This window comes from Rhinoraja longicauda, chromosome 17, assembly GCF_053455715.1.
Source record: "Rhinoraja longicauda isolate Sanriku21f chromosome 17, sRhiLon1.1, whole genome shotgun sequence".
Taxonomy (NCBI): Eukaryota; Metazoa; Chordata; class Chondrichthyes; order Rajiformes; family Arhynchobatidae; genus Rhinoraja; species Rhinoraja longicauda.
The window spans coordinates 21,897,882-22,474,597 of NC_135969.1; the positions used below are offsets into that span (position 1 = coordinate 21,897,882).

Genomic DNA, 576,716 nt, shown 5'->3' on the forward strand with positions numbered 1-576,716 from the left:
GTGAGCTTCAGTTCTCAACAGCAACATGTAAGGTTGGAAGTCGCAAAATGGAGGTTTGAGATGTAAGGAAAAGAGGGGAGTTGTGTGATTTGTCCCAACAGACTAGGCCCATGTAATTACATTTCAGGCAGGTCTGTAAATATAACAAGCCGTGGAAGCTAGCAGGCTGTTTAAATTTACAAATGGGTACAATTCCAATGCTAGGGTACTATATGTGCCATAGATTGTGCAGCCAATTTGGCAGCCCTTAAAGAGATCAATCACTGACATTAAAATGAAAATTATTTTGGCTTGAGTGGGGAATTTACTTCCAATAATTCACTGGTCGGAGTGACAAAGGAGTAATATTCAGGCATCACTGAATATTAACCTCAACATTTGATTTAGTTACTTTTCTCCTGTTTGGTGAACTGTCTCAGACTGTTCAGCCAACTGGAGTGTATTCATCTCAATTTGTCATTGAACGTTCTACAAGCCGCTGGCAGTAAAAGCACCGTTACGTATTGGCAATGTTTTAGACCACATTTAAATAAAAATAAATATATTGATGTCCAAACATTACTCGTTTTGACTCTATTAATATTTATTAGATGACTGAATAAGCTGACTTTGTGTAACTATTGGAATTAAAAGGTGAAGGACCAGCGTTCAAACCAGGTTCGGCTTCAGTGACTGGTCTATTTTGCAGGGAATAATGGAGCTGTGGAATACGTGGTAAATGCTGATTCGTTAAATGCCTTCAAGCGCAAGCTGAACCCGTTTCTGGCAAAGGTCGATGTCACCTTATTCAAGTCTTAGTTACTTGATTAACATCAATCAGGGTCAAAGTGATCTCCTGAATGGGTGGCCTGGATTTTGTTTTTGCCTTTCTTGCTTTTCCCAGAAGTTTCCATGAGACCAATGAATAGGAATGTCATGCACAAGGCGCTACGGTCTGGTGGACAAAAAATGGGTGGATCAGATGTTATTTATTATGACTTTGTGTGTTATAAATCAGCAAAGCATCATATTCCATACTATTACTTTACTCTTTCAATTAATGGCTGGAGTTATTATAATGGCTTGCTTGTAAATTGCCTACAATATAATTCAGCCTTGAAAGTTTATTAGTTTCCCAATAAATCCTAAATAATTCAAATGTTGGTCATGAGTTTCCATTGATGTGGGGTCATGATGTTGGTCATGAGTTTCCATTAATGTGGTAAACTCCTAATTTATAAGAAATAATTTATTCCTCATAAATTAAATTCCTTAATTTATAAGGAATATTATCAAGGGCTAAATTGTTAACCCGTTCGATACAATTCCTCAACAAAAACAAACTGCTCATATGGCAGAATTACATTACACTAGTCCTAACGGCATTAGATGTACAGATGGACCATGAGTTCGAAGAGCGTAACTCCCTGAATGTGGCAACACAAGTAAATAAGAGTGGTAAAGAAGGCATATAGTATGCTTGCCTTCATTGCTAGAGGCATTGAATATAAGAGTCAGGAAGTCATGATGCAGCTCTAGAGAACTTTGGTTAGGCCTTTTGGAATATTGCATGCAGTTCTGGTCGCCCCATTACAGGAAGGAAAGGGTGCAGAGGCAATTTACTAGAATGATGTCTGGGTTATGGGGTATTAGCTACAGGGAAAGGTTGGGCAGACCTGGATTGCTTTCCCAGGAAAGCCTTAGTTGGTTGAAGTGAGATCTGCTAGTATATAAAATTATGAGACATTGGTAGGATCGGCGATTAGAATCTTTTTCCCAGGACGGAAATATCAAATACTAGAGGGTCAAAGTTTAAAGGAGATCTGTGGGCCAGTTGTTTTTGTTTTACACGAGGGTGGTGAATGCATGTAATATATTGGAGGGAGTTGTGGTTGCAGCAGATGCGATAGTGACATTTAATAGACTTTAGGTAGGCAAACGGAACTGCAGGGAATGGAGAGATATGGACTGAGTACAAGCAGATAAGAGTTGGTCTTGGCATCGGGTTCAGCATCAATGTTGTGGGCCAAAGGGCCTGTTCCTGTGCTGTTCTATGTGATTAAAAACAGAAAATGCTTGAAATGTTCAGCAGGTCAGGCAGGTTCAGTGGAGATGGAAACAGACTTTTGTTTGAAATAGTTTCTGCATCAGAATTAGAATTGGGAACCCAAGTTCTGATAAGAATTAAGCTGAAATATTATCTCTAATGATTTAAGATTATCAACACTCAGTATTTTGCTGATTAAGATACAGCGAACAAAATTTCTCACCAATAACACTTGAGAAGTCAAGTAGTGAAATCAAAAATGTTTTATTATCATTATGATCATTAAGCATGTTTGGATAATCCCAATATAGCAGAGAGCTGCAAATTGTAAACGGAGAAGCAACCTAGAAAGATGGTGAGGCTAGAAAGCTGAATGTGACTGGTCTTGAACTCCACTGGCAAAATAGTCCAAATTCTTGAGAGGTTGTGCTCCGGATCATAGGAAGTCACATTTCTCATTAAAGCCGAAATGTGGTTTCAGTATTGATCCTTTAAATAGCACATTTTCAGTAGGTAAAAAAAGTTTTATTTATTCAGCAATTTTTTTAATCTCTTGGCATCATTGCTCACTCCATTGTTTTTGATATCTGCTCTCCAACCTGTATAAGATTTCCATTCAAAGCAAAGTTTCAGAGCATGCAGCGGGCAACAATCTTTTTCTAAAATCTGAATGCGGAAGACGATGAGAAAAGCTCCCCTTTCAGCTAAGGGATGAACCTGGCTGACCAAGTTTGTTTGAACAGCGGTGTATCATTTGTGTTCTTCTTCTGGTTCTGTCCCCTACATTGTCTTTCAAAGGGGCTTTAATCAGTTTAAAATACACATTTTAATGCTTCTTGATAGTAAGTGATCCGCAGTGCAGGTACTGATTTTTTACTGGTAGTCAGCACATGTGTGAGAGAGAGCTATGGAGGACAGAAATAAGCCCTTTGGCCTAACTCGTCCATGCCGATCAATTTGCCTACCTGTTAGTCTGATTTATCTGTGCTTGGCCCACAACCCTTTCAAGATTATCTTATGTATCCAAATAGCTTTTAAATATTGTAATTTTAACCGCCTCTATCACTTCCGACACCTCGTTCCATTTACTCACCACTCTCTTGCATGACAATGTTGCCCAGCGAGTCCTCTTTTAACTTTTTACCCTCTCATCTTAATGTCCTTGCAGTTTTAGACTACTCTCACCAGGGAAAAAGACTACAACCATTCATCTTATTTATGTCCTTCATGGTTTTATATCTCTGCAAGGTCACTCCTCAGCCTCTGCTCCAGCGGAAAAAACCCAGCTCGTCCAATCTATCCTTATAACTCAAGCCCTGCAATTCTGGTAACATTCTTGTGAATCCTTTCTGACCTCTTTCCAACAATGACATCCTTCCGATAGCCTGGTGTCCAGAACTGCACACAATAATCTAAGTGTGGTCTTACCAACAATTTGTAGTTGAACACGATGTCCTTCATTCTAAGGGAAGTGTGCCAAATGCCTTCATCACATTGTCTACTTGCGTTAGCATTTCCAGGGAACAATGTACTTATACCCCATGGTCTGTGTTTAGTTTTAGTTTTATATAGAGATATAGAACAGAAACAAGCTCTTCGGCCCATTGAGTTCCTGCCGACCAGCGATCCCCGCACATACACTATCCTACACACTAGGGACAATTTACAATTATACCAGGCCAATTAGCCTTCAAACCTGTACGTTTTGGAGTGTGAGAGGAAACGGGAGATCCCCGAGAAAACCCACACTGGTCACGGGGAGAATGTACAATCTCTGTACAGAGAGCACCCGTAGTCAGGATTGAACCTGGGTCTCTGGCGCTGTAAGGCAGCAACTCTACCGGTGCGCCACTGTGCCACCCTAAGTTTGTGTTCGACAACTCTCTAGGTCGGCTTACCATGAATTAATGCTTTATAACATGTAACATGTCAGTGAGATTCTTTGTTATGCATACACAAGGTATGCAGTCGCCACACATAGGGGACCGACAAAGTATTCTATTTAGTCCCCAATGGTCCCCTTTGTTCTCGCCTTTCTTCATTGATGGGTTTGTGATGGAGAGAGTCAACAACCACAAGTTCCTGGGTATACATATCGCTGAATATCTGTTCTGGACCCAGCACATTTATGCAATTATAAAGAAAGCACATCAATGTCTCTACTTCCTTAGAAGATTGAGATCGGTATGCCGATGAATACTAGTTTGAACTTCTACAGGTGTACAGTAGAGAACATATTGACTGATTGCATCACGGCCTAGTTCATTAACTCGAATGACCAGACACAACGAGTGCCACAGTAATACAGCTGGCAGAGCCACTACCTCACAGTGCCAGTCGGGTTCAATCTTGACATTGGATGCATGTGTGTTTGCACGTTCTCCTTGTGACTGCTTGGGTTTCCTCCAGGTGCTTCGTTTCCTCCCACATCCCAAAGATGCACAGGTTTTTAGGTTAATCGCACTTTATTTGAAATATCTACTGAGGTACAGTGTAATTCATTTTTGGATACAGTTCAATGCAAGTACATAAACACTTAGATACTTCTTAGATAAGCATCTCAGATATAAACATAGCACAAAAAGTAAGGAAATTTGTGTTTGGTAGATTATTTCTTTGTTGTAACAATGCTTCTTGGCAATAAATCTTATACCGTTGGAAAGCCTGTTTATTTCCCTTTTAAATGGTGCCACATTTGTAAGGAACATGCATTTGTGGGATGAGCAGCAGAGCTGAGTATGTGGGTTGCGCCCATGAAAAATCTGCCAAATCTTCTCTGCCAATGCCAAACAGCTTATTTTGCCATTGACTCTTGTTCGGTGGATTGGATGATTGAAGTCTGAAAAAACAAGACATATTGGCAATTTAACAATTTATTCATTTAATAAACAGGAGCCTCAGTAGCGTGTGGAAGAACCATACACAGCCACAACAGCCTGGCACCTCCTCCTCATGCTGGTCACCAGCCTGGTCACACACTGTTGTGGGATGGCATCCCATTCTTCAACCAGCATTTGTCGCAAGTCAGCCAACGTGGTTGTGTTGGTCACTCTGGCACGAACAGCACGCCCAAGCTGATCCCACAAGTATTCAATGGGGTTGAGGTCAGGACTGCTGGCAGGCCATTCCATTCTCTCCACTCCCAAATTCTGGAGGTAGTCTCTGAGAAACCCTGCTCTGGGGGGCGAGCATTGTCATCTTGGAGGATAGAGTTCGATCCCAGACTGTGGAGATATGGGATTGCCACTGGTTGCAGAATCTCATCTCGATATCTCTCTGCATTGAGATTGCCTCCAATGATGACAAGCCTTGTTTTTCCAGTGAGGGAGATGCCACCCCACAACATCACACTGCCTCCACCAAAAGATGTTACTCTATCGGTGCAGCAATCAGCATAGCGTTCTCCGCATCTTCTCCACTTTGACCCTATGATCCAAATGCCGTAGGCAGAATCTGGACATCGCTGAACATAACGTTCCTCCACATGTTCAGGTTCCAGTGCACATGTACAGCAGTGTACAAAGGCAGTATACAGTTGCTAGATTTGGCACCATTTTCAAGTTCGTTTGTAAGTGCAGAGTTCTTGACCTGATCATGAAGGCTCGGTGTCCTGGTGGCATTGCAATGCTAAGCATAGCTGTGGTGTCCTCCGCCGCTGCTCCACTCTAGTAGGCAGCGTCTGGTCCACGCGCTTGGCTTCTTGGAGCGGCACCCAGTCCAGCCGAGCCCCAAGTTGTTGCAGGGCCTCCAGGGACCCACTCCACCGTCAAGGCAGTACCTCCCGCAACCAGTGCGTGACTCCCTCCACTCTGGGTAGTCGAGCCGAGCAAATTCCCAGTCTGTGGTGTGTCTTCAGTCCGCGGCAGGTGAGCTGGGTCTTCCAGGTAGGTTCCCGGTCCGCGCTGCGGGTCCCCCGTCCATGGCAGGCGAACCGGGCTAGTCCTCGGCGAGCGAGTCCTCGACCAGCAGCAGGCGAGCCGGAGGTCCTCAGTCCTGTTAATAAGCGAGTTAGGTATCTCGATAAATGCAAGGAATCATGGGATTTGTCAAAGGTAATTCGGGATTTTTAAAAAAGCGAACGCAGCACTGTTTAACTGTGTAGAAATTGTTAACTATTCTACCATAAATTAATCTAGAATTATGTCAACTCAATAGCTTCCTTTCTTGGTCTGCTGTTCACACACAACTTACAGTCCCAGTTCTAGTTCATTTCATTAATCTGCAATTATGAGATATTCAAAAAGTTAAAGAATTTATTATTTTCATTTAATCCTTAATGTGTTTGCTACTGGAATAAGAAAATATTACTGTGTTTGAAACATTTTCTTATCTTTATTCATAATTCATATGTAAAAACATATTTAATCTGAGGCAGGCAGCGACTGTATCAGTGTGATGCGGGCTGATGCTTTACCTACAGGCGGCGTGAATGTACCGTTAAGACAAAGATTTATCTCCGAGGAAAACTGAGTACAGGGTTGGCCCTGTGAAGGAGCCGCCAATCCGATATGAGACATTTGACTGCAAAATGCCTGCCTTTAGTATTGGATAGATTGAGTGGAGGGTCTGTGCTGTTCCAAGTTTGCGGTGCGTTTCCCCCAGCCATCTCGCTCAGTGGACGTTGAACCGCACAGTTCACCAGCCCTTGTTAGCAGAAGCGTTTTGTGCAGGTATTACCCAGGTGTTACCCGAAGCCCAAAGGTTTGCGGAGATTCTGCGTTAGGATCGGGCACACAATGAGCTAGTGAGAGGGCTGTCAGATCAGATCAGCCCCGGCGAGAATGTTTATCCCGAATGACGCATGACCTTGGCATGCGCAGTTGTAATACACTCGGCTTATATGCCTAGTGTGGAGGGAGTAGATGAGAAAGAGGGATAACAAAACTCATAAATTCAAGTGATAGGAGCAGAATTAGCCATTCGGCCCATCAAGTCTACCCCACCATTCAACCATGGCTGATCTATCTCTCCTTCCTAACCCCAAACTCCTGCTTTCTCCCCGTAACCTCTGACACCCGTACTAATCAAGAATCTATCTATCTCTGCCTTAAATATATCCATTGACTTGGCCTCCACAGCCTCCTGTGGCAAAGAATTCCAGAGTCACCACCCTCAGACTAAAGAATTTCCTTTGACTGCAGGAAACATGTTCCCAATGTTGGGGGAGTCCAGAACCAGGGGCCACAGATTAAGAATTTAGAACGGAGGTGAGGAAAACCTTTTCACTCAGAGAGTTGTAAATCTGTGGAATTCTCTGCCTCAGAAGGCAGTGAAGGCCAATTCTCTGGATGCTTTCAAGAGTTAGAGCTCTTAATGATAGCAGAGTCAGGGGGTATGGGGAGAGGGCAGGAACGGGGTACTGATTGTGGATGATCAGGCATGATCACATTGAATGGTGGTGCTGGCTCAAAGGGCCAAATGGCCTACTCCTGCACCTATTGTCACCTCCTTCCTAAAAGAACATCCTTTAATTCTAAGGCTAAGATCTCTAGTCCTAGACTTTCCCCACTAGTGGAAACATCCCCTCCATATCCACTCTAAAAGATGTGCTTTTCAAGGGCAGTTATGATGCAAATCAACTCCACATTAGGAAGGACCTGAACCAACTATATTTTGCCAACCGCCACAATAGATCAGAGGATTTAATCTCACTGGCTCTCAACTCTGCACTATACCACTTGGACAATAAGAACACATGTCAAGCACATGAACTTACTTAGACAAATGAGAAGATTATTCAATAGACAATAGGTGCAGGAGTAGGCCATTCGGCCCTTCAAGCCAGCACCACCATTCAATGTGATCATGGCTGATCATTCTCAATCAGTACCCCGTTCCTGCCTTCTCGCCATACCCCCTGACTCCGCTATCCTTAAGAGCTCTATCTAGCTCTCTCTTGAATGCATTCAGAGAATTGGCCTCCACTGCCTTCTGAGGCAGAATTCCACAGATTTACAACTCTCTGAGTGAAAAAGGTTTTCCTCATCTCCGTTCTAAATGGCCTAATATTAGAATATATTGTCAGGTTGTATCAAGTCTGAAAACCCGAGACCGTCATCAGTCAATAATAGCTTCTTCCTAACAGCAATTAAGTGTTTGAACACAGCACAACACTAACCTCCACTATGAAGTATAGGATGTCTTTGGTTGCAAGGAAATCAGGGTTTTTTTGCACTGGTATTAGGGTTATTACTTTATTGAATTTTTGTTTATTATATATGATTTATGTGTATTCTGTTTATGCTGCAAGAATTTCATTGTTCCGTTTTTTGGGACATAAGACAATTAAACTCGACTTGAGGCACACAAAACGTATTATGATGGGAGGCCAGTACCTGTGACACCAGTGTCCACCACTCTTTGTAATCTCCTTCATTGCACAAACTAATTAAAAGGACTGGACTGATCATTTGTATGTTTCTAATTGTAGCCTTTCGAAGAGATCCCCCTCCCCTCCCCTCCCCCCACTCACCATCAACAACACCATAGTCACATCTGTGGAGTCATTTAAGTTCCTTGGAACCATCATCTCCAGGGACCTTAAATGGGGGGGGGCCACCATCGACTCCACAGTCAAAAAGGCCCAACAGAGGATGTACTTCCTGCGGCAACTGAAGAAACACAATCTGCCACAGGCAATGATGGTCCAATTCTATACTGCTATCATTGAGTCCGTCCTCACCTTCTCCATCATGGTCTAGTTTGGCTCAGCCACCAAGCACAACATCCAGAGGCTGCAACGGATTGTTCGCACAGCTGAGAAGGCTGTTGGCTGCAACCTTCCCCCCATTGACGAATTGAACACTGCAAGGGCCAGGAAGCGAGCGGGCAAGATCATCTCTGACCCCTCTCACCCTGGCCACAAACTCTTTGAAGCACTTCCCTCTGGAAGGCGACTCCGGACTGTCAAAGCAGCCACAGCCAGACATAAAAACAGCTTTATTCCACGAGTGATAGTTCTACTCAATAACCAAAGTCTGTAGTCTCTTTTTTGCTCTGGTTTATTTTCACCCATATGTTTAGACCGTAATGTTGTATCCTTATTGTTTTGATGTGGTTATGCTTTATTCTTAATTGTTAACTGTATGTTTGTGTTGTCATTTGTGAGCGGAGCACCAAGGCACATTCCTTGTATATGCATACTTGGCCAATAAACCTATTCATTCAATTTATATTACTCTTTTATCATATTATTGTTAAGATTTTAGTGCTGTTATAAAATTTTCAATAAAAGAATAAACATTGCTCATTCATTCATTAGAAGTAAGTTTTGTTTTAATGCATAATATTCTTAACATTGTTATTAAAGTCACATTTGCTAGAATTAATTTCAATAATCTGGTTTCAATTCATTATTCCTTGTATATGCACGTACTTGGCCAATAAACTTATTAATTCATTCATTCAATTCAGAATGCAATCAAGATACAAGACGTCTACTTGATTTTTTTTTCACCACCTTAATTTAGAATACATCTCTGACCACAAATCAGTAAAGATACCTCATGCAATTTGATGTTGGTAGCTTGTTTCGTGGGAACCAATCTGAGATTTACGGAAAAAAAATGCTGGAAGAAGTCAATGGGTTTGGCAGCATTTGTGGATGGAAATGAACAGATGGCATTTTAGGTCAGAACCTTTTTTTCAAACTGATTACGTCTTCAGTGCAAGATTTATAAATTCATGTAACATTGATTTTCCCTGCATCATTCGAGCCATGATAAAATAACAAAATTGCTCTTCAAACATTGGCCTGGTTCAAATAGACAGTGAATAAACTATATGTGCGCATCTAGTGTACATTATATTTTTATATAAACATTTTGGGTCAGGACATGAAAAATCAATTATCCATGTTCTCCATAGATGCTGCCTGACCTATTCCAATACTTTGTGTCTTTTTCAGTAATTCAACATTTGCAGTTCTTTTGTGTCTAAAATACCAGACTTTGCAGCCATATCACAATATGTTATACTTACATAATAGAACATCTATCTATGATGCATATCCACTATTTTGAAGATCTATTTTTCCATAACACCTCTTCGTCTTGAATTCAAGATATTTCCCTTTACACAAATAAAATAAAAGCAATTATTTATAAAAGTAACTCTTTCCAAATTAAGCTACTCAAACTTCAAGAATTTCCTGCCATTCATATCTCCTCCAAATCCCCATCACATTTAAAGATACCCGGGTACATGAAAAGCTGTGATATGCAGGATCATGGTTTAAGTGTTGGCAAAAGGGATTAGGTTAGATTGCACTTTCAACCAGCATTTACACAAGGGTTTGAATAACCTCCTGCATCACAAATGTTCTTTCAATCTATAATTTTTTTACAAATGTTTAAAAAATGTTTTTCTTTATTCATAAGCAAACCCCAAGATATCAAAAAATGGATTTGCTCCTTTGCTCCTTCTGAGTAAATAGCTTATTCCATGATGAACCACACATCAGTACTTGTGCCTGAATCAGCAAATAGACCACATGCAATTTGATGTTGATAATTTGTTTCATGGGAACCAACTTGAAAGATTTCAGTAAAAAAAAAACAGGATGCTGAAAGAAGTCAATGGGTTAAGCAGCATCTGTGGGGGAAAATGGACAGATGACATTTTGGGTCCGGACTTTTGTCCCAGAATGATTATTTCTTCAGTGCAAGATCTACACATTTATGTAACAAAGGATTATCCCAACAACATTCTAGTCATGATGAGATGACAAAAGTTCTCCAAACATTAGGTTGCTTCAAATACGCAGTGAACAAACTGTGTGCACCTAGAGCAGACCTCCCAACATTTGATTTTACAAATTCATAATTTTGATGTCCAAAATTGTAATAATTTTGATGTCCAAAATTTTAATAATTTTGATGTCCAAAATTCATAATTTTATATCAAAATTCATAATATGGCGTGTAATGCAACTTTTCAGCAAATAAAGTATGCACGCCAAATGCATGTACGTGTTGCGCTACATTCATGTGTGAAAAACGACTATTATTTCCAACAGTCTGTAGTTTTTGGACAACATGTACAATGTCAGGCCTATCATGAGTATATTCTGCTATTTATTGAAAGGTTATTGAACAGAAAAACCATTTACAACACAAAGAAAAAAAGTTTTGTTTTGTTTTCTCTATTTTGCTTTTTCCTTACACAAAATGTATGACTAAGTTATGAAGAAAGAGTTTCATTTAAAAATGCACATACCTAATTTCATTGAAGACATACTCCAGTGGTCTTCAACAGCAAATCACAACAGTCCATGTCCCCCCACCCCCGACTCCCCTCCATCTTTTCACCCCCCCGACTCCCCTCCACCCTTTCACCCCCACTCCCGACTCCCCCCCACTCCCGACTCCCGCCCCCCCCCGACTCCCGGCCGACCCCCCCACTCCCGCCTACCTCTCCCCTTCCCCCCTCCCCCCCACTCCCACCCTCCCCACCCCACCTTTTCCCCCCAGCTCCACTCCCCCTCCCACTCCCTTCCTCCACCCCCCCGACCCCCACCTCTCATGCACACCATCCCCTCTCAACATCAACGGGTCTCGCACTACGCAGCGAGGCGAGCCCGGCGGCAAGGCGAGTCGGGGCCAGCGGCAAGGTGAGGCAAGCCCAGCGGCGAGTCGGGTCCAGTGGCACGAGGAGGCCAGCGGCGAGGCGAGACCGGGCCAGCGGCGAGGTGAGGCCAGCGGCGTGAGGCGGGCGGCAGAGCAGGAGGCGAGGTATGTGCTTTGTGGATAAATGTGAGGTGAAATCGGAATGGCGGAAATGAAATAAGAAAGCAGAAACTTTCCGCCAAATTCCGAAGGGTTGGGAGGTCTGCTAGTGTACCGTATATTTTTAGATATTACTAGCCGGGCATGAACCCGTTGGGCCCAAATCTCTCCTGCAGGCCTGGCAACCCTCTCCTAACTGATAACTCACCCAATCCATCCCCTCAACCCACCTTAAAACTCCCCTGGGGCCAGGCGAGGGGGGAGAGGAAAGTGGAGAGGGAGCCACTCACCCCGGCACTCCTCCCACGTGGCACCCGGTACAGCGACCAATCGGCGTCGAGTGGGAGGTCGGAGCCAATCAATTGACCCCACGTGGGGGGGGGGGGAGCAGCGGAGCCAATCAGGACGCGCCGAATCCCATGTGTGTGTGTGTGTGTGTGTGTGTGGGGGGGGTAGTAGAGCCAATCACATTTATTAAAGTTTAAAAAGTGATTTTTTTAAAGTTTAAAAAGTTAATAACTTTTAAAATATAACAACCAGTTTAACCGCAGGCCAATGATGAGTAAGGTGGGACAAAAATTGTTGCGCTATGGTGTACCGTTTTGGCTGTACATTGGGTACGCGCAAACACACAAGATTAGAATTTTAGTAATATACTAGACCAAGTGGACCCGTTGGGCCCAAACCTCACCAGAATTGGTGCAGCACTCTGTCCTCCCCCCCTCCCATCTACCCCCCCTCCCCTCTACTCCCCCCTTCCTCCCTCCTCTCTCCCCCTCCCCTTCCCCTCCTTTTAAACTTTAAAATGTGAATAAATTTAAAAATATAAGACCGATTTCAATAAAACTACTTGCATTATCACTAAAGTGACAATGGTGAGTAAGGTGGGCCTAAAATTGTCGCACACAAAAATTCAGCCACAAACAAGATAGCAAACAAGAGTTTTAGTATATAGATATACTAGACCAAGTGGACCCGTTGGGCCCATTCCAGGTAGAGGATGGACAGGGAAGGGGAGAGGGTGTCACTGACCTGGGCCCCGTGGCGCCAGCGATGCAGCCAGAGCGAGCCGAGGACCCAAAGCCTCTCCTGTATTGGTGTAGGATCCTCACCCCCTCCACTCAATCCCCCTTCCCCCCCTACTCACCCACTCCATCCCCCTATCCCACCCCCACTCCCACTGCCTCCTCCCCCACACCCCCCTTTCCCCCCACCCTCTCCTACCCCACCCCCTCTACCCAGCCCCCCACTCCCTCCCTCCCCCACCCACTCTCCCTGCCCCCCACCCCTTTTCCCCCCACCCCCACTCCTCCTCCCATCCCCTTTTCCACCCCACCCACTCTCCTCCCCCACCCCCCCACTCTACCACCCCGTTCCCCCCACCCCCACTCTCCCTTCCTCCCTACCCCCACTCTACCCTGCCCCCCACCCTCCCCATCCCCACACTTTTCTTCCCCCACCCCCTTCTCCCCCACCCCAACTCTCTCCTCCCCCACCCCCACTCTTTCCTCCCCCACCCTCACCCTCTCCTCCCCCCACCTTCACCCTCTCCTCCCCCCACCTTCACCCTCTCGTCCCCCCACCCTCACCCTCTCCTCCCCCCAACCCCCACTACCCTCCATGGACCCATTGGCGGCGAAAGCCACTTACCAGAGTCCGTGCGTGCAGCGCTGACTGCCAGCAAGACCCGACGGGAACTGGGACTACACTTCCTGGCGGGCAGCACGGCAGTGGGAGGCGCGCACAAGATGGCGGAGCGGGAATAGTTGGAGAAGAAGGTGAGCAGCCCCTTTTTTGAGGAGTCGTGACGGGGCCGTCGGTTGAAGAGGCAGTCGTCGAGGAGAAGAAGCTGGTGGCTGTATTCCGGTGATGGTGGGCAGGAACGGGGACACCGACGCCATCGGTTGAAGCTGGAAATGTCTTCTTCGGGTTTGTTAACTTTTTTTGCGGCTTTTTTTAGTCTAATCTGTGAAGCAAGCGGGGTTTTATTATCATCTTTTTAAATAATGGAAATTGTTCTCCCCACTCACACACCCAATCCCCTCAACAACGGCGGAGGCGTGGACCCATTGGTGAACTGCCGGCTCGAGCGCTATTCTCAGTCGTGCAGGTCCCATTGTGATGTCACATGCTAAAGACCCCCACCCACCCATTCAATCCCCCCATCTCCCCCCACCCCCCTCCTCCCCACCCACTCCATCCCCTCCTCCCCCCTCACCCACTCCATCCCCCTTCTCCTCCCCCACCAACACTCTCGTCATCCCCTTCCTCCCACCCTCCCCCACATTATTCACTTCCCCCCCTCACCCACTCCATACCTCCATCACCCACTCCATACCTCCATCCCCCACTTCATACCCCCCTCCCTCACCCACTCCTCACCCCCTCCCCCCCCCAACTCACTCACTCCACCTCCCCACTCACCCGCACACACCCACTCCATCCCCCCTCCCCCTCCCCACTCACTCTCCCGCACACCCCCACTCCATCCCCCCTCCATCGGGCCCATCAATCCTACCGATGTGTGCACTCGTTTGCGGGCAGGGAGTGGCGGAGAGGCAGCACTGATCGACGGCCATCTTGTTAGACCTGCTGCCGCCTCTGGTGTTGCGCAGCACTATGGGGGGAAGGTCAGACGCGAGGCATGCTGGGACCTCCCGGAGGGGGGTGGAGTGGCTGAAGACCTTTGAGAAGTCGGTTAGAAAGGTAATTTTTAAACTTTAAAATCTATCTAACTTAAAAAATATAAGACCAATTTAACTTGCTATAAACAGTCGCCAGGACAGTGGTGATTAAGGTGGTGCTAAAATTGTGGGGCTATCGTTTACCGTTTTGGCTGTAGGACAACATGTCCACAACCAAATCTCAAAATCTCAGTACATATATACATACACGCACACACACACACACACATATATATATATATACATATATATACACACACGATCTGAGTTTTAGTAATATAATAACTAGACCAAGTGGACCCGTTGGGCCCGTCCTCGTAGGGTTTCCATTGTAACCTGGGGAAATTGCTTTTTTCTTTAAAATAAATTGCCCCACACCCCCCCTTTCCACACGACCTCCCCTTTTCCCAGTACCCCTCTTTCCCCCACCACCAAGCCCCCTCCGCACGACCCCTGTTGTCCCCCTCCCCAGTCCCCATTCTCAGACCCCACCGTCGCCCCCACCGTTACTCTCCCCCACCCCCCTTTCTCTACCAGCCCCCCCCCCTGTGGTCCCGGCGAAAAGCACTTACGGATCGTGCAGGGAGGAGGAGGGAGCTGCGGAGCGCAGCCGTTACTGTTGCGTGGCCGAGCCCGGACTACTGGAGACGGATAGGGCGGTGGCGCGCTGGGTCCGTGCGATAGCGGGGAGAGGGTCTCCCGGGTGTGGGAGAGAGAAGCAAGGGGAGAGAGGAGAGGTGAGCCGGTGATCGCGGGCGGGCGGCTCCGCTAACGGCGTCCATGTCGTTGGTGCGAGTGAGGAGAGGCCGCGCGTGCGTGCTGACGTCATACGCACAGCAGCGTCACGCTGAAAACATTCAATAAATCAGTAGGAGGGGGGGCAGCGCGAGCTCATCTCACAGGGGCATTGTGACGTCACACGCTGAAGACCTTGAAAAAAACGGTTAGAAATAAAATGTTTTAACTTTAAAACCTCTGTAACTTAAAAAACATACGACCGAATTAAATGAAAATATCATTTTCCACCAGCGTTCAGCGTGGTGATTAAGGCGGTGCACAAATTGTGGCGCTACGGTTCACCGTTTTGCCGAAATCACGGATATATATAAACAAACAAACATAGAAATATATAAATTCATACACAAGATCTGAGTTTTAGACCAAGTAGATTCCATTGTGACCTGGGGAAATCGCATTTTTTCTTTAAAATGAATTGTCTGTCAAAAAAATAAACGAATCTCAATGGGGGGAGAGGAGAGGACGGGGGGAGAGGAGGGGGGGGGTGGAGAGGAGGGGGGGTGGAGAGGACGGGGAGTGGGTGAGGGGGGAATGGGGTGGGGGAGGGGAATGGGGAGAGGGAGCCACTGACACCGTCCTGCCAGCGGCCATCTTCTTTCTCCTTCACTGTGGTGCCGTGCTCCTCCAGGGGAGGGGGAGCGCAATTAAAGGCAGTACAGGGAAGGGGAGAGGGTGTGACCGAGGAGCCTTGGCCCCAAAGCCTCTCCTGTATTGGTGTAGCACCCTCAATCCCCCTTATCTCCCCCCTCCCTATCCCCCACTCTCCCATCTTCCCTGACCCCCTCTCTCTCATCCCCTCACCACCACTACCCCCTCCTCCCCCCACCCCTGCTGTCCCCTTCCCCCACCCCTCCTCCTCCTCCCCACCCCCACTCTTCCCTCCTCCCTACCCCAACCTGCCCTCCTTCCCATTCCCACTCTCCCTCCCACCCGCATTCTCCTCCACCCCCCTTTCTACCACTCTCTCCTCCCCTCACATTCTCTCTTCCCCCAGCCCCACTCACTCTCCCCCACCCCCCCTTTCCCCCACTCACTCCTCCCCCCACCCCCCATTCTCTCCTCCCCAGCCCCTCTCCACACCCCTCCTTTCACTCCCCCACCCCTCCTCACCCACCCCCGCCTCCCCCACTCTCTCCTCCCCCTACCCTCCCCTCACCCACTCGCCCCACCCGCATTCTCAGTCCCCCTCCCCCACACCCCTCTCCCCTGCCCCCACTGTCCCCCTAACCCCACTCTCTTCCCACCACCACCACCTCTCCTCCCCACCCTCCCCCTCCTTTCACTCTCACTGTCCCCTTCCCCCCCTTTCCCTCCCTCCCCCACTCTCCCCTGACCCTCACTGTCCCCCTTCCCTCCTACCCCCACTTTCTCTTCCCCCCACCACCACCCCCCTCCCCAGTCCCACTCTCCCTCCCACCCCACTCTCTGGTCCTCCCAACCCTCCCCCCACCCCACTCTCTGGTCCTCCCAACCCCCCCCCCCTCTTCCCTGCCCCCCCCCACTGTCCCCCTTCCCCCTCACCACCACTCTCTCATCCCACCACCACCCCCCTCCCATGCTGTCCCCTGCCCCCCACCTCCTCACCCGCTCTGCCCTCCTCCCCAGTCCCTCTCCCTCCCACCCCCACTCGCACTCTCTCCCACACCCTTTTACCCCACGCTCTCCTCCCCCACCCCTCATTCTCTCCTCCCCCAGCCCCACTCTCACTCTCCCCCACCCCCGCTACTCTCCTCCCCTCCTACCCCCACCCTCCCCTCCACACTCGCCCCACCCCATTCTCACTGTCCCCCTCTTCCCTACCCCCACTGTCCCCTTCCCCCCCACCCCCACTCTCTTCCCCCCACCACCACCATCCCCCTCTTCCCCTCACACTCCATCTCTCCTCCTCCCCTTTCACTCTCACTGTCCCCTCCCCCCCACTCTTCCCTGACCCCCACTGTCCCCCTTCCCCCCCACCCCCCTCCCCAGTCCCACTCTCCCTCCCACCCCCACTCTCTGCTCCTCCCACCCTCCTCCATTCTCTCCTCCCCCCACCTTCCCCCTCCATTGTCTCCTCCCCCAGCCCCACTCACTCCCCCATCCACCTCCCCCACCCCCCGCTCCTCTCCTCCCCCCACCCTCACCTCCCTCCTACCCCCACCCTCCCCTCTCGCCCCACCCCCATTCTCACTGTCCCCTCTTCCCCACCCCCACTGTCCCCCTTTCCCCCCACCCCTTTCTCACTGTCCCCCTCCCCACCACCCCCACTGTCCCCCTTTCCCCCACCCCCACTTTCTTCCCCCTACCACCAAGGGAAGTGGGAGTGATATAAATATAAACATTTTGGATCAGGACCCCCCAAAAATTACTACTTACTATTTTGAAGATCTATTTTTCCATAACACCTCTTCACCTTCAATTCGAGATATTTCCCTTTACATAAATAAAATGAAGAGCAATTATTTTTTTTAAATAACTGCTTTCTATTATTCAGAATTCTTTCATAGGATACATGGGCAGGAATTTATTTCAGGAAATCAACTGTATTTCTGACCTTTTTTGATATCTAAGATTTCAGAATAAAATTTCACTTCCCGAATCTCCATTTTATTATGATTTTCCAGCTCAGGTCCATATCACATTTTGATTGCTTTTTGATTTATCTTACACGAGCAGAATTTTTATTAACCCAATTTACATTCAATAGTCACGTAGGGCTATTATGAATTTTATGCAAACGTCTTTGCTTGCCGTAGCAATTTAGGATATCTTTAATTCAATCAAATCTAACATCACACACACACACACTGGGAAAGCAGCAAGTACCTAAAACTCAACATTCAAATACTTATTGTATCAAATTTATCATTGCATTTAAGAGAGAATAGCATATTCAAATTAAAAATAAAGTGTGTATGAAATTGGGATCAGGATTAAATAAAAAGGTGTTATGCATTTCTATGGCAGCAGCAATTTCCAACTGACCAATTTTAAGATTTCTCGAAAAGATTCTGGGGCACCATATTTTTTGATGTGAACAAACAAGTGGACAAATCTAGATATACAGCTAATAGGAGGATAAGCCCAGGACAATCTGTAACAGAATTTAAAACTCATTTTCAAGAAACGAAGTTTATGATTTTAACGAAGTGTTTACAAAGTAATATTTGTCATTAAGATCTTTTAACATGAATTGACCTCCAACAAGAAGTGTGCCTGATGAATTTATTTGACATACTGGAATTTCAATAAATATTAAATTTTGAGCACTGCTCAAAATTTAATATTTATTGAGGAGTTGGCTATGTGAAAGCTGGGCTGGAGTCAACTTATTGAAAAGTAGGGATAACAATGCTTTGACTATATTTATTGCAAAAACCTCAGTTGCATTGACCCACATTTCCTGACCACCATGTAGCCCGATTGAAGGCCTAAATGGGTATTTATTCACAAAATGCTAGAGTAACTCAGCAGGTCAGGCAGCATCTCAGGAGAGAAGGAATGGGTGACGTTTCGGGTCGAGACCCTTCTTCAGACTGATGTCAGGGGGGCGGGACAAAGGAAGGATATAGGTGGAGACAGGAAGATAGAGGGAAAACTGGGAAGGGGAGGGGAAGAGAGGGACAGAGGAACTATCTAAAGTTGGAGAAGTCAATGTTCATACCGCTGGGCTGCAGGCTACCCAAGCGAAATATGAGGTGCTGTTCCTCCAATTTCCGGTGGGCCTCACTATGGCACTGGAGGAGGCCCAAGACAGAAAGGTCAGACTGGGAGTGGGAGTTGAAGTGCTCAGCCACTGGGAGATCAGGTTGGTTAGGGCGGACTGAGCGAAGGTGTTGAGCGAAACGATCGCCGAGCCTACGTTTGGTTTCGCCGATGTAAAGAGGTTGACATCGAGAGCAGCGGATGCAATAGATGAGGTTGGAGGAGGTGCAGGTAAACCTCTGTCTCACCTGGAAAGACTGTTTGGGTCCTTGGATGGAGTTGAGGGGGGAGGTAAAGGGACAGGTGTTGCATCTCGTGCGGTTGCAGGGGAAAGAGCCCGGGGATGGGGTAGTTTGGGTAGGAAGGGACGAGTGGACCAGGGAGTTATGGAGGGAGCAGTCTCTGTGGAACGCAGAAAGGGGAGGGGATGGGAAGATGTGGCCAGTGGTGGGGTCCCATTGTAGGTGACGGAAATATTGGCGGATGATTTGTTGGATACGCTGGCTGGTGGGGTGGAAGGTGAGAACGAGGGGGATTCTGTCCTTGTTACGAATGGGGGGAGGGGGAGCAAGAATGGAGCTGCGGGATGTAGAAGAAACCCTAGTGAGAGCTTCATCTATAATGGAAGAGGGGAAGCCCCATTTACTGAAGAATGAGGACATCTCTGATGCCCTAGTGTGAAACACCTCATCCCGGGCGCAGATGCGGCGTAGACGGAGGAATTGGGAGTAGGGGATAAACTTTTTGCAGGAGGCAGGGTGGGAAGAAGTGTAGTCCAGATAGCTGTGCGAGTCAGTGGGTTTATAGTAGATGTCAGTCCCTAGTCTGTCTCCTGTGATGGAGATGATGAGGTCCAGAAACGGGAGGGAGATGTCGGAGATGGTGCAAGTATATTTAAGGGCAGGATGGAAATTGGAAGTGAAGTGTATGAAGTCAGTGAGTTCTGCATGGGTACAAGAGGTAGCACCAATGCAGTCGTCGATGTAGCGGAGGCAGAGTTCGGGGATGGGACCAGTGTATGTCCGGAACAGAGATTGTTCGACGTACCCGACAAAGAGGCAGGCATAGGTAGGGCCCATGCGAGTGCCCATAGCTACGACTCTGGTTTGGAGGAAGTGGGAGGAGTCAAAGGAGAAGTTGTTAAGGGTAAGAACCAGCTCTGCTAGGCGGAGGAGGGTGTTAGTAGATGGGGATTGGCTGGTTCTACGGTCGAGGAAGAAACGGAGGGCTTCGAGACCATCCTTGTGGGGGATGGAAGTGTAGAGTGACTGGACATCCATGGTAAAGATGAAGGAGTGGGGGCCTGGAAACCGGAAGTTATCGAAGAGATGGAGAGCATGTGAGGTGTATTGGACATAGGTGGGGAGAGATTTGACCAGGGGGGATAGGTGGAAATAAGTTTGGTGGGACATGAGCAGGCAGACAATGGGTTGTCTGGCCTCGGTCCGGTGGAGGTCAGCCCGCCAGACTACCACAGCACCTCCCTTGTCAGCGGGTTTGAGGAATAAGGCAGGGTTGTTGCAGAGTGAATGGAGGGCTGCACATTCAGGAGGGGAGAGGTTAGAGTTAGTCAGGGGAGTGGAGAATTTGAGGCAGTTAATGTCACACCGGCAGTTGGAGATGAAAAGTTCTAGTGAGGGTAGTTGGCCAACCGGGGGGCCCAAGAGGAGGGGGTCCACTGGAGACGGGAGAAGGGGTCATCACTGGGGGGTGAGGACTCCTTCCCATGGAAAAAGGCTTGGAGGCGACGGAACAAGAGCTCCACGTCATGGCGGACCCGGAACTCGTTGATGTGGGGGCGGAGGGGAACAAAGGTGAGGCCTCTGGTGAGGACAGACCGTTCGGTGTCTGAAACGGGGAGGTCGGGGGGATGGTGAACAGCCGGCAATTGTGGGGGTTGGGGTCGGATGAAGGAGGGGGGCAGGCGGAGGTGATGTATGGTGAGGGGGTGGTGGGTTAACAGAGCAGAGGGGGGCATGAGGATCGATGTGGGGAGTAGTTAGGGTCGCCTGGCTAGAGGGGGAAGGGGGAGACCCAGTGAAAAACCAGCTGTGGTTACCTGTAGTAGGGGGTGGGCAGTAGGACCCAGCGGTGCTGTGGGACTCTGCCTGGTGGGGGCTGTGGGCCCAGCGAGATATCTGTGAGCCGGGTGGAGCTGCGATCTGTTGCTGGGCCAGGCAGCCGGGTACAGCGACGGCTGCGACCTGCTGCTGGGCGGTGGAGCGGGGTGGGTCGACACAGTCGCTGGAGGAGGCCCGTGGGGAACTGGAGCCCGGGTAAGTGTCGGTCGGCCCGGTCACCGGATGGCCGGGGAGGACGTCGGCGGCAGCGAAGAGGTCTGGAAGGTCGGCGGCAGCAGTGGCGAAGAGGTCTGGAGGTCGGCGGCAGCGGTGGCGAAGAGGTCTGGAAGGTCAGCGGCAGCAGCGGCGAAGAGGTCTGGAAGGTCGGTGGCAGCGGTGGCGAAGAGGTCTGGAAGGTCAGCGGCAGCGGAAGCCTCAGGTAGGTCTTGGACGTCGGCAGCAGTGGCCCCGGGGAGGCGGTGGAGGTCGGCGGCAACGGCTCCGGGAAGATCGGCGGTGGAGGTCGGCGGCGGTAGCGAAGAGGTCTGTGAAGTCGACGGCAGCGTCCCCAGGGAGGCGGTGGAGGTCGGCGGTGGCAGCCTCAGGTAGGCCTTGGAAGTCGGCGGTTGCAGCCCCGGGGAGGGGGTGGAGGTCGGCGGCGGCAGCGGTTGTAGCCTCAAGCAGGCCTCGGAAGCCGGCGGTGGTGGACGTGGGCAGTGGCAGCTTCGGTGGTCTGGGCCTGGGATCGGCCGGGGAAGCCGTACTGCTCCTCGTGGCAGCAATGGCATCTCGGCCTTGTGGTGTGCGGGCCGGCAGCGCGGACCAGCGGTGGAGCTCCGGGCCGCCGAGTCGCTGCCGAGGAGTGCCGGTGGAGGTAGCGGTCTGGAGGCGGGCGAGTTTGCGGGCCAGGTAGGCGAGGAATCGAGTGTTGAGGGCGCAGATCCGGCGAAGAATAAAGCATAGTTGGGGCCCGTTGCAGGTGTGGGTTAGTGAGGCCCGGAGCTGTGGATTCAGAGCGAGGGCCTGCTGGTGCCGGCGCATCGCAGCCAGAGTATAACGCAGGGCATGGAAGGAAAATTGTTCTGAAAAGCGGCATGTAGACTGTTGGAGCCTGTAGTCCGGGTTGGGTCCGAATTGGGTGGTCTGGAAACGGAGTTGGAAACCCCGAGGAAGATGGAGGCGCAGGCAAGTTCCAAGAAAGCAGATGTGGCTGTGGTCGCGAGTCTGTGTCAAAATGTGGTCGTGGAGCAGGAGAAATCACAGAGGGGGAGCAGCGAGAGAGCATGTTGCTAAACTCTCGTCGAAGAGAGGAGGAGAACTTCTTCAAAGTGGACATACGCAGTGGAGCAACAAGTAGTGTAAGAAATGGGTATCATGAGTTATAGCATTCACTAGAAAAATCTTATTGGAAGTCAGAGTTGCCCAAAAGGGCAAATAAAAGGGCATTTCCACCCATCACATCCATGCCGACCTTTATGCCATTAAAAAAATAGAGCATTATGAGAGTAATCTTGAGTCTTGTTTGCGGGTAAGTTACCTAAAATTGGAGAATTCAATATTCATAGTATTAGGTTCTAAGCTGCCCAAGTGAATGAGATGCTTACTGTTCCTTTAAAATCAAGGTGCTGCACAACTAAGGGTCATTGTAGGTCTGTCACACCTCATATTTCTCCTTTCTATTGTTAACTTTGGTTACGCACCTTAAGTTATTATTTCCTTTCTTCCATCAAGCAACTTCAGTAAAGGTCCTTTCTCCTCCAGCACTGCTCAATGGTCCTATACTTTGAATGTTGCAGTCACATTTATCCAAAAACAAATACAGGACATTCCTTAAACTTTGAAGATCAATTTTTCCATAACACTTCCTCCTCTTCAATTCTTGCAAGATGGGCTGTTGAAAATTGTTTTGAGGCTTTAATATTTTTTTAAATTGTTATAGGAATTATGCTCATCTATCACCTTAACTTTCCCTGAAGTGTGACAATTGTCCAAATGTGGAGCAAGAGCAGCATAAAATTTATGACACTGTTATTTGGCCCACTTTATCACTGTTACTGTTCCATTGCATCTAGCAGACAGTTTGATGCTCTCGATTTTACACACCTCTATAATGTCACCCCTCAGCTTCACACACTCAAGGAAAAAAATATGTCCAAGCCTATCCAATCTCTCCTCGTAACTCAAGCCCTCCAGTGCTGGCATTGTACCTGTGAAACTTTACTGCACCCTGACCAGCTTAATGACACCCTTTTGTTGGCTGGGCAACCAGAACTGCATACAATATTCCAGGTGTGGTCTCACCAATGTCTTGTATAGTTATAACATTATGTCCCAACTCTTGTAGGGGCACGACCCGAAACATCTCACCAGAGATGCTGCCTGTCCCGCTGAGTTACTCCAGCATTTTGAGTCTACCTTCTTGTACTCAAAACCCTGACCAAGGAAGGCAGGCGTGTACTTGTACCCGTTTCTCTCTGGCTTTCAACACTCTCCACGGCCCTGCCATTCATTGTGTAAATCCTGCCCTGGTTTAACTTATCAAAATATCACATTTTCTTCCTAAATCCCAAAGACATGTGGGTTGGTAGGTTAATTTTCCCCTGTAAATTGCATCAAGTGTATAGGGCGATCGAATATGGAAGGGGCTGATGGGAAAGTGGGGAGAATTCAAAATGTAGGATTAGTGTACGTGGGTGGTTAATGGTCAGCAGATACTCCGTGGGCAGACGGGACCATTTCCAAGCTGTATCTCTAAGTGCCAGGTAATGGCCATCTCCAACATCTAACCACAACCTTAACATTAACTTTGCCAAATTCCCAGTAACATCCAAACAGCAAATTATCATACCTCAACTGGAACAGCTACATAAAACACTCTGCTAAAAGAGTACATCAAAAGCTAGATGTCCTGTGGCACTGATCCATTTTAGACAAGATGAAAAAGAGTAAGGTATACACAATGAATGGTCGGGTCTAAGGGAGAATTGAGGAACAGAGCGATGAGCCAGAGGATCCACTTGAAGTGAGGCAAGGTAAATTAAGCTTAATTAAAATGGCATAAGGGATATTTAGGGCATTGATTATAACAGCATGGAGGCAATTGCCCAACTTTATAAAACGCTTGTTAAGCCACAACTTGAGAATTAGGTACTATTCTGGTCGCAACATGCACTGGAGCAGATGCAGCAATGTACCAGGATAGAGCATTTTAGATATGGCAGAATCTAGATAAGCTAGGTTTGTTTTCCTTTACGTGGAGGAGGCAGTGAGGGCACCCCGACTGTGGTATACATAATTATGAAAGTGTAGTTAAGGTGAATACAATAAACCCTTGTTATTACAGACTTCTTTATAATGGACTCCCACTACCTGCGGGCCACAGCGAATAACTCCGCCGATCCTTGCCTCTCCCCGGCCGCCTACTCGCTTGCTTTTCAGGCCCAGACCAGGAGTCTAAAGAAGGGTCTCGACCTGAAATATTACCTAACCGTGTTCTCCAGCACTTTGTAACCAGCAACAATTCCTTCTTTCTACTACTTATACAATGATACTCTATTATTCAGTAATCCTTTCCTTGGTAATTGCAGTCCCGACTATGTCTTGCTGCTGGAACCCGATAAGCCAGGACGAGAGAGTGAGGCCGACGATCTGCGCAACTCTCCCTCACTTAAATCCAAGTCAAGCACAAATCATGACTTCAACCCCATACCGTGCAACCTCAAGTCCTGTGGCGATGGGATAGTGGTGAAGCAGCAGGTGTGGATACACTGGAAGCTGTAGTCACAAACCTGCACACAGGCAGCCCAGGGCATAGGGTCACTCTCTACTGGACCGAAGCAGCAGTAGAGTTCGGCAGCCCCCCGGGTGACTGAGCAGACCTCTTTAGGATTCGCTCTACTCACCTCCATGGAGGAAGGAGCTAGATAAGGGGCCTCAAACATAGCCTGCTTCACTTCACCTTGGCCAGCATACCGCAGCTGGCGGGGATACCAATCAGCGGTCGAAATAATAAGAAAAAACAAATTGAAGGTGCTCAACCTCGGCACGTGGAACGTGCGAATCCTGCTGGATAACATCAAGGCAGATAGACGCACTGCAGAGGCCCAGAGGAAACGCACCGCGCACAAGGCCCGGGCTACCTCCACTTCCACTGCAGCACCCATCCACTTGTGTCCTACGTGTAGGCGTGCCTTCCGGGCTCGGACTGGCCTCACCAGTCACTTCTGGACCCATTCACCAATCCTCCAACTGAAATTGAAGTCACGGTCATCTTCGAACCAGAAGGACGAACAACAACAACAACAGCAGTCAACTAGCAATAATGGACACTACCACCCTGACCCCCCCCCCCCCAAGGTCCATTATAACAAGGGCTTACTGTAGTAAGGAAACCCCACAAAGGTGCATAAAACCAAAGAGCAAAGTTAAGGGTTATGAGGTGTATGGAAAAAATAAGGATGATTTTTCAACCAGAGGGTGGCTGGAATTTGGAATCCACTGCTTGTGTGGCTAGTAGAGGCACAGTGGGCATAAAAAAAATGTTCCTATACCAGTTCCCTATATAACTCAAACCATGATGGTTGTCTCCTGTCCCATTGATGGAAAGGTCAGTGATTCCCACATTTGCCTCGTCAGTCACCTCAAACCATGCAAGATCAGAATGAAGTCAGTCTTGATCCCAAGGGGCCATCCTTCACACTCACAACCACTTTCTCCTCAAACTACCGACCCAAACTCTACCTCCCCATTACTCTTCCCCACTGCCTAACCTTCCCCCACTCTCCTATTCCTATTCTCCCCCTCCTTGCATTTCTCCAGCACTTTGTTTTTCTCAACATTCCAAGCTCTGTAGTTCCTTGTGTCTCCCTCAAATCTTTCTCGTTTCCCAAGCATTGAGCTCGATGGTATTTTCCCCTCACCATCGCAGCCTCCGTTCCTCTCTTTTGTTGCATTCCTTATTTCCTTGCTCTGTCTCTTTACCACTCTCCCTCATCCCTTCCACCCGCTCCAAACGCTCACCATCAACCTTTCCGCTCTCCCCCGGCAGCGCGGGCCCTGCCTTACCCTACCCTACCACCCAACCCGCCGGTTCTGCCTTTCCCACCTTCTCCCGACTACGGTTCGACACCCGCCCTTCCAGCTGCCGCTCGATTCCCGCCCTTCCAGTCGCCGTACGACGCCTGCCCTTCCATCACCGCCGCTCGATTCCCGCCCTTCCACCACCCGTTGGTTGCTCGATTGTTTCCCGCCCACAGCTGCTCGACCATCGCTCTTCCAACCGTCGTTGCGAAACTCCCGCCCTCAGGCCGCCCCGCTCCAATCCCGCCCTCTCACCGCCAACCCGATGTCGCTCAATTCCCAGTCACCCCAGCCGCCCTTCCACCCACCCACACGTTGCCGCCCTTCCACCCACCCCTTGCCTCCGCTCCAGTGCCGCCCTTCCACCCGTTGCTCCGCTCCGTTGCCGCCCTCCTGCAGCCGCTCCACCACCTTCTGCCCACCCGCCGCCGCGCGCGAGGTCCCGACTTGCTGACGCCAGGGCAGCAGCACGCGAGGTGACTCCCATCACGCCGACCAATGGGAACAAAGCGAGTGCTCGCCCACGCGACTGGTGCGAGGCATCGCAGGAGGCAATGCCCGCGGCGCACACATGCAGCAAGAAGCACTGATAGCAGAGGCAATGCTCGCGGCGCACACATGCAGCAAGAAGCACTGATAGCAGAGGCAATGCCCGCGGCGCACACATGCAGCAAGAAGCACTGATAGCAGAGGCAATGCCCGCGGCGCAAACATGCAGCAAGAAGCACTGATAGCAGAGGCAATGCCCGCGGCGCACACATGCAACAAGAAGCAGATAGCAGAGGCAATGCCCGCGGCGCAAACATGCAGCAAGAAGCACTGATAGCAGAGGCAATGCCCGCGGCGCACACATGTAGCAAGAAGCACACAAACTCTCCCACAGCTTGAGTGGGAGGAGGCTGTTGGGGCAATTAGGTAGCTTACGAGCTGTTGCGTTCCTTTTACTGTTCTTCCATGTGCTCCTGATGCATGGACTCAAGCTTCTCAATGCCATTCTGAAGGCTTACTATTTACTTTATGGGGCGTGGGACAGAGATTCCCAAGCTGAGAGCAGAGGCAATGCCCGCGGCGCACACATGCAGCAGCAAGCACAGCCAGCAGAGGCAATGCCCGCGGCGCACACATGCAGCAGCAAGCACTGACAGCAGAGGCAATTCCCGCGGCACACACATGCAGCAGCAAGCACTGACAGCAGAGGCAATGCCCGCGGCGCACACATGCAGCAGCAAGAACTGACAGCAGAGGCAATGCCCGTGGCGCACACATGCAGCAGCAAGCACTGACAGCAGAGGCAATGCCCGCGGCGCACATATGCAGCAAGAAGCACAGCCAGCACTGACGGCAGAGGCAATGCCCGCGGCGCACACATGCAAGAAGCACAGCCAACACCGACGGCGGAGAAAATATCGGGCAGTTGGCGAGGTCGGGACTTTGTTCTTCTTCCCTATGATACGACAGAACAAGAAGAGGACAAGAACCCATGACCTAAAATGTCCACCTCCCTCCATAATAGCACAAGTATGTTGTGGAGGTTAAGGAAGAGAGCACGAACATCAAGATGAGATTACTAAAACAAGTTAGGTCATAAGGATTTGAAGACTGGGAGGTTTCCTTGAGGCATGAGTAGACAGAAATTAGGATATATGGGTAAAATCAAAAGGCTGATATTGGAAGGATGGATAATATTGCAAGCCCAACTTCTCCACGCCAACCAAGTTGCAACCAAATAGGCTAGTCGCATTTAGCTCATACCCCTTTAAATCCTTCCCATCCACATATCTGTCCAAATATCTTTTAAATTTGCACAAAATAATTGTTGGATCTCAACGTGTTCTCCTTAAGCAATTCCTTAGGATCAAGGATTACATGCTTTCAGTCTGGTTTGGTGAATTCTGAGGTGGTTGACAAAGCCAATGTGGCACACAAACTCTCCCACAGCTTGAGTGGGAGGAGGCTGTTGGGGGCAATTAGGTAGCTTACGAGCTGTTGCGTTCCTTTTACTGTTCTCCATGTGCTCCTGATGCATGGACTCAAGCCTCTCAATGCCATTCTGAAGGCTTACTATATACTTTATGGGGCATGGGACAGAGATTCCCAAGAGTTAGTGGGGATATTGCAATTCTTCAAAAATAGTTCGAAAACACCTTTAAATCCTTTCGGCCGTCACTTTGGTTACATCTTCCAGCCAGATGCAAGATACAACCTGCCAAATGTAACAAACTGAGTGTAATCACTGTTTCAATCTGGGGATGATAGCTTCGAGTGAAGATCCTGATGTTGATCTGCTTATCCTTCCGGTGAATTTTGTAAAGACAGCAATGATTATATCTTTCCAGCATCTTGAAATTTCTACTGTATGTGTTCCAGGTATAGAGGACAGGGTCATTGCTGCCCAGTACACGAGTTTTGTGTTAGGATTGAGATCATGAACTTCCAATACTCTTTTCCTCAATTGATCTGTAATTGGTGGTGAATTTTCTCATAAATGGTGTGTAATATCTAATTTGGCTATGTGATGACCAGAACTGGACACAATAGCCCTGCTGGAGTCTAACCAATGTTTTATAAGGATGGAGCATATCCACCCTCCAATTGTATTCAATGTCCTGACTAATGAAGGCCAAAATCCCATTTCTTAACCACATTATCTACCTCCACTGACACCTTCAAAGATCTTTGCACATGAATAATTAGGAAGTGTCCTGAGGATCCCAACAGTGATGCTACATGTTCTATCCTAATTAGTATTCCCAACAATGCTTCACCTCACATTTATCTGGATTAAACCCCATTGGCCATTGCAACAAAAAAATGAAAATACCCTATAGCCTCCACACTATCCTATCCACCAGACTCCCTGTTATCTGCAAATTTATTAATTATGCCAGGAAGGAATAAATATCACCAACAATTTGTCCTGGACCAGCCACATCGAATCAATGGTCAAGAAAGCAAACCAACGCCTCTACTTCCTCAGAAGGTTTAGGAATTCTGGCATGTCCCCAACAACCTCCACAGATGCACTGTAGAAAGCATGCAGAAATTAATTGAAAAAATGAATGAAGATCTTAATCTCTGGAGGATTAGGGACACTACAGGAAGCCATTGATTGGACCAAACCAAGTGACAGGCACCATTCCAGATCTTGCATTGCCCTGAAATCGCTGGTCCCTGCCCAAGCTTTTTTCTACCAGCAGACATCTACATTTATTTTAGTGGGATTGCTGTGGTTGTGCCAGGTTATGGAACATGCTACTGCTGAAGCCCCACTTAGGCTGGATTTCAAGACCTTTGCTGAAAAACAGATCCACTCATGCTTTTCACTGCAATCCTGAATGTTTCTTTTCTATTTTGAACAATCATTTTTCCCCCCCAAAGTGGTTTGAGCATATCCTTGAACCTCTTCTCCCAACAGCCAAAATAAACAATGTTTTGGCATTCTTAAGTCAATGCAAATCGTGCTGCCCAATAAGAGATGACAAGATACAACTAGGACCGTAACGCTGGGGATGTTAGTTCACACATCCTTCCAATGGATTTGAAGGATATAGTGGTGTTAACGTTTTGGTGCCATGAGCTATCTGCTCTAGATAGTCCATGTCTCATGCATAGAGGGCAGGGATCACTGCTGGCAGTAGACTGCAAGGTATGTGCTGGGTTTGAGGTAATAATCTTCAACGTCCTTTTCCTTAACACTAAGATAAGGAGGAATCACATGTATCATAGATCTCATTGTGAATCTTTATCATATGGCATTGTGCAGTGGGGGAAGGGTTGTAGAGCACTTTTGTTTTGAAGCTATTAAGTGAAAGGTCCATCTTCTTAGATGATTCAGTGAAATGTATTGATGAACACATGGTTCTTAGGCTCCAAGCATGTACAAACACAAGCTTCATCCCTTTTCCATTTTGCTGGTCTTTACTATCAGACATTGTCACCCAAATATGCAGCTCCTTGCAATCAATGCCATTTTTTAAATTGGCTCTTTACTTTAATTAATTATTATTTTATAATAAAATATTATTAAAATAATATTGTTTGATATTTTAGTTGTATTTTTTCAAAATCAGTTTATTTTCTATTATTAGTCATCAGAGATAGTCAAAGCATAGCACGTTGGACTGAAGGAGAGGGAAGTAGTGTCAGCAAATGATGTGAAACTGGAGTAAAATTTAGGTTATACACGACAAGAGGGAGCATCTCCCCTTCATTAAAGGGCATCAATGAACTAGTTAATATTGAATGACAAATCAACATCCAAGATTTTAGTGATAAAAGTGTTTACTATTATTATTTCACCAATAAGCAGCTTTTCTCCTTCAGATTAAGCAATAGCTGAATCAAAACTTGAAAACTGGTGGGATTTGAATTTGCATTCTCTGGATTATTAATCCAATAACAATCGACAACATTTCCTACACTATCACTTGCAAGCGCAACACGCAAAAGAAAAATAGAAAAAAGCATAGTTTATCAATTTGGCTGAAAAGCATTTTGAGGGGTATGAAAAGTGAACACGAGACTGCAAAGTTTATTGGACTGATCAGCAATGATAAAGGTGGATAAATAAAAAGAAACCTACAATTTGTCGTTAAGTGAAATCCAGTCGGAATGAGCAGTTCTTCCCCCATAAATGCTGATTAAAAAAATACATTAAGTCAATGACAATTCGCCCACAGAATATGAAAATAAAACATTAAATGACTTAGATGAGACTAATACTCATTCTTTAAGAATCTTACATTAAAGTATCTTACACATTTAAATGTGTTAACATTGTTTTAACAATGATACAAGTTGAACACTGATTTTCCAGCAACTGATAGTCTGCCCACCCCCAATAATCCGGACAAAATTCCCTGAGCAGCCACAGATGGCATTGCGAGTGGCGAGCGCTCTTTCCAGTCATGTCCCTCCATCGTGAAAGAATCAACTATGCTCTCAATCATCTCTCCTGTTTCGCAAAGATAATCTTAAACCCTCATTTAATGACCCCCCTTATAACAGATGTCGGATATAATGGATGGACTGACCGACCCATTCCCAGCTTGCACCATCTCTCCGACCATTTAGAGCCCTGGCTTCCGACCCCACTCCCGACTCGCAAGGTGCACCACCGAGCCCTTCTTCACCCACCAAAAAGACACAAAGTGCTGGAATAATTCAGCGGGTCAGGATCTCTGGAGAACACGGATAGATGACTTCAGGACTCCTCCTCAGACTGAATAAGTTGGCTGAGTTACACCAGCACTTTGTGTCATTTCACTTCAAAACTAGGCACCGATGCTGCCGCTGGAATGCACCAGCGAGCCTTTCTTCACCGGTTCATGCGGCTTTTGTTGCGGCTCATGTTGTAGCTCCCGGGAACAGCATTTTCTTCATTTGGCCCCACCGACAGAATGCACTCGACAGAGTCACCATGGGTCAACCTCACCCTCACCTGCTGTCGTTTCCAAGGTGGAGTATGTTGGTGATTCCAGGGGAGAAGGAGGTAGTGGTGGTGACCCAAAGAAAGGGCTGTCCCCAGAGGTTATACCGTGAGCCACAACAGCCATCTCACCAAAACATACAGGCTCGTTGGTGCACTTTGCCAGTCAGGAGTGGAGTTGAATGTTGGGGCTCTAAAAGGCCAGGGAGACGGTGGGAGCTGGGGATGGGTCAGCAGGTCATTCCATTCACATTCGGTTCACATTTTATATTTAATTTCAGCTTCTGGTATTCCATGGTGTTTTGGAGACAGGGGAGAGGTGTCATTAGCAGACCAGGGGTGTATTGTCATTTCATTATCATATGACCTCTGTCGATCCAGAAAAATGGATAATCCAGAAAGTCTCTGGAACCAATGGTGCTGGAAAATTGGTGTTCAACCTGTAGCTATTTCCTACTAGCTCCATTTTCCAAAATGATCAAATGTAAACAAAATTAGAATGGACTTGGTACAGAGTGAGCTGCAAAACTATGAGAGTGCACTGCACTGTGCACAAAGTATTGCACTAAAAATGAAGTGGCTTTGTCAATCCCATATGCCAATAGGACTCTGCAAAAATAATTCATTTTTATACTGATCTGATCACATTTTAGAAAGATTTACTATTTTTGCTCTATCAGAAGCTAAATAGAAATTTGTCCAATTGTTTGTTTCTCAGCTCTCTCCTGGTTAATGCTTCAGTTTGGGACTAAACTCCTGACCCATTTCAATAAGAGACTATTTTTATATATACATGTGACAAAAATAAGGAACTTTTATATTATTAAAAACCCATGACAGAGGCTTATATGGTTTTCATGAACTTTCACTACCCTTTTGCAATTGCAGAGGATTTAGAATATCATACACCCGTCAGCCTAACTCCCAGAATGCTTATAACTATTGCTTTCATAGTTTTATGCAAAAAAATTCAGAACCAGCACAATAATTAGCTAGCCCTTTTAATAGGCAATCTTCCAAACCTATTCCATAGTGAGGCGCTGAGTGTGAGGCACACCTCTGCTCCCCAGAGAAAATCTGCAACCAATTTGAAGCAATATTTTACTGAGAACCATTAACATTAAAAGAGCCAGAATGGCGGCAGAAAAGGAAACTCAATATGCAAATAAACTGATAGTAAGGGGAAATCAAACTATCCAACATGATCTAATTATGTTATCTTTACTATTACGATCAAATAAACTTGGAATGTTACCAATCTTGCAGATACATGATACCAGGAAGAGAGTGAAAATATAATTGCAAAAGGTGAATCCAATTCAATGAATACGACAAGCTCCAATCCAATAACAGTTCCCCAGAGATAAAAAAAAACTAGTGCCATAGGAATTCCATTTCCCATCGATATCAAGATGTCATAAATGAGGGGATGCACATTTTGGCACATTATCCAACGGTCAACCTGGGACCAAAGCTGTGGTTTTGCTCTGTTCCTTTTAATCTCAATGACAGCAAGCTCCTTTTCCCCATCCTTTCCCTCTCTGCTCCCACTCCGTCTGCCAAACATCTTCACTACATTGCATTTATATAATTTAAATATCTGTTCTTTCTAATCAAAAAAGGACATTTCAAAATAAAACTGTAAATTAATTAATTTTTAGAACTAACAGCAAAGATTGTATCTAATTCATTACCAGTTCAAATGCCATTTCCAATTGTTATAGCCAACTGCGAGAGTTAAAAACCATCCAATCCTGCTGAAGCTTTGGCGATGAACACCACAGCTGCACAGGAAATTATAGTCTTTTTACTGACAAATTTATTTTCCATACAGATCATAAGTGCTGGAGATAAAAGTACTGATGCAAATCTGTGCAGCGTTAAACCCTCTTTCGCTTCCATCCAACTGGTTAAGTCATTTGTTAAAGATCTTCTAAGATCCCGATGAATGACCTGGGAATGCATTGTGTTCAGCTGCCCCAGAATCACCTCCATCACACCTGCTGGTCTCTGGAAGCAAAGGCATATCAGATAAATCATCTTTGTCATCTTCATCCATACTGGGCCAAGCTACTTGGTCTTCAACACGTTTCAGCCGTTCATTCAAAGCTTTCAATGCCAATTGTCTGAAATAAAATAAAATAATCAAGGTTATGCAAACTGCAAATTTTATACAGTCAACACATAAGGAATTGAAAGATTCCAAATCCAACAAACTGGAACTGTTAACACGAAATTCAGATGCATCCACCAGTTCTAACTCTTGGAACAAACTTGCAACTTAAAATATTTTTTCAGTTACAAACTGACAAATCTTAGTTCTAAACAAATCCAAGGAAGATCCATGCAAAGGATCTTCATAATACACATAAAAGGGCCAGGAATTGGGCTTTTGGCATTGGTACCTATGCCACTGTTCATAAAACATAGAACAGCACAGCACAGGAACATGCCCGTAGGTCTACAATGCTTGTGTCAAACAGGATGCCTAGTTAAACAGATCTCATCTCAGATCTCATCTGCCTGACATGATCCCTATCCCTCTATTCCCTGCACATCCTATCAAAAAGCCTGTTAAACATCACCATTGTATCTGCCTCCACCATCACCTCTGGCAATGCGTTCCAGACACTACTAAATGTAAATAAAACCTTGCCCTGCACATCCCCATTAAACTTTCCCCCTGTCACCTTATAACTATGCCCTCTAGTGTTTCATATTTCCACCCTGGAAAAAGGTTCTGACTGTCTACCCTACTACCCTATCTACCCTTCATGTTTAAATTCTTCAATCAAGTCTTCCCTCATCTGCCAACATTCCAAAGAAAACAATCTGTCTATCCAATCTCTCCCTGTCGCTGAAATCCTCTAATCTTGGCAGCATTATGGTAAATCCCCTCTGCACCCTTTCCAGAGCTTCCACATCTTTCCTGTAATGGGGCAACCAGAACTGTACACATTACTCCAAAGTCATAGAGAGCTGCATCGTGACTTTGACTCTCATGTTCAATGCCCCTAGCAATGAAGGCAAGCATACCATATGCCTTCTTTACCACCCTATCTACTTGTGCTGCCACTTTTGGCGAGCTACGAACTTGGACTCCAAGATCCCTCTGTATATCAATGCCTTTAAGGGTTTTACCATTAACTGTATACACTCTCCTTACATTCAGTCCCCCAAAGTACAAAATCTCACACTTGTTTGGGTTAAATTCCATCTGCCATTTCTCTGCCCAGTTCTGCAGCTGTTCTATGTCCCATTGTATCTCCTGGCAGCCTTCTTCACTGTCAGCAACTCCTCCAGTTTTGGTGTTGTCAGCAAACTTACTCACCAACCCATTTACATTTATGGCTAGGCCGTTTATTTCACAAACAGAGGTCCCAGCACATATCCCTGCAGATCTCCACTGGTCACTGACCTCCAGCCAGAATATCCACCTTCCATCACAACCCTCATCTTCTGAATAAACTAGTTCTGAATTCCTATGGCCAAGTCGTCATTAATCCCGTACATCCTAATCTTCTGGATAAGCCTACCATGAGGGACCTTGTAAAAAGCCTTACTAAAATCCATGCACACAACATCCACCATCCTGTGGCGGCTCCCAAGGGTCGGGCCATACCACTACCGACCCCTCGGCACGGGAATGGACCAGTCCTCGGGGGGGCGGTCCGGGACTAGGTATATAAGGACAAGGTTTTGGGCGCGAAGCCATCCCAGCAGACTCGACCCGTCTGATAACTGAGTAATAAATCAAACGCCCCGAAATACCCGGCTCCTTGCCTTTATTTCGGGCCTCTCTCGACGCGCCACATTGGTGACCTCGACGGTCCATTCATAGTAGGATGGACACACGATCGAAAGCCGACCGTCCGTCCAGCTCGCAGGCCGACCAGGCCGCAGCTGTCGACGCGGTAGGCACCAGGCTCCCGACTTTCTGGACCACCCGGGCTCACGTTTGGTTTTACCAAGTGGAGGCCTAGTTCCAGCTGCGGGGCATCACAACGGATGACACCCGTTTTTTCCACCTGGTGGGAGCCCTTGACCAGGACACGGCCGAAGAGGTCACGGAGTTCCTCCAGGACCCCCCAGTACACGATAAGTATAAAGCCCTTAAGGAGCTGCTGCTCCAAACCTACGGGCTAACGAGAATGGAGCGGGCCGAAAGGCTCTTCCACATGCCAGGCCTCAGTGACCGGCGCCCATCTAGCCTCCTGAAGGAGATGGTCGCGTTGCTCGACGGGCACAGACCGTGCCTAATGTTCGAGTACACTTACCTGCACCTGCTGCCGGCCGACATCCGCCTGCAGCTCACAGACGCCTCCTTCGATGACACCCGGGCCCTCGGCAGGCGCGCGGACGGGCTGTGGGTGGCGTGCCGTGATGACGTCAGAGCGCTAAACGTCACTCGAGCAGCGCCCGATTTTCTCCGGTCGGGCGGGGGAGCTGTGGAAGGAGTGACAGCTACGCCCCGGAGGCCTGCAAGATCGCTCCCGGTGGCCATTGCGGGTCCTGCACCTGCACATGCACCTGCAGTCCCACACCAGCAGGCTCCAGCCAGCACCAGCAGGAGGCACTGGTGTTATTACCACCAGCGCTGGGGTGCTGCAGCCCGACAATGCCGCCAGCCGTGCACGTTCCCGGGAAACGCCGGGGCCGGCTGCCAATAGTCCCCGCGACGGCCGGCCAGATTCACCACCTCTTCGCCTGGGATCGGCGCTCCGGGGGCCGCTTCCTCGTGGATACTGGGTCGGAGCTGAGCGTCCTGCCCCCTTCGCTGCTGGACATTCGTTCTGGGAAGCGAGGCCCCATCCATACCGCTGCAAAAGGGAGCCACATTCGGACTTATGGCGTCCGCACAGTCCACATCGTTTTTGGCGCCAGTCATTTCACGTGGCAGTTTACCATCGCCGACGTCTCCCAGCCGTTGCTCGGGGCTGACTTTGAGGGCTCATTCTCTCCTGGTGGACGTCAGGCTGCAGCGCTTGGTCCACGCCGCCACGATGTGGCCCATTGCGTTGCGGCTGAATGAGCCCATTGTACGCCCGCTGTCGTCCGTGGACTGCCATTTCGCTCGGGTTCTGGCGGAATTCCCGGATGTTATGGCCCCGCAATTCCGGTCGTCGACCCCCAAGCACGGGGTGGTCCATTATATAATAACTACCGGCCCACCCCTCCACGCACGAGCACGCCGACTGCCGCCTGAGAAGCTACGCCTGGCACGGCAGGAGTTCCGCATGATGGAGTCCTTGGGGATCGTCCGCCCTTCCAACAGCCCATGGGCATCCCCACTCCACATGGTCCCCAAGGCAAACGGGGGCTGGAGTCCTTGCGGGGATTATCGGCGGCTGAACGTCGCTACCGCCGAGGACCGATACCCCGTGCCCCACATCCGGGGCCACGATATTCTCGAAGGTGGATCTGGTGCGAGGCTACAACCAGATCCCGGTCCACCCGGAGGATGTGCCCAAGACGGCAATCATCACGCCTTTCGGACTGTACGAGTTCATACGGATGCCGTTCGGCCTCAAGAACGCCGCGCAGGCATTCCAACGGTTAATGGACGGCGTGTGTCGCGGGCTGGATTTCCTGTTCGTCTACCTCGACGACATCTTGGTAGCCCCTCACGGCAGGAGCACTGTGCCCACCTCCGGCAGCTCTTTCAGCGGCTCAGCGAGCACGGGTTGGCTATCAACCTCGCCAAGTGCCGCTTTGGCGTGGCCACAATTGACTTTCTCGGCCACCGTGTGTCCTCGCAAGGCGTGGTTCCCCTGCTGGACAAAATCGACGCCATCCGCCGGTGCGCGGTCTGCAGGAGTTCGTCGGCATGGTGGCGTTTTATCACCGGTTCCTGCCATCCGCGGCCCACATCATGCGGCCGTTATACGAGCTGCTGGCGGGGAAGCGTAAAAACGTCATGTGGACCGACGAGGCGGTAACAGCTTTCGATGGCGCGAAGGAGGACCTGGCTCGGGCTGTGCTGCTGGTTCACCCATGGGAGGATGCCTCGACAGCCCTTACGGTGGATGCCTCAGAGTCGGCGATTGGTGCCGTACTGGAGCAATTGACGGACGGGGGTTGGCGCCCCCTGGCCTTCTTCAGCCGGCACCTCAACAACGCCCAGAGGAAGTACAGCGCATTTGACCGCGAGCTCCTAGCCGTACCTGGCCGTGCGCCACTTCCGCTATTTCCTGGAGGGCCGCCCGTTCACCGCATACACGGACCACAAGCCGCTCACGTTCGCCCTGGCAAAGGTCTCCGACCCGTGGTCCGCCCGACAGCAGCGCCAGTTGGCGTACATCTCGGAGTTCACCACTTCCATCCACTTCATCGAGGGGAAGGAAAACCGGGTGGCCGACGCGTTGTCTCGCCCCGCCATCAATGCCGTTTTAGAAGTGGCGCCCGGCATTGATTATTCTGCCCTGGCGGAGGCCCAGCTAACGGACGGGGAGATGCCCGCCTACCGGACTGCCATCTCTGGCCTCCGCCTTGAGGATGTCCCCCTCGGCCCCCGATACTGTGCGATGTGTCGGCAGGTCATCCGCGCCCCATCGTCCCGGCCACGTGGCGCCGGAGGGTGTTCGGCGTGGTCCACAGGCTGGCTCACCCATCCATCCGGGCAACGACCGCACTGGTAGCTGCGCGGTTCATGTGGCACGGTCTGCACAAGCAGGTTGGCCACTGGGCCCGCACCTGCATTCCGTGCCAGACGGCGAAGATTCAACGCCACGTCCGGGCGCCACTCCAGGAGATCGGTCTACCCTGCAGGCGTTTCGACCACCTGCACGTGGACATTGTGGGACCTCTCCCGCCGTCCCGGGGCATCACACACCTCCTCACGGTGGTGGACCGCTTCACACGGTGGCTGGAGGCCATACCGCTAGCCGACACAGCCACAGCTACATGCGCTCGTGCGTTGGCTGCGCACTGGATCGCTCGCTTTGGGGTGCCGGTGGTCATCTCATCGGACCGGGGGCCACAGTTCACTTCTGAGCTGTGGTCGGCCATGGCCCACCTGTTGGGCGTGCGGCTGCACCACACCACGACCTATCACCCGCAGTCAAACGGCCTGGTGGAGAGGTTCCACCGGCAGCTGAAGACAGCGCTGAAGGCGCGACTCTCCGGCCCCGACTGGATGGACGAGCTACCATGGGTCTTGCTGGGCATCCGGACTGCGCCCAAGGAGGACCTGGCTTCATCATCAGCGGAGCTCGTATACGGGTCCCCGCTCACGGTGCCCGGGGAGTTCGTGCCCTCGTTGCCGGGGCGAGAGGAACCGCCCTCATCCACCCTACAGCGCCTTTGAGAGCGAGTTGGCAAGCTCGCACCGGTGCCGACGTCCCGCCATGGGACATTCCGCCCTTACGTGCCATCGGCCCTCCGGGACTGTGCCTTTGTGTTCCTGCGCCGTGACGCCCACCGGACGCCACTCCAGAGGCAGTATGAGGGCCCGTACCGGGTGCTGGAGCACGGACAGACAACCTTTGTCTTGGACATGGGGCGCCAGCCGGAGGCCGTGTCAATTGACCGCCTGAAGCCGGCCCACTTAGACATTGACCAGCCTCGGCCACGAGGTCGCCCCCCTTTGCGGGTCCCACCACCTGTCCCTCCAACTGTGCCTCCGCCGGCCCCTCTGTCGACCGATTTCCGTACGCGGTCTGGTCGGGTTGTGCGACCACCAGTGCGGTTCGTGCCTCCGGTTCTGGGGGGGGTCCTGTGGCGGCTCCCAAGGGTCGGGCCATACCACTACCGACCCCTCGGCACGGGAATGGACCAGTCCAGGGGGGCGGTCCGGGACTAGGTATATAAGGACAAGGTTTTGGGCGCGAAGCCATCCCAGCAGACTCGACCCGTCTGATAATTGAGTAATAAATCAAACGCCCCAAAATACCCGGCTCCTTGCCTTTATTTCAGGCCTCTCTCGACGCGCCACAATCCTATCTTTTAAGTTTAGTTTAGAGATACAGAGGAGAAACAGGCCCTTCGGCCCACCATGTTCACACCAACTAGCGATCCCTGCACACTAACACTATCCTACTCACTGGGGACAATTTACATTTATACCATGCCAATTAACCTATAAACCTGTATGTCTTTGAAGTCCTTCATCGATCTCCTTTGTCACCTCTTCTAAAAACTCAATCGTTATTGAGATATGACCTGTCATGTCCAAAGCTGTGCTGGCTATCATATCTCGAAGAATTCTCTCCAATTGATTCCCTGCCACTGAAGTGCGGCTCACGAATAGTTCTCTGAATTCTCTCTATTTCAATGAGATCATGGCTGATATTTTTTACTCCAGTGTCTCCTTCCTGCACTGACAATGTCTAGAAACATATTTATCTCTGCCAAGTTGTACAAAATGTTGGTGAAGCTGTATTTGGAGTATTGTGTTCAGGTCACCCTTCTACAGGCAGGAAGTTAAGCTGAAAAGATTGCAGAGAAGATTTATAGGTAGGAAAGAACTGCAGATGCTGGCTTAAATCGAAGGTAGACACAAAATGCTGGAGTAACTTAGCGGGACAGGCAGCATCTCTGGAGAGAAGGAATGGGTGACGTTTCGGGTCGAGAGCTTTCAGACTGATGTCAGGGAAGTGGGCGGGACACAGATAGAACGTAGTCGGAAACAATAGGACTGGTGGGAGAACTGGGCAGGGGGAGGGAATGGAGAGAGGGAAAGCAAGGGCTATTTGAAGTTAGAGAAGTCAATATTCATACTACTGGAGAATAAGCTACCCAAGCGAAATATGAGGTGCTGTTCCTCCAATTTGCACTGGGCCTCACTCTGACAATGGTGGAGGCCCAGGACAGGAAGGTCAGATTGGGAATGGGAGGGGGAGTTAAAGTGCTGAGCAACTGGGAGATCAGGTAGGTTAAGGCGGACTGAATGGAGGTGTTCAGCGAAACGATTGCCGAACCTGCGCCTGGTCTTGCCTGCGCTGAGTTTTTAAATTGTTCCAAGAGGTGTGGCACGAGGTAATTTTAGTTTACATGAGGAGAGGAAATGCATGAAATGAGTGCAGACTGTTACATATTTTTAAATCTGTAATTAATAAAGTAGAACACCTCATATTTTGCTTGGGAAGCTTACAACCCAGCAGTATGAATATTGATTTCTCTAATTTCAAGTAACTCTTGCATTCCCTCCCTCTCCCACCCCAGATGTCCTATTAGTTCCACTGTTTAGATCCATGTATCCCTTCATTATCACCTCTTCTCCAGCCAACAATGAGTCATTAGGGGGTCTGTTGTCACTGGTAATCGGGGTTTGCTGGTCCTGCTTTGTTCTGCCCTTTCCTTACCTCCACTTTCAGTGTGAAGAAGGGTCCTGACCCAAAACGTAACCAATCTTTTTCTCCAGAGATGCTGCCTGACCCGCTGAGGTACTTCAGCACTGTGTCTGTCTTCGGTTTAAACTAGGATCTGCAGTTCATTTCCTCCGAAATGTAAAAATCAAATACCAAGAGGCATAACTTTATAGGAATTCTATGTTTTTAACAGCATTGCACACTCCATCATTTTTCTAATGACTGAGGGGAGACTGGTTGGACGGTAATTAGCTGGGTTTGATGTGCCCTGCCTTTTGGGAACACGACATACTTGATTAATTTTACACATAAATTGGGTAGATTGTGATTGCTAGTGTAGTGCTAGTGCAGCTTGGATTGTACTCATTCATATCATATATATCATATATATACAGCGCGGAAACAGGCCTTTTCGGCCCACCAAGTCCGCGCCGCCCAGCGATCCTCGCACATTAACACTATCCTACACACACTAGGGACAATTTTCTTTAAAAAAATTTAAATTAAATTTTTTATTTTTTTTTAACATTTACCCAGTCAAATTAACCTACATACCCGTACGTCTTTGGAGTGCAGGTCTTCAGAAATACTGTTGTCTGATTCCATTCCCTATTGCATTTGCTAGTCACTCATTTCTTGATGTCACATTTCTGGCTGACGATGGTAAAGAATTCTTGAACCTTGACTTTCAAGCTCACATGCTGGGCCGAGGATGGGGATTTCCTTGGGACCGCTTCCAGCCATTAGCAGTTAATTGTCCACCACATTCATGATTAGATGTAGTAGGATGCAGAGCTTCGATCGAATAGACTGGTTGAGTGCGTTATACAGCATGGAAGCAAGCCCATCATCCCAAATTGCTTATGAGGACCAGGATGCCCCATCTAAACTAATCCCATTTGTACGTTTGCCCAATATCAATCCAAAACATTCCGATCCATGCACCTGTCCAAGTGTCTTTTAAATGTTGTAATTGCATTGGCCTCAACTACTTCCTCTGACAATTCGTTCCATGTACCCACTACCCACTGAAAAAAATTACCCCTCAATTCCAATTACATCTTTCTCCTCTCAACTTAAACCTATGTCCTCCAGTTCTTGATTCCCCTACCTAGGGAATAAAACAATGCATTCACCTTATCTATTCCCCTCATGATAATATACACTTCTAAAATATCACCCCTCAATCTCTTGCGCTCCAAGAAATAGTCCTAACTTACTCTGAACACACTTGACAAATTCCACCCCATCTAAGCCATTTGGATTATGGCAGTCCCAGTCTATTTTTGGAAAATTAAAATCCACTACTATGATAACCCTATTAGTCTTGCATCTATCTGCAATCTCCCAGAACATTTGTTGGTGTCCCATTATACCATAGACCCCCAAGTAGCCAAACTCTGGACTAGATCACTGAGCTCCGACTCTTGTATGCTTTTTTTGCCACTTAGCAGATGTCAGAGTTGCAGGTTTAGTGTAGTTTAGAGATACGGCGCGGAAACAGGCCCTTTCGGCCCACCAGGTCCACGCCGACCAGCGATCCCCGCACACTAACACTATCCTACACCCATTAGGGACAATTTTTTTTACATTTACCAAGCCAATTAACCTACAAGCCTGCACATCTTTGGAGTGTGGGAGGAAACCGAAGATCTCGGAGAAAACCCACGCGGGTCACGGGGAGAACGTACAAACTCCGTACAGACAGCACCCGTGGTCAGGATCGATCCCGGGTCTAAGACGCTGCATTCGCTGTAAGGCAGCAACTCTACCGCTGCACCACCGTGCCGCCCTGGTGCACCAGGCTGACACCTCACCATTCTTAGATATGCCCGTTGCTGCTCTAGCATGCCCTTTATATTCACCTTTGAACTTGGGATCATCCCCTTCCTTGATAGTAAGAGTGTATATTTATTCTGCAAATGAAGGTCCACAGTGCCTCATGGATGCCCAGTGTTGAATTACCAGATTAGTTCTGAGTGTACTCCAGTTTGCACATTTGTAATGCCACTCAACACCGTGGAGGGTGTCTTGGAGGATGGAACTATGTCCAAAAAAAAGTTGATCACTGCTTCCAACTCTATCATGAATAGATGCTCCAGGTAGGTTGACAAGAATATGGTCACAGAGGTCAATTCTCACTACTAGTTCATCTAGCTATTGGCAGCTAGGTCCTTTAAGCTTCAGCCAGCTCAGTCAGTGGTGGTGCTAGCAAGCAATTCTTGGTGATGAACACAAGTCCCTTGACTAAAGCAAATCACGTTCCCTACTATTTTGCATTTTTTCCAACCCATATTTATCATGGAGATGCTTAATCCGGGCAAGTGAGATGTTGCATTTGGGAAGTCAAATGCACGGGGGAAAGTATATAGTTGGTGGCAGGACTTTTGACTGCTTTGATGAAGAAAAGGGCCTTGGGATTCAAGTCCATTGCTTCCTGAAAGTGGCAACAAAAAGTAGATAAGAGCGGTCAAGGTATCATATTGATCAGGCCATTGAGTATAGGAGTCAGGAAGTTGCAGCTTTGTTGGGCTTTAGTTATGCAATGTTTGGTTGATCTGATCGTCCCCTTTTGGAGAGGGTGCAGAAGAGGTTTACCAAAATTACACCTGGATTCGAGAGTGGGAGCTATAAGGACAGGATGGACAAAGTTGGATTGTATTGGTCTGGAACACCAGATGTTAAAAAGAGACCTGATAGAAGAGGCGAAGATAGAGTAGATAGTTAGAACTCAGAAATGCGAAAGACTCGAGGGCATAGCTTTAAAGTGAAAGGGGTAAAGGAGATGTGCAGAGCAAGCTTTTTTCTTCACACATAGGTTGGTGGGTGCCTGAAATGTGCTGCCTGGGGAGATGGGGGAGGCAGACACGAAAATAGGCAAAAGGGCAGGTAGTGTAGAGAAAGCAGGGACTCTGCAGAAGGTCTTGAACAGGCTGGGAGAGTGGGCAGAGAAGTGGCAGATGGCATATAGTGTAGCAAAGTATGGAGTCATGCATTTTGGTAGTTGGACTAAAGGCGTAGACTATTTTCTAAAGGGGAGAGAATCCAGAAATCGTAGGTGGAAAGGGACTTGGGAGCGCTGGTGCAGGATTCCCAAAAGGGAAGTCGAATCAGTACTAAAGAAAGCAAACTCAATGCCAGCATTTATTTCAAGAGGGCTTGTATACAAAAACAGGGATGTAATGCTGAGGCTCCATAAGGCGCTGATAAGGCTGCATTGGGAATATTGTGAGCAATTTTTGGGCACCATATCTGAGGAAGGATGTGCTGGCTCTGGAACGGGTCCAGAGGAGGTTTACAAGAATGATCCAAGGAACGAGTAGGTTAACCTATGATGAGCGTTTGATGGCACTGGGCCTGTACTCGCTGGAGTTTAGAAGAATGAGGGGAAACCTCATTGAAACATACAGAATAGTAAAAGGCTTGAATAGAGTGGATGTGGAGAGGATGTTTCCACTAGTGGAGAGTTTAGGACAAGAGGTAATAGCCTCAGAATTAAAGGACATTCTTTTCGGAAGGAGATGAGGAGAAATTTCTTTAGTCAGAGGGTGGCGAATCTGTGGAATTCTTTGCCACAGAAGGCTGTGGAGGCCAGAGCAGAGATAGATTATTGATTAGCACAGGTGTCAGAGGTTCTGGGGAGATGGCAGGAGAATGGGGTTAGGAGGGAGAGATAGATCAGCTATGATTGAATGGCGGAATAGACTTGATGGGCTGAATGGCCTAATTCTACTCCTATCCCTTATGGGACACAATAATGACACTGTATTTCAACACTGTGGTTTTAGTTTGATTACCAAAAGAAGTGTATATATGCTAGGTAGCTTATGCAACAAAAATAGGCTTGGCTAATGGTAGACACAAAATGCTGGAGGGTCACTCAGCGGTCGACCAGAAACTTCACCCATTCCTTCTCTCCGGAGATGCTGCCAGACCCGCTGAGTTACTCCAGCATTTTGTGTCTACCTTCGATTTAAACCAGCATCTGCAGTTTTTTTCCTACACACTTTTCCTAGGCATGGCTAATGTTCTGGAAGATGGCTTGGTCATGTGAGGAGATATTAAGTGGAATTGTCCAAAATTTTCACTTGAAAAATGAGGTGATCAGAGGCCAATAAAATTATTAAGCTAATTTTTGTTTAGTTTTAGTTTAGAGATACGGCTGGGAAGCAGGCCATTTGTACCCACCGAGTCCTTGCTGACCATTGATCACCTATTCTCACTAGTTTATTGTTATCCTACTTTAGCACTCCCTGCCAATTTGGGGCAATTTAATTTACCGAGGCCAATCCCGCACATCTTTTGGGATGAGGGAGGAAACACTCGGTCACAGGAGAACGTGTAAACTCCATACACCCGAGGTCACCACATGCCAGACAACACCCAAAGTAGGGATCAATCCCAGGACTCCGGCGCTGTGAGGCAGCAGCTCTACCAACTGATTAACTGTGCCACCCTGTGCTATATTTTTCAATGTTCTAAAATTGACATTGAAAAAGTAAACCTGCGAGCAAGAACAAAACAGGTGGACCACATAAAGAGTGACAAAGTATATGTTGCAAAGTTATTTCCCTTGGGTGGAGAATCCAGATTTTGAGCTCACAATGTGAGACCAAGTTTTTCAGGACTCGGATGAAAATAATCTTTGAGGTTTTGCGAGTTTTCGGAATTTACTGCTCAGAGGGCCATCTATTCCTAGTTTCGGATTTTGGATTTAAAAGGGCATCAAAGAATTTGGGAATAAAGTGAAGTTGCTCTGTTGATCTTTTGAATCCCCAGATATGAAAGTGGTCAAACTCTGAATTGATTTAAACTTTAATCCATCACCAAAGCTATCAACTAGTGCTCCATTTTATACTGCCTATCAAAGTATCCAGTTGTTTACTAACAAGGAAAACCCACAGTGTGACTGTAGTTTGGTTAATCTCAAAACAAATCTTTGGGTCTCAAAGCTATGTTTAAAAGTTCAAGCATAAATCTCTATTCTGTCCGTACAACACCCTGGCTCCCATCATTTAAACCACATGGTGCTTTCTTAGTCCGCTAACGTTTCATCGGGTTTTAGTGCTTGTACTAGTCCTTCCTTTCCTTTGTCATCAGGGTCAATTGATGGTAAGGTCTATGGCAACTATATTCTGCCTTGGGCAACCTTGCCATCTTCTATTCATCTATCCTTACTCATTTTCATTCTGCACACGTACTAATTAAAATATGACACTTCATTGTTCTGCAATTTCAAGGGGTTATAAGATCAGTCCTTTAAGAGAGACAGACTCACAAGGTTCAAGCCATTGTGCAGAAAGTTGAGCAAAATCTAGATTGACACCTCAATGCACTACTAGGATAGCACTGTTATGAGCACAGTAGTTCTTAATTTCTTGTGCAAACAAAGCTATGTCTTGCATAGGACACTAAGAACCGACTACACTCATGTACATACAAAATGTCAAATCTAAGACATTCAAACACACCTTGGTCATAATCACACTTTAACCAACAAAGAAAGTTCTAGATTCTTTGTAATTACTTGTCGAAATGGTCAAATAATTTCATAATTTATTTCCTCATGTAGGTTTATGATGGTGCAGAACATGGAAATTAAGAGTGTATCTGTCCATTTGGATCAATTATTTTGTGTTGATATTTATTCTCAATTAGCATAGAATCCTAATCCTGTATGCCCAATCCACTTACCCTCTCCCTTGGCTACTTAACTAATCTACTCTCAATGATAGACAGGCTCTTTGCTTCTGTTAAAAGACTGAAAGTTGGAGAAATATTGAGCTTCCAGTCTTTTACATTTTTCTTGTATCCAGGCTTTTCAGTCTGCATTCCTTAACTACTGGATGTGCCAACTCGAATCAATTCAAAACAACATTCCAGCAAATTACCTCCACAATCACGTATTTTCCATTGTAAGACCCCAAATTTTATTTCCTCAAATCCTGGTGAATCTTTGAACAATGTCTATGCTTTCAATATAGTGTTATGGTGCAGAATCCAAAATTTTGTGAAGTACTTCAATTATAGTTTATCAAGGTCTGTACAGATTATAGACACAAAATGCTGGAGTAACTCAGCGGGTTAGGCAGCATCTCCGGAGAGAAGGAATGGGTGACGTTTCGGGTCGAGACCCTACTTCAGACTGGTTAGAAACGAGAGATATAGACAGTGATGTGGATAAATAACATTGAATGAAAGATATGCGAAAATGTAATGATGATAAAGGAAACAGGCCTTGTAAGCTATTTGTAGGGTGAAAATGAGAAGCTAGTGCGACCTGGGTGGGGGAGGGATAGAGAGAGGGAATGCCAGGGCTATCTGAAGTAAGAGAAATCAATATTCGTACCACTGGGCTTACATCCTTAGAGATTACATCAACTTTAATTCCATATTACTTAATACAAATCAAATATATTGTTTGCTGCAAAAACACATCTCGACAAACTGTAACATTTAAAGTTGAACAATCCCCAAAGTCTCCTACAATTTAAAAATCACATGCACTTTAGAACTTTGTTAAAATGCAACACCTCATTTACTGATCTTAAATTCCATTTGGCACTCTTTTGTTAATATCTCCTTGTTTCCATTACTAGCCTTCAAAATTACACCATCTCTCTTATTTTAGTGTATTTGCAGTTAAAAACTATGTCTGAAGGGTCTTGACCCTAAACCTCACCCATTCCTTCTCTCCAGAGATGCTGCCTGTCCCACTGAGTTACTCCAGCATGTATCTACCTCCGATTTAAACCAGCATCTGCAGTTCTTTTCGACACATAAAAACTATGTCTCATCCTTTGTTCTAATTTTTTAATATTTAAGACAATCATTGTGATTATCCTCCCACAATGCCCGGATCAATGATCAGGAGATATTGAATTGAATCCGAACATAACAGTTGGGGGATTTAAATTCAGTTAGTTAAATCATCTGGATTAAAAGGTCAGTACCCAATTAGCAATGAGTGCAAAACCATCTGATTGTCACATGTCCAGTATTGATTGTGACTGCACAGTCATGCTTAAAACTGTCAAACAAGCCACGAATTACTGTTACAATAATAACTCAATATTTCTCCAGCTTTTAGTGTTTTAACAGGAGCAAAAGGCATCTCAACAATTGAGAATAGGTTAGTTAAGTAACCGAGAGAAAGGAATAAATGTATTGGGATACAGTACTGTCTTATCTATTGCACTGGGCATTTATAAATGGAAATTAAATTCCGGCCTCGACACTGACACAGTTAGAATAAAAATCCTAAATTCTACTGAGAATCAGTGGGGTCTCCCACAGCTGGTCTGTTTCTTTATCTGGATTTTGTTTTCCCCATTTGGGCTTCCTAGTCCCATGATTATCCTGCTTTTTCACCCAATTTGTTATGACTGCTTCTGTCTTGTGTTTTTTCAATCTTTAGCTTACACTTAATTATATTGTGATTGGTCTCCAAAATTTAAAATCGTCCATCTATTATTTCTAATCACACACATTACTACACAGGCAAAGCTGTCTTTTGTTAAACTATCAACATTCTGGGTAAGAAACAAACAAAAATGCCCAAAATGTAAAAGAACCACACCCAATTATTGTCCAGAGTAGTTAGAGTAGTAATTCAATAATTAAGGAATCAAAATAAATCTAAAAAGTCTTTGTCTGGCTAATGCTAATATTGAGGTCTTTAGGATACTCCCATTTCCTCAGTCAATTGTTGATGAACAGTTTAAAATCTAGGCTCATTAAAAAGGCTTCCCTAAAATCCATGTATACCACATCCATGGGATTTCCCCACCCAAAACCCACCATAATCAAGTTTGTCAAACAAACTTCCTTTTGTGAAATCAAAAGAAACAGATGCTAAAAGTCCAAAATCAAGATGGAAAATAATGGAAAAACTCAGGTCAGGCAACAATCAATGCGTCGGTAATGGATTCTGACAAAGGGCTGCATACCCAGAATGCTGACCTTTTCTTTCCACAGATGCTGCTTGTCCTACGTTTTCCCCCACCATTTCAGTTTTTTTTAAATAAAATTAATATTTGGTGTTCTTACTTAATATCTCGTAATTTTTTTTAAAAGATCTCAAAATTTCCCCTACTATATATTAACTAATTGATGTCAACTATTTTCCTTACATTTCTCCGTTTTAGATGTTGATCGCTTGCTAGGAAAAAATCTAGCAAATTTTCCTCACCTCTCCTTTGGCACACTGCTGAGGGAGCATTACTCTACCACCCTCCAATCTGAAATACATCTCTTTCAGAGACAAAAATAACATTAGTAAAATACCCATTATTGGGCTCACAAAATTGACTCTACCTCATCCATCCCTGATAGGTTAGCTATGAACATTGTAAATAAAATAGTTTTCTCTTGTCACTTTTGGTTCTTTTCTTTGGCCAATTGTAATTCTGATAAAACTTTGTTACTGCTCCACCAATACGAACCATTCGCTTTCCATACTCTTTAAGATTCTCAATACCTCCACCAAATCACTTTTCAAACTCCCTTGTTCCAAGAATAGCCCAGTTTCTTGTCTTTCCATAACCTAAAGCCTGTCATTCCTGGAATCTTATTCAAACTCTTCTGTGCCTTTTCCAGTGCCTAAATTCGTCCAAACGTGCATCACCCAGAACTGTGCACAATACATCATGATATTTTGTAGAGACACAAGAAACTGCTGATGTTGGAAACTTGAGCAAACCAAAGTGCAAGAGGAATTCAGAGTCCAGCAGCATCTGTGGAGGGGATAGATGCAAAAAGTCACCCATCCATTCCCTCTACAGATGTTGCTTATCCAGTTGAGTTACTCCAGCACTTTATAACTCCTTTGTACTCTTGTACTATAATGGGCCATTCTTAGTCACGTGTGTGACCAAAAATGTGAAAAATTGTGGTATACATCTCTTCCAATTCTGAAAGCATTATAGGTATATTGTTTTGTACTGTATATATGACTTATATATGTCAAAGTTTATCAAGTGAAATTTTTATATCTTATGCTGATAATGTTTGTTTAGGGTCAGAAGTCAAATTTGGAAATTGTGCCCTGTAACCACAAAATCATCTATATACATACACATGAAAAAAAGTCTGTCCTTGTACCAAAACGTGGGATACACAACGCCAGTCAAAGAAAATATTTCAATATAATACCTTTTCTATCAATGCTGCTAAAAGCCTTTTGTGGGTTGAAATTTTCCTAACTCACTTGAAGTTTGCAAATTAAGATGACAGGCCCTAGTGAAGATTAACACAGGAAGAACAATATGTCAGAAAAGATTGAAAAATTAATTAGACGGTTTCTGTGGTGGGAGCTGGGATTAATGATTGAAATTTTTGTCAGAGCTGTGAAAATCTGAAACTGACATGCATACGTTAAATTTCAAATGTTGATGAAATATCATCAATTGAAACATTATTTCTGTTTCTCTCTCCAATATGGCACCTAACTAACTGAGCATTTCTGGTTTTTTTAAACTTATTTCAGACTTCCAACATCTGCAGTTTTTGTTTTACTTTTTGATAGACAGTGGTTTGTCTCTTCTTCTACTCCCTCACCACCTACACAGCATATCCCACGTACAATATGGAAGTCGAGCCCTGTTCAGGTATAATCATTGGTTCAGGTTATGCACAGCTAATATTTTGTTTATTTCTGGAATCCCAATTTAAAGAATTTCTATAATCCAAGATACACGAGGAATTGGTTACGATATTGCACTAGTACCTTCGCCGTTCGGCGTCCTGTGGGTCAGTACCAGGAAGGCTTATTGTAATGGATGACGGTGCCCCAACATCATATCGTTTGACTGTCTTCTTACATATTCTGATCTTCACCAGTACGCTGTAAATCATATTGGCCACCATCGCGACAAGCGGCTGGAAGATTTCGGGAAAGAAGGTGGCGAATGCGAAGTGGTCAGACATGTCCCCTCGACCGCGACTATGTTTCTGATAGAAGCGCAGGTAAACCCAGCTGGACAGTACACCATACCCGTAGGATGCCAACAAAGAGCTACTCAGCAATGTCGTCAAACGCAAAATAGCAACGAGGAGCAAACCCATCATTGGAACATCTTTCATCCGCACCTGTGGCACAGTGAGTACAACCGTGTCTCCCATGGTCTGCTTCAAAGCCACCAGGACTCCGCCAATAAAGCCCGACATACCATGAATGCGTACGGTAAATAAGTAATCCAGATTGAAAGTCGCCACGTAGGTCAGGAGATAAGAAAATCCTCCAAGTATTCCAACCGACACATTGATGACCGCGAAGAAGACCAGGAGTTCCAGAGCTCCCCAGAGAGGTTCGAGGAGCCTCCCAGCCACCACCACAGCCCCCAACCCGACACACACGTCCCAGATGTGGCTCTCCACCACGGCGTGCGTCAGCAGCGTCCACAGCCAGAAGTTGGGTGGGAAGAGGTAGCCGGGGGTTACTCCCAGTCCATGTACAGTATTCGTCAGGAAGGAGAGGCAGTACAACGCCAGAACCGTGCCACACAGGGCCTTCACCACCACGCTGGTGCTGGCCGCCGCCGCCAAGAAGTGTTGCCGTGCCACCGGCAAGTACTGTTTCATGGCTGTTGTTCGGGCGGAGGGAGGGCCCAACGGCTTACGGACTGGAGAGTAGCAGCGGATGACACAGGGGATCCGGGCCGCACATGAGCCACACTGTCTGTCCGGCCTGGCGCCTACTCCTGATGCAGCCCGGGGTTACAGTTCCGCCGCTTCAGCCTTCGCTTCACTCCGCTCTCAGTCACTAACAGGGCCTCTTGGCCTAGAGCTGTGCCAGGGCGGTAGGGGCAGGGACTAATTCGCGTTTACAGGGCACATGCTATTGATTTGGGTTTCCTAATACAGTTGGCGTCGCCTCCTCGACACCGAACTTTTCTATCGGGGCTCCGCCGGAATGGCCGAGTGCCCGCATAACAGGCTACGGTCGAGCCACAGCCTCAGTCCCCGCCCCGCACTGACATCATCAGGTCGGCGCTATATCTCACTCCGCCCCGCACTGACATCATCAGGCCGGCACTATCCCTCACTCCGCCCCACACTGACATCATCGGTTCGGCTCCATCCCTCACTCCGCCCCGCACTGACATCATCAGGCCGGCACGATCCCTCACTCCGCCCCACACTGACATCATCAGTTCGGCGCCATCCCTCACTCCGCCCCGCACTGACATCATCAGATCCTCGACTGTCAATACCAGGTGCATTATGGCTCCGCAATGCGAGGATATCGCGCAAATTTTACAGTAGGCATACAGATCTATATAGAATAGTTTAATTCTATTAGAATTGCCACCCAGTTCCTGCTAGAAAGGCAGGCTAGGTTGAAACAATAGCAGATGTGAAAACCCGGTACATTTCTTGGGGTATAGTCAATGGGAGGAAGGGGGTTGATGTGGGAGGAGCCTCCAGATCCAATATGTGGGTGAAGGCTTGAAAGTGACCTGATTTTTTACTCAATTATAACACAAAGGTTGAAAACTAACTCCACTTGGCCCCAACATTTCGAAATGCGTGCAAAGACCGGTGTTAATTGTACACATTCCCTTAACAGCAATAAAAACAGCCGCAAACCTATTATAGTGGCATGTGAAGGACTTGTGAAAGAGGCAAAACGAGGACCAAACATGGCCGATGCGATGCGCCGGAAAAGTTGTTTGACTTGCAAGAGAGAAAACTGGAAGCACTCTGCAAATAAGGCAGTGGAACTGAAGGGAAGTCTTCCATCGGAGACGTGCACTTTTTCCTAGCACATTCCGTTTTTGTTTCAGATATCCAACCTTTTCAGTTTTTAATTTCAGGTTGACATCAGGAGAGTTCCCTAATTTGGATCAAGGGACAATGTCAAGGTTTTAGCATGTTTACTCTGGGCGATTTTAAGTCGCAATCAACTAACAATCCCCTGGTCACCCTGGAAGATCCAAATAAGTGCCCTTGTGCAACACACAATCTTATGGAGATGACACCTCGTAATGCTGGGAATATTTGCTCATAGTTTAGGTGCTTTTATATTGTATCAATTAAGTTATGAACTTCTTTAGGTACGTGAAGAGGAAAAAAATAGTTGACAAATGTGGGTCCCTTGAAGACAGAAGCAGGTGGAATTTATTATGGGGACCAAGGAAATGGCAGACGAGTTAAACAGGTACTTTGGATCTGTCTTCACTAAGGAAGACACCAACAATCTCCCAGATGTACTAGTGGACAGAGGTCCTAGGGTGACGGAGGAACTGAAGGAAATTGACATTAGGCAGGAAATGCTGTTGGGTAGACTGATGGGACTGAAGGCTGATGAATCCCCAGGGCCTGATGGTCTGCATCCCAGGGTACTTAAGTGGCTCTAGAAATCGTGGACACATTGTTGATCATTTTCCAATGTGCTATAGATTCAGGATCAGTTCCCGTTGATTGGAGGGTAGCTAATGTTATCCCATTTTTAAGAAAGGAGGGTGAGAGAAAACGGGAAATTATAGACCAGTTAGCCTGACATCAGTGGTGGGGAAGATGCTGGAGTCAATTATAAAAGAAGAAATTGCGGAACATTTGGATAGTGGTAACAGGATCGTTCCGAGTCAGCATGGATTTACGAAGGGGAAATCATGCTTGACTAATCTTCTGAAATTATTTGACGATATAACTAGGAAAATGGACAAGGGAGAGCCAGTGGATGTAGTGTACCTGGACTTTCAGAAAGCCTTTAATAAAGTCCCACATAGGAGATTAGTGGGCAAGATTAGAGCACATGGTATTGGGGGTAGGGTGCTGACATGGATAGAAAATTGGTTGGCAGACAGGAAACAAAGAGTAGAGATTAAAGGGTCCCTTTCAGAATGGCAGGCAGTGACTAGTGGGGTACCGCAAGGCTCGGTGCTGGGACCGCAGCTATTTACAATATACATTAATGACTTAGATGAAGGGATTAAAAGTAACATTAGCAAATTTGTGGATGCCACAAAGCTGGGTGGCAGTGTGAACTGTGAGGAGGATGATATGAGGATGCAGGGTGACTTGGGCAGATTGTGTGAGTGGGCAGATGCAGTTTAGTGTGGATAAATGTGAGGTTATCCACTTTGGTGGAAAGAACAGGAAGGCAGATTATCTGAATGGCGTCAGGTTAGGAAATGGGGAAGTACAAAGAGATCTGGGTGTCCTTGTTCATCAGTCACTTAAAGTTAGCATGCAGGTACAGCAGGCAGTGAAGAAAGCTATTGGGATGTTGGCCTTTATGACAAGAGGAGTTGCGTATAGGAGCAAAGAGGTCCTTCTGCAGTTGTACAGGGCCCTAGTGAGACCGCACCTGGAGTACTGTGTGCAGTTTTGGTCTCCAAATTTGAGGAAGGATATTCTTGCTATTGACGTGCAGTGTAGGTTCACTAGGTTAATTCCTGGAATGGCGGGGCTGTCGTATGTTGAAAGACTGGAGTGACTAGGCTTGTATAAGCTGCAATTTAGAAGGATGAGAGGGGATCTTATTGAAACAAAAAACATTATTAAGGGATTGGACACATTACTTCACAGTACTCCAAAAGTGGCTTCATCAACAGCTTGTACACCTGTATCATATTCTATGGGCCAACCCATGCCCTTTAATTCTCGATTTCCCTACCCTGGGCAAAAGTATGTGCATTCACCCTATCTATTCACCTCATAATTTAAAACACTTCTATAAGATTATGCCTCAATCTTCTGCACTCTAAGGAATAAAGTCCTAGCCGGTCCAAACACTCTATATAAATCAGGACCTCGAGTCCTGGCAACATCCTCGGAATCTTCCTTGCACCCCATCCAGTTTAATGGCATGTTTCCTATTGCAGAGAGGAGCTCTCATTGCATGGGAAAAATCAAGGTTGGAGCTGCAGATAGCAGAGATTTATTGCAAACAGACAGCTTTTGCAGGTGGACAGTAGTGTGGAGTGCCTATCTCTTTAAGGGACTTATTTTGCGAGGATTGTGACAGATTATCCGGAGGAATTTTGGGTAAGTTTGGTGGAGGTGGTGATGACTGGAAGATTGTGAGGGTGAAACTACAAGTCAGAAGGGAGCTGAAGGAATTGCCTTTTTGTTGTTGCTTTTGGTGAACTACCTCCCCACTCCATCATTGTTCTGCCTTGCTTATTCGGATGTTGGAAGGTTGGCATCTCAGACATTCATGGGGCCCAGGCTGGACTTGCAGCATAGGCCTCTCCTGAGTTGCAGATTCATAAGATTGATTTCAGTGAGACGAGGATGGGAGAAGGTTGGAAGCAGGCTGTTGTCATAAGAGGACAGATTAAGTATACAAGCTCTCAACTTGGAGACATGAGGAATGTTCCCAATTAAATGTACTAAATTCCTACAGACTTGATACTGATGGATGAAGAAACAGAGGCCACAATCTGAAAATGACGGGTTGATCATTCAGGATGAGATGAGATGTCTCCAGCCATAGTGTGGATGATTATTGAATTGTATACCTCTTGAGTCATAGAGTCATAGTGTGGAAACAGGCCCTTCGGCCCAACTTGCCCTCACCGGCCAACAATGTTCCAGCTACACTAGTCCCACTTGCCTGGGCTTGATCCAGATCCCTCCAAACCTGTCCTCCCACACAAGAATCTGCAGATGCAAGTACTGATGCTAAAATTACACTGTTGCTCTTGTCATTGAGACCTAGTCATATCTGACTCCAGAGAGTTGCAATGTGAGACTCTGGTACGGTAGTCACGCTTAGTTTCACCATCATAGTGTAGTGCTCAGTGTATTAGACATTCAGATAGTTTTTTCACTCATACCTTATGAAGTTCGTTTAAATACCATGGACCGATTGGTCCCAACTGTATAAACATTTATCTTGTTACCCGTGGGAACGGGTGCTCCACAACTGCATTTTGAGATGCTACTGCTTATTCAGAGAGCCGATGAGGACAGTATAATCCAAGCAAATAAAAGTTATTCACATGAAAATGAGCAAGAGTAACACAAACTGAATTTTTTTTTGGATATGAAGTTTATTTGTGAGTGAACCACCATATATAAGTAACATACCTAAAGAGTAATGTCCTCTGCTGATGGTAGAGATTTAAAAATCCCAAAGTGTATTTTTTATATAGGAAGGTTAGATATCTAACAGGTGTTGGAAATTCACTCACTATAGCCACCTAGAGTGTCTATAGTGTAACAATATCACAGCACTTAAACGTCCAATAAATGCTACACTTACTGACTTTTGTTCGACGATTTCTTGGACATTATTCTTTCAAATTGTTGACCTTCCTTAAGGAACAGATGCACAAATAATGAGCCCTGTCTGTAGGCAATACTTACGCAGCTTACAAATAACGTAACATACATCCTTTCTCTCAAGGAACATCTTGCAAGGGACTTGACAACACGCTCAACCAACCTGAACTAACATATATTTTGCACACTCTCAATCACCAAGGTCACTTACAATTATCTATAAGTAGCACATGGTAGAAAGGGGAGGTTAGAACAAGGCTCCTCATCTATTAGTGAAAATCACTCCTCTGCTCTTAGTTTCTGTGCAAAAAAAAAAACCTTTTTACACCAAACCCATTTATTTGTAGTTCTCTTAAAGTTGCCTGTTACCTGCACCTGCACATTGTTCCACAGTTACAGCCTGAATGCAAGCAACAGCTGGAAGGTGGATAACAGCTGGATAACTGGAACCTCTGACAGGGCACCTGCCTAGCAACAGTCCCTGTGCTTGGATGAAAGAACATTTAAGTTTAAAAGATTGTTTAACATGAATTTAAAAGAACTTATGAGGTACATATTTAAGTATTGAGAACAGTGATCTCCCTGAATAAAAAGTGGAAGCTGTGGTATAAAAACGATTCTGGCAACTGGAAGATGACGATGGAAAACATGCTCCTGAATGCTGATTTCATAACATTACAACTATAACCAAATCTGTTGGAGAACTGTCCTGTGATTTCAGCTTTCCTTCAAAGCCATCTCATTTGGCAAAACTAAGTAGTGCATAAATAAATGCAACCTGTCAAAAGCAGATAAAAGCAGAATATACCAATGGATGTAACAATATCCAGTAACACTGAAACTGCCAAGATCTCCTATTAAAAGTAAAGAGAAGGTCGGGAAAGCAGCGAGGCCAACACAAGGTGACAAAAGGGCTCCTCTTGCATTTCCCATCTTCTTAACTCATGTAAAGGGTCTTCCGCAAAGTAGATCCATGAAATCCTGCTTTCCCCACAAGTTATCTTGCCAGGAAAATATTGGTTGTCCAAACGACCACAATAGACCAGCTCCACACACACACACAGTTTGCAGCTCCACCACACGACAACACGGAGATGTGAGACTGGAATGAAGAATTAGGCTTCCAGGGGAGGGAAGTCCTCAGCCATGAGAACCACACAGCTGATATCTAGTTACAGAATGGTCCCAAATCAAAGGCCGCTGGCCAAAGGAAAAAGGTTGAGGTTGGTAGTCCAAGAAAGGAGAAACAGTTGCAAAGCCAGCAAGGTGCAGAACGAGGGGATCAACATAGCTCCACCGCCACAGTCCGAGGTATTTTCCTGCAATGATGGTAAACACACTTAGCGACTCCAACAGATAACATTGTTACAAAACATAACATGCTCAACTGGCCTTCATTATGTTTATGCTCTGCAATCCCCGTTCCTCATCCCATTTTGTAAATTAGAAATACTCATATGAAGAGAGGATATAAGTTAAAAAAATGTAGGTAGGCAATGAGAAAACATAAAATGAAATTATCAAAGAATATTAAAAATAAATGGTTCAGTATATAGTTCTGTTAAAAAAATGGAAGTACCATCAGGATAGGGATGCACACAATAAACTGATGCTGATGATCAGAAATGAGCTCCTGTGACTGAGACCATTGGAGTAGAAAACCCAAATGAACTAACAAGTTTGAGGTAATCGCAAAATTAATTATAAGTACAATTACAGCTTTCAAAAAAGAAAATTGGACAGATATATGGAAAGGAAAGATCCAGAGGGATATGGACCAAATTCAGGTAAATGGGACCAAACGAAAATGCACAGCTGGTCAACATGGACAAAAGTTATGTTTCAATGCTGTGTTTCAATGCTGCTTTGACTCTAAGTTTAGAGATACAGCGTGGAAACAGGCCCTTCAGCCCATTGAGTCAGTGTCGACTAGCGATCCCCTCACACCTGTACTATCCAACACACATTTGGGACAATTTACAATTTTACCGAAGCCAATTAGCCTGCTTACAAACATTGGAGCGTGGGAGGAAACCGGAGATCCCGTAGAAAATCCATGCAGGTCACGGGGAGAACTTACAACCTCCGTACAGACAGCACCTGCATTTAGGATCGAAACCGGGTCTCGGACAGCAACTCTACCGCTGCGCCATCATGCCACTGAAGGGTGGAGAGTGTACATACCACCCATTTGGGGGTGATATAGTAGGGCAGTAGTAGAGCTGCTGCCTTATAGCGCCAGAGACCTGTGTTCGATCCAGACTACGGGTGCTGTGTGTACGGAGTTTGTACATTCTCCCCGTGACTGCATGCGTTTTCTCCAGGTGCTCCGGTTTCCTCCCACATTCCGTAGATGTGCAGGTTTGTAGGTTAAATTGGCTTCTGTAAATTGTCCATAGTGTGTAGGATAGAGCTAGTGTACATGTGATCATTGGTCGGCTCGGACTTGATGGGTGAAGGGTCTGCTTCCACACTGTATCTAAGCTAAACTATAGGGTGTCATTTGGGGACAACAGACAGGTAGGGAATGCTAGACTGAAGTCAAACAGAGTAGAGAGAGATTGAAATTCTCAGGTTGATTCATAAGTGGAGACACTTGTAATAAAGGAGGAAGGTCATCTTGAGGAGAACGGTGCAGCAAGGCTTGGAGGGCTATAGAAAAAATTAACAAAATCAATAGAAAAAGCAATTTTATATGTTTGAAGGAAGAAAAGTAGGAAGGATATTAGAAATACACAAAAATTAGATTTTATGATAGGAATCATATTGGTTTCACAGTACTTTGAACTGGATTACATGGAGGAACATGTAGGATGATAGAGTGAATGTATCATTCAATAAGGTTTGGAAGGCTATTGCAAATAGATGGATAATGTGAAGAGGAATGTGAATGGTCTGGGCACTGGTATGTGATAGAAGCAGGTTGTATGAAGGGGATGGGGGTAGGGGTTGCTGTTTGTTTGCAGTGTTGGTTGTGATGATCCCATTGGACAATGATGATATAACCAGGTCTGTTAAGGGGTCAATTAAACTGGATAGTAGGTTGGGGGGAGGGATTCAAGACAGGGCTTATGGTAAAACCGCATGGATAGAATTAAGGGTTGGACGTTTTATTCATTCGTCTTAAATAGCTTCACAGGTCTGGCCTCATGTGATTCCATTCTTACTTGCCCACTTCTCTTTCCTGCACAGTTAGCAGTTCCCCAGTAATTTATCATTGGCTTCTCTTATTTCTTACCTCATTTTAGAATGGAGAAGGCTAAATAGTGCATTGACGAATGTGTTTAAACTCTTGGAAGTGCTCAGTTGGAGCAAATTGGAAGAAACAATTTGATCGAAGGATTAAAAATCAATAGGAACAGATTTAATCAGTTTGATAAAAAAAAAGATGGGGATGATACGGGGAAAAATATTTTTCATTTGAGCTGTCAAAGATTCATAATGCACTGCCTGATAAAGTGGTGATGCAGATTCAAGAACAGCTTTCAAACAGAAATTGGATAAGAGGTTGCTGGAATTATGGTAAACTACTAATGTATAGAAACATAGAAAATAGGTGCAGGAGTAGGCTGCATTATCTCCTCATACACATTATCTCCTCAGGGCTGCATTGTTCCACAAATCCAAACAACAGAACTTACCTGAGAATTCTCTTACCTGGGAATTTAAAGCAGTAATTGTTATATTAAAGATCAAATAAGGCATAAAAACTGGAAACGTGGTGATTGATAAATTAATTGGAGATTAATTGCACAAATAAACTCAGTGGATTATATAATGAGAGAATTGGGAACAGGGAATGATTGACCAATTATTACTGATGGGAATGATGACAGAATCCTTATTAAAAGATATAATAAAAATATCTCAAAATTTAAATCAAAGAGCAGTTGTTGTAAATTCCACATGCAGATTCCTCCATGATCAACCTGACAATTCTTTAAAGAAATTACAGAATGGGTAGACAGAATGATGCAATATATATATTTTTAAATATTTTGTAGTCAATTTGCTATATGGTCATGGTATTATATTGCAGATTATTGGATATGATCTTTGATATACCATGATTGAACATGCAGCATTAATATATTGGCAGTATAGTATATTGGCTACAAATAGAAAACAGAGACTACTCAGGCTGACAAAAGGCAAGAAGAGATGTTCCATAGGATAAATGCTAGAGCACTTGTTCCCCATTTACATTAACAATTGGCAATGCATAGAAGGATACAGTTCTAAAGCGAGCAAATGGGATTAGTGTAGATGGGCAAAAAGGTGAGCATGAACATGGAGGCTAAAGGGACTGTTTCTAAGCTGCATCACTGTGTCCATGACTCTACTTGGAAACACAATTTCAAGACAGAGAACTAGAAATATTCAGCAAATCTAACAGAATGGTTGTAATTGGCAAATGGACCAACATAAATTAGTATTACAAAGAGCAAAGAAACTTCAAACTTCTTGGGAAAAGTGCCTACAACGAGTAAAGAAACAGACAGATTTCGGGTGTACACATGTACAAATCACTAAAATGGTGACACAGATTAATGAAGATATTAATGCAATTAAATAATCAAAGTGCTTCCATTTCAGATGGATGGAGTTGAAAAGCCCAGATATATTAAATTTATGGCGCATCTTGGTCGTAAGACCATATTGAGTAATATGAACAGCTCTGGCCTCCATGTTATAAATAAAGGAGTACAGAGGCAACGGAAAAGCTGATGGGAACGGGTACCAGAAAAGACCAAAAGTGTGAGGTTATATCTATCAGCAAACAGAATCAGATGCGGACTTTTTTTTCTAGAGTTGAGTCATGGATGAAGAAGAATGCTGACTTGATGGCTGTCATTATGATTATGAGAGAGTTTGACAGTGTAGGTACAAGCAGTCGAGAAGATCCTGCTCCATGTTGTTTCCCAAAATACCTGCTTCACACAATAGGAATATAACAACATGACATCCTTTCTCTCACCATTTAACCCACCTCTCCACAATGGCCTCTCAGTTTATTCCAAATAACATTTGTTGACAAGAAACTGTAAACAGTAAACAGTGAGAAATTTCTTCCTAATTTCCTATTTTCTTTTAATGTCCTAAATTGTAAAACTGACGCATTGTGCTCACGTTCTGTAGAGGTTTTTTTGACTCCTGTAAGAAAACCATTGTGAAGAAGTTGTATCTGATTCCCACTTATTTATTTCATAAAAAGACTCAGTTCTCTCTTACTTTCTGGATCAGTCTCTCCCTATTTCTATGTCCCACTCACATGTTCACCTACTCTGGGATTGATTATATAATTACAATTCCTTTTACTTCACCAATCCATTCACCCACTCCTCCAAAAACATATGCATATCTCCTAAAAACAAAACTGACACACAAGAGTAATTATCATTCTTTGGGAAAGTTGTTGGAATTGCTACAGATTATAATTTCAGAGCTGGAGATTCATTGCAACACATACTGCTACATTGTAATCAAAACAGTTGTCTGGGCCTTTCCGATACCGAGGGTTCAACACCTTTTCACATTGATCTGGTCCATCAGCTGAGAACAAAATTGTTAAGGAAATACCAAAATATATTCATGGCACAAGGCATGTAGGCATATAGGCATATCAGTAAATGCACATCAGTTTTGGAGTGGACTTTCCAAATCCACTTGAGGACAATGGTGCGGTTTCTCCTGTTTCTGGTGACCAGGTCACCAAACCCCCTGATACTGGAACCATTCACATCATATTGCTGGATTTCTGCATGTCAGTATACTGGATTCCTTCTGATTAAAATCACTTACACAGGGTCACTGGAATCTTTTAATGCAGATCTCTGGAACCCATTGCTTCAGAACCTCTCAGACCAGGTCACTGTAGCCCTTCATAATAGTTACTACATCCCTTTACACTAGAGTCTCAGAGCCCCTAAAAGAAGATCAATGAAGCTCCATATACCAGGTCAATGGATCCTCCCACTGAATTAATTACCTAGTACAGCAGAGAAGCAGGCCATTGAGTCTATACTAGCTCTCAGCAGAGCAATCCCATTCGCCTTCCATTTCCTATGTAAATCCCCAACTTATTGTCTCATGTTCATCAAGTCCACTAAACGGATTTGGCAGAAGTGTGTGAAGCATTGTAGCAGTGCAGAGGTGGGGAGACCGACTCAAATGTACAGGATAAATCAAGTAAGACCAGTGGGTAGAGCAGACAGAGGCATGATACGCAGCTCAGAAGAACTGATAGGCTTAGCAGCATTAATTTTAATGCACGTAGCCTCATGGGCAAGTGCGTGAGATTATGTTATTATTGTAGTCACAGAAACATGGTTGAGGGAAGGGCGGGACTGGGAGCTTGATGTTTTACAGTACACAAGGATACTACAGGAGAATCAAGAACCAGAGGTTTAAGGTGAGAGGGGCATGATTAATAGGAATCTGCGGGGCAACATTTTCACTCAGATGGTGTTGGATATATGGAACAAGCTGCCAGAGTGGGTAGTTGAGACAGATACAATAACAGCGTTTAAAAAACACTTGGACAAGTACATGGACAGGAAAGATTTAGAGGGATTTTGGCAAAACATGGGCAAATGGGACTAGCATAAATTGAATATCTTGGCATAGACAAGTTGGGCCAAAGGGTCTATTTCTGTGCTATATGGGCTCTATGTGGTCTGATTTAGTGGATTTTGGTTATGAGAGATTGGATAGGCTGGGTTTGTTTTCCCTGGAGCAAACGAGCTGATGGGTGATATGATTCTGATTTTTTAAATTACAAGAGGCATAAATGGGGTAGATAAGCAGAATCTACTTCCCATGGTAGGGGTATCATAAACAATAAGCATAGGCTTAAGGTGAGACGATGGAGCTTTAAATGGGAGCCGAGGGAAATGTTTTTTACCCAGAAAGCGGTTACTATCTCAAATGTGCTTCCAGAAGAGGTGGTGGAGGCAGACACAATCACAATATTTATGACACTTGAATAGGCAAGGCATAGAAAGATATGGTCCTAATGTGGGTTAATGGACTTAGTGTAGATGGGCAATGTGATTAGCTTGGTCTTTGTGGACCATAGGACCCATTTCAGTGCTACACAACTCCGGATTCTCTTTTGATCTTTTTTGGTAATTACCTCTACTGTGGGGTCATTTACAGTAGCCAATTAATCCACCAGTATATATTTGGGTTATGGGAGGAATCAAAACACCTGGAGATAAAGTACACTATCTCTGGGAGAACAGCAAGCTCCACACAGATAGGTCAGGATCAAACCTGGGTTACTGAAACTTTGAAACGACAGCGTTAACAACTGTACCCTGATGTCAGATCCCTGGATCATCTCACAGCAGGAACTCCTAACATCAGCTTCCTTGTTCTGGCTACAACTCAAAGCAGTCTGTAGAATTATGACAGGATACATCTTACTTCAGCTTGGGTCAGTTTGGTTTTGTCGCACTGACTGCAGGTCAGCTTCTCTGCCACGACAAACAGCAAGTTAGTATTGGCCAATCTCTGTGCATGGTAAAACCTGAGATGGGACACAAAGGTTGATTGACATTCTCTACATGTATTTAACAGGTCAGAACAAAGCACATTTATTAAGATCTTTCCGCATTCAAACGTGAACAATTTTAAATATTGAAAAGATAAAAGCTTCAAAGGTCTGTGAGATGCTTTCAAATAATCAAGGTAAAAATGTATTTACTTTAAAGCTGCATATTTCCACTGATTTACTTTCCTTCAATATTCAGCACAGGTTCCCTCCAAGGTACACTAGGTACAGGGCCCTTTGTAATAGGATGGGCCTTTAAGTACATTGTACTGTAAATTCAATGATGGATTAATTAAACTCTCCAGCAGAATCTTCTGTCTACCGCAGCTCAATGTAACACCATCAAGGCTCTGCATGAACTATCCAAAGCCGCAGTTCTTACCTACATGAATGTATTTTCCTTTTCTTTTGGACAATCTTCTCCTCATCATTTCAAGTATTGAAAGGAAATTTGACCAGAGGGCATTACAGCTAGACATACCCCAATGGTCCTTAAGGGGGCACGATTCCCAAAAGGATTTTCCCCCCCTTTCCCTGAGCACAGAAGGGAAGAGGCCATGGGATTTTTGTTTTGATCTAAGGTGGAGATCAGAAAATACAGAGCAATAGGAGCTGGGATCCTCCATTCAATAGAGCTCAATGACACTGATGTTTGAATCATTTAGCTAGTGCGCTTTATGTTTATGTTTCTATCTTTCACATTGGATTTATTTCTGTGGCAGTTGTCATTAACTATTGAGTCAGTTGCAAACCTGGAACAGTTGCTGCAATCAATTAAGTTGCTGTAGGATCTACTGTTGTTGCCAAAGTAGTACTGTGTCTGCTTGGTGACACAGCTCGTCTCTCTCAGTTCAGCACCGTCTGCTAATGTATCATCTGGTAATATAGGAATAAGAAGAATTAATCATAAATGCAACCAGTTCAAATAACTTTGCTGGAAGCATCAGCAGCAATAAATAACATTTAGTAATGAAGGAGAATTAATTTTGTTGTTACGTTTCAGGGACATAGCTTTGTCAGAAATAATCTTATTGTGTCTGTCTGTGTTAAATGGCACAGAGGATTCCCTAGCTCTGGGCTTTCACTGATTTGCCACCACAATTAGTTTAGAGGCAGCAATGGAAATAGCCAGCATGGCTGAGGATTCCAGTATCTCCCATCTGAGAGGAAATGCTTCCTCCTCTCAACAAGCCCACACTCATGCAGCCCCACTACCAGGCCTCAGCCCTCAGGCAATATTCCCGGTAACCTTGGCACTTCTTTTTGTTACACGTCACCTCTTCACATGGAGAAGGGGGGTGCATTTGGGGCTTCTAGTCTACCTCCTCATGATGCTCTGCCAGAGGAAATTGAGGTAAGATGGAGGGGAAAGCCCCTCCTGTCTCATCTGAGTAGGAGCCCTTGCTTATTCACTTTACCTGCCCTCATCCTCTCAGGAAGTTGGTTCGACATGCCACAAGTATCAGCAAAATAAATGTTCTCTGTGTACAAATCTCAAGAATATAGGTCCCAAGTTTGAGACCCCTGAAGAATTTTGTGTCATGTGTAGCAAAAGATGAAAGTAAAATGTGACAATCACATGGTGTGACCAAATCACTGATCTAGAGAGGAATTTTGGTGGAGAGAAGCTATCACAGAAATATGCCCAAGTTCCAGTTTTCCAATATGCAGGGCAATAGTGTCACCACCATCCTGACAAACACAATGCCTGCTGTGCAGAACCCATTCTCTGGTTCCATTCCATAAAGTCTCTGAATGCACCCATTGCAAATTATTTGGTGTTTTGCACACTCCTGTTGCTGTGAAAGCCTGTTAAACTGTACATCTCAGTTTCTGCAGAGAAGTGATGCAAGGTCTAATTGCTTTGTTTTAATTATTTTTTTTCCGCATCAGCTGCCCTGAATAGAACGATGGATTCATACCTGCTTGGAAGCTGAGCTGGAAGGTGAATGTGTACAACAACTGTTGCAATAAAGACCTGGGGAAATAAGGTAAAGGACAATCATTAGTGATGATCTGATCCATGAATCAGATTATACCCACTGAACTGTGGGTTCAGTGGGTATAATAGAAATTGAAAACTCAACTCCACTATTTCCTATCACCAGAGAGTTTTAACTGTGGATTACATTGCGTGTTACTTCAAGATCCTCGTTTAACTTTTTAAAGACTCCTCTCACTGACATCACGTTACAAAAGTCACATAGAAGTTATTATCTAATGAATGTGAATTGAAACATTTTCTGCTTGACCTGCTGAGCATTTGTAGACTTCCCTGCTTTTATTTAATGCACCAAATACTGCGAATAAGGTCCTATCAATGGGCCATGTCTATATACAGGGACACTGATTCCAATCATTGCAATCACTAGATCCTTCGCTGAAAAAGTGCCTGCAGATTGTCCAAAAGTGAAGCAATGTTTCTATTCCAAAACATCTACAGATCTACTGATGAAATTGAACAACAGATTCTCACTATGAAGAAAGAAATAAGCAACTCGGTGAAAGATGCAAATCACTCAATTATAAATCTTGTAAGATAAACAGGAATTCTCTTTCAAAGTAGAACCATGGACAGCATTTGACTCACCATCAGGATCACATGCAGATACAAAATACAGATTCACCCAGACCACACACAACCTCTTTGTAAGAAAGCACTAAAGTGTACCACCTGTAGGAATTCTTCCAATTCCTTTGTGGGAGGTCAGTATGAAAGATAAGAGAATGATCTTACCAGGCTGCAGCAGAGCTCCACCAAGCCAAGTTCAGCAATTCAGAAACAGTAGGCTTAAGGGAAACATAAAGCATTGATTGATCAGAGGTTTTCACTACTAGAGAGATACAGCTTCACACTTTCTATTACCTTTAGATAGGTAAATTATAACAACAGATATTTTTCTGGAACTCTATTAATCTCACATTGAAATATGGCTCAGCTTGACACTGATTATTTTTTTCCATTTTTATTGTTTGTTGTTTTAGTTGCTACTTGCTCCTTGTCCTACCTGAATCTGAATAATCATCCAAAACATTGTTCCAGACTATTCCCCAGATATTCTCCCAATGTACTAATCTTAGTCTGATACCGCTTCCTCTGTGTTGAGTTTCTTGCACAAGAACCCTATTTAGCCCCCATCTCCATCTCCCCGTTCATTGCGACTCCCTGCCAGTTGATTTGTTGGGGAGGAAGGTTCCCCATAATTGGAACTGTCCTTTTAATATTTTCATTTATTAGTCATTTATCTCTTCCTTTCCACTACATGCGGTGCATTCCTTTGAATGTGACTGGTTCTTCCTTATTCTTTATTGCAATTCATACGACTGCTGTATCTATTTATTAGTTATCCCCATTCTTACTCAAACCACAATATCATTTCCAATTAACTTGCCTGTCCCATCATTTTGGATTTTATTATAGTTTGTAATATTCAACTGCCAGCCTTGTACATTCTGACACCAGAATGACATCTATTTGTTTTCATTTCTGCTCCCAATTTACCTACAGTTCACTGATGCACTGTTTTTTAATGATCTGAAATTCAATCGGTTCTTTTTTTAAAATTAGCATATTCTTGGAGTGTTTACCTCTCTTTGTATTATGAACTTTGCTCACTTTGTTTTCCCCATGAAATTTTTTGGAACCATAATCCTACAGAGACAACATTACCTCAATAATGAATATAATCTGCTTTTACACTGACTGCACATGACATTCTACACAATTGTTAAAACACAGAGGAATTCTGTTTTAATGGCCACAGTGGCTGATATTACTCTGCTGTGGGCCCCAGACATCCGACCATGGATGTATTTCCTCAGGTTACCTTCGTATGATCTCTTACCTCCTGCTGCTCAGTCTAAAAGGTTTTCTTCTCCTCCCTCCCCACAATATTTTTATAAAATATATTTTCAATAAAATTAGAAAGATGCATCTTGTCTCTCTTGCTTTCTAACAACAAGTGTAAACTTACAATGAAGATGGATCTGGGTGCCGCTCCTGTGTCAGTGTTATGTGAGGGACCACACACAGACTGATAGTCATAGGATTCCTTCCTTGTGTAGAACGAAGCATTGAAGAGTGCATTCATCAAACTGGGATCCACTTCACTGAAGAACATGCCAATCTGGAGATATAACCAAATATGAAGTGCAGTTTTGAAGCCATTTGGCACTGGAGATTCAATCTGGGAAGTTTTAAAGGTGCTGGTGTCTTACAGCTCTGGGGACAAGGTTTGAACCTGACAGGTAATATGTAATGTTTAAATGTTCTAACCCTGACCACTTGAGTTTCCCCACATGCTCCATTTCCTCTCATGTCCTGAAAATATGTGGGTTGGTAGGTTAACTGGCCTTTGTGAATTGCCTTGTGTGTTAGGAGGTTTTAATGGGAATGTGAAAGAGAACATCACAGACTTGATGGGCTGAATTGTCACATTTAATCCATGAGAAATATCATTAGCCTGTGGTTTGGTTTAAATTTTTTCACGTAATTTCAGCCCTTTGTGGTATCACTTCTCTGTATTCCAGTACATTCCTGCAGTTCAACTCTCCGAGATCTTGGCCACCCTCCAGCTCTGGCCACTTGCATATTTCTGATTTTCTTCACTGTTGGCAACTCTGCCTTCAGCTGCCTGAACTTTCAACTCCACAATTTCACCCCAATCATTCTGCTATCTGCCTTCCTGTCATCATTCGGCAGGCCCGGCATGCCCACCGCAGACTCTGAAATCAGCCCCAAGCCACTGGAGTTGATGGCACCTACAGCGCTGAGAACGAGGAGGAACCTGAGCCACCAAGAGAGAGGAAGGCCGCTGCAAGCAACTAGCGCAGGGGGACCGTCGAGAGTGAGGTGGAACTTTGAGAGCGCAAGGGGACCACCAAGAGTGTAGAGGGACCTTCAAGAGTGAGGGGACCGTCGAGTCCGAGGGGACTGTCGAGAGCGAGGGGACTATCGAGAGCGAGGTGGACCATCGAGAGCATAAGGGGGCCGTTGAGAGCGTAGGGGCACTGTCAAGATCGAGGTGGATTATCGAGAGCAGAGTGGACAGTTGAGATCGAGGTGGACCGTTGAGATTGAGGTGGACCGTTGAGATTGAGGTGGACTATCGAGATTGAGGTGGACTGTCGAGATTGAGGTGGACTGTCGAGAGCGAGGTGGACCGTCGAGATTGAGGTGGACTGTCGAGATCGAGGTGGACTGTCGAGTGCGAGGTGGACTGTCGAGATTGAGGTGGACCGTCGAGATTGAGGTGGACCGTCGAGATTGAGGTGGACTGTCGAGATTGAGGTGGACTGTCGAGAGCGAGGTGGACTGTTGAGAGTGTAAGGGGATTCGCGCCACTGAGAGCAACTGCCAACACAAATGATTGGGGGGCCTGGCGGGGGCTGCCCGCTTCCATGTTTGGCGGCTGACAGAAGATAGGACTGTTCAGTGAACTTTTATAACATTGCCGGTGCCAGAAATGTGACGACTCTTGTGTACTGCCCTTCTGAGGTCTGCTGGATGATTTTACCGGGTTGTATGCAAAACAAAGCATTTCACAGCTCCTAGGTACATGTGACAAAAAGTATCATTGAATATATCTGATTCTACCACCACCTCTCCCAGATATTTATTTCACAAAATGCTGGAGTAACTCAGCAGGTCAGGCAGCATCTCAGGAGATAAGGAATGGGTGACGTTTCGGGTCGAGACCCTTCTTCAGACTGATGTCAGGGGGGCGGGACAAAGGAAGGATATAGGTGGAGACAGGAAGATAGAGGGAGAATTGGGAAAGGGGAGTGGGGGGCAGAGGAACTATCTAAAGTTGGAGGTCAATGTTCATACCGCTGGGCTGCAGGCTGCCTAAGCGAAATATGAGGTGCTGTTCCTCCAATTTCCGGTGGGCCTCACTATGGCACTGGAGGAGGCCCATGACAGAAAGGTCAGACTGGGAGTGGGAGGGGGAGTTGAAGTGCTCAGCCACCGGGAGATCAGGTTGATTAAGGCGGACTGAGCGAAGGTGTTGAACGAAACGATTGCCGAGCCTGCGTTTGGTGTCGCCGTTGTAAAGAAGTTGATATCTAGAGCAGCGGATACAATAGATGAGGTTGGAGGAGGTGCAGGTGAACCTCTGTCTCACCTGGAAAGACTGTTTGGGTCCTTGGATGGAGTTGCGGGGGGAGGTAAAGGGACAGGTGTTGCATCTCCTGCGGTTGCAGGGGAAAGTGCCCGGGGATGGGGTGGTTTGTGTAGGAAGGGACGAGTGGACCAGGGAGTTACGGAGGGAGCGGTCTCTGCGGAACGCAGAAACGGGAGGGAATATTCCGCAGAGACCGTTCCCTCTCGACCCGAAACGTCACCCATTCCTTCTCTCCTGAGATGCTGCCTGACCTGCTGAGTTACTCCAGCATTTTGTGAAATAAATACCTTCGATTTGTACTAGCATCTGCAGTTATTTTCTTACACCACCTCTCCCAGATATCAACTACTCTCTGTGTAAAACACCTTTCCCTCAAATCCCCTTTAAAATTCATTCGTCTCACCTTAAACCTATGTCCTATTGTTTTTGATACCTCTTTGGTGGGAAATTGATCTATCTATGCTTCTTATAATTTTATATAGCTTTATCAGGTCACCACTCAGGCTCCTTCACCTTAGGTAGTGCATTCTAGATTGCAATCGCTCTTTGAAAACATTGCTAGCAGATCCATTCTGAATCTCCTACCTCTCACCCGATACCGATGCCTTCTTGTTTTAGGCAATCCCCACCAAGGAAAAAAAGATTCTATCTATCTATCCCATTAAAATTCTCCCACTACGAGAACGCGATTGCTCTTACACCGTTCAGCAATTTGATAATATTTTGAATCCTTTAATTCCCATTAACTATTGGAGACCTACAGTATAATCCCAGCAACGCAATTGCCCCTCCAAGTGATTCGTGTTGTATTAAACTCCACTAACTCAACCTATTATATCCTGTTGCAGAATCACAATGTCCACATCACAACATGCCCTTCCACCTATTTCCATACCATTGACAACGTCCCTCATTACCTTAGTAACCGGACAAGCTCTCTCCACAGCAATCCTGGCCTCACCCTATCAGAGATATTCCATTTATCCTATCCATTCCTCACCCTCATTCCTCAAATGAACGAGACTAAGATGCCAGTGTGTGCAATCTATCAGCAATTTATTCTTTGGAATATAGATAGCTTTCAACTAAAACCATCAGTGCAAATCCATCTTTCCAGAGCCATGCTTTATCTATGCCAGAGGTTGTCAGAGGTTATGGGGCAAAGGCAGGAGAATGAGGTTGGGAGGGAGAGATAGATCAACTATGATTGAATGGCATAGACTTGATGGGCTGAATGGCCTATATCTACTCCTATTCCTGATGATCTTTTCACCTCATTAAATTCCGTCATCTGTAGAAATAATCCAGCGTGACACCTTTACACCTACTCAGACGTTATCTGTAACTGACATGTCCTGTGCAGATCTGTGCAGGCTTATTTCTTCAAAGCCTGTTTGTATTTTAACGTTTATATCCCCTCTCTTAGGCAGTACCTCCCACTCTATTTTAATGATTATGTGGGGCCGACAGACTTCGCTACAAGTGGGGCGTGTAGATCTTGCGTGGCAACGCAGAGCAATTGCTTTGTTTCTGCTGTTTGTGCTCCTGTCTCGGACACTCAAAGTATTTGGTGTCCTCCTGGATACTTCCTGCCATTTTGGTGGCCTTTTCCCAGAAAATTCTCCAATCTGAAAACAATTCCCCAAACAACAGAACTTTGGAAGATTACGTTTGAATGCATGAAACATTATCATTTACTTCCTTTGAAATCTTTGAATGGAAACACCATCTATACATTTCCTCCACAGATGCTGCCTGAGTCACTGAGTTCCTCCAGCACTTAATGTTCCATGCTTAATATTCCAGCATTTTCTTGTGCCCAGCATTCTAGCAGTTTCTTGTGTCTTCATGGCCATGGAGATTTGCCATCCTTCAATTCCAATACTTTATTTTGATGAGCCCTATCTCTTGACTGAACGCAAGTTTCGTCTGGTAATCCAGCCAATTATTGTATGGGTAGTTCTGCTTTAGTGCGATTATTGTCTTAGGAAACCTTGTGTCAGAGAAAATTGTATTATAATGATATATGTGTCAATGGGGGAAAGAGAATTAGAGGCTAGAGAGTTTCAGACGTGCAATAACAAAATGTTATTTTTTCTCACAAGATATTCAAAAATTAACATATTTTCAATAGCAATAAGTTTACTTTTGTTATTACAAGCATAAAATATTAAATGCTGTTATTACATTGAGGAAAAAACAAAAAGGTGGAGGAACTCAGCAGATCAAGGCGCAAATGTGGAGGGAAATAACAGATGATGACTGGGGTCAAAACCCTTCTTCAGACTCACTGTCCATTCACTCCAAATATGCTGCCTGACCCGCTGAATTCTTCCCGTATTTGTTCTTTGTTCAAGATTCCAGCATCTGCAGTTCCTTGTGTTTATGCTATATGCTACATTGTTTAATAGGGTATCATTGTCAACAGTAAGACACAAAATGCTGGGGTTACAGGCAGCATCTCTGGAGAGAAGGAATGGGTGATGTTTCGGGTCGAGACCCTTCTTCAGACTAGTTAGGGATAAGGAAAACGAGATATATAGACGGTGACATGGAGAGATAAAGAACACATTCCATGATATTCGATGTTTATAAAGGACCCTAAACGTCACCCATTCTTTCTCTTCAGAGATGCTGCCTGTCCCGCAGAGTTACTCCAGCATTTTGTGTCAACCTTCGATTTAAACCAGCATCTGCAGTTCTTTCCTATATATCATTGTCAATAGAAGAAGCGTCAATAGAAGCGCTTGCTTGTCAATTTCAATAGCCACCCGTGGTTAAAGTAGCAGTTGGGATAACATAGGGATATCCAATGTTATCTATGTTATCTGTGGGATAACATAGAACTAGTGTATGGGTGATCAATGGTCGGCGTGGGCTGAAAGGCTTGTTTCCATGCTGTATCTCTAAACTAAACTAAGCAAGTGACAATGGTATCTGATTACTGTGGGGAATGGAAACATGGAAACAGTTTTTCTCCCCTCTACCGTTTAAACGGCAGACAGCTATTTTCTGCTTGTCAAATACCAAAGTAACTTTTAAATGGTTCTCTAGTTCCCCATTGAAATTGCATTATAACAAATTGCCCTGCATAATAGTGTTTAATAATGCAAATAGGTGTAATTCATCATTCGTATTATATCCAATTCCTGTTATGGAAACATATGTAAAAGCAGAACCACCTATAATGTAAATACAAATGTTCTACGACTTATGTAAGGGTTACATCCATTGCATGAGTCAGAGGCTACGCAAGTTGGAAACATAGGTGCTACTGTGCTTGCATGAATTTACTATTCGGAGAAGAGGCCACGGGGAGCTTTGACACAGAGACCACATGGGAGTTCCGGCGCGGAGGCCACATGGGAGTTCCGGCACGGAGGCCACGTGGGAGTTCCAGTGTGGAGGCCACGTGGGAGTTCCAGCGCGGAGGCCACGTGGGAGTTCCAGCGCGGAGGCCACGTGGGAGTTCCAGCGCGGAGGCCACGTGGGAGTTCCAGCCCGGAGGCCACGTGGGAGTTCCAGCACGGAGGCCACGTGGGAGTTCCAGCACGGAGGCCACGTGGGAGTTCCAGCGCGGAGGCCACGTGGGAGTTCCAGCGCGGAGGCCACGTGGGAGTTCCAGTGTGGAGCCCACGTGGGAGTTCCAGCACGGAGGCCACGTGGGAGTTCCAGCGCAGAGGCCACGTGGGAGTTCCAGCGCAGAGGCCACATGGACCTTTCAACATGGGAGCTTCGGCGCGGAGGAGCATCTACGAGAACAGATGGCTGGCTTGCAGAAATTGCCATGTTTGATGGCAGCCGCACACTGCTACCGAGACACGCAGCTCGGAAATAAAGCAGTGGGCTTAAATAATTGCTTCCTTGGGTGCGAGTTTACCTAACTCACCCATTACATAAATCGGAAAGTGCCTGTTCTGACATGAAATAATGTTTTAATAAGATTAATGTTCCTTTATTTTCATTTACAATGTACAAGGTATCCATTTGGCAGGTTATTGTGCCTCCATTTCTGAATAATCCCTGCCAATATTTTAGTGCTCATTTTTATAATCTGGGCAAATTTCATGGTTTTTCCCATTCATATTTGGTTATTCCATAAATTGGATAAAAGCAAATTTATTGGGACTGGTTCTCAATGCACATTGACTTAATGTTGAATTAACAGCTGAAGCAGACGTTTAGACAGGTCATTATCTAATTACCGATGGAACTGAGACAGCAGACTGACCACACCTGAAATATTCCAGGTATGTAACATGTAGAAACAGCAGGTGAAAAAGGGAAGGATGTGGGTGTAATTGTTTTAATGAGTTAATGACATTAGTTCAGTAGTTAGAATGAATCTTGGTCTGACAGGTTGTTGCATTGAATTAGAATCAGCTTGGGTGCAGCTGTGCAGCAGTGGGGGAAGGGGGAGTAGGGGGGGGGGGAGAAGAAAATGGGGGGATTATTTAATTATGATGTAGTGCTTGGTAAAATGAGAACATTAGAGATGCCTGTAAAAGGCATAATGCGGTAATAAAGGGAACAGTAATTTATGTATAATGTATGCAAATCAAATTTGTACTAACAATGGAGAGGATGAATATCTGGAATGTATACCAGATGGATTTCCCGGTCAGTATGCTGAGGGTAGGCACAAAATGCTGGAATAACTCGGCGGGTCAGGCAGCATCTCGGGAGAGAAGGAATGGGTGACGTTTTGGGTCGAGACCTTCAGACTGATCAGTAATTGATACTACATGTACCACCAGCTGTTCACCCTCTCCCTTCAGTATGCTCTGCAGCCGCTCCGACACCCTTGATCCTAGCACCAGGAAGTCAATATACCACCCTGGAGTCTCTTTTACAACTAGAGGAACAGCTATCTCTCCCCCCCCCCACCCCCTGACGTTAGAATCCCCTACCACTTCCGCCCTCCTGGTTTTGTTTGTCTTCCCTTATAGAAACATAGAAAATAGTTGCAGGAGTAGGCCATTCGGCCCTTCGAGCCAACTCCGCCATTCAATATGATCAAGGCTGATCATCCAAAATCAGTACCTTATACCTGCTATCTCCCCATATTCCTTGATTCCGTTAGCCCTAAGAGCTTTATCTAACTCTCTCTTGAATACACCCAGTGAATTGGCCTCCACTGCCTTCTGTGGCAGAGAATTCCACGGATTCACAACTCTCTGGGTGATAAGGTTTTTCCACCTAAATGGCCTACCCCTTATTCTTAAACTGTGACCCCTGGTTCTGGACTCCCCCAACATCGGGAATTTTTTTTGTGCATCTAGCGTGTCCAATCCCTTAAGAATTTTATGTGTTTCTATAAGATCCCCTCTCTTCCCTTCTAAATTCCAGTGAATATAAGCCCAATTGATCCATTATTTTATGTACAGCAGTCCCCACTGTGGTGCTACGGATTGGGCTCTTGCTGCTGTTCTCCCTGGGAGGCCATCCACCACCACCACCCCCCACCCCCCAAAAAAAATTCCAACGTGGTATACCTGTCTGAGAGGGGAGCAACAACAGGGGACTCCTACACTGCTTAACTGCCCTTCCTGGTGGTCACCCATCTCCTCTCTTTCTGTACCTGTGGAATAGGGCATGCTGGTGCAGCGGTAGAGTCACTGCCTTCCAATGCTTACAGCGCCAGAGACTTGCCTTCGAACCTGACTGTGGGTGCTGTCAGTACAAAGTTTGTACCTTCTTCCCGTGAAAGCATGATTTTTCTCCGAGATCTTCGGTTTCCTCCCACACTCCAAAGAAGTACAGGTTTGTAGGTTAATTGGCTTGGTATAAATGTAAATTGTCCTTAGTGTGTGTAGGATTGTGTTAATGTGCGGGAATCGCTGGTTGGTGTGGACTCGGTGAGCTGAAGGGACTGTTTCCGTGCTGTATCTCTAAACTAAACTGAACTAAACTAACCAGCTCACAAAATATACCATCTACCACATTTTCTGCATCCTGAATACTCCATGTGGAATCCATCCATCTCCAGCTGTAACTGCTCATGGCTAGATACTGCAACTGGACACAATTCCTGCCGGTGTAGTCACCAGGGCACTGAAAATGCCTCTGGTCTCCCACACCCTACAGGAGGATCTTATCCCTGTCTTAGTCTTCATAAAAATAAGTAACCATCCATTTAAGATAGAGATGAGGGTTTTTTTTCTCTCTCTCAGGCAGCTGTGAGTCTTTATATTATCTCTCTTAAAAACAGATAGAAACAGAGTCTGATTATTTTTAAGGCAGAGGAACATAGATTCCTATCAAGCAGTGTAAGGATAGATAATTAGGTGAGTATAGGGGTGATTATAATCAGAATGACTATAATCTTCTTGAAAGATGGAGGTGACTAGAGGGACCGAATGGTCTCCTCCCAAGTCATAAATTGTTACATTTGTATATGAGTAGTTCAGTTTCTCTGGTGAGTGGTGACCCTTGGCATGTTGATCATGGGGGACTCAACAATAGTAATGCCAGAAAAAGTGAAGGCTGGATGGTTGGACTTTCTCTTGTTGGAGGTGGCCATGGCTTTGAACTTGAGTCGCATGAATATTACTTGCCACTTATCAGATTATCTTCAAACCAGGACTGCTTCATTTGCTTCATCCAGTGTCCTCAGCTGTTTCTTCCTATCACGTGTTGTGAATGGAATTGGCTGTAGACTGGCTCCATGACGGAGGAGGGAGGAATTCAGGAAGAGGCTGAGATGGATCATATTTTCAACATATTTGTGAATGCTTCAGCCTTGTCTTTGTCACTCACAAGCTGGACCTAGGCACCATATTAAACTCTTTCCGTGCCTCACCCCCAAAGCTGGCTGACTGTCACGTTACCCACTGAACTATTTGACCGATTTACAGTGGACAACCCCTGTCTCATTGTATGAAAATTAACCTTACCAAAGCTGCAATCTGTAATAATAACAGAAAATGCTGGCAACACTCAGCAGATCAGGCAGCATCTGTGGAAAGAGAAACAGAGTTAATCCTTCTGGTCGAAGACCTTACATAAGAACTGGGGAAATGGAGAAATCAAATTGCAGAGAAGGATAGAAGGAACAAAGGGAATCTCTGATAGACAGAGACCAAGTGAGGCACTATGCCCCTTCTCTGCAATGTAAAATATGTTTGATTTCTAACTTCACTCAGTTCAGATGAGAGGTCATCAACCTGAAATGTTAACTCTGCTACTTTCTCCACAGATGCTGTCCAATCTGTGGAGTACCTGCAGCATTTTCTATTTTTATTTCAGAATTTGTAGAAATTACATTTCTTTCTTTCAAACATGACGTTAGAACTATCATATTATGATCACTAAAAGGTAAATGAATACGCAACAAAGCTGGATCATTGCTAGATTAATAGGTTTCCCACCTTGTTGTTTCTAGGATGCCTTTACATATAACCATGCTGAACATATTCCAGAGATACAACTGCTCAGAAATTGTTCAGAGCCTCGGAAGGCAAAGTGTGCTGGCAGTTAAACTCCTGTCCCACTTAAGCATTTTTTTAGGCGATTACAGGCGACTAGGCTGTCGCCACATGGTCGTCGGGGTATCGCCTGGATGGCCGTGAGTAGTCTCCTCAGTCACAGCGTCTTTCTGGTCGCTGCTGGATTTTCAGAATGTTGACATTTTCTTGGCAACAGTGAGTTTGACGCCAATGATCGTAGCTTGACGTCTGCTGACGTAGCTGCAGTCGTAGGTTGTCGCCAGGTGACGTAGATTGTCATCAGGGCTGACTTCGGTGAATTCCATTGAGGTATGAAGATAATGTATTTCAGAGTAGTGTCTCATGGCATCACTTTCAAATATTTTAATTTCATATATTTTGATCAATAAAACAAACACAAACACAAGCATTGTACTGCATTAAAAATTAAACTCTTTTGGGAGGATGTGGGTAGCCCTGAAAAGGGGCTTTTCTTGTGGTCTGTTGTGGGCTCTCTTCCTGGAGTGGTGGACTTCTGTTTATGGTGTGGGCTGTTTGCTGCTGGTCTTCAGGTCATGTCGTTCTGCCATGGTACACTGCCTAATTCGGAGTTGTAGTACGTTCAGAAATGGTCTCTCTGGTCCTTGGCTCTCTTGTTAGAGGTCTTTCCTGGCAATATCTCCAGTCCCACCATCGGTGCAGCCTGTCCTCCAGTTCTCCATGAGCCTGGTGTGATGTTGCCTGTCTGGTTGTCCACTTGGTCACCCTCCACCATGGCTGCTGCAGCTGCACTTCTGGTATGGATCAGGTTGTGGAGGACACATGCTGCGTAGACAATGGTCTCCACATTCTTGGGCTCCTGCTCCATCGTAATCAGCAAGCATCTGAATCTGCTGGCGAGGATGCCGAAGGCTTTTTCCACGATCTTCCTAGCCCTGGACAGCCTGTAGTTGAAGACCCTCTGATCTCTTGACATCTGCCTGTGAGGGTATGGCTTCATCATCCATGACCTGATGACCATGACCTGAGTGGGAAGGCGTCATCACCAACCAGGGTGTATGGGATGTCAGGGTTGTCTTCTCCTGGCAGAGGTTCTGGATCAGGAAAGCCTGCTCTTCCTTCTTCCAGTGCTTCCCTAAGGGAGGTCTCCCTCCAGATCCCACCATCTGCGACACTGCCAGGTGTGCCACATCCACAAATAGGAAGTTGTAGCTTGCATCCACCACAGCCATGAATACGATGGAATGGAACTTCTTGTAGTTGAAGTACATCGAGCCTCCATTGGGTGGACACCTGATGGCCACATGCTTGCCGTCCACTGCTCCACATGTGTTCTGGAAGTTCCACCTGGTATCATAGCCCTGCGCCACTCTCTTCCACTCATCTGGTGTACTCGGGCAGTCCATGACTTCATCTTCATAAGCATTGGTGATGGCCTCACAGGTCTCTCGGACAACCTTGCTGTTGTGGGCCACAAGAAAGCTGTAGGAGAGGCTCTTGTAGGAGTCTCCTGATGCCAGGTAGTGGAGGGTGATGGCTAGGTGCAGGCCTGGTTCCAGTGGCTTCCTCATGAAGGTCTCCTTTTTCCTCCAGTAGAGGGCCCGCCCGTGTCTTCAGCTCGTGAAACAGCTCAGGGCGGAGCCTAGTGAAGTTTATGAAGGCAGCCTCATCTTCTTGCTGGAGCTCAGTCATCAGGGTGTTATACTGGCCCAACCTGGGTCTCTTCCGGGACAAGGGCTTCAACCACACAGACCTCTTCTTGGGCTTCTTCTTCCCCATTCTTCTTGTCCTTCTGTCTTGCTGATCTTTAAGCATGAGAGCTACTGCAAGTAGCAGGGCTTCCTCTACTTGTGAGAGCAATGCCCTCTGATGTTGCTCCATGGTAGTCATGATGCAAAATGATTGGGAACCCTACCCGACACCCCCTTTTATAGGGAAACTGGGTGATTCCATTGTTTTGGAGGCGAAAATGACGTGAATTGTCTTCAGTTGTCGCTGACAGGGTCGTAGCTTGTCGCGGGTGGACGTAGGTTGACTTTGGTTGTCGTAGGTTGTCACCCGTGCGGTCGTAGGTTGTCGTAGGTGTCGCCGTAGGTTGTCATAGGTGCGGTCATAACTTGACGTCGGACGCGACGATTGGGTCGCCAGTCGTCGGTAGCTTGCCGTAGCTTGACGTCGACTTGGTAGTAGGTTGTTGTAGCTTGTCGTAGACATTGACGTAGGGGGGTCCAGTCGCAGGTTTATCGGCGACCTGTTATGACTATGGCAGTCGCCTAAAAAATCGCCTGTGGGACAGGCCCTTTAGTTCTCTTCCTGCAGCACATGACCTGAGGCATTTTGTGGAATAAATCAGGTCTTACACAAGCAAATGAGCACAAACAAAGGCTTCTGTGTTAGAACCAATGGAGGAATAGGGCCCAGTTGTCATAGATTCATAATTGCACAGCTCCAAAACAGGCCCTTCTGCTCAACTCATTCATGCCAACCAGATGCCTAACTACAATAATTCCATTTGCTTGCATTTGGCCCATTAAACCTTTTCTACCCATGTACTGATCTGAATGTTTTTTAAACATTGTCATTGTACCCACTTCTACCGCCTTCTCTGGAGTTCGATCCATATATTCATCACCCTTCCCAAAGACTTCCCCTCAGACTTCCCCTTATATCTATCCTCTCACTTTGAACCAATTTCCTCCAGTTTCAGATCTCCCTTCCCAGGGAAAAATACCGTGACTATCTACACCCCTCATAATTTTATAAACCTCTTTGAGTCACACCTCAGCTTCCTTCAATACAGGCTATCCAATCTTACCTTTTCAGTCAAACCCTCCAAATCAGCCAACATCCTTGTGAATATGTTCTGCATCCTCATTAGCTTAATCACATCCTTCCTATAGAATAGCGACCAGAACAATATTCAAAGTGCAGTTTAACTTATTGTCTTGTACATCTGTAACATGATGTCCCAACTCTTATACTGAATCTGGCCAATGAAGGCAAGCATGCCATTTGCCTCGATACCTTGTCTATTTGAGTCACCACTTCCAGAGAGGTTTGTATTTTACCCCTAGGTCATTCAATTCTACATCACTTTCCAGGCCTTGCCATTCACTGTGTAAGTCCTGCCCTGGTTTAATTGCCCAAAATGCATCATTGCACACTGGTCTGAGTTAAATTCCATGTGCCATTCATTTGCCCACTCTCCCAGTTGATCAACATCCTTTTGGAATATTCGATAACCTTCTTCACTGTCCAGCGCACCATCCAATTGAGCAAACACCAAGATAATTGTGCATCCAGTAAGCTTGTTCACCCTGGATCTCAACTTCCGGACCAGCTTACCATGGAAAATCTGGTCAAAAACCTTGTGAAAGTTCACAGAGACAAGGAGACCCTGCCCTCATCAATCCTTTTGGTCACCTCTACAAAAAATGTTTGAGGCACAATTTTCCATGCACGACGCCATGCTAATTAGCACTAACTCGTCCTTGCCTTTCCAAATGCAGTCAATCAGCACTCTCAGAATTCCCTCCAGATACATTGATGTTCGGCTCACTGGCCTGCAGTAGACTGGCTTGTCTGTCAGCCCTTCTTTGATGAAGGCACCTCATTAACCATCCTCTCCCCTTCCATTACCTTAACCATGGATTATAAAGATACAAAATCTCTGCTCCAGCCATTTCTTTGCTGGCTTCCTACAATATCTGAAGATAAACCTGGTCAGGTAGCATGGATTTATCCAGCTTTATGTAAGTAAGGAATTGAATTCTCCAATTTTAGGTAACTAACCTACAAAATTCCCCCTCCCCCTATCTTCCCTGTACCCCACCTGGATGCACACCTATTTTCTCCCTTTCCCCAATCCCACTCCCCCCCCCCCATCTGCTTCCACCTATATTCTTTCCTCTGGCTTCACCTTTTGCACTACTGACCGTAGTCTTTTCATCTCTGGCCTTTGTCTAATGATCTGCCAACCAAACCCTCCACCTATCACTTGCCAGACTTTGTCCCGCTCCTAACTCTTTTACAGCTTTTTCTCCTCCACTACAATCAGTCTTAGGAAGGGCCAACGTGAAACGTCACTTATCCATGTTCTTCTGATATGCTGCTTGGCCGGGTAGCGGCAGCAATGGCTGCCTCGCCAACAGTTCGTCTGTTCCTTCCTTCTCTGTTGTTTTATAGTATGTGTTAAATGTATGTTTTAGTGTTCTTTAGCTGGTTTTACGAAGGAGGGGGGGTTGGGGGAAACATTTTTACAATCTCTTACCTCGACGGGGATGAGATTTTTTCCCCCGTCTGCACTGCGGCCTAACATTGTGGAGTTGGCGGCCTTTGCTGGAGACCAACTTTGGGATCTCCAACCATGGAGCCTACGGGACTTAACATCATGGAGCTCGCGATCCCTTTGCCAGGGATCGACCTCTGTGCTCCGACTGCGGGAGCCTGCGGACTTTACCAACGTGGAGCTCACGGTCTCTGGTTAGAGACCGACTTTGAGAGCTCCAAACCGCGGGAGCTTTGACCACCCCGATGCGGGGGCTTCAATCGCCCCGACGCGGGGGCTTCAACCGCCCTAATGCGGGGATTTCAACCGCCGGCTGTGGGAGCTTCGATCGTCCCGACGGATGGTTCGACTGCCCTGACCGCGGGAGAAAAATGAGGGAAGAAGATTAGACTTTATTGCCTTCCATCACAGTGAGGAATGTGGGGAATCTGCTGTGGAGGATGTTTATGTTAAGTGTAGTTGTGTGCCTTGTTGTTTTTTTTTTTTAGTATGGCTGTATGGTAATATGAATATCACTGTACCTTAATTGGTACACGTGACAATAAAAGACCTTTGAAACCTTTGACCCACTGAGTTACTCTTAGCACGTTGTGTCTTTTTTTTATAAACCAGCATTTGCAGTTCCTTGTGTCTACTCTTAATGAAGGTAGGTTTGGATATGGTACAGGGAAGTTGAGGGAGTCCCCAGAATCCAGAAAATCCTCAGTCATTGGGGTTAGGAGGTGGTTTCCTTATTGTGGGGATCTGGTCATGCCACTGGGAGCATCGTGCTTTTGGGAATCACATCAGGGTGTCAGGGACCAAGGGTGCATTTGTCTGAGGGGTGTTCAAGGATGCATCAGGCTGGGGTTTGGTGCTGGGAGTTGAAAGGGCATTCAAGGCAAAGAGGAGTGTCTAAAACCTATGGATGTGTGTGTATGTTGGGGGGAGAGGAAATGGAGAGAAAAATCTTCAATGGGATTGACTGAAGGAAGATCCATATGCCATGGTTACATGAAGGATACCTTCCATCGAGTTGGTCAGGCAGAGACCCTTTGTTAAGGCAGTGGAGGTCTCAGTCTCTTATTCCTGTGTGGGTGACTGGTACCATGTGTGCCATCCATGCACACAAAGTCCCAGTCATTGTTTAACATTATTCTTCATGTCAGACATCTGCGTACAAGTGTGCCGTACATAGTGAGCATCTGTCATATCTACCTCATTGGAGACCCTCGGACTATCTTTGATCGGACTTTACTAGGCTTTATCTTGCACTAAATGTTATTAACGTTATTCCCTTTATCAGCATCTGTCATAAATGTTATGACATCTGTGACCTAAATATGTGATTCTGTTTGGAAATCAGTTTCTTCATTAAATTATTTCATGTAGAGCAGCGAAACATAATGCTAGATGCACCATGGAAAGCATTTAATCGGGATGCATCACAGATTGGTTTGGGAGCAGCTCCATCCAAATCCGCGAGAAAATGCAGAGAACTGTGGATGCAGCCCAGACCATCACACAAACCAACCTCCCTTCCATTAACTTCATTTACACTTCACGCTGCCTTGGCAAGGCCACCAGCATAATCAAGGACGAGTCGCACCCCGGCCACTCCCTCTTCTCCCCTCTCCCATTGGGCGAAAGGGAGAGACGTGTGAAACACACACCTCCAGAATTCAGGGACAGTTTCTTCCCAGCTGTTATCAGGCAACCGAACCATCCTACCAACAACTAGAAAGCAGTCCTGAGCTATTATCTACCTCATTGGAGACCCTCGGACTATCTTTGATTGGACTTTAATGGATTTTATCTTGCATTAAACATTATTCACGTTATTTTCTTTATCATGTATCTGTACACTGTGGATAGCTCCAATGTAATCATGTATTGTCTTTCCGCTGACTAGTTAGCGCGTAACAAAAGCTTTCCACTGTACCTCGTTACACATGACAATAAACTAAACTCATTTCATTTCAACTCATTTTTAAATTCTGTTTCTGGCATGAGTTTATATCAATCTATCCTTCATTGAAGAACTCTCCATTTAACGTGTACTTAATAAGATTTATTCGTTTTGCATGCTGTAACATGACCAGAGGTCATAGAGCCATAGAGCCATACAGCGTGGAAACTGGTCCTTCGGCCCAACTTTCCCACACCGGCCAACATGTCCCAGCTACACGAGTCCCACCTGCCCGTGTTTGGCCCATATCCCTCCAAACCTGTCCTATCCATGTATGGCTGTCCTATCCAGGTCTGAGCAGAATTCCTAGAAGAGTCTTAAACCCTTTTCTCTTCCATATTATTCACACACTCATCTAGAATGTTTTTAACTGCAGTGAAACTGGGGAATCAATTCTAATAAGATAACAGCTTGGAACAGTTCATGTTGGATTATTTCAGGGACTCAGTAAAATTTTGGAGCGGAAATTTGTATACAAGCACACATCCCATATTACATGTTCTAAACCACACCACATGCTGGTGAACCTGATTTGTTACACCATGTAGACCATAGTGGATGAATTGGTTATGAAGGTCAAGTGTATCCCTTTAAGAATTAAAAAGCTATTACTAAGAAATAAACATTGGATGGTGCCAGAGATGAATGATTTTATGCTTTTGATCTCAGTGTCAGTTTTCCATTAAAAAAAAAAATTAGGTTATATGTCAGGTTATAGATATTTCCTGCATCCATGTCAATATTACAGTACTCAATCTGTGATGTTCAGAGGAAAAAATAGTCAAGCAGTGTGGGCTTTAACATCTTACTGATTTACAACACATGGATATATTTCAGGTTGTACCTGCATCATGTAATTGTTGACTGTACTTGCAATGTATGCGACCAGTATACTCCAGTAGCATTCAAGGCTGCATTTTAACAAGGGACACTAATTTTCAGTGCTGATTAAGATGTAATGTTAACTGCAGTGGTTTATTACCTGGCTCCAGTGGTCTGGCTGGTTGGACATGATCAGGAAACCTCCATCATCAATCAGCGCACACAACAGATCCTGAAAATCAATAATGGAATGTGGTGAAATAAATTGTCAGCCAGTTAGCTATTTGGCTAACAATAGGTCCAGATACAAAATGCTGGAGTAACTCAGCGGGACAGGCAGCATCTCTGGGTGACTTTTCGGGTCGAGACCCTTCTTCAGACCAGCATCTGCAGTTTCTTCCAACACAATATGTCTGGATATACAGTTATATATTTAGCACTTCTCAGGAGATGCTGCTGAATCAGGTATCGCCTAACATTTAAAAAACATCTGGATGAGCACATGAATCACCAAGTAGGTTCAGATAAGTGCTGGTAAATTAGATGAGTAAGGATGAATAATTGCTGGTTGGCGTGGTCAAGAGTCAAGAGTCAAGCGTGTTTTATTTTCAAGCTATATGTCCCAGACAGAACAATGAAATCTTTACTTGCAACAGCACAACAGAATATGTTAACATAGTATTCAGTAAAACAATATAATAAATGAGAAAAAAAAGTTCAGTGTGTGTGTATACACACACACACACATAAAAACAATCAATAATTGTGCAAAATGACAAAACCAATTCTCCCAAGGCTATGTAGTTCAAAGCATATTTGGAGGTTGTAACAGAGCTTACTGTTCAATAGCCTGACGGCTGTAGGGAAGAAGCTGTTCCTGAGCCTGGACGTTACAGTTTTCAGGATCCTAAATCATCTTCCTGATACCAGGAGTGAAATGAATGTGTGGCCTGGGTGGTGTGGGTCTCTGATAATACAGGCTGCCTTTTTGAGGCAGCGACTCCTGTAAATCCCTTCAATGGTGGGGATGTCAGAACCTGTGATGGACTGGGCAGTGTTCACCACTTTTTGCAGTCCTTTTTGCTCCTGAGCATCCAAGTTGCTGAACCAGGATTGTGCATCAAAAGGCCTGTTTCTGTGCTGCATGACTCCATGATTAGGTGTTATTATTGTCATGTACACCAAGTACGTGACAAATTCAGTTTTGCAGACTATACAATCAAATCAGATGATACAATACATACAATCATGCCAAACTCAAGTACAATAGGTAGAGCAAAGGGGAAGATACAGAGTGCGGAATATAGTTCTCTGCATTGTAGCACACTAGTTCCATCGACAAAGTACAATGCCCGCAGTGAAGTCGAGGTTAATTGGGCAGTAACCTTCGTTTATCGGGGAACCATTCAGAAGCCTGATAATGAGGGGAAGAAGCTGTTCCTGAGTCAGGTGGTGCATGCTTTCCAGCTTTTGTATCTTCAGGCTGACGGGAGCAGGGAGAGAAAGGAATGACCAAGGTGGGATGCCTTTGATTATGTTGGCTGCTTTTCCCAGGTAGTGTGAAGAGTAGTTGGAGTCAATGGTGGAGAATCTGGTCTGTGTGATAGACTGGGCTACATTCACAACTTTCTGCAGTTTATTGCCACTTGGGCGGAGCTATTTCCAAACCACACTGTGATATATTATTACATGAAATTTGATTGTCAAATTAAGAGATAATCATATCATCATATCATATCATATCATATCATATATATACAGCCGGAAACAGGCCTTTTCGGCCCACCAAGTCCGTGCCGCCCAGCGATCCCCGCACATTAACACTATCCTACACCCACTAGGGACAATTTTTACATTTACCCAGCCAATTAACCTACATACCTGAACGTCTTTGGAGTGTGGGAGGAAACCGAAGATCTCGGAGAAAACCCACGTAGGTCACGGGGAGAACGTACAAACTCCTTACAGTGCAGCACCCGTAGTCAGGATCGAACCTGAGTCTCCGGCGCTGCATTCGCTGTAAAGCAGCAACTCTACCGCTGCGCTACCGTACCGTGCGCTATAATGCACATCAGTTTCTCAATATTAATTCTGGGCAACATTAATTCCTCAATCAACATTGGTAAATAATAGGTCTTCTGGTGTGGATAACTCACTGCCTCAATTCCCACAATCCACCAATGACTACATTTCCAATGTTATTCAGTGGTTTGCCAATGGTGCATCGTGAATGCAGCTTCTTCAGGTGAACTTGGTGATGATGGGGGCTGCATAGTCCAAAACTCATGTCTCTGATAAATATAATTCTCAGACAATTGTCATAAAATTAGCCGGAGTCAGTGGCAAGGGAATGTAGGAATTGAATATCTTGTTATTTTAACTAGTGGATGTTTCTGCTTACCAAGTATCAGATGTTAGACAAGCTGCGTGACATATCAGACGGTGGAGGATCACAAGGCGGCATGGTAGAGATAGGTTTTGCCAACTATAGGTGCAATTTGATATTGTGTTTCCACAAGATGTCACCAAGGATGACAAATCCAAAGATGAGAGTGCAGGAAAGCCATTGTTTGAGATGCTCTGGTTAACACAGATCAGATAGAATTGAACTCTTGGCAGTAGGTGGGAGCTGATAGAGGAGAATGATATTGTGTAGATTTTGACACAGAGAAATCTGAGGCTGGCTCAGGGAAAACCTTGCACACATTACCCATTATAAATTGATGGATTAGGAGCAATATTTCCCCTTAGTCAGTCGCAGTCAGGAGCATTTTTCCCCTTCCTGACACGTGACAATTGGAGCCATGGGCCAGCTTGGCTGACACTGGCCTGTGAGGAACAGGGAGGTGGGGATTATACCGGATCTGTTCACCTCCTTCATGCATTGCCAGCTAAACCTGCATAAACTCAGTTCAGACAAAACTCTGCTGACTGCATTCTACTTCACATTAGTCAGATTATATTTGATTGAGAAACAGAACCTCTCTTATACGCACCTCACTGTTTATGTCACAGTCCATCTCACAGTCAGAAGATGGCATGCACTGCGCAAAGTAAAGAGAAGAGAAAGTCAGTGTGTGGTTCTGGTGCTGCTTACAATCAAATCCGCTGACATTGCCTCACAGTGCTGATTAAAAACCACCAGATTCACCACTTCAGAACAACAAATCCCAACAAAAATTTAATTAGAGTGTTATAATGCAAACCCAAAGTGAAATATCAACAAAATGTGACAGTGGGCAGATGGAAACTAACAGGTCATGTAGGCTGAAATGACAGGGATGAGAGTCAACTTAAGGTTAGTCAAGGCTATGACTGTCACTTGCACATCCTTACCAATATCATGACATAGTTATAAGGGCTGTTATTGATCCATGTACATTATCAAATTGCATGGGTGTTGGTCAGCATAAATATTAGCACTTATTACATGCACACCCACATTCCCCCCACACAAAAATGCATGCAAATATCTTATTCAATGAGAGAGGGGGGTGTTGGTAAAAGAATATTCACTGATGATCATGCTGTTCTATAACAGGGACTGCAGTGTCTCTAGGTGAAATATGGGTGAGGTGTAACTGGCACTAATGGCCACCATACACTGGGATGCATGCTTTACCTTCCGTGGCGTCACCTGGTCTCGGTTAGTCTGGTTACTGGCTAGAATTTTAAATTTTGACACCCATGCTTCATAGTCCAGCTTCACTCCAACCACTGAAAAAAAAACAGAATGAGAAGGATAATATTGAATTAAGGATGTGATTTTGAAAAATTAGAACTTCCGGAGTAAGTAAGTAGATGGGTATAAAGATACCCATCAAGTACAAACATCTTACTTCCAGCTCTGTAACATTGTTTGACTGTGAGAGTTTCACATAATTTTCATCTGTCCCTATGGACTGGATTATTCTTACACACTCCTGGCCACTGTTCCAAATTTTGTCCTCAAGAAACTTGAGTTTGGTGAGGTCATCGCCCCTTCTGCAGCGTTCTAATTCAGAGGAGGATATCGAAGCTAATGCCTTCAGAGTAGGGAACAATGATTATCTGCAGCATTTCAACATTATGAAGGATGAGGTGTTGGAGGTCCTGAAATACACAAGGGTGGATAAATCCCCTGATCCTGGCCAGGTGTATCCCAGTATGTTATGGGAAGCAAAGGGAGGAGATTGCTATGGCACTGGGTGAGATCTTTGTAACTCTGTTGGACACAGGTGAGATACTGAAAGACTGTTGTTAATGTTGTGCCTTTATTTTTGATGGACAGCAGGGATAAGCCAGGGAATTGTAGGCTGGTGAGCCTTACATCAGTGGTAAGAAAGTTATTGGAAAGGATTGTGAAAGAGGATTTATTTGCATTTGAAAAGGTAAACTCTAATTGTGGATGGTCAGCATGGCTTTGTGCATGAGAAATAACATTTGATCGCCAAACCATAGGAAGGATGTGATTAAGCTCGAGCGGGTGCAGTAAAGATCCACAAGGATGTTGCCTGGATCAGAGGGCTTGAATTATGAGGAATGATTGGAAAGGCTGTGTCTGTTTTCCCTGGACCAAAGGAGGCTGAGAGGTGCCAAGAAATTATGGAGCGGTGCCAAGAGATAGAGCTTGCTCTCATACAAAAATTATAAAGATAGCCAGAATCTTTTTCCCAAAGTAGGAGGACTAAACCTGGATGAGACAGGTTTAAGGTGAGAGAGTGGAGGTTTAAAGGAAATCTGAGCTATGATTTTTTTCAAAACACACAGATTGGTTTGCATCTGGAATGAGCAACTGGACAGGGATAGTGGGGACATGGAGTTGGGATTAGTATTGGTTGCATGATGATTGACATGGAGTACTGAAGACCTGTTTCTATGCTGAATTACTGTATGACTGTACGAACCACCCAGTCATCTCTGATATGACACAATGGTGTCTTGTCTAGGAAAACCTTCAGATGGAAATCACAATCCTTGTTTTAAAATCCTGACATAGTCCTGTTTTCCCTGCAACTACAGACTCTGCCAACTCTTGGATGTAACTGGTTCCTCTGTTGCTGACTTCACCATCCTAGGTCCTATCTTCTCAATTCCTTTCCATTTTTATCATATCATATCATATCATATATATACAGCCGGAAACAGGCCTTTTCGGCCCACCAAGTCCGTGCCGCCCAGCGATCCCCGTACATTAACACTATCCTACACCCACTAGGGACAATTTTTACATTTACCCAGCCAATTAACCTACATAACTGTTACTTGAGGTTACTTACCTTAATTCCTCCTCATATGATGTCAAATTCAGAATAATAGACCGGTGAAATATCCGGGGATGTTTTACTGTGGAAAGGATTTCTGCGATGAGTTGATGAATGAGCTGATTTGACGTACCTGCAGGTTTCAGGGATTTCCCATAGATCCGAAGGTCTACAGCAGCACTCACGAGAACCCCAATGCTACTGTTCAGCATGTCCATTCCCAACACACTGTTAGCTGAGGAGCAATTGGAAGACAAAGTTACAAAGTGTTCACATTGTCATTTAACTCAGTGAAACAGCAGGTGAAATGGAAGCAGTCACAGGGATATAGCAGGTATAAAAACAAATATATGGGAAAATGAGTGAAATTTCAAAACACAAAGTGCTGGAGGGACTCAGCAGATCAGGCAGCATCAGAGAAGGAAATGGACAGACTTCATTTTGGGTTGGATCCCTTCTTCAGTTTGGGAGATGAGTATGAAGGAAGGGAAAGGAGCCAGGTGACCTGCACCCCATTTCTCCCTCCATTTTCCAACATCTCCCCTTCCCCAGTCAGTCTGCTCTTTTCCGCTACTTTATCCATTCATGCCCCTTTCCCGAATCTCCCATTTCCCTTTTATCCACCCTCTTTCCCCTCCCTCCTGTCGTCTATCCATATCCCTCCTCCAGCTTTAATTTTCACTTCTCTTCAACTTTCCTTGTCTGACATCCTTTCATCCCCTTTGTACCTCTAGCCGTTGTCACTTACTCCATATATCTGCCAATCAAACCCCCCTCACCTGTACCCACCTATCTTTTGCCAAGCTTGTCCCACCCCATCCTTTCTTCTCCACCTTTCTCCACCCTACTCCAATCAGTCTGACGGTGTCTCATCCCGAAACGTTGCCTATCCATTCTCTCCCCAACCCTCAGAGTTCCTCCAGCATTTTGTGTTTAGGTTAAAACCTATGAAGTTGTGATCACTGTTCCCAAAATGCTCTTCCACTGAAACACCAGTGACTTGGCCAGACCTGATCCCCAATACAAGGGCCAGTATGGTCCCTCCTCAATCTAGACTATCCACATACTGTTTCAGTAAATTCTTTTAGATACAACTAACAAATGTTGCCTCATCTAAGCTTTTTGCACTGATTAAGTTGCATTCTGGGACCAGGTGGTGCCGAATGCTGGCTGCCTCGCCAATAGCTTTGTATTATGTGGGGGGTGGGGGAGAAACTTTTTTAATCTCTTTCCTCGATGGAGATACAAATTTTTCTTTATTGTATCTCCCATCCGCACTGCAGCCTAACATTGTGGAGCTGGCGGCCTCTTGCTGGGGATCGACTTCGGGAGCTTCAACCGCAGGAGCCTGCGGATTTAACATCTCGGAGGTGGAGGTCCCTTTGCCAGGGATCGACCTCGGAAACTACAACCGTGGGAGTCTGCAGACTTAACATCGTGGAGCTCGCGTTCTTGGACTCGTGCACTCACATTTTTAATTCATGTGAATATTTCTCACAAATTTGCTGCTGGACCTTTTATTTATGTATATTACTTAAACTAACTGATATATAATTGGAATAATGCTGCATTCATGACATTTGTTAATGTAAGATCTGTGGGTTGGCCTTGGAGGAGCTTTGGAGAGACAGATAACATTGTTTGTAGGTTAAAAATGAATGATTTGCAAACTCCTCACTAAAAATAAAATACAAACATGAGAATGGTATCTTGTGGGATCCACTGTTAATCCCCATCTGAGTCTCTCTGGACCCTTCATTAGTCTCCGCCTCTAATTTCTGGATTCTCGATGAATCCCAGTGGGTTCCTCTTATTAATCTCATATTAAATATTGTGGGATTCTTCTTTAAGCACCCTACTTGAGTCATTGTGGGACCATTATTACATCAAAACCATTGGACCCTCTATGAACTGCACCTTGACATTCGGTAGGACTCACTATAATCCTACACTGAGACATCTAGGGGCCCGGCATTAGCTCATAACAAGACCACGTGGGACCATTTAAAATAATAATTCAAATCAATTCTCTGTGAGACACTGTATTAATGCCCTCCAGAAACTCTGTGGAACTCTTTAATGATCCCCCCAATTATTCCTCTGCAAGTCCCTGTAATAATCCCCATTAAACTCCATGCGAGATGTTCATTTCATCTCAGATCACAACTCTATGGGTCTCTCAGATTCAATTCAGATCATGACAATGTGAGATCCACAATCGCTTTCAGTTTGAATCTCTGTTTGACCCTCTATTGATCTCACCCCAAGGTGCCATGGAAACCTTTATTAATCCTACCGAAGTTTCCTACCAATGGGAGTCTTTATTACACTCAGATTGTGAGTCTGTGGGACCCTCTATGAATCTCACACAGAGATCACATTGAATCACCACATTAAGGCCCTTTCAAATCATTTGTGAATATTTCCCACTATCACTGTTGAACCTTCCATTAATGTAAAATACTTAAACTGACTGAAATGAATTTGAAAGAATACTATGTCAATGTGATCAATGCGTGTAATACAAGTGCCTGGGCTTTTGAGGAGCTTCGGAGATGCCGATAGCATTGTTTTTGAATTCATACAAATTATTCAAAAACTCCTCATTAAAAATAAATGCAAACACGAGCCTGGTATCTACATGGGACACGTACGTTCCCTGTACGGTGTACTGAAGATGAAGCCAGTGTTGTCTAAACTTCTCCTGTAGTAGTTTGAACTGAAGGGCTCTGGGTCTTCAATCCAGTCTTCAGCGGCCCTGTAAACACACGTAGCTCAGTGCTAAACAAATTGAAGAGTCTCGACCCAAAACATCACCCATTCCTTCTCTCCAGTGATGCTGCCTAACCCGCTGAGTTACTCCAGCCTTTTGTATCTACCTTCGATTTAAACCAGCATCTGCAGTTTTCTTTCCCAAGATATATCTACTGTTCAAGATATTTCTACTAAAGAAAATTTATGATGGGAGTGAAGCGTTTTGTTCAAAGTGCCCATGCAGTTCACAATATGCCCAAGAACACCCCAAATCCCCCGTTCATCATGGTCCTGACTACACAATCACAGAAAGCTCATACGCTGCAGAAATTCAGCACAAAGGAGCAAATTTGGAAAGTTAATTCAACAATTGAGAAAAGTTTCAGAAAATGAGTGAAATCTTATCATATTGACATGACCCAGACTCTTTCAGTGAGGGAACAAGTGGTCAAAGCTTAATTGAGGCCAAATCTCTCTCTGTGCTGGATGCTATTGAAACGTTCAGAAACAAATCCCAGCACGTAACACATTTCAAGATTGATTCAACACATTAAATCAATCAACTGGATAAAAACATGAAGTGATCCAACCACTTATGCGGCACAGAAATTAACCTTCTGTTTCCTCAGCTCTTTATTTAAGAGTTATAATTGTAGCTACAAAGAGAGAGGGGGGGTGCAGCACAACTTGGGGGGCATTAATCAGCAAAAATGAAGAGGGCAGTGCAATTCCAAGAGACAGTGTAAACTCGCGGGTTATTATAAATCCATGGGGGATTGTAATTCCAAGATGGATGGGGGATTCCAGGGAGAGTGTGCCTCTGACAGGCAGTTTAATTCCCAGGGCAATGCAAAGCCAGGAACCTCTTCACTCTGAGGAATGTGCAATTTGAGGAGAACTGCCTTGAGACAGAACCTGACAGGTTGATTCTAATCAGTTGGTAAACCGCGTGAAACATTGGCAGATAGAATTTAATGACAATATTTAGGTTGAGCCGTCTGGGACAGGTTGAGCAGGCTAGGGCTCTATTCCCTGGAGCGCAGGAGGATGAGGGGTGATCTTAGAAGCATATAAAATCATGAAAGGAATAGATCGGGTAGAGGCACAGAGTCTCTTGCCAGAGTAAGGAAATTGATTACCCAGAGGGCATAGGATTAAGGTGAAGGGGGAAATATTTAGAAACATATAAAATTATAAAAGGACTGGACAAGCTAGATGTAGGAAAAATGTTCCCAATGTTGGACGAGTCCAGAACCAGGGGCCACAGTCTTAGAATAAAGGGGAGGCCAATTAAAACTGAGGTGAGAAAAATCTTTTTCACCCAGACAGTTGTGAATTTGTGGAATTCTCTGCCACAGAGGGCAGTGGAAGCCAAATCACTGGATGGATTTAAGAGAGAGTTAGATAGAGCTCTAGGGGCTAGTGGAATCAAGGGATATGGGGAGAAGGCAGGCACGGGGTATTGATTGGGGACGATCAGCCATGATCGGTGCTGGCTTGAAGGGCCGAATGGCCTCCTCCTGCACCTATTTTCTATGTTTCTACGTTTCTATGAATCTGAGGGGTCACTTTTTCACACAAAGAGTGGTGGGTGCATGGAATGAACTGATGGACGAGGTAGTTGAGGCAGGGACTATCACAACTTTTAAAAAGCAATTAGACAGGCGCAAGGATAGAACAGGTTTAGAGGGAGATGGGCCAAACACAGGCGCGTAGGACTAGCGCAGATGGGATATGTTGGTCAGTGGGGGCATGTTGGGCCACAGTTGTAGTAAATGTACTGCCCTTTGTTTCTTCATTGCCGTTTATTGTTCATTGTCCACCGAGCTTGGTCTGCCAAGGCCTTCTGGATCTCCCAGTTGCTGACCATTTTAAGCCCTGATCCCAGTGAGGGAAATGTGAGGGTCAGTGTGCTGTAAATGAGGGTCAGTGTGTTGTTAGGGAGGATGTAACTCCATCTACAAGTTTGCAGATGACACCAGTGCGGTGGGCGGATCTCGAACAATGACGAGACAGAGTACTGGAAGGAGGTAAAGAACATAGTTACCAGGTGTCAGGACAACAACCTCTCCCTCAAAGTCATCAAGGTGAAGGAGCTAGTTATTGACTTCAGGAAGTGTGGTGGAGTACATGCCACAATCAGCTTTCATGTTACTGAAATGGAAGTGGTTGAGAGCTTCATGTACATTGGCATTAATATATCTCACTAACTGCTCTGGAGCAACCACACTGAAGCGACAGCTTCCCCAGGAAACAGAGGACTCCAATGACTCTTACAAACTTCTACATAACAAGCATACTGTTGGGTTGCAATACAACTTGGTTTGGGAACCAAGACTGCAAGAAATTGTAGAGAGTTGTGGATGCAGCCCAGTCCATCACACAGGCCAGACTTCTAGACTTCATCTGATAAATAATACCAACAATCTGTCCTGGACCACCCACATTGACTTCATGCTGTCAAAAGAAAGCAGCCATCATAATCAAAGACATCCCATCCCAGTCATTCTTTCTTCCTGTCACACAAAATACCGAAGCTTGAAAGCGTGCACACCAGACTCAGGAACTGCTTTTCCCCCTCTGCTATCAGGCTTATGAATAGTCCTTCCATAAGCAAGTGTACCTGGGCTTTGTTCCTGGAACAGGTGCACTACAATATATATTCTGCACTCTGTATCTTTCCCTTTGCTCTATCTATTGTGCTTGAGTTTGGCGTGATTGTATTTGTGTATAGTAATAATAAACCTAAACGCAAACCTAAACCAATGTGTTTTTAACATAGAGAGTTAGTGCGCAGTAACTCTGAGGATCAGTGTGCTGTAACTGATGGTCAGCATGCTCAAATTGAGGGTCAGTGTGCTGTAATCCTAAGAGTCAGAGTGCCTTAACAGAGGGTCAGGGTGCTGTAACTAAGGGTCAGGGTGCTGTAACAAAGGGTCGGTGTGCCACAACTGAGAATTAATGTGCTGTAACTGTGGATCAGTGTGCTGTAACCCAGAGGGGTAGTGTAATGTAATTCTGAGGATCAGTGTGCTGTAACTGAGAGTCAGAGTACTGCAATTCAGTGGAACAGAATGTTGGAATTCACAAATATGGTGCTGTAATTCTGAGTGCCAGTCTGCTGTACCTCTGAGGATTTGTGTTAGATAATTGAGGATAAAGAGTGTGCTATGATTCTGGGGGTCATTATGCTGCAATTGGGGGTCAGTTTGCTTTAACTGATGGACTGTGTGGTACAACTGAGGGTCAGTGTGGTGTAACTGAGGGTCAGTGTGGTGTAACTGAGGGTCAGTGTAGTGTAACTGAGGGTCAGTGTGCTGTAACAAGCATCAGTGGGCTGTAATGGTGGGGGTCATTGTGCTGTAATGCTGAGGGTCAGTGTGCTGTAATGCTGAGGGTCAGTGTGCTGTAATGCTGAGGGTCAGTGTGCTGTAATGGCGAGGGTCATTGTGCTCTAGGCTAGGGTCAAAGTAGTGTAAATGAGTGTCATTGTGTGATGTAACTCTGAGGATCAGTGTTCTGTAATTGAGGATAGGTTGCATGCTGCAATTCTGAGAGTCATTTTGTTGGAGCTGGGTATCATTGTTCTGGAACTGAGCGTTGGTGTGTTGTAAACTAAGGGTTAGTGTGCTGGAACTGAAGATCAGTGGACAGTGACTGAAGATCAGTGTGCAGTAACTCTGGGGTCATTGTGCAGTAACTGAGGATCAATGTGCTGTAAAAGGTCATCCATAATACTGGTGTCCAAGAAGAGCAGGCTGACATTTCTCAATATCTACTGACTGATGGCACTAATATCCATATAAGGATATCGGTGGGAGATTGGTTGTGATGCATATCACCTGCTCCCTTTGGCAGGATCTGGACCTACTACAATTTGCTAACTCCACAACAGATCAAAAGGGGATGCCATCTCGCCTGCTCACCACACTGCACCAGACCACTGGGACAAAAAGAACAGGTACGTCATGCTGTTGTTCATCGACGACAGCTCAGGGTTCAACACCATCATCACCTCTACACTAATCATCTAGCTCAGAGAACTGGTTTGCAAATGGTTCCTCAATTTCTTTATCGGCAGTCCACATCAGTACAAATTGGCAACAACACTTCCCTCGATAATCATGGGTACTGGAGCTGTGTGCTCAGTACCCCCTCTACTCTCTCATGACAGAGTAGCTAGACACTGCTCTGATTCCATGTTGGACACAATACAGGTAATGATGAATCAGTGTACAGAAGGGAGATTAATAATCTGATTGAATGGTACCAGGACAATAATCTTGCTCTCAACATTAGCAAGACCAAGGAGATGATAGTTAATTTCAAAAGGGGAATGCCTTCACAGGACGGTCAACAGTCCCGAGAGAGTCAACAGCTTCGGGTTCGAGGGCATGCATATCTCTAAAGATCTGCCTTGGGTCCAGCACACTGATGCAATTAAGGTTTCTCATAAGATTGAGTAGATTCGGTATATCGGCAAATACTTTATCCATCTTCTGCAGATGTTCAGTAGAGTGCATATTGACTGGTTGCATCATGGCCTGGTTCGGTCACTTGAACATCCAGGAACAAAGTAAACATTGTAAACAAAGTAAGGTGGTCAACATTGTCCGGTTTATCATGGATACCAACCTCCCCACTATCAAAGGGATGTCCAGGAGGCTCTTCCTCTAAAGGGCAGGTAATACCAACAAAGACCCACACCAACCTGACCACAACCTCATCTCACTAATACCATCAGGAAGAAGGCAGCAAACATTTGTTTAATTGTTGGCAATTGGCTTCTATCTTGCAATCTGAACATTAATATTGAGGCTGAAATATGAATCCCATTGTGCCTCCTAGGAGACAAAGCTTAGCATTGCAAATAACCTCTTCATCATAAACTCAGTCTGGTCTGTGCCCAACACCTGATTTACCAATGTAATCAACCATCAAGTGGTATGTAGAATGGCAGAAGAAGACTCTCATTTTACATGCATATCAATTAAAAGAAGAGAAAAAGAATACTCACTTGGCTGGAAATACTCTGGTAATTCCTCCATCTGTGGCTACGAAAACTGCAAGCAGACCCAGCCTGAAATTGTGGGTTTGTGGAGGAGTCATGGGCAGATGCATAAAAGTCAGAGATTGGAAGTGACGCAGAGACAATGAGATAGATTGAGACAGACAAGGTCAGGGAAAAGGACATGGCAACAGATGGAGTGTTCAAACATAGAGACCCAGAATGATGAATGATTTATTGAAATAAACCATATACAGAAACCAAGTAGTACAGAGATAAATATAATATAGAGAGTGAGAAATGCAGAGACAGAGAAACACAGTGAGACAGAGAAATCCAGAAAGAAGGTGAAAGTGGGATATAATAAGCAGAGAGGAGGGAAGGGACAAAATTAGTTAATTGTTCAAGGAAATTTCATCCACCAATGGATTTTCAGTTCTGATCGGCTTTGACTGCTCCTGTGGAATTTTCCTGCATGGTTCATTTAAATTTATTGCTCCAAAGGACTTTAGAACAATGCTTCCCTTTGTTGCAATCAAAACACAGTGAATATAGCAAGCACAGTGTGAAAGTCAATCCGAGTCAAAGCCGAGGTGAATACAGGTCACTTATTAAAACACAGGAGGAGGCACGTGGTCCATTGGATCCATGTAACTCCCAACAGAGCAATTCCATCCACCCCATTTCACCCTCTCCCTTTTCCCTTCAACTTCATCCCTCTCACTTACCGAACAATTCCTCCTTGATTCTCCTTCCACCCAAGCACACTTGGGACAATTTTCTGCAGCCAATTAATTGCCGGCATGTGTTTGGGATGTGGCATGAACAGATTATGCAAATTTCTAAGAGAATACCTGAGGTCAGCATTGAATCCTGGTCCCTGGCACTGTAAAGTGGCAGCATTAATTGCATAATTGCCTAATCTCATTCTGCTAGCTGAGAGGGAGGTAGTAACTCTCAGAAATACAGTAAGATTGGTCAGGGCCAGACCCTCACCTGTTCAACTTGTACTTGCTCAGGGCATGACAGGGAGAATCTATGCATTCCATGGCAGTCTGAGTATAACAGGCAATGGTGTTAATTATGCAGGAATTGCACACAGAGAACACATCTCCTTAGAATATTTTATCATACAAGGTGCTTTATAAATGCAATATACAATTTAACCTCTGATTCACTTCTGATCAGGAATTCGAAACATAGAAACAAGGTGCAGGAGGAGGCCATTTGGCCCTTCGAGCCAACACCACCATTCATTGTGATCATGGCTGATCATCCACAATCAGTAACCTGTGCCTGCTTTTCCCCATATCCTTTGATTCTACTAGCCCCTAGAGCTCTATCTAACTCTCTTTTAAATACATCCAGTGAATTGGCCTCCACTGCTTTCCGTGGCAGAGAATTCCACAAATTCACAACTCTCTGGGTGAAATTTTTTCTTCTCACCTCAGTTTTTAATGGCCTCCCCTTTATTCTTAGACTGTGGCCCCTGGTTCTGGAACCCCCCAACATTGGGAACATTTTTCCTGCATCAAGCTTGTCCAGTCCTTTTTATAATGTTATACCTCTCTATAAGATTGTGGTAGGAGCCCACTTTTGCTTAAATTCCTCCTAAGTTGCCAAACCCCCAGGGAGTTGGAACAATGCATGTTTAGTCCATTGCAGTATTTCCCTTGCAGCCTTCCCTCCCTATCCTACAACACCACCATCTGATATGGTAATGAACCTGCTCCCTTCTCCTGACCTGCCTCAATAATTTGTGCAGCATCAGGAACTTACGTGTGCAAGTCGTGATTCTTCCAAACCTTCTCCACTAACTTGGCAGTGATTCCCGAATCCAAGATCAGATTGTAGATCAAATCTGATTCACCTGGAGAAACATACAGATGAGGTATGAATGTTATTCACAGGTTTCTGAACTTGTTCCTGTTGCAATCTCACGTTGACCCATCTCTGGAATGACCCGATGAGCAATTTTGACCATATTCCTACAATAAAGATACATACATCTCTGAATAGTTTATAAACACCAGGTGCGGCTGACTTCACTGAAGGCACTCTCAAGATTGAACAGAAGCAGGAGGTGCAGTCAGGCCATTGAGATTTACAGCTTCTTCTGAAACATTCCTGCTCTTTTCCAAAAGCCTGCCTCCAGATGGAAAAAGAGGTCACTCGTAAACAGATCCTTCAAATACCAAGAGTGAGATACTCATTTAGCATGCTTGGCTATAAAAACAAGTAATAATTGTTCACAACGTAGCAGGGTGCTGATTTTGGTTAACCAGAGATATTATTGAGTCACTGCATTTGAGTCAGGTTAATTAGAGAGAGCACAGGGTTTAATTTAAGCAACAAATGGTGAGATAACTCCACCAGTGCAAGGCAGAGTCAGAGGAATGCAGTATATAGAAGAGGGAGTGGTCCCTACTGTTTCCTTGCTAGTCAAATTGGAGCTTGTTAGATCACTCCCATTTTTCAGCTCTCAGTCTGTAGCTTTGGTCACGGGTCTTCCAGTCCTCCTTCAGGCATTGGTTAAACCTGGTGAGTGCTCTGAATCTACCACCCTTCCAGGTAGTGACTTTGAGACCCTGACAATACTTCAGATTTAACATTGCTTTCTTCATCTCCACTCATCTAACATTAATTTTCTAATTTGTGACCTTTGCTAAGAAAGTAGCTTATTTCAGTTCATCCTGCTTATCATTTTAGTAATTCTTATAGTAATTCTTCTTTCAACTTTGTTCCACAAAAGCAACCAAAGCAGTCCGTCTTCCAGCCCTGGCAATATCCTCTTACAAGTCGTATGCACCCTTCTTGGTGTTATCATGCCCATGCTGTTATGTGAAAGTATATGGGGTTACAGCCATTCTGGGTTAGGTTAACCAGTGACATTACAAAGGCAATATAATGTCATGGTTTTAGAATAAACCCTTCTTTTCCTTTGTAATCAACAGGACCAAGCTTGAGATGGTAGACCAAAGGACCTGTTTTTGTGGTGCACACTGTATGACTGCTTGCAATGTACACGTCTTTGGCAAACTCATACTTACTTTATATTTGGCATCATTGTAATTTACCCAAGAATGAAGGTAGCTCTACGATGAAATCCACATCACTTCATCTATTCTGTGAGTGAGCAGGTAGTTGCAGGTCCACATCCATTTACACTCCCTACATAGCTTATCAATGTTTATCTGCCAAATGTTTTCACCTCAGTGAACTCACAACACTATTGTAAGAATGGCACTTAAGGCATGCTATGGCGAGGGATTTAAAAAAAAATCACTTCAGGTATAGCGAGCTTCTGAATTTCACATGAATCTGGTTACAGCAAGGAGAAAGAGGAGTTGCCGATATCAGAACCCACTCTCTTCCATACATTGAGTCAGTGCCTTGAACAAATTAATATTTAAAATGTAGACGTATGTCCACAAGAGATAATGTAACAGTGTTGTGGTCATTGCTTCTTTTAATGTCGGTAAATGCAGCACAGACCCGTGCTTTGCATAAAGATTAAACAATGTAATAATAAAATCAGAAAGCCCAAAGCATGGCAGTCAAATAGAGATGTTCTACCCTGAAACCCACTGCTCTACTCACAATTCTTGGAGTCAGGAGTGTTCTTATCCATCAGTGTGATAAAATTGAGCACAAACTCGGTGTTGTTGTCTGACTTGACCAGATCCTTGCAGTATTCCCTAGGATGAAATCCAAGTGTAAACACATTCCATGAGGGTAAAGTGGACACTGGTGTGGAAGAGACAGTGACAAGCCCTCACCCTCAAACCCCCAGGGTGTCACTCTGGTACAGGGATCAGACAGTACATGTAGGAGGAACATGCTGCAGGAAGTTCCCTATTCTTTAACACACAGACAGCCGGGCAATTACTGCCACATGTGATCATCATGCAGGGGTATGTGCCTTGAGGAAATGACCAGAGCAGCCAGGAAGCTTGTGCGTATGCCAGTGATTTGATAATGGCGAGAGACTAAGCCAAAGCAAGGGGATGTCCATTCCATCGGCAGACGTAGTGGGAGCAAACACAGGTCACAGCATGGATGGGAGGCAGGGGGTTTGGTGAAGAGGTGGCAGTGGTATTAACTGTCTCATGGCATGTTAAGATTTGGGCAGCAAAGTGACACATGGTACAATGAGCTTACAGCATGAAGTGAATGGGCAAGCGCACACACATACACACAGCTACCTGGGAGCAATGAATACATGTCCCACGGTCTCAAAGGAGCTGGGTAACAAGGATTCAAAATCTGCAATAAAAAGGAACATTATCTGGGAACTACTGGCGAGGGGGAGGAGCACCGTTTCAGACACCTTATCATCAGCACAGGAGAGGAGAAGAAACTATGCAATTTGTAATAAATGAGGTAGAGAGATTGATCTGCAGGATTGAAGCAAACCTCAGGAGAATAGTTGTAGCCAATATGTTGCCCAGAAAACAGGTATTTTTTACGGAACACAGAAAATATTTGCCAATAAAAATGAGGTAATTCAGGCTTTTTAGGAATGCAAATACTTTTAATTGATTACCATTACATTTTTTTCACTATCTTTCATTGCACCAATTGTGGTCAGCTACTGACTATCATTCAATAGGCATCAACATGGCCAAACTGTCCACGTTACATGGAGACATTCAAACTCTTTTTCGAGAGGGTGGAGCATAGGATTCAGTTACAGGCTAATGGGGAGGAAGTGAATGGGGTAGGTTCCAAACAGCACTGATATCTCTTCAGCATCATTGAAGGTAGGGGGGACAGAATGGGGAAGAGGGGTTAGTTAGTGAGAGAGGAAGAAAGAAAGAAAAAGAGAGAAAGCAGGACATTAAAATTCCATACAATAGGAAGCAGGTAACTAAAGGGAAAATATTCAGAGCAATGCAAAGGAAATTTCTAAGCCATTGTGGACATAACAAGACAGTGCACCAAGAGGGTTGGAAAGGGAATTTGAGAAGGGGTCAGACGGGCAGGTAAATGGGCAAGCAGGTTGGGTGCAGTGGGGGATAGGCACCGAACAGAGAGGGTGAGGGGAGGGGACCAAGATTAAGATACTTGCCCTTGTTGTTGTTTTGGACTGTATGAATCCACCATAGAGAGAGAAAGCAGAAAAAAAGGGGTTGGGTAGGAAGGGGGTCACAAACAATATTTTATTCAATTACTATTTGAATAAAAATATTGTGTATAAATATACTGAGAATCTTGCAACTGACAAAATAAAAATCTCCAAAGAGCAAACAAACAGTTGCAAACATCTAGACCGACAGCTCTAGGTGCTCTGCACACAAGGCCTGCATGCTGTGGCCAAGGGCGAATGATTCCAAAGCTTCAGCAAACACAGCTAGCAAGTCCATACAATTCGGAGAAATAAAAAAAGAAAGAAAAGAAAACAAAATAACAGAATGAAACAAAAAAAGCAAGAAAGAAACTGAAACCCAAGCAGAGCATCGTGAAAAGCATGCTTATTTTCACAGACTCTGCATGGTTTGCTGCTTTAGAATCATTGTATATTCTAGCAGAAAGCAAGAGAAGGAGAGCTCGACTTTTGCTTCATAACCAGCTGGTTGGTATATTAATTTTACTTTGACTTTGTTTTTGCTGCTTGCAAAATACGGAGATTCACCAACTTCAGAAAGCCCCTGTGTAATTGGCTAAACTGGGATTGTGAGCGGGAAGCTTGCTTTCTATCAGTGCATTAGTTTTCTGCAGGCCAGTGACAGCAGTCTGCAGGTTCAAGATCAGGCCAAAGGGCAGACAGACTGGACAACAGATACTTACACTGAGCTTGAAGGATTTGGTCATCCAGCTTGGCATGGATATAATATTTACTATACGGTGGCAGGACCAGGGCCAGGCTGGAAAGAGAACAAAGAGACAATGTCACATCTGAGCAGCCACACCTAGTTCCATTGATTAGGGACAATTCTGTTATTTCCACAGCAATTCAGAATATTCCATAACTAACTCCTGACAGCTTTTGGTAAGATTGCGATAATGTTAGTGATCCACAACAAATGGACCAGTAATTCAAAGACCAGTTCAAAGCTCACCACAGCTCCAGGGGAATCTTAATTAACTGTGGAATAAAAGGCTAGTTTCAGTCAAGGTGACCATGACACCACTGAAATATCACAAATGTCATCTGGGTCATGAACGAACTTTCATTTGATGTCTTTAAATCTGCTCTCGGTGAGGGCAATGTAATTTCAGACAGAGAAATTTGCTTGACTCTTTGAAAGGTCTTGCTAGGCCAGCTCAGAAATCACTTAAGAATCAATGTTTCAAACCCTCTGTACACTGAAGTCCCTCTTCATGCTCTGCGGCAATTTAAGTGAGCAATTTAAGCATCCACCATTGATTTACCTACTTTAGGAACACCTATTTGAAACAATGGGGTGGATTAGGCCTCCTTAACTTCTCCCAATTATTGCTCTGACTATATATTTGAGCTCAACTCCAGATCATCTCTTTGGAAGTTCCCTCCTTGGCACTATTGCCCTGTGCAACACATTTCTTGCCTGATCTCCTCAATGATGGGAGATCATTCAGATAGGGCTGTTTCGATGTGCAAAATGCCAAGGGAGCCTGAATCATTGCAAGTCTGAATCATTGCAATGGTGGACAATAAAAGAGCTTGTGTACGACACAATGTCACCTCAGCAGATGGAAGTGCAAGGCCCAATTATACACAAGGCCCAAATATACGCAAGGCCCAATTATACACAAAAGGATAATAATAGTGGGGAATAAAGGGTCTGACATGTTCTAAGAGATTGTCCCTGCAGAGGGCAGGGTCCTGCATAGTTTAGTTTAGAGATACAGCACAGAAACAGGCCCTTTGGTCCACCGGGTTCGTGCCGACCAGCAATCCTCACACATTAACACTATTCTACACACACACACTACGGACAATTTTATAATTTTCCCAAGCCAATTAATCTACAAACCTGTACGTCTTTGGAGTGTGGGAGGCAACTGAAGCTCCTGGGGAAAACCCACACAGGTCAGAATTGAACTTATGCCTCTAAAACTCTACCACTGTGCTGCCCAAAGGTTAGCAATATAACGGGGTGCTATCAATGTTGAGCAGTGAAGAAACTGAATATTATATGAAGTGACCTCAATGACAGACCAATAGTAGACAGAACAAGTTCACACCTGCCCCTGATCGCAGTGGTAGGGAGCATACGGATGGTCATAAGAGGAGTGACCACATTAAAGGGCAATGAATCATCTGGAAGTTACAAGGTTTGAACTTTAAGGACCGTATTGAGTTTGGATAATACATTGAGTGATCTCAATTATGATTTTTGGCACAATAATCGTGGCCCTGCATTTTCTCATTATAACAAATTTGAGTCAATGCCAATGTGGATAAATCTTAATGAACCTCCAATCTTGTAGTAACTTGTAGCTCTGATACTGCTGGCCAGATTGCAATTCCAGGATTATAGATTGAGGCGCATAGATTACCTGTAATCAGCACTTTGAATCGGGGTCCATGTGTATGTCCTATCTACTTCATCAATATATCTCTGAAGAAAAGAAACACAGTGAAACAATCATTCATATTCATATGACAGACACCTGTACTCAAATGCTAGGTTTAGCCGGCAATTCACTTGAGTTAACTTGAGCTGTTTGTTTTTTTAACAGGAAGCAGTCTGAGGACTAGGACTATAGACCTCGTTAGAGGACTATTCCCAACTCTGCAGTTTCAATCTGCAGTTCTTTTGATGAGTGATTACAACATCAGGGAAAAATGACACAAGATACTGGAGTAATTCAGCTGGTCTGGCAGCATCTCTGGAGAATATGGATAGGCACTGTTTTGGGTTGGGACTCTTCTTCAGAATCTTGTTTGAAGTAGGGTCCCAACCCAAAACATTGCCTATCCATGTTCTCCAAAGATGCTTCCTAACTCGCTGAGGTGCTCCAGCACTTTGAATCTGTTTTGTAAACCAGCATCTGCAGTTCTTTGTATCTACAAGAAGTTCCCAGGACTCCAGTTTCCTGCGTGGGGAATACTGACGAAGCCAGTTCTGCATATCCTTTTCAATGTAAAATGTATCTGCGATTGGAAGTAATATGTTAGGTCAGCTCGGTTTTTCCCCCATCCCACAAATAAAAACTATTTTTTTTATGAAAGCAGCTTGCAAAATTAAATATTGATGGTTCCAAGGTTCATCCTCTACTTTGAAATGTTAAGTGTTTGAATTGCGTTGGCGGAACTGCGAGGGACTATTTGGAGATTATAAATTTATGTGGATGTTGCAGTCATTATTTCAAAACAAGAACCAGTTTTCAGAATATCTGTTCTAGTGTACTTTGCAAACAGTAATCAGTTCAAAATTAAAAGGACAGCTTTGTAAACAGACAGGTTGGTTACTCACATGACATGACTCATGCAAGACAATTGATATGTGTTAAAAGGTCACAAAGTGCTGATGTGACTCAGCATATCAGGCAGCATCTTTGGAGAACATGGATAGGTGATATTTCAGGTTGAGACCTTTCTTCAAGGCCATGTTCTCCAGCGATGTGTCCTTTTGTGTAATAACCAACATCTGCAGTTCTTTGTTTCTACAATGGAGATGTGTTAATTGGTCTACATTAAACCAGAAATCTTCACCATAAATTATTTCACCCATTCTGATAGAGATGAAGGAAGCTTCCAGACCAGACTTATTTGTCACTTGGCACACCAAGCATGACCATAGGCATATTTGCCTGTCTATCTAGTTATGTAGTTAAGAGTGTCAGCCCTCAAAACACTAATTCTGGTCCATGGACATCTGGTTTCTCTGTCCTCAGAAGTTTTTAGACCATCCATAAGAATTACTTCGTCCAAACAAAAGTGTTTGAATATTCAAAGATGTCTTGGCGGCTACAATATGCTTCTGTTGTAAATACATAATTCTGCAGTTACTTGCCTACATTCAAAATGTTAAAACTTAGTAGATAATTATAGCCACCGAAACTGTAGCTAATCGTTTATTTATTGTTGTCTTTGTGTGTCATTGCAACTGTAGTCAATCACTTATTTGCCTTAGCGTTTAAAACATACATAAACTTGAAGTACAGTGCTTTGAGTTTGGAGATTCTACCGAGAATCTCCAAGAGAATGCCTGTTTCTCTTGATGATCAAAGACTTTTGTATCAACCAGCTTCAGCCTCTGAGTGACTCAGCTCAGAAGATCACAACAGGAACTGTCTTTGTGAACCAATGAATGGAAGTACTTGGGTTCGCCAAAACAATTGGCTTAGTTATCAATCTCAAATCGCAATAGATTATTTACTTCTCTGTATTGTCACAAATTCAATAGTTGTCTACACAGAGGATGAACACAACAGCAATGGGTATATGGTTTGTTCCTAATGTCTTGGCTCCCAAGACAGGGTGAAGTTTCTTGCTCTAATTTTCTCATGTACCACCAGAATGTGCAGAGAGAATCTGAAGAATACTATCTCCACCAGCATCATGCTGATGTCAGTCCTGACTATGCATTCAAATCCATGAACGCACAACTTTCTGACTCAAAAGGTCAGAATCCCACGACACCAAGCCAACACCGAGAAGATGCTGTGTTTGATCCTTAGTTTGTGAACCAACAGTAGCTGAAAAGATTAGCTCAACATTATGCTTCAATGTCTATACCTTTGCATTGATTTCGGTATTGATTCCTATACCAGTAATAGGTTATTGGATTAGACCAGGCTATTTCGAGAACATTGAGATAGTTGGGAGTTTGATTGGAAGGGCAGTTTGCTTCCTCCTTTAAGCTAATTATTAAGGAAACACAAACCCATAACTAAATGTGCAAAAGTACATACCTCATCCAGGGATTTGGTTAGCGTGCGGATGGTAATATTCCCACTCTTCCTATCAATCATGATTCTCCGTATCTGTAGAAATATAAATGAACATGGAACAGAAAAGGCAAAAAATAATTACTTGAAACAATGGTCCCTCCTGTCAGCAAGGCCTGCCAGTCAGCGGGTATGCTGTACCAGATAAGTGTTAAGAAGCACACTTGCACAAGACTGATCACTACCGATTCAGGTTGAACCTGGCAGTATGAAGATTTATTTACCTGTGGTTTATACATTGGTTGCATTTCCCAATGTCAGCCTGCCTAACATCAAGAATAATCTGAATAATACTAAAAACAATCCTGTACAGTGGTTAGAGTTGAACGGTTTGGAATGAGATGACAGTTGGATGCCAATCATTTGCGTCTTCAATATCACAAATACTGATACTGGAAATGTTGGTACAAAAAATGTTGGAAACCAAGAGCAGGTTCAACAGCAAAATAAACATCTTAATGTTTCAGGTTGAAGACTATAGGAACTGAGAAAGAAAACAAGGTAGCTTTTAGTCGTAGCATGGGGAGGGATTGTTTGGACAAAGGGAATATTTCTGAAACAGTGAAGCCAGGGTTGCCATGGAGATGGGTCGTTAATGAAGTAAGGTTATTGATAGGTTAATAAATGCTACCAGAGAGAGAAAACAGCATCTGTTCTGTGAGATGAGGGCAGAGAGAGAAAATACCAACAAAATAACGTGTAGGCTGCAAAATGGAGCGCTGCAGGGAATATCCAGCAGGTTGGAACATGTTGTGGAAAGAGAGAGATAAACAGTCATTTTGTTTCGCTGGAAATTGTGCAGAGAAGATATACGAGAGTTTGGCCAGGATTCGAAGGCCTGGGCTACAGGGAGAAATGGGGCATTTGGGTCGGCATGGAAGGGCCTGTTTCCCTGCTGTATGACTATGACTAATTTTACAGATTTACTGCAGAAATGGCCAGTTCTGGCACAAGTAGAGAAATTGTGTTGTTTGAAGTTGTTGAATTTGATATTGAGCACGGAGGTCTGCAATGTACCTGGATAGAGGACGTGTGGGCAGAGTTACAACGGTGCAGGAATCCGTAAATGAGTAGCTCAGAGTGGGAAGAGAATGGAAAATTAAAATGACAAGCAACAGAAAGCTCAGGGCCAGCCCAGCAGCCTGAATACTTACTTCAATCTGCTGCACTGCATTCACGATTTGCAATATGACTCTACATTGGAGAACCCAAACACAGTTAGATCACTGCTTTATGGGACACATGTTTATAACAAGGGCCAATGTTTGCTTGAGGAACAACATCTAGAAACATAGAAAATAGGTGCAGGAGGAGGCCATTTGGCCCTTCGTGCCAGCACCACCATTCATTGTGATCATGGCTGATCGTCCACAATCAATAACCCGTGCCTGCTTTCTCCCCATATCCCTTGATTCCACTAGCCCCTAGAGGTCTATCTAACCCTCTCTTAAATCCATCCAGTGATTTGGCTTCCACTGCCCTCTGTGGTAGAGAATTCAACAATTTCACAACTCTCTGGGTGAAAAAGTTCCTTCTCACCTCAGTTTTAAATGGCCTCCCCTTTATTCTAAGACTGTGGCCCCTGGTTCTGGACTCGCCCAACATTGCGAACATTTTTCCTGCATCTAGCTTGTCCAGTCCTTTTATAATTTTATATGTTTCTATAAGATCCCCTCCTTCTAAACTCCAGTGAATATAAGCCTCTTTCATCCTTCTAAACTCCAGTGAATCCAAGCCCCTTGTCTCATCTTGTGTTTCGGCATGTTGGAGCATTCCAGACTCAATCTTGCAATAAATAGCCGCTGGTGACTTGTTTTCATTGCCCGTATCAGAATTGGTCTTTTCCCCTCCAGGTTATGGAATCATAGAGTGCCAACCATCAAGCAATCATTTACACTAATCCTACGGTAATCCCACCTTATTCTCCCTACATTCCCATGATTTTCCACCTACATTCTAGCAGAAATTTACAGTGATCAATGAACCTGACAACCAAATTATGAGTGTGACACATTAGCTCAGTTTTTCTCTCTCCAGTGGTACAGGCTGGTGGGTTGGGTTATCCCTAAAGCCCTGCATTTCACATTCCTTTGCAATGCACGCAGAGGAGAACGTGCAAAATCTGCGCAGACAGCACCCGAGGTCAGGATTGAACACGAGTTTCTGGTGCTGTGAGGCAGCAGCTCTACCTGCTATGCCACTGTGCCACCCTAGAAATGAATAAAATAGATTCATTTCATGGGAAGTTAGATAAAGACACAGTAAGTCAAGAATAAAATAAGCTGCTAAAAGGTTTGAATGCACAATTCTTGTTCAAGGCAGATAAGACTGTGGATTTTTCCCATGGTCGTGTGGCTGAGTGAGATAAGGCATAATTTAGTTTAGCTTAGTTTAGAGATACAGCACGGAAACAGACCCATCGGCCCATCGGGTCCGTGCCGACCAGCGATCTCCGCATATTAACACTATCCTGTACACACTAAGGACAATTTTTACATTTACCAAGCCAATTAACCTACATACCTGTACGTCCTTGGAGTGTGGGTGGAAACTGAAGATCTCGGAGAAAACCCACCCAGGTCACAGGGAGAACGTATAAACGCCGTACAGAGAAAGTACAGGCTTAAAGTGAGAATAGTAGCCTTAGAAGGGATGTGAAAGGGATTGTCACACTGAGAGTGTTTGGAATCTGAGAGGGTTGTGAAGACAGTTAAACTTACATCATTTAAGAAACATCTACACAGGCAGGGAAGACTGATCTGATACAATTGAGGATAAAAGATTCTTAATGTCAGAGCTTGAATGGTGTGCTGCTGACCCGCTCCAAGGGATGATACTATTTGGAGAATGAATAAGCTTCTAGACATCCTTATATCTTGTTACTTTCCATTGCTTGTTTTCATCCTCCACTTCTTACCCATTCCTTGTTTTCATCCTCCAGTTCAGCATCCAGGAAATCCAGTGTTACCGGCTCCTGGAAGTTTATAATCTAGAGAAAAAGTAATTAGAAAAAGGGACAGGCACGATCAGAATAATTTCCAAAAGAAAATGTTCCCACCGTACAGCTTTGAATGTCCAGGCGTTCAATGTAAGGGTTATTTATTTATGACCCAATGTGCAGGCCATATCTCTTGGATTTAAACACGTTTTTTTTCCAATTTTATAGGTTTTGTGTTATCGCAATCTCAGGATCCACTAAGTGGCACCATTGACAAAGACAGCAAAATCAATTTTATACTGCTACCCCTGCCTATAGCTGACTATTGTAAAATATCCTTCCATCTGTGGAACGACATTCTGATGATGGGGTCTCATCCAATAGTTTACCTTTGCAATTAACCTTCTAACGCCCGCTGTGAAATGTGTTTGTGAAGGGCGTTGAAGAAATTTAAAACTAAAGTGATCAAACAAGGAATATGTGGAGTTTCTTTTAATTATTAATTGCACAGTTCCTGAATGTTACAAAACTATTATTACATTGTAACTTGAGCTGAATAACAATTATAAACAGAGCCTAGGTAAGAGAACCTGCTGAGATGGCTTACCTTTGGCTGCAGGTTGGGATGCAAGAGTACATACCCATTTGGATCAATGGCAAAAAAGTACCCATTTCCACCTAACTGTGAAGTGAAAATATCAGAAGCATTAATAGTAAGCACGAGCAGAAAGTCCAAATCAAAATGATCCTTCTTTGTTTGTAACTTTCAAAAGGATGTAGCAAAAACAGGAATATTAAAATATGTCAATTACCCTACTACAGACTGGGAACAACATAGAGTGGAGAAGGAGCAGTATTTCTGATCTCTGTATAAGAGAAAACTGGAAAAACAACTTTGGATTTCTTTCTAGAACATTAGGAGTTGTGGTAGGAGTTGTCTAGCAAATGGTAACAATAATATTTTAGGAAATAATGGAAAATGTCGACGGTAAAACTCAAAGGGGATTTATGATTTAAGAAGGGACTAGGACAGATATATTAGAAAAGAGGAAAACAACAACGGAGCAATTGGGTGGCTTCTGGGAAGAGGGTTATGTTTAGGGTTAGGTTACTGGTGGACCTGACCAACATTTCACCATCTATGGACCTGACCAACATTTCACCATCTATGGACCTGACCAACATTTCTCTTCAAGGAAGAAGGTTATCTTCAAACTGCATGCATTCTGGATAATGCAAAAAAAGACTGAATGTTAGCAAAGACGGTTAGTAATTCGCTGCAGTGTGAATGTGCAAGCACATTTCGCTCATTCTAACCTTGGTCATAGGGTCATGAATGATAAGCATTATGGAGAGATGCAGGGAGCTGCTGGAACGTTTGTAAGTTGCATTTCTCACTTTACTATGCACCTGTACATGCATTATCCATAATTAACATTCATTTACGTACAATACCTGCTTTCCCTCTTTAAATCTGTTCACATATTCAAATTGTTTGCAGATTTAACCAACTTGCAGGTTTTCTGAAAATCTTTGTCATTCTCGGGGAACTTGCTTGACCTGAGGCTGGTGGGGTGTGCTTATTCATTAAAATTGTGTATTGTTTTTTCACAGATTCCACTGATTCAACTTCTGGAATATACTCTCAGTCAAAGGACTCTTCAACATTTATTTGCAAATCCCTTGCAAAGGGATGTGAACCAAACATGGATAAATGATGTGTGAATTTAAGTAGCACTCATCAAAAGGACAACTTACTCTTAATGTAATGATTTTGTTGCCTGATAATAGCTGGGAAGAAACTGTGGAGAAATGTAAAACTTTGCCAAAAGACTAAGGGAAGGGTTTCCACTGAGAGACAACTTCGAATGCTGCACCTGTTAAAAATAGGTAAACCATCTTTTACAGTCTATCAGACCTCATCATCAACTGCAACAAAAGCAACCAATATAATCAAGGACCCTTTTCACCCGTTTATTTTCCTTGTCTCTCCTCTCCCACCGGGCATAAGATACAAAACTTGAAAGCACAGATTCAGAAACAGCTTATTCCCCACCATTGAAGAATGGTCCTTCCATAAGCTAGGGTGCCATCACGACCTTCCAATCTTTTCATTACCATGCAGTTGTCAGGACATTGTCTATGCTGCAGGTCTTGAAAATATATTACTGGAAGTCCAATGCACCCTGTCTACAGTGTAGGTGAAAGGCTAGGTTTGTACATACGTTGTAGCGAGGTGTGAGCTTCTTAACGTCATCCAGAGCCACATCAATCCCCATCACTCCGAGCATCAGCTGGTTCTGGAAAGGAAATAGTCTTTTTAGAATGGCTGAGCCCTGGAGTAGAGACTTTTATTCACTCCAAGGTGTTAGATCAGAAGAATTTATCTAAAGCAAGCAAGTCAGAAACTGCATGGGCACCATTTCCCTCTGGTGCAAGTGGTCTGCACTTTCTAACCTAGGAACGCCAAATGGAATGTGCAGCAATTTAAATAACCATTTAAAATGGGCATTCATAGCCTCATTATATAAAATGATCCAAGTAGAAGGAGGCTTTGCCTTAGCTTCTTGCCCCAGCCTCATTGTGCTCACCCCCTGGAGCCTCACTAAACAAGTGGGAAGAGCAAAGTTTGCATGTTAACAAAAAACAATCAGGTGACACTCAAGAAGCTGTTAAAACCAAGCGGTGTGTTGGTGTTGAGAGCAGAACACGGCGAGGCTCCTCAGTTACAGGTTTAATAACTTTAATCTTTTCACTGTTTGCCTGCAATGTTACAGGGAACAGCAATGACACTGTACCATTCCAGTGCATTTCCCAGCCTGGCCATAATCTTCATGGACAATGATCAGATAGCCTCTATTCACTTTTGCTTGGAATGTGAATTTTATGGGCATGATTGAAATTTATTTCGCACCTATAAAAGTCCTCAAGAAGGTGGTGGCATTCTTGAAGCACTATAGCTGATATCTTGGGGATTTACCCATACAGCTGTTGAGCAGAGTGTTCATATGCTCAGTGAAGATTTTGCATAAAACTTCAAAATCTGGATGGCACGAGAACTGTAAGACGAACTTGCATTTGGCAGTATTTTCACTTTGCCTTGTGGTGAAGTGGTGAAGGTTATGAGCTTTGGAGGTGCTGCTGATGAGGTCTTTCTTTGTGAGTTGCTGCAGTGTTTTCTAAAGGTGGTAGTCACTGCAGCTAGAGTACCCTGGTAGATGAGAACTATTTCAATAGGGCTGGGGTGCTAATCAAATGGGTAGCCCTGTCTACAGCTGCACCTGGGAGATGGAAGAGGGATTTGACGAGTAGATAAATGCTGGCTTTACCAGAGACCCACACACCCCATTAACGCGTGAACAATACATGCCATTGGGGGTTTTATCTTTTATAATGTTGACTTGCAATGTAAGCAGGAACCATAAGGGAAATAAAGCTATGTTGTTGTACTGGACAAGAATCATTAAGAACAGTTGCTCTGAACATCAGGGAAGGGCCTGTCCAAATGGTGAAGAGGTGGCCCTCAGGAACTGTAATGGAGATTCCGCAGAGAGCTTCCATGGTGTTCAGCTATGAAACCTGCAACTGGATATTGAAAATGGCATGACTGGATTATAGCAAAGTGTAAAATGCTCTATGATGCAAAAAAATTTGCTTAGAAGAGCTGCTTCTTTGCTATGTACGTGACTCTTTCAACCTGGAATAACATGTACACACACCCTGACGTACCTGCTGACCATTTTCCACTGTTATGTTGAAAACTGGCATCGTCCCCGTAATCACCAACTCAAGGCTCTAGGAACAGCAAATCAAACCAGCCACATTAGATTTCATGACATGGAACATTTATCACAGCACGACAAACTTTCCTAACCTCCTTGACTGGCTGCTAAAGTTTGAATACATCTCAAAGGTTAGGACTTGAAAGGTGAAATACTTTTATCTCCATTCAGCATTTGCAAAAGGCACTGATCTTGAACCTTGTTGCAACCATGTCAATGCACTCTTGGTTGCACCCAACTCTTCCCTCCTGCCAGAGGCCAGTGTTGGGCGCCAGGTCTTCTGGAACTATAGTGCTGGCAGTCAGCAGCGAGCCAGGAGGAAAGTGTTCCCAAGTCATCATTCTTTATGAATAGAGACAGAACTGATGAAACATTCAAACTTGTGGGGTTTCACCATGAAGTCCAATGTCCAGACGCTCCTCTTCATCAGGAATCACAACTGGCATATCCTCTCTCAGTCCATTAGAGCAAATTGGTTGAATCAGCTGACTCTTCACAAACCAGGCAGAAGCTAAGATCTCTTGAGTTGTCTGGTTGAGCTTTACAGAGTGCCCAGACCACCAGGGAGTGAAGTGCCCTCTTGTACAACTTGGCATCATGAGCTTGTCTTGCTCAATCTAAGCAAAAAATAACTTCAACCACAGACATTACCAGAATGCACATCTTTATGTGAACGCATATTCACCACGGGTAGCGCAATGGCTGCCTCGCCAAAAGTCTATCTGTTACTTCCTTTTTTGTTGTTTTTTTTAGTATGTGTTAAATGTATGTTTTAGTGTTCTTTAGCTTGTTTTTTTGTGGGGGGTGGGAAACTTTTTTAAATCTCTTACCTCGACGGAGATGCAATTTTTTTCCGGATCGTATCTCCGTCCGCACTGCAGCCTAACAAGTGGAGCTGGCAGCCCCTTGTTGGAGACTGACTTCGGGAGCTCCAACCTAGAGAGCCTGCGGACTTTAACATCGGGGAGCTCGCGGTCCCTGGTCAGAGACCGACTTCGGGAGCTCCAAGCCGCAGGAGCTTCGACCGCTCCGCGCGAGACCTTCAATCTCCCCGACGCGGGGGTTTCGACCACCGGCTGAGGGAGCTTCGATCGCCCCCGCTACGGATGGTTCGACTGCCCCGACCGCGGGAGAATAAAGAGGGAAGAAGTTTAGACTTTATTGCCTTCCATCACAGTGAGGAATGTGGGGAATCCGCTGTGGTGGATATTTACGTTAACTTTTATGTACTTGTGGGTGTTGTTACTTTTTTTAGAATGGCTGTATGGTAATTCGAATATTACTGTACCTTAATTGGTACATGTGACAATAAAAGACCTTTGAAATCTTAAATTGAATCCCTCTGTAAGCAAAGGCACTCCAATGTCCATTTTATTTCAGGGAAATTATTTGACAAATAATGCAAGCAAATCATCTTTTATTTCAATAATTGAGCATTTTTTTTAAACGTTTTAAATGAAGATGCAAATCAAACTCCAGCTCTTCAAGTATCCATTACTTGACACGTTTTATCCTGTCCCCACTTATTTTTTCTAGCTTTTTCACCCTAATCCAATCAATCTGAAAAATGGTCTTGACCTGAAACCTTGCCTGCCCATTCCCTCCACATATGCTTTTCCTCTGGTTCTTTATTTTTTGCTTCAGCTCCTCAACCTATCACATTATTTAGCCTCAAAATAAAATTCTTCCCGTGAGACAGATCATTTATTTAGCTGTTCCAGTTCCCATGACAGATAAAATCTGGCTTGTTTTATCCTGTGTGGTCCTCCAGTTACTTACGACAGCACAGGAGGCTATTGCACCCTTTGAAGTAAGCTCGTTCATAGCAGAGCATCCTACCATAACCTGTTCCTCTCTTATTTGCATGTAGCTCTGCAGCTTGCTCTCTCATGTGCCCAAAAATTCCCCTTTGAATTTTTGTTGCCACTTACTGCACCAGGGGTAATGTACAACAGCCAATTAACTGACCTGCACATCTATCTGATGTGGGAAGAAACCAGAACACCCGGAGGAAACCATGGGGTCAAAGGAAGAACGTGTAAATTCCACACAGATCGAACCTGGGTCATTGGAGCTGTGAGGTAGCAGTGCCATCTGCTGCCTACTACAGGTACCCATGTCACATTTGACTATGTGTTAGTGTCAACTGCAAGTAATTCCACTATAACATGATAGTTGTGTTCCTCAGAAGCCTCATGTTATAGAAAATCATGTTATAAAGATAAATGTGTCAATGACGAAAAGGGATGAATGAGTTTCAAGTTTGCAATGACAACGTTTTTTCCCCTGCAATATTTTCAAAAATAAAGGTATTTTAACATACTATAGCAATTTACAATGACTAATTAACCTATCAACACGCGCATCTTTAGGGACAAAATCCACTGGGAGAATGTGCAAATCTACACAGACAGAACCGGTGGTCAAGATTGAACCTAGGTTGCAGTAGCTGAGGCAGCAACTCTACCAACTGCACCTCTGATCCCATCACAGTATGTTGGCAATCCACGATCACTCATTTTACAGCCCTGATCAGTCCGATTTCTCCCCTATGAACCATTCCAAAGGAATGTCCATCTGCCAGTCAAGAGACTTACCAAGACATCCTGGTAGACATTAGTCCATTTGATCTTCTTGGCTTTCTTTCCTGCCATCACCATGGGGCGGCCCAGAACATCTAAATACTCCTGTAGCAGTGAGAAAATAAAAATAGATACATTCAACTGACATTTTCATTTACCAAATATACCAAAGCATTTAAATTTTTTTGAACTAGATTTCTTCAGATACGAATGAATCATTCACATCTGAAGAAATATTGTTCACAGGGTATTTAAGAAAACTAATAAAACAAAAGGTCCAGGAAATTCTCAGCAAGTCAAGCAGAACTGTGGAGAATAATGACCTTTCATCAGAAAAGTTAAAGAAACAACTTCTTTTGAAGTTGCAGAAGAAATGGTTCAGAGATACTAAAAGGGCTTGTATGAGATAATGTGGAGGTAAGGAGCTATTAAATGACAATGGTGTTGGTGCTGTCAGCTGGGGAAGGTGAAGGCTGATGTACAATAGAAGCTGCTTCTATTGAATGTCTCAACAATCTCATCTATTAAACAAACTAATCTACCTGTCCAGCTAACTTTAAGCATCAGTGGACATACAAATGATGGTTCCTCTATTCCTCCACACTCATCCATCAGTATCTTCGCATTTACTGCATTGCACTGCATTTGTTGTACTGCGCCATATGCAATCTCTCACACTTCACTTCAGCATTTTGTGTCCATCTTTGCTAAATCCCTTAACACATTCTCTTTGTTGTGCTTATCTTAAGGGCAACAACGTGGTGTTGTTGCTTCACAACTCGATTGATCCAGTTTCCATCATGACCTGAGTTTTCGCATTCTCTCAGTGACCTTTTCCCTTGGGTAGTTTCCTTCCACGCCACTAAGGCATGCAAGCTCAGGGGTTCATTGGCAACTGTAAATCACCCCTTGTGGAGATGGCGATTTGATGTGAAATTAATGGGCATGCATGAGAAAATGAATTATAAGTGGTGGAAGGGGATTGATGGGCTTAATCTGTGAGGAATCTGCGAGATAGTGGGGGGATTGGCACACACTATGTCACAAGGTATGAGAAATGACCGCATCAACAAAACGCTGGATAATGGAACATGAGAGAGCAATGTCCAATGTCTGAAGGGCACCAACCAGCAAGGTGAGCAGAAGGATAAGAAGACACCAGCTTTGGCAGAAGGAATCTATTCATCTGCCTACTGCCCCACAACAGTCTGCTCTCTATCCATACTTCTCCCCAGAATAGAAGATACTTACTTGAGTGTTGATCCGAATTGCTCCAATGGAAGGGATTTCAAAGTAATATCCTGGAAAGAGAAAGAAATGGATGTGACAGAAGCTGTGAAAGGAAAAATAAAAGAAGCCTAAAAAACCCTGTTGTACCTTAGTTGTCTAATGTGAAAGAGCCTTTGTTGTCTAATGTGAAAGAGCCTTAATGTGAAAAACTCTGTTGTACCTTAGTTGTCTAATGTGAAAGAGCCTTAGTTGTCTAATGTGAAAGAGCCTTAGTTGTCTAATGTGAAAGAGCCTTTGCAGGAAATCCAGTTCAGTGAGGCTGTCTTTGTCCTGACCTTCTGATGAGCGATGTATGCTTCTATGTTGCTTGGCTTCATTTGAAGCATCTGTATGTCACCGTTATGATACTGACCTGATTCCTGGATCAGGAATGCACTGGATGACATGTTTCCTCTTGCCACACTTGTGTGAGAAACATGGCTCAACCACAAGCTGCTCAAATAAACCGTCTTGTAGGCATTCTACAAATTCCTTCTCTTGGGATCCAATACCAACCTGATTTTCCCAGTCCACTTGCATATTGAAATCCCTCACGATCACTGTAACATTACCTTTCTTTTATGCCTTGATGGTGTACATCCTGGCTGATATTCAAAGGCCTATATATAAATCCCACAAGAATCTTTTTACCATTGCAGTTTTTTAAACTCTACTCACAAAGATTCTACATCTTCTGATCCAATGTCGTTTCTTGCTAAGGATTGGATTTTATTCCTTGCCAACCGAGCCCCCCCACCCCTTTGCCCACCTGTTTGTCTTTTCAATAAGATGTGTATCCTTGGATATTCTGCTCCCAGCTCTGATCCTCTTTCAGCCACAACTCTGTGATGCCAACAACACCGTACCTGTCAATTTCTAACTGCTCTAAAAGCTTACCTCCTTGTTTCGTATATTGCATGCATTTAGATATAACATCTTCAGTTCTGTATTCACCACCCCTCTTCTGAAATTGGTCCTCATGTTGCCTGATGTTATACTCTTACCCCATTTCTAAACTTTCTGTCCTATTTCATATTCTGGAAACTTTAATAACCTTGCCTGTGTTCTTCTTCCCTTTAACTTTATCCATATTATTCCAATCTGTTGAACCTCCTTGCCTGCCATCACTTCCTACAAGGCAAAACCAATTAGGAGACAGCTCAAGCGACAATGAAGCATCCCTCCCAGACCACCTCAATGCTTTCTACACACACTTTGAAAGGGAGAACACTGATGTGCCTTCCAGGGCCCCCATAATTTGTGACAATTGTATATTTTCTGACTGCTGGGACTGTGTTCTTTGAAAACACCCATTCACTGATAGTCATTCGGAAGCTCAAGGGAATGTTTGCCAGATGTGGCATCTCTGGGGTGTGATCACAGATAATAGCTGACAAAACACAGTAGACAAGATGTGCATTCTCCTTAGGGAGAATGATGGATACTGTGACAATCATGCACTCATGCTACCATGCAGCTGTGCTATAATGCAATCATGCTGCACTACCATGCAGCCCTGCGACCATACAACCACAAACCTTTATTTGCGCAGGCCATCCACTGCAGAGGTGTGACATCATAGTTGTGCTGTCCAACTGAGAAGGTAAAGACCCGTACCTGTAAACAAAGAGGGAGAGCATGTCTTGAAAACGGCTGCTGTGGAGCGAACAAGAAGGGCTTCATATTATATGCTGATATTATATAGTATGGAATGATCTACTGTGATGGGGAGAACATGACATTGAGATGCTGTACCACAGTTTTGAATGGCATATAGGCCGTGACATTTCTGGACACGAGATTTCTGGACAATGGAAGTGAATGGAAAAGAGGTTGGATTATTGGATTATTGAAGTACAAACAGGCCAAGCCTGGGTTACAAATACCTGACATATACGCCCCTACATTTAATGAGCTCCCATCATATTATTAAATTTAAAAGCCTGATGTACGTACCTACAAACAGCAGAACCAGGCTTCCCTCTGATGTCATTAATTACAATACTGCAGAGGTGTGGTTACCATATTGAGTGCTTTTTGTCCATTTTCCTACTTTTGAATAAAAGCGACTAATGGACATCTATAAAAATGGAACTTGTCTGTTATCCATGGATAGTCTGCAAATATTTGGAGCTGTCTGTAGATATCCAGTCCACTGAGCCTCTTCTGCCATTCATCAAGGTCACAGCTGATATTCTGCCTCAATGTTATTCTCCTGCACAGTATTCACACTTACAAAAGCACCTTACATCCATTATGCATACGGCAAAAAAGGGCCAACAGACCATTGCTTTTCTAATTGCCTGCTGAATATGATTGTGGCTGATAAGTTATCTACATCTATGCACATTAAGGTCTCTGAGCATCAACATTCCCTGTTAATATTTTTTTAAATTCTCCATTAATTTTAAGCACTGAAGTAGATGCTCTCAGATTTTCCACATTATATTCAATCTACATTGCTCTTGCCCACTAGTTCAACATGTCCCCTTGAAATCTCTTTTACAGTCTCCTACCGATTGACAATCTTACTAAAGACATTCTAGAATAGACCAAGCAGACCCGTTGAGTCCAAATCTCTCCTGTGGGCCTCTCCTGGGGCAACCCTCTCCAACTGACGAAGCCTGTTGCCAGGCAGGCAGTATCTCCCGGGGACGTAGGCGGGCAAGGGGAGACAGGGAGGGGGAGAGGGAGCTGCTCACCTTGGCCCCGTGCTGCCAGCATTGCAGCCAGAGCGAGCCGTGGACCCAAAGCCTCTCCTTAATCAGTGCAGCACCCTCCCTTCCCCCACATCCCTCTTCCCTCCCCTACCCCCACCCCCATTCCCCCCCTCCCCTACTAGGAAACAACTGCAGATGCTGGTTTACAACGAAGATACATTTTAAATGCTGGAGTAACTCAGCAGGACAGGCACCGTCTCTGGAGAGAAAGAATGGGTGACATTTCTACCTCCCTTCCTCCCCTCATGTCCCTTCTCCATCCCCTTCCCAACCAAATCCCCCAAACCAATTTAGTGACCTTTGCTGGTTTGTCTTTCACAATGCTGTATACATTGTTTCTTTAGGTAAGGTTTACTAAATCTGTAGCTGATATTCCCAGAGTCCTGTTATAGAATCATACAGCAGAGAAACAGGCCCTTTGGTCCAAATGTCCTTGCTAACCAACATGCCCATCCAAGCTAGTCTAATTTACCCACATTTCATCCATATCCCTTTAACCCTTTCCTATCCATGTACGTCAATAAGACCTGTTATTATGCTTGCCTGTCTGTATTGTATTCAAACTCTGTTGCAATGAAAGCCAACATATTGTTTGCTAATTGCTTGTTGTACCTAGGTCAAAAGCAGGCCAACCAATAAACCAGAATGTTTATAATCAAAGAGCATCAGTTCATCAGGGAAAATTGGGGTGAACCAGATAAATTTAAGTTTAATTAGACTACCAATAGATTCTACCAATTCATTTAGAGACCTCAAGTTCATTTATTAAATTGAGTTGAGAGCCGAGCTGAAAGAAAAACTGGATTAATTAAACATCAGTCTGGAATTTTCTTGAACTCACTTACTCACACACCTCCCTGACATTTAAGCAGGTTTGTATTTTACCAACATTTCTGATACTTGCTACCTTTGCTACTGAGGTCATTGGTTCAGGCCGTACGTACTCCAGAGATCGAAGCTTTAGTCATGGCATAAACTTGAAGCTCTGTTCGCTTTGTCAATGTGTAGCAGATTCCACAGCACCTTCAGGCTGTGGGCTGAAGGAAGCAAATCCTGAGCCAGCCAGCAGAGGGAAATCATGGCTCACTGTGCCGACAGCCTTGTGGTCCCTGCTTTGTTTAAACACACAGCCCACAGCATATCTGGGAAGAAAAGCTGATGGAAAGTAGGATGTAGGATGTTTGCAATCAAAGAGCACCGAATGAAGATTTAAATTAAAGATTTTGTTTCAAAATGTTGCAACTCCTCTGCCACACAGTTTTTGAGAAGTGTTTTGCTTTTGGAATTGACAGTAACGTGCTTAGTCCTAACGCAAGATTTACCAGGGTGTGAAAGCTAAACCTATGTTTGTGCTGAACTGAATGAGCTTGTTCCAGTTACCGAGACACTTCACTAGGAATACTATCAAAGGTAAATTGAAACCAAGTTAGGTGAGGAGATATTAAGGCAGCAAGGCAGATCTTAAAGAGCATCTTACAAGAGAAGGAAGGGTGTGGCATAGAGATAGAGAGGTTTCGGATCTGAATTGCAAAACCTGTCAGCTGGAGGCATGGAAAGAGTGATTAACATCTGCAATATTCAAGAACCAAGAAGTGGAAGAACCAGAGTATTTTAAAGGAGATTCCACAAGGCAAGACGCATGAGGAGATTTGAAAAAAAAAATTACAGATTGAAGATGAGCCAAACTGACATCAATATGATGGTGAGGGCAAGGAGAGGGAGTTGAAAGGAGAGGGCGTTCTGATGATCTGGCGTGGGTTGGGTGCAGCGGTCAGAGGTTGGATGAGCTAATTTTAGGCAAGGTAGGGCAGTGAGGAATGGGTTCAACTAGTTAGATAAGATGGGCATGATTAGGGCTTTAACATTAGATGAAAGGAGCTAGGGAGTAGAGTTGTAGAGGCGGCAGCGGTAAAGTGGTTGGGGTTGGTAGCCCAAACTCACCTTGGGCTCAAGTAGGAGGACAAGTTGACTACAAAGAGTCCAGTTCTACCTTCACTCCAATCTCTGAGAACGGAGATGAGGAAGAACTTTTTCAGTCAGAGAGTGGTGAAGGTGTGGAATTCTCTGCCTCAGAAGGCAGTGGAGGCCAGTTCGTTGGATGCTTTCAAGAGAGAGCTGGATAGAGCTCTTAAGGATAGCGGAGTGAGGGGGTATGGGGAGAAGGCAGGAACGGGGTACTGATTGAGAGTGATCAGCCATGATCGCATTGAATGGCGGTGCTGGCTCGAAGGGCTGAATGGCCTACTCCTGCACGTATTGTCTATTGTCTATTGTCTATTGATATAGGAGACAAAATCAGGCATTTGAAATAGGGTAGGTATTAGCAAAATAGTGTGGAACAGCTGAATGTCACCAATGCATAAGGAAACAGATGAATGGGCTGAATCTTGGTCAGAAATTTGAACAAGAAGCTTGAAGAACACCAAAGGTAACAGTGCGTGAAGGGTTAGAGAAGCCGCTGTAGTAATTCTTTAGCTTTCCTGAAATCAAGCAGCGCAGTCCCTTCCAGCTGAAGGATGGGGGAGTGAGAGACCGTTTATCTATTTATATGTTCTTTGCATTTCTCTTTAAACTTTCTCTCTGGGTCTATCATACTCTGTCCAACCTCTCTTCTGCTCAGTCTGGTCAAATTATTACCTACAAAGGGTTACTGCCAGCCCACATCCATGCTAACCATCAAGTACCCATCTACACTATTCCTACTTACTACTACTTAGTCTGTAGTCAACCCTGCTTGGACAATTACTTGGACAATTCAAGTGCTCATCTAAGCTCTTAAATGTTGGGAGAGTAGCTGCCTCTACCACCCACTCTGCAAGTGTGTTACAGATTGCAACCACCTACTACATAAATGAATTCTTCCTTAGACCCCTTTAAACCTTTTACTCCTCACCATAAACCAGATTTAACCCCTTTAAATCTGGTGACACTTCAGCATACAGTGCTGCCAGATCAAACCTGAACAAAGGTATTAAAAGGGCCAAAGACACCCACAGGCAACGGGTGGAAGACCACTTCAACACCACCGACACCAGAAGCATGTGGCAGGGTGTCAGGGACATCACTGGCTACAAGAGCAGCCCTGCCTGCCCCCACAGCGATATGGCACTGACCAACGAGCTTAACACCTTCTTTGCCCGCTTTGAAACTGGCAAAACCACCTTGAGTGAAAGAACCCCAGCCGAGGCGGTGGGACAGGTCTTGCAACTGAACACACAGGAGGTACAACGCGCTCTGCAAAGGGTCAACCCACGCAAGGCTGCAGGACCAGATGGAGTTCAAGGAAGGGTACTGAAGGACTGTGCTGAACAGCTGGCTGAGGTATTCACCAGGATCTTTAACCTGTCATTATCTCTAGCTACGGTCCCCAAGTGCCTGAAGTCGGCTATCATAGTTCCGGTGCCGAAAAAAGCAAAGATCTCCAACCTGAACGACTACCGCCCGGTTGCCCTAACGCCGATAGTCATGAAGTGCTTTGAGAGGCTGGTCCTCTCACACATCAAATCCAGCATCCCTGACTCACTGGACCCACATCAATTTGCATACAGGGCAAATAGATCCACAGAGGACGCCATCTCTCTGGCTCTTCACACTGTCCTGACTCACCTAGAGAGACAGGGCACGTACGTGAGGATGCTATTCATAGACTATAGCTCCGCCTTCAACACGGTCATCCCCACCAAGCTCATCACCAAACTCCACCAGCTAGGCCTCAGCTCGTCATTATGTGACTGGATCCTGGACTTCCTGCTGGAACGACCGCAGGCAGTGAGAATGGGCCCGCACCTGTCCTCCACTATCACTCTGAGTACCGGCACACCACAGGGCTGTGTTCTGAGCCCCATGCTCTACTCCCTCTTCACTCACGACTGTGTTCCTGCATTCGACACCAACACCATTGTCAAGTTTGCAGACGACACAACGGTGATCGGGCTTATCACCAACGGGGATGAAACAAACTATAGAGCGGAGGTGCAGAACCTGGCGGACTGGTGCTCGGATAACAACCTGTCCCTAAATACCACCAAGACCAAGGAGCTGATCATCAACTTCCGTAGGTCACATAACGGGGAATATGCCCCGATCTCTATCAACGGGGACAGTGTGGAGAGAGTGTCCAGCTTCAAGTTTCTGGGCACTCACATTTCGGAGGACCTAACATGGTCCAATAACACTGCTGCGCTGGTCAAGAAGGCACAACAAAGACTGTTCTACTTAAGAACACTGAAAAAGTCTGGTCTACCCCAACAGCTGCTGACGACCTTCTACCGCTGCACCATAGAGAGCATCCTAACGCATGGCATCCCTGTGTGGTACCTCAGCTGCACGGAGGCAGAAAGGAAAGCTCTACAGCGGGTAGTCCATAGAGCTCAGAGGGCCATCGGAACACAGCTACCAAACTTGGAGGGCATCTACAACACACGATGCCTCAGAAAAGCCACCAGCATCCACAAAGACTCTTCACACCCCTGCAACAGTCTGTTCGAACTCCTTCCATCGGGCAGACGATACAAGGCCTTCTATGCCCGCACCTCCAGACTCAGGAACAGCTTCATCCCCAGGGCCATAGCTGCTATGAACCGGTCCTGCTGAGCCGGATGGCCACAATGCATAGATCAACTTGCACTTTACCCTGTCTAAAAACTGTTACAATTGTTTCGTTTCGTTGGGTTGCTGTTAATTACTTAAATTATTGCATCGTATGGGAGGCGCATTCCCAATCTCGTTGTACCCCTGGGTACAATGACAATAAAGATATATATTGTATTGCTCTTTACTCATTTTTATGATATACCCCTATTTATGCATCACATTGCACTTGTCAGGATTGAATTCCAACACCCTTTGCTCTACCCAATTTGCCAGCCAGTTTGACCCATAAAGTCTACACTAACAGGGCACTCCCATCAATCCCGTTCTTTCACTTTTTTCCCGGCAGCCCATTCTCTTTCACATCCTTTATCTACTCCACCCAACTGCACTCAGGCTAACTTACAACCAGCCATTAAGCTAACACCGAACGTCATTGGGATGTGGAAGGATGACCACGTGGGTATAGGAAGAATGTGTAAGCTCCGCATATATAGCATTTGAGGTCAGGATCAAGCCTGGGTTGCTGGAGCTGTGAGCGAGGGCGGGGGATCGAAGCTGGAGAATGTAGAACCTATTCCTCCTGTGCTATGATCATCTTCGATCTGAAAAATATTCATTCAAATGAGTGAAAGGATTACTTCTCCTTTGCTTACCATTGCTTTGTTTCACACCAGACCACTAGAAGAGGCTATCGGTTCACTGGCTCTTATTGTGCAGTGATAATGATTAACAGGCAACCTGTCACAGTGTGTACAATACCTGCTGCTATGATTAAACTGCCTAATTAGGCATCAGGTCATAATGGCGAGCACATGTTACATGCAAATCTCACTCTGAAAATTGAAGCCAAATATTATAATTGAACTGGAAATGAACTCTTGTTCTCCAGGGAATGACACAGATGTATGGTCATTGAGTGGGGAATGTTTGTGAGTTTGAGCAGGCAGCCCAGCCACATACATACTGCCGCACTGTATCATTTGAATATTATTAGCACAGACTCAATGTCAATTTACAAATAATTTTCTGGCCAATCTCAAAGGCATATGCATAATGCTTTGCCCAAATGTACCAGGGTTGCAGGTCTAAATGTAGGAACTGAAGCATAGATCAGTGATGCAAAACACAGAAATCATAAGTGCCAGGATCTAACTATGAGAAATAATAGATGCTCCTAGAAAGATTAGATAGAGAAACCAATATTGGTTTAATGAAGGAAACCTTGCAGTCATTCTGTGCACATTGTGAAGATGACCAGGTAATCTTCTTTACTGATGTTGGTGCGAAGATTATATGTTACTCAGAGCACTGGGAGGGCTCTGTTTTACTTAAAATACTGTCGCCGGTTAACCTCCGAGGGTAGAATGAAGGTTAATGACTCCTTCATCACTGACAGAGTAGCATATTCTGAGGGACCAGGGAGTATGCAGCCAACAGAGACTTTAGTTGTTAGAATCTGGGATAGACAACAGAACGCTGGAGGAACACTGTGAAGGAACAAAGTGTAAATTGATGTTTTGGGCCGAGATCCTGCATCAGCGTAGATCAGTCCTCAGTCTTCTGGAAGATAACCATAACTTCTTGACTTTGAGGCACGACCGCCCCGACGTGCAACGGCAGCGTGTTCGCCCGCCCCGGGGCTTGGGTCGGCCTGATGTGGACCTTTCACCGTCCGGCGCGGCCTGCAACCACAACAGCCTGACAGCGGGAGAAGACGGCAGGGGAAGGGAAAAGACATTCTGGCCTTCCATCACAGTGAGGAGGGGACTGGAGGAGACTCACTGTGATGGATGTTTCTTTTTTTTTGTGTGTTGGTTGGGGTTTTGTTTAATTTGCTTATTTTATTGCTTTTATTGTTGGACTGTGGGTGACTAAATTTCGTCAAAAAAAATTGTTTTTTGGATGACAAATAAAGATATCTTGAATAGCGCAGCGGTAGAGTTGCTGCTTTACAGCGAATGCAGCGCCAGAGACACAGGTTCGATCCTGACTACGGGTGCTGCACTGTAAGGAGTTTGTACGTTCTCCCCGTGACCTGCGTGGGTTTTCTCCGAGATCTTCGGTTTCCTCCCACACTCCAAAGACGTACAGGTATGTAGGTTAATTGGCTGGGTAAATGTAAAAATTGTCCCTAGTGGGTGTAGGATAGTGTTAATGTACGGGGATCACTGGGCGGCACGGACTTGGAGGGCCGAAAAGGCCCGTTTCCGGCTGTAGATATATGATATGATATGATAAGAGGCCTTCACTGAACCACAGGTCTTGGGAAACTGTGAGCAGCATTGGCTAACCATTCTGATTCCTCAATCTGTGCTTTACCTCCAGGTTTTGTAGTCTTTGAACTTCTAGAAGTTCCTATTCATCCACATCCTTCCACCATCTTTCCACTCAGGAATAAAACCATGCGTTTTAATGGATCAAAAGAAGACAGCGTCGGTGCTCATCTCTGAACCACAGGTACACAATACCTGCTCTGCAGACTACATGCTGACCCAATTTGCTTTGCAACCATACCAACTAGATAGCCAGAGAGTGGAGTGGCCAAAGAAACAAAACAATGTAAATTATGGTTGAATATAGTGTTGGAAGAGATCGAAAATGTGTGTTTCTTTGCTAATGAGAGTCTAATTTAACTTTGCCAAGCCTCAATTGTTTTAAAATAAATGATGCAATATAGTTTTGATCTCGATCTGGTGCACTAGTCAGTCTCCAGGACTGATAACGCTCAAAAATTAACTCAAGCAAATTATGATGTCAAATACATAAAATGGTGCATTTTAAATAAGGAAGCATTTCAGGTTGTTTGTCTGCATTCTGAACAGGGACTAGATTGTTAATAAATTTTAGCAACTGTGCCTTCAAAAATACAGCTAAAAATAACATTGTCTGTTTCCGTGTGGATAAATTGAATCATGTTTCACTTGAGCGGTTCTAGAACGTGAGCTGATTGTCAATCTGTCCTTTACCTGAAGAAGTTGTGCCACCACTGTACTAAACAGAGCAAATACATCAAGCAGCTAATGACATGGAGTAACCAACACAGTGGAATAAATTATACTGAGGGAAATTGAAATGAAGGGACAATTGGAGAGCAGCACGTGCAGATAAACCAATTACAGGAGGTAAGTAATCCAAAGGAACCAATTACAGGATTAATGACACTCAAAACTGATTACTGTGTCTGACGGCAGAAGAACAACACATGGGGAGTGAAACAAAATGCTGTGGGATGATCTTCCAATGACTTTGTACAGGTCAGCACAGGCAAGGAAGGCTTGAAATGCCACCCTGGTTTACAAAGGGAAGCTCTTGAGAATTTTTCAAGGTAAAGTAAGAGAACATGTAATTGGATTCATCCATGATGACATATTGAAGTCACATTTTTCAAAGACATTAAAATGACTGGGACCTTAAGAAAACTAATGTACAGAGAGACCTTGCAGTGTAAGCCTGGAGCTCGCTGAAAATGGAAACATGGATGGATAGTGGAGAAGACATTTGCAATGCTTGCCTTTGTAGGCCGAGACATTGAGTATAACAGTTGGAAGGACATGTTGCAGCTGTACAAAACATTGGGTAGACTACATTTGCAATGTTGTGTACAATTCTGGTCTCCACAGTACAGGAAAGATGTGGTACCAATCAAGTGATTCACCAGGATGTTCCATGGAATAGAGAGCAGTTGTGACAAGAAGAGATTGGATAGGATGGGTTTATTCTCAATAGAGTATTGAGATGGGTGACCTTGTAGAGGTTTATACAATTATGAAGGTTATAGGTTAGATTATCAAAATATTTTTCCCCCAGAGCTGGGGAGTCTAGAACTAGAGGAATCAGCATTAAGGTACAATTACAATGTATGAAAGGCAGTCAACAGTAGTCAAGTAGGCAGTAGGCAAGGTGTTTAAGATATTAATGGACAATGGGATAAAAAAAAACTGGAACTTCATTGGGATAGGACTGAGCAAATAATTCAGGGTATGTGGAGCAAATGGATATTAAAGGGTGTGAGGGGACTTGTCAAAACAATAAGATTTTAGAGTTCACGATTAAGGATGAGGTTTCTGAGTATGAGGGAAGTGCCTGTGAGAAATGTGCGAGTCTTTGGATGCGAGTCGTCGGCGAGGAGGCTGAGGGAGGAGGCCACACCAAACGTTGGAGAGGGTGAGACAAAGAAGGAAATGTCAGGCAAGCTGATTCAGTGTGATGTCTGCACGATGTGGGAGGTCAGGGACACTGCTGGTGCCTCTGGCTGCTACAAATGCGAGAAGTGTATCCAGGTTCAGCTCCTGAAGGACTGTGTTAGGGAACTGGAGAGGCAACTGGATGACCTCAGGTTCATCCGAGAAACTGAGTCGTTCCTGGACAAATCCTACAGTGAGATTGTTACACCGAAGGTACTGGAAGAGAGAAGGTGGGTGATGGTGAGAAATGGAAGGAAACTTGGAGTGCAAGGGACCCCAGGTGTTGTGCCTCTTGAGAACAGGTTCACTCACTTGGAAGCTGTCGGGACAGAAGACATTGCCACACTGAGCGGCAGACAGGTTTGCAAAGCAAAACGTGCTGTTGAGCCAAATCCAAAGAGGCCAACGTCAGGCAGAGCCGTGGTAGTAGGGGACTCCATTGTGAGAGGTACAGACAGGGGCTTTTGCGGCAACAGGCGGGATTCCAGGATGGTGTGCTGCCTCCCAGGTGCCAGGATCCAGGATTTCACGGACAGAGTGCAGAAAAACCCCAAGGGCAAAAGTGAACAGCCGGAAGTGGTAGTGCATGTCGGCACAAACGATGTCGGAAAGAAGGGGATAGATATTCTGCAGCATGACTTTAAAGTGCTTGGAAAAATGCTGAAAAGCAGGACCTCCAGGGTGGTTATCTCCGGTTTGCTTCCAGTTCCTCGTGCTGGTGAGGGCAGGAACAGGGAGATAGGGGATCTGAATGTGTGGCTGAGGAGCTGGTGCAGGGGGCAGGGATTTAGATTCTTAGACCACTGGGATCTGTTTTGGGGTAAGGGGGAATTGTACAAAAGGGATAGATTGCACCTTAACAGGTGGGGGACCAGCATTCTGGCAGGCACTTTAGCCACTGCTACACGAGTGGTTTTAAACTAAATGGGAGAGGGGTGTCAAATGGGATAGTCAGGGATGGAGTTAAAGGGAAAGAGAGTAAAGGGATAGTTAATGACTCCAGAATTAATGGGAAAGAAAGCTCACAAACGGATAGGAGAGAGTGGCCAAGTGTAATAGGGATTGATGTGAAAGGTGAGATGAGTAAGGAATTAAAAGTGTTGTATATGAATGCGCAAAGTTTAAGAAGTAAAGTAGATAAGTTTGAGGCTCAGTTAGAGATTGGTAGATATGACATTGTGGGGATTACAGAGACGTGGCTGCAGGAGGATCGGGCCTGGGAACTTAATATTCAGGGTGATACATCCTATAGAAAGGACAGGCAGGTGGGCAGAGGAGTGGGGTAGCTATGTTGGTGAGGGACGAAATTCAGTCCCTTGCGAGGGGACCCCCAAATAGTAGCCCTGATGTAGGGTGTAAGTTGCAGCAGGAGTTAAAACTGGCATGTAACCAAGGTATTGCCACTATGGTGATGGGGGATTTCAATATGCAGGTAGACTGGGAAAATTATGTTGGTTCTGGACCCCAAGAAAGAGAGTTTGTAGAGTGCCTCTGGGATGGATTCTTAGAGCAGCTTGTACTGGAGCCTACCAGAGAAAAGGTAATTCTGGATTTAGTGTTGTCCAATGAACCAAATTTGATAAGAGAACTCAAAGTAAAGGAGCCGCTTGGAGGTAGTGACCATAATATGATTAGTTTTAATCTGCAATTTGAGAGGGAGAAGGTTAAATCGGAAGTGTCAGTGTTGCAGTTGAACAAAGGGGACTATGAAGGCATGAGAGAGGAGCTGGCCAAGGTAGACTGGCAAGGGAGACCTAGCAGGAAAGACGGTGGAACAGCAATGGCAGGACTTTCTGGGCATAATCCGGAATATGCAGGATCATTTCATTCCAAAGCGGAAGAAAGATTCTAAGGGGAGTAGGAGGCAACCGTGGCTGACAAGGGAAGTTAGGAATGGAATAAAACTAAAAGAAAAGATGTATAACATAGCAAAGAGTAGCAGGAAGCCAGAGGATTGGGAAACTTTCAAAGGCCAACAGAAGGGCTGAAAAGATGAAGTACGAGGGGAAGCTTGCCAAGAATGTAAAGAAGGACAGCTTGCAGTAACAAAGAAGCGAAAGCATCTTTACATATGTTAAGAGAAAAAGATTAGCAAAGACAAATGTGGGTCCCTTGAAGGCAGACACGGGTGAAATTATTATGGGTAATAAGTAAATGGCAGCAGAGTTGAACAGGCACTTCGGATCTGTCTTCACTAAGGAAGACAATCTCCCAGATGTACTACTGGACAGAGGATCTAGGGGGATAGAGGAACTGAAAGAAATTTGCATTAGGCGAGAAATAGTATTGGGTAGACTGATGGGACTGAAGGTTGATAAATCCCCAGGGCCAGATGGTCTGCATCCCAGGGTACTCAGGGAGGTGGCTCTAGAAATAGTGGATGCATTAGTGATCATTTTCCAATGTTCAATAGATTCAGGATCAGTTCCTGTGGATTAGAGGATAGCTAATGTTATCCCACTTTTCAAGAAAGGAGCGAGAGAGAAAACAGGGACTTACAGACCAGTTAGCCTGACATCGGTGGTGGGGAAGATGCTGGAGTCAATTATTAAAGAGGTAATAACTGTGCATTTGGATAGCAGTAAAAGGATAAGTCCAAGTCAGCATGGATTTATGAAAGGGAAATCATGCTTGACTAATCTTCTGGAATTTTTTGAGGGTGTGACAAGTAAAACGGATGAAGGGGAGCCAGTGGATGTAGTGTATCTAAACTTTCAGAAAGCCTTTGATAAGGTCCCACACGGGAGATTGATGAGCAAAATTAGAGCACATGGTATTGGGGGTAGGGTGTTGACATGGAAAGAGAATTGGTTGGCAGACAGGAAGCAAAGAGTAGGAGTAAACGGGTCCTTTTCAGAATGGCAGGCAGTGGTGAGTGGAGTGCCGCAAGGATCAGTGTTGGGGCCGCAACTATTTACCATATATATTAATGATTTGGATGAAGGAATTAGAAGTAACATTAGCAAATTTGCAGATGACACAAAGCTGGGTGGCAGTGTGAACTGCGAAGAGGATGTTAGGAGATTGCAGGGTGACCTGGACAGGTTGAGTGAGTGGGCAGATGCATGGCAGATGCAGTATAATGTAGATAAATGTGAGGTTATCCACTTTGGCGGCAAAAACAAGGAGGCAAATTATTATCTCAATGGTGTAAGGTTAGGTAAGGGGGAAGTGCAGCGAGACCTAGGTGTCCTTTTACACCATTCACTGAAAGTTGGCATGCAGATACAGCAGGCAGTGAAGAAAGTTAATGGCATGTTGGCCTTCATTACGGGAGGATTTAAGTATAGGTTCTTCTGCAGTTGTAAAGGGCCCTGGTGAGACCACATCTGGAGTATTGTTTACAGTTTTGATCTCCTAATTTGAGGAAGGACATCCTTGTAATTGAGGCAGTGCAGCGTAGGTTCACGAGATTGATCCCTGGGATGGCCGGACTGTCACATGAGGAAAGGTTGAAAAGACGAGGCTTGTATTCACTGAAGTTTAGATGGATGAGAGGGGATCTTATAGAGACGTATAAAATTATAAAGGACTGGACAAGGTAGATGCAGGAAATTTTTTCCCAATGTTGGGGGAGTCCAGAACCAGGAGCCACAGTCTTAGAATAAAGGGGAGGCCATTTAAAACTGAGGTGAGAAGGAACTTTTTCACCCAGAGAGTTGTGAATTTGTGGAGTTCCCTGTCACAGGGGGCAGTGGAGGTCAAATCATAGGATGAATTTAAGAGAGAGTTAGATAGAGCTCTGGGGGCTAGTGGAATCAAGGGATATGGGGAGAAGTTGGGCACAGGTTACTGATTGTGGATGATCAGCCATGATCACAATGAATGGCGGTGCTGGCTCGAAGGACCGAATGGCCTCCTCCTGCACCTATTTTCTATGTTTCTATGTTTACTTAGAAGAACATTATAAAATAGACCAAAGTCAACAGAATTGTTGGAATTCTTTGAGGAAGTAAACAGAGGGATAGACAAAGGAGAGTTGGTGGAAGTTGTTTTCTTGGATTTTCAGAAGACCTGTGATATAGTGCTGCATGTGAGGCTCCTAAACAAGATGACAGCCCATGGTATTACAGGTAAGATACTAGCAAAGATAAAAGATTGGTTGAATGGCAGAAGGCAAGGAGTGGGAATAAAGGAGACTTTTAGAATTTTGCTTGACAGTGACTAGCAGGGGGTCGGTATTGGTGTTCCGCAGGGGGTCGGTATTGGGTCCGCTACATTTCACATTGTACATTAGTGATTTGAATTATGGAATTGATGGTCTTGTGGCCAAGTTGGCGAACGTTACGAAGAAAGGTGGAGGGGCAGGGTCCGTGCCGACCAGTGATTCCCACACACTAACACTATCCTACACACACAAGGGACATTTTAGAATTTTACCGAAGCCAATTAACCTACAAATCTGTGCGTCTTCGGAGTGTGGGAGGAAACCAGAGCACCTGAAAAAAACCCAAGCAGGTCATGAGGTGAACGTATAAATTCTGTACAGACAGCACCCGTGGTCAGGATCGAACCCAGGTCTCTGGCGCAGTAAGGTAGCAACTCAATGTGCTGCCCTTGCAAAGAGACTTTGGAGTGCTGGGGCATGATTACCAAAATGTTAATTAGCAGGTTAAATCAGTAGTAAGGAAGGCAGTATTAGCATTCATTTTGAGAGGTCTAGAATATAAAAGCTGGCATGTAATGCTAAAGCTTTATAAGGCACTGGTTACATGACATTTAGACTATTGTGGACTGTCTTGAGGCCCATATCTGAGGAAGGATGTGTTGGCGCTGGAGAGGGTCCAGAGGAGGTTAATGAGCATGATCTCAGGATGTTTGGGTTAACATATGCTGAGTGTTTGATGGCTCTGGGCCTGTACTCACTGGAGTTTAGCAGGACGAGGGGGACCTCATTGAAACATATCGCACAATGAAAGGCCTGGATAGAATGAATGTGGAAAGGATGTCTCCATAAGTGGGAATGTCTAGGACCAGAGGCATCAGAATAAAAGGATGTACATTTAGAATGAAGATGAGGAGGAACTTCTTTAGCCAGAGGGTGGTGAATTTGTGGAATTCTTTGCCACACATGGCTGTGGGAGCCAAGTCTTTGGGTATTTAAAAAATGGAAATTGATAGGTACTTGATTAGTTAGGGAGAAGGCGGGAGAATGAGGTTCAGAGGAAAAGATAGATCAGCCATGATGAAATTGCGGAGTAGACTCGAAGGGCTGAATGGCCTAATTTTGCTCTTGTGACTAATGAATATGAATATGAGTGCCGAGCAGAGAAAGAACGGCAATAAATGATTTATTTTTGATATCTGCAGTCCAACTCGGTGTACACTGCACCCACCCCACATCCAACAACCCTGCCATTTCCAGGCTCCTTCCAAAGTTTGCCACGAAGTTACAACTTAACAAAAAAAAAAAATTAAGGGAGGATGATCAGATGCAGAACGGATGAACTCATTACAGAGTTCAAACTGATCCATGCTACTTCAGACATAGAACATAGCAGAGATTTATGCCACTGGGGTTAGGGTCCTGGTCGCCACCTCACTGACCCTGCTGCCCAGATCTCCGACACTTGGGTCAGAGAGGGTTGTACACAGTTGCCCAATGCTGGGTCAGTTTGACAAAATGGTTTAATGAAGCAGTTAATGATACTCATCTACTCACCGTCTTATTGGGCCAATTATGTTTCTCAAAGACATCCTGAGCTCGATCCTCTCCCCCATCTGTGAACATCATTATCATCTTGTTGCAGTTTGCTCGGATAGAGGTGGTCTGGGAAGGATGCAAGAGAAAGCAAGTGACCATTTTGTCTGACAGTCATTGGTTGAACATACCAATTTCTAACTGTGCTATAAGCTTTTCCATTTTGTTCCGTATACTGCCTGCATTCAAATATAACACCTTTAGTTCAGTATTCACCATCTCTCTTCTCAAATTAGTCTCCATTTTGCCTGACTCTTATCGCTTCTTAAACATTCTGTCCTATTATTTCTTCTGGTGATTTCAGTAACCTCTCCTGTGCTCTCCTCTCCTTTAAATTTATCCTCCATACATTTTAAATTTGTTAAACCCCCCCCCCCCCACCGTTTGCTGACCTGCTGCTCTGGTTCCCACAGAAGTGAGATGGAACAGTCTCACACGAATGCAGCTCCACCAACTCTCAGGAAATTCACCACCATCTGGGATAATGCAAAACCCTCCTCCACTGCCAACACAGAGTCTGCAGTGTGTACCGTCTACAAAGTGGACTGAGGTACGAACACAAGCTTGCCTCACAGCCCCTTGCAGACCACACACCTTCCCCACAAGAAGGGCAAGGGCAGCAGGTACATGGAATGCATTGAGATAAAGGACAGTGAGAGTGCTAAAGAGTATGCAGCATCTAGGAGCTTGAAATACATAGATCCTTGCGAGGTTAACAAAGGTTATGAGATCGACTCTTCCTAAGATAATATGGAACAAATGCAGAGCATTTCAAGGAACCTTTTGTAAAGCACTGGCTAGGCTACGTCTGGTATTGGTTGCAATTCTGGTCACCATACTTTAGGAAGGATGTTAAACCCCCAGAGGATACTTTTCAGAATGATGCACAAAGCAGGTTGACGAGACAGTGAGGTAAATGTACCTTAACATTTAATTAAAATATACATGTTCACATGGACGCAGGGACAAAGGAACACGGATTAAAATCTGGGCAAGAGATAATGGAGAATGCAAGGAAGAACTAATGATCTGGAATTAACTATCTGAGAGGGAATGGAAGCAGAAACTATCAATGAGTTCAAGAGTAATGTAGATGCCCATGCTCGGTGGTCGGAGCAGGGAAATGGGGCTAAGTACATTGCTCTGTGGACAACAGACATGGACTCAACAGACCGAGTTTCCTTCTACAGGGCCATCATGACCCTGCAACACTTCAAAAGGAGAGCAGTTTTCCTCCTGCAGTCAACTCAATCATTGACAAAAGTGACAGTCGATCCTTTCCAAGTCAGCAGGTTTCATTGTACTTACGTTGAGAAGCTGGTCAAAAGCATAATGAAATCCAGACTTGTAATCTGTCACTCCCTGAGCATTCATCTTGTTAACAGCATCCTTTAGAACGTTCTTGTTCCGCACATTGGCTTGAACCAGCTGCTTGAAGCAGGCCACTGGATTGGCTTCATCATTGAACTGGGAATGAGATGAGCAATGTAAAATAGCCAGTTAGCTAAATGCACAAACCAAGATTTCACGACCAAAGGCAAATGCCAACCAGAGACACAGACAGTGATCAACTGTAGGATAATCCATACCCCCATGGTCATTCATCAAGCAATCATTCATGAACTCAATGTCCAATTAAAAATGATTCAATACCCAATTTGGACATTAAATCCGATATGGTGGAAAGTGGTGAAGTTGAAGATTGTCAAAGGAGGAAATATAACGAGGAGTTTTTGAAATGGTGAATGAGTAGGAAGAATGACAAAGATATGCCCTCTCTGTATTGATGTCAGGATGGTTACTCTCCTTGACGTTCAACAGCGTTACTATTCCCCATCTCCCATCTCCTACCTCAGAAGGCAGTGGAGGCCAATTCTCTGAATGCATCCAAGAGAGAGCTAGATAGAGCTCTTAAGGATAGCGGAGTCAGGGGGTATGGGGAGAAGGCAGGAACGGGGTACTGATGGAGAATGATTAGCCATGATCACATTGAATGGCGGTACTGGCTCGAAGGGCTGAATGGCCTCCTCCTGCACCTATTGTCTATTGTCTATCAGCAACCAAGTCATATTTCTCAGATTCTTTGCATGAGATAGAAGGTGACCACTTAGCCCGGCAAGTCACATTCTCTTTCACATGCACATCACATTCTCCCACCAGCCACCGACATTCAAGATCAGAAGAAAATAGGAGCAAGCGTGAACCACCAGGCCGGAGGTTGTTGTGTATGTCGCCAGAAATGACATAGGTAGGATAGGGGATGAGATCCTGCAGAGTGAACACAGGGAATTAGGCAGGACTTTGAGGGTAGAAATCTCTGGATTGCTCCCAGTGCCACATGTGAGTGAGTGCATGAACAGGAAAATAGGACAGGTATCTGGCTGAAGAGTTGATGCGGGGGCAGGAGTCAGATTTTTGGACCGGTGAGCTCTCTTCAAGGGCGAAGTGGCCTGTACAAGAGGGATGGGTTGCATCTGAACTGGAGGGGGGCCAATATTCTGGTGGGCAGGTTTGCTTGTGCTACTTGGGAGAGTTTAAACTATATTGGCAGGGGGATAGGATCTAATGCAGGGGTGAGGCAGGAGAGAGGCTGGATGTCGGTACGGAGTCGATGAAAGCAAGTTGAGGAGAGGCAGGAGCACGGCAGGGAACGAGGAAGGACTGATGGATTAAATTGCATTTATTTCATTGTGGGAGAACTGAAGACGCGTAAGGCACTGGGGTAACCTGGCTAAGAGAGGGACTGGACTGGCAGCTTGGTGATCCAGGGTACGGATGTTACAGGCGAGATACAGGTGGGGGTTAAAGAGGAGGGGGAGTTGTTTTATTGATCCTGGCAGTAATCTGAGATGATGTTACTGATATTCATCTGGTGAAGTTATATGGGTGGAGCTGAGAAATAAAAAGGTGATGATCACCTTGTTGGAAGTATACTATACGCCCCCAAATAGTCAGGGAGAATTAGAAGAATAAATATGCCAGGAGATTGCAGGCAGCTGCAAGACTAATAGGATTGTCATAGTAGGGGATTTTGACTTTCCCAATATAGACTGGGACTGTCATAATGCCACGGGTTTAGATGGGGTGGAATTTGTTAAATGCGTTCAGGAAAGTTTCCTTAGGCAATATTTTGAAAGCCCTTGACCTAATCTTAGGAAATTGAGAAGAGCAAGTAACTGAAATGTCACAGGGTGAGCCTTTTGGGACCAGTGACCACAGTTCTATTATCTTAAAAAGTTATGGATCAGGATACAGTGGGCACACAGGTTAAAGTTCTGAATTGGGGCAAGGCCAACTTAGATGTTATTGGATGGGAACTTGCTAAGGTTGATTGGAGTAGGTTGTTTGTGGGCAAAGGGACATCCAAAATGTGGGATGTTATGTGAGATGGTGAGAGTTATCATGAGATGGTGAGAGCGATATGGTGAGAGTTTGAGGCATGAATCTTCCAATTAGATTGAAGGGCATAAGGAACCCTGGTTAAGGAGGAAAATTGAAGCTCAGATTAGGAAAAAGGAAGCAGGAGCGGGTATTGGTAGCTGGGATCAAGTGTATCCATGGAAGAGTTTAGGAGACTGAGGCAGGAAGGAAACTTAAGAAGGAAGTCAGGAGGGCAAAAAGAGATAGGCAATAACTCTGGCAGATAAGATTAAAGAGATTTCAAACAGATATTATGTATATTAAGGGGAGGAGTATAACTAGAGAGAGAATACAGCCCCTCAGAAACCAAAGCAATCATCTATGTATGGATCATCCGCACAGACGATGGGCAAGGTCCTTATTGAGTATTTCTCCTCTGTCTTTACTGTGGAGAAAGACATGAAGATTAGGGAACAGGAGACAGATAATGGACATGTCTTGAGGCCAGTCTGTATAACTGTCAATGACATGTTAACCATCCAAAGGCATATGAAAGTAGAAAAATTCCCAGGCCTGATCAGATATATCCGAGTTCAGATTGCGTGGGATCCAGGCAAAGTTAGATGACAGGATACCACATTGGCTTCATGAAAGGAAGCACCAGGTGGGGTGGTGAAAGGTTTGGGACTGGAGGCCAATGAGTAGTGGTGTCCCTCAGGTATTTTTGCTGGGTCCATGCTGCTTGTGGCTCATATCAACAATTTGGATGGGAATGTATAAGGTATGATTGGCAATTTTGCAGATGGTAGGTTATATTGTAGACAGTGAAGATAGGTATCAAATTTACAGCAGGATCTTGATCACATGGGCAGTAGGCTGAGGAGTGTAATGCAGATGTGCGAAGTGTGCATTTCGGCAAGTCAAACCAGGGCAGAATCTTCACAGTGAATGGTAGGAGCTGGGAAGTGTTGTAGAGCAGTGATAATAGACAATAGGTGCAGGAGTAGGCCATTCAGCCCTTCGAGCCAGCACCGCCATTCAATGCGATCATGGCTGATCACTCTCAATCAGTACCCCGTTCCTGCCTTCTCCCCATACCCCTTCACTCCGCTATCCTTAAGAGCTCTATCCAGCTCTCTCTTGAAAGCATCCAACGAACTGGCCTCCACTGCCTTCTGAGGCAGAGAATTCCACACCTTCACCACTCTCTGACTGAAAAAGTTCTTCCTCATAGCCGTTCTAAATGGCCTACCCCTTATTCTTAAACTGTGGCCCCTTGTTCTGGACTCCCCCAACATTGGGAACATGTTTCCTGCCTCTAATGTGTCCAATCCCCTAATTATCTTATATGTTTCAATAAGATCCCCCCTCATCCTTCTAAATTCCAGTGTATACAAGCCTAATTGCTCCAGTCTTTCAACATACGACAGTCCCGCCATTCCGGGAATTAACCTAGTGATCTAGGAGATCAGGTACATATTCCTTGAAAGCAACATCAGAAGTAGATCAGGTGGCAAAGAAGGCATTTGGTACATTGTTTTTCATCAATAGGGTACTGCATATAGAGGTTCAAAGTTATTGTCACGTGTACCAATTAAGGTATAGTGAAACTCAAAGTTATATAAGTTTTACAAGATATTGGTGAGGCCACATTTGTGGCTTTGAGTCTGAGGAAAGGCCTCGACCCAAAACATTATCTATCCATGTTCTCCAGAGATGCTGCCTGACCTACTGAGTTACTCCAGCACTTTATGTCCTTTTTGGTACGAACCAGCATGTGCAATTACTACCACCAAGCTAATTTTATATCCAATAAGCCAGCTCACCCTGGATCTTATGTATTCTTTTATGGCATGGCAAGAGGGTAAGGCTGCAGTTCAGCAGTAGAGGGGATTAATGGATTAATTGATATTACCAACTGGTAATACTTGCAGTACCACCTCTAACATGGAATCTAGCCACACCAACTCCATAAACAACCAGTTTGTCTTCCATCAACCCTGATTAGTTAATCAATTACCCGACCTGCAGTAACTCTCTTAAAGATCACATCATTATTGTAACGATCTGCCTCATCCAGGACGATTCACTTCAGCTGAATTGGGTAACAGAATATTCCACACCAGTACTACAAGGGAGATACCATGGGCTTTCTTCAAAAATGAGGTGAGGCTCCAATGGGACCATCAAGTAACAGGAATCACTTCTGTTAACTGTCTGAAAGGCTGTGATTTTGAATTCAAACTGCATTGGTCGACACATTTTCCTCTCAGACAGAGAATAATGGGATCAGGTTCCATCTTCCCAACTGGCTGATAAGCTTCTGTATGACATTAACTGTGTAGAGAGTACAAATATCTGTGCTTCTGATTAGCATAGTTATCTACCTTTTGCCACGGTGTAATAAACAATAGAAAAAATCTAATGTTACCATTAGCATTTAGACACTGAAGCTTCTTATCTCACGCTGACTGCAGCCTGACCTTGCTCTATTTCTCCAAGTCTAAATCCAGCCCAAAGCAAAGGAGGAAATTCTGCAGATTACCAATGCTCATATTTATTCTGCCTTCGGCAAAGGTCTATTCCTCATACAATACACAGGCTTGGGCTCATCAGACACATATGCAGCCATTTATTAATTCAATCCCCCTCCACTCTTTCGACATGAACTTTTTTTAGCATTTTCAACACTCCCAAATTTCATCTTTCCACAATTTCCACCCACGTCCATGCCTAGACTCTAAAAATTCCTCCATGAACCTATGTCTCTAGCTTTACCTTTAACCAAACAGTGGCGTAAAAATAAGGAACTGCAGATGCTGGTTTACAAAAGACACAAAGGATAGAGTTCCACTGGACCTCACCTTACACCCCACTAGCTTCTGCATCCAACGTATTCTTCAACATTTACTCCACATTCAACATGATTCCACCATCAGTCACATAGTCCATGGGACTGGACACATAGTCCAGTCCCATTCCTTTCCGCAGAGGGCCAGGGTCCCTCCCCACTAAACATTCCCACTCCTCTGGCACTTTCACCTGTGGCCCCAGGAGATGTAATCCCTGTCCCTCTCTCATCTCCATCCAAGGACCCCAAAAGCCCTTCCAGCTGAGACATAGTATTACCTGCAAATTTTCCAACCTCAACTAATGCGTGTGACCTTCTCTACATCGACAAAACCAAGTGCTGACCATTTCGCTGAACACTTGTGCTCTGTTTGCTAAGGCATGCTGGAGCACTCAGTTACTAGCCATTTTTAACTCCCATACCCAAACCAACCTATTTGTCCTCGGTCTCTTCCACTGCCAGAGTAAGCCCATGTGCAATTTGGGTAGCTTACCACATGAACATTGAATTCTCCAATTTTAAGTAATATCCCCTAACAACCCCCCCCCATCCCCTCCCCCCATTTCTTATTCTCCCCAACCATACATCATTCTCCCACTGTTCCCATCACCCTGTTCTCTCCCCCCCTACTCATCTCATACCCCTCCCTATTTTGGGTCCACCATTTCCCTGTTATCCCCCCCCCCTATTTCTCCACTCTCATTCCCTATCACCTTTTACCTATATCCCTTCCATTGGGTTTACATTATAATCCTCATTTTCTTTCTTTATCTGACATCCTTTTGTCTACATTTCACCTCTAGCATTTGTTACTGTCTCCATCCATCTGCCAATCACCTCTCCCATACTCACCTATCACTTGGTAGTTTTTGCACAAACTCTACCTCTCTTTTCCAGCTTTCTCCCCTCTACTCTATCAATCTAAAAATGTTGGAATATTGAGCTATAAACAAAGTGGTGCAGGAACTGAGCGGGTCAGGCAGTATCTGTGGCTGGAAATGTCATCTACCCATTTCCTTCCGATGCTGCCTAACACTGAGTTCCTCCAGCACTTTGTCCATTGCTCAAGATTTCAGTGTCTGACATCTCTAGTTACTCAATATATCTTTCAATTACATCTATTCACATGCACCTTTAAAATTTGCCTTAATTACTCTTTATAGAAATAGACATAAAGTGGTGGAATAACTCAATGAGTCAGGCAGCATCTCCAGAGAACATGAATAGGTGACATTTTGGGTTGGGACCCTTCTTCTGACTGATTGTTGTGGAGAAAAAGTTGGAAGAGAGGTGGGGGTGGGACAAAGTTTGGCAAGTGATAGTTGTTACATCTCCTATCGTTGCAGGGTAAATTAGTTTTAAGGTAACTAGCAGGGATGATCATTTTGTTGGGAGTGTACTCTAGGTATTTTTGCATTTTCGCACTCTAAATGCCAGGCAAGGTAGAGGTGTGAAATTCATCCCAGCAGTGAGCTTCACACATTGAGCCAAAGGTTTGACAGTGTCAACAGTCCTCAGGTCATGGAGCTAATGGAGCTCCCACTATCAAGGGGTCCAGGAGATCTCCAGTTGGGTCACAAGGAAACTTCAACAGATTTCACTAGATAGTTCATAGTCATAATTCATTCTCTTTATCCCTGAGAAGTTACCCTGCTGCAGCCGGAACTGTAAACATTTCATTTAACGCTCACCTCCCCCTCATGAAAGCATTATTCAATGCTCAGACAAGGTCTCATGGGATCCCACTGGAGGTACTCAGTGGTTCAAGCAGCATGTGGGGAGGGAATGGGATCCTTTAATTTGTGATTTGCTTACTTTCTCAACAACTCAGCGAATCTTGGAAATGTTACAAGACAGAAGGCACACTATCTGTAGTTCATGAAAGAGTTATCTGTCTAAACCCAGCTCTTGGCTTACAACGTTCTGGAACAGAAAATGTTCATTTAAGTGTGTTAACTCCACCACACATTCAGAGAGAGATTCAGATCCTGGAATTAAATGTTTCCAGCCCAGGCAACATGCCTATAAATCCTCCACTGGTGATTTTCTAACCTCCCTGTAGTGTGCTGACCACATCTGTGGGCTTCAACTGATCGTACTTCAGCTGTTCCATGCAGATACAGCCCCACCTCTCTGCAATCCTTCTCTGTGTTAAAGCCAATAAAGGAAAAAAACTGGTCTTCACATTTCAAACAATGAGTCCACTGAAATTGGAGAAATCACACACATACATTTTCTATGACAGACCACAGATCACAAGGATGCACAGGAATCCTGGCTGCCACCACCCTTTCTGATATCAGTTGACTCAGGGTCTGTGACCATGACCCTTAGATCCACATTGCACAGTGAAGGTACAAACTGGGCCTTTGGGGTAGATCTTAGCTGTGCATTCAATCAGGGAATAGGCTGAAATGGCAAGGCTGATTCCATTTAATTGGTAAATAGCAATTATTGAGAGGGCCAGGAGCTATTAACCTTCCCAACTGAGGGATGTAAATCAAAGGAATACAAATGCTCAGAAGCCTTTGAATGTATTTTACAAATTATATTTCATGGTAATAATTTATGCAGCAATGCAACCTTCAAACAGATCCTGTTCTGGGTTCAAAACATGGATTAAAAATAAAATATCAGTTGGAAACTGAAAGTAGAAGCAGAATATTTATATCATCAGGAGCTAATCGCTTTTTGTTAGTCGCCTGGTGGAAGGTAGCAACCTGTTTTCTTTAGAAAATGTACGTGGTTGTTTATTTTACGGATTAGTACTGTGACCGAGTGGAACTGGCATGTGTTTTAGCAGCGCACAGGCGCAGGTGGAGGGAAGGCTTGTCCACCAGCATTCACACCTCCCTGTCACAAGCCAGTGGACTCGGATGCCAATCCAGAGATTTAACTCATAAGCCAAGCTGATAATCAAACAACCTTCTGTAAATTAACTCGCTGGGTATTGGCATCCCTGACAAGATCAGCATTTTTCTCTCATTCCTAATTATGCTTGGGCAGGTGCCTATTTGAATTGCTGTTGCACTTCAATTGAGAGGCAGTTCCATGATCTTGACATTGTGACAATGAGTGGCCAGCGATATATTTCCAAACCAGGAAGGAGTGCAACTTGGAGGGAAACCTGCAGGTGGTGGTGTTGCCCTGCATCTGCTATCCTTGTCCTTGATGGTTGCAGGTTTGGGAGATGCTGTCAGAATAGCCTGGTTGGTGCGCACTTTGTTATTCTGACAGGTGTAGTGTGCGCTGGTTGTGAGGAAATAAGTGTTTATGGTACTGGATGAGATGCCGCTCAAAGGGGCTGTTCTGTCCTAAATGGTGTTAAGCTTCTTTGAAGTGGTTTGTGGCTTGTAGTGGTGAGCTTTTGCAATTCTTCAGAAAACAAACAGATTATGTGCGCATGTAGCAAGGAGTGTCTATAAATTATTTGGCAATTACAGGTAAGAGATGAGTGGATCACATCTTGGCACACTGTCCCTCCTAACATAGAGCTAGATAGAGCTCTTAAGGATGGCGGAGTCAGGGGGTATGGGGAGAAGGCAGGAACGGGGTACTGATTGAGAATGATCAGCTATGATCACATTGAATGGCGGTGCTGGCTCGAAGGACCGAATGGCCTCTTCCTGCACCTATTGTCTATTGTCTATCTACAAGACACGTTAGGATCACGATGGAATGCCCACCGTTTGTCTGGAGCTCCAACAGTTATTGAAGCTCAAAATAATCTAGGACAATTCACCTTCTACATTGACATTGTTCTTGAGGTAATTTAAAAACTTCCTGCCCATTGAAGTCTTCCCTGATTCTGCCCGACTTCCATTTTATCAGGACTATTCATTGCCACCGCTGCAAAATGCTACCTTGATGCCAAAGGCAGTCACTCTCACCTCACCTCTAGAATTCAACTCTTTGGTCTATGTTTGGACACAAGTTGTGATGTTTCTGGAGTCAAATTGCCCTGACAAGACCTAAACTGGGCATTGGCCACTCGAGGGAAAGTGCTAATAATGTCCATGACAGCTTCCAGTACTTTGCGAATAACTGATTGGGCATTAACTAGCTGGATTGGATAATTGCTGCTTTTTGTAGCAGGTGTAGGAAAGAATCTGAGGGAGGCGACTGTCAGTGAGGATGCATATCTACAGAGGATTAAATTCCTAATTAACAATGTAGACAGGATCACATCCCTGAGGTACTTTCCAATCTGGCAGTTCTCTCCCTCACATTCTATGGGGCACAATCCCTCTCTGATAGGTGGGACTCTCAGCTACTCTTCCACACCAAAACCTTAATCATTGGGTTATGTTTCCAGACTAGTGATCTATAGACTTGGTTCAATCATCTGGAACAAATTCCAACAAAGTTTTTAGGGAGTTCATCAAACCATAGAAACCTTCCACCATGTTGAAACCATTACTGTGCTAATTGGGATAGATTCAAGTTACTCCAAACCTTTTGCCACTGTTGACCAGTAGTCCTCACTAACAGGAAGGGATGATCTCATAAACAGGTCTACTTAGTTCTGGGGGAGACCAACGTGTGAGGACAGGGAGAGCTGAAGGTTTTCACAACTATATCCAGCCAGAGGTGCCAAATAGATGATCTAGCTTGGCCTCTTCCTGTGATCTGCATGATCATAAATGTCACCTGATGCTGTTAGGTAGCTGAAGTGCAGAAGATGTGCTGCGTTAGTATCCATAGCAAAGCCAAGGTATCTCATCTATTTAACAAAATGTAAGATTGCCCATACATGTCCTGTCTACAAAAAGCAGGACAAATAAGATCCACGCGACCAGTCCAAAATCTGTTGATCCACATCCTATCTGTGGATTCACTCTATCGGATCCACACTTCCCAGTCATCAAACTGGTGTGAAGGTTAACAGTGCTGAGAAACAGAAACTGTGTTTTGTTAGGAACAGTTGGCTCCAGATTTCATTGAAGTTTTGGTTCAGAGATGAACTTTGTTATTTGTGACATCTCATAACCTCTTTTCCAAACTGTGCAAACTCATTCTAGATACCACAGCAGGAATATTAATCTCAGCACTCACCCTGTTAATCCCCTCGGAATTTTATGTTTCAATAAATTCAGATTTTATTATTCAATACAATGAGTCCAGGACCAAACCTATGAAGTATCCTTAATTTATCAATCCCTTCATGTGAAGTCAAGTTGAATGTAATGTTATATGTGCAATATGGTGAGGTACAGGTACTATGGAAATCTTGCTTGCAGCAGCATCACACCCACATAGGCTCAGCCGCACACACAAATATATAAATTATACATAAATTACACATAAATGTCTGCAAGACAGTAAAAAGACTGCAAAGAAAAATGACAATAAGTGCAAAACACAATTAGCAAAGAAACAAGTCCATGTTAGTGCAAGAGGTAGTCTATAGTGATCTGTTGTTGAGGTTGGATTAGGGTTGTGCTGGTTGGTTCAGGACTGTGATATATGTAGGAAAGCAACTGTTCCTGAAACTGGGGGCGTGGGTCTTCAGATTTCTGTATCTCCTGGCTGACAGTGGCAGTAAGAAGAGGGCATGGTCTAGATGGTGGAGATACTTGATGAAAGGTCCCCTTTCAGACTTTTAGCCAGATCATCCCTCATGCCTCTGTAGTTACCTCGACTCAAGAGTAATACTGATACATCTGATTTCAGTTTCTCTCTCTCAAACTGCAGGTTGAATTCTATCATATTATGATCACTGCCTCCTAGTTGTGAGGCATCCCATTAGGATGCTTTCTGTGGTGCATCGATAGCAATTGGTTAAGAGTCATTGGAAGCATGCTGAATTTCCTTAGTCTGCTGAGGAAGTAGAAGTGTTGGTGTGCTTTCTTAGCCACAGCATCACTGTGAATTGACCAGGACAAGTTATTGGTGATATTTACACCCAGGAACTTTAAGCTCTCAACCATTTCCACTTCAGCATCATTGATGCTGATTGGAGCTCCCTGTTTCTTGGTCAATGATTAGCTCCTTCATCAGGTTGACATTGAGGAAAAAGCTTTTGGCTGTTGTCCTAACACTATGTTACCATGCTCTCTATCCTCATTCTGCACTGCATCACATCATGCATACATAATACCAATCTCTCAGTTATCAGACCTGATTGAGAACCATGCCCTCCAGTTTACATTGCTTTTGTAATATTGAAGATTGTGCTGAGGAACAATGGGCGACACAGTGGTGCAGATGTAGAGCTGCTGCCTTACAATGCCAGAGACCTGGTTCAATCCTGACTGCGGTTGCCGTCTGTACGGAGTTTGTATGTTCTCCCTGTGACCGCATGGGTTTTCTCTGTGTGCTTGGGTTTCCTCCCACACTTCAAAGATGTACAGGTTTGTAAGTTAATTGGCTTCTGTAAAATTGTAAATTGTTCCTAGTGTGTAGGAGAGTGCAAGTGGTCTGGGTGATTGCTGGTCGGTGTGGACCACGCGGGTCAAAGGGCCTGTTTCCACGCTGTATCTCCAAAGCATATGCATCAACTCAATTAAAACATACGCATAAAGAATTAGACTTTGGCCTCTCTCCCATTCTGTTCTCTATTCCAATAATTGCCTGGGAAATCTGCACTACTGAGGACTCTAATCTGGAACCACTGCTGAGGGGATGTATGGACATCCTCATCTGCTGCCACATGTGCATGGGGTGAATATCGGCAGGCATTCTGGCAATACTGTATAAAATTCCATGGAGAGCCCCATGGACACTGCATGCAATTTAATCATTTGATAGAGATGGATTTCTTCTTGAAATTGGGCTTCAATCACTCCTCGGGGTCCTCATGTTGATTGTTCAAAGTTTTTAAATTGTGTTTATTTTGCTTTCAGGGTAATTAGAATCTGACTATTGTCACTTATATCAGCTGCCAACACAAAATCTGGCTGTCTGTGCACCAAATAAACACAGCCTATTTGGCTAGGCTCTGTAATGTTGTATCCAATACTCACTGAAGCAACATTAACGTAGTCATCATCGGATAGCGTGTCCAGCATCTCAGTGACAGATGTCTTCATCAGCTTCAGCGTAAGACCGCTCACACTGCCGCTCCTGAAACAAAGCACACAATGATTCTTCAGAGTCCAGGACGGCACTCATTTGGGATTGTCATGAAGTGTCAGCCCTCTTCCTCCCACAACCACCCCCACCTCCAAAAATACTGGCATATAAATCCAAGAAAATCTAAAGATATTGTATGACCTTATGGAGAGCAAAAGGATAGCAAAGGATGCTGGTGACCAGCAACATGATGTGTGTGTGTGTGTGTGGAGGAAGAGTTTGTAGGCAAGATACTTAAATATTTGGCAACTTTCTTCACAAAGCAGAGGTGTCAGTGCTGTAATTAAGGAAAATAAATGTAACATTTTAGATGGGATACACTTAGCAAAGTAGGATGTATTTAAAGCGATTAGTACCCAAAGGCCATATAAATTGTCAGACCCAAATGAAATATATTCCAGGTTGTTAAAAGAAGCAAAAAAATTATGCTGGCTATGACACAGCTCCAACACTATGTTTGAATTCACAGACGATATTGTTGGATGAGTAATTACCCTCCTGAGTTAGACTACAGGAGGGTAATTAATAATCTGATTGAAAGTTTTACAAATTCAAGATTGAAAATTTTAAATTACAGTTCAAGAATCAAGCCAAGGGTGTTTAATTGTCACATTTACCGGCAATGGAACAATGAAATTCTTACTTGCTGCAGATTTATATGCCAATGAACACAATGACACACAAATAAGTGTAGTATAATCAATAATGCAATAAATTAGTAATTAATAATATCAGGTAACCAGACCATAATTGTTCAAAACCATAGTCTAGTGCAGCCAAAATAAAGTCCATAGTAAATCATCGTTGAGGTTAGGTTTGTATTGTACAATGACCTCCCCGCCATTGAAGGGATCGATAGGAGACGTTGCTTTAAAAAGGCAGACAATATCATCAAAGACCCACAATACCCTGGCCACGCTCTCATCTCACTACTGCTATCGGGAAGAAGGTACAGGAGCCTGAAAACCATGACCTCCAGGTTCAGGAAAAGTTTATTCCCAGTAAGTAACCATCAGGTTCTTGAACAACAATCTTGCTCTCAACATTAGCAAGACCAAGGATCTGATTGTTGACTTCAGGAAGAGAAAACTCCAGATTCATGAACCTGTCTTCATTGATGGGACGGAGAAGGAGAGAGTCAACAGTTTTAAGGTCTTGGAAGTGCATATCTCTGATCTGTCCTGAGCCCAGCACATTGATGTAATATCAAAGAAAGATCATCTACGCCACTTCTTCCTTAGAAGGTTGTGAAGATCTGCTATGTTGCTGAATACTCTATTAAACTTATACAGGTGTAGAGAGCACTCATTGTACTATGGCCTGGTTCAGTAACTCAACCACCCAGGACTGAATGATGCAAAAAGTGCAAGACACTGCCTGGACCATCATGGTAATGACCTCCCTGCCATTGAAGGGATCAATAGGAGATGCTGCCTTAAAAAGGCAGACAATATCTTCAAAGACTTACACTATCCTGGCCATGCTCTCATCTCGCTACTGCCATCAGGAAGAAGGTACAGGAGCCTGAAAACCATGACCTCCAGGTTCAGGAAAAGCTTCTTCCCAGCAACCATCAGGTTCTTGAACACTATACAATACAAACCTAACTCAACTATGATTTACTATGGACTTTATTTTGGTTGCACTACAGACTATGGTTTTGAACTATTATGATCTGGTTATCTGATATTATTAATTACTAATTTAGTTCTTTTTGCATTATTGATTATACTACACTTATTTATGTGTTATTGTGTTCATTGGCATGTAAATCTGCAGCAAGTAAGAACTTAATTGTTCCATTGCCATGTGACAATTAAACACTCTTGGCTTGATCTTTGAACTGAAGTTTAAAATTGTGAAAGGCCTAGATAGAATAAATAGACCTGTTTTCTTGTGAAGAAGGATCAAAATCCAAGGACCATAGATATAAAGTAATTAAAGGAGAGCTGAGGACAATGGTTTTATACAGATGGATCTGGGGATCTGGAACTCACTGCCTGTGGAAGCAGAAAGCATGATGATATTTGAACAGTACTTGGACAAGGCAGGGCTTGAAGAGCCATAATCTGCAGAGTACAGAGAGAGCCAACGCTGGATCATGGGATGAGATTGGGAAGCTTTTTTTGTACTATGCAGACATGGATGGTGCCTGTGTTGTAATTAATTCTATCTCACAGCTAGAGTTAGGAGCTGGAGTAAATGCATACACCACGGGACGTGGGGATGAACGAGAAGAGGGGTTCATTACCACAACAATAGGATCATATCCAGCTACCACGAGGATCAGAGACACCGAGGACGAAGCCCACATTAGACTGATATGATACGTGGCACTGGCGACTTGATACATACCACATCTGGATCATACTATGTCACCAAAGGAGAGCAGCCCCTGTTGGGGCCAGGAATCATCTCAGGAAGACGACTGAGGCACCTTGCTTGATGGAAGCAAACATGAAGATAGCGGAGGGCACCTCAAGTCAGCAACAGAGCCTGAGGGAACCGGAACCTGAAAGGACCAGTTGTGGATGGGCAGTCGAAAGTCCCAAGTATCTTTCCATTTTAGGCACACAGAGGTTGGACAATTAATAGGATTTTGCTTTTACATGTTTGTATTTTGTTATGAAGAAAGAACTTAACACATGGTTCATGTGATATTGATGCTTCTACTTTATACATTGTACCAAGTGATCAACTCCTCTGTATCTATATATTGTGACACGGTGAGCCTGTCTAGTCACAGCACACAGTGAAAAAAGAATGCGTATCTTTCTGTAGCTTCCCCATTCAATAATGCGTTGTTTAATTTATCGTTCTAGTTCTCATGGATAGTGATATTGCAAGGTGTCTGTTTCATGCGTAATCTCTGGAAGCTAATTTCTGCTACCAGCAGGGCATGAAATTCAAATCAGGTCTGTGGCATGCACAGATGCCCCACCCGCTGAATTTGCGTAGAGACCTTTTTAGCAGCTGAAATGCTTTATCACTGAACATCCAACCTAGTGGGAATTAATTTCTGCGTGGTCCAGGTACAATGGGTCACTGCATGAGTTAGCGTGCCTGGAATTCTACTGCAAAGTGAGGTCAATACGTATGCAACACAGTATCTGTAGTGCTATTGAACTGCAATGGTGCCATTTCAGGGACATGCAAGGCACTGCTGGTGTCTTGTACATGAAGAGCAATATATACAATACTTACACATCTACTATAATCATCATATCCTTCGGGGAGGAGGCACCTTGGATATACCTGCAATGAAATGGAGCCAGGGAGAACACAGGTTAGTCTCTAGTGCTTACATTTTAACAACTGAACAAATCATGCATGGTAATTTTTACTAAACGGTTCTGACAGAGAAATAAATTACTCTTCAAAGTAGATTCAACTGTTCCACTGAAGAACTAAAGAATAATTTCTCCTGCTAAATCACAAACTATGGATACTGCATCATCACCAGAATCACATTACGGATCCTGGCTTAACACAACAAGTAATAAAGCGAAATAAAACAGTGTAACAGTCCTATAAGGATCACACTTCTACAAACTGCACATGGATGCTCATCATTAGCACTGAAGGAGGGGAAAACAAAGACAGCCTCTACGCAGCCTCCCCCACGACTAGCTTACAGGCTCATAAGCCCTTAAAGCGAAACTAATGTCTTTGCCACGTCTGCAGACCGCAAAACGCCATGCCTCCCCACGCCATGCGGCACCGTTAAATGCCGCCAACCGTCGAGGTTTAGCGCTACTGCAGCTCAACGTTGAAGGCCTTACCACTGCCAAGCTCAATGTCATCGAACAGCTCAACGTCATCCAACAGCATTGAAGGATAATTATGCTCAGACATTTGGGACAAATGCTGTGAAAAATAGGCAAAGACCTGTGGCCGTACTCCATTGAGAGCCAAGAACAGAGGTGAATTTATCAGGGAAAGAGAGGTGAACAGCACCCACAAGAACAAACACGTTGAATATCTCCTCTACCATGACACCATCTTTGACTCCATCCCTACAGCAACCTATCCAGTCCAGCATTGTCACTATTTTTAGCTAACAAGTGGTTGAAGTGACCATGTGCCAAACTAAAGATCAACGGCTTGGGGAGCAGACAGTGTCCCTGCTGATTCTAAAATTTGGTGGGGAGGTGCGTCATCCACAACCTCATCTCTCAGGTCCGGGGAGAGGAGGAGACACAAGGAATCACAAAGATTGGAACGACATTCAAGGAAGGAGATAAGTCCGTCTGTGGTCATTACAGATTGTTTGTTGCTGGAAAAATTAAAAGTAGTATTAAATCCAAGGACAAGCTTACAACGTTACCTCATATAGCAGTATGCCTGAGGATTGAATGATTTTAGAACTCAGTAAAAGGAGGATCAAGAAATTAATAAAGGAAGGCAAATTAGTCCATGAGAGTAACACGGCAAGGAAAATGGACTGTATGCGAAAAGCGAAAGCAAACATGGGCAGAGATGGAAGGAGTTATTGATAGTGTTAGGGCTATAAAAAAAATCAGATAAAAAACTACCAAGGCCACAACAAGGTACATTGGAAGATCCCATTGATAAGTTACAATGGGCAATGAGGAAAGATTAGACACTCTGTGTTTATTCTCACAGATAAAAAACTGCTGGAAATGCAGGTTCTAGCTAGAATCAAAGACTGAAAAAAATAAGTATTGGTAAATGCAAACTAAGTTGGTCCCAATGACCCTCTAATCTACATTCTAGAGTTGAAAGAGGTGGCTCTGGAGAAAGAAAATACTCTGGTTATCATCTTCCAAAGTACTATAACTACTGGATTTGTTCCTGGACATCGGAGGGCATCAAATGTGACTCCATTCTTTCAGAAAGAAAGGAGGTATAAAACAGTAAACTCCCAACCAGTTAGACTGTCTCCAAAACTTAGAAACAAAGGAAATAATAACAGGACTCCTTGAAAATAATAATAAGATTGAGCTGAATCTGCATGAATTTATGAAAGGAAAATGACGTTTGCCTAATCTGCTGGAGTCATGTGAGGATATGATTATTGCAATTGATAAGGGGGAGCAGTAGCTGTGGTGTATTTGGATTTTCAGAAGACACAGTGGTTTAGTGATAGAGCTTCTGCCTTAAAACGCCAGAGACCCGGGTTTAATCCTGACTACGGGTGCTGTCTGTATGGAGTTTGAATGTTCTCCCTGTGGCCTTGTGGGTTTTCTCCGGGTGCTCCGGTTTCCTCCTGCACTCGAAAGACCCAAAGGCAAATCATGTCTGACGAATCTTATAGAATTTTTCGAGGATGTAACTAGTAGAGTGGATAAGGGAGAACCAGTCGATGTGTTATATCTGGACTTTCAGAAGGCCTTCGACAAGGTCCCACATAGGAGATTGGTGTACAAACTTAAAGCACATGGTATTGGGGATTCAGTGTTGAGGTGGATAGAGAATTGGTTGGCGGACAGGAAGCAAAGAGTAGGAATAAACGGGTCCTTTTCGGAATGGCAGGCAGTGACTAGTGGGGTATCGCAAGGCTCAGTGCTGGGACCCCAGTTATTTACAATATATATTAATGATTTGGACGAGGGAATTGAATGCAATATCTCTAAGTTTGCGGATGACACGAAGCTGGGTGGCAGTGTTAGCTGTGAGGAGGATGCTAGGAGGCTGCAGAGTGACTTGGATAGATTAGGAGAGGGGGCAAATGCATGGCAGATACAATATAATGTGTATAAATGTGAGGTTATCCACTTTGGCGGCAAGTACAGGAAAGCAGAGTATTACCTGAATGGTGGCCAATTAGGAAAAGGGGAGATGCAACGTGACCTGGGTGTCATGGTGCACCAGTCATTGAAAGCAAGCGTGCAGGTGCAGCAGGCAGTGAAGAAAGCGAATGGTATGTTAGCATTCATAGCAAGAGGATTTGAGTATAGGAGCAGGGAGGTTCTGCTGCAGTTGTACAGGGCCTTGGTGAGACCGCACCTGGAGTATTGTGTACAGTTTTGGTCTCCTAATCTGAGGAAAGACATTCTAGCCTTAGAGGGAGTACAGAGAAGGTTCACCAGATTGATCCCTGGGATGGCAGGACTTTCATATGAAGAAAGACTGGATAGACTAGGCTTATACTCGCTGGAATTTAGAAGACTGAGGGGGGATCTTATTGAAACATATAAAATTCTTAAGGGGTTGGAGAGGCTAGATGCGGGAAGATTGTTCCCGATGTTGGGGAAGTCCAGAACCAGGGGTCACAGCTAAGGATAAGGGGGAAGTCTTTTAGGACCGAGATGAGAAAACATTTCTTCACACAGAGAGTGGTGAGTCTGTGGAATTCTCTGCCACAGAAGGTAGTTGAGGCCAGTTAATTGGCTATATTTAAGAGGGAGTTAGATGTGGCCATTGTGGCTAAAGGGATCAGGGGGTATGGAGAGAAGGCAGGTACAGGTTACTGAGCTGGATGATCAGCCATGATCATATTGAATGGCGGTGCAGGCTCGAAGGGCCGAATGGCCTACTCCTGCACCTATTGTCTATGGTCTGTTGTAGGTTAATTGGCTTTGATAAAATTGTAAATTGTCCCTAGTGTGTGGGATAATGTTAGTGTACGGTGATCGCTGGTCAGCGCAGACTCGGTGGGCCAAAGGGCCTGTTTCCGCATTGCATCTTTAAAGGCTAAAGTCTAAATAAGGTCTGCACAGCAGCTTGGTCAACAAGGTTAGAACTCAGGGAGATGAGGTTAATGTATGGGCATAGATTGTGAATTGGTTATCAGAAAGAAGCACAGATTGGGAATAAACAAATAGTTCTCAGATCGGCAAACTTTAGCTAGTGAAGGACCACATTGGTGACCAGCTAGTCAAACAGTTTAGCTATGGGGACAAAATGTCACATTCCCAAGTTTCTGGTGATAGAAAACCAGGTGGGATTGTGAGTAGCGAGGAAGATGTAAAGAGGCTTCAAGGAATATGGACAAGCAGAGTGAATGGGTGAGAGCATGGCAATTGGAATGTAATGAGGGAAAATATGAAATTATCCACTTTGGTGTGCAAAACGGAAAAGCAAAGTGTTTTTTAAATGATGACAGGGCGAGTGAGATGTGCCTGTATACTCATCACTGGAGGCCAACATGCAGGTGAAGCAAATGATTAGGAGGACAAATTGGCTTTCGTTAAGAACAGACTGGAGTACAGCAATCATAGAGAATAAACAGGCCCTTTGGCCTATCTATTCCTTGCCAACCATCAAGCACCAATTTACACTAATCCAAAACTAATCCGTTAAAAAAATTATCTCTCATATTCCTATCAATTCCCTGGGGATTACCACTCACTTATCCACTGGGGGCAATTTATAACAGCCAATAACCTACCAACTTGCATTTCAGTAGCATGCGAGGAACCTGGAACACCTGGAGGAAACAAGAGTATGCAAACTGTGGACAGCACAGACAGCACCAGAGGTCAGGATTGAACATGGCTTACTTGAGCCGTGAGGCAGCAGCTCCACAAGCAGTGTCAGTGCCCCCCCCCCCATCCTTCTTAATGAACAATAATGAATTTGTTACACAGAACAGTACAACAGATTCTGGCTGGTTGCCGCAATATTCATTAAACAGTCACGTCAGTGCACTGAAAATTGAACGTTTTTTGAGGCAGCAATCAAGACAATGACACAACCACACAATGAAATATCCCTACTGATGAGTTTTTAGGAAAATAAGTCAGACAAACATACAGCAGCAATTAATGCCAAAGAGTGAGACTATATTTGAACAAATGAAATGCAACGTGGTCCTGATCAGACTACACCTTGAGATCAACATTTGGTTTTGATCACCGAGGAACATGGAAGTCCATGTTCCCTGATCTCTGAATTCTCCCTTCCCTCATGTTCTGATGACTTGACTCGGTGACTAGAGGGTGATCTCAAAATTGGCAATCAGCTATGCTCTAACAAGTAGAGATTTGGCATCTTTATTGAAGTAAGGACTGCAGACTTCCTAACCTGAGGACATTGGGAACCAGATGGGTTTAATCAAGACAATCCAGCAGTTTTAGGAATTATCATTATGAAGGCCAGTTGGGGCTTTCCAAATTATTAACTGATATTATTATTATCACAAATTCCAAAGCTGAGTTTGAAATCGGGTCTCTGCATTTTTCACCTAGGATTCTGCATTACAATAGACAATAGACAATAGGTGCAGGAGTAGGCCATTTAGCCCTTCGAGCCAGCACCGCCATTCAATGCGATCATGGCTGATCACTCTCAATCAGTACCCCGTTCCTGCCTTCTCCCCATACCCCCTCACTCCGCTATCCTTAAGAGCTCTATCCAGCTCTCTCTTGTACGGAAAGAAAAAATCCAGCTTTGGACATCTGAAATAAAAACAGAAAATGCTGGAATCACTCAGCGTGTCTGACAGTAACACCTTTCCACAGACCTGCTGAATCCTCAGCATATTGTTTCTGATAACTGCTGAACCTCCATGTTCCATGACAGGTGACAAGCAAGCAGTCAAGTAGAGGTTTGGCTGATAGTTTGTAATAAGAAGCAATGACATCTTAAAATGTATGTCAAAAATACAATTTATTTTAAGACTTGGTCATAGGAGTTCTAGAATCGTAGAACACAGAAACAGGTCTTATGAACGTCAATTACCCATTCACACAAACCAATCATTAATCCTGTTTTATTCTCCCCACAATCCCATCAGCTCCCCTAGATTCTGCCACTCACCTACATTGTTGGGGTAATTTATCTAGGGCTGGGGTATGTGGCCAATTAACTAATTAATCCCCACATCTATGTTTTTGCGGGAGGAAACCAGAGCATCTGGAGGAAACCCATGTAGTCACAGGGACGGTGCAGGCTCCACACAGACAGTGCCCGAAGCTGCTGAAGCAGTGAGGCAGTGTCTTTACCAGCTCTGCTCCCCTCTCGAGTTACCTTTAACTTCTAGTGCAGCATGTGAACGCATAATCTAGATGAGTAAATTCTCCGGAGTACTGGCAAGATGTTGCAATTTTGCAAGATGTACTCTTCAGCCAACATATTTTCATATTTCTTCATGACACACAGGAAGACCTTTCAGCTCTTTAAATCTATGTGGGTGATCCCATTTCCCCACAAAATCTCTTCCGCTCCCTACCCCTCTCCCAGGACCTGATGTCGGGATTGGGGCTGGGCCACTGGCGTTGTGACTCGTGTCACTGCACCACAGTGCCATTATTGATATAACTCGGCAAAACCAATTCACTATCATTCTCCTGAAGTCATGGACACGAGATATGTTTTGACGCTCAGTCCCTGTTCGCCCCCTTACTCACCAGGGTCTCCGTCGCACATCATACAGATCAATCTTATTAGGGGGGCCCCATGGAGTTGCTGTAAAGGAAATAGAAGAGTTACAAAAGTAAAGATTTTGGTCACACGGATGAATGAGCAAGCAAATTCAAACTGTGAACTGACACTGGGTTAATTCCTTGCCATGTTCCATTATGATTCTTCTGATGAATTTTCAGGGAAGGATTCTTACTGCTGGGAACCGTTCAGTCAAATTTCGATGTCAGCAGAATTATGTCAGGTCAGGCATTGCCTGGGTCAGATGCAAGCAGAAATTCTGTCTTCAGTCTGGAACCTCCCTCCATGAGAATGGAGGGCAGAGGCCAGCTCTCGTCATTCAAGGGATTTATGCTTCATTTTCGTGAATCTAAAATCTTCTGAATAAACGAGAACATGACCCAGAGGGCCAAGATAATATATGCTGAGAGACGCGCTGCTGTTAATTCAGTTTATTTGAAGTGTACATGGCAAGCATTGACTTAGTTTTATTGCCTCGTATTCCTGACACACCTGGATAATATCTGGTGACACCTGTGGCGCTTCCAAAGACCTGCCAGAGCAGTGAGGGGTCCTCTTCTCGATTGCGCTTGAACACATCCTCAAGAGCCGCTGTCCAGTTTAGTTCATTGAGGATGACCGTTGCTGAAATCATAAAAGACATTGGCGGTACTGAAACAGCTGATATTATCCCTCCACTATCCTCAAGGAGTCCTACCCTCTCCCTAGTTATCTTTTTTGCTTTTAATGTATGTATAGAAGTGCTTTACACTCCACGGTATTGTAATAATGAATGGCAGCAAATCTATATAAACTGGTAAAAAAAGAAAAACTATTAAAAGTGGGGTGAGAAAGGAAACTACTCCTGAATATACATAGAAACATAGAAAATAGGTGCAGGAGGAGGCCATTTGGCCCTTCGAGCCAGCACCGCCATTCATTGTGATCATGGCTGATCATCCACGATCAGTTACTTGGGCCTGCCTTCTCCCCATATCCCTTGATTTCACTAGCCCCTAGAGCTCTATCTAACTCTCTTAAATTCATCCAGAGAAATTGGCCACCACTGCAGAGAATTCCACAAATTCACAACTCTCTGGGTGAAAAAGTTTCTCCTCACCTCAGTTTTAAATGGCCTCCCCTTTATTCTTAGACTGTGGTCCCTAGTTCTGGGCTCCCCCAACATTGGGAACCTGTCCAAGTCACCCTGTAACCTCCTAGCATCCTCTTCGCAGTTCACACTGCCACCTAGCTTCGTGTCATCTGCAAACTTGCTAGTGTTACTTCTAATTCCATCATCCAAATCATTAATATATATTGTAAATAGTTGCGGCCCCAGCACCGAGCCTTACGGCACTCCACTCGCCACTACCTGCCATTCTGAAAAAGACCCGTTTATTCTTACTCTTTGCTTCCTGCCTGCCAACCAATTCTCTATCCATGTCAATACCCTACCACCAATCCCATGTGCTCTAATTTTGCTCACCAACCTCCTGTGTGGGACCTTATCAAAGGCTTTCTAAACATCTAGATATACTACATCCACTGGCTCTCCTTCATCCATTTTACTTGTCACATCCTCAAAAAATTCCAGAAGATTGGTCAAGGATTTCCCCTTCATATAGAACAGTATAGCACAGGAACAGGCCCTTCGGCCCGCTATGCCTGTGCTGAATATGGTGCCAAGTTAAGCTTATCTCCTCTGCCGACACTTGCTACATATCCCTCCTTCCTGCACTTCCTTTTGCCTATCTAAAAGCCTCTTAAATGCCCCTATCATATCTGCTTCCACCACCACTCCTGGCAGCGTATTCCTGGCAGCGTACTCCTAGCACCTAAAACTCTCTGTGTGAAAAATGTGGTCCACACACCTCCTTTAAACCTTTTCACTCTGACCTTAAAGCTATGCCCTCTAGTCTTTGACATTTCCACCATGAGAAAAAGGTTCTGGTTGTTTATCCTATCTCATAATTCTACATACTTCTATCAGGTCACTCCTCAACCGTTGAAACTCCAGAGATGACTATCCTAGTTTGTCCAGCCACTCCTCTTGCTAACATCCTTTCAACCAGGTACCATTCTGGTACCCTCCTTGCATCCTCTCCAAAGCCTCCACGACCTTCCTGTAAAGGGGCGACCAGAACTGTACGTAATAGTCCAAATGCAGTTTAACCAAAGTGTTATAAAACTACAATATAACTTCCTGTACTTAATCCTATACTCAATGCCCTGACCAATAAAGAGAAACATACCATACACCTTCATTACCACTTGTGTTGCCACTTTCAGGGAGCTATGGACTTGAATCCCAAGATCCCTCTAAACATCAATGTTGTTAATTCTTGCTATTAGTATTTAGCTATAAGTAGGAATGAATGTAAGTATGTATATTGGATGTTTGCATTTATTTTTATGATGGGAGCTTGTTTGAATGTAGGGGTATCCATAACCTGGATGTTTGTAACTGGTGATGTAGTCACATAACTGTAGACAAATACAGCACAGACAGCATTTTCAATAGCAAACAACTTTCCTCATTGTACCAAACAATCACAATTATCAAGTTCAAGTGTAGCGTATCCTTATCAAATGAATCTCAACTGACAGCGTGCAGAGAATTCCAAATATTGTCCAAGATTAGAGAGTATAGCCTACGGACTAATATTTTGTTTCAGAAAAAGACGTGTGTACTTAAATTGGTTCACACTGGACCAGGTGGACCTCCAGATTTCTTGCTCCTGAACAGGGATATAAACCCAGCTGCCATTTGATAAGAATACTTAAGAATCGTAATTTTCAAATGCTTGCGCATTTCTAACAAACACTTCCTTTTGGAGTAAATGCTACAGGGATGAAAAAGCCTCCAACTGAATTTTGTGAGTAGCCAACTTCACACAGCTGTGACACAGGGCTCCAGCCTTGAGGAGAAGCTGTGCTTCTCCTCTGTATCAGGGGTTATGAGGAGAAGGCGGGAGAATGCGGTTGAGAGGGAAAGATAGATCAGCCGTGATTTAATGGCGGAGTAAACTTGATGGGCTGAATGGCCTAATTCTACTCCTATAACTTATGAACTTACTTCCTCACACCATCATGGCGAGAAGGAGGGAGCAGCCCTGACCCACTGACTGCAACCCTGCTGTATTAGTGGAGGAGTGGCCCACATTAGGATGGGTCTATGCCAGTCGGCTGTTGAGAGCTGTAGACAGTTTTTGTGGTAGGAGGTGCTACTGATCTCCCGGAGCAGTTCGGAAGAGGAACCCTTGTTACTGGAGTCAGGGTGAAGATCAGCAAGACAAGGACAAACGGCACGGTACCAATCCAAGGGAAGCAGCATGGAAATGATCAAGCACATTCAGCAACAGGTTAATCAGGCTCTACCTTTCCTTGATCATTGTTGCTGGCTTTGATCTGTCCTTTAGCATATCTTTCATTCATTTGTTCTCTGTACCTTTTCATATCTCTCGGTTCCCTCTCACTCTGAAGATGGGTCTCGACCCGAAATGTCACCTATTTCTTTTCTCTGGAGATGCTGCTCGACCTGCTGAGTTACTCCAGTTTATCGTGTCTATCTTAGGCTAATCAGGGCACTCAGCGCAGGGTTACTCAGGAAACTCAGCATGGAACTGATCAGGGCTTGTCTAAATGAGGTGAATCAGAGATAGTGAGTGTGGGGCTATTCAGGAACAAGAGATGGGGTTAATCAGAAGGGCAGCACAAAGCTAATCAGAAACACTCAACAACGATGAAAGGGGGAGTTAGAGTGGGACCACTGTTAACACAGGGTTAATCAGGGAGAGTCAGCATGCGGCTAATTGGAGAAAGTCAGCAAGAGGATTAATCAGCGCCAATAAACAAGGGACTAATCAAGAGCAGTTGAAAGTGGGCTAATCAGGGACAATAAATACAGGACTAATCAAGAAATTAAGAACAGCACAAATGAAGAACCTGCACCATGTTAGCCAATGGCATTCAGCAAGGAGTTAATTACAGAGTCCAGGACTAATCGACACAGTGTTTACAGTTCACTCAGCAATGGGTTGAACTGCAACAATAAATAAGCATTACTCAGGGTCAGTCAGCACAGGACTAATTGAGGATAATTGGAACATGATAAATTGGGCATCGTCAATGAGGGGTGAAGAAGGCTTTATACACATAGGCTTAATTTGAGATAAAAAGAGCAGGACCTATCTGCATAGGGACCAATCCAGGACACCCAGCAGAGACTGGTGGGATAAAAATTAACAACCAAGGGAATGTTATCCTTGTGTAGGAAGGAACTGCAGATGCTGGTTTACACCGAAGATAGACACAAAATGCTGCAGGAACTCAGCGGGTCAGGCAGCATCTCTGGAGAAAAGGAATACCTCTTTTTAAAAGCTACAACATACCTCTCGTTTCCCTCTCCCCTGACTCTCAGTGTGAAGGTTCTCGACCCAAAACATCACCTGTCCATTTTCTCCAGAGATGCTGCCTGACCTGCTGAGTTACTCCAGCATTTTGTGTCTATCTTTGGAAATCTAGCCTTGTTCTGTCTGGGAGGAGGAGCAGTAAGGACAGAACTACGGGAAGCAGAGGAGGTGAGGGTTCCATCCACAGCAGCAAGGTGGAACCACGTTTACTAAAGAAAGAGGATGTCTTAAAATGGAAAACCTCATCTGCGGAACTCAGCATGGAACTGAGCAGAGTAAGGGTATCCACCTATCACTTGCCATGCTTTGTCCATCCCACCTTTCTTCCCTCCCCCCCACTCCATCTGAAGAAAGGTCCCAAGTCAAAGCATCGTCTGCCCATTTCTTTCTGCAGGGATCTATCCTGCTTCTATTCTTCTGCTTTATTGCGTGTTCTAATCCAAATTCATTGTCAGTTAACAGTTCCACAATTGCTACCAGCTGTGATTTTATTGTTGTAGTTTCACTGGATGGAGTTTCTCTTCACCTGCACTCTGCTCTAACATGGTGCTGAGAGGTGTGGTGATTAATTATGGATGGTGTTCGGGTGTGTACATCAGTGATGATTCATACACTAGTTTTGTGTATGTTTGTCTGTAGTTTTACGCTCAGCTTTTTTTAATGTGCTGGTTGAATAAGGTGGGATTCAGGAATAACTAGACATGCATCTTAGGTTTTAATTAAGATGACAAAGTAAATAAAAAGCTAATGTCGTTTGGGTTGAGTGTTTAGTAATGAGTGAAGTAAATGCGATCATATTAAATGTGTGAATTCTCATGTTTTTGCTGATAGCAACCTTTAGCAGTTTGCTGCTGCTGTCACTCAATGCTGCCAGAATATTTTGCACTCTTGATCAGCTGCAAGAGGTAAACTCCTGCTTCAGCACCGATACACATCAGCACTCAACACCTGTCACAAGCTGTCAGATATCTGCATCCTCCAGCTCATTAAACCCCCACTACGAACTTTGGGTAATTAGAATCTTGCACAGAAAATATCTATCATATGCTTTTTTTGTCTCTACTCTTGATTTGCTGCAAGTTATTACCACTTTTAACAACCGTATTCTCACAGGCTATCGTAGTACTCAAAATGTCAATCAATTTTTATTCAGCTATATTTCAGGCCATCAACATGAGATGTTTCACTTCAAAATACAATCAAGAGGAAGTTTTTATAGGTAGATAATAGTGATAAAGTGGAACTCGCTGTAAGATGAGAAAATATCTTCCAAGCATTTAAAGTGTGTTCTTTAATTTATTTATTCACAGGAATTGGGCTCTGTTGCCAATGATGGCATTAACTGCTCATCTCTAATGGTTTAAAACTGCCACAGAGGATGGTCTAGAATCCCAGGTGGCCCAGACTAGGGAAAGGTGGCAGATATACTTCCTTGAAAGGAATTTGGACTTTTATGAAATTCCACTAGACTCATGGTTACTGGACCTATTCTTTATCTAAATTCCAGTATTTATTTAATTACTTTATTTATTTAACACTCCTCCCCAACCAGCTGGAGTGGTGGGGTTTGAACAATGTTCCAGAACTATGGCTACTAGTTCAGTAATAACCATTATGCATCCATGAGGACCAATCTGGTGGGTTAGTTGAAATATGGTGACAAGAGGTTTAGTGAGCACAGAACACATGTGTATACATGTCTGACACTTTGTAAAGGACTATCAGGCTCTCTCCTATGCCTTGTACAGTGGTCAATGTACCAAACCCTCGTTGAGAAATAGCTTTTCTTGGACACTGGGCTGTATATCGGAAACTAAATACACATGGGCTCCACATCAAGGTTCGGCACTAGAGTAATTCAAACAGCATAAAAAGAGGCCATTTGGCCCACCACATAAATTCTGACCTATGGGCACCAATGGAATGGAATACTTTATTGTCACATGTGACAAGACACAGTGAAATTCTTTGCACCCATCTGTATTAATCCCATCTTCCAGCACTTGGCCCGTACCCTTCTACGCCTGGGCAATTCAAGAGCTCAATTACACACTTCTTAAATAATGTCAACAACCATGTTTCCACCACTCTCTCAGGTAATGCATTCCAGGTGCGCACCACTCTCTGGATGAAAAAGGTCCCCCTCAGATCCCCTCTAAATCTGTTCCTTTATCTGAAATCTATGTCTTTCAATTTATCTACCTCTGATAACCCTCTGGAGAAGGGTTTCTTACAGTCTACCCTATCTATACCCCTCATAATTCTACATACCTCAATCATGTCTCCTCTTAACCTCCTCTGGTCAGGGGAAATCTGACTATGCCCCTCCAGTCTCTCCTTATAATTGAACTGCTCCATCCCAGGCAACATCCTGTTGGATCTTCTCTGCACGCTCTTCAGCACTATCACATCGTTTTGAACAATCTTTTCATGTGAAGTTATTGTGAAGGGAGCGAAGCAAAAGAGGGTACACTATAGGCCAGTTAGCCTGACTTCAGTGGTTGGTAAGATTTTCGAGTCCATTATTAAGCTTGAAGTTTCTAACTACTTAGAAGCACATGACAAAATAGGCCGAAGTCAGCATGGTTTTGTAAACGGGAGATCTTGACTGACAAATCTGTTGGAATTCTTTGAGGAAGTAAATAGCAGGATAGATAAAGAAGAGTCAGTGGATGTTGTTTACCTACAGTGCATTCAGAAAGTATTCAGACCCCTTCACTTTTTCCACATTTTGCTACTTTACAGCCTTATTTTAAAATGGATTAAATACTTTTTTTTAAAAATCATCAATCTACACATAATAAAAAAATGAAAACGGGTGTTTAGAAATTTTTGCAAAATAATTAAAAAGAAATAACTGAAATATCACATTTACATAAGTATTCAGACCCTTTGCTCAATACTTCATTGAGGCACCTTTGGCAGTGATTACAGCCTCAAGTCTTCTTGGGTATGACGCTACAAGCTTGGCACACCTGTATTTGGGTAATTTCTCCCATTCTTCTCTGCAGATCCTCTCAAGCTCTGTCAGGTTGGACGGGGAGCGTCGATGCACAGCTATTTTCAGGTCCCACCAGAGATGTTCGATCGGGTTCAAGTCTGGGCTATGGCTGGGCCACTCAAGAACATTCACAGACTTGTCACAAAGCCACTCCTGCATTGTCTTGGCTGTGTACTTAGGGTCGTTGTCCTGTTGGAAGGTGAACCTCCGCCCCAGTCTAAGGTCCAGAACGCTCTGGAGCAGGTTTTCATCAAGGATCTCTCTGCACTTTGCTCCGTTCATCTTTCCCTTGATCCTGACTAGTCTCCCAGTTCCTGCCACTGAAAAACATCCTCACAGCAAGATGCTGCCACCACCATGCTTCACCATAGGTATGGTATTGGCCAGGCGATGAGCAGTGCCGTTTAACATTCAGGGCAAAGAGTTCAATCTTGGCTTCATCAGACCAGAGAATCTTGTTTCTCATGGTCTGAGAGTCCTTTGGCAAACTCCAAGCAGGCTGTCATGTGCCTTTTACTGAGGAGTGGCTTCTGTCTGGCCACTCTACCATAAAGGCCGATTGGTGGAATGCTGCAGATATAGTTGTCCTTCTGGAAGGTTCTCCCATCTTCAAAGAGGAACTCTGGAGCTCCATCAGAGTGACCATTGGGTTCTTAGTCACCTCCCTGACTAAGGCCTTTCTCCCCTGATTGACAATAGACAATAGGTGCAGGAGGAGGCCATTCGGCCCTTCGAGCCAGCACTGCCATTCAATGTGATCATGGCTGATCATTCTCAATCAGTACCTCGTTCCTGCCTTCTCTACATACCCCCTGACTCCGCTATCCTTAAGAGCTCTATCTAGCTCTCTCTTGATTGCTCAGTTTGGCCGGGCGGCCAGCTCTATGAAGAGTCCTGGTGATTCCACAATTCTTCCATTTAAGAATGATGGAGGCCACTGTGCTCTTTGGGACCTGCAATGCTGCAGAAATTGTTTTATACCCTTCCCCAGATCTGTGTCTTGACACAATCCTGTCTCGGAGGTATACGGACAATTCCTTCGTCTTCATGGTTTGGTTTTGCTCTGACATGCACTGTGAACTGTGGGACCTTATATAGACAGGTGTATGCTTTTCCAAATCATACACAAATCATGTCCAAATCAATTTAATTTACCACTGGTGGACTCCAATCAAGTTGGAGAAACATCTTAAGGATAATCAACGGAAACCAGATAAACATAAGCTCAATTTTGAGTGTCCTAGCAAAGGGTCTGAATACTTAAATAAATGTGATATTGCAGTTATTTCTTTTTAATTACTTTGCAAAATTTTCTAAACACATGTTTTCATTTTTTTATTATGGGGTATTGTGTGTAGATTGATGATATAAAAAAAAGAATTTAATCCATTTTAAAATAAGGCTGTAACGTAGCAAAATGTGGAAAACATGAAGGGGTCTGAATACTTTCTGAATGCACTGTAGATTACGGGGAGCAGGCGGGCGAATGGGGTTGAGAGGGAAAGATAAATCACCCCTGATTGAATGGTGGAGTAGATTCGTCGGGCTAAATGGTGTAATTTTGCATGAATTTGTAAGTATGAGATCACTGCCCTTGTGTCCAACCAGGGAGCAGGCTACGTGTTGGCCATGTGCAGAGATACTTGGATCCGTGTCGCTGTGTTACCTAAGGTCATGGTTGCTGAGAAGGATGAGAAACAGAGAAGCAGTATCGTACCAGTTGACAGCAGATTACAGGCTGGTAGGCCAGCTTCAGTCTCACGATGATTCATTGCAGTAATTGTCACAGAATAGTTGGGAAATGGATGCAGTATGGTGGGAATGAGGAAAACAGATGAGCAACAAACCCTCATGTCTTAACAAGTTTCAGCCGCCCCATCCTTCATTGTTAATTTAACTGGTCATTATTACAATAGGAAGCTGAAAATGATCAGTCAGCAAATTGTTGACACTAAGTTCGAGGCCCTAATTCTTAGTCGAAGCATTGTGATTCACCATGTTAGTAACTTGATGATTGTCTGCCTGAGCAGAGAAATGTGCATGTGTCAGGGTTACACCCAACAACTGTGAATGGTTCAGGGTCTAAAAATAAAATCTCCATCTTGAAATCAACAATTGTGTGAGCGTGTGCAGACCTGTTCTGCACATGGGTCACTTTTAAAGAGCAGCCACCTAACAGTGGTGGAAAATGGGATTTATAGAGATGGGTGCCCATTGGCCAGCATGGATGTGGTGGAGTGAATGGCCTGTCTGCATGCTCTATGCCTCTAAAACTCTACCTCTCATAATATAGCCTGATGGTTCACATTCAGCCCCTTTGACTATGTCCTTTCCTTTAATATTTTACCTGGAATAATGTAATAACCAATTGGACCAGAATAGGAATGTTTACCACAGCTAAGGCATTTGTAATTTAGTGATATGTTTGTTGTGTTTTATTCCCTTACCATGGGTAGATGATTCTCCCATGTCTTTCTTATTTGTTATGTCATCACCCGCAGTCTCCTTTACTCCAGGAAAAACAAGCCCCATCTATCCAAACTCTCCCTATCATTAAAGTGCTCCAGTCCCAGCAATGTCCTGGTGAGCCTGCTGTGCATCTTCTTGAGCACAATCATATCCTTTCTCTAGTGTAGCAATCAGAATTGTGTGAAATATTCCCAAGTGACCAGCTAGTGTTTAATAAAGATGCACCCAAACCTCCCACATTTTATATTCTATGTCCTGACCTATGAAGACAAGCATGCCACATGCCTTCTTCACCATCCCATCTGGCTGGGTTGGAACTTTCAGGAAACTGGATTTCAACTCTAAGGTCCCTCTGTTCATTAACATTTTTAGTTTAGAGATACAGCGCGACAACAGGCCCTTCGGCTCACCAACACCGCGCAAACTGTATACACTAGCACTATTCTACACACTGGGGACAATTTACAATTTTTATCAAATCCAACTAACTCACAAACCTGTACGTCTTTGGAGTGTAGGAGGAAAGCAGAGATCCAGGAGGAAGCCCACGCAGGTCACAGGAAGAACGTACAAACTCCATACAAATAGCACCCGTAGTCAGGATCGAACCCGGGTGTCTGGTGCTGTAAGGCAGCAATTCTACCGCTGCACCATTCTACCTACTCTACTGCCCACCCTTCTTCAGCATCCTACCATTGACTGTACTTTTGACTTCCCAAAATGCATTACCTCGCATGCACTTGTGGGAATTAAATTATAATTTCAGGAAATATGGAAATATCAAAATGTAGGAGAAGGGAATGGAAAGTTGAAATGAGGGAAGAATTTCTTTGACCCACACTGGTCTACATACCAGCATGAATCAAAGGGGAAATGTTCTGAATCTGTGCTGTATATTCTTCATAGTTCTGCATCATACTCACAGCCCTTGTAGATGTCTGTTGGGATCTGGACTGCCATGTATGAATAGTTGACCTTGACCTTGAAGTTTGGGTCGTCCACAAATTCTAACTGCAAAGGATTAGTCTGTTCCCCGTCTGAGCTTTCATCATCAACTTTATCAACACCCTGTAGCAGAGAGACAAGGCAGAGTAAGAAAAAGCAGCACGTGTAGACATTGACTTCTGGACAGTCCTGAGCTGTTCATTCCTGTAGAGAAAGATCATGGACAGGGTAGAAGCTCTTAGTTTTGACACTGCTTGCAACTTCCTCTGTAAAAGGACAGAAATATTTTGACCAGCATTCATCATCAGCACTGAGAAGACACTCTGGCACAAATAACAGTCAAAGATGAAAGATCAAAATAGTTAAAATGACCAAAACATTTGCACCTGCAGTAGATTGAGCTTTCATTGGGCTCTATTTGCATGATACAATGGATTGACACAGATTTTTTACAAGGACAGCAGACATTGCTTTATTCCACTTCCCATTCTTTGGACCTTTCATTTTCACCAAAACATTTAATTTGCTCTTCAAGCTTCTTTGCGAACACTGTAGGAAGAAATTACACTTTGCATCACCGTCCGCCTGGAACCATATTTCCCTGCCACCTCCATAGTAACAGCGGGCTATGTTGGATTCTTGTCCTCCTCCTCCCTGTATACTAGTTCCTTTTAATCTCTGACTGCTCACTATTCCTCTTCTTCCTTTGGCACTTGGATGAAAATTGATTCATCATTTTGCAAATGTGACATTGCTTCCCATAAGGTGGGTATTCCTCCTGCTAACATTCATGCGTTTGCCACAATATTTGCAACCTTGAAACTATTGCTGTTCTTTCCTTCGGTGCTTCAGTTTGAATGCTTGGAGAGATTTGAATGGGGGGCTATCCAAATAATTAGCTCAGAGGGCCCTGTAGGATTTGGCACATTTTGCCAACTCTGGCAGTTTCTCTCAACAGATGTTCCCTCAATTGAGCTCCACTTACAATTCCTCAGATCTCTGGCTACAAGTTGCAGCCAGCAGCATTATTTCAGCCAGGTATCAAATGGATTACCTTTCACTTGACATCTCATGAGAAACTTGATTTTTTTGAGTATCTCGTTGCTTCGAGGGTTCTGGTGATTTTCAAAAGCTTTGAGAACACATTCAGTATTTAATTGATAAAGTCCTGTTCTCGGTGATCTACCAGATACAAAAGGATCTTGACCCTAATTTTTCTCCCATTGCCATGATGGTAATGAAAGAAAATGCCTTCTCCTATTGTTTGGTAGATTACTTGCCTTAAAGTTTAAATCCTTAAGGTTTAGGTTTATTATTGTCATTTTGCATGCTATCCAATCAGATCAGATAAATTAAAAAAACAATCAAGCCGGACTGAAGAACCATAGGAAGAGCAAAGGGGAAGACGCAGAGTGCTGAATATAATTCTCAGCATTGTAGCTCACAGTTCCATAGCCAAAGTCAAATATCTACATTTAAAAGACATTTGGACAAGTACACGGATAGGAAAGGTTTAGAAGGATCGAAGTACCCCAAGACCTTGTTCATAATAATCGGGGACTATAATCACACCAATTTCAAGAGCATGTTGACAAAATGCAATCAGTATTTTACCCGCCCAACAAGATGTCTAAACCTCTTCTGCACCCACTCTAAAGCCTCCACATCCTTCCTGTAATATGGCAACCAGAACTGCACACAATACTCTAAATGAGGCCTCATCAAAATTTTATACAGCTACAACATGGCTTTCCATCTTTTCTACTCAATGCCCCGACTGATCAAGGCAAGCGTGCCGCATGCCTTAATTTCCACCTCACCCACTTGATTTGCCACTTGCACCCCAAGATTCCTCTGTACATCAATGCATACAAGGTCTTGCCATTTACTGAATATTTTCTTTTTGCATCTGATCTCCCAAAATCTATTTCTGTGTGCTTGTCCAGATTAAATCTCATCTGCCATTTCTCCCCCCAAATTTCCAACCAGTCTATATCCTATATCCTTTGATAACATTCCACAGTATCCACAACTCCATCAATTTTCATACCATCACCAAGCATACTCATCAAACCACTTACATTTTCATCCAAATCAATTATATATATTACAAACAATGGGTATTGCACAAATTTGTTTTTTTCTGTTCAGCCGTTCCTTTTTCGTCAAACTTACTTCTACTATTTTTTACCCCCCACCCCTAAGCCTCTCCAAACATTTCATCGTTTTCCTTTATATCCCTGTTTGACCTAATCTGTACTCACCTCTCCTGGATAGCCTTCTATAAAACAGATTTCATGATATCTACCCGTGACATATGTAAAAGCATGCCATTTTTATGCTAATTAAATCATATTAACACAGATTCATGCTATTGGTATCACAGCAAAATGGAAGAGTGGCATAATTGAAGAGGTATCATTCATGACATTTTTTTGATGATCTCCCAGCATTGTTGCTAATTTATTCTTGGGTATGTTTGGGTTCAATGCTAGTAAGCGAGGGAGGGCTTCATTTAGCCGGATGTTTTCCTCGTCTGATGCTATCTATCACAAAGAAGTCAAAAAATGCACTTCCAGGCAGCACCATTTATCAACAAGAGTTTTTTCTGATGTTTATCTTGTTTTCAGGCATCAAAGTTAGGCAGTCAACCCTGGAGGTGGTGTTGAAAGAGTCATTATGCTCGCTTAGCCTTTGCAGCAGATTGCATTTTTTAGGGATACCTTGTGGCAGTCTTTCTTTAATCTAAAATATGTCTCTAATAGAAATCTTATAAATTGCTTCCCTCTAAAATATCCAAATTTTCCAATGTCAGAATCTCTGCCGAGAATGAAGCACTAATCCTACTGAGGGATCATGTGCCCTTCAGCAGATTACACAACTCACTGAGTATTTGCAATATTGAGGTGAGAATATGAACGCACTCAATTGGCCTTTGGACTTCTTTGACATTCCATGGACATCTCAAAAACTCTCTTGTCAAAGAATTTGACATTTCATGAATCAGGCATCCTAGTGTTGGCCCTGGGAACATCTGCAATTTAATGACCAAGATCTTTCTAGATCAGTGCACAAACTTGATGTGTACGTTTGTACCGCAAGGGAAGGGTGATTTAAAAAAAAGCTTCAGATCTAAGAGCTTCCAGGCAAGCGGAGTTCCCCAACCCTGTTGAACCGTGTGACCTCCTCAAATCAGCCATGATGGTCCTAACTTCTGTCACCGTTTCTGTACATTTTATGGGGTGACTATAGATAAGACCAAACACTAGTTTCATCTAAGCCTTTTGCATAGGTATGATCATTTTTAACAAAGGTAGGGCTTCGACTTCTCTTTTCAGTAAAATCCAATATATTATTTTTGGTTTATGAAAGATGTCTGAATTTGCACAAAACCTTTCACAGTGTCAAAATAGCAACCTGTTCTCTCTCTTTAATAACTCCCAATTCTCCAATCATCTACCTAAACTCGGGGAAATTCACAGTTACGGGTTAACCTCATAACTCGCATGTCTTTGGGATGAGGAAGGAAACAGGAGCACTAGGAGGAAACCATGTGGTCACAGGGAGAATGTACAAACTCCACACAGACAGCACCAGAGGTCAGGGTTGAATTCACGTCGCTAGAGCTGTGAGGCAACTGCACCACTCTGTGTACCATGCTACCTTTAGATAGTTTTCCACCTTCCGAAAGGAAAGCACTAAACTCAATAAAGCACCACCTCAGTAATTATCGCAGAACACTGCCAGCCTAATTTATGTGTAGGGTCTTGAAACTGCAATCTTCTGGCTCAAAGGCAAGAGAGTCATCACTGAACCCAGGCTGGCACCTTTATTTATTGTTGATGAGCAAGCGCAATACCCAGGGGCATTGGCCAGGTTCCTGCATCTGTTGTCGTCAGCTGTTCAAATCCTTCCATGAGCTGGCCTTTCAAGTAGCTGGTTTTACCACTAAATTAGATTGAGTTTATATTTGCCCTTTAGCTGCCCTGCTTATTGAAAGACATCTGGTACTATTCAGGAAGCCTGATTGCTCAGTCTTGCTCCTGGCAGTGCTGTGATCTCAGCTCTGCTGCAGAAAACATCATGCTTTAATCATTCCACTTGCACAGCACAGTTTGCTGGCATACAGGTGGTGCAGACTGTATTATCTTACTGTGCAATGCGGTGCACATATGGGCTTTCATGACATCTACTCGATATGGTGGCGCAGGTGCTAGAAACTGCAGCATCATGCTGAATATGTGCTGCAGCCTGTCATTGCACGACGTCTGGCAGTAAGGGCGCTGCAGGTTAGGTTGTCTAACATAGCATTTTGTATCAGTAACATATGGGCCATTTCCAGGTAATGAATGGGCTCTGTTTTTACAGACGTCCATAAGTTGATTTTGTTCACATTAGCACAAATGTCACTCGATATGGTAACTTTACCTCCACAGTGTTATAATTGAAGGCAACAAAAGTAAATTAGACTACTGATGCCAAGACATGGCATGGTGGCGCAGTGGCAGAGTTTCTGCGTGACAACAAATGCAGAGCCGGAGAGCCAGTTTCGATGCCGACGAAGGGTGCTGTCTGTACGGGGTTTGTACGTTGTCCCCATGACCTGCGTGGGTTTTCTCCAAGATCTTCAGATTCCTCCCATACTCCAAAGACGTACAGGTATGTAGGTTAATTGGCTTGGTAAATGTAAAAAAAACATTGTCCCTAGTGGGTGTAGGATAGTGTTAATGTGCGGGGATAGTGTTAATGTGCAGGGATTGCTGGTCGGCGTGGACCCGATGGGCCGAAAGGTCTGTTTCCGTGCTGTATCTTTAAACTAAACAAAACACACAGAGTTTGGGTCATGAGTTACCATAACCCTAATCTTGGATGGATCCTAGTGATGGTCAGTTCTCCTGTTGCGCTGGTGTAGTATTATTGGAAACCCTGCGGCATTATTCGGAGGAAGGTGGCATTTAGAATGAGACCACATTTAGAATATTGTGTTCAGTTCTGGGCACCATGTTAAGGGAAAGATTAAAAGGGTTCAAAAAAGATTCACGAGGATGTTTTCCAGGACTAGAGGGTGTGAGCTAAAGGGAGAGGTTGAGTAGGCTGGGTCTCTATTCCATGGAGCATAGGAGGATGCGGGGAGATCTTATAGAGGTATACAAAATCATGAGAGGAATAGATCGGGTAGATGCATGGAGTCTTTTGCCCAGTGTAGGGGAATCGAGGACCAGAGGACATCGGTTCAAGGTGAAGAGGAAAAGATTTAATAGGAATCTGAGGGGTAACTTTTTCACACAAAAGGTGGTGGGTGTATGGAACAAGCTGCCAGAGGAGGTAGTTGAGGCTGGGACTATCCCATCGTTTAAGAAACAGTTAAGTCAGGTACATGGATAGGACACGTTTGGAGGGATATGGACCAAGCGCAGGCAAGTGGGACTAATGTAGCTGGGACATTGTTGGCCGGTGTGGGCGAGTTGCGCCAAAGGGCCTGTTTCCGCACTCAATCACTATGACTTTATGGCAGGATGTGTCAACTACAGCATCTGTGATAGACAGAGTTCAGGCTGTCTCACTGCGACTGTGGCTGAAAGTTGAAGCAAATAAACGCCAATTTTGGTGTCACCTGCAACCTTACTGATCACATCAGCTACATTCCCACTCAAATCATTAATATATATGACAAACAACACGCTACCCAACATTGATCCTTGCAGCACACCACAAGTCACAGGCCTCCAATCTGAAAAATGATGCTCCACTATCACCCTTTGACTCCTACACTAATCCAATTCTGTATCCAACTGGTTAGCTCAATTTGGATCCTATGTGATCTCACCTACCATGCACGACATCATCAAAAGCATTGTGACGGTCCATGTAGACCATGTCCACCATCCTGTTCTTATCAATCTCTTGGTCCTCTGAAAACTCAATAAAATTCATGAGACACAGTTCCCCATGCACAAAGCCATGTAATTGAAAAATTACAATCCAACTAACACAAAGATCTGGACTAACAATCCACTGATCCAAGAACAAATCCCACCATGGTAGCTCTGGAATTCAGTTGATATGGAAGAAATTGAATTTTTGTTTTCAAGATTGTGACAACAAAACTATTGGTTTGTTTCAAAATCCCACCTGGCTCTCCAATATGCATCAGTGGAGGAAATGCTCCATTCCCCTGTTTCCCCAGTTACTCCAGGGGCAGATTGGTGACCCCAAGCTCTCAGTGGGGTGTTCACCATCAATTGCCATCTGAAAGGACCCAGGAAACCACTCAGTTGTATTACAGCTGCTATTTTAAAACTGAAAAGATAAAACTAGATGAACTAACTGGCATTGACTCCAGCATTGAATTACATGTCAAATCCTCCCCACAAACACCTGGGGAAAGGAGTCTAAATTAGGATATCAATCCACAGACTAGCTAAACAAACGCCTAACAAAGCTGTACTCCCAGAATCACAGTTTACAAACAGCATGCCAGATTTCTCTGTAGCATCCTGCACTACCAGCCGGACAGACCCACCTTGTTCAAAAGAAGGATGTGCTGTTACCATTGGGACCAAGGTACAGAAGCCTGAAGTCTTACACCAACAATTTCCGGAACAGCTACTTGAAGTCAAGTCAAGTCAAGTCAATTTTATTTGTATAGCACATTTAAAAACAACCCACGTTGACCAAAGTGCTGTACATCTGATTAGGTTCCAATGGAAAAAAAAAAGAAACATACAGTAGCACGCAAACAGTTCACAGTGCCTCCTCAATGAGCCTCGAACGCTAGGGAGTAGAAATAGGTTTTGAGTCTGGACTTAAAGGAGTCGATGGAGAGGGCAGTTCTGATGGGGACAGGGATGCTGTTCCACAGTCTAGGAGCTGCAACCGCAAAAGCGCGGTCACCCCTGAGCTTAAGCCTAGACCGCGGGATAGTGAGTAGCCCCAAGTCGGCCGACCTGAGGGACCTGGAGTTAGAGAGGGGGGTTAGAAGATTTTTGATGTGGGGGGGGGGGGGGGGGAGTGTCCATTTAGGGCTTTATACATGAATAGGAGGAGCTTGAAGTTGATTCTATACCGTACAGGGAGCCAGTGGAGAGAGGCCAGAATCGGGGTGATGTGGTCCCTTTTACGGGTACCCGTCAGGAGTCTCGCTGCGGCGTTTTGGACCAGTTGCAGGCGGCACAGGGAAGATTGGCTGATCCCAGTGTATAGGGAGTTGCAGTAGTCTAGGCGGGAGGAAATGAAAGCGTGAATGATTTTTTCTGTGTCGTCGAATTGGAGGAAAGGTTTGATTTTAGCTATGGTTCGAAGTTGGAAGAAGCTGGCTTTTACCACAGTGTTGACTTGCTTATCAAATTTTATTGCAGAGTCAAATATTATGCCGAGGTTTTTGACATGCGGTTTGACTAGGCAGGATAGACTTCCAAGACTGCCTGTTATCAATTTGATGGAGTCGGGGGGGCCGAATAGGATGACCTCAGACTTGCTCTAATTTAATTGGAGGAAGTTCTGTGCCATCCAACATTTTATGTCCTCAAGGCAGTGTAAGAGGCTGTTTAAATTTGACTGGTTGTTGGGTTTCAGGGGGAGGTAAAGCTGAGTGTCATCGGCATAGCAGTGGAAAGAAATGCCGTGCCTTTGAATGATTTGGCCAAGGGGGAGCATGTATAGAGAGAAGAGAATGGGGCCTAGGATGGAGCCTTGTGGAACTCCGCAGGAGAGGCTAGCTGGAGCAGAGGAATAACTGCCTATGTTGATGGCGAAACTCCTATCTTTGAGGTACGAAGCGAACCAGCTCAGGGCAGTGCCATCAATGCCAACCGCCTACTGGAGACGGTCAATAAGGATGGTGTGGTCCACTGTATCGAACGCTGCGCTGAGGTCGAGAAGGAGCAGGATTGCACAGTCGCCGGTGTCGATGGCGAGAAGCAGGTCATTGTGTACCTTCAACAAGGCAGACTCTGTGCTGTGGTGGGCTCTGAAACCTGACTGGAAACGTTCCAGGATGGTGTTTTGGTGCAGGTAGGGCACTAATTGGTTTAGGATTGCCTTTTCAAGGACTTTTGACAGGAATGGCAGTTTGGAAATGGGTCTGTAGTTGCTAGGCAAGGTGGAGTCTAGGTTAGGTTTTTTCAGTAGGGGCTGGACCACCGCGTGCTTGAAACTGGTTGGAACAGTGCCAGTGGCCAGAGAACTGTTGATAATAGAGAGGATGCTGGGACCGGCTATTGCAATGACATCCTTCAGAAGGGCAGTGGGGGCAGGATCAAGGGGGCAGGTTGCAGGTTTCATAGCGGAGACAAGCTTTGCAAGGGAGGATAGAGTGACGGGTTGGAAGCAGTCCAATTTAGATGAACAGACTAGTGAGACAGCTAGGTCACGGGTGGGAGGGGAAATGTTCATTCAAATGTTCTCAACTTTGTTGGTGAAAAATTTAGCGAATTCTTCGCACTTAGCAGGGGACCCAACTAAGCTGGTAATGGGGGCGGGACATATGACAGAGGTAATTGTTCTAAATAGGACCTTGGAGTTATGAGAGTTTTTGGAAATAAGGTCGGAGAAGTATTGTGCTCTAGCAGACTTTACTGCTTCCTGGTATTTGAGAAGATTGTTTCTCAGAATTTCGAAGGAAATTTGAAGCTTGTCACATTTCCACCTCCTTTCTGATTTTCTGCACTCCCTTCTTAGGGCTTTGGTGGAGTCATTGAGCCACGGCCGACCTTTGGGCTTAGGCTTTTTCATTTTAATCCAGGATGGAAGAGCAAGTGATATTAAATAAAGAGGCGAGATCCTCAGTGCTGAGATGGGGGGGAGAGGCCTCAATAGTGCAGATGTTGGGGGCAGCTGTGAGAGCCTCGGAGAATTTACTGGCAGTCAATGAATTTATGTCGCGGGAGTAGCGAACAGGGAGATGAGATTTTGCGGGAGATAAAGGCAGAGATGCGTCAAAAATGATAGCGCTGTGGTACGATAGACAGGCTTCAGTAGTTTCGATGTTGTTGATTGGGAATCCGGACGATAACACTAGGTCGAGAGTATGGCCTAACTTGTGAGTGGGTCCCGTGGTGTGAAGAGTCAGATTGAAGGACTCAACCAGGTGCATAAATTCACTCACAAGAGGCTTAGTGGGACAGCAAACATGAATATTAAAGTCACCAAGAATCATGATCCGGTCAAATTTGGGCAAAATGCTAGAAATCAGATCAGCAAATTGGGTGATGAAGTCCTTATGCATTTTTGGTGGGTGATACACAAGAACAATTAAGAGGGGATAGGCTAGGCCTACTTTAATTAGTTGCACCTCGAAACTGGAGAAATGATCAGCGTTCAGGAGGCGGCAGTTGAAATGTTTCTTAAACACAGTGGCTAAGCCCCCACCGCGTCCGGAGAGCCTAGGCGAGGTGAAGAAGTTACAGTTATCAGGACAGAGTTCCACGAGTGGAGCAAGCTCACCAGGGTTAAGCCAGGATTCTGTGAGCAGTAAGAAGTCCAATCCACGGGTGATGAAGAAGTCGTTGAGGATGAAGGTCTGGTTCTGTAGGGATCTTATGTTGATCAGGGCCACTTTAGCAGGGACAGCAGGTGAGCTTCGGTCTGGTAGCGGCTCCCACGCCAGCGGGCGGAGGTTCAGGGAGACCACGCCACTGCGCTTCACAGATAGCCTTGCTGGGAGCCCACGGGCCGGCAGTCCAGGGACCGGGATGATCGGTCGAAGAGCGGCATACCTGAGCTCGAGGGAGCGCCGGTGGATGGAGCTGTAAGGTCGACCAGGTCCGACTTCGCAGCGCTGGGCGAGGTAGGCCGCTGTTGGATGAGCGCGGGCGAGGTTTTTTAAATTTTCGAATGTTCCCGCGCGTTTACCCCGCCTCCTAGCGCGGTGCGTGCGGCGGTGGATGTAAGGCTGGGCCCGCACATCTACCGGGAGTTGATCGAGGAGCGATCGCTGGAAGAAACTTTGTCCGGGACCTGGACTGAAGAAGTCGACGACGGAGGGTCGGATCAACAGGAGGGTTCGGCGGTCGTAAACCAAAGTGGCTCGAAGAACACTACGATCTCCAGGTGAGCGACGACAGGCAGTCAAACACAACGGCGCGGCCCTAATCCTACCTTGGCAAAGGAACAATGCTGTCAACCTCTTGCCCTACTGTGGAGCTTTTTTTCTAATTATGTTTTGCATTAACATCTTCCACAGTGTTTTTATTTTTTTCACTGTCTTGCAGAATTAATGCGTAATTTATGTTTAACATATTTTTGTATGCTGTCTGAGTAAATGTGCCTGTGGCTCACCGTACTTGTGCATGTGACAATAAACTTGACTTGACAACATGTGGGATGAACGTTTCTGACCTTGTCCTAACAACTCACGTGAAATGTGGAACAGGTTCCAAAAGTATTCTATTGACATGGGGACAGGAGAGTGTTGAAGGAGAGTTGGAAATGATCAAAGACTAAATTAATGAAACCTTTACTCAAGGAAGTAGAATGCATGGCTGTGGTACCAAATAAATATGCTACATCATTCACAAGGAAGATGGAAAACAAATAAAACTGCAGATGCTGGTAACTGAAACAAATGAGAAATGCTTGAAGAACTAATTAAAGCGACACAGTGGCGCAATTGCTAGAGCTGCTGCCTCACAGAGCCATAAAGCTGAGTTCCATCCTGTCCTTGGGTGCTGTGTGTGCAGAGTTTGCACTTTCTCCCTGTGATGCATGGGTTGCCTCTGGGTGTTCTGGTTTCCTCCCACATCACAAAGAGGCATGAGTCTAGAGTTTAATTGGCCTCTGTAAAATTGTCCCTAATGTGTGGTAAGTCGATGAGAAAGGAGGATAACGTAGAACTACTAGGATAAGATGGGCATGAGTTGGAGTTCAATGTAAGAGTCACAAAAGGGATTGAGAATGAACAGTCAGGTAGCAATGAACAGTTACAAAGTCTAAACAGAGGGATGTTGATCCATTCTGTTAACAGCAAGACACTGGTGGCATGTTCAGTCTCAGGAAGACACCAACCAGCATCCAATGCTGCCAGAATCTGGGAGACTGATGCATCAGTGACGAAGTGCACAATGTAGACAAAGTGATAGAAATAGCTTTGTGACACTGGGATAAAACTCTGTAAGAGGGCAAGGGCAGAACTCCCACTTCAGTCCTCCAAAGGTTTGATATCCTCACTGCCTGTTAACACATTGCGTCATGTAACCCAGTCGCACCGGGAACATGAAAAGTGCAAGTTGGATGCCCAAGTGAAGGTGCACGCCTGCAGATGTTTGCACACATGGTCTGCCGCGGCTGCTGGGTGCTCGACAAGCAGACATGTAACTAGACTGACAGGCAAAATGAAGCAAACAGGAGAAAAATATGCATTTGGTGATGCACCAGTTGCAGAGCACAAGCCTAGAATTATAATATTCTCAGTGTGATAAAGGAATTATAAAAGTCGCTCAGTATGTTTATGCTGTATAAATTAATTAGCTGTAATGATGCACTCCATATGCATGTGTAACACCAGACTCTTTCACTGCAACAGATCACTACCTATTACATAGTTCATTGAGCAGCACAGCTTTTAGCATTAAAACAACGCAGTAAGAGCACCGACACATTAAGGAGGTCGCCTGTCAGAACAGAGATTGATAACCGCTCCATGTCATTAATGCAGCAATGGGGCACATGTGGCCACTGCACAGAATGAGGTTCAATCCATGGAGAGTTTTCAAACTGCTTTTCGTAATCTGAGGTTAAGTGTGCTAGTTAAAAGGATTTCACTGCTATTTCTACTCCACCTAAATAATATTTTAAAAAGGACACCACATGAAATCAGTTTAAGGTGCATTAAATTAATAATCACCTTCAAGAGTTCTAAATTAATAATAATATATACCTTACTGAAGTGTACTAAATCATGAGGCACATAGATAAATGCTCAGTCTTTTCTTAGGGTAGAGAAATCTAAAACAAGGTGGCATAGGTTTAAGGTAAGGGGGGTAAAGATTTAAGTGGGACTTTACGGGCAAATTTTTCACTCAGAGGGTAGTCCATATCTGGAACAAGCTTCCAGAGAAATCTATAGAGGTAGATGTAATACCTATTTAAAAAATTTGACATGATACGTGGATAAGAAAGGTTTAGAGAGATATAGGGTAAATGCAGGCAAATGGAATTAGATCAGAGTGCCAATTTGGTTGGTATGGATAAGGTGGGCTGAATGGCCTATGACTTTATAACACACCCTACTATACTCTGTCTTTTTTTCACATATTTGTGAAATGTCAGATCTATAAACCCAAAAGTGTATTATGTACCATAAGTCAATGCCATATTTCCTGTACAAATTACTGTATCACTTCCCTTACTCTCAGTAATTGCACCACACTCTACCAATTGTCGAGATTTTGCACATCGTACAGTCACAACACGGTTGCTCGATCATTAACTGAAATATATACTCTCTGCCAGTGTTTGCCCTCTGCAACAATATCAAAGCTATGTAAAGTAAAAGCAGGCAGACCATCAGTCTGAACGAGGATCAATGCCACATGACTATGACACCTGCCTTTGGTCATTTCACTGCTCCTGTTTCAGTCAAAGGGTCTCGACCCGAAAAGTCACCCATTCCTTCTCTCCAGAGATGCTGCCTGCCCCGTTGAGTTACTCCAGCTTTTTGTGTCTATCTGCAATTATTGATTCAGGGATCGGCCACAGTCATCCTCCTCCCTATTACTGTTCCTGTATCACACACTGGCCTGCTACCTGTATCACCAACGATTTTGCACACTGTCAACAATCCCTGTTAATACAATTAACTTTACTAAAACACAGCGCTTAATACACTATGCACCATGCATGGGGTTTCTGTCCCATTCCTATATCAACAGATATATTAAAGGCCACTAGTCCTTCCATTAACACCACCAGTAACTGATTTATTCCTAAATCAGGTCTTTGTTCTATGTCAGTAACTGTAACCGATATTATCATTCAGTGCCAGTAACTAGAGAACATACTGCCATTCAAAGCTTTGTACCTGCACAACACCTAATCAGTCAGTGGCCTGTATCTATATTTGTAGCTGCCAGCCTGCAACCTGTTCTTTTATTATTAACAACATCACACATGACCATTCGGTGCACTGTATCACTGTATCACATTCTCACAGAAATTACTTTGCACCACATCAGTCACTGATCGAAAGGTAAGTGTCCTGCCTCTATACAGCAACTGCATCATAACTCTCAGTGAGTGACCCTGTCTGGACCATCTTCTGCCAGAAGGTCCTCCATCCTATATCGGCAAATAGATTACCAGTATTGACCAGTTTCCTATCCCTACACCAGTAAGTATTTCACGTCAAACATTTGGTGCTCTGTCTACATATCACATGAGAAGTGAGTGCCCTCTCCATAACTGTATTCATTTTTATTCACCATATAAGGCACTTATTTTACTCACCCTATCTCACAATATATCGCGTTGTTAAAAATTGCAGCAGGATCTCGATCGGTTGGCCTGGTGGCCTGAGGAATGGTTGATGGAATTTAATAGAGAGAAATATGAGGTGTTGCATTTTGGAAAGTCTAACATGGGCAGGACCAACACAGTGAATCGTAGGGCTCTGGGCAGTGTTGTAGAGCAGAGGGATCTAGGAATGCAGGTACATTGTTCCTTGAAGGTAGCGTCACGGGGAGATAGGGTAATCAAAAAGGCTTTTGGTACATTGGCCTTCATCAGTCAGAGTATTCAGTACAGAATTTGGGAGGTCATGTAGCAGTTATATAAGACCTTGGTGAGGCTGCATTTAGAGTATTGTTTTCACTTCTGGGCACTGCGCACACAGACAACACTCCAATTGTTAGGCAAAGGTTCACTTGCACCTCCTCCAACCTCATCTACTGTATCTGTTGTTCAAGATGTGGACTCTTATACATCGGCGAGACTAAACGTAGACTGGGCAATCGTTTCACTGAACACCTTCACTCTGTCCTCCTGAACCTACCTGGTCTCCTGGTTGCTAAACACCTTCATTCTCCTTCCAATTCCCACACAGACCTTTCTGTCCCAAGTCTCCTCCATTGTCAAGAGTGGGGCTAAATGCAAATTGGAGGAACAGCATCTCATATTTTGCTTGGGCAGCTTACAGCCCAGCGGTATATTGATTTCTCTAACTTCAAGTAACCCTGGCATTCCCTCTTTCTCCATCCATCCCCCACCCAAGTTGCACCAGCTTTTCGTTTTCACCCAACATACAGCTAACAATAGCCTGTTTCGTTTATCATCGTTACTTTTTTGCATATCTTTCATTCATTGTTCTTTATCTCTCTACATCATCGTCTATATCTCTCGTTTCCCTTATCCCTAACTAGTCTGAAGAAGGGTCCCAACTCGAAACGTCACCCATTCCTTTTCTCCAGAGATGCTGCCTGTCCCGGAGTTACTCCAGTTTTTTTTGTCTTCGGTTTAAACCAGCATCTGCAGTTCCTTCCTACACACTCCAACCTACCTCTTATTGTCAGACTAGTGAACCCTTCTTATAGGCAAAGGTATAGTCAAGGGTAGGGTATAGTCATAATATCGTTTTGTCATAGGGAAGGCTATAGTCCCGATCTCATTACAGCCCTTGCAATTTCTCTGTAAAACTGTAGTGCTATAACACTGTAATCTGCACTCTGGTATTTTTTCTTTGCACAACCTGTTATATTTATGTATGGCTTGATTGTCCTCATGTATGATTGGAATGATAGCATGCAAACAAAGTTATTCTCACTATATTTTTGTACAGGCGACAAAAATAAACCAAAACCAAATTAGTCAGTGGGCTTTCCTTATATCACACCGATGAACATCCTCTCTAAATGAAAGCCAATGATCTGCTGTCTTTACTTCATAACAACATCAGAATCTCAGAATAAATCAGAATTCCCTCACCTCATCGTGCTAGTTTGGGCCCCGACACTCAGCCACTTCTCAATGTATTGTTCCTTCATAGTAGCAATAACAGACACTGCCAGTCAGGCACTTCTCCCTACATCAGTGTGGGTCAGTGTGCTATTTCCAATATTTTCAATTTCCAATCAGTAATATGTATCACAAATTGTTAATTAATGCATGGTCCCTTTATCAGCAGTTTTATGACACACTGCCAATGTTTCCCTGTTGTTTATCGCACACAATTCATAGAACAAATTGAAAGTCAGTGACCTGCTCCATCAGAGACCATATTTCTATATTTCCAATCATACAATTAATTGTTCTTCCCTTAATTCAGTCATCCCTCCAACAGGTTCTGGGTCTTTTAACGATATCTTTGTCAAAAGTTGTCAATGAACAATACTGTCCTGTCCCTGTATCACTTATTGACCACAAAGTCCTGATTCCTCTATCTGAAAATAAAGTCTTCCTCCAGTAGATAGTTCACTGCATCGGGATGATGAGCTACAACTTATACTATTGGTGATTGACATGTCTCTGTAATCTCACACCACTGACATCAGAATAGTTTCCTGTCTTTAAGATGGTCATGATTAACACATTTCTGAGCCTCCTCCTCCCAGATATGGGATTTGAGATTGTGAATTTGTGAGTGACGTTCCTCGGCATCAAGGTTTGGAACTTCAGCTGCTGCCTGGACTTGTGGTCTTTCAGCTGGCAAATTATATTTTCAACTGGTTGTCAGTCAGGAGTGGTGGAAAGGTTAGACCGGGTAGGAAACTCACATCAAAGGCAAAGTCAGGGTAGAAGTGATCTTGTGTTCCTTCTTGGGGCACTGATTGCCTCTCTCTCTGTGAAAGGTTCATCTCCATTCTCATCTCTCAGTGGTTGGTCCTTTTGATGTTTGGCTTGTAGATGCCTTGACTGGGCTGCAGAACCTGTTGTGGTTGGCAATGAGTTGCTGGATCTACATTCTTCCCATTCACCATCTGTTCCTTAGGCCACAGGTTTTCCGTTGGCTCTTGGCCTTCAGGAGCCTGTGGAGCTGTTTCCCTTCCTTGGCACAGAGGAACTGTTAGTCCAGGAATGCCTTGTGTTTGCAGTTAATTAGCTCCTGTGTACCAAAATCAATAGCTAAATCAGTGCAGTCTGCCTAAGTTCAAACCTCTTGCTTGAATCTCCCTAAAGTGTTTTCTGCCTGTGTCACGCTACTAAAATGCTGAGATATATATTTAGCATCCTATTTTATCAGGCAGGATGTAATGTCTGCTGGTTGCTACGTCTGCAGCCTTTTACACAAATGACCAGAATATCTTCTGTCCCAATATCTGGCACCTGATATGTGTACACATATCTGGCACCAACTGGAAAAAGATCACCCATAGCACCCTAACAGATGGTGCCACATACATTGTCCTTCTGAATACAGCCCTGTGATTTATGGCATCAATGGTGCAATTTTGCTTAATTTCGCTTTTATTCCCCAACTTTCTCTGTGTAATATATAGGTTAAAAGTCTCTGGTCTGGCATATTTTGAATCTGTAGTACAGATCTGTACTAATTAATTAATTCTGATTAAGATCTAACTACGATTTAAAATTGAAATCTGTACTAATCTGCAGCTAATTAACCAACCTGTGCAACTTTTGTGTTCTCAACTGACAATGTTTCTGACTTATGGAAAATTTGGGTTATGTCAGTTTGCATAACCTTTGAGACCCAAGGAGTATCTACACTTAAAAATAATGTTTTTCCTGCTCAGAGGACAATGATCGGGTGCAATTTGTGTGGTCTGGATATTTTGTGGTCTGGATTGCTGTTGTCCCAAAGCTGCCGGACTAGAGAGTTTAAACCTGTATTTATTTGTTGACCACTATCGACAACTGTCCTGAAGCAAATTTGCCAGCTTCTTTCTGATAAACATCCACAAAGTCACCTTGAGGTGTCTGTGTAGTTCAGCAGCTCACTCTTTAATAAAATTCCTGCTCCTTCCCACATCTATTGTGTGAGCCAGGTAGTGAGAGGTTGCAGCAATCAGCAAGCTGGCTGGAGTTCAACAAGGTCCAATCAGCACAAATGCTGCTTCAAATTGTAGTCTTGGCTTGAAGCTTTACTTCAGCAGCAGAGCAGAACAAGCTCTGAGGCACATCAACATTCGCCTGCTGATTACTCTCAGAAGAGGCAGGGAATGACGGGAAGTGCAGACTGCTCCGACTGATGATCGCTGAAGAGGAGAAGGCAGGAGCACTGACAGCTGCTCATTAATACTTACAGCTCCAAAAAGGTATTGGATAGGACTGTTTACAGCTCTTTCTGCTTGGTGAACTACAGCTCAATAAAGATGGCAGCAGAACTGAGAATAAGTTTCCTGAAAAGCACAGTTCCTGAAAATGATGTTAACCTGTTCGTGCACTCACGACTCTGCAAGCACCGGGCCTCGCATTAGATGCAGGGGCAATGAAGTGAAAGTGCTCACCTCCAGAGCAAGGGGAGAACCATGTTTCTGAAGCAGCAAGCTGTGTGTTCTGAGATTTATTTATTGAAGCCACACAGCATGAAATCGTGGTGTCACTCCTGTTGACAGACAGGAGCTGAGATATCATTTTCACTTCATGCAAATAACTATTTGGAAAATAATATTCAGAAAGCACATGCTGGTATAGTACACTGGATATAAAATATCTGATATTATCTTACCTGTTTTGCAGCCAATATGTTCCTACGTGCCCCTATTCTATACCTGTGTTACGTGCAGTGCTACATTCTGTCGGTCTCTAACTGCCCATCCCACTCTCCGTGCTAGTCTTTGCCTGCCTATAACTGCCTCGCTGTCCGTGACCATCACCCTGTCCAATAGACAATAGACAATAGGTGCAGGAGTAGGCCATTCGGCACTTCGAGCCAGCACCAATATTCAATGTGATCATGGCTGATCATTCTCAATCAGTACCCCGTTCCTGCCTTCTCCCCATACCCCCTGACTCCGCTATCCTTAAGAGCTCTATCTAGCTCTCTCTTGAATGCATTCAGAGAACTGGCCTCCACTGCCTTCTGAGGCAGAGAATTCCACAGATTTACAGCTCTCTGACTGAAAAGGTTTTTCCTCATCTCCGTTCTAAATGGCCTACCCCTTATTCTTAAACTGTGGCCCCTGGTTCTGGACTCCCCCAACATTGGGAACATGTTTCCTGCCTCTAACGTGTCCAACCCTTTAATAATCTTATATGTTTCGATAAGATCCCCTCTCATCCTTCTAAATTCCAGTGTATACAAGCCTAGCCGCTCCAGTCTTTCAACATATGACACTCCCGCCATTCCGGGAATTAACCTAGTAAACCTATACTGCACGCCCTCAATAGCAAGAATATCCTTCCTCAAATTTGGAGACTAAAACTGCACACAGTACTCCAGGTGCGGTCTCACTAGGGCCCTGTACAACTGCAGAAGGACCTCTTTGCTCCTATACTCAACTCCTCTTTTTATGAAGGCCAACATTCCATAGGCTTTCTTCACTGCCTGCTGTACCTGCATGCTTCCTTTCAGTGACTGATGCATTAGGACACCCAGATCCTTTTCCTAACTTGACACCATTCAGATAATCTGCCTTCATATTCTTACCACGAAAGTGGATAACCTCACACTTATCCACATTAAACTGCATCTGCCATGCATCCGCCCACTCACACAACCTGTCCAAGTCACCCTGCAACCTCATAGCATCTTCCTCACAGTTTACACTACCACCCAGCTTTGTCTCATCTGCAAATTTGCTAATGGTACTTTTAATCCCTTCATCCAAGTCATTAATGTATATTGTAAATAGCTGCGGTCCCAGCACCGAGCCTTGTGGTACCCCACTAGTCACTGCCTGCCATTCTGAAAGGGACCCATTTATCCCCACTCTGCTTTCTGTCTGTCAACCAATTTTCTATCCATGTCAGTACCCTACCCCCAATACCATATGCTCTAATTTTGCCCACTAATCTCCTATGTGGGACCTTGTTGAAGGCTTTCTGAAAGTCAAGGTACACCACATCCACCGGCTCTCCCCTGTCAATTTTCCTAGTTACATCCTCAAAAAATTCCAGAAGATTAGTCAAGCATGATTTCCCCTTCGAAGATCCATGCTGACTCGGAACGATCCTGTTACTGCTATCTAAATGCTCCGCAATTTTGTCTTTTATAATTGACTCCAGCATCTTCCCCACCACTGATATCAGACTAACTGGTCTATAATTTCCCGTTTTCTCTCTCCCTCCTTTCTTAAAACGTGGGATAACATTAGCTACTCTCCAATCCACAGGAACTAATCCTGAATCTATAGAACATTGGAAAATGATTACCAATGCGTCCACAATTTCTAGAGCCACCTCCTTAAGGTGCAGACCATCAGGCCCTGAGGAATTATCAGCCTTCAGTCCCATCAGTCTATCCAACACCATTTCCTGCCTAATGTGGATTTCCTTCAGTTCCTCCGTCACCCTAGGATCTCTGGCCATTAGAACATCTGGGAGATTGTTTGTATCTTCCTTCGTGAAGACAGATCCAAAGTACCGGTTCAACTCGTCTGCCATTTCCTTGTTCCCCATAATAAATTTCCCTGCATCTGTCTTCTCTGGACCCACATTTGCCTTGACTATTTTTTTCCTCTTGACATACCTAAAAAAGCTTTTACTATCCTCCTTTATATTATTGGCTAGCTTACCCTCGTACCTCATCTTTTCTCCCCGTATTGCCTTTTTAGTTATCTTCTGTTGCTCTTTAAAAGAGTCCCAATCCTCTGGCATCCCACTCTTCTTTGCTATGTTATACTTATTCTCTTTTATTTTTATGCTGTCCTTGACTTCCCTTGTCAGCCACGGGTGCTTGTTACTTCCTTTAGAATCTTTTCTCCTCTTTGGGATAAATTGATCCTGCAATTTCTGCATTATTCCCAGGAATACCTGCTATTGCTGTTCCACCGTCTTCCCTGCTAGGGCCTCCTTCCAGTCAAATTTGGCCAGTTGCTGCCTCATGCCTCTGTAATCCCCTTTGCTATACTGTAATATTGACACTTCCGATTTTCCCTTCTCCCTCTCAATTTGTAGAGTAAAACTTATCACATTGTGATCACTGCCTCCTAATGGCTCTTTTACCTCGAGTCCCCTTATCAGATCAGGTTCATTACACAACACTAAATCCAGAATTGCCTTCTCCCTGGTTGGCTCCAGTACAAGCTGTTCTAAGAATCCATCTCGGAGGCACTCCACAAACTCTCTTTCCTGGGGTCCATTACCAACCTGATTTTCCTAGTCTATCTGCATGTTGAAATCTCCCATAACCACCGTGGCATTACATTTGCGACATACCAATTTTAGCTCTTGATTCAACTTGCACCCTATGTCGAGGCTACTGTTTGGGGGCCTGTAGATAACTCCCATTAGGATCTTTTTACCCTTACAATTTCTCATTTCTATCCATACTGATTCCACATCTCCTGATTATATGTCACCCCTTGCAAGGGAGTGAATATCATTCCTTACCAACTGAGCGACCCCACCCCCTCTGCCCACCTGTCTGTCTTTTCTATATGTTGTGTACCCCTGAATATTCAATTCCCAGCCCTGGTCCTCATGTAGCCATGTCTCTGTGATTCCCACAACATCATACTTGCCAATGTCTATCTGAGCCCTCAAGCTCATCCACTTTATTTTTTATACTTCAATTTCTGTATTTGTTTATGGCTCCCACTCTATCAGTGACTACCAGTGCATGTGCCCGTCTCTGTAAGACATGAGTCATGGCTTTGTGGTATGAGAGGGTACCAGCCATTGTACATGTTTTTCTTCAGTTCCTTCAACGAAGAACGATTATGGAGAATCCTTCTCAGATCTGCCTGAAATTAATTACCATTGTATGTTGGATAGAGGATGGCATACGTCGTCATCCTCACTGGCTGATCCACCAAAACCACAATCCCAATGCAAATAGAGCCTGAACAAAGCAGTGTCTTCACAGCAACTCTCTTCTCAATCTTTCTCACAAGAAGACAGGGAAGGAGGACCAGGAGTAAGTCACCTGGTTCCTTAAGCCTTCTCTCTGCCATGTTGATTCTCTCATCCAACAAGCCCCTCACTGTGAGGGTGAGTGGAAAATGGTGCAAATTTCATTCCTCCATTGAATTGTATTGAAGGCAGTCATCAACTTACCATGTGCAGATAATGCTGTTGAGCTCATCTGTTAAGCTCCAGTGAATGAGAGTATGGGTGTTACATCGAGCATCTGGGAGACTAAGGTTCTCCACCAACCAGTCTCCATTACCGAGCAATGTTATGCCCCAGCCTGGCATTTCAAAGCAGAAGAGTTTCTGGGGGTTTGCAGAGAATGTGATGTGCATAGCACAGACGACCTCAGCACTACTTTACTGCACGAACCCCACAACCCTTGATCAGTATCCAAACATCTATCCAGCTCCGTCTGGATTACAATGACTGAGCTTCCACAGCCCTTCTGGGGACACTGGCTCGCTTTCCCTGGAGAGAAGGAGGTTGAGGAGTAACCTACAAGATTACTAGGAGCATCGATAGGGTAGATCATCACAATCTTTTTTTTCCATGGTAGGGATATTAAAAGTAAGGGGGCAGAGATTTCAAGTGAAAGGAGGGAGATTTAAAGGGGATCCTCCAGGTTTTTTTTTAAGAGAATAGGTTGATGCAAGAGGTGGTGGTAGAATCAGATATAATCACTGCTTGGAAGTGGCATTCGAACAGAAATAGGCATTGCATAGAAGGAATTGCGTGTAAACGGGATCTGTATAAATGAGGAATAAGGTCTACGTGGGGTGAATGACTGTTTCTATGTTAAACGACTATCCAATTATGATTCACCAAGTGAAGGAATCTTTTCTCATCTCTATCCTGAATGGCTAACCCATTATTTGGCAATGTCACCCATGATTCTAGATACTCATCCAGAGGAAGCATCCAAATATAGACACAAACTCAAGTAGTTCCAATTAAACATGATTTCATTTCTTGAATCCAGGTTGATTGTAATTCCCTTACCATTTTCTAAGTAATTCGTGAGAAAGGATTCCAACTTTTTCCTTCTTTTTGATGCCAGGCTAACTGGTCTACAATTTCAAGTTTTCTTTCTCCCACATTCCTTAAAAAAGATTTACAAATATCCCCTTTAAATCTGTAGGAACTATTTTGGAATTTGTGAAATTTTGCAAGATGATCACGAGCTCCATGCCATCTGGACATCAGGTCTGGAGGTTTGTAGGAAGGAACAGCAGATGTTGATTTAAACCGAAGATAGACACAAAAGGTTGGAGTAACTCAGCGGGTCTGACAGCCGCTGACTTCAGTTTGAAGGTCTTGACCCGAAACATCACCTATTTCTTTTCTCCAGAGATGCTGTCTGACCCACTGAGTTACTCCAGCTTTTTATGCCTATCTTAGGTCTGGAGGTTTACTGCCTGGCAATCCCAGTAATTTTTCTAATACTTAATTTTTTTTTGCATTATTCACTTATTCACTTGCAATCTATTGTTCTATGTTTTTACAAGGACATCTGTGTTTTCCGTCAGCATGGATACACAATATTTGCTTAATTTCCCTGCCATTTCCTTGTTCCATGATATCATTTCCTCTGTCTCAATTGATGAGGGACTCATGGTACTTCCGGCTAATTGTTTCCTTTCTACATGTTGATTAAACATGTTGGAGTTTGCTTTGATGTTCCTCACATTCTATTTACCCTATCAATGTCTTGTTCCTTCTTTGCTTAATTCAAAATTTCCCAAACTTGAACTTTATGGCTTCTCTTGACAATAGTAAGCCTTTTGCTTTTGATCTCGGATTACCTTTGACTTCCCTTTGGAAAATTTGGGATCATTTGCCTTGTTGCCTGTCAGTCAATTAATCATGTGAAAGCATGTGAAAGCAAAAACATGCCTCGAGTGGAGGAGTATGTAACGTAGAGAGAGTGTACAGAGAGTGGGTGGGCACATGAAGCAGGAAGTGTGTGCAGAGTATGTGAAAGAGGAAGTGTGTGCAGAGAGCGCAGAATATGTGAACGAGAAAGTGTGTGGATAGAGTGGGAGGATACATTAAGGAGGCAGCAGAGTATAAGAAGGGAGAAGTGTGTGTAGAGAGTGGCAAAGTTTGAGAAGGAGGACCCCGGGTTATGAGTCTTCATAAGTTGAGGAGTCCAAGGATTGCTCCCTCCCACCTGCATACCTTTGTACTTCCACAGGTGGCGGATCTGTCCCGCTGGTGAGACAATATGTACCAAGGGATTGTGATGAAGAAACTTGAAATGTTAACGATGTTTCTCATTCCTCAGTCGTCACCTGACCTCCTGAGTTTCCAGCAGTTTCTATTCATAGTAAGATTTTAAATATATATATTTTCTGGGTCTAGGCAGTACAGGTAAGACCAGCATTACGTACCATCCCTAATTGCCCTTGGTGAAGTAGGGGTAAACTACATGTTGAACCCCTGCTGTCCTTTTGGTAAAGGTACTCCTACCCAGCACTGTTAGAGGAGTTCCAGAACTTAAACAGAGCAGAGGAGGTTCTGTGATATATTTCCAAGTCAGGATGGTGTGGAATTTGGAGGGGAACTTGGAGGTGGAGGCATTCACTAACGCCTGCTGCCCTTGAACTTCCTGGTGAGAGAGGAGATGAGCTTGGGAGGTGCTGTTGGAGTAGCTTGAACAAATAACCAAAGTGCATTCTGTAGATGTGCAGTTAACATAGAACAGCGCAGGAACAGGATCTTGGCCCTTCATACTTTTAGAAACTTTCATCAGGTCTTTCAACCTCCGAAGTTCCAGAGAAACAATCCAAGGTTGACCAACCTGGAGAGAATGAATGTTAGGGGTTGTCAATGGGGAGCCAATTACATGGGATGTTTTTTCTGGACAGTGCCAAGATTCTTTAGTGTTGTTAAGAGTTGCACTCATCCACTCATATGTGTGGCTCGAGGACAGCAGAAAGGCATTGGGGTGTCAGGAGGTGAGTTATTTGCTGCTGTTTCCCAACCTCTGGCCTTCTCTTGTAGATACAGCATTTATGAGGCTGGTCCTGTTGAGAGTTTGGTTAATAGTGATCCCAGGATGTTGATGGTGGTGGACTCATTGTCATTGAATGCTAAAGAAAATAAAGATGGAAATTGCAAGAAATATTCAGTATTTCAGTCAGCATCTGTGGAATAGAAACAGAGTTAATGTTTCAGGTCGTTGATCCAACTTTAGGACTAGGAATGTCAAGTTAAGTAGCTAAGACTCACTCTTGTCGAAGGATGGGCATCGCCTGGCACATGTGTGGCACAAATGTTACCTGGCATCTCGCTGCTTGTGGGCTGCTTCATTTGCTGAGGAGTTGTGAATGGAACTGAACATGGTGCAACCATCAGTGAACATTCCCACCTGACCTTACGATGGAAGAAAGGACATTGATGAAGCAGCTGAAAATGGATGGGTCCAGTGGACTGCCGTGGGGAATTCCTGCAGTGATGACTTGTGGCTGGGATGATTGACCCCCCCAACAACAAAGAGCAATGTCTTACTATCTACCTGTCTTCAGCTTCCACGGTTTTAAATACCTTGATTAGATCTCCTCGCAATCTTCTTTATTCCAGAGAGAACAACCCAGCTTCATCTTCCTACCCACACACTAATGTCCTCCATCCTGGTATCACTTCAGTAAATCTCTTCTGCAGCCTCTTCAACGTCTTCCCCTATTTCTTGTGGGTCTGAGAATTGGTTACAATCTGACATCTCATCATGCCTGCTTTGTCCTTGTATTCTGTTCATCTATGTGAACATGTGATATAATAAACCAATGCCAATCCCAATAAAGTCAATAGGAGCACAGTTATAACCTACACTCCTCAACTAGAGGAGAATCCTCTCTGGCTCCAGTTTGACTCATCAGTCTGTCCAGTGCCCTTGAGGTTGATGTAAAATGACTGTTGTCAATGTTAAATCCTCAGTGAGCAAGAGCCCAACCACACAACTCAGTGCTGTTAGCCAAATATTAGCCTTATGTGGGGCAGTAGAGAGTGCCCTGGGGTGGCTGTAACTTTGGGTGTGTTTCATTATAACTTCACCATTCAGTACCTGACTGGAGAGGGCTTCATGTTGACAAGGAGTTGCAGAACTGGCAGTGTTCCAGCACTTCTTACTTTCATCAGCACAGAAATGCACTTTAAATAAAATGATTGCCGTTAGAGACTTTACACAGGGAAAGCGACAATCCTTCACGTTTCACATCAAAAGGCATTTGGCAAACATTCGCTACGTTGGGAAATGAAATGGGAGTTTAATTATAGGGCCACTACCACGTACAAAGCAAACAACAAAAACACACAACGTGAAAGCAACAAATATCACATATCAAATGCCAACACAACTGTGGGCAAATGAAGACCGTTTCATCATTTGTGGGGATTGGATAGAAAACCTGTGATTTTCTAAGTCGGTCTCTTCAATCCTCTGGAGGTTGTGTACGGTTGAGTGGTTGGAGTGAATGTGAATGCAAATCACACTCAGTCACTATAGTATGGGACAGACCAAGTAGACCTTCTGGTCTTCCTGGCCTCTTATCTGATATTCTTGCTGACACATTCTACGAAGTTTCCCATAGTGAGTTGATGGACCATAGAGATTCATAGAGCGTTTCAAATGCATATTCATTTAGCTTATCTTTCCCAGTTCTTGGACACACAAGATATTCTGGAACCTTCAGCATAAAACAAGGTGTTAGAAGTACTCACTCAGTGGGACAGGCAGCATCTGTGGAGGGAAAGGGACAGGAAATGTAAAGAAGAGCCCTGACCCCAAAATGACATTTGTCCCTCCACATATGTTGCCTGGCCTGTTGAGTTCCTCCAGCACTTTGTTTTTTCCCCCCCAGTCATTAGTCTTTACTGAGACACAGATCTACAGAGCCAGCAACCTTCTGATATCTAAAGAGGCAAGAACTGGGAAGAACTTGGTGATCTTCGTTATAGCGGGCACTCATTCACGTAGCTCCTGAAATGACCACTGAGTACTATCAGGCATGCACTGCCTGGCAGATTTCCTTCTCGTACATTCGAAAGCACCACAGCCAGTAAGTGCGTCCTTGCAGCGATGGATGGGCAACTCAGCACAGTAGGAATTAAATCTTCATGGCCTGCGAGGGTCAGCCACTCACTGGCTAAACCATTGGAAGGGTGAGAAGTCTGATGCCTTAGTAAGAATGGGAGCTCAGGATGATGGGGTGAAAAAGGAGAGCTGTGATGATATCAGTTGATTTTGTCCATTGAATTGTCTTGCCCCATGTAGTTATCAGCCCCTATCGAGAAATTAGTCAATTGCTCTTCTCCTTGTTTGTCAGCATCTCACACCACACTGAGACAAGACCTCTCACAACACCAAAGACAGAGAGTTAACAGCCGAAAGTTGAATGTCACACATGCAATGAATATTCAACTTCTGGACTTACATCTGATGTTCCTGCTTTTGCATCAAAGTATAAAACGTCTCGCTCCTAAAAGAAATATAAGAATAAATACAAAGAAAGGCTTCAGATTAGTGTGACTTCAACCAGTTGCCAATATTCAATTTGGCAATGGTTCTACAGATAAGATGTTCTTCTCTGGAGTAAACTGCATCTTCAAGCACAGCATTCAATTCAGTCAATCCTCTATCACCAGTTCTCAACTTCCATCATGATCAATCTTTCTCAGAATGAGCTTGGTTAAATCGCACCAAATTCCTTTTACTGTCGGTCACCGATTCACTCCATCCTGAACTTTTAAACCTCTTACTTTCTAAAATGCTGCCCTTTACACAATACTCAGTAGATTGCAGCCCAAATGTCGTAAGTGTTTGCACTCAGGCATGTTATGGCATTTCCATGGCAACTTAGTTATACCATGTCATAATCACTGCTTTACACTTGCTCACACCTCCCTTGTGTTGGAACACTTCATTTCTGTTGTTATGACTTGATAATGTTCCAATGTAAGGATTATCCCAACATTAATAAGAATGAGAAACACATTCACAGTTTCAGATGCACTGAATAAATAAACTCACCAAAACCCCTTCTTTGAATGTTGCCGTTTCCTTTGTGTGGTGGGTGTGGCAATGGGAAAGGCAGATGGGGGAAGAGTCTCTCATTGAATGCACAGTGAAGGTTTCATTTTGTGGAAAATTAACATTGTGGAAGTTTAACATTACTAAACACATCACTATCCTGTAAAAAGGACAGCTTTTGTCTGAAGAAGGGTCTCGATCTGAAACTTTACCCATTCCTTCTCTCAGGGGATGCTGCCTGTCCCATTGAGTTACTCCAGCTTTTTGTGTCCATCTTCAGTTTTCAGTAAATGGTTTTAATTTAGCTAGATTCTAAACAGGAGAGGGCTTTTCAAGTTGCAGTGATTTGATTCAATGAACCAGTACTTCATAAAAAATAACTGCATATTTATGAAGAACTGTGTAAGAATATTATATTAAGCTCAATCAACCAAGTCTGACATGGGAGATCAGAGTTCCTTGTAGAGGACTCCAGAACTACTCTGTCTTGTGATTAATTTTAACAACAATACAAATTAATTTCAAAGTTACATGCACACAGGAAATATAGGAATATGCTGTGAATACAGAGGCCGTGAGCAGAAGGATGCCCTTTCAATGATTCAAACAGTGTCAAAGCCCAACGTGAAAAGCTGAATGACTGATATCCACCATATAATCACCAAGACACCTCAAATACTATCACAAAACAGACAGAAATCACATAAGCAATGTGTACACATATAATCATCAGCATGCCTAATGTATAAATCACTGTCACACCCACTGTATCATCACCAACACATTCTCCATATAATCACTGACACGCCCAACATATAATCACATATAAACACATCCTCCAGATAATCACCAATACCCGAACATCTAATGACCAACACACCCATTTCTAATTACTGACACACCCATCATATGGACAGTGACACACCAATTGTATAATCACTGACACACCCACAATATAATTTCTGAAATGCCCAATACATAATCACTGAATATAATTCACCATAAAGGCACCCATATATCCATATATAAATGCCTACACGGGTATAACATAACCAAGAAGTGTGCCATATCATGAATACAGCCACCATATAACCAATGCACCTATTAAAATAACATGACGTTTTCCATACAATCATCGTGACATCTTTAACATAACCAGTAATGGACACACTATAACCCCCAATACATCCACAGTTAAACCTGCACCTGCAGCTGGGGTTATTTGCAGTCCATCAACTTACTGGCTATGTCTGCATTAAGAGTTCACTATAAACCAGCGAGCTAATGAATCAGAACCGTTAATGTTGGTAATTGCCAATGTAGACTCGAAGATCAACTGGCCATGTTCCTGTTTCTTATATCTTTGGGCCTGGTAGATAGGGGTGACAGCTACACTTCCCTGAAGATTACTACAGACCCTTTTGGTTTTTTTTGACAAATTATATTTAGTTTGGTGTCAGATTTCTAGAGTTCCACGCATGTGACAGTCAACTAGAGCTGCTGAGTCTATAGTTCAGTGCTTGCTTGTAACAGTTAACTACCACATAACAGACAAAGAGAAGGTGGAATGATGAAGCAGAAGAAGAAAGGAGGAGGGGAGGAACTGAAGAGTAACTGAGGAAGAGGCAAAGAGAGAGGAGGAAAAGAGTGAAGAGAAGGCAGGGATAAGGGAAAGGATTCTGATTTGACCACAGAGATGAAATCACGCTTGGTTAAGTAATATTTGATCAAAAGTCGTACAGATGGCTACACAAGAGGTCTGGAATTCAACAAATCCTCACAAAACTTGTTGAAATGAGGTAAATACAAAATGTCAAAACTGAGGTTACAAATGTTTCCATTGTACAAAAGGAATAAGAATTGAGGTACTAAGGTGAAATGAAGATACAGAATAACCATAATCAAGATGGATGATTTCAGAGTTTAAGAGAAAAAGCATTTATCTTTAGGTTCCATATACGTATAGATAAATGCTTTTTGGGAATGTACGATTTACGTTTGATGTTTGTTCATGATGATTGCCTGCTGTTCAAAAGATGAAAGAATATACCAGCATTCCTATGGATTTCCATGAAGATCTTTGAAAGTTAAATATAAAACAGGTCAGCACAGAAACAGACCCCACATTGAGATCCTGAATATCGACAAGATCAAGCGCAGACTCGGCGATCGTTTCACTGAACACCTCCGCTCAGTCTGCCTGACCCTACCTGATCTCCCATTTGCTCAGCACTTTAACTCCCTCTCCAATTCCCAATCTGACCTTTCTGCCCTGGGCCTCCTCCATTGTCAGAGTGAGGTCCAGCGCAAATTGGAGGAACAGCACCTCATATTTCGCTTGCGTAGTTTACACCCTAGCGGTATGAACATTGACTTCTCTAACTTCAAATAGCCCTTGCTTTCCCTCTCTCTCCATCCTCTCCCCCTTCCCAGTTCTCACACCAGTCTTACTGCTTCCGACTACATTTTATCTCTGTCCCGCCCACTCCCCTGACCGGAAACGTCACCCATTCCTTCTCTCCAGAGATGCTGCCGGCCCCGCTGAGTTACTCCAGCATTTTGTGTCCACCTTCGATTTAAACCAGCATCTCAGTTCATTCCTACACATGATGTCAAGTTAAACTAATCTCTGCTACCTGCAGGTAATCTATTCCCCTCATATCTACGTGCCTATCTAAAAGCATCTTAATCGTCACGATCAAATCTGCTTTCCACCACCGCAGTGCGTTCCAGGCACCCATTACTCTCTATGTACAATACTTGCCCCACACAACTCCTTTAAACTTTCTCCCTCTGACTTTTAAGTCATTCGACATTTCCACCCAGGGACATGTGTATACAATGTACTTTCTTAGATTTAGCAAACAGAAGGGAAACCCTGTCACATAGGTGCAGAAGTGTGACTTTTGGTGTCTGAGCTAGACTTTAGATTAGACCTTGTGCTCCAAACAGCATAATGATTATATGATGTTTCACCAGACATTTAAATGCATATTGCCATGCAGTATATTTTATTTAGATTCAATGACCATGACGGTGAAGGCTTCCAACAGCTGACTGGTCCTTCTGTCATTAGCATCAGTTGCTTCAAGCATTGTGGGCTGCCATGCCAAGACTGCACACTGAACAATGAAGAAAAACACACTGGGGCAGTTTTCTGTCATTTGGCGCCAGTCCTGCAGCAGGAAGCACAAAGGTTCCAGGAAATATGGCTCTCATTTTCACAGGAAAACAAAGATATAGAGAGTCAATGAAGAGGATACAAGATGTTCAAAGCACCAGGGGAAAAAAAGCACGCTGCATCAAAACTAAGAAAGGCGACAACATTATTCCTTTTCTACTGAGCATTGCTTTCATGGTCAGGTGCGAGGCTACATCCCTTTAATGGGAGCTCAGGATTGCTTGTACTCTTGCTTCAGTTAATCCATCAGTAAATAAAAATGCTTTGTGAGATTGAGTGCATCTGAATGGGGTGCGGAAATTAGATGCCGATTATGTGATCAAGAACACAGCCAGGTTTAGCAGGTGTTGCAGAATGTTCCAGGTCAGATTAAGTGAGCAGCCAGACTGTAGACTTTGGCAGTAGGAATTAACTGTGTTGCATAAATGATATGGTCAAATGCGGCAATTATTACTAATTTACACAGCTTCATTTGGTAGTCTTTGGGGACAATTGAGTACGAAATGGCAGTTGTTGCAAACACATAGAGTTAGTAGTTATCGGGAGTCAGATTTGGAGGATATTGGTGACACCTACAGAGAGATTTCACTTGTTGGGGGACCCAAATAGTCAGATTTAGCCATTGCTTTGGTCATATAAAATCAAATATGGCTGTTGCCGAAGATTTTTAGTCAAATATGGCTGTTTTCTGGAACATGCAGTCAGATATGACAGTTGTTGGAGAGACGTACAGTGAGATTTGATAGTTGCCGAAGACCCAATGAATGTAATTTAGAATTTATTGGTGACCCTTGCAGCCATTTTGATCACATTGTAAACATGTAGGGGCTGATTTGCAAGCTGCTTGGAGATGCAAACCATCAGTTATGATATTTATTAAGATTATGCCGTCAGAATTGACATTTGCTGAGGTTGTTCTTGTGCTGCACTGTTCTATGTTCTATGAAACAGTCAGATTATGCTGCCGTCAGGACTCATTCAGTCAATCTTTGGCAGTTTTTGAAGACTCAGTACAATTTGGCAGTTGTTGTGGCACCACCTGGTTGGATTTAGAACTTGTTGGTGTATATAGATATATAGATTGCCAACCAAATCTCTGACCTGAAATATTAACTCTGTTTCTCTTCCACTTATGCAGCCTGACTTGCTGAGTATTTCCAGCATTTTCCATTTTAATTTTAATTTTCAATGTCTGTTGTTTTTTAATCTTATCCTACACAGCCTGATTAGCGAATTGTGGCACTTACGGTCAAGTCAATTAACAACTGGAGAGCGGAAGTGCATGGCTTGTTGGGACCCATGCAGTCAGCATTCACAGTAGCTGGGAGACATGCTGTCAGATAGAATCATTGTCATACAATACAGCAGAACTTCTTAAACTGGTGAAAGGTTCACCCAAGGGTGAATGAAATTATTTTGGGGTGAATGAAACTAGAGGGGCAAATGAAGGGTGAATGACTTAATATATATAAAATTATACACAAGGGACAATAAGACCCATATCCCTCCAAACCTTACCTGTCCAAATGGTTTTAGCTATTATTATTGTAACTGCCTCAACCACTTCCTCTAGCAGTGCAATCCATATATGTACTTCCTCCTGTGTGAAAATGTTGTCCCTCAGGTTCTGATTAAATCTTTCCCCTCTCATCTTACATCTATCCCTCTTGTTCATGATTCCTCAAGCCTAGAATAAATCCTGTGCGCATTCACCTTATTTATTCCCCTCACAATTTTTAAGACTACTATAAGATCACATCTCAGTCTCCTTCGCTCCAAGGAATAAATCCCAGCCTGCTCAACTTTCCTTAGAACTCAGTCCCTCAAGACCTAGCAACATCCTTGTAAATCTTTCCTGCACTTTTTCCAGCTTCATGCTGTCTTTCCTACAGCAGGGTGACTAAACCTGAACAAAACACTCCAAGTGCAGGCTCACCAACTTCTTGCACTACTGCAATATAACATCCCAAGTACTATCATCAAATGACCTTACTGATGAAGGCCATCATGAAGAAGCCTTTTTCACTACATGATTTAGGGTGTTTGTGGACTCCACTGTCATGTACGACTTCATATGGACAGACATTGAGAGCTAACAGTTAATTTGATTGGTTTGTGGATAGCCAGTAGCCATTCAGTGGAGTTTCACACTTCCTGGTTTCTTGGACTACATTGCATAAAAACGCACGGGAAGATGGAAACACCAATATAAGCTTAAGTTTCCTGCTTTAGTTTACTCAAGATTTAGACCATTAGCTAACAAACAAAGGGCATGATGGATTTAATACTTCCAAATGCAATATAATGCATATTTGCCCAAACAGTGATCTAAAATAAAGAGCAGGAAGCTATTATGTGTGAATAGTTTGATAACCACTGTGGTTGAGTGCAATTGATTGCAGCAGGTTATACTGCAGAATGGGCATTTAAGATGCAGGCAGAATTTATTAGAGAGAAGTGTGAGTTGATGCACTTTGGCCGAGGGAATTGGGAGAGCAATTATAGACTCAGAAGCACAGTTGTAAAGAGCATGCAACAAACATTGACATACACATAGATATTTGAAGGAGGAAAGAGATATTGAAAGAGCAGTTAGCAAGGCATAAGGGATTATGGGTTTGGCTAGTAAGGGTAGTGAAAACAAAAAGCAGGGAGCTGGACTTCAATCGAGCTCTGTGGTCAATTCTGGTCAGCTTGAGATGGCAGAGAGAAGTTTTTCTCTTCTAAGATTTGGTTCGGCAATCTGAGGTTGTTCTTGGAACAAAGAAGCTTGTGAGGAGATCTGAGGGTGGTGGACAGAATGATGGCAGGTTCAGTTAAGATGGACAGAGAAAATATGTTTTAATCATCGAGTGAAGGGACTCAGAATAAAGCTTTGGGCAGGAAATGAGGGAGAGATTGACATAAGATGGCCTGCAAATCACTCCCAATGAGGAATTGGTGGGGATGGGGGGGGGGGGGGGGGGGGTGGAAACCAGAACAGTCAATGATCACAGGAGCAAAGTGGATTGTACCTTGGGGGAAAATAAATTTGCAGGGCTTTGGGGAGAGAGTACTGGTGTCGGTAGACACAAAATACTGGAGACTGAAGAAGGGTCTCGACCCGAAACGTCACCCATTCGTTCTCTCCAGAGATGCTGCCTGTCCCGCTGAGTTACTCCAGCATTTTGTGTCTACCTTCGATTTAAACCAGCATCTGCAGTTCTTGCCTACGAGTATTGGTTTAGGACTGACTGCATTGTTCTATGGAGAGTCAGCATGGACATGAAGAGCCAAATGGCCTCTTCCTGTGCTGTGGTGACGACATGGATGTTATTCGAGCCAAGCCTACATTACATCAAAGCCTACATTACATTCATTAAAGAGACCATCTGATAAATGAAAACAAAATAGATTGCAGAAATAATGCACTGTATTTTGTGCACCTAACACAATTTACATACAAATACTTACTAACAGATTTTAATCTAACATCAAAGAGTTACAATTTTAAGGCGGTGTTCTTTTTAATAACCATATGGTTTCTAGCATCATGTTTCTAGCACCCCTTTGATAGTTCTACCACTGACACCTCTTATTTTTTCACAGCTGAGCAAAAATATTTTCAGTAATGAGATTCCTTCATCAACTTAATGCAGTGCTTTCTCTGCTAAATGTTTCATTAGATAATTAATGAATATATTAACCGCTGCACTTTTTATGTAACACAGGCACATCTTTAGTGCTTTTCTTAGTTCCCTCTTGCAGAGTTCCAACTACACGCTAGAATGACACTGCTTAATTGGGGGTTTCTAAGTGATTATTCACAGAGACAATGGCCCCCTGTGGGCCAAAGCAGGCTGAATTGAGTAAAGCAACATGCTACTAAAGTTGATGTTAATAATTTTCAAATATATTGAGACAGCAACTCTTGCTTCAGATATTCCCCACAGTAAGCATTGACTGGGGCGCAAACATTATGAATGTCATTCTCAATTTTCATGTAGAATACGGAATGTGAGCCTTCGTGTTTGAGGTAATTCAAATCTGCACCATGCGCGTTGTGAGGGAATGCTTGTATTTAATTACACTGCCATGTCCTACATGAAATTATAACCAATGTCCCACTCAGAGACTAACGCAATGATCCAGCATGTTGTATAGGCCAAAACTCTGAATTGTCAGTGCTACATTTTCATACCTATGTCAAGACAAATATTGAAGCATTTAAGAGTAATTCAATAAGAAATTCAGTGCTGGATCAGAGTGACAGACACACTATGACGAATGAGATTGATCAAGGGAGATCTAATTTGAAATACCCACTGTGATTAATGTTCATGGTGGGAGATGGATCCACGTAACAATATCATTGTGCAGAATGGACGGAGAGCAATGAATCGAGGCACTGCAAGTAAAGGATCCAGATACAACATACAAATTAGTTGCCGGAGAAAGTCACTCAGGTCTTCTGTTACCTGTGTGCTGCTGTCACAAAATATTCCAAAAAAAACTTTCCTCAGAAGCTAGCTTTGTGGGAATCTTGAGATATTAAGGTGCTGCCTCAAGAAGGTGGCATCTATCCTCAAGGATCCCCATCATTCAGGCCATGCCCTCTTCTTGGTGCCATCATAGGGCAGGAGATATAGAAGCTTGAAGTCCCACATTACCAGGTTGAGGGACAGCTACGTTCCAACATGTTCTTGAACCAACCTACCCAACCCTAATCTTACCCCAGCAACAGAACACTGCAGACCACCTCTTGTACTAGCATAGATTGGTTTTAAATTCTTATATTCAATGCCCCGAGCAATGAAGGCAAGTATACCATACTCCTTCTTTACCACCCTTTCTACTTGTGCCGCTACCTTCAGTGAGCTATGAACGTGAACTCCAGGATCCCTCTGCATAACAATGCCGTTACGGGTCTTGCGTTAACTATATACTGTCCCTTAACAATCAACCTCTCAAAGTTCAACACCTCATACTTGCTTGGGTTAAACTCCACCTGCCATTTCTCTGCCCATTCCTGCAGCTGATCTATATCCCAGTCCATCTTTTGATTGCATTTCCCATTGTCTGTAACTCCTCCAATTTTGGTGTAGTGAGCAAACTGACTCACAAACTCATCTATATTCATGTCTAGGTCATTTATATCTATCACAAAAGTAGAGGTCCCAACACAGATTCCTGATGAACTCCACTGGTCCCAGACCTTCAGCCAGAATATCTATCTTCCACCATAATCCTCTGTTTTCTATGAATATGCCAGTTCTAAATCCATATGACCAAGTCTTTGTGAATCCTGCACATCTTAATCTTCTGGATCAGCCTACCATGAGGGACCTTATCAAAAGCCTTACTAAAGTCTATGGTTACAACATCCACAACCCTACCTTCATCACTCTCCTTCGTCACCTCCTCAAGAAACTCAATCAAGGTAGTAAGACATGACCTGCCGTGCACAAATTCGTGCTGGTTCTCCCTAAATAGTCCATTATCTTCCAAATGGGAGTAAATCCTATCTCTAATTTCTCTCCAATAGTTTCCCTACCACTGATGTGAGGCTCACAGACCTACAGACCTACATTCAAAACTCCGCTGCCCGTCTACTCACACACACCTCGATCCGTGACCATATCACCCCCGTCCTTTATAAACTCCACTGGCTCCTCATCCCCCAGAGAATCCAGTACAAAATCCTCCTCATAACCTACAAAGCCCTCCATAACCTGGCCCCATCCTACCTGACCGACCTCCTCCACAGGCACACTCCCACCTGCACCCTCCGCTCTGCCGCTGCCAATCTCCTATCCCCCCACATCCGGACTAAACTCAGATCCTGGGGGGACAGGGCTTTCTCCATCGCTGCTCCTACCCTATGGAACTCACTACCCCAAACCGTTAGAGACTCCCCCACACTCACCACATTCAAAACATCGCTGAAGTCTCACCTGTTCAGTACTGCCCTCAACCACTGAAGGTCACCTCACCTTCTGTCTCCTTTCTCTGTTCATTTATTTATTTACTTATTTATCTATTTATTCATTTCCCTATGTTCTCAAAATCTCTGTAAAGCGTCTTTGAGTATATGAAAAGCGCTATATAAATAAAATGTATTATTATTATTATTATTATAGTTCGCTGGATTCACTCTACTTCCTTTCTTAAACAAAGGAACACTTTCTTAAAAAAAGGGCACCTTCCAGTCCTACAATCTCCTCTCTTGCCTCCATCAATAACTGGGATAGATACCATCAGGCCCTTGGGACATCTTAATGCTCTTCAAGAGCCTCAGCACCACATCCTTCTCAAAATGCCCTGGCGTATTTGTATTCTCCACTCTGATCTTGCTGTCCTACAAGTCCTTCTCCTCTTTCGACTGTAGATTTTGGAGATACAATGCGAAACAGTCCACCGAGTCCACGCCGACCAGTGTTTATCCCGAACACTAGCACTATCCTCCACACTAGGGACAATTTATAATTTTACCAAAGCCAATTAATCTACAAAAGTAAAGGCTTTGGTAAAATTATAAATTGTCCCTAGTGTGGAGGATAGTAAAGTGCTAATTTAGTACCTCACGTACATCCTCTGACGACAAGCATGGATTCCCTCCTTTGTCCCTGAGTGGTTCTACCATGTCCCTGGTCATCCTCTTATTTTTAATGTACATACAAAAAGCTCGGGATTTTTCTTAATCAAACTTGCCAATTACATTTTATAGTCATTTTTGGCCTTCTGATCGCCCACTCGGGTTATTCCTGTTTCCTCAAATAGTGCATGGTCTAGACAACTAAAAGAAAACAAGTAATTTTCCATCTGGAGGAACTGTATAAGTGGACATCACCCTGCATTAGCCACGCTTTAGGCATTAACCGCAATGTAGCTGCACCTTGAGTGTGTGGTCAGACTTTTAGAATCTGGGGAATATTTTACAAATCAGCTCTCTCAGCATGCATCAGTTCTATGCTCTGGGAGTTGACTCCAATGATTTTTCATCCGTCCAAACTAAATGTATAGACTGAAAACTATGAGGACAATCAGAGATGTACTGCAATCCCAATGGCGCCACTGCAGTCCTGGCTTTGTGTATAATAAATGAGAGCTGTTATGCCAAGAGACAGGTTTGTAGCTCGAAGGTTCAAACAGTGTGAAAGCTTGCACAAGGGAGCTCCAGAGAGTAAATCACTTGGACCTCTGTCAAATAGCAGCTGCAAGGCAGACTAAATCTAGGACACAATTGTCTTCAGCCTTCTCCAGTGGTGAGCATTCTGAGTGGTTCATGGGGGTGACAATGCAGGAGGCTCTTTGTACTGAATGAGTTGAAGCTTCTTCGGCATCTTTGCAATGGCTTTCACATGGGGAAACGGGGAGCATTCTCCGGACGTCCTGACATATGTGGTGGAAATCATTTACGTCGTATGCATCTGGAGTTGCTTCTCTTGCAGGCACTTTAATTAGGTGGTGTCAAGTAGGGTTTCGGTCAATCGTGATACTGGTGACGGTCAAGGGGGAAGTGGCTAGAATACTTTATTCTTTAATGGCCATTGCTAAGTTCTCATGTAGTACAATTGCAACTTGTTACTCATCATTTAAACTCCAATAAAAACAGATAGTGCAGGGAAAAAAGTTAGCAGATCAAGCAACATGTGTGGAAAGAGAAACAGTTAACGATTCGGGTCAGGAACCTTTCTGAACACTCTGAAGAATTGTATGTCCACTCTGAAGAATGTTCTACTACCTGAAACATTAACTGTTTCTCTTTCCATAGATGCTACCCGACCCACTGTTTCCAGCATTTTATGTATTATTTCACATTTCTAGCACCTACAGTTTTTTTTATTTTCATTGCACCTCCAATTGTTAGCCATGTCGTTCCATGTCGAAGTACAACATAAGTATATGTCCCTCTTACAGTGGACTCGGAACCTCAGCTGAAATCTTGTGACGACACATGCCTTGTCAGTACACCAGAAAGAGTCTATTGATCATCGTTTGCCCTCTTCGTCCTCCTCCTGTGCCCTCATTATCACAACATTGGACAGTCTCTAGCAAAGACCCATCTGGGCTCTCTGGGGCATTTTGTTTGGGTCATCATGAAGGTCTCATGAATGTGGCCACACATTTTGTTCTGAGAAAAGGTCTTCAATCTGAAACATTAATCCATCTGCTCTTTCCACAAATGCTGCCTGACCTGGTGGGTGTTGCCAGCATTTTCTGTTCTTATGGCATGGATTGCATGGTTTAGTTTAGTTGAGTCTTGTTATTATTGTCACGTGTACCGAGGTACACTGAAAAGCTTTTTTGTTGCATACTATTCGGTCAGTGAAAAGACAATAAATTATTACAATCTAGCCGCCCACAGTGTACAGACACAGGGTTAAAGGGAATAGCATTTAGTGCAAGTCAAAGTCCAATAAAGCCCAATTAAAGATAGTCAGAGGGTCTTCAATGAGATGGATGGTCGGTCAGGACCGTTCTCTAGTTGATGATAGGATGGTTCAGTTGTGATATTTTAGCCATAAATGAAACATGGCTGAGAGAAGGGCAGGAGCAGCAGCCCAATGTTCCAGGGTACCAATGCTTCAGGTTTCCTAACAATACAGGCAAGAGAGGAAGGGAAGATGTTGCCCTATTGATCGAGGAGCACATAACTACAGTACCTAGAGAAGGTATTCTTCAGCAATCGCCAAATGAGGCTATATGGGTAGAACTTAGAAAATGGAATGGAAAAGAAAGAACTTTGATGGGACTGTACAATACACCCCCTAATAAATAGCATGGATCTGAGGAGCAAATGTGTATGGAGATTTTTAGATACCTGCATGAATAATATGGTAATATTGACACCAGATTTCTGCTTCCTTAATATTGACAGGGTACTGATAGTGCAAAGTGTCCAGGAAAGCTTTCTTAATTATAGAGGGCTCTACTAGAGATAGTTCAACAATGGATCCCCTGTCACGGGGCGAAGTAGGGCTAGTGATTGAAGTGTCAGTGGGGAAGCACTTTGGGACCAGTGATCATAATTCAATAAGTTTTAAAGAAGGATAAAACTGGTGCACAAGTTCAGCTTTTCTTTAAATTGGGGAAAGGCTGATTTTGGAAGGATTAGGCAAGAACTTGCAGAGGATGATTGGAAGAATTTGGTTTCAGGTAAGGGGATAGCTGGCAAGTGTGAGATTTTCAAAAGTGAGATACAGGGTAGCATGTTTCTGATAAGGGTGAAGGACAAGTTTGGCAAATACAGGGAACCCAGGTTGATGAGCAATGCCGAGGCTCTGGTCAGAAAAGAGAAGCAGGCATATGTCACACTTAGATAGTCAGGATCAAGTAAATCCCTCTGTGAGCATAAGTGTAGGAGTACACTTACGAAGGCAATCAGCAGGGCTAAAAAAGGACATGGATCTGGCAGGCAAGGTAATGGAAAATCTTAAGGTATATTAAGAGTAAAAGGGTGGCTAGGGTAAGAATGGGTTCCCATAAAGGTCAGCATGGCTGTCTTTGTGTCGAGCTACTAAAGATGGGGGAGATACTAAATGAAAATTTATCATCAGTTTTTACGGAGAAGTTCATCATACCTAAGAAATTGAGGCAAATGAGTTGTGATGTTTTAGATCTTATCCGAAATTCAAAAAGATGAGGTATTGGTGGTTTTAAAATGCATTAAGATAGATAAATCCCCAGTACTTGACCAATGGGAAGCTAGGGAGAAAATTGCAGAGGTTCCTGCATCACCTTTAGCCATAGGTGTGGTTCCAGAAGATTGAGTGTGGCTAATGTTGTACTATTATTTAAGAAGGGCAGCAAGGACAAGCCAGAGATTTACATGCCGGTGAGTCTGATGTCAGTAGTGGGAAAATTGTTGACGGGAATTCTGAGATAGAGGATCTACCAGCATTTGGATGGGCACGAGTGACTGGATTAGAGAAACTGAGCATGTCCTTGTGCGTTGGAAAATGTCTCGCAAATCTGCAAATCGCAAGCTTTTTGAAGAAGTCACACATAGCATGGAGCCCTATGGGCCACCTTGTCCATGTCAACCAAGGTGCCCCATCTAAGCTTGTCCAATTTGATTGCATGTGGTCCATATCCGTCTAAACCTTTCCTGTCTATGTACCTGTCCAAGTGTCTTTTAAATGCTGTTCTAGTAACTATATCATACATTTATTTGGTCTTGGTCATCCAGCTATCGGAAGGATGTCATTAAACCGGAAAGAGTGCAGAGAAGATTTACGGGGATGTTGCCAGGACCCAAGGGCATGAACTATATGGAGAGGTTGGGTGGGCTCGGACTTCTAGGAGCACAGCAGGCTGCATGGTGATCTTATAGAGATGTATAAAATCATGAGGGGAATAGATAGGGTGAATGCACAGAGTCTTTTACCCATGGTACGGGTATCAAAAACCAGGGGACAAAGGTTTAAGGTGAGAGGGGCAAGATTTAATAAGAACCTGAGGGGCTACTTTTTCACTCAGGGTAGTCACCAACAGGATTGATGAGGGCAGAGCAATGAATGTTGTCTATATGGACCTAGCAAGGTCTTTTACAAGGTCCTGTTTGGAATGTAGGATGTTGCATAACATTGTGGTAACATGCGGGGCAAGCAAGCCCCACCCATAAACCATATGAAAACTTGTCAAACTGATCTGGCCACAACTCTGGCTGAGCCTCACATTCAGAATCATTCAAAATTAATAAAATCAATAAAGCAATTTAAAAACTGAACAATAAAATTAAAAAGCTTTTAAATAATTAAACCATTTATTTAAAAAGAAATTGAACATTTTTTAATATATTTTTTTGATTTAGAGATACAGCGTGGAAACAGGCCCTTCGGCCCACCGAGTCCGCGCCGCCCAGCGATCCCCGCACATTAACACTATCCTACACACACTTGGGACAATTTTTACATTTACCCAGTCAATTAACCTACATACCTGTATGTCTTTGGAGTGTGGGAGGAAACCGAAGATCTCGGAGAAAACCCATGCAGGTCACGGGGAGAACGTACAAACTGTTCCCTCTTAATTGACCCCCTCCATTGAAAAGAATGGAAGTTCAGTAAATTTGTACACTGACACTCATTGATTACAGCATTGATGGCAACTTGCCCAATGAGTTCAGCACTTATGCACCAACACTGGAATCTCACAGACCCAAGAACATATAGAAGAAATGTCCACTGTTCAGCACCAAGCCGTCAGCGTTTCCTGGCCCGGGACAAAATGCCCCAGAATCAATTAAGACTGGCCACACCAAATGTAACTACATCCAAACTGTGCATGAACTTTTCTCCAAAATCCAAAGTGTTTTGTTCAGTGTCTGACGGGGGAAATGGGTTCCAAGACTTTCAGCTCAGTTAAAGCTTATGCAACAGATACTGCCCATTGCTAAAATCTGTTACTAGGCAAAACAACAGAAGGTCAGTAGGAGGGAGCCAAAACAACATTAATGTGATGTGATGTAGAAGCAGTTTATGGGAAGGAGCAATAATTCCACTTGCCCATAAAAGCAGCCATGGATGACCGAAGCATTTACTGAGAACATAAACTAAAAGAGAAAGCTTATAATAGGCAAAATGTTGCCAAAGGAAAGCCAAGTACTGGTGACTGGAGAGTTACAAAGTGAATGGAAGGTAGGCTGAAAGACAAGAGCTTCCAAGTGCAAAAAGAAGGCATTTACAGAAAGAAACTTGTAAGAAATGAACTATTTACAATAACCTTATTAAGTGGCAGAGCAGGCTGCAGAGACTTAGTAGTCTACTTCTACTTCTATTTTATATATTTTTGTAAATTAATATACTTTTAAAAATATATACTAATAATAGGATAGTAGACAGGAGAGATGTGGGCCACTTAAAAATAGATGTTGATTATAGTAACTGAAAATAAAATAGAATAATTATTTTGTGATAGTATTTGCACTGAAGTTGGAGGAGGGCCGGGATTAGACATTTTCCATCCTGGAGTTTATCTGAGGCCCATACATTGAATCCTGTGAGTTACAGCCTGAAAATAATACATTTTGCCAACTGTCTATTTTCTCCGTGTTAATCGGTCCTTTACCCATAGTAATAAGTTATTCTTAACCTCAAAGCTTTATATTGTTTTGTCCAATGCCCACTGGTTATCCAGATAGACAATAGACAATAGGTGCAGGAGTAGGCCATTCGGCCCTTCAAGCCAGCACCGCCATTCAATGTGATCATGGCTGATCATTCTCAATCAGTACCCCGTGAATATCAGATAGCTCCCCTTTGTCCCTTCCCTGGGAACTGTAATAAAGCCAGTTGTATTCAACATTGGTGAGACCACTTTTGGAATACGGTGCACAATATTTATTTCCCTATTTAAGGAAGGATGTTAGTAGACAAATACTTGGGATCAGTGGGCTATTTTATGAACAAAGATTGGACAGGCTGCACTTGCATGTACTGGAAGTTGGAAGATGCAAGAGCAGTGTAGACAACCCTACATGGAAGAGGTCATAGCTGGACCTACACTCAGGCAATAGGGCTGGTCAAGTGACTGACGTGTCAGTGAATGAGCCTTTTGACACCAGCGACCATAGTTCTATTAACTTTTAAATAGTTACTAGACCAAGTGGACCCGTTGGGCCCAAACCTCTCCTGCATTGGTGCAGCACCCTGTCCTCCCCCCTCCCCTCTCTCCTCAACCGCCCCCTCCCCTCTCCCTTCTCCCCCACTCCCCCTTCCCCCCTCCCTCCCTCCCTCCTCCCCTCCCCGTCCCCTCCTTTTAAACTTTAAAATGTGAATAACTTTAAAAATATAACACCGATTTCAATAAAACTACTTGCATTATCACTAAAGTGACAATGGTGAGTAAGGTGGGCCTAAAATTGTCATGCTATCGTGTACCGTTTTGGCTGAAGTTCAGTCAAAAACAAGATAACAAACGAGAGTTTTAGTATATAGATGGATAAGAAAAGGGCTGGTCCACAAGGTAAAGTTCTAAATTGAGGCAAGGCCAACTTTGATAATATTAGACAGAAACTTGCAAAAGTTGATTGAAGTAGGTTGTTTGCAGTCCAAGGGATGCCTGGAAAGCGAAATTCTGGCGTTCGAGATTCTGTACAGAGAATAGAATGTACACAGAGTTTCTTGGTACCAGGTCCAATAGTCATGCTTCAACAAACTATCATTAAAAGAGATGACTGGTCATTATACATTGCCACCAGGGGGAATTTGAGATTGCCTGCTGTTTCCCACATTACAGTGCTCAACACACTTCAACAGGTAACTTAATTAGCTGGAAAGCACTTTGCAATCTCGTGAGGCTTTGAAAGATACAAAATAAATTCAAGTCTCCCTTTCTTCAATGACCTTTCACAAGGCAGCTTCCATTTAAATTCACACTGTGGTTTTAGCCAAGTGGTGGGACAAACAGACTTTTGTCAGGGAACTTAAAATCTGCAGATCCTGTAATTTGATACAAAAGCAGAAAATGCCAACATCAGTGGAGAGAGAAACCGAATAGAGACAATGTTTCAGGTCCATAACCCTTTGTCATGAAATAAACTCTTTCTCTTTTCACAGATATCACCTGAGCTGCTGTGCTTTTAGCATTTTCTGCTTTCTGTCAAAGAATAAATGACCTTGCAATTCACAGCAGACAAACTGATGCACCCATTGTTAGTCTCCGCTGTTTATAATATACATTCCTTCAAGTTTATCCAGTAATGTTTATACAATCTGGCTGAAGATAGTTGGGCCCCTGGACACTGCCTGACAAACTCCTCATGGTAGTTTCCTGGGGGCCAACCAACTTCATCTGCTTCATCAATATCCACCCTTCCATCATAAGGTCAGAAGTGGGATGTTCACTGATGATTGTAAAATGTTCAACCCCATTCACATTTCTTCGGCTAATGAAGTAGCCCATGCCCGTCTCCAGGAAGAGACAGTCCAACCATATGCCCTTAACATTCAATGGCCTTACAATCATTATTGACTTCCCAATGGTCCACCATTGACAAGAAACTCAACAGAGCCATCCACACAAATACTATGTGGATAAGAACAGGTCAGTGACTCACATCCTGACCCCCACAAAGTCAGGAATATAATGGAACACCTGCATGGATGATTGCAGCACCAACAACTCTCAAGAAGCTTGACACCATCCAGGACAAAGCCGGCCATTTGAATGGCATCCCGCCCACCACCCTAATATTACTTACTGCAGTCACCGGCACACAGTGACTGCAGTGTGCACCATCTACGAATGCCACCATTTCACCAGCTACTTGCTCTGGCTACTCCAACGGCATTTCCCAATCCCATAACTGCTACACGAAGGATAAAGGTACCCTGCGCATGGGATCACCCTCACTTCCACACTCCTCTTCATCATCCTGACTTGGGAATAAATTGCTGGTCCTTCATTGTTGCTGAATCTAAATCCTGGAGCTCCCTCAGTGGAAGTTCCTTCACTGGCGGAATGCAGTGAGCTGCTTCGGGAGACAGCTTGTTGACATCTTAAAGGTGATTATGGATGGATAATAGATGCTCCCTTGCCAGTGATGCCTTTGCCCCAAAACTGAAGAAATTAAAAAAAGATCACTGCTCCTGGCACCAATCACCTGTCATATAAAAAATCACCTGTCGTACAATCAAAAATAGCTGCAGGAGGGATACTTACAAAATTCCGTTTAACTGCTCTTCCTTCTCTCACACAATGGAATGTTGGCCTTCATAACAAGAGGAGTTGAGTATAGGAGCAAAGAGGTCCTTCTGCAGTTGTAAAGGGCCCTAGTGAGACTGCAACTGGAGTACTGTGTGCAGTTTTGGTATCCAAATTTGAGGAAGGATATTCTTGCTATTGAGGGCGTGCAGCGTAGGTTTACTAGGTTAATTCCCGGAATGGCGGGACTGTCATATGTTGAAAGACTGGAGCGACTAGGCTTGTATACACTGGAATTTAGAAGGATGAGAGGGGATCTTATTGAAACATATAAGATTATTAAGGGGTTGGATATGTTAGAGGCAGGAAACATTTTCCCAATGTTGGGGGAGTCCAGAACCAGGGGCCACAGTTTACGAATAAGAACGGAGATGAGGAAAAACTTTTTAAGTCAGAGAGTTGTAAATCTGTGGAATTCACTACCTCAGAAGGCAGTGGAGGCCAATTCTCTGAATTTTCTGAATCAAGAGAGAGCTAGATAGAGCTCTTAAGGATAGCGGAGTCAGGGGGTATGGGGAGAAGGCAGGAATGGGGTACTGATTGAGAATGATCAGCCATGATCACATTGAATGGTGGTGCTGGCTCGAAGGGCCGAATGGTCTACTCCTGCACCTATTGTCTATTGTCACATATGTAAAGGAGTGCACACACACACACATATCCATATACACACATAAATGAGCACATGAGCAAAAGCCACAGCTTAACAGCCATCCAGTGTAAATGAATCATTTTGCTTCACATCTGCATGCTTGGCTGTGCTTTTGCAGACTATGTGCTTTGACTAACATCCAGTTAGCTATCTGACCATCGGGGTCACCAGCCAGCAATGAGACTGACGTTGCAGCACCCTCCAATGCAACATGTTTCCAGCTGAGTGACATCTGACAAAATTCTAATCGCAGCAAACATCTGTATTAATAGCAGGACACGGAGAGAAATGTCAGCACAAGCCAGAAGCAAAAAAGAACAACTTGCATTTATATAGCACCTTTAATGTGGTGAACCTCCCAATAATGCAGGCTAGGATCAGGCTAGGACTTTATTCCTTGGAGCGCCTGAGGCTGAGAGGTGATCTTATAGAGGTGTACAAAATCTTGAGTGAAATAGATTGGGGAATGCACAGTACATTTTAGCCAGGATAGGGGAACAAGAACCAGGGGTCACAGGTTTGAGGTGAGAGGAGCAAGATTTAATAGGATCCTGAGGGGCAAACTTTTCACTCAGAGGGTGGTGAGTATATGGAACAAGCTGCCAGAGAAGGTAGTCGAGGCAAGCACTATAACAGCATTTAACAGACATATGGACAGGTACATGGATAGGAAAGGTGGAGTGTGATATGGAGCAAATGTGGGCAATTGGTTGGCTCAGTTAAATTAGGCTGAAGGGCCTGGTTCCGTATATTCTATGACTCTCAGCTGCTGCAGCCCAGGTCCAGGGATGGGGCTAATGTGTGTTCGTTCCTTTGTCTGTGTGGGTCTTCCCCAGGGGCTCTGGTTTCCTCTCACATCACAGACATACTGATTGTTCAGTTAGTTGGCTACTGTGAATTGCCCCCCAGTGTGTAGATGAGGGGTGAATATGGGGGGAGTTGATTGGAACAAAAAATGGGCTTAATGTGGGATTGGTAAACTCGATGGGCCGAAAGGCCCTCTTTTCGTCCTGTATGATTCCATGACTATAATATATACACTTGGTCAAAGATATTCTCAGGTTCTTTTACTATGGACTACCATAATTAAAGGACCAAAACTCTCCCCTTGGAAGTTTTGGGGCCTACACTGACAGAGAGAAGAATCCCTTCTGTAAGAAAGAAGTGGAGTTGAAAGCAGATGTATACGTTAGAATAGTTAGCTTATGCACAGAAAACAACTAAGGAGAGGGAGGTAGACACAAAATGCTGGAGTAACTCAGGTAGCATCTCTGGAATGGGTGGCGTTTCGGGTTGAGACCCTTCTTCTTTTTAAGGAGAGGGAGAGTTGGTTAAACCAAAGCGCAAAAGTGAAGCCAGAAAAAACACATATTTTCTTCAAATATCAAGTGATTACAACCTGACCGAATGAAAGTCCAAAGCTGGAGAAGTTATTTCATCGTCATGAATTTATATACTGAAATGCTTCGCCTTTCTGATTTAGTTTTCTGGCATGTAGTGGTTAATCTTTTTGACTTTTTACCCTTCTTCAATAGCATTCCCCTTGATGAGGCACTATTACTGTTTTTATGTTGGTAGAACATCTTGTACAGCAACACTGATTGTGTCATTAACCTGCAGAGTGGCAGAGCTGTAGGATGGCAGTGAGCGCTGACATACAAACTCTCGGCCATCTGGGACTGAATTAAGATTGGAATCAGCCAACAAGATCCCACACAGATACATGGGAGGCCCCCAACCACTCATTGCATTGAGCAACAGAGCAGCACAGATGAAAAAGTAATCTGCATTGAGCTGATCTATGCCTAATTTGGCCTGGGCCTCAGACTCACTGCTGCCCTGCTCTACACTCACTTCCCAGTCAGGAAGATTGCTGGTGACCCAAAGGCCTTAATGATGAGTCCTCATCAATGTTCATGATCCTACTCCTAGAAAGTCCTGTCTACCTGGATCATGACTCTTCATCCATTCCTCTTCATCCATTGTTAATATATTTCCCCCTCTAATTGAGTTATGGGAATGTCTATCTTATTTTCATGTATATCTGCTTATATGTTATTCAACCCTCTCTTGAATGGGTTCAAATATGCCTTAATTATTTGCAATCAGGTATGTGCAAATCTCTGCATTCATCTGATTGTGTGTGTTTGTCCAATCCTTTGCCTGTCTCTCTCTGTAACTGATAATGCTAACACAGGTTCATGTCAGGTCAAAGTTGAGTTTCTGCACAAGAACAGTGAGGTATGGTACAATAAAAATCTTCTCTGCAAGCAGCATCACAGACACATAGGTTCAGACAACCTAACATGAACTTACACAAAAACATGTGTGTACACATAAATTCTACATGACAGTAAAAAGAAAAAGGCCATACAAAAAACAAGATATTAGCTGTAAAACAGAATAGAAAACAAGACCATTATAGTGCAAGAGATGGTCCACAATTTTATTTTGCTGAAGTAGAATTAGAGTTGTGAAGGTCGGTACTAGAACCTGACAGTTGTAGGAAAGTAGCTGTTCCTGAACCTGGTGGTGTGGGACTTCAGGCTTCTGTACCTCCAGTCTGCTGGTAGTAGAGAAGATGGCATGACCTGGATGGTGGGGCTCCTTGATGATAGATTCTGCCTTCTAGATGCAGCGCCTCTTGTGGATGCTTTCGATGGTGGTGGTGGGGGGGGTGTCTCTGCTTGCGAGAGAATAAAATGGAGGGGACAGGTTTAGAGGGTTATGGGCCAAATGCAAGCAGGTGGGACTAGTGTGGGCAAGTTGGGCCGAAGGGCCTGTTCCTTCGCTGTATGACTCTCATAAAATGGGTTTAATTAAAGATTTGTGTAATTGGGTGCTTCATGATCAGTGCAGATACAGTGGACTAAATGGCCCTTTCCAGGCTATATAACTCCATATAACTATATAAAAAGCTCAAAGGTCTGTTTATTGTCAAGTGTACCAATTAAAGTACAGTGAAACTCAAATTACCATACACCCATACTAAAAAAAACAACAAGACACACAACCGCCCCGAATCACGGGGCTTGGGTCGACCCGCCGCGGACCTTTCACCGTCCAGCGCAGCCTGGAATAGGCTGCGGGATTTTCTCCGCCCGGCGGGGGCTTCAATGTCGGGAGCCACGACCGCCCCGATGTGGCAACTCCAACAGCCTGACCGCGGGAGAAGACGGCAGGGGAAGAGAAAGGACATTCTGGCCTTCCATCACAGTGAGGAGGGACTGGAGGAGACTCACTGTGATGGATGTTTCTTTTGTTTGGTGATAGTTTATGATTGTATGTGTTATTACATTTTTATTGATTATTCTTATTGGTCTTATTGTTGAACTGCAGGTAATTTTTCATTTCACTGCACATTTGTGTGTATGTGACAAATAAACAACTATTGACTATTGAACTACATAAAAGTTAACACAAACATCCACCACGGTGGATCCCCCACAATCCTCACTGTGATGGAAGGCAATAAAGGCTAATCTTCTTCCTCCTTATTCTCCCGCGGTCGGGGCAGTCGAACCATCCGCAGTCGGGGTGATCAAAGCTCCTGCGTCGGGGCGATCGAAGCTCCTGCAGCTTGGAGCTCCCGTGGTCGGTCTCAAACCAGGGACCGAGAGCTCCACGATGTTAAAGTTGGCAGGCTCCCGCGGTTGGAGTTCCCAAAGTCGATCTCCAGCAAGAGGCCGCCAACTCCACGATGTCAGGCCACAGTGCGGACTCAGATACAATATGGAAAAATAATCGCATCTCCGTCGATGTAAGAGATCTAAAAAGTTTCCCCCACGCCCCACATAAAACAAGCTAAAGAACACTAAAACATACATTTAACACATACTATAAAACAACAAAGGAGGGGACGAGACAGACTGTTGGCGAGGCAGCCATTGCGGGCGCCACCCGGTGGTCACAGTGGAATCAAAGAAAGAAATTTGAGGATTGGTTCAGCAGATAAAAACTGAGAAATGTTGTAAATACAGGGCTAAAGGCAAGATTAGGAGCCTGGGCAATTGCTTGGGTGTATCTGCACCACTACTCATCTGCCCCCTTTGTTAACTGTGGGTGCACAGAAACCCAAGCCAGCCAATCCCTTGTGCAGCTAAGAAGTTAAATAACCATGATGCGATGATCATAAGTACTCAGCATGCCAGTTGCAGGACTTGTGGAACTGCTGCCAACAACTTGCTGAAAGAACAGGCTTTGTCTGTCTTATTGCCTGAAAAGAAGAGATAAGACAAAACTGAGCAGCTGATGGAAAATGATTGGTAATTCTGCAGCGCAAGGCGGGCTCCAATGGTCTGTGATGAGAAGCAACCCGAGTGAAAATTCCATGCTTGTCCCACAGGGCAAATGTCAGGCTGTTGGCCTGGTAACTACTGTGCTGCTCGCATGACTGAGTGACCAGCGCTGATGAACCAAATCTACTGAGCTAGTCTGCCAATGCCCATGTCTTAGCATGGGCTGTGCTTTCTTTACTTTGCTGTTCAGACATCAGAATCTCCACAGCATACTTATAGCAGGAATCCCCCCCATGAACGATACAGAATCCTGGGCGATGGTGTTTAATTGTAATCACTTCTTTAAATAAAGACTGTGAACACCAGTGCTCTTGCCAGTGCTGACCAGTGACGCAGTGGGTATTCTTCATGTCATTGGACACAGCCAACTGCGACAAACAGATTTCACACAGGCACGAAATGTCTGCCTGAGTTGACTCATAATCTCGGAGATGTAAATAATCAGTTCACCTCTTTTTTTCTCTGCTGAATTCAAATTCTGCCAACAACCTTTGGTACAGGACAGGATATCAGAGTGGAAATGCCAAAAGACAAAGAGCGAGAAGCATCGATGGAAAAAAATGCTCGGTGTGCATCTGCAAACTGCACTCAGAACTGGGCAGTGATTAATTCCAAATATTTGCCAGAAGCATGCAATTTTAAATTAACTGAAGATCATGCTGGCTGTTGAATCTGTATATGTATTTTATAAATTAGGTGCTGTGAGGAGGAATACACTGTGACATTGTGTGTGGGCTTGGGAACATTGTATAAAAAGATCTGCAATTTGCTTCCCCTACTTCAGCTTACATTTTGCAGTCGGACTCGACACGCGGTTAGACACTTGTTTTTTGTATATTTTTCGATTCTCTATGTCATTTGGGTATTTCATGTCCACAGTGAACAGCTTTGAGATATAAGCATTGTTGATTAACACAAACAGGGTACCTAGTACATAGTGGGCAGTACATAGTGTATAGATCAGTATATATATACTGTATGCACAGGAATAGGCCCTTCGGCCCACAGTTTCTGTGTTGAACATGATGCCAAGTTAATCCCTTCTGCCAGCACATGATCTACATCCCTATATTCCCTGAATATCAATGTGCTTATCTAAAAGCCTCTCAAAAGCCGCTATTGTATCTGCTTCCACCACCACCCCTGAGTGTGCTTTCAAGGCAGACACAAAATGCTGGAGTAACTCAGCGGGATAGGCAGCATCTCTGGAGAGAAAGAATAGGTGACGTTTCGGGTCAAGACCCTTCTTCAGGTTGATGTCACGGGAATGGGCAGGACAGATAAAATGTAGTCGGAGACAGTAAGACTGGTGGGAGAACTGGGAAAGGGGAGGGGATGGAAAGTGAGGGAAAGCAAGGGCTATTTGAAGTTAGAAAAGACAATGTTCATAACGCTGGGATGTCAGCTACCCAAGCTAAACATGAGGTGCTGTTCCTCCAATTTGCGCTGGGCCTCACTCTGACAATGGAGGAGGCCCAGGACAGAAAGGTCAGATTGGGAATGGGAGGGGAAGTTAAAGTGCTGAGCAACCGGGAGATCAGTTAGGTTAAGGCGGACTGAGCGGCGGTGTTCAGCGAAATGATTGCTGAGCCTGTGCTTGGTCTCGCCGATGTACAGAAGTTGACACCTGGAACAGCGGATCCAATAGATGAGATTGGAGGAGGTACAAGTGAACCTCTGCCTCACCTGAAAAGACTATCAGGGTCCTTGGATGGAGTTGAGGGGGGAGGTAAAGGGACAGGTGTTGCATCTCCTGCAGTCGCAGGGGAAAGTACCTGGGGAGGGGGTGGTTTGGGTGGGAAGGGACGAGTTGACCAGGGAGTTGCAGGTCTCTGCTGACAGCAGAAAGGGATGGAGTTGGGAAGATGTGGCTAGTAATGGGATCCTGTTGGAGGTGGCAAAAATGTTGGATGATTATGTGCTGTATGCGACCCTTGATGGGGTGGAAGGTGAGGACAAGGGAGACTTTGTCCTTCTTTTGAATGGGGGCAGGGGGAGCTGCGGGATATCGAGGAGACCCTAGTGAGAGCCTCATCTATAATGGAAGAGCGGAACCGACTTTCCCGAAAGAATGAGGACATCTCCGATGACCTGGTATGGAAAACCTCATCCTGGGCGCAGATGTGGTGTAGACGGAGGAGTTGGTAGTAGGGGATAGAGTCTTTACAGGAAGCAGGGTGGGAAGAAGTGTAGTCTAGATAGCTATGGGAGTCAGTGGGTTTGTAACAGATGTCAGTCGATAGTCTGTGTCCTGTGAAGGAGATGGTGAAATCCAGAAATGGTAGGGAGATGCCGGAGATGGTCTAAGTGAATTTGACCACTGCCTCTTTGTAGTGTACATCGAACAATCACTGCCTCTTTGTAGGGTACATCGAACAATCGCTGTTCCAGGCGTACACTGGCCCTATCCCAGAACTCTACCGCCATTACATTGATACATTGACAACTGCATCCGTGCGACCTCCTGCGCCAATACAGAACTCACTGATTTCATCAACTTCACGACTAATTTCCATCCTGCACTCAAATTCACTTGGACCATCTCCGACATCTCCCTACCATTTCTAGATTCATGCAGTGAATACCAAAAATTATCTTTCATGGTTTATGAGTGCTGACGGAAAGCCATCCCAACGACTGCGGTGGAAGTGGTGCAAAGTGAGGAGTTCTTAACCTGCATTTTTGAGAACCGATGTCAGCAAAAACCTAACACAAGAGGGAGCAGGTTTGGCACTAGTTTCAGTGAACAGTGCAAGGCAAGCAGAAGCAGTGGGAGACAACTTTGATGATGTTAATTTTAGTTAATTTAACATAATTATGAAAATGGGAAGAGGTGAACCAGGCGTAAAAGTTCTAAAATGTGTGATCAGCAATTTCACTCAGCCAAGATATAATTCAACAAAGTTGGACAGCAAGCTGAGTTATCAGTTCCCACAACACAGAAAAAGGCTCTTCGGCCCATGAGGTCCGTGACGACCTTCAACCACTCATTTACTGTAATCCTATTCTAATCCATCATTTATTTTCCCCACATTTCCATCAATTTCCTCCAGATTCTACTGCTTACCTACATACTAGGTGCAAATTACAGTGGACAATTAACCTACTGACCCACACATCCTTGGGATGTGGGAAGAAACCGGAGCGACCAGGGGGAACCCATGGACTCACAATCAGGATTGAACTGACGTCTCTCTCAGTTTTTGGCATAAGGTTCCAACAAAACTGTGCTGCTCATCAAGGTTTGGTTGAAAGCATATCCATATCAGAGGCATGGATTTCCTCAATTACACCTGCCAATATATTCATACCTCACTTTGCCTTTCAAATGTCACTTCTGCTCCATCTGAACTCCTCTCTATCTGCCCCATATGCTGCTCAGTATTCAGATTTGGGGCATTGATTATGGAGCCCACTCATTTTGAGGAAGTGTTAGTTCTCAACCCCCTTTATCCCACAATGTCCAACCCATTTTGATTGCATCTATGGAGAGACAGAAAACACCAGGACTGGCTCGATGATTCTGAGCATGAGATATCAAACGCAAAGTAATCTTGGATTGGTAACTCCACCATTCCGAAGAAAAAGGAAATAGGTTCAATAAGAATGATCGAAAACTTCAGACCGAAAGTATAGATGGTGCATGGAAAGAGGCAGGAGATCCAGCAACCTATTGCCAGCCAGGATGTGTTCAGATTCTTTAGCCCTGCCAAGACCATAAAAACCCTGCTTTATACTTCCAAGATAATGACACTTTGCCTTTGTCTTGCATATGTCCTGAGGAAGGTTACAACATCGTCACACATATACATCATCGGAAAGCTTAAGGGTAGGTTCAGATCCTTCCACGGCTCTTCTGAGCACATCCAAGATCCAAGTCTGAAGAAGGGTCCCGAGCAAAAACATTGTTTGTCCATTCCCTCCACAGATGCTGCATGACCAGCTGAGTTCCTTCAGCACTTTGTGGTTTGCTTAAGATTCCAGCACTTAGAATTCCTTGGTCTGAATAGCAGAAGGGAAGCTCCCGTGAGGCGCCGCGGGGCCGTAGCCGTATAGGAACGGACCGCAAACAACAGGCGTCCCACCAAGAACAAGGACGGGCCTGGTGGCTGATGACAACACAGACCTGCCGCCCCACCAAGAACATGGACGGACGACAAGAACAAAGATGCAGCGGCCGCCAGGAACGAAGATCTGGCCCGCGGCCACGTGCAGCGTCAGGCCTGGTACGCTGCTGCGAAGTAGGGCCCGGCCGGCCGCTGCCGACTGGGGGAAGCTCAGAAGCCCTGAAGACTGGAGATTCAAGGGAGGAGCGGCTGGTGATGACAGACGTGACTAGTAGGCCGGTAGGAGCGGCTTCAAGGTCAGCTGCAGGAGGCGCCCCCCGGACACAAAGGTGATTGGGCGAGGAGAGGAAAGTCAGGTCGCGGCCTGCAACAGCCTGAGACTTACCTGGATCGGGGGTGCTCCAGTTCTTCCACAATGTGGACCAAACTTTGGACTTTGATGTCTTCTTTGTCAAATACGGCGATTGTGCACTTGTGGTTGTGCAAGAGAATTTCACTGCACTGTGCATATGTGACAATAAAGAACCATTGATCCATGTACAGTGCGCTGCAACGATATGTACAGTGGAGATTATGTGACGATGGAGATCCCAGGGGAGGAAGGGTGAGTCAGAATTGTGGAGTATACACAGATCACAGCAACAGAAATTAATAAAAAACGTGCAGCGTTTTACAAAATTTCATGGTCAATTTGGTACATCTGTTAAAATATAGGAAAATCCATAGATCGTGTGCGCAATATTCTACAATGGTAATGAAAATAATGGCACAACCTATTAAATTATGTTGCCAAAGGATAAACAGAATTAATTAGAGGCCAAATGATCAGCATTTGGTTCCCTCTCCCCAACACACCTGGGGTCATGCATTGATTCCTGTGGTGTTACACAGCATCAACTTCAAGGATGATCACATATCATTTCAAATTAATTGGGGCATTTGTTATTTTTAAATTCCATTGCACAGTTATGACTTTCATGACTTGGGTAGCACAGTGATGCAGCAGATCAAAGCTCCAGCAACCCAGGTTCGATCCTGACCTCCAGTGCTGCCTATGTGGAGTTTGCACGTGTGACCATGAGCTTCCTCCGGGTGCTTCAGTTTCCTCCCACATCCTATAGGCATGCATGTCGGTAGGTTAGTTGGTCACTGTAAATTATACCGACTATGTGGGTGTGTGGGAGAATCTGGAACCAAATCTGTGGCTTCATGTTTATTTTCAGATGACAGTTCATTTTGTCAAGAAATACAATGTGAGTTTTCTACAAAGAATATAATGCATTAGTCAGAGTCAGAGAGACATATGGCACAGAAACACACCCTTCAGCCGATGCAGTCCACTTTGAGTATCAACTGCCCATTTTCACTACTCCTACATTAATTCTACCTTTTATTCTCCTGACACACCCATCAACCCGGCAAGCTGGCGCAGCGGTAGAGTTGCTGCCTTACAACGAATGCAGTGTTGGGCTTCAACGAGACCCGGGTTCGATCCCGACTACGGGTGCTGTCTTTATGGGGTTTGTACGTTCTCTCGGTGACCTGCATGGGTTTTCTCCGAGATCTTCGGTTTCCTCCCACACTCCAAAAGACGAAAAGGTATGTAGGTTAATTGGCTTGGTAAATGTAAAAAATGTTCCTAGTGGGTATAGGATGGTGTTAATGTGCGGGGATCGCAAATCGGCGCGGACCCGGTGGGCCAAAAGGGCCTGTTTCCGCGCTGCATCTCTAAACTAAACTAAACTATACTCTCCCCAGTTTCGACCACCATTGGATCTCTGCTGCTCTTCCTTTCTTACCCGATCTCCCTCTAAATGCTGCCTGACGGTGGGTGCTGGAATAGCCCCTGAAGCATTCAATTAAGTCACAGTTAGGAAAGCGCTTGTCTCAAGGACATTAAAATTCAATGGTTTGCGTATTTGAGAATGCCACTGCTTTTATGCCGCTAACTTTGTTGAAAAGTATTTCAACCAGTAGCAATAAAAGCACAACTGGTGCAGTTGTCATTATTGTAAATGCAAAAAGCAGACAACTGCACAAAAGCAATGATTAAACTCTGATCTGGTAAATTTATGGACAAATCCCAAACACAATATCTACAGCAGATGGTTCAATTAGCATCTGCAAATAGAAAATTTGCCAATGTTTTAGGAACAATACTTCTTTTTGTTTCTGGTACTTCAAGCCACATAAACTGCAAGAAGGGATTTCAAATTCCTTTCAGGAGCATAGTTAAACAAATTGCAAGTGGACAAGTCCTGTGTTTCCCCACATACCACAATGCTCCCTCAAGAAAGCGGCATCTATCATCAAGCTTCCCTACCCTCTTCTCTCCTTTTGCTGCTATCATTAGGCAGAAGGTGCAGAAGCCTGAAGCCCAATACTACCAGGTTCAAGAACAGCTATTTTCCTCGGACTGCCATGGAATATCACACAATAGTAATCTTACCTCGGCACTGGGGCACAACAGGCCTTTTGCACAACCACGGACTTGATTATTTTTTTAACTGTGTTTTGCACTAATGTCTTGTCTTTTAAATTTGTTCTCCTTTCACTGGAACAAGGAAAGAGATCCCACGGTCCTTACTTTTCCCCCAACCAGCCTTTGCATCCAACACATTATTCTCTCACATTTTCACCATCTTCAACGTGATCCCACCATGAGTCACATTTTCACCATCTTCAACGTGATCCCACCATGACATCCATTTCATCTTCAGCCTTTTTGTCAATCCAATCAAAACCACCTCAACAGTATCCATCTATCACGTGCCAGGCTTTATCCAACCCCTCCTCTTTTCCAGCTTTCTCCGCCTCACTACAATCATTTTGAAGAAAGGTTCCGTCCTGAAACATTGCTTGTCCATGTTGTCCTCAGATGCTGCCTGAGCCGCTGAGTTACTCCAGCATTTCCAGGGAACTCCAGACAATTGAGCCATATGCCAGGCAATTCTGAGAGACAGGATCTACCAGCATTTGGATAGACATAGACAGTTTAGGTACAGTTGGCATGGATTTGTATGTGGGAAATTAAGTCTCACAAATCTGAGTTTTTTGATTGATGAGGATGGGGCAAAGGACATTGTCTGTCACTGTGGCAAACGTAAGATCAGAGTGAATCTGTGGAAAGCCATTGGCCTGGATGGAGTCCCTGGCCATGAACTCACAGACCTCTCACTTCTCGATTCTGAAGTCCCCACCTGCTGTAAGAAGACTACTGTCATCCCAGCGCCAAAGAAGCGTGCCTTAATGACAACTGTCCAGTGGTTCTGACATCCACCATCATGAGGTGCTTCAAGAGACTGGTGATGGTGCACATTGACTCCAGCCTCCCAGCCAGCCTTGACCCACTGCAGTTTGCCTACTGAGGCAACAGATCCACAGACACCATTTCCCTGGCCATAAACCCACCTCTGATACACCTAGACAATAAAGACACCTACATCAGATGACTATAGCTCTGCCTTCAACAACATAATCCCACCTAAACAATCTACAAGCCCCTAGACCTAGGAGTAGAGCATCTTCCTCTGCCACTGGATCATTGACTTTCTGACCCACAGATCACACTCAGTGAGGATATGTAACAACACTCATCCACAGTAATTTTCAACACCGGATGCATTTTTAGCCCTCACTATACTCCCCATACACTCACACCATGCGGCCAAATTCAGCTCTAACTCCATTTATAAGTTTGCAGAAGACACCACTGTGGATCATGAACAGTGATGAGGTGGGGTGCAGGAAGGAAATAGAGAACTTAGTAACATGCTGTCAGGTCAACAACCTCTCCCACAAAGTAAACAAGATGAAGTTGCTCGTTATTGACCTCAGAACGCATTGTAGAGCACATGCTCCTATCAGCAACAATGGTGCCAAAGTGGAAATGGTTGAGAACTTTAAATTCCTTGATGTAAATATTTCCAATGGTCTATCATGTACTAACCACATTGAAGTGACAGCCAGGAAGGCCACACCAATGCCTCTACTTCCTCAGGATAGAGGAAATTCGGCATGTCTCCAAAGACTCTTACAAGCTTCTATAGATTGAAAGCATCTGGTTGCATTACAGTTTGGTTAGTTAACAGATCTGCCCAAGTCATCAAGAAATTTCAAATAGTTATAGCTGTATCCCAGTCCATCACACAGACCAGGCTTCCCGCCATTGATTCCATCTACACTTCATGCTGCCTCGGAAAAGCAGGAAACATAATCAAACCCCTTTCTTACGCCGGTCATTCCTTCTTCTCCCTTCCCATCAGGTTTAGAAGCTTGAAAGTACGAACCGCCATCCTCAGGAACAGCTTCTCCTCTGTTATCAGGCTTCTGAATGCTCCTTTAATAAGTTAGAGTACTGTCTGATTCACCTCTACCCTATTGGGACATTGGATTTTGTCTCTGGAACTCTTTGAAACAGAAATGTGTTCCTCACTCCTCAGGTGCTGTCTAACCAGCTGAGTACCTCCAGCATTGTCTACGACTGTTCACATGAGAATTGGGAGGCAATGGGAAGCAATGAATTCTGTGCTGAATGTGCCTTCATTACATAATTCAGTAATTTTTTTACCAAGAACCTTTCTCTTTATCTCAGATAATTTAATAAGTAAATGAATGAGGTTCATGAAAATGCAGGAAAAAAATCTTTCCTTGGATGACTTGCATTGGAGCATAATCTACAAATTCCAGGGACCAAGATAATTCTAGAGAGTTGGTAATCTATATTTGATGAATGTTAAGGATGAGGACATCATCTTACTTCTGTTTGTTTAATGTTTCAAATACTTTCCTTTTACTGCAGATTGGTAAATGATTCTGATTATCTACCCTATCTATCCCGCTCAAAATTTTATATATTTCCATCAGGTCTCCCTGCAGCCTCCAGCATTCCATAGAAAATAATCAAATCCAAGGCAAACCATACGCCTTCTTTATCACTCTATCTACTTAATTTTGTTTAGTTTAATTTAGAGATATAGCACGGAAACAGGCCCTTCGGCCCACCGACCAGCGATCCCCATACACTTGCACTATCCTACACACTAGGGCCAATTTACAATTTTGCCGAAGCCAATTAACCTACAAACCTGTGCGTTTTTGGAGTATGGGAGGAAACCGGAGCACCCAGAGAAAACCAACGCGGTCACAGGGAGAACATACAAACTCTGTACAAGCAGCACCCTAGTCTCTGGCGCTTTAAGGCAGAAGCTCTACCACTGCACCACCATTTTAGGGAGTTATGGATTTGTACCCCAAGATCCCTCTGTACATCAGTGCTGTTAAGTCATGCCATTAATTGTATATTTTCCCCTTATATTTGACCTCCCAAAGTGCAGCACCTCACACTTACTCGGGCTAAATTCTATCTGCCACTTTTCTGCCTATTTCTGCAGCTTGACTGTGTTCCTCACAGTCCGTGACCCCAGTTATCTTGGTGTCATCTACAAATGTACTATCCAACCTGTCCACGTTTATGTCCGAGTCATTTATATATATCACAAACATCGGAGGTCCCAGCACTGAGCACAGCAGAACTCCACTAGTCACAGACCTCCAGCCTGAATATTGTCCTTTCACCACAACTGTCTGTCTTCTATCAGTAAGCTAGTCCTGAGTCCATCTGACCAGGTCACTGTTAATCATGTGCATTTTAATCTTCTGGATCAGCTTACCAAGGGGTACATTTTTAGATGGCTTACTAAAATCCAGGAAAAATGCCAGGAAACCTTGGCAGTCACCACCAGCTCTCAAAACAAATGAATTATTGCATTCTCACCATAAATCTATTGCACCACATTTATTACTAGTTCCATGTCGTACTGAATAAATCTGCTCAGTAACAGTATCTTTACAACCAACCAAGTTGCAAAATAATAATCCCAGAGTGGGCAAACCTGTTGGATGAGAAGAAGAGGAAGAAGAAGATAGCCCCTTAAAATAAATGTGAGAATAAAGATCCCCAATAGCAACTTATAAAATTGGAACGTTTTTAAGGTCATACCTTAATATCATCCTGCCAACGATGCTCCATCTGAAATAGCTCCGCGGCCTTGGCCAGTCTCTGGAGAAAGACAGACAGGGAATTAGAAACTATGTTACACGAAGCAGTAACACCTGGACATACAGTAGGCTAAAGGTTGACAAAACAATTCCAGGGAGCAATCTGACCACAACAGATGGTGGTTCCATCAGGAAAGACCAATCTTGAGATGGTATTCTGAAACTAATCCAAACATTTTGCAGAACCTTGAAAGCAAAATTGAAAAGTGGGGCAACATTTCACTAATGAGCCACCATAAACATAAGAAATAGAAGCAGCAGGTTGTATGCTTTGAACATGTTTCATCCCTCAATGCCATGTCTACCTCCCACCTGGTCCTCTGATTCCAAAGAGCCCAAAAAGCTATTAACCTTAACCTTGAATATATTGAAGAAAGGAGCAATCACTGCTCTCTGAGAGGAAAAAAAAATCCCAAAGGTGGATATCTGTCAGTAAATTGCTGAGCTTTAAATGGCCAACTATTCATCCTGTCACCGTGCCCCTTTGTTCTGGCTGAAAGGGACATCAAGCTTCAATGAGTTCACCTCTCACTCTAGCACACACCAGGGAGCAATGGACAATTTCACCCAATCTCTCTCACCCTTAAACACCCTTAACCGAGAGCTGACAACCCCCCTCTCCCCGCCACAGTGTTCTCATATGTTTTTATTCCATTGGCTTCTTTCGACGAAGGGAGGGACAAATGGAATGCACAATCTGCATCATTCCTACACTGTGAATCAGAAGGAAAATACTTTTGGCTCCAATTGTGGCACTTTCAGAAACGCTGTTAAGCAGGTGCTGTGTTTATCCTTCTGATCATTTCCATAACTTTATAATTAATTAAGTTGTTCAGACTTTATTGACCTGATTATTCAGATAATCTGTTGTAAAAATGATCTGTTGGGAAACAGATAGGAGCATTCGATCTGCATCTGTGAAAGCTGTGATACACACAACTGCCACCTGACACCGAGCGTCAAAGACTGTCTCGTGCCAAGTGTTCTATAATCACAAGCACAATCAAATTGGGTAACACCACCAGTCTCCGCTCGATCAGACCATAGTACCAATCATTCCAAAAATGTATTTAAAATGTATGAAATAAGCACAGTTAAAGTACAACTCTCCAACAAATGGTACTACAGCAACACAGGAAAACACCAGTCACTGATCACATTCAATTGTGCATCAGATCTGGTAGGGGTAAACAATTACTACAAAACACCCTTACTACAACTTATAGTTGCAATGAATATTGATTTCTCTAACTTCAAGTATTGAATTTAATTGAATTAAATACTTTATTGTCACAGTGAAATATTTTGCTTGCCTACCCAAGGTATGCAAACAGTCACCAGGTAAACGGCGCTTACAAAGTTACAAACTATCCTGCGCCTGGTCCTCCTTTGTTCTTCCCCCTCCTTGCAGTGGTCTCCCCACACTAGGTCCTCCTTTGTTCTTGCCCCCCTTCACAGCGATCCCCCCACCCTCCCCTCATGGCGGTCCCCCACGCTGGGTCCTCCTTTATTCCCGGTGGCGCGTACTCTGGCTCCATTCGAGGCAGGCTCTGTCTTCCCAGGCTCCGTTTGACGCAGGCCCTGGTTGGTGTCCGTTGCCCCAGGCCCCGGCCGTGAGCTCCGTCACCCCAGGCTCCGGCCGCAGACTCTGTTCGACGCAGGCCCCAGGCGTTCGGCCGCCTCCGTGCCCATCCGGTCTCCTCCGTACCCATCCAGCCTTCCGATGGAACTAAACGGGCTCCGGACGGGTTTGGCCGTGCGCTGAGCCCTCGGGGCAATCTGGGTGACATGGAGATTGTGGCTCCTCGATAAAGACCTCTGGCCGCGTTCCCGGTCCACAGCCACGGCTCAGCGGGAAGTCTTCTACCGTGCGGCTCAGTGGGAACCCTTGGATTCCCTTTCTCACTGTTCCTGCCCCACCCTGGTCGTCGTACAAGTGTCACTATCATCCTGTTGAGTTTCACTGTCTGTAAACCTCGTTATCACCTTGCCCACTGCCAACAATGGACCATTGTGGGCTCTACCCTTCTTTCATCATCGTTACTTTTTGCTTATCTTTCATTCATTTATTCTAGATCTCTTTATATCACCGTCTATATCTCCCATTTCCCTTTCCCCTGACTCTCAGTCTGAAGAAGGTCTCGACCCAAAATGTCATTTTTTCTATTGCTCCAGAGATGCTGCCTGACCCGCTGAATTACTCCAGCTTTTTGTGTCTATCCACAGCTGCAATGAGAGGTTGGACAAATTTGGATAGTTTTCTCTGGAGCGACAGACTTTATCCCTCTACATCAGCAATAGCATCTCAAATTGTCCTTGTTACACAGTGTACATTGGCAGCATTTCAACAGCTGCTACCTATTTGATGCAGTTGTGGAGCGCCCTTTCCCACAGGTAACATTCCTTCTATCCAGAGATGCTGTCTGTCCCACTGAGTTACTCGAGCATTTTGTGTCTATCTTCGATTTAATCCAGCATCTGCAGTTCCTTCCTACACATGATAAATGTTTACACAGTCCGGTCCCAGAGATCCATGGTATCTAAACAAACTTGTTAAGATTTCAGAGAAAAAACTATCTGGAGGTCTAACACTGAGCATTACACTGTATGCTGCTGAACCTAAGAGTGATTACTGTATTGAAGACTCACAATGTGACTCCCTGGAGTCAAGTATGCCTAGGTCTCATTGTCCAAAGCAATAGTGCAATTTTAACATCAGCATTTCAACACTAACAAGAGTGTATTCTTAACAAACATTGCTCCTTTTTCCCTGGCACCCTATAAATTCATCATTTTCTTGCAGTACCTTTTTATCCAACATCAGTGAACACCTGATTTAAAATTACACTCAATAGCAACGTAAGAGAAGTCTATACAATTTTGAGAAGCATAAATAGGATAGAGAGAATATTTTTGCCAGGAAAATGTCAAATATTAGAGGCACAGCTTTAAAGTCAGAGGGGGAACATTTAAAGGAGATGTGCAGGGTGAGTTTATTTATACAGAGTGTGGTGCCTGCTCAATGGGTGCAGTTTAAATAGATATCGTGGCCAGCACAAATATAGTGGGGCGATGGGCTTGTTCCTGTGCTGTATAGTTTTATGTTTGGTGACATAGAGATAAACAGTAGTTAAAGAATATGGACATTATCCCGAGCAGACAAAAATTGGGACTGTGGGAGTTCAATGGCAGGCAAGAACTGAATGTTTTCTTGATGTTTAGAGTTTAGAGATACAACATGGAAATAGGCCATTCGGCCCACCATGTCCACACTGACCATCGATTACCAGTTCAAACTAGTTCCATTTTATCCCCCTTTCTCATCCACTCTCTGAACACTAGGGAGTTATTTACAGAGGCCAATCAACCTACAAACCAGTGCTTCTTTGGGATGTGGGAGGAAACTGGAGGAAATCCACGCGGTCACAGGGAGAACGTGCAAAGTCCACACAGATTGCACCTGAAGTCAGGATCAAACCTGGGTCTCTTGCGCTGTGAGGCTGCGGCTTCACCATTGTGCCATTGCACGTTACTGAACATGGTGCAGGTGTGGCCTGTACCCCAGTCCTCTGCTGTGGTAGCCACCTGATGCAGCGCACCTGACAGACCATGATGTACAAAACCCAAGAAAACATCGGAAGGGGGTAAGTTAAACCATCATAGCCCTCGACCTGATGGCCACCTTTGTGCATGGCTGCGTCCGGCGTAGAACCAGATTACACCAACACATGGTGTCACTCCATGCTGAGATGCTGCCTGTTCCCAGTGTGTGAAGGATGGACCTGGCCTTGCACCACATAATGTCCCAGTCGCTTGGATAGTGCTGTCCTTTGTGGGAAAACATCTTTCAGAATAACACGTCTGACCACAGGTTCATTGGACAATAGTCAGTTTGGAACATCCTGCAGATACTGGGAGACAACGACTCGATAGATTATGTGGGATGGTTCCCTGAGCAGATTGTCAAAACCATTTGTCAGACTGTCTCATCGTCTGAACTCACCAACAAGAACCAAAGCTCGATTGGCTGGCGGTAAGCGGGACCCGCCCTGCACAATCAGAGTCTCACTCCCAACACCCACTGCCTTGGGACATGTGTGATGAGGAAGAGTCAGTCGCCACCACTCTGTATACAGTGGATTGGCAAAAAAAGTCTGGAGAAGGGAGCAGGTCGAGGTGCATGCCAAGCAGCAATGTAACAGGAGACTCTCTGATCAATGTGTTGTTCCTAGGGATATATACCATGACAAATCAAGTGTTGATGGAAGATCAATAACTCGTTGATAGACACACTTCAGACTGCCTGAAACTTGTTGGTTGTTGGTGTGCTTCAAGATGCCAATAAGAGATTTGCGTTTATTGTACCTATGATGTAAATGAGTGGTAGAATCTGGGCGGAATTAATGGGAATGTGTGGAGAAGAAAATGGGATTAATGTAGGTTTTGTGTAAATGGGTGATTGATGGCTGGTGCGGATCCGGTGGGCTGAAAGGTCTGTTTCTGTGTTATATCTCTCTACAACTCTATGTCCATGTCAATCATTGGACAAAGCACAAAATGCTGGAGGAATCTCAGTGGGTCTGGCACCATCTGTGAAGGGAATCTCAGTGGGTCTGGCACCATCTGTGAAGGGAATCTCAGTGGGTCTGGCACCATCTGTGAAGGGGATGGACAAATAACATTTTGACCCGAAACATTATCTATCCATTCCCTCTATAGTTGCTACTTGACCCACTGAGTTCCTCCAGCACTTTGTGCTTTTCTCAAAATTCCAGCACCTGCTGTTTCCTCCATCTCCATTGTGCTTAACTATACTACTCCCCTTCACCGATATGCCTTGGTGATTTAAGTGCTTGACTAAAGGTTTCCTACACATTGTGAGAGTACTTACCTCCACCACCTCTTGAAGCACCCTGTTCCAAATTCTAACTGCTTTCTGTGTGAGAAGAGTCCCCCTCTGGTCTCCGCTCAACCTCCTACCAACTGTGGTTCCACCATCCTGTTTGTTTCTAGGTCAGTGATGTGTGTACTGAGGTTGTGTTTCTATGTGTTCCCTGTGTTATATATATACACTGAGGTGTGCATCCATGTGTTCCTGTTGTTAGTGCATTTGTGTTCTGAGAATGTGTTCTCAGTGTCGGTTTCATTGGTACATGCACAAGTAGATAATTAATTGGTCAAATGATGTCAGGAGTCAGTAAATATGATCATGACTGATCTCATGCTTGTCCACTTTCCTTCTCTGTCCCTCTACTCTTCAATTCCCCTTGTGTCCACTGATCCACTAATCTCATACAGCAATGCATTCAACAATTCAGCATTGGCAGCCCTCAGGGACAGAAGGTTGCAAAGATTTGCAATGCTGGGCATGTTATGAAGCTGGGCTGTAAATAAGGCCAGCTACATTTCTAACCGCGGCAGTAACTCGAGAACAACCGGAGCAGCAGTTACAATGAAGTTCACCTTAGGGACTAACAGCAACAAGGGGTGAACAACTGGCGTTTACATTATAATGACATCATTGCAGTCTTTGTTTACATGACTAATTTGCAAGAGAGGTTGGACAAACTTGGATTATTTTCTCTGAAATGTCTGAGGTTGAGGGGAGACCTGATAGGTATATAAAGTTATGAGAGGCATACACAGTATAAGCCAGCCTTTTGCCCAGGGTGGAAATATCAAGGACATAGCCTCAAGGTGAGAGGGGCAAAGGTAAAGGAGATGTGCGGGGTAAGATATATACACAGAGTGGTTGTTGCCTTGAACGCCTGCCGGGGTGATGGCAGAGGAAGATAAGGTATTAGCATTCAAAAGGCTATTGGATATGCACATGGATATGCTGAAAATGGAGGGATATGGATCACATGCAGGCAAAGGAGATTAGTTTAACTTGTCATCAGATTTGGCATGTACATCGTCAGCTGAAGAGCCTGTTCCTGTGCTGTACTGTTCCATGTATGCTCTATGAGTCAGCGTTGCTTTGTGTGGGGGAGGTCATGCCTTACAACCTGACTGAATTTTTTGAAGAGGGGACTAAGATGATTGATGATGGTAGGGCAGTGGATGTTGTCTACATGGAATTTGGTTAAGCATTTGGTAAGGTCCCTTGTAGAAGACTGATCCATGGTGCATGGTGACTTGGTAGATTGGATTCAAAATTGGCATGATCAGAGAAGACAGAGGGTAGTGTGGTAAGGGAGGGGGGGTTGTTGTTATTCTGACAAAGGTCCATGTGACTGTAGGAATCAGTGCTGTTGCTTGTGATATATGTAAATGATTTGGACAAATATGTATGTGGGCTAATTAGAAGTTTGAATATGACACAAAAAAATTGGGGGAGTTGTGGATGGTGAGAAAGGTTGCAAAGGATACAGCAGCATACATACAGATGGAAATACGGTCAGAACAATGCCCAAGGGTGTTTAATCTGGGCAAGTGTGAGGTGTTGCACTTTTGTATGTCAAATGGAAGAGGAAAGTATTCAGTAAATGGAAGCATTCTTTGGAGCATTGATATACAAAATGATAGAGGGGCACAAATCCACAGCTCTGTGAAAATGGCAATACAACTAGACAGGATGGTAAAGATGGCATATAGCACACTGACTGACATCGGTCAAGGCCATTGAGTATGAACATTGGCAAGGTATCACAATTGAGTATCACATTGAGTATGAACATTGGCAAGGTATCACATAATGCTGGAGTAACTCAGCGGGTCAGGCAGCATCTCTGGAGAGAAGGAATGGGTGACGTTTCGGGTCGAGATCCTTCTTCAGATATTGGCAAGTTATTTTGCAGCTGTACAAAACTTCGGTTAGGCCATGTTTGGAGTATTGTGCTGCATCACATTACAGGAAGGGTTTGACGGCTCGAGAGGGTGGAGAAAGAGGTTCACGAATTTGTGCCTGGATTAGAGCTTATCAGCTTTCATTAGATGTTGGTCAATCTTTGATTGTTTGCTCTGCAGCATCAGAGGCTGAGGGGCGAACTGATAGACATATATAAAATTAAGAGAGACATAAACTAGAATAGAAAGTCAGCGACCTTTCTCCAGGGTGGAAATGGGAAATACTAGAGAGCATAGATTCAAGGTGTGAGGGGGAAAGCTGTGGAGCAAGTATTTCAAACCGTTGCTTGGAATGTGCTGGCTGGGGAGGTGGTGGATGCAGATATTATAGCAACATTTAAGAGGCATATGGACAGGCAGGGAATGTAGGGATATGTACCTTATGCAGGTAGATGGGAATTATTTAAATTGGCATCATGGTCATATATTGTGGGCCCAAAGGCCTGTTCCTATGCTGTACTGTTCTACATTTTGCATGCTATCTAAAGAACAATAGACAATCGACAATAGGTGCATGAGTAGGCCATCCGGCCCTTCGCGCCAGCACCGCCATTCACTGTGATCATGGCTGATCATCCACAATCAGTACCCCGTTTCTGCCTTCTCCCCATATCCCTTGACTCCGCTATCTTTAAGAGCTCTATCTAACTCTCTTTTGAAAGCATCCAGAGAATTGGCCTCCATTGCCTTCTGAGGTAGAGAATTCTACAGAGTCACACTCTCTGGGTGAAAAAGTTCTTCTTCATCTCCATTCTAAATGCCTACCCGTCATTCTTAAACTGTGGGCCCTGGTTCTGGACTCCCCCTTGTTTCCTGCCTCTAGCGTGTCCAATCCCTTAATAATCTTATATATTTCAATAAGATCCCCTCTCATCCTTCTAAATTCCAGTGAATACAAGCCTAGTCGCTCCATTCTTTCAACATATGACAGTCCCGCCTTCCCGGGAATTAACCTCGTGAACCTACGCTGCACTTCCTCAATAGCAAGAATGTCCTTCCTCAAATTTGGAGACCAAAACTGCACACATTACTCCAGGTGCGGTCTCACTAGGACCCTGTACAACTGCTGAAGGACCTCTTTGTCCCTATACTCAACTCCTCTTGTTAAGATGGCCAACATTCCATTAGCTTTCTTCACTGCCTGCTGTACCTGCATGCTTCCTTTCAGTGACTGATGAACAAGGACACCCAAATCTCGTTGTACTTCCCCTTTTCTAACTTGACACCATTCAGATAATAATCAGCCTTCCTGTTCTTGCCACCAAAGTGGATAACCTCACATTTATCCACATTAAACTACATCTGCCCACTCACCCAACCTGTCCAAGTCACCCTGCATCCTAATAGCATCCTCCTCACAGTTCACACTGCCACCCAGCTTTGTGTCATCTGCAAATTTGCTAATGTTACTTTTAATCCCTTCATCTAAGTCATTAATGTATATTGTAAATAGCTGCAGACCCAGCACTGAGCTTTGAGGTACCCCACTAGTTACTGCCTGCCAGTCTGAAAGGGACCTGTTAATCCACACCCTTTGTTTCCTGTCTGCCAACCAATTTTCCATCCATGTCAGTACCCTATCCCCAATACCATGTGCTCTAATTTTGCCCACTAATCTCCTATATGGGACCTTATCAAAGGCTTTCTGAAAGTACAGGAACACTACATTCACTGGCTCTCCCTTGTCCATTTTCCTCGTTACATCTTCAAAAAATTCCAGAAGATTAGTCAAGCATGATTTCCCCTTCGTAAATCCACACTAACTCGGACCGATCCTGTTAGCTATCCAAATGTGACGCTATTTCATCTTTTATACTTGACTCCAGCATCTTCCCAACCACCAATGTCAGGCTAACTGGTCTATAATTCCCTGTTTTCTCTCTCTCTCCTTTCTTAAAAAGTGGGATAACATTAGCTACCCTCCAATCCACAGGAACTGATCCTAATTCTGTAGAACATTGGAAAATAATCACCAATGCGTCCACGATTTCCAGAGCCATTGCCTTAAGTACCCTGGGATGCAGACCATCAGGCCCTGGGGATTTATCAGCCTTCAGTCCCATGTCTACCCAACACCATTTCCTGCCTAATGTGGATTTCCTTCAGTTCCTCTGTCCTCCTTGGTCCTCTGGCCACTAGTACATCTGGGAGATTGTTTGTGTCTTCCTTAGTGAAGACAGATCCAAAGTACCTGTTCAACTCGTCTGCCATTTCCTTGTTCCCCATAATAAATTCACCTGTTTCTGTCTTCAAGGGACCCACATTTGTCTTAACTATTTTTTCCTCTTCACATACCTGAAGAAGCTTTTACTATCCTCCTTTATATTCTTGGCTAGCTTCCCTTCGTACCTCATCTTTTCTCCCCGTATTGTCTTTTTAGTTATCTTCTGTTGCTCTTTAAAAGTTTCCCAATCCTCTGGCTTCCCACTCATCTTTGCTATGTTATACTTCTTCCCTTTTATTTTTACACTGTCCTTGACTTCCCATGTCAGCCACGGTCGTCTCTTACTCCCCTTGGAATCTTTCTTCCTCTTTGGAATGGACTGATCCTGCACCTTCGGTATTATTCTCAGAAATACCTGCCATTGTTGTTCCACTGTCATCCCTGCTAGGGTCTCTTTCCAGTCAACTTTGGACAGCTCCTCCCTCATGCCTACATAGTCCCCTTTGCTCATCTGTAATACTGACACGTCTGATTTTCTCTTCTCCCTCTCAAATTGTAGATTAAAACATCATATTGTCACCTCCGCCCACCCCCTCTTAGTATTGTTTCCATTAATGTGCAAAGCCTAAAAGTTAAACTAATTGGCCTAATGAAAAAAATAAAAAATAAACTGCAAATGCTGAAATTCTGAAAAAACCCGAACACGCTGGAGGCACTGAGCATGTCAGGCAGCATCTGTAAAGTGAGAAACAGTGTTAATGTTTCAGGTGGATAACCTTTCATTACAGTGGTCTGCAATTCATTGATTTTCCCTAATGTCTTATTTAATCAATGGTTAAATGAGTAGCAGAACTCCAACCCTAAGTCACCTTCCACTCAGCCAGAACGGATTGAAAAATTGTACTCATTACTTCTGCAATTTCCTTCATTGTTTCTTTTTAACAGCTTGGATTACATTTCATCTAAACATGGCGCTTTTATCCACATCCAAAGGAATGATAAACTGCTTAGCACTTTCCCTTTTACAATGTTTATCCCATCCAACTGTTCGTACTCATTTGCCTTAATGACACCTTTGGTATCAGGACCCCCGTCATGAAGACAGTGGTAAGATATTAATTCCAAACTTAATCACACCCACTGCCTCTGAATACCTCACCGAGTTTGTCCCTAATACATATTTCTGGGACGGTCCTTAAAAAGGTCTAAAGAATGCTCCCGACCCAAATTATTTATAGAAAACAAGGCATCCACTACTGAGGCAAATGCAGAACTTCACTGTTTGCAGCCCTCTAGTACCTAAACCTCTGTGTTTTCCTGTATTTGGAGTGTAGCTTGCAGTTCTCGTAATCCCATTACAGGAAAGATGTGAAGGCTGGTGAGAGCTGAGACGGTTTCAGCTACAGGGAGAGGTTGGATTGTCTTGGATTGCTTTCTCTGGAACATCAAAGATTGAGGAGAGACGATAGGTATATAAAATTATGAGAGGCGTTGATAGGGTAGATAGTCAAAACCTTTTTTCCAGGGTATAAATGTCCAACACTAGAGGGCATAGCTTAGTAGTGAGAGGGAAAAAATTTAATGGAGATGTGTGTGGCAAGTCTTTTTACACAGAGGGTGGTGGGGTCTGGAATGCATTGCCAGGGATGGTGGTGGACCCAGATGCAATAACAGCATTTAAGAAGCTTTTAGATAGGCACATGGAAGTGCAGGGAATAGAGGAATATGGATCATGCATAGAGCAGATGAGATCATGTTCATCATGTCCAACACAAGCATTGTGGGCCGACGGGGCCGTTCCTGCGCTGCACTGTTCTTTGTATTGTCCAATCTACCTAAGCAAATGCACCCACTCAACCCCACTTAAAAGGTTATGTTTAAGCCCATAGCTCTTCTTTCTAACTATTCTGTATTTTTCTTCAAACGCTCACAAATTTCTATTCTATTAAATACCACCTTTCCCACGAGTACCTTGGTAGGAGATTACGAATAAACCCTACCTCATTAGAGATAAGGGCAATTCTCCTGTTGCTGCCATGAGGCAGAAAATTTCAAAAACATGCTTTCTGAGAACTCGTCCTCCAAACTACTTTTGCCAATTTTATTCGTCCAGTGCAAATGAAGATTGAAGTATCTTGTGACAATTGAATCACTGTTGCTGTAAGTCTTATTTATCTCCTGATTAGTTCTCATTCCAGGTTTGTTGCTCCAGTTGTTTGTTGAGCATCAGTAAACCATTCTAACCAGTGCCTTTTCCCTCCTTTGTTAGCTCTTTTCTCCTCTCACACTGATTGCACTTTTGCTTTCTACAACTAGATCATTATTCCTCTTCGTGTCCTCATGTAATGTGTTATCACCAAGTCAATAGCCTGCCGTTTACATTCGACAGTCTTTTATAAACATCAAATATCATGTAATGTGTTCTTTATCTCTCCACCTCACCGTCTATATCTCTCGTTTTCCTTACCCCTAACCAGGCTGAAGAAGGGTCTCACCCACTCCTTCTCTCCAGAGATGCTGCCTGTCCCGCTGAGTTACTCCAGCTTTTTGGAAACATCATGGAATATTCAGTACTGACCTTGCTCACTTTGCAACCACGTTTCTACAGCAGTCTTGGGTCATATCAATTTGTCTTTATTTGTGCCATTAGTTTGCCCATTGCATTGTGATTACCTCATGCATTCAAATTCAATACTTTTAATTTTAGATTTTTAACCATTTTCCCTTGAATTGACTTTGCTCTCTTTCACCATCATCATCAAACTCTCCTTTCATATCTCACTCTGGTTTCATTACTGAAGTTGCTCCCCAGCTTGAATAAAGTAAAAATATCTCACCTTTGCCTTTTCTAAAGGTTCCTTTTATTAGTTTTTTTCATCTTCCTAGGCTTACTGTGAGGTCGAAGGTGATTTGTCCCACTCGGGTTCTCAGGATAGATGTTGCCTCATTGTATTTTGACACAGGATAGCTGCAACACACCAGCTCCCAAAGGGACTGACAGAGAGAGGAATTGCTCCAGTGGTAATGGGGTTCTACACAAGTCAAGTCGAGTTTATTATAATATGTACCACGGTGAGGTATAGGTTCAATGAAAAGCTGCATGCAGCAGCATCAAAAAGAAATAGACATGATGAGGAGATAAATAAAGTCCATAGTAGTGCCAAAGATGGTCTGCAGTGTTCCGTTGTCGACGTTGAACTAGGGTTGTGCAGATTCATTCAAGAACCTGATGGTTGAAGGAAATAGCTGTTCGTGCACTTGTTGGTGTGGGTCTTCAGGCTTCTGTACCTCCTGTCCAATGGTAGTAGTGAGAAGAGGGCATGGCCTGGATGGTGGAGATTCTTGATGATCGATGCTGGCTTCTTGAGACAGCACCATATGTAGATACTTTTGATGGGGAGAAAACATGACAGAAAATATGTAAAGCCCTAGATATTTAATTTGCCAGGAAATTGGTTCTATCCTGGATAAATGGAACTCTTCCAACCTGCACAACTCTCTCCTTCCCAGTACAGATGCCAGTGCCCAATGAACTGAGAAACCTTTCACCCACAACGTTTTGTGCCATGCATTCAATCTTCTGATTTATTGTAATATGCACACCAATTAAGCTTCGCCAATTTGCCCATGTCAACTATTTCACACAATCTTCCTCGTGACATTGGCAGTACCACCTCTGCTCCAACAAACTTTCTGCACGAGTGGAGCAAAGCTACGAAAGTGGTAAATATCCAACTTTAGATGCCTCTGCTCCAGGACAAAAGTCACCTCGATGTCAGTCATCAAGCTTCAGTGTGCAGAAGGTACTTGCATGACAGCATGATTCGGGGGCCAGCTCCAGGTTATCATCAACTTGCTCACTGAAGTGTAGGAGAGATTTGACCTTACACAATAGTACTGCAGGAGGACTTCAGCAGAAATACTGTAGCAGTTGAAGATAACTCACCAACATATTATCAGGGGAACTGGGAATGAACAATAAATGGTGGCCCTGCCTGTGAAACCAGATCCTGAAAATTGAATAACACCCACGCAATCCAGACTAAAGTTGCTTGCAACAAATGGGAAAGGGACTGTTCTAATTACAGGCTATCCCCAGGTTACGAACTTGTGGACACCCCTACAAACATACGAGTTCACATCGTATTATTAAACTCAAAGGTTTGACCTACATACTCACATTTATTCCAATCATAACAAGTTTCATTTTTAGTAAATATTTTTTCTTTTCAATCTTATCAGCTTTGATGCCATTTGTTACAATATTGTGGTCATCATATCAAGTCATTTTTGTGTATTTTCTGACTTGACAAAATAGACTTATGCCTGTAAAGCTGGAGCTGGTTCATTACCTTGGCGTGGCCTTCCCAGAGGTTTACCAGACTGATGGAGAGGATCAGACTGCTTATAGGCTTTAGAGGCAGCAGTGGCCACTCCCTGCTGGAATGTGGATGTGATACAAATATAAGGCACAGAGTACCTATTGAACATTTAGCACGCTTGCTTTTCTCATCGAGTGAACAATTTGTTTAGCTTTCCAAGTGCTCATCATTACCATTCTCTTCTTTTTGTCTGGATCATTGCAGAGTTCAAGGAGATAGCACCTTACCACTTGGCCAGGCCCTTACCCTGTGCAGGAGGAGGAGGAGGAGGATGGAGCTACATGGTCATTGTAGTCTGCACTGTAACACTCTTGCTCAGATACAGAAATGGTGGGGTTTGAATGGGCTAATTTAAACCCGTGCATTTCACTTGGAGAGACATAAAATAGTGGAAAGCCACACTGAGTCCTGAGGAGTAGAGGACAAACATCAGGATGGGGGGACTCTGATGAGGATCACAAAAGGGAGCCTGCATGCGAAGACCATGGCAAATGAAAGATAAATTATTTGGATGCTTGGCAATGCGGCCAGACCTGCCCGAGGAGCTGCAGTGAGTTGTCAAGGAAACCTGGGGAGAGTGCCTCTCACAGGACCTGACACAGAGCCAAGAACATGTTACTTCCAGGACAATGTGAATATTCTTGTAGGTACCAGCTGATAGTGCAAGGTTCCATTTCCACTGAGGCTAAACAGAAGTCATCAATGTTGTGTTAGTTTGGTGAAGTTAGAACCTTAGGACAGATAGAAGCAGTAGTGAACTATTCACTACTCTATAAACATTCTCTATAATATTCTTTTACATCAACGCCACTTTCTTGCACTAATCACATTTATCTTGATTCAATTAATGTTCAAATATCCTGTGATCTCCTGTTAATGACTAGGCCTCCACTGTTCTTTTGGTATAGAATTCATACGACCTCCTGCTCTCTGGGTGAAGAAATTTCTTCTCATCTCAGTCCTGAAAGGCCTTCCACTTGTGACCCCTAGTTCTTGCGAGGATATCCTTCCTACATCAACCACGTCAAACTCTATAAGAAAATGTAAGCTTCTTTGCGATCGCTTCTCATTCTTCTGAATACAAGAGAATATATATGTTTAATGTTTCGTTATGACAAACCTGCCAGCTCAGGAATCAATCACTATTTCTCATATGTTCTGAAGAATGCCGCTCAGCCCTTTGAGTCTGTGCTGTCTTTCAGAGCAATCTCATCAGTCTCGTTCACCCACTTATTTTCCCTGTAACCTTTTCTCTCTCACATACCAATCAACTCTATCGACACAATGAGAATTAACTTATCAATCAGTATGTCTTAGACATGTGTAAGGAAACTGGAGTACTGGGAGTCACAAGGATAACGTGCAAACTCCACAGAGATAGCACAAGAGGTCAGGATTGAGTACGTAGGAAGATTCTGGTTTAAACCAAAGATAGACACAAAAAGCTGGAGTAACTCAGCAGGACAAACAGCATCTCTGGAGAGAAGGAATGGGTGACGTTTCGAGCCCCTTCTCCTGTCCCGCTGTGATACTCCAGCTTTTGTGTCTATCTTAGGTCAGAATTGAACTCCATGCTCTGGAGTTGTCAATATGAACTTTGAATCACTGTGCAGCCCATCTGGTGAACTTGATGAGGAGCAGATTGTTCTATTACATTGGAGTAGGGTACTGGTGACCATGTTGTGCCAAGTCCTCTAGGGACAGAAAGCTCTCAACTTGGAGCACACTATTGCCATTGGGGGGCTGGCATTGTGAGAGTGTTTCTCTCACAACTTCCATTCCTCTCAGCCAGTTTAATTAACTTCATTCTTTAATTTTCCTTTTGTCTGCAGTGCCTGAAGCACCACTGCCAATTTCTCCTTCAACTAGCAATTAGAATATTACTCAATTTTACTCTTTCCCTCCACAGGCACTCCCCCACCTGTTTATTAGGCTTTCATGTTACTACCCACTCTGCCAGGATCCCTCTTTCTACTCACTTTAGGTGTAGCTCACCCAACTGGCACGCTGGCAGATAGGAAGCAAAGAGTAGGAATAAACGGGTTATTTTCAGAATGGCAGGCAGTGGCGAGTGGAGTGCCGCAAGGCTCGGTGCTGGGGCCGCAACTATTTACAATATATATTAATGATTTGGATGATGGAATTAGAAGTAGCACTAGCAAGTTCGCAGATGACACAAAACTGGGTGGTAGTATGAACTGCGAAGAGGATGTTAGGAGGTTGCAGGGTAACTTGGACAGGTTGAGTAAGTGGGCAGATGCATGGCAGATGCAATATAATGTAGATAAATGTGAGGTTATCCATTTTGCCGGCAAAAGCAAAGAAGCAGATTATTATCTCAAAGGTGTCAGATTAGGCAAAGGGGAAGTGCAACGAGACTTTGGTGTCCTTGTACACCTGTTACTGAAAGTAAGCGTGCAGGTACAGCAGGCAGTGAAGAAAGCTAATGGCATGTTGGCCTTCATAACCAGTGGATTTGAGTATAGGAGCAAGGAGGTCATTCTGCAGTTGTATAGGGCCCTGGTGAGAACACATCTGGAGTATTGTGTGCAGTTTTGGTCTCCTAATTTGAGGAAGGACGTCCTTGCTATTGAGGCAGTGCCGCGTAGCTTCACGAGGTTAATCCCTGGGATGGAGGGACTGTTTTATGAGGAAAGATTGGAGAGACTGGGCTTGTATTCACTGGAGTTTAGAAGGATGAGAGGGGATCTTATAGAGACATATAAAATTATAAAAGGACTGGACAAGCTAGAAGCAGGAAAAATGTTCTCAATGTTGGGGAGGCCAGAACCAGGGGGCACAGTCTAAGAATAAAGGGGAGGCCATTTAAAACTGAGGTAAGAAGCAACTTTTTCACCCAGAGAGTTGTGAATTTGTGGAATTCTCTGCCACAGAAGGCAGTGGAAGCCAAATCACTGGATGAATTTGAAAGAGAATTAGATAGAGCTCTCGGACCTAGTGGAATTGAGGGATATGGGGCGAAGGCAGGCACGGGTTACTGATTGTGGATGATCAGCCATGATCACAATGAATGGTGGTGCTGGCTCGAAGGGCCAAATGGCCTCCTCCTGCACCTGTTTTCTAAGTTTCTATGTTTTAATGTTCCCTTCTTGTTCCATACTGGTGTCATAACCCATGAAATGTAATCCCTTCCGCCATGTGTTCACCTCTAACCTGTTTACCCTCACGTTAATTGCAGGTGGCACCAGTGATAATCCAGAGAATATAATCCTTGAGGCTGTGCTCTTTAATTTAGTTTCTGCCTACCATTAGCTACCCTTAACTTTGTGTTGGTTCTAGGCTACATTCCCCACCTCCCTCTCCAAACCTTTTCTAGGCCAGCTTGAGATGTTCTTTATCTTATAACCACGCAGGCAATGCATTTTCAGTGTAGCTCACGCCAACACCATTCTGCTCTTGCCTACCTGTGGGTGCTGATTGAACACGTATAAGTATAACCCACACAAACACAGATGCGAATGCACGCATGCAAAACTGGATCTCTGATACACGCCGATTATATTACTCTGACTCAATGTTCAGGTTTTGTAAAGTAGTGCAGAGTGAGCAAACTTTCTTCAAATTCATGACACGATATGAATCACAGATTTATTTCAAAGAGAAATATATTAAGATTATGTATACCTGAATGTTGCCTTACTTCTGTAACCAATTATTTTTAAATCATCATTAAAACAATAAATTTAATATGCCTGCTATCCTCATGCCTGATATAAATGCTTTATCCAACAGTTGCTCTGAATGGCTTCAATGCCTACGGCAACAAGAACTAAATCTTTGGCTTTCCTGTAAGAATGCATCTACCTCCCCTTCCCCGTTAACTCTGCTGGGTGTAATGATTCTGAGATGTCGCCTTACATTGCTCTCAACAATATAACTGTGGTCCGCAGGTTTTAAATGCTCCCTTGTTTTCTCCCTCCCTAACTACTCTTATTAATCTATCAATTGGGAGGGTTTGTAAGTCTTCGCAACCATTGATTCACCTGATCTGCGATTTTCCTTTCTGTCCATGAAACCCTATTTTCTCTACAACTTAGAACTATTTTATTCTCTTTCTTCATTAGTACAGGTGTCAGAGGTGAGGGGGAGAAGGTAGGAGAATGGGGTTAGGAGACGGATAGATCAGTCATGATTGAAAGGCTGGGTGGACTTGATGGGCCAAATGGCCTAATTCTGCTCCTATCACTTATGACATGTCCTTTCCCAGTTCTGAAGAAGGATCTTCAACCTGGGACATTAACTGTCCCTCTTTCCACAGCTGCTCTTTCACCTGCTGAATGTCTCCATCGTTTTCTGTTTTTACTTCAGATGTCCAGTGTCTGCAGTGTTGTTATTTTCAATATCTTATTCCTGACTCGCTCATTGAAAGAGAACACAGATTGTTGTTTCTCTAAGTTAGAAGAAATGAGATGATTTTCTACTGTACTTTTTGTATTTATTGTACATATATTTCCCTCTTGTTTTTGCCAAAACCTATTTGCAGAAATAAAAATTAGCGCGGTGCAATGTGTCAATGAAATATATTTGCATTAAAATCTATTGGTTGATTTATGTAAGATCAGTAACACTGCTGAAGATAAACACTGCTGTGCTGGGAAATCCAGGATAATGTTTGCACCAAGGGACAAGGTAACAGTGACTGAAGCAACTTCAGCCTGAAAGCAAATATTCTGCATAATGCATTTCCACAAAATCTTAAACCTTCAGTTGCTGACATTGTCCTAATTATTTCACGCCCAGCTCTCTTTTACAAGAATTTTATTAGACTACATTAACAATCTTTCATCATCATTTTCTTGAGGAGGGGTTGGATAGATCACATACAGCGCAATGGGTTTCTGTGATGAATGAGTTGCAGAGTTGCCGAATACAACAGTGGTGAACAGCCCTTGAGTTTCCACCTCTGCATCCGGAAAACCATTTATCATTTCTTTCAAAGTTTGGCCATACGGTATGGGTGCTGTTGGCCAGTGTGCCAATCATGTCCGCCAGTGTGTCCACCCCTCGGTAATTTGAGAAGACCGCATTCTCTATAGTACAATGTGATAAGTCTACTAATGAGCCACTCACACTAAGGAGAACTGAAGTTACATACAGTGAAGGTCAACAGGCTTCTTCCCTGAAGTAGATTTTATCAGAGTTCAATAGCAACAGGGTCACTTATGGGCACTTGTCTTTTTCTTACGAGTTCAAATTTGAACTCCCGTTATTTAGTTTACCTCAGAGACACAGCATGAAAACAGGCTCTTCAGCCATTGAGACTACGCGAACCTTTGATCATTCGTTCACACTAAAATGTTGTCCCATTTTGTCATCCACTCGCCACACACTGGGGTCAATTTTACATCGGCCAATTAACCTACAAACCTGTACCTGTTTGGGATGTTTAGTTCAAAGATACAGCACGGAAACAGGCCCTTCGGCCCACCGAGTCCACTCCAACCAGCAATTACCCACACACTAGTTCCATGTTGTCCCACTTTCAAGAGGCTCAAGAGTCAAGAGTGTTTTATTGTCATTTGTCCCGAAACGGAACAATGAAATTGTTACTTGCAGCAGCACTACAGATCCTACACACCAGGGACAATTTACACAAGTCAATTAACCTACAAACCTGCATGTCTTTGGAATGTGAGTGGAAATTGGAGCACCTGGTTTAAACCCAGGCGTTCACAGAGAAAACCTACAACTTCCGTACAGACAGCACCCGGGTCTCTGTGTTGTAAAGCAGCAACTCCACCACTGTGCCTCTGTGCCACCCTAATTTGTATGGATAACATATGCAGACAAGAGATCAAATTGACATCAGAGCTGGCCTGTCACCGACACACCTGCACGTCTTTGGAAGGTGGGAGGAAAGCAGAGCACCCGGACACGCAGTCACAGGGAGAACGTGCAAACTCCACACAGACAGCACCCAAGATCAGGATCTAACCCGGATCAGTGGCGCTGTGAGACAGCATCTCTACTAGCTGCACCACTATGGAGCTGTTGATTGATTGCGATTACTCTGAATTACCAGTCCAATATTCTAACATTGAAAACATCTAACATTCAAAATATTGCACTGCATAATATATCCATCTCAGGATGGGGGTTGGAATAATGGAATGACGGAGTTTGTAGGAATCAAAAGATTATTTGCATAGAGTTGTCAGCAATTCTGACATCCTATCACATTGCTTGTGTGTTGGTGGCGCGAGCCACAGGGTGTTGCATGTGTCTAGCGCCCTGATTCATGGCTAGCATTTTTGTGATAAAGGGAGCGGAGTGCGTAAGCCTCCCCCTGCCAGTACATAACCTCTGCATCATCAAGACTCTCGCAGTGCCTCCTCGTGGCAACACATGGTAACTGGGGTCACCTTCAGTCCTAGGCTAAACTACGCAAGGATCTCGGAGGAACTTTAGCCCCCAGAGATGTGACGTGTCCATCAACCAGGTCCCAACTATGGGTTAAATAGCACCCCGCTGCCTTGTGGGTAAGGCTCAGGTGAGCTAAAGGCACTGGAGCTGGAGTCCCTAAAGACGTTCGGCTGATCGCTCGTGCATCCACCTTCCGGCAACTCCTGCAACCGAGTAGGCCCTAGACGTTGCAGCCACGCCGTTCCTCTGGAATCAGCCTACCAGGTCGAGAGGGGAATACAGATGCCGGGCAAGTTTGTATTCCCATTTACCTGCCCATTCTCAGCAGCCAAATCAAAAAGAGAGGACCCAACGCCAAGCCGCACCATCATCTCTCGCAGATGTACGGATGCCACTAATAAAATGACATTGCTCTATATTTTCATGCACTACCCAACTTTACATGGTGGGAAGATAGCTTTATATTTTGGACGTGTGTAGAGGACAACACTGCTTTGTGTTATACTAACGTGCACACCAGCCTCATGAAGGATATGGAGTCTCAAACACAGAAACAGAAGTTAAGTGGGGGGTTGAGTCTGCCACAGTGTAAGTTAAAGGGTTTATCCTGCTGTTGGGAGTCAGAAGTGTTTTTTTGATTCATGAAATGTGGGGATCACAGGTGAGACTAGTGTGTTATCACCTGTCCTATGCTTTCTCATTTCCTGTTGCTTCTAACGATATGAACATAGAGCAGCCCCTTGCAATGATACAATACAATACAATATATCTTTATTGTCATTGTACAGGGGTACAACGAGATTACGATGCAATAATTTAATTAGCTAGTCAGTATTAATTTAAACAACCCAATGAAACAAATTGTAGAATAGAGTTTTAAAACAGAATAAAGTGCAAGTAGATCTGTGCCGGATCATGATGCCAATTTAAACTCTATTCCCTGCCTTCTCATGTGCTCATGTTGCCATCACATCTGTTGCCACCACATTCCCAGCAGCACATTCCAGCCACCTACAACTCTGTGTAAAATTCTTGCAGTAAATTGCCTGTAAACTTTCACCTTCTCAACTTAAATATATGCCCTCTTATTTGACACTTTCACCCTGTGGAAAAAAATACTCTGCCTGTCTACTCTACGTATACCGTAGAATTTTATATACTTCTTTCAAGTTGCCCCTTAGTCTCTGTTGCTCCAGAGAAAACACTCCAAGTTTGTTCAACTTCTCCTTCCAACTGATACTCTCTTAATCCAGGCCACACACTGTGGTGTAGTTTATCTGCACCCTCTCCAAAGCCCCACCCTTTACTTTAATGCAGCAACCAGATCTCCATACAATACTCCAAATGTAGCCTAACCAACGTTTTATACAGCTGCATTAAGTGCTCAGAATAATTCCCAAGCTTCTGTGTTAACCTTTTAAATTGCCAATTTTTATTCATTCTACCATGGAATATCACACCACATTTCTCTGCATTCAACTGCAACTGTCCTGTGTCTCTTAAGGAAAAACAGCATGAAAACAAGCTCTTCAGCCCACTGTGTTCATGATGATCATCAGACACCTTTTTATTCCAATTCCATTTCCCACCACTTGTTCAAAGCCCTGTTTGTGTTGGATATTCAGATGCTCACTTAGATATCTTTTAAATGCCTTGAGAGTGGCTGCCTCCAGCACTCCTCCAGTGGTACGTTCCAGGTTCCAACCACCCGACTTCATTCTGAAGTTCCCACCTGCTTTAAGAAGACCACTATCATCCCAATGGCAAAGAAAATCAAGATGATGTGCACTCGGTAAATTCTGGCACATGCAACAGAGCAGAATGAAAGACCAAATGGCCCAACAGTCCACCTCAATGTTTACTCCACAAAGGATGTGGCAGAATGAATCATTTGTTCGCCATCCTGCTCCAATATTCTCAGCAATCCCTTTTCCTTCAGTCTAATGCTGAACGATGGCATGAACAGTGACCCAACTCTGGGCTACTTTCCAGATTCAGCTTCAATGATAGAGCCGCTGCCAATGAAGGAGAAGCAGAATATAATGTAAACTTCTGAAACTTCCAAACATTATAGAAGAGATGCTGAGTAAATAAGTTTGCATCTTGCAGTGTCTGCCTATCTGTCATCTGAGGTAGGGAAAATAAAGTGCACAGAGTGGACAAGTATTTATGGAGGGAGGAGACGGTTGTTTACAGCATGAGCTTGCTTTTGTAATGTGCACCAGATGGTTCAGAGAGTTCCCACATTGATGGACACAGACTTGAACAGTGGGAGGACGGTGCCCACAGGTACAAAAGACCAGGCGACTGAGCATGCCTGATGCTTGAAAGCATAAACTCAGGAAACCCTGGGTTGTATTTGCCAAGTCTGTGTCCATCAATGTGGGAAATCTCTAAACCATCTGGTGCATGTGTACACCACCGTAGCAAACACCACAAATATAGTCATAGATGCTACTTTCCATGATGCTGAGCTGCCTTCGACAGCCTATAGATGATTACATAAGTTGTCACCTTTACCTCTCATCCACTGTCCAGCTCTGTGCAGCAGGGGATACTTAGTGAAGAGTGAGGGTGAAAAGGGGACAGCTCCTCAGGAATGGGTGAGGATAAATCGTGGACAGGATGGGGTGAGGGTGAACATGGGACAGTTCCTCAGGTTGGGGGAAGGATGACAGGGGATAGACCCTCAGAGGAAGATCCACTGGGAGGGTGAGTGTCTGAGGGGACAGATCCTCATGGAGGGTAAGGGTGAACAAGGATGAGAGCCCTCTGACTCTGGAGCATCTCAACTTAATTTTATCTGCTAATTTTCATTTTGAAATCAGATCACTATCCTTATTGAAGAAGTTGTATTTACATTTCACCTATCTACTAATAAGCTATAAATAGTATATCAGGGTCAGATCTGAGGGATAATTGGCAACACTTATGAATTAATGCAAATATTTCATTGAGTCATCACTGTGCAGGAGAAGTGCACCTGATTCTTCACAACCAATACTAATTAAATCTATTCATGGTGCTGCCTGCAGACAGCCTTTGCTCTTATCAGATTAAAATGTCTCTTGCTATGATTTGGAATCTCATAACATTAGCACAAATCAACAATCAAACCGTTTGCAATTTTCTGATTAGCCGATACTTCATCAGGGACCCTGGAATTATTCTCTGCCAGTTCTCCAACACTTTGTCTTATTTGTCAAGACTTTTTTTCCTAATTAGCTTGCTCTCAATCTTTCTGATAAGCAGCTTTCATCTTCTATCCACTCCCACAGCACAACTGTGTGGTGTTCCAAATGTTTTTCCTGCATAGACTACTGGAAGTTCCTGCCACGCTAGGTACAGGCACAGCTTTTTCACTACTCATGGAAGACATCAACAGTGGTTCACTTAACCTGCCAATGAACTCTGAGGGTTTAGCAGACAATGCGATATCTCTCCAAAGCCTTGACCTGTGTGCTGCAGGGGGGTCTATGTCTGAGAAGCTTGAATCACAGAGCTGACACATGTTTTATGATAGATTGAGGTCTTGGTCTGTGAATAACCTTTTTCTCAGTTGCCTAAAGGCAGACCTGGTTCACTGAAGGTGATGATGAATTTCATTTTCCATGTCTGTCTTCACAGAGGGATGGATTCCGAGAAATGGGATCAGACTGCATTTTCCCGGGTCTTGTTGTACAGAGTTATTGTCAGGAGCAGGTGTAGCAGAGCAGGGGTTTTGGTAGAGGATCTTACTCTTCCAGATTTGTTCAAAAAATGCTGGAGTAACTCAGCAGGTCAGGCAGCATCTCAGGAGAGAAGGAATGGGTGACGTTTCGGGTCGAGACCCTTCTTCAGACTGCATCTGCAGTTATTTTCTTACACTTACTCTTCCAGGGGATTTGTCTACAGTCCAGTCTGTCAAATGCTTGGTCACTGAACATGTACATGCACAGCCACTGTACACCTGAAGCAAGTCAATGATGTGAATGGGGTTGATGATGGTTCTGGAGTGAAGATGGTAAAGATTGAGCAATTTCCCATTAGCCCTATGGATTTGCTCCTCCCCGTTCAGAAGTTTGTTGGAAATGAAGTGCAGGACTGCCACAAAATGATGAAGAAAAGTGTTGAGACATTGACACAGCCTTGCCTGTCAAGAGGCTGCACTGGTATTGGGCCTGCTGTGGGACGTTTGGTGATTTTCATGGCTTGCATGAAGACTAGTTTCTGTGTGACGCCATATTTAAGGTTCATCAGGTTTCTCTGTTGGCTGACACTTGAATGTTTTTTTGAGGTCAGAAAAGCCCAGGCATGGTGAACGAAACTGTTTCCTCCACTTCCTATAGTGGTTGTTGCATGTGAAGATTCATGTCCATTGTGCCTTGAGATGAATTAATCTAACCTCAAAGAAGCAAAGGTAAAATATTTGACATAGCTTAAATAATACACCAGAAAATTGAAATGAAAGTTCATTTAAATATGTATTACACATATAATCGTTTCCCATTCTTACCCTGATTAGTACTTTTGAAGATTACTGGGGAAGGTTTTACATCACTTACAATGAATTACAATAGCAGGATATGATTGTGTGGAAGAATTCATCCAGTGGCATTCCCTGCTGTGTGTCATGCTGCAGAATTGGTATGAAAGAATGGCTTGGACTATTCCTATAACTCTGCCTGACACTGTGACCTGTCAGCTATTTCCAATAGCAAACCTAACTGGATTCTTTGCTTAGCTGAAGAGCACGGGGCTAATACATGAAGAAGGCTTCACATCTCTGCAATCAAAGCAACTGAACTTTGCTTTCATATGGAAATGTGCTGTCACAGGCAGCCACACATTCCTCCTGCACAAACCTGGACATTTTAAGATGTAAATAAAACAAACTGATGACACAAACTTTGATTTTAACTGTTTATCAGTTTTAAAGCAAATAAACTTTTATTTTGCAGGGAAATCTCCCAATATGAAATGTGGAATGGGAGAAAATGTCCAGCTGAGGTTGGGCAGTTTTCCAGAGAGAAGTATTCAAAATAATGGCTACTTAACATTGCTCTAAATTACAGGCTTTATCAACTCGCTGGTGTGCATCTTTGCAATGGAAGTGTGCTGTTCTGATTGCAAACAGTCTTCTTCAATCATTCTTCATTAAATGGCTGTTGCTGTCATCCCAATGCAGCAAACAGCACTGAGAGTGAAAAGCACCTCTCTGTATTATGCACTTCTCTGAGAATAGATTCCACTCACATTGGTATTTCCACTCCTGTCTGACTTCCTCCAGAGGAACATTAATCGGTGACGATAATGTTTTACACCCTGCTTTCAATGTGGCACTTGTTTAACCAGATCCTCAACTTTATTCCCTGCATGTACCCACTGAGCAGTCTAATAACAAGTCTCAATCACTGTCAGTCTGTAAGCCTTGGACCGCCAGCTCCAAGCAGTAAGGAAGTATTATTAACAACTCAAACAATGAGTAGTCGGCTCCAACATCAGCGAAGAGAACCTCAGACTGCATGCTGCCATTGTTATCGCAGCTGCATGCAGCCATTGTCATCGATCGAAGGGTTACGCAATAGCCAGCGTAAAGAGATGAGCATTCAAATGACAGTCAGCAAAGGTAACATATGAGAACTGTACACGGAAGACAGAACATCTTCTCCATCTTCTGGTCATCCTCGACCCTGAGAGAATGTCCAAGGCACAGAAATGTGTACATGCAAATCACACTGTATTTACTGCAGTATCATTTATGGCATCAGGAAATCTCAAAGCATTTCCCAGCCAATATGAAGTGTAGTCATTATTACAACGTAGACAGTGTGGCCCTACAAAGCACAATGTGGCAGCCAAGGCAATGGTTCTACAAATAGTAATGAGAAAAATAACCAAGTATGTTTTAGGTGTTGGATGAGAGATACATATTGTCTGAGTGACTGGGCAAGGGTATTATGAAATAGTCAATGTTGATCATGAAATATCAGGTTATTCTGCAAAGAGTGCTATGAACCTTTATATCATCTTCATAAAGAGCCTTCATCAGTGCAGCAATTCATTAGTCATCTTCCTGGACAGTCCCTTGGGATTGAGGATGACCTGCTGCCCCAGAATACAAGAGACATGAATAAAAGTGCTGGAGCAACTCAGCAGATCAGGCAGCCTGGAGTCTGGAGGGAATGGGTAAGAGATGTTTCGGGTTGGCACTCATCCTCCCCTGGATGAGAACACGGTTGAAGAGCAGGACAGCAGCAGGGATCACAGAGGGGTAGCAGTGAGTGAGAGTCTTACAGAACTCCCGTCAGAGGGAGGAGGAGAAGCTCTTCAAAGTGGGCATACAGTATTTTGAGATTTCGTAGTGGAGCAGTAAAAAATATAGACATGAGGAACTGCAGATGCTGTGATCTTGAGCAGAACACAAAGTGCTGGAGTAACTCAGCCGGTCAGGCAGCATCTCCGGTGGGAATGAAGAAGCAGTGTTTTGTCCCAATCCGAAATGAACAAAGGTCATGATGCAAAATGTCAGGAAGAAGGGTCCCGACCCAACATGTTCCCTCCACAGATGCTGCCTGAGCTGTTGAGTTACTCCAGGAATGAAGGAGATTACAACAATTGGTGGCACCACTCATTCCTCATGGGTACAGACCTCCCCACCATCGAAGGGATCTATAGGAAGCGAAACCTGACAAAGGCAGTCAGCATCATCATACACCCACACCACCTTGGCCACACTCTCATTTCACTCCTACCATCGGGCAGAAGACAAAGGAGTCTGAAAATCATCACCTTCATGTTCAATAACAGATTCTTCCCAACAACCATCAGGCTCTGGAACACTAAAGAACACCTTGCTAAACTACGAACTATTAACATTCTTGGTTGCACTAAGGACTTTGGGCTTTTTGCACTAGTATTGGTGTTTATAATTTATTGAATTTTTAAAATATATATATATTTTCCATGCGTACTGTGTTTACAGGCCTGTTATGCTGCTGATGATGATTCATGAACAGTCCACAGTGTGACAATGCTTGTCCTGTTGTTTACTCAGAGACAATTCTGCACTTTCACAGTTATAATCCAGATATTAAACAATGGATGATTCAATTTTTGACCATTCCTATCCAGCTGATGATCACCAATGAACATATCTGCATAGTTGGTGATTGCCCAGATGATTATTATTTACATGAGTACAATGATGGCCAATTCTGTGTAGCAATCAATGGTGCTTGCCGAGATGATGTTTATTGATGGACAATTCTACGGTGGAATGGTACCTTTTCAGCTGTTAACTGGACTATTCTACACTATGAAGGTGCCTGTTTACTGGATATTAATTGAGCTATCGTGGTAGCTCAATGGAATGCTTGTGCCTACTGCTCACAACTTGATAGTTGATTGTTGTCAGAAACAACTGCACTGCAGGAAGGATATTGGAAGGATTGGAAAACAATTTAATTGTGACATGGTCGGCCTAAGGACCATTTCGGTGCTGCATAACTCTAGGACTCTATGATTGGAGACATTCCTTCCTCTTCTGACTCACTACGGACTGTAGCTTTATGGTCTTAGTGCCCTGAATGGGGCAAATCATGCAGACAGCTGTCAGGAGTCCACTAACCAAATGGCAGTGAAGTGTTTTACAAGGTATCCAGTTTGATATTGGTATTTGTTTATTATTGGCACATGTACTGAGATACAGTGAAAAACTTTGTGAACACTCTTGGCAGATCATACCATACATGAATATAATGTGTATTTCTTAAAGAGAAAATGAACGCAGTGCAGAATATAATGTTACAGAAACAGAGAAAGTGCACATAAAAAATAGTTCATGATTCGTGATGGGGTAAATGGGCAGACACTATTTTGACTTGAAACAACCCCACCCAACAACAATGTGGGTAAATCTGCACCTTCACGATTGCAGCAGTTCAAGAAGGCAGTTCACAATCACCTTCTCTTAGGCAATTAGGGATGGGCAATTAAGTGCTGGCTCAGTTTGTGTAGCACACATCCCCTGAATAAATAATAAGAAAAAAATTACAAGCGTTTTTGAAAATGCTGGCAAGTGACAATATGAGTGATAATGTGGGATTCACATGTGCTAAAGATCCTTCATGATAAATAATGTAATGAAGTACCTTGACAATTATAATATGATAAAATAATGAGGAAAAGGAGCCACCACAAACATGAAAATTGCTTTGAGAATGTATAAGTATTTTCAGCATGTTCTGTCTCAGATTTAAGAATGGAATTGGTAATTGCACTTTGCAGTTTCTGTGTGAAGAGGAATGCACATTAGAATGTGTAAGGAGGAACTGCAGATGCTGGTTTAAACTAAGCCTGAAGAATGGTCTCGACCCGAAACGTCACCCATTCCTTCTCTCCAGAGATGCTGCCTGTCCCGCTGAGTTACTTCAGTTTTTTGTGTCTATGCAAATTAGAATGACAGCTTGTGTGTTGTTTTTGGTGTAAGCATCATCTATTATTGTGTTTATTTTAATTAAGGAGTTCACAGAACAAAAAGCTGTTTAATTCTCTGTAATCCTGCCACTGACAATTGAAGTATTTACCAGTTTGCGCAACATCTTTTATGTGAACATGTGCCATTTCAAGTTTGTTAATTGTATGTACAGAAACGTAATTTACCTTTTGAGTCAGATTTCTGATTTTTTCATTTATTTCAGCAATAGTTTATGAGCTGTAAATGTCATAATTGCCACAATTCTGCATGCAGGGATCAAAAATTTGAAGTTGTGTTGAAATATGAAATAGTGGATGTAATTATGGAGTTTCTATTTTCATTTAAGGTGTAGTATTCAGATTTGGGAAAATTTGGAATTATATGTCAAATTAAACGGATTGGTGTGGATTTTGTTTTGATCAACTTATTTTAAAAACTGTTAAAAAAAGTCTTCATTTTTGAATATTTTCTTTCTGGTGTGAGAGGCAATGGCCCATGGAGTCAATGCTAGTTCTCAGAACAATCGCTTCCATCTCATTCCTCATTTATTTCCTTGTAACTCATTCTCTCTCAGATACCCATTAATTCACCTGATCTCCCTACCAGCTGTAATTTACAGCAGCCAGCTATCCTATCAACCCGTACATCTTTGGTATGTAGGAAGAAACCAAAGCATCCAGGAGAGACCCATACGGTCACGTGGAGAGTGTGCAAACTCCACACAGACAGTATCAAAGGTCAGGATTGAACACGGGTCACTGGAGCACTAAGGCAATGGTATTACCTGTAACGCTGCCCTAAAAGTGATTTTATTACAATTTACATCAAATATTTATGGAAGGCTTCCCCTAAACCATGGTTAACAGGGCTCTCAAATGCATACCTCTATTTTCTGCAGCTATGCTCTCCCCCTCTCTCCTCTCAACCAGATATAGTGTTCAATAGCCTGCTGGTTGTTGGGAAGAAGCTGTTCCTCAACCTGGAGGTCACGTTTGTCAGACTCCTATACCTTTTTTTCCAATGGCAGGAGTGAAATGAGAGCCTGGCCAGGGTGGTGTGCGGCCTTGAGGCAGCCTTTTTGAGGCAGCGCCTCCTGTAGATCCCTTCAATGGTGGGGAGATCAGTACCCGTGTTGGACAGGGCAGTGTCCACCATTTTTTGTAACCCCTTTCGTTCCTGGGCATTTGAGTTGTAGAACCAAACTGTGATGCAATCAGTCAGTATGCTCTCTAATGTACACCTGTAGAAGTTCAAGCGAGTATTTGTTGACACACCGACCCTCCTCCAAAGAAGTATTGAAGGGCTTTTTTTAAGATTGTCTATGATGTTTCTGCAAGCAAGATTGTTCATTGCACTATTCCTCGCCATACACATGCACATGAAAATAAATTTGAACTTGAACTTGGTGAATTTATCTGGTTTACGTTGTTACTCCTGTGAACTTTTGTACTGCAATGTTTACTGGTGAAATGATTGAAACAAAAGAACTACAAGACTTTGAATGTCGATTTGAATAAGAGTTTCCCATGGGAACCGTGAGTACAGTGACGGGTGAATGTGCTCGATGTGATGTTTAGTAAATCGGGTAAGAAACCATCCGGTGCAATCCAAATACCAGGAGTCAATAACCTTAACACTTCTAGCACGATGTTTTCATGCTGAGAGCTTTGACAATAATTCAGACAATTCTGTGCTTCCAAATTTGGGCAGAATCTAGAGAGGATATTTTTGGGCTGCATGAAGTGAAGGCAATGTGCAAATGGGCAGAGCTGGAGAATGGGAAACATGCAGCTGCAGCGAAAATTACTGCCAGTATTACAGGGGCTGCAAAAAGATCATCTCCATTTGCATTTGAAAAGCATTTCACTCTCCCTGACCTCAAGCAGTGCAGCTGCATGCCGACATGTCTAATTGGCAGCAGGCATCCTGTAAATGGTTGCACTTTGTGGGCCAATCACTGTGAAGATATGCAGATGTTTCGCTCCATTTACACGATTTGTCTCCTACAGAGGAATGACCTCAATTCATCGTGAGGTCACCACCAATGAACGCTGCTGTCTTTCTGCACCCTGGGCAGATGAGTGACAGTCTGGAATCAGACATTGGAACACAAGGAAAGAAATACAGTTCTACCTCTGCATTGTCCACTTCAGGATGACCCAAGACATTACATGAACAACCGACCAATTAATGACATGTTGTTAAAGGGGAATTTTGCCCAAACAATCTGTGACCCATTGTGCTGTGGCCAAAGCACTATGTTTAAAGCCCATAGTGCTGTGGCTATAGCACTATGTTTAAAGCCCATAGTGCTGTGGCCAAAGCACTATGTTTAAAGCCCATGGCACTGTGGCCATCGCACTATGTTTAAAGCCCAGAGCGCTGTGGCCGGTAGCGGTATATTTAAAACCCATAGTGCTGTAGCTAACAGCACTTAGTTTAAATCCCAATGCACTGAGCTGACAGCGTCTGTTTAAACCTTTGCACGCCAAGTCTGTAGCGCTGTGTCTTGCTTTATGCGCCGGTCTGCGGCCGGTAGCGTTTTCTTTCCAAAGAGGGGGCCTTGCTCGGATGCAGTCCCCTGCCATTGGGTGTAGATAGAATTTGGAAGTGGCGCTATTGGCCAGGACTTACCGGCGGTTATTTCAATGGCTGATTTCTGCCTGTACAAAGTCATAAGGTAGTTCAAGTACGAGAGGGGTTCACCGACGGGTTATGTTTAAAGCCCGCATCAGCGCCGTGGACGGAGGCAGGGAAAGAAAGAGGTGTGTTGCTGTAAAACGGACCCCGTGCATACCAAGCTAAGTATTGTTTTTGTTCTCTCTCTCACCAATAAATCTGATTTGTAACCGAACAGACGAGCGAGTCTTTTTCTGTTCTACTAGTCAGGTCCTTGAACCTCTTCCCCTGTAACAGTTGGCATAATTGGCAGGATCTGACGAATAGAATAGAAAATGTTTGGTAAAAAAAAATAGCAAACGAGATGGCGCTGGTGCAGGCCAAGCGCCCCCTCAGCAAACTGCTGCCCTCAGTGCAGGGGAGCCCGCAGCAGGCCGTGCTGCAGGTGGGACCAAGGACCTCGGGTCTTCAAGCTCCTCTAATGGTTTTAACGGGTCACGAGGGAGAAGTTTATCGTTGTAAATTTCACCTGAATGGAGCAACACTGGCATCTGCAGGATTTGATCTACGCATATTGTTTTGGAATTTATATGGCGACTGCGATAATTATGCTACATTGAAAGATCACAGTGGAGCAGTGATGGATTTGCATTATAACACATGGCAGCATGCTTTTTCCAGCATCAACAGAAAAAGCTGTAGCCGTGTGGGACAGTAAAACGGGTGAAAGAATCAGGAGATTTGAAGTTCACACATCCTTTGTGAATTGATGTTATCCAGCCCGACGGGGACCACAGTTGGTCTGTACAGGAAGCGACGACGAAACAGTGAAGTTATGAGACATTCGGGAGAAGGCTGCAATCCATACGTTTCAAAACACATACCAAGTACTGGCAGCAACGTTTAATGACACAAGCGATCAGATTATCTCTGGTGAGATTGATGATGGCATTAAGGTTTGGGACCTCCGACAAAACAAGTTAATTTGTACCATGCGTGGTCATACAGACTCAGTAACTGGTTTGATCCTGAGGGGGTAAAAGAGAACATCACCAACATCGCTGACCACATCCAGGAAGCCGTAGAGAAGATTTGAAGGGTCGGAGAACAATACCACGACTACGACTCCCCCAGGAGGATGGTGGCCTTTCGGGATATTTGGAGGCTGGTGGACAAAGGTGGTGCACGGGGGACTGACCATTGGGACAATCTTGTTGGCCATAATATTACGACGTTGTATGTGCGGATTGGCATCACGACCGCGTGGACTTTACTACAGCCTGCGGGCCAGATGTGACGAGGTAAAGCCTGCGGGCCAGATGTGACGAGGTAAAGCCTGCGGCCCAGATGTGACGAGGTAAAGCCTGCGGGCCAGATTTGATGGTAACCAGACTGTTTGAGGGGTAGAATGTTACACGAGAAATTTGGCCCAACAGTCTGTGACCCATAGGGCTGTGGCCATAGCGCTAGGTTTAAAGCCCATAACGCTAAGTTTAAAGTGCATAGCGCTGTGGCCGGCAGCGCTATATTTAGAACCCATAGAGCTGGTCGACAGCGCTTTGTTTAAATCTCCACGCTAAGCTGACAGGGCACTGTTTAAACCTTTGCACGCCAAGTCTGTAGCGCTGTGTGTATTGCTTTACGCGCCAGTCTGCGGCCGGTAGTGCTTTGTTTCCAAAGGAGGGGGGCCTTGCTCGGATGCAGTCCCCTGCCATTGGGTGCAGTTTGAATTTGGGGGCGGCTCTATTGACCAGGACTGACCGTCGGTTATTTCAACGGCTGATTTCTGCCTGTACAAAGCCATAAGACAGTTCAAGTACAAGAGGGGTTCACCGACGGATTGAATCGTGATCAGTGCGATCGGAGGCAGAGAGAGAGAGGTGTGCTGCTGTAAAACGGACCCCGCGCATCCCAAGACATGTTATGTTTTTGTTCTCTCTCTTGCCAATAAATCTGGTTTGTAACTAAACAGACGAGTGAGCCTTTTTCTATTCTACAAGTCAGATACTTGAACCTGTTCCCTTGTAACACATGTAATGCGTATTGTATTGTGGAAATATGCAATGAGAAAGATTTATATTAAAAAATATCACTGTTCAGAAATAAGAGCAATTTGGGATTTGCTCAAATTTATTTATATTAATTCTGAAATGATTTACGTGTATGACTGTACAAATGTTTTAATCTAAAATTCCTCCCACCCTTGTTGCATTGGAGGCGCTAGTATATTTATTTCAAGCGGACAACATTGCCGAGGGAATACCTCAGGATGTGATTGCAAGGTGTTCATCTACTCATATTGCGTGGAGCAGCCTCTAGGCCTCATTTAATGGTTAATAATCCCAGACGAAATACTAAAAGGTGAGGCCATTGAAACTCGCCAATGAAGGGAAAATCCTGAAGATTGATTGTTTGACAAAGGCAAAAAATCCCAATTAAATGTAAAAACTGGAAATATACAGATTAACTAAAAATAAGCTTCATGACATGCTAAAAGTATCAATAATCTGCTTAACCATGTTTAAAGACTAATGTGTAGAAAAGAGGATACAAGATTGCAAGGCAACTAATATAATCATTAGTAATTACTAATTACTAGTAGTGTAATGCAATTACATAACAATTAGTATTAGTAATAATAATTAGTAATGTAATCATCACTGTATCACATCTCCTGGGGTAGGATTAGACAGAGGACTGGAGCTGCGGGAAGGACCTAGAAAATAGAAGCAGGAATTGGCCATTCAGACCCTCGTGCTTGCTGCATCATTTAATAGGAGCGGAGAGCCCTGGAGAGAGAGCAGCAGAGCCAAGGCAATTAATCTGTGTTTCAGCCTCCTCACTGTTCGGATCAAATGATGTAATGAAACCTAAGATCAGTCCCACCTTGCCAGTTATCTCTTCTCAGTGGTAGTTCTGCTGCCCTCTGGTTGTTTGCACAGCACTAGACTCAGCCCTGCATTTCTGCTTGCTCGCAATGTAACACATCGACTAATGGACTGGTTTCAAATGTTTCCTAATACCCTTGTTCGTTTGTCTACCCATGTCTACGAGAGGACAATTACAATTTCTCCATTACTGCACCTCTGCTACTCCTGCAAAGCCCTTATGATTTACCAAAATATCTCACCATAATTTCTGTCCCATTGTCCAATGTCCCACAATGAAGTCCCAATGTGTTAACAGGTGTCTTATTTTGAGAGTTAGCATAGGCAGGCTTCAACTCATCATTCCATCTATCAAACAATAATTTTGCATGGCAAAATATGTTTTACATTTAAAATGACACGTTCTTTCCATTTTTTATTACATCTCAAATTATAGCTGATTTATGTGATCACTACAGCCCTATGTCAACCCTATATAGTGAACCATCATTCGAGTAAGTACCTCTAGCTTCTTTGTTACCCTTGTTAACTACTTCCATATTTGGGCACCTCACAACAAAACTATCCCCCCACCCATAAACTTATCTCAAGTGCCGATATCTCCAAATCAGATACCCTTCTGAACCCACCTGTCTGCTTTCCTTTGCTCCCCTGCTGAATTCTGTAGATGCCAAATGCCTACTCCTGGGAGTAGATGCAGTTCTCAACTGAGAGCTCTGCCCCACTAGGATTTCTAATGTTTTTACTTACTGCTGGGTAATTTTCCCTCTTCCTGCACCAGAACCTTGTCAGTGATCTAGTAATGGTTCCGTCAATACCTGCTGTCTTTAACAGGTTAACTTGTGAGTTTGTGGGTGAAGTCAAGATTCACTCTCATCTCCTAGTGGAGGAGTCACAGAGGTTAGCATCCAAAACAAAGACTGCCTTTATACCTTTTTCAGATGCTTACAGACCTGTCACATTTTTTCATTTATCCCTTCTTTCTTTTTTTTTAAAGTCACGAGACAGAAAGCCAGAAAATGATACAGAAACGGAACAATTAATTTCGTTTAGCTTAGACAAACAGCATGGAAACAGGTCCTTCGGCCCACCATGTCCGCACTGACCAGCAATCACCCGTACACTAGTTGTATGTTATTATCCCAGTTTCACATCCTAAATACCTGTAGCAATTTACAGAAGCCAATTAACTTACAAACCTGCACATTTGTGGAATGTGGGAAGAAACTGGAGCACCCGGAGAAAACCCACACAGTCGCAGGGAGAACGTGCAAGCTCCATACAGACAGCGCCCATAGTCAGAATCGAATCTGGGTCTCCAGCGCAGCAAGACAGCAACTCTACCGCTGTACCACCTCAATTTGTGATTTAGCTCCATTTTTCTCCCGCACTTCATTAGCACACCCTGACCTGTTATTTACAAAACATTACACTTTTACTTAACTCTAAATGCCCCATTAATAATCCAATCTCATGGTAACCCTGGCCTCAATCTAGCAATTATTCCTTTTCTAATTCCTTTTTTTTCATTCCTTCACTTTCTCTGCAATTCCCAAGTTTTTCTTGCTTTCCCAGTTGAACCTAAAACATTAACTTTGTTTCCCTTCCCAGATCTGCCAATGGTCTATGTTTCCAATTTTACAGCAATTGTTTTTATTTTCAAGAGTCTCTACTTCCTTTTTTATAGATATTTACTCCTGAAAGTATTGTTTGAGGAAAGTACATTTATTTATTAATCCAACTGCTTACATTACAGAAGGAAAACAATTTATTTTCCAGAAACAAATGATTTTTTTTTTAAGTGCTTCCAAAGATACCTCTAACATTCATCTTTCAAAATCACCCCACTGGCCAAAGCAGCGTTACTTCTGAATATCCACAGCACTGATGTGGCACAGCGGTACTGGGAAAAGTTGAGAACAAAGTGAAAGATCAGTCTTTCAGATGGAAAATGGGTGTGAGACGTACTGAGTTGGTTCAAATACAATATTCACAAAAGAACACATAGTATACTGCCAGTAAAATAAATAGAGCCAGACACTTTCTGCTTGCTTGTTTCTGACCTTGATAGCCTAATGGTGCTGCAGAAGGAATTGAGGGCTTACAGCTGGTGAACTAGCTTCACAGCTGCTGTCAGCCAAAGTTTTCTGTTGCTGCATTCGCACCTCTCAGCCAGAGACCAAAGCACACAGAGCACGCACGCACTTCAAAGCAACACTGCGTGTGTGTGCTGCGCTCTCTAAAGTGCCAGCCTGTTGGTGAGCTGGTGCCCTTTCAGGTGAATATAAAACATCCAAACACACTATTTCTAAAAAGGATTCCCAGGCGATATTGATTACTCAACCAACAACCCAAATATACTGTGTAGGAAGGAACTGCAGATGCTCGTTTAAACAGAAGTTGGATGCAAAAAGCTGGAGTATCTCAGCGGGACCGGTAGAATCTCAGGAGAGAAGGAATGGGTGACGTTTCGGGTCGAGACCCTTCTTCAGACCCCAAATATATTGTCCAGTCCATCTCATAACTGTGACTCTTTGACATGTGTGAGTTGATGAAAATATCAATTAGGAGTGGGAGCATGTCCCTGCCTCCCCCCCCCCCAAGGTTGCTGCACCACTTAATGCAGTCATGGGTTGGAACTGATGGAACTGATTGAACCTCTCCTCCGTACTCCCATTACCCCTGGTAACCACTCACCCCCATCGATTCCAACTAGTTCACCCTGCCTTGGGAAAGCAGCCAACATTCATAAGAACTGCTCACACACAGGGAAGTCCCTCTACTCCTCTCTTCCATCAGGCAGAATGACAAATGCTTGAAAGTAAGGTAACACCAGATTCAAGAATAGCTTCTTCCCCGCTGTTACCAGACTCTTGAGTGGTGTTCCCATATGCTTGGGAAGTATTCCCAATCTCCCAGTCTATTTTTGCAATCCTTGCCCTTTTTTTAATCTGCACTTTCTCCGTGGCTGACACACAATTTTCTGCATTCTGTTTATGTTTCGTTTTGCACTGCTTGTTATTCTAGTATATGGTTTGATTTTACTCATGTATGGTATGATTGGTCTGGATAGGAGCAAAGTTTTTCACTGTATCTCGGTACATGTGACAATAATAAATCAATACCAATATCAAGAATCTATCTACTTCGAACTTAACAATATTCACGCTGTTTTTACTGCCTTTAGAGGATTGGTCCTTGAGAGAAAGAATTTCATCCTTCACCTTAAATGGATGGCTCGTTATTTTTAATCAGTGACCCTAACACTGGAGGAAACATGTCTGTACATCCATCCTATCAAAATCCCTCAAAATCCGACAAGCTTCAATCAAGTCGCCTTTCACTTGTTGCCACATGACCAGCAGGGAAATCTTCACAGAGTATGATGGGAAAAGATGCCAACTTTAAGTGGGGATTGGCTCAGTGTGAGAACCATGTGAACCTGACAGCTGTTTCGATAAGACATGTGATGTTACAGGACATTTGACTTCTGGGGTCATGCAGATGACTAAATGAAGGTTAGACAAGAAAACAAAGGAAGCAAATCTGCTTGAATAAAGGCTCCAGGAGTTGGGAGTCTGTGACCTGCTTAGGAGGAACCGTGGAAACAGATGTGACTAAAGGGATCAGGGGGTATGGAGAGAAGGCAGGTACGGGATACTGAGTTGGATGATCAGCCATGATCATATTGAATGGCGGTGCAGGCTCGAAGGGTCGAATGGCCTACTCCTGCATCTATTTTCTATGTTTCTATGTTTCTATGTTAAGACCCCACGGTGTGCCTTCACCTTGAAACTGAGGTTCCATTGAGTTAATAAACTAGCCACCTCTCCACTATTTCTAAAAATGATCAAGGAGTTTCTCTCTGATTCCCAGTCGATATTGATTACTTAACCAACAACCCAAATATATTGTGTAGGAAGGAACTGCAGATGCTCGTTTAAACCGAAGATAGATGCAAAAAGCTGTGCAAGTTCTGAACCGGGCAAAATAAACCAAACTGCACCGCTGACAATGGCGTCTGGAATCAGTCTGAGCAAAGCAGGAAATGGATCTTGATTTTTATGCAGAAAACATTGATTAAAATAATGTAGATATATATGGATTTTTTTCCTACAAAATACATGAATTTAATAATAAAAGTTTAAAAATCTGAAAAAAAATTGGTGGAGAGGGAGCATGCGGCTGCTGGCTGGGTGAGGTCACGTGGAACGTGGGGCGGTGACGTCACCTTGTCCCGTATTTGGGAGTGAGATAGTTGGCAACCCTATATTCTACATAATAGTCTAGTAATCACCTCTGCACTGCTTCCAACATTAACTTCCCTTGAATGCTGTCCACAATACTCCAGATGAGATCTCACCAATGCTCTGCATAAATAAAGCAGAACCTTCCTATGTTTGCATTCAGCTTTCAGGGAGGAAGATTTAATAGGAACCTGAGGGGCAACCTTTTTTTACACAAAGTGTGGTGGGTATACAAAACGAGTTGCCAGAGGTCGTTGAGGAAGGTATTATCATAACATTTAAAAAATATTTGAACAGGTACATGGGTAGGATAGGTTTAGAAGAATATGGGTCAAACACAGGGTGGTGGGAGGAGGCATGTTGGTCAGCATGGGCAAGTTGGGCTGAAAGGCCTGTTTCCACACTGTATGACTCTATGACTCGAAGTATATTGTTCCCTGAAAGTGGTGTCACAGGTAGATAGGGTGGTAAAGAAGGGATTTGGCATATTGGCCTTCATCGGTCAGAGAATTAAGTATAGAAGTTGGGGCATTATGTTACAGTTGTACAAGACATTGGTGAGGCTACACTTGGAGTTTTGTGTTCAGTTTTGGCCACCCTGCTATAGGAAAGATCCCATTAAGATGGAAAATGTGCAGAGTTTTACAAGGACGTTGCCAGGACTTAATAGGCCTGAACTATAGGGAGAGTTTGGGCAAGCTAGGACTTTATTCCTTGTTGCACAGGAGGCTGAATGGTGATCCTTTTCCCAAGGTAGGGAAATCAAGAACTAGAGGGCATAGGTTAATGGTGATAGGAAAAATATTTAATAGGAACCTGAGGGGCAACTTTCTCACATAGAGGGTGGTACTTGTATGGAACGAACTTGCAGAGCAACATTTAAAAACATTTGGACAGGTACATGGATAGAAAAAGATCAGAGGAATATATATCAAATGTGGGTAAATGGGCACAAAAAGCTGGAGTAAGTTTGCTTAGATGGGGCTTCTTGGTCAGCATGGGGCAAAGGCCCTATTTCTGTGTTGTATGAAGCTATGACTCTCCTTGTGACGTTGGCAAATTTATCAACCAAACCTTTTTTACATTTTGCATGAAGTCGTCATTTATAAATTGAAGCCCCAGTGCAGTTCCCTGCAGCACACTACTTATTAGATCTTGCCAACCACTAAAAGACCCATGGGCACGAACTCTCTATTTCCTGCTCGGCAATCTCCTATCTAGGCCACAGTTACCTCTAGCACCATGAGCGTTTAATTTTTGCAAATAACCTTTGACATAGAACCTTGTCAAGTGCCAATGGAAATCTAAAAATAATACATCTATCAGTTCCCCTTGATCCACATACATCTTACATCTTTAGGAAAATTCCTGTAACTTGGTCAAACGTGATTTTAATTTCACAAGACCATATTAACTTTGCTTGATAGCCTTGAATTTTTCTAAACATCCCGCTATGAAGTCTTTAATTACAGCATCCAGCGTTTTCCAGGTGACTAGTGTAAAGCTAACTGCCCTGTAATTAGTTGACCTGAAGCTTTCTGTCTTCCCGTTTGAAGAAACGAGTTAGATATGCAATTTTCCAATCCAAGGGGATTTGGAAAAATAAAACCAATGCTTTAATTATCTCACCAGCCACTTCTTTGAAGACCCTGGGATGATGTTGATCGGGACCTGGGCAACTTGTCAGCTGCATCACCAACAATTTGCTCAGTAACACTGCTCTCATGATTAGAATTTTCCTAAGCTCCTCCCTCCCTTCCAATTCCCAATTATGAACGATTTTGAGGATTTTACTAATGTTGCTTTATAATAAAGATGATGCAACATACTTATTTAATTCACCTGCCCTCCACTTGATTCCCATTATTCAACATTCTGGTAAACCTCTTCTGCATTCACTCCAAAGCCTCTACATCATTCCTATAAAAGGGCAACCAGAACTGTATGCAATACTTCATTTGCAGCCTAACTTAAGTAATGTAAAGCTGCAAATAGACACAAAAAGCTGGAGTAACTTAGCGGGACAGGCAGCATCTCTGGAGAGAAGGAGTGGGTGACATTTCGGGTTGAGACCTTTCTTCAGCTGCATCATGACTTCTTGACCCTTATACTGAACGCCCCACCCATGAAGAGAAGCATACCATGTGCCTTCTGAATCATTCTATCTACTTGTGTTTTCACTTTCAGGGAACTATGGACTTGGACCACAAGATTCTTCTGTACTTTAATGCTGTTAGGAATCTTTCCATTAACAGGTAAAGCTGAAGGAGGGTCCTGATTCCAAACAGCGCATATCCATTCCCCTTCACAAATACTACTTGACCCACTGAGTTCCTCCAGTACTTTGTTTATGGCATGGTGCAAAGCACAGCTTTCTTTTCAGGTACTTTCGGTCAAGGGGGAATGTTCACTCAATCATGGCAATAACTGATTTCACATACTGCCTTATTTACTAAAACATTATCTGGCCTAAAATGGGAAGAAAAGTGACTAATTCCCAGCAACTCCTCTTCATACGTTCTCAGGCAAAGGCAGCAATCTCTTTAACACACCATCTTTAGGCACTGGAAGATACAGTGCTGATCTTGTTACATAATGCATTGAACTTGACATTATCTCATCCTCAGATAATGAAACTTGGAACCCGACCCTGTAACTAAAACTATAAACATTGTAAAAAACATGGACAGAAAGACCAGCTTGGCCAAGTCTAATGTTAGTTTTCTAAAAACATCCATATGACTATACGAGGGAATGAAAATCTAGAGCTGACAAATCCCAACGGCAGTCTAGGTAAGCTCACTGAACTGATTCCCGTCATGGTCCCAGCTGACTTCACAAGACCATCTAGCCGAAGAGGTTTGGTTGATTGAACACCGTATTTGTTGCACCATAGGGTTACGTGCTGACAAAATGCCTTAGTGCCAGTGTCTTCAGTGATGCATCAGTGATATTTCCATTTCACACATCTCAAGTCTCTGATAGATGTGGCTAATTAGAGGCAGTTCTAATACTGGAGGATCTAAAACAGTTAAACAGCATGTCCATCAACAAAAGCATGTCCATCAACAAGGTCCTCGTACTTTTAAAATCTAATCACAGTTTATCTGTGCATTTTCTTAAAAGTCCCCTCTGCTGTTGTGGACTTGTCAACATCCAGATTTGACCCGAAGGTAGACACAAAATGCTGGAGTAACTCAGCGGGTCAGGCAGCATCTCGGGAGAGAAGGAATGGGTGACGTTTGACCCAGATGTGACCCAGTGCTTTGAGACTTTGATTGAGCTCTGGTCACCCTAAACTACAAGGTGTGGTATTCCAGAGCTCCAGTTACAAAGTTGTTTCGGAAGCTTCCCAAAGTAATACCAGGCCATGATCCGAGGCTGAGTATGATCAAAGCATGCTCCTATCCTCATTTCCTCAGAAGACAAGCTCCCAGCTAGCATGGTGCTAGCTCATCCATCACTATCATTCATGCCTGAAAGCCTCACCAGAGTACGGGAAGAAGATAGTTAGTAATATAGTGTCAGGATAATAACCTGTCCTTCAATGTCAGCAAGGCAAAGGAGCTAGTTATTGATTTCAGGAAGCCTGGTGGATTACATGCCCCAATTGGTAGCAATGGTGCCGAAGAGGAAAGCTTCCAGTCCCTGGGTGTAAATATTACCAACAATCCTGGACCATCCATACTGAAGCTACAGCCAAAAAAGCACTCCAACACCACTACTTCCAAAGACTCTTAGCAACATCTACAGATGCTTCCGTTTTTTGCCTGGAGTAAACGCACAGCTAGCTGATCAGATTTCTTGAAGTGTGGCTGAGAAACAGAGCAGCAGGTGTATTTTATTGATGTGTAGCAGTGGTCAAGGTTTTCTGGCCCCTGGTGGGACAAGAGACATGCTGACAGTACTTTGGTAGTACGCCCCTCAGGTTGGCTTGAAAGCATACTGTGGAAAGCATACCGGGTTGCATCACAGCTTGGTTTGGGAATAGCTCTGCCCAAGGTCACAAAAATCGCAGTGTGTTCTGAATGTAGACCAATCCATCACACGTCCAGACTCCCCACAATCAACTCCATCTACATCTCAAGCTGTAATCAGAGCCATTTTCACCCTGGTCATTCCATTTTCTCCTTGCGCCTGTCAGGCAGAAGGTAGAAAAGCTTGAAAGCGTGCACGACCAGACTCAGGAACAGCTACTTCCCCAATGTTATAAGACTTTTGAATGCAAGCATACTGATTTTCCAACCTACCCCATTGCGGACATTGGACCTTTTCTCTGGAACTGTAATACCTTAATGCTGCAAAACTATATTCCTTCCTCTGATATTTTTTTCTTATTAAGATGAAAGGAGTTCAAAGAGGGTTTACCAGAATGTTGCCAGGAGTCGTGAGCCTGACTTATCGGGATAGGCTGGCCAGTCTCTTTTTCTTTGGAAATTAGGAGAAAGGGGACTGATCTTATAGAAGCAGCGATAAGTGAGTGTTCACAGACCTATTCCGGTATAGGTTTAAAGTAAGATGGGAAAAGATTGACAAGAGACCCCGCCCCCTCCCCCTCTCTAGCATACTACTGGCGAATGTGCAATCTATGGAAAACAAGATGGATGAACCTAATACCGGACTGACTTACTTCAGCAAAGTGAGAGACTGCTATGTGCTCTGTTTCACTGAGACATGGCTCACCCCTGATGTACCTGAATGCCATTCAGGTTAGAGGCGTAGGGACTGTTTTCCAATCAAACACCCCAAAACCCTGAATCTACGCTGGCCAGTGATCCCCATACACTAGTACATGGGGGACAATTTACAATTATACCAAGCCAATTAACCTACAAACTTGTACATGTTTCCAGTGTGGGAGGAAACCGATGATCCTGGAGAAAACCCATGCAGGTCACAAAGAGAACATACAAACTCGGTACAGACAAGCACCAGTAGTCATGATCGAACCTAGGTCTCTGGCACTATAAGGCAACAACTCCACCACTGCACCAGCATAATGCTTTCTTTGCTCAATTTGAGCAGAAGGCCAATGGGCGATGACATCTGTCCCATCAGACTTGAGTGTGCCACCTCCCAGAGTCACGTTTGCAGAAGTTAGATCAGCCTTCCTGAGGGTGAACCCATGGAAAGCAACTGGCCCGGACAGAGTCCCTGGCCACTTCTTTAGAAACTGTGGGGACCAACTAGCGGGAGTATTCTCGGACATCTTTAATCTCTCTCTACTCCATTCTGAAGCATCCACAAGTTTACAAGTTATAGGAGTAGAATTCGGCCATTCGGCCCATCAAGTCTCCTCTGCCATTCAATCATGGCTGACCTCTACCCCTGGGGTGGCACAGTGGCACAGCAGTAGAGTTGCTGCCTAAAAAGCGCTTGCAGCGGCGGAGACCTGGGTTTGATCCCCACTACGGATGCTGTCTGTATGGAGTTTGTACGTTCTCCCCGTGACCTGCGTGGGTTCTCTCCGAGATCTTCGGTTTCCTCCCACACTCCAAAGACGTAAAGGTATGTTGGCTTCGTAAATGTAAAAGTTGTCCCTAGTGTGTGTAGGATAGTGTTAATATGCGGGGATTATTGGTCGGCGCGGACCCGGAGGGAAACATCCTTTCCACATCCACTCTATGTATGCCTTTCATTATTCTGTAAGCTTCAATGAGGTCCCCCTCAACCTTCGAAACTGAAGACATCCTAGTTGGGTTGCTCCTAGGCCTGGCCAGGCTGGTCATCAGCGTGACATGGCGCCAGGCGGTGGAGGGCTCTTCCTGAGCCGGCTGCCTACCACTTTTTCGGGTTTACGTCTGCGCCCAGGTGCTTTGAGAGAGGGACTACGGTTTGTCCACGGGCATCCTGGGGGATTTCCGGGACTGCTGGGCACGGCAGGGCTTGGAATGTATCCTTGACAAGGATTATAACATTGTAGTTTAATAATCATTATATTTGATATTTAAGAATATTTGTTTTGCTTTGTACTATAGTGGTGGGTTTGTTGGTATTGTTTTGTGTTATCATATCATATCATATATATACAGCCGGAAACAGGCCTTTTCGGCCCTCCAAGTCCGTGCCGCCCAGCGATCCCCGTACATTAACACTATCCTACACCCACTAGGGACAATTTTTACATTTACCCAGCCAATTAACCTACATACCTGTACGTCTTTGGAGTGTGGGAGGAAACCGAAGATCTTGGAGAAAACCCACGCAGGTCACGGGGAGAACGTACAAACTCCTTACAGTGCAGCACCCGTAGTCAGGATCGAACCTGAGACTCCGGCGCTGCATTCGCTGTAAAGCAGCAACTCTACCGCTGCGCTACCGTGCCGTTGTACATATTATTCTTGTAATAAATGATTACATTTATTTTTGGTTAAAAAAAAGCAGCCTTAACACGCTGTAGTTTGCCTACCACCACAATAGGTTCACGGATGATGCCACCTTCCTCGCCTTATATTGATCCCTGGAGCACCTGGATAATGATTCAACGATTCAATGAACCAATTATACTTTATTGTCACATGTACCTAGGTACAGTGAAATTCTGTTTTGCATATAACCTGGTAAAATCATGCAGCAGACCTCAACTAAGCAGTATAAAGAGTTACTACATTTCTGGCGCTGACAAAGTTACAAAGTTTTACCAAACAGTCCTATCGTCTGTCTGTCGCTGCACGTGTCAGCAGGCAGCCCCTTGGTTCTCAGAGGCACCCTGCCGGTAGCTCTCAGCTATCCCCTACGCTCTCGACGGTCCACCTCGCTCTCGGCAGTCCCCGGACTCTCTAAGCTGTCATTTGCGGGTCCCTCCCGCTCTCGGCGGTGTGGGTCCCGTCATTGCCGGTGAGTTCGGTGTCTGCAGTGGGCGAGCCGGGCCTGCTGGTGGCCTTGGCCATGGCTTGCCGGGATACTCCCGGTGCGTGGCTTGCTGGGATACTCTCAGCGTGTTGCCAGAGACACCTACAGCAGACTTCTATTCACAGACTACAGCTCTGCTTTTAACACCATTATCCCAGCCGAGCTCATCGCCAAACTTGTGGAACTTGGAGTCAGCACTCATCTCTGCAACTGCATACTCGATTTCCTGACCAACAGACGACAATCAGTGAGGATCCTGTCAACGACTAGAGAATGGTCTAGAGCTACTATCTATCTCATTGGAGACCCTCAGACTATCTTTATTGTATTTTATCTTGCACTGAACGTTATTCCCTTTATCATGTATCTACACTGTGGGCAACTCAATTGTAATCATGTATAATCCTTCCACTGTCTGGTTAGTATGCAACAAAAAGCTTTTCACTGCACATCAGTACAAGTGACAATAAACTAAACTGAACTAAACTAAAATGAACGAGGAGGTAGTTGAGGCAGGTACAATAACAAAATTTAGTAGATATTTGGATAGGTACAGGATTGTGAAAGCTTTCGTGATTTGGGCCTAATGTGGACAAATGGGATTAGGTTAGATGGGCATCTTGGACCGAAGGGATTGTATCTGTGCTATATGACTGTGACTCTACCTGAACATAGAACATAGAACAGTACAGCACAGGAACAGACCCTTTGGCCCACAATATCTGTGCTGAATATGCTGCTAAGGTGATCTAATCGCATCTGCCCGCACATGATACGACACCTACATTCCCTGTATATCCATGTGCCTATCTAAAAGCCTCGTAAATACCACTATCATATCTGCTGAGATTAAGCAATGAGACTCAGCTCCATGACAACCACTTGGCACACATAGGCGCGTGGAAAGAACAATGATTCCCTGGAGACTGTATAGTAAATCCTTGCCTGCTGAGCCATACCCATCAGTAAGTGGAAGCTATGCACAGCAACATGGGTGTGAAATCCAGGGCGATGAAAGCAGTGTAGCTTTAGAAATACAGCTCTCACACCCGCACATTTACATTTTGCAGCTACCAAACGTGACAACTATAAATGATTTACCACTCCACTGCCATTGTTGTTGGTTATAACATCTAAAGTGCTCTCTTTAATCTGGATAAAAATAGCCGCACTCAGTCATTGGTTCACAGAATACACACTTATATCAAAGCTCTTGTTGCATCCTCATGAAGCACACAAGCATTTAGGGATACAAAGAGACACAAGTGAATTATGGATTCAGTCTCTGGATCACTGGCATCCACAGTCGGTGATTGCACAGTTCTGCAGCTCATCTCACATTATCTCACACTTCAATGAGGATGGCAGTGTGGATTGTGGGATCCTTGTGAGCAGTGAGGTCTCCACTCAGGTTGTGCAACTAACACAATGACCATGATGTCTGCATTACACTTCCCTCCAGCAGATACCACGTCATGGAGTCAAAGAGCATGGAAACAGGCCATTCGGCCCACCACATTCACAGTGACCCGTGATAAGAAAAGACACAAAGTGCTGGAGTACCTCAGTGGGTCAGGCAGCATTTCTGGAGGACATGGTTAGACAATGTTTTGGGTTAGGTCCCAACATCAGTCTAAAGAAGGGTTCGGACCCAAACCAGCATCTATTCATGTCCTCCAGAGATGTTGCCTGACCTGCTGAGTTTACTCCAGCGCTTTTTGACTTTTTTTGTAAACCACTATCTGCAGTTCCTTGTGTCAAGGACTGAGGCAGATGAGAGGATGGAAATGGGTATGGAAGGTGATGGAAGAAAGTCAGTGGACAGGATGTGCAGATGCATGGGAAGGAATGTGGAAGGACTGTTGGATTGATTTCATTTTTGAATGTGAGAGGCTTGACAGGTAGGGCAGATGAACTCAGGGCATGGATAGATACATGCGACTAAGACATTGTAGCCGTTACGGAAACCTGGCAAAGATTGGGACAGGACTGTCATCTTAATGTTCCAGGGTACAGATGCTTCAGGCGAGATAGAGGTGGGGTAAAAGAGGAGAGGATGTTGCTTTATTCATTAAGGAGAATATGACAGGAGTAGTCCGAGATGGACATTGCTGATGACATTGGGGCTATAATGGTGGCATTGAGAAATGAAAAGGAGATAATCACCCTGTTGGGAGTGTACTGTAGGCCCCCAAGTAGTCAATGGAAATTAAATGAAAAAGTATGCTGGGAGACTGCAGGCAGCTGGAAGACTTATACGGCTGTCATAGTTGGGGATTTTAACTCTCCTAATATAGACTGGGTCTGTCATAGTGCCAAGGGCTTAGACAGGATGGAATTTGTCAAATGTGTCCAGGAAAGTTTCCTCAGGCAATATGTAATGGGCCTTATAAAGCAGAGGGCAAGCCTTGATTTACTCTAAGGAAATAGGGAAGGGCAAGTGACTGAAATGTCCATAGGGGAGCCTTTTGGGACCAGCGACCGCTGTTCTACTAGCTCTAAAATAATTAAGGATAAAGAGAGGGTGGGCCTACAGTTAAAATCGAAAATTGGGGCAAGGCCAACTTTGATGGTATCAGACAGAAACTTGCTAAAGTTGATTGGAGTGCTGGCTCTGGAGAGGGTCCAGAGGAGGCTTACAAGAATGATTCCAGGAATGAGTGGATTAGCATATGATGAGCGTTTGACAGCAATGGGCCTCTACTCGCTGGAGTTTAGAAGGTTGAGGGGGAACCTCATTGAAACTTACAGAATAATGAAAGGCATAGAGTGGATGTGGAAAGGATGTTTCCACATATGGGATAGTCTAGGACCAGAGGACATAGCCTCAGAATTAAAGGGCACACTTTTAGAAAGGAGATGAGGGGGAACTTCTTTAGTCAGAGGGTAGTTAATCTGTGGAACTCATTCCCACACAGGGCTATGGAAGCCAAGTCAGTGGAATTTATTAAGGCAGAGATAGACATATTCTTGATTAGAACGGGTGTCAAGCGTTATGGGGAGAATATCCCATTATCCTGCCTTCTCCCCATAACCCTGGGCAGAATGGCCTAATTCTACTCCTATAACTTGTGAACTTAGTGAGTGACTTTGCCAAGCAAGTAAGCCCGAGCATTGAATGTCTTTTGTGTTGACCTGTCAACTACAGTTAATGATTTTTTGATGCATAAGTCAAACTTTGTGACATGAACAAAGACCAATGTGGCCTTATTGACCATCTTAATAAGTCTGATTTATTACGTTAAATAATGAGTGAGGAAAGCACCCTTATAGGATACTATTATTCCAGAAGAATATTTAAATGACTTGTGCAGTTTTGATACAATATATGTTGGTTTGACCATGTACATCGACATGCTTGGTTTGTGCCTTCCTGACCAAACCCTAACCCTGAATTTGACGGTATGCGTTTTCAAACCTCTGTACCTCTTGCCTAATGGGAGACAGGGGAAGAGGGAGAGACGGGGGTGAGACTACTTATTGATTGGTGGTGGCCTTGCGGAGGCAGCATGGTGCAGATGGAGTCTGTGGAAGGGTGGTTTGAGCGATGGCCTGAGTTACACCACAACTTTACTATGAGAAATCCTCATAAACCCAGTACTCAAACTACTCTTCATGAAGTTCTACCACCCTGCAGACTTTGTAGCTCAACCTACCTATCCTTATCACCACCTGTATACCAAACACCATAATGCCGGAACTTCAATTTCCCTTCACACATAAATATTCATTAAAAAATCAACAGAAATTGGAAAATTTAGGTCTGTGAGAATTTCCATTTATATTCGCCAAATGTGAAAAGTACCCAATGTCAGCAAAATAAGCAATTGAAGGAGAAAAGGAATGGAAGGATGTACAGATGGAAGAAGATGAGGTAGGCTGCAAGGAGATTCATGCTGAAGCTAAATAATGGAATAAACTAGACCAGTTGTTTCCTGGCTCCCATTTGTCATACCAATCTCTTTTAAATTTTAGATTCATTTAATCACTTAAATTTAAATTGCCCAGTTGGCTTTTCAGGGATTCAAACCAACCCCTCTGGATTGATTGGTTTCAAGAGACCTCTTGAGTCCAGTACAATAAATGAACTGTAATGTTACATTTGTGCTCTTACCCTTCACTCTACCCACTCTGCAAGTACTCTTCATCATGCACTCAACAATAACTACAAACAAGAGATAGCAAGACCTAACGTTCAAAAATCTGACCATTCCAGCCTTGAGATACTGACTGACTCTACATATCATATATATACATACAGCGCGGAAACAGGCCTTTTCGGCCCACCAAGTCCGCGTCGCCCAGCGATCCCCGTACATTAACACTATCCTACACCCACTAGGGACAATTTTTACATTTACCCAGCCAATTAACCTACATACCTGTACGTCTTTGGAGTGTGGGAGGAAACCGAAGATCTCGGAGAAAACCCACGCAGGTCACGGGGAGAACGTACAAACTCCTTACAGTGCAGCACCCATAGTCAGGATCGAACCTCAGTCTCCGGCGCTGCATTCGCTGTAAAGCAGCAACTCTACGGCTGCGCTACCGTGCCGCCCGTACATCTACCGTACATCTACTGCTCAAGGAGGGGGAGACTGACAACCTTGTGAGCAAGAAAATTCCTGTTCATCCAGTCTCATGTGGCTGATTCCTTTAACAAGAATTGGTTCGAGACCCCACTGGCAGTGGCATCATTCTGCGTAGGTACCAATTCAAATCCATCACGACCTCATGATTCAAAAAGATCCTCCAAATACTTCTCCTTCCTCCAAATTTAATGTGCGTCAGCCCAACCTGCTCAAAGACTGACACCAATGAAGAAATTCACCATCACATTCGGTGTACCAGCACATTCTTTGGCTTATTGAGGGAAAAGACACCTGAAGATCAAGGCCTGACTCAAAACACATGGTCTATTGGGCGGCAGTGAACTTTGACCGCCTCCCCACATAAGCTTTTGAGACTTGGAATATCTGCTCATTTTGTCAGCTATACTTCCATTTCTTTGACCTTCTCCTCCTTGCAATAAAGGTCAATATTTATTTTCCCTTCACAATTACCACCTACACTTGCATGCTAATGTCATGGTTCTCGTCTTTGAACATAGAAACATAAATACTTAACAGTCTCAAATCATTTAAATAATACTCTGCTTTTCCATTGTTCCCAACAAAGTGAGCAACCTATTCAGCTCAGAAACAGGTCAAAAGCTCTTTCACCCACACACCTCTTTGAGGCACACATTCAACTATTTGGTCTTAAGATTATTCGCCTACCACTCAAATGCAAAGAATCGTATCTAACCTGATGGCTGCGCTATCCCTAACTGCTACAGTCATTTTCAATCCCCTCACTAGAATGTACTCTTTCATCGCAGTGATATTGTCACATAGCTCACCCTCCTGAGAATCTTTAGCTATACTAACAATATGTACTTTACTTGGACAAATGGAAAGCTTAAGTGCTGTCTGTATGGAGTTTGTACTTTCTCCCCGTGACCTGCGTGGGCTTTCTCCGGTTTCCCCCACACTCCTAAGACATAAAATGTCCTTCGTGTGTGTAGGATAGTGTAAATGTGCGGGGATCACTGGATGGCGCGGACTTGGTGAACCGAAAGGGCCTGTTTCCTCACTGTTTCTCTAAACTAAACATAAACTAAACTATCAATGTAGTTTAATGCTAACAAATTCTATATATTATCTATGTGAACCTTACCTAGTCCATAAGTAGAAGCAATGCAGTACTACCAGGTGCACACTGTTGCTTTATTATTACTGTATGCACTCTGTTGCTTTATTACTGTCAGATGCATCCTCTGTTGCTTTTTTGTTGTCGGGTGCATACCGTTGCTTTATTTCCGCTGGATGCACCCTTATCAGAATAGAAAAAAATCAATGCAGGCAGAGCATTGGGATGCATTGAACCCAATGAGCTGGGCTCAGCTCAAGTCATTCTTCATTCTTCAACCAAATCAAAGTGCTTGTGGTTAGTTCACCAATGGGATTTTGATTGTTCAGCACAAGCAGCCACCTATAGACACATCTTTTCTGAACCAGTAATCAATTGAGCATTTTATTCCTGTGCTTGCACCAAAGGGAAGTTTGGAACGCCTGTTCCCTGGAAAGGAATAAAGTGTTTAAGAACGTGCCATCTGTACCAACATGAAAGGATTTTCAATGTACTTCACAGCTTGATCCATTGAGGTGGAATGTGCCACTTGATATCCCATGAGCTCCTCGCAATGCTGATGACAGCATATTCAGATGCATTCGATGGCATGAGTAGGTACAGCAGAATTTTTCCAAGGCTTCACTGAGTGAACAAGCATACCAGAAAATGCTGCAACGATAACATTAAAAGAGGACTGCAGTAAACTCTTGTTTTAACAGACCTCTATATAGAGGATTTCAGTGGAGGGATATCTTCCACATACAAAACCATGCTGACTATCGTCAATCAGCCTTTGTCTGTGGAAATGCATACATGTCTTAACCCTCAGAATGCTCTCCAGGCTTTTCCTTGCAGCCCTTCTTAAATAGAGGTACAGCATTGGCCACCGTCCAGTCTCCCGACACCTCAACCGTGTCTAAAAATGAAAGAAATATCTCAGGCAGGGTGCCTGCAATTTCTTCTCCAGCTTCCCATAACGTCCTCAGATATATCTAATTGGGCTTGGGAGATGGATTTACCTTCATATGCCTTAGGACATCCAGCACAAAGCCGACCATAATGCAGACTGTTCTCAAGACCAAAGATGGACACAAAATGCTGGAGTAACTCAGCGGGACAGGCAGCATCTCTGGAGAGAAGGAATGGGTGATGTTTCAGGTCGAGACCCTTCTTCAGACCAGTCAGGGAACAGGAAAATGAGAGATATAGACAGTGATGTAGAGAGATATAGAACAAATAAATGAAAGATATGCAAAAAAATTAACGATGTTACAGTAAATGGGCCATTGTTAGCTTTTTGTTAGGTGAGAACGGAAACCTGGTGCAACTTCGATGGGGGAGGGATGCACTCACCTGTAATCAGAAACAGCGAAGCATGCTGCGGTTGGCAATGTCTGCTTTATCATTGCAGAGAATGGTGGACAGTTATGGCAGAATTCAGCTATTGCAGCAAAGAATGTTGCACTATTAATGGCCACGCTCACTAACAGCTGGAAATATTGGATTAACAGCAGGACTTAGGACAAAATACACCAGAGTGTTGTGCTTTAATGGCAACTCTGAGCAATAATAGCATTTGACTACAAATATCATTGAAGTAAAAAAATTGTGAGCATTAAGGGCCTCCTGCAATAACAAGAGATACAGTAACTTGCGGCAATACTCAGTGACAACAGCAAAGGGCGGAATATTAATAGCACAGCCAGTCCCTGCATTCTGAGAATGTTGGCGTATTAATGGAGCACTTAGTAGTTCCAGCAGGAAGCGTTTCAATGTTGACAACAACTCCGAAAGCACTGCAGAATGTAAAATGACTGCTGAGGAAGGGATTGGTGAGAGAAGAACTGGCCACAGCCGTCAGTGCAGATGTTGCACACTTTCTATGGAGCAACAGTACTCAGCATCACGCAGCTTCGGTGAGGCCCTGTCAGCTGCAGAGCATGTGAGACCCCACATTGTTATTTCTGCTGGGAGTGATATTTGTCTTCAGCGATGCTGTAAAAGAGGCATTAGTGAACTGGCCACCTGTCTTACATTTCAATCGCAAACACAGGCTGTCCACTGGGCACAAGCTTCACTGCACCCATGCCCCGTGCCTGCTCACCTATGATTGTACATTTGACTTAAAGTTCTGCACATTTAATGCCAATTTGTTTGACAGATACATCAAATGCCAACGAATTACAGTGCCCTTTTAGCAGGCAAACCGGAGGCTGCAGCAGAGCGTTGTATTTGGATGGACAACTCAACACAAAATGATGTACGCTGAAGAAATCGCATTCTGACATCCATTTAGTGGGAGTTGTCCTTCCTCCCTGCACAGAATAAATAACTCTTCTCTTCAATTTCACCACTGTGCTGCTGCAGCATAAATTTAACTAATGTAATTGCTTCTGATTCTGAATAAATAGCCCCTTCTAAGTTAATGAAACCCTTGAATGTATTGACTTGTTGAGAATGTGCTGCATTCAGGAGCTGCAATGTTGGCTCCATCCTGTCAAATTCACACCCGCATTAGCTTACAGCTCCAACGAGGACCTTTTCCTCCTCGTAATTGAGTCTATGAAACCATTCTCCTGATGCTGATGCAATGCAGAAGCCTAACAAGTGATTAAGCGTGAAATTGTGTTGGCAGCTCAAGCTCTCGGCAACTGATTACCCACAGTCAATAAACAAACAGCGTTTCTCAAGCTGACCTTCCTGGAGCACAGAGGCTCCACGCATTCACACTGACAATACTGGGCTCCCGCGCATGTTATTGTGACTGTGCTGCCCCCAGCCTGCAATCACCATGGTGCCATTAGTTGTCAACTGCAGATTTCTCCACGGGTCCCTTATAATAAGGGAACAGGAAAAGGAACAGGTCAATCAGCCCACTGAATACGTCCAATGAGGGAATGCAATCATGCATGTTTTATACTCCATCTGCCCTCTTCAGTTCCCAAAGCTGAATGATCTTGCATAGCAGTAATCAATGTGTGGACAGACGAGACCGAGACCTAATTAGGGTATATAATAGTGAGGAACCGGGATACGGTAAACAGGAAGACCTTTTTCTTTTTGCAGGCAGACTAATGACTGCCTGGGATTTAGACGAATTGGTGGAAGGATGAGAGAAGAGTCCATGAAAAATGTTTTAACCTAGAGGTTGTGGGGAACTGCAACTCTTTGCCTGGATGGGTAGATCCATAGGAAATGTCCAAATTTAAACAATAATTGTGTGTTGAAGAGTCATGACCTGCAGAGCTAGGGACCAAATGCTTGAGGGTGGGATGAGTCTGGATAGCTCTTTCTAAATATCAGGATCTGCGGACATAGTATACCTAAAGGTTAGAATCTGGTGGGTAAAAGAATAGTGAGTGGCCTGGGATGTCCTAAGACTGGCCTGAGTCAGAAATGGACTGTAGATCTATGATGTTTTGAGATTGGAATAGTTCAAAGTGGACCAAAGGTGTGATCTTCATTGAGTATGCAATCAAAATTAAAATGTTTTGATGCAACTTTACGATGTGTGGGTAAGATGACATGCTGTTTGGTCTCCATATTTAAGGAATGATGTATTTGCATGGAGGCAATGCAAAGAAAATTTGCTTGATTCTTGGGATGAAAGGATTGATGTGTAAGTAAACGTTGAACAAGCTGGACTACACTTGTTGGGATTTAGAAGAACGGGAGGCGATCCTCTTGAAGCATGTAAGATTCTGAGGATTTGGCAGGACGGATGTTGGGAGGGCATTTTCCGAAGTGGGAATATAATTTTACAATTTGAGTTCAACCATTTCAGACAGAGATGGAGTTGTTCATGTATAAAATCCAGCACAGATATTATGGGCCAAAGGGCCAGTTCCTGTGCTGTACCTTTCTATGTGCAGACTCGCACTGGGCCAAATGGTCTCTCTTTCTGGGTAGTCAATATTCTGCAATTCTATGTGCTGGCACAAACTCTTGTTAACTTCATCATCCTGGGCTCAGATATGTAAATTCACTTTGCAAATAAAGTGCTGCTTACAACGCAATAACCTTTTAAGAAGCTGAATAGACATGTGGAGATCTCAACATATTGAACTGCTAGTTTCAGGACTACATCCCTCCACTGACCACTATCTGTCCAGTCAAAGCTCCCACAGAGGTACTGACACGATGCACAATGGGCCTTCTTATCCCACCAAATAGTTGACCAAACACAGACTCTAATTGAGTATATTGTTGCAAATTCCTACCCAGATGTACACAAACACACAGATTTATGCGCACCTAGAGCCATCTCATTGCAGATCCTCAATCATCATCTCTGGACATCATAGGCCTAAAGCCCAACTCTGACCCTTCAATCTCAGGAAGTCACAAGAATATTGTAATCAGGAGCAGGATCGGGCCACTTGGTTCCTTGAGCCTGCGAGGCCTCTGTCATGGTAGATCCACTCTTGGCCTCAACGCCATTTTCCCACTCTTATCCCAAGCCCCTTGACTACCATGCAGTTCACATAACTGCCAGCCTTCATGCTGAATATCTTTAATGACCATAATTCATGGCTCTCCTGGGGATGACTCCAACGTTACCACCCATAGAGAGAAGAAAATTCTCATCAACCTCTTCCTGCAAGTACATCATTCCAGAAGTATGAAGACAAAAACTGTTTGTAGTCTCACCAGCACATTGTAAAGTGGCATCGATTTTTAATTTTTGACTGCATGCATGCAATAAAGGTCACACGACTGGTTTATTTTGAACTGTTTCAGTTCTTTAGACAACACAGATCCACGGTCCATCTCTGGCCCACTCCAGTGTCAGGAAATTCCAGGCCACTGTTTATCATCCACTCGCATCTAATATTTGGGTATGCTTGACCCACAGATCTTGATATCTGGATCACGTTGTAACCACGGTTACCGCCAATCTTCTGACATGCTCTTGAGGGGTGAAAACTGACCTCAAAGTATCTCACTCGAGGTGGCGGATTCACGTCTGCAATCAAACAAATATGAGGGCAATAGCACTGATTGAAATCCTACCTCCAAAGCCTCCACCTTTTTGTCCAAGAGCTTCTCGATGTCACCGGCCACTCTTTTCACCAACTTGTCAGGAATGTTTTCTTTGATTTCGAACAGGTGCTTGTGGTCGTCATACAGCTGATGGAGAGAGAGTGGAAGAGAAAGGTAATCAGAGAAAGTTTCAGCAGACCTGTTTATAGCCAGTGACAGGCAGCCTCAGCACATTAAGAATAGATTGGACAATGGACCCCACCAGAAACAACACCACTCACATCTGCATAGCACCCATCCTTAGAGTGTTTCATGACTACTGAGGGGCCCTGCTGTGGCCTGAGGACAACAAGATGGGAACTTTGATGGCAATTGAGCAGAGGCTGGGCTAAGTTCAGTTGAGAAACAGATGAGAACAGGGATGGCAGAGAGACTGAATCGGTAACTTAACCCCGGCTCATATGCAAAACCTGGGTTATAAACAACCTGGATCACTTTAGGTCAGGGACTACGTGAAATGTCATTTTCAATGGAGACTCAAGGTTTCAACTTTGGTCTTCCCGATATTTAACATTGTAGACCTATTTGTTCGCTTGATTGTGCAATTGCTCTTTTTACAGCAATCTCATCGGTCCCTGCACCCCTGCCAAACATACAGTACATTTAATCTTATATGTTCTTATATACTTTGATTATTCAAGACCCAGTCTAAAGACCTCTCAGACATAGTGAAAGTAATTCAAACTCCTCAGATATTGTAGCAGGAATAGGCCAATCAGCCCATGATGCTTGCGTCTCTTGATTTTGCAGAAGCAGGCGTGGACTGCTTCACTTGCTGAGGAATTGTGAGTGGAATTGAACAGTGTGCAATTATTATCGAATTTCCCTACTTCTGGAAGGAATGTCATTGATGAAGTAGCTGAAGATGGTTGGGCCCAGGACACTGCCCTGAGGAACTCCTGCAATGATGTCCTGGGATGAGATGATTAACTACTGCACCATCTTCCTCTATGTGAGAGAGGGGGGTTCCACAGCTTTTTCACTCATCAGTTCTATAGGCCATCTCTTCATACCAGGTGGAGTGAACCAGACTGGTGGAAGACTGGTTTCTGTGAAAGAGGGGATGTCAGAGATAGCTCGCGTGAATCATCCATTTGGTTCTTCTGGTTGAACGTGGTTACAAATTCCGAGCCCTTGTCTGTTGATGCTACATACTCAATCAAATGCTGCCAAGGTGACAAGGGCACTCTCTCTCACCTCACGTCCAGAATTTAGCATGCTTGGACTAGGAGTGTGGTGAGGTCCTGGCCAAACCCAAATTGGCCAATGGTTATTGCTGAACGTTGCTTAATACACTGTCAGTGACAGTTTCCACAGCTTTACTGAGTGGATTGATTGGCTGGTCAGTGGCCAGATTGGACTTGTTCATTTTTGTCAACATACTGTGACGAGGCCCGTCCCTCAGGTGCTGTTCTAATCTCCATCATCGGCAGACATGCCAGGAGAAGCCGACTCTCAGCACCATAACCAGCGCCTGGGTGCCATAAAAATACCGGCACTCTGACTGCTTGAGCTGAGGGAGAGCCAAATAAGTAACACCTGTGTCCAATTAGCTGCTATTGGAATGACCCACCTGAAACTCATCAGACCTCCTTAAAAGATAAAGGAATTCCTGCTAGAAGAAAATGAAAGGAAGGAAGAAGAAGTAGGGGTGCCTCCCTGCTAGCTGCGTTCCCCTTTTGCAGGTTTGACTGCATGAGGATGACTGAGGAAGATTGGGCCACTGGGACAAATCCCGCAATGGACAGTCTGTCCAACCAGTTAACTGACAGAGAATAGGCACAGTCTGTGTTCTGTCATAAGTGAGCTAGGATCATAAACTGAAATTAAACACAACCTACGCAGACTATGCACAAGATCTAATCCAAATATTTTGTGGGCAGGCCTCTGGAGAGGGATAATTTAAAAAGTTAAAAATAAAGTAAAATATACTGCTGATAGTGAAATGATAACCAGAATCTGTCAAAAAGGGACAAGGCATCCAAATAGAAGTGCATCCATAATATTAAATTCAGAATAAGGACTAATGGTAAAAAAGGCCTTGTAAATTGGATAACAAAATTAAAGGATCTTTATCTGAATGCACACTGAGATTATAGATCAGTTAAACTGACATCAGTAGAAGGAAAGATGCTGATACTATTAGGTGGGAAGCATTCACAGGGCACTTGATGTAGTGTATTTTCATTGGTTAAAGATCCTCACTCAGGTGCCATACAAGAGATGATGAAATAACATTAGAGCACTTGAGAATGATGGTAATACAATGACTTGGACTGAGATTTGGTTCACAGACTGAAAATGCCTGGTAATAAATGGGTTTTTTTTGTGACTCAGGGCATGCTGAGTGCTGGGGAACAGAGCAGAGACAATAGTTGTTCACAATTTATATCAATAATTCAGATGAACGAACGAGTGTAATATATCTGAGTTTACGAAGTAGCAGTGTGGGCCATGAGGAGAATGCAGGGCGGTTTCAGGAGAATAGAGCAAAGGGTAATATGTAATATTAGGACATCATCCATCTGTAACAATAATAAAATAGGAGTATTTTTTAAATGGATGAAAGATTGAAAATTAATGGCCTGAGGAAGTGGACATCCTTGTACAAAGATCATTGAAGGTTGTGTAGAAAGAGAAAGAATTAGAAAATCTGACTGTACATTGGGTCTTTATAGTGAGAGGATTTTGACTTCAAGAGCACCGGTCCTCTGCTGATGAGACCTATTGAATATGCATCTCGTACATTTTAAACAGGTCTCTGCCTATGGCAAATTTACAACAAAAAAGAAAATGCTGGAGAAACTCAGCTAGACCGGCAGCATCTGTGGATGAAATAAACAGATGTCATTTTGGCTCAGGATTCTGGTTCAGGCTGATCCCTTCATCATACTTACAACAATGGGAATGCAGTGAAGGTTCACCAGATTGATACCGAGTTTAATGGTTTACCTTGAGGACATACTCTCTTTACTTAAAAGAATGAAACATGACCTCATTAAAATATACAAATTGTTACATGCTTGGATAGATACAGGGGTAATATTTCAAATAATAGCTCAGCCATGCTAGACTGAGAAGAGGAGACATCTTTTCATCCAGCAAGTGGTGAATCTTTAAAATTCTCCCATCAAGAGCCATGTGGAGACTCAGACCCCAAGGATACTCAAGACAGAAATTGATTGTGAAAATCAATTAAACTACCAATGCTGGGAATCTGAAATAAAACTAGAAATTACTGGAAATGCATCACCACAGAAAAGAGAAACAGAATTGATGTTTCAGGTTGAAGACTCTTATGATAATGGCATTGAGGTAAAATATTAGTCATGATTAAATTGAACGGGAAAGCAGGTATAAAGGGCCCACTATTCCTTATTTTCCTATGTAACCTGATGACAGATGATTAAATCAGCAAAATTAGCCTGTATGATTTCAGAACTGACATTGACTGACATAGATTTGCAATTTGAAAGTTCAGGCAAGTACCAGGAGGACAGTGTGATCAGAATCTGGCCACTAACATACAGACAGACAGGGGGCAGCATGTGCACCGACCGTTCTGACGACCATTACACAGTGTGTGCATTCTGTGCAGTGTCTGGTACAACACAGATTTGCGATGTGGTCTTTGTGCAATTTCACAACTATCACACAAGTAAGAGTGTACTCAGCGTACAATACACTGCTCTGACAGAGAACGAGATAAGAAATACAGCCTGACAAAGACTAAATGGCGCACTACCGAATTGACAGAGTCCAGGAGTGAATATTGTGCTCAGTCTGTTGTGTGACAGTCAGGGGACACAATCCTTGTGGAGTTTGGCAAGCGGCATACAGTAAAAGAGAAAGGTCTGTGCATATACCAATAGCAGACATGCAGGCAAGGGGAACACTATATACGATCTGATAACTGTTACAGAGACAAGGAGAACTTGCTGATGCTGAAATCTTGAGCAAAACACAAAATGCTTGAGGAATTCAGTGGGTCAGGCAGCATTTGGGGAGGGAATGGACAGGCAACGCTCTCAGTCGAGACCCTTCTTCAGATAGGGACAAGGAGCATGCTGATTACATAATGTGCCCACTGAGGCATGGAGATCAGACACTCAGCATTCTGATGCACAGGCTAGGGGCACCATCTGTGCAAGATCTGACAACTTACAGAAATAAGAACAATGATTGCCCCAATTGATAACTTTCACATGGCCAATGGCAAGTGATATGAACAGTCTGACAACTCACACACACGTATCTACTTTCACTTTGACAACTCACACTGCAGGGGAAATATGTACACAATCTGATCGCAGGAAAATGGATGAGAAAGATGAAAATGAAAAGACTGCAGATGCTGGAAGTCTGAAATCATTAGCAGTCTTAGACTGAAGGCTAAATTACAATGCAGAATTGTTCTCAGCATTGTAGCACAGCAGTTCCATAGACAAAGTCCAATGTCTACAATGGGGAAGAGGCAAATCAGACAGTATAGCTTATGGTAGGACCATTCAGAAGCCAGATAACAGAGAGGAAGAAGCTTTTCCTGAGTCTGGAAATACACTTTTAAGCTTCTGTATCTTCTGCCCGACAGGAGCGGCGAGAAGAAGGAATGACCAGAGTGGGACAAATCTAGTTGATACAAAACTAAGTAAACTTGTGAGTAGCATGGAGGATTTAATGAGGCTTTCATGGTACAGAGGCAAGCTAAGTGAATGGGCAGAATATAAACCGATCATTTATTTTCGGGCACTAAATTGAAAAATCTGGAACGGTGCAATGTTGGAAGTCTGAAAAGAGAATGCTAGAAAGATACAACATGTCAGGCAGCATCTCTGGAAATAGATACACTGAGTTAACATTATAGTAATCACTTTCTATAACAGTTGGACAGTTCGGACATAAAAGGTAAAGGCTAGTTACCTGAAATTCTTGAATTCAGTATTGAATCCCAAGACTATAATTAATCCAGATCTCAGATGAGGTGCAGTTCCTTGAACTTATGTCGGGTTTCATTGGAAAAGTGCAAGAGGTCAAGGCCAGAGAGGTCAGAGCGGTCTGAATGGAGATGCTCTGCCAATTTAATTTCTTTCAGCTCCCGCCCAAAGGGTAGGTTTTCCTTTCTGCTCATCTACCAGCCTTCACATTCAATAGATCATCCTCAGAAATTTGCACCACTTTCAATGATACGCCACTATCAGACATGGTTTCTCCTTTAACATTCTACAACTCCCTTGTCCACTCTTCTGTGCAACCGCGAGGGAAGCGACATCTATACTTTTACCTCGTCCATACTCACCACCTAGGGACCCCAAATTCTTCTTCCACATACTGCGATAATTCACATGCATTTCTAATTCAGCATTTTGCAATAGTGTCTCATCTGCCATGGACCAGCTCAGCGGCACAGTTAGTGAAACTGCCATTTCATACTTTCAGTGACCTGGGTTCAATGCTGACTCTGGTGCTGCATGGAGTTTGCACATCCTCCCTGTGACTCTCCTCTGGGTGCTTCAGCTTCCTCTCACATTCCAAAGATGTGCAGGTTAGTAGGATAATTAGTTGTTGTAAATTGTCCCAAGCGTATGGGTGACTGGTAGAACCTGGAGGGAGTTGTTGGGAATTTGGGAGAATAAAGTGGGATGAAGTGTAAATGGGTGGACTGATTGGGTCAAAGACTGTTTCCATTCTGTATGGCTCGCACTGATGAAACTTTGGAGGAGACCTGAGCTTCCGGTCTCCTCCAAACCACTCGCAATCTGACTGTTCTGCCTTTGGCCGTCTAATCTGCTCCCACAAAACCCAATGTAAACTTGAGGGGCAACACCTTGACATCTGAGCATGTTGTAGTTCTTGGGATTCAGTATTGGTGAAGAATTTCAAATAACAAGCCTTTCCTGTTTGCATCAGAAGTGGCCAGCACTGATGTGCAGTCATCCATCTATAAAATTACTCCTTTCCTCTCAATCGGTGAATGCTGCCTTATATGCTGGGTATTTCCAACATTCTCCTACATTTTGGATTTTCCTGCAATTGCTATGCTCTGCTAACCTTTTATGATTCATCCACTAGAACACCTAGATCTCTCTGTACTTCACTCACGAAAGATAATAATCTCTCCAATTTAGATAATAAAATGCCTTTTGATTTCTCTTATCGAAGTGCATGACCTCACAGCTCCCTACATTAAACTCCATTTGCCAAATATTCACCCAATAACTCACTCTGTTGCAGTCATATCATCAACAAACTTAGAAACCTTACATTTCATTCTTTTCTCAAGGTCATTAGATAAATAGAAAATAACTGAGGCCCAAGAACTGATCTCTGGGGTATTCCAACAGATACACCCTTCTGACTTGACAAAAGACCCATTTCACAATTTGGATGAGAATGTACAAAGCATAATTCATAAGTTTGCAGATGACAGCAAAATAGGCAGTCATAGATGGTTATCAAGAACTCCAGCAGGATCTTGATCAACTAGGCTAGTGGGCTGAGAAATGGTTATTGAAATTTAATTCAGATAAGTGTGAGGTGTTGCATTTTTGGAAGTTAAATCAGCACAGGACCTCGCCAGTGAATGGTAGGGCCCTGGGAATATCGTAGAGAAGAGGCATCAAGGAGTTCACTGAAAGTGGTGTGGTAAGTGAAAACTGCGGTGGAGAGGGCTTTTGTTATCCTCGCTCATCAGTCAGGGGATTGAGTATAGATTGGGTCTCAAACAGCGAGGCCTTTACTAAAGATAGACACAAGATACTGGAGTAACTCAGCGGGACAGGCAGCATCTCAGGAGAGAAGGAATGGGTGACAATTCGGGTTGAGAACCTTCTTCAGTGAGAGTCAGGGGCAAGGGAGACTAGAGATATCCAAGGGTAAAGTGTGAAAACAACAGATCAAAACCAACAATGATCAAGGAAATGTAGAATGGTTCATTGTTAGCTGAGGGGAAGGTGACAATAAGGCATGCAGTAAAATTAATCAGGCGGACAATAAAACTAAATGGAGAACTAGGGTGGGGGAGGGACGGTGAGAGAGGGAAAGCAAGGATCACTTGAATTAGAGAAATCAAGATTTATACCGCTGGGTTGTAAGCAGCCCAAGCGAAATATGAGGAGCTGTTCCTCCAATTTGCATTGGGCCTCATTCTGACAGTGGAGGAGGCCCAGGACAGAAAGGTCAGTGTGGGAATGGGAGGGGGAAAGTTATAGTGTTTAGCAACCGGGAGATCACGTAGGCCTAGGCAGACTGAGCAGAGGTGTTGAGTAAACGTTCGCCGAGCTTGCCCTTGGTCTCACCTCGTCCTCCTCATTCTCATTCTCCTGTCACGTTGTCCACTTTATGTGTAGTTTATGTATCTTATGTATGATTGATATTTTTGATGTAATGTCTGAGTCTATGTGCCTGAGATGCTTGTGTAAGATTTGCATTATACCTGTACCTCCCCATACTTGTGCATGTGACAATGAACTCAAATTGACTTGACGAGAGGTCCCACACCAATGTCAGTCAGTCTTCCTTTTTAAATACCCATAGAAACATTGACTGGATGTTTTGATATTATATGCAAGTTCTCTCTCAAAATCAATTTTCTCCATTCTTGTGAACAATTTAGTCTTTTACTACTGGTTTCTAAATATTCCAAAACCTCTGCTTTTGCACTAACCCTTTTACTTTGTATGCCCCACTTTTCAATTTAAAATTATCCTTGACCTTCTTTGTTAACCTTGGATGGTTCTTCTTTCTAATGGCATTGATCTTTCTAGTATGTTCTATGCACATTCTGATACCTGGCACAAAGATTAAAGACATATCCTGTGTACATGACCTTATAACATAGATATGGAGCACAATCCATTAAATATCTGATAATTTAAATGGAGGCGTCTTTAAATAATCTGATAACTGAGACAACCATGAAATGTAGTAGATAGGCACAAAATGCTGGAGTAACTCAGTGGCCAGACAGCATCTCTAGAGAAAGGGAATAGGTGACGTTTCAGAGACCCTTGTTCAGACAGAGTCTGGGGAAAGGGAAATGAGGAATATAGACGGTGATATAAAATAAATGAATAAAAGGTATGCAAAAAATTAACGATAATAAAGGAAACCGGCCATTGTTAGCTTGGGACTCGGTGGAAACGAATTACAGACAACAAGACTCAAGAAGGCGATTTTGAAGCGAGTATGACTTGGGTGGGGGAGGGATAGAGAGAAGGGGGTGGAGGGATAGAGAGAGTGGGGTGGCTGGAGGGATAGAGAGAGGGGGTTTAGGGTTAGCATCCAAGTCATACAAGACGTAGACAAAGAATATGGAGAGCAATTTTCTGTGCACGCAGACAAATTTTCTGTGCACGCATTATTTGGTAAATGAAACGAGGCAGAGTCTGTGTATAATTTAATAACCATCATGCAATGAAGCACAATCAGATAGAATCACTCAATCGTCTCCACTGAGGAAACTGTCATGGTCCATACACAATCTTAAGGCTAACATCTAGATTAGGTGCATGGTCTGTGCTCAATCTGATGACTGGGAGAAGATCCTTTCCACCATCCAGTAGCTGAAACAATTAGATGTATTCTTTCTGCCATCTCTTTGCCCACTCTCCCAACCTGCCCACATACTTCTGCAGATTCCTCTACACTACCTGCTCCTCCAAATATCTTCATATCATCCACAAACTTGGCAACAAGGCCATCAATTCCATCATCCACATCATTAATATACAACATGAAGAGTAGCAGACCCAACAGCGATCCCTGTGGAACACCAATAGTCACTGGCAGCCAACCGGAGAAAACTCACTTATTCCCACTCTTTGCCTTCTGCCATTCAGCCAACATTCGAACCATGCTTGTATCTTCCCTCCAATACCATGGGCTCTCATCTTGTTTAATAACCTCACATCCGGCCTTCTTTTATCAAAGGCCTTCTGAAAATCCATGTAAAAACATCCACTGACTGGCCTCTGTCTATCCTGCTATTTACTTCCTCAAAGAATTCCAACAGATTTGTCAGGCAAGGTCTCCCCTTCACAAAACCATGCTGACTTCAGCCTATTTTATCACTTGCTTCTAAGCACTCGGAAACCTCATCAGGTTTGATTAGGTTCTAAAGGATACATATGACCAGTATCAATAACTGGAATCGAGCGAGTCTCTTGAGAAATATATATTATAGGAATGCAGAGAACTTGCGGAATCTAGAGAACTCAAGAAAGAAATTAATATCCCTGGCAGTCAAACTTACAGAAAATTAAGGGTTGCCAGGGAAAGAGAGGGCCCTCTTATGGACCAAAGGGGTAATGTTTGTGTGGAGTATGAATCAGAATCTTTTTGCATGGTAGGGATATCAGAAACAAGAGGGCATGGGTTTAGGTGAGAGGATGGAGGGTATCTTAGGGGAAGGTTTTCATGCGGAAAGCAGTTGATATCTGCAACACACTGCCAGAAGAGGTGGTGGAATCCATTACAATCCAACGTTTAGGAGGCGTTTGGATAGATACTTAAAAAGCCACGGCATGGAAGGATACAGACTAGTTTGGACGGAGAGGTTTAGTGCAGATGGGCGAAACAGCTAGTGTGGATGTGGTGGGCTGAATGACCTGTTTCTTTGCTGGACCACTCTACGACTCGGCCGCCTAGCCACTGAATGTTCATCCCCTCCTCCCCCTTTCAGAATATCCTGCATTCACGACATCCCTGACTCTGGCAACATGGTGCCAATGGTTACATTCATGACATTCTGCTTCCCTTTCAACTGAATCCTCTGACATTACAGCCCTCCTTGGCTCTTGTTTCCCTCCACTGTGAAGCAGAGCCACAGACATGGCTGTTGCTGCTTTCCTCAGGGTGGCCACCCTTTCCAACACTGTAAACCTGTTTGAGAGGAGGATGGCCACAGGAGACTCCTGCACGCCCGGCTGCACCTACTCTTCTGGTGGTCATTACCACTTCCCTGCCTGTGCAGCCATTGCTTGCAGCATGACCTGTCCCTGAATGTGCTCCCTGCAGTCTTCTCATCAGCCTCAACTTCTGATGGAAGGAGTTCAGCAGAGACTCTTGTGGTTGACTCCTGGGATGAGGTGGTGGGTGTGTGAGCTCATCGTGTGAGGAGAGATTAAATAGAGTGGGTCCTGACTTCAGGAGGATGAGAGGAGTTCTCGCTGAAACATGCAACCATGAAGTTGGCAGGAGCTTCCTGTGACCAAGTGGCTTTCACCTAGGTTCCAGTTTCCTTCCCCAATCCCAGCAATATTTTTGTAGGGTATTGAATTACTGTAAATTACTGCTGAGTGTAGTTTAATGGCAAAAAAAGCAATCAAAAAGGATGTTGCTGGGAATATGGGGAGAATAAAATAACTAATGTAAATGGGTGGTTGATGGGTGACACAGACTCAGTGGGCCGAAGGGCCAGTTTCTCACCTTGTGACCCTGGTAATTATCAGGCACGAGGCACAGTCTGCGAACAATCTGACGACTGACAGATGCGTGCACACAAACTGATAACGTAATTAACACCAGACTCAGACGGCAGCTTCACTGGCTCAGAGATACAGTTTATATTGCGCGCGCAAACACATGTACACACGCATGCACACACATACACGCACACATGCACACGCATGCACGCACAGACACACACACACATATAGACAGGCACACGCTCACACACACCAGCCTACAGTGTGCAGGGTGATAATACAGACATGAGATGCAGCATGTACACTGTATTAATTTGCATGCAGAAACAGATTACAATCTGCCGTGTTTGAAAAATGGCGCTGACATGGGTCCAGTGCCTGGGTGCAATCTCATAACTAACATATTCTGCCACAGTCAGCTTGTTATTTTTCTATAACGAGAATATTTCCCATTAAGGATAATAGAGATTGTGTAACCTACATCCACCCCATCACCACCCCCATCTCATTTCTTAAAATGACTTTTGCCTCAAATGTAGTGGAATGGTGGATGAGGCCAGAATGGACCAATGTCATGGTTGCACAGTTCAGTTACTAGACAAAGCCCTCAACTTGAGTAACACACACAGGAAGACATGAACAAGCAGGTCTCACTGCCTTTCTGACTGCTTAATATCTAAAACAATAGCAAGAGCTCAGTGTCTTTGTAGAAAAAAGTAAACAGGACAGAAAGAGAGAAAGGGAAAAAAGAGGAAGTGAAGTGATTGGAATAACGTGAGGCTGAGGTAGTAAAAATAAAGCAGGAGAAAGGCAGAAAGAGTGTGAGTACAATGAGATCTCAGAAAAAGAGGCAATGATGGGCAAGGAGTAATGTCAGAGGACTGAGCTGGAGAGAAACTTTGAGAGAGAGGGAGAGAGATGGAGGAGACAATTACATTATTATGTTTTTTAAAATAATCTTAGTTTTTATATTCTGATAACAGCAAAAGTTAAATGTTAGACCTGCTGTGACCAGCACTGTAATGTGATAAATATGCAGAAGATGAATTAGTAATGCCTCTCAATTTAGTTAGATTAAATCAGGTTGCAATTCAATCCTCAGACAACATTCAGCCTGTTTTAAGGACCTCCATCAAATGGAGATAAAAATAGATAATTTGTAAAATTTGTCCTGCAGTTTGCTGCATTGCTTATGCAGCAGCATGATCAAACCCACACGCACAGGAAATGCTGAATAAACTTTCTAGCGCTGCAGAAAACTAGTCTAACTCCAAACTACAGTAAACCCTCGTTATAATGGACCAACAGTGTTCGTTATTGCCGATTGCCGAGTGAGATATTATCATTGAATGTAGTTGAATCAAAGAACTGCAGATGATGGTTAAAGACCCTTCTTCAGACGTCTCGACCCATAACGTTACCCATTCCTTCACTCCAGAGATGCTGCCTGGCCTTCTGAGTTACTCCAGCATTTTGTGTCTACCTTCAATTTAAACCAGCATCTGCAGTTCTTTCCTACAAAGGGCACAAAGTGTTGGAGTAACTCAGTAGGTCAGGCAGCATTGTTGGAGAACAAAGATGACGCTGGGACCCTTCAGACTGATTCAGTCTGTTGAGTTACTCCAGCACTTTGCGTTGTTTCACCTTAAAACTAAACGTCGATGCCGCTGGTATGTACCAGCGAGTACCTCTTCACCCACCCCACGGTCCGGTTAATGTTACTATTGGATGCAGCTCACACTGTAGCCCCTGGTGACGGCACTTTTTTCAGGCCACTGCCACCGACAGGGCGGGCTTGGTCAACGTGAGGCTCCCTCCCCTCCCACCAGCTGCTGCTTCTTCCCGTCGGCCGTTACTTTGTTCGCGGGGAGCGGATAAAGCGACGGCTGACAGGAAGAAGCACAGTTGGTGAGAGGGGGAGGAGCCCCTTGGTGACTGAGCATGTCCTGTCAAACTGAGGTAAGTGCTGCCGACCAGGAGCTACAAGGTGAGCCGCAACAACTGCCGCATCAACTAGACCACGTGGTGGGTGAAGAAGGGCTGGCTGGAGCACCTTGCGAGCAGGAAATGGCTTTGGCAGGTCCGTCCACTATATCCAAAATCCGTTATAAAGGGGTCCATTAAAACAAGGGTTTACTGTATGTAACTGGCCATGGAAATAGTTGGTTATAGTTGGAAATAGAGGGCCAAGTACCTTCTGTGTGATGTTTAGAGATACAGTGCAGAGCCAAGCACTTCAGCCCGCTGAGTCTGCACCAACCAACAATCACCCATGCACTAGTGTAGGAAAAAGCTGCAGATGGTGGTTTAAATTGACTCAGCTTTGATTTTAATTTCTTGCATTTTACTTATTTGTCAGAAAATGAGTCTTCACAGTCAGGAATGATTTGAACTGCAGTCAATCCTGAAATGTGCTTTATAACCAAAAGATCAGAAATAAGAATAGAATTGCACGACATGGTGTTCATTCACAGCAGTTCTGCTGAAATTAATTTGTTTTAATTTCAAGAAGGCCTATTATTCTTTCCCTGCTGCTTTAATCACTCAATGTAAGAGATTGTATTTCTGTAAAATAGTTGATGCAATATATCTTTCCTTATAGCTACAATTGTCTAATCCTAGCAACACCCTATTACATACCCCCGGCATCCTCTCCTGTGTCAATCGCACCTTTCCTGTAATGCAGTGTCCAGAGTTGAACTAAAGCCTAACTCATGTCTCCTCGGTACCCCACAGCTCCGCCCTTGCTCCCCCTCCCCCAGTCACAACAGAGACAGAGTCCCCCGAGTCCTTACCTTTCACCCCATCAGCCGTCACACACAACACATAATCCTGAGGAATTTTCACCTGAACCTACCTGATCTCTCAGTTGCTAAACACTTTAATTCTCCTCCCCATTCCCACACAAACCTTTCTGTCTTCGGTCTCCTCCATTGTCAGAGTGAGGCTAAACACAAATTGGAAGAACAGCATCGCATATTTCGCAGCTCAGCCCAGCGGTATGAATATTAATTTCTCTAACTTCAGGTAACGTCAGCATTCCCTCTCTCTCTATCCCTCCCCCACCCAAGCCACACCAGCTTCTCGTTTTCACCCAACAAACAGCTAACAATGGACTGTTTCCTTTATCATCATTACTTTTTGCATATCTTTCATACGTTGTTCTGTATCTCTCTACATCATTGTCTACATCTCTTGTTTACCCTGTCCCTAACCAGTCTGAAGAAGGGCCTCGACCCGAAACATGACCCATTACTTCTCTCCAGAGATGCTGCCTGTCACGCTGAGTTACTCCAGCATTTTGTGTCCACCCATACACTCGTTCTATCCTACATACGAAGGACTATTTATAGAAGCCAATTAACCTGCAAACTTGCACATCTTTGGGATGTGGGAGGAAACGCTAGCACCCAGAGAAGACCAAGGTGGTCACAGGATGAACATACAAACTCCATATAGACAGCACCAGTAATCAGGATCTAACCTGATTTTCTGGTGCTGTAAGGCTGCAATTCTGCCACTGCAACACTGTGCTGCCCTATAGTTTAGAGATTTTTTTTAGATTTAGAGATACAGTGCAGAAGCAGGCTCTTCGGCCCACCGGGTCCGCGCCGCCCAGCGATCTCCGCACATTAACACTATCCTACACCCACTAAGGACAATTTTTACATTTGCCCAGCCAATTCACCTACGTCTTTGGAGTGTGGGAGGAAACCGAAGATCTCGGACAAAACCTACGCAGGTCACGGGGAGAACGTACAAACTCCGTACAGTACAGCACCCGTAGTCAGGATCGAACCTGAGTCTCCGGCGCTGCATTCGCTGTGAGGCAGCAACTCTACCGCTGCGCCACCGTGTCGCATAGTGATGCACAACCCTGCTGAAACAACACTGTCTGGTGTAACTGGAGGTTCTATGAAGCAGCAACATTTGTGCAAAGTTGGATAAATGTACATTGGGTGTATCAGTACCTGAAAAGGCCACAGTCCAGAGCTCCCTATCCCTTTCTTGTGCTGAAGGAGCCTCGCGGTACATTTACTTGGGAAACAATTCCACCATCCCCCAGTAACATTGCAGACAGGGGAGGGAAATTATTTACTGAAAGTAATCCTCTAATCCTGCACCATTCTGCACAATTGACACAGATGGTGGAATCTTGAGTAAAAAACAGAAAGTACTGGAGTAAGTCAGTGGAATAGGCAGCATCTCTGGGAAAAACAGAGAGGTGATGTACCGGGTTGGGACACTTCTTCAGGCTGATTGTAGGAAGGTGGTGAAAGCTGGAAGAGAGGTTGGGGAGGGACAAAGTCTGGCAAGTGATAGGTGGATACAGGTGAGGGGGGGGGGGGGGGGGTTGGTTGGCAGATGGGTGGGCAAAGGCCAGAGGTGAAAAGGAGACAAAAGGCTGTGAGATAAGGAGAGAGGATGTGTTCATTTTGAGGTCACAGGAAGGGATGTCGGTGAGCCAAATGAGCAACCATTTCTCCCACTACCCAATCCCCCCCCCCCACCCTCCACCTACATCCATCCTCTGGCTCAGAATTCACATCTCTCCTTATTTCACAGTCACTTGCGTGCTTTTCGTCTCTGGCCTTTGTCCACTCATCCTCCAATCAAACCGCTCACCAGTATGGTCTAAAGTTGCTTTGCTGTGTCCTGCTCCCATCATTCTTACAGCTTTCTTCCACCCTATTACGATCAGTCCGAAGAAGGGCCCTGACCCAAAACGTCACCTAGCCATGTTCTCTAGAGACACTGCCCTCCAGCACTCCAGCACTTTGTGCTTTTTCACATACACCATACTTTGCATTACATTTCAATTGTTCACAGCCTGATTCTGAAGACAATTATCGACCACATGAGCTGCCACGCGTATCTCTGATAAATATACAAATTTCCAAATATAAACCATCACCAGATTAATTTGCTGTTAAATATAGCCACACAGACACAAAATTGGCTCTTAAAACATAGTCATTTAAAAATAAAGCTACAGTAAGTATTTTTATTAACACTACAAATTAATGCAGTGTTTGCACTTGAGCGATACGATTGTGGAACAAGGCCTTATACCTTCTGGCACAGTCTGCACTTCTGTGTTGTGTCATTGTTCAGGCCTTTGGCATCCTAGATTGCACACAGTTATGATGCTGTTCTATAAGACTTTAGTTAGACTGCTTTTGGAGTATTACATGCAGCTGCGTGGAGGCTTTTGGAGGGGGTGGAGAAGAGGTTTACCTGAAGTGCTGCCTGAATTAGGGGTATTAGTTACAGGGGGAGGTTGCACAAACTTGGATTGTTTTCTCTGGATAGCCAGAGGTTGAGGGGAGACCTGATAAAAGTATATAAAATATAAAGGGACGTAGATAGGGTAGACAGTCCAAATCTTTGTCCCAGTGTGGAAATGTCAAAGATTAGAAGGCATAGCTTTAAGGTGAAGAGGGCAAGGTTTAAAGAAGATGTACAGGGCAAGTTTTTTTTTACAAAGAGTAATGGGAAATCACTGTCAGAGGATGTGGAGGAGCCAGATACTATAATGGCAATTAAGAGGCTTTTAGATAAGCACATAGATATACATGGAATGGAGGGATATGGTTCATGTGCAGGCAAATGAGATTAGTTTATCTTGGCATCATGTGTGGCATGGACATTGTGGTCTGAAGGGCCTAATCCCGTGCTGCACTTTTCTATGTTCTATTGGATAATGGTTCAGATTAGGTTTAAAGTGGGGATCCTGCCTACTCTAGACAAGGACAGGCCTGCCGATCCATACCTGAACAAGCCTTCTGACTGGTGCCTGGATAGTCCAGCTGACCAGAGGCTGGTCAGGCTTGGTAACCAGGTCCAGGGTGGGATTACAGGGAGAGGTTGAAGTAGAGACGAGCAAAATTGAACACCACAGTGATAACACAGTAAAATGACCTAATGGGATGGATTGACTGAAAGATATAGCATGGAAACAGGTCCTTCAGCCCCCAACATCCATGCTGACTATTAATCACCAGGGCCAATTTTACAGAGTTCAATTAACCAACAATCTTTGGGATGTGGGAAGAAACCAGAACACCTGGAGGAAACTAATATTGAAAAAAATATTGAGGATACTAATCAGTCACATTTATCATTTTGTGAATTACTATATTTCATTATAGAATTTTAATTTCAATCACCAAATAATTAAAAATTCTCCATCAAAAATCAGAGAAATGTACATTGCCCAGGGGATTACTGGAAAAATGCACAGCCAAGAATGACGTAGCTGAAGTCGAGAATTACAACCATAACCAGGAAATTACAAAAATAAGCTGTGGTTCCCATTGCCGATTCCTATCATTCTGATGGGAAAGGAGAGTGAGGACATGGCAAGAGAGGATTGAGCTTGGCTGCCAGATCCTACCCTGGTTGGCTTCCACTCTCTGAGCTAACATTGAAAAAAATAGTTGGCTGAAGAAACGTTGCAGAGATTCCCGACATTTGTGATTCACATAGATGCGATTAAAATGCAGTACTTTTCATCAATTCTTTCCCTTCGTATTCAAAGCTATTTCTCACGAGCTTAATCACCAGGGCCTCTATAAAACTACACAATTCACAAAATGTCAATTATCATTACTGCTGTAAGCAAAAAAAATCAAAAATTAATTGCTGTAGCTGTTACATTCAAAATTAATGAACTAGACCTGATTAACCTCTAACCAACTCATCCATTGACCCAAAAAGAGGTCCCAATTTATTCTCTGCCCAGTGGCTGCTGCATTGATATTGACAAGCATCCTTGTCAAATTCAACCCAGCTGGCAGGTCTGTTAGCGAGCATACAATATGCCTGCACAGGCAATGCAAAGAGTAATGTACATTCAGACTCCACTGCTCAGAAGCCACCAGATTTGGGACAAGGAGACATAAGATCATAAGTGATAGGAGCAGAATTAGGCCATTTGGCCCATCAAACCATTCAATCATGGCTGATCTATCTCTCCCTCCTAACCCCATTCTCATGCCTTCTCACCATAACACTTGACACCCGTACTAATCAAGAATCTATCTGTGCCTTAAAAATATCCACCAGCCCTCTGTGGAAAAGAATTCACCACCCTCTGACTAAATAATTTCCTCCTCGTCTCCTTCCTAAAGGAACGTCCTTTAATTCTGAGGCTATGACCTCTGGTCCTAGACTCTCCCACTAGTGGAAACATCCTCTCCACATCCATTCTATCCAAGTCTTTCACTATTCGGTAAGTTTCAATGAGGTACCTCTCATCGTTCTAAGTGAGTACAGGACCAGTGCCATCAGATGCTACAAAGCAGGCACAAAGCAATAATTAATCTCTTACACAAGTGTGGAACCCACTGCAGATATGGTATTAACATTGAGAAAGCACTCGCCATAGATGGAAGCAGGTGTGGTGGAAAGAGTTAAAATCATTTACTCTGAAAGAAGTGAATGATGTTTGAGTTCCTGAGATTACAACATGTACATTAATTCCAGATTAGGAAATGTTTCTGCAGCAAAGAAGGCGTGACACAGAGAGGAACAATGGTTGTTTTGGGCCAGGAATAATTACTGCAGATTTTGCTGCCTATGAGACACATTGCACCATGCACAACAGACTGGCTTTGTGCATTTAAACTGCTCTCAAGCCCCTTGCCTGCTTGCTGGCTCTGCTGCTATGGAGGAGTGACGAGAGTTAGATACTCATGGATCGGAGGTTACAACAGAAGGCAGGGATCAGAGCATCAGCTGGTGGGGCAGGCAGTAATACTGGTCTTGATTGGTTGGATGGGGCATTGGGAAAACAGGAGTCAGTCGGAAACAGCCTTTGAGAAGTAGGGGTGATCAAGATAGATTGGACAGTACCCTAGTTTATGGTAGGACTGTCCATAGGTGTTTGTGAGCATCTGTTGTCCTTGTCCTTTTCGGACGTGGAAGTCACAAGTTTGGGAGGTGCTATCGGAGTAACCTGAGCAAATAAATTCAGTGAATTTTGTGAACAGTATACACAGCAGACATTGTGCGCCAAAGGTGGAGGAAATTCATGAGTGAGGCACCAATTAAATGGGTAGCTTTGTCAGAGATAGTTTCAAACGAGATGAACGTTGTGGTGGTTGCGTTGATCCAGGCACGAATATTCCAATCAGTACCAAAACTTTCTTGTAGAAGGTAAAAAGGTTTTGGAGTTCCAGGTTAGTAAATTGCCACAGGCAACCCAGCCAACCCAGCCACGAACCAGCTTTTGTAGAGGTGGCTTTTATGGAGCTGGTCCAGTTGAGTTTTAGGTTCAAAAGGACATCCAGAATGTTGATAGTGGGGTGGAGGATGCTTGATGAAGGTGCAATCAGTGGCTAGACTTTCTCTTGGAGATGGTCATTATTTTTCACTTTTAGAGTCATAGAGTCATGTAGCATGGAAACATGCCCTTCAGCCCAACTTGTCCATGGAACTTTCCCTCAAATTCCTAATGACTCTTTCACCTCTCACCTTAAACTTATGCCCGCGAGTTTTTGATTCCCCTACTCTTGGAAAATTACTTCGTGCATTCACCCTATCTATTCCCCTCTCCAAAGACAGCACATCCTTCCTCAGATATGGTACCCAAAACTGCTCACAATATTCCAACGTGACCTCACCAGCACCTGATAAAGCCTCAGCCTTGTTTTTATATTTTAGTCCCCGTGAAATGAATGCTAACATTGCAGGTGCTTTCCTTACCGCTGGCTCAACCTGCAAATTAACCCTTTGGGAATCCTGCACCAGCATTCCCAAGTCCCTTTAAACTCCTCAGCCTCCTGTGCTGCAAGGCATAAAGCCTGCCCAACTTCTCCCTGCCACTCAGGCCCTTGAATCTTGGCAACATCCTCGTAAATCATCTCTGCACTCATTCCAGCTAGCGTGTTATTTGCCCTTATTTTTAAGGCAGAGATGGATAGATTCTTGATTGGAATGGGTGTCAAAGGTTATGGGGAAAAGGCAGGAGAGTGGGGTTAGGAGGGAGAGATTGATCAGCCATGATTGAATGGCGGAGTAGACTTGATGGGCACGCCACAGATTGCTTCATCTGCTGAAGAGTTGCACAGAGAGTTGAACACTGTACATTGATTAAGCAGCTGAAGATGGTTGGGCCTTGAATGCTGCCTTGACCAATGTCCTTCTGTAACATCATGGGAGTGGGATGATTAACCTGCAACAACCACCATGGGCGGCAGAGTGGCGCAAAGGTAGAGTTGCTATTTCACAACGCCAGAGACCTGGATTCGATCCTGCCCTCAGATGCTGTCTGTGTAGAGCTTGCACATTCTCGTTGTGACCACGTGTGTTCTGCCTAGTGTTCCAGTTTCCTCCCACATCCCAAAGATGTACGTGTTTATAGTTTAGTTGGCCTCTAAATTGTTCCTAGGGTGTAGAAGGTGGTGAGAAAGTGAAATAACATAGAACTAGTGTGAATAGGTGATCAATGGTCAGCGTGAACACGTTGAACCAAACGGCCTGCTTCCATGCTGTAGCTCTAAAACTAAACTAGAATTAAAAGCTAAATACCATCGCCATCTTCATTTGTACACTGCAAAGAATGTGTGCTTTTTCCTTTGTGGCCATGGTATTCAACATTGCCAGACTGCTTCACGCCATACTTGGCCAGGTGCTGCCTTAACGTTACTCTCACCTCACTTCTAGAATTCAGCTTTTTGGTCCATGTTTGGACCAAGGCAGTGTTGAGCCTGGAACAGAGTGTTCCTGGTGAAACCTAAACTGGGCATGGATGAGCAGGTTATCACTGAGTGAAATAGCTTGTCAATGAGCCTTGCTGATGATTAGAGGTACCATTTTATATGTATTCACCAATATGTTTGCCAAAATTCCCAACCTAGAGATGACAAACAAACAAACACAGAGTATAATGAGTTGGACACTGAAGACTGGATATCCAAAGTGCAAGGCTTCAGGTCAATGTATCAGTACCATGGTCATGCAAATCCCGTTTCTGTGAGTAAAGAAAAGCTGATTTTTACTGATCATTGCCAATGTGAAAGGAGGTGAACCTATTAAATAGCACATGCTGAGAACGTACAGCAGTGAATAACAACCAGCCTTCAAGCAATTCATTTTATTCTTGTACATTAGCAATGATGGATTCATTTCGAGGCTTAATGGGGCTCATCAGTTTGAGCTTCTGATGTATGGCATGATGTATGCATCATTAAAGATAGCATATCTAAAAAGGACCATCTCCAAACAAAAATGAACCTCCCCCACATTTACTTATGTGACACTATTCCAAGGCTAGCTGCCACTGCAAACGGGATGTCAGTTAACAGCTGTGAAGTCATTTTACACTCCAACAGTGCCAGAGAATAAAAACGAAGCACTGTAAGATCCAAGCTTTTATGGAACTGCAAAATAGAACACAGCAAGGGTTCAGATTATCTGAACGAATTTAAGAGGAAACCCCCATGAAGGTCAATATCAATGGTCTGAGAAATAATTTAAGTGTTGGATTGATCCCTGGGACTGCAGCATAGCTGCTCACCTTCAACTTTCACCTGAGGAAAGTATTTTCTTTGTCAACTCTGTGAGAATATCAAAGTCTGTTGAACTGGTTGGGGAAAGTCCTGCCCTCAGGAAAACAGAGATATTATGAAAAATAACTACACTCTTCAGCAGCATAAAACTGTCCTGCATTGAGACATGAAATATTTATTCAAAAATAACATAATTCAAAGATAATCAATTTCTACAGGAAATAGGCACTCTTTCCAAATTTCTGGACGTAAAGGGAAATATGATTAATTTAAAGTGGCAATGATGGAAAAAATCGTATTGAATGGTGTTGGGCTGGGGGCTCAGTAGTCTCCTACTTCTGCTCTTTTTTCTATTTTGATGCACCGCCATAAATTTAGAACAGTGAATATAGAACAGATAGACAGTGCAGGGACAGACCCTCTGGCCCATTATGTCTATGCCGAACATAATGCCAAGTTACACTAATCTCCTGCCTCCATGTAATCCATATCCCTCCAATACTTGCATATCCATGTACCTATCTAAAGCCTCTTAAATGTCACTCTGATATCTGCCTTCACCATCACCCCTGGCAGCATGGTCCGTGCACCAACCATGCACTCTGTGTCAAAAGCTTGACTCACACATCTCCTTAAACTCTGCCCCATAAATTATTTTGGACTTGAAAGGTACAGATGGCTCCTGTGTATTGACTCAGTGGGATTGTGCCTAATGTATAGTAGATTGTCTCTGATTTGTATGCAAAAAGAATCACTGTACTTCGTTCCACATGACAATAAAGAACCATTGATTGTCATGTCCTCTAGTCTTTACCATTTTCACCCTGTGAAAAAGGTTCTGACTACCTACCCTATTGATGCCACTTAATTTTATATACTCCTATCAGGTCCCACTCAACCACTAATGCTCCACACAAAACAATCCAAGTTTGTCCATCCTTTTTTTAATCGCTAATACCCTCTCAGCCAGGCAGCATTCTGATAAATATCTTCTGCATCCTCTCTAAAGTCAGCACATCTTTTCTATAATGAGGTGATCAGAACGGCACACAATATTCCAAATGTGGCCTAATCAAAGTTTTATAAAGCTGCAACATTCCTTATCCAACCAATAAAGGGAAGCAAACCATACACCTTCTTTACCACTTATTTATAATGTTGCCACTTTCAGGGAGCTATGGACCATCACAGGCTTATCTTGGGCGCTCAGTCTTTGCCTCTGGGTGTGGACCCAGACCCACAATGTCTGTAGGCAGGAAGAGGAACTGGCATCTGAGGCATACCCTGGCCACTCAGTCTTAGCCTCAGCAGAGGTGCTGGCTGTCTAGAGCTTCTCCCCGGCAGCTCAGTCTTGACCACACGGTGGCGCTAGTAGTCTCAGGTTGTTCCAGTCTTCCTCGAACCTGCAACGGGGGAACTCAGTGAGCAGGGAGGCTCCTCTTCTGCTACCTCTTCCTCTTCCACTTCCTCTCCTTCTTGTTCTCCCACCCACTCCCGTCTCTCCTCCAGCCAGTGATAGGGATCAGAGCGACATCCAAGTGATCGGGATCAGAGCCGCAGTCACAGTACATATAATAAGCCTTGAGATTTTCTTTAAACTGATTTGCCAATGACATTTCATGCCCTTTTAGCCTTTCTTATTGCCTGCTTGAGTTATTTCTTGCTTGCTTTATATTTTCAAAGGCCCTGACTGATTTCATCTTCTTTAATCTTACATCTGCTTCCCAATTTACTCTCATTAACTCCTGCCTAATAATGTTGAAATCTGCCTGATCCTAATTTAGTACCTTCCCCAAGGTGAAGTTTTATCCTTATTCATAACTATCTTAAAACCTGTGGATTTGTGATCTCTGCTCTCAAATGATCTTCCACTGAAACACTAGTCCCCTGGCCAGGCACGTTTCCCAGTTCTAGGCCCAGGTCACGTTTCCCAGTACTAGGTCAAATATGGTCCCTCCCCAAGTTGGACTATTCACATACTGTTTCATTAAACCCTCTTGGATAATCCTCACAAATTCTGCCCATTTAATGCCACAACATTTACCAAATCTCACCTCGAATCTGTTATTAAGTGAACAAGTGGTTGGTAGTACAGATGACCCCACATTCAGATCACAGAAATTCACCCTTACAAAATTTACAACTCAGAAACCCAAGGAATTTATGTGAAAATAGATAAATTATCATAAAATGGTTTTCAACGCGCATTACTTGATGCATGTCGGGATGATGTGGCTTTAAATAATGAAAGTCACAATACGGACTGTTTTCTAGGAACACAACATCCTCCCACTCCCCCAGTAATACAGCTGCATTTTTGAACTACCAATTTTGAATGATCACGCAAACAAGCTGCATCAATGAAGTGAGTGCAACATTTGCCTAACGTATACTTAGGCTGTGTCTTCTCTTAACATCTACAGTACTAAATGTCAGTTTTTGACCTTATTTCGATTTTTACACTTACAGGACAATCCTGAGTCAAATAATCCTGAGTCAAGTAAGTTTTGTGCTTAGTTTTAAATGTTCAGCCTGTGTAGAGTATAAGGTGTTCAAAAGAGGCTGGGATTTCAAGTTCCGGACATTACATCTAAAAGAAAAAGCCTCTGGAAAATCTACCCTAATAACTCTCTTTAGAACTTTATAGGTTGCCTTATTTTTCTAAACTAAAGAAAATAAAAGTTTATTCTTACAATATAACATAGTACAGCCATCCCAGCAATGTGAACCAACCCTTTATTGCACTTCTTCTGATGCAAGGGTATTCTCCTTCAGGTTAGCAACCAAAGATTGAATAACCTTTTTTACTGAAGTTGAGCTTTGCTCAATATAAAACCTGTTGAAGATGCTGTTTATGCTCATTTTTGCTACTAATTTCCTGACCTCAGGGCATTTATGGCAGGATGTAAAATAGCCAAATGGAAAATTATGGTTTGCATGTCATTATTGTATAAATAATGGTTTATATTATAAATAATGGTTTATATTATATTATTAACCATAAATAATGGTTTATATAATGGTTCAGCCATTCCACAATGCATTTGCCACTCTGTTATTAGTCGTCTTATATACAAAATGATTGCCATGCTTTCCCACATAGCAACGACCATCACACGTTGCATTGTCGAAAGGATGTTTTGATTTGAGATAGTCTTTAATTTTATCTAGCGCACTTTCAAATAAAGATTCACTTCATTGTAGAACATGGTAGATTCAGCCTGATCCATCACTTCCAACCAAGCCATCTATCTGAGGCCTTGTCCTAAAAAGGTGTCATTAAGGAAGCCCACTATCGAGGCCATGCCCGCTTCTCACTGTGACACTAATATGCACATATTATTTTTTCTAATTTATGTGTAATTTATGCACAACATGATTTAGTGCATGATTTTGTCTGAGTCGATGTGCCTGTGATGCCATACTCACGCATATGACAATAAACTCGACTTGGCTTGTTAAATGTGACCTGACCTTGACATGGCCTTTCAACAGATATTGAGGGCATGATTTAAAGCAATCACATTTTTTTCAATTATTACAATCTTTGCACTAGTATACACTCTTGTTCCTTTCACTACCTTGGAAAGTAACCAACCGCTCTCTTACTCTCTTCAACATTACATTTGCTACGCCACAAACCTAGGCTATATGGCATTCCCAAAAGGACAGCTGATAAGCTATGTTCTTTTAGTATAGAATTTGCCATTAATCACCCACGCTTTATATCCTTGAACAAACTAAATATTTTAAATTATATGAATCCCTCACGCTGATAAGTTTTATTTTGAAGCTCATTAACGAGGAAGAAGCCAAGGACAACATGAGGAGTATGATATGCACACAATCTCTTTCACGCTATCTCTAAGTGTCAGTGCTGAGACAGCTGGAACTGTTGTGTACACTTCAGATAGTGTAGTGTGCTTCCTACATTACGTGCATTCTTCAGGCAGAGTACCCTGGTGTCACTCATCCCTTCTTCGACAAAAGCCTTCTGTGTCAGCCACCTCCAGGTGGTCTGTTGTCTACGTGTTAACCAGGGTCAAACCTGTTGAGCTGTTGATATCACTCAAAATCAGGCGTTTCCAGAATCCACCTCTTCAAATAACGTTTCTCCAATATTTCATTTCGATTCGTTTCTCCAATAACATTTCTCCAATATTTCAGGTTTCTTGCACTTACGATTGATCTAATTTCTGTTCATTTTACTGTGTCCCTGAGTACTTAGTTGTGGCTAGGCAACCAGAATGGAACACTCCACAGGTGGGATATGAATTGCTTTGAGCTGAGCTTTCTCTAACTTGCATTCTACCATTCTGCAAAATAGTTCAGCATCTAGAATCTTTGGTTAATTATTGTTCTGCATTACAGGTCACCCTCGGGTTATGTTTGCCCGATTTATAGACATTTCCTGCATACGAGCGAGCTCCCATAACATTATTAAATTCATATGTCTGATATACATACATTTGTTCATTCTGATGAACGGCTGAACTAGTTTCCTCCGTCACTGCTCCTCCACTTTTAGTCAGTCTGCTGTGTTTTTGATGCCATTCAATACAACACTGTTTTGTATATTTTACAACTTATGGAAAGAATGGATATAGACATCTGTAAGACGCTCGTTATCCACCCTTTACAAGAACTTGCAGAAGATTAAACCGATTAAGCCATTCAAGCCTACAATATCTCTGATTCCAGTCTTAGTTATTTTGACATTATTCATGGAATTTGTCTTTCCTGTGTGCAGGATGTTAAACGTCTCAAAAGTCAAGAGGAACTGGGAACAGTATCTTGACTGGTTGCATTATGAGATGGCATGGCGTTTGCAACACACCAAGATCTCAAAAGGCTGCAGAGAGTAGTGGACTCAGCCCGATCCCTCCACCAAAAGCATCTAATTGAGGCGGCATCCATCATCAAGGATCCCCAACATCTGGGTCATCCCTTTTTCTCACAACTATGTTTGCGTGTTCCATACACCCACCACCCTTTATGAGATCACCTCTTGCACAACTATGGACTTGATGTTTTTTCTAATTATGTTTTTGCACTAATGTTTTGTGTGTTTTTGCTGAGTCTTCTTTCTTTTTAGAATTCTGCGTGATTTATGCATAATGTATATATAATTTGTTTTTGTACGTGGTCTGGGTCAATAGGCCTGTGATGCCACTGCAAGCACGATTTTTCATTGTGCCTGCACTGTACCGTGCTTTTGCATATGATAGTAAACTTGAACTTGAAGTCGCTGTCATCATTATGCTTGCTTGCATGGTTGCATTTTTTGTCCTTCCTCGCCTGTCTTCTCAGGTTCAGCTGGCCTTGTCCTTTTGATGTCATCCACAAAATTCCAAATGACCATCTCAATCCAAATCATTAATGTAAATTAGAAACTGCGACTTCAAAACTCATCCTTTTTCCCTCAATGATTAACTAGTCTTGTACGTCTTTAATAAATTTCTTCTAAAGGTTTTGAGATCATATCACACAGAACAAACATGGGACTGATTCTTGGAGTTTAATTAGCGCAATGTACTCTAGTTCCAAGATTCTTCTGAACGATGAAAGGGACAGAACATTCACTGGCTTCCATCCTTCATCATTAATGCATCAACCAGCACCATAAGAGAATGATAATATGCTAATATTGGCATGATCTTCTACAGATCTGTAAATATCTTTAACACATCTGTCAATAAGGACTCACCATCCACGATTATTTTCTGTTGCTCCACATGAGAGGCAAATTCTTTCAACTAATACTGGAAGGATTAAAGTTATTTCTACTATAAACATTTGCAAGATGTGAGCGTTGTTGGGAAGCCCAATTTTCCCATTCCCAACACCCCTCAAGAAACTGCTGATAAGCAATATTAACGAATCTCTACAGAACATTTGGTGATCTTTATACTCAATCAGGGGTCATATGTGTTGTGTGTGTATGTGTGAAATGTATACGGAGGTTGTGACATGATTGTAACTGACTGGTTATAAAATGGCTGGAAAACAAACTAGGTATAAAGGTTTTAAGATCTACAGCAATGATGCCAAAAATAGAGGAATGGATATAATGAGGGTAATGTTGGGTAAAAAAGTGTGTGCTGCACCTGTATATTCATGTGCAAGTGAGTGAATGCAATGGATGTAGACGCATTCTGTAGTGAGAACAACCCATTGTTCATTCTGTGCCCAACCTTAAGCATGTCAGTCAACACCATCTCAATTAGATGGATTGAAGTGAAGGGTAAATTGAGTCGGGGATGGAATGTGCATGCATGCTTACCCATACAGATTAGTGCATGAAGTGGCATTCAGTGCATGAGACGTGACAGCTGAAATACAAGAAAGATGGAGGCCGTGAGGTGTATGGAGACAAACGTGGGTGGAGTGAGGGAGGTATGTGGAGCGCATGGGGTGTTGGAGTGAGTGAAGTGTCTCGAGTGCACAAGGAGTGTGGAGTGAGTCATGTGGTATGAGTCATTTGTAATGTGCATGAGATGTATGGAGCACATGTACAATCAGTGGGAGGTGATAGAGTGAGATCCTGGAGTAAAGAGCCAGAGTGAGTAAGGGGATGGAATTAATATAGGGCTATTAATGAGGGTGAGCTGAAGAACAGGACGATTGAGGAAGAATGGAATGAGATGATGCAGTGAGCAAGAGGTGGATTGAATAGAAGGTGGTTTAATGAGTAAAAGTAGAAGGTGGCAGGTGGACTATATGAGGAGTGGAATGAGTGAGTAATGGGGTGACTCGAAGTATGGGTGTGTGCCTCCCATGTATATATGTACAGTACTGCACGTACATGGGGATGTGCATGCAAGTTTGTGTGTGCATTTAGACATAGAGTCATACAGAGTGGAACCAGGCTCTTCGGCCCAACTTGCCCACACTGACCAACATGCCCCATCTACACTAGTTCCACCTGCCTCGATTTGGCCCATATCCCTCAGAACCATATTCTGTTCTAATGATTTTTATACGTTGTGATGGTACCTGCCTCAATTACCTCCTCTGGCAGCTCGTTCCATACACCTACACTCTTTGTGTAAAGCAGTTGCCTCTCAGGTTGCTATTAAACTTTTCCCCCCTCACCTTAAACCTATGCCATCTCGTTCTTGATTCCTCTACTTAGGGCAAAATACACTTTGAATTTACCCTATCTAATCCTCTCATGACCTTATACACCTCTGTAAGATCTCCCCTCATCCTCCTACGTTCCAAGGAACATAGTCCTAGCCTGCTCAACCTCTCTCTATAGCCGAGGCATTCGAGTCCTGGCAACATCCTCGTAAATCTTCTCTGCACTCTTTCCAGCTTAACAACATGTTTGTTGTTCACAACACTTGTCAGTTTGGAGTTTGCGTTGTCGTGGGGACAGTGTGCTTGAGAGAAACAGAAGGAGATGTTCCAAAGAAGGCTCAGATCATGTGTATATTACGTTAGGACTGCACTATGATACTGACACAGGACCTTTTCATGGCTGTCTACATAGAAGTTAATTACTTTGGTGGGTATGAGCAGGGGGGATATTTTGAGTGTTGATTACAAATTGATTTGTTTATCAAATGTGTGGGGGAAACTTAAAGGCTGTCCACCTAGTATATATCAGATGTCTTAGTCTGTTAAGGTCTGAAGAAGGGTCTCGACCCGAAATGTCACCCATTCCTTCTCTCCTGAGATGCTGCCTGACCCGCTAAGTTATTCCGGCATTTTGTGACATAAATACCTTTGATTTGTACCAGCATCTGCAATTATTTTCTTACAGTCTGTTAAGGTGTGCTTCCGTGTGCTTGCATGACTGGAATTTTCAGTCTAGTGACATGATTGTGATTTGGCATGTCAAGATTGCCGGCAACACATTTTGGATTAAGATTAGGAGTGTGCCTGGAAATCTCGCTGCGTGAATCAATAAGCCTGCAGTGCAACTTCCCCACAGACAGAGATTTGCTGCCTGCCATTGCAAGGAAGGTAAATCACAGAAATAATAATCACATCTGACAGAATTTTGCTGCTTTAGAATGTTGGCCTGTGTTTTTTTAGCTTTTTGCTAAAGGGACAAATCAGATTTTACAGATGAAATGAACCTTTTCGCAATTGCTTTGAAGAACTTTCAAAAAATTCCCTGGAGTGTCTCAGCGAGGGCACAGAACTGACATTTGAAATTCAAAGCATTCCAGGGGCTTCACCAGATTGCTAATTAGCTTTGCCCCTCAAACTCTGATTGAGGTCACTTCTGGATGGAAGAGCGAGTGAAAACAGCTGCTTTTTTCAAGATTCTTTAACAACTGCAAAATGATGTCCCAAAAATTATTCTTGCCATCTTCTCCACTGAAGGTGATACTTTACCTAAGAATACAATGACAACTGTAATTCACAAATATCTCATGTTCACTGCCTGCTCTTTACACAGCATGGCTGGTTTATTGAGAGCCAATGCCGTTTTCATCCAATATCCATGTAGATTTTAACAGAGATAAATGAGAACCTAGGAGATGTTGTCGGCTTAAGAGTACATAAAAGCTTTTGATAAAACGTTCCTCTACGAAATTGCAGCCTCAGGTATCAGTGCTAATATAATAAAACTGAATTGCAAACCAACTGTCAAGATGGAGAAAAAAATAAGAGTTATAAATAAATTTGGATTTGTCTCGAGACCAGTCATCAGTGCCATCCCATAGGATTGATTGTGATCTAGTTGTAGATATTGAGGTCATGATTTAAAAAACTTGCAGATCTGTGGCAGATTTAGGGCTACAGTTAGCTTCAGGTGCAAATGTGTTGAGAGATTTGAGTTATGACTGGCAAATGATGTTTAATTTGGGTGAGTGCAATGCACAAAATCAATTTCGTCTCTTCAATAAATCCCATCAAAGGAAAATTGACATTTCTCATGCCCTGATTCCTAAAGGTGTTTCATCAATGTCATGACACAACAACTGGAGCAACCAGAATATCAAGATGCATTCAAAAGGCAACCGAGGACAAACTATTGTTTTAGTCCTCATTCAACACTTGATCAGTCTTCACTTGGAATATTGCCATAGCTTCACATTCCTCATGTGTTGTATGTTATTCAGCCTCCAAAAGCAGTGCAAGAGATCACCGGATTAATCCTCTGTGCAAATTACTTTAGATTTCAAGATAAGCTAACAGAACTAGAACCTTAGAGAAAGATACAGCTTACAGCCTAGTGGTATGAATATTGATTTCTCTAACTTCAAGTAGCCCCAGCATTCCGTCTCTCTCTATCCCTCCCCCACCCAAGTCGCACCAGCTTCTTGTTGTCACCCAACAAACAGCTAACAATGGCCTGTTTCCTTTATCATCGTTACTTTTTTGCATATCTTTCATTCATTGTTCTTTATCTCTCTACATCATCATCTATATCTCTCATTTCCCTTATTCCTAACCAGTCTGAAGAAAGGTCTCGACCCAAAACGTCACCCATTCCTTCTCTCCAGAGATGCTGCCTGTCCTGCTGCATTACTCCAGCTTTTTGTGTCTACCTCAGACTCAGTTTAGGTATCAATGTAAAATTCTCACTGAAAATGTTGCGCATAAGCAACCCAAGCTCGAATACATTTCCCTGATCCGATCTTTCCATAGCTTGTATATAACAATTTAAAAAATACCTGTCAAATGCTGGTAACATTAAGCAGAAATTCTGAACTCAATAATGTACTGAGAAAACTGGAATGATATACCCATCATAACTTGACAGTAAATGATTAATTAGAGTGTACACCTGATCCCAAATGAACACATATCTGTATTTGGGCTTACATCAGGTAGGTAAGCATTGATTTACTGTTCAAACAAACACTGCCATTTAAACCGGATCAAAAATTGCAGGAAAAATGAAACAAAAAAGAAAATATTAGAAGCACTCAGCAAGTTTGGCAGCACCTATGGGGAATGAACCCCAAGAGAAAACTGTGTTTTTTTAAAGTTGCAGAGAGGGGAAGGGGCAGTGGCTGTGAAAGGACACAGACCACACTGGTCAAGGCAACAATCAATTTTTTAAATGGCAGTTTGAGAGAGGAAAAGAAAATCAACCAGTTGACACTGAGAGATGCAGTCACACCTGTGGAGAGGAAAACATGTGATGGGGGTAGAATGTACCTGGAATCGTAGAATGTACCTGGAATCATTAAATGTATTATCAGGTACCAAGGGTTGCAATGTGCCTTGACAGAAGAGTCAGTGTTAAAGTACAGAAAAAGGCCCGTCGGCTCAACTCATCGATGTCAACTGTGATGCCTATCCACATTAATCCCATTTGCCCGCATTAAGATCATATCTCTCTTCTGTCCAAGTACCTGTTTAATTGCATTTTAAATGCCGTTATTGTATCCTCCTTCAACATCTCCTCTGGCAGCTTACTCCTTTTTACTCCCGCCCTTGATGTGAAAAATTGTTCCTTCAGATCTCCTTTAAATTACTCCCTTCACACCTGAAACCTGTGTCCTCTAGTCCAACCCAAGATAAAAAGCCACTGACAATTTATCCTATCAATGCCCCTCGTAAGTTTCTTTTAAGTCACTCCCTCGGCTTCCTTCATTCCAGTGAGAATAAATCCAGCCTATCCGATCTCTCCTTATAACTACAGCTCTCCATTCCATGCAACATCCTGGTGGATCTGTTTTGCACTCCCTCTAATGCTACCACATCCTTCCTTTCTGTAATATCGTACGTCAACCAGAGCTATATACAATGTTCCAAGTGGCGCAGATACATCTGCAATATGACAATCCTACTCTTATTAGGTTTAGGTTTATTATTGTCCATCAAGGTACAGTGAAAAGCTTTGTTTTGCCTGTTATCCAATCAAATCAGGTAATATTATACATGAATACAATCAAATCAAACTCAAGTACAATAGACAGAGCAAAGGAGAAGATATAAAATGCAGAATATAGTTCTCAGAATAGCAGCATCAGTTCCATAGATAAAAATCCAATGTCTACAATGGGGAGAGATGAATCAGATAATCAGATAGTATCCTAGCTTATGAAGGGGCCGTTCAGAAGCCTGTTAATAGAGGGTAAGAAGCTGCTCCTGGATCTTGTGGTGCATGCTTTCAAGCTTCTGTATATTCTGCCAAATGAGAGCAGGGAGACGCTTGCACCCCAAGGTCCTTCTGCACGTCAACATTCTTGAGGTCTCTGCCATTTACTGTACGTGTCGTGTTAGTATTTGATGTTCCAAAATGCTTTATGTCACACTTACCTGGATTAAACTCCACCTGTCCAACTTTCCACCTGATCTATGCCTTTGTATCTTCAGAAAACCTTTCTCACCATCTACCACTGTACCAGTTTTTGTGTTATCAGCAAACATATTAATCAACCCTGAAGAAGGGTCTCAACCCGAAACGTCACCCATTCCTTCTCTCCCGAGATGCTGCCCGACCTGCTGAGTTACTCCAGCATTTTGTGAATAAATCGATTTGTACCAGCATCTGCAGTTATTTTCTTATATTAATCAACCCACCTTCATTCTCATCCAAGTCCAAGGAGAAGAGGTGCCATTTCTTACGCTTTGTTGCAGCAATGCAGGAGGTCAAGGATAGAGGTTAGATTGTGACTGGGATAACGGATTAAAGTGATAACTGGAAGTTCAGGGCTGCCCGTGAGGGTTGAATGGAGGTGTTCTGTAAAGCAGTTAATCAATCTGTATTTGGTTTCTCGTACAAAAAACCATGTCATAAACACACTCAATACCAAATGTAGTGCACCAAATTAGAAATGTAAGTCATAAAATCGTGGAGCATAGTGTCATACAGCACGGAAACAGTTCTTTGGTCCAGCTCATCCATGCCGACCAAGAAAAGTCAGGTAGCGTGCCTTAATGACTACCGTCCAGTGGCTCTGACATCTACTTGGAAGTAGATGTCTACTTTGAAGTGCTTGGAAAGACTAGTGATGGCACACGTTAACTTCAGCCTTCTAGACAGACTTGATTCACTGCAGTTTGCCGACAATTGCAACAGGTGCATGGCGGAAGCCATCTCCTTGGCCCTACATTCATCCTTGGAACACCTAGACAACAAGGATGCCTGTTAGCCTCATATTTATTGCCTATAACTCCATCCTCAACACTATATTCCCAGCCAAACCTAGCTCCAACTCCTGGACCGAGCGGTCAGGCGCCCCTCTGCCACTGAATCCTCGTCTTTCTGACCCACAGTGAGGATAGATGACAACACATCCTCCATAATTATTCTCAACCTCTGTGCCCCCCAAGTTTGCATTCTCAGTCCCCCATTATATTCCCCCTATACCCACACCTATGCAGCCAAATTCGCTTTAACTCGATCTACAGGTTTGCAGATGACACCACTGTGGTGGACCGGATCATGAACAATGAAGGAGATTGACTACAGGAAGGACATAGGGAACTTTGTAATATGTTGCCAGGACAACAACCTCTCCTTCAATATCAGCAAGAAGAAAGAGCTAGTTATCAACTTCAGGAAGCCTGGTGGGGTACATGCCCCATTCAGAATCAATGGTGCTGAAGTGGAAATGGAGCTTCAAGTTCCTTGGAGCAAATATTACCAATGATATGCTGTGTACCAACCACGTTGAAGCAACAGCCGAGAAGCCACACCATTGCAGCTACTTCCTCAGCAGACAGAGGAATTTGGCATGTCTCCAATGACTCTTACCAACATTGGTTTGCATCACAGCTTGGTTTGGGTACAGCTCTGCCCAAGACTGCAAGAAACTGCAGAACATCATGGACATAACCCAGTCCATCACACAGATCAGACTCTCCATCATTAACTTCATCTACACCTCTCTCTGACTTGAAAAAGCAGGCTACATAATCAAAGACTTGTCCCACCCAGATCACTTCTTCATCTTAATAAGTGATAGGAGCACAATTAGGCCATTTGGCCGATCAGGTGTACTCTGCTATTCAATCATGCTGATCTATCTCACCCTCCTAACCCCATTCTCCTGCCTTCTCCCCATAACCTCTGACACCCATACTAATCAAGAATCTATCTCTGCCTTAAAAATATCTATTGACTTGGCCTCCACAGCCTTCTGTGGCAATGAATTACACAGATTCACCAGCCTTCTTGCCACTCCTGTCAGGCAGAAGATATAGGAGCTTAAAGGTGCACACCACTAGGCTTAGAAACAGCTTCTACCCTTCTTTTATCAGGTTTCTGAACAGTCCTTCCATAAGCTAGACTGCAATCTGAATCAATTCTACCCCATTACATATTAGACTTGGTCAAGAAAGTACTGAGAAGCCTCAGAACATGTTGGCATGAGATAATGGTAGTTAATATCTTGCAATTTCATATTTCTAGCAAGTCTATTAAATAGTTGCTTTTCAAGACGCTTTTTAAAAGTCCATATGCACATCAAACGTACATCAAACGTATCAACTCTCTCTGATACTTCAAAGATCTCATTAGTCAAGCACAATTTGTGTTTAAGAAATCAGTGCCCTCTTACATTTATTAACCAATACCTTTCCAAATGCCACATAATTTTGTCCCAGTTTAATGTCTCTAAAACAAGATTTCTAATCACTATCATTTGGTTGACTAGGATTTACCCCTGCCCTCCATATAAGATTCCCAGACGCTGATTCTCACCCACATCCGAGGAGATTGTAAGTTCTGTCCAGAGCCTAAATCAATAAAAAAAGGTTCCTGTCATAAGGTCATAAGTGATAGGAGCAGAATTAAGCCATTCGGCCCAAGTCTACTCCGCCATTCAACCATGGCTGATCTATCTCTCCCTCCTAATCCCATTGTCCTGCCTTCTCCCCATAACCCTTGACACCTGTAGATGTAGTGCAGGCCCTCAGGTCCCTCTCAGAAGAAAGGTGTGAGACATGTTTGAAGAGTTGCAGATTATAAGGCCAGAGGGAGGAAGTGGCAAGAATTGCGGAGATGGAGGGTTGAAATAAGTGGATCTTGGTGGGACACAGGAAAGCGGGAAAGGGAAGGGGGGGAAGAGAGGTGGTTGCGGTGGAAAATAGGAGGACGAAAGTTTACTGAAGGGTTACCTAAAATTGGAGAATCCTATGTGCATACTGTTAGGTTAAGAGCTACCCAAGTGGAATATAAGGTGCTGTTCCCCAAATTTGTGTGTGGCCTCAGTCTGGCAATGGAGGAGGCTCAGAACAGAAATGTCAGTGTGGGAATGGGACGGGGAGTTAAAATGGTTAGCAACTGGGAGATCCAGTAGGCCTTGGTGGACTGAGCACGTGTTCATCGATACGGTGGCTGCGTCTACGCTTGGTTGACCTTTCTGTCCTGGGTCTCTTCCGTTGCCAGAGTGAGGCCAAATGCAAACTGGAATAGTACCTCATTTTCTGCTTGGGTAACTTGCAGCCCAACGATATGAACATTGAATTCTCCAATTTTAGGTAACTCCCACTCCCTCACAACCCGCCCCTCTCTTCTTCCCTTCCCTCCCTGTGCCCCACCTGGATTCCTACACTATTTCTCCCCTCCACTCACCCCCCACCCCTTCCTGCCACTTACCTCCCTCTGGCTTTACTATGCACAATTCTTGAAAATTCTTATACCTTCCTTCCATTCTTAGTTATTGAAAAAGTGACCTTTATTCCAACTATCTGCTGATCAAACCCCCCTCCTCGCCTATATCGACCTATTGCCATGCTTTGTCTTGCCTCTCCCGTTTTCCAGCTTTCTTCTTCCTCCCCTACAATCAATCTGAAGAAGGATCTTGATCCAAAAAATCAAGTATCCATTTTCTCCAGGGATGCTGCCTGACCCACTGAATTACTCCAGCACTTTGTATCCTTTTCATTTATTAACTTGCCTTCTAATGTTGAGTATTTTGTCGTCCAGCTCCTTGGATGGATTATTCAGCTGATCATGTTCCGTGCAATAATGAAAGAAAAATGTGAGCGCTGAGATAACAGAGGGTGCTAGAAGTACTCAGCAACAAGGCCTGCTCTGCTTATGTTCTAGATGGGTCTCTGTCTGAACAATACAAGCTCACCCAAATTGTTGTGAATAATGTCTGTTGTACCACGTGTGTTTCCCAGTTCCACTGGCCCTTACATTGAAACAAATGCTGAGCAGAGTTTGAAAGGACCTCACTCAAGATTCCTACATGCCTTCTGGAGGTAGGTTGCAGCCATGTTATTTTACCCGAGTTTCCAGAATGTAATTTTCTGATTGCCGCAGTAACCACAAACTGTACAACGTGATGATGCACTTAGCATTCTGACAACGAGCACACCTCAATCTTTTTACCTGTTACTTTGTACTTAATGATATGCCCTGCAGATCTTTGAAATTACTTGCAAAGTATTTTTTTCAAAACACCAGAGGCCTTTTCTTTGAATATAATACCTGTTATGCTCGTCTTTTTGCTTCTCTTGTTCTTTTATCAGTCTGGGTGTCACTGTGAAACCTATAGTGCCATACACGGATATGGAGGAGAGAAAAGAATCCTCTGTCTGTACAGCTAGTTCTTGGACAAGTGGCGCTCCTATGTAACACTGGACACTGCACAAAGCACTTTACCTCATACGAGGGAAATTGCCACAATGAATACTTCAACTGGTGAGGACTGGTACCCTCCTGACAAAAGGTAAGTGAGCATTAAGCTCGGGTTAGGAATCATGCATGATACAGCCTTGCAAAATCCCAAAGCCTATGTTTGGAACAGAGGCCAAGATCATGTTATCAACATCCATAAATAATACATGAATAGTTCAGGTCTATTACATTATGAGCACCACCACTTTACATGAGGCATAATATATTTTCTCTCGAATGGTCATGAGTCTTTGGACTCTCTTTCTCAAATGGCAGTGGAAGCAGTCTTTGAATATTAAGGCAGTGATACACAGATGCTCAATGAACAAGTCGGTGAAAGGTTACCAGGGATAGATGAGAATGTAAGGGTGGGGTTACAATGAGAATGGTCTTGAACATGTCTCGAATGATATGCCTAATGAGATATCAACACCTCAGATGTTTGAGGGGATTTGGCATGTCGCTGAATAATCTATCAAATTTCTACAGGTGTACAAAAGAGAGCATATTAACTGGTTGCTTCACTGGCTGGTACAGTAATTTGAACACTCAAGAACAAAGAAGGCCACAGAAAGTGGTGAATATTGTCCGGTCCGTCACTTGTATTGACAGCCCTACCATAGAAGGTATCTTCAAGAATCGCTGCCTTAAGGAGGCAGCTAATATCATCAAAGACCCACACACCATGAGTCATGCTCTCGTCTTGCTGCTACCTTCGAGAAGGTGGCGCAGGGGCATGAGAACCGTTACTTCCTGGTTCAAGAACAGCTTCTTCCCATCAACCATCAATCAGACTTATGAGACATACCCCGTACAACCCTAACCTCACCCCTATCTCAGCATAGTACGAATATGGATTTTGCACTACGAAGGTTGCACTACATACTTTGACTTGCACTGATCATGTATTGTCTTTCTGCTGACTGGTTAGTACGCAACAAATACTTTTCACTGTACCTCAGTACACGTAACAAAACACTAAACTAAACTAAACTGTAGTCTGGAGTAACTGAAGCACACTTATTTGTTGTGGTTTTGCACTATTGAGCCTGTAAAGCTGCAGCAAGCAAGATTTCATTGAGTGATGGAACAGGTCTGAAAGGCAGCCTGGTCTACCCTTGTTCCTAATCCATATGTTCATATGACAGTGACAACTTTCTGTTTTAGGTCTAACCAAGGCAGGCTGCCAGGATGGTAGAGGAGGGGCTCTCTCACAATCACTAAGAAGGCTGAATGGAAGGATCCTGCTCTTCAGGGGCAAAGGTATCATTGAGGCCAGACGCAATTGAGAGAGGAGGCAGTGAGGAATCAGTCTGGAACAAGGGGTGTCACTGTTGCTACTACTACTATGCTGTCCAAAATGTTTCAAGAGCTCAGCAGGTCAGGTAGCATCTGTGGAAACTTGGGAGTTACACACCGCATAGAAACATCCCCTTATCCAGGAGCTGACAAATCCCAATATCCATCATCATCAGCATCTTGCTCAGGTGGAGGTGAACACTGGCTCCTCAGAGGTCAGAAGAAAGCAGGGAGCAGTCATGTGGTATGACGCACTCTGGTTTGGACCTGATCAAGGAAACACTGGCAATGTGGTCAGGTTAATGGTGGAACAAATTACCATTATCTACTCAACCCAGTGTCTTGGAGCTGTATGCTGCCACCCTCTTAGAGGCCAGCATTCCCCTCCCACCCATGCTCTGAGACAACGCATTCATCTCCACCCCACAGGCAGCCAGCCAGACCTTGCTTCACATGGAGGATGGCAGCCATGAAGCTAGCCCACCACCAGCCACAGCTGCACGGATGTTTAGCTTGGACCTCTCTGGTAAAGGGGGCAGCCTCCCAGCAACAGCTCTCATCCCAATATGGAAATATTCAAAATAGGGAACTACAAATTAGAAATCACAGTTTACAATCTATGTAAAGAAGCAGATGAAGGGCAAAATGGCCTATGTGGTGTGTAACTTTTCCACAGATGCTGCCTGAACTGCTGAGCTCTTAAAACATTTTGAACACCACAGTGACATACCTGGTAAAGCTGCTGCCTCATAACTACAGAGACCATGGTTCAATCCTGACCTCTGCTGCTGTCTGTGTGGAGTTTGCACATTCTCTCCGGAATACGTGGGTTTTCTCTGGGTGTTCCGGTTTCCCTCCACATCCCAAAGCAGTGCAGATTAGTAGGTTATTGGTGACGATACCCCCAGTGTATAGGCAAGCAGTAGAAACAGAGGGGAGTTGATGTGAATGTGGGGAGAATAAAACATGGGATCAGTGTAGGATTAGTGTTAATGGGTGCTCGACAGAGAGCACAGATTCGGTTCGGTGTGATTTTCTGACACAGCTTTGATTTTAATTTTTTGCATTTTACTTATTTGTCAGAAAATGATGGTCTTCAAAGTCAGGAATGATTTGAACTGCAGTTAATGCTGGAATGTGCTTTATAACCAAAAGATCAGAAATAAGAATAGAATTGCACAGGACATGGTGTTAATTCACAGCAGTTCTGTTGAAATTAGATTTGTTTTAATTTCAATATTCTTTCCCTGCTGCTTTAATCGCTCAATGTAAGAGATTGTATTTCTGTAAAATAGTGGATGCAATATATCTTTCTTTATAGCTACAATTGTCTAATCCTAGTAACACCCTATTACATACCCCCGGCATCCTCTCCTGTGTCAATCACACCTTTCCTGTAATGCAGCGTCCAGAGTTGAACCAAAGCCTCTCATGTCTCCTCGGTACCCCACAGCTCCGCCCTTGCTCCTCCTCCCCCTAGTCGCAACAGAGACAGTGTCTCCCTAGTCCTTACCTTTCACCCCATCAGCCATCACACACAACACATAATCCTTAGAAATTTTCGCCACCTCCAACAGGATCCCAACACTAGTCACATTTTCCCATCCCCACCCCTTTCCGTCTTCCGCTGAGACCGTACCCCCACAAGTCCCTGGTTAACTCATCCCTTCCCACCCAAACCACCCTCTTCCCAGGTACCTTCCCCAGCAACCGCAGAAGATGCAACACCTGTCCCTATAACTCCTCCCTCGACTCTGTCCAGGGACCCCGACAGTCCCTTAAGTTTAGGCAGAGGTTCAATTGCACCTCCTCCAACCTCATCCACTGTATCCGTTGTTCAAGATGTGGACTCTTATACATCGGTGAGACCAAACGTAGACTGAGCGATCGTTTGGCTGAAGATCTTTGCTCAGTCCGCCTGATCTCCCGGTTGCTAAACACTTTAATTCTCCTCCCCATTCCCACACAGACCTTTCTGTCCCAGGTCTCCTCCATTGTCAGAGTGAGGCTAAACACAAATTGGAGGAACAGCATCTCATATTTCACTTGGGCAGCTTACAGCACAGTGGTATGAATATTGATTTCTTGAATTTCAGGTAACCCCGGCATTCCCTCTCTCTCTCTATCCATCCCCCACCCAAGTCGCACCAGCTTCTTGTTTTCTCCCAACATACAGCTAACAATGGCCTGTTTCCTTTATCATCGATACTTTTTTGCATATCTTTCATTCACTGTTCTTTATCTCTCTACATCATCGTCTATATCTCTTGTTTCCCTTATCCCTAACCAGTCTGAAGAAGGCTCTCTACCTGAAACGTCACCCATTCCTTTTCTCCAGAGATGCTGCCTGTCCCGTTGAGTTACTCCAGCTTTTTGTGTCCATCTTCAAACTAAAGTCTAAAACAACTACCGACAGTGCAAGTCTAACTTCACTGCTCTTACATTTTATTCCTCAGCATTAAAGGAAGGTAGCCCAAATGCCTTTTACAAGCTTCCATTCATGGAATTCATGGATTCTAAGAATAGAATTGAGGACTGCTAGGTCCAATTACTCCTGCCTCTATAACTGGGCCACCATTTATCAGTCTGATGAAGAGTTTCGACCCAAAACGTCACCTTTTCCTTTTCTCCAGAGATGCTGCCTGACCCGCTGTGTTATGCTAGCATTTGTGTATCTCATCACCGTTTCTGGTAAATCTCTTCATCCAGTCAGACAGATGCATCCAGGGTTGTGATGAGGAAGTCAGTCAAGTCGTCTGTAAGATCGGATTCAGTGAGTAATTCTGTTGCTTGTCTTGTCTGCAGACCTCCTAGTTTGGACTGCAAATTTAGACACTAGGCCCAACATGTTTGTGCAGAGGACTTTGCAAGGTCAATAGGATTGGGAAGATCTTTAATGTTTAGATCTGTTGCCTAGGTCAATGGTGAGTAAACCTAGCCTCATTTTCACTGTTTCACTGTGGTGGGTCTGATACAATTTGTAGAATATTTCAGAGAGATGAGGAAAAACCTTTTCACCCAGAGAGTTGTGAATCTGTGGAATTCTCTGCCACAGAAGGCAGTGGAGGCCAATTCACTGGATGTTTTCCCGAGAGAGTTAGATTTAGCTCTTAGGGCTAAAGGAATCAAGGGATATGGTGAGAAAGCAGGAATGGGGTACTGATTTTAGATTATCAGCCATGATCATATTGAATGGCGGTACTGGCTCGAAGGGCCGAATGGCCTACTTCTGCACCTATTTTTTCTATATTTTCTAACAGTTCAACATTGGCACAACATTCACCAGGACTGAGTATTTATTGCCACAGCAACTGTGATGCAAAACTGGAGACACTTAAGGCCCTGTCCCAGTTAGGCGTATTTTAAGGCGACTGCCGGCGACTGTCATTGTCGTAGCAGGTCGCCGAAAAACCGGTGACTGGACCCCCCTTATGACAATGTCTACAACAAGTTACAACAACCTACCACCTAGTCGACATCAAGCTACGGCAAGCTACCGAAAACCGGCGACCCAATCGTCGCAAGTAGAATGTCCACCTACGACAACCTACCACCACAGAGGCGATAACCGAAGTCAACCAAAGTCAACCTACGTCTACCCATGACAAGCTACGACAAGCTATGACCCTGAAGACTGAAGACAATTGACGTTCCACCCACTTTCCCTATAAAACGGGGTGTACGGTAGGGTTTCCAATCATTCTGCATCATGACTATTTGAAAGTGATGCCATGAGAAATTACTCTGAAATACAATAACATACATCAATTTTCCGTCAAAATGTCAAGAATTTCCTTTATTGATATACAAACACATTTTTTTAAAAAGTTGATAAGAACATACAACAGGGCATACAAAAATATTGTAATAAACTTCAATAAATTTCAATAAACTTCAAACTTCAAACTTTAAAATTCACACTTTAAACAGAATACGTGCAAAAACATACAAAACTTAACATAATTTATGGGCACATTACACTGATGGATGATCAGATCAAGTCCACACTTGGAATTCGCCGAAGTCAGCACCGGCGACAACCTTAATCACCTGGCGACAACTTACTTCACCAGGCCACAACCTACGACAGCGCCCACGTCAGGAGATGTCAAGCTACGCTCATTGGCGTCAAACCAACAGTCGCCAAAATATTTCAAGCCATCACAAAATCCAGCGACGACCAGAAAAACGCTACGACTCTTTGCAGACTACTCACGACCATGCCCGCGACACCCCGGCGACAACAGCCTAGTCACCTGTAGTCGCCTAAAAAATCACCAAACTGAGACATGGCCTTTAGCAGGTTAGATAGTAACTGTGGGGAAAAAAGCAACATTTCAGGTCGATGTTGAAATATTAGCTGAAAGGTCATCGACCTGAAACATTAACTTTCTCTCTTCGTAGACACTACCTGACCTGCATTTTCTGCCATTAGTTAAGTTTTCCCACACTTGCAGCCTTTTATTTCTCAATTACTGTAGCTCCTCACTGCTGTGTACAAAAAGGGATCTCCAAACATTATATGGTACGAAACGATATTGCATAGGATCAATCTTAATGCGCAGGAGGACGAATAGAAGGGAATGTGGCCAAAATTAGTTAGTGGAAAAATTGGAGGAGACGTTCTTAAGATTGCAGCGGGAAGGATAACTTGAGAGAGAGAATGCATCCCAGAGGACAGAGGCTGAGTGATCTATAAAAGATGAACCATCAAGATTCATGTAAAACAACAGGTAAACCAGTTTGCATGCGAACAGGAACACTGAAGCGGAGAAGATCATGTAGATTACGCCTTTTGGGGAGAAAGGTCAAGGGAGGGTCAAGTTGAGTATTTCTCTGTTGCACAGGAAACCATCGGAGCGACTGTTGCTGATCTCAGTAAGTGCATGCATTCAGTGTCTTGAATCCACAGAGCCTGGAAAGAGCAAGGAAATATTGGACAAATTAAGCTCACCATTTTTTGGGGGTTTGTGGATGAGAGCTGTTGGCAGCAGAAAGGAAGAAGGGAAAAGGAATTGTGATGTTCTTGGGGTGTAAAGAGAAAGGTGACTTTGGATAGGTGCCGGAAACCTAGCTGTTAATTCCAGCAACATTGCTGCAAGTTTAACGGAGTAAGCAGCAGGTTAAGTTCATGATAAGACAAGCAATGTTTACGGAGGCTGAAAGCTGTGGCAATAGTTTTGTAATAAGTTAGCTAAACTCCTCTTCTAGGCACTTATTATTTGAGGTGAATGCAGGAGATCCCAAGCAGATTTTAAATCGATGCCTGCTCAATTGGGGAATGAGCAATGAGCACAATACAGACTGCAGATGCTGCAATGAGGAGCAAAAATCAAACGCCTGGAAGAGGTCAGTGGGCCAGACAGCACCTGTGGAGGCAAAAGAGTAGGTGACATTTCAGCTCAAGACTGCATCAGGACCTTAAAACTCCCCATTGTTTACTTAGGCATTTTCAGATAATTATGATAAGTGTTGAGGTTATTCACTTTGGAAGTAAGAATAGAAAGGCAGATTATTATCTGAATGGTGTCAAGTTAGGAGGAGGGGGAGTTCAACGAGATCTGGGTGTCCTAGTGCATCAGTCAATGAAAGGAAGCATGCAGGTACAGCAAGCAGTGAAGATAGCCAATGGAATGTTGGCCTTCGTAACAAGAGGAGTTGAGTATAGGAGCAAAGAGGTCCTTCTACAGTTGTACCGGGCCCTGGTGAGACCGCACCTGGAGTACTGTGTGCAGTTTTGGTCTCCAAATTTGAGGAAGGATATTCTTGCTATGGAGGGCGTGCAGCGTAGGTTCACTAGGTTAATTCCCGGAATGGCGGGACTGTCGTATGTTGAAAGGCTGGAGCGATTGGGCTTGTATACACTGGAATTTAGAAGGATGAGGGGGGATCTTATTGAAACATATAAGATAATTCGGGGATTGGACACATTAGAGGCAGGAAACATGTTCCCAATGTTGGGGGAGTCCAGAACAAGGGGCCACAGTTTAAGAATAAGGGGTAGGCCATTTAGAACGGAGATGAGGAAGAACTTTTTCAGTCAGAGAGTGGTGAAGGTGTGGAATTCTCTGCCTCAGAAGGCAGTGGAGGCCAGTTCGTTGGATGCTTTCAAGAGAGAGCTGGATAGAGCTCTTAAGGATAGCGGAGTGAGGGGGTATGGGGAGAAGGCAGGAACGGGGTACTGATTGAGAGTGATCAGCCATGATCGCATTGAATGGCGGTGCTGGCTCGAAGGGCTGAATGGCCTACTCCTGCACCTATTGTCTATTGTCTATTGTTGTAATCCACAAAGAAGAAGGATTGCCTCAGAATTCCCTGTAGTAATCTGTAATCACTGCCCCATGTTACTGGCCACTCTTCGAAGGGAAGTTCCCTATTTACTTCACCTTGACCCCTCATAATTTTATAAACCTCATTTAAGTCTTCCTTCAGGCTCATTTTTCCAAACGCGTCTGTGCTGGTTAGTTAATTTGCTGTAGTAAATTACCCTTGGTGTAGCTGGCTAATCGGATCTGGGGGTTATTAATAATTTAGTTTAGTTTAGAGATACAGCACGGAAACAGGCCCTTCGACCCACCAAGTCCGCGCCGACCAGCAATCACCCCAAACACTAACACTATCCTACACACTAGGGACAATTTACAATCTTTACCAAGGCGACTTAACCTACAAATCTTTGGAATGTGAGAGGAAACCAGAGCATCTGGAGAAAACCCAAGCGGTCATGGGGAAAATGTGCAAACTCTGTACAGACAGCACCCGCAGTCAGGATCGAACCTGGGTCTCTGGCACTGTAAGGCAGCAACTCTAACGCTGTACCACCGTGCTGCCCCTGGGTGGCATGGGAAGGAGAATAAGTTACACAGAGATAGGTGGATTGATGAAATTGTTCTACGAGCTGGCATCGACTCGATGGGTTGAATGTCTTCCTTCTCTGTTGTAAGGAAAAATGAATGTCCAATCTTCTTACTTTTTTCTAATCCTGGGACAATCCTTCTGTACTCTCCCTAATTCATTCATATCTGTCTATGATATGGGGTCAAAAACGTATGCAGTAGTTAAGAACTATATAGCTTAAGCATGATTACTCTGCTCTTATATTTTGTGTTAAGCAATAACTGGAAAAACTCCACCGTGTCTTGAAAATCACGTTACCTGCCTGCCCTAAAGGGCCTGTCCCACTTATGCGATTTTTTACGCGACTGCCGGCGACTGTCAGTCATAGCAGGTCGCCGAAAAACCAGAGACTGGACCCCCCCTACGACAATGTCTACGACAAGCTACAACAACTTAGCACCTAGTCGACGTCAAGCTACGGCAAGCTACTGACAACCGGCGACCCAATCATCACGACTTATAACGTCTACCTACGACCGCACCTACGACAACCTACGACCACGCAGGCGACAACCTACGACAACTGAAGCAAACCTACGTCTATCCGCGACAAACTACGACAACCTTCGACCCTGTCGGCGACAACTGAAGACAATTCACGTCATTTTGGCCTCTGGTTTTGACGGCGGTACCTGTTACCGGATGACGTAGGTTGACGTAGGTAGTTGTCAATGGAATTTACCAAAGTCAGCACCGGCGCCAACCTACGTCACCTGGCGACAACCTACGACAGCACCTACATCAGGAGACGTCAAGCTACGACCATTGGCGTCAAATCAACAGTCGCCGAAGATTTTTAAACATTTCAAAATCCGGCAGTGACCAGAAAAACACTACGACTCTTTGGAGACTACTCACGACCATACAGGCGTGTGGTGACAGCCTAGTCGCCTGTAGTCGCCTAAAAAATTGCCTAAGTGTAAGTGGGTCTTGGGCTTAATGCTTCCAGGGGTATGCGCACAATAACTCTTAGCTCCCTCTATTCCTCTTTACATTTCAGCTTCCTACCATTGATTGTAAAACCCGTGCCTTGTTTCTTATGCACAAAAACACTTCTTCACATTTTCTGGACCAAATTCCATTACTGTTCTCTGTGCACCTAACCTGTCCATTGATGTCATCTTCCAGTCCACAGCTTTCTTTCTCGCTATCAAGCAGACAGGTAATTTTTTTTGTACTACTTGCAAACTTATCAATCATACTGTGACATTTTAATCTGGATCACTTATAATAATAGTAAAAATCAATGAACCTAGAACTGTGCTCTGTCCAAAAAGCAGAGAAAATATCCCTCAAGTCACTGACAGAAAACCATCAGCCATTGTTTTTTGCTTACGGCCTTTGAAGCTATTTTAGATCTAGTTACTTCTCAGTCACCCTTTATCATTAGTTTAGTTTAGTGCAGAAATACAGCGTGGAAACAGGCCCTTTGGCCAACCTAGTCTGTGCTGACAAGTGATCCCCGTACACTATTAGTATAAGAAAATTACTGCAGATGCTGGTACAAATCGAAGGTATTTATTTCACAAAATGCTGGAGTAACTCAGCAGGTCAGGCAGCATCTCAGGAGAGAAGCAAGGGTCGAGATCCTTCTTCAGACTGAAGAAGGGTCTATTATGTCCTGTACACTATTATGTCCAAACGACCAACTTACCTACAAAGTCATTAGTTGAAGGAGAAAGATTTGTAATCCTTCTCCTCTGTTTTTAACATGGAGAAAGACATGAAGACTATGGAACTTGGAACAGCTAATGGGGACGTCTTGAAGACAGTCTGCATTAACGTCAAGGAGGTGCTGGACATCCTATGGCATATAAAGGTAGATAAATCTCCCGAGCCTGATCAGATATATCTGAGGACTCTGTGGGAGACTAGAGAAGAAATCTGCCTGAGTCATATGAATCAGCATTCATGAGGTAAGGTACTGGAAGACTGGAGGGTGGCTAATGTTGTGCCTTTATTTAAGGGCTGCATGGAAAATCTGGAGAACTATTAATCAGTGAACCGAAAATCTGTGGTGGTCAGGGTTTCTGAAGAGAATTATAAGAAATAGGAAAGAAAAATGCAGATGCTAGTTTAAATCAAAGGTAGACACAAAATGCTGGAGTAATGCATTGGATTAAGAGGGGCAGCTTTTATCAGGGAACTGAATCATCCTACCACATTGGTGACCGTCGGACTATCCTTGATCGGACTTTGCTGGCTTTACCTTGCATTAAACATTATTCCCTTATCATGCATCTAGACACTGTAAATGGCATGATTGTAATCATGTATTGTCTTTCTGCAAACTGTATAGCATGCATCAAAACCTTTTTATGGTACCTCAGCAGTAATCTGGCACAGGGTCAACGGTACAATGAAATGTATTTGACAAGACAACGGGTCACCTCAGCAGTAATATTCCAAGGATAAATCAAGGGGCGTGGCTGTGTTCTGTAGCTGCGGCTCACCGGCAGTCTCTCTGTTTTTTTTTTGTTTTTTTTGTCATTGTCGTTGTTAAATGTACGTTTTGTTTTATTTTTAATTCTGTGTATGTAGGGGGGTGGTGGGGGGGTTGGGGGAAACCTTTTTTTTCAAATCTCCTCCTCAACGGAGATGCGACCTTTACCGTGTCGTATCTCCGTTCGCGCTACGGCCTAACATCGTGGAGTCGGCGGCCTCCAGCTGGGATCGACCTCAAAGACTCCGGTCGCAGGGCCTGGACTTACCATCTCGGAGGCTTCGGCCGTGGGCCCTGCAGACCGCAACATCGGGAGTTCGCAGGTCCCTGGCTGGCGACCGGCTTTTGGGAGCTCCAGCCGTAGCAGCTTCGACCGCCCCGAAGCGCGAGGTATGATCGACCCGCCCGCAGGCCCTTCATCGCCCTGCGTGGCCCGGCCGCAGCACTTTCCATCGCCCGGTGGGGGCTCGGGACTTTCATCGGCCTGCTCGGCTCGGCTCGGCCCTGGGACTTTCCATCGCCCGGTGGGGGCTCAGGACTTTCATCGGCCTGCTCGGCTCGGCCCTGGGACTTTCCATCGCCCGGTGGGGGCTTCAAAAAGTTGGGAGCCTCGATCACCTCGGGAGAAGAATGAGGAGGAGATAAGACTTTGCCTTCCATCACAGTGAGGGTGTGCCTAGAGCAATCACTGTGATGGCTGTTTTGTGTAAAAAATTATATCTGTGTGTCTTGTGCTTTTTAATGTCTACTGCCGGACCCTGACGTGAGAGGACGCTGGCGTTGTGTATTCGCCGCTTTTCCGTCAGGATAGTTTGTCTGTTTGTTTCTATGTTAATTGTTTTTGTAAAGTGCTTTGAGCATGTGATAAGGCGCTATATAAAATAAATGGATTATTATTATTATTATTAAATAAGATTAAAAAAATAGCATTTGTATGGTAAAAAGACAATATTAAAAATAGGTAAAAAGACAATATTAAAAATAATCAACATATATGATTTGAAATGTGTTTATGAGTTCAGAAGCCTGATGGCCTGATGGTAGAAACTGTTCTTAAGTCTGGTGGTACGCGCAACCATACCCCTCTATCGTCTGCCTGACGGTAACAAGGAGAACAGCCTGCGTGCTGGGTGGCTGTGGTCCTTGATGATGCTGCGTGCCTTCCGCAGGCACCGCCGGTAGAAAATGTCCTGAATGGCCGGGAGACAGTTGCCAGTGATAGCTGTGCCATCTTCACCATTCTCTGTAGTGATTTGTGGCTGTGGACAGAACAGTTCCCGTACCAGACTGTAATGCAGCCCGTCAGCAGGCTCTCGATGGTGCATCTGTAGAAGTTTGTGAGGATGCTGGCGTTCATGCCAAACTTCCTCAGTCTTCTCAGGAAAAAGAGCCGCTGGTGGGCCTACTTTGTTATTGTGTCCGTGTGGTGTCCAGGAAAGGTCCTCAGTGATGTGCACACCGAGGAACTTAAAGCTGCTGACCCTTTCAACCTCAGCATCACCGATGTGGATGGGGAGGTGTCCACTCCCCCACTGTCTCCTGTAGTGCACGATCATCTCTTTAGTTGAATAGCAATGAATAGCATGACCTTTAACAGCATGTTGGACCAAGTCCATAACTCCTTGAAAGTGGCAACACAAGTACCTGTAGATTGAGTGGCAAAAAAAAACAAATGGTATGCTTGCTTTCATAGGTCATAGCATTGATTATAACAGTCAGGAGTTGTGATGCAGCTTTGCAGGACTTTGATTAGGCCGCATTTTGAGTATTGTGTGCAATTCCGGCCGCTCCATTATAGGTAGGATGTGGAGGCTTTGGAGACGGTGCAGAGGAGGTTTACCATGATTATGCCTGGATTAGGGGGTATTAGCTGCAGGGAGCGATTGGACAGACTTCTATTGTTTTCTCTGGAATGCTGGAGGTTGCGGGAAGACCTGATAGAAGTATATGAACTTATGAGAGTTATGGATAAGGTCGACAGTCAGAATTTTTCCCAGGATGAAACAATCAAATGCTGGAGGGCATAGCTTTAAGGTGAGAAGGGCAAAATTGTTGTGAGAGGGGAAAGATTGAATAGGAACTTGATGAGCACCATTTTCACACAGAGGATGGTGGGTATATGGAATGAGGTGCCAGAGGAGGTAGTTGAGGCAGGTACTAAAACAACATTTTAAAGACATTTGGACAGGTACATAGATAGGAAAGGTCTAGAGGGATATAGGCTAAACACAGGCAGAAGGGAATAGCATAGATGGGGCATCTAGGTCGGCATGGGCAAGTTGGCCTGAAGGGCAGAAGAAATGCAGTGAAGACTAGTTCCACAAATTAACAAATGGCGGGTTGAGGACGAGAGTGGGTGGACTTGGCCAGAGTCACAGGATGATTAACATCATAAGGAAACTAAAGCGCAGAAACAATGCCCTTCGGCCCACTGAGTCTGCACCAACCATAAATTTTACAGAAATCTTGCTTCTGGGAGGGATGAACTATCTTGTTCACCTTCACATAGCAATCAGGCAGAGGAATGGCTAGAGAATGGAGATTGTGAGGAAGAGCTCAGTGATTTTATTCCTCTCAAATGTGCAGTAAATTACTATCCATTTGATATCAAATATCACAAAAGCAGTCTGACAATTTAAATAATGGGTGCAATATGTTGGTGCAGAAACCGAGAGTAAATATAGATTGAGGAAGGAGAAGCTAGGTCCAAGAATTAGGATAGCTTTCATCCAATCTCATAATAGCTCTTTGTTAAAAGTGATCAAGATATTTCCATGTAGCTCTATATTTTTCCATGTTGACTGTATTCTCATCACCACCATCTGCTTAGGCTCTGTGGTCCTGGACTCAAGTCAAAGTTTCTCCTCAGCTCCATGTTGCTTTTTTTTGCACTTGGCTTAAATCAATGTTAAATCAACTCACTGTCAAAGAGAATAGTTTTGTTTTATTTATTTTGCACATTTTTCCTGCTATTGAATACTTCTGTCAAATTACCTCTCAACCTTCTTTGTTCTCAGTAGAACATTCTCCAGCCTGTCCACTTAACTGAAGTCCCCCATTCCTGGGACTGATCAAGTAAACCTTTTCTAAATCCTTTTCATCTAAGTGCAGCACTCAGAACTGATCGCAATACAGTTGTGAACAAACCAATGTTAACAGAAGATCAACACAAAGTCCCTTGTTTTTCTTGTTTACTCTACTATTAATAAATATTGGGATCTCAAATACTTTTTTTTTGCTGAACCGCTTTGGATATTGTCAAAGATTTGTGCAACAAATGGTATCACCTTTTTCTTCCCCATGTTAAATTTCTTCTGTCACGTTTGTTCCTCCCTCTGGTTTATCTGTGTCCTTTGCTGAACACATTATTGTTACTAGATTGTGTAAGAAGGAACTGCAGATGCTGGTTTAAACTGAACATAGACACAAAAAGCTGGAGTAACTCAGCGGGTCAGGGAGCATCTCTGGAGAGAAGGAATGGGTGACGGTTTCGGGTCGAGACCCTTCCTCAGACTAGATACTTGTTACTAGATTCCCAGGTTTTGTGTCATGTGAGAACTTTGAAGCTGAGCCATGACTATTCAAGTCCAAGTCATTAATAGACATGAAGAAAGTCATGTTCTCCAGAGATGCTTCCAGACCTGTTGATTTACTCCACCACTTTGTGCCCTTTTTCGAAGAAAGGCAGTGCAGGTGGGGATGACCACTGCCTTCCTTCCTCCAGCAACACTAACAATGATTTACCACCACTCTCTGTACTTTGTCAAGATGCTGACGTCTTATTCATGCTGCTGGGGCTCTTTTATTACAAGAGCTTCAGTTTTGCTGACGAACCCATCATGTGCCACTTTATCAATTGTCTTTGGGAAGTCCATGCACTCCACACCAACTGTACCATCCACATGCACCCTTTCACCTCAAGTTCCAACAAGATGATTTGGCTTTTATAAATTTAATCCGGCTTTCTGTTAATTTGGTCCTTGGTCATTGCTTCCAGTTGCTTCTCCATTACTGACATGAGACTCACAGTAGTTGCTGGATCTATCTTTGCTCCCATTTTTATAAGAACACAGGTGTAATGTTTGCAATGCCCCCTCCTCTGTCACGATTACAGTGGTTAAGAAGGAATTAAAATTAGGAGGGGTGTCGGCAGAATTTGCACCTTTACTTCTCTCTGCAACCAGCAATTTATTCCAACAAGACCTGGTGACATGTACTTTCTCTAACTCTACCTTATCCATTCTCAATCCATCAAGCATCTCAACAATTTCTCCCCTTCACATTCCTTTCCAGCATTTTCTTCAGTAAAGGTGAATGCAAAGTATTCAATTACAATTCTTGACAATTTTTCTGGGAATATTAACATTTGGGTTCCTCATCACCCCATTTTATGTAGAACTTATTGACATTATGGAGCTTTATAAAATAATGAAGGACATAGATTGGGTGCAGAGCTTTGCCCCACACCCACCTCTCCATTTCAGCTTTCTTCCCCGTACTCCATCCCTCTGAAAAAAGGTCTTGACCCAAAACGTCGTCTGACCATTTCCCTCCTCAGATACTGCTTGACACGCTCAGGCCCTCCAGCACTTCTTTGCTCAAGTTTCTGGTCTTTTCCCTAGGATGGGGGGGAGGGGGGGATATAAAACTAGAGGGTATAGATTTAAGGTGAGAGGGGAAAGATTTAAGGGGATTTAAGAAGCATGTTTTTCACACAGACTGGTTATCTGGAATGAGCTGTCAGAGCCAGATACAATCACAATGTTTAAAATTCATTCAGTCTGGTACCTAGATTAGGAAAGTCAGAGGGGGATATTGGCCTAAATTGGGTAAATGAGATTGGCATATATCTGCATTACTGACAGCAGAAATAAGTTGGGCCAAAGAGCTCATTTCTGTGCTGCACAACTCAGTGACTCTATAAGCCTAAAAATACTTTTGGATTACTTTGTGTAATTAATGTCATATCCTCAGACAACTCTTCTAAATTCCTTTTCTATTTATATTCAGATTTTTCGATACATGTCCTGATTCTCAGATATATTATCAACCTGACACCTGTCACAGTTGCTTATTTTAAACTATTTCATCTCTTTGATCAGGCTCTCCTTACTATTCCCCTTTGAAATGTATCTAAACATTAACCAAACCACCTCCCCTCTAAATTTCTTCCATTGTTTGGTTGGAGTTATTCTTGTTAATCGTCAAATCCAGTTTAATCTCTTGAATGACTGAGAATATCTCCCCAAATATACCTTTGAAATTTTCACTCTTTAAAACTTCTTTCATTAGCACCAGACGGTGAGTAAGGTGGGCCTAAAATTATTGCGCTATCGTGTATTGTTTTGGCTGTAGTTCAGGAACAAACAAACAAACAAACAAGAGTTTTAGTATATAGATAGCAGTACGCAGAGGCACAGGCAGCATAGCGATGCAGGGACACTTCCTGAGATTTACGATTTATTGTGCTCCATAACTGAGCTCTTTCAACAGCACTTATGTGAAATGAATATTCTTCATAGAAAGCATGAAACATTATTCTGAAAAACTGACACGAGTGTCAAAAAGTATTTGGAATGTCATGATCTGTCTGTCCAGGAAAGGATGACTATTTTCTCACATGAAAAGGAGATGGTGGATAAATGGTGTGAATTTATATTAATGACGCACTGTCTGATGCTCAGGGTAATAGGAATAGTAGATATATTTGGATAATTATTTTAGTCATGGTTCAAGATGAAGTTCATTGGTATGATTAAATATTTGACATTTTCTAAGGTTCAGTTATTGTATGAAAACTGTACATTCTGGGTTTTAATGAATGGAATAACTTGCTGCAGCAGGTGAATGAGCTGATTTTGCTCAGCAATGAAGCCTGGATTCTTGTGGCTTCATCCACAATGAATGTTACATCAATGGGCAAACTTTGACACTGTCACGTAAAATATTTCACCACTTGACTTAAAGAATTTGTGGGAAATGATCTATACAAAAACAACAATGCTCACCATCAAACAAAATGAATCAAGAGAAATAGCATCATCTTTTGTTCTAAGTAATGCTCAACCAGAAAATAATTCTTATGTGGTGAGCTCTCATGCATATATGCAGTATTTTCCTGAGATGCATCCTGCTTATACTCCGTCTGCTTTAATGTTATGAGATGACATGGTTAGTGTTTACCAGCCACTCCAAAGTGTCATGGAGAACATGGTTGTGTGTGAACTCCTGCAGTCCATGTTGAAAGTACCTCCAGTTTTGATGGTTCTGGGTTTGGCCCAATTAGTGTGAAGGACTGGAGATGTATTTCCAAGCCAGGATGTTGAATGATCTAGAGAGTGGTATTCCCACGCACACATTGGCTTCTCCCTCCAGCTGGTGAAGCTCATTATTTGCAAAATGTCAACATGATACACCTTGTACCCATGGTGCACAGGGAATGGAAAGATTGAATGTTGAAGGCATCTAATCTATTAATGACACTCATTTGCATCACTATCATGTTGCACACTGCCCACTGATCATCACTGGCTCTTGAAATGATAATCACACACAACCGGGTAACATTCTGTTACCAGGAAGCAACTAGTACAGTTTTCACACCATTATTAGTGCATGTGCACAGTGCAAGAAGCAACTAGCACAGTCTTCACACCATTATTAGTGCATGTGCACAGTGCAAGAAGCAACTAGCACAGTCCTCACACTATTATTAGTGCATGTGCACAGTGCAAGAAGCAACTAGCACAGTCTTCACACCATTATTAGTGCATGTGCACAGTGCAAGAAGCAACTAGCACAGTCCTCACACTATTATTAGTGCATGTGCACAGTACAGTTCGTGAAGCAACTAGCACAGTCCTCACACTATTATTAGTGCATGTGCACAGTGCAAGAAGCAACAAGCACAGTCTTCACGCTATTATTAGTGCACGTGCACAGTACAGTACAGGAAGCAACTAGTCGCCACACCGTTGCAGGAGAATGTAGACACCGTTACTGATACAAAATGACACATATCCACCATTCCATTATCGACACACTCAGGCATTTTATCACTGGTATTCATGGTAAGTGTGTATTGACATTGGCACCTCGCTCACATTCCATTATAGTTTCCCACTGGCACCGCAATTAGCACATTTTACCTACGGACACTATCACAGATGTGCCAGTGATGATTTTCACAGCACCTCCTCTCTTCAGCCACAATTTGCTGCCTCAAGAAGACACCATCTATCTTGAAGGATCCCCACCATCTGGGCCATACCCTCTTCTCGTAGCTACCGTCGGGCAGGAGATACAGAGCATTGAGGACTCACACTGTCAGGTTCAGGAACAGTTACTTCTCTACAACCATCAAGTCTTTGAACCAACCTACACAGCCCTGTCCCTATTCCTACCTCACTAGTATGGACCTGTTTTCTAATTGTGCTTTTCACTTCGTATATTGTTTTCTTCGGTCTTTTTCTTTCACAGTCTTGTATAATTTTGTTTTATTGTGTGCTGTCTATGTGCCTATGATGTTGCTGCCAGCAAGATTTTCATTCTACCTGCCTGAAGAAGGGACCTGACCCAAAACGTAACCTATCCATTCCCTCCAGAGATGCTGCCTGACCCACTGAGTTCCTCCAGACTTTGTGTGTTTTTATCCAAATTACCTGTACCATACCACACTTGTGCATATGACAATTAACTCAACCTCACATGACTTGAGATGTACATGATTGGACTTGCGTCAAAAATACTGATCCAGTGACACAGGTTAAATTTCAACCCTGAGAGCTAGAAAATTTAAATTTGAATAAATAAATCTGGAATTAAAAATCCAGTCTTGGTAACAGCAACCACAAATCTACCAGTTTACTGTTTAAAAACCCATCCTCAGAGATGGAAATCTTCCATCATTTCTCAGTCTGCCCTCCATGGGATGCCTGACAACCAACGTCTTAAGTCTTAATCATCCTTTCAGCACAGGAGGGTTCGAGAGGGGATTGATTGCCTGAATTACAAGATAAAACACCACCTTCCTCACACTCCATCGATAGTGAGCTTCTTCATGGTCGTCAGCAGACAAACACATGCACCTTGCTCATACTCCCCAGCCAATGTCTTTTGACACCATGTGCCGTAACCATTACTCAATAACACTTATGCCCTCTCCTTAACCAATATTTACTGGCATTCCAAGCTATTCAAAAGATCCAGAAAATATCCTGGCTGAACTGCTGATTAATCCTTGAATTTTATGTTTCTTTTATCAAGACAATATGTATACCCTAAAAGAACTAATTCCCATTGCACATAAACTTAATAGTATTATTGTAAACACACAGCAATGGAGCTGGTCTGATTGAATGAAACCCCAAGCCCCATGCCAGTGCTTCAGATGCATTGACAGACACAATGATGGAACCTTTCCCCAAATCAGCAAAGAATGTCTAATGGAACAATTGCCGAGTATGCATGACAGATTCAATTTACTTGAAGTATTCCCCAACATACAACTTCAGAACCTATCCCATCGAAGCATTGAATCTTGTATTCAGCATTGTTGCCAATAATGTGTCCTCCTGACCTATTCGACACTTAAAGCAGAGTTTTCTGTAAATTCGCTTTGTAAAAACATAGTGAGATAAAGTCTGATTGAACACTACCCAGTACACAGACACTGCCTGATTGAACCACTCTCCAACACAGATATAAAGGCAATCTGATCAAACTAAACACCATCACACAACAGACAGAGTTTGGTTAACCAATTCTCAATGCATAGAGGTAGACATAGTCTGATTGAAGTACTGCCCAAGTCACACGAAGAAAAACAATGATTGAACCTTTATCCATCACTGTACACTGGGCACTCTCAGAATGAAGTGTTTGCGAGCGAACAGTGACATTCAACATGTGTTCAAACAATTCCCCAAACATAAAAACAGAACCGGATTTTGTCTGATTTTAAAACTCAGAAAGAGACGGAGCCTTTACAATCATTGCCCAACATTCACTGAAGAGACCTTTTAGATGAATCTTTGCCCAACCTTTGTAGAGATGTAGAGATGGGACCATTCCCCAACACACAGCCACAGACAAGATCTCCTCAAAAGATTCCCCCACTCACTATGTTAGACACTATCTGAGGGCATCTTTTCCCAGAACACAGCATCCATACATGATCTGATCAAATCATTGCTGAACAGTTTGCAAGCTCAGCACCTGCTTGCACATGAGTAAATGGTGGCGGCGGTGCTGCGAGCAGCGGGAGAGGTGGTGCAAACCGAGGACGGTCACACAGCTAGCGACATTAGTGGAATAACCAGCTGGGGGCAGGCAGCACTGCGAGCGGTGGTGGAGACAGTGCGAACCAGGTCCCTTAGGCAGCCGTCGGTAGGTCAGTCCATTATAACTGATATTTATATACTAAAACTCTCGTTTGTTTATTTGTTTGTTCCTGAGCTACAGCCAAAACGGTATATGATAGCGCAACAATTTTAGGCCCACCTTACTCACCGTTGTCCCTTTGGTGCTAATGGAAGAAGTTTCATTGAAATCGGTTATATTTTTAAAGTTATTCACATTTTAAAGTTTAAATCTATCTCCTAGGGAGAGAGGGGGGAGGGAGGGAGGGAGGGAGGGGGAGGAGGGAGGAGGGAGGGGGAGGAGGGAGGGGGAACGGGAGAAGTGGGAAGGGGGGGCAGAAGGGGGGAGGAGAGGGGGAAGGGGAGGGGGGAAGGGAGGTGGGAGGGGAGGGGGGGAAGGGGGGAGGGGGGGAGGGGGGGAGAGGGGGGGGAGGGAGGGGGGGAGGGGGGGGGAGGGAGGGGGGGAGGGGGGAGGGGGGGGGGGAGAGGGTGCTGCACCATTGGTCTAGTCTTATAAAGAGGTGCGTTAAAAGGAGAGTTTACTGTATAATCATTTAACTCTTAAAGGCTTGAGAAGTTACCCTAATCATGAAATGATGGGTGGTCTTGAATACTGGATACTTTGCTAAATAATCAAACCACTGCATATTCTGCAGCAACTCAGACACCAGAGCATCAGTCCCAAGGGTACAGATGTGTCAAGCAGTGCCAGCAGCTGTCTGAGACTGTTTCCTAATCAATGTGCCGATTTGTTATGAGCAACCGGAGTCAATAGGCTGATTCTGCACCATTTCATTCAACACAGATACAATTACCACTTTCACTCACTCCAATCCAGAACGAGGTTACTGAAAAAAATGAAAGAACCGTATATACCAGGTGCTCCTATTATTCTATTTTGGACTACTAAGAGATGAAATCTTCTAGTTTAATTTTATATTTTGGGGATCCTGCTATTTGTAACAAACCTTATTCATCAATTTCTGATCCTCTCATCCACCAAGTGGAGAAAGAAAGAATTTGCTTGATAGTACTCCACCAGTGCTCACCCAGATATTTAATTGTATTTCTGTCTACGCCTGCCTTTTAAGTGTGAGTTCTGGACCCCTGCTTTTGCCCTGATATAAATTCCCAAATCTTCTACCAACTAACTAATATCCTCCAGATGTTGGCCTCTCCTCAAAGGAAAATAGGACCTTCCAGTACATCTTGTGACCTTTTAGAATTCTCATACATATCATTAACTCACCCCTCTATTTCGTTTCTCCCAAGAATAACCGCACTCTCGACAGTCTCTCTTCCTGACCATAATTCTCCCCCAGAACAACATACAGTAGTCTAGCTTTGGCCTGACTGATGTTTTATACCATTCCAGAAGAAAGGCATTATCCAAATTTGGGAATGTTAATTGAGATGTCACGAGTACAGTCTTTATTACAGTTGAGGAGGCACTGGATATCCTATGACATATAAAGGTAGATAAATCTCCCGGGCTCAGATCTCAGATTTATCCAAGGACATTGTGGGAAGTTAGAGAAGAAATCCCTGGAGTCCTGGCTGAAACTTATGAATCATTGCAAAGGGCCTGTCCCACTTTAGGTGATTTTAAGGCGACTGCCGGCGACTGTCAAAGTCGTAGCAGATCATCAAACTTTTCTTTTACCCGACGACAATGACCACGACAATGCCAAGTCAGGTCGAGATTACAGCGTCTTCGGAAACATCACGAAATTCCCACGCTGTCAATGCTTCTCCGGCGTCCTAATTTTCGCTGAAATCACTGACAAGTCGGTAAGTACTTGAGAGTTTTGAACTATAACATATTGTATGGGTTACTTAAAAACTAAGCATCACTGTAACAAGGCATAAACTGGATTTACTTCCAGTTTACTATTAGCTGTATTAAAACAAAATAATTTAAAAAGTGGTTAAGTGGATTTTTGTGAAACGTGTGTGGGCATTCTTTGAAAATGTACGGGAGATGCACATCTGGTTTCTGGGTTGCATATCTGGGTTGGGGGCCCACTTTAAATGTAATGGCTGATGGCCATAAACATCGCAAAATTCCCACGCTTACCTGACCGTCAAACTGTCGCCTCGAATCTACCTGTCAAATGTCCTGGCGGTAAATAAATTGGTTAAACACAAGCATTTTATGGTATTTTGAAATGACTACTTATTTTAATATAATATGCTTCTAAATGCATCTAAGAGAACCTATCAAACCTGGGGACAGCTGGCGACAGCGCCCGCAATAAGTAACAATACCTGGCGACAAGCCAGCTGTCGCCGAGAAATTTCACTCCGGATGATTTCTCAGCGATGCTCTGAGATCCACCACGATTCTTGGAAGACTCCTCACGATCCTGCCCGCCGACCCCCCGCGAACTGTCAGCGACAGCCTCGTCGCCGGCAGTTGCCTTAAAATCGCCTAAAGTGGGACAGGCCCTTTAGGCACAGGCGAGGTGCTGGAAGGCTGGCAGGTGGCTAATGTTGTGCCTTTATTTAAGAAGGGTTAAATGAGGTACACCACTAGTCACAGGCCTCTGGTCCACAATCCACAAGAAGGGTTGCAAAGGAAAATCTGGGAACTATAGACCAGTAAGCCTATCATCTGTGGTATTAAAGTTATTTGAGAGGATTCTGAGGTATAAGACATACATATATTGGATAGTCAGCATAGTTTTGTGTGTGGGAGATCATGCCACACACATGGGATCCAGGGACAGTTAGCTAATTGGATGCAGAATTAGCTTCATGGTAGGAAGCAAAGGGTGGTGGTGGAAGGCTGTTTTGTGGACCAGAGGTCTGTGACTAATGGTGTACCTCAGGGATCAATGCTGAGCCATAGGCTAAATGGGCAGAGGAATGGCTAATATAGTTTAATTCAGATAAATGTGAGGTGTTGCAATTTTGGAAGTCAAACCAAGGCAGGACCTTCACAATGAACGGTAAGGCCCTATGAAGTGTTGTAGAGCAGAGGGATCCATGAGTACAATTACATAGCTCCCTGAAAGTGACATCAGATAGATAGTGTGGTGAAGAACACTTTCGGCACAGTAGCTTTCATCGGTCAGGGATTTGAGTATAAAAGTTGAGACAAATGTTGCAGTTGTACTGGACATTGTTGTGGCTGTACTTTATTACCCTGCTATAGGAAAGATGCCATTAAGCTGGAAAGGGCGCAGAGAAGATTTATGAGAATATTGCCAGGATTCGAGGGCCTAAACTGTAACATAGATTGTCCTCATAACATCTCAATTGACTTTCCCAAGATGTTGGGAAGGCTAGAACGTTATTCCTTGGAGTGCAGGAGGATGAGGCGCGATCTTATAAAGAACATAGATAGGGTGAATGCACACAGTCTTTTTCCAGGATTATGGAATTAAGAACTAGAGGGCATCAGTTTAAGGTGAAAGGGGAAAGATTTAATAGGAACCCAAGGGAAAACATTTTCATACAGAGGGTGGTGGGTATATGGAATAAGGTGCCAGAGGAAGTAGTTGAGGCAGGTGCAATACCAAAAATTAAAAGACACGTGGACAGGTACATGGAAAGGAAAAGTTTAGGTGGATATGGGCCTGTAAATGTCATTAGTTTAAATGTGGCTTGGTCGGCGTGGATGAGTTGGGCAGTAAGGCAAGTTTCAATAGTTTTTGACAACTGTTATCCACCATCTCTCACGAGTGTAGTTCCATCATTAACATTACAAATTTAACCCAATTGTACTGATTACCTTGACCACATTCTTACCGCTACACTGCACTAACGTACCTCATCCTTTGCCCACCTCAACTCCACTTTGTTGGAAAAAAATAATCCCTTCCAATTCAAGTAAACTTCCAGAGTCCTGAAAGGATAGCTTTAGAGCCTCCAACTGCAAAACTCTCTCGCAGCCTCAGATCTGCCTGAACAAGATTTCTTCTCCACTTTTAGAAATGTAGTCCCCACTAAACCATTACTCTTCCTCACCTTAGCAGCCTCCTAGGCTCAGTTTCTCGGTTGTTAATTTATTGCAGAGATGGAAGCTTTCAGTGAATGATCAATGTGAGGGTTTAACTGGATATTAAGAAATAAGTCAGTTTCTTGTTTAACAGAAAAAGCTGTGATTCGCAGCATTATCTCCTCTCGAGTCCAAGGAATCCAAGGTAAGACTTTCAAGCAGATTCTCTACCAGATCTGGATGTATATCAAATACTATCAAGGCGCACATAGATCTGCCAAAACTCCTTGTTATTACAATATATTTATGGAATGCAGAGATAATCCCTAAATTTATTTTCTGTACTGCAAAATGCTTTCTTATATCCTCTCAACTACACAATTACCCCCAACATGGTGTGAGCTGGCCCAGAGTTCATGTGTCACTAACAGAGTTTATCAGGCTGTTTGCCTCAGCTGCCTTTCTTCAAGCTTGCAATTTGGCCATCTTTTAAGGATCGCCATTGCCCTATCCCTTCTCAACTTCTTCCCTCATGACCTCACACAGCACAATTTGAAAAACTACCACCCCACCTGTTTCCTTTCCTTTAGGTTACAGATAATCCAATTTCATGTCCAATTTACCCAGACTCCTAGAATCAACTTTCCAATTCTTATGCAGAACTGAAAGAACTGTCTTGTAAATGGGAAAGCAGAATCATCATCTATGATCACCAAAGCAACACAATGAACGGTGGATTAATGAACATAGAAAACTACAGCGCAGGAATAAGCCCTTCGGCCCACAATATTTGTGTCAAACTTGATGCCAAGCTGGAATAATCTTATCTGCCTGTACATAATCCATATCCCTCCATTCTGTGCATATTCACGTGTCTATCTAAAAGCCATGTAAACGCCATAAAGCAGATAATCTGAAACGTGTTAAACTCAGTGTTGAGTCTGGTAGCCGGTGACATGCATAGTTGGAAGACAAAATGCCATTCCTCAATCCCATTCTGAGTTTGACTGGGACACCTGAGGAGACCAAAGTCAGAGAAAAATGCTTAGAGATCTGAGGCGATGCAGGTGGACTGATTGAAGGTGCTCTGCAAAAACATCTGGTGAACTGTTTATGAATCATTTCCTCCTGTTTATAACTTCTCAGTTTGATCCTTTGTTATTTGTCTACTACCATCACCTTTTCATTTTAACTCCCGAACATACACCTTACTAATTGTTCTAATCTAATCTCCCTCTCCCATGGCTCTACCTCCCTCTCCTTCTCTGTTTATCTGACTTTTATAGAATCATAAAGCGTGGAAACAAGCCCTTCAGCCCAACTTGCCCACACCGGCCAACATATTCCAGCTAAATCAGATTAACGATCAAGGATTATCAATTGGAGACATCTACTCTGTTTCCCTCTCCAACATGCTGTCTGACCTTTTTGACTACTTCCACAATTCTCATCTGTTTTCAGATTTTGAGTGTTCCTGGCATTTTACTTTTGTACCTTGAGCAACACAGCAGTTCAGCGATTAGCAGGGTTCTGCCTCACAGCTCTAGAACCACAGGTTAAATCCTGGCCTTGAGTACTGTCCAGGTGAATTTTGTACTTTTTCATGACCACACGGCTTTCTCCTGGGTGCTCCAAGTTTTCTCTCACATGCTGAGGCCATGATGGTTGATCGGTTAATTGGCTGCTGTAATTTCTCAGAGCGCAGGTAAGTGGTTGTAGAAATGGTGATGGAGCAATGAATTCAAATGGAAGAGGAAAAATGGGTTTAGTGCAGATGGGTCTTGATGTTTGTCATGTACACAGTGGATTGAAGGACCTGTTTCCATGCCTCTTTAGAACAAATGGGGTCAACTTACTAAAATTTATTAAAAAAGCAGATTGGCACATTTGCGCTTAATGATATTTTTCTCTTGTTAAAATGTATGATCGAATTCCATGAGGGAGATCCTTTTAATTAAACTGCACTGCAATATGAACTGTCCACATTAAAACAGTTATCTATAGAATGGATCTGCACCTGGATGCAATTTGAAATGGCACCCAACTCAAGGACAAATGGACATGGGCAATGAATGCTGACCTTGGTAGTGATGTTCAAATCCCCACTATTAACTTATTTTTAAAATTCTGTCTGGCAAGTTTTCCTAAATAGGGGCACACAGAAAAGTAGTAACAACAAAAGCACTATAATTTTACAATTCTGTCAATATTCCTTAGCTACTGCAGAATGAGACCTGAGAAACGTCTTGGCATCATTGCCATCACACCTCTACTGCTAAACTGCTCTTCTGCAAACACTTCCACACACCAGCATTAAGATTTCCACTCTCAATTCATAACCTGTGATCTTGCTCTATGTTCCTAAGAGGGGACTCAACTGCTGTCCTGTGCCTCCACAAGAATCAGTTGGTGAACAGCTGGAATGCTGGGCTGCAGAGACTCTTTCCCACGATACATGAACCTTCTCACTGACACCCACACGAGCAGCGATCCAGAATTACAACATGATCCAGGGAACTGGAAGACTGACAGATGATCTAATTAATTAGTTTAAGTAGTTCGCACTTGGTGTAGTTGTGAGCCACAGCATCTCTTGCTTCCCACTGCTCTGCATCTGTCACACTGTTCTTCCCAAGTTGGTATTTCCATTGATCTTCTGCTAAGTGGCTTTACCTCTCACTGCTATTAGGGTGAGGAACGGCAAGGCAGTTCAGTTCAGATAAGTCGAGGTGTTGAATTTTGCAATGTCAAACTTGTGTAGGGCAGGACTTTCACAGTGAACTGTGGGGCCCTGGTTAGTGTTGTTGAATAGAGGGATCTAGGAATACAAGTACATAATTCTCTGAAAGTGGTGTAAGAGGTGGACAGGACTTTGGGCATACTGGCCTTCCTCAGTCAGGGAACTGAGTAGAGACATTGGGACATTATGTTGCAGTTATACAAGACCTTGGTGAGACCGCATTTGGAGTATAGAAAATATGTTATTAAACTTGAATGAGTGCAGAAAATATTTACGACAATGTTGCCAGAACTTGAGGGATTGATTTATAGGGAGAGGATGAGCAGAGTAAACTTCATTCCATAAAGCATAGGAGTCTGAGGAATGATCTTATGGAGGTGTATAACATTCTAGGGACATAGATTGGAAGCACATAGCCTGCCTCCCAGGATTGTATAATCAAGGATTAGAGAGCATAGGTTCAAGGTGAGAGGAAAAAGATTTAATAGGAACCTGAGGGGCAATTTTTCCACAAGGAGGGTGGTATGTATATGAATGAGCTGCCAGAGTAAGTAGTTGAGGCAGGTACAGTAATAACATTTAAAATACGTGGACAGATACATAGATAGGAAAGGTTTAGAATGATATGGGTCAAACATGGGCAAATGAGCCTAGTGTATATGGATATCTTACTCAGCTTGTACGTTAGAATGAATAGTCTGTTTCCATGCTGTATGTCTCTATGATTCTGCAAAGGGTGCCGATTTACTCCGTGAGATTCTCTTTCTCAAGGCTCATTCTAAGGATGTGGATATCACGAGTAACACCAGAATCTATATCAAATTCCCATTCTCTTTAACATAAATAAAGAGCAGAGTGATGCAGCTGCAGCCTCATACTGCTAGTGACACAGGTTGAATCCTGATCTCGGGTGCTCTCCCTGTGGTTTATACGTTCTTCCTGTGGCCTTGTTAGTTTCCTCAAGGCTCTCTGGATTTCTCCTGCATCCCAATGACATGCTTGTTGGTAGGTTAATTCTCCCCTGTGAGGAACGGCAAGGCAGTATGTAGGTGAGTGGTAGAATCAGGGGGATTTGATGGGAACGTGGAAAAGGATTAAAATAGGATTAGTATAAATTAGTATAAGATCCACCGGGTGGCGCCAGCAATGGCTGCCTCGCCAACAATCTGTCCTTTCCTTCTTTGTGTTTAAATAGTATGTGTTAAATGTATGTTTTTAGTGTTCTTCAGCCTGTTTTATGTGGGGGGTTGGGGGAAACATTTTCTAATCTCTTACCTCGATGCAGATGCGATTTTTCTTCCATGTCATATCTCCATCCGCACTGCGGCCTAACATCGAGGAGTGGGCGGCCTTCGCTAGAGACCGATTTCGAGAGCTCCACCGCGGGTGCCTTCAGGACTATAACATCGCGGAGCCCGCAATCCCTTTGCCAGGGATCGACCTCGGAGCTCCAACGGTGGGTGCTTGCGGACTTAACATCACGGAGCCTGCGGCCTCTGGTCAGAGACCGACATTGGGAACTCCAATCCGCAGGAGTTTCGACTGCCCCGACGCAGGAGTTTCGATCGCCCCGTCATGGGAGTTTCCATTGCCCCGACATGGGAGCTGCGACCGCCGGCTGCGGGAGCTTTGATCGTTCTGATGGATGGTTTGACTGCCCCGACCGTGGGAGAAATAAAGAGGAAGAGGATGGACTTTTTTGCCTTCCATCACGGTGAGGAATGTGGGGAATCCGCTGTGGTGGATGCTTATGTTAAGTTTTATGTATTTGTGTGTCTTGTTGCTTTTTTTTCGTGTGGCTGTATGGTAATTCACATATCACTGTACCTTAATTGGTACATGTGACAATAAAAGACTTTGAAACCTTTGACCTTTGATGGTCAGCAATGACTTGGTGGTCCTATATCTCTATGACTCGATTCCTAACTGCCAGTGAATCCACTTCAGATCATAGTTAAAAATAAACTGTGTTATTGGTGTAGAAACATGGGACTGTAGATGCTGGCTTACAAAAAAAAAGACACAAAGTGCTCAAGTAACTCAGCGGGTCAGGCAGCATCTCTGGAGAACATGGACAAGTGATATTTTGGGTCAGAACCCTTCTTCAGAATGATCAGTCTTAAAAACTGTTCTGAATCTGGAGATAATGGTTCTCAGCTCCTATACTGTCCTGACCGTAGCAACAAGAGAGCGTTATGACACTTCCATAACTGCATATTTCCAGTGGATAAGCAATCAGTGGTGGGATTTTTTTCCTTACAGGTACTGCGACCAACTGAAGAGTCATAAAATTGAGACAATTAACTCAAATTACTATCACTGAACTGGCCTCAGCTGCATACTGAGTTAATAAGATGGGCTGTTGAGGGAGAGAACGGGCAGGCTTCATAGTGATGGCCAAGGATACCAAACTTGTCATCACGACATGACTTTAACGGAATAAAGTTCTCAAATCACCTTGCCGGAAGGCGAAAAGTCAAAAGTTGACAACAAGCAACAGAAAGGAAAATGTTATCAAAAAATTGAGAATTAAGATGCAGCCATTGCAATCACAGTGGAAAATATTTTTTTCATCTAGCATGTGTCCACTACAAAAACACCATAGGAGGCAACTGCAGTGGTCAGCATTGCAAAAAATTTCCATTACCAACTTTATTTTTACATAATCTCAAATAAATGTGGTGACATTGAGGGCTAGATGGTAGCAATATTAAAGCCAGCCAAAACCTCCTGCTCCTGACTGCAATCCTTTGGGTTTGACTTCAGTGGTCCCTGTTTGGGGGTATCACCAAAGAGCATCAGACTTGCCCCTGGTCTTTCACAGCCTGTGGGTCCAAACTGAGTTTATACAGCTGTGCATGGAGACTGGGCAGCAGGCTGCTGCTGGAACAGCTGTAATCCAACGTGAAGAAGGGAACTTCTTCTCAAGGGAAGCAGAGTGTATGAGGTGCAGCAGCCAACCTGCACTCAGCAAGATGATAGCAATGAAGTAACGTGTTACTTCAAACAACAACGGTACAGAGTCTGTGGGGCAATGGCAGGGGATTGCGATTAGTAAAGTTATGTCCTTGATAACCAGCACAGGCATGGTGGATTGGAGGAGACAGAGATCCCTCCTGCCCTTGGCCCTCCTTGGTTTTCTAATCATTCACAACCCACTGAAATCATAACTGCACCCCTCTCACTCTTTAATTGCGCTGCCATTGGGGTTGTGCCTTCAGCTATCAAGACTCTTAGCTCTGGAATTCTCTCCCTAAACTTCTCTTCTTACCTTTGAAACACTAAAATGAAATATTTTACCATTTTTGGTCACCTGCCTTAACAGCTCTGTTGCCCAATGGAAGCCATCAGGAAAATAAGTCACTGTCTCTGGTCAATGCTTGAGAGTGCTGGGGCAGCATAGTTGGAAATTACCAGATGAGTAGAAGAGGGAAGAATGACCAGCGGGACATTGCAATATTCAAGTCTGATGTGACAAAGACACAGTGAGGGTTTCAACAACAAACCAGTTGCTGCATGGGTAGAGTCTCGTGATGTTACAAATCATGCAGCCAATCCACAATGCTAACTAGTCATGCTAGATCTCCAATGTGTCACTTGCATCATTCCGACCAGCCCACAGCAATTAACATACCAGATAATACACAGTCTAGTCCCCCAAGGGCCTCCACCAGCGACTCCACCGCCCACCAGCGGGCCTCAGCCATCGCCTTACCTGAGTCCCAGGCTCAGCACCAGGCCCACCGTCTCCACGATGTCGACTCCCACACCACATGGTCTAACTGTGCTGGGTCCTACTGCTCCCCCCTCCTACAGGGAACCTCAGTGGGGGTTCCACTGGTTCTTTCCCTTCCCCTTTTAACCAGGTGGCCCCAGCTACTCCCCACCCATACAATAGTCCTCATGCCCCCCTCCTCTCTGAACACCCACCAACCCCCCACCAGACATCACCTCGGCCTCCATCTATCTACTCACCTGCCTTCCTCCGACCCCAACCACCACCCTTGCTGGGTGTTCACCATCCCCTCTGACCTCCCCCTTTCTGATACGGAAAGGTCTGTCCTCAGCAGAGGCTTCACCTTTATTCCCCTCCGCCCCCAGCTCAGCGAGTTCCGGGTCCGCCTCGATGTAGAGCTCTTCTTCCGTCACCTCCGCCTCCGTGCTTTTTACTATGGGAAGGAGTCCTCACCACCCAGTGATGACCCCTTCTCCCATCTCCGTCAGACCCCCTCCTCTTGGACTCCCCCGGATGGCCCTCTAACTTCTTTAGACCTTTTCATTTCCAACTGCCGCGCGGAACATCAACTGCCTTAACTTTTCCACTCCCCTTACTTACTCTAAGCAACCCCCCCCTGAACATAAAGCCCTCCGCTCACTCTGCAGCAACACCGACTTGATAAACCCGCCAACAAGGGAGATGCCGTGGTAGTCTGGTGCGCTGAGGCCAGGCGACAACTCTCAGACACCTCCTCCTACTTATCCATGGACCATGACCCCACAGACGAGCACCAGACCTTAATATCACACACCATTTCTGATTTTATTACTTCCGGCTCTCTGCATTCAAAACCTTATCGTTCCCCAGCCCCGCACGGCCCGATTTTATCTTCTCCCCAAAATCCACAAACAGAACTGTACTGGCGGACCCATTGTTTCTGCTTGTTCATGTCCCACCGAATTAATTTCCACCAACCCCCATCCTATCCCCCCTAGTCAAATCCCTCCCTACCCATGTCCAAGACACCTTACATACTCTTCGTCTCTTCAACATCTTCCGTTTTTCAGGACCCCCTCCCTCATCTTTATCATGGATGTCCAGTCACTCTACACCTCCATCCTCACCAGGAAGGTCTTAAAGCCCTCCGTTTCGTCCAACTAATACTCTCCTCCGCCTAGCAGAGCTGGTCCTTACCCTCCATAACATCTCCTGCGACTCCTCCCATTTCCTCCAAATCCAAGGCGTAGCTATGGGCACTCTCATGGACCCCAGCTATGCCTGCCTCTATGTACGGTACTTCAAACAATCACTGTTCCAGGCGTACACTGGGCCTATCCCCGAACTCTACCTCCGCTACATTGACGACTGCATCGGTGCTGCCTCCTGCACCTATGCAGAACTCACTGACTTCATCAACTTCACATCTAATTTCCATCCTGCACTCAAATTCACTTGGGCCATCTCTGACATCTCCCCACTGTTTCTGGATCTCACCATTTCCATCACAGGAGGCAGACTATTGACCAACATCTACTACAAACTTACTGACTCCCATAGCTATCTCGGCTACACTTCTTCCCACCTGCTTCCTGTAAAGACTCTATCCCCTACTCCCAATTCCTCCGTCTACACCGCATCTGCGCCCAGGAAGAGGTTTTCCATACTAGATCATCGGAAATGTCCTCATTCTTTAGGAAACGGGGGTTCCCCTCTTCCATCATAGATGAGGCTTTCACTGAGGTCTCCTCGATATCCCGCAGCTCCGCTCTTGCTCCCCATCCCCCTATTCGCAACAAGTACAGAGTTCCCCTCGTCCTCACCTTCCACCCCATCAGCCGTCGCATACGGCATATAATCCTCCAACACTTTCGCCACCTGCAACGGGATACCACTACTGCTCACATTTTCCCATCTCCACCCCTTTCTATTTTCTGCAGAGACCGTTCCCTCCGCAACTCCCTGGTCAACTCGTCCCTTCCTACCCAAACCACCCCCTCCCCAGGTACTATCCCCTGCAACCGCAGGAGATGCAACACCTGTCCCTTTACCTCCCCCCTCGATTCCATCCAAGGACCCCAATAGTCTTTCCAGGTGAGGCGGAGGTTCACTTGCACCACCTCCAACCTCATCCACTGTATCTGCTGTTCCAGGTGTCAACTTCTGTACATCAGCGAGACCAAGCCCAGGCTTGGCGATCGTTTCGCTGAACACCTCCGCTCAGTCCGCTTTAACCTACCTGATCTCCCGGTTGCTCAGCACTTCAACTCCCCCTCCCATTCCCAATCCGACCTTTCTGTCCTGGGCCTCATCCATTGTTAGAGTGAAGCCCAGCACAAATTGGAGGAACAGCACCTCATGTTTCGCTTGGGTAGCTGACATCCCAGAGGTATGAACATTGACTTCTCTAACTTCAAATAGCCCTTGCTTTCCCTCTCTCTCCATCCCCTCCCCTTCCCAGTTCTCCCACCAGTATTACTGTCTCTGACTACATTCTATCTTTGTCCCCCCCACTCCCCTGACATCAGTCTGAAGAAGGGTCTCGACCTGAAACGTCACCCATTCCTTCTCTCCAGAGATACTGCCTGTCCCGCTGAGTTACTCCAGCAGTTTGTGTCTACCTTAGATTTAAACCAGCATCTGCAGTTCTTTCCTATAATCACTGCTGAAATACTGGAAGCAATCAGTTCCTGGCAGACCATCCACTCAAAATTCATGCCAGCCAATATCAAGAAAAGAAGTGGATATTCCAAAGAGCTTTCCAAAATATCTTTGAACTCTAATCAGTGTTATAATGCATGAAAGGCAATCAGTGAACGTACAGGACTTAACGCATCAATACCATATCATACCTGACATCCAAGGCAATGCACTAATTAAGTAAGAGCAAGTGTTTTTTTTTCCTGTCTGTTGGTTGCTTGGCTAAGATGCTGGTTGTGTGGTCCTTTGCTTAGGCATGATACATTGACCACACTTCAAAATTGCTTTTCCAGCTCATGCCCTACAGTTGTCAAAAATACATTCAAAACGCACTTTTTTCCATGTTATTTGGCATGTTGGTAATTGTAGGAAAGATACAAGCCTGGCTTACAGCCAATACACAGTACTTATTATGCAAATTAACTGCCAGCACTTGAAATGCTCGTCAACACACATTACCTGACATATCTCACAATAGAAACAACAAAAGACATACTGATAAGGCATGACCTTGTAAAGTCCCAGATAACTCTATAGTCAATAAAGTATTTAGAAGCAGAGGCACTGTTAAATTTCAAGGATGACAAGTGATAAAGATAGAGCACATACCACTTTGAGCTGTTGAATCCCGCTGACCTGTCGGACTACTCGGTCTAGTTCCTGTTCAATTCTCCCAGCCCAGTACTGAATCCTAAGCAGAGAGAAACAGAAAGTTATAATAGCACAGAAATGAAGTATGCAAAGCTCTGTCATATAACAATCAAGTCAAGTCAAGTCAATTTTATTTGTATAGCCCATTTAAAAACAACCCATGTTGACCACAGTGCAACAATCCTCTCAGTTTTTCACAGAAAAGTTGACAAATGTTGACGTTCAAAGTTGCACTAAATGTTGTACCTATATTCTTTATCTGTGCATTGTGGATGGCTTGATTGTATTAATGTACAGTTTATTCTTTGACTGGATAATACACAAACAAAAGCTTTTCACCGGCACACGTGACAATAGACTAAACCTAAAGCTACCATACTCTGAAGAACTGGTTCCAGTATTACAACAAAACTGATAACCATCACACAAGTTAAGCACTAGATGATCAAACTACATTATAGTGCCACGCACCTCAACCAACACATAATTTCAGCACTATTAAATTCCACTTCTATTGAAAAATCCATTTATACCCTTCTTCTGAAGAAGGGTTTGAACCCAGAACAGTACCTATCCATGTTTTCCAGAGATACTGCCTGACCACCGATTAGGAACCTGTCCCTCCCCCTCCCCATCCAAAGGCAATAGTGGGACTAACGGTTTAACATTGCTCATTCAGCACCATAAACTATGTGTATGTTTATTCTCTACTCCAATTTTTTCCACATAATTCTTCATTTAAATATCTTCTTGTGGCGCGTCGGTAGAGGCCCGAAATAAAGGCAAGGAGCCAGGTATTTTGGGGGCGTTAAGGTTTTAATAGTCGGTTATCAGACGGGTCGAGTCTGCCGGAATGGCTTCGCGCCCAAAACCTTGTCCTTATATCTCTAGTACCGGACCGCCCCCATTGACTGGTCCATTCCCGTGCCGAGGGGTCGGTAGTGGTATGGCCCGACCCTTGGGAGCCGCCACATTCTCCCTTTTACCTTTTGTGTATCCAACCTTCATAGAAACACATCAAAATGGCAATAGCACAGAGTAACAAGGGCACAGAATGTCCTCTAGCTGGGGAACCTCTCACCCAACTGGAAGATATGCGTCTCACAATGCCACAGACCCAGATTCCATCCTGACCTTGGATGCTATCTGTGTGGAGTGTGCATCTTGTCCCTGTGGGTTTCCTCTGCTTTCCTGCCACATTGCAAAGATGTGCAGGTTCGTAGGTTAATTGACCTCTATAAATTGCCCCCTGAGTGTAGGGAGTGGATGCAAAAGGGGGGAATAACATAAAACAAGTGTGAATGTGTGACTGATGGTCGGCGTGGATTCAGTTCGGCCGAATGACCAGTATCCATGCTGTATCTTTCAACCAATCAATCAATTGTTGTACTGAATGTCCAGCACTCCAGAACACGCTGCGTCTCTAGCTAAGCTGTTCCATTCTAGCTACAATGCTACTAACTGTTTGACTATGTGCAAAATTGCCCAGTTATATCCTGTGATCCAAAAAACAGAACAATTCTCTCTGGGTAATTACCAGTTTATTCTCAATCATTAGTAATGAAAAAAGTTATTGACCGACTATCAGGAAGCATTAATAAAACACTCACAAAATCCAGTTTGGGTTTTGTCAGGACCACTCATCCCCAGTTCTCATCATGGCCTTGGTCCAAGCAAGGACTAAAGAATTGAATTCCAGAGGCGAGGTCACCATTCTTGACATCACAACAGAATTTCAATGATTTAGCATCAAGGAGCCCTGGTAGAACTGAATTAATGGACATCAACACATAAAAGACTCCAGCAGTTGGAGTTAGACAGCCGATAAAGGCAAATGTTGTTGTTGTTGTTCGTAATCCCAGCACCAGGACATCACTGCAGGAGCTCCTCAGGGCAGTGTCTTGGGCCGAACCATCTTCAGCTACTTCATCAATGACTTTCCTTCCATCAGAAGGTCAGAAACGGGGATGTTCAGCGATGATTCCATTGACAACTCCTCAGCAAAATAAGCAACCCATGACTGAATACACCGACACAGTAAAATAAAAACCAACGACAATGGAAATACTCAGCAGGTCAGGCCACATCTGTGGGAAGGGAAACAGGTTAGTGTTTTTGATCGAAGTCTCTTTGGCAGAACTGAGGCGAGAGAAAAGAAACGTTTTAAGCGGCAATGGGGGATGAGGATGGAGGATGTCTCTAATAGGATAAAACCTTTCTAAATAGCTTATCCTCATGATCTCCCTGGTTTTACCCTATCACCCTTCCCCACCCTTCCTACAGCTTAACAAGCCCTTTCTGTTTCCTTCCCAGTCTTTGACCTGGAACATTAACTCTCTTCCCACTGGTGCAGCCTGAGTATTTCCAGCTTTTTCTGTTATTTTACATTTCCAACAAATGAATTTTGTTTTATTTTCAAGACTTTGACAATATTCAGGCATGAGCAAAGAAAGGTAATGATTGTGCCACAGAAGTGCCAAGTAATGACCACTTCCAACAAGGGAATTGCAAGCCATCTGCTCTTGATACTCAACAGTATAAACACGCTGTGCCCACAACCATCTGGAGGTCACCATTGATCAGAAAAACAATTGGATCAGGCACGTAAATAAGCTGTATCGCAAAAAAACCTGCAGATGTTGTAAAATTGACATAAAAACAGAAGTTGCTGGAAACATTCTGCAAATCTGCTAGCCTCTGCGGAAAGCGAAGCAGAGTTAGTGTTTCAGTTTGAAGAAACCTCATCAGGTCAGGGCATCCTGAGTGACTCACCTTCTGCCCCAAAGTCTTTCCACCATCTATAAGGCACGTGTTAGGAACGCAACAAAATACTCCCCACTTGCCTTAATGAATGCAACTCCAACACTTGTCAAGAAGCTCAACACCATCCTGTAAAAAGCAACCATTTGAATTGCATCCAGTTTAACACCCTACGCATTTGTTTTTTCCACCATTGCCAGCCATGAGTGCCATCTACAAAATGCACTGCAGTTAGTCTCCCAGACTAGGTCAAAATCACCTCCAAAACCATGACCTCTACCATGAGGACAAAAGGTGCAAGGAATCACCACCACTTGTTGCAGGATGTCCAATCTCTGATCGGATGAGGGTTCTTCAAGCTGAAATGTTAACTCAACTTCACTTTCCACAGATGCTAAATGTTTCCAGCATCTTCACCTCGGAGTCACACACATCCTGATTGAAAATATGTCATGGTTCCATAATTCTTGGAACTCCCTTCATAATATTGGAGGAAATTGGCCTTCAGCCAACTGACATCCATGCCAACCATCAAGCACCCATTTTACACAAACACGACCTGTAACAATTTAATTCTCCCCACATTGTTACCAACTCTCCCAGTCACCTGCACATCTTTGGGATATGGGACGTAGACCATGCAGTCACGGGGAGAATGTGCAAACACCATACAAACACCATCTAAGATCAGGATTGAACCCGCGTCACCAGGAGCACATTCACCAGAAGGATAACAGCTGTTTAGAAGCCAGCTCGCCACTACATTCTCAAGGCCAATCAGGGTTGGGCAATGAGTGCTGGCCTTACAAAGTCTAAATTCAAAACATAAATAAATAAAAAATGAATCTATATTATTCAGTCCCATGTTCTTAACGCCTTCTGAGAAAAGAAAGTTTCTTTTAAATTTCCTATCTGATTTCTTAGTGATTATTCAGCCACTGTAATTTTGCTTTTCTCAAAGACGTACAGGTATGTAGGTTAATTGGCTGGGCAAATGTAAAAAAAAAAATTTTAATTGTCCCTAGTGTGTGTAGGATAGTGTTAATGTACGGGGATCGCTGGGCGGCGCAGACCCGGTGGGCCGAAGGGCCTGTTTCCGCGCTGTATCTCTAAATCTAAAAAAAAAAATCTAAATCTAAAAGTAAAGCTATTTCTGTTTGTAAAATGTTTTTAAACTGTTTATTCTTTAGAACATCTCCCTGGCCATGCCCCAGAGGTTTCAAGAGAAAATCATTCTCTGTCCATACTTCCCAGTTACACACAGTTCTTCTCAATTTCTTTTATAACGACCAGTATCCTTGCTAATTCTATTTTGTTAAAAGTAGTGATTGCAACTGGTGTTAGCATTGGTTTATTGGTGCCAAGTGTACAGAGATAGAGTGAATAAAACTTTTGTGTACTATCCAGGCAGATCTTACCATACATGAATATAATCATACCTTACAGTAATACACCGGGTCGTGCAAAAGAGAAAATAAAGAGTGCAAAAGAGAAAATAAAGAGTGCAAAATTTAACTACAGAGAAAGTGCAGCAAAACATCTCATATTTCTTCATGACATGGATGGAGGCCATTCGACACAGGCCAATGCTGGCTCTCGTAGCATCCCATTCATCCACTTATTCCCCAATTTGAAATGCACTGCCTGAGAGCGCAGTGAGGACAGAGACTCTACATTTAAAAAGTATCTGGATGAGCACTTGAATTACCAAGGCATGAGAGACTACAGACCAAGTACATGGGATTAGTTTAAATGGCTATTTGATCAACACACATATGGGACAGCAAAGTCTGTCTTTGTGCTGTATGGCCACACCTGCGACATGTTCAAGGTAGTCAACAAGACAGGTCAGGCTTTTTCAGTCATCCTGTCAGTTGTGTCTATGTTTTAAATTTCCAGCTTCTTTTTTTTCTCCTTTACGAGGAATTCAATAATTTTTTCCACCACCGAGTATAGGCTGTGCAGACATTTTATAAATCCCATCGTAATACAAGTAAAATGTGAGCAAGTTATGAAAAAGAAATTATTCCCAAATAATTATTTAAACATGTATCTGTATTTTTTTGTTTTTCTTACTAAAAATCTATTTAACAAAGGGAGAGAATTTCTCCTGACCAAAGGTTTTATCCTCTGAGATTGAGATAATTTAATTTTTCATCTCTTTATTTAGACATCATTATTTCTCAGCATACCTTTTGATTCCATAATTATTCCGCATTAACTAGCTAAAAGTCTGCATCGTGCCCACTCCAGGAATCACCCTCTAAGTGGATAGAATCATGTGACTCCATAGAATGACTTTGGGTGTCAGTGGTAGCTAGGGTAGAGCGGAATCACCAGCATCAAGTGTGGCACTGTTGATTGCGTCATAAACAATGAACTTTACTTCAAATTGCCAATGCTAAATAAATCTTCTCAAGGCAAAACCAATCTGAAAATTCATCTTTAAAACCTGAGGTGAATCTGGAAATTTGCCTTTAAACCCTCAGGTTCACTCTGAGATAAAGAATAGCTAACTTGGCTTTCAGCTCTTGTCAATTAAAAGGTCCCAAGAATAGCCATTCATTGGCAGCACAAAAAGAAGGCATGGTCACACTTGCCAGACCAAAGAATGGAGAACGATTTACACCTAATGTTATCCCACCAATCAAAGGTGCAAGACCCAGGTAATGATTGCTTTCTATGACGCAGTTAAGAAAGGAACTTCTGAATTTGGAGATAATGGAGCACAAGTCCTTCACTTAATACAATCCAGCGCCTCTCAGTCTGACTTTCAAAGCTTCCTTCAGGGTGCTGCAAACCCAGGTAACTGTGACACATCGGTTGAACTGCTGCCTCACAGCATCAGAGACCAGGGTTTAATCCTGACTATGGGTGCTGTCTGTGTGGGGTTTGTATGTTCTCCTTGTGACTGCATGGGTTTTCCCTGGGAATTTAGTTTAGTTTAGTTTGGTGTATTATTGAATGTTTAGTTACCTGACAACAGCTGGGAAGAAACTATCCCTGAATCTGGAGGTATGCGTTTTCAAACTTCTGCACCTCTTGCCTGATGGAAGAGGGGAGAGAGAGTGACCAGGGTGAGACTGGTCCTTGATTATGTTGGTGGCCTTGCTAAGGCAACATGAAGTGTATATAGAGTTCATAGAAGGGAAGTTGGGTTACATGATGCTCCTGGGTTATGTCCACAACTGTCTACAATTTCTTTGTGATCTTGGATGGAGCTGTTCCCAAACCATGCTGTCGTGCATCCCGATAAAATGTTTTCCACGGCACATTTGTATAGGTTGATGAGGGGTGTTGGGGACCTGCCAAACTTCCTCTCACATTCCAAAGAAGTGCAGGTTTAAAAATTAGCCCTAATGTGTAGTACATATAACTAGGGTACGTGTGATCAATGGTCGACATGGACACAATGAGCTGAAGATCCTTTAGCTGTCTCTCTAAACTAAACTCAATGACGAGAGTGCAGCTTTTGAGACTTAGCTGAGCTTCCATGGTCAATTTCAATTTTGTACCTCACTGTTTAATCCTGAGCTAATACAGGACTTCCTTTGCCAGCCTTCGAACTCTGAACCACGAGCAGAGTCAGAATAAACCAAAATCACCCAGCATCAGGCCTGTGCTGCTCCATAATGGAGCCGCAAAATGTAATCGCACACTCAAGCTTTGCTGCATAACCAAGAAGCCTTGTGCTCCTCACTCACACTCATCCAAGATCCTTAATTACTTCATTTTCAGATACTGGCACCTGAAATTCAGTCACCTAATGCTATTTTATTCAGTTTTATGCAATTGACTGCACTCAGCCTAAAGTGTAATAATAATTTTCTGGTAGTTTTCCATGACTTCAGAAATTGCACCAAGAGCCTGTTGAAATTGTGCACCTGACACGATGTGATCTCTACCTCAGCGGATGATATCACTCACTGTGCAATGGAGCTCTGTGGTAAAATAGACCAAACTGCCCTGAGACCAACTATCATTCACTCTCAGATCAAAGAAAATACCCCCCCCCCCCACCGAACACATCCTTCATCCTTTATCCTGCTGGACACCCTATACCCGACCTACCCTATTAAACCGGCTACCAGATCGCCAAGCCCAGCCACTGAGACTTCACCTTGTCTCATCCCTCTCTGTTCCAATATCTGATGTACAGTCAGACCCTGTCTTCATCACCCATCCTACCAACCCCCCCAGTCGCAATCTGTGAGGCATTCCATTAAGGCTCACATTGGTGTGAGTTGTAATTTTTTGAATACGGATATCTGTTCTTTTGGTAAGGATATAGCTTCTCCTAACTTATTCTACCACACCCTCTCAAATTTCAAAACCTTTATATGGTCCCATTAGCCTTCTGAGCTTTAAAGAGAAGCAAGGGCCTTCATGTGGCTGCTGGTTCAGTTATTTTTCCTCTAGCCAAAGTGCATCATTTAATGGTTGCTTCCGCCTCCTGCATGTCTGCGCGTTTCATGAGCATCTTCATGTCTTCCTTCTGTCCATATCACTATTTACTGCACTGCCACCTTGTATCATTCATAAACAAAGATGAACATTCAATGCCGTGTCATTTTTGCATAATATTAAAAGCAATAGTACATTAATGGTCTTTAGAGATCTCTACAAATTCTATCCAATCTGAAGAGCGCTGATTCGCATCAGTGTTTTACTCCTATTCCCTCAGCAATTATGTACCAAATCACTGCTCTGCATTGTCTATAGGATCCACCTAGTTCCAAATAAACTACACAATTCTTCACCAAATACCTCTAAAAATTCATCATCTTTTCTCATTACTATGATTTTGGCCACTGATAAAAATAAGAAAGATAAGCCCTGTCTGCACCCTTTAATGCAAGCCAGAAGGACTGTGCCCAAATCCAGAACACCAGTGAGTTGTAATTTTTTGAATACGGATATCTGGTCTTTTGGTAAGGATATAGATTTGGTAGGGATATAAATTAATCACACTTGGACAAGGCTCCCAACTATCTTGTCATGGCTACCATTGAGAGTCTTTCAAATGATGTACTAGAATAAGGCTGCTTACACCCATTTTACTATATGCTATAAATTAGTAATTCTTTCAATTGGTGAGTAAACTTCGAATGACTCTGGATACACATCAACAAAACAATTGCCCTTCAGAAAGGCCCAGGGCAGACATTTAGACCACTACTTATTGTCCTTTCCAGCAATTGCATTGATTAAGTCCTTGATGAATGCACAAGAGTGGATAATCATGTCTCACTCATCTGTCAAAGAAGATAACATCAAAGAGTTATCTACTCACAAAATCCGATTATGTCTTCCCAAAGCTTCCATCCTTTTCAAAGGGTCACATTAATGGAGTTGAAAGCATTGTGAAAAAAGAAAGCTGATGAAAGGCTGGCTAACCTGAAGAGTCAGCAACCTGCCTTGGATGGTATTTATGTGAGGGGCCTCAAGCTTTCCCAGGGGGACGAACAGCAATGTCGGCAAAGCCTGTTGTCTGCTTGGACTTTCAATCGATAGTAAGCGAATGGAAGATAGACACAAAAAGCTGGAGTAACTGGAGACAGCAACTCTGGAGAAAAGGAATGGGTGACGTTTTGGATCAAGACCCTTCTCCAGAGAATGGAGAGTGGAGCTGGATACTGGGGGTCAGAGATAGTTTGCAGCAGAAGTCAAACATAATGCCAATATTGACCAGGGAGAAATTATGGTACAAACTTAGACCAGTCCAACAGCATGCAATCAAGAGAAGGCATTGATAGGTGCAGCTGGGTGTCCTCTCAGAGTTCTAAAAGCTGATTTCGTGGCTTGCTCTTATTGTAAAGTGTAAGGAAGAAGAGGATCATATGACAGACAATCAGGAGCTTCTGGAAGTGAGAGTCTGGAGTGAGGAAAATAAGCTGCAGCTGCAAATAGGTTAGCAGAGTCCAACCCCAACAAGTATTAACTTGCATCTCACTTCAGTATGTTCCACTGGTCTTCAGAAGCAATGAATATGTTTGAAGTGCAATCATTGTGACAATTTTCGAAAATGTGGCGGCCAATTACTCACAATAAAGATATAAAGTAAGAATGAGAGAATTCATAAGATGACCTCTTTTGCTGAGAGTGGTTGAAGGATAAATATTTACCTACAGGCAAGAAGCACTCTCCTTCCTTGGAGCACAGGAGGCCAAGGGGTGATCTTATACCAAGGGGTGTATAAAACCATGGTGAATTGATAAGGTGGATGTACAGTCTTTGACCTAATAGGAACCTGAGGGACAAATTTTCCACACATGGAATGAATAATCAGAAGAGGTGGCTGAGGTAGATACTACAACATTTAAAAGACATGGAGCGGAACGGTTTAGAGGGATATGGACCAAATACATGCAAATGGGACTAGCTTCGATGGGGCATCTTAGTTTGTATGGACAAGTTGGGTTGAAAGACCCTATGATTCTTTGACTCCATCGAATGGAATTTAGGGCAGCAGTAGACTTGCTGCCTTACAGCGCCAGAGACCCAGGTGCGACCTTGACTACGGGTGCTGTCTTTGCAGAGTTTATACGTTCTTCCTGTGACCACATGGGTTTTCTCTGGGTGCTCCGGTTTCCTCCCACATTCCAAAGATGTCTTGGTTTGTGGATTAACTGGCTTCTGCAAAAATTGTCCCTGGCGTGGACTTCGGTGGGGTGAAAGGCTTGTTTCCTCACTGTATCTCTAAACTAGATTAAACTAATGCCCTGGGATCTTTTACAATAATCCAGGGGAACTAGGGACACAGAAGACTGGAGTAAAAGTAACAACATTGCAGGTCCTTCACAGGTTACAAATGCATAACTTCTGTACATCCCACACATGTGATTGAATGTTTGAGAGTCTGGCGGGATGGATGGAAATGGATTTACCGACTGCAGTGGGACAGCAGGCATCATCTGCCCATGGGAACTCGGTTCACTACAATATCTGAAGAGTTGAATTAAACACTCTAGTTTAACCATGTGTACCTTGGCTGGCCTATTTTTTTATTGTATTGTCGGGTGGCTGCATTACTGATGTGAACTATTCAGGTACCAAGATTTCAGACACAGAATCCTGTTGCAACTTGGGGAGGACCTGCATTCAACAATGGAGTGAGACAGAAAGTAGGAACGTATAATCAATTTTCCTAATTTTTCTTTTTCAGAAAATCCTGTCATCCATTATTAAGCAGTTAATAGTAACACATTAAGAAAATCTTAATCAAAAAGAGTAAATGTGGTTTGATGAATGGAAAATCACATTTGCTAAAATTTCTAGAGTTCAAAGAGGATGCAACAAAGAGGGTGGATAAAGGGGAACCAGTAGATGTAGTGTATGTGGATCTCTACAAGGTACTCATCAAGGAATATTATAAATGGAGTGGAGGTAATATAATGGTATGTATTGAGGAGTGGTTATCTAGCAAACGAGAAAGATGTGATAAGTAGATAATTTCCAAAATTTCTGAACCTTGTCATACTTATCTTTCTTCCTCACAGGCACATCGTGGTCCTGAATTCTGACCAGCTGGCTTTTACATGACGCCCACATATCAGATACAGACTTACCCAATTATAACCCTTACTAATTTATTGTTTCCCAACTCCTGCCTCATAGCATTGTAATTAGCCATTATCCAATTTCTCACTTTCATGCCTTGTCCTTATCTGTAATATTCCTTAAAACATAGTTATGATTGCTGCTCCTAAAATGCTCTGGTCACTTAGCTCGGCTCATTTCCCAATACAAGTATGGTCCTTTCATGGTTGAACTATCTGCATATTGTTTCATGAAACCCTGCTGGATTTAACCAACAAATTCTGCCCTGGTCTAAGCCTCTGTCTCTAAGGGAGCCCCTGACATTTAAAGTCCAAGGGAATCAAAAGGTTTTGGGGAAGGACTGGAAAAGTTGGTTGAGCCAAGATCGAATCAGCTATTATCTGACTTAATGTCAGATCAGACTTGAGGTGTCAACTGGCCCACAACTGCTCCTATTTCCAATGTTCTTACCTTCTTATGACCTCTCCTTCTACAGTGAACTGACAGGATTTACCAATTGTGCAGAAGACGGAGCAAGTAATTTCCACACTGCAACATCCCAGAAACAGCAAAATGATGATGACAAGATTGTCCATTTGAAGGATGTAGTTTGAGGGGTAAACATTGAACAAGATACCTTGGGTAGCTTCTCTGCTGTTTCAAATTACAATCTTTCACAAACACCTGAGAGAATACTTTACAATTCGCCTGAAAGCAATACTTCTGACAGACCAGTGTTTGACCAACCCCGCACTGCATTGAGATTTCATGAAGTGAGATATCAACCCAAAACCTCCTAAGCTCCTCGCAAGAATGGTAACACGTGAATCGGTTATTGAACTAATGATCAACAGTTGCAAGTTCAAATCTCACCAGACGAACTGGGAATTTAAATTCAACATTCAAAACGCAATTAAGTATTTGAAATAGTTGCCATGTGATTCCATTCTGTCGTTAAGCCAAGCTACTTTGCTCATGGTCAAATATGGGACAATTGGTGACACCACAGTTCCTTACTGGTGGAAGGGCAAGACCCTGGAAGTCCTCAACATTGACTCCAAACCCAGTGGTCTCAAGTCAAACTTGAGCAAAGAAATCTCTCACTGGTTACCACCTAAAGTTCAGTCTGAAGAAGGGTCTCGACCCGAAAAGTCACCCATTCCCTCTCTCCTAGATGCTGCCTGACCTGCTGAGTTACTCCATCATTTTGTGATACCACCTATCGTTCTCCTCAACTGAACAAACGCAGAGTGAAATATCCATCACTCGGAATGGTTTGGTTGTACCACCATTTTCCAAGCGTGAAGTGAATGGGTGGCAGACGGGTTCTACAGTAGACAGAGACCAAACCACCACATGGGCTCATGACATCATCCTCACCAAACTATCTGCGGCAAATGCTTCTCTCCATTGGTTTTCTGCGAGGACTGTTCTCGCAGAACAAAATCCTCAGAAAACAATCCTGGCTTCTCACTGAGGACACACTCCATTGTGTTCTGCGGCACTACCAGTATGCTTATTGGAATGGACTCAGAATATATCTGGCAGCTCAAAATTTAGTATCAATGAGGGACTGAGGCCCATCAGCAGCAGCGACACAATACAAAATTGGTACCTCAAAGCCTGACATATCTCTCACTCTACAATTACCTTTGAGGCAGATCAATCCTAATTCACAGAGTGTAGAGCAGCCAGATGCCCTTAATGACAATCAGATGAAGCTGTAACGCAGAATTGCATATGAACCCAATGGGAAAACAGACACAATCAATAGAACCAAGAGATCACAACCAGCATTAAGATCAAAGCTCTACGGCCTATTATGAACAGCAGTGGATAATTAGACTCCTAATGGGAGGAGGTGGCTCAAAGAATATCCAAACATGGACAGTGATAGTGTGGGGCATGGGTGTCAAGTGATAAAGATAAAGCATTTTGCAACCATCTTCAGCCAGAACCAGAAAACGGATGTGCTTCAGAACTAGCTTGGCTCTAGCCATTATGTTCCAGTTCAGTAATAATTATGACAATGTGGAATATAACTAAAATAACGATAACGTTAACCTTTATTGCAAAAGGACTTTGAAAAAGAATAGAAAATCATAACAGGATGATAATCATAACTAGATAAACAGATCTAGTCTTCCCACCTAATGAATGGTATACTTGTGACACAGGAAGTAAAACAAGGGTTCACCAGATTAATTCCTAGCACGGGTAAGTTTTAAGAAGAAAAATTAAGCACAAATTAAAAAGTTAATTCACCCATAGTATGATGAATCTCTGGAATTCTCTCCCGGAGGCACTAAATGCTTAGTTGCACAGTTTCAACACAAAGAACAGTTGGCTTTTTAAGGAAAAAAAGACAGATGTTATAGTGTATGAAAGGGGCGCTGAGGTTTAAGATCAGTCGTGATTTCATTAAATGGCAGAGCAGATACATGGGGTTGAATGATCTATTGCTGCAAATATTATTCAGGTATGAAGTGTCTGCAAAAAGTGGTGCAAATCCAATCAGCTAATTACCACAAAAAGACTACTTAAATCAGCAGCAAAATATTGGAAGGTTTAATTTTAGTTTTTAATTTAGAGATACAGCGCAGAAACAAGCCCTTCGGCCCACTGAGTCCGCACCAACCAGCGAACCCCGCATATTAACACTATCCTACACACACTAGGGATGATTTTTACATTTATACCAAGCCAATTAACCAACAAAAACTTGTACAAGTCTTTGTAGTGTGGGAGGAAACCAAAGATCTGGGAGAAACGCCACGCAGGTCACGGGGAGAACGTACAAACTCTGTACAGATAAGCACCCGTATTCAGGATTGAACGCGGGTCTCTGGTACTGTAGACAGTAGCCCTTGCCACCGTGCCAAGGTCTTGTTAATGGTGGTATAAATACCACTTAATTACAAGCACATTGATAACTAATGTTGGGTTCCACCAGAACCATTCAGCTCCAGACCTCATCACATGCATGGAGAAACATGCAACAAAGAACTGAACTGCAGATGCAAGGTCAGAGCAACTACTCTTGGCATCAAGGCCACATTTGATCGTGTCGCATCAAGGAGCTTCTCTTCTAAACCTCTGACACTCTTATGTTGTAATGTTCATCTGCTAAAGAGGCATGTTACCGCACTTGGCACTCACAGAGTTCAGCAAATTCAGATGATCAGCATTTCAACCTATTTATTCCAGATTTCCATTATTACCAAATACCTTTGCCAACTTATGCTTATCATTTTACCTCATCTAAACTTTTGTTACCCTGTTCCATTAACCCTATTATCATTTAATATCTTCCGATTTCTACCCTGTCACATACTCTAATTTTAGTTCTCCCCTCCCCTCTTTCCTTTGAATTTTAGCCCATTGATATCCATTTACATCCAATTTTGATCAAAGACCATTGTTCCTAATGGCCTAAACTGCTGAGCTTTTCCATCATTTTCTATTTTATTTCAGTAATGGCGATATTCACTGATGATTGCACAATGTTCAATACCTCTTTGGCACAATGGCGCAACGTGTAGAGCTGCTATCTCACAGCGCCAGAGACTGTGGTTTGATCCTGTCCTTGGGTGCTGTTTGTGTGGATTTTGCACGTTCTCCTTGTGCCTGCATGGGTCTCCTCCGGGTGCTCCATTTTCCTCCCACATCCCAAAGATGTGCAGTTTTGTAGATTAATTGGCCTCTGTAAATTGCCTTTAGTGTGCAGGGAGTAGATGAGAATGTGGGATAACATAGAACTAGTGTGAAGAGGTGATTGATGGTCAGTGTGATCTCGGTGGGCCGAAGGGTCTGTTTTCATGCTGAATCCCTAAACTAAACTCTTGCAAATCCTCAGCAAGTGAAACAGCCTAGGTTGGTCTGGTAAGTGGCAACTGACATTGCTGCCACAAAAGTGCCAGACAATATCTCCAACAAAGGAGAATTTAGCTATCCATTTGTGATATTGAGACTGGGTATCCATGGCGACAGACATCTCAGACATGTCCACCATCTACAAGACACAAGTCTATGGGAAGAATGTCATTACTGGAGGAAGGATGTCATTAAGGAGTGCAGGGACGATTTATAGGGATGTTGTCAAGACCCCAAGGCCTGAGCTATAGGGAAAGTTAGGCAAGCTATGATTTTATTCCTTGGAGTGCAGGAGGCTGAGGGATGATCTTAAAGGGTGTATAAAATCACGAAGGAGATAGATAAGAAGAATGCATAGGGTCTTTTGCCCAGATCTAGAGGACATAGGTTTATGGTGAGAGGGGCACAATTTAATAGGAATCTGAGGGGCAATTTTCTCACAGAGGGTGATGCATGCATGAAATAAGGTGCCAGAGATGGTAGGTGAAGCAATTACTATAACAGCATTTAAAAGGCACATGGACAGATACATGCATAGTAAAGGTTTAGAGGGGTACTAGCACAAGTGTGCCCGTTGGGCCCATCTAGAGGGGTATGGGCTAAATGCGGGCAAATGGGACCAGCTTAGATGGAGCATCTCGGTCAGCATGGACAAGTTGGGCCAAAGGGCCTGTTTCCGTGCTGTATTTCTATGACTATAAGTCATCAGGAAGATGATGACTTGTACTCTCCATTTGCCAGGATGAGTGCAGATGCATAGCATCAAGTACAAAACAGCCCACATCTTTTTCACCACCCTGAACATCCATTCTCAGCAGTGACTGCAGTGGGTACCATCATAACAGCACTGCTATTTTTCATCCAGAACATTTCAACAGCACCTCCCAAATCCAGGATGTCTTCTGCTGCCTCGCAGGACAAGGACAGCTTTGACAGGCTAATAGCTCCAAGTTCATGTCCACTTATCCTGACTTGGAAATTTCTTTATTATCATCGAGTCCAAAACCTGGAACTCTCTAGCTGGGTCACGATAAGAGTACCTTCAGCAGAAGAACTGTAGTTCGAGAAGACAACTCAACCTCATTTTCTGAACATAAATTAAGGGTGGGCAATAATAATTGGGATGGCATGGTGGCACAGTGGTAGAGTTGTTGCCTTACAATGCCAGAGACTTGGGTTCGATCTTGACTACGGGTGCTGTCTGCACGGAGTTTGTACGTTTTCCCCATGACCTGCGTGGGTTTTCTCAGGGATCTCCGGTTTTCTCCCACACTCCAGACATACAGGTTTGCAGGTTAATTGGCTTGGTATAATTGCAAATTGTCCCTAGTTATCATATCATATCATATCATATCATATACAGCCGGAAACAGGCCTTTTCGGCCCACCAAGTCCGTGCCGCCCAGCGATCCCCGTACATTAACACTATCCTACACCCACTAGGGACAATTTTTACATTTACCCAGCCAATTAACCTACATACCTGTACGTCTTTGGAGTGTGGGAGGAAACCGAAGATCTCGGAGAAAACCCACGCAGGTCACGGGGAGAACGTACAAACTCCTTACAGTGCAGCACCCGTAGTCAGGATCGAACCTGAGTCTCCGGCGCTGCATTCGCTGTAAAGCAGCAACTCTACCGCTGCGCTACCATGCCGCCCCTAGTGTGTGTAGAACTAGTGTTAGTGTGCAGGGATCGCTGGTCGGCTCAGACTCGGTGGGCTGAAGGGACTGTTTCTGCGCTGTATCTCTAAACTAAATTAAATTAATTCTGGACTTATCAGCAATGCCCACATCCCATTTTAAAAAAATCTCCCTACAGAGATCAAATAGAGGGTTAACCAAATGAAATAATTCCCAATTTATCTTTGAATAGTGGCAATTATAAACAACACCATGGTGCAAAGCAGAGAGCCCAATCCCAATTCTATCCAATGCACGAGGTACAAATGCACAGGTGTGAGTGCTGGATAATGTTTAACCTATGACCACAGTCAGGCCAAGCGGGTCAAGAAAGCATCTCATCACTATCTTCTGAAGGGCAGTTAGGGATGGGCAACAAACACTAGCATTACTAACACTGCCCGGATTGCAAAAAGTGAGTGGCCCCGTAAACATTTGCTGCTATTCCACAAGCACGGCACATTATCAAATAATGATCAACTTCACCCAAACATTCCATACTGTTTCCATTTTTCACTACCCTGGGGAGGTATAGCTTATTACATGCGAATCATACCAGCATCAACAGCTATCGAATGCAATTTGAGGAATAATTTAATGTCACCAATTTTATCACCATGGCAACCACACTGCAAATGGCTAACTAACAGCAGACTGAATGCACTGTTCAGCAGAAAATGTGAGGAAAGAATACCAGCTATGTCCAAAACAACAAAAGCCTACGTGATTGTAAATCGTGACTGGCACTACTGAGATTTATATACTGATTGTGATACCACTTCCTGTCAGCCAGTCATAAAATCATTGATTAGGGCACGGTAGCTGTTCACTGTCTTAATCAATGATATTACCAAATGCTGAGAGGGTGGGTTGTCACAGTTTGCATGGTTAATTCTTTAGAAGGCTGAAGGCAAGTTGCAGGCAGGAGCTAAAACAAAGCAAATGGCGTTCATTGTCCACAAGCAGCAAGTATGGACGATACATTTTAGCAAAAATAATAGCAGCTGTGGGTGTGATGTTGCAAGAATGTGAAAGGATTTGAACAGAAAGACCCAAGGGATGTAATAGACAGCACCGCAGGGATCACAGTTTCATAATGAATACATCTGTGTTTCAATACAGATAATACTGAGTATGAAAACTGGGAGGTAATGATGAGCCTAAATAAAACCTACTGCAACTCACAGTTACAGTAACACATGCAGTATTGAGTTTTTCACTGCAGGAAGATGTTACAATACAGATTCACAAAGACAACAAAATAGAATCTAAAAATGCCGCAAATACACAGCAGGTCAGGCAGTAACCATATGAAGAGAAATAGTATGAATGTTCTCACACTCCCTTCAACTCACTGGGACCTCAGTCGCTGTGCTCTCTTCCCACTCGCCTTATTCTGTTTATCACACACCCTCAGGGCCGGATTAACACAGTAGCAAAAGTAGCATTTGCTACGGGCCCCGCTCTTTCGGGGGCCCCGCGCTAAATGCTTGAAATCGGCATCCCACTGAGGGCCGCTGTGTTGCGCGCGGCAATCCCCAAGTGCTGCGGTTAGAATGTGTTGCCAACGCTGCGGTTAGAATGTGTTGGCGGCAGGGCTGCGTGGACCAATGGGCAGCCGGCGCGTCACCGCCCAACCACCCAGACTCTCTGCTCGAATATTGGCCTTGTCTCCCCACACGTCCCGGCCCTCTCACTCCTCGCTCATCAGCTCTTTTCTCTCAAGTAGCCGGGCCACTTTCACCACCTCATCATCCCCCTCCCCCCCCCCCCCCCCATCTCTCCCACTCCTCCGGCTCTCCTTCTCCCTACTCCTCCAGTGCTCTCTCCCCACTTCTCTGGCGCTTGCTCCCCCGAATCCTCCTCTGCTCACTCTTCCACATACCTCCCGCCTGTTCATTCCCTACTCCTCTGCCCCTCCCTCTCCTTGCTAGTGCCTTCTCTTTCTCTTCGCTCCTGCGGTCTTCTCTCTCTCCCCACTCCTCCGGCTCTCTCCTTCACCCAGACTTTCGTCCCTCCAAATAGCTATTGTTCCAGTCCTCTCTTCTGCCAATCTATCTCCCCCCTTTATTCCCAGTCTTCTGTCCCACTCTCCCTCCTCTTCTTCACCTCACTCTCCCCCCTGAGCATCTCCATTACGCTCTCCCCATTTCCTCTGAACCTCTTTCCCCCACACCTCCCTCCATGCCCTCCTCCGGCCTTTACTTTCCATTTCTACAGGCACTTTCCCTCTCACTTTCGGCCTTTTCTCAGCCCCTCCCCATCTGTACCTCTCTCTCTCTACTCTTCTGGCCCATACTCCCAAAATCCTGTGACTCCCTCTCACCCATCCCAAAAGCTCGGGCCCTCTTTCTCACCAATCCCCCGGCCATCTCTCCTCACTTCCTGGGCCCTGTCTCCTCCTCCACTCTTCTACCACCTCCTCTACCCACACCTTGCATGCTTCTCAGCATCCACTGCTCCAGCACTCCCTACCCCTACTCCGTCCCTCTCACCCCCATACCTCCAGACCCGCCTCTATTCACTCCTCCGGCCCTACCTTTTCCACATTCCTCCGGCCCTCCCTGTCTCTACATATCTGGCACCCTCGGTTCCCACTCCTCTGGCCCTCTTGTCACAATCCTCCGTCATTCCACGCAGCGGTAGATTTGCTGCCTTACAGCGTTTGTAGCACCGCAGACCCGGGTTTGATCCCAACTACGGGTGCTATCTGTCCAGAGTTTGTTCGTTCTCCCTGTGACCGCGTGGGTTTTCTCCTAGATTTTCAGTTTCCTCACACACTTCAAAGACGTACAGGTTTGTAGGTTAATTGGCTCGGTGTATGTGTCACCTAGTCCCGCATTTAAGGCCCCTTTATTACATATGTTACGGGCCCCGCACCAGCTTAATCCGGCCCTGCACACCCTTTGAAAATGATGACATCTCTCCCCGTCTTTCTTTTCTCTCTCTTCCCATTCTCGTTTTCCCTTCTCGTTCTCCCTCCCTCTCGTTCACTCACACATTTTCTCTCCCTCTCGCTCCGTCACCCTCCCTTTCACTCTCTTTCCTTTCATTCTCTCCCCCTCCCCCTTTCCCCCCTCATTTTCTCTATCCTTTCCCCTCTCGTTCTCTCATTCTTTCTCCCCCTCTCTGCTACCCTTCCCTCTGTTCCATTTCTTTCTCTCTCCATTCTCTCCACTCCATTCTCTTCTTTCCCCCGTTCTCCTTTTTTTCTCACTGTCTGTTTTCTGTCTCACTCGTTTCCTTCTCTCTTTCTTCAACCCCTTGTTCTCTCTCTCTTCCCCCTCTTGTTCTCTGTCTAATTCTCTCTCTTTTTCCCTCTCCATTCTCTCTCTGCTTTTTTTTTTCTCTCTCTCTCTCTCTCTCTCTCACTCAATGCGTTCTAGTATTTTCAGATTTTATTTCAGATTTGCAGTATCCTCAGTCGAATGTAGAAAATATCAACACAGGAAGCCATTTATCAGATCATATCTTTGTCAAACCACAAGATGAATGAATGCCACTTTTCAGTTAACAGCCTGCAGGTGGGGAACTTTAAGGCTCATTGAAGTACTTATTAAATATGGTGAGGGCTTCTTCTCCACCACCCATTCGAACAGCGAGGAGCAAACACCCGCTCTTCTTTGGTGGTGTTATTTTTCTTTAACTCTCCTCGAATGCTTTCACTAATTACTTTATGTCTCCTAGTTACTGTTCATTCCACTAAGAGAAATAAGCTTGTCATATTCACCCACTCTAGGCCTCTCATAATCAATGCAATTTCGTTAATTCCCCACTTAGCCTCCTTTGTTCCAAAAGAAATCAACTGCTGCAAAGGCAGTCACTCCACATCATTCAAAATCTCTAGATCTGGCAAAATTTTCATAATCGCCTTCAAACCCTCTCTAGTTTGATCAAGTCATGCCATATGAAATCATCTGAACTATGCACATTACTCCTACTGTGCCTTCTTTCATCAAGGCAGAGGTTGATAGATTTTGAGGTGTTAAAGGACCAAGCGATATGGGGTTAATGCCCTCATTGAACATGCCAAGATCAAGTTCATTGATTGACCCTCCACAGCTCCACAGGATTGACAGTTTGTCAGTCACCACCCTTCCAATGAAGATATTTCTTCCCATTTAAATAGCCTGCCGTTATTCTGATCACTTGGTTTAGACCTTTCAGCCAGGATTGCGGACAGAGTTGAACAGCACAGAATCGGGGCCCTTTGGCCCACCACATCTATGCTGACCTTATTGTCCATCTATTTTCACACATTAGGATCACATCTTTCTGTCCCCCACCCATCGAAGTGTCTATCTAGATCCCTCTTATACTAATTGCACCAACTCCTTTGGCAGCATATTCCAGATATCAACCACGCCTTGTGTAAAAAAGCACACCCCTCACATCTACCTCTCACTTTAAACTGATGCCTTCTTGTCTATCTATCCTTACCCAATCTGCCGAGCCCTCTAATTCTTCTCAACTCAAGGTGAACAGAAGCATGATCTATTCAATCTCTCCACAGTAGCCTGGGTCTGGTCTCGTCATAGTCTGAATTGTAGTCATTCATCTTTACCCTGCACTCAAATCCTCTAACACTTAAGGCCAAAATATGATTTGTCTTCCGAATTAAGTTGCAGCTGCATACTATCTTTAATATCTGTCCCTTTAAACTTCAGCACTTTCCAATCTCTTACCATTTAAAAAACATTCAATAATCCCATTGTAACTACAATTCCTGCCCTGTTCCTGCATTCTTAGTTAGAAAATCAAAGACTATCTCAGCACTCTGGGAGCCTATTGGCATATTGCACCTGCTCATCTATTTGAAAGAGTTATCTCTGCAAGCCCAGTTTTTCCCCATAGTCCTGCAATCTTCTCCTTTCAAGTAGCAAGGAAACACAGGTACAATGCAAAAGTTACCATGAAATCAGTTTGTCTGTGATCACAATTTGCCCCACAAAACAATTTCTCCTAAACTCCCAAAGCCTTCTTTTGCCTATTGTCTACAATACGTATCTTTCACAACATCCTGTTTGTTGCTCTGTAAAATAAATCTTAATTTTAAGAATCACTTTCAAAGCTTCTAGAATTAAATGTTTGAAGATTCCTATAAAAACTGGGGGGAAATAGCTAGCAACAGACAGTTTGCAGTAATTCTGAGGGCTAGAATGAGAGATTGTTAATGCAAAATTAAGGGGAACGAATCGAATCACAGAGTATTTACAGCCAATACTGACTCAATGTGACAAGCATCCAGCTAGTCCCACTCAACCATCTTCTCCCCGCAACCTACACCATCCTTTCCTTTCAGGCTCTTTTTCAGCTCTCTTTTCACACGGCCTCCATGACTTCCCCTAGTATTGTATGTTCCAGACATTAATACTTATGTGAAGAAGCTTTTCATCAGCTTTTCCATTCTTCCCACATTACTAAAGGACGTCATCCCTGGAATCATTTCAGTAAATCTCTTTTGTGCTCTCTCCAAAGCCTTCATATATTTTCTGAAGTGTAGTGCCCAGAGCAGTAGCTGAACAGCATTTTACAATGATTTGTCATGACTTCCTTGCTCTTATTCTATGTCTCTATTTATAAGACCAGAACACCATGTGTTTTTTTAATCTTCCTCAATCTGCCCCACCACTTCCATGTACTCCAGATCTGCGCTCCTGTATCTGATTTACATTGCCTCTCCTCATACTTCTTACTAAAAAGATAATAATTGCATTTCTCATCTGCCATCCCACAAGTCTGTCTATATCCTCTTGGTCCTATACCTTTCCACCTCTACCTGCAAGTTTTGTTTAATCAAAAAATTTGGAATGTCACAAGCATATATTAGAGGAAGGCAATGGTCCTAGTACCGAGCTCTGGGAAAATCCACTGTATACATCCCTCAAAAATAAAACATAATCTATGACTGGTAGGGTCTGCTTTCATTTAGTCAGATGGCTATAGCCTCTTTTATTTCACGGGCTTCAATTCTGATAACAAGCCCATTATCAAACACAGTTTGGAATCCCAATATCATTACACAGTATTAACGGAATTTCTCTCATTAACTCCTTTTAACCCCATCAAAAAAAAGAACGATTTCGTTAAAAATAATTTATATTTAACAAATCCATGCTGGTTTTTCCTAATCAATCCATGCTTATTTATAAGTGCTAATTCTGTCCCTCATTATTGTTTGTAAAATATTTTCAAAGCTAAGATTAAACTAATGAGATGTAGTAGCCAGATTATCCCAATTTTGAAGAATGGTGTAACATTTCTAATTCTCCAGTCCTTAGGCACCACTCCTATATCTGCAGATATTTGGAAGATTATTGCTTGTATTTCCACAGGCCTTAACTTTACTGCGCTCAGCAAGCTAGGACACATCCTATCTGGAAAACGAAGGGGAACTGCAGGTGGTTAAAATCTGATAATTGAACAGAGTGCGCTTGAAATATTCCAGTTGGGCTGTATACATTGTCAGTGATATAGAGATAACATTTTATGTCAATTGTCTTTCATGAGAACAAAAGGCTCATCATTTGAGTTTTGAGTCTTGCAACAGAAGGAGTGCCGCAAGTCAAATCATATTGATTCCTGTGATGGTGGACTTGTTGCATGAGGAGATATTATGCAAACTAACTCTGTACTCTTGAGATGTAGGAAAATAACTGCAGATGCTGGTACAAATCGAAGGTATCACAAAATGCTGGAGTAACTCAGCAGGTCAGGCAGCATCTCAGGAGAGAAGGAATGGGTGATGTTTCGGGTCGAGACCCTTCTTCAGACTGATGTCAGGGGGGCGGGACTATACTCGAGAAGTTTGCATTAAAATATAGCAAGGTTCTTAAGGGCTTCTTCAGGGTGGATGTTGAGATAATGTTTCTTCTGGCTGGGTCTCTAGATCAAGGGGTCACAGTGCCATAGCTAATGACTGGTCATTCAGGACTGAGATGAGAAGAAATGGATTCAATAGACAATAGACAATAGACAATAGGTGCAGGAGTAGGCCATTCAGCCCTTCGAGCCAGCACCGCCATTCAATGCGATCATGGCTGATCACTCTCAATCAGTACCCCGTTCCTGCCTTCTCCCCATACCCCCTCACTCCGCTATCCTTAAGAGCTCTATCCAGCTCTCTCTTGAAAGCATCCAACGAACTGGCCTCCACTGCCTTCTGAGGCAGAGAATTCCACACCTTCACCACTCTCTGACTGAAAAAGTTCTTCCTCATCTCCGTTCTAAATGGCCTACCCCTTATTCTTAAACTGTGGCCCCTTGTTCTGGACTCCCCCAACATTGGGAACATGTTTCCTGCCTCTAATGTGTCCAATCCCCTAATTATCTTATATGTTTCAATAAGATCCCCCCTCATCCTTCTAAATTCCAGTGTATACAAGCCCAATCGCTCCAGCCTTTCAACATACGACAGTCCCGCCATTCCGGGAATTAACCTAGTGAACCTACGCTGCATGCCCTCCATAGCAAGAATATCCTTCCTCAAATTTGGAGACCAAAACTGCACACAGTACTCCAGGTGCGGTCTCACCAGGGCCCGGTACAACTGTAGAAGGACCTCTTTGCTCCTATACTCAACTCCTCTTGTTACGAAGGCCAACATTCCATTGGCTTTCTTCACTGCCTGCTGTACCTGCATGCTTCCTTTCATTGACTGATGCACTAGGACACCCAGATCTCGTTGAACTCCCCGTCCTCCTAACTTGACACCATTCAGATAATAATCTGCCTTTCTATTCTTACTTCCAAAGTGAATAACCTCACACTTATCTACATTAAACTGCATCTGCCATGTATCCGCCCACTCACACAACCTGTCCAAGTCACCCTGCAGCCTTATTGCATCTTCCTCACAATTCACACTACCCCCCAGCTTAGTATCATCTGCAAATTTGCTAATGGTACTTTTAATCCCTTCGTCTAAGTCATTAATGTATTCACCTAATCATTGTTATTTTCTAAACAAGAGGGCTGTGGAGGTTCAATCATCAAAACAGAGCTAAATAGCTTATGTATATCCAGAAAATTCAAAGGAAATGTGCAAGAAAATGGCAAAGCCAAAAGATCAGACATTTCTTATTGAATGGGAGAGCAGGCAGAACACCCTGTTCGTAATTCTAATGCTCATATTCTGATATTGACCCAAGAAGGCCGATTCTCTGAACTTGTTGAATTCGGCTGTCCCAATGTAGCTCCACGTGAGCTGGGGGAACAGGATCTTATCTTCCAACTTGGCAAAGTATGGCCCGCAGGACATTAACAATTTCAGCTTTTCCAGTTTGTATTAGAGTGGGCCAATGCTATTGAAAAATCACCAACCTAAGACATCAGCTCTGTTTCTCATTCCATTGATACTGTCGAGCGCAGCGCATTTCAGCATTTTCTTTCTATTACAAACCATCTAAATGGGTAATTCATCCAATTTTTCAGTATAACTATCCTATTGAATACCCTCACCATCAATTTTTAACCCGTTCAGAATAGTGACGTTTCTTTGCTGAGAATCCAGAAACATTTTCTTTCTTGGTGAAAACTCATTTCGTACCAAATCCGTGCCCACTGCTTCCATGACAAATCTCCTTTCTGAAGTTTGCCTCTTAGTTCTTTTTTCACTTCCCCTCTGAACTTTCTATGATCGTCCGGGTCATTGACCTTTTGACCTGGCACTTTATTCTGTATCCCTTGGTCATCCAGGGAACTCTGACTTTAATTGCCACGCCTGTCTCCTGAACATCAACCATATCCTCCTTAATGGCTGCTCACTGGCCAATTACAGTTTTGTCCCCACGAATCTTTGATTCAATTTTACCGAGCTTGATCAGTTCTCATCCCACTGCATTTGACCCCTTCCCAATTTTACCTCAATGTCTGTATATTTTCCATCACTATTGTACCCTTCAAGATGGCGGCGATGGCGAAGAGAAGAAAAGAACGATGCCAGTAAGTGGGTTGGGGGTTCACCTCCCAAACCCTTGGAGGCGCTCTGGGTCGGCTGTGGGAGGCGCGCTGAGGCACAGAGGCTGAGCGATGGCCATCACTGGCGAGGGACTGTGCATTTACTGGCTGATTGAGTGATTTCAGGAGAACATAGTCTGTTGAAGATCAGCTTTTGCAGGAATGAAGGATGTGTTATGCAAGGCTAAAACAACGAGAGGGCACTGTATGAGGGAGAGCAGCAAGGGCAGCACAAGATGAGGACGTTGCAAGTGCAAGGGAAGCAGACCCCAAGGCCATGACAACAAGGGCTGTGCAATTCAAGGGTGCAGTAAGGATGGCAGTGAGGTACACAAAGATAGAAATGAATGCCGGGTGATGATCCAACGTGGAAATTAAAGCATGGCAAGAAAAACTATGGATGCTCAAAGACTGAAATAAAACACAAAAAAATTCAGTGGATCAGGCAACAATTGTGGAAAGAAAAACATAGTTCACATTTCAGGTTGAGAACCTTTGATCAGAACTGTGCCAGCATGGTGCTACTACATCTGCATATAGCCAGTTAAGTGTGGAACATTTCATTAACCTCCTAATATGTGCCTCTTAGAGGGACTTTTGGGAGTCAGGAGGTGAAGCACTTGCCAGAGTGCCTCTGAACTGTTGTATTAACTGTGGCATTTGGGAGACAGGTACAATAAACAGACATTGGCAATAACTGTAAAAGCAACGATGCTAGATCATAGTAACGGACCAAATGTCGACAGAGACAAATAGAGCAATGGTGGTGATCTGAGGTTACAGGAACTAGTGTGCAAATACAATAGACACTGAAGCATCTAACATGACCACAACAGTAAGAACACAGCAATGCCAGATGACAACGGGAAACATCAGCAAAAAGTGATAATCGAACATGCAACATTAAAATGACCGACCGTGACAAAAGGATACAGACATGTGATGCAGCCGTCAGCCCCTACAGCATCAGCAACATCACATGACATGAGTGTCAGATATAAACGGAAACATTGTCAAAGATGCAACTCAGTAATTTCATAAATGCCGTAAACTTCTGGTGAGTTCATGTGCCAATCTTCCGACTGGATCAGTTTTCAGCTACTAAAGACAACTTAGCTATAGAATGGCAGCCAGAATTACAGCACAGGTGCCAATACTCTCAGTTTCCCTATCAAAATCTCGGTCCTCCTATCGCTCATTCTCTTGCCTTCTACAGCAGTAAACCTTGACACTCGCATGCTGCTCATTCCCTCACTGCACTTTAGTGCATTTGCATCCTATGCCACTTGCTCCCAATGACACCCAATCTCATTAGTACTTATATCCTTTAATTCCTGGTTCATTAGCTCTGTCCTGGGGTATATATTAGTCTGAAATAAAAAGAGAAAATGGCAAAAATATTTAACAAGTCAACAGCTGAGTTGCAACAGTGTCATCGCCCAAATGTTAACTCGCTCTTTTCCTTTCGATGATGGTTGACCCTGTTTTGATCCTTTTAACAAAAACAGCAGCTCTGTATAATTGCATGGCCATGAGATAGAAAAACACATGACTTCATGACTAAAATATTACTGCGATCTTGTTTCTTGGTCTCTCTTCTGTGACTTATCTTTCAGTTATTACATACCAAGTTTTTCCATTCATTTTTCCTGTGGTTTCAAGATCAGTGCAGTAAACTGCTGAATGTTCACTCTGAGCTATGTTGCTAAACTATTACTTGTTAATCTGATTCTAGAAGACAATTTTGAACCTGTATCCAAATAGATATTTCTTCTTTCCAAACCCTCTAATGGCAATTGGATACATTTACAGACAAACAAAGATATGGAATGGGTTGCAGATAATGCAATTATTCACAGCTGTTTGTGGCAATAACTTCCACAGATTCACCAGAAATTCCTCCTCATCTCCTTTCTAAAGGTACCTCTGGGGTTTTTATTCTGAGGTTGTGCCCCCTGGTCCAAGACTCTCCCACGACTGGAAACATGCTCTCCACATCCACTCTATCTATGCCTTTCATTATTCTGTATGTGCCAATGAGATTTCTGCAAGTTCAGGCCCATAGCCATTAAACGCTCTTCATACATTAACACAGTTAGTCCCAAGATCATTCTCGTAAACCTCCTCCGAACTCTCTCTAACGCCAGCACATCCTTCCTCAGATATGGGGCCTAAAATTGCTCACAATATTCTAAATGTGGTCTGAACAGTGCCTTATGATTTTCTCAGCATTCCATCCTTGCTTTTGCATTCTTGTCCTGTCGAAATGAATGCTAACATTGCAATTGCCTTCCTTACTACCAACTCACCTGCATATTAACTTTTTGGGAATCCCAAGTCCCTTTGCATCTCTGATTTCTGAGACCTCTCCCATTTAGAAAATAATCTAAGGCTTTATTCCTTCCATCAAAGTGCATGACCGTACACATAGCTGCACTGTATTCCATCTGCCACTTCTTTTCCCGCTTTCCCAACCTGTCCAAGTTCTTTTGCAGACTCCCTGTTTCTACTGCACTACCTGACCTCCACCTGTCTTCATATCATCTGCAAACCTGACCACGAAGCCATTAATTCTATCATCCAGACCATTAACATATAATGTGAACCGTGGAGACCCACTGCAGAACAACACGAGTCACCGGCAGCCAACCAGAAAAGGCCCACTTTATTCCCACCCTTTGATCTCTGTCAGCTACTTTTCTACCCATGCCAGTACTTGCCTCTAATAGCATGGTCTCCTATCTTGTTCAGCATCTTCACGTGTGGCATTCTATTGAAGGCTTTCTGTATTCCATCTGCCACATCAGTACTCAGCAGCCAAAAGTCTGTAGTCTCCTTGTGTTCTGGTAATTTATTTCATTCTTCACAAGTTTAAATTATAATGTTTTATTTTTAATTGTCTACTGTATATCGTGATGTTACTTGCGAGCAAAGCACCAAGGCAAATTCCTTGTATGTATACTTATTTGGCTAATAAAATTTATTCAATTCAATTGAATTCAAAATCCAAATAAACAACATAGACTCTCCTTTGTGCATCTTGTTTGTCACTTCCTCAATTAAATCCAACAGAGTTGTCAGGCAAGATCTCCCCTTAACAAAACCACGCCGACTTCGGCCTATGTTATCATGTGCTTCCAAGTACACCGAAACCTCATCCTTAATAATAATGGACTCTAAAATCTTAACAACGTCTGGAGTCAGGCTAACCATCCTATAATTTCCTTTCTTTTGCCTCGCTACCTTCTTAAACAGTGGAGTTACCTTTGTGATTTTCCAGTCCTTTGGAACCATTCCTGATTCTTGAAAGATTACCACTAATGCCTCCACAATCTCTACAACTACCTTTGTCAGAACCCTGTGGTGTATTACTTCTGGTCCAGGTAATTTCTCCACCTTCCGACCTTGCAGCTTCCCAAGCACCTTCTCCTTAGTAATAGTGACTGCACTCACTTCTGCCCCTTGAACCTCTTGAATTGCCAGCATGTCGCTGGTGTCTTCCAATGTGAAGGTGATGCAAAAAAAGGTTCAGTTTTCCGCAATTTCATTGATCCCCATTACAACTTCTCCAGCATCATTTTCCAGCGATCCATTGAGCACTTGCTTCTCTTTAAAACTTTATATATCTGAAAAACTTTTGGTATTCTCTTTCATATTATTCGCTAGTTTGACTTCATATTTCATCTTTTCTCCTCTTATTGCTTTTTTAGTTGTCTGTTGTTTTTTGAAGCTTCCTAATTAATGGTTCAATGGTCCAATGGAGTTTTTATTTTCACATGTGCAAACACCCAGTGAAATTATTTTTTTATTAACAGTCCAGTAGAGTATTGCCATAGCACATCCCTGATTAGCAAATTGTACAGAAATAGTCTACGGATCCCACACGCCATGTTTTGGCTCCATTTTTAAAGTCAGGTCCACGCTCTCATTGTTATGAGCGGTGCCCATTCTAGGCAAGCTCCAGGCTGCTGCGGGCCTTCAGCCTTCGCTTTCCATGGACATGTGGATCATTCAGTGGATGACGTCCTCTCCCTGCCCGTCTACCTTTATTCCTTGAGAAGCACGAGGACCCTCTCCTCCTGGTCCCTCACCTCCCAGCCATGCTCCTCACATCTGGCATCGTCACTGGCTCCATCCTCCCAGTCTCTGGTCTCAGGGGGACAAGCAGGGGCCGGTTCCCCCTTTCAGGTCACGGTCCGCCAGTGTGATGTTTCCCTTCCCCGCCCCAGGCCGGTGGTGCCGGCCTCCCTCCAGCGCCACGTGTTTGATGTCATTCACGGGCTGGTGCACCCGTCCATCCGCTCCATCTCTGCCTTGGTGGCCACTCGGTTTGTGTGGCATGACCTGCGAAAGCAGGTAGCCGCTTGGGCCCGTTCCTGCGTTCCCTGCCAGACCGCTAAAGTTCACCGCCATGTTCAACCCCCGGTGCAAGAGTTTGCGGTTCCAGCGGTCCTTTTTTTCCATATTCATGTTGATTTAGTTGGGCCCTTACCTTCCTCCCGGGGCTACGCTCATCTGCTCACGGTGGTTGATCGATTCACCCGGTGGCCGGAGGCTTTCTTGTTGTCCGATACCTCCGCCGCCTCGTGTGCCTGGGCTCTGGCCCTCCATTGGGTGGCCCGTTTCGGTGTTCTGTCCGTCATTACCACAGACAGGGGATCCCAGTTCACCTCTGCCCTCTGGGCCACGCTGGCGGAGCTGTACGGCTCCCGGTTGCAGCACACCACGGCGAACCACCCACAGGCTAATGGGCTCATGGAGAGGTTTCACCGGCAACTTAAGGCGGCCCTCAGTGCACGGCTGGAAGGCCTGGACTGGGTAGACCAACTTCCCTGGGTCCTTTTGGGCATCCGGACTGCTCCTAAGCAGGACCTCGGTGCTTCGTCTGCGGAACTAGTATATGGCTCGCCACGTCGAGTGCCCGGGGATTTCCTGCCGGAGTCCTCTGGTCAGCAGCCTTCGGTTCCGTCGGTTTTAGCATCACTTCGGGCACGCGTGGGTTCCCTGGCTCCGGTTCCTACTTCGCGTCATGGGTGTTTCATGGTACATGAACCGCCTGCCTTGAAGGACTGTGAGTTTGTGTTTCTGCGTAGGGATGCCCATCGTTCCCCGTTGCAGAGGGTCTATGAAGGCCCATTCCGCGTGTTACATAAAGGGACGGTCACCTTCACCTTGGATGTGGGCGGCAGGAGTGAGCTCGTCTCGGTGTCCAGGCTCAAACCTGCGCACTTGGAACAGGACCGCCCTGTCCTGGTCGGCCAACCGCCTCGGCGGGGCCGTCCTCCTGCAGTTCCACCCGATCCGGGACCCCCTGCCCCTGTGGTTCCGGCAGCCCCTCTCCTTACTCGTTCTGGTCGTGAAATCCGGCTCCCGTCTAGGTTCCGTACCTCGGGTTCTGGGGGGGGTCATGTAGCGACCATAGAGATCGGTCCTGGGAGTCGAACCCTCGGATTGGCCAGCAAGATCACGTGTGAGTGCGACCGTAGGGATTGATCCAGGGAGTTGAGCCCGCTGATTGGACAGCTTCGTCACGTGTGGTTTTGGCGCCCAAAACCAGTCAGTTAGGAGACTTCTTCGAAGTGAACAGTTAGTATTAATGGTTGTCTGTATTCTCGTTCGCTATACTTTGTAATCGAATGTTGCTGTCGCGGGGTGGCGGCCGGTGGAGCGGCGGGCCCATCGCTGCTGGCGGAGGTTCGAAGGCTGTTACCACGGACATCGGGGACTAGTGAAAAGGCTCAGAGGAAATCTGCGCCCAGGATCGCCTGACCGACTTCCGCGATGATGAATGGCGATTCGTACGTGCGGGTGCCGAAAGCCAGAGACATTGTCCGCGTACCGTACGTGCGGATGGGGCTGCCGTTAACCGCGATGAGGGTAGGCCCTGTCTTACCCGATCGGGTTTCGAGGTCGGTCGGCGGCACGATGCTGACTATGGCTCCCGTGTCAACCAAAAATTCCGTGTCCGTGAGTCGATCTCGGACGTAGAGGCGTCGATTCTGGCCAATCGCAACCGCCTCTATGTACGATCGGCCGAGGCATTTCCCGAGAAGGTGCAAGGTGAGCGGCAGTTGCGGGCTTCTCCACCCCATCGTAGATGGTAATAACACCAGCCACGCTTGTGTGGATCCTTTTGGCGGGCTTTTGGAGAATTGGCGGGAGACGCGGCGCCATCTTGCTGACGCTGCGGCTCGCCCGCTGATGCCGAGACCTTGTTGATCGAACTGTTTCTTTTTGATTTGGATGCCATGAGCGCATCAGCTTTCTCTGCATATGCCACGGGGTCCTTAAAAGAACAATCCGTGAGCATGAGATTGACATCCTCGGGGAGCTGCTCTCTGAAAACCGGCTCGAACATGAGGCAATCCGTGTGTTCACCTGCTGGCACCAACATTTCGGCCATGAGGGCGGACGGCAGCCGATCTCCGAGATCCGGTAGGTGCATAAGCCTCTTAGCTTGGTCATGCCTACTGAATCCGAAAGTTCTTAATAAGAGTACCTTCAGTGCCTCGTACTTGTCGTCTGCAGGAGGGGCGATGATGAACCGCATCACCCGCGCAGACGTCTCCGGCGGTAGAGCGCTGACGAGGTAATAGTACTTTGTCGCGTCCGTCGAGATGTTTCTTAGGTGAAACTGGGTTCGGCATGGACAAACCAGGATTGCGGTTGATGTGCCCAAAACGTCGAAAGGTGAACACTGACCGCGCTTACCTGCGGTGTGCCGGGCGTAGGAACCGAAGACGAGGCGTCTGGTTCACTCATGGTAGGTGATCGGCTGGATCACGTCGGGGTCACCAATATGGCGAGTCTGGAGGCTCGTTCTTTGTTAAAGAAGTTTATTGCGACAGCAACATTCGATAACAAGTAGAGCGAACGAGAATACAGACAACCATTAATACTAACTGTTCACTTCGAAGAAGTCTCCTAACTGACTGGTTTTGGGCGCCAAAACCACACGTGATGACGCTGTCCAATCAGCGGGCTTAACTCCCTGGACCAATCCCTACGGTCGCACTCACACGTGACCTTGCTGGCCAATCCGAGGGTTCGACTCCCAGGAGCGATCTCTATGGTCGCTACAATGTAAAGAATCCTGCAACTTCCAAATTTCTCCTGCGACCTCCAAATTTCTCCTGCCATTGCTGCTCCACAGTCATTCCTGATAGGGTCCCCATCCAATCAACTTTAGCCAGCTCCTCCCTCATGCCTCTGTAGTCACTTTTACTCAACAGTAATACCGATACATCCAATTTGAGCTCCTCCTTCTCAAACTCCCAGTTGAATTCTATCATGTTATGATCACTGTCTTCCATGGGTTCCTCCACCTTAAGCTCCCTAATCAAATCTGGTTCATTACACAACACCACATCCAGAACTACAGAACCAAATCCAGTTCAGGAGTATACATTATGTGAATAAGATATGGGGGAAACGAGGTTTCTTCTGCCTTTCTTGCACAAAGCCACAGTACAACCCTCCAATGTATTATTCTGCAGTGGCCCTGAGTGTCATGAGCATCAAACTAATATATATATAGATATGTTTTGTTTTTTTTGCTGCATTTAATAAAACTTTTACAGCTAAAGGTCTAACAGAATTTTGCCCACATAAGATCCAAATGAAGAACATTAAAGAACATGGCAACCTTCACAGTTATTAGATCTCATCCAGTCAAAAAGCATTTCCTCTTTGAGATCTGAAAAAAAGTCAAATGTAACAGTTCAGAAGTCCCGATTGATTTGTGATTGCTAGGCTACATTGATTTAGGGTTGCTAGGTTACCCGACATGTGGTCATTAGAAGACAACAGAATCATTATTAATGTGGATCTCGTTGGGACTGTATTATGCCCTGGTCACTAACCAGCTGCTGTGCATTCACACCAAAACAAAGCTCTTTTCTCTTGTGCAGTTTTCCCTGTGAAGCCAGCCGTTTGATACATCCAGTAGGCTAGTGGCAACTATCCAGATCCTGCACAAATGACCTTCCTACCAATACAAACAAGTACCATTGGAGATAAGCTCAAGTTGTCCTCACTCAGCAACCACATGTGTTTCCGCCATGGCTTCAGAATAGTTTTCCCTATCTGTCCACTTCTTGTGCTTGGCTGACACAGGACTTTCTTTACACGTACATTAAATGCAACAAGCCAACTGCATATTTCAGAACCCTAAGCACAACCCTACCACAACTTACACAATCCAGCAAACCTACCCCTCCGCCCCCCTCATCAACTTCATATCCATCTGCACTTCACACTGTCTCGAGAGAGAGAGAGAGAGAGCTGCCAACATAATGAAGGACCTTTTACATTTGATCATTCTCTCTTTTCCCCTCTTCCATTGGGCATAGGGTACAAAAGCTTGAAAGCAAGTACCATCAGATTCAGGAACATCTTTTTCCCCGATGTTGTTAGACTACTAAATGGCCCTCTCATAAACTAAGGATGTAGTCCCAATCGCCCAGCCTACCTCTTTGCAGCCCTTGCACTTTTAAACCTGCACTTTCACTGTAACTGTAACGCTAAAATGGTATAACATATCCTTTACTCTGGTATATTACTCTTTGCATTACCTGAAATCAAAGAGCTTGATTGTACTCATGAACAGGATGATTTAACTGGATAGCACACAAAAAAGTTTTATTTAGTACATGAGACAATAATAAACCAATACTTTCTAACACTACTTCAGCACCGACCTACTATGGACTTTGCACTACTAAGGTTGCACCATGTCCTTTGGCTTGCACTATCACAATCTGGTTTATCTACAATAATTGATCATTTATTGGTTATTTATTTGTTGTGTTTATTGCATTTAATATGCCTATAGAGCTGCAATAAATAAAAAGTTCATTGTTCTGGTTCCAGTGCAAATGACAATTAAACATTTGACTCTTGTCTTGATCTATGCAACAAAGGTGCTACAGAAAACAGGGACAGTGCAGTGGTCTTCTGCAAGCCTGCTAAAGCAAAGCCTTGTACTGCCGTTCACATTTTAAGTTGATCAGACAAAACACAAATACAATGGAAAGATAAATAAGCAGCTAACTGCAGTCATGAAGTTGGCAAAGCCATTAAAGTCTGGCAGTATTGCTAATGCTAAGAACCGAGTAAGCTTCTCGATGGAAGCTCAGATTATGGTGGTGGCGGTGACAACTTGCCCTGCCAACTCAGCTGCCTGTGGCCCGGTGCTAAACAGGTCCAACAGCAGTGTCCTTCTGCAGACCTATATACAAACCCACATCATATCACACCTAATACAAGTGCAGTCTCCACTGAAGTGAATGGGTGACTTTGGGTGTGGGAGAAAGATTTCACTATTTACTTTCATTAGGTTTCATTGTTCTTCATATTTTTATTTTGTTAATGCATAAATGTTTTATATTTTAACAAAAATGCTGCAACAATTTCAGGTTATGGAGCATCTGTGGAAAGAGAACCAGTTATTATTTTGTTTCCGCAAACTTTCGTCATTTCACCAGTAATCAGTTAAGCTACTAACTAGCATACAGTGTCTTTGGAATGAAGGAGGATGGCACAGTGGCGCAGTGATGCAGCTGGTAGAGCTGCTGCCTTACCGCACCAGAGACCTGGGTTCAATCCCAAGTGTGTAGAGAGTGGATGATAAAGTGGGATCACACAGAACTAGTGTGGTCTAGTTGGATCACCTGTTGGCTTGGACTCGGTGGGCCGAAGGGCCTGTTTCCATGCTGTATCTCTAAACTACACTAAACTATACTAAATAAAGCACCAGAAGGAAACCCATATGGTCTTAGGTAGAATGTGAAAACTCCACACAGATAGTAATGTAGTCAGGATTGAACCTAGGCTGGGTCAGCATTGAGGCGGCAGCTCTACCAGCTGCACCACTTTGATTCTTGTCGCTTGGAGATGCTCGACAGAGGGGATGGAATTCAACAGAATTCAATTTCCAAAGACAGCACAGATCAAGAATATGATGAATGTGACTGTTTGTGAAATTGGGATAAGAACTCTTACAAGGTATTAAAAAAATACTTAGTCTGCAAAGCACACATGAAGATTGCTTCTTTGTGAAGTAAGAAGAAAACTGATGACATGAAATTATACTGCTGCTGACCAATGCAACTCAGTCTTGACAGCAATTATATCAGCATCCAGAGCCAGTTTGGAGCACATTAACAAGCAGAGAACAGACACCTAAACAAATCTATATACTAAAACTCCTGTTTGTTTGTTTGTTTGTTCCTGAACTACAGCCAAAGCGGTACACGGTAGCGCGACAATTTTAGGCCCACCTTACTCACCGTCGTCCCTTTGGTGCTAATGGAAGAAGTTTAATTGAAATCAGTGTCATATTTTTTAAGTTATTCACATTTTAAAGTTTAAATCTATCTCCTAGGGAGGGAGAGGGGAGGGAGGGGAGTGGAGGGAGGGGAGTGGAGGGAGGGTGGGAGGGGGATAAGAGGGGTTGAGGGGGATGGGGTGGGGGGAGGGGAATGGGAGGGGAGGGGGAGGGGAGGGAAGAGGGAGGGGGAGGGAGAGGGGAAAGGGGAGGGGAGGGTGCTGCACCAACGCAGGAGAAGTTTGGGCCCAATGGGTCCACTTGGTCTAGTAACCATTAAGAATTTGCACAAATATTCAGTGGCATTGAATCAGTATGGCTCAGAGGTATCACTCTCATCACTGAGTTACAGGATTAAGACAACTATCATAAAAATGAGATTAAACTGATCACAATGATACAGTCATAAAAATCTATCTGGGTTAACACTCCACAGTGTCATGAGGGAGAGAACTATTTAAGTGATGACATCTTGAAGATTTCTGCTAAGCATACAAGACGCGACGGCATTATTCCAAAGAGTCACAGCAAATACTTTCTCTAAATTTCTGGCCAATCTATCCATCAGCTGACATTACTGAGAGATCTCATGCTGTGGTACACAGGCGAATACTGTTGCCTGTGTGACAAGAGGTCACAGGTCCACTGTACTTCACTATATTTTGGAACATTCTGAGCAGGGTTGCCAACAAGACAACAATAAGACACAGTTGTTGTGCGGAGCCCTAACAGAACAAACTATTTGACTAAAGATATTGAGAGCTGCAGTCTCAAAGGTAAGCATACACAAGTATTGAAACGATTTTAATAAGTGAAAGGGGAGATAGAAAACTGACCTGTCAAATTCTCAAGCAACGCTCCAAGATATTCAAGAAAGAAATCCATAAAAGCTAGGTGTTTGTCAAAAAGCACACCATTCTCAGAGGATAAACATTTCCCACTTGACCAACGTTCCCATTTAGCCAATCAGGAAGTCAACGACATGAGGAGCAAAAAGCAGCATTCTTCACAGCAACAATTTTAACTGGGAATCTATCGTTCATATAAACACACACCAGTCTCTAAAGTCTGACAGGTAGCCCAGAGCAGGGATAGCAATTCACATAAATTTACAGTCCACAGTATCTGCACTAACTCTTTAATAGAGCAGAAGTTAGTGCCAATTACCCAGACACAAGCCATTTTCTATTGGCCTGGGACAGGAGGATGGTCACTGTTGACTGAGCCCAGGATCACTTGGGGCGCAGGCAGTGGGACGAATGGAGCCTTTAACTCCAATCTTCTGCCACACCTTTCAAAAGACCTCTCAAAGTCCTTAGAGCAAACTGGCTGATGACTTCACTGGACACTCCAGTGGCCATTCTGTGGTTCCTGCTGCCAACCCCTAGCAAACCTGATGCAGGGTTTCAACCTGAAACACCAACCATCTCTGCCTCCACAGATGCTGCCTGTCACATTCATTTCCTCTGGTATTTTATCGGCATTTTGCTCCAAACTTCCTCTGTTGATTTTATCAGAAAATGTCATTCACATTTCAATCTCATGCACAATGTCCTTTCAGATATTTGGAACGTATGGTAACCCTATTCCCAAGGCACCATTTACTATTATCACCACTTTTACTATTTTTTCGTACAAGAATCAAACCCTTAGATTCATAGAGGAGAAAATGTGTAGTAAGTAAAATAAAATCTTTCACAAATTGCAAAACTGAGTTTGATCCACAGTTTCTCCACCAATGTATTTGGAAGAATATTAGGAAAACTTAGTTTGAAAAAGTCAGAATGTCAAATCTTTGTTCAACAAACCTAATAACTCTTTAATTAAGAAATGGCATTCATTTGATGTCATCGGGTAATGTGCTTGAGAATTGTCTATCTAGCCAGCATAAAATGTGTATTTAAGAAGTAGCTGGAGGAGCTTCTGATGTGCCGTGATCTTCAAACCCGTGTCAAGAGTTGGAACTGGGATGTGACTAATGTTCTCTTTCCTGGCTGACATGGACATAATGAACAAACGATCTCCTTCTGTTCCAGAGATTTCCAAGTTCTTTGATAAGGACCAGAAATAAAAGAGAATATTGAGAAGAACATACTGAAATGGAAAATGCCAGTTTGCTTATTGAACTATCTCCCCCCACACACCCGAGATATAGTGGTGGATGCATCAGATGATCAGGAGGCACCTCAGGAGCTTCAACCTTGGTCTCCATGAGGAGAAATTGACCTGAATCCCAGTCATTCCAACCTTTGCTACATGTTCTGTAACATTGCTACCGAACTGAAATCTAAGTGGCTTGAGAAATCGAATTGCCCCAGAATTCATTTGATCATTACTAGCAGAGGACAGAGACTGAGACACACAGATGTTAAAATTTTGCTAACGTAATATACATTAGACTAATAACCTACTAATGAGGACAGTCAATTACAAGAAGCAAGTCTCTCCATTAATATTATTGGTGACACTGGTTAATTACAATAATTACTGGAACAGATGGTCTGTAATTATTAATAAGCTTCTAGGGTAGGAAGCATCATTGTGCACCAGATATTCAAGTGTTAATATTAAAAATTTACATGCAATGTAAGATACCTGCTGATATTATTATAGAATGATTGTTGCTCCAGATAATCACGCAGTACCAGTTCCAATTTCTCAAAGAACAGCTTGTACAAATGGGTGCCAGAGGACAGGAAAGGTGCAACCTTCATTCAAGGAGGATTACAGGGTTAGTCTAACATCTGAGTGTCTAACACCATTGATAGGGAAGTTATTTGGAAAAAAAACTCTGAAGGACAGGATCAAGCTGCACTTGAAAAGACAGGGACTAGTCAAAGTTAGTAGGATTTTATTTTCATGGGAGAAGTCGTCTGACCAATTTAATTGAATATTTTGAAATGATAATAATACTTGACATAGTCTGCATGGACTTTGTAAGATCTTTGACAAAGTTCCACATGGGAAGCTAGTCCAAAGGCGAACACCTCATGGAGTCCAAGGCAAGGGGGCAAATTGGATCCAAAATTGGCTTGGTAATGGAAGGCAGAATGTGACAGTGGAGAGGTTTTTGTGATAAGCAGCCTATGACCAGTGGTGTACCTTACGGGTCGGTGCTGTGACACTAATTGTTTGTTACATATATTAAAGATTTTGTTATGATTAAGGAGGTATGGTTAGTACATTCGTAGAGGACATTAACATTGGTGGCAATGTTGATCGTGAGGCTACATTATGAAGTTGATCAGTATGAAATTTAATCCCAATAAGTGTGAGGTGATACACCTGGAAGGATAAATAAGGATTGGATATAATGTATTTGTATACATTATTATGTACGTCTCTTAATTTTTTAATATACCTTTATCAGGCCATTCCTCAGTCTCCAGAGAATTCCAACCTATCTAATCTCTTCCCATTACTAAAGTCCTCCAATCCAGGCTACATAATGGCGAATCTCCTCTCCACTTTCTCCAAAGCAATCACATACTTCCTGCAGTGTGGTGACTGGAATTGCACACAAAGCCCAAGTGCAATTTAATCAGTGGTTTGTAAATTTACAGCATCATATCCCAATCTTTATATTATAGGCCCTGACCAATGATAGCAAGCATGTCATTTAGAGAAATGCATACAGTTCTGGTTGCCCAATTGCAGGAAGGATGACAAGGCTTTGAAAAGGGTGCAGTAAATGGTTACTAGAACTCAGCATGGATTAGAGAGTATAAACTATAAGGTTAGGTTGGACAAACTTGGTTTGCATTCTCTGGAGTGTCGAAGGTTGAGGGGAGAGCTGATGGAAGCAAATAAAATCATGAAAGGCAGGAGGGTAGATAATCGGAACCTCTATCCCAGGGTGGAAATGTCAAAGACTAGAGGGCACAGCTTTAGGTTGAGAGGGGGGAAATTTAAAGGCGAAGTGCAGAACAGGTTCTATTTTACAGAGTGGTGGGTGCCTGGACTAGGTCATCAAGGGTTGTGGCATTTAAGAGGTTTTTAGGGAATGGAGGGATATGAATAACGTATAGGTAGAGAAGATTAACTTGGCATTAAATTTGCCACCAGCATTGTGGCCTGAAGGACCTGTTAATGTACTGTATTGTTCTATGTTTGCCACCACTCTCTGCCTCCTATCACCAAGTAATTTGTTTAGCCAATTAGCCGGCTTGCCTTGGATCTCATGGTCCAACTTACAATGTGAAACTTGTCACACAAGGTCCTTACAGACAGCATCTACCATCCTGCCTTCATCTTAGTTAACTCCTCAAAATCTTCTATCAAATTAGTGACACACGATTTCTCCACATAAAGTTATGCTGGCTATCTCTGATAGTCTCAGCCCGCCTTTCCAAAAGTACATAAATCCTGTCCCACTAACATTAGGCTCACCAGCCTGTAAATACCTGATTGATCCCTGCTGCCCTTCTTAAATAAAGGGACAACATTAGCTATCTTCAGTCTTCTGGTACCTCACCTGTGGCTAACAAAGATGCAAAGATCTCTGTCAGGGACCCAGCTCTCTCCTTCCTTACTTCCTATAGTAAACTAAGATAGATCTCATCCAGCCTAGGATTTATCAAACTTGATACAATCCATGATATCTTATACCTCAATCTTCTTAATGTTCCAGAATTCCCATGTACCCCTCCCTGGATTCACTGCCATCCATAGGTGAATATAGATGAGAAGTATTCATAGAATTATACAGACAGAAACACTCCTTTTGGCCCACCTTTGTCGAAATAAATTTGCACGAGACACGAGTGACAATTAACTATTACTTTATTCGCAATACGCAATAACTCGTCAGATGAGAGGAGTAGTCAATCTAGAGACTGCTCTACTGATTCAAATCATGCAGCAATTTTATATCATTATTGATAACAAAAATGTGAAGTTAGTCACACACATATACTGTATACAGGGTTAACTAATGTGATCCAGAATTCTTTAATTTTCCCCTCAAAAACAAATCATGCAGGTGTTTACGTTGTTGATTTGTGAGCCACTTGAACCAGACATGTTTAGCCAAGCACTGAAGGGCCATTTCACAGTAAAGTTCCATGCCAACCATGATGCCTATCTACGCTAACCCCATTTTACCCTATTGGGCTTGTGTCTCTCTACACTTCTGTCCAAATATTAGCCTTTTAAACATTGTAACTGTATCTGCCCCTATCACCTTCCAGATAACCATCACCCTCCATGTGAAAAATGTACCCCTCAGATCACCTTTAAATTTCTCTCCTCTCCAGCTCTAGGCCCCTCTGACTGGAAAAAATGATTTTGACCATCTATCGTTCTATGCCCTTGACAATTTTATAAACCTCTCCAAGGTCATCCCTTACTCCAGTGAGAATAAAATCAGCCAATCCAAATCGGCCTTCTCTAGTTTGGGAATCGAAAGTTAAGGACCATCCTTATCCATTTTCATAACTACCTTGAAACTTAGAATTATGATCACTGTTCCCAACATTCTCACCACCAGCTAGTTTTATTTCCTAAGATAATTTTATTATTTTTATTTATTTATTTTCATATTTCAGATACAGCGCGGAAACAGGCCTTTTCGGCCCACCAAGTCCACGCCGCCCAGCGATTCCCGCACATTAACACTATCCTACACACACTAGGGACAATTTTTACATTTACCCAGTCAATTAACCTACATACCTGTACGTCTTTGGAGTGTGGGAGGAAACCGAAGATCTCGGCGAAAACCCACGCAGGTCACGGGGAGAACGTACAAACTCCGTACAGTACAGCACCCGTAGTCAGGATCGAACCTCAGTCTCCGGCGCTGCATTCGCTGTAAAGCAGCAACTCTACCGTTGCGCCACCGTGTCCTGTCTCCAGTAGGATTCTTTATATATTGTCTAAAAAGCTTTCATAATATAATATAAATATATTCCTTTATTCGTCTCACATCGGGGAAATTTACAGTGTTACAGCAGCAAAGTGGATAGCAAGAGATCATTCATTATAAATAAAAGATACATAAATTGTCATCAGTTTTCTGTGTGTTCTTAGCTGTTATTGTTGACTCGTCTGCTGGGAGCAGTGCTGGTTGTGCAGTCTCACAGCAGCGGGAAGGAAGGACCTCCTATCTCTCTCCTTCACGCACTTGGGGTGAAGGAGTCTGTCACTGAAGGAGCTACTCAGTGCAGTGACAGTGTCCTGTGACAGTGACAGTCGTTGTCCAGCAGCGATGTTAGTTTTGCCATCATCCTCCTCTCTCCCACCACCTGCACTGAGTCGAGAGGGCAACCCAGGACAGAGCTGGCCTTCCTGACCAGCTTGTCGAGTCTCTTCCCTTCCGCCGCTGAGATGCTGCTGCTCCAGCAGACCACTCCATAGAAAATGGCCGATGCCACCACCATGTTGTAGAAGGTCCTTAGGAATGCCTCCTGCACTCCAAAGAACCTGAGTGTCCTTTGCAGATAAAGTCTGCTCTGGCCCTTTCTGTATAGCGCATCGGTGTTTTCAGTCCAGTCCAGTTTATTGTTGAGGTTATAAGAATCCACCCTCTCGATGTCCATTCCCTGGATGTTCACCGGTGTCGGGGGGACATGGCTGCGCCTGCGGAAATCTACCACCATCTCCCTGGTTTTCCCCGCGATGATCCGGAGGCAGTTCCGCTGGCACCAGTCCACAAACTCCTTGATCAGTTCTCTGTACGCCCCGTCCTCGTCGCCCGTGATGAGGCCGACGATGGCAGAGTTGTCAGAGAACTTCTGTAGATACGAGTCTGCAGAGCTGTGCCTGAAGTCTGCGGAACCCTAGTGCTGCAGACCACCCTGCCCGAGACCAGGTCCTTTGTCCTCATATACTGTGGTCGGTTGGTGAGGTAGTACAAAATCCAGGATGTGAGGTGGTGATCCACTCCTGTGCGCTCCAGCTTGCCCCCCAGAAGCCCCGGCTGGATGGTGTTGAATGCACTGGAGAAATCAAAGAACATGATTCTCACAGTGCTATCCAGCCTCTTCAGGTGTGAAAGAGCTCTGTTCCGCAGAGAACACACATAAAAAAATTCTGGCCCATTTAAGCCCCTTGCTTGTTAAAATCCCCCAGCACTATAACCGTATTGCTCTGATAGTTCTCTGCAATATATTTATATATCTGTACCTCTGGTTCATGCTGACTGTTGGAGGCCTAGAGTTTAACCCCATCAAAGTGATTCTAAACTCTTACATTTTTTCCATATGGTCTTGTTGAATGCTCCCCCCAGGATATCTTCTCTTGGTACAGCTGTAATGTTGCACTAATCAGTAGTGCTTGCAGTATGAATGTTGAATTCTCTAATTTTAAGTAACTTCTACCTACACTCCCATCCCCTCCCCCTTGCCCCCCTTCCTCCACGCCTGGTAGTTCAACCAGTTCCACAACTCTGTATCTTGAGATCACACTTTTCATTGCCTATCAGAGCGCCACCTTGCCTGAGGTCATTTGTGGCTGATCCTGATTGTTCCTGGTCTTTTCTCTTCCAGCTCTTCACTGCTCATCCCACCACTACCTTCCGTCTGAAGAAGGGTCCTGACCCAAAACGTCACTCATCTTTTCTCTCCAGAGATGCAGCCTGACCCGCTGAGTTACTCCAGCACTTTGCCTCTATATGTGCTATATTTCATTTATTTGTGAGATTGCTTGCATTAAAGTAAATGCAGTTGATTCTGACAGCCCTCCTATGCTTCCTAACCTGCCTCCTAATTTAAGTAAAGGTTATTGTTTCCTTCTTTTCTCTTATCTATTTATCATGTTCCCATTATTTTCCGTGTTAGTCCTGCTGGTAGAATGATTTTATCAGGCCAGTTACATACAGGAAGTAGGAGGCTTTGGATTACGGTGAAAAACTGGGGAAAAACGGATGAAACGAAGGTTTGTTTACACCTAGTAGATCAGCTGGCGACAATTCTATGCCCCTGCGTCCTATGACCCGCGCGTGCTCAGTCGGAATACCAAACTCGCTTTGCTCCCATCTCATTCTCCTCCTGTCTCTGGGTAAAATGTAACAACTTATTAAGCACAGGAAAAGGCCCCTTAGCTCACAATGCCTACACTGAACATGGTGCTAAGTTCAACAAATCTCTGCCTGCACATGATCCATATCCCTCCATCCCCTGCATACCTATATGCCAAGCTAAAAACCTCTTAAAACTTGTTAAATGCCATTAACATATTTGCTTCCATCAACACCCTAGCAGTGTGTTCCAGTCACCCAAAACTCTCTTGTAAAAAAATCTTACCCCGCACATCTCCTTTAAACGTTCCCCTTCTCATCTTAAAGGTATGTTCTCTAGTTTTTGACATTTTCACCCAGGAAGAAAGGTTCTGTCTGTCTACCCTATGTCTGCCTCTCATGTTATATACTTCTCTCAGTCTCCCCTCAACCTCCGACTCTCCAGAGAAAACCATCCAAGTTTGTCCACCTCATCTTATAGTTAATACCCTGTGACCCAGGCAACATTCTGGTAAACCTCTTCTGCACCCTCCACATTCTTCACAGCACAGGCCTCCACATTCTTCACAGCACAGGCCTCCACATACTTCCTGAAATGGGGTAACCGGAACTGCACACAATAGTCCAAATGCGGTCCAACCAGAGTTTTATAAAGCTGTAATATAACTTACTGACTCTTGTACTTAATGCCCAAACCGATAAAGGCAAGCATACCATACACCTTCTTTACCACTTTATCTGCTTGTATGCCACTTTCAGGGAGCTATTGGAGATGGTTTTACGATTGCCATGAAGATCATTATGAATTTAGTGCTCTGCATCCCTAAATAATTTAAAAACTGTACCAGATAACTCTTCTGGAACGGGTCAAAGATATAGTGTGTATTAAGTGCGGCAATTTAGAAATGTAATGGTGCCTAAAACAAGCCCCAGGGGATAGCCATGTGTCAGCTAAGCCACAGACACAGTGCAGCTGGGACTTATAGTCTTAATATAAAATGTAGTAGTGATATTGTTTAGCCGCCAGCTGGAGTCCAGTATCATTAACTGGGAAGATTTGTTATTTGTGGAGATGATTAGAATTACAAATAATGTTTGTGTTTCCACATGGATTGTTAATTAACCAGGATGTAGCTTGAAGTAGGAATCTGAGGTCCAGTTAGTTAGGTGAATAGTTATTATAGAAACTGGAGCACAGCCTGGTTGAAAAATGCTCAGAATAGCTACTGTGTAAACAATATAAAATCAGTTCATATTAAGTGAAGGAGACGTCCAGTACATAGAAAAAGCATAATTTGGAAAATTGTGGATGAAAAAGTGTCGCGTGGATGTAAAATACAAGTGAAGATACCCAAACTGGAAGAAGATGCTGCTGCTATTGTTGCCTTCCCCAAACATTATATTGTACCTCACAATTGGGCAGCAAGTAATGGTTCGTCAGCCATACTGCTCTTAGATCGTAGGAGCTACCCTGTATCATGAAGCTCCCCCAACTGGTTAGGTGGGGTATGGCTGAATCGTCACACAGCTGGATCGAAATATTGTCCTCAGCCCCGTTGGATCGGGAATTATGCTTCAAAAAGACCTTCTGTACATTTCCTAATCCATTATCTATGCCTGGTAGATGTACTTGGGACACCGAATGATGATAACTCACGTTCATTTAATGCTCACTTAAGAAGAAAGGTGTCGCAAGACACTCCACAGAAATTTTAAAAATAGCCACTGTGTTGATAGTGGACAAAAGGTCAATTATTTGTAGAGATGGGTTTTTAAAAGCTTTTGAAAGCAGGCAGATGGAGAGAGAGGGGGGGAGAGGGTCCCATGAGAGAGTTCCAGAGATTAGGACCAAGACAAAAAATAAGTGTGCAAATAGTAAAGATGCATGGACAAGATATAAAGGAGCTAATGTTAAAAGTAAAACATTACCTTTGTAAATGTTACTTTGTGTCGTTACTTTGTAAAAACAAGTAACGATAAAGGTAAAATATCGATTGACATCTGTAACAAATTCACTGACTCCCACAACTATCTCAACTACACTTCTTCCCACCCTGTTTCCTGCAAAGGCTCTATCCCCTACTCCCAATTCCTCCATCTAAGCCACATCTTCGCCCAAGATGAGGTGTTCCATACCAGGACATCCAAGGTATCCTCATTCTATAGGGTTCCCCTCTCCCATCATAGATGAGGCCCTCACTTGTGTCTCCTCGGTACCCCGCAGCTCCGCCCTTGCTCCCCCTAGTCATAACAGAGACCCCCTAGTCCTTACCTTCCACCCCATCAGCCATCGCATACAGCACATAATCCTCTGAAATTTTCGCCACCTCCACAGGGATCCCAACACTAGTCACATGTTCCCATCTCACCCCTATCTGCCTTCTGCAGAGACCGTTCCCTCCACAACTCCCTGGTTAACACATCCCTTCCCACCCAAACCACCCCCTCCCCAGGTACCTTCCCCTGCAACTGCAAAAGATGCAACACCTCTCCCTATACCTCCTCCCTCAACTCTGTCCAGGGACCCCGACAGTCCTTTCAGGTTAGGCAGAGATTCACGCACCTCCTCCAACATCATCTATTGTATCTGTTGTTCAAGATGTGGACTTATACATCGGCGAGACCAGACGTAGACTTGGCAAACGTTTCGCTGAACACCTTCACTCAGTCCGCCTGAATCTACCTGATCTCCCGGTTGCTAAACACTTTAATTCTCCTTCCCATTCCCATACTGACCTTTCTGTCCTAGGTCTCCTCCATTGTCAGAGTGAGGTTAAACACAAATTGAAGGAACAGCATCTCATATTTCGTTTGGGCAGCTTACAGCCCAGTGGTATGACTTCAGGTAGTCCCGGCATTCTGTCTCTCTCTCTCTCTATCCGTCCCCCACCCGTTGCACCAGCTTCTCGTTTTCACCCAAAAAACAGCTAACAATGGCCTGTTTCCTTTATCATCGTTAATTTTTTGCATATCTTCCATTCATTGTTCTTTATCTCTCTACATCATCATCTATATCTCTCGTTTGCCTTATCCCTAACCAGTCTGATGAAGGGCCTCGCCCCAAAACGTCACCCATTCCTTCTCTCCAGAGCTGCTGCCTGTTCCGCTGAGTTACTCCAGCTTTTTGTGCCGATTAAAGGTAAAACAAATGTATTGATGGTGTATGGTAGAAAACGATGGAAGGATTTGTAAACAGAACTCCAATATAATCAGCAAAGACAGGGTGTTGGTCAAGCAGTGCTTTGTGTGCAACAGGACATAGGCCACGGGTTGTTGTGGAGGCCAGTAAAACAGCATTGGAGGTTTTGAAGGTCCTCAGGTCTGAAGAGAGTGTTGATTTTTCATTCAGTGGAAACAAGCAGCCAAGACGAATGCTGAAGGCACAACATTTTTGTCAAAGGACAATATGATGACTTAATTTTTCCAGAGCTCATTACGAAGTGCTAATATTTGATTCACAGCTTAGCGTTAGACAAACAGGCATGATTTAATAGCCCAACAACATTCACTCTCTGATAACCTAACAACATGCTCTCTGACCCAGCACTGTGTTGCATCTCTCCAGCCATGTTTCCACATTGAATGCAATGACCTCTAGCATCATGGCACCTTATGTGGCTGGAGTAGAAGTAATCTGCTCATACATATCCTTACCTACGCCTTCAACATAGCAAAGTACACCATCCTCCTTCAATGTCTCCTATCCTCCAGCAGGGTCGGGCTTCAGGGTCTGAATGAGATTATTAATTCTTATCTATGCAGTCAGAGCCATTAACAGGCACATCCATCTTGTAGACACAAACAACTGCAGATACTGAAATTTTGAACAAAATGCAAAATGTTGGAGAAACTCAATGGATCAGCTGCATCTGTGGACAAAATGGCCAATGTATCGGGTCAGGACCCTTCTACACACTGATCCTTGTGATTCCCATTTTCAACATTTGTAGGGGGCTGTTGCCCTTGAGATCCATGCTCACCTCCCCACTGCAGCTTATCTTGCAATCACATAAGTTGCAGCAGCTGTGCTTTTATCCCCTCCCTTCACACCATTTAGGTCTCCACATGGTCTTTGCAGATGAAGCAGTGATTTACTTGTGTTTTGTCAATTACATATACAGTATGCTCCCAATTTGACATTCTCTACATTATTGAGTCCAAATACAGACCACTGACAATTCTGCAGAACAATTCTGTTCCAAATGCTGTTGTAACTCTTGGCATGTAAGCTTCTAGTCACCTTAATTCTTAGTCCCTTTATATCTCTGTACTCAGTCATAAGAACATAAGAAATAGAAGCCAGAGTAGGCCATCTGTCCACTCATGACTGGTCCTCCAATAAAACCATGGATGATCTTCCACCTCAGCATCACTTTCCTGCACTAAACCCATCTATATACTAAGACTCGTTTGTTTGTTTGTTTGTTTGTTCCTGAACTACAGCCAAAACGGTACACTTTAGCGCGACAATTTTGGCCCACCTTACTCACCGTTGTCCCTTTGGTGCTAATGGGAGAAGTTTCATTGAAATCGGTGTTATATTTTTAAAGTTATTCACATTTTAAAGTTTAAATCTATCTCCTAGGGAGGGAGGGAGGGAGGGAGGGAGTGGGAGGGGAGGAGGAAGGGAGGGAGGGAGTGGGAGGGGAGGAGGAAGGGAGGAGGGAGGGGGACGGGAGGAGTGAGGGTGGTGGGGGGAGGGAGGGAGTGGGGGGAGAGGGGAGTGGGGGAGGAGAGGGTGCTGCACCAATGCAGGGGAGAGGTCTATGCCCAATGGGTCCACTTGGTCTAGTATCCTCTGCATATCCAACACTGTTCAATGTAGCTTGAGAAGCAGCACCTCATCTTTCAACTATATCATGGCCTCCTGAAGTCAATACTGAGTTCAGTACTTTCAGGTAATCAACATTTCCTTTAGTATTTCAGATCAGATTCTGCCTTTCTGTTATATCTCCTGTAAACCAGTCAAGTGATTCGATAATTGTTACATTTCCATCCTCCTTCACCTGCACTTTTACTCATTTAATCTCTTCTTCCACTCTGTTACAAGCTTTGAAATTCATTCACCTCTTTCCTGTACCATAAAATCTGTTTAGAGTCATAGATTCATACAGCATAGAAACAGACCATTCGGCACAGCTTCGGCATATCTTGGTTGGCATGCCAACCAAGATGCCCCACCTTCACTAATCCCACCTGCCTGTGTTTGGCCGATATACTTCTTAACCTTTCCTCCAGAACCCTGTTGGAACCTCGGGAGGACTTGTATCATACGTCAACAAGTGTGATGAATAAGGAACACAGAAAGGTGAGCAAATGAGGCACAAAGCTAGAAGAAGCAAGTGTTGGGCAAGGTGCAAATGAGTTTGATGGGATTTTATTTTTTCCCAGGTTCCTGTTTTTCACTACACTAATGGAGGAAAAGTAACAATTACAGAACTGGGTAGATTTCCCATCTCCAGCTGCTCAGAGGAGTTGGTCTTTGGTTGATTTCTTGGTCAAGGTAATTTGTATACCTGACCAATTTGCCAGATCACTTTGCTGGACTACATACTAAGGATATCAAGGAGGAAACTTGCAGCAATTCACAGTGGGCAATTAACCTGCCACCCCACATGTCCTGGAATTACGAGACAAAACCAGAGCATCCAGAAGAAAACCACTTCTGGAAAGGGAGAACGTGCAAACTCCACACAGCCAACACTGGAGGTCAGAACTGAACTCAGGTCTGACCTGTCAGGAAGCAACTCTACTAACTGTGCCACTATATATCTGTTGTATTTTGCTGGTATAACAAGAGTCACCAATTTTTGTCCATTCATATAACATTACTTTCATTGTTTCCCAAAGATCTATCTCTGGTCCACTCTTATATCTTACTTATATCCTATACCTTGATGATATCATTGCAAAATATAGTTAAAAATAATAAACTGCAGATGCTGGAAAACATAAATCAAACAGATGCAGCTGGGGATACTCATTGGGTGAGGCAGCATTCATGGAAACACTCAATAAACTGTCAATAAATGGACTGGGAGGTTAGAAATCAAACATGGCAGGGGGGGGGGGGGGGGGGGAGGAGGCGGCAACAAATGCGGGAACAAGAGAAAGTCTATGATATGGCAGAGGACAAGACATGAATGGATGTCACCGATTGATAGGGAGGGTCCTGAAGGCTTATTCATTGTAGCCAAGCTGCCCGGAGCAGGTAAATCAGGGGAGAACAGAGGAGAGAGGAAAATAAACATCTGGAACTGTGAGATACAAAACACAGCAGTTGTTGCTAATCTGAAAAAGGAACCCAGCGGTCCAGCAGCATCTGCAGAGCGAGGAACAACCAAGGGATTGAAAAGTGAAAAATCTGCAGATGCTGGAAATTTGCAACAAATACAGAAAACACTGGAAATATTTGGCAGGTCTTTTTATTTAAGTTTATTGCCAGCCGGCTTCATTTCTGAATTGCGAACCTATCAGATGACAAATGGTTCTCAAAAACAGAACCCTGTTGGAACCTCGGGAGGACTTGTATCATACGTCAACAAGTGTGATGAATAAGGAACACAGAAAGGTGAACAAATGAGGCACAAAGCTAGAAGAAGCGAGTGTTGGGCAAGGTGCAAATGAGTTTGATGGGATTTTATTTTTTCTCAGGTTCCTGTTTTTCACTACACTAATGGAGGAAAAGTAACAATTACAGAACTGGGTAACACTAACCAGGCCAGATTTCCCATCTCCAGCTGCTCAGAGGAGTTGGTCTTTGGTTGATTTCTTGGTCAAGGTAATTTGTATACTTGACCAATTTGCCAGATCACTTTGCTGGACTATATACTAAGGGATTAGAGTCACCTGTAGGCCAGGCTGAGTTGCCTTCTTTTGAAGAATATTTCTGAACGTTAAAACTTTTCACAACAATCTGTCAGGTTTCATGATCACTTTAATTTCCATGCCATCAGATTCATCATGAAAATGTTCTTGATTTGTTACTGCTGCTTCAATATTGCATGCAGATCTTCTATCCCAACTATAATAGCTCCAGTAATATCAGAGGGAGAGAATGGGTGTGAGGATGCAGAACTCCAGACCTTCCCAAAAGGAAAAGTTTCCTCCCACGTCCAATGCGGGTTGGTTGATTGGTCATTGTAAACTGCCTCCGGTGTGTAAATAAGTAGATCGAGGAGGAAATGTGCTGAGAATAAAACTGAATTAATATATCATTAGTATAAAAGGGTTATTGATGGCTGGCAAGCAGTGCCTGTTTTCGTGCTGTATCTCTCTGTGACTCTATCTAAAAAGGAAAAGTTATGCGTAGAGGCAAGATAAACTGTATTACAGAATTAGGGAATGGCAGGAAAATTATGCAAATATGTTTGCCTATGTTCATCGAAGAAGCCACAAATGAAATTTCTGTAAATAGTGGAGGGGACAGGTCTCGTCTGTATGAAGTGTTTTAAATAGTCAGCTTCAGTGACAAAACGTATTGAAGAAATTGTCGGGACTTTAAAGCCTGTTGCCAGCACCCTCATGTTGCAAAGGAGGTAGAAATTGAGATATTGACTGCATTGGTTGTCATCTTCTAAAATTCCACAGTTTCTGGAATTACCCCATAAACTGGAAGATGCCAAATGCAGCCCCACCATTTAAGAGAGGAAGGGAAAAAATCCAGGGAACAGCAAGACAGTTACCCTGATTTCAACTGTTGAGAAAATGCTGGCATCAACAATGAAGAAGTTACAACAAGGCACTTAGAAAATTATAGATATAGCATGAATTTTATGAAAGGTATAGTACGATTGGCAAATCTGTTAGATTATATAAAGTGAAATCAGCCAATGTAATGTCTTTGGACTTTGAGGTCTTTGAAAAGATGTCGCACAAGAAGTTATTAAGCAATATTAGAGCACATGAACTTGGGGAAATATACTTCCATTAACTGATGATTGGTTAATAGATAGTGCAGAAATAAATGGCTCATTTTGGCCTTAAGAAGTTGTGATTAGTGGGGTGCCACAAGAATTGGTAATAAGCACAATGCGATGACCAATTGCAATATATCCAGGTTTTCTGGAGATTCCAAGAGCACAATGAGATGACCACAAGAGACTGCAGATGCTGGTATCTTGAGCAAAATGTAAAGCATTTGGGGAGCTCAGCAGGCCAGGCAACATTTGAGAGGGAAATGAACAAGTGATATTTAAAGTGGGGACCTTTTTTCACACTGATGAGATAAGATGACCAATTGCAATATATTCAAGTCTGCTGATGATTCTAAACTGGGTGGCACTGAAAGTTGAGAGGAGGAATAATGGATAGGCTGCATGAAAGGGGTATGCAGATGGAAAATATTACTGAAAATGGGAATTAATCCACATTGGTAGAAAAATTAGAAAAACAAAGTATTTGTAAAAAATTTTAAATGTTGGTATTTAGAGGAACCTGATGTCCTGTATACAAATCAGTGGACGTTAGCCTTCACATACATCAAGCACCTAGAAAAACTAATGATATGTGTAGGAAGGAACTGCAGATGCTGGCTTACACCGAAGATAGTGACAAAATGCTGGAATAATTCAGAGGGACAGGCAGCATGTTTGGAAAGAAGGAATGGGTGATGTTTCAGGTCGACACCCTTCTTCAGACTAATGGTATGTGTGTTCATGTAAAGTAATCTTTCTGAAATTATAGGGTTCCAAAGGAGCCCACACTTGGAATTCCTACTCAGGGAAGGAAGTGCAATGTAGGTGCACCGGATTGATTTCTAGAACAAGCACTGTTCCCTGTGCAGACTTGGGCTACACTCTGGACAAATTTCAAGAGTATATAATGTTTCCACTGGCCAGGCGGTCAAGAATCACAGCCTTAATATAACGGGTCAGTCGTTCGGGACTGGGACGAAATGAAACGCCATAAAGAGCACCTTTGAAGCTCTGTCCTCCCGTTGTTCATTTGGGTGTGGTGAAGTCGAGGAACAGGCGCCATTCAGAGTAAACAACTAGCGCAGTGTCGCTCGACGAAAGGCCCCATAATTCACTGGCCATCCAATGTTTATATTATTCAAAGACAAACCTGCAATGGCATTTGACAGCTCCGAAAAAAAGCTATCATAATTGCGGCACGAAAGGCTAACATATTTCCCGCACGGGCAATTCTAAATATAACAGCTACACTCAAACAAAAATCACACTGCAGAATAATGTGAAGACGAGGGAAATAATGGAGGCAGGCGCAAACTAACGTCAGAATGTACTGCAGCAGATCTACACCCAACCTGTGCACACGGTAGCTTCTGGTTTCATAAACACACCTCGCACAGATACACACTGAGAGGCCAGTCCACAGCACATCCACTCGCCTGCAGTGTGAAGTCAGCCTAGGGCACAAGTCACCTCTTTTGCCCGAGACACAGGTTGGGATGTGGTGTGTGAAGTAGGGAGGATGCGTGTGCCGGGCTCCCCACCGGCAGCCGGGGAAGCGATAGATGCTTAACGGAGGCAGGGTATAATATGGGGGAGGTAGGAGACCGGTAAACCTAAAGCAGCAGTAATACTGGAAAAACTCAGCCGGTCAGGTAGCAACTGCAGAAGGAGAAACAGCTAACGTGTGCGAGCCTCGAGTTTTATTAAACGGGGATCTAGGAAACCTATTCCTGGTCTCATGTTGCAAGTATTCAGACGAGGTTCGTGCTCAATCGACGTTGAGACGGAGGCGCCGATTGAAGTGGTGGCTATTTACCAAACAGCACGTTTAATATGAAGAAGTGGTCTTTAAAAGTGATGGGAGTGGGGAGGATGGAGAGCGGGCAGGAGGAGCTCTGCAATAGTTCACCCCAAGGCGCCGTGCACGCAGTTCACCGCAGCCTGGCTCCGGTCCTGTTAGCTCTCTCTGTGACCCCGGCCCCGTCTCGGCCAACACGGGGGACCTGGTAGATAAGCTGCATCCCAGAGATGCAGTCGCCTTGTCCTCGGCCACTCACGGAGCCGTCAGAGCCAGGCGCGGACAACAGCATCTGGCGACCAGGCGCACAAGTATCCACCCCTGACACGGGTAGAAAACTGGCACAGACAGAGGAGCCCAGACGGTTTCTGCACGCAGTACAGCCCAGCTTGAGCTTTGGTGGTTGGAACTGCAGGTTTGTTGCAGATGCGCAACGCCGGGGTGCTGGTCCTCACCGGGAACGTGGCAAGGCAGCTCGTATCTGCAACAATTTCAGTTGCGATTACCAGAGTTGGCGGCTCCCTCTTCATCACCTCCCGCCTCCCCAGACACCTCTGGCCCCGAAAGAGGCTGAACACTCAGGCCAAACCCACGGTGACCAACCAGTCCCTCCACGCTGTCCGGCCTCGCCCCACTCACACTCACTCACACTCACTCACTCACTCTCACTCACACTCACTCACTCACTCACTCACTCACTCACTCACTCACACACTCACTCACTCACTCACACTCACTCACTCACTCACTCACTCACACTCACACTCACTCTCAGCACTGGAAAGTTGTTTATTGTGAATAATTGATGAGATGGTAACAAAACATGGCATGGCTTCAGTCGGAGTAGGTGCTGGCGGCGGTCCACTCGGCGCCAACGCTCCACAACGTTAGGGGGCCGAGGGTCGGGGTAGGGACCAGCCTTGTGTATTGGGAGGCTAACCTGTACCCCGTCGGATTCACAGCAAAACCGGCAAACGCACAGCGACAGTGGTCACCCCGGACTCACCCACCCAACTACCCACCCAGAGGGCAGAGGCTTAGAAATACCCCGAGCACGGTATTCCCCACAGCTCGGCGACGTCCCCGCGGCCAGGACACGGACACGGTAGAGACGTGCACCTGTTGTTCTGGGTGGGGGCACCGGCTGCCCGGAGCGTCGCACCACCAGACCACTCTGAAAGTGATTGCACCATGGAAAGACCCCACTTACATTCCCCAAACCCTCGTCAATCCCCGAGCTCTCCCACCTCCTCACCCTCACTTCTCCCCCCCCCCCCCTTCCTCCCTCCCAGTCCCGGCCATCGGGCTCCAACCTCACCCACACCCCCCAGCACCAGCCTCTCCCCCCCCCCCCCCCCCATCATCACCAGCCCCCCCCCCCCCCCCATCACCACCGGCTCCTGCCCCATCCCCGGACCCAGGACTCTTTCCCCACCTCCAGTCCTGACCCACGACTCTCTCCCTGTCTCGGTCCCCGGGCTCTCTCCCCCTCCCCCCCCCCCCCCCCCCATTCACCCCCATCTTCCTAGATCCCGGTCCCCGGACCCACTCCCAGCCCAGAGCCCGGTCACATCTCCCTGCGTCCTCATCCCTGGGTCTCTCGTCCCTTCTTCCAATTGCAACTTCCTCGGTTCAAAAGTCCCGTAGTGCGCGGTGGACGTGTTGCGCCCATTCCCAGTCGGTCTTCCTTCGCCCTTCCCGCCGCTCCGGTGAATTCAACCCCCGCCGCCGTCCCTCCCCTCCCCTCCGCTCCGTCCAGCCCGGCCCGGCCCGGCCCGCTCCGCCAGCCCAGCAGGGAAACCGCGGCGAAATGCGCATCATCGCGCCCGTCCGCAGGTGGCAGCGACTCTACGCCGTCCATCCCACCCGGAGCAGCTCATCCCAGCTCAGTTCATCCCACCGGGAGTCTCCATCCCACCGGGAACACTCCATCCCACCGGGAGTCTCCTTGCGAGAGCCACTCATCCCTCCCTGAGCCTCCGCTCCGGGAACATCTCGCCCCGTCCCTCCCGAACTACCGAGAGCATCTTATCCCATCACCTTCCCACCGGGAGCATCATATCCATCACAGTATCCCACCGGGAACATCTGATCCCAGCCTCTCCAGGGGGAGCATCCTATCCTATCCCACCCTATCCCACCCTCTCCACCCCGGGAGCAGACCGTCTCCTCCATCCCAGACCGACCCCCGACACATCTCTCCCCGGTCCCCGGGATGGTCCCAAGCCGGTCCCGAGTGCCCCCCGGTCCCCGCCTGGACTCACGTGTAGTTGGCCGGGAAGCTGTATCCCGCCGCCAGGTCGGTCAGCACCAGGAGAGCTACACACAACGCGCCGCCGGCAGCCGCCATTTCCACAGCCCGGCCGGGACCTGCACACCGCTCCATTCAACCAGAGAGGGAAAGAGAGCGACGTGCCCGCGCAGCGCGCTCCCGAGTACACGCAGCGCGCTCCCGAGTCCGCGCCGCCAGCGAGGGGAAGCGCGCCGCCGAGTGAGCGGGACGGAGGGAGGATGCAGAGGATGGGGGAGGTTGATGGGAAGAGGGAGCTTGGCAGGAGTGCGTGTGTTTACATTGATGGGGTGGGGGTGGGGGTGGTGTTTGCGTTGAGGTTGATGGGAAGAGGGAGGGGTAATGCAAGGTGTGCGTGTGTCCGTGCTGATGGGGAGTGCAGTGGGTGGCATTTATATGGGGGTTGGGGATGATAAGGACAGGTGTGGGTCAGGTTCGATGGCAAGGGCAAGGGTGAGACCAAAGGGGTGAGACGAGGGTGAGGAGAAATGAGGGCCGGGTGTGATTGGAAGGGATCTGCCTGGTTCGATCGGAAGGCATGAGGGGTTGTGTTTGTTTGGAAGGAGTACGATGGGGTCTGGTGGGAAGGGGTCTGGGTTGGATTTTGTTTGGAAGGAGGTGAGGTTTGATTGCAAGTAGGGTTAGGATTTGTTTGGAAGGAGGTGAGGTTTGATTGCAAGTAGGGTTAGGATTTGTTTGGAAGGAGGTGAGGTTTGATTGCAAGTAGGGTTAGGATTTGTTTGGAAGGGATATGATGGGGTTTAATTCAAAGGAGTATAATGGCGCCTGATTCAAAGGGGCATGGTGGGGTTTGAGTGGAAGGAGTATGGGTTGGATTTCATTTGAAAGGTTAGGTCTGATTGGAAGGGGTATGATGAGGTTTGATTGTAGATGCAGCTCGTGGGTGCAGTTTGAAGAAGAAAGGGCAACTATTACCAGTGACAATGGTAGGCATTGAGGGCAAGTGAGCCAGTGACACAGAGGGGACGAGAAAGGTGTAGTGCCAATACACAGAAGCGTAGGGTTAGGTTGTAATGGCACATACAAAAACCAGGAAAGGGCGAGGGATGTCAGAAAACACATGACCATGTTTAACAAATTGAGGCAGAGAAAGATAGGATGAACATCAGGCTGGAGAGATGAAAAGAGAGTCAAAACAGGGAAACAATAAACATGAGGTAAGAAAATCCGAGGAATAGCATGAGGAGTGGAGGCAATAGAAATAAGATACGAGAGAGGGAGAGAGGACCAATGATTAAAACAAGGAAATGGGGATAGAAGGCATAATCATTGATAGAGGCAAGAACAATGAAAAAACATTGGAGGGAGGAACATTTTGACAGATATATTTGGATAGCACGATATGTGCCCAATTCTGGCAAATGGGGCTAGCCCGGAATGCATGGGCAAGGTAGGTTGAAGGGCCTGTCTCCCTGCTGTGCAGCTCTATGACCTTGAATCAATCAATAAAAGAGAAAGCAGCAGACATACCAGGAGAGAGGGGCACGAAAAACAGTAGTAAACCGGTAGAGAAAGGGGCACAAAAATGAGGGGAAGAGATATTCATTGGGATCATGAGAAATATCGGAACAGAAGGGTGGGGAACACCAACAAAAAGGAGAATGAGAGGAGAGTAGTGAGAGAAAAAGAACCAGCACCAGAACAATGCAAAAGAAAACTGGGAAAGTGATCCAATAACAGAGAGGAGGATGAGAAAGTAGAGGAGAGATAACGGCCAACGTGGACAGGAAATATAGGAAAATAGAGTGGTGATTGGGAAACAGAGATGAGGAAATGAGAAAGAATACAGAGATAGATCCATTGACAGGCAACTAGAATGCAGAAAGGAAACAGAAGAGATCGATCTAGTTAAAGAGGCAAGGGCACTGAGATTAAAATTCAAGACGGAAGTGGCAGTGCCATTCCTTCAATGGCAGTGAAGGAATCTGAAATAGGCATGGAGTATGAGAAGAGAGAGAGAGAAAGTAAAAATAAAAAGAGGTAGAAAATAAAAACTACCAGGAAATTTAAAAACAGAGAGTAAGAACTTTGACATGTATATAAGAGGAATTAAACATTGGATTGGGAAATAAGGGAGGGAGAGACACTTTGAACAGGGCGCCAGAGTAGGTAGAAAACATGACAAACACTATCACGAGGGAAAACAGTATTGGGCAATGAAAAGGACAAAAAGCCTGTTCGTTTTCTGGACATCCATCCAAATGTGCAAACAGAAGTAGCTGCGGAGGTAATGCAAGCATTAGTTGTGATGCACCAAAGATGCTGCATTCTGGAAAGGCCTCAATGGCAAGTGTAACAATCCCATTCAAGAAAGGATGGAGGCAGAAAGCAGGTACCGTAGATCTGTAGATGTACAGAGTCCATTATTGAGAAAGTATTAGAAAGATATCTACATTAATATGTAATCAAACAGAATCAACATCGGTTTATGAAAGGGAAATCATGTTTATTGGAGGTCCATGGGGAAGTAACCGAGTAAATGAAAAGGAACCAGAGATGCAGTGGTGAATTTTGTAAAAAGTTATGACACACGATAAAAGTGCAGTACAGATCAATAATTTATTTGCTTTATTAATTACTTGCTGTACCTGAATGCTGATATTTTGTGTTTCATGAATGAAGAATCCCTAGATCTCTCTGTATAGCAGTTTTCTACAGCCTTTCTCCATTTAAACAATATTCTACTAGCCTGTTCTTCGCCCTAAAGTGGACAGCCTTGCATTTCCCCGGTTCTACTCCACCTGCTATCTTTTCACCTTCACCTATGCATACCGCTTTGCAGGCTCCTCAGAATGCGCTTTCCCACCTATCTTTGTATCATTAACAAATTTGGCTATGTTACACTTGGTCCCTTTATGTAAGTCATGAACATAAAAATAGCACAAAAAGTAAGGACATTTGTGTTTGGTAGATTATTTCTTTGTTGTAACAATGCTTCTTGGCAATAAATCTTATACCGTTGGAAAGCCTGTTTATTTACCTTTTAAATGGTGCCACATTTGTAAGGAACATGCATTTGTGGGATGAGCAGCAGAGCTGAGTATGTGGGTTGCGCCCATGAAATCTGCCAAATCTTCTCTGCCAATGCCAAACAGCTTATTCTGCCATTGATTCTTGTTCGGTGTTGTTTGGTGGATTGGATAATTGAAGTCTGAAGAAACAAGACATATTGGCAATTTAACAATTTATTCATTTAATAAACAGGAGCCTCAGTAGCGTGTGGAAGAACCATACACAGCCACAACAGCCTGGCACCTCCTCCTCATGCTGGTCACCAGCCTGGTCACACACTGTTGTGGGATGGCATCCCATTCTTCAACCAGCATTTGTCGCAAGTCAGCCAACGTGGTTGTGTTGGTCACTCTGGCACGAACAGCACGCCCAAGCTGATCCCACAAGTGTTCAATGGGGTTGAGGTCAGGACTGCTGGCAGGCCATTCCATCCTCTCCACTCCCAAATTCTGGAGGTAGTCTCTGAGAAACCCTGCTCAGTGGGGGCGAGCATTGTCATCTTGGAGGATAGAGTTCGGTCCCAGACTGTGGAGATATGGGATTGCCACTGGTTGCAGAATCTCATCTCGATATCTCTCTGCATTGAGATTGCCTCCAATGATGACAAGCCTCGTTTTTCCAGTGAGGGAGATGCTGCCCCACACCATCACACTGCCTCCACCAAAAGATGTTACTCTATCGGTGCAGCAATCAGCATAGCGTTCTCCGCGTCTTCTCCACACTTTGACCCTATGATCCAACTGCCGTAGGCAGAATCTGGACTCATCGCTGAACATAACGTTCCTCCACATGTTCAGGTTCCAGTGCACGTGTTGCCGACACCAGCGCAAACGGGCCTGACGGTGAAGGGCAGTCATGGCAGGCCTCCTGGCAGCCCCATGAGACCGGAGATCGGCTGCGTGCAGTCTGTTCCGAATTGTCTGGGCAGAGAGCCGTCGGCCATATCGTCTGCAAACCTTGACTGCAAATCTGTAGAAGACAGCCTACGGTTCCTAAGTGCTGACAGGGTGAGGAAACAGTCTTCTTCGGGTGTCGTCTTCTTGGGACGCCCACTTCGCGGCCTGTCTCTGACATCCCCCGTTATATGGAACTTGGCCTTCACTTTGGAGATGGTACTAGGGCTCACTCCAAATAATGCCGCAACTTGGTTTTGCGGAACACCAGCTTGAAGTTGCCCTATCGCACGGGCCCTATCCAGATCAGTCAAACGTGGCATGCCGATTCTTGGAGCAGACACCTACTGACCACTGTAGCAGGGCCCATGCTCACAGATGCTGCCAATCAGGTGCCAATCATGCACCCGATTGTCAGCACCTGGGGGTACCAGAAGCTCAAAACAAGAGTCAATAGCAACAACAGAATAAGCTGTTTGGCATTGGCAGAGATTTGGCAAATTTTTCATGGGCGTAACCCATATACTCAGCTCTGCTGCTCATCCCACAAATGCATGTTCCTTACAAATGTGGCACCATTTAAAAGGGAAATAAACAGGCTTTCCAACGGTATAAGATGTATTGCCAAGAAGCATTGTTACAACAAAGAAATAATCTACCAAACACAAAGTCCTTACTTTTTGTGCTATGTTTTAGATTATACGTAGCACTGACCCCTGTGGCACATCATTCGACACTGATCCAAAAATGATTTATGTATCCCAACTCGCTTTTTTCTGTTAAGTAGCCGCTCCCCTAACTGCAGTAACATGCCACCCTTTGCTTATCAAGTGATACCTTGGCAGTAACAATATTCAGAGACTCTATTGTCACTGCACCTTGAGGTGATAGTTCCAAAGACTCACGTCTCTGAGAGAAAAAGTATTGTCTCATCTATCTTTAAAGGGCAACACCTTACTTTTAAACTGTGCCTTCTCGTTCCACGTTCTCAGACAAGAGGAAATATCCTCTCCACATCGACCTTGTCAATGCATCTCAGATATTTGGACATTTCAATCTAAACCCCTCAAAACACCAGTGGATACAAATCTAGCCCTGTCCAATCTTTTATTAATCTCTCCATTCCAGGTTGTTGTTTAGTAAACCTTCTCTGAGGTGCTCCTAACACAATAAAACTTCCTTAAATAAAGAGATCAGTGTTGTCCACAGCACTCGAGATGTGCCTCACTGAAATTCTGGATAACTGAAATTCTATATAACAAGTATGCATTCCAATAGACAATAGACAATAGGTGCAGGAGTAGGCCATTCGGCCCTTCGAGCCAGCACCGCCATTCAATGTGATCATGGCTGATCATTCTCAATCAGTACCCCGTTCCTGCTTTCTTCCCACACCCCCTGACTCCGCTTTCCTTAAGAGCTCTATTTGGCTCTCTCTTGAATGTATTCAGAGAATTGGCCTCCACTGCCCTCTGAGGCAGAGAATTCCACAGATTCACAACTCTCTGACTGAAAAAGTTTTCCCTCATCTCTGTTCTAAATGGCTTACCCCTTATTCTTAAACTGTGGCCCCTGGTTCTGGACTTCTGTACCTAAGCCACTTCCCCACTTCTGTATTTAATTCCTCTTGCAATAAATAATATACTGCTAGCTCACCTAATTGTTGCAGCAGTCTTCTGTGAATCATGCACCAGGACATCGAGATCCCTCTGCACCTAAAGCTCTGCAGTTTCCATTTAGAGAGTTTGGATCTCTTTTATTTTCATTCTTCTGTCGATATGGACAATCTTACATTTCCCCACGTTACATTCTTTTTATCAGTTTTTTTCCCATTTGCTTATCCTATCTTAACCCCATTTTGATCTCTTTATGTCCTCATCACAGCTTCCTGCCTTACCTATCTTTGTGCCATCAGCAAATGTTGCAAGCTGTCTGTGCTATCTGTGCTTTTATCCAAGTCATTTATATAAAGTTGAGGCTCTGGCATCAGTCCTATGACTCACCACACAGTACATCTTGCAAACCATTTATGCCTATTCTGTTTCTTGTTCGCCAGCCAATCTTCTGTCTACGCCGATCTGTTACTTCACAACACGTAAATATTTATTATACCAAACAGCCTCTGCTATGATTCCTTATCAAGTACCTTCTAGAAGTCAAAATACCGTACATATGCCAGTACTCCTTTATTCATAGCACACATTACCTAGAGTCAGACAGCATGGAAATAAGTCCATCAGCCCAACTTGACCATGCTGACCAGGTTTTATAACTGAACTGGTCCAATTTGTCAGTTTGACCCATTTCCCCTCTAAACCTTTCCTTTCCATGTATCTGTCTACCTCTTTACCTGGTCGATGATCAAATTGAAACTGTTTCAATAAAGAGTTATTTCCAATAAAGCATGATTCTCCTTTTACAAAATCACACCCGATTACTTGGAATTTAAAGAAATTTAAAGAATTTAAAGAAGTGCCCTACTAAATGATAGGAAAATCACTTAATTAAAAATCACTTTAATAATAGCTTCCAAAATTTTCCACGTGACGAATGTTAAGTGAACAGGCCTGTTATTTCCATAAAGAAGTTAACGTTTTCTATCTTTCAATCTAATGGAACCTTTCTCAACCTTTGGGGATTAAAGCCACTGCATTAACCTGCTGCATATATCTTGTACTTACTGTTTTTAATTCAGAATTCAAGGTCTGCAGTTTTTGATTTGCCATCAGATCGTCTCACCGGCCTCTTCTTTTCAATCACCAGGATAAGGTCCTTCAGATTGTGAACAGACCAACAATTGGCTTAGTTAGCATCATGGCCCTGGTGATTTCAGTTGCCCTGGGTTCCTCTGTCTCTTCCATGTGTTGAATGTCTTGAATGTGTCGTCATTTGTGATTGTAATGTTATGGTGAATATATGTATCCTCGTTTCTTGTCTTATATTCTTTGTCCTTGTTGATGTTGCAAGTGGAGCTGCTGAGATGCAATAAAGTATCATCGTATCGTATCGTATCCAGTTTCTGATTCCCAGCTATTTCTGGGAAGTTACTTGTGTTCCTTACAGTAAAGTTTAATGCAAAAAACAACTGTTTATTTTCTCTACTACTGCCTCAATGTATTCCACTAGCAATTCCCCAGACTCACATCCTACAGCACTAATACTCACTTTGTCAACTCTTTTAAATATCCAAAAGGAACTCTTAATATCTGTCTCCACAATTCTGGTTGGTTTTACCTTGTACATTTGTAATAATTTTTGTATATTTTTTTATAATCTGCACAATCTTCTGACCTGCTAACCATCCTTGTGCAATTGTATGCTTTTTCTTTAAGTTTGATGTTATCTTTAAAATTATTACCCTGCCACCGAGAGCAGGACCAACCTATAGAATGTTTCTTCTCATTGAAATACATTAATTTTCTCTACAGGTCCTTTCTGGGACATAAGCGCCAGAGTTATGGGCTACTCGTACATATGAATGTGCATTTGGGAAACTGGCAGGATGGATGGAGATTGCCAGCTGTTGCAGAGCTGAAGGTATCTTCTGCTGGATGGGAATGGATGCCTTCTCTCCCCACCCAGTCCCCCCCCCTCACTCCCTCAGCTCCCCCCCCCCCCCTCCACACCCCCAGCCCCCACCCACCCCACTCCCACTCCCCCAACCCCTCCCCCCCTCCCCCACCCCACTCCTCTCCCCCAGCCCCTCTCCACCCACACCCCTACGCCCGAGCTGCAACAATCACAGATTGGTTCGAGTTGAACGGAGTTGGGAGCGTTGTGCAGACTCACTCACTAATTCAGTGTGGGCGGCTGGTAGCTGCCTTCCCCTGCCTGCTTGCTCTTCCATCGCAGCTGTTTCTGTGATCCTCACAGAAGGGTGGGATCCTCAGTTTTTTGAGGAAGTCATTAAAAAGGTTGACAAGGGCAGAGCTATCATCTGTATGGTCTTCAGCAAGACATTTGATAACGTTCCACATGGTTAGATGCTCTGGAAGGTTAGATTGCATGGGATTCAGGGAGAGTTAGCCGACTTAATGAAAGGAAGCAGGGGGTGATGGTGGAAAGTTATTTTTTTGGACTGGAGACCTGTGATTAGTGATGTGCCTTAGGGATAAATACTGGGGCCATTGCTGATTGTGGTTTATAATAACAATTTGGATGACAATGTACAAGGCATGATTAACAAGTTTACAGATCGAAAGGATCCTAAAAAAGGCATCAAAAACTCACAGAGCGTTGAAGTTTAACAGACACCTGGATACCCTTACAGAACATTACGATATTCACAAAGCACAAAAGTGGTGGCTTTATAGATAACAAAGAAGATTGTCAAAAAATGCAGCAGGATCTTGATCGGGTGGGTAAGTGGGCTGAGGAATGGTTGATGGAATTTAATACAGAGAAATGTGAGGTGTTGCATTTTGGGAGATCTAACATGGGTAGGACCTACACAGTGAATGGGAAGGCTCTGGGGAGTGTTGTGGAGCAGAGGGATTTAGGATTGCCAGTACATAATTCCTTGAATGTAGCGTCATAGGTAGTTAGGGTGTTCAAAAAGGCTTTTGGCACAATGGCTTTCATTAGTCAGAGTATTGAATAAAGAAGTTGGGAGGTCATGTTACAGTTATGAAAGACATTGGTGGGGCCACATTTAGAATATTGTGTTCAGTTTTGGGCACCATGTTATTCAGAAAGATGTTGTCAAGCTCAAAGCTGAGTTACTCCAGCATTTTGTGTCATTCCGTGATAAACCAGTGTCTTGTTTCTACATAGGCAAGTAATATACTGCTAGAGAAAATGATTAAAGAAAAACAAATCATAAAGAAGCAATAAGAGAAAGGAGAAATATGACGAAGGTACATTTACAGCACATTTACTTTGGATTTGTTCACCAATAATAGCTCGATGGATGAATACAGCATTAATATACAGCAGTAAACATTATAATCTCAGATATAAAACAAACCGATCCAGTCATGTGTTAACATGAAGCCTCTTGGCAATTTTGTAACTGGTTTCTTTCGAATGGTGGGGTGTTTAATGTGTTAATTGTTTAAATGCTTTGAACTGGCCCATTCATTCATTTGATATAATTGATTAAGAATGCCAGCCTGATCCGAAATAATCAATGATGCTAATTCCTTAATAAGCAACAAAAGCAGCAGACAGGAAGGAAGGGAGAGCTGAAGAGGGGTTTACACTTTTGTAAAATGGAAAGTGTCATTTACAGCACACATCGGCTATCCAGTGCAATCTAATGTTCTGTTTTAATGGGAAGGAAATATTGCCTGTTACTCTTTAATGTTCGGGCTCCAGCCAGAGTGTTTATTTTAGTGACATTATTTAAAGGAGCAAGCAGACTGGAAGGCTGTTCTTCAGTTTAAGAATGCCAATTGTAGTTCTGGCTGGTAACTCCAATGTGGAGTAGCCGAGACAGGATGAACATTAAAACATCAATGAGAGCTCCAATGGAACAGTCAGTTAGAATGTTTGGATAAATCATAGAATTACACAGTATGGTAACAGGCCCGTTGGCCCAATTCATGCATGCCTTCCTGAGCTAGTCCCATTTGGCTTTGTTTGCCCTATATCCCTCTAAACACTTACTTCCAGATTCAGGAATAGTTTCCTCCCAGCTGTTATCAGGCAACTGAATGGTCCTCTTATTAGGTAGTGTGGTCCTGACCAAAGATACTAGAGGAGCAAGATAGACCATTCGACCCTAAAAACTGTAGTATGTCATGGCGCCATTTTAGTAGGCAGAAACTTGCAGAAACATTTAAAAAGAAAAATAACAAAAATCTGTGAATTGATAGATGAGATATATTCTGCATTTTTATGGTATCATCACGCATACTGTTCCCCCAAAACACTGATTACACTGCGAGAGCCATAGCGAACGGCGGGTTTTGCCTACTAAAATGGCAGACGTTACGCTCCTTTGCGTACTACACTTTGGTATAGGCGATTTCAACAGAGTGGTTCATCTTGCTCCTCTAATATCTTTGGTCCTGACCTCCCATCTACCTCACTGGAAACCTTTGACTTTCTTTAATAGGACTTTATCGGATTTCAATGTTACATCTTTGCACTAAATGGTGTATCCTTTATCTTTTATATTTGTACTGTAGATGGCTTGATTGTATTTATGCATGGTCCATTTTTTGACTGAATAGTAGGCAAACAAAAGCTTTTTACTGTATCTTGGTTGAGGTGACAATAATAAACTATACTAAACTATAAACATTTCCTACATACACAACTCTCCAAATATATTTAAAACATTGTAATTGTGCCGACCTCTACCGCTTCCTCAGGCAGCTTGTTCCATATACCCACCATCCTCTGTGTGAAAAACTTGTCCCTCAGGCACCCTTTAAATCTTTCCCATCTCACCTTAAACCTATGCCCACTCATTTTAGATTCCCCTACCCTGGGAAATAGACTATGACTATCCACATATTCTATGCCCCTCATCTATATACTAAAACTCTCGTTTGTTTGTTTGTTTGTTCCTGAACTACAGTCAAAACGGTACACGCTAGCGCGACAATTTTAGGCCACCTTACTCACCAAAGGTGCTAAAGGAAGAAGTTTCATTGGAATCGGTGTAATATTTTTTAAGTTATTCACATTTTAAAGTTTAAATCTATCTCCTAAGGAGGGAGGGAGGGGGGATATGGGGGGTTAATGGGGATGGAGTGGGGTGGAGGGGGAGGGGAGAAGGAGGGGAGAGGGAGGGGAGAGGAGGGGGAGGGGGGAGGGGGGAGTGGGAGTGGGGAAGGAGAGGGTGCTGCACCAATGCAGGAGAGGTTTGGGCCCAACGGGTCCACTTGGTCTAGTAATTATATAAACCACTATAAGGTCACCCTCCAATCTCTTTCACTCCAGGGAAAGTTGTCACAGACTGTCTACTTTCCATATAAATTAAACCCTCCAGTCCTGGCAAAATATTTGTGAAAATGGTCTGCATCATTCCTTGCTTGTCATGTACACCCGTAACATGACGTCGTAACTTTGGTATTCTGACAAATAAAAGTAAGTTTGTTATATGCTTTCTTCCCTACCTTGTCTACCCGCATTGCCATTTTTAGGTAACTATGTAATTGGCCCTCTTGCGCTCGCTCTCTCTCTCTCTCTACTACAATAGTCCCCAGGGTCTGCCATTTATCGTGTAAGTCCTGCCCTTGTTGAACTATCATAATGCATCACTTCGCACTTGGCTAAGTTAAATTCCATCTGCCCTTCATTTCCCCACTTTCCTAGTTGATCGATACATTGTAGTAACCTTAGTTTAGTTTAGAGATATAGGATACACACCGATATTCCGGCAATTGATGGTCTGCCCATCCCTATAATCTGGACACAAATTCTGTGAGTGGCCACAGATGGCATTGCAAGTGGTGAGTGCTCTTTCCAGTCATGTCCCTCCATTGTGAAAGAGATATTTGTTTACATTTGAACATTGATATCCCTCCTTGGCCTTGTCTAATTTTATCTCTGCTGGCACAATGTTTATGTTTTCATGTTTCAACTCTGCCTGGCTCCCACGCACCGCCCCACAACCCCACCTCCCACCATTCTGTTCAATTTTCCTCTTACCCTCTGGAACTCTGAACTTCCGATCAAGCCTCTAATTTATTGGGCACCTTAAAAGGGCTTCTTCCCAAAATCCCTTCTCAACTGTGCTCTCAATCTTCTCTCCTAACTGTTTCGCAAAGACAATACAGTAAACCATTTTAATGACCCCCTTATAATGGATATAGTGGACGGAACTGCCGACCCATCCCCGGCTCCCACCGTCTCCCTGGCTGCTTAGAACCCCGGCTTCCAACCCCACTCCGGCCTCGCAAGGTTCACCAGCGAGCCCTACTTCACCCACCGCTTGGTTCACTGACACGGCTGTTGTTGTGGCTCACGTTGTACCACTGGGGAAAGCACTTTCTTCGGGCCGCTGCCACTGACAGATGGTTTGGTCACTGTGAGGCTCCCTCCCCTCTTACCCGTTGCTTCTTGCTGTTGGCAGTGGCTTTGTCTGCTCCCTGCTCGACCGCTGCCGCCTCCTCCCCCCCCGTTGCTCTGTCCAGTTGGCCTATTCCCACTCCCCACCACCACCACCATCGCCTCCTTATTCTCCCTCGGTGTCGCAGACATACTCCACCTTGGAAGTGACAGCAGGTGAGAGGGGAGCATGCCCTAAGGTGACCGAGCAGATCCTGTCGTTGGCAGCAGCCTGAAGAAAGAGCGTCCTGTCCTTTTGTTTATTAACCATTCTCTGCAGTATTCGCCAATAATGGACGTCACTCCCTCTGCTTTGATCCGTTTACAGTAAACTCTCATTATTACAGACCATAGCGGAGGGAGTGGTGTCCGTTATTGCCGATTGTCCATTATAACCGAGTAAGCTACTATCATTTGCATGTATTTAAAACAAAGAACAGCAGATCTGAAAAACACCACTCAATAGACAATAGACAATAGGTGCAGGAGGAGGCCATTCAGCCCTTCGAGCCAGCACCGCCATTCAATGCGATCATGGCTGATCACTCTCAATCAGTATCCCATTCCTGCCTTCTCCCCATACCCCCTCACTCCGCTATCCTTAAGAGCTCTATCCAGCTCTCTCTTTAAAGCATCCAACGAACTGGCCTCCACTGCCTTCTGAGGTAGAGAATTCCACACCTTCACCACTCTCCGACTGAAAAAGTTCTTCCTCATCTCCGTTCTAAATGGCCTACCTCTTATTCTTAAACTGTGGCCCCTTGTTCTGGACTCCCCCAACATTGGGAACATGTTTCCTGCCTCTAATGTGTCCAATCCCCTAATTATCTTATATGTTTCAATAAGATCCCCCCTCATCCTTCTAAATTCCAGTGTATACAAGCCTAATTGCTCCAGCCTTTCAACATACGACAGTCCCGCCATTCCGGGAATTAACCTAGTGAACCTACGCTGCACGCCCTCAATAGCAAGAATATCCTTCCTCAAATTTGGAGACCAAAACTGCACACAGTACTCCAGGTGCGGTCTCACCAGGGCCCGGTACAACTGTAGAAGGACCTCTTTGCTCCTATACTCAACTCCTCTTGTTACGAAGGCCAACATTCCATTGGCTTTCTTCACTGCCTGCTGTACCTGCATGCTTCCTTTCAGTGACTGATGCACTAGGACACCCAGATCTCGTTGAACATCCCCTCGACTACCACCCTCTGAGTTCCACAAAGACAATTTTATATCCAATTGGCTATCTCATCCTGGATCCCATGCGATCTAAATCCTATGTGATCTAACCTTCCAGACCAGGCTACCATGCCGAACCTTGTCAACAACCCTGCTACTGTCCATGTAGGCAATGCCTACTGCCCTGCTGTCAATCCTCATTTTTCCCCCCTTCCAAAAACTCAATTACATTTGTGAGTTATGATTTCACGCAAGAAAGCCATGCTGACTATCTCCTAATCTGTGCTTGCCTTTCCAAATACTGTACAGATAGATCCTGTCTCACAGATTCCTCTGTTGTAATTTTCTATCAACTGATGTTAGGCTCATCGGCATGTAGAGCCCTGGCCTGAACTTGCAACCATTCTTAAATAAAGGCAAAGCATTGTCCCCACTTCAGTCTTCCAATACCTCATTGTGGCTAAGGAAAAACACAAAAGTCTCTACGAGGTACCCAGCAATTTCTTCTTTTGCTTTTCATAATGTCCTAAGATACACTTGGTCTGGCTCCTGGTATTTATTTACCTTTATGAAGACCACCAACATCTCTTCTTTCTTAATAGCGATATGCTTCAGGACTTCACAGTTTTGTTCCCTGAGTTCCTTAGCAGGCATGCCCATCAACTTGGTAAATATTTAACACCTCGCCCATCACCCGTGGCTCCACACACAGATGACACTAATCCATAAGGGGAGCTTTTCTCTTATTATTTACCCTTTTGCCCTTGTAGAATCTCTTGGAATTCTCCTTTAACATCTTATCCCTTTAACATCAATCCTATCTTATGTCCCCTTCTTTGCCCATCTGATCTCCTTTAGTGTAGGCCAACATTCCTTTCTCTTTTGATCTCAGCTGCCCATGTCTGAGATATGCCTCTTTCTTTTTCCTCACCAGAGCCTCAATATCCCTTGTCATCCGTGGTTCCCTAATCCTGCCAATCTGGCCCTTCACTCTGACAGGAACATGCTGCCGCTGAACCCCTAAATGTCTTCCACTTGCCAGATATCTCTCTGCTTGATAACAGCCTTTTCCTTTACAATTCCTTTCTCATTCCGCCAAAATCAGTCTTGCCCCAATAAAGGACTTGGATTTGTGGACCCGTCCTATCTTTTACCACAACAATTAAATAATTAATTGAATCATGGTCACTGGTCCCAATGACACGTCTGTCATTTTCCCATCTCGTTTTAACAAATTAGAAGGTCAAGTGATCCCCCAGGTAGCCCTGTCAAAGTGTACTTTTGCTCTTCAATGGTTTCAACAGGGGCCCAATCTGAAGCCTGGGTTGAGGATGTATAATAAATATTCTGTGATGCTGCATACCAGGAAAAAAAACGCAACCTGCTGACCTTTAATTGACAGGGATTTTATCTAACTGTAGATCTGCCTTCGTATGACTCAGCTGATGGTGCCATGTCATTTAACCACTCACTCTCACCCCAGTCCCTTGGAGTGAGAATAACTTGCCTTCACTCCGGGTCTATGGACTGTGAGGTGTGGCTTATGAGACCAATGTGGGAACCGCAGACCATGCCACAAATGGGGTGCCTGACTGCGCAGGTTGTAAGTTGTTCATACCCTCCGGCATGTTAACAAGGCTCTGTATCCTCCAGTGAATGGACTCAAGATCCTCAGCGCCATCCCAAATGCCCCTACTCCAATTAGAGCAATAATAGGTCAGAGACTCCCAGGAATTGGTGGTTGAATTCTTTTTAAGAAGGCTTCAAGCACATTCTTGAGTAATTCCTGTGACCAGCTGATGATGTCTTTCCGTCATGGATGGAATGAGATCCAGGGACAGCTAGCCAACAGGATAGAGTTGACCAGGAGAATTTTCTGATTATTTCACACCAGGATGATTCCGGAAGTCCTGCACAACACCAGCAATATTACAAGCTGAATAATTTGCAAAATGAGGACACTGGGCAGTCATTTTGTTTTTCCCAATCTTGTTAAATCCTTATCAAAAAACAAGTATTCATGACTGAAATAGGAAATTAGGTGGTTCAGTAAAATGAAAAGATTGTTATTAGTGCTACCCCGTGATTCGTCAGTTTTCCACTTTAACTTGCTCGGCACTGGGGGAAGTTTATTGAACATTACAAATGCTCATTGGCACCCAGTGTGCAGGATGGAACTTACAGGCACAGCACCAGTCAGGAATTCTAATCAGAAAATTATATTTTCAATCTTTAAGAGCCCCACAATAATTATTATTAATGACCTACAATTATTGTGACGGCATCGCTGATTACTTCATTTGTTTTCTTTATTGTGAGGTCATTGGAGAGGTAAACAATGTCATAATAACTTGCATGGAATGAATACCCAGATAATTTCTCAGCAACGAGTGTTAATAATTGAGGAGGCAGTGGCATAGTTTTTGTTGATTTTTACATTAAGAATATCATGAAGAGAAACATTTACCACATCATGAGCCTGGTTACTTCTGAAGCAGTCTATAACTATTTGCTTGCTTCTCCTGTTCATTAATACAGATTGAAGGAACACAGGCCAGCTATTCTAAAATGGAGTGATTGCTTTGAACCTCTACTTTTGCAAGCTTAATAATCAACACCACATACAGAGCTTGCAATTACTCATCATGGAGGCACAAGATACTGCAGATTCTGGAATATTGAAAGATGTACGCATTAGTTAATTGGCTTCTGTAAATTCACCATAGTGTGTGTGTGTGTAGGATGAGGAAGTGGTCTAAGATAAAACCAATGTATGGGTGATTGATGGTCAGCATTGGTTTGATGGGCTGAAGGGCCTGTTTCCACACTATCTCTAAACTAAACTAAAGGGGTGAGGGGAAGGGTGGTGGCAAGAATGGGCTAATGATAATGAAAGAAGAATTGGTTGACAGGTGAGTCATTTGAGAGAGAGAAGGATGGAGAGAATAACCGAAGGTGGAGGGAATAAATGGAGAAGACAAAGGGGTGCAAATGGTGGAAACTGATAAGAAAGGAAGGTGACGAATGAAATCTCAAACCAGAGGGAGGGTCGATAGGTAGATGGTAACAGGAAGTGGGGCAGGGGTGGTGTAGGATATAGGGGACCCAGGTGGGGATAGATGTAGATAATGAGCAGGACAAGGAATTCGAGGAGAGGAAAGGAACTGATGGGGGGGGGGAGAGGGGTTGCATGAAATGACTTAGGTCAATCAGAAGGAGAGAAGATTTATCTGAGGTTAACCTGCATATGATGATTTGTTTTGGCTCCAATGTTAAGGAAGCAGGAGGTAAAAAGATTGTTTAGTCTTTTTTTTTGGAAATGAGGATTAAAAAGGCAGAACAATCCTTACAATTTCAGGCAAAGAAGCGATTTCTCATACTCTGGCAATAACAGCATCAATCATAAGAGTGTAGGACAAAGCACCTTAGATGTTGAAACAAAGGTGTGAATCTAATAAACTAGGTCACAATGATATGGTAGAGCTAGGGAAGTGCATCTGTTGAAGCCCAAATTGGCCCAGCAAGACTCACACATCCCTCAGAGCACTTGAAAACCTGAAGTGTCTTCTTTCTAAACAGCAGAATGCAAATATCCCAAGCAAACCATCAACATTTGGATTTTGATGCAATGAACGCAGATGCTGCCTGTCGACAAATGATCAGACATGTGAGCTGGCTTCCTGGGGTAGGTGTCGCTGCAGGAGCTCAGAACCCGAGTGCCTCTGAGGGGGCGAGGAACTGGATCTCTCTGTGACTTTGAAATGGCCAAGCTGGTAACCCAGCATCAAACAGACATAACAGCGAGTACCGAGGGCGGTTAGGAGTCAGAACATGAGCTGGATGAGAGGCTTCAGTGCCCGATATTGGCTGTGCTTTATACATACCATTACGGAGTAAGCTGCCCAAACCCTGAAGTATCTAACAGCCGGTTCAGGTTGTGGCAGGTGGTGAGGCACCCAACGAGCAGTAAGAATTAACCTGACACCTCCCTCGCCAAACAACCTCTTGTTGGTGCACTCACAGTTCATGAGAGGATTGCTACGTGACAATTAAATAGAGGGCAACTCCCCGTTGAGTTACGCCATCTCTGGGGGACAGACTTGGAACAGATTCAACAGCTCCAGACTGGGTGTCCATGTGGCCCTGTGAACCATTAGCATCAGCAGAAACGTGTAGCACCACAATCTGTAAGCTTGAGCACAGTACACTAGTGCAAATGACAGGGTTTGTGTTTTTACTGTCTGCCTCAGCTGAAGGTTGTCACTGGGATGATCTATTTAGTTGCCCTTCCGCAGTGTCTGCTACAAAGAAACCCACTTTCACTGGGTTCATCCTATGATATGGAGAAGGAAGTGAATGCACTGGACACAGTAGGGTCTGGGTTACTGTGCTGAAGACATGTCCCAGATTGAATGGTGTCCCTGTGCAAGTTGTTCCAGCACAGCCTGAACAATGGGCTCCATCCACCCAGCTTTGTGGAAAACTACTAGGAAGCACCAACCAAAGCTGACCAACAACCTGCCCTCTCTCAGTCCCCAGAAGCTCATGGCAGGTGTCAAAGTTGTCAAGCACTCTGAACTCTTCTGGAATTCCAAACATTCACAATCCATTGAAAATATAAATATCTTTCAAAATGAGAAAGATTCTAAACATCTACATACATTCAGACAATGGAAACTATATCTTAATTAAAAAATTATTGCCTATGTTCCTGGCAGCTGTTCCCCTCCACTAAAGTCACTGAGAAAGCAACTCTGTGCCAGATCCCTCCTGCCACAGGATATGCCTAGCGATTTCCACTGCGTGTCAAATATTTAAATCAGGCAATATTTACAAGAAGTCTCCAACTTGACATTCAATAACAAATAACGTTTTGTTTTCCCTTCCAACTGAATAAGATGTGAATAGATCACAGTGGAGTTTGTCCCCACAAGTTGACTGGAAAATCAAACTTTGCAACTCAAACGGAACTTCCTTATTCCAGGTAGTTTTGTTTATTATTGTCACGTGTACCGAGGTATAGTGAAAAGTTTTAATTGTGGACCATCCAGTCAAAGAAAAGACTATACATGATTACAATCAAGCCGTCCACAGTGCACGGATAAAGGATAAAGGGTACAACATTTAGTGAGAGATAAAGTCCGATTAAAGATAGCTTAAAGATCTCCAATGAGATAGATGGGAGGTCAGGACTGCACTCTAGCTGATGAGAGGACTGTTAGTTGTCTGATAACAGTTGGGAAGAAATGGTCCCTGAATCTGTTGAATCAATATCTGCATCTCTTGCTTGATGAGGAAGGTGAGAAATGGGAGTGATCAGGGTGATATTATGCTGATGGTCTTGCCGAAGGAGCGTGAAGTGTAGATGGAGTCAGTAGGAGGGAGGTTGGTTTGCATGATGGTCTGGGCAATTTCTTGCGGTCTTGGAACTGTTCCCATGCCATGCTGTGATACATCCCAATAAAATGCTTTCTATGGCATGTCTGTAGAAGTTGGTGAGGGTTGTTGGGGACTGCTGAATTTCTTAAACCTTCTAAGGAAGTAGAGATGTTGGTGTGCTTTCTGTCAATGCATCCTTGCATGGCACCAGTGTTGAGGATTATCACAGAGAATGATTGTCCCCATCCTCACTGATTGTGGGCTGTTAGTCAGAAAGTCAAGTATCCAGTTGCAGAGGGAGGTGCTGGCTCCAGGTTCCACGAGTTTGGAAATGAGCTTGGTTGGGATAATGGTATTGAAAGCAGAGCTATCTCAAAGCACTTCATGGAGGTGGATAAAATATGTTTTATTTCATGATGGTGGATGTCAAGGCCACTGGACGGTAGTCATTAAGGCATGAGATCTTGCCTTTCTTTGGCACCAGGATGATAATGGTCTTATTGAAGCAGGTGGTAACTTTCCTGATTGGCTTCGGTTGGAAAAGTTTCGGATTGACTTGTAAAGCATTTAAAAATAAATTTAGCAAACTTGAAGTGTTACTGGATAAAATCTCTTATAAAAACAATTGCCTGACACATTATTTGTTTCTTGCGGTCTTTTATCCGGTGGTTAATGATGTACATATGGCTCCTTGTATAAACCCTTTGACCTGCATGTGGATGGAGGGTTGAATCTTCTGGTTTTCTTGACTTCTCATTCCAATGGCATTTTATCTTTATCAACAGCCACCGTGTAGGAGCTTTCAAAAGGCCATGTGCTTAACTGCACTGGCTAATGATGGTTCAGTAAATGCACGCCAGTGTTCTTGTAAACCAAAACCCAAATCCAGCTGAGTAATAACATGATGGTTCGACAGTTAAACTTCATAGCAATCCAAAAATGCTAGGCCTGCTTTGTAGCCATTGCATTTACAAAATAAATTTTAATTAGGTAAACCACTTGCTGAATGTGGGCAAAATGCTACATAGGTGTCCTGCACATGGGAGGCCCAACTCTTGACGCATGACCTGGACCTGAGACGGTGACCATCCCTCTGCCTCCTCTAATGCTGCCTGACTCGCTGTTCTTCCAGCAGGTTGCTTTTTGCTCAAGATTCCAGCATCTGCAGTCTCTTATGTCCTCAAATCACTCTTCATAAGAATCGTACTACACTAATAGGCTATGTCTATGTCGACACAGTAGGGGGGATATTTTAGCCCATCCAGTCTAACATGGAATACCTTCAATCCCATTTGCCCCCTCTTATTGCCCTGTTCCCTTGCAACTTTTTCACGGCACGGTAGCGCAGCGGTAGAGTTGCTGCTTTACAGCGAATGCAGCGCCGGAGACTCAGGTTCGATCCTGACTACGGGTGCTGCACTGTAAGGAGTTTGTATGTTCTCCCCGTGACCTGCGTGGGTTTTCTCCGAGATCTTCGGTTTCCTCCCACACTCCAAAGACGTACAAGTATGTAGGTTAATTGGCTGGGTAAATGTAAAAATTGTCCCTAGTGGGTGTAGGATAGTGTTAATGTACGGGGATCGCTGGGCGGCACGGACTTGGTGGGCCGAAAAGGCCTGTTTCCGGCTGTATATATATGATATGATATGATATAACACTGAGAACATATGATAGATGTGGTGGCACAGTGGCACAGCGGTAGAGGTGTTGTGTAACAGTGCCAGAAACCCGGCTTCGATCCTGACTACGGGGGCTCTCTGCACGGAGTTTGTACGTTCTCCCTGTGACCGCATGGGTTTTCTCCGGATGCTCTAGTTCCCTCCCACACTCCAAAGACATGTAGGTTTGTAGGTTAATTGGCTTCTGTAAATTGTAAATTGTTCCTACTGTGTGCAAGGTAGTGCTAGTGTATGGGGCGATCACTGGTTGGCATGGGCCCAGTGAACTGAATGGCCTGTTTCCACACTGTATCTCTAAAGTCTAAAGTAAAGTCTAAATATGCCCAGTGATTCCACTTTGATTATTTTGCCACTTACATACACCAGTAGTAATTGACAGCAGGCCACTATCCTTCCAAATGATGGATATCCACTATCCATCATTTGGTGTCCACCAAATTCCACGTGGACAGCAGGTTGCACCTAGGTTGCTGAAGAGGCGAGGCAGCTGCACTCCCTGCTGTGCCACTGTGCCGCCCCTGATGTGTTTTGTTGATCATGAATGCAGAACATCAAGTTTTTGTCTGTGTCCCTCCACAGCAAGATCCCATTGTCCAGAGAGTCATGTGCAATAGAAAAGATTTGACCAGGTTAACTTGCACAGGATCTCTTCCCTCTGGTCCATGATAGCAAGTGGAGAAATTTGGGGAGGGTATGGGCGACATTGAGCGATCAAGGGGATATCATCTCCAGTGCTAAGAAATAGAGGGACAGGGAGGATCATGGGCAAAGGGCCACACAGTCAGGAGTAAGTCAGCACTTTAAGGTAATGGAGGAGGAGGCTTGTTGTCCCAAAGGGGGCTGGGTAGGGTCGGGTCACAATGGGGGAAGGGACAACATCATCTTTAGGAGCTGGGAGGTGAGGTGGACCCATCGGGTTTTCATCCAGCAGAGGTGGATGTGGTTGGGATAACAGTTAAGCCAGGATGTGGTGTTTTAAGGGCAAGGAGAGAGCATTGCCATGACAGGCTATTTTTGTGCGTGTCAGACCTGGAAATCTGGTGCAATTGCAAAAAATCACAGTGTGTACGCGAGCAATCAGTTTTCTAATTAAATTCTATTGCACTGCGCAGACTGATACTGCAGTACATAATAGAAATCCAGGCCCACATGTTTTTCTTCCCTAGAGCATACACAATAACAACTAGAAAATACAAGACAATGTCCGATATTATTCTGTGTGGACTGTAGTTTTGTGGTAACTCACACAGAGCACTTGGTCTGCCTCTGCATCTATCGCATCATACTAGTGGGGGCATTAAAAAACATGCATCACAACCTATGACTCAATTTAATTCCAAAGTTGCAAGATAGGAGGTCTATTTGATGGGCATAGTGCCAACAAATAATGTTTGTTGAGCATTTCAGGTGATGTGGGAAATTTAATGAAAAGACAGGCAATAACTCTGTCTTATTTTGGTTTTAGAAGCTTGATACAATTAGTTGTAATCTTCTTGACAGTTTCCTCAAGATATTGCTCCTCTCCAGCTAGTGAATAAGTGCTTCCAGATTCGTCAAGATATTTGTCTTTGCACACCCACTCTAAACGTACAAGAGCATCATCCACTGGTGGTACCTACCTTGCGACATTTAACTCTGCTGGCAATATTCTCCCTGGCCTTTAGCATTGTTCATCAATGGCATGTATCGTAGCACATTGCAGGGTTCACAGGTCTCCATTTCCCACTTCTGAAGGAGGAGTAGTTCAGAAGAGGACATTAAGAGGTACATTATGACTGTGGATATATCATTGCATATACCCATCACCTTCCATGTGAAAAAATAACCTCTCAGGCCCTTTTCTCCTGTCACGTTAAACCTATGTCCCCAAATTTTGGTTACCCACTCAAAAAACTCAATCAGGGGTAGCCAGAGCAGTTATGTTGGTGGGATATCCCAACTGAGTGATTTAATTGAGTTTTCTTGAATAGAAATCTAAAATGTGTGGATGAGGTCAGTACAGTAGATGTCACAAAATGCTGGAGTAACTCAGCAGGTCAGGCAGCATCTCAGGAGAGAGGAATGGGTGACATTTCGGGTCGAGATACTGCCTGACCCGCTGAGTTACTCAGGCATTTTGTGATACCTTCGATTTGTACCAGCATCTGCAGTTATTTTCCTACAGTACAGTAGATGTGGTCTACATAGACTTCATTGAGGCCTTTGACAAAGTCTCACCTGGATTTGGCTTCCACTGCCCTCTGGCTGAGAATTCCACAATTTCACAACTCTCTGGGTGAAAAAGTTTTTTCTCACCTCAGTTTTAAATGGCCTCCCCTTTATTCTAAGACTGTGGCCCCTGGTTCTGGACTCGCCCAACATTGGGAACATTTTTCATGCATCTAGTTTGTCCAGTCCTTTTATAATTTTATATGTTTCTATAAGATCCCCTCTCATCCTTCTAAACTCCAGTGAATACAAGCCTAGTCTTTTCAATCTTTCCTCATATGTCAGTCCCGTCATCCCAGGGATCAATCTCGTGAACCTACACTGCACTGCCTCAATTACAAGGATGTCCTTCCTCAAATTAGGAGACCAAAACTGTACACAATACTCCAGATGTGGTCTTACCAGGGCCCTATACAACTGCAGAAGAACATCTTTATTCCTATACTGAAATCCTCTTGTTATGAAGGCCAACATTCCATTAGCTTTCTTCACTGCCTGCTGTACCTGCACGCCAACTTTCAGTGACTGGTGTACAAGGACACCCAGGTCTCGCTGTACCTCCCCCTTACCTAACCTAACTCCATTGAGATAATAATCTGCCTCCTTGTTTCTGCCGCCAAAGTGGATAACCTCACATTTATCTATATTATACTGCATCTGCCACGCATCTGCCCACTCACTCAACCTGTCCAGGTCACCCTGCAACCTCCTAACATCCTCTTCACAGTTTGCACAATCAATAACCCGTGCCTGCCTTCTCCCCATATCCCTTGATTCCACTTGCCCCTAGAGCTCTATCATGCTCACCACTTTAACTCTCCCTCCCAATGTATTTAACAAACAGCAAAGGTCCATGCATCATGGTCACTTGCTTCCACTCAAAATAGGAGCCCTCCATCACCCACTATCCCCTTTAACCAGACCAGTTTGGTTATAATCTATGTCTTCCAGGTGAGACCTTGTCAAAGGCCTCAATGAAGTCTATGTAGACCACATCTACTGTACTGTAGGAAAATAACTGCAGATGCTGGTACAAATCGAAGGTATCACAAAATGCCTGAGTAACTCGAGAGACCCGAAACGTCACCCATTCCTTCTCTCCTGAGATGCCGCCTGACCCGCTGAGTTACTCCAGCATTTTGTGACATCTACTGTACTGACCTCTTCCACACATTTTAGATATCTATTCAAGAAAACTCAATTAAATCACTCAGTTGGGATATCCCACCAACATAACTGCTCTGGCTACCCCGATTTAGTTTTTTGAGTGGGTAACCAAAATTTGGGGACACAGGTTTAACATGACAGGAGAAAAGGGCCTGAGAGGTTATTTTTTCACATGGAAGGTGATGGGTATATGCAATGATATATCCACAGTCATAATGTGCCTCTTAATGTCCTCTTCTGAACTACTCCTCCTCCAGAAGTGGGAAATGGAGACCTGTGAACCCTGCAGCGTGCTACGATACATGCCTTTGATGAACAATGCTAAAGGCCAGGGAGAATATTGCCAGTAGAGTTAAATGTCGCAAGGTAGGTAGCACCAGTGGATGATGCTATTGTACTTTTAGAGCGGGTGTGCAAAGACCATCCAGCAATCACCCAGACACTAGCATTATCCTACACAATAGGGACAATTTACAGAAGCTACAAACTTACACATCTTTGGAATGTGGGAAGAAACCAGTGCACCCGGAGAAAGCCCACGTGATCGCAGGGAGAATGTACAAACTCCATGCAGACAGCACATGTAGTTAAAATTGAACCCAGGTCTCTGGTGCTGTAAAGATGGCAACTCTACTGCTGTGCTACTGTGCCATCCCCAACAAGTAATTGCATTTTCGATTCTGGAACACTGCAACATTTTGAGGCAGATGAGGGGTGTTCCTCAGGCTTGCATTGGGTATCATTGGAATTGTGCAGGAAGCTACAGACAGCAGGTTAGGGTGGGAGTGGGCTGGATAATCAAATGATAGATGTAGATTTAGATTTAGCTGATATGCTCCAGTTCCCCAGGATAGCAATCTGGTCCAGACCTCTCTAAGTATAGGGATTTTGACATAATGTGATTCACTCTGGTATGACCATTATCACAGTGTTCCCTAATGGACTTAATGGACGCTGGAATAGAAATAGTGATGCTTGGAATGGAAACAGTGATGCTTGAAATGGAGATCTGGCTGATTGATAAGTAATCCATCCCTCTATCTCTCGGGTACTAATTAATACCATTATGAATTAGTACCAATGTCAAGGTACTAATCAGACCGTGTGGTCCCTCTGGTCTGTACCTGCCTGGATTAGGTGTGGATATCCAATTGCACTGGGCATCCACATCCAACCACACTGGGCAGCAGCCATGAATGAGTTGGATCAATAACTAGCTTCAAACGGCAGAGTTCTGCCCCTGGATATTGTCAGTGGACAGAATAGGGTGGTCCCCTGATAAAACCGCCAGTGATTTTAAACTGCCTTAAATACCTCCCACCTCGTTCAGAGATGTTTAAAAGCCATTAAAATTGAAATAATTAGTTAAGACACAAAACACTAACAGCATTGTTTTTAAAATGAGATCATTAAATTCACATAAAAACACTCAGAAATAATCAAAAGTATTGAAGTGAAACAATCTAGATAGTAAACTTACCTTCCCTCTACCTCCTGACCTGTGGGCATGGCATTCCGAGCAACAGTAGGGGATCCGAACCTGCACCAGGCCCCAGTGTCGGGATGCCCACGCAGACAGCCCTGTGCTTGGACACTGTGTGAAGTCACAGTAAGTGTGAAGAACCTCTCCCCTTCTCCACCCCCACACCTACCTGCCAGATACCTCTTTGGATCTTCAAACGTTGGTAGCTTTGTGTGCCAAATCCGCCGTTAACCCAGCCCATCGTAGGGTCAAACGTATCCAAAATACATCAGGTGGGCTCACCATATACAATGCAGTTAGGCCCCGTGGTTTTCAAGGTTAATACATTACAAATATTTTAAATGCCGTTTTACTCACAGAAAGTGGTTTCGGGAATGCAAATCCCCATTAGAATACATAAACACACTGGCATTCCTGGCATTCTGTATATGGAGAAGGTATGATAGGATGCATAATTTCATAAATTATTAAGTCATTCCCTGCTGGCTCTGTCTCATAAACAGTGGCAGAAGTCAGATCTCCTTTCACGAGGGTAAACTATGGATGGTGTCCCTAGAAGGGTTGTAAAATTGTGCACCAATCAATTGGCCACAGTCTTCGCTGACATCTTCAACCATCCAAATCAATAGTCTTCTCTCTCCACCTTCTGCAAGGAAACTTCCATCATTCCAGTCGCCCCGGAAAAATAAAGTGACCTGTCTCAATCTCTACAGCCCAGTAGCTATACATCAACCATAATGAAGTGCTTTGAGAGATTGGTAATAGTCAAAATTTGCACCAGTCTTCTGGACAATCTAGATCCCTGGCAATTTGTGACAGGAAAAATAGGTCAATGGAAGATACTATTTCTCTTGTGGTACATTCAGCTCAGGATCATGTTAAGATGACAATATGATCTCAGGCGACAAGAAGACCACCTATGCCAGGATGCTATTCACTGACTACAGCTCAACCTTCAACACCTTAATACCGAATAAGCTTATCAATAAACCTTGGTTTTGGGGGCTCCATCCACAAGTGACTTCTGGACTTCCTGACTGGCAGATCTCAACCAGTTGGAATTAGTCATAATGGTCCCTCCATGCTGCCCCTCAAAACTGGTGGATCCTCACTGGACGATCACCCACGAAGTACCACTAGGTACCATTGTGATATGGTCTCTCTAAGTATCTCTAAGAATACTTATTCTCGCTCTAAGTACCGCCATGATATTCTCCCTGATTAAAAATGCAACTCCTGTTTCCCTGCACCTCTATCATGCCAGCCGCATCTGTACCCTGGATCACTGTACCTTAGTTCATCAGTTTTTACCTGTCCGACATCTTGCTTTAAAATAAACGGTTTAGTCTATCAAACCTTCATTGCTCCCTATTCTGCCTCTACCTACCCTGTCCACTGAACTTTCTCACTTTAGCACATTAGCCTCAACTTTCCCATCTGCCACCTTACTGTTTGAATCCCGTGTGTGCAAATAAGACTGCAATGGTATAATAATGATTTAAGAGTATGTTACCAGGTCTGGGTAGTTTGTTATAAGGAGAGGCTGGATAAGTGAGTCCATCTTCCCTGGAGAATAGGAGGCCAAGAATGACTTTGATCCACTGCAGTTCACCTACCACCACAACAGGCTAACAGCTGGTAGATAAAATCAAGAGGCCATGAGGATCAAAATCAAAAGGATATAAAATCAAGAGCCAAAGACTACTCCAAGGCAGGGGAGTCAAAAACTAGAGGGTATAGATTTATGGTGAGAGGGGATCATTTTAAAAGGAACCTGAGGGGCAACTTTTTCACACAGAGAGTGGTGCATACAGAGAACAAGCTGCCTGAGGAAATGGTAAGGTCTCCTCAGTGGCTAAAGATGATGCAAAGATCTCTGCCCTGGCAATTTCTTCCCTAACTTCCCACAACCCATCTTGTTTTCCCCAAAGGACCAACAGTCTAATTGTTACTTTACTTAAAAGTGTTCTTTATTCCAGAACTGATTAAAATTATAAAACTGTGGGGGATGTATTTCAGGACCCATTCTCAACATTATTAACTTAGGTTTTCGCATTACTGGTCAAAGAACATACCCATTGAACTTCAGAATCTATTTTGTTTTGAATTGTGGTTTGAATAGTCTAGAGTTTTTATTTGGCAAACAAATGGCATATTTTAGTCAAATTTAAAATACAATTGATTAAATTCTTCCCGTTATTTAAGAAGGTATAGCACATCCAATTGGACCTGAAATTTTGTCTGAGGGAAATCAGAGGCCAACAATACATCAATTTGTAAAACCAGTTTGCGACAAAGATCTACCGGATATTTAATGAACTAAAAAATAAGACTATCTAGACATGTCAGATCATACAAAAGCAGGAACTCACCATCAGTGTAATCTATCAAGCTGACATTCCCAACAAAACTAATAGTACTGTTACTGACACAACCCAATTCCCGTCGGTAATTCCCACACTTTAAAATAATCAATAGATAATCTAGTTTTCATTAAGAGTCTACACAGCCCATGATGGATATTTTTTAATACATATATTAAACTGACTTTAGAAGTAAAGTTTATGAGTGTAACCTTTAAATGGGCTGTCAGATTAAAAGAGTAAGGGAGACCAGTCTGGTGCTGATGATAAGAAAGCCTTAAAGGACAGGCTACAAATTCTATCATGCAGTATTTGCCTTTTAAATACTAGGCAAGTGAAAAATAGAGGTTGTGGTATGTGAGTGCGGTCAAACAGCAAGCATTGTGGAAACAATTTATTGGCAGTGCTGCTACATCAGCATTGTGAGCGTGAATGGAGATTACCTCAAGAGTCATGAGTGTGGCAGTGATAGTTGTTAAGCCTGGGAGGTGCTGAGCAAGAATCAACACCCTCTGCCATCGGCATCTCACTAGTGGATTCACTAGGGCTAAAGAAAAGCCAGGAAAAGGGGGGAAAATGAGTCAGACAACCGAAAAGGAGGAGGGTGAGAAGGGATCTTGACAGAAAACCCTATTGCACAAAGATCAGAATTGGAGCTCAGGACCGAAGGAGTCACGGCACAGCAGCGACGGAGACCTCCGTAGAGAGGGCCTCGCTGCTCAAGCATGAACTGCTACTTCTGAAGAGCCGGTAACTGACCAACCGGCAATGGTTAATATCCTAAAATATTGCTGTTTGGGAACTTTGCATCAATGGCAAAGCCAGCATTTATTGCCCGCCCCATTGGTTATGGTCTGTTAGTCAGGAAGTCGAGGATTCAGTTGCAGAGGTGAGTGCTGACTCCAAGTTCCACGAGTTGGGTGATGAGCTTGGCTGGGATAATGGTATTAAAAGCAGAGCAGTAGTCTATGAATATAGACGCAAAAAGTTGGAATAACTCGGCGGGACAGGCAGCATTTCTGGAGAGAAGGAATGGGTGATTTTTTGGGTTGTGACCCTTCTTGTCTGACCTAGGTGTCCCTCTTATCCAGATGTTCCAGGGATGAGGGTAGGACCAGGGAGATGGCATGAGCCGTGGATGGGCAGAATGACCTAATTCTGCTCCAAAAAACATAAACTTATGAACTCTGTGATTCCTGCTGCTCTCTGCCCATGTTCTGCCTCCTATCACTTGTCAGTTCTTGCCCACCTCTTCCCCTCATCTCGCTCTCTACCAGTTATCTCCCTTCTCCTCCATCAATCTGAAGAAAGATCCTGACCCAAAATGTTGTCTGTCCATTTCCCTCCACAGAAACTGTCTGGATTGCTGAGTTTCTCAAGCTGTTGGTTTTTTTGCTCAAGATTTCAGCATCTAAGGGGGACTTGCCAGATTAATGGCATAATTCTACTCATGATCTTATGATCTTATGAAATCATGGCCAATCAAAACCCAATCCAATCACAGCCAATCAGAACCCGATCCAGTCATGGCCAATCTAAACCCGATCCAACAATGGCCAATCAAAAACTAACACAGCCAATGCCAAACAAATCCCAAGCCAAAGAAAATGGGGGAATGGCCAATCAAAACCTAACCAGACCTGATCACACTCAATCCAAATCCAGGACAATTTATCCACACCCAATCTGAATGCAACTGGACTCTGTGGCCAATCTGAACCAGACTGAAATGGCCACAGCCAATCCAAAAGTAACCCGACACACAATGTCTGTGCCGAACATGATGTTGTTAATCTCCTCTGCCTGCATGTGATCCATTTCCCTCCATTCCCAGCTTATCCATGTGCCTATCTACAAGCCCTGTAAACACCACCATCATATCTGCCTCCACCACCAGACCTGGCAGCATGTTCCAGGCACTCACCAGCCTCTGCATAAAAATCTTATCCCACACACCTCCTTCAATCCTCTCCCCTCTGAACCAAAAACTACACTCCCTAGTGTTTGACTTTTCCACTTGGGGAAGAAGGTTCTGACTGTCCACACTCTCTATGCTTCTCATCATTACATATACTTCCATCAGGTCTCCCCTCCGTCTCCAACACTCTAGAGAAAACAATCCAAGTTTGTCCAACCTCTCCTCATACCCTCTAACACAGGCAGCATTCTGGAAAACCTCTTCTGTGCCCTATCCAATGCCTCTGCACCCTTCCTGTTTGTCATAACCTCATCACAATGTAAGGGGACACAATGCACCCTTCAGGACATTACTGAATTAAATGCTTTTAGCTAATCAGTTGTAAATATCACATTTCCAGCAAATACGTTTCTGCTGAAAATGTCAAATAGTCATAGTGCTATAGAGCATGGAAACAGACCATTTGGCTCAACCTGTCTACACAACCATTCTGGGGAAACAAAGAAGTGCAGATGCTTGTTAATACACAAAAAGACACAAAGTGCTAGAGTAACTCAGCAGGTCAGGCAGCATCCATGAAGAACTTGGAGAGGTTAATAAGCTCATAAGTGATAGGAGCAGAATTAGGCCCATCAAGTCTGCTCCGCCATTCAATCATGGCTGATCTATCTCTCCCTCCTAACCCCATCCTCCTGCTCTCTCCCCATAACCGCTGACACCCTCACTAATCAAGAATCTATCTCTGCCTTAAAAATATCCATTGACTTGGCCTCCACAACCCTCTGTGGCAATGAATTCCACAGATTCTCCACCTTCTGATAAAGAAATTCCTCCTCATCTCCTTCCTAAAGGTACGTCCTTTAATTCTGAGGCCATGACCTCTGGTCCTAGCCTCTCCCACTAGTGGAAAAGTCCTCTCCACATCCACTCTATCCAGAGAGATGACGTTTCAAGTCAAGACCTTTCTTCAGACTGATTGTGGGGGAGGGGGGAAAAGAAAGCTGGTAAGGGAAGAGGCAGGAGAAAGTGTGGCAGGCAATAGGTCAACACAGGTGAGAGGGTTTTTTTTATAGGCAGATGGTTGCAAACAAAGGCCAGAGATAAGAGCCGTCTGAAAGGTAGCAGTAAGTTCAGGCAAAACTGCTGATGCCCACATCATCTAAGTTAGTACCAAAAAAGGTTGGATGATGCAATAGGGCTCTGTTGGAAAATTTACTGCCTCACTGTTTTTTAACAGAATCTGTGTAAATAAATAATAAAAATAAAATACATTTTCCCATGTTTCTAAATGTCACTTTTCTAGTCACTTTAAAGCCATTTAAAGTGGAAAGGTCATGATTACAAAAATCCTATTCATTTTTTAACACCAACAGATTTTGTGCTGCTGTTTTAATATCAATATATTGTCAAAGATCTTGAGAGAGGAACAGTTGTGGCATTTGATATGTACTTTTCCAATGCTTTATTTTATAATGAAATTTTTATATGGAATATATTGTGTGTGTTTAATAATTATTTTACAAAACATCCATGAGGTAGTTTAATATTTAATGATTTTCATGAGATATTTCCGTCTGTGACATGAATATAATAGAAAAAGGGAGTAAAATGTATAAAACTGTTCTAAGAATTCATAAGAAATAGGAACCTGGACAAAAATTGTGAACACCATCAAATAGTTTCACATGTGCAACAAGTTAGATGGGCAAGATTTGAAGTTCTGACGGTGGTAGAGACAGTGAGCAGTTAAGTTGGGCACAGAAACAACTAGGGTTCTGATTGGAAGAACTGGGCTGGAAGATGATTGGAAGGTGGAGCACCACAATACTGAATGAAACTTCCCACAATAACAGAGGCAGTGATGAGCATCAGTGTCAGCCATGTTCTCCACTCCAAAACTGAATGCAGGAAGAACTAACCTTCCCTGTCTCACTCTCTGGGACAGATCATCACAGACTCACTGTACGAGGAGAATATGTTGTAACATTTCATCAAGTTAACATACTGAGCAGCTGTAAATTTAGAGTCAAGGCATTTTTATGATTGTCAAGTTTGCCATGAATACCTTGTTAGTAAATGTGCAGTATTTCCTGCTCACCCCCAATCATAGATCTTCAGTTTGTTCTCTCTGCCTCTCCTTCCCTTCCTTCATGACTTATTGATTTAACACTTTCCTCGTTTGTCAAGTTTCAGTTTCTCAGTATTCTCAGTCTTTCTCAGAAAGACTTTGACCTAAAATATTACCTGTGTATTTCTCTCCGCAGACGGAGATCAGTTGCTGAGTATTCTCTGTTTTCATTTTTCCTTAATGTATGGCAAATGAATACAGGCAAAGCTCCACAGATAAATTCTCTCCAATGCCTGACACAAACTCAGTGAGACTTCCTCACCTATTTATCTCTGCAGAATAAGTGCTTCCATCATTTTCTCTTTGATGTCAGATTTTTCAGCACTTGCAATACTTTGCCTTCAGACCAAAGTAATGTTGCATTGAATATAACTACATGCCATTATGCCCATGGAGTGATAGTTGGGTGTCACTAAACATAAAAGCTGATTATAGAAAAAAAAAAGGATTCTGGTTGTATCAAATGGTTTATTGCTAAATGCAAGGAGCATAGTGAATAAGGCACAGGTAGGTAGGTGCACGTATGATATTTTAGCTATTATTGAAATGGGGCTTAAAGAGGGGCAGGACTATCAGTTTAAGATTCCTGGATACAAAGTTTTTAGATGGGATAGAGAGGGGATGTAAAAGGATTGGAAGAGCAAATACCAGCCCTGAGAATGGATGAGATATCAAGATAAGCTGTATAGACTGAATAGAAAATTAAAAAAAGGGACAGTCACACAGTCTGAGAAAGGCAAAGGAGCAAATCTGTGCGCAAGCTTCTGACAAGGTCCGAAGGTCTAGTCATGAGGGATTTAGATTACCCAAACATTCATGGAGATGGGATTTGTATGAAAGGTACAGGGAGTACAGAATTCCAAAATTGCACTCATGAGATCATTTTCAGCCGTTGCATGACAAACTCAACAATGGGGCAGAGAACTCTGTATCCATTTTGAGTACAGAATGAGTCTGGGTCATATCATATCCATGTTGGAAGGAGGACATTCTGTGGTAGTGATCATAACATGGTTGGATTTAACAAAGCCATGGAAAAGGATAAAGATAAAATAGGAGTCAATATTCCTGTGTGTGGGAGGTAAGGACTAGAGGGCAGCAGGAGTGGCAGCAGACGCATGATTGGCAATGAGCGAGATATATGAAAATAGAGTTGGTTATAGTGAGAGTGGCCATTTTGTGTGGGCTGCAAGATCAAAGGGCATCTGCTGAGGTCAAAGTGCAGGCTGTGGCAAGCGTCTGGTTTTGGTGAGGGGTCGTGGTCAGGTAAAGTTTCATGTTTTTTTCTTGGAACGGACTGGGCACTTCTACAGACATGCCGTAGAAAGCATTTTATCGAGATGCATCACAGCATGGTTTGGGAATAGCTCCATCTAAGACCACAAGAAAGTGCAGAGAATTGTGGACGTGGCCCAGACCAGCACACAAACCAACCTCCCTTCCATTGACTCCCTTCACACTGCCTCAGCAAGGTCACCAGCATTAACAAGAACGTGTCTCTCCCCAGACACTCCCTGTTCTCCCCTCTCCCATCAGGCAAGTGCTACAGAAGTTTGAAAAGTTGTACTATTCTACAACTTCCCAGATGTTATTATGTAACTGAACATCCTATCACCAACTAGAGAGCGATCCTGACCTACCATCTACCTCTTTGGAGACGTTCATCTATTTAATCGCACTTTACTGGACTTTATCTTCCATTAAACATATTCCCTTTATCCTGTTACTGTACACTGAGGATGGCTTGATGGTAATTATGTATAGTCTTTCTGCTGACAGGATAGCATGCAACAAAAAAGCTTTTCATTCTACTGTGACGATATGTGACAATAAACTAAACTAAACTAAACTAAAGGATATGGAAGTGAGAGTAGTGGCCTGCTATTTCTGCAGAGTGTGAGGGATCAATGTCATTTCCAATGTCCCCTGTGACGACACCTGTAGGAATTGTGTCCACCGGCAGCTCCTGTCAGTCCGCTTTCTTGTACATGTCCCAAAAGAGATCCGCTCGGATCATTGGATCTGGGGCAGGTGGGAACAGTACAATGATGACGGATTGCACTAAACTGGAAAGGGACAAATATTCTTGCAGGCAAGTTGCTCGGGAGGATATAAACTAATTTGACAGCTGGAATAGGAAGCAGAGTAGCAGTGTAGCAAGTTGAGAGAAGGTTCCAAATTTAGAGGGTAAATCAAGCAAGTCCAGTCCAGTAGGCAGAGCAGACAGAGGCAGGTCCGGGAAGGTGGGATAACTGGCAGGCTTGACTACTTTGCTTTAATGCAAGGAACCTCAGGGGTAAATCAGGGGAGCTTCAAGCACGGATCAGCAGGTGGAATTACAATTTTATTGCAAGGTGTAGAAGTTTCAGTCATGACAGGGGGGAATGCAGTAAAGGAGGGGGATTTAAATTAATGATTAGGGAGAACATTGCAGCAGTATTAGAGGAGATATCCTGGAGGGATCATCCAGTGAGGCCACATGGGTAGAACCTAGGGATACGAGAAGGGCGTTCACTTTACTGGGGTTATTCTATAGACCTCCCAATAGTTAGTGGGAACTAGAAGAGTAGATATGTCATCAAATCATAGACAGTCGTCAGAGCAATAGGGTTATAGTAGTGGGGGATTTTGTCTTTCCCAACATTGACTGGGATTGGCTTACACCAAGAGCCTTAGATGGGGCGGAATTTGTCAAGTGTGTTCAAGAGTTTTTGAAACAATATGTAGATAGTCGTACTAGAGAGGGGCACTGCTTGACTTTATCTTCGGGCAGGTGGTAGAAGCGTCAGTGGGAGAACATTTTGGCAACAGTGAACATAATTCTTCAGGTTTTGAGGTAGTTATGGAAAGGGATGAGGATGGTCCTTAACAATGTTCCAATCTGGGAGATAGTTGACTTCAATACCTTTAGAGAGAACTGGGCAAACGTAGAGTGGGAGCAGATGCTTCTGTGTGAAGCAACAGCTGATGTGGGGGATATTTTAAAAGAGAGTTAGAAATTGTTCAGTGCTAACACATTCTGATGGAGTGAAAAGCAAAGATGAAAAGACGAGGAAACTTTGGATGATAAACTGTCATTGAAGGTTTGATCAGGAATAAAAAGGAAACATATAACTAGTTCTCTTAAGAAATTTGGTTATTATGAGAAACTTAAGAAAATAATTAGGTGGCCAAATGGAAGGCCATGAAATATCATTGGAAAATAAAATGAAGGAGAATCACAATATACTTATCATTCTATACATATAGCAGGAGAAAGAGGGTAGCTGGAGAAAGAGTGGGTCCCTTTGGGAAACATAGAGGTAATCAATGTGTGGAACCAAGGGATGTGGGTGAGGTCTTGAATAGTTCTCTTGATTAGGATTATAGATAGTCAAAAGGGTTAGCATGGATGTGATGGGCCAAAGGACCTGTTTCTGTGCTGTGGGTCAAAATGGGATAAGGCAAATTTTACTGAATTAAGAAGCTATTGTGTAAAAGTGGAATGGAAGCAGACTCTGGCAAATAAACCAGTCTCCAAGCAGTAACAAACATTTAAATAGGAGATTCAAGGAAAGTATTGTAAACTTTTTCCCCACAAAGAGAAAGATTGTACTCTCAAATCCAGTAATCCCTGTATAATATCATGAATATAATGATATCATATCATGAATATATTGATATAAAGTATCATTGAATCATTGAATTGAACTGAATCATTAAATCATAACAAGGAGCATAAAAGTAAGTGAAGACAAAAGATGGAAGCTCTGTCCAAATACTGAGAGTTTAGAGCAGCAGAAACCCTTAAGCATTCAGAAAAGTGTAGGAGGAGAAAGCTGGAAAGCAAATAGAGAATGAGAAAAAATATTGACAAGTAAAATCAAAGCTATTTATTATAAGTATATAAAGAACATGCAAAAATCGAAAGAAAGACAAGGGCCTTGTATATCAGACCAAATACCGGTGTGCAGGGGCAAATGGAACAGTTAAGGTCCTTCACAAAAAAGGCAGGTGATGTTGATATTGCAGTTAAGTGTGAAATATTGAATGGGGTAAAATTGTGAAAGGGGATTAGCATCTTTAAAAGTAGATAAATTTCCATGTCTGGATGAAATATATCTCAGGCAGTTACATGAAATGAAAGAGGTAATTGTTCTGATTATTACTTTTCAAAAATCTCTGGCTGCAGGATGAGGATTTTGGTATTGGTTTATTATTGTCACGTACAGATACAGTGAAAACCTTTGTTTGTGTGCGACACAGTCAAATCCAATAATAGCAGACATGATTATGACTTAGAAAATAGAAGATAAAAGTCAAGAAGTCATGTAATTCTATAAGACTTTGATGAGACCATATTTGGAGTACTGTGAACAGTTCTGGTCACCCTATTGCAGAGTGGATGTGAAGGCTTCAGAGGGGTTACAGAATAGATTAACCAGAATTTTGCCTGGATTAGACAGTATTAGCTATAAGCTCATTAGTTAGTTAATTAGTTAGACAGACGGTGCAATGAAAAGGAACTGCAGATGATGGTTTGTATCAAAGATAGACACAAGATGCTGAGTAACTCAGCAGGACTGGAAGCAAGAAAGATCTGGCTGGCCATCCGACCCTGATTCGTCCTGGTCTTTTCTTGCTTCCAGTCCCCTCCTCTACCATTAGTGTGTAAAAGGGTCCCGACCCGAAAAATCACTCATCTCTGCACCCATTTCAGCTTAATGGTATCTTTCACATAGTGATCTGACCAAAACTGAACACAATGCTCCAAATGGACATAGAAGGAGAGAATGTGTAGGAAGGAACTGCAGATGCTGGTTTAAACCAAAGATAGACACAAAAAGCTGGAGTAACTCAGCTGGACAGTCAGCATCTCTGGAGAGAAGGAATAGATGACGTTTCCGGGTCGAGACTCTTCTTCCGACCCTACTTCAGTGTGAAGAAGGGTCTCGACATGAAATATCACTCATTCCTTCTTTCCAGAGATGCTGCCTGTCCTGCTAAATTACTCCATCTTTTTGTGTCTATAGAAGGAAAGAATAACAGGTGATGGTATACTCCAAGTGCAGCCTCACCAGCGTCTTGTACAAGTAACATAATATTCCAACTTTTATACTCAATACCCGGACTGCGGAAGGCCAGTGCACCAAAAGCCTTCTTTACCATCCTGTCTACCAGCGATACCTCTTTCAGAGAATTATGCACGTACTCCGAGATCCCCCTGCTGTACCACACACCCCAGAGGCCTACCATTCACGGTGAAAGCTCTCCTCTGGTTTGACTTCCCAAAATGTAACACCTCAATCTTATCTGAATTAAACTCCATTAGCCAATCTTCAGACCAGGAATGGTCACAAGGTGTCAGTGATGGTCATCTGGTGTCTATGATGGTCACCTCATGTCGGTGAAGGAATCAGCGGGTTTGATGATTAGGTCGGGGTTGTTGCAGAGTGAGTGGAGGGCTATACGTTCAGGAGGGGAGAGGTTAGAGTGAGTCAGGGGAGTGGAGAATTTGAGGCGGTTAATGTCACGCCGGCAGTTGGAGATGAAAAGCTCTAGTGAGGGTAGTTCGCCAACCGGGGGAGTTCAAGAGGAGGGGTTCCGCTGGATCATTTCAGCCAATCCCCATCTACCAACACTCTCCTCCGCCTAGCAGAGCTGGTTCTTACCCTTAACAACTTCTCCTTTGACTCATCCCACTTCCTCCAAACCAGAGTCGTAGCTATGGGCACTTGCTTGGGCCCTTGCTATGCCTGCCTCTTTGTCGGGTACGTCGAACAATCCCAGTTCCAGACGTACCCGACCCCATCCCCGAACTCTACCTCTGCTACATCGACGACTGCATTGGTGCTACCTCTTGTACCCATGCAGAACTCACTGACTTCATACACTTAACTACCAATTTCAATCTTGCTCTTAAATATACTTGTACTATCTCCAACATCTCCCTCCCGTTTCTGGACCTCACCATCTCCATCACAGAAGACAGACTAGTGACTGACATCTACTACAAACCCAATGACTCGCACAGCTTTCTGTACTACACTTCTTCCCACCCTGTCTCCTGCAAAAAGTCTATCCCCTAGAACCAATTCCTCCGTCTACGCCGCATCTGCGCCTGGGATGAGGTGTTTCACATTAGGGCATCAGAGATGTCATCATTCTTCAGGAAACGGGGCTTCCCCTCTTCCATTATAGATGAGGCTCTCACTAGGGCCTCCTCTATATTCTGCAGCTCCGCTCTTGCTCCCCCTCCCCCATTCATAACAAGGTCAGAATCCCCCTTGTCCTCACCTTCCACCCCATCAGCCAGCGTATCCAACAAATCATCCTCCAACATTTCCATTACCTCCAAGAGGACCCCACTACTGGCCACATCTTCCCACCTCCTCCCGTTTCTGCGTTCCGCAGAGACCATTCCCTCTGTAACTCCCTGGTCCACTCGTCCCTTCCCACCCAAACCACCCCATCCCCGGGCACTTTCCCCTGCAACCGCAGGAGATGCAACACCTGTCCCTTTACCTCCCCCCTCAACTCCATCCAAGGACCCAAACAGTCTTTCCAGGTGAGACAGAGGTTCACCTGCACCTCCTCCAACCTCATCTATTGTATCCGCTACTCTAGATGTCAACTTCTCTACATTGGCGAGACCAAACGCAGGCTCGGCGATCGTTTCGCTCAACACCTTTGCTCAGTCCGCCTTAACCAACCTGATCTCCCGGTGGCTGAGCACCGCAACTCCCCCTCCCACTCCCAGTCTGACCTTTCTGTCATGGGCCTCCTCCAGTGACATAGTGAGGCCCACCGGAAATTGGAGGAACAGCATCTCATATTTCGCTTGGGCAGCTTGCAGCCCAGCGGTATGAACATTGACTTCTCCAACTTTAGATAGTTACTCTGTCCCTCTCTTCCCCTCCCTTTCCCAGTTCTCCCTCTGTCTTCCTGTCTCCACCTATACCCTTTCTTTGTCCTGCCCCCCTGAAGAAGGGTCTCGACCAAAACTTCACCCATTCCTTCACTCCTGAGATGCTGCTTGACCTGCTGAGTTACTCCATCATTTTGTGATACCTTCATGTCGGTGAAGGGTCGTCGCCTGGTATCAGGGAGGTGTACTTTCCTTCTCCTGTTTTCTCTTTGTCTTTCCTTTTGTCCGCTCCTCGCTCAGGAACATATTGAGCGTTCCTCAACTTCTAGCAGCAGGTTTCTACTGACCAGTTAGAACCATAGGTTCTCACTGTGCTAGCATTATGTGATTTATTGCTCTGAAGATGCTGTGCTATAAGGTTGCTGGCATTGCTTCATGCCACATTCTTGCACTCAACACTGTGGAAATGAATTTGTTAGAAATAACATTTTACAGTTTGCAGATATAAATGTGAGTTCAATGCAAGCTGCTTGGAGCACGGGAGCTGGAATATCTAAACAGCCCCCGGTTTGTTCACGGTGTAATTCTACGGTGATTGATCAGTGAAGGCCATCCTCGGGAAGTTTCGGCAGGAATAGGAATAGAAATCACAGTTTTACGCGCTTTTATTGTTTTAAAATGATAACAAATATACTGCTGTCCTGAAATTAATCTCTGTCTCATTCTGCTTGTAACAGGATATCTTTGCAATGCAGACACGTTTTATAAACAGTGTTGTGCAAACACTGAATCCTTCATTTATCACTGAGGTAAATAAACCATTCAGACCATTTAAAGTGCACTACAATTTCCATCTGCATTGCATTCAGGTTTCATAATTATGTATAAAAATGCCAATTACAATAAATTAATTTACAGTGCAAAACATGTCCATTCCAAATGTGTGAAGATCCTAACTATTGTACGATGTATCCCAGTGTGTGGCAGAGCATGGCGTAATGGCTGTTGTGTTGACTCAGGTTAATATTGGAGCGATTATCTGGAAGAATCTTTGAACGTGATTTTCCAAGAAGGATATCCGTTTGGTTTGAACTCCGAACAGTTGGCAGAGGATTGGAATGTGGAAGACAATAGGATCAGTAATCGTTTGGGAATGCACCTGAACAGGGAACAGTGGACATCATGGACATGTTTCATTATTTTATGTACTTTTTCATCAGAAGAGAACTTGTAGTGAGGTGCGTTGGCACTGAGTATCGCTCCTTCAATTAAAATGAAAATACTAGTTTTGTTTATTCAACTGTTTTAAATTGCTTTGTTTAGTTTAGTTTAGTTCTGTGGCTGCAACAATAACCTACATTTTGGGAGAAAAATGGTTGAGAGTGAAGTTGAAAATGTCGCAAGATGGCAATAATATAAACCTAAAGGATGCTAGAATTTCGGAAAAATATTCTGTAAAATAGTATTGAAAATGCTGCTGGTGTGACAGCAACTGTGACAGAGAAACAGGTTAATATTTTAGGTGAATAACCTTTAAGAATATCATGTATAAATGCCTTACATAAATATTATGAGATTGAAAAATAAGAGCGTATGGGAAATGAATGGCTTCCGTTGTAACAGATAGCAATATATCAATTTTATCCATAAGTTAGAAAATACACAAAAATCACTTGATATGGCAACCATACCTCCTCGTGTTGTAATGGATGACATCAAAGGGACGTCAGACAGATAAAAAAAGAACAATTACTGAAAGTGGAGAGAGAGGAAACTAGTTCAGTTGTAAGTACGTATGACGAATGTAAGTATATATTATATACGTATAATGGGAAGTATGTACGTAAGTACGTATAATACTTTTGAATGCAATAACACTATAAGAGCTCGTTCCTATATAGAGGTGTCTGTAAATCAGGCACTCGTAATCTACGTATTGTTTCCTTGCACAGAAAAGTGCAATATATCAGGAACAATATGGTTGAATGAATGAATGAATACGTTTATTGGCCAAGTATGCATATACAAGGAATGTGCCTTGGTGCTCCGCTCACAAATGACAACACAAACATACAGTTAACAATTAAGAATAAAGCATAACCACATCAAAACAATAAGGATACAACATTATGGTCTAAACATGTGGGTGAAAATAAGCCAGAGCAAAGAGACTACAGACTTTGGTTATTGAATAGAACTATCACTCGTGATAGTTAGACACAAAGATAGACACAAAAAGTTGGAGTAATTCAGTGGGACAGGCAGCATCTCTGGAGAGAGGGAATGGGTGACATTTCCGGTTGAGACCATTCGTCTGAAGAAGGGTCTCGACCCGAAACGTCACCCATTCCTTTTCTCCAGAAATGCTGCCTGTCCCACTGAGTTACTCCAGCTTTTTGTGTCTATCTTCGGTTTAAATCAGCATCTGCAGTTCCTTCCAACACAAAAATATGATTGAATTGGATGAATAATGTTAACTGGGGCAATGAACAGAGTTAAATTAAGGGGACAGCCGCTAATTATGATTCAAAAGAGAGGAAAGAAGAAGCAGTGGTGGGATTCTCATGTCAATCAATAAGACAATAGACAATAGGTGCAGGAGTAGGCCATTCAGCCTTCGAGCCAGCACCGCCATTCAATGTGATCATGGCTCATCATTCACAATCAGTATCCCGTTCCTGCTCTCTCCCCATACCCCCTGACTCCGTATCATTAAGAGCTCTATCGAACTCTCGTAAAAGAATGTAATGATGTTGAAAAAAAGAAGATACATGATAAACCTTTTCCACAGATCGAAGTAAAGTGCAGGGAGTCAAGTGAAGTCGTGTTCATTGTCACATTCACAAATATAGTGTTATACAGGTACAGTATAATTGTTGTTTGCAGAAGTATCACAGGTACATAGACTCAGACAACACACAAAGAGATTAGTTATGTATAGATTATACCACAGTGAGACAGATGCAAAATGATGGAGAAACTCAGTGGGACAGGCAGCATCTGTGGAGAGAAGGAATGGGTGACGTTTCGGGTTAAGACCCTTCTTCAGACTAGAGTGAAGGGAAAGGGAAATGAGAGATATAGATCGTGATGTAGAGAGATATAGAACAAAGGAATGAAAAATATGCAAAATGTAATGATAATAAAGGAAACATGCCATTTTTAACTTTGCTAGATGAGAACAAGAAGCTGGTGTGACTTGGGTGGGGGAGGGATGGAGAGACAGGGAATGCAGGGGCTACTTGAAGTTAGAGAAATCAATATTCATACCACTGGGTTGTAAGCTGCCCAAGCGAAATATGAGATGCTGCTCCTCCAATTTGCGTTTAGCCTCACGCTGACAATGGAGGAGGCCTAGGACAGGAGGGTCAGTGTGGGAATGGGAAGGGGAATTAAAGTTTTTGGCAACCGGGAGATCAGGGAGGTTCAGGCGGACTGAGCGAAACGATTGCCCAGTCTACGTTTAACTGGATAGCATGCATGTTTGTTTTACTGTATTTCAATACACATGACAATAATAAACTAATACCAATCCACAAAATACACATACATTTACAAGATAGTAAAAAGAAAGGAAAAACAAGAAATTAATGTAAAACAGTTAGGAAACAAGTCCATGGTAGTGCAAGAGGTGTACTGTGGTGCTCTGTTATTGAGGTAGGGTTAGGATTGCGCAGGTACGTTCAAGAACCTAATGGTTGTAGGAAGGTAGCTGTTCCTGAACGTGGTGGTGTGGGACTTCAGGCTTCTGTAACCTCCTGCTTGATGTAGCAGTGAGAAGAGGGCGCAGCCCGGATGGCGAGGATCCGAGAAGATAGATTTTGCCTTCTTGAGGCACCACCTCATGATGATGGGGACGCTGTGCCAATGAGGGACTGGTCTGAGTCACTAACTCAACGCAGCCTCTTGCATTCCTATGCATCGTATCAGGCCATGGTGGAACCAGTCAGAAGTCAGTTTCATTGATGGAATGGAGAGGAATTGTAGGAGAAGTATATGAAAGGATATTTTCCAGAAGTCAGATCTGTGGTGAATAAAAAGAGGGAGGGTCACACGATGCGTGTGACGTGTTCACTGAACTCTGCCAGCCGCCAATGTCACAGCTGCCATGTTGGAGGAGGTGGGGACCGCATTACCTGTTGATGTTAAGCTCTGTATGGCCACAGACACCAGGCAGCCCACAGCGGAGAGTGATGCTGTTGTGTGATGTGCTGTGGTCTTCTGCTGGGTATGGTACAAGGTCAGTGTGCCCAAGGGGACTGATGATGTTCTTTTTTCCCATGTCAGTAGGTGGCAGAAGTGAGCAGAGGGCTTAATGAGAATATTAGGCTGGTTCGTGGCTGGCACTCACTTTGTAGGCCCCACATGTCCACTTGGAGACATGCCACAGCTGAAAGGGGGAATACTCCCAATGCTGAGCTGCTGTGTGTCTTTGTAAGCAATGATTGGTGAGATTTGCAGAGAGTTGTGGACGCAGCTCAGACCATTTCTCCAACCAGTCCCCCCCCCCCCCCCCAATTAACTCCAAGTCAACTCAAGTCACCTTTATCTGTCACATACATATACAAGATGTGCAGTGAAATGAAAGTGGCAACGCCTGCGGATTGTGCTAAAACTAAAAAACAGAATAGAAAAAAAAAATTTAACACAAAAAATAAATTAATACAGTAAATTAAATTAGTCCCGGGTGATATGAGAGTTAAGAGTCCTGATGGCCTGTGGGAAGAAACTCCGTCTCATCCTTTCTGTTTTCACAGCGTGACAGAGGAGGCGTTTGCCTGACCGTAGCAGCTGGAACAGTCCGTTGCTGGGGTGGTAGGGGTCCCCCATAATGTTGCTGGCTCTGGATCTGCACCTCCTGATGTATAGGTCCTGCAGGGGGGCGAGTGTAGTTCCCATAGTGCGTTCAGCCGAACGCACTACTCTCCGCAGAGCCTTCCTGTCCTGGGCAGAGCTATTCCCAAACCGGATAAGATGCTTTCTACAGCCCCAGAGTAGAAGCACTGAAGGATCCTCAGAGAGACTCTGAATTTCCTCAACTGTCTGAGGTGGTAAAGGCGCTGCCTTGCCTTACTCACCAGTGCGGTCCATGTCAGATCCTCTGTGATGTGGACTCCCAGTTATTAAAAGCTGCTCACCCATTTATCTCGAGTGGCGTGTACGTCCTCAGATGTTGAGCCCTTCTAAAGTCAACAATCAGCTCCTTAGTTTTTGTGACATTCAAGAGGAGGCTGTTGTCCTGACACCAGAGTGCCAGATCAGCCACCTCCTCCCGGTAGGCCTTCTCCTCGTTATCGGAGATCAGGCCCACCACCACAGTGTCGTCAGCAAACTTGATGATGGAGTTTATGCTTCATGCTGCCTCGGGAACATAGCCAACATAATTAAGGATTAATCACCCTGGTGATTCCCTCTTCTTCCCTCTCCAATTGGCAGAAATTACAAAAGCTTCAAAGAACGCACCACCAGATTCAGAAACAGCTTCTTCCCTGCTGTTATCAGCCTACATTTATTAGAGCCCTCTCATAAGTGTAACGAGATAGATCTTTCAATCAACCCCATAGAGGCTCTTGCATATTTTAATCTGCACTTTCTCTGTAACACTGTCACGCTAATGCTGGAACACCATAATCTGGACACTGGTATTTTTCTCTTTGTTCGTCCTTTGCTACTTGTTCTACTTGTGTATGGCTTGTTTGTACTCATGTTGAATATGATTCGACTGGATAGCACATGAGCAAAGTTTTTTTTATCACATCTCAGTACATGTCACAAAAATAAGTCAATTCCACCACCAGTACATCTGTCTTGGCAGCAGTCTTGATGTCTTCATCTTGCACCGTTCTACTGTACTGTCCAGACTTGAGCACCACAACAAACCAAAGACCAGCCACTGAGAGAGACAGGCACGGTTCCTGGCCCCAAAGCCACACTGCGGCACACTGTGCTACTATTTCACAGCATCAGCTACTCCTCTCGCAGTGTTGTTGGGGCTTGCAGGAGGCTTGGGCACACCCTGACCCTGGACTACCAGAGCATTGGCAGTCCAGACTGCTCACTGGAGTCAAGAGCCAGGGAACAGCGGGAGGTCAGTACGGCTATCCTAGGAGTCACGCTCCAGCCCTGGAGAGCCTCAGTCATCGCAACACTGGCCCTTGACTGTTGGGAGCACAGGTGGCCAGTCTTGTGGGATCTACCCCAGGGCCTGCAGTACACTGAGCTCAGGATCAGCAGTCCGAGCTCCCACGCATGGCCCTTATGCGGCACTGGATGGAGCACAGTTACCTTCCCTGACACCAGGTCCCTCTTTCAGGCAGGACACTCTCAACCTCTTTACCATGCAGCAAAATAATCAGCTGAACCCATTTACCCCCTTGCCCTCCGATTTCCCCCGATAGCTTTCCCCCGATGCTTTACTTTTGTGACAATATGTCTGCAGAGTGCCATCACATGCGTCAATGCTCTCATTTATGTGATCTTACTTAACACAGAGGGAGTTCGTTCAGCCCATCGTGTCTATGCCGTCTCAGAGGGAGCAATTCCATCAGCCCCATTCCCCATCTCCATATTTCTCTGGAAACTAACTCCCAATAACTAACTCCCTTTTGATTATTTCATCTAAATTAGCGGTAGCATAGAGCAACCTATTTTCTCACCCATTTTGGAGAAGTGGGAGGAAACTGGAGCATCCATGATGGAGGTGGGTGGGGGGGGGGGGGGGGGGTTATGGGGGTATGAGCTACTTGGTCACAGAGAAAACGTACAGACTCTACAGCGAGCTCCCGAGGTTGAGATAGACATGAACTCTGTGCTTGCTATCTCACTCTAAGATAGATAACTACAAATATTTACAACTGCATTGGAATACCTTGTCAAAGGTCCCCATAGCTGTAACACAAGGGAGACAAGATAATGTATTCCAAGTAGACAGATAAATATCTCTCTGCATGGTTGTAGCATTTTGTAAATTGTGCTTCTGTTTAGTTTGAAAAGTAGTAATGGATTGATTAATGATGCATTCAAGAAAAATTTGCGTGCTTGTACATTGAATGTCAAATGTGGGTTGCCATGGATACATCTCAGCCTTTGGTTGAAGGAATGAGTTCTGAGCATCTTCCCACAACATGTCCCCTCGGGTCCACAAGTTGGCCAAAGTATTAGCAACAGTTCCAGACCCACCCCCCACCCCCACCCATTCCCCCCCCCACCCATTCCCCCCCCCCCCACCCATTCCCCCCCCACACCCATTCCCCCCCCCCCCCCCCAAGTACCTCCACTCCCTGCCATTTTGATTGTCCTCATGTCGTTTTACATCTTTTGATCGGTCTCCCATTGACCTCATGGGTAAAGTTCCTCTGATTCCTTCTACAAAGTAAGACTTCCTCTGGTCAGCCGAGGTTACTTGAGGGAAAATGAAAGAATCCAACTCAATCATTGGCCATGCCTTGGAAATGTTTGCATGTTCCCTGTCTTTGCATGTTCCCGTGTTGACAGGTCTGCTGGAGTTTCCACAGGGGCCTGAATGCTTAAAAGGAGTGTTGCAAACTGTATCTTTTCCTTAACATTGCCAAACAGCATAAAAGAATACACATACTCAAGGGAGTAGTAAACGCAGATGGGCACTTGAACTGGAACAGATTTTCCATTTATCACAGGTTGCAATGCATTAATTAGTACTTACCATATTGTTTCATATAACAGATTGCAGACTCATCAGGAGGGATCAACAAAGACCAGCCCTGATTGATCGCTGCGTTCATTTGTCATACACAGGCAACAGGAGTTACTGCTTGCTTTGAATTCAGTAGCTACCCTTCCAATTCTATGACCCACGCTATATGAATAGATTTGGGTCTCAGTGTGGACCCAGGAGAGGCCACTGATGTTAGTTCACGTGTCCTTCCAGTGAATTTGGAGGATCTTGTGCTGACATCGCTGGTGGTATCTCTCCAGTGCATGGAAATGCTGCAGTAGGGAATCTAGAGAGAAGGCCAGAATCACTCTTGCCTGGTAGACCCACGAGTCTCATGCCAGGTCTGAGGACGCATCAATATATTAATTAAACATGGTAAGTGTTTCTGCTCCATCACCTTTTGAACCAGAGTGTTCCAAATCCACTGCCAGAGTGTTCCAAATCCACATTGAGGATTGTGGATGCCTGGAACGTATTGCCGGGAGAGGTGATGGAACCAGATACAATAGTGGCATTCAAGAGGTTTTAGACAGGCACATAAAATATGCAGGGAATAGAGGGATATGGATTACATGTGGGCATAGTTTAACTAGACATCATGTTTGGTACAGACATTGTGAGCCAACATTGTGAGCTGTGTTGTACTTTTCTAGATTCTATGTTCGATGTTCAATTTTTCCTCTAATCCTGGCGCAACTTGTTTAATTCTATGCTCCAGATTTTTGGCCACTCTGTTAATGGGAAAGGGCCTTTGCTATTCCCTTTACCTTGGCTATTCCCTTTACCTAGGCCATCTCAATCAATCCCTCCATCTGCCTTTCCTGTCCCATCCCCCACTGCCCCCCAAAAAACTCAGTCCCTCCAATTGTTCCCCGTGGCTACAGTGTTCCATTCCTGGTGACATTCTCATGAGTCTCCCCATATCCTCTCCAGTACAATCACATCCTTCCTGTGACACAGTGACCACAACTGTACACACAACTAAAGCTGTGATACAACTGGTCCTGTTCTTACTCTCTGCCTGCGCTGATAATGGAAAGCAAGTCGTACATCTTTTTAACCCCCTTTATTGTCTCCTGTCCCCCCCCATCCGGACCAAACTCAGATCCTGGGGGGACAGGGCTTTCTCCATCGCTGCTCCCACCCTATGGAACTCACTACCCCAAACCGTCAGAGACTCCTCCTCACTCACCACATTCAAAACATCACTGAAGTCTCACCTCTTCAGCACTGCCTTCAACCACTGAAGGTCACCTCATCTTCTGTCTCCTTTCTCTGTTCGTTTACTTATTTATCTATTTATTCACTTCTCTATGTTCTAGAAATCCCTGTAAAGCGTCTTTGAGTGTTTGAAAAGCGCTATATAAATGTAATGCATTATTATTATTATTATTATTGACCCACTCGTGATGTTTTACTCCACTCACTCCATCTCTTACTCTGTTATCATCTCCCTTTTAGAATTATATTGGAATTTTATCTCTTAATCAGTCACTTTATGTGTGAAATTTATTCACTTAGCTGTTGCAACTAATCTTCTCAAATTCATTAAAACTCTTCACTGGAACACACCCATGTGGTAATTGAATGATGATCAGAATAAACAATGTGACCTGTTCACACAGAAACAGAGCCTTTTCATTTGTTTCTCCAATTAGTGGGGAGTTAATCAGAAGTCGGGACACATCGAAATAGTGCTGGCAATAAGTCACAGGATAACAGTGTGACACTGTGATCGGGTGGAGGGTTACGGTTAGCATATAGTGCTGCACCGTGACTAACCTATTCACTGGGTCAGTGCTGAACATATCAAGTTACAGAACAGAGCCCAGTGATACAGCCCATGCACAAGATACAGTGATACAGCCTGCCTCCCTCCAAATTTCTCTCCCTCCTGAAACACCCTATTGAAAATTACAAAGGCATCTGCTTCCATTGTCCTCTTAGGTAATGAATTCTGTCCCTGAAGTCCTTGTTTTATTTCACACTCACCTCTGGTTCTATTGCCTATTGCTTCAAGTTATGTGTTGTAATTACACAGAACATAGAACAGTAAATGGCCTTCGGCTCAAAATGTCTGTGTTGAACAGGATGCCAATTTAAACTAATCCTGTCTGCCTGCATGTGATCCAAATCAGTCCTTACACGAAAGCAACCAACATAATCAAGAACCATTTTCATCACTGTCAATCCCTCTTCTCTCCCCTCCCATTAGGCATAAGACACAAAAGCTTGAAAGCACATACCACCAGATCAAGAACAGCTTCTTCCTCGCTATTAAGAGACAACCGAACGGATTTCTCATAAGCTAAGGATGTGGCCCGATCTCCCAAACTGTCTCATTACACTTGCATTGTTCTATCTGTACTTTCTGTGTAGCTGGAATGCTATATTCCACACTCTGGTTATTTTTCTCTTTGCACTATCTGTTGATTTGACTAGACAGCATGTAAACGACGTTTTTCATTGGATCTCGGTACATGTGACAATAATAACCAATACTAATTCCAATATCAACAAAGATGTATTACAATCCTCACACACTTCCAGCCATGGCCTAACCCAACCAGAGACTATCCCAGGACCTCTGAAAGCAGAAACAGAGAATAAATTATTGGTGGCACAATGGTCAGTAGTGCTTGGGTTCAATCCTGACCACAGTGCTATCTGTGCAGAGTTCGTACATTCTCCCTGTGACTGCATGTGTTTTCTCCGGGTGCTCTGGTTTCTTCCCATATTCCAAAGGTTTATAGGTTTATTTGCTTCTGTCAAATTTACCCGAGTGTGTCGGATGAAAAAGCGGGATAACATAAAACTAGTGTTTGGGCAATTGATGGTTAGCGTGGACTCAGTGTGTCGAAGCTGTGTCTCTAAATTTCAAAACTCTAAATCTTTGTCTTTGAGGATCTTTGAGGATCATATCTGAAGACGTTCACTGCAAGAAGGATTATTGAAGAGTATTAACTATTCACCCCTGAGCTTCCCCTTCATGCTAAACTTCCCAGTGCCTTTGTTGGCCAATGACTTTATGTTGCTTCCCCATGCTGGAGCCAAGTCTCTGCAAGGCTTCCTCCCAGTAGAGGAGCAGCTGCAACCAGCTGCCAGTGGTGGGAGGGGGTGGAATAGATGTGTGGTCGTGTTGACTGAGGGCAACAGTGGGAGTGTGGCCGCAGTGCCAGGGCTGGTTTAGGGGAGTGTGAGTGCTGTCCAGAGGAACAGTAGGTTCTTGCGCCAGGGACGTGGCATTAGATGGGGAGTTGCTCAGCCAGCTGCCGACCTTGGGGGTAACAGTGCAGCCATTGAGGATTGGGCCCTGGCCAGAGAGGCATCGTAGTGTGGAGGCAGTGGCGAGTGTACAGGACAAGGCGAGAGAGGACTACTGCTGTGGAATAACCATGCGTGAAATGTATGCCAGAGTCCGAACAGCAGTCTATGTCATCTATCCCCCGCATCAGTTTCTAAACCTCAATCCTGTCCCATCTTAATCCCCTCCACTCCAGGGAAAACTGACCCAGTATCTCTGGCCTCTCCTCATAAATGAAACACTCCATCCCAGGCGTCAAGTATAAAAGCAAAATAAAACTGCTGGAGGATCTCAGTAGGTTGAGGAAAATATATTGTCAATATTTCTAAGAGTGTAAGAAAATAACTGCAGATGCTGGTACAAATCGAAGGTATTTATTCACAAAATGCTGGAGTAACTCAGCAGGTCAGGCAGCATCTCAGGAGTGAAGGAATGGGCGGCGTTTCGGGTCGAGACCCTTCTTCAGACTGATATGTCTGATAATCAATATTTCTGATCGAGAACCCCTATCAGGACTGAGTCAGGAATGTGCTCCATCTGGACCTCCGACAGTTTGTCCTTTTGCTCTTGATTTCAGCATCTGAGTATTGAAGCAGTTTTAGAGTTAATGAATCTGGGCATCTGTTGAACTACTGTCTAGAATACTGACAGTTAAAAAGCAAGTTCTTCCTTACAGGAGCACCAGAGACTCAGACTGGTGTAAATACTCCGGTTACCCCGGTTAAAAGTGGTTATCTCGCACACTCCGACCTGCGTGAGATAACCACTTATGAGATGTTTGCGCAGTAATCAACCAGAACCAGAACCAAATATCACCTGATGCGATATTGTTGGTTTTTGTAATTCTCTGTGATGACCAATTGATATGATGCTAAAAAGGATTAAATTACCCGGCTGCATCGTCTGGCAATGCAATCCCTTGCATGCTGCAGATTGAGGGCTGCTCTAATTGAAGTGCTTAAGGTGATTAAAGGATTTGGTGAAGTGTGTAGCAGTAACAAAAGGTTGCTGAGAGTCGGGTAGATAATGTGATGTGTATTGACTTTCCAAAGGTGTTTCACAAAGTGATATATAAAAGACTTGTTGGAGAAAAATACACAGTAGGATTAAAGGGACAGAGCAGAGCGGATATAAAATGAGTTAAGGAACAGGAATAGGGAGACTGGAGGGAAATATGTCAGGTCGATGTTGGGCCCACTGTTTTGACATATTAAGGGACTTGAGTATATGTGGAAGTTTGAGAATGCTGCAGATGCAATGCAGAATGAGGCAGGAAATGTCTCTCCATTGGGCGGCCTGGTGGTGCAGCGGGTAAAGCCGCTGTCTTGGAGCGCCAGAGACCTGCATGTGATCCAAATCTCTGGCACTGTCTGTGTGGAGTTTTCACTTTCTCCCTGTGACGGGGTGGGATTCTCCCACATTCTAAGGACATGCAGGTCGATAGGATAATTGGACACAGTGAATTCACCCTAGTGTTTAGGCAGGTGATAGCATCTGTGGGGGGGGGGGGGGGGGGGGAATTGATGAGCACATGGGGGCGAGAGCAGAACCACAGGAAACAGAGAAGACGTTGGTGACGGAACCATCTATGATGGAAGGAGGGAAACTAAGTTAACTAAAGAGGACCTCTCGGATGTCCTCGAATGGAAAGCCTCAACTTGGGAGCAGATGCGGTGGAGACAGAGGAATTGAGAGTAGGGCGTGAGGCAGGGGGGAGGAGGTGTAGTCCACATAACCGTGGGAGTCAGTAGGTTTGTAGTAGATGTCAGTCGATAGACTTTCCCCTGTGATGGAGACAGAGAGATCAAGAAAGGGGAGAGAGTTGTCAGAGAAAGTCCAAGTGAATTTGAGGGCAGGGTGGAAGTTAGTGGTGAAGTTAATAAGTTCTGAAGGTGTTCCCCTCACCCCCAGGTACTTTTTACTGCGACCGCAGGAGATGTCTACTTACTCTATACCCATGATTGTGTCGCTGGACACAGTTCCAATCCCATCTTTAAATTCTCCAATGACATCACCATTGTTGGACAAATTACAGGTGATGATGAGTCAGACCACAGGAAGATTGACCGGCTACATGAATGGTACTAGAACACCAACTTTGGTCTCAACATCAGTAAATCCAAGGAACTGACTGTTAATTTTAGATGAGGATGGTCAAGGATCCACAAGCCTGTCTTCATCGATGGGATGATGATGTAGGAACTTCATATTTCTGAGCATGCATACCTCTGATGTTCTGTCCTGGACCCAGCACTGATACAATCATAAGGAAAGCCCACCGATGCCTCTACTTCCGTAGAATATTGAGAAGATTCAATGAACGCTCTCTTGAATTTCTACAGGTGTACATTAGGGAGCATATTGACTGGTTACATCACAGTCTGAGTTGGCAACTCGAACGGCCAGGAGCTAAGAAGATTGCAAAAGGTGGTGAACACTGCTCTGTCCATCACAGGTACTCACCATCGAACAAATGTGCAGGAGTTGCTGTCTCAAACAGGCTGCGAGCATCGGCACAGGCCCACACCACCCTGGCCACTCACTCATTCAACCCTACTATTGGGAAGAAGGTATAGGAGTCTGAAAACTCTAATGTCCAGATTCAGAAGCAACTTCTTCCCAACAACCATCAGGCTATTAAACATTACAACCTCCAAATAAGCTCCGAACTACATAGACTTTGGGGCATTGTTTTTGTCTTTGCACTATTATTGGCTGATTCTTTTTAATATACTTAACTTACTTTTTCTTTACTATGGTGTTTACAGAGTACTATGTTTACATACCTGTTGTGCTGTTGCAAGTAAGAATTTTATTGATCTGTTTTGGGACATCTATATACGAAAACTCTCGTTTGTTTGTTTGTTCCTGAACTACAGCCAAAACTGTACACGATAGCGTGACAATTTTAGACCCACCTTACTCACCGTCGTTCCTTTGGTGCTAATGGAAGAAGTTTCATTGAAATCGGTGTTATATTTTTTAAGTTATTCACATTTTCAAGTTTAAATCTATTTCCTAGGGAGGGAGGGGGAGGGGGAGGAAGGGAGGAGGAGAGGGAGGGAGGGGGAGGAGGGAGGGTAAGGGGGTTGAGGGGGATGGAGTGGGGGGGAAGGGGGAGGGGAGAAGGGAGGGATGGGGGAGGGAGGGGAAGGGGGAGAGGAGGGGGAGGGAGGGAGGGAGGGGGGAGGGAGGGGGGGGGGGAGGGGGGAGGGGGAGGGGAGTGGGGAGGAGAGGGTGCTACACCAATGCAGGAGAGGTTTGAGCCCAATGGGTCCACTTGGTCTAGTATGACAATAAGACTCTCTTGATTCTTAACCTTTAACTTCTCTCTTGCCTCCATCTAGGGACCCCAGCAGTCCTACCATGTGAGACAAAGGTTCACATGCACCTCCTCTAACCTCATCTACTGCATCTGGTGTTCCCGATTTGGCACTCCTGTACATCAGCAGGACCCAGCATAGACTCGGTTACCACTTTGCCGCACATTTATACTCAGGCCACGAAGGCCAATTGGATCTCCCGGTGGCTAACCATTTTAACGCCCCTTACCATTCCCATACTTACCTTTCTGCCCTGGGCCTCCTCCATTGCCAGATTGAGGCCACATGCAAACTTGAGGAACAGCACGTCATATTCCACTTGGATAGCTCACAACCCAATAGTATGAACACTGAATCCTCCAATTTTAGATAACGTCTAACAAGGCCCTCCCTAATGCAGCTGTAACATGATGTCTCAACTCTAGTACTCAGTGCCTTAATTGATGAAGGTAAACATGCCATCTGAACTCCTTCATTACCTTGTCTATCTGTGTCATCACTTTCAGGGAACAATGTACTTGTAGGCCTTGGTCTCTCCTCAGACCCTGCTACTTACTGTTAATATCCTGCCCTGATTTAACTTCCAAATATGCATCACTTCACACTTGTCTGAGTAAAATTCCATCTGACCTTCCTTTAATCTATATTGTGTTGTGATCTTCAAAAATCTACTTCACTCTCCACCACAACACCAATGCTGGTGTCACCTGCAAACCACACTACTAACATTCTCTTCCAAATCATTAATATATATGACAACAACAGTGGACCCAGCACTGTCCCTACGGCAGAACACTGGTCAATCTGAAAAACAACCCTTGGCTACCAAACTCTGATCAAGCCAATTTGTATACAATTACCAAGCTCACCCTGATTTGTCCTGCTGCATCTCTCTTCCAGCTTTCTTTCTCTCCCACCCCCATCTCCCCACTACCACTACAATCAGTCTGAAAGAAGGGTCCTGACCCGAAAAATCACTGTGACCTCCGGAGATGCTGCCTGATCCGTTGAATTACTCCAGCATTGTGTCTTTCTCTGCTTTGTTCTATTATGTGAGGGAGGACAATAATGTGTCTCTTCCCAGCAGAAGGATTCGGGGAGACTGCTCATTATCAACTGCTCTCCAGTGCTGGAAGGAAACTCACGGCAAAATGCTGCAGAGACAGTTAAACATACTGAAGGAATTAGGACAGATATCACTGAGGATTTGACATTGTGACAAGCTTTTGATTTCAGAAACATAGCAGCTGCCTGTTTAAATCCTTACTTCCCGTCCCTGCCCACCTCTCTCTCTACAAACAATTTAGAGACCAAATCCCTTCAATTCAGCTCATCTCTTGCCATGACCTCCAAGTGTTCCTTGCTGGATTCCAGAAAATCCTTTTCATTTATTTACTCTCACCTCTTTTCTTGGCCTGATCAAATGTCCTCAAGAGCTGCCATGTCTGTCCCAGTGTGGTCTCTCCCTCATCTCCCACATTCACTCAACTTCTCACACAGCACAAAGTGCCCTCCTTGCCACTGCCAGCTATATTTCCATGCACTTTCTGCTTGGTGACATTAGAAGCTTCTTCTGAAGTTACTGAGGCTTCTGACTGTTGTAGACTCTGGGTCAGGAAGTCGAGGATCCAGTTGTAGAGGAGCATGCAGTTCCAGAGTTTGGAGATGAGTTTGGTTGGGATTATGGTGTTGACTGCAGAGCTGTTGTCTATAAATATGAGTCTGGCATTAATGTCCTAATTATCCAGTTGTCCTAGACATACTTGTGGCAGTCTGGAGTTGATAAGTGCCATGACCAACCTCTGGAAGCACTTCATGATGGTGGATGACAGAGTCAGTGGACAGTGGTCATCAAAGTACGCTATTTTGTATTGCTTTCTCATGATAATGATATCTTTGCAACATACTGTATTTTCTCTCACACTTGCCTATCCCTCTTCCCACTGATGGTCCTGTCATCCTGCTACACTAGAGATCACTTACAGGAGACAGTTAAGCCACTGACCACAACATATTTGGGGTGTGGAGGAAACAGGAGCAGCCAATGGAAACCCACGGTATCACAGGGAGAACATGCATATTCACACTGGAAGCACCTGAGATCAAGATAGAACCAAAATCACTGCTGTGAGGCAGTGGATCCACCCTGGACTTCATGCGTATGCAGTAACGAGATCAACACCCCCAAACCACGTGCACTCAGTGAATTTTCATCTCTGAGAATCTCTGCTGCAGTGAGCGGAGGTGAGTAATGTTCAGGAAGGATCACTTGCTACTCGTTGGGGAGCAATACAGGCTGGAATAACAGGACGCACCTTTAGAAAAGAGATGAGGAGGAATTTCTTTAGCCAGGTGTGGTGACTCTGTGGAAGTCATTGCCCCATACAGCTGTGGAGGTCAAGTCTATGGGTATTTTTTAAGCAGAGATTGATAGGTTCTTGATTAGTCAGGGTGTCAAAGGTTATGGGGAGAAGGCAGGAGAATGGAGTTGAGAGGGAAAGATACATCAGCCATGATTGAATGGCGGTGTAGACTCGATGGGCTGAAGGACCTATTTCTGCTCCTCTGACATGATCTTATGAACATGAACTTATGATCTTATGGGCCTGTTATCCACGCTCCTGTCTTGTCTGACTGCACCATTCCTCTCTGCCCAGGAACCCCTGCAGCAGTTTCTTGGGCTTCTCTTTGATGGGAAAGATGGAGTCGTTGAAGCTGGGTGAACACTTTCTTGATCTAACCTCCAGGAGTTGAACTCTGTGCCAAACCTTGTTGCTGTAACATGCCTGGTTTCTGTGATATACTTTGGCTTTGTGCTGTACCTTGTCACTGTGCTGTACCTTGTCACTGGATTGCACTTTGTGTCTGTGTCATGCATTGTCTCTGTGACAGAGCAGATGTCTATGCTAAACCCAGTCTTTGTGCAGTACCTTATCTCTCTCAGACGTACCTTGTCTCTGTCTCATAACTTGTCTTTCTGACATACCTTGTCTCTTGGCACTGGCGTCTGTGTCCTTCTGTGATATAGGGAAGCATTTTCTGTACAGACTATTCCTGCCTGCTTTCCGTTTCTTTGTACTCATCTCCCGTCCTAAAGATCAACATTGCCATCTGACAAGCCAGGAGTTTTCCACAGGTCTCTCTATTTGAAGGGGCTGCTCCTCAAGTTCTAGCAAAACTTTAGCCCCAGTCTTCCGATATTTGGGCACCTGGTTGTGATGGGAATGAATCAGTGAGGGGATCTCCTGATGAGTTACCCCCTGGGTCTGACCGAGCTGGCCATTCCTGGATCATGGTGACTGGCAGACAATAGCTTCACACAGGCCACAGCTTACAAACGCGCTCAGGTATCCCTGCAGAGGAAGCACATGGTTTCCATAGGTAACTTGGATGCTTTCTGGGGCCATTGGGCACCACAAGGGCTTGACTGTGAATTAGAACATTAAAGCAATACCGCACAAGAGGAACAGGCTCTTTCGGCCACAAGGTCTGTGCTGAAAATGATGCTAAGATAGGCTTGGGGCGGCACGGTGGTGCAGCAGTAGAGTTGCTGCCTTACATTACCAGAGTTCTGGGTTTGATCCTGACTTGGGGTGCTGTGTGTACAGAGTTTGAACGTTCACCCTGTGACTGCATGGGTTTTCTCTGGGTGCTCTGATTTTCTTCCACATTCCAAAGACATGCAGATTATTAGATGAATTGGCTTCTATAAATTGTCCTTGGTGTGTGGGATAGAACTAATGTATGAGTGATCATTGGTCAGCATGGACTCGGTGGGCCAAAGGGCCTGTGTCCATACTGTAACTCTAAACTAAATAAGCTAATCTTATCTGCCTGCATGTGATCAATTTCCCTCCATTTCTTGCATATCCATGTGCCTATCTAAAAGACTCTTAAATGCCACTGTCGTATCTCTGGCAGTGCAAGCACCCACCTGTGTAAAAAGCTTGCCCCAAACATTTTTTAACTTTGCTTCTCACATCTTAAAGTTATACCCTCTGGCCTTTGATAATAACTATGGAAAAGGTTCTGATTGTCCACCCTATATTTGTCTCTCATACTTAATATACTTCTATTAGGTCTGCCCTCAATCTCTGCATTCCAGAGAAATCCATCGTAGATGGATCCATCCATGAAATCCATCCATGTAAGCTCTTCCTACAGCTAATACCCTTGAATGCAGGTATTATGCCATTTTGTGCCATTTCCCAAACACCCACATTCTTCCTGCAATGGGGTTACCAAAACTGAATGCAATATTCCAAATGCAACCTACCAGTGTCCTATAAAGCTACAACATGAACTCCTAACCCTGATACTCAATGTCCCAATCGAGGAAGGCAAGCGTATCATATACCTTCTTTACGACTATCTACTTGTGTTGCACTTTCAGGGAGCTATGGAGTTGGATCCCAATATCTCTCTGCAATTCATGCTATTCAGCATATTGCCCTTAAATGTATAGTTTCCTCTTACATTCTACTTCCCAACATACCACACCTCACACTTGCTCAGATTAAACTCCATCTGTCATTGCTCCGCACATTAGATGAGATGAATATATATTTTTTTCATTGCCATTTCTCTATGGTATCCATTATGTCTGTGCTGAGCATGATGCCAAGAAAGATACAGTCTGAAGGGTCTCGACCCGAAACGTCACCCATTCCTTCTCTCCAGAGATGCTGCCTGACCCGCTGAGTTACTCCAGCATTTTGTGATACCAAGATAAACTAATGTCATTTAATTGCACATGATCCATATGCCTCCATCCCCTGTACATCCGTGTGCCTATCTAAAACCCATTTAATCACCACTAACATATCTGCCTCCAAAACACCCCTGGAAGCGCCTTCTTGGCACCGACCACCCCTTGTGTAAAGAATTTACCCGCCAACATCTTCTTTGAACTCCTTTAAACTTTTTATCTCTTATGTCTAAGCTATGCCCGCTAGTCTTTGGCTTTTCCACCCTAACCAGAGTCCAGAGTTGCATCATGACATCCACGCTCTTATACAATGCCCCAACCAATGAAGTTGTGCATACCATATGCGTTCTTTGCCACTGTCTCTATTTGTGGTGCAACCTTTTTTGGGTTGATGGATCTGGATGCCAATCAGTGATCAGCAATCATCTGGATGCACATCAGTGCAGTTCAGACCTTTGCTATCCACTGTATACCTTCCCCTTACATCCAATCTCCAAAGTGCAAAACCTTACACTTTCTTGGATGAAACTCCATTTGCCATTTCTTTTCCCATTTCTGTAATTCTGTAATTGTTCTATATCCCGCTATATACTTAGACTGCCTCCTTACTATCCGTAACGCCAAAAATCTTGGTGTCGTCTGCGAACGTACTCACTAACCCATTTACATTCACATTCAGGTTGTTTATACACAAAACAAACAACAGAATTCCCAGCTCAGATCCCTGCAGAACTCCATTGGCCACAGACCTCCATCAGAATAAATGCCCTTTCATCACAATCCTCTGACTTTAATAAGTAAGCCAATTCTAATGTGTCTTACTCCAATTTAGTAGTTTCTATTGAGGTCCAGAATTATCCTTATTCAAAACAATCACTGTCCCCAAAATGCTCCTCCACAGAAACACGAGTCACCTGCCAGGTCTAGTATGGTCCCTCCTAAAGTTGGACTATCCACATACTGGTTTAAGAAAATACACCTAACAAATTCTGCCCGATCTACGACTTTTGCTAGGTGCTAAGTTTATCCCTGTGCTTTTTGTTAGGTTTCATCCTGTTGCTTTTGAAACTCTGTTGCTTTTGCATCTTTCTGTCATCTGTTGACATATCTGTTCTTCTGTCACCCGCTGGCTATTGAGGGGATTGTTGTGCAACCTCATTGGGGTAAATGCACCTTTCTTATTTTTGAATTTTATGCATATCATCTCAGTGGACGAACCCTCCAGTATGCCCTCTCTGAGTGCTGCCGTGATTAGTAGAGCAACTCCTCCACCTCTAACCACCTTCTCCATCATGTCCGAAACAGCAAAACCTTAGTACAATGATCTGCCAGATGTGTCCATCTCACAAACAAGTCTCCATAATGCAGTAAGGTTTGGGTTAGGGATAGGGCCCTTACAGAAACGTTACAAGCACTGATCCTGGCTCTATGTTCTGCTTTACCCACAATACTCCTTGTATTGCAATAAACACACTTCAGCCCATCATATTCCTTAATCTCTCCTTACCTGTCTTTCCTTTGTGACTTACTGGTCCAAACCTCTACCTTCCTAACAATCCTTCCATTTGCTGACCTTGTACTCTGGCTCCCATCCATTTGCTTGTCATAAACTTGCTTTTGTAAAAGACTGGACTGGACTGTACCCTGTCTCTGTGATGTCCCTTCTCTCTGTGGGACATCCATATGACCTAACTTGTCTCTGTGATGTACTTTGTCCCTGTACTGTACCTTGCCCCTGACCTGTATATTGTCCCAGGACTGTATCGTGTCTCTGTGACGTACCTTGTCTCTGTACATATCTTGTCCCTGTGATCTACTTTGCCCCGGGGCTGCACATGTTTTATGTGACATGCCTTGTCTCTGTGATGTGCCTTGTCCCTGTGATGTGCCTTGTCCCTGTGCTGTACCTTGTCCCTGTGCTGTACCTTGTCCCTGTGCTGTACCTTGTCCCTGTGCTGTACCTTGTCCCTGTGATGTGCCTTGTCCCTGTGCTGTACCTTGTCCCTGTGCTGTACCTTGTCCCTGTGATGTGCCTTGTCCCTGTGCTGTGCCTTGTCCCTGTGCTGTACCTTGTCTCTGTGCTGTACCTTGTCCCTGTGCTGTACCTTGTCTCTGTGATGTGCCTTGTCCCTGTGCTGTACCTTGTCCCTGTGATGTGCCTTGTCCCTGTGCTGTACCTTGTCCCTGTGCTGTGCCTTGTCCCTGTGCTGTGCCTTGTCCCTGTGCTGTGCCTTGTCTCTGTGATGTGCCTTGTCCCTGTGCTGTACCTTGTCCCTGTGCTGTACCTTGTCTCTGTGATGTGCCTTGTCCCTGTGCTGTACCTTGTCCCTGTGCTGTACCTTGTCCCTGTGTCTCACTAGTTCCACACTCTGCACTGGATCACTCGGAAAACAAGAACATGTACGTCGGGCTGTAGTTCATCGACGACAGCTCGGCGTTCAACCCCATCATCCCCTTCAAACATCATCAAACTCAGTGAACTGGGTCTCCGCTGATACCGATGTAATTGGATCATCGACTTTCTCATTGGTGGACCATGATCTGCACAAATTAGAAACAACACTTCCTCTTCAATAACCCTCAGCACAGGGACACCTCCACAGGCAGCGTGTTCAATCCCCTGCTCTACTCTCTCTACACCCACGACTGTGTAGCCTGACACAGCTCCAATGCCATCTTTAATTGTTTACAGCATACCACTGTTATTGATCGAATAACAATAACGTTGTCAGATTATGGGAAGGAGATCAAAAATCTGATTGAATGGTGCCATTAGGAAGACCCAGAGAAAGCTGAGGATTCATGAACCTATCTTCATCACCAGGATGTTTCTCTGGATTTTTCCATATCTCTGTCCTGCATCTTTTCTCTGTGACATACCTTGTGCTGCATCTGCTCTGATAGCCCTTGTTTCTGTAATGTACTTTCTCTGTGATGTGCCTTGTCTCTGTGACATACCTTGTACCTTGTTTCTGTAACGTAACTTGTCTCTGTGTCACTTGTCACTGTGATGTATCTTGTATCTAGTCCCAATGCTGTACCTTGTCCCGGTGACATACCTTGTGACTATCCTTTACCTTGTCTCTGTAACGTGCCTTGTCCTGTGTTACAAACCTTGTCCCTGGGTGCTTTTAACTTTTGCTGTCTCTCTTATCCAGTTGTTCCAATGATGAGTGTAGGGCTAGGGAGATGGCATCAGCTGTGGGCCTGTTGTGGCGGTTGCTTGGTAGACTGGATTTAATGCATTCTTTAACCAACCTCTCAAAGCACTTCATGATGGTGGACGTCAAGGCCACTGGATGGTTGTCAGCAAGGCATGAGGAGCTTGCTTTTCTTCGGCATCTGGATGCTAGTGTTTTTCTTGATGCAGGTGGGTACCTCTGAATGGAGTAGGGAGAGATTAAAGATGCTTGTGAACACTCCCACGTTGGTCCTCGCAGTTCCTAAAGGACACGGCCAGGGACTCCATCTGGGCCAATTGCTTTCCATGGGTTCACTTTCAGAAAGGCCAATCTAACTTCTGCAACAGTGACCCTGGAAAGAGGCACACTTGAGTCTGATGGGATGGATATCATTGCCCCATTGGCCTGCTCAAAGTGAGCATAGAATGCATTGTTCATCAGGTAGGGCCGCACTATCACCAGCAATGTTGCTTGACTTCGCTTTACAGCCAGTTATAGTATTCAGACCTTGCCACTGTCTGAGGGTATCCAGCTGATTATACTGGGACTCAAATACATCCCAGTATTGGCTCTTGGCATTCTTGATGGCTTTGCAAAGATCATAGTGAGCTTTCTTATACCACTCAGGATTGTGAGTGTGTAGGCTAAGCTGTAGTCAATGAACAGCATCTTGATGTATGTGTTTATGTTATCCAAATAGTCCAGGGCAAAGAGGAGATCCAGTGAGATAGCATCTGTTGTTGACCTGTTATGGCGATTGATGAATTAATATAGGTCATGTCTAAGGCAGGAGTTGATTCATGCCATAATCAACCTTTTGAAGGACTTCATTAAGGTGGATGTAAGTGCTACCAGATGATAGGCATTGAGACAGGACACCATGTTCTTCCTGAGCACAGAAAAGATAGATGTCCTTTTGAAGCACGTAGGAACCTCAGACTGCAGAAGCAAGAGCTTGAAGATGTTCATGAATACTTCAGCCAATTGGTCTGCACAGGTTTTTAGCATTCGACCAGTAGTTAGATTCTTGCAAAAATATTAAATCAGGGATTTCCTTCTTCCCAACGGATGCAAGGTTTTGGGGGCAAGGCAGTACCCAGGGGATTTCTCAAACTGATAATCATGAATATGCGCCAATTGGCATTGCAGTCAACATGGACGAGATGGGCCGAAAGAGCCCGATCTTGTGCAGTATGAATCTATGATTTTGTTCTTCTTTTCTAAAACTCTGTGTAAATGATTCTGTTGGAAAATTCCATCTGAAGTTATTGATTTCAGCACCTTCTGCCTTTCTCGTTTTCCTTTTCAATTTCCAACCTACCTGCTGAAAATGTATGAATTACCTCCAGCTATTTGATCGCAATGGAATGCCATACCTGGGGGGACAGAAATGGCAAGTGTTGCCGTGCTGAATAATTAAGTTTCAATGTTGTTGGAGCAGAGTACATTTAATTACTCTCCAGGGTCTGTGAGTTCCAGCATGTCTCAAATAACTGCTGGATAAGGGAACCTCATTGGGATATATTCCAGATTTATCTTTGCTCGCATGTTCACAAAAACATTTACTTAGATCTGTTGTAGTCCCAAGTCCTGGAAAATATCCATTGACCCTATCATTATTACCAAAATAAATTACTTGTTTATTGCAGGAGAATAAATATAAGATTATTAACAACACTTCTATATATTTTACCAGATTATTAATAACAATTGAAAATAAACTCTACTGACTATTTAATGCAGTGATCCTCTGATAATTACTCCCAGTCTGCCTCAAACTTCTCTTTTGACAGCTTTTGGGGATTGAGGATGACTTGCTTCCTTTCCTATTTTCCAGCAACTCATCCAACCAAGGTAGCCATCTATGGTAATCTCATTTGCCTATGTTTGGCCGATATTTCTCAAAACCTTTCCTGGACAAGAATGTGTCTAAATGTGTTTTAAACATTGTTATTGTACCTGCCTCTTTCATTTCAACTCTCCTTCCCGTTCCCATGCCGACATGTCCATCCTCAGCCTACACTACTTAGGTACTCTACAATTGTATGAACACTGAATTTTGCAATTTCGGGTAATTCTCTCTCCTTGTATTCCTTCTCCACTCCAAGTAGTCCGCCCAATGTCCCTCTCCTTCTATGCATCTTCTCCACCCCCATCTTGTTGCCGAAACCTATTGCCCTCTCCCACCTGGTTCCATCTGCCCACCACCCACACCTATCTACTAAGGTCTCCCTTGGTTCACATTTTCCATAACCTCCCCCACCAGGCTCCACTATTGCCTGCCAGCCTCTATTTCTAAACTCCCCCCCTTCCCGATCTGGTTTCATCTGCCCCTCATCTCCCATCACCCTGGTGTTACCTACTGTACTGCCTCACCCTTCCTCTCACCTCCTTATAACTGACTATCTCCTCTCTCCACTCTCAATTCTGATGCAGGGTTTCTACCCAAATCGTCAACAGTTCCTTTCCCTCCACAGACGCTGCTGGACCTGCTGACCTCCTCCAGCAGTTGTGTTTTCTGTAACATTCCTAATCTTGTTTCTCAGCCACGGCTATCTTTTATCTGTCCAGAAGCACTGATCCAGCAGGGAATTACAGAAGAGAAAGACATTCAGATATTTCTGAATCAGATTACCTTCCTCAGGACTGGCTCATTGTTCTATTTATCTTGCTATCCAATGAATTTAACAGCCGGATTAAACATCTTAGTGCCATTCATTTTGTTGCGGTTAACTCTGTACTATGGAGATCATTTGTGATTGCATGAGATATAGTCTCTATAGTTCCCTATAAATTTCACTTTTTAATTATTGCAGATTTAAAATTAGTTTGAAAAGAGACGATCAAGAACAGACTTCCTAAACTGAAGCTCCTCAGTTACTCTGTTCTTAATCTCACAGACAGCCTTCACATGATTGACAGAGAAAAGTTTATTTCAGAATTACTAAACCACATTAGGAGAGAGGAGCAGTGAGAGAGCATGTTGCTAAACTCTCGTCGAAGAGAGGAGAATCACAGAGGCAGTCTGAAGAAAGGTCTGGACCCGAAAAGTCACCCATTCCTTCTCTCCTGAGATGCTGCCTGACCCGCTGAGTTACTCCAGCTTTTTGTGATGTCAAACCACATTAGGAGGTTGGTTCATGCATATTGGTAGGATTGGATTGGGCCGTACCGGAGAATGTGTGCCTGGAACTTGTTGTGGGAGCGCAGTCACAATTCAACGTTTTACTGTGAGTGTATTAGTTGACCGTATTAGTTTGCAATCCATGCAGGCTGCTGCTTGGGTGCTTGGGTCTGAGTTCAACAGCTCTGCAGTTGGGGCAGCTTAATGAGTGCAGGACCTGTGAAATACCAGACAGTAATTGCGTGTGCTCCCTAGGCCATGCAGAACACGAAGAATTGGAGGCATTCTGGAGCCCTGGAGGGGAATAAATAGCTGGCCTTGGGAGTTTTCCCTTATAAGAGTTTTATTTAATGTTACTTAACATGGCCCACTTGACTCCTTTGATGTCTGAGCTGAGAGGATAGCTCCATTGAAATGTGTAGTATCCCTCATCAAATCAACACACACAGCCTCTTGCTTTTCCTCTCAAAGTGAGGTGTTAGATAATATTCTTCATGTGCAGGATTTGATTTTAGGTTCCCAGGTACAATTTATTGCCAATGCTGCTATATAATTACAGTGCCCAGTCAGGCCCAGCATTTCATCTGAAGGGTTTGTACTGGGAATACTAAGTACGATCAAGAGCGTATTGATTTGTTTTATCGATAGAAAGCTTTAAACCATTAAAGTGTTGGTTCAGGCTGGAGATGCATGGCAAGAGCAAATCGAAACCTATTGTATTTAGCACTATTTAACTGCAATGCTATTGTGGTTAAAATCAATTAAACTGCTTCATCCTGTTGCCAGGTTGCACCTCGCAACTTGATCCCATAATAAGCTTGTGAAAACAATGCCTCCTTTGTTTACATCAGCAAAGCCAGATGTGTGTATGTGCGTTGGTTAAATGCAGCAGTGAAAACTCAGGCTGCTCATCACCTGAAGTGATGAAAGAATGAGCAAAAAGCAAACTGCTAGAGGAACTCAGTGGGCCAGGCGGCATCTGTGAGGGAAATGGGCAAACGACATTTCAGGCACGACCCTTCTTCAGACTAATAGAATAGCGGGGAGATAGTTGGTGGAGGAGTGAGGAGAAGGAGTGGGGCAAGAAATTGCAGGTGACAGGTGGATCCAGGGAAGGAGAGGTTCATTGACAAATGGGTAGGTGGAGGAGAGTATGATGGGGATAGGAACCAAGGCTGGAGGTGATGAGTGGGGAAGACGAAAGGGTGCAGATGGTTTAACCTGATTAGAAAGGAAGGTCAGAGAATTGAAATGTGGAACCAGAGGAAGGGATGATGGATAGAACGCAACACGGATAGGAGGAAGGGAAATGGGGACACAGGGTAGGGCGGGGTAGGAGAAGTATGGATGGAAGAGATGAAAGAGGGATGTGGGGGTAGTGGAAAGAAAGGTCTGCACAGGACGAGGGGAAAGCTGGGAAAGTGAGACAAAGGGGGGAGTTACTTGAAATTGGAGAATTCAATGTTGATTCCATTGAGTTGTAAGCTAACCAAGCGGAATATAAGATCTTGTTCTTCAAGTTTGCAAATGGCCTCACTCTGGCATAGGAGGAGGTTGAGGACAAAAAGGTTGGTATGGGAATGAGAAGGGGAATTAGAATGGTTTGCAAGCAAGAGCTCCAGTGGGCCTTGGGTGGCAGAGCATAAGTGTTGGAAAAATGGTCACCTAGTCGACACTTGGTCCTGTCAATGTAGAGGCGGCCATATTGGGAGCACTGAATGCAGTGGATAAGATTGGAGGGCAGAGAGAAAAAACAGTCAGACAACCTCTGGATCCTAATGAAGCAGCTTCCTTGGTCCCTGAGAACGTGATGTTACTCCTAACCCGATGGACACCGCACCACTCTCTGGAGTGGAGTAACGTTGGTATCCAAAGTGGGTATCGGTGATATTAATTTTCACTTCACATTGTTCTGCCCCTTCAAACTGGGCAGCCTGCACAATCCGCAAACAACACACAAAAAAACTCATCTGAAGAGCGGGAGAGCACCAGCCACTGCCCCTTCCAACCTCAACAGGTTTTAATGAAAGGAGTCCTTCATCATTTACCTTTAAATAAGGTGAGGTCACTCTGCAGGGCCGGAGCGGGGGAGCTCTGTAGCGTTTCCATGAAGCCTGTGAAAAAGCTGTAGTTGCCAAGCTTATTGGGTGAGTGAGGATGAGGGGCACAAAAGGTGTTGACGTATCAGGTTGAGACCCCGCATCAAGGCTGAGAGAGAAGAGAAAAGATGACCTGTATACAGCATTACAAGTGGGTTTGGGACGGAAGCTGGTAGGTGATAGGTGGAACCAGATTGAGATGCGATGATGAGCAGTTCTTCCAGCTTTCTGTTTTTGTGTTCCAGATTCCATCATCTGCAGTCTTTTACGTCTTCAAAATCGGCCGGTGCTCCTTCGCAGAGGGAAGGGGCAGAAGGGCGCTGGCTGGGGAAGGGCTGCCCCCTGGGTATTTTCTCTGAGCAACAAAACTAAGTCTACAGAATGAATTGGAAACATTCCCCATGGCTTGGTCACAGGTCTGTGGGCACAGCTCCTACCAGGTCCTCTGGTCTGCAGTGAGACTGCCTGCAGCACAAAGTGTAAGAAAATAACTGCAGATGCTGGTACAAATCGAAGGTATTTATTCACAAAATGCTGGAGTAACTCAGCAGGTCAGGCAGCATCTCAGGACAGAAGGAATGGGTGACGTTTCGGGTCGAGACCCTTCTTCAGACTGATGTCAGGGGGGCGGGACAAAGGAAGGATTATGGGTGGAGACAGGAAGATAGAGGGAGAACTGGGAAGGGGGAGGGGAAGAGAGGGACAGAGGAACTATCTAAAGTTGGAGAAGTCAATGTTCATACCGCTGGGCTGCAAGCTGCCCAGGCGAAATATGAGGTGCTGTTCCTCCAATTTCCGGTGGGCCTCACTATGGCACTGGAGGAGGCCTATGACAGAAAGGTCAGACTGGGAGTGGGAGGGGGAGTTGAAGTGCTCAGCCACCGGGAGATCAGGTTGGTTAAGGCGGACTGAGCGAAGGTGTTGAGCGAAATGATCGCCGAGCCTGCATTTGGTTTCGCCGATGTAAAGAAGTTGACATCTAGAGCAGCGGATGCAGTAGATGAGATTGGAGGAGGTGCAGGTGAACCTCTGTCTCACCTGAAAGCACAGAGGTGCCACCTCTGCTTCAGTTCAAACGCATTGGTTAACAATCCACCCTAGGATACTGAGCAAGGTGCCAAGTTAGTGTCTTTGTCACTGCTCGGGTAGCAATCGGCTGGCTCCTGCCTGCATTCCCGGAGCCCCAAGGGACGTTAACCCATCTCGCAATACAAAGGGCCCATGCTCTTTGAAACTGCAAAGACTACTTGTTTCCAGCAGGAGATGACAGGGCCAGTGACGTGCTCTTTTACTGGCAGTTATGATAGCTATTGTTGTTATTCCCATGGAACTCAGTTCCTCTGTCGAGGCCAGCTCCTGAGGTCCTTGGCAGGTGGTAGATTTGACTGCCATCAAGTCATGTCAGAATTATTGACATATACACAAGTATGGTGATGTACAGGTGCAATGAAAATCTTGCCTGCAGCAACATCACAGGAACATAGACAACAAACAAAAATATAAATTATACATGAATTACAAATATAATGACATTCAATACAAGACAGTGAAAAGAAGAAGACTACAAAAAAACAAGACATTAGGGCCAAACACAATTAGAAAACAAATCCATGGTGGTGCAAGAGGTGGCCGGAGGTAGGATTAGGGTTGTGTAGGTCAGTTTATAAACCTGATCATTGCAGAAAAGCTGCTGTTCCTGATGGTCCGGGACTTCAGGTTTCCGTACCTCCTGCCCAACTGGAGGTATTTCCACACTCTACCACTCTATAACAGCAAGAAGAGGGGATGGCCTGGAAGGTAATGATAGATGCCACTTTTTTGAAGCAGCGCCCCATGTAGATGGTTTCAATGGTGGGGAGGACTGTTCCCATGATGGACCAGGCTAAGGCCACACTCTCCGCAGCTTCAAGCATTCCTGTGCAGTGGAATTGGCATTCCAGGCCATGATGCAACCAGTGAGCATACTTCCTACCATGCGTCGATTGAAGATTGTTAGAGAATTTGATTACACGTCAAAATTCTTTAAGAAAGTAGAAGTTCTGCTACGCCTTCTTCGTGAATTTATTTAAATACTGGGCCTAGGACAGATAATCTGGCAGTGCCAGTAAGAGGTGGTGTGCCACAAGAGAGTGGGCACAGTCTCTCACTAATTAAATGAAAAGAAAAGCTGACCACTAAATCTTTTGCTCCAGAGGCTTTTTTCCACAAGCTAAAAATGTAAAGCCACTTCCTCAACAATTGCGGTGCCAAAGTTCTTGATGCATCAGTAGGCATTTTGAGAATCCCCGGCAGCTGTTTTTTCAGGAGTGATGGCATGTGCACCTGGGAAGGTCTGCAATCCATTCTTCCGCAGGAAATCCACAGTCACCTTCCAAAATTCACTGGCCATGCAGGATCAATAGTGACTCCGAAGTTTTGAGAAAGTAGCTCCTGAATTTCCAGCTCCTCATTCCAAATCAGCATGGCTGATCCCATGCACAATGAAGAAGCTTTGCATCTTTAGAGTACTTTCACATTGCTCCTCGTGCCTTGATCCTTCCTGAGGCAACGTGTGTCTGCTGCCACACCAACATCTGCTCATAGTTCCCCTATTTTACACCATTGGTTGCTCCACCGTTTAATGTTTGTTGCACATTATCATGATGCTATTGTTATTGGATCACTCCTCAGTCAAACCTGGGCAGGACTGCATTCCTTGGTGCATGGGAGACTGAGGGGAGATCTGATAGCAGTGTATAAAATCAAGGACAGATTGGGTGATGCACATAGTCTTTTCCCAAGATGGAAAATCACGAACCAAAAGGCATAGGTTTAAGGTGAAAAGAGAAAGATTTAATAGGAATCTGAGAGGCAATTTTTTCACAAAAAGGGAGAGACGTATATGGAATAACTTACCAGAAAGTGGTAGATGCATGTACAATAACAACATTTAAGGGACAATTGGACAGGTACATGGATCGGAAAGATTTAGAGGGATATGGATCAAATACAGGCAAATGGGACTGGTGTAGAGGGGCACCTTGGTCGGCAAGGACAAGGTGGAACAAAGGACTTGTTTCGATGCTGTGTGACTCTCTAATTCCATGAATCTAATGGCTCAGTTAGATTCCGGTGCTTTTGGAAGCACCAGAATTTAACTCATTTGTGCGAAATGATTTATGCAAAAATATTCATTCAAGAATTCCAGAGATGCATTTTTTGGCTTCAAATATTAATTCAGTTGTTACCTGCCCACAGTGCTCCCTGTCCATGGTCCAGAGGATATCATAGAATCATACAGTTCAGAAATGGGCCACTCTCCATAGCCGATTGTGATGCCTATCAACCATAATTCCATTTGCCTGACACTTACCTATGTGCTAATCCTATTTGCGGAAATATCTCAAACAGCTTGTGGTGTTTCTGAATTTTCTAATCCAGGGCAATTGATTCTATGTGGTGTTTCCACCTGAAATATTAGTTTGTCCTTGTCCTGTACTTCAGCATTTTCTGCTTTTATTTCAGATTTCCTTTGCAATTTTGTTTGGCAAATCTAAGAATTGAAAGTATTAGGATTGCAGCCGCATATTGCAGTGTGATTGAAAGTCACATCTGGCGACTGATAATGGGCAAAGGTCACTGTGGGGAATAAGTAGTTACAGTGTTAACTACTGCCCAGGAGGCTTGAGTGATTGCCTTCACTGTGCGCCTTTTGGACGGTGAAATAACTGAGTGGGCAGATGGAGCCCTAATTTAACAACTCATCTGAAACCTGAAATCCAAGCACGAAGCATTGATTCAGGAATGCACCAAGGATTCAACCGAGCTCTTCACTCAACACTGTGGGAGGAATTGGATGCCCATTTTATGAATCAGGCAGCAGGGATGCGGGTGAAAAATATTGATTCAAAGCTAATTTCCCATTCCCAAAGAGCCACCTTATGCATGAACATAATCCAGAATCACACAAATACATTCAAAAGGCAGATCTATTTTAAAAGAACTAGAATCTTATGAAAAATAACAGAGGTATCTTGCTTCCATTTGCAGAGGAAGCCTTTCCAGCAAGTATTCCATCCAAATGTTCTTGACTTGGATCTGCATCCTGATATAAAATCTGGATGCGGGAGCACATTTCTGGAATGGTGATTGCAAATGCATTAGTATTTCCTTGCATTTTCAATTACATTTTATATAGAAATCAATTTTGTAATTGATTGCAGATATTCACAATATTTATCTATTTCCTATGTCGTGAGCAAAAGAAAATGTGACATTGCTGACAGGATCCTTTAAATAGCTGAGTCGTTGAGCTACCAGGGATATTATCCTGTCTAATAAAGATAAGTCTCTTTGTATGCATTTTATTAGCTTTCATTAATTAAATTTGATATTTGCAATGTCAAGAAATCAGTTAAGAAATTTTAACACAAAGGTTGTAATTCCCAGTTACTCAGTCCCTGCGGGAGTGAGTAAAAACATCTTCAGCCAAATTGGTTCCCAATTGGTGATATGAAAAATCTCTGGCAGCCCTGCATGCAGCAAAACCTATATGATCCCAAATTATACCATCTAAGGCCAGAAGTCCAGAATTAGCAATTATATGTCATACCCACTCAGAAATTTTATGTGGAAACTTCCCCGGTCTTGTCCACGACAGAAGAGCAAGTCTATTTCGGGAGTTCCTAATTCACGGTGACATAGAAACATAGAAAATAGGTGCAGGAGTAGGCCATTCGGCCCTTCGAGCCTGCACCGCCATTCAATATGATCATGGCTGATCATCCAGCTCAGTAACCTGTACCTGCCTTCTCTCCATACCCCCTGATCCCTTTAGCCACAAGGGCCACATCTAACTCCCTCTTAAATATAGCCAATGAACTGGCCTCAACTACCTTCTGTGGCAGAGAATTCCACAGACTCACCACTCTGTGTGAAGAAATGTTTTCTCATCTCGGTCCTAAAAGACTTCCCCCTTATCCTTAAGCTGTGACCCCTGGTTCTGGACTTCCCCAACATCGGGAACAATCTTCCCGCATCTAGCCTCTCCAACCCCTTAAGAATTTTATATGTTTCAATAAGATCCCCCCTCAGTCTTCTAAATTCCAGCGAGTATAAGCCTAGTCTATCCAGTCTTTCTTCATATGAAAGTCCTGCCATCCCAGGGATCAATCTGGTGAACCTTCTCTGTACTCCCTCTAAGGCTAGAATGTCTTTCCTCAGATTAGGAGACCAAAACTGTACACAATACTCCAGGTACGGTCTCAGCAAGGACCTGTACAACTGCAGCAGAACCTCCCTGCTCCTATACTCAAATCCTCTTGTTATGAATGCTAATCTCCCCTTTTCCTAATTGGCCACCATTCAGGTAATACTCTGCTTTCCTGTTCTTGCCGCCAAAGTGGATAACCTCACATTTATCCACATTATATTGTATCTGCCATGCATTTGCCCCCTCTCCTAATCTATCCAAGTCACTCTGCAGCCTCCTAGCATCCTCCTCACAGCTAACACTGCCACCCAGCTTCGTGTCATCCGCAAACTTAGAGATATTGCATTCAATTCCCTCGTCCAAATCATTAATATATATTGTAAATAACTGGGGTCCCAGCACTGAGCCTTGCGGTACCCCACTAGACACTGCCTGCCATTCCGAAAAGGACCCGTTTATTCCTACTCTTTGCTTCCTGTCCGCCAACCAATTCTCTATCCACCTCAACACTGAATCCCCAATACCGTGTGCTTTAAGTTTGTACCCCAATCTCCTATGTGGGACCTTGTCGAAGGCCTTCTGAAAGTCCAGATATAACACATCGACTGGTTCTCCCTTATCCACTCTACTAGTTACATCCTCGAAAAATTCTATAAGATGCGTCAGGCATGATTTGCCTTTCATAAATCCTGACAAATAGGAAGCTGTGAGTTGATGGAGACTCATGTTCAATGTTTGCAGGACATAGACACAAAATGCTGGAGTAACTCAACGGGACAGGCAGCATCTCTGGAGAGACGGAATGGGTGACGTTTCGGGTCGAGACCCTTCTTCAGATTGATGTTTCAGGATGCCTTTATATCAGCAGGTCCATGGTTGGTAGGGGAAGAGGTCATGTGGGAGTCAGGATGTTACATTCCTTGATGGCTTGCATCCAGCTCTGGCAGCACATTGAACCGCTGGCACATCTGCCTCTCTTTTCCCTATCGATAAATTCCCTAACTCCAAGAGATCCGAGATTTTGATTTTGTTCCTTGGTTAACCCAAACTTCACTGCAGCAGAACTAAACAAGGATCAGGAGTCCTTCAGCCATCCCAGTCTGTAAGTATAAAAACATCTCCAGGAATGCTTAAGCATGCCTTTAGCTTGGTAATGACTCGCTCCACCAAACGTCTGTTGGTGACTTGGTGTTCAGATCCCAAAGCTGCTTCCAGAGCTAAATGGAAGCCCATGCGTAGAGGTCTAGGGGCTAGTGGGATCAAAGGATATGGGGAAAAGGCAGGCATAGGTTACCGATTGTGGATGATCAGCCATGATCACAATGAATGGCAAATGCTGGCTCGAAGGGCCAAATGGCCTCCTCCTGCACCTATTTTCTATGTTTCTATCTTCACTTGGTCTAGAAATGGAACTCCTTCCTCCAATGGCACTATGAGAACATCTTCACCAGTAGGACCAGTGGTTCAAGAAGGCAGCTCACCACCTTCTTCTCAAAGGCAACTAACATTGTGCAAAACCTAATGGCCTTGCCACCAACACTAGAGTCCAAAGTGGTGGTGTGTAAGAGCAAGAGTGAAACTACCAATGTAGAAACAAGGAACTGCAGATGCTGGTTTACAGTAAAAGACACAAAGTGCTGGAGTAACTCAACGGGTTAGGCAGCTTCTCTGGCGAACATGGATAGGTGACATTTCTGGTCGGGGCCCTTATTCAGAATTTACCAATACTTGATGTATTGGTAAGGTTTTACCAAGGATGACGTTGGCAAAATCTCTGTTAACAGTGTGGCAATGAAGATGATACTGAGTCGTGCAGCACAGAAACAGGCCCCTATGGACCAATTTGTTCAAGCCAGCCACCATGTTTATAATTTATCTAAATTTGGTTCATCCTTTTTTCTAACCAAATGCTTTTTAATGTTGCAAATGTCACAATTATACCCACCTCTACAGTTCACCACCCTTTGTGTGGAAAAGATACTCCAATCCTCTTTTTAATTTTCTTCTTTGATCTTAAGCCTATGCCCTCTAATTTTTGATTCTCCTACCCTGGGAAACAAACTGTAATCATCCATCTTACTTTTGCCTCTCATGATTTAAAAAACTCATGTAAGGTCACCCCTCAGCCTCCAATGCTCCAGAGAAAAATGTCCTAGCCTATTCAGCCTCTCATCACTCAAGCACTCAATTCCTGGCAACATCTTTGTGAGTCTTTTCTAGACTGTTCCCAGCTTAATAATATCCTTCCTGGAGTTGCACAGCCAGAATTGCACACAGTACTCAAGTGTGGTCTCACCAACGAGTTGTGTAGCTGCATCATGATGTCCCAACTCCTGTACTCAATGCCTGAAACAATGAAGGCAAACGTTCCAAATGCCTTCCGCACCACCCTAATGGATGAGAGGATATTCAGGATGTAGGAGGGATAGAAAGACCTGTGGTTGTGGTTGTGGTTTGCTGCAAGAAGGTGCAATGAAAATAGCAGAGAACCAGCTACAATCACCCAATGTCAAAGAGTCATACAATGTGGGAATAGGTCTTCGGCCCAACTTGCCCACACCGACCAACATGTCCCACCTACACTAGTCCCACCTGCCTGTGTTTGGTCCATGTACCTCTAAACTTATCCTTTCCATGTACCCGTCTAAATGTTTCTTTAACATTGCGATAGTAACTGCCTCAGCTACCTCCGGCAGCTCCTTCCATACACCCACTATCCTTTATGTAAAAATGATACCGCTCAGGTTCATATTAAATCCACCTCACCTTAAACCTATATCCTCTGGTTCTCGATTCCAAATAGCCACTAGATAGGAAGCCAGAGGACTGGTGAATGGTTAGAGACACCCTGCTGTAAAAGAAGAGGAACAATGCACACAGCAAGCACAGACTGGTCTGTTCAAACTCGGTGCAATGTAAAAAAACATTTAATCTGGGGGAAAAAATAATCATTGCTTTTCAATTTGATAGGAGAACTGGCAGAGGCATTAAAGGCAAATGGTATTTCATGAACTCGCCTGTTCTTTTTCTGATGAGATTAAAACAATAAATCTCAGAGGCATGCATTTTCAGGAAGTATTTTCAAATCTCACAGAAAAGGCTGGTTAGAAAACTGAAGGCAGTGGAATAAAATGTTCAGAAGCAGAAAGGGGAAGAAATCGGCTTCTGAAAATCGGTAAGCAGGTTTGTGATCTAATTGCTCTTCAGAATACAGAGGTAGAGAGTGATGCTTTCAGAGAATGGTGCGGGGAACATTAGCTGTTGTAGGCCTCAAGTGTGCCAGATGGTGGAAGGAGCAGACATGAGACAGACGGATTGTAATGCAGGTACAGCTTGGCAGAAGAATGGGAAGAGACAATGTGGACTAAGTAGTCAATGATTTGGTGGAAGAGCAAAGGGATGGGTATATTGTGACAGTGTCCTCTCTCTCAGATGCAGCTCTGATCCCTGTCACTGGCCGACAGGCTGAGAGAGGCCAGTCCCCAGCACCATTGGTAACAGCTGCATCCAATTAGCTGATATTGGATTGACCACCTGGACCTCATCAGCCGGCTTCATATAAACCCAGGCATTCCAGACAGAAGAGGAGGGAAAGGGTGAGAGAAGAAGCAGAGGAGAAAGAGTGAGATAAAGAACAGGGAGAGAAAGTGGGGGCACCTCCATGCTAGCTGTGATCTCCCTGTTGTACGTTTAAGGAAGACTGAGCCACTGGGTCAAACCTGAGACCATCAGTGCCACTGTGTGGTCAAGTCTGAGCTGATGGGAAGAAGCCTAAGACACCCAGGGCCACTATTGAGGCTAAGACTAGGGAAAGCCTGAGATGCCAATGCCTCTTTGTGCCTGTGGATAATGAAGCACTGTGCCCACACACTGAGGCAAAGACTGAGCTGCCAGGATAACCTAGAGGCTGCCAGCTCTGCCTTTTAAAGCCAAAATGCTAAGCTGTCAGGAGAACGTGAGACATCCAGTGCTTCCTATCAAGGCACGGGTGAACTGTAGGGAGAAGCCTGAGATCACTGTGCCACCTCCTTCAAAGACCAGGACTGAGCTGCTGGGACAAGCCTGAGATGGCCAGCGCCACTTCACATGAGCCCTGACAGCGAGGGACAGTGCCCCCATGTGGTCCTGGACTTTCTTACCACTGTAAGTAAAATATATTACGTGACTTCACCCTACTACGAGTGACAGTGTGGTCACTGCTGAACCTAGTGTCATCCCTGATGCCACACTGGTGGAGAATGTGGATAAGACCACACTAGTTGCTCACGCTATGGAAGAAGAAATTTAAATGGAGAATTGAATAGATTTTTTGCTTTTAGAGATATTTAATTAACTAACTAGACAATTGCTGCAGGAAATGTGAACAGAAAATGGTGAGAAACTAACAGGAAGAACTCCCAAGTACTGAAATGTTTTCTCAAGTCCTGGGATAGTTGTGGGGGAGGGGGAGGGGGAGGGGGAGGGGGAGGGGGAGGGGGAAACTGCAGCCCCTCCCACAGATGCTGCTCTGATCCTATCACTGGCTGACAGGCCAGGAGGGAGCAATCCCCCAAATCATTGGGACCAACTGCATCCAATTAGCTGATATTGGTTTGGCCAAACTCCCTATAAAATCCACATATTCCAAGAGAGGCAGAGTTGGGGTTTTTTTGTACAACTTTGTTCTTTTGTACAACTTTGTTCTTTTGAACAACTTTGTTCTTTTGACAGTGTTATACCTGTGCCTGCAAAGTTCTTGCAGGCAAGAATGTAATTGGAACCATACCTAACAGTACTTGTACATTAGACAAGAAACCTGCCTTGGCCCGATCTTTGCCAACTTGAAAGCTTCTTCAAGGCTGTAATACTGGTGAAAATGCACTCCTTTGTCAAGTATTATACATAGGAAAATATGCCCGTGCAGTTGGTTCATCTTGTCTGTTGACATTGAATGTTATTAGATTGGATTTTGTGAGTGTGTGATTTATTGACAGTGGCAGAAGTGATAATCTGCACCATCATTACCTATCTACCAAATCCATGTTAAACAGAACATGACAGTGCTGTGCACAATCCACAAAATAATGGAAGGCGTGGAGTAAACATCGAAAGTCTGACTGACTCAGCTCTTCCCACATTTAAAGTTTCTGAAGGGGACATTTACAGATAAATCTGTACTGGACTCATCTGATGAAAATAAAGGGTATTGATCAACAGGAGAGAAGTGACAAGAAGAGTTTATTAATTAGACACCGATATCCAATTCCCCCAACACTGAGCTGCAACATATTGAATTCTGATCGGCTTGCATATGTGTAGAGAAGTAAAGTCATGTACATAAAGGTAGTGCACTGAATAGAGAGCCTTGGAAATCAGACAAGGTCATACACTCAGATTAAGGAGAGATGAACAGTACTTTTTGGGAAGCTAGAAAGTTATGAGCAATATTAAATATGAAAGAAGAGTTTGAGTCTGAGCACTCTACCTCGAAGCATAGTGAGGATTCTCAAGTCTGCTGATGATTTTGCATAAATATCTCCCCAAGAAAGGGTGTTACTGTCTCGATCTGGACACTTAGCTGGCTTTGGCCTACCAATTTCACTCAACACATAATGCCACCACAGTATACAGTATTTACTGCCAGCAACTGTAGTGTGTCCCTTACACAGAAACTCGGTTGCTTCTCTCACCAGAGTCTTGGCGCTGTTCCCTCTTCTCGGAGCCTTCCATGCTGCATAAATAACAATAACCTGTCAATATCAATATGAGCCACATGGAAACTAGATCATGGGAACCTATTACTGCTGTCAATTAGGCTTTTAGGCACATCAACACAACACAAGAGCTGATATCAAACTCCATATAGATTTCTGTAATTCAGTGTTGTGGAAAGAAATGTAGTTCCAATGTCAGTTGATTCATTTAGCATTGAATGTTGTTGTTAAGGCTGATTATGCCAGTCAGTTTTCATTTCCCAACTGGGATATGCCAGTCAGTTTTCATTTCCCAACTGGGATATGGAGCTATTCATGATAGAAGTGAGTGATCTTGCCTTCAGGATCAATCTTATGTTGTGGGATAACACAGGAGAAATTAGTTTGTACTTCGGATGCTCCTGAAGTGTTCTTTTTGCATTAAACACTGCTCACTTGTCTGCATGACATTGAATAAATAGATCTTGTGCTTGTAGTCTGATTCGGATTTTGTTAAGGTATCTATTCTATTGTGCACTCATTAGGAGGAAAATGTATGGTTAGATTTTCTCCTGTAAGAGATGGCCATTGTCTGGCACTTCTGTGGTGTGAATGTTACTTGCCATTTATCAGCCAGAATTGAATTGTGTCTACATCTTGCAGCATGTTGGACTGTTTCATTTGCTGAAGGGAGTCATAAATAAAACTGAATATTGCCCAACCTTCAATGAACATTGCTATTTTTGATTTCATGACTGTGGGAAGGACTAATGAAGATGTTTGAGGCCAGAAACCTGCCGTGAGGAACACCTGCAGTGGTCCTGGGCTAGGAAAGGTTGATCTCCCAACAACCCACAGCCATCTTCATTTGTACCCGTCGCTGTACCCGGCCCCCGGGACCAACAACAGGCTGCAGCTCCACCCGGCTCACAGACACCGCGCTGGGCCCACAGCCCCCACCAGGCAGAGCCCTTCAGCACTGCTGGGTCCTACTGCCCACCCCCTACTACAGGTAACTGCAGCAGGGGCTCCACTGGGACTCCCCCTTCCCCCTCCAGCCAGTTGACCCCCAATACTCCCCACATCGGTCCTCATGCCACCCTCTGCCCTGCTAACCCACCACCCCCCCACCATACATCCCCTCCACCTGCCCCCCTGCCTCCATCCGACCCCAACCCCCACCATTGCCGGGTGTTCACCATCCCCCCTGACCTCCCCCTTTCAGACACCGAACGGTCGGTCCTCAGCAGAGGCCTTACCTTTGTTCCCCTCCGCCCCCACATCAACGAGTTCCGCGTCCGCCATGACGTGGAGCTCTTCTTCCGCCGCCTCCGCCTCCGAGCCTTTTACCATGGCAAGGAGTCCCGACCCCCCACTGATGACCCCTTCTCCCGTCTCCAATGGACCCCCTCCTCTTGGACCCCCCCCGTGTGGCCAACTACCCTCACTAGAACTTTTTATCTCAAACTGCCGGCGTGACATCAGCCGCCTCAAATTCTCCACTCCCCTGACTAACTCCAATCTCTCCCCTCCTGAACGTGCAGCCCTCCACTCACTCCGCAACAACCCGGACTTAATCATTAAACCCGCTGACAAGGGAGGGGCTGTGGTAGTCTGGCATGCTGACCTCTACCGGACCGAGGCCAGACGACAACTATCGGACACCTCTTCCTACCTATCCCTGGACCATGACCCCACCGATAAACACCAGACCTTTATCAGCAGCACCATCACTGACCTCATCATCTCCGGCGATCTACCCCCCAGTGCCTCCTCCTCCCTTCTTATTCATTTGTGTGAGATCTGACTCTAACCATCGGGATGTTTCTGCTCATTGGCCTTTGAATTTGGTTCACAAGGACCCCCTGACGCCACCCCCAGTGAGAGCTGCCGATGTTGAGGACCATCACTCTCCCCTCACTTCTGTCCTTGGGACGAAAGGAAGATAATTGATGAAGCAGTTGAAGATGGTTGGGCTCAAGATTCTGACCTGAGGAATTTCTGCAGTAATATCTTAAGGCTGGGATTTTTAACCTCCAACCACCCACAACCATCTTATTCAGTATGTGGTCTAACTCTAACCGCTGGAACTTCAGTGAGATGCCAATGTTTTATCTTTACTGGTGAGAGACTGCAGTGTAGGTCTCCAGTGCTACAACTGGTATGTCGAGAGAAATAGAATGGACTGCAGATGCTGGAATCGGGGACCAGCATCTGCAGTTCCTTGTTTCTACAGCTGTGGGAATATTTTGCTATTTTAAAACTAATATAATTGGAAACAGCCATTTTACTAGTAAAATTATGGTAGAAAGAGCAGTCAGCCACAGAGTGATGAGAGTAGAAGTGTACTTTGGATGTTGGATAAGAGGCTGAAGCAAGAAATATCCACTGATAGAGGGCCAGTGTCATCAGAGGGAGTTGCCTTGGCTTGGAAAGGATCAGATAAAGACTCTGGGTGCCTCTCAATCTGTCTGCAGACAAAAAACTGCTTTGAAAACAAATGAGACAGAACTTGAGTGGGTTATAAGTTCAAAGTCAGCTATTGGACTAAAGCCTAATACAACAGGGCTGACAGTTATGACTTGCCAGAGGGACTTAGCAGGAAAATACAGCAATGCCTTTCATGACTTTGACAAACCAAACGTTTTGTTTTCTAATGGCGAGTTCTATTCTAAAGCAGCCAAGCAAGAAATAATTCAAGATTCAAGATTCAAGATTCAAGATAGCTTTATTTGTCATCCAATATTGGACGAAATTCAGTCACCCACAGTCCAACAATAAAAGCATTAAATAGGCATTAAAATTACACAACCCCAAAAACACACAAAAAAAGAAACATCCATCAAAGAAACATCCATCACAGTGAGTCTCCTCCAGTCCTCTCTCTCCTCACTGTGATGGAAGGCCACAATGTCTTTCCCTTCTCCTGCTGTCCTCTCCCGCAGTCAGGTTGTTGTGGTTGCAGATCGCGCCGGATGGTCCGCAGCGGGCCGAGCCTAAGGCGAGTCCCAGCCGCTCCCGCAGCCTCCGAAGACGGCCGGCTCCGCCGATGATAAGTCCGATCCGGGGCGGGCGAACACGCTGCTGCTGTTGCTGCACGTCGGGGCGGTCGTGGCTCCCGACATTGAAGCCCCCGCCCAGCAGAGAAATATCCCGCGGCATATCTTAGGCCGCGCCGGACGGTGTAATGTCCGCGACCCAAGCCCCGCGATCCGGGGCGGGCGAACACGCTGCCGCTGCCGGAGCTCCCGATGTCGGCATCCACGCAGCCCGAGCCTAAGGCGAGTCGCAGCCGCTCCCGCAGCCTCCGAGGACGGCCGGCTCCGCTGATGGTAAGTCCGGTCCGCGGACTCTGCGAACCAGAGCCCTGGGGGCCGCCAGCTCCAGGAGTTGGGCCGATGGTAGGCCGCAGCAGGAACGGAGACACGGCCCAGAAAACAAAGGTCGGGTCTCCGTTCGGAAGGGACACCTATGTACAATTTTACAGTTCCCCCCCTCCCCCCCACATACACACATAGTACACAAACACAAAAACACCACATCACAACTACAATTAAGACAAAAAAACAACAAAAACACAAAGACAAATGGACCGCAGGTAAGGCGCAGCTGCTATGGCAGCGCCGCCATTTTAACATGAGTTTAAAGATGGCACATCTTGCTTAGGAAAACTACCAGAGTTCTTTGAAGATATAACAAAGTTGTTAAAGGGATTGCAATACCTTTAATATATACACAAGGCCTTTTATATAATCTCACATGGGGAAATTGCTTTACAAAGTGGGAAAACATTGAATGAAAAAAGCTCTTAAAGTGGCCAAGCAACTGGTTTCTTTAGGGTGCAGAGGGTTGTTTGTCAAGGGAACAGGCTCTCAGTGGATTCTCAGTGAATCTCGTAGTGATTAATAAAATGTTGGGGCTCTGGGATCACTACTGCTTATAACGTGTAACAACAAATTATGGACACTCAGTGGCAATGACAAGACTCCGCAGCTCTTTACCAGAGCCCAGTCAAGAGGGCTGTGTCCCTTTTGTTATGTGATTGCCAATAACAAGGCCAGAGTTTATTGCCCACATTGAACTGCACCAAATAGAGCAGGTAAATCTGCTGCCTCGACCCTGGTTCAATACTCCAGTGCTGTCCATGTAAAGTTTGCATGTTCTTTCCGTGACCCCATGAGTTTCCTTCGTGTTCTCCAGATCCCCCCCACATCCCAAAGATGTACTGGTCAGTAGGTTACTTGGCTGCTGTCCTTTGCCCCAGTGTGTAAGTTGGAGGCAGTAGAGCAGAAAGCTTGTGAGAGAGAACAGGTTATAGGGAAATAAGTCGGGGAAGGAATTGTTCTCGATGCCAACTTGATGCACCAATGGTCTCTTTCTAAGAAAATATAATAATATCTTTGAATATTCCCTGAAAGTGGTGTCACAAGTAGATGGGGTGGTCAGGAAGGCTTTTGGTGCATTGGCCTTCATCAGCCAGAGTATCAAGTATAGAAGTTGGGAAATAGTACAGATTTCTGACTTGTTGCCAGGACTTGAGGGCCTGAGCTATAGAGAGAGGCTGAGCATGCTGGGGAGGTTGCAATAGTCAGAGGTATTGATGGACCTGGCCTGGGGGAGGCAGAGGAGGCAGATGGTGTAAGCACAAGCGGCCCTGTGTCCTCTACTGGCAATGGCATTGCGGCTCCTGTCTGTTGCCGCCACTGGCTGCCTCTGTCAGCACCCAGTGTTACCCATTGTTTACCTTTGTCAAGTCAGGAGCATTGAATTGTTATATGTACTGACAAAGAAACAATGAAATTCTTATGTCCTGCAGCTTAACCAGCCCGTAATCTACTGTATAATATTACCAAGTAATACTAGGTAACCATAATAGTGCAAAAGCCAAAGTCCTTGGTGTTTACTGAGTACACAGTCCATAGAAGATCATAGTTACTGAGGTTAGTGTTGTGTAATGTTCAAGACCCTGATGGTTGCTGGGAAGAAGCTATTCTTGAACCTGGTGGTCATGGTTTTCAGGCTCGTGCACCTTCTTCCTGATCGTAGGAGCAAAATAAGAGCCTGGGCAGGGTGGTGTGGGTCTTTGATATTGGCTGTCCATTTGATATTGGCCATACCATTTGTAGACCCCTTTGATGGTGGGGAGTCAGTGCCTGTGATAGACCTGGCAATGTCTACCACTCTCTGTGGCCTCCTTCATTCCTGAGCATTTGAGTTGCTGAATCAGGCTGTGATGCAACAAGTCAATATGTACATTTGTAAAATTTCAATGGAGCATTCATCGACGTACTAAATTTCCTCAATATTCGAAGGAAGTGGAGGCATTGATGAGCTTTCTTTGAGATTGCATCATTGTGCTGGTCCCAGGACAGGTTTTGACAAATATGCTCCCAGGAACTTGAGATTGTTGACTCTCTCCACGGCGTCCAGTCGATGAAGCAGATTTGCAGATCCTTGGCTTTCCACTCCTGAAATTAACAATCAGCAAGATTGTTGTTATGACACCATTTAAGCAGATTTAGATTTTTCCCTCCTATAATCTGGCTTACCGTTACCCTTTATTTCACCAACAATGGTGGTATTGTCAGTGAATTTAAAGATAACATTTGAACTGTCTGGTAGTTGGGTTTGACCCCAGGTCTCGGGCGCTGTGAGGCAGCAACTGTACCACTGCACCACCATGCCCAAGATTTGGATGTTTTAGATGTTTTCGAGGGGGGGGGGGGTGGGATGGAGAACAGAGTCCCCCAATGAACTGTGCCTTGGAGGGCTGGCATAGCTGACATTGGCACCTGTGTGGCCAGGAGTAAACAGAAGTCCCAGTGGCTGGACTCTTCAGGCCCCAGCAGTCTTCCACAACACTGCACAATTTGCCGCTCCTTCTCCAACACCATAGTTGGATCAGCCAGACTGACCGTTCCTGATTTACTGAAGGGAATGGCCATTGCCAGCAGAATATGCATGGTGTGCTGAGCCGACATTACAGGGGGCTTTACAAAGATCTTAGTATCTTCTCTAGACGTAGACAAGGCCCAGCGGACAGGAGAATAGCTAATGTGGTTCCTTTGTTTAAGAAGAGATATTCAAGGAAATTATAAATTGGTGATCCTGACATCAGTGGTAGGGAAGTTACTGTGGACGATTCTTCAGGAAAGAATTTGCTTGCATTTGGAAGAGTATCTGCTAATTAGGGATAGTCAGCATGGCTTTGGCTGTGGTTGACGTGTGTTCATGGCTTATGAATTTCATTGAGTATTTTGAGAAGGTGACAAAGAAGATCGATGAGAATAGGACAGTGGGCATTAACTGCATGATTTTAGTAAGGCTTAAAATCCTTAATGGTAGGCAAATCTGGAAGATTAAGGTGCATGGAATCCACAATGACTTGGTCATTGGGATTCAGTATTTGTTTACTAAATTCAGTTTAGTTTATTGTCACGTGTACCAAGGTACAGGGAAAAGCTTTTGTTGCATACTGATAGAAGACAGTTTGTAATGGAAGGGTTTTATTCTGGTGGAAGCCCTATGAAACCTCATCATGATCTAAAAATCCTTGTTTTTCTCTCAGAAAGAGTCTGTAATGACACCCTGCTGCAATGACATGCAACTATAGAAAGTATGCCATTAAACTGGAAAGGATGCAAAAACAGATTGACAAAAATGTTACTATGTCTGGAGAGTTTGAATTATAAGGATGGATAAGCTGGGACTGCATTCTCCCTGGAGTGCAGGAGGCAGAGAGGTGCCATATAGAGGCATATAAAATCATGAGGGGCAGAGATAAGGTGAGTAACCACAGTGTTTTTCCAAGGGTAGGGGTGTCAAAAACTAGAGGACATGGTTTAGGTGAGAGTGGAAAGATTTATCATGAGTCTGAGAGGCAACGTTTACACACGCAGAGCAGTGCATACATGAACCAACCAGGATTCTACTCGATCCTGTGACTACAAGAACAACTCAGTGACTGGGGATTCTGCTATAAAATGACTTGCCTCCTAACATCCCAAGGCCTTTCCACAATCTAGAAGAAACAATCGTGTGATGGAATATCTCCACTTGCCTGGGTGAGTGCAGCTCCAACAACTCTCAAGCTGATCACTATCAAGGGCAAAGCAATCTACATGATTGGCTCACTATCCTCAACCTTGATGAAGGCAAGTGTGGTGTGCTCTCTGTCTTCCTCACCACCCTAATTACCTGTCTTCCATTTCTTTAGGAAACAATATACTTGTACCCAAGGTCTCTTTGCTCAACAATACTCCCCAGAATCTTATCATTCACTGCATGTCCTGCCTTAGTTTAACTTCACAAAGTGTATCACTTCACACTTGTCCAAGTTACCTTCCATGTATTTTCTTTGCCCATTTTCCCCAGTTGATCTGTCTGCTGTAACTTTAGACAAGCTTTTTCACTGTCTATTGTACCACCACATTTGCTGTCATTGGAAAACTTACTAATTACGCACCTACATTCTCATCTAAATCATTAAAATACATGACAAATAAGAGGACCCAGCACCAATCCCTACAGAACACCATTGGTCACAGGACTCTAATCGGAAAAACAACCTTCCACTGCCACCCTCTAACTCCAACTAGAAAGCCCATTTTGTACTCCAATTTGCTAACTCACTGTCGGTTCAATGTGTTCTAATAATTTTGACCAGTCCAAAGGGCGGTACGGTGGCGCAGCGGTAGAGATGCTGCCTTACAGTGAATCCAACACCGGAGACCCAGGTTCGATCCCAATTACGGGTGCTGTCTGTACGGAGTTTGTGCGTTCTCCCCATGACCTGCGTGGATTTTCTCCGAGATCTTCGGTTTCCTCCCACACTCCAAAGACATATAGGTATGCAGGTTAATTCGCTTGGTAAATGTAAAAATTGTCCCTAGTGTGTGTAGGATAGTGTTAATATGCAGGGATCGCTGGTCGGCGTGGACCTGGTGGGCCGAAGGGCCTGTTTCCGTGCTGTATCTTTAAACTAAACTAAACAGTCTATCACATAGTACCTTGCCAGAGGACATGGTAGAGGCAGATACAATTATAATATTTTAAAGTCATTTTGTCAGATACATGGGTGGAAAATATTTGGAGAGGATATAGGCCAGGAGTAGACAAATGGGACTAACTCAATTTGATTGCTCGGTCGGCATGGACAAGTTGGACTGACAGTTGCGCTGTATACTGTAGCTCTAACTCTATGACTCTAATCGGTGCTATGTTCTTGGCACTAGCATATGCTGGATAATTCATCTAAAGAGTATTGCTTTAGTTTTACTTGGCTGTATATAGATTTGCTCACAAGGTTGCCATCACTTAGGCTGCTGAGAGTGTGATGCATCAGCGTTTGCTAAGTGGACAATTTCACAGCTCCAGTAGAGATCATGCCAGTGACTATTCCTGCATAGGAGTTGACAACACTGTGCTTTTAAGACTTCTTCCTCGTAAATGATGCTAAGTTTCAGGCATACATTCAGCTGCCCAAGAACTCATTCCGATCCCACTGTAAGATTGCACAAGAAAAACTGCTCATCTGAAGCCTGTATTTGTACAATTATGGAGTCCAGCAGCATGGAAACAGGCCCTTCAACCCACCGTATCCATGCTAACCATCGTACCCATTGTTACTAATTCCAATGAGCTGTACTTGGTCTGTAGTATTCTCTATCTTGGCCAGCCAAGTCTCATCTAGACACATAAAATATTACGTGAGTACCTACTTATTTTAACCGCCCACTAGGTGAAAGGTTTTTGCTTAGTTCCCCTCAAAATCTGTAGATTTACTTTAGAAATACAGCGTGGAGGCAAGCCCTTCAGCCCACGAGCCCACGCTGACAAGTGATCGCCCTGTACACCAACACTATCCTACACACTCGGGGACATTTACAATTCTTACCAAAGCCAATTAACCGACAAACAAGTACATCTTTGGAATGTGGGAGGAAACCGGAGCACCCGGATAAAACCCACGCAGTCACAGGGAGAACGTATAAACTCCATACAGACAGCACCCATAGTCAGGATTGAACCTGAGTCTCTGGCGCAGTAAGGCAGCAACTTTACCATTGCGCGACTGTGCCACCCCTAAACGCATATCCTCTGTTTTTCTGTCAAAGGGTAAAGATTCCTACTATTGACTGCATCTTATGCCTCTCATAATTGTGTGTACCTCCTCTGCTCTGCGGAGAAGTGATCCAATCCCTCCTCATGATTGAAATACTCCATCCTAAGCTACAACCTGGTGAAGTTCCTCCACACCATCTCCAGTGCAATGACATCCTTACAAATAGAATGCACACAAGTTCCATGGTGTGACTCCTGCTAGAGCCAGAGACAATACAGAAGGAAGCCATTTGACCCATCGTGTCTAGGCTGGTCAGAAAAGAGCCGTTCAATCTTGCCCCCCTGTTTCCTGTTGTGCTCGACTCTGGATCATATTATTTTAAATGCTAATTACCTGTTGATGCTTCCTGTTGATGCTGCCTGTCTCGCTTTGCTAATTGCTTCCTACCCCAGTGAAGCCGACCTTTCCGAGTGGAGAGTGTTTACTCCTGGTACACCTTCAATCGCTGTGCTAAACCAAACTGAATTGTGGTTCCTACCTCCAGCACACTCCCTTTTGCAGCAATAAGCCACAAAATGCACTGCTGAACTGCCAACCATTATCAGGATGTTCTATCCACACTGACTGCAATTATGTATGTTTTCATGTTAAAAATCCATTGTCTCCAATCCTGCTTTATCAGTTAAAATTACCATTTCCCACCTCTACACTTACTCCTCCACTTGCCTCTCATAGTTTGGTGAAGCAGGGTCTGTCCAATTTCTTCCTCTTGCTACTGAATTGCCACTTTCAAAGATCTATAGACCCCCGCCCCCCATAACTCTGTACATCAGTGCTTTATCTTTCTGAACAAGTTTCATGAACAAGAGCTTGCAAATTCCTCTGCAATGCAGGTTTCTGCAGTCTTTCTCCATACAGGTACCGTACAAATCTGTTTTATCATCCTTTTCGGTCATAAAGTTATACAGCACAAAACCGGGCCCTTCGGCCCACCATGTCCGTGCTAACCTTGTCAATCTGTTCTAATTGCATTTTACTGCATTGGTACTGTTTCCTTCTCCAGCTTGCCTATTTAAGTGTTTGTCTCAATGCCTCTTAAACAATTCAATTGTATCTGATTCCACAACCTTTACTGGCTACAAGTATCACAACTTAACCACAAGAGAAGTGGTTGTGGTTCTGAAGTGAACAACTTTATATTCTCCCACACTATAATCCATTTGCCATATTTTGCCCATTCACTGAACCCATCAACTGTGACCTACGTCTACTCTCCCCAAAGCTTACCTTCCCATCTATTTTAGTATCATCCCGAAACCCAGCACTGAACCTTGTGGCACCCCACGAGTCACAGGTTATCAAACTTAAAATTACCCCTTGTCCCTAGTTTCTGCTTCCTGTTGATTAGCCCGTCCTCCACCCAGGTTAATATATTACCTGCAAAGGTATAAATCCTATCTTGCAAAAACCCCCTAATTTGCCTTTTATAAATCCAGATGTATTACATCTCCTAGTCTCCGTACCCCACCCCCCCCCCCCTCCCCCACTCGTATTTCTTCAAGGCACTCTAAATTGGACTGACAGAATTTCCCTTTCATGAAGTCATGCTGATTCTGCTTGATCAGAGTCTGCCTTTCCAAATGTTCTGCTGTTGCCTCCTAATTAATAATTTGAATATTTTTCAATGGTAAATGTTAAGCCAGCTGCCAAATAGTTGCCTACATTTAGCCTCCCACCCTTTTGGATTAAGCGTGTTACATTGCACATATTCCAACCTCTAGATGCCTCTCTAGAATCAAATGATTTTTGAAAGGTAACCAAGTTACTCCCTCACACATTGTAGCTATATCATCAGGTCTGCAGGACTATCAACTTTAAGCCCTATTATTTTGTCTGATGCTATTTCCCACATCCTTCCGATTGGGGTATATTTATCTCCTCCTGTATTATTATTAATGATACTGGGGATGTTTGTGGTATCTTCAACAATAACTCCTCCATAAGACTGTCTTAGTTTTTAGGCCTTTGCTGAACTCTGAATTTAATGTATCCCAATCTTCACACCTGTAACTAACATTTATCATGTACTTGCATATATTTGCTCTCTACAGAAGCTATTTGGCCCATCAAGTCTGTGGTGGCCCTTGCAGCAATCCCCTCCGTGCACATCGCTTCATATTTCCCGCTAACTTACTTTCACATATGCATTAACTCCTCCCAGATTCTCCCCCCCCCCCCACATCAACACACAAACTAATTAAGTTTGTCTCGACCCGCAATGTCACCCATTCCTTCTCTCCAGAGATACTGCCTGTCCCCCTGAGTTACTCCAGCTTTTTGTGGCTTTCTTAAGTTCTACTTCAGCTTAATGCCTTCCATATGAATTCATCACTGTGGCTACCATTTCCAATCTGATCAACACAATCTACATGAAGATTAAATTACCCATCATAAATGCACCACTCTTTTGACACATTCTCACCAGTGCTTGGTTTACATTTTTTCCTACAGTGGTGCTATTGTATGGGGGTTTATTCATTACTCCAACTGCTGACGTCTTTCTCTTGCTCTTTATTACCTCCATTCCCAGTGGACCTGACACCTTTGAGCCAGATAATTTCTCACCACTGTGCTTACTTCATCTCTCATTAACAAAGCTACCTTGCCACCTTTTTGCTTTCTGTCTGTCCTTTCTAAAAGTAAAATATCCCTGAATATTGAGTTCCCAGCTTTGATCTCCTGATAACTGTCTCTCCTTAATGGCTATCAAATCAGACCCATTTATCTCCATTTGAGCTGTTACTTCATCGATTTTTTTTTCAGATGCAGTATGCATTTAGGTATGGAGCTCTTAATTTTGAGTTTATAACACCTCTGCTTCCATTAACCTGTACTTTAGTGCAAGAAATGTTTGGTTTTACCAAGCAGCTGGTCACAGAGATTTAGGACCTATTGGAATCACAACTTCACCCTTGCAGCATAGCCAAGACAGTTCTGCAGTCAAGGTCACGGTTACTTTTAACTATGACAGTAAAGATATACTCCTCACTGCAGGAAGTCACCAATCATATATCAAACCCCAAATCACTTCCCTTTGTAGAGGATGGAAGTTGGTTATGCAATACTTGGCAATGCCCGCGTTCTAAAGGTAAAAGGCCCTTCAGCCCAACCCATCCATACTGAGCAAGGTGCCCACATGACTGAGTCTCATTTACCTACATTTGACCCATATCCCTCTAACCCTTTCCTATCCATGTACGTGCTTCATAGAGAATGTGCCAGACAATAACCAAGCACTCATACAGGGAGAATCACTCCACCAACATGAATACCATTGTGAAGACAACTCGGGCGATGATTGCCTGGTGTTTTCATGGTTCAGAAGGTTCCCTGCTAAATGGGGTGATATGTGGTGACCTGAACCCACCAAGTGACTGGCCCTTGTCACCAGCATATTAGAAGGGCAAAATCTGGACCCATCAAGGGAAGCAAACCAGGTCAGAGTGCTAGCCTCCGGGTGACAAAGGAATGACAGACTCCCTTCACCATCAAGCTTACCAGTTAGCATATATTCATCTTCCCTTGTCATCAGCATAATAATGTTGCAGTCAATTACACCATCACCAAAGAATCATCATCTGTCTTTACTACAAAAATGATGCAACAAAAGAACTTGCAAAAAGTGAAGCTGTGCACAATTTTGTTTAAAGTTATTACTCATGTGGTGATGGACCTTGTTATTTGCATTGCTTCTTTGCATTTATTTATGAATTGGGGATGTGACTGGAAAGGCCATGTCTGGCAGGCTGGATGCTTTCAAAATGGCAAAAGAAAAGATCAGGGCCAATTTGTTCTACTTAGAATGACAGGCAATGCTAGCAGGACTAGGGAATATGAGCTGATGAGCTGATGATGGATATTGAGGTTCTGGTCAGGAGAAAAGAGGCTTATATCAAGTATAGACAGCTGGGATCAAAATAATCCCTCAAGGGATACAAGAGTATGAGTACACTTAGAAGGAAACTAGGTGGGTAAAGAAGGGATATGAGATATCTTTGGAAGATAAAATACGGGAGAATCCTAAAATTATATGTATATAAGAGCAAAGGGTAGCTCACGAAAGAATAGATCCACATAGGGATTTGTGTGGTTGACTATGTGTGGGAAAACAGGAAATGGGCGAGATCTTAATTGAATACATCCTGTCTGTGTTTCATACAATACAATACAATACAATATATCTTTATTGTCATTGTACAGGGGTACAACGAGATTGGGAATGCGCCTCCCATACGATGCAATAAATTAATTAGCTAGTCAGTATTAATTTAAACAACCTAATGAAACAAATTAAAACAGTTTTAAAACAGAATATAGTGCAAGTAGATTTGTGCCAGTTCACTGTGCGAAGTGACCATCCGGCTCAGCAGGACCGGTTCATAGCAGCTTTCACAGCAATGTGAAGAACATTGGAGCTAGAGAATTCTGGGAAGAGAACAGTAATACCCCTGGGTAGGTCAATGTTAAAAACAAAGTGTTGACAGAATTGAAATGTACAGTGGATAAATCCCTGGAACTTGACCAGGTGTACTCTAGGATGATATGGGAAGCTAGATAGGATATTGCTAGCACCTTGGCAGAGATTTTTATATCTTCATTAACTATAAGTGAGGTAGCAAAGGACTGGAGGATAACTAATGGTGTGCTTTATTTAAGAAGGGAAGTAGGGACAAATGGGCAACTGCAGTCTGGTGAGCCTTGTATCAGTGGTGGGAAAGCTATTGGGGGGGGAAAGCTATTGGCTCGAAGGGCCAAATGGCCTCCTCCTTCACCTATTTTCTGTTTCTATGATTCTGAGGGAAAGGATTTATTTGCATTTGGAAAAACGGGGCCTAATTAAGGATGGTCATCTTGGCTTTATGCGTGGGAAATTGTGTCTTGAATTTTACTGAGTGCTAGAGTAATGCAGCGGGTCAGGCAGCTTCTCTGGAGAACGTGGATAGTTGATGGTTGGGGTTGGTGCCCCTCATCCGACATTGTATGCATAGTTGGAGCATCATGTTACAACTGTACAATGCGTTGGTGAGGCCACACTTGGAATACTGTGTGCAGTTCTGGTTACCCTGCCAAACGAAGGATGTAATTAAGCTGGAGAGGGTGCAGAAAAGATTCATCAAGATGGCCTCGAAGGTTTGAGTTATAAGGAAAGGCAGGATAGACTGTGATATTTTGTTCCCAGCAGCATAAGAGGTTGAGTGATAACCTTATAGAGAGGTATATAAAATCATGAGGGCTGTAGATGAGGTAAATGGTCACAGTCTTTTTTCCAGGATCAGAGAGTTTAAAACGAGAAAAAAATTTGAAAGGGACATGAATGTCAATTTCTTCAGAGGTTGGTGGGTGTGTAGAATGAGCTGCCGGAGGAAGTGGTAGAGACGGGTACAATTACAATGTTTAAAATTGTAATTAAAAGCTCATTCTACACACCCACCAACTTCTGAAGAAATTGACATTCATGTCCCTTTTAGACTTGTATACGGATTTAGAAAGGTTTCGATCGATATGAGTCAAATGAAGGCAAAGTGACTAGCAGTGATAGAGATCTTGATTGGCAAGGATGAGTTTAGTTTATTTTAATTTAGTTTACTGTCATGTGTACCGAGGTACAGTGAAAAGCTTGGGCTGAAGAGTTGGGCCGAAGTGATACACACTGTATAACTTTAGGACTTTATGATATGTGTTGCGAATGGCACTTGCCCATGCCTGAATATTGGTGAAATCTAGCTGCAGCCAGGCATGGGCTGTATATCATCTGAAGAGTTGCAAAGGAATCGAAGATTATACAGTCATCAGTGAACATCCTCATCTATTTCAAAGGCAGCTTGTGGGAATGCCCTGCTCTGAGGGAGTCCTGCAGCAGAGTCTTGAGGCTGAAGTTATTGGCCTCCAACAACACTGCCGATTCATACAGTTTCCCAAAGACCAAAATAGCAGAGGCCGGAAATTTGAAATAAAATGGAGAGGCGGCATTTGCGGAGGGAGATTAACGGAGTTAATAAAGTAATTCTCACAGAAACAGGTCCTTTGGCCCACTGAATCCACTCCACTTTCAGCCACACCATTACTCCAATCCCATTTATTTTCTCCATCTCCTCCTCATCCCCCTCCCATGCCCATCCTGCTTCTCAAGCCCCTCCTATTCCTTCTTCCCTATTCCATTCCCATACCTCCTCCTCTTCCCCCTCCTCCCACTACCCCACCTGTTAACTGCCTGTTTGCCCTTAATTTCTTGAAAGGCAAATTATGTATGAGATAAGCTCCAGTGTTTGAGGATGTTGCTACAGGCTAAGGTGGTGTGTTTAAACTTCCAAATGGCATTTGGCAAGGTGCCACGTAAGAGACTGCTATACAGAGTTCATGATATTGACATTGATTGTCAACATGGATTGTGAATTGATTAACAGAGAAAACAGTTGGAATATGAGTCTTCCTTCATGTTGGACAGATTTACCCAGTAGAATAGTCCAGAGATCAGTTCTTGGGCTTCAATTTATTTCCTAGTTAAATGAAAAATATTGAGGAAAGAACAAAATGTAAGGTTTCCAAATTTACTGTTCATATAAAGCTCGGTGGAAGAGCATGTTGTGATGAGTCTATGACTTCAATGGAATATTGGGTCAGTGTAATAAGGCATGGAAACAGTCCTTTTGGTGCAATGTTTCCATGCTGCTTAAGATGCCCCCATCCAGCTCATCTCATTGCCCTCATTTGTCCTATATCCCTCTAAACCTTTCCTTTCCTCATACCCGTCCAAATGTCTTTTAAATGTTGGTATAGAACCTACTTCATCCACTTTCTCTGGCAGCTTGTCTTATATACATATCAAGTTGTGCATGGAAAGGTTGGCCTCTGAAGTCCCTTTTAAATTATTCCCCCTCTCACCTATGCCCTCTATTTCTTGGTAACAATTGTGTGCATTCACCCTATCTATGCCCCTCATGATTTTAAACACCCCTATAAGGTCACCCCTCAGTCTCATGCTCAAGCAATAACATTGTAGCTGCCCAACTTCTCCCTATAGCTCAGGCCCTAGATCATGTGATTGGGGTAAACCTGGCAAATATAATTCAATGTGGGCAACTTGATAAGAGGAATCAAAAGGCAGATTGTTGTCTAAATGAGGAAAGACTGAATAATTACATTTCAGAAAGTTCCAGAAGTTCTAGTCACAAAAGTTAGCAGGCTGGGTCAACAAGTAATTAAGAAGGCAAATGGCATGTTGCCTTTACGGCAGAGATTGGTGTTTTGTTACAATAGTACATAGTATTAGTGAGGCCATACCTGGAGTACTATGCACAGGTTTAGTCCTCTTATCTAAGAAAAGATATGGTAAAAACACAAAGTGCTGGAGAAACACAGTGGGTCACTCAACATCTATGGAGGGAATGGACACGTTCACCAGTCAAGTTCCTGAGATGAGAAGGTTATCCAGTCAAGAAAAGCTCGACAGTTTGGGTCTGTATTCAGAGAGGCATGGAGTCACACCATGTGGAAACGGGCCCTTCAGCCCAATCTACCCATGCCGACCAACATGCCCCATCTAACTACTCCCACCTGCCTGTGTTTGATTCATATCTTTCTGAACCTCTCCTATCCATGTACCTGATAACATTGTGATAGTACCTGCCTCAACTATCTCCTCTGGCAGCTTCTCCATGCGTGTGTGTGTGTGTGAGTGTGCCTCACCTTAAACCTATGTCCCCTTGTTCTTAAAAGACTGCTTTTACTCAATCTAATCCCCTCATGATCTAGTGCAAGCAGGGCCGGATTAAGCTCATGCTTAACATGTGTTATATATAGGGGCCTTAAATTTAAAATAAACATAAATATTAAAACATTATTCACTTTTTCAATTTCAAATGTCAAAAGTAACAAAACTACAAGTTAAAAGTCACATTTTCTAGATTTAGCATGAGCAAATTTGTTGATGATATTGGAAATGTCTATTTCACGCAGAAGTTCATGTTCAATGCTCATTAGAGTGAGATTGTTCAATCTGTTTTGACCCATGATGCTCCTTAGTTCATTTTTAATCTTTTTCAGTTTTGAAAATGAGCGTTCTCCACTGCTGTTGGTAACCATAAGGGACAAAGAGATGCACAAGGCAATTTTTATATTTGGAAAACAAGACTCCAAGGAATTGTCAGTTATCAAACGGTCCAACTGTAACTCTACAAGGTCTTGTTCGGCGCCAATATGAAGCAAGATCAGCTTTCAACAGTTTAGTAAACTGCACAAATTCTTCACCAAGACTTTCTTCCAGATCTTCCGGATACGATTTGATGGCCTCTTTACAATCTCTTCAGGTGTAAACGACTGTAATTGATGAAGGAATCCAAATACACCATTCACCTTTTGATAAGCTTTCTGGCGTTTTGACAGGGCAGAAAGCAAGCTATCAATAATGGCAAGAAATGTTTGGCTTTTAAACTTCTGAGAAGGCGTTTGAGATTCAACAAGTGAATCAAGACTGCTGGAACCACTGAAATCATCATTCGCAGGATTTTTAGATTGTGTTCTCTTTGAGTTTGTTGTTGATAATCTTCACACTCAGTCAGATCCTTGGCTTTTTGCTCAATGTCTGAAAAAGTTTGACTGCATAGCTTGAATATTTCCATGCAAGGATTCATAGAGTGCACAAGCTGTGATCAAGTCTTGGCCAGAAGTTTGCAAAGAAGCACTGGTCATTTGAAAACGCTGTAATACGACCAAAAACACTGTAATGGCCACAATATGACCATTATTCCTGTTTCCAACTTCATCATGTTTGAAAGTAGTCCACGAGCCTGTTGTCAACACTCTGCCTTCTGATCTTTGTTATTTAAAATGTCATCCAAGACTTGTTTTATTGCAGAAAAGCTGTGTAGAAGTGCTTTTGTTGCATCTGCCCAAGCTGACCAACTGGTATCTGACATTCTTTTAACAATGGGTGAATGAGCAATACCATCAGATAATGCAGCAGAAAGGAGATCCCACCCATAAGTAGAAGCAGAAGAAAATGTGTACAGGCTTTCTACAAAGTCAAAGAAAATGAATGCTTCTTGACAACATTCAGCAGCACATTTTCCAACCAAATTTAGTGAATGTGCAAAACAGAGAATGTAATCCGCAAACTCATTCAGCTCTTTAATTCGTGCCTGTAAGCCACTATACTTGCCACTCATGTTGCTGGCATGGTCATAACTTTGACCATGACAGTCTTTTATATCAATATCATTTTCCTTTAAAAAGTCAAGTAAACTTTGAGCGAGCTGTTCAGCACTATGACATTCCATATCCAAAAACTTCACAAATCTTTCAACTGGTCCAGACGGCAAAACATAGCGCACAGTCAAAGTCAGCTGGTCTAAAGTACATTAGATATATCTGGAGTAGAATCCAATGAACAGAATTATACTTGTATTTCTTCACTTCACTGATAATGTGATCCAGTATGCTGGATCCAATCAGATTGATGAATTCCTCATATTGTTTTAGATGGGTATGATTTATGTCCCTTTCCTTTGTTTGCGTGAGTATTTCTATGCTCTACCAGAAAAGGGTCAAAATTGGCCAGTAATTCTAACAACCACAAGTAATTTCCATTATGAGGAGAGCCAACAGTTTCATCATTACCACGAAATGAAAGGCCTCGTTCTGCTAAAAACTAAAAACTCTAACTTAAATTATTCGCTCTAGAAGTGTGTGCCAATACTTTTGTCCAGTCTCCATTTGTTTCACAAGTTGGGAATCGACAGGTTCAGCTTTGTTTTTGCACATCGACAGTGAAATTAAAGCTTGTCTGTGAGGAACTTTCTTCATGTTGGCGTAATAGATTGCTTGCATTTTTCCAGTCATTAAACCCCTCTTCACTAAACTTTGATGAACATCCTGAAGTCATAACCTTGCATGGGAAACAGAATAGGCTTCCTTTGCTTTCTGAATAGCATAACCAATTTCTTGCATGTTGCCTATTTGTAGGTTTATGAACATATTTGTCAGAAGACTTCTGACAGTGCCGAGGATTCTTTTCATTGTCGCACAATCACATGGATGAAGAGAAGTCACTATTAGCATGTTGACATTCATCACTTCCCTTGGCTATCCAATATTCATGATTACAATCATCTGGATTGTTTGGCCATTCACCAATATCATTAGAGTACTTGGTCTTTTCACTTGTTCTTTCGCATTCATTGGATGCTGGTTGTTGCTGTCTCATGCCTTGCTCCACACTAGTACTAGTTGTTCCTATATTTCCAGCTTCAGCCGTTATAGCACCATTACCATGAACATTTAAATATCCTGTCAACAATTTGATATCACAATTTGGTCTCTTCTTTCTTTTTCTTCCTTCGCTTTACTTTTTGCACTTCCTGAAGCATAATGATGTCCAATATCTCTGGTTCTTGCTCATTGCTGTCTGCAATGGAAAAATATTTCAATGAAATATGCATTTAAAAAGAAATGTTTTATGTAAAAAAATAACATGTGAACGTAAGGAAATAAAAAGGTACGTGTCGTGTTTTCAGGGGGCGAGCTGCTGTACTATACAGAATATATTAAAATTAACTTTATTTGTGTAAGAACTAATAATACAACCACATAAAAGAAATAAAGTAGTAACAACACCTAAGCAAGAAGAGTGAATTGACCACCCCATCTCACCCGGTAACCAGGCGACAGACCCTCACACCTGGCAACACTGACCCTCACCCCCACACACACCTCGCATCCCGTCAACACTGACCCTCACCCCCACACACACCCCGCACCCCGTCAACACTGACCCTCACCCCCACACACACCTCGCATCCTGTCAACACTGACCCTCACCCCCACACACACTCCCAGCAACACTGACCCTCACCCCCACACACACCCCGCACCCCGTCAACACTGACCCTAACCCCCACACACTCCCGGCAACACTGACCCTCACCCCCACACACACCCCACACCCCATCAACACTGACCCTAACCCCCACACACACCCCGCACCCCGTCAACACTGACCCTCACCCCCCACACAGACCCGTCAACACTGACCCTCACCACCCCACATACACCCCGCAACACTGACCCTCACTCCCCCAACCCCAGCAACACTGACCCTCACTCCCTCACACACAGCGACACTGACCCTCACACCAGTTTCTGCTCCAAACCAGCCCGAACCAACGCCTTGTCAGAGCACCAATTAACGGTGCTCCCCCCACCCCACAGTCTACCCCGGTCTTTCTCCTCTGTCTGTGCCGCTGCTGGTGCCTGTCTCTGTCTTGGTGCCGGTCTCTGTCCGTCTGGGTGTGTGCGAGGGGATGAGGGTCTGTGTCTCGGGGTTGGCGGTTGGGTGGTGACGCGCCGGCTGCCCCATTGTTCCGCGCAGCCCCGCCAACACATTCAAACTGCGCGGTTGGGGAGTGGCGTGAGTGACACAGTGCCCCTCAGTGGGATGCTGATTTCAAATATTTAGCTTGCAAGCATTTAGTGCAGGGCCCTCTAAAGTGCAGGGCCTGTAGCAAATGCTACTTTTGCTACTATGTTAATCCGGCACTGAGTGCAAGGGTGCTGGGACAGTCATTAATTAGGAAGCCCTGTCACAGACCCAACATCAACTGCCAACCTTAGAAATAGCAGGCTACAGCACTGACAAGTCAAACTGCTGGTTAGAGCATCAGCTGCTGACATGCATGCTAAACACTCAATATTTCAAGTCTTCTGTTCCTGGCCCTTTTTCTCCTGTACGTCCGCACCCAGCTATTGGTATTTGGTTTATTATTGTTATGTGTTCTGAGATACAGCATAAAGCTTGTATTTGCATGTCTCTGAAGAAGGGTCTCCACCCGAAACGTCACCTATTCCTTCTCTCCAGAGATGCTGCCTGTCTCGCTGAGTTACTCCAGCTTTTTGTGTCTATCACAAGTTTAACAGAGAGTATAAAGCGAAAAATACAAGAGGGCAGAATATAGTTTACAGCAAAGTAGCAGTATAGTTCCACAGAAAAATAAGCACAATATGATGGGTCGGAAGATTAGAATGATTCCCTAACTCATAGAAGGATCAGTCAGTAGATAACAGGGGGTAAAAGCTGTTCCAGGGTCAGGTGGTAATTCTTTCAAGCTTCTGTATCTTCTGCTCAATGAGAGAGGGGAAAGGAAGGAATGACCAGGTGAAAAAGGTTCATGATTATGTTTTCTGCTTTCCCGAGGCAGCATGAAGTGTAAATGGAGTCAAGAGTGGGGAGGCGGTTGGTGGGTGTTTTCTTGGCCGTAGCAAAAATGTGGTTGGACCAGGACAAATGCTCATGATATTTACAGCTAGGAACTTAAAGCTCTTCCACATCAGCACCATCGATACAAAATGGGGCATGTGCTCCATCAAACTTCCTGAGGTTGATGACCAGCTCCTTTATTTTGCTGGCACAGAGGGAGAGGTTGTTGTTTTGATATCATGTTACTAAGGTCTCTATCTCCTCATATACTCCATCTCATCACTATTTGAGCTCCAGCCCACTATAGTAAATTGAATTAGAGCACAATTTGACCACAATGTTGGGTGTACAGGGAGTGTAGTAAGGGGCTGCAAATGCACCTGTGAAGAGACTAGCTGTCTCCACCAAAAACCACCAGGACTGGTTTGATGTGAATGACCAGGGGACCAAGGAATGAATCAACTACAAACATAAAGTGCATAATGCACTCTTGGAATGGAAGCTTGACCTTTATTCAAATGAAAAGAAACAACTCTCCAAGTACCTGAAGCCAGAGATCCAACAGAAACGTAGGGAATAGATGGTGGATGGAGGAATGGATGGATGGTGGCATAGAGGAGCTCAGTGATTCATAGATAATCCTGACATGTACTGATTCCTTACTGTTGTCAGGGATGCCTACAGTCCAAACATCTAAGGGGTTGCCCCTCTGGGAGGCAAGAACTTGTCAAGGATAGAGAGACAGTCAGCACTGCTGGAAGATGTTGTGGGGCTGTTTTCCTACGCGATGGGATTGGAATTTGAGTCATGATCTGACGATATTGGGTCACACCTTTCGGATGGAGATGAGGGGTTGAGAACTCCATCGTAGGCTGATGGCTTTGGGGTAATGGGATGAACTGATGGGATGATCAGAACTGTACACAATATTCCAAATATTGAGCTTGTTATTGTTATATTGTTATTGAGCTGCTTTAATTTTTTTTGCACTATGGATTGCACTACATTCTTGCACTATTCTGCTGTTTTGCACTTGTCGATGTATTTACTGTTGTATCTATCATAACTGTGTATACTGTTTACTTGAGCATTATGTGAATGAGGAATTTCATTGCATACTGGTGTATATGACTAACCTAATCTGTTCTGAATCTGAAACTCCTTCTACCCATCTACACAGAGTATTTCAATAACCAATCATCCACTTACAAGTAAGTCTTTGGGAAATACATGCATTTGGATAAGATACACATGTATTCAGATGGACATGGGCTGATTAGCGATAGTTTGCACGGTTTTGCACATGGGAGATCGTGCCTCACGAATCTCATTGAGTTTTTTGAAGATATGACAAAAAGGTTGATGAGGGCAGAGCCACAGACATTGTACATATGGATTTCAGCAAGCCATTTGACAAGGTTCCACATCTTTGTCATTTATAAATACGAGGGCTTTGTGGAATGTCTCTAGTTAAACCCTTAGCTAAAAAAACAGATACACTTGTCAATGAATATTCACCGGACTGATCACTGAAATACTGGAAATATCCTACATTGGGTTGATTAGGCCAATATTCACTGGAGTTCACACAACATAATTCTTATAGAGCTTTCCAGGATGTATGCGGGGAAGATGTTTCCTCGCCCTAGAGTGTCTACCACCAGGGCTTGCAGTCTCAGGATATGGAGCACATCTGAGGGAGGGGAAGGGATGGCAGTGCCCACTGGAGTTTTCTGCCACAGATGTCAGCAGAGGATAAGTTGGTGAATAATTTTAAGGATATAGATCAATTTCTCAAAATTAATCGCACTTCATAGGGTAAGAGTGCGAAGTGAGAAAGGTCAGTCATGATCTCTCTAAACAACAGAGAAAGCTCAAAGCACCAAATAGCTTAATCCAGCTCCTAAATTTTAACTTCGTATCAGTTTGAGTTCCAGCTCTGTGTCATTTCCCAGGCAGGTCAGTACATTTGCATTCAGTTCATTGACTTCACCTTTGTGCCAAGTCGTGTGTGAGGGATTTAATCACCTGCTTTCCCAAGCTGCCATGTAAATAATCCCCTGTCCACCCTTCACAAACTTCAATCTGTTTCATTGGCCATGGAATAGAATATGTCTCGACTTTCTACGACCAACTGAGTCAATGTATCCTTCATTACAGAACAGTCATTTCTCTATAACAGATGTTGGGCAAATGGTCTATAATTCCCAGGATTTTTCATCTAATAAAGTATTCTAAAAGTCACTATTTACCAAAAGCACCATTGCTAAGTGAACAAGCCTCGAGTCTGCCAAAAGATTTCAATCCTGGTCATAAATTGACACCACCCTGCCTTTGACAATTCTATTATTGTTAACGTCAATGGAAGAACTTTGAATTCGACTTTATGTCAATCTATTCTTGCACTGTCTAATTCCCTCCATTATTTCCTCTTTCAGAATGTTACTTAATTTTATATTTAGCCTGATTCTTGTATTTTTCTGACACCTGTCATACACCCACTTTTTCTGCTGCAATCTATCCTTTTCCACATCTGCCCTGGTGCATGGTTCCCTCCCTTTCACCCTGTGGCAAATATCGCCACTGTGTTCAGACCATCTCATTAAAGGCCAACCTGCCTCCTTGACAACCTACTGAAATCAACACAGCTCCCGTTAAGTATTTTTATTCAAGTTTTCCTTTACCCTCCAGAACAAATTCAGAATTCATGATGTGTTGATCACTGTTCTCAACTTGCTCCCCAACAGCAAGTGTCTCCATTAGGTGCCCTGTTCGTTCCACTGTCTCATTAAGCAGATATCGCGATAAGCAAAAAATAATCTGCTGATCATTCCTAAGAGGTTTCTTTTCTTCACTGGCCTCAAAGCAATCACTGCCCTGTAAATACTAGGGGATTTAATCTACTATCACAACTGCATTCTAGTTCATACATCTCAGTAATTTCTTTGCCCTTGACTTTATTTGGAGGACTACAAAATACTCAGATATTAGGATAACTCCACTACTGTTTCTCAACATTGACCAAACATATCCTGTCTTTCAGTGAGTAATATTACGTAAAATTAAAAAAGGGTGATTTGCTATTAAGGTCCTCTTACTTTATAGATTATTTTTAGCAACAGTTGTAGAGCTAGTTGTTTCTTGTCAAGAGATAACCATGTTATTCTTGGGGGGTTTTTTGGGACACAGTGCCTTGCACTGAAGATCAGTGCTCAGTAAATGCTATTATTTTGAAGTGAGATCTGCTGCCATGTGACCACCCCCTTTGAAGGAATGGAATGCACTGGCTCACAATGGGATGTATTTGAAGAGTGAGGGTGAAGGCCTCAGCTACTCCATCTGGAGATTCTGGTGAAGAAGGTGCTCTACAGGAGAAACACTGCACACGGGGGAGAGAAAGGTGGGGGAGGCAGAACTCTCACAGCACCTACCAAGTATCCGGAGGAGCACTTATACCACCAAGGCATAGTAGGCTATGGATGGGTACTTGATACTTGGCATGGATTTGCTGCCTCAAAGGACCAGTTTCTGTACTGTATAACCCAGATCGGAAAGAACCCATATGTGCTCACATTGTGGCAGAGGTTTCATTGAGATCAGTCAGAATTTGCAGCTGGTGTAAAGTCCAGTTACAACAACACAACAAAATAGGTGTTTGGGATTAGATCCCATCATAATTAAACCTCAATAATTATACCACAGAACTGCTATACTTATCATCTTATCTCAGAAAGTTCTCTCTCACAGACCCTTTGACTCCAATAATCAACAGAGAGAGGGAAGTTAATCAACAAACTGACTCTCAACAACTCTGGATTGTGGGTGAAATCCTGAGCATCTGGGAAGGGGTGTGATGGAGGGTCACAAGGAGAACGTGCAGGCTCCACACAGACAGCGTCCAAGGTCAAGATCGAACCAGGTTGCTGAAGCTGTGAGGCAGTGTTCTACCTGTTGCACTAGTATGTTTACAGCCTTTAGACAATAGACAATAGACAATAGGTGCAGGAGTAGGCCATTCAGCCCTTCGAGCCAGCACCGCCATTCAATGCGATCATGGCTGATCACTATCAATCAGTACCCCGTTCCTGCCTTCTCCCCATACCCCCTCACTCCGCTATCCTTAAGAGCTCTATCCAGCTCTCTCTTGAAAGCATCCAACGAACTGGCCTCCACTGCCTTCTGAGGCAGAGAATTCCACACCTTCACCACCCTCTGACTGAAAAAGTTCTTCCTCATCTCCGTTCTAAATGGCCTACCCCTTATTCTCAAACTGTGGCCCCTTGTTCTGGACTCCCCCAACATTGGGAACATGTTATCTGCCTCTAATGTGTCCAATCCCCTAATTATCTTATATGTTTCAATAAGATCCCCCCTCATCCTTCTAAATTCCAGTGTATACAAGCCCAATCGCTCCAGCCTTTCAACATACGACAGTCCCGCCATTCCGGGAATTAATCTAGTGAACCTACGCTGCACGCCCTCCATAGCAAGAATATCCTTCCTCAAATTTGGAGACCAAAACTGCACACAGTACTCCAGGTGCGGTCTCACCAGGGCCCGGTACAACTGTAGAAGGACCTCTTTGCTCCTATACTCAACTCCTCTTGTTACGAAGGCCAACATTCCATTGGCTTTCTTCACTGCCTGCTGAACCTGCATGCTTCCTTTCATTGACTGATGCACTAGGACACCCAGATCTCGTTGAACTCCCCCTCCTCCTAACTTGACACCATTCAGATAATAATCTGCCTTTCTATTCTTACTTCCAAAGTGAATAACCTCACACTTATCTACATTAAACTGCATCTGCCATGTATCCGCCCACTCACACAACCTGTCCAGGTCACCCTGCAGCCTTATTGCATCTTCCTCACAATTCACACTACCCCCCAACTTAGTATCATCTGCAAATTTGCTAATGGTACTTTTAATCCCTTCGTCTAAGTCATTAATGTATATCGTAAATAGCTGGGGTCCCAGCACCGAACCTTGCGGTACCCCACTGGTCACTGCCTGCCATTCCGAAAGGGACCCATTTATCCCCACTCTTTGCTTTCTGTCTGTTAACCAATTTTCTATCCATGTCAGTACCCTACCCCCAATACCATGTGCCCTAATTTTGCCCACTAATCTCCTATGTGGGACCTTGTCGAAGGCTTTCTGAAAGTCGAGGTACACCACATCCACTGACTCTCCCTTGTCAATTTTCCTAGTTACATCCTCAAAAAATTCCAGTAGATTTGTCAAGCATGATTTCCCCTTCGTAAATCCATGCTGACTCGGAACGATCCCGTTACTGCTATCCAAATGCTCAGCAATTTCGTCTTTTATAATTGACTCCAGCATTTTCCCCACCACTGATGTCAGACTAACTGGTCTATAATTACCCGTTTTCTCTCTCCCTCCTTTCTTAAAAAGTGGGATAACATTTGCTATTCTCCAATCCACAGGAACTGATCCTGAATCTATAGAACATTGAAAAATGATCTCCAATGCTTCCACTATTTCTAGAGCCACCTCCTTAAGTACTCTGGGATGCAGACCATCAGGCCCTGGGGATTTATCAGCCTTCAGTCCCATCAGTCTACCCAAAACCATTTCCTGCCTAACGTGGATTTCCTTCAGTTCCTCCATCACCCTAGGTTCTCCAGCCCCTAGAACATTTGGGAGATTGTGTGTATCTTCCTCAGTGAAGACAGATCCAAAGTAACGGTTTAACTCGTCTGCCATTTCTTTGTTCCCCATAATAAATTCCCCTGCTTCTGTCTTCAAGGGACCCACATTTGCCTTGACTATTTTTTTCCTCTTCACGTACCTAAAAAAACTTTTGCTATCCTCCTTTATATTATTGGCTAGTTTACCCTCGTACCTCATCTTTTCTCCTCGTATTGCCTTTTTAGTTAACTTTTGTTGCTCTTTAAAAGAGTCCCGATCCTCTGTCTTCCCACTCTTCTTTGCTATGTTATACTTCCTCTCCTTAATTTTTATGCTGTCCCTGACTTCCCTTGTCAGCCACAGGTGTCTCTTACTCCCCTTAGAGTCTTTCCACCTCTTTGGAATAAATTGATCCTGCAACCTCTGCATTATTCCCCCCTGAAACAGTCTCCCACCTTCGCTCGACCTGGACCCTTGGCGTGACAGCCTCACAATAGGTCCTGTCCAGGAAACTCTCGCATTCCCGGATGGCCCTGAGGTCATCCAACTGCCTCTCCAACTCCACCACACGTCCCTTCAGGAGCTGCACCTGGACACAGTTCTTGCAGGTGTAGCTCCCAGAAGCTCCAGCGACGTCCCCGTCTTCCCACATCCTGCAGGAAACACACCGCACCAACTTTTCCGCCATCACCTTGTGCCTATAACCAGCTCTGGCTTAAAACAATCGTATCCTCCTCACCTCAGCCTCCTCGCCGAAGGCTCGCAGCCAAAGACTCGCACTTTTCTCACTGGGCTGCACCTGAACAGGGCTGCACCCTTTTGTAAGCCTTGCTTATATCACCAATTTAAATTGCCTGATTGTCCAATTTACCTGACTTCTCACTTAAACTGCCTGTTCAACTGTGATTAGCACTTACTTTACTGCTCAGCCAACGGGCGTCCTTGCTCTGCTCCCGGACTTTTCAAATTGACTACTACTTCCTTTTGGCGCTCTTTTTAAACTGCCTGTTCAACTGTGATTAGCACTTACTTTACTGCTCAGCCAACGGGCGTCCTTGCTCTGCTCCCGGACTTTTCAAATTGACTACTACTTCCTTTTGGCGCTCTTTTTAAACTGCCTGTTCAACTGTGATTAGCACTTACTTTACTGCTCAGCCAACGGGCGTCCTTGCTCTGCTCCCGGACTTTTCAACTCCTGCTCCTAAGTATGGCTAGGTGTCATCTCTGACATCTCTCTCCCCTCTCTTGATCACTGTCTCCATCACAGGGGACAGACTGCTGACCAGGGTCTACTACAAACTTACCGACTCCCACAGTTTTCTGGATTACACTTCTTCCCACCCTGCCTCTTGCTAAAATGCCATTCCCTACTTCATCTCAGTTCCCAGTTCCTTCTCCCAAGATGAGGCTTTCCATTCTTGGACATGGCTTTCCCCCGATGTCATAGATGGATCCCTCATTGGTGTCTCCTCTGTGTCCCGTATTTCCGTTCTTGCTCCCCCTCTCCCAGATAGAACAAGGATACGTTCCCCTGGTCTTTACCTTTTGTCCCATCAGTTCCAATGTGATCCCCCCACCCTTCCCATTTCCATCCTTCTCCGCCTTCCACAGATACCACTCCATCCACAAATCCTTGGATCACCCATCCCCTCCCCAGGTACTTTCTCCTGCAACTGCAGGACATGTAACACCTATCCCTACGAGGTCCTCCATGCCTCCATCTAGGGACCCCAGCAGTCCTTCCAGATCACGTATAATGATCATATCCAGAACATTAATCGTGTATTGTCTTTCTGCTGACTAGTTAGCATGCAACAAAAGCTTTTCACTACCTCGCTACACGTGATGATAAACTAAACTAAACAGATGAAACAGAGGTTCATGTGCACTTCCTCTCACCTTTTCTGCTGCATCCACTGTTTCCAATGTGGCCTCCCGTACATTGGCGAGACCAAGTGCAGACGCGGCGACCATCCTAATGAACACTTGGACTTGGTCTGCCAAAGCCTGCAGGATCTATGGGTTACTAACCATTTTAACTTCCCTTCATATTCCCATACTGACCTTTCTATTCTGGGCCTCCTCCATAGCCAGAATGAAGTCACAACATATTAATATACAATAAATTATCAGTTATACCAGACCATAATAGTGCAAGCTGAAGTACGTAGTGCAATCCATACAAAGTAGTTGTTTGCTGCTGAGGTAGAGTTATGGTGAGGATTGTATGGGGTGATTCAAGTGCCTGATAGCTAATGGGAAGAAGCAGTTCTTGAATCTGGAGGTCACAGTTCTCAGGCTCATGTAGTTTCTTCCTAACGGCAGCAGCGAGATGAGACCGTGGTCAGGGTGGTGTGGTGGGTCTTTAATAATAGGTGCCTTCTTCAGGCAGTGCTTCCTGCAGATACTTTGATGATGGGGAGATCAATGGTCATGATGGACTGGGCTCACCACATAGTCCATCACTTTTTGCAGCTTCCTGCATTCTTACCGAACCAGCTGTGATGCAACCAATCAATACAGTCTCCACTGTACATCTGTGGAAATATGATAGAATATTCAAAGACAGTGGCACAGCAGTAGTGCTGCTGCCTCACAGCGGCAGAAACCCAGGTTCAATCCTGACCACGGGGGCTATCTGTTCGGAGTTTGTTTGTTCTCCCTGTGACCACCTGGCTTTTCTCTGGGTAATCTGGTTCCCTCCACATCTCAAAGACATACAGATTTGTAGATTATTTGGCATCTGTAAGTTACCACTCGTGTGTAGTATAAAACTAGTGTATGAGTGGTCGCTGGTCAGCATACACTCAGTGGATCGAAGGTTCTATTTCCACCCTGTCTCTCTAAATTAAACTAAACTAAACATGTGACCCAGAGTGGGTCTCTATATCACTCCCAACCTCCCCTGTTTCCAGAGACTTCAACAACCACAGCTGACACCTGCCCTGCCTCACTCCTTCCCCTGCTCTGCGCTCAAGGAGAAGCAAACGTCTCCACTTTACCTCTGGCAAGGAGGGTTTGGCATTGTGAGTGGTCTGACCAGTGCCTTATAAAGCTTTACATTCCTGCTTTACATTCCTGCTTTACATTCCTGCTTTTACATTCTAGTCCTCTCAAAATGAATGCGAACATTGCATTGGCTTCCTTACTACAGATTTATTTTTAAATTAACCTTTTTGTTACCTGACCGCCCCCTCGTTTTGTAACTTTAGTACCTCCTCAGCTTACAAATGCCCAACGTATGTACAGTGCTTGCATATGAACAGGCATTTGAGAGAACGACGGGATGGATTTGCCAGCTGCTATGGGGCCATAGGCATCTTTGGCTGGAAGGAACTTGGCTCATTGTCATATCTCTAATTTGATTGATTGAACGAAGATACAGAGTTCTCGCCAACCATCGATCACCCATTCACACCAGTTCTACGTTATCCCACTTTCTCATCCACATCTCTGGGATGTTTGAAAAAATAAAAGCACTCGGAGGAAATCCATGTGATCGCAGGGAATAACGTGCAAACCCCACACAGACAGCAGCCGAGGTCAGGATTGAACTCTGGTCTCTGACACTGTGAGACAGTGGCTCTACCAGCCGTGCCACTATGCCACCTTTGTGAAAAGTTCTAGTTATGAACAGTTCTCAGGACAGAACCCGGGGGTAACCTGCATGTCCCTTCATTCGCAGTTCACCACTAGTGGATTAATCGGAACACCTGACACCTCAACACCTACCCTCTCATGCCCCTCAGGATCCTGTACGTTTTAATAAGGTCTATCAATCTAAGCTTTTAGATCTTAAACATTGTATTTCTATTGCAGAGACACAAAAATGAATGCTGTACATGAAAGTTTTTGCGGCTTCAAGTAAACTCATTCTGTGTCTCAGAATACTATTCCTTTTTAAATCAATTTCACATATCTCTTGCATAGTGCAAGACGTCACCTTGGACGATCTTACGCGCCTCTTGTTTTAATGTAATGAGCGACGAGGATGCTTTTGGGCAAGAGACTGGTCACAGTGTGCTCTCTGTTCCGGTAACTTGCCTGCGAGTGGAGGCCAGCGGTGAAGAAGCCCAAGGCATTGCACTGCATCCTTGTGGGCAGCAATGTCAATCACTGCTCGCTGAAGCCAGAACAAGGGCCTGTCTAAGAGCTGCACCACCAGTCAAACAGTGATAGACTTAATACTTAACAACACACATTGATTAAACTTAGTGAAACATATCAGATCCTGAGGGGCACGATAGGGTCGAAGGTAAGACGTGTCTACCCAGTGAGGAAAACTCGAATCAGGGTACATAGTTACAAGAATAATGTGTGTGTGTGTGTGTGTGTGTGTGTGTGTGTGCACATATGTATGCAGTTATTCATGCATGTGTGTGTGAATGTGCACACGAATGATTGATTGTGTTTGCAAGGTTATGTGTCCGTGAATTGTTATGATAAATTCTAACCGACTGAGCCTGCCATCTTTTGTGAGTGAGTACGAGTGTGTATGAATGTGTATGTGTGACAGCCAGTGCGAGTGAATGTGAGTGTGTGTGTGTATATAAGTATGAATGTGTGTGAGTGGGTGAATAAGTGTGTGTGTCAGTGAGGGAGTGTGTACATGAGAGAATGCGTGCATTTGAGTGTGTAAGTGTGAGAGTTTGAAAGTGAATGTGCATGTATGTGTCTCTATGGTGAGTGAGTGAGTGAGTGAGTGTGAAATTACAGGCAACGTGGGGAATTTTAGACATGACAGAGGGAGTGAAGGACAGGGGGAGTTGCACTGTTGATTAGGGAGAATATCCTGGCAATACTTAGAGCATATCCAGGAGGGATCCTCCAATGAGGCTACATGGGTAGCATTTAGGAATAAGAGAGAGATGATCACTTTACTGTGGTTATGCTCAAGCCCCCCCACCCCCTCGCCCCTGCTCCAATAGTCAGTTGGAATGAGAGAAACAGATATGTGTCAGAGCAATAGAGTTATAGTATTGGGGATTTTAACTTTCCCAATATTGACTAGAATTGCATTGGTGCAAGGGGCTTAGATGGGGTGAAATTCATTAAGTGTGCCCAAGAAGGTTTTTTGAAACAATATTTAGATAACAATATTTAGGCGCTGTACTCAACCTTATCTTAAGAAATGAAACTGGGCAGGTGGTAGAAGTGTTGGTGGGAGTATCATTATATATGGCAACAGTTACCATAATTCTGTAAGCTTCAAGGTAGTTATGGAAAGGGATACGGGTGGTCCTCAAGTTAAGGTTCTAAACTGGGGGAGGCTGATTTCAACAGCATTAGAGAGGGCCTGGTGAAAGTAGGATAGGAGCAGATGTTTGTGGGTAAAATGACATTTGACAAGTGGGAGTCTCATAAAAAAGAGTTAGTAAGAATTCAGGACCAGCATGTTCAAGTTGTCAAAATTTGAGAACCTTGGATGATAAAGGATATTGAAGGTTTAGACAATAGACAATAGATGCAGGAGGAGGCCATTGCGCCCTTCAAGCCAGCACCGCCATTCAATGTGATCATGGCTGATCATTCTCAATCAGTACCCTGTTCCTGCTTTCTCCCCATACCCCCTGACTCTGCTATCCTTAAGAGCTCTATCTAGCTCTCTCTTGAATGTATTCAGAGAATTGGCCTCCATTGCCTTCTGAAGCAGAGAATTCCACAGATTCACAACTCTCTGACTAAAAAAGTTTTTCCTCATCTCTGTTCTAAATGGCCTACCCCTTATTCTTAAACTGTGCCCCTGGTTCTGGACTCCCCCAACATTGGGAACATGTTTCCTGCCTCTAACGTGTCCAACCCCTTAATAATCTTATACGTTTCGATAAGATCCCCTCTCATCCTTCTAAATTCCAGTGTATACAAACCTAGTCGCTCCAGCCTTTCAACATATGACAGTCCCGCCATTCTGGGAATTAACCTAGTAAACCTACGCTGCACGCCCTCAATAGCAAGAATATCCTTCCTCAAATTTGGAGACCAAAACTGCACACAGTACTCCAGGCCCTCTCTAACGCTGTTGAAATCAGCCTCCCCCAGTTTAATTAAAAAGGAAGCATATAACAGATATAGACAGCTGGAATCTCTTAAGGAATATAGATGGATTGGAGAGGACTTAAGAAAGGAATTAGAGGGCAATAAGGGGCCATGAAATAACCTTGGCAAGTAAGATTAATGAGAATCCCAAGGTATAGAATCTCTAAGATAGGTTGGATAGCTGAGGAAAGAGTGGTAATCTATGTGTGGAGGTAGGGAATGTTGACAAGGTCCTAAATGAATGCTTCTTGTTTATATTCACCAGCGGAAGAATATAGAAGATAGTGAGCTCAGGGAGGAACACATTGATGACCAGGAGCACGTCTGTATTAAAAAGGTGGAGTTGTCAGATGTTATGGAGTGCATAAGGGTGGGTAAATCCTCAGGGCCAGATGAGATCTATCCCATGATGCAATGGGAAGCAATGGAGGAGATAGTTGGGATCCTGACAAGGCTTTTTACATTTTGCTAGACACAGATAACATACTAGAAGACTGGAGGATAGCTATTATTGTTCTTTCATTTAAGAAGGGCAGCAGAGATAAAGACAGGTATACATAGGCCAATGAACTGGCAGGGTAGGCCAATTAGTGGCAGCAAAATTGCCGGAGAAAGTTTTAAGGGACAGGATTTATGGATATTTGGAAAAGTATGGAATGATCAGTGTTATTCAACACGACTGTGTACAGGGAAATCCTGTTTCACTAATTTGAGTTTTTTGAGGGGTTAATGAAGAAGATTGATTAAGGTCGGGTGGTAGACATTGTCTATATGTATTTTAAGGCATGTACCAAAGTATCAAAGCCATAAAGTAGGCTGGTCCTGATTAAGGCACATGGGATCCAAGGTGAGCTGACTAAACATTGGTTTGGTGATAGAAGGCAGAGGGTGGTAGTGGAAGGATACTTTTATGATTTAAATTGTGTGACCAGTGGTGTACCGCAGAGATCAGCGCTGGGATCTTCATTGTTTGTGTGTATATATATGACTTAGATGTGAACCTAGGAAGTATGGTTGGTATTTCTGAGGATGACACGAACATTAGTGGTGGTGTGATTAGTGGGGAAGGTTGTCTAAGGCTACAACAGGATATAGATTGGATGGAAAGTTAGGCAAAGCATTGCCAGATGGAATTTAAGCCATGACAAGTGTGAGGTGATGCACTTTGGGAAGTCAACTAGGGTTAGAACATATAAAGGAAATGGTAGGGCAGTAAGGAATGTTGATGAACAGGGAGAATTTAAGGTTCAAGTCCATAGCTCCCTGAAAGTGGTAACACCAGTAAATAGGATGGTGAAGAAGGCTTATGGCATGCTTGCCTTCATTGGTTAGGGCATAGAATATAAGAATTGGGATGTTATGTTACAACTTTACCAAACACTGGTCAGGCTATAACAATTCTGGTCACCAGACTGAAGGAAGAACATGATTGTGTTGGAGAGAGTTTAGAGGAGAATCACTCTCACATGATGATGGCTGGATTGGAGGACTAGTTATGCAGAGAGATGAGATTGGCTGGGCTTATTTTCTCTTGAACAAAGGAGGCTGAGGAGTGGCCTGATAAAGGTGTATAAAATTATAAGAACTGTAGATAGGGTAGAGTAAGAATCTTTTTCCCATAATAGGGGTAGCAAAAACAAGAGGTCATAAGTTTAATGTGAGAGGAAGAAGTTTTAAAAGGGATCTTCGAAGTGGACACAGAGTGTTTGATATCTGGACTGTACTGCAGGTGGAGGTGGTGGAATCAGATACAATCATTACAATTTAGACGGACACTTAAGTAGGCAAGGTATTGAAAGATGCGGACCTAGTGCAGGCAAATAGGATTAGATGGGAAGAAAGGTTGGCTTAGACGTGTTGGGCATAGGGCCCATTTCTGTGCTGTGCGGTTTTGCGACTGTCTGATTCTAATTGCTATTTTGCTAAGTTTGTACTAATGCATAACACTTGTAATTAATTAGCAGTGTCAAATATGGTTTGCAGCAGTAACACCTCCAGTTTTCACAAGCATAGTAACAATTTTGTAATGAAAGCCATATGTGTAACGACATTTGGATAATTTGATCTGAATATGGTAACTATTCATCAATGGGTGCCAGGACTTAGATTTGAATAAGAACCTGGTCATAAATCAGTGCCCCTAGGCTCTAGATTTGAAGAAATATCTACATCCCACACATCATTCTGCCCAGTGACCTCTCCTCAGCCCAGATCTTCCTGAGGAAGCGTAGTGTCGGGTGAAGCCAATTTGGACCTAGCTCTCTCATTGCCTCGGTGGTCTGTGAGATTCCTCTTGTGTGCAGCCTCAGGAGTTGATGTGACAACCCTTTATCAATGTGTCAACAATATCTCTTCCTGCAGACTGGGTGGCTGATCCTCGTGTTAGATGCTGGTTGCAATTTAGCTTCAGGCTCTGCAATTTGAGAAAGTGTGTAGGATTTTAATATCCCTCCTTATTCAAGGGGCTCTTGTTTATTCATGTGACAACATCAGTCATTGCAGTGGCATCTCGTCCATGATGGCTATCAGTACTTTCCCGTGGGTTCAGTGGATCTGCGTTCAGGCCAAGCGAACTTTGAGGTGATGTTTTTCAAGATTGGACTAGATTTTCAGTGGAATTAGATATTGTTCAGTGCATCGCTGGGCAATAATTTCTATCTTTCATAAAGAGGCATGTTCTTCTGAAATCATGAAGCAGACCTGGGTGTTGCAGCCGGGCCTGTCTGCTCTAATTTTCATGCTGAAGACCTTTAGTTTTGGGCTCTTGACATTAATGACCATCTCTGCTCAGCAGTTCATCTCATGCATCACTTCCATGATGGGACTTCCTGCCAACTTTGTCCCCCCTCATCCTTGCTATTGGCAGTTATCCTGGGCCTTGTTGACAGTGTGCCTGTGACCAAAAAATCACTGTAATGGGGAAAAGGTAACTTTGCACACCATTCTTTCCTTACCCAGTGGAAAGCTCGCTTCAGTCTGTGGGGTGTTTAGCAGTGTCAGCTTCTACTTGCTCTGTTGGCAAAATTAACAGCAGTCAGCTTAGAATAGTGAAAGATCCTGCACTCAAAGCTACTCCCCAGTATAGTTCAACCCGCTACCAGCATGCTGACCAGTCAAGCCCTCAGACACCAGCCGACAAAACTGATATTATGCTGTGTTAAGCAGATGTACTAATGGAGCACATTGGCCACCGTAAATTACCCCTGCTGTTGGTAAGTGGCAAGGGTATCAAAAGTGTTGGTGGATGTGTAAGTGTATAGGGATGGGAAATGGAACCTATTGCTGTGTCAGGGGTCAGAATGAACACAATAGGCTGAATGGCATCCTGAGTTGCAGTGAGTAAGTCAGGTGGCATTTTGATGGGCATGGACAAGTTTTGCCAAGAGGCCTGTTTTTGTGTTGTTTAAGTCTAAGTGAAGGAGGAAGGAAGGGGACGTGTGTGGAGTGGAAGGTCTGTTTCAATCGGGGGACTTTCACAGTGCCAGGATATCCCTAAGTGCCTCATAGCCAATGGCATATTCCTGCAGCACACCAACTGTGCCAGGAACAGTGAGGTGTAGGCATGAGCTTCCATGGTCAGAAATGACATAAGGACTCAATAATTTATCTCTTGGGTGTCAATAGGAGCAGAAATATTTTAACAACAGGTCCAGGACCCTTCTGTCAAATGAACAGCCAGACCAGGTCTTGGACCAGTCCAACACCATCTCCCCATTCTGCCAACACAGTGACCTAAATAACTTGGGTATTAATGCGTCTGAAGTCAGTTTTAAAACCCAGGCTAAACCAATTCCTGGCTAACACCTACTGCTGTGTATGAAATAAATACAGGAACTGCTGGAAACACTCAGCAGGTCAGGCAGCAACTATGAATGGAGGAATGGTCAATGTTTCAGGTCAAAGACTGATTCTCAGGATTCTGAGTAAGGGTCTCTCATCTGAAATGTTAGCTCTGTTTCTTTTACCACAGATGCTGCCTGACCTGAGTTGTTTCCAACATTTCCTGTTTTTACTTCCGATCTCGAGCAACTGCAGTTCTTGGATTGTACTAACTACTGTGTGCGCTCTAGGTATTTGGTACATCAAAAGGCATTAAAAAATACAAGCTTGTAAAGAGTCCTAGAATCTTAGTCATACAGCATGAAAACAGCCCTTTGGCCCAACTCATCCATGCAGATTAACATGTCCCAGCTAACATTTGGCTCAAATCCTTCTAAATCTTCCCATCCATGTAGTTGTCCAAGTGTCTTTTAAATATTGTCATTGTACCTGCCTCTTCAATCTCCTCTGCAGCGCGTTTCACATACTTACCACCTTCTATGTGAAAAGGTTGCCCCTCAGGACCCCTTTAAATCATTCCCCTCTCTCCTTAAGCCGAAGCCCTCTAGTTTTAGACTCTCCTGGCCTATGACCATCCACCTTATCTCTGCCCCCTCGTGATTTTATAAACCACTTTAAGACCACCCCCTGGTTTCCAGGCATGAAGAAGTTAAACTGCACATTCCAGCTTCAATTAGCACATTACATATTGATATCAGTGGATATGCTGTGTCGTGCATGGTCGCTGACGAGTGTAATGCCGTCTGTACTCCCATCAGCAGGTGTGTTGTATTGCAGGAGGCATCAGTAACCTGCCTCCAATGATCAGTGTATTAGTGACCATAGGGCATTTGATTTTAAAAAATCCCAAACAGCTGGAAGAACTTAGCAGGTGGTAGGGAATGGGCAGATGATGCTTCAGGTCTTGACCATTCATCAGTCTGTTTGTTGTCTATGCAGAAAACAATAGTCACTAGCAGTGTCATCAGTATATGTTGAAAGTGACTGTGAAGGTTCATGGTGGTGCAGCAGTCAGTGCTGTTGCCTTGTAACTCCAGAGATCCTGCTTCAATTGACCTCGGGTGCTGATTGTGGTGAGTTGGCAAGTTCTCCCTATGACCGCGTTTCTTTTTCTCTCAGCACAGATGCTGCCTAACTTGCTGAGTGTTTCCAGAGCTCTCTGTTTGTACTTCATTTATCCCCTGTCCAGAATTTCCCCTTGGGTCAGCTGACCAGGAAAGATTAGTTGCGTTATGTAGGCCAGAGTCAAAGACAAGCTGAGCCAAATAAAGGCAGTGAATTCCCTTCCCTTAAGGACAACAGAGGGATGTAGACAACAATGCAGATGCTTCACAGGTACCATTACTGACATTGTGAATTGAGTTTAAATTCCCCATCTCCTGTCTCTGATTATTGACCAGGACTCTGGATATTTTTCAGGAGAGAGACAGCTATAACACAGTCCCCCTGGTAAACACCTCAGTTCAGACATCAATGCTAAAACCCCCTGATCTCTGTCACCCCTTCCGACCAGTATGTACCAGGACAGTCTCCCATGTCTTACCCTTTGTTGGCCGAAGAACATTCCAGAACTCTGCTGCCTGCACCCTAGCTTGTATCAAGTCTCGGTGGTGCCGTGGTTAAGTATTGCCTAACCTCACGATGACCTGGGTTGCCTCACAGTTAGGCAATACCCAGATTTTAAAATGTATGTCCCTATTTTTGAATGCTTCCATTGCCTGGTACATTCCTATCTCCTCCAGCGTTTGAACCCACTAAGGTAGCTCTGCTCCTGTTGTTGTTAGCAATATCTCCAGTCAGCCAGACCCCGAACTCTGGAATTCGCTCCTTGGATCTCTGTTGCTCTTTACAATGTTCCTTAATTTGACCAGGCCTTTGGTCATTTACCTGAGGCTCCCCACCTCCCGCAAGGAACATTACAGTGATTTACCACACATGAAATGCAAGCTGTTGTTGAAGAAGGGATGCTAGCTAGCTTGCAGGGGACATAAAGACACTGTACAGAATCATACTTGATATCAGCAATAGCAATATGTTTGCAAAGCACGAACAGTAGTAGAAAAAAATCAGTGGGAAGTTATCAGAAATCTGCAAAGGAATTCGAAGCGCAACAAACCAAGTTCGGCTCCATCCCCGGTGTACGGATTTTCGTAAATAAGGTGGTAAATTCATTTGAGTAGATGTTGTGTGAGATCAGTTCATTTTGACAGCTGCAAGAGAGAGCAGCACTGAAGCTGGGGAATCCATCAAGATGTGCAATATGCTTTCTCCGCCAACAAAATCAATTCATGCATCTTCAGGAGAAATTTATCAAAGTAATGTTGTTTCTGTGTTTAGAAACCAGAGACAACTCTGCAACCTTTGTGGAGAAAAATGTTTATTGGATTTTTATAAGATGCTATATCAGGTGCAGGGGCTCAGATGCACTCGGACAACATGAATGTGGTGAGACAGGGATGTAGGTAAAATATAGCCAACAGCCAGTCACTGTTAAACTAAGGAAAAGCAAACAGCCATGTATCATTGCAAAACCTCCAGGACATCATAGAACATTAAATTGTATCAGAATTAATAACAGGATATTTTACAATTGTTTCCCTCAGATGATAAACTGTAACATTCTGCTTCACTGCTACATGCACACGAACCAGCACTTCCTCCTTTGTATACTTACCATTTGCCATGATTTATCCTCAGTCCTCTCTCCCTCCTTCTGCCCATCAGATCTCAGTCACCTGGACCCTAGTGGAAGGCAGTGGGGTGAGAACACACCTCTCTAGCCCAACAGAGGGGGCCACTCGCACGACACTGTGTCACTACTGTCTGGTCAGCACAGGCACAAGCAGCAAGGACCCAACCCCGTCACTCAGTTCAAACGTGGCTGATGGGGCCTTTAGTCTCAGGACTTATACGCGCCATCCCGAGTCCTCGGGAAAGGACTAAATGTAATGATCCCACCCCCACATACATGGAATTCTAAAGGCTCGCGACTCTCCTGTGGTCTCATGCTCTATTCCGATCCTGAGAGTGTGCCTATTATTTCAGGGCCCTCACCGGGGAAAGCAACCTGCTGACGTCCAATGTATCACTCCCAGCAAGAAGCAAACAAAGCCAGAACATGCTGAAAGTATCCAGCAAGTCAGGCAGCACCTATGAAGAGAGAAACGATGTTTCAACTTGATGACTTTGCACCAGGACCAATCTGAATCTAAATGTTTCAATAAAAATCTTTCTCATTCTTCCAAATTCCACATGATATTTACTCACACCAATTTCTACCAGATGCAACATAGAAATCATCCTATCAGGATGCATCACAGCTTGGTTTGGCAACTGCTCTGACCAAGACAGCAAGAAACTGCAAAGAGTTGTGGACACAATCCGGACCATCACAAAAAACCAACATTCCCCCAATCAAAGGTAGACACAAAATGCTGGAGTAACTCAGCGGGGCAGGCAGCATCACTGGAGAGAAGGAATGGGTGACGTTTCAGGTCAAGACCCTTCTTCATACTTCCCACAATCAACTTATTTTACGCTTCATGCAGCCTTGAGAAAGCAGTCAACATAATCAAGGACCATTTACACCCCCACTCCAGTCAGCTAAACAATACAAAAGCTTGAAAGCATGTATCAGCAGATTCAAGAGGTTTCTCCTCCGCTGTTAGCAGAACGGCAGAACAGATCTGTAACATGCTAATGATGAATTCATCTTCTAATCTACCTCATTGCAGCTCTTGCACTTTTTTTAAATCTGCATACTCCCTGTAGCTGTAACAATAGACAATAGACAATAAGTGCAGGAGGAGGCCATTCGGCCCTTTGAGCCAGCACCACCATTCAATGTGATCATGGCTGATCATTCTCAATCAATACCCCATTCCTGCCTTCTCCCCACACCCCCTGCACATTTTGCACTCTGTATATTTTCTCTTTTGCACTACCTGATGTATTCATGTATGGTATAATCTACCAGGATTGGATAGTACACAAATAATGTTTATCACTTTATCTCAGTACATGGGACCATAAAAGACAATTACCAATACCAATTGGCAAATTCTATTCAGCCTTTCTCCCAAGGCAAATCCAGTGAAGCTTCACCGCACTCCTTGCTTTGAAGGCCTCTCAAGGACATGAGAAATAGGAGCAAGGATGGGCCATTTGGTCTTCAAACCTGCTCTGATTTAAGATCGTCCACCTCAGTTCCACTTCCCTACACTATCCCCATATCCCTCAATTCCCTCAATATCTCAATTTTGAATGAACTCAGTGACTGAACCTCCACAATCTCTGAGGTCGAATTATACATTTTCACCACCCTTGTGAGTGAAGAAAGGTCAGTGTGGGAATTAAAATAGTTCGCTAATGGGACCTCCAGCAGGACTTGGCGGACCAAGCCCGTGGTTGGCAAAATGGTTGCGTAGTCTATGCTTGGTCTTGCTGATGGATAGGAGGCCACATTGGGAACACTGAATGCAGTAGATGAAGTTTGAAAGGGGCACATGAACCTCTGTCTCACCTAGGAGGGCTGCTGAAGTCCCTGGATAGAGATAAGGGCGGAGGTGCATGCACAGGAGTCGGGGACAGGTGTTACATCTTACACAGTTCCAGTGAAAAGTTCCAGGGGAGGTTCGGGTTGGGTGGGGAGGGATGAGTGAACCAGAGTCGTGGAGGACTGGTCTCTGTGGGAAGCAGAATGTGTTGGGGGCTGGAAAATGTAACTGGTGGTGGGATGATGTTGAAGGTGGCAGAAATGTCAGAGAATGACATGTTGGATATGGAGGCCAGTGGGGTTCCCCAGGACACTCCGGTTTCCTCCCGTAAATGTGCAGGTTCATTAATTGGCCAGTGTAAATTATTCCTGTTATCGTAGGAGGGTTCATGTGCATGTGAGACCAAATAGGTTACGGGGATATAGAGGGGGAATGAGGTTGATAGGAATGCTCTAACACCTGGCATAGTGGGCTGAATGACCTACTTCTCCATTGTAAAGAAATATGAAATTATGGAAGGAAATTGGGGGTAATGATTTTGCCCTCTGCTTTTGCAGAGGACGACATGTGAGCACATACATGTACTCCAGCCTGGGATACACATGCAGTTTTGTGAGCTGATCTTTGGTATCCTGATAAATATATTACATGGAACAAAATAGCTCCTCAACTGTCTGCTTCAACCTCCCACTAAGGAACTGTCTGGATTTTCACTTGCCAGCATAAGTCCAAGGATGAACAATGCCTACCTCAGCTCCTCAAACCATCTCACACTAATCCGTTCCGATAGAAGTGCAGTTACTGGTGCCTGATAAGATTAGCTTCAAAATGCTGGGGGAATGAATGAAGTTGTCCTTCCCAATTCAGCTCGAAAAACACTCGTCCACTTCATCAGGACAAAACCCAGCCACACGGCTGCAAGGAGCATATTTAATTGATTATAAATCACAACCAGATTTAATGCTGTACACACGGACATGTATAAATCTAATCTCCCTTGAGTCACACTCTGCAAAGGTTGCACGGATATTTCACTGTGTCATTGTAACCCGGTGCTAATGGGTGTGATTATTAACTATGGCAGGGACCAGACTCTGAAGTTACAAATTGGTCAGATTACTTTAAAGTGGTTCCTTAGAAAGCTTAAAGAATAACTACTTTGAAAACACACTGTTAAATGGCAGAAGTCGGTGTGTGTAATTAACAAGTTCCGAGGAAGTATATATTCACCAACAGGTCTCTCCTTGGGATAGAGACATTTGGAATGATGTCAAGCAACTCTTTTCACTTGAGGGGGAAAATACATTTATCTGGTAGATTCTAATGCAAGAAACGCAGAGAATGAATTTGAAATGCTGGCACATAGGAGATTGCTGATAAGAACATTTACTATTGTTATTGTTATTGTTAAGGCTATTGTTAATTGGCTACAGCTCAGCATTCAATATCAACATCCCCATCAAACTTGTTATTTAAGCTCAGGGAACTGGGTCTCTGCTCATTCCTATGCAGCTAGATCGACTTCCTCATCGACAAACCACAATCAATACTAATTGGCAAAAGCACTTCCTCCTCCATCAGCAGAGGAGCACCTCGGGGCTGTGTGCTCAATCCACTGCTCTACTCACTCTATATCCAACTGTGTCACTAGACACGTGTGCAACACTTTAAATTTGCCGATAATACCACCATTGTTGAAGGAATAGCAGCAATATTGAGTCGGAATTTAGGAGGGAGATTGAAAATGGTACCTGAACAACAATCTTGCTCTCATATTTAATTTGGGTGGCTTATAACCCATCAGTATGAACTTTAATTTCTCTAATTTCAAGTAACTCCTGCATTCCCTCTCTCTCCCCCGTCCCCATCCTAGTTGTCCTACCTGTTCCACTGATTACATCCATGTATCCTTCTCGTTATCACAGTGTGATTTGTTTTGGCTTTTTCTCACCTCCACACCCCACATCATCTTTCAGTCTGAAGAAGGGTTCCAACCCGAAACGTCACTGACTCCTTTTCTCCAGAGATGCTGCCTGACCCGCTGAGTTACTCCAGCATTTTGTGTCAATGTTTCTCTCAACATAGGCAAGACAAAGGTGCTGTCCAATCTTTTTAAAAAGGGAAAACCGAGGATCCACAAATCTGTCTTCATCAATTGGTTGGCGGTGGAGAAAGTCAACATGTTCCTGGGTGTGCATATCTTCAAAGATCTATCTTGGACCCATCACATTGATGCAATCATAAAGAAAGCCCCTAAGAACTTTCTTCGAAGATTGAGGAGATTCAGTATGTCATTGAATACTCTCTTGAATTTCTACAGATGCACATTAGAGAACATATTGACAAGTTGCATCATGGTCATGTTCAGCGGTAGCGCAGCGGTAGAGTTGCTGCTTTACAGCGAATGCAGCGCCGTCGACTCAGGTTCGATCCTGACTACGGGTGCTGCACTGTAAGGAGTTTGTACGTTCTCCCCGTGACCTGCGTGGGTTTTCTCCGAGATCTTCGGTTTCCTCCCACACTCCAAAGACGTACAGGTATGTAGGTTAATTGGCTGGGTAAATGTAAAAATTGTCCCTAGTGGGTGTAGGATAGTGTTAATGTGCGGGGATCACTGGGCGGCATGGACTTGGTGGGCCGAAAAGGCCTGTTTCCGGCTGTATATATATGATATGATATGATATGATATGATATTGCCCATTCCATCACAGTTACTGACTGACCTCTCCATCATTGAAGGGATCTATAGGAGATGCAGCCTCAAAAAGGCAGCCAAGTATCTTCAAAGATCCACATCACCCTGGCCATGCTTTCTTTTCACTCCTACCATCGGGAAGAAGGTAGGTGTAAGAATCTGAAAACTGTGACCATCAGGTTCAAGAATAGCTTCTTCCCAAAAACCATCAGGCTCTTGAACACAAAACAATGTTAACTTCAACTATGAACTATAGACTGTCTTTAGTGCACTATGGACTTTGGGTTTTATGCAGTAATATTGGGGTTATTAATTTATTAAAATTTTATTTTATACTAGACCAAGTGGACCCGTTGGGCCCAAACCTCTCCTGCATTGGTGCAGCACCCTCTCCTCCACCCACCCCCCCTCCTCCCTCCTCCATTACCCTCCCCCCCTTCCCTTCCCCTCCCCCCACTCCATCCCCATCAACCCCCCTTAACCTCCCTCCTCCCCCTCCATCCCTCACCCCCCCCCCCCCCCACTCCCTCCAGCCCTCTCCCTCGCTCCCTCCTCCCTCCCTAGGAGATAGATTTAATCTTTAAAATGTGAATAACTTTAAAAATATAACACCGATTTCAATGAAACTTCTTCCATTAGCACTAAAGGGACGATGGCGAGTAAGATGGGCCTAAAATTGACGCGTTATCGCCTACCGTTTTGGCTGTCGTTCAGGAACAAACAAACAAACAAATGAGAGTTTTAGTACATAGATATATGTGTATTGCATTTATAAAACACTGGAGTTGTACATTCAGCTGATACAAGTAAGAATTTCATTGTTCCGTTGTCAGCAAGTGTGACAATTAAACACTCTTGACTTGACTCTTGACTTCATTCTTGTCAATCAACCATCAAATGGGGAATGCTTTCCTTCACATTTGGCAGTGCAGCAGAATTGATGTGCCCAATGTTACAGGTACAGAGTGTTGGTCACTGTTCGATGAACCTTCACTGGAAGGACAGTGTGTGACCTAGGGGTCTAGGTGCAGGTTGAGCCCATGCTTGGGGTGGGGAGGGGGAGGGCTGAACTGCTGAGGTCCAGTAGGCGGATGTACTGGATCAGACTGGTGATGTGTTGTGTCGACACCAAAACAAGAACCCTGATGCGGCTGTGGTGGTGGCTGGAGATTTCAATAGGGGAAATCTCAAAAAGGTCATGCCCAACTTCTACCAACACATCACGTGTGTCACCAGGGGGGAAAGAACTTTGGACCACTGCTACACGCCGTTCAGGAAAGGCTACAAGGCCGTTTCTCTCCCTCCTTTTGGAAAATCTGACCACGCTGCCATTTTCCTGCTGCCGGAGTATAAACAACGGATAGTACGGGAAGCGACAGTGATGAGGGACGTAAAGCGGTGGTCTGACCATTCAGAGGCCATGCTGCAGGATGCACTGAGCGAAGTCGACTGGAACATGTTCCAAGCAAGTTCCAGAGACGTAAATGAGTTTGCGGAAGCGGTTACGGACTTCATTGCCACAATAGCCGATACCATCATCCCCACGGTAAGGGTCAGTATCTTCCCTAACCAAAAACCCTGGGTGGACAGGTCTATTCGCGTGGCCTTGAATGCTCGCACCGCTGCTTACAACTCTGGCCTGGCATCCGGCAACATGGACGACTACAAGGGAGAGTCCTACCGACTGCGAAGGGCAGTGAAGGATGCAAAAAGGAGGTACCGGGACAAGATGGAGTCACAGATGGAGCAGCAGGACACCAGGCGCCTTTGGCAGGGACTACGGACAATAACTAGCTACAGGTCCAGCACCCCCTCAACCGGAAGTGCCGGCTCCTCCTTAGCTGATGACCTGAACTCTTTTTATGCACGGTTTGAGACGGGTAACACCACCAGCTCGCTGTCTAAAAACAGCACCGAAGGGGCGCTGGCTAGCGAGGCTGGAGGGGGATCCACCACCGGGGATGTGCACACATTCTCGGTGTCCGAGCATGAGGTGAGGAGGGCTCTGACGCGTGTGAACACGAGGAAAGCTGGAGGCCCAGATGGTATATCTGGGCGAGTGCTAAAGTCTTGTGCTACTCAGCTTGCTCCAGTGCTCACCACAATATTCAACCTCTCCTTGGCCAAGTCCGTGGTCCCTGCATGCTTCAAAAGATCCATCATTGTACCAGTGCCAAAGAATGCCTCTCCAGCGTGTTTAAATGACGACCGACCGGTGGCCCTCACCTCGGTTGTCATGAAATGCTTTGAGAGGCTAGTCAAGAAGCACATCTGCGCCCTCCTTCCTCGCAACATGGACCCACTACAGTTCGCATACCGTCCGAACAGGTCCACGGATGATGCGGTCTCCCAGGTTCTACACACCGCTCTCTCTCATTTGGACAACCAGGGGGGCTATGTGAGGATGCTGTTCATTGACTTTAGTTCAGCATTCAACACAATAGTCCCCAGCAGACTGGTTGAGAAGCTGCTGGAACTGGGGCTTAGCACCCCTCTGTGTGCCTGGGTCCTGGACTTTCTCACCGCCAGGCCCCAAGTGGTCAGGATGGGGGAACACACATCCAGCTCCCTCACCCTGAACATAGGATCCCCCCAGGGTTGCGTCCTTAGCCCCCTACTGCAGGGCCGTCTTAACGCATGGGCCTGATGGGCACTTGCCCGGGGCCCCACGAGCATAGGGGCCCCATGCTGATCTGTGTATGTTAAGTGACTTGCAATAAATAAATACTACTTTAAAAATGTAGGTTCAATAAGTGCTTTTTTCGCAACATTTTCGGTCCCAGTGTTTTTTTCGCAACATTTTCCATCCCTAAGTGCTTCTCACAGCGATCTGTAAGTACTTTTCGCAACAATGTAGCACCCTAAGTCCATCGCTAAGTGCTTTTCGGTAAGTGCTTTTCGCCGGCACGACGGGGGGGGGGAGTGCTGGTAGGGAAAGGGGGGTGGGGGAGAGTAACGGTAGGGGCCCCAGTACACTGCTTTGCCCGGGGGCCCATAATGCTGTAAAAACGGCCCTGCCCTACTGTACTCCTTGTACACACATGACTGTGGGGCCAGGTTCAGCTCAAACTCCATCATCAAGTTTGCTGATGACACTGTGGTGGTGGGCCGGATCTCCAACAATGATGAGAAGCCTACCGGGAGGAGGTGGCTGATCTGGCACTCTGGTGTCAGGACAATAGCCTCCTCTTGAATGTCACTAAAACGAAGGAGCTGATTGTGGACTTCAGAAGGGCTAAACATCCAAGGACGTACACGCCACTGGAGATAAATGGGTCTACTGTGGATAGGGTGAGCAGTTTTAAATACTTGGGAGTCCGCATCACAGAGGATCTGACGCGGGCAACGCACATTGCCGCACTAAGGCAAAGCAGCGCCTTTACCACCTTAGACAACTGAGGAAATTCAGAGTGTCTCTGAGGATCCTTCATTGCTTCTACTCTGGGGCTGTAGAGAGCATCCTGTCCGGCAACATTACAGTCTGGTTTGGGAACAGCTCTGCCCAGGACAGGATGGCCCTGCAGAGAGTAGTGCGTTCGGCAGAACGCACCATGGGAACTACACTCGTCCCCCTGCAGGACCTATACATCAGGAGGTGCAGATCCAGAGCAAGCAAGATCATGAGGGACCCCTGCCACCCCAGTAACGGACTGTTCCAGATGCTACGATCAGGCAAACGCCTCCGCTGTCACGCTGTGAAAACGGAGAGGATGAGACGGAGTTTCTTCCCACAGGCCATCAGGACTGTCAACTTTTATAACCCCAGAGACTAAATTTTTGTCTACACTATAGTAACTTATTAACTTTATTTATATGCTGTAACTGTAATTCTTTTTTGTGCACAATCCGCAGGCATTGCCACTTTCATTTCACTGCACATCGTGTATGTGTATGTGACAAATAAATTTGACTTGACTTTGACTTGACTTGATCAGGGTCAGACTGGTGATCAAGGTCAGAGTCGGGGTCAGACAAAGCCTCCACTGGGGGTCTAGGGAGTGTACCAGATGTGGCTTCTGTAATATCGGATGTGATTCCTTTAAGAATTACATCCTGTGACCAGCTCTTCTCAGTGCCTTTGCTCAGACCATCATTTTGTGGAGGACTTGCTCAAAAAAGTTTGTAAAACCCCAATAAACTGCAGGCGCTGAAAACTTGAAATAAAAACAGAAAATGCTGGAAACATTCGTCAGGTCAGGTAACACCTCTGGAGAGCAAACAGTCAAACAAACCCACTCCATCATCTGAGACCGTGACCGCTGGTTCTAGAGACCTCAATTATGGAACACCCTTCTGCAACCGCCTGGTTGAACCCTGAGAGAACTTGGTCAGTTTGAATAGGATCACCTCTCAAGTCAAGTCAAGTCAAATTTATTTGTCACATACACATACACGATGTTATGTCATTGCTCTGAACTCCAGACAACACTGAGCCAGTAGGTCATACATCATCAGCCAGTAGAACCATAGATCACACTTCCTATATGGTACTGATTGTAGATGATCAGCCATGATCACATTGAATGGCGATGCTGGCTCGAAGGGCCGAATGGCCTACTGTTGCACATATTGTCTATTGTCTATAAGTACATGTATTTTCATTAGATGAGGTGGCCAGGTATGTGTACAACACTCTAGGTGCGGTCTCACCAAGGCCCTCTACAGTTTCAGTAAGACATCTAATCCATCTAAGGTTGGATAGGCTATAACTTTATTCCTTGGAGAGCAGGAGATTGAGGGGTGATGCCATAGCGTGTATAAAATCATGAATGGAATGGAAAGGATTAATGAACACAATCTTCTTCCCTGTATAGGAGAAATAAGAACTAGATTAATAGGTTAAAGGTGAGAAGGTAAAGTTTAATAGGAAGCGGAGGGGCAACTTTTCACTTAGAACGTGATGGATATATGGAACAAGCTGTCAGATGAAGTAGTTGAAACAGATGCAATAAAAATATTTAAAAGTCATTTGGTCAGGTACATGAATAGGAAAAGTTTGTCGAGATAGCGGTCAAATGTGGGCATATGGACTAGCTTAGATGAGCCTTTTTTCAGCATGAACTCTATAAAACTATGACTTAGAATGTCCAGATCCCCTGGAAGTCTCTTTACATTCTTCTCCCTACTCACAATTCCACCCAGTTTTCTATCATCAGCAGGCCTGGAACAATGTCATCTGGTCCCCTCAGCCCAATCAGTCTGTAAATACTTGAGGCCCTAACCAACTTGCATGGCATCTTTGAACAGGCTGGGTGAGAGGTCCTACTTGCTGATAACAACTTATTTCCACATAATGAAAACCAGATCAGTAAACTCTAAGTTGACGTTGTGATCTATGTATTCTACACATTTCAGGGAGCTATTTGCATGATGTGACTCCAAATGCATCAGGTCACTCGAGCCATGTGGTCCATGGGAGCCTAGCTGGCGCCTTCTGCCTAGAGCAATGAAGCCCATACGACTAATGTCTTGGCCAATTCCGTCAGGCATTCCCCACCATCATTCTAGTCCTAGGATCTTTGGATGGTATTTGCACAATAATAAGGCAAACTGTACATTAGAAAAAGTTCCTTTTCGATATGATCACAAACTTGCGATGAAGATTTGGCGGCCTATCAATGTTATTCCACCAGCTGGCAATTTCATTTGGACTTTAGAAGCCAAACAAATCACAAAGTTTTATTGGAAAGCTGCCATAGGAGGAGCCTACAACAGCACTGGTCTTTCACCAAATTCACAGTCCACAAGCTTGGTTCTGCCAAGCGGCAGCGCAGTGTCTGCAGACATCAGGAAAATCCATAACCATGCGAATAATCCCAGTCGTTTTCCGTGGTATTGGAGAGCTGTCAGTAACCATTTTAACTCGCTCCATCACTAATACAAATTACACATCAATTTAATCTCTTTAGTTTAGCTCAATCCATCACAGAAAAAAAACCTCAGACAGTGATGTAAATCATTCCATCACCAAATCAGTTCTGAACGCAACTGATTCTGTATCTCTTTGAAATTCTCCCTGTCAGAGATTCAAATCAGGAAGCACTTCATGTTACATCCATCCATCAATGACATGAACATACATCAGGATATAGGAAACAGGAGAAGGAGACTCTCAGCACCTCAAACCTTTTTCTGCCAATCAATATTGCGCTAACTGTGGCCTCAGCTCTTTTTTCCAGTTGGTTTCCCATTCACTGACATCCTTTTTAATAATAAAATCTACCTTGAAAATATTCAGCGACTCCCCCTCGGGGTGGGGGTGGGGGTGGGGACAGGGGCGGGAGGGGTGGGGGGTGGGGGTAGGGCGGGTGAGGGGGAGAGAGTTCCAAAGTATCATAACCCCCTGGAAGATGAAATATTTCTTAGCTCAATAAGTAAACTGGACACATCCCCCCACAAAAGGCTCAGTAATGCTCCACACAATTGCAGCAAGACTTCCTGATTTTATTCTGCCTTGCATACCGACCAACAATCCATTCTCCTTCCTCAATACTTGCTGTTCCTGAATACTGACATTCCAGTTTTCTAAAACAAAGAACCCCAGATCCCTCTGTTCAAGTATTCTTTGTTTTACCTTGTTATCTAGCTTGTTATCCTTATTAAATCTTTAGAAACTCATCGTGTAGGAAAATAACTGCAGATGCTGGTACAAATCGAAGGTATCACAAAATGCTGGAGTAACTCAGCAGGTCAGGCAGCATCTTGGAGAGAAGGAATGGGTGATGTTTCGGGTCGAGAAGAAGGGTCTTGAAGAAGGGTCTCAACCCGAAACGTCACTCATTCCTCTCCAAGATGCTGCCTGACCTGCTGAGTTACTCCAGCATTTTGTGATAACTTGGAAATTCATCTATCATTTGATGCACCAGCATATTCCACTTGCTTTTCCCACTTCTCTGGCTTTCACTGCTCCATCCCTGAAGCTTACACTCACGATCAGCTCCAGAATTTCCTTCTGACCTTTGCCTTACTGTCGCCCTATCCTAACATCAATTACTAGCCAAACATTTGGTCATCTGTCCTAATAAATTCAGTCATACAACACAGAAACAGGCCCTTTGACAGAACCCATCCATGCTGAGCAAGAAGACCCTTCTCAGCTCGTCCCAATTGCTTACATTTGGCCTGTATGCCTATAAACCTTTCCTACCATGTACCTATTCAAATATCTTTTAAATGTTATTGTACTTGCCTCAACTACTTCCTCTGGCAGTTTGTTCCATATACCCACCACCCTTTGTGTAAAAATGTTCCCCTCAGGTTCCTATTAAATCTTTCCCCTTTCAGCTTAAACCTATGCCCTTGATTCCCAACCCTGGGGTAAAGACTGTGCATTCTTCTTCTTTGAATGGAAGTCATTTTTTAAATATTTATCTAAACTTCCATATATAACCATTCTTCATTAACAATGCTATGGAAACATATTTATGGTTGTTATCCTTTTTCAGCCCCACTGACAGACTATGACACGTGTGCATTCACATTATGATCATAGCTACCACCCTATCCCGCCCTTGAAATGTATTCAACTGTTTGGTAAGATTACCGCTGAACTGATTGTAAACTCAATTCTGCGTCACTGTCCACTCCAATAACTTTGCACCATATTGCTTTACCAAGAATCTCTCCACCAAAGGTTGGATAAAAAACCCGGAGAAATTTTTTTTTCTCCCATTTCTTCCTTGAAACCCATTATTTTGGCTCCTCGTTGACTCATGGCTTCTCGTTCTAGATTCTCCCTCAATAGAATGTATGCTCTCCGCATCCAATCTGTCAGATCCCAAAGGAAATCATGTTTTGATCAAGTCCCCTCTAAAGATCTCCATTATAAAGGTATTTCCAATCTTCCAATCTACCTAGTTATGGCCTTTGCTTTTGTTTTAACAGATAACACTATATTCAGCACTCTATTTTCTCTTTTGCACTACATAACGTATTCATGTATGATATGATCTGCTTTGGTAGTAGGCAAAACAAAGTTTTACACTGTATCTCAGTACACGTGAAAATAATAAATCAATACATCTCGTATTCCAAACTCCCGTGAACCACTTCCAATGTAATAACATTCTTCCTTAAATAGGGAGATCAATCCTGTGCACTGTGTTTCAAATGACATCCATACTCTGGAATTGCATGCACTCTAAACCTCAGAGATATATGGCAACCATACAAAATGCTCTGTGGAAACACAAAGTTCTTATGTTATCTTCAGGAACATAATGCAAGCATTAAGTTGTATTTACAGACTTTATTGATCATGCTTATGGTCTCATGAGAAACACACAGGCATACTAGAACTCTGTGCTTGAGTTACACCTGTGCCCCACATCTGCAGTCCACCCCTGTGCCCACAGCTCCAGCCCACCCTTGTGTCCACAGCTCCAGCCCACCCCTGTGTCCACAGCTCCAGCCCACCCCTGTGTCCACAGCTCCAGCCCACCCCTGTGTCCACAGCTCCAGCCCACCCCTGTGTCCACAGCTCCAGCCCACCCCTGTGCCCACAGCTCCACCCCACCCCTGTGCCCACAGCTCCAGCCCACCCCTGTGTCCACAGCTCCAGCCCACCCCTGTGTCCACAGCTGCAGCCCACCCCTGTGTCCACAGCTCCAGCCCACCCCTGTGTCCACAGCTGCAGCCCACCCCTGTGTCCACAGCTCCAGCCCACCCCTGTGCCCACAGCTGCAGCCCACCCCTGTGTCCACAGCTCCAGCCCACCCTTGTGCCCCAGAACTCCAGCAATCACAGCCCATGCATGACCCAGTGCTGCTGAATTTATGCATTGGGATTGTGGGTCTGAACGCATTCAGCAGATCTTAGGGCTGCACCTGCATGCTTGTACCCTTTGCCAAGCACATGCTCCCATTCACCCCACACAAATTTTCATTGATGTTTGGCCCCACACATGTGCATCAATATATGGCCACACACATGTGCATCGATGCATGGCCTCACATGTGTGCATCAATCTTGGCCCCATACATGTGTATTGCTACCTGGGTCTGCATCCACACTGGTACGCTAGCCCTGTATGTGTACGGAATGGCATACACATTGATATCAGGTTATATAGGCTGCAGAAGCCACCTGGTGCGCACGCACCCTGTGTTTGGTGCTAGGACTCTCACTGCAGCCTGAACACTTTGCAGTGTGTGTGTGTGTGTTGAAGAGTTCCCAGATAGAGTAGGAATGGATGGCTGTCGAGACCATAACTTCATCCCTACCATCTAAACAGGCACATGATCCTGTGTTACTAGAGCCGTTGACTAACACAGCAAGTATTCTCTTTATATTGTGCAGGGCAAGCCCAGGGATGAAGTGTTTCTGAGCAAGGGTCTCGATCCAAAACGTCACCCATCCATGTTCTCTAGAGATGCTGCCTGACCTGCTGAGATACTCCAGCACTTTGTGTCCTTTTGATGAAGTGAGAAGGTTCCTCCAGTAAACCCTTGCACCACTGGAAATTCACTGTTGGTTCCAGTCCAGCCTGAATCCCACCATTGTATCCTACACTGCACGGGCAAACTCATTTCATTTCTCATCTAAGTCTCATTTCATTTAGTAATCAGCAGCGGAGGTTTGTAAAGGTTGTTTTGTTGCTATAGTGACTGTTTTCATTTACTGATAACACTCTCCTTCCTGCGCAGCATTTTTCCATTCTCCTGACCCAGTGCCATATCCCACAGGGCTGCTTCCTCATGCACAGTTAGTATCACAGACACAGACATTTATTCCCCAAAGAAACCTTCCAAACATGAACATTTATCTTTGCCTGAGAAGGATTGTAAGAATTTCCAGCCATTACACAGTGATCTTGAGCTCCAACCAACAATTTCATCTTGTGCTTATTTACAGACCAGCAACATCTACCAATCCTGACTGCACTGACCCAGTCTGACGGCGCATCATTTATTCTGAGCAGTGCCCAAAGCTTCTGGAGGTAATTCCATGGACCTTACTGACTGTCTGGGGTCCTGAGGTTGCAGGGGTTCAGGAAGTGGGTAAGGTGTCTGGTACCCAACTCCTGACCCACAGGAGCTGAAGGGATTGACGAATCTCAGGAGTCCCATACCAGGGTCACATAGTTATCACCTGCTTCCTGCCCCTCTGTCTCCATGTTCCACCTAAACTACCCAGCAAAGTGGGGAAAAGGGCCAACTCCTGCAGCTTTCAATGGGTCTTCCGAACCAACTGGACACAAGCCAGAGTCCCCAGCAACATCCCGCATACTCCCAAGATGGGGAGCGGGTCCCACTGGAAGGTCTGGCAGGTGAAGGGAGGACGTCAGTCAGGCTGACAGGGAAATGAGGGCGAGGGCAAGAGCTCATTCATTTATCCGCAGCCTGACGCGCATGGCTGTAGGTTCCCAGCAGGCCATGGCCCCTGCATGGTCGAACTCAAGACCTTGACCGGCGGATCGCGGTTTGAGGGGGCACCTGCTGAGCTGGTTCCCTGCGGCCGAATGGAAGACCTGGCGGAACACAGCTTCAGAAGGACCCAGTGGAAGGGAGAGCCCGCCGTGCCCATTCCCACCATCCGAATGGAAGACTTGGCGGATCATGGCTTCAGGGGAGCCCGCCGAGCCAGACCCCTGCTCGTCCACAAAGACAAGAGACTGGGAGGATGGAGCTGGTGACGACAACGATGGGCAAAGTGTGAGGCCGGGAGGAGAGGAGGGAAGAGGAGAGGGAACCGGGCTCTGGTCTACTGTGCCTCGTGGTCAGCTGCTGGAGGCACCCCCGGGGAACAAAGGTGGATGGGCGAGGAGGCCTGTAAAAGTCTGGGACTTGCCTGGAACAGGCACCGCTCATAGGAACTGGAGCATGGTCTTTGATAATGGCACCAATACATGGCGCCCCTTGCATGTGGGCGCAGTAGAATATTTCTGTACACTTGCTAATCGAGGATAGGGGTTATGGCAATACTCTACTGGATTGTTTGAAAGAAAAATTATTTCACTGTGTTAGCACTTCGCACATGTGACAATAAAAGCACCAATGGACAGGTGCTGCAGTCCTTGTATACATGCAAGGACTTGGAAATAGACACAAAAACCTGGAGTAACTCAGCAGGACAGGCAGCATTCCTGGAGAGAAGGAATGGGTGACGTTTCGGGTCAACATCCTTCTTCAGCCCGTGGATCAACTTTAATTCTTACTGAAAGCCAGCCCCACCAGAGGAGTTAAGCTCCCAAAGACTACACCTGTAGTCCAATGACTGGCATGAAAAGAGCAAAAAAAGTCAGTTTGTTTCTCACTCACAATCTGACTCACAATGTGAATTTCTCCATGAATTGGTTGCGAAAAATCGTTCTAGTGAAATGCTTGTTGGATTTTGCACAGATGGCACCGACACATACATTGGAGGTGTTAAGCAAGCTGGAAGAAACATTGCATGGTGAAGATTGTCGGCCAGTTGAAGGGAAGAGATATAAGATGTCAGACTGGTGCTCACATCACTCGTGCCTATCAACAGACCATTTTCTGCCTGCCTTGAAGGGCTGTGCTGTGAGATTCGAAAAATATTTCCACATGCATGCTATCTGTGCGGATGGACAATGGCGAATGTTGAAAGAACATGGTGAAAGAACATCTGTAACGACCCTTGCGTGAAACTATGGTTTCCTTTTGCTGGTAGACAGGTAGCCACTCATCAGAAGTAGGTAGAGGCTATTGAGAAAATTGTCAGTGACTGAAGGTTTACTATATATCTGTGGGAACTCAACAAGGAGGCTCAGAGAAGTTTTGTCACATTCAATACCGAGATACATTCGCTCTCTTTGGTGATGATGGGGAAATCGGTGAATCTCTTCAAGAGTCAAGAGTGTTTCATTGTCACATTCACTGGGAACGGAATATTTAAATTCTTCCTTGCTGCAGTTTTACAGGCAGTAACACAACAACGCAAGATTGCTGCCTGTCCCCTTGAGTTACTCCAACATTTTGTGTCTATCTACAACAAATAAATATACACTAAATAATAAAGCAATAAATCATCAGTTATACTAGATAACCTGACCATATTTGTGCAAGTTAAAATACGTAGTACAACCTCAATATAAAGTCCATTGTAATTCGGTGCTGAGGGAGGGTTACGATTAGGGTTGTATGGGATAGTTCAAGAGTGTGATGGTTGAAGTGAAGAAGCTGTTCATGAACCTGTTTCTACAATTAAGGTTATTTTGTTTGCAAGTGTGGCCTAAACTGCACAGATTGTCATGATAAACTTTTGAAAGACAAACAACTTACAAAAGATTGCTTCAAAGAAAAATATGTCCTAGCTGAAGCTTTGTAGTCATCACAGGGAGAAGAGTAGAGTTCCTCCTAATTACAAGGGGGTTTGAACCATGAGGAACATGGAGAAAGTGAAGGAAAGTAAAGCTGAGGCCAAGATCAGATCAGCCATGTTATTAAATAGGAGAGCTGCTTGAGGAGCCAATTAGCCTCCCCCTGTGCCTGTTTTTTATGTGCCCCTGTAAAGAACAATTGCTGCTGAATTAGTCAGAGACATAAAATCATCTTGCACGGAAACACATCTTGCACATTGTCGTAGGGTCATTCAGCACGGAAACAGGCCCTATGACCCAAATTATTCATGCCAATCAAGTGCCCATCTAAGCTAGTTCCCTTTATCTGCATTTGACCTAAATCCCTCTAAACTTTTCCTATCCATGATCCAAATGTCTTTTCAATGTTGCTACCGTACCTGGTTCAACTACATCCTCTCTCAGCTCGTTACATCTATGTTCAACTCTCTGTGTGAACAAGTTACTCTTCAGGTTACTATAAAATTGTTTCCTTCTCACCTTTAACCTATTCCCCACAAATTCTTGATTCCCCAACCTTGGGGGAAAAAGACTGTGCGCTCACCCTATCTATTCCCCTCATGAATTTATACACCTCTGTAGGACCACCCCTCGGTCTCCTGCGCTCCAAGAATGCAGTCCATGATCGCATTGAATGGCGGTGCTGGCTCGAAGGGCTGAATGGCCTACTCCTGCACCTATTGTCTATTGTCTATTGTCTATTGTCTATTGTCTATTGTCTATTTCTATTGTCTATTGTCCAAGCCTGCCCAAACCCTCCTGAGAGCTCTGTTGAGTCCCGGCAACATCAAGTTCTGGTCGTGTGGTTTGTGGTTTGTGGGTAATTGGCTTTCCTTACAGGATATACAATGTCTTACTCAGAAGCCAATTTATTCTTTACACAATACTACATATGATTTAATATTGTACTGATACCTGATACATGCTCCAAGGCCAAGCCGGCACTAAAGCCTGAGGCTTGATTTTCCCATTCTTCATAGTCTGAGTATCAGGGAACCAGAAACGCAATGAGTTTTAAAATGATTTTGCCGTGCCAAGTCAGCTCGATGACCACTCAAAGTGTTGATACTATCAGTTATTGATTGTTTGGTACACCCTGCCATCAGCGATAGGTCCATCAAACTGTTCTATTTGGCGATATAACACATGGGTATGCACTTGCGTGGCACTTTAATGCTGTAAAGCTGCTGATAAAGTGAACCTTGATGACAAAATCCCTGAGATGCTTACACTTTATATTGAGGTGAGGCTCCAGGAGATACGGGAGACACTCTTCAAAGGTCAGGTACCAACAAAGAAAACCAGCTGGAAAGGATAATGCTGGAACATTAATCAGTACAGACAGAGGTTTAGGTTTAGGTTTATTATTATTGTCACATGCATCCAGGTACAGTGAAAAGCTTTGTTTTGCATGCTATCCAATCAAATCAGATAGTACTATTCATAAATACAATCAGGTCAAACTCAAATGCAATAGATAGAGCAAAGTGAAATATACAGAGTGCAGAATATAGTTCTCAGCATTGTAGCACATCAGTTCTGTAAAAGTCCAATGTCTGCAATGGGATAGAGGAAAATTGAACAGCAGCCCTATCTTATGGAAGGACCATTCAGAAGTCTGATAACAGAGGAGACGAACGTGTTCATGAGTCTGGTGCTGCAGCTTTCAAGCTTCTGCACCTTCTGCCCGACAGGAACGGGGAGAAGAAGGAACAACTTGAGTGCAACGTCTTTGATTATGTTAGCTGCTTTCTCGAGGCAACATGAAGTGAAGATGGATAAAATGGTACCACAATAAGCTGGAGTAACTCAGTGGGTCAGGCAGCATCTCAGGAGAGAATAAATGGGTGATGTTTCGGGTCGAGACCCTTCTTCAGACTGATGTCAGGGGAAGGGGACAGGACAAAGAAAGGATGTAGTTGGAGACAGGAAGACAGTGGGAGAACTGGGAAGGGGGAGGGGAAAGAGAGGGACAGAGGAGCTATCTAAAGTGAGAGAAGTCAATGTTCATACCACTGGGGTGTAAGCTGCCCAAGCGAAATATGAGGTGCTGTTCCTCCAATTTGCATTGGGCCTCACTATGACAATGGAGGAGGCCCATGACAGAAAGGTCAGACTGGGAGTGGGAGGGGGAGTTGAAATGCTGAGCCACTGGGAGATCAGGTTGGTTAAGGCGGACTGAGCGAAGGTGTTGAACGAAACGATCGCCAAGCCTGCGTTTGGTATCGCCAATGTAGACAAGTTGACATCTGGAACAGAGGATAGAATAGATGAGGTTGGAGGAGGTGCAGGTAATCTCTACCTCACCTGGAAAGACTGTTTGGGTCCTTGGATGGAGTCGAGGGGGGAGGTAAAGGAACAGGTGTTGCATCTCCTGCGGTTGCAAGGAAAAGTACCTGGGGAGGGGGTGGGAAGGGACGAGTGGACCAGGGAGTTATGGAGGGAACGGTCTCTGCGGAAAGCAGAAAGGGAAGGAGATGGGAAGATGTGGCCAATAGTGGTATCCCATGGTTGATAACTAGCTTCTTTATCTTGCGGACATTGAGGGAGAGATTGTTGTCCTGACACCATTTTACTAAGTTTCTATCTCCTTCCGGTGCTCTCTCTCATTATTGTTCATAAACCAGACCATCACAGTAGTGGGACATCTACAAACCTGTAGATGGATTTGAGGCAAATTTGGCCACACAGTAATGAGTGTATGGAGAGTATATTAGAGGACGGAGAACGCATCCTTGCGGGGCACTGGTGTTGGGAATTATTGTGGAGGAGGTGTTGTCACATATCCTCACTGATTGAGGTCTGTGGATCAGAAAGTTGAGGATCAGGTGGCAGAGGGAGGTCCAGGAGTTTGGAGATGATTACGTTGAATGCAGAGCTCCAGTTTAGCATGTCCATGTTCCTTGTCAAAGGATCAAGGGCAGAACTGGCTTATTGAGAATGGCCTGCTCACAAATCAGCTGAGTGCATCCTCTCTCAGCGTATATTAAAGTCCAATAGCTGCAGTGGATTTAGAGTCATAGAGTCATGCAGCACAGTCAGGACTTTCAGCCCATTGTATTCACGCTGACCTTTTTGTCCATTTACACTAATCCTATTTGTCCACATTCGGATGGTATCCTCTGTGCCCTGCCCATTTCAAGATTCAAGAACTGCTTTTTCCCCACTGTGATCAGACTCTTGAATGGACCTCCCATATGCAAGGGGGGAAATCCCCATCTACCATGATGCACCCCTGATACTTTTTATTTATCTGCACTTTCTCTATAGTTATAATACTATTGGCTGCATGACCCGTTATACTTATATACGGTTGGATTGTACTCATGTATGGTATCATTTTGACGAGATAACATGCAAACATTGTTTTTCATTGCATCTTGATACACGTGACTATTAACATTCCAATATTTATGCCCCGAACTATGAAGGGAAGCATGCCATTTATCTTCTTCACCATCCTATCGATCTATGTTGCCATTTTTGGAGAATGATGTACTTGGGGCCCATGGCCCCTCTGCTGATTAATGTAATGATTGAAACTGAGACCGGGCAGAGAGCTGCTTCATTGCTGATGCTGTGTGTAGCCTCTCACCACAAAGAAAAACAGCACGACATACAAACAGTTAAGGACCAGGCCCTGTCTGGCTGTGTTATAAAAACTATTTCTGAAAGAAAGTCCTTCAAATCAAAGAAGGGGATGAGGATTTTAATTGAGAGTGATGTTGGGGTTTGTCAAGTGTGCCCTTGCAGCAGGGGATTGGCTGAGGAGCCTGGAGCTACATGTGTTCTCTCTGGAGCCAATCAAGCAGAATATGAACTATGGGGCTGGCATTAGTGTCAAAACAAACACCCATGCCTGTCAATTGCAGGCTTCTGACATATCTCACAACAAACTTCAATTACTGGAGCTTGGTCCTGCCTCTGGTCACAGCAGCGCACTAAGCTCTCATGCCCGATGAAGAGCCATCCACCTGAAACGTCACCTCTGGTTCCTTCTCCACGGAAGCTGCCTGGCCTGCTAGGTGTTTCCAGCATTTCCTGAGTTTCAGATTTCCAGATTTCTTTCAGACCTGAAACTTCTGGCCATTCATCCTCCCTGACAATAGGTGTGAGTGGACCAGCCTGTAGTTTGAGATCGCAGTTGATGATCCTCGACCCACTCGATTGCACAAACTGGCCCAACGTTACATCCAGGGCCTTGTGAGCACAGGCCCAGGGACTCCACCGGGTACAGCTGCAGAAACCCCTTTTCACATCAACCATACCCATTTGTCACCTTGCCAGTCCCCATCATAGTACAATGCACACACCCACTCTGACGGAGTCAACAGACAGTCTCGCTGGTGGCCAGGCAAGGGTGGCAGACCAGGCCGCCCCCTTCACACGATCCCACTGCTTCATGTTTTGTAAAGCCCACAATCTCCATAGGGTCTTGCAGGCCTTGCAGAGGCCTCATGTGGTACTGTGCTCCAACCACTAGTGTGGCTCAGAGCTTTGGCTCCTTTTTGTTTTTCCTACAGTGGTCCCTCTGAGGGATAGGGAGAGACATCAGGATTTGACCCACCTGACCATTGGCTTGGCCCATCCATTCAGTAAGGCCATAGTTGGTCTGCTCCTTAGCCCCCTTGCCTAGCAAAACTCATCATCTTCAGTTCTGGTTTCCACTGCCCCGGCCTTGCTGTGTCTGGGCAGTAAGTTTCAGCTTTCCCCTTCCTTCTGTTTGAGGGAGACCTTCCTGGATTCCGGAACTGGACAGGAAAGATAGAGAGGCATATCTCCCAAACACAGGCAAATGGGTCTGGCTTAGGTGGGCAACTTGGTCGGCATGGATGAATTGGGCGTCAGGACCAGTTTCAGCATTGTTTATCTCTCTGATTCCATAACAACTTGGAATGGCCTAGCACTAATTTTAAAACCAGTTGTCTTGAACTGTAGCCCTCCACCAGCAGAATCAGTTTCTGCCAAATCGTTTAAACATGAGAAACATCTCAACGCAATAACGAATGTCAAAACATTGCAGCTAATCAGTGGGTCAAGCAGCATCTATGCAGAGAAAACATAATGAACTGGTCAAAAACCTGAATCTCACATACTAATGAAAAACCAAATGACCTCCTTCTGCTGACTCATTTAACGCCCCACTCCTATCCCCAGAACTTTATAATTCATCAAACCTGGGCAGGATCTTAAGAGTGAAAGGTCCTGGTGAGTGCAGCAGAGCAGAGGGACCCAGGAGTTCAGGTACATAGTTCCTTGAAAAGAGCATCGTAGGTGCACAGGATGGTGAAGATTCTTTTGGCACGCTGGCCTTCATCAGTAAAGGATTGAGTATAGAAGCAGGGATATTATGTTGCAGTTGTACAAGACATTGGTGAGGTTACACTTGGAGTATTGTGTTCAGTTTTAGTCACCCTGCTGTAGGAAAGATGTCATTAAGCTAAAAAGAGTGCAGAGATTTACGCGAATGTTGCCAGGACTTAAGAGTTATAGAGAGAGGTATGGGCAGGCAAGGACTTTATTCCTTGGAGCACAGGAGTCTGACTGGTGCATTAATAACATAGGTGCATGGAGTCTTTTCCCCAGGGTTGGGGAATCAAGATCTCGAGGGCATAAGTTTAAGGTGAGAGGGGAAAGATTTCATAGGAACCTGAGTGGCAACCTTTTCACACAGAGGGTCATATGTATATGGTACAAGCTACCAGAGATAGTAGCTGGGGCAAGTACAATAACAATATGTAAAAAAAATCTCAGGTACATGGAAAGGAAAGGTTTTTGAAGAACATGGGTCAGTTTGTGCAAATGGGGAATCTTGGTCAGCATGGACTATTTGTGTCAAAAGGCCTGCTCTGTGCTCTATGACTCTATGATTCTTTAATTTTGTTTCAATTGGCCCATTTCATTCAGGGAAACTGAGTGTACTCCGCACTGCTCCGCACTGCTTTAATCTGCGTGCCCTGGTACTGTCACAGTGACTCCTCCAAAGCTCATATTTTCTTCCTGAAGTCCAACCCATGCAAGATACAACCTTTTCCCATCCATTCTTCTTGAGAGGAGGATGATACCTCAGTTATGATGTTTTATCGCAGTGGAGCAGTGGTGGACGTCCAAGGTACGGCATTGTCCTAGACTGTGTACAGTGTTGTTGTGAATTGGTGGAGATTCCAGGAACGAGTGCAGGACCGAGTGCAGTCCAGAGAGAGGTGTATCCAACCTGGCCCCGGTGTTGCAAGAGGAACAGCAGCTAGACTGAAAGCTGTAGAGGTCAGTGGCGGATTCCTCGCGCAACATTAAACCTGTCAACCCCCGCACTCTCCCTGAGCTCTCTGATAAAGATGATGATTACGTGAAGTGGCACAGCACGAGCTTGCTGAATGCCATTTGCTACACTGACACAGGCTAGCAAGCACAATGCAGCCAGCCAGAAGATGACAGGCCTGTACCGATGGTGACGCATCACAGCAATATACTGAACTAAGAACAGCAACCCATACAGACGAGGTATTTCTCTCAACTTAACAGTTCCAAAACGTAATCCATTCCTTCTCTCCAGAGATGCTGCCTGTCCCGCTGAGTTACTCCAGCATTTTGTGTCTATCTTCAGTTTAAACCAGCATTTGCAGTTCCTTCCTACACAGTACCTCACTTCAGAACACTTTGATTTTGAATAACTTACCCAAGAGAGACTCAACATAGGGCCGTGCTGTTGAACTTCCAGCAATGGATTCAGCTAGGATGGGAACACCTTGGACAGCAATGAGACAAATGCAAAGGCAGGCTACAACCCAGGCCAGGTGGATCCTGAAAGACCACTGCTTCTCCTGGCCCCACAGAAATCATTCCAGAATTGTCCTCAGTAACACAGCCTGTGGTTCACTGCACACTCCACCACTGAAATGGTGCTCTATGATGTTGAAGGCTCTGGTGTCTCTGAGCTGCTTTGTAAAGGTTCTCTTCCATCCTCTGCAGGGGGCTGTTTGATGTCCGAGGACCCAGGATGGGTGGGACAAAGGGTGAGGAAGGATGTGAGAGAGTGCAGAGAAAGTCCAGAGAAGGCGCAGAGAAGGTTGTCAGGGCTGGAGAACTGCGGTCACAAGGAGATGCTGTGATTATGTCCTTTGGAAGAGAGGAGAGTTAGGAAGAATGGTTGAGCTGCATGACATTCTGGGAAGGCTAAGCAGGATAAACTGTAAGGACAACTCCCTGACTGAGGCCTCAGTAACAAGCAATTTGTTTAGTGGAATGGTGAGAAGAGATGGAGCTTACTGCCTGGGAGGGTGTTGGTGGCAAAAATCTCCATCACATTCAGCATGCAAGAAAGGAGTTGAGTATAGGAGCAAAGAGGTCCTTCTGCAGTTGTACAGGGTCCTAGTGAGACCGCACCTGGAGTACTGTGTGCAGTTTTGGTCTCCAAATTTGAGGAAGGATATTCTTGCTATTGAGGGCATGCAGTGTAGGTTTACTAGGTTAATTTCCGGAATGGCGGGACTGTCATATGTTGAAAGACTGGAGCGACTAGGCTTGTATACACTGGAATTTAGAAGGATGAGAGGGGATCTTATCGAAACGTATAAAATTATTAAGGGGTTGGACACATTAGAGGCAGGAAACATGTTCCCAATGTTGGGGGAGTCCAGAACCAGGGGCCACAGTTTAAGAATAAGGGGTAGGCCATTTAGAACAGAGATGAGGAAAAACTTTTTCAGTCAGAGAGTTGTGAACCTGTGGAATTTTCTGCCTCAGAGGGCAGTGGAGGCCAATTCTCTGAATACATTCAAGAGAGAGCTAGATAGAGCTCTTAAGGATAGCGGAGTCAGGGGGTATGGGGAGAAAGCAGGAACGGGGTACTGATTGAGAATGATCAGCCATGATCACATTGAATGGCGGTGCTGGCTCGAAGGGCCGAATGGCCTACTCCTGCACCTATTGTCTATTGTCTATTGTCTAATGGGCAATAGAGGTGTGACCCATGGAAGGTGTGTCTATCTTCAGTTTAAACCAGCATTTGAACAAACAATGGGAGTGGTGTGAAAGACCATTGCCCCAGGAATGCACACGTTGGGCCAAATGGCCTAATTCTATGGGCTTAATTTCTGTCCTTTCTAAACAGTTTTTGCATTGTTGCATGGAGTCTTGCTGCTCCACCTGTGTGTGGTGTATGTTGGACACACAGACACACAAATGCACACACGCACACTAATCATCTATACACACTAAGTCTGGAGAACTGTCAATCCACAAATTTGAGATTGAAGATAAAAACAGAAACTGCTGCAAACACTCAGCAGATAAAGCAGCATTCATGGAGAGAGAAATCAGTAATGTTTTAATCCAAGGATCCTTCATTAGTATTTTAAGATAACATCCGATGAAGCAGAAAGATATACAGTAGTAACTTTACACAGGAGTCGTTATGCCTGAGAGTCCATAGTGCAAAAGGACAACGTGCCTAGATTCAATAGTCATTTTCCAGAGGAAAATTGGATGAATTGTTGAAAAGAAAACATTTGCCAAGCATTCACCCGGTGAGTAATTTGTAGACTGAATAGAATCCTGATTCAGTGGCATTGGCCCATCACTGATCGCCTGTGCTTACATAGCGCACCCACGCGTGGTTCAAACAGCGAGCAGAGAAACAAAAATGCTGCCTTCAGCGCCGCAGGATCCCAGGACTGCGCCGTCCCTGTGCATTGTGCATCCTGTGATATTGCATTTCCAGAATGCATCACTGTTGGAAAGAGAGAGTTGCCTGAGTATGGCTGGGATGCGCAGCATGAGTGAACGACTGGTGAATCAGTCAATTTCTCCGAGTGTCCACAGCTCAATGATCACCGAAACTGAATTTCAATGTAGCTACAATTTGTTCCTGCTCTGACATGAAGTCTTGATTCCAACCAGACCCTCATTCCGAACAAATGCATGGAATTGACTTAACCAGCAGACAAAGCACATGGTAAATGAATGTAGAAGAGGAAATAGGAGGTTGCCAGAATAAGAGGTGTGCAGAAGAAGCCCTGACATGAATACACCCCCTTGTGCGTTTGAGTGGAGCTGATTATTCATTTTAGCTGCAGGAATATTAACATAAATGGAGTTTTATGTAAATGATTGTGGCCTTACTGGGAACTGTGTCTGTGAAAGCTCAAGAGGTCCTTGAATCACAAATGTACCACAGCTAAACTCACAGATAATAAGCAGCCAATCATTTTGTTTACACCCATTCACCGATGGTGTGTAATTTGTAAATTCAGCAGAAGACTGATTCAGCGGCACTGGCCCTACACTGATTGTCGGCATATCCGCCTCTCCGGACATTGCACCAATGCTCTCCACTCAGTCTATCAACGGGCAACACACTCCTCAGCTCATTGATGAGGCACCTGATATGAACTGTGTCATTTAAAATGCAGAGAACATCGCACGTTATCTGTGTGTGCTCTCTAGTGTTCAGCCATGTTTATGTTTGATTATGTGTATGTGTGTGGTGTGTGCGTCTATGTGTGTTGTGTATGTATGTCTGGTATGTGTGGTGGGTGTGGAAGGTAATATGCATGTGTGCTTGTGGTGCGTCTGCTGGGTGGTGTGTGTGTATGCGCAGTATGTGCGTATGTGTATATTTCTGGTTGTGCGTATGAGTGCGCATCTGTAGTTTTGTGTCAGTGTGTGTCTGTGTGCATGTGTCCCTGTGTGTGTGTCTGTCTGTGTGTGCATGTGTCTGTGTGCATGTGTGTGAGTGCGCGCGGGCGCATGTGCGTGTTTGTTTTACCCTTGGAAATAAATGACATCTCACTGAAGTCCTAAATATCGGTGGTGAAGAACCCTAGTCACAAATCTACATTGACACAGTTAACATGTGGGAGGGATCCATGAGTGTATTTATGAAGAACAACATATCTGACAGTGGGAGCCCCAGAGGGCTCTCCACAGGGAAAGTGATCACCAATGTCCACCTCTAACACCTACCCTTGGCTGAATTATTTCCCAATCTATCCACCTAGGGGCACAATGGATGCGATTTTCACTGTGACAACTCCAAGAGAAATACAGGGAGTAGCACTCTCCACTATTCACCACCTTACTCCATCAATCAGCTGCTCACAGAAAGCAGTCTTTTAACTCGTCGTTCTTGACATGTGGAAATGACGGCCTCGGACCATCTGTGATATAAGGCCACATCAACTGCACGTATCAAGAAAGATGAGTTGAAAAATAAAATTTGTGGTGATTTATTTATGTTTTTACATAAATTACATCGGAGTGAATGTTATTCCACATCAGTAATTTTGGGTGGTAATTTGTGAATTCTGTAAGGGAGAACTACTGTAACCTCACCGTGTTGCCCATGTGGAATAGAGCAAGGTGCATTCAACCATGGTGACTGCACTCCAGGACTAGTGCATTGAGAACCTCAGGTTCATGCATTAAGAGCACATAGAAATCTTGTGGAAGAGGTACAACACCTCGTAAACTACATACCCACCCGGCACCATCAGCCACCAGTGGAAGAGTCTGCAGTTCTCACTTTGGCCTCATCAGTCACAGCTGTACAAGATGTTGGTGAGGCCGCACGAAGTATTGTATCCATTAAATTGGAAAGAGTTCAGAGAAGATTTATGAGGATGTTGCCACGACTCAAGTGACCTGATTTATGCAAAGAGGTTGGGCAGGCTAAAGTTTAATTCTTTGGAGTGCAGGAGGTTGAGGGGTGATCTTACAGAGGTGTACAAAGTCATGAGGGTAATAGTAATATATAGTGTGAGTGCACAGAGTCATTTTCCCAAGGTTGGAGAATCACGAACATGGGTTTAAGGTGAGCGAGAAATGATTTAATAGGAACCTGGAGCAACTTCTTTACAGAGAGATGCAATGAGCTGGCAGAGAAAGTGGTTGAGTAACATCATTTAAAAGATATTTTGACAGGTACATGGATCGGAAAGATTTAAAAGGATTTGGTTCAAACATGGGAAAATGGGATTAGCTTAATTGGGCACTTGGTTGGCAATGGACGAGTTGGGCCAAAGGGTCTGTTTTCGTGTTGTATGACTCTATAACTCTATAACCATGTTAGAACCTACAAAAACAGAGTGGAAGCAATTCATTCTTGATCCTGAAGGACTGACCAAGAGTGAAGAGTGAAGAGTCAAGAGTGATTTATTGTCATATGTCCAAGGAAGAACAATGAAATTCTTACTTGCTGCAGCACAATAGAATATGTAAACATAGTACATTGTAAACACTATGATAAACGAGAGAGAAAAAAAAGTTCTGTGGAAATATACACATACTCACAAGTACACACACACACACACACATACATATAATATATATATATATATATATATATATATACACACACACACACACAAGCACACATACTCAACGGTGGTGCAGCGGTAGAGTTGCTGCCTTACAGCGAATGCAGCGCCGGAGACTCGGGTTCGATCCTGACTAAGGGCGCCGTCTGTACAGAGTTTGTACGTTCTCCCCGTGACCTGCATGGGTTTTCTCCGAGATCTTCGGTTTCCTCCCACACTCCAAAGATGTACAGGTATGTAGGTTAATTGACTGGGTAAAATGTTTTTAAAAAATTGTCCCTAGTGTGTGTAGGATAGTGTTAATGTGCGGGGATCGCTGGGCGGCGCGGACTTGGTGGGCCGAAGAGCCTGTTTCCGCGCTGTATCTCTAAATCTAAAATCTAAAAACAAACAATAGTAGTGCAATAATAATAATAATGATAATAATAGTTTTTTGTAGTTCAGAGCTTATTTGAGGTTGTAGTGTTTAATAGCCTGATAGCTATTGGGAAGAAGCTGTTCCTGAACCTGGACGTTACAGTTTTCAGGCTCCTGTACCTTCTTCCCGATGCTCGGGGTGAAATGAGTGTGTGGCCAGGATGGTGTGGGTCTGTGATGATGCTGTCTGCCTTTTTGAAGCAGCAACTGATAAATCCCTTCGATGGTGGGGAGGTCAGAGCCGGTGATGGACTGGGCAGTGTTCACAACTTTTTGCAGTCTTTTCCGCTCCTTCCGTTCAAGTTGCTGAACCAGGCCATGATGCAACCAGTCAATATGTTCTCTACCGTACACCTATAGAAGTTCAAGAGAATCCTTTTTGACATACCAAATCTCTGTAATCTTCTCAGGAAGTAGAGGCATTGATGTGCTTTATTTATAATTGCATTAGTGTGCTGGGTCCAGGAAAGATCTTCGGAAATATGCACGCCCAGGAATTTAAAGTTTTTGACTCTCTCCACCATATATAAACAGGATTGTGGGTCCTCATTCTTCCTCGTCCAAAGTTCACAATCAGTTCCTTGGTCTTACTGATGTTGAGAGTCAGATTGTTTTGCTCACACCATTTGGTCAGTTGGTTGATCTCACCAACTATACTCTGACTCATCACCATCTGTAATTCATCCAACGATGGTGGTGTCATCGGCGAATTTGAAGATGGAGTTTGCACTGTGTCCTAACTTCCTAACTCCAACACTTCCACAGCTCATAAGCAAATCTGTTCTGATTATATGGAAAATTAATCTTTTCCCTCTGGTTTCCTTACTAATTCCCTCACAGACAAATAATCTTCAACTCCAAGAGACCGAAAGTAGAGTGATGGGTGCCAGTAACACTCTGTCAGGGGGTGGTGGAAGCAAGTACGATTGTAGCATTTAAGAGGCTTTTGATGAGACAAGTGAATATGCAGGACTGGAAGGATATGGATCATATGCAGGCAGAAGGGATTAGTTTAAATAGACAATGTTGGCCACAGACATCTTAGGCCAAAGGGCCTGTTCTTTGGTGCAAAGGTGCTGTACAGCTCTATCATTTAATCCAGAGAGCGATGAGTCTAATATTGTAGACCCCTGGCTCGTGGATCCCAGAATGACTATCAGCATTACCCAGATCTGCCATCACCTCAAGAAAGGAGGATCAATGGCAGCAATGATTGCATCTCAAGATTAATGAGTATTGATCCCAGCGATGATCACTGAATCTCCCAGAGATGTCAAGATGCATCCCCATTGACACTAGTCTGGTGCCTGAGTCTTGACAGAGTGTTGAGGGTAAAGCTTGGCAGGATGGGAGAAAGTAAAAGCTGTCGGAGATCCAGGCCACTCAACCATGGAAAGTCAAGCTGTGCCAAGACGGTGGACAAGACGGCTGATTGATTCACATCTTCCAGTAGATTGAGTTTCCCCACAAGCTGCAGGAAAGAGGTGTAATGATACTCATGTGAGCCAAGCCGCTCCTGATGTTGCTCAGACAGCCACTGGCAATGACAGCCCTGGGGGTCTCCAAGCCCAAAGGCCAAAGACCAAATCACGAAACAACTCAATTATTTCTCTTTATGCATCACTGCAGGGAGCCATTAATATTCTATCGCTGTAAATTTTTGCTGCTTTAGTTCTTTTCCAAAATGTCTTCTTCTCCTGACACTCCTCACATCCCTGCCAAGTCATGCTTCCAATGCAAATTCTGGAAAAGCTAACTAAAAGATTTAACACCTCACCACCCATTCCCTCTCCTCCCGGCAATGTTGCGAATGGGGAGCAGATTAAAACCTCAGAAGCCTGCTGAGGCTCGTTTTCACGGGATTGTTTTGAGTACTCTCAGTGGAGTTAGAGAATAAAACACTGACACCAATTTGAAGTGACTTTAACAGGTGTGTGACTTTGTTGCACACTCCCTTCCCCTGCTGATTGGGCTGCAGTCCAACAAAGAATAAAGCTCCCCAATATTGTAGATGTTTCCCACCTTCCAAATGCCCAGCACAAACACAAAAATCAAAAGCAAAGCTCCACGCATTCCTAGACCGTCTCTTATACCACAGAGTATTCAGGAACATGTAAGTGGGTGCCGGCCAGTTAACCTCGCCAGCAGAGCTGCTTGTCAAGGCTGACTTGTATCTTATCTCCATCTACCCCCTGTGGTTCTCTGGTCCTTAGGCTGCAGTTGCAGTCGTAATTCTGAAGTTGTATATGAACCTCCAGGATCTGGGAAAGATGATTCCAGACCTTCACCCTTATCTCCATGAGGAGATTACTCGCTTTGAGTGCCTTGATTCATTCACCTCTCCATCAAAGCACAGTCATTACAACCCGTTCCCACAAATTGACCCATCACTACTTCTGCTCCACAGTGGGATAAAACATACGTCTCCCTGGAGTGTCTGTGGGAGAGAGAGCGGTCAGCCCTTGTAGTCTTACGCAGGCAGTAAACTGGAAAACGTATTGTAATACTTGCTAAAAAAAAGTGAATTAAAGGGGTTTGGAGTTTTAATGAAAACAGCATCCAGTAATCTGGAATATCTGTGTAGGAAGGAACTGCAGATGCTGGTTTACACCGAGGATATAGACACAAAATGCTGGAGTAACTCAGGGGACAGGCAGCATCTATGAATAGAAGGAATGGGTGATGTTTCGGGTCGAGACCCTTCTTAGAATATCTGCCAGTTCAACTCTGTCAAAGTCCCGAGGGTGCCAGATCATCGGAGATTTGCTGTCGGTCGGTGAAAGAGGCAGATTCCCATGGATCATCCTGTTCCTGGGTGACCCCATGGTGAGCGTCTTCAGCATCAGCTGTTAAAGTGAGGCTGACTTTGTATCTCGCGTCAGGGAGCTCCTTTTGGATGGTATGAAGCACCGTGAGTTTTCTTACTATTACATTTTCAGTAAAATCAACAGTTTGAGAAGCATCCTCCCCTCCAAGACCACCTCCCATGAATCCAACTCCACCCCCAGTACGGAGCCAGCCATCCTGATGAGTTTGTTGATCCTACTGGCGTCCGCCAGAGTCTACACTTCACCTACACGATGGTGGTATTGTACCGTGTAGATTGTTTACGATCTACGATAAAATTGGAGAATATGGAGAAAACTCATACAGCCACGGGGAGAGCGTGGAAACCCCATACACACTATTATTGTGAGACAGCAGCTCTACCAGTTGTGCGATTATGTTACTGTCCCCAACCTGTCCACCAGGGAGCATGACCGATACTGACAGCCTGGGTTCACACCAGTGGAGTAAACACAGGTGACCTATGTCAGCTCTCTGCATTGCAGCAGAGACAAGTGTGCAGTTGTGGTTGCTAAAGTATAGAATGTTAGAGAGGGTGCAGAAAAGATTCACAAGGATTTACTGGGTCCAGATGGCTTGACTTATTTGGAGAGAAAGGATAGGCTGGGAGTAATTTCCCTGGTGCGTAGAAGGCTAAGGTGTTTCCTCGTAGAGGTTTACAAAATGATGAAGGTTTTTGATAAGGTGAATTGTCACAGTATTTCTCCCAGGGTAGGGGAGTCTAAAACTAGAGGGCATAGTTTTAAGGTGAAAGGGGCATGTTTTTCACACAGAGGGTGGTGAGTAGATGAAACAAGCTGCCAGAGGAAGTGGTAATGGAAAACAGAATTATAATGTTTAAAAGGCATTTAGACAGGTACGTGGATTAAAAAAGAAGGTGAGAGGGATATGGGCCAAACACAGGCAAATATGACTAGTTCAGGAAGGCACTATGGTTGAAAGGGACAAGGAAGCACATTTTGAGCAGAATAAACAATTGCTTTTTCCCTTGGATAAAGATTTTGGTCATCTGGGCAGTGGCAGAGAAAACAAACAAACACCAGTGCTGTGATGTGGCTTGAATTTCTGGGAGAGGTTCACAGATCCCTACAGCACAGGAACAGGCTGCTTGACCCACAATGTTGCTGTCAAACATCATGCTTGACTCTATATTTTCCCATCATATTCAACCCTCCAAAGTACAGCTCCTCGCACTTACTTTGGGAGGAGTATTACTTGTTTCTGTAAGTATCACCATGGAGACATAACTGAGTTCAGCTCAGTAATTTTGCCAAGTGTGAAGAAGCCCTTTTGTAAAAATTATGGTGTCAAAACACCTGGCAATGGTCATTTTGGGGAAAAGAGCGTGTGGTTGATAGAGAAGGGATGGGAGAGTGAAGCAACACCTGGAAAACAGCAGCTGCCCTCTCTGCATCAGGGGCTGAGTGAATTGCTGCCTTTGAAATGGATTCCCGGTTGTAGATCATTGTGAAAGGCAGCGTGACATTTAAAGCACTGTGGCCGGGGAAGATGGAATTCGGTGTCTCTCAGTCTCCCTGCTGCTTATCATGTGTATTTTGTTTCTCTGCTCCCAGGAGCTGTGGTGACTGTAAACAAATTTAACTCTAATAATCCACTGACAGAAGGAGTCTGGTCTTCCATTTCAGCCAATAATTGGCTTGCAATGTCATCATTCATTCAGAAGCTGCCTTCAGAATAATAATTATTCCTGTTGAGGAGCTTGTAGAACTCTGTGTTCCTAGACGAGCCTCGTCGCCTCTGCTTTGACCAGCACGGGTCGTATGTCCCTCACAAGGTACAGGCACCACACAGTCACTTGCCTCTCACCCTACACAGGAATTGAAAGTGAGTGGGCACAACGTTGATTTTTCTGGAGCCTTGTGGTTCAGATCTCACCCAATTTTACTTTGCTTTCTTTCCTCACATACATAAAAATATCATTATCAACAACTCACCTTCCAGCAGACCTGTCGACCTTCACCCTCTCCTTCCCTTGCCAGGCACCATCTACCACCTATTATTTCTTCCTTTTTTCCTTTTTTGGTGAACGTTGGATGCCTCTCTCCGCCTCCCTCGTCTGGCTCCAGCTATCCATCACACTCCAGCACTCCTCAGTCCACCAATCTCCCCCCTCCCCCTCTCCTCTTTATACCAGCTATCTCCCTTCTCCACTCTGTCCTGATGCAGGATCTTGACCCGAAATGTTGACCATTCCTGCTCCCCCTCTGATGCTGCTTGACCCGCTGAGTTTCTAATAACGGAAACAACGTGTTTCTCTTCAAACATCAGGAATCAAGATCAAGATTGGAGGAGAAAGGGAGCAGCCAGCTCCATGCCCATCCCCCCCCCCCGCCCCCCCCTGCCCCCCCACCCCCTCACCCAGGCTCATGAGGTGAGAGAGCATGTGTACAATATGAGGGAATAAGCTACCCCATACCACCTTCCCACTGAGCACAGTGACTTGCTTCAATGGATGGTGTGGGTGAGTGGCAGCGAAAATGGCTTTTGAGCAGAATAGGCTGGTGTCCTTTATCTCTGGCCACCAAGAATCAACTGAAGACTGAGTTAAGTTTAGTTTAGTTTAGAGATACAGCGTGAAAATAAGCCCTTCGGCCCACTGGGTCTGTGCCGACCATCGATCCCTGCGCATTAACACTGCCCTGCGAACTAGGAACAATTTACAATTATACAAATTTGTACATCCTTGGATTGCGGGAGGAAACTGGAGATCTCACGGTGGCACAGTGGTAGAGTTGCTGCCTTACAGCGAATGCAGCGCCGGAGACTCAGGTTCGATCCTGACTAAGGGCGCCGTCTGTACGGAGTTTGTACGTTCTCCCCGGGACCTGTGTGGGTTTTCTCCGAGATCTTCGGTTTCCTCCCACACTCCAAAGACGTACAGGTATGTAGGTTAATTGGCTGGACAAATGTAAAAATTGTCCTTAGTGGGTGTAGGATAGTGTTAGTGTGCAGGGATCACTGGGCGGCGCGGACCCAGTGGGCTGAAGGGCCTGTTTCTGCACTGTATCTCTAAATCTAAAAAAATCTAAATCTAAATCTAAAAAAAAAATCTAAAAATCTCGGCGAAAACCCATGAAGGTCACAGGGAGAACGTCCAAACTCCATACAGACAGCACCCATAGTCAGGATGGAACCCGGCTCTCTGGCTCTGTAAGGCAGCAACTCTACCGCTGTGCCACCATGCCACAGGAAACAGGAGTGAACAGGAAACAGCTGGGCTGTGTGACACATTGCTGGGTGTGCAAGGATCAACAGCGTAGATTCACAGAGTTCTGGGATAAGTGAGTTTTTGCGTGAGTAAACCAGAAAACATGAGTTTAGAAGAATGAGAGTCAAACTCAATTAAATGTATAAATTTCTCAAGCCTGCTCCGCCATTGAATATAGTCATGGCTGATCTCTGCTGGCCTCAACTCTTCTGTGCCAGGTCCCCAATGAGAAACCGAGTTAAGGCTTTTACAATGTGACAGGTGCTTTGCAGGAGTCAGTAAAGGGGATTTGGACATGTGATATTAGGACAGATGATCAATAGCCGATCCCACAAGGTCAAAGAAAGATGCAAAATAATAGGGGGTAGGGTGGACAGAGGGAGAGAGAGAAAGAATGGAGAGAGATAAGGGGAGAGAGGGAGACAGAGAGATGGAGAGAGAGAGAGAGAGGTGGAGAGGGAGAGAAAGTTGGAGAATATGAGAGATGGACAAGGAGAACCAACGGGAGAGAGTTGGGGAGGAGAGAGAGAAAGTAGAAGAGAAAGGGTGAGAGGGAGAGAACGAAAGAGGGAGAGTGAAGGAGCAAAAGAAAGAGAGAGAGGTTAGGAAAAAGAGGAAAGGGAGAGAGAAAGTAGGAGAGATAGGGAAGTAGGAAAAGTACAGAGGGAGAGATCTGCAGAGAGTGCTGGACTGAAGTCTTTTGTGCTGATAAATAAGTAAGACTCCTCTTCACTTAGCTTTCCTCCATCATTCTCTCCACTCAGTTCCACCCTTGCCCTCCTCTCCCTCCAGCATTGGTGCAGCTTTGGCCAACAAAGGGTGCTTCAGTTTAGCCATGTAACAGGTCTCTTGGGAGTGCCCATGTCGGAGCCCCTGATATTCAACCCTGTCGAACAATGATTGAATACCTCAGCTCAACCTGAAAGGAAATAAAAATCAATTTCCCAACAGATTTTTTATGTTCTCCACCATTCTTGCATGATGAAGTGCTGCAAATTGCAACTCGTGGGTGCCCAGTAATGTGGTGAAATATGTCTGGGTGAGAAGGTTGAACAGTCATTAAAGTGTGACTGCTGTTTCAGCTCAATGACAGAGTGAGTCAGGGTCAATGTTCACACATGTCTCAACGAATAAGCCAGCAATGGTGAAAACTGCCCTCAGCCATAGTGCCTGTTCCTTTGTGGATTCTCTTCTGACCCTTCCACAGATCATTGTAATCTGGGCTGTAACATGCACTACCTGTCTGATTGCAGACTCCCCTCACTGCCAAACCACAATAAAGAGGCAGCTGCATGGAACATGCTCATTGGCTCTTCAAATCATGTGAACACACACACACGGACACACACACACACGTACACACACATACACATGTGCACACACATACACATGCACACACATGTACACATGCGCGCACACATACACATGCACATACAAGCACACATGCTCACACACATGTACATGCACACACACACATGCACATCTACACACATGCACACGCACGCACACATAGGTCTGAATCTATTAACACACACGGTTACTTCTGCACATTTCACAGAACAGCTCCAGGTTCAAGAACAATTCCAAACCACCGTGGACTTTGCACTATTAAGGTTGCACTACATACTTTGGCTTGCACAATCATGGTCTGGTTTACTAGAATTTAGAACATGATGGAAGAATGTTCAGTGGACAATAGGCATGACAGGGAGCGAGGAATGACTAGGATTGAATTGCTCTTATTTTAATGCAAGAGGCCTGATGGGTAAGGCAGTTAAATTCAGGGCATGGATATGTACGTGCGACAGGGATGTTATAGCCATTACAGAAGCCTGGCTAAAAGAGGGACGTTCCATGGTACGGGTGCTGCAAGAGAGGTAGAGGTGGGTGTAAAAGAGAGGGTGTTGCCTTATTAATCAAGGAGAATGTCATGGCAGTTGTCTGAGATGACATTACTGCTGTTTCATCCAGTGAGTCTGTATGGGTGGAGCTAAGAAATGAAAAGGGGATAGTCCTCTGGTTGGAAGTGTCCACATAGGTCCTGAGAATGTGGCTAGGGACTCCATCCAGGCCATTTGTTTTCCATAAATTCACTCTCGGGAAGGCCAACATTACATCTGCAACAGTAACTGTTGGCCTGTGCCTGTAAAGTTGCACCAAGTAGGAATTTTATTATTCCAGTGCATCTGACAATTAAACAATGTTGAACACTAGAAATACCCAATTAAACACATTCATACTCTTACATGTACGTACAGAAGTCTTTTTGATACATGCATGCAAACAGACCCCACACAGGCAAATAATATAAACATACACAAACAGACACATATTGTCACGGTATTGAGTGCACAGAACATGCACGTGCAGCACAATTCCAGAAATATGGAAGCGTGCTCACAGAAATGAGCAAACCCATGCAGTAATCCATGTGCTAATGCAAACATTTTCTCCTTCTGTGGCAACCCCTCAGGATCGAGGATGACTTAGTTCCATTCACAAACTGTGGGTCCTGAGCTCACTGTGGGGCAGCAGATGCTTCCACCGATGCAGCATGAGGTGCCCTAGGGGGAGGGAGCAATAGATTGTGTTGTGAGCTGGTGTGCTCACAGGTCTGTGTGCTGTCCATGCAGGTCCTCAGTACCATCCTGAATGCTCCTTCCCTACTTTGAGCAATTCCAGGAGTCTAAGGAGATGTACTTTTTTAAAGAGGCTTTGGGTACCCTTAATTGTTACCCCTGTCCACCTGATAATCTTTCGTCATGCCCAAGCATGGAAAAGGGTGTCTTTTACTGGAGTCTAATAGTGGACACATCACACATACAAACACAGGCAATCAAACACGTATACATATGCAAATCGACACACAGACAAACAAACATGCAAATAGACACAGAAGGACACACACTCACACATGCAAACAAACATTTCCAAATAAATACGCACATGGAAACAAATACACAACTACACACACATACTAATGTAAACATACACACACACAACTAGACACACGCGCACACACACACACACACAGAGTAAGAGTTTGGTTTAAATCTCAGTTGGAGCTAAGTGCTGTTTGAAAAGTCAATTTCAGGGAATGAGTGTGAACTAATTGAAGTGATGCTGAGTGGATTGTAAAGAAGCAGTACAATGATTATCACACAAGTAGGAGTCGTTTGGAAACCTGCAGCAGGGCTATAAAGGAGCTGGGTCTGAGCCAGGCCTGTCAGCATGTTTTCAAGTCGACAGAATCGCATCAGCCATGTTCTCAGTGGATGTCCTGCTTGTGCATTCTCGGTGCTGTTGCTTGTCTGCCTGCAATGCTTTAAATTCTGTGCAGAATAGCTGCAAAATGATTCCTTTCTTCAGACCGGTTGATTGTGCTTCTATTATTCCACAATCAAAAGCAAGGTGTTGTATCCAGTGTCACTGACAAGGAAGTGAAAGGTAACAGCAAAGATGATTCAGCACTTAACCCTGATTGTAAATCAACATTCTTCAGCCCCAATCCCATCTCACAGGCAGATCCCTGACACAGACAGCTCAAGCTAAGTGGAAATGGAATCAGTATACGTGGGTACTTAATGGTGGGTATGCGCATGGTCTGCCAAAGGGCCTGTTTCCATACTGGAAGACTATGATCCCATCGGATGTCACGTGACAGAGTCAGGATAACACAACCAGACACAGACCCAGAGACACATACAGACCTGACGTGAAATGCATATATACGCACATACACACATTCCTCTCATGCTTTTCCCCAGGCCCTCCTCCCTTCTCTTGTCTCTCTCATTCCTCCCCTCGCCCCTCCAGAGGCAGCCCACAGTAGTGGGAGTGGAACCGCCCGAGGTCTGTGCAGAGGGTAACTTTGCCGAGCAGTGATCCAGTTATTGGGAATCACATCACACCTTCAGATGGAAGTGGCACTGAGGGAGTGACGTAAAACTCCTTGGTTTACAATTCGACCTCAGCATGATTCAAGGTGAGCAGGAGGTTTCTGGTGAAGGAGATCAGTGGCACGCTCCAACCGACTGCCTTCTCACACTCCACGACAAAGTTTCCCTGCGTGAGGCGGTTTGTATCACAGCAGGAAGACCAGTTGTGCTGCTATGAGAGGGTGGCGGAGAAAAGTTTGCCTTGAACTGCTGCAATCTGTAAAGGTAGGCTGGCAACCTTGGGAACCATCATTCCCAATCCCAATGCCTGCCAGGAATATGGTGTACCTGAAGGAAAAACTGAGCCTGGGAAGGCTACAACCCACAGCAGGCAGGGACACTTGAGGAAGGCCAGCAATTTGGCTTCCCCTGTCTTCCACAGGACAGGTGTGCTCTTTTAAATCAGTCTAACCTCTGCAACAGTTCACCACCACCGCGGCACACGTTCCAGGCACGCACTGCTCTCTGTATAATAAAACCTTCTCCGCACATCACCTTTAAACTTTCCTCCTCTCACCTTAAAGCTATAGCATTTCCATCCTAGGAGAAAGGTTTGGAGTGTTTTCTTACCTATGCCTGTCGTGATTTTATACATTTCTGTCACTAACGCATTGGGATATGTGTAGCCAACCATTGCCTGAAGGCCAGACTGAGACAGTGGGCTCTCATCACTAGTGTAAACAGGTGGCCAGTAGCAGTGGTCTAAGATGAAGGCTGGCGGTTACGGGGAAGGTGATGGGTGGGGGTGGACATTGTGTGGTTAACATTGTCGCCCCCACAGTTCCAACCTGGGGGCTGGAGGTAGGGAGCAGATCTGAGGGATTTCCTAGCTCAGAGTCCTGCCCACACTCACATACCAACTAGGAGGCCACTGGACGAAGGTCAGCAAAGGTCAATAGACAATAGACAATAGACAATAGGTGCAGGAGTAGGCCATTCAGCCCTTCGAGCCAGCACCGCCATTCAATGCGATCATGGCTGATCACTCTCAATCAGTACCCCGTTCCTGCCTTCCCCCCATACCCCCTCACTCCGCTATCCTTAAGAGCTCTATCCAGCTCTCTCTTGAAAGCATCCAACGAACTGGCCTCCACTGCCTTCTGAGGCAGAGAGTTCCACACCTTCACCACTCTCTGACTGAAAAAGTTCTTCCTCATCTCCGTTCTAAATGGCCTACCCCTTATTCTTAAACTGTGGCCCCTTGTTCTGGACTCCCCCAACATTGGGAACATGTTTCCTGCCTCTAATGTGTCCAATCCCCTAATTATCTTATATGTTTCAATAAGATCCCCCCTCATCCTTCTAAATTCCAGTGTATACAAGCCCAATCGCTCCAGCCTTTCAACATATGACAGTCCTGCCATTCCAGGAATTAACCTAGTGAACCTACGCTGCACGCCCTCCATAGCAAGAATATCCTTCCTCAAATTTGGAGACCAAAACTGCACACAGTACTCCAGGTGCGGTCTCACCAGGGCCCGGTACAACTGTAGAAGGACCTCTTTGCTCCTATACTCAACTCCTCTTGTTACGAAGGCCAACATTCCATTGGCTTTCTTCACTGCCTGCTGTACCTGCATGCTTCCTTTCATTGACTGATGCACTAGGACACCCAGATCTCGTTGAACTCCCCCTCCTCCTAACTTGACACCATTCAGATAATAATCTGCCTTTCTATTCTTACTTCCAAAGTGAATAACCTCACACTTATCTACATTAAACTGCATCTGCCATGTATCCGCCCACTCACACAACCTGTCCAAGTCACCCTGCAGCCTTATTGCATCTTCCTCACAATTCACACTACCCCCCAGCTTAGTATCATCTGCAAATTTGCTAATGATACTAAAGTCACAAGCCACCCGCTGACCTTGGGATACTGAGATGATTGATTCCACAAGGAAATATACACCAATCATGAGCCAGATCAATGAAGTTTTTACTTGTTTCAGCTTTACAGGCAAACAAATCAAATAAAGATACAATAAATTATCAGCTATTCTAAGCTAACTAACTATGATAGAGCAAAAAAAAAAGTAAATTTAATGAGAAAGCAATAAAAATAATATTCAAAAAAAAATTAGTGAGGTGGATGTCAGGAGTTCTGCTTTACACTGGGGTACTTTATAATGAGTTTCATTAATGAATCATCTCCAACCTTCCACAAAGTTCTGCATAGCTAGACGTCAGTGCCAACCCCGAGAGATCCAGTGCCCTCCTGCCACTGAAGGCAGGTTATCAGTTTCCCTGCACAGTGTCCCTGCACCAACAAGCTGTGGTTGAAAAAGCTAATTACCCACATCGTTTCAATCTAAGTACCTGCACCTCCAGACTCCAGTCTGAGCAACAGAAGTGTCAGCTTCACAAAAGCACTGCTGCTTCTATTGTCTGCAATAGATTGAGTGCAAAAATCTGCAAAAGGCACTCGAGGATTTGCACCTCAGTGTCACGCTTTCCAACAACAACTCTATAAAGAGCGATAATGAACAGATTACACATTCCATAAGAGTAGTGACTTCTATTTCACACCAAACACTGGCATTTCAACGTGAGATAAGGAAATCAAGTGGGATTGCAATTTTGATTCAAATAGAAGTGGAATGAATGTGTTTTAAAGTAGTTAACTTTGGGTGCTTCAGTGTTTTGTTCAAGGAGATATAACAGTAGAATACAGGAGCTGCCGCAATGAGGTGAAGTTTTGAAAACAGTTTCTGCACTTGTATGTGGAATAATTCCCGAAGTTCCCTGTACTCAGCTGGACACACTGGAGTATTGGACCCGAATTTAGTGCAGAAATAAGTCAAAGCAAGGCAGAGAACATCCACCAGAAGGTGCCAGGTGTGGAACCTCAGCTCTGTGGGAAGATGTAGGAAACTGGGATTATTCTCCTGAGTGCTGAGTAGGAGTTTTGTTCGAGGCATTCACAACAACAAAAGGATTTGTTAGCTTGAATATGGATAAACTGTTTCCATTACTAGTGCAATTAATAGTTTAGAATCTGGATTTAAGAAAATGGGTCAGAAGCAGAGATAAGGAGAAAATACAGAAATACCAGGAATGCTCAATATGTCCAAAGCACCCACAAAGAGAGAAACCTTTCAGGTTAAAGATCTTTCCAGGTCAAAGACATAGTGGGTTACCTCAGATAGCACAGCTTCAGCTTATTGGGTACCACCACTCCTATAAACCATCCAAGGGCACCTTCTCGCACTGAATACAGTGTTGTATGGCTTCCTTGACATTGGCGAGATGAAGCGTGGACCAGTTTAGTGTGCGTTTGAAGCAGAAGGGAATGGGAGGAGGGGAGGGTTAGAGTCATAGAATAACTGAAATATACTACATGGAAACAAGCCCTTCAATCCACCATACCCATGCCAACCAAGTTGGCATTCTGGGCGAGTTTCCCTCTATCTGTGACATCCTATGTCAGCTTTTGCGAGGACAGTTGCATTCCACACTAAGACCCGGATCTGGTTCAACAACGACAAGCCCTGGTTTACAGCAGAATGCAGACACCTCCGCCAGTCTAAAGATGAGGCCTACAGGAGCAGGGATGCAGACCTCTACAGGTAGGCCAAGTACAAGCTGAGAAGAGGAATCAGAGCAGCCAAGGAAAGGTACTCTGAGAAGCTGAGGAGCAAGTTCTCAGCTCATGACTCTTCTTCAGTTTAGAAGGGCTTGCAAGAAATCACCGGCTACAAGAGGAAAACCCCCCACTCCTTGGACAATCGTCAGCTGACCAACGACCTGAACGTGTTCTACTGCAGGTTTTCGATAAACAAAAACATAACCCTGGTACGCCCTCCCCCCCCCCCCTCTCCCAAATCACCACTTCACACCTACTCGCAGCCTGAATCCAGTCTGCAAAGACTGGGCCCTCTTCCACTACCCACCCCCCTCCTTGCTGCCCAACATCAGTCTGGCCACCTCTCCATCTCCAACAATAGAAATTGAGGAGGTAGAGGCTATTCAGAAGACAGAAAAGCCAGAAATCCCCAGGACCGGACAATGTTTCCCCCTCTACCCTCAAGCTCTGTGCCGAATAAAGGGCCTGTCCTAGTTACGCGATTTTTAAGGCGACTGCCGGCGACTGTCAAAGTCGTAGCAGATCGCCGAAATTTTATTTTACCCTACAACAATGACCACGACAATGCCGAGTCAGGTCGATACAAGTTACTTTTTTTGTGAAACTAGCACCTGGCTAAGAGATTACACCGTCTTCAGAAACATCGCAAAATTCCCACGCTGACCTGACTGTCAAACTGTCCAATCTACCTGTCAAATGTCCTGACGGTAAATAAATTGGTTAAACAAAACTATCTTCCGGTATCTTCAAATTCCTTTTCTTAATTTGATATTACGTGCTTCTAAATGCATTTGCGACAACCTAGCAAACCTGGGGACAGCATGCGACAGCGCCCGCAATAAGCTACGATACCTGGCGACAAGCCAGCTGTCGCCGAGAAATTTCTATCTGGAATTTTTTTCCGCGACGCGCCAAAATCCACTACGATTCATTGAAGACTCCTCATGATCATGCCCGCGACACCCTGGCGAACATTCAGCGACAGCCTAGTCGCCGGCAGTCGCCTTAAAATCGCCGAGGTGGGACAGGGCCTTAACTGTCACCAGTCTACAGAGACATTTTCAACCAGTTCCTGCAAACCTGCACTGCTTCAAAGTCTCCACTATTGTCCCTGTACCCGAAAAGACAAGGATCACTGGTTTCAATGACGACAGGCCTGTCACACTGACCTCTGTAGTCATGAAGACCTTTGAAAAACGTGCTGGCCCAGCTGAAAAATATCACAAACCCCCCACTGGACCCTGTGCAGTTTGCAGACCGGGCCAATAGATCAGTGGATGATGCAGTCAACCTAGGCTTGCACTTCATCCTCCAGCACCTAGACCGCCAGTGGACCTATGCAAAGATTTTGATTGTGGATTTTAACTCTGCATTTAACACCATTGTGCCAGAGCTACTACACTCCAAACTCTCCCAGTTGACTGTGCCTGAACCCCTCTGTCAGTGGATCATCAACGTCCTGACAGACAGGAAGCAGCATGTGAGGCTGGGAAAGCACATCTCGGACCGGCAGACCCTCAGCATAGGAGCACCACAAGGCTGCGTAATCTCCCCTCTCCTTTACTCTCTCTACACCAACGACTGCACCACCTCCACCCTGATTGGACCGATCCAGGATGGGGACGAATCTGCCTTCAGACAGGAAATGACACAGCTGGCATCCTGGTGCCTTTGTAACAACCTCAAGATCAATGCTCTCAACAGCTAGAGTGTGGTCCTGACCTCCCATCTACCTCATTGGAGACATTTGAATTATATATAATCAGAATTTATCAGACTTTATCTTGCACTAAATGTTGTATCCTTTATTATCTGTGCACCCTGGACAACTTAATTGTATTCATGTATAGTCTGTTCTTTGCTTAGAACACAAACAAAAGCTTTCAATGTACCTTGGTACACATGACAATAATAAACTAAACTAAACTAAGCTAAGGCATGATTAGCAAGTTTGCAAATGACACAATCATAAGTGGTATCGTAGATACTGAAGATCCTTATCAAGAATTACAACAAGTACTTGATCAGCTGTGCAAGTGGATTGAGGAATGATAAATGAATTTATATTCAAATAAGTGTGAGGTGTTGCATTTTGGGAGGTGTTGCATTTATACCAGGGCAGGACCTTCACAGTGAATGGTAGTGACCTGGAGAGTGTTGCAGAGGTATTTATAAATACTTAAATAATTGTCTGAAAGTGGTGAAGAAGGCGTTTGACACATTGGCCTTCATCAGTGAATTGAATAAAGAAGTTGGGATGTTATATTATAGTTGTACAAGACTTTGTTGAGGCCACATTTGGAGTATTGCATTCAGTTTTAGTCACCCTATTATAGGAAAGATGCCATTAAGCTAGAATGAGTGCAAAATTTTACAAGGATGTTGCCAGGACCCGATAGACTGAGCTATAGGGAGAGGTTGGGCAGGCTAATGGTGGCACGGTGGCGCAGCGGTAGGGCTGCTGCCTTACAGCGAATGCAGCGCAGGAGACTCAGGTTCGATTCTGACTACTGGCGCCGTCTGTACGGAGTTTGTACGTTCTCCCCGTGACCTGCGTGGGTTTTCTCTGAGATCTTCGGTTTCCTCCCACATTCCAAAGACGTACAGGTATTGGCTGGGCAAATGTAAAAATTGTCCGTAGTGGGTATAGGATAGTGTTAATGTGCGGGGATCGCTGGGCGGTGCGGACCCGGTGGGCCGAAGGGCCTGTTTCTGCGCTGTATCTCTAAATCTAAAATTAAAAATCTAACACTTTATTCCTTCAGTACTGCATGCTCAAGGGTGATCTTATGGAGGTGTATAAAATCATGGGGAATACATAGGATGAATGCACAGAGTCATTTACCCAGAGAAGGGGAATCAAGAACCAGAGTACATAGTTTTAAGGTGAGAGGGAATAGACAATTTGGGCCAAAGAGCCTGTTACCATGTTGTATGAATTTGTGCCTCTAGAGGGCACAGGTTGCCATGGACAAGTTGAGCCAAAGGGCCTGTTTCCATGCTATATGACTCTACGACTCTAGAGAACAGGTGAGAGAGGAAAGATTTAATGGGAACCTGAGGGGTAGCTTTTTCACACAGTAGGTGGTGGGTATATGGAACGAGCTGCCAGAGGAAATGTTTGAGACAGATACCAACATTTAAAAGACAACTGGACAAGATCATGGATAGGAAAGGTTTAGTTGAAAACGGATCTTGCGTACTTGGGGCATCTTGGTCGGCATGAACAAGTTGGGCCATAGTTCCCATGCTGTATGTCTCTACGACCAGGCAGTGGTGTAAGCAGTGGGCTCCAGCAGCCAAACCCATCACTCTGGTCCTGTCCATGGGCAGTGCAGCGGCTGTATCAGCAACGGGATGGCTCGAGATGAAGCAGACAGGAAGGGTCCCGAACCAAAATGTCGTATGTCCATTTCCTTTCACAGATGTTGCCTGATCCACTGAGTTCCACCAGCAGTTTGATTTTGCCACTGTAAATTGCCCCTGGTGTGTATGTGAGTGAAGGAATCTGAAGGGAATTGATGGGAAAATAAAATGGGATGAGTGTTTGTGAGTGCTTAATGGTTGATGCAGACTCGATGCGCCAAAGGGTGTTTCTGTGCAGTATGATTTCAAATCTCACCAAACTTACAGTTTAAAATAATTTTCCCCTTTGCCAGTTATTCGCATTACAGTACCGAGATTTGGGATTTGCCTAAAATCCCAAGAAACAAGGCACTTAAATCTCTAATCTCTCAACATTAGCAAACACCCAAGGTTCCAGTATATTCTGCAGACCTTTTTAAAAAGGGAGGGCAAAGCTTCTAAAAAAGCTAAAGGGGAGGAAATAGTTAAGACGAACAGTATGTCTGCAGATATACCATTCAGCTTCCAATGGATGATGAGTGGGTCTCAGTGTGCAGGCACTGAGCTAGAGAGGCTGTGCCTGTGAAACAGCCTTAGTTACACATGTATGAATAGACTCCTCTGTGAAACTGGATGGGCTGTCAGTTAGCAATCATAATGAGAACGAGATGCTTGCTGCACTAATGGAAACTCTGCTTTGTTAATATAATAATATTTATATAGAGAATTAATTAAAGTCACTTTTTATCTAGCAGACTGTCATATTGAAGATCTTGTTCAAACGCAAGGGATGAGTTCAGTGTGAAAAGCATCTCGTTATCTCCCAACCTTGGTGCAGGGCAGTCTGGCAAACCTATTAACTCCTTGATTTTATCTCACTAAATGGGTCAAGTTTCTCATTTAACTTTGATTTGTCACCGTATTCAAAATGGAGATGAATTACTTTCTGTTCATAATGAGTAGAAGTTCCTCTGCAGTCTGCCACAGTCTGTGTTAAATCACACTGCACCTTTTCGAATTCAGCAACAGGTCTGCCACAAGCACCTGGGCAGGAAGAAGGTTTCGCTACCAGCTCTAACCAATGCCCTTCACAACCAAGAAGGTATTTTTCCAGAGTGCATTCTTCGAAATATTTCCCTGTTTTCTGGGACTAAATCCTGGAATGCCATTCCCAGCTGCATTTAAGAGCATCTTCACTGCAGGATTGCTGTGGTTAAAGAGGCATCACAGCACCATCTTCTTAAGGGCAATTAGTAATGGACAGCAACTGGTGGTCTTGCCAGAAACACCCACATCGCAAAAGAATAAATTAAAAAAAGTCCCAAGCGTAAGTTCAGAAGCAAGTGCAAGCTCCATGCAGCTCAACATGACGACTGGCTGGTTAGTTTGCTCCAGTGACCTGATCTGACGAATGGAATGAGCATTGGCCAGAACTCTGAGTGGTCCTTGGCTTTGGGCGACCACGAGGTCTTCACTCCGACCTCAGACGGCTGTAATAGAACTGGGGGATTCCCTTGCAAATGCCGTGGGCGTTTGTCGGAGTTTCATAGGGAGTCCCCGATGTGGAACAATATCATGACTAGCACCGCTTCCACGTGAAGAACCACACGTATACAGGAGGTGAAGGCAACACGAACACATCCCCGTGTCCTGGAGACAGAGAGTGCACCAGGTGTTGCTGGGCCTGATCCATAGCTGGATCCACGTGGCTGGGGACAGACTTTGCTGTCACAGATTATAACTATCTCTGATGATAAAACAGGAATACAGGATTTAAAAAATAATAATATTTAAAAATTAAAATTAAGGTTAATATAAATATTTTAAGCTTATTAAAGTAATACAAAAATCATTTAAAAACATTCACATATCCATCCCTTTTCCTTCAAATCCTTCATCCTAAATCCCCAAAATCCCATCTAGACTGAGACCCAGATGTGTGTGAGCATGATGAAGCCATTGTCCCGCTCTCACTGTCCAGAGAGTATAGCATTGAGCTGCCTCATGATGGCTGCGGTCACAGTGGTGTACACCATAGAAACAGGCTCTATGTGTTTATGCTGAACATCATCCCTATCTATGGCAAAACACAAAGAGCTGGAGTAACTCAACAGGTCAGGCAGCATCTGTGGAGGGAATGGGCAGGTAACATTTAGGGTTGGGACCCTTCTTCAGATTGAAGAAAGGTCCTGACCTGAAAGGTTCTCTGTCCATTCCTCCACGGGTGCTTCCTAATTCATTGAGTTCCTCCAGCACTTTGCATTTGCTCAATAATCCAGCATCACCTGTGTCATCATCCCTATCTATACATTCCTGCTTACCTTCATTAATTCCATATCACTCCATGCCCTGCTTATTCACATGCCCCTTAACTGTACCTGCCTCCACCACCTCCTTTGGTAGCTCATTCTAGATACCAACTATTGTGTGCATGAATTGTTTATCTCCCAGATCCTCTTTAAACCTCTTCCTTCTCGGCTTAAACCTATGACCTCTAGATTTTGCTATTCGGACCATGGTAAACAGATTCTGGCTATCTTTCCTATTTATGCCTCTCATAATTGAATATATCTCGGTCATGTCACCTTTCAGCCTCTTTCACTCCAGGGAAAATAGACCCGACCTATTCAGTCTCTCCTTATAGTGCTAGCTGTCTAAGTAAGACAACATCCTTGTGAATCTTTTGTTCACATTCTCTAGCTTAATATGCCAGTTGCGGCCTGACCAATATTTTGTACAATCATATCATGATGTCCCACCTCTTGTAGTCAATGCCCTGACCATGAAAGCAACAAGCCTTCTTCACCATTCTGTCTACCTGTGTCACCACTTTCAGCAAACCCATGAGGTCTCTCTGCTCTACAACACTCCCCAGGGTCCTACCATTCACTGTATGTCCTTCAGTTGTAGGCACAATCACTGTGGTGTCATGCTAAGATATCTGAGATTTTGGGGGAGGAATGAGGACAGGGGAGAGTTGAACACAGTTGACGTAGATGTCGAATATTTGAAACTTAAGAAATTCCCAAAAGGTCGGGCAGGATCTGTGGAGTGACAAAACAGAGTAAACCCTTCAGGTCATTTACTCTTCATCAGACCTTGACAAATGAGGGAATAAGCAAGTGTGCAGTTGCAGAGATGGGGGCAGGTGGAGAGGGTATGTTCATGATGGGTGGGGACTAAGGTTGTTCAGGCATTATAATTGTTTTCAATGCTGGCCATTGGAGAAAATAAATAAATTAACTGAGATGCAGAAAATAGCAGGTGCTGGAAATCTGTAACAAAATACACTGCTGAAAATAGTAAGTCAAGCAGGATTCATGGAGGGAGAAAAATAGAATTAGCGTTTCTGGTGGATCTTGCATCAGAACTGATTTTTTCTTTACATAGAGGAATGGCAGGTGATCTGAGATTGTTGAATTCAAGATTGAGTCCTGAGGGATGAAGTGTTGTTCCTCAGAGTTAGCATTTGTTTCAGTGCAAAATCATTTCAGTTTGCTCAATTACCAGAAATGTCAGTCACTGTCACTATCACTTCTTTCTTATCATGGACATTTAATGCACTGAATTCACACACCACCACAAATGTTGGGTACTGTGGTAGCACTTTAAACCCACGCCGCCAAAATTATCGATTATGGAGGCTCGATTACTAGCTCAGGAACATAATTATCGCACACATGGATGTATGTTGCCCTCTAAGGTGTAATCATATCCTTCCTACAGTGTGGAGACCAGAACTGTATTCAGTACGCCAGCCGTCAGGTCAAGTCAAGTCTACATTATTTGTCACATACACACACAAGATGTGCAGTGAAATGAAAGTGGCAATGCTTGCGGATTGTGCTAAAACTACAAAACAGAATAGAATTATTATTTTTTAAGACACAATACAAAAAAATAAATTAATACAGTAAATTAGTTCCTGGTGATATAAGTTAACAGTCCTGATGGCCTGTGGGAAGAAACTCCGTCTCATCCTCTCTGTTTTCACAGCGTGACAGCGGAGGCATTTGCCTGATCGTAGCACCTGGAACAGTCCATTGCTGGGGTGGTAGGGATCCCCCATAATGTTGCTGGCTCTGGATCTGCACCTCCTGATGTATAGGTCCTGCAGGGGGGCGAGTGTAGTTCCCATAGTGCGTTCAGCCGAACGCACTACTCTCCACAGAGCCTTCCTGTCCTGGGTAGAGCTGTTCCCAAACCAGATTGAGATGTTGCCGGACAAGATGCTTTCTACAGCCCCAGAGTAGAAGCACTGAAGGATCCTCAGAGAGACTCTGAATTTCCTCAGCTGTCTGAGGTGGTAAAGGCGCTGCCTTGCCTTACTCACCAGTGCGGCAATGTGTGTTATCTATGTCAGATCCTCTGTGATGTGGACTCCCAGTTATTTAAAGCTGCTCACCCTATCCACAGTAATCCCATTTATCGCGAATGGCGTGTACGTCCTCAGATGTTGAGCCCTTCTAAAGTCCACAATCAGCTCCTTAGTTTTTGTGACATTCAAGAGGAGGTTGCTGTCCTGACACCAGAGTGCCAGATCAGCCACCTCCTCCCGGTAGGCCTTCTCATCATTATCGGAGATCAGGCCCACCACCACAGTGTCATCAGCAAACTTGATGATGGAGTTGGAGCTGAATCTGGCCACACAGTCATGTGTGTATAGGGAGTACAGTAGGGGGCTAAGGACGCAACCCTGGGGGGATCCTGTGTTCAGGGTGAGGGAGTTAGATGTCTGTCTCCCCATCTTGACCACTTGGGGCCTGGTGGTGAGAAAGTCCAGGACCCAGGCACACAGGGGAGTGTTAAGCCCCAGTTTCAGCAGCTTCTCAGCAAGTCTGGTGGGGACTATTGTTTTGAAAGCTGAACTAAAATCAATGAACAGCATCCTCACATAGCCCCCCTTCTGGCTGTCAAGATGAGAGAGAGCCGTGGTCATTAATGTCCAACACAAAGCACTAGTGTCCCATCACTGATCCTTGTATTACACTGCTGGTCACAGACTGCTGGTCAGAAAACCAGTCCTGCATCAGCATCTGCCAATTTTCGATACAATTTGCCAATTTGCCTTGGATTCCATAGGCTCTAACCTTGTGGTGTGACATTGTTAACAGCCATACTCTAGACCACATCAACCACGCTACCCTCACTGGTACATTTTGTTACCTCTACTAGCGAATATCCACTAGCATTATCTCCACTGGTCTGGTATCCACTGCTGTTGTATTCACCGGTGTATGTGTGTCCAGTGTGTGTATCCACTCGTGTGAGTATCCACTGGTGTGTGTGTCCCCACCAGTGTGTGTATCTACTGGTGTGCGTGTGTGTATCCACGGGTGTGTTTGACTGCCAATGTGTGTATCCACAGGTGCGCGTATCCACAGGTGTTTGTTTGTCTACCGGTCTCTGTATCCGCCAGTATGTGTATCCACTGCTGTGTGTATCCATCAGTGTGTCTACCACAGCACATGTAGACAGCAGTGTGAGCATGTCCAGTGTTTAATATTGTAACGCTGTATAAATGTCACAACTTCTCCCGGACTGCTGCTGGTCACAGCTCCCAATCCCTTCTCTCTGCTTTCTGTCATTTGACCAATCCTTAAAATGGTTCAGTCTGACTTTGTTCAACGATGACCAAGCCATGGGGGCTAGCCATGACCTAGCCCTGTCTGAAAATGCGAATACACACCATCAATCGCTCCCCCCATTACCTGCTCCAACAGGAAGAACCTCAAACAAATCCAATGGATTTGTCAAGAACTGATTTCCCTTTCCAATTCCATGCTGATTGTACCAAATCCTATTATTCTAAGTACAGGCAGCACCTGCGTTTTGGGGGGGTGTTGTCTCCCTGGCAAACCATCTGCATCACAACATTCCAGTACACGAACCATCCTTCTCCTGACTACTGTCTTATCATGTTATTAGCAGCGATCATCCCTTTGGGATGTCACTAAACAGTGGCGACCTCACCAGTGTGTACACTATAAGC

The 576,716-nt window shown here is 44.2% G+C and overlaps 3 protein-coding genes, 1 long non-coding RNA gene and 1 pseudogene across 9 annotated transcripts; 2 read left to right on the forward strand and 3 right to left on the reverse strand.

Moving 5' to 3' along the window:
• Positions 1-4,708: 4,708 nt before the first annotated feature.
• On the reverse strand, positions 4,709-26,471 carry LOC144601847 (uncharacterized). Of its 4 annotated transcripts, XM_078414331.1 has the most exons (8): positions 26,391-26,471; positions 22,678-22,868; positions 20,977-22,514; positions 17,589-17,645; positions 14,270-14,435; positions 13,402-13,717; positions 10,007-10,096; positions 4,709-6,019 (listed from the first exon to the last, which is right to left on the reverse strand). In XM_078414331.1, exon 3 carries the CDS (start codon positions 21,763-21,765, stop codon positions 21,214-21,216), a length of 552 nt encoding a protein of 183 aa, XP_078270457.1. In that variant the 5' UTR covers positions 21,766-22,514; positions 22,678-22,868; positions 26,391-26,471; the 3' UTR covers positions 4,709-6,019; positions 10,007-10,096; positions 13,402-13,717; positions 14,270-14,435; positions 17,589-17,645; positions 20,977-21,213. The 4 variants fall into 4 exon arrangements, 1 of the variants encoding a protein (XP_078270457.1); XR_013548378.1 differs by lacking the exon at positions 20,977-22,514; XR_013548379.1 differs by lacking the exons at positions 14,270-14,435; positions 20,977-22,514 and adding an exon at positions 15,008-15,365.
• Positions 26,472-30,173: 3,702 nt separating this feature from the next.
• On the reverse strand, positions 30,174-51,770 carry tmem115 (transmembrane protein 115). Its single transcript, XM_078414332.1, has 2 exons — positions 50,520-51,770; positions 30,174-33,610 (listed from the first exon to the last, which is right to left on the reverse strand). Exons 1-2 carry the CDS (start codon positions 51,371-51,373, stop codon positions 33,418-33,420), a joined length of 1,047 nt encoding a protein of 348 aa, XP_078270458.1. The 5' UTR covers positions 51,374-51,770; the 3' UTR covers positions 30,174-33,417.
• Positions 51,771-55,788: 4,018 nt separating this feature from the next.
• cacna2d2a (calcium channel, voltage-dependent, alpha 2/delta subunit 2a) lies at positions 55,789-409,271 on the reverse strand. 3 transcript variants are annotated; one of them, XM_078414333.1, is made up of 39 exons: positions 409,090-409,270; positions 353,974-354,055; positions 283,754-283,870; positions 228,166-228,225; positions 194,683-194,727; positions 168,265-168,409; positions 157,973-158,104; positions 157,447-157,504; positions 151,337-151,387; positions 148,024-148,123; positions 136,156-136,314; positions 134,809-134,916; positions 119,188-119,266; positions 117,632-117,681; positions 116,396-116,485; positions 113,746-113,811; positions 112,242-112,316; positions 110,624-110,698; positions 109,996-110,067; positions 107,043-107,114; positions 104,682-104,743; positions 102,987-103,063; positions 102,268-102,285; positions 101,402-101,462; positions 100,797-100,894; positions 98,976-99,066; positions 97,206-97,268; positions 92,089-92,192; positions 89,568-89,669; positions 87,814-87,908; positions 87,188-87,235; positions 84,352-84,423; positions 67,556-67,708; positions 66,319-66,371; positions 65,504-65,559; positions 64,334-64,457; positions 63,448-63,557; positions 61,497-61,579; positions 55,789-57,345 (listed from the first exon to the last, which is right to left on the reverse strand). In XM_078414333.1, exons 1-39 carry the CDS (start codon positions 409,209-409,211, stop codon positions 57,217-57,219), a joined length of 3,357 nt encoding a protein of 1,118 aa, XP_078270459.1. In that variant the 5' UTR covers positions 409,212-409,270; the 3' UTR covers positions 55,789-57,216. The 3 variants fall into 3 exon arrangements, with proteins under 3 accessions (XP_078270459.1, XP_078270460.1, XP_078270461.1); XM_078414334.1 differs by lacking the exon at positions 102,268-102,285 and having other exon boundaries at positions 409,090-409,271; XM_078414335.1 differs by lacking the exon at positions 194,683-194,727.
• LOC144601987 (U5 small nuclear ribonucleoprotein 40 kDa protein pseudogene) lies at positions 259,433-260,120 on the forward strand (annotated as a pseudogene).
• Positions 409,272-409,880: 609 nt separating the features above from the next.
• LOC144601640 (uncharacterized) lies at positions 409,881-448,613 on the forward strand. Its single transcript, XR_013548335.1, has 4 exons — positions 409,881-410,293; positions 416,470-416,578; positions 448,131-448,202; positions 448,413-448,613. It is a non-coding gene; the product is annotated as an uncharacterized LOC144601640 (long non-coding RNA).
• Positions 448,614-576,716: the final 128,103 nt, after the last annotated feature.

What these genes read in the sequence shown, in the direction of transcription:
- LOC144601847 (XM_078414331.1), bottom strand. Translation starts at nt 21,765, where the DNA reads ATGCCATTGCTGCCACGAGGAGCAGTACGGCTTCCCCGGCCGATCCCA.
- tmem115 (XM_078414332.1), bottom strand. Translation starts at nt 51,373, where the DNA reads ATGAAACAGTACTTGCCGGTGGCACGGCAACACTTCTTGGCGGCGGCG. An exon ending in CAGGACGCCGAACGGCGAAG is followed by an intron (nt 33,611 to 50,519) that starts GTACTAGTGCAA and finishes ATTTTATTTCAG; the next exon opens with ACAATTGGCATTGAAAGCTT.
- cacna2d2a (XM_078414333.1), bottom strand. Translation starts at nt 409,211, where the DNA reads ATGGAGCGGTGTGCAGGTCCCGGCCGGGCTGTGGAAATGGCGGCTGCC. An exon ending in AGCTTCCCGGCCAACTACAC is followed by an intron (nt 354,056 to 409,089) that starts GTGAGTCCAGGC and finishes CTCTCTGCTTAG; the next exon opens with GATTCAGTACTGGGCTGGGA. An exon ending in CACTCCTGACTCCAAGAATT is followed by an intron (nt 99,067 to 100,796) that starts GTGAGTAGAGCA and finishes ATGTTTCTCCAG; the next exon opens with GTGAATCAGATTTGATCTAC.